Source organism: Hermetia illucens, chromosome 3 (genome assembly GCF_905115235.1).
Source record: "Hermetia illucens chromosome 3, iHerIll2.2.curated.20191125, whole genome shotgun sequence".
Taxonomy (NCBI): Eukaryota; Metazoa; Arthropoda; class Insecta; order Diptera; family Stratiomyidae; genus Hermetia; species Hermetia illucens.
In genome coordinates this window covers 34,498,155-34,975,460 of record NC_051851.1, presented here as the reverse complement: position 1 = coordinate 34,975,460, position 477,306 = coordinate 34,498,155, and the positions used below count along the sequence as shown (strand labels likewise).

General features: G+C 43.7%; 1 protein-coding gene and 1 long non-coding RNA gene across 7 annotated transcripts; one reads left to right on the top strand and one right to left on the bottom strand.

The window, feature by feature from the left end:
* The first annotated feature begins 3,483 nt into the window (after nt 1–3,483).
* LOC119652430 lies at nt 3,484–428,568 on the top strand. 6 transcript variants are annotated; one of them, XM_038056559.1, is made up of 18 exons: nt 3,484–4,098; nt 82,046–82,096; nt 268,585–268,707; nt 294,214–294,384; nt 307,074–307,218; nt 314,617–314,744; nt 355,845–356,048; nt 378,720–378,775; nt 378,841–379,025; nt 379,218–379,391; nt 394,969–395,174; nt 395,281–395,447; nt 395,918–396,158; nt 412,515–412,579; nt 412,660–412,882; nt 413,402–413,529; nt 424,799–424,909; nt 425,875–428,568. In XM_038056559.1, exons 1-18 carry the CDS (start codon nt 4,077–4,079, stop codon nt 426,115–426,117), a joined length of 2,643 nt encoding a protein of 880 aa, XP_037912487.1. In that variant the 5' UTR covers nt 3,484–4,076; the 3' UTR covers nt 426,118–428,568. The 6 variants fall into 6 exon arrangements, with proteins under 6 accessions (XP_037912487.1, XP_037912486.1, XP_037912484.1 ...); XM_038056556.1 differs by lacking the exons at nt 3,484–4,098; nt 82,046–82,096 and adding exons at nt 177,832–178,029; nt 208,515–208,996; XM_038056555.1 differs by lacking the exons at nt 3,484–4,098; nt 82,046–82,096 and adding exons at nt 177,832–178,746; nt 208,515–208,996.
* Nucleotides 41,136–170,002, bottom strand: LOC119652431. The gene is made up of 3 exons (XR_005249544.1): nt 169,364–170,002; nt 41,535–42,034; nt 41,136–41,474 (listed from the first exon to the last, which is right to left on the bottom strand). It is a non-coding gene; the product is annotated as an uncharacterized LOC119652431 (long non-coding RNA).
* Nucleotides 428,569–477,306: the final 48,738 nt, after the last annotated feature.

Genomic DNA, 477,306 nt, shown 5'->3' with positions numbered 1-477,306 from the left:
GTGAGATTATAATTAATCTCGCCGTGTCGTCTCTCCAACCACACCTTGATGGCAGGAATAAGCCTGTGAGTCCACCGACCCTTTCCCGAGCGTTCCCACCGCTCTTGCCATCTATTTATGGATCTCTCCCTCTCAGCGTTCTTCGTGTGCAATAAGGGAGAGATTGGTTTCGCATGTTATATATTTGCCATCTCATAGCCCAAGATGTCAATCGGCATCATTCCAGAAATGACGAATGCTGCATCATCTGAGACAGTCCTGAAGGCAGTGCATACCCTCAGGGCTGTCCTCCTGTAGACTGCATTCAGTTTGCTAGTCTTAACTGACATCCGCAACGCCTCGCTCCAAACTGGGGTCGCATAGAGCATGATTGAGGTCAGCACCCTGGCTATAAGCCACCTAGAGGTATGCCGTGGCCCTCCCACGTTCGGCATCATCCTCGCCAGGGCCATACTCGCAGTGGATGATTTATCACAAACATACTGTACGCGTTGCTTATAGCTGAGCTTCCTGTCTATCACCACCCCCAAGTATTTGATGGTCGGCTTGGAAGTGATGATATGATTCCCGATTCTAACACAGGCATAATTTCTCTTCCGGCGCTCGGTGATGAGGACCGCTTCTGTTTTTTCCTCCGCAAGCGTCAAACCAGAGCTCTCCAACCAGCATTTGACAGCACTGATTGCCTCACCTGAGTATAACTCAGCATCTTCAAGATGCTTTGCGACAACAACCAGTGCTATGTCGTCAGCGTAACCCACCACTGTGGCTTCCTCCGGAAGGGAAGATTAAGAACATCGTTGTACATGATGTTCCACAGTAGTGGGCCCAATACGGAGCCCTGTGGGACACCCGCGGAAACAACATACCCCTGGGGTCCGTCATCAGTGTCATACCAGAGCCTCCTTTCAGTTAAGTAACTATCGACGATAGCAGCGAGATAGGCGGGAATACCAATCTTCACTAGGGATTTGCGTATTAGATGTCTGTCTGTTTGTCTGTCTGTCCGTCACACGCATTTTTCTCGGAGACGGTTATAGCGATTGACACCAAAGTCGGTAGAAAGGTGGGAACTGTGAACGCTCACGCATATAGCGAGTTACATCCTTTTACGTTGAATTTAAGGAGGGTCCCCATACATGCAAAAGGGGGGTGTACATTTTTTTTTCCTCAAATATACTCGTGTGGGGTATCAAATTAAAGGTCTCGGTTAGAACTTTTCGAAGCCAGCCTTAGCTTTGACATTTTTTAGAAAGGTGGGGAGTGCGGGGGTTTGATAGTGATCATTTCTTTAAGGGGGCTATTCTCAGAAACTACCAAACCGAAAAATCTGAAAAAAATCAAGAGGCTGCTATTATGTGGTGCCTGGGCTCCGAAATACCTTCCATATCAATATCTGTTTAAATAAAGTTAATAATAGTATATTACTATAATTTTTAGTAATTGGCTGCAAACCCCCCTTAAGTTCGTCCTTGTTACAATTTTGCAGCGATGTAGGCTATAATATAGGGCATGATCTTACCAAGTTTGGTGGAAATCGCACTATTACTAACAAAGTTATAATACGTCAAAGTTGTTGCTTCTTTGCAAATTCAACACTATGAATGTCAATTTCATGACAAGTGGATACTCTCACATAATATCTGCATATATTACGTGCTATGTACTAAGAAATACACAAAACCTTTCGTACCTGAAGCGTCCAGCTTTCGGTTTTCCGACTTGTTTTTTTTCGAATGGCCTGTTTTAAGTGGCAACGCAATTGCCAGCGCGCTTCCTATTCATCATTGCCACCGGGTTTTTTTTAAGCCTCTGGTAGAGTTTCTTTCCTAGACAAATGCAGACTGTAAAGTTGCGATTTCATTGGGTTACATACTGAGGAGTAGTTGCGTTTTTGGACATAGTAGCATCGCATGCTTTTGTGACCCATTGGGGGATGTGGGTGACTTTTTTATGGTCGTACAATTCATATATAGCTTTGGCTCGAGTGAGGCGGAAAACGCTCGTGTGAATCGAACTTATCCCAAACAAAAAACGGATTTCCTTTGGAAAGCTCCATTAGTGGAATCAGTTCTTCTCCCACTCTTGTGTTCGTAAGAGCTGACGCCACAGTAACCAAGATTTCTCCTACTGAAGTATTATACTACGGTCATTGGGTATTGAGGGACTCTTGTCCACTCGTAAAAACCGCCGGTACTGGGTTTCCCTCCTCTTCTTCTCCATGTTTGATTTTACTTTTGGGTATCTGGGTATCCTTCCCATGGGTGGGCGTTTTGTTTCCATCTACCAAGTCTGCCCATAACTATGCCCTTCGTGGTGCGTCTGATGGGAGATTTGGCAATTCCACACATATAGCCGTGGTAGACGCAGCCGAAACTTTAAGTGGCATCTACAATATGTTGGCGCTAATGCATTTAGTACTATCGTAGTTGTGGCATGGATAATACTAAATATATGAGGCTTGTCAAACACTTGTAGGCTTCAGATAGCAAAAAGATTTGCTCCTTAATGCCGTCCGGAGTGAAGCCTTGTGTGTGTGGGTGTGGTATTGCATATTGGATCCAAAGTTCTAAAAATAATCACGGATTACAGAAGGATCAACCTTAGGGTGTGTTTTCCGGACCGTTTTGGGAGATGTAGCATACGTTAATGGGGCGATGGCCGATTTGACTGAACGTCAGCCTCTCGATATCGTTGCTGTGGGTCTGAACCTTGCTTCCTGGTTTTTGAATCCGACTTTGTGCTGTCCCGATGCTTTAGGCTTATTACTTGTACAACATTGAGAGTAATGTAACTTAAACGGAATCTCATTGCGTAAATCGAAGAGAAAAAAATAGCTCTACGAAGAAGAACATAGTTCACAAAGGATCAAGCAGGAGATACGAAGCACCCGTCATGGCAGGAATGATAACGACCGAAATTCTGGTCGTTGAAATGACGGGCAACTGGGGGGTCACTTAATGGTAACGAGCAGAAGGAATCGTTAAAATATTGCAGACGTTTCGAAAAGGATTGTTGTACTCATAGATTGGTGCCAAGCATGAAGATCTGCACGCTGAGAATGCACAGAAGGATTAGCTGCATATAATCTCCCGAAATTTGTTCACGGGGAAACGCGGATAAAGCAGGCATCTGCAAACTTTTGAGCAGTTCCGGTAACTGCCCCAGCTACCGCCTTGCTTGACATCCTCGGAGCATGTTTTCTAGACAGCTAGAAAGGCAGACAGGATACCGACTAAACAGAAACTAGCGAAAATGCCGCCGTTGAACATTTTAAACACAACTTCTCAACTTTTCCCTACGATTTTCTACAGTACACAGATAAACGTGAGGACTAAGAGAAAGTTCCAGAGCACTAAAGCTTTCTCGCACAAGGACACTTTCTCTTCAAGCTATCCACCTCGACTCGGCACGTCACCGTCGACCCGCTAAGAGAAGGAGATTTCTGTTCATATCCTTCCGACCAGGAGGAATGTCTTCCTGCATGTTTATATCCTCGCAGCTTGGCAGAGACTTCCAAAAAAGTTTGGCGTAGACAAGTCGTGGATTTTTGTGGTTGTCGGTGGTCCGCGATAAATTCGTCCGCGTTGTCCTCGTCGCGGTCTCAGGGTGCATAGTCGTGTCGTGTTTCCACCCGCATGCAGGGGATGCTGCAGAGCGCCAAATTCGGGATTAGCGCCCAATCGTGGTTCCGCGATCGCGTAATTCGATAATCCTCTGACTCGAGTCCGCGTGCATGTCGTAGATATCCGCGCAGGAAGTGCTGAAGGTGCTCCGATACATATCATAGTTTAGTTAGTGTAAGGTTAAGCTTTAAGCTGTAGTGTCTAGTCATTATCCTCGTGCGGCGTGAGTGTGTAAATATAAATCCTCCTTTGTGACATACATTGCGAACGGATCCTTGCTGTACGTACTCGAGTGCGCTATGCTTTGTGTGTTCTAATTCGAGGAACATGCCTAGATGAAATTACGCCATTAGGATAAGGGCCCTAGACGTGTGAATGAAGTAGTCAGTGATTATTCCTCCTGAAATGGATAATTGACCTTAGGATAACGACAGCCGAGTTTTGCCGCACATGAGCTCAGGGACGCAACGGAGTAAGTAAACACAGGACAAATCCCAACTCACTTTGCGCTTTGTACTCGAGCGGGGTCGTCCGCTCGAGAGGGTATGCAAACTTAATGTGCTCCTTGTGACTTGTGTGCTTAAAAATTCATACGGGAGCGGTTAGGCCTAGCCTCATTCGCGTATAATGCATGCCTTTTGTCATATCTGCGCTTCCTTTCCTGCCTGCCATGCGGACACACGGCCAACGTGCATTTCGGGGGGAGCTCGGGGCATCGTCCTCGCTGTGCCTGTGTTCGCCTGTTCCCGCGGCCGCTGAGCTTGCAGGCGAGCACATTGCAGTCCCAATCCTAGTCCATCCCGAATCCGCATGGGTCGTGTGCTCGTGGTAGCCGTTTGTAGCGTAGCGTGTGCTATATGGATCGCTCGCTCCTGTCGACGGTGGCGGCAAATATGCTGCAATGCGGTTGTATATAGAAAAGATAATGTTATGTCGTCGTCGTAGTCGTCGGCGCAAAATTTATCCTTCCTGCGATAAAAGAGAGGAAGAGGTCCGTGCGACTTCACTCCTCAATCCATTGCTCGTCGGCGTCACGTCCTCTTCGGTCGCTTCCATCAGCTCCCGCCGTGTCACGCGAAAGCTCCAAAGGATGCATTTTGAGATGACACCGAAATCCTCCGAGCGCACCAACAGATGGGTGGACTATGGTGACCATCGTATAGTCGCCGCGACACGGGTGGCTGTTAGCTGGCCTACTTTGTATCCTGCTTGGCTACGATAAATGGCCGAATGGAGCTCGGAGATGGATGTAATCCGTCAATAGCGTGGCGAGCTCGAGCTCTTCAAAGATGCATAAGTAGCTATTTCGGACGTCCTATCTTCTAGCGCCTATCTTGGCCACGTTAATAATAAAGGAGCGGGCACTCAGGGTGGCCGCAATTAGGCGGTTTAGTGTCCGACACATGCGAGCACTCTGCATGTTCCGTGCTTTAGACTGATTGATCCATTAAGGGCAGATTATGCTTGCAGTTACCTCAATACTTCTTTATTATCACTTCAGATGGGTCTACAGATAAGATTGATCAAGTGGAACAGGAGAAGATAAATAACCGTACTTAAGTCGGACCGTGTTGCTGGTCGGGAGTACAACCAAACGCCCGAACAGGAACGTGTTCGCCGTGGGGTGGATAAATAATTTGCTTCCGGAGTAATTTAGAACGCAAATTTGCTTGACTTGCGATTGTCCTTTTCAAGAGTCGACCTATTGGTGTATCAGCGTCATCACACTTGACGGGTGTCGCGACATTTACTTCGATATTGTTCTGTATTTGTAGCGACCGCGTAATTTGCTATTAGCAAAATTAAAATTGTCGAGCAGTGGCTGACAAAGAATGATGCATCGTAAAAATGGAAAACCACTCGGGGGACACTTGGGGATATGAACAGAGACACAAAACATTGCAGTTAACATGTCAGCGTGGGCTTTATGGCCGACAGCTCCTCAAAGTGAATGAACTGATGGAACTGGTGGTGGCTTTTGCTGTCATGGGAGCTGAAATGCTTGATTAAATTCTGGTGCCTCAGAGCTATCGCATGAACAGTCAGTGAATTGTGCTTTCGCAACTCGCACAGAAAGGATTTCGTGATTGAAAAAAGTGCTTCCTGAACTTCCTTTCGGTGTCTTCATTTTTTGTCAGTGTTATGAGGAAAATTGAAAAAGGGAAGACAAATTTTCTTATAAGCTGACAGGCGAACACTCGGCGGGATATGAGTACGTCAATTTCGCTGGAAAACATATTACAATTATGTGCTCAGTTATAAATTGGGGGAATTTTGAGTTAATTCAGTCAAGGACATTGGAAAAGGTCCATGTTTATTGAGAGCGCGTGCCATTCTGTTATGGGGTTACATTTATTCGTTTCTGCATTTCATTTCTGAAACAAGGATAAGTCATTTTGTTGACTTGATAGAAAGTTAATGGAATGAGAATGTCAGAGGGATTGGCTTTATCCGCTCGGTGAAGCTGCAATTAAAACAAATTGCCCTTTATGTGGGTCGGGGTTGTTTTACTGTTCATGGAATCGAATTGATGTTCATTTTCTGTTGTTCTTTTTTGAATGGAAAAAATATAATTTGATCCTTATTATTATGATTTGTTTATACTCCTCATGTTTCGCAATGGATTGTCTGATCTGCATCGCGACCAGACATGGGGAAACTTTAAGAATTAATGAATGTTTATGGGAATTGGGATTTTATTTATTATTCAAAAAATTCCAATGTTTATTTTTAAGTCAAGAAAAATTGAGATTAAACATCGTAAGACTATCCTATCGTTCGTCCGCATTGCTCACATATAAGAGTTAACTTTAGTTCGAAACATCTTTCGAAAATCAACATTTTTGAAGCCTGAGGAAGGTACAGCCTTTCGTCCTCTGCAGGCTGATGCCAGGTTTGAATTCCCAAAAAAGAGCTCTGGTTGTGTAATGTTTGCTCGGCTCTAAAGGATGGTTTCACCATAAAATCCTTTGGCAACTCTAATGTTCTTGGGATGGGGGTATTTGTCTGTACATTTTCTCTGCGACTTTATCCTGAACGTCCTTCATTTCATTAGGATGTAGACTAGGTTGTTCAGAATTTTTGGCCCAGTTAGGAGTGTATCGTTGAGCGATTTCTCAGAAATCGTTGGTTGGAATGCAATGAACACCGTTCTTAATTCTGATGTTGTATTTTCTTCCTTGCATATAGCAGGGTATGGTTAGTAGTAATTGTACTTGAAATACTTGTTTTGCTTCGGTATTTCGATCATGTGGTCCAATTTTATGTACTCTTCGATGACCTCAAGTTTTTGTTATTATCTAATCTTTCCTCTAATTGAGAAAACTGAAGTTGTGCCATTTGCTGGGAAATGCGTAAGTTTTTTGAAGGCTCTGTCTTTCCCTTGAATAGATGTCGGAGAGCATTTTGCTCAGTTTCATCACGTTTCATCGTTTTTATATATCCTTTTGCAGTCGCACTGTCTTCTGTTGTGTTAAGATATGATTAGCTGGTGCTCCAAGAAGCGTCGTTAATCCTTGTTAGGTAGTTTCAAATGGATGCGGGTTCAAGCAGACCGTAACAAAATTTAGTATTGGCTGGACAAGGAGATGCTTCCATGAATCAAGGTAGTAATATCGCGCTATAGATTTCTGCTCCGAGCAGTATATCAAGGTATATACAACATGATGGGCCACCTGAGTGGAATCACTTGAGTGTTTTTTTTTGGGAGAAGGGTAGGTGAATGCGTTTACGCACAGTGTTGGACTCCCGCAACAGCACGCTGGCGGGCTACCAACAAAACACCTCCCTGTCATCAGAGAACTAGCCTGGAACTGTTTGACACATTACTTCGGGCTAGCCCTCCCGCTCTCCCGCTCCCCCCGCCTTCAAGTCAGGGAATTCCTTTCACCAACGGGAGGGGAGGGGAGGAAGGGAGTTGTTGGTAGTTCAACGAACCCCTTACCGTCCGATCCCTCTGCCGGTCGAGTTCAATCTTCTTCGTAGTAAGAAGAGCCCGAACATAATGCGCAATACGATTCCAGCTGCCAGCGCTCTTCAGCATCTCTCTGACAATGTTGTCTGGAGAGAGCTCCCCTGTGTCTGCATAAAGCTGCTGGCGGGGCCGTCCCACCTCTCGCAAGAGAAAAAGGTGTGTTCAGCGTCATCCGCCACTCTATTGCAGAACACACAATCAGGAGATCGCGCCTTCCCAACCCTGTGCAAGTAAGACTGAAAACCTCCATGCCCACTTAGAAGTTGGGTAAGGAAGTAATCAATCTCACCGTGCTTTCTGTTCAATCATGGGTCTAATTTGTCGATGAGCCGCGCAGTCCACTTGCCCCTTGGCTCATTTTGCCAAGAAAGTTGCCACTCGCTAAGGGTGCGTTGACGTTCTTCATGGGCAGCCACTTCTCTTAAGTTTTCGCCCTTACGGCGATAGATAGCTGTGCGCTTCTTGGCAAGGAAGGCAACGGGGATCACTCCCGCAATCACCATCATAGCCGGTTCGGAGACGGTGCGATAAGCAGACGCCACTCGCAAAGCTCCCCGCCTCTGCACTTGAGCGAGGCGTTTGAATGTTAACTGACGGGCATGGGTAGGTGGGTTGGTATTAGGGGTTGCTTTGAGGAACTCAATTGATGCTACAAACTCCTAACACCGTGACTGCTGTTATGAAAACAAGCGGGCAGAGTCAAGCCCCTAGCATTGACGAAGGAACGCAGCTCTTCCATCCTCCAGCCAGAGATCTCTCTGAGGTTCTCAAAGAATGGTATACCTACTCTAGCTAGAGCTGGACAATCATAAAGGAAGTGCCTGAGGGTTTCCCCTCCTCTCCGCAAATTTGGAAATGTGAATTTTAGGGTAGGCCGAGTCTGGGGCATGGTCCCTTATAGGCCAGGACTTTGCGCAGACCTCCGTAACCTTGCTTTTCTTGCATGCATTTCCATGCGTCTGGCATAAAAGCTCTCGCGATCGAGTTTTGTTATAATCGGGCCAAATCCTCCTTAATTTGACACAGGTGGTGGGCTTTCGCCATTTGAAGTCCGCGGTTGCTAAGTAGTACGAGTAGATTCTACTCTTGACAGTTGCCAGCCAGAGCAGCGCCTAGTAAGTCCTCCAAGGTGAGAGCTGTCATACTGTCCTTTGAACATTTCAAAGCACCAGGCATCGATGGCATCTATCCGGCAATGCTAAAGGAGGGTATGGAGCATTTGGAGCGAACTCCAAGAAATATTTTTCGAGGATGTCTTGCTCTGGGCTACGTGCCTTCTTCTTGGCAACAGGTTAAGGTAGTTTTCATACCGAAACCTGGGAAGGATGACTATTCTAATCCAAAGAACTTAAGACAGATCAGCTTGACTTCATTCTTGCTGAAAGGTTTGGAGAGACTGGTGGAGCGTCACATTCGTGGAAACGCACTTAGGTCACACCCACTTAGTGAAAACCAACATGCTTACCAACGTGGAAAGTCCTGTGAGTCTGCTCTTCATTCTTTGGTCACAAAGATAGAGGATGCAACTTTGAATGGTGAGTACGCGATGGGGGGTGTTCGTGGACATTGAAGGGGCTTTTGACTGTGCGCCTTTTCAAAAACTTTGTGATGCCGCCAGAGCGCATGGTGTTGATGATGCTTTAATTAAGTGGATCCATGCTATGCTAACGCAAAGATTGCTGTGCGCTGAGGTAGGGGTCGATCGCTATCTGACTAAGGAAGCAACGAAGGGCTGCCCCAAGGAGGTGTACTTTCGCCACTTCTGTGGAGTATGCTGATCGACTCACTGCTATGCGAACTGCAAAATTTGCCAATACATGCGCAAGCTTATGTTGATGACGTGGCTGTACTTGCTGTTGATCGGGATCTTGGAACGGAGTGTAGGAATATACAACGTGCCGTTGATTTGATAGACAGCTGGTGCCTTAGACATGGTCTGCCAGTTAATCCAAACCACAATGGTTTTATTCACAAAAAGGAGAAAACTGGATGGACTTTGTCTCCCTGAGATGAGGGGTACTACGCTTCAACTCTCCGAAGAAGTGAAATACCTGGGGGTTACTCTAGATAAAAAACTTCTTTGGAACAAACTTGTAGAGGTAAAGATGAAACGAGCTCTCACAGCTTATGGGCTGTGCAGACGGACCTTTGTCTCGACATGGGGACTCAGGCCTCATGTGGTAATGTGGATATACGTTGCCATCATTAGGTCGATGTTCGTATATGCATCCGTAGTGTGGTGGGTTAAGGTGAGACAAAAAGGTTTTCACCGTGAACTAGCCGCACTGCAAAGAACTGTTTGCCTGGGTATCACTGGTGCCATAAGCACGACATCCGGCGCAGCTCTGAATGCACTACTCAATTTGCAGCCCCTGGATATATTTATTCAAAGCACTGCAATGAGAGCAGCTCATACGCTAATTCGATTAGATCTATGGAAAAACAACGGATGTGGGGGGCACAGAGGATTGGAAGAGTTACTGGGAGGACTGAATCCAGTTCTTACAATGCCTTCCGATTCTCGTGTCCCCATACATCTGTTTGGTAGAAGATATGAAGTTACCCTGAAGCGTAAAGAGGACTGGGAAGACCCAGAGGAAGGCGTGGCGGGATATACGGAAGTCTTCTACACCGATGGCTCAAAAACAGAAGAGGGTTCTGAAGCCGGAGTCTACCTTACGAATAAAAACGAGAAGTGGGCTTTTCCTTTGGGACAATATACAATGGTTTTTCAAGCCGAAGTTTATGCGATCCTAAGGTTGGCAAACTGGGTGATTGACGATCCGTTGAAGGGCAGGCGCATCGCAATCTGCAATGACAGTCAAGCTGCGCTGAGGGCATTGAGTAGTCCTTTGATCACCTCGAAAATTGTTCAGAAATGCAGAAACCGTTTGAACTTTATGTCTAGATTCAATACGGTTTAACTACTCTGGGTACCTGGTCACTGTGGCATAGAGGGAAATGAAATCTCGGACGCTTTAGCGAAAGAGGGGTCAATCTCCCCTATGCCGGGACCGGAGCCAGCAATTGGGCTAAATCTGTTTTCAAAAACTGGGAACAAGATTCCCATAATGACAGGTGACAGAGCCTAAATGCTGCTCGACACACCAAACTTTTCCTGCCAGAACCGAACATACGTACCGCAAAGATTATCCTGTCGAAAAGCAGGAGGACTTGCAGGTGTATTGTGGGCATTCTGACAGGCCATAATTCACTAGCTGGGCATATGAATCCATGGAGCATTTCCTATGTGAATGCCCCGCCTATGGACGCATCAGGCATCAGATCTTTGGTGCCGATGTTCTCTAATTGCGACGGGTAGCATCACATCCACTAACGGAAATCCTGCGATACGATAACGAATCCGGAATTTTCCGTTAGACGGGGGAGGCGAGTACAATGGGCCAACACCGCCTGAGTGCTCAGAAGCTGAAGCTTCTCCCTCACCATACACAGACAAGTCCTCCTGGTCGCTCGTTCCTTTCTATGCTTTTTGATGGCGTTGGTACTAACATTGTTGAATGCTCCTTTTATATTCAGGAAAGCAGCTAGAGTATACTGATTGTGCTGCAGTGACCACTCAACCGTGCCAATTACCTTGTGGATAGCGGTTTTTGTGGATTTACCTTCAAGGTATGCATGCTGAGACATAGATAATCACCCTTAAATGAATGTCCTGGACGCGCTCTTGGGTCTTCAAAACGAAAAAGGTTAGGCTTATTGGTCGAAAGTTCTTCACGGACTCATGGGCGCGCCTGCTCGCTTTCGGTATGAAAACCACTAATGCGCGTCTTCAAGAAAGTGCTACGTACCCCAAAGATATAAAGCTCCGGCAAATCTCGGCAATCCACGACACAGTGCTGCAGTAGGATATTTGCTCTAGATCTATTCCGATCAGGGTCTCTTATGCTGTGGAATAAATTATATTATTTGCTTTGGAGCTCTTTGATCTTCTCCGATCCAGGGCTCCTGTATTAGTGCAAAGTAGATATCTTCCCCGTTGGGCCATCGATCCTCATCTCCTCCAACAGCTCGTTGGCGATGTCCACTGGTTCTAAGTCGTCGTCCGGTTTTGCTTAGCGGGAAACTTTCACCTTTGCGTTCCTGACTCCGATTCGCACGTTGTGATTTGCCTTTTCCAGTGCCTATAGGCACTCTCCGTTTATACGTGACAGGAAAGTTTGGCTGTTCGCTTAAGATTCCTCCTCCTACCCAGTCGTCCTTGTGAATCCTTGGGTTTTGAAGGCGCAGCGATTGGACGAGCTTATCTTTTTACAAATGGATCTTTGGCAACCAGATGCTTTGGGCTTTGGGCTTTGGGCTTTACGTCCTCCCGGGCATCTCACGAACCGAGACTTGTGCTCGCATGTTATAACGTGGAACCCGCAGATCATCTGAGAGGAATCGAAGCAAGAGTGTATCCCGTGTGTTCGCCTTTGTCGCCCACGAGACGCCAGATGCTGATCTTCGGCACCCTGGCCTTAACACTGGTTCGCAAGCCGCTAATTCGCGCTAGCGGAATTGCCATCCGCCAGCGTCACATGTAAGTGACTCCTGGCCACACCGCTGAAGGAGTTCGCAGTTCGTGGCTCGTCGGCTGGCTGTTGCTGCTTATCTGTCTTCAGCAGTTGCTTAGTGTCCGAGCCCTTCCACACTCTGCTCCACTTTTGTTTCTGTTCAACCTCGTTTTGAGATCGATTGCATTTGGAAGCGGTGGGCTTCGCCTTCTTCTCGACTGCCAGGTTTATGCTCTTATGTTCTTCAACAATCGCCTTGTAGTTAACGAGGTCCTTTTCATCCCCGCCCGTCGACAAAGCCGGCCTCTTTATTCTTTTCAATCTTCCTCAGAATATGTATGACTTTCTGGTACTGGCTGTTAAGCAAAACTCCAGTGGACCTCCTCTATTTAGCCGGTTTCCGGCGACCGACATTCTTGTCAGTCCTTGCTTTTCAGGGGACCCCTGACATCGATGGTTTCGGGTTGGGAGTGCTGTGGCTGATGCTCGCTACACCCAGTTCAATGACAGTGGATTCCGTGCTGGAAACAACTAGTCAATCTGCTGCCTTGCTCCGGGAAGTCCTTGCGTTGGTTTCAGCGCAGCGGTGCTACGCTGCCACTGAAGTGTTAACATCACTTCCTGTCCATGTCACACTGAAGCCCCGATATCTAGTCTTAGATCCTTCAAGGTATTCGAACATAATTAACCACCTTATAAGGCAAAAGCGACAGCTGTTTAGTTAGCGAAACTCGAAAAGGATTTATTTCATTGACTTCAAAAACTGGTTTCGCCTTATTATGGGTAAAATGATCTGGAACTACCAAAATTTGCCATCATCCAACTAACACATATGTATATTTGATGGTGGCTTAAATTTTGATGCCGAAAAATGCGGACACATTCTGGTAAACTTGCTAACATCCAGATAGTTTGGTCAGGATCCCCTCACGCAAAATTTAATGCCATCGCTTGAAGAGGAGAGATTATTCGTCTTCCAGAAAAAAACTAAAGTAAGGGTAAGTAAAGTAGCTGCTAAGGAGAAAGCAGTAGAACCAAACGACCTCGCAGCAGAGCTTTCGAAATCGCAAGGTTCGGACCCAATATATTTATAATATATTTATGCCTTAATAAGGAACTCCAGACGTTTCGGTTTTCCATCGAGGTCCACCAATTCGATATCTCTAAAACCCTACGCCATCGCTCCATCTCAAGCAGAGTCTACCTTGTCTTCTTTTCATACCATAGATAGTGCCCTTATAGACTTTCCTGCTTGGATCATCCTCATCTATACGGATTAAGTGACCCGCCCACCGTAACCTATTGAGCCGGATTTTATACGCAACCAGACGAGAAATTGTCAACAGTCTCAAAGTTGTAGCTTCCAATTTTTATTCTTCTCGTTTGACCAGTGCGATTTGATGTTGTTGGGTTTTACTGCTGACCCAATATATTTCGTCTTATCTTGACTGATGTACAGTCCAAGATTTCGCGCCAATTGCCGCCTGCTCGATCTGGATGAAGGCAGTTTGTACGTCTCGGGTCGTTCCCCTCATGATGCCTATATCATCAGCATAAGCCAGTAGTTGGGTGGACTTAAAGAGGATAGTGCCTCTCGCATTTACATCGGCATCGCGAACCACTAGGTTGATGAGGACGCATGATAGGGCATCCCCTGTCTTAGACCATTGTTGATGTCGAATGGCCTTCAGAGTGATCCTGCTGCTTTTTTCTGGCCTCGTACATTGGTTAGGGTCAGCCTAGTCAGTCTTATCAATTCCGTCGGGATACCGAATACTCTCATGGCCGTAAGTCGATGAAAAGATGGTGCAACCGATGTTCATATGCCAACAGTTCTGATCTGTTGCTGATTTGTCTGGCCTGAAGCCCGGTATGGGCCAATGATATTCAGGGCGTATGGGGCTATTCGACATAGCAAGATAGCGGAGAATATCTTATAGACGGTACTCAGCAACGTGATACTTCTATAATTACAGCGCTGCGTGACATCTTCTTTTTATGTATGAGACAGATAATGTGTCTTTGCTAGTCGTCAGGCTTTGATTCGCTGTCTCACACCTTGAGCACAAGTTGATGAACCATTCGGTTGTAATTCCATCGCCTCCTGGCGACTTATGATTTTTAAGCCGATCAATTGCACAGACTGGTTCTTCGATCCTTGGTGATGGCAGTATTTGTACGTCGTCTTTAGTTGGTGAGACCTCCAACTCGCCGATGTACTGGTTGTTCAGTAGTTCATTAAAGTACTCAACCCATTGCTCCAATATTCCTATTCTGTCGGAAATCAGATTTCTCTCTTGGTCTCGGCAGGATGAGCATCGAGGTGTGTAAGGCTTCATCCTGCTGACTTGTTGGTAAAACTTCCGCACCTTGTGCGGTTGCTCCCTGAACTTTTCGAGTTGACAGACCTATTGGTTGTCCCAGCCTTCCTTCTTCTTTCAGTGAAGTTGCTTTTCCGCTCGCCGGAGTTCGTGATAAGCCTCCGTACGTCCCCGCATTCTTTGAGAATGCAACATTACTCGGTGTGTGTTATTTTTTTTTATTCCGTTGCTAGCTTATATTCATTGTCAAACCTGCCGTTCCGATTTTTTTTGCGAGTGCGACTAATTACGTTTATTGGCGTACCAATAATAAAGATCGTTTGTTCATGCTTCATCTTGACTGCGGTTATTGCCGCACCCGTTTCGCTCTTATAGGTGTTACGGAGGACTGTGTTGTCGATGGCTTCGGTGTCAACTCTCACCTGATTATCAGAAGGGATCCTTGGTGGTGTTGCTATTCGAGCTCGGAGCACCATGCCAACGAGATAGTGATCCGAGTCAATATTGGCCCCCCTATATTTTCTGACATTCATCAAGGTTGAGAGGTGGTGATGTTCGATCAACACGTGGTCAATTTGGCTGAAGGCGGTCCCGTCTGGAGAGGGTCAAGTATGTGTGTGGACCGCTTTCCGCACAAAACAGGTACTTCCAACAAACATTTCGTGGGACACTACTAATTGAATGATCCGCAGTCCGTTACCATTTGTATTTTGAAGTAAACTATGGGAGCCATTGTATCGCCCGAATACGGGCTCCGCCTCTACTTGGCTGTTAAAATCCCCAAGTATGATTTTGATGTCATACTTGGGACAGACTTGGGACCATCGAACTGCCTCATAGAAGGTATCCTCCTCCGACTCTTCAGCCTCCTCTGTAGGGGCGTGAACGTTAATGAGGCTTATATTTCTAAATTTGCCTCGCACGCGCAGAGTGCATGGCCGTTCGCTTATGTTTTCAAAGCCGATAACAGCAGGTTTCATTTTTTGGCTGACTAAGAAACCTACTCCGAACACATGGTTTACTGGATGGCCACTATAATATATGGTGTTGTGGCTCTTCTCCAGCAAACCGGTTCATTTCCTGTGCATCTCCTGTAACGCTGTTACATTAGCCCTATATTGTGACAGGGGATCGGCTAGCTGCTCAGCTCTTTCATCTCTCTACAGAGAGCGCACGTTCCATGAAAAAATGCGCAAATCGTTACTCCTTTGCCTTTGCCGGGTTCGTCGTTGTGTTATCCACCCAGTCTGAGGCTCCTGTTGTGACTTCATAACAAGTTGTTTTCCGTGTAGGATTATCAGCCCTACCCAACCCCCAGCCTGGATGACCAGTTGGTACAATTTGTCCCGTTTTTAGGCGCGGGAGACTCGACTTCATCCTTCTTCGTCTGCAACTTTTCGGAAGAAAGAGCTCCCATCGGTCACCACGTGGAGGTGGAGATATGTAGGATTTGGTAGTAGAGCTGTTGGTGTTGGTTCGGCGGGCGTTTCCCAGGTTTCATGCTCCATCGTGGGTACCAATTCACGTTTCGCCCTGGGACCTATATTACCCTTTGACCTGTACTACCTTTGTGATCTTGGAAGTTCAAAATTTAAGCCGGGTGGTCTTGATAAATTAATCAGTACGAATGATCGCAACTCGGGACCAGCGCGAAAACAAATCATGGTGGTGATTTGAAACTGTCGACAGCATCCGTTGTAGTGAACTAATAGAAGTTGCTAGAAACCCTTATGTGCGGAAGGACCTAAACTCAAACCCCATCTTTTCTACTGTATCGAAGAGTTTTTATATTTCCTTTTCACTTTGTTTGAATCAGAAGTGAGACTTTGTGGTTAATAGACATATTCCTAATTACGATTCTCTGGTTTCAATTATTAAGCTAAGTCATCTTCTTACTACAGACAGCAGTATGTCCTTGAATACAAATCTACCATACACTTTCTACCTTAGCTGACTTTGTGTGATGATCTCATCGAATAACAAACTAATGCCTGGGAGGATGGTGTGACCGATGCCATCGTACTCTTGCTTCAAATCCTTTGTACAAATGGAATCATTTATACTTGCACAAATAGAATATCCAAATAGCATTTCTTTGGTATTTGTGTAGGTAATGAAAAACTAGGCAGCTGACTTAGCACAGAATATTTAACTTTAGTGTTCCTTCTTTAGGTCCACTCTCCTGCTGTAGCTAAAAGCCCCAATTTCCTTGAAACTCAACCAACAATCAAGCTGAAAAGAGTGCTAACGACGTTCCATCTACCGAAATAGACGGTTCCAACTTTTATCCTTTATTAAAGAACGGCTACAACCCGATACTTTGGTAAATAAAGCACTAGCACTCTTCACATTTGAGCTATTCCCACACTAAACAATGAATATTCCCTTGGATATATGCCTCCTCGGCACTATATACAAGCTCTGCACAACCCAACAGCCAGCGGTAGTATCCTTGAAATCCTTTTGTCTACAGCCCATACGAGAGCCGGGAAGGCGGTGAGGGGGCAAGCTCAAAATTGAATTATTGATTTATAGCAACAACAAACAGTAGTGCGTTGCCTTAATCCTAGTTAAATTCTAGTCTTTCCTCTTCCAGGTCGTTGGAAAGTGAAACGTTGACGACATTCTCCAACCTTAGGCCCAAGTGAATGCAAGCAACCATTCATAAACCATTAGGCATGAACGAATTATTGGGTCGCGGAGCCTTCGGATAATTTTTGTCGTTTCCTTCCATCTACGGTCCTGATTCGATCTGCCTGCATCAAGAGCAGACTCCTTGTCGCGTAACTTTTGGGAAGGACATTTGCTTCGTTCGGGGCTGTTATACGTCTCCATTGTGTTGCTCGCCCCCGAGCCGAAAATTGTAATTAAATGAGGGCACTTATTGATTATGCGTGCTAGTCGAAGGAATATAGTCGGCGAAAGCTGTTCTCAGGCTTGAGTGGAACATCTCTAGGAAAGCCCCGGAAAGCTGCTTAGGTCAGTGAGTTTATTTTCGGGAAGCAATCGATAATAATTAACACGGAAGACCTCGCTCGCTGCTGCTCATCTGTACGTAATGCACGTGCTAATGGTCTTGGCTTTTGTGTGTGCTTCATGGGAGGCCAGGGACGTTCCGCAGAGCTGTGATATACCTCATCCCATAGCGCTTAAGGACTGGAACCTCGTGAGGTCAGTGTCGGCCTCAACGCCCTGGATAAGGTTCTTGTGGAAGCAGTAGGCCATCCTTCCTTGCCTGGCCACCAAATAGATATGTATCCTTTTGCGGTTATAGCCATTCATTATAATTTATATCTAGAACATGAATGCATCCATCTCAGTAGAAAACGCTGCCCGACCGTCGGTAATTCACATGGTTTATTTAACAAATGCTCTCAGTCATGGAAAGCTCCTTGGCTCGGCATAGTACACTCGTACTCACAGGACATGTAAGACGCTCACGTTTGCATGCAGAGCATGGAGGAGTATTTATCATTTTCCGACTGAAAGTTGCCGAAAATGGAGGACGATTTATCGATATTGTAACGCATAAAATTAATTTACCTGAAAGTGAACTGCACAGGTGTGCCTGTGCAGAGGTAAGGACTCACTCCTGCCCCCGCTTCTTGTCCGCTGCTATGATGTCATCCTAATTGAATTTCGACGACCTTGCTTTGAAGTCATGCATTTGTACTCGCTGTCGTGCCCCTGTGACTCCACGGAGCTCTAATATCGATTCATTTTGGCATGTTAGCTTCCAATTACTAATTAATATTCGGGAATTATCATTCATATCGGTGGAGTCGGATCAGAGAGCAAAAGCCAAAAATTAATAGTCAGACGTGGAGGCATATTTCAATACATTTATGTGTACAAATTGATTAGTAGATTTATAACAATTGCGGACAGGATTGCGCCTGACAGGAATATATGGTTGTGACATAAAGTGAGGGTATTTACTGAGTGACATATTGACCTGCACGCAATGATAAGGCTTGCTCAACCCAGTGATTATCTTGGCTTTGGGAACTGATTTTTCGGCAAGTTCCTTTAATAAGTTGAATATCCAAATACAGAGCAATTTCCCTGTAAATAATGTATCTTGACAAGTTTCGATATTAAGTGTTTTGTTAGAAACTCGTATGTTGAATTAGTTTTATTATATGTTAAAGATCAAGTCCATTTCTGTAATGAATTGGGAGGACATTGAACCCTCAGAAGGCTCGCTACTAGTAATTGTATTGAATTAAATCACGTTAGCGCTACATGAATTGGAAAATGAGAGTAAACTACCACATAATCACATACGCTACAGGGATGTCATTTAGTTCAATTATCCCGAGGGCTAACTGATTGACTTACAGTCCACCTGAGCTCCTTTACGCATTTGTGTCAAGGAGGACGACTGGAAAACTACATTCAATTGCATAAATAAACGAGCAATGGAATTTTTAGCCTTTTTATGTGACCTATTCACTTTTTATGTGACCTATTCACTGCCATCTTTAAATTTTAACCAGCACGCGATTGTGTAAGGCTGAAGTATCGCGATGCCTAGCATTGCTGAAAAAATTCGAGATTAAAATGTTTCTTTGACAATCATTTCGTTTCTGATGTGATGTTGAGACCCCAACGTTTTCAGATTTTCCATTTTACACCTCAAATTCCACTGAATTTTCACTTCGATGAACCATTTTGCACTCTTATATGTATGTAGCTTGCATCGGAAGGGAAGTGGGGACCTAGATCTGACACTGAAAGAGGAATGTTGAGAAATATGCTATATGCGGACTCAGCATTAACCCAACCAAAACGGAACTGATGCTATTCACCACTAAGGCAAGGATACCTGAATTCCACCTACCACGGCTGAATGAGCAAGATTGGTTCTTTTTCTAATGTAAAGTATCTGGGTATAACACTGGATCCAAAACTAAATTGCAGGTTGAACATAGAATTGAGGGTTAAAAAGGCCTGTATAGCATTCTATGCCTGCAAGAGAATCTTTGCAAAGAAATGGGGTCTTCGGCCGAGGATGGTTCTCTGGATGTACACCGCTGTAGTATGTCCGATCCTAACGTATGGCTCTATTGTATGGTGGCAGGCTTTGAGCAAAAAATACAATAGGATTAAGCCTAATAGGACTCAAAGAACCGCGTGTACAGGTGCTATTGGGGCTCTGCAGGCCTGCCCGGCAGATGCTCTCAATGTACTCCTGCATCTCCTCCCTCTAGACCTCCATATTAAATAAGTTGCAGCGTGAAGTGCCGTCAGACTATGTGAGTCCGGATGCTGGTTGCGAAGTCCTACGGCCACAGTAACATCCTAGACGAAGTACCTCGGGAAATCTGGGCATTCCCCACGGACTATGTCACACGCAAGCTGAACTTCACGAGAAACTTTGCTGTGGACTTTCCAACCAGGGCAAAGTGGAAGACTGACGGCGTGTTGCAAGATTATGACACAGTATTCTTCATCGGTGGATCAAAGATGGACTGTGAAGTCGGCGCGGGTGTTTTCTCAAATACACACAGTGTATCCGAGTCGTATGATCTCCCAGGTTTTTCCAGTGTATTCCAAACGGAAGTAGTGGCGATACTGCAAGTATGCCGATGGCTGGAGCATGATCCATAACATAGCCATTCTGACCGAAAGCCAAGCGACCAACAAAGCCTTGTACTCAGCGACGACATCTTCCAGGCCTGCTGCACCATCTGAGCGGCACGCTCAAGGTCACCCTCCTCTGGGTTCCCGGTCATAGGAACATAGAAGGGAATGAGCGGGCTGATGGATTGGCCAGGTTATGCTCTGCCCTTGGTAGCCCTTCGGTGGATACAGTCGGTGTTTCGCTGGCGGCTGTCATGGGGGAGTCTACTCGCACTACCTAGCACCCGTGGGCCTTAGATGGCGAAGGTTTACAAGCTGTGCCAGGTCAAGGAGAATTTGTTCCGCTTATAACATAGTCGTAACGCGTGAAAATGTATTCAAGATTACGGCGGTCTGCGCGGGGCAGGCTCGTCATAGCCTACAATTCGCATTGCCGAAGCTGCGGAGAAGAAAGGGAAACCCTCATGCACTTTCTCTGCGATTGTTCAGCTCTAGTTACAGTCAGGCTAGAACTGGGTTCTTTGGATTTCTGGCTGCAGGGTGGGAGAGCTGCTTTCCTTCGTGAATGCTGCCGGCTGGCACTGAAGATCCGAGCTGACTAGACTCCGTTTCCCCGCTCTCATAACAGCAGTCACGGTCTTAGGAGTTTGAGGCATGAAAACGGTGCACCACAGCGCTAATTGGGCTCGTCGGAGCGGCCACTGATATCTACCATGCATTATGATCGCTGACAAGAAGGCTACTGCTTTGAATGGCATCTTTATCAAAAGTTTAAAGCTTGCAGTGAATACTAGGTCTGACCTTTACGACACCACCTTCGAGGCACGCCTAAAGGAATGAAAAAATCAAAAGTTGGTGTTGTTTCCCAAAGCCAAAAATTAAATGAAAATCCAGAATCATATCGCTTGATGTGCTTGTTGGATATAGTGGGAAGGATGGTGGAGAGAGTCATCTACAAAATACTGTTATGCATCGTTGAAAGAAGTAACAGCTTGTCGAAGCGTCAGTATGGGTTTCGACTCTGAGGTGGATACAATGAGCGGTGGTTAACTCTGGGCGGATTTGAATATTTGATGAGTGAGATTGAGAATTACCTTTCAGAAAACATCTCTGAAGAGGGCCGCAGAGAGTACATTGTCAAGACGGAGATACTACAGGGATCATTGCTGGATTCTCTGCTATAGAATGTTATGTATAATCACATGTCTGTTCTCCACATCCTAGAGGAGATTACAATTGCCCGCTTATCGGAGAATCCTTTTAACCTTATTGGTGCAATCTATTCTACTATAGGAATTGTCTATATGGGCGGTGGGGCTCAAAAACTCTTAGAGATGGGAACAGGTGAGTTCTTTTTCACTTCTGATGGTTTTGAAGGTCTACAATGATTTTAATATTACATCAGATAAGGCAATACTGGTGATGACGGGCTTATTTCCAATTGACATTGCATAATAGGGGCATATGGAACGCAGTAATGCGCCAAGGTCCTAGTCATCTGGCAATGCAGATGGAACGAGTGTTCGAAGGGTTGGTGGATGCACAGGCTCATTTCCGATACTATGGTATGGCTTGAACAGAATTGTGGTTGGACCCACTTCCACCCAATCAAACTATCGCTTCGCGCTGGATGGTTCGTCGAAAGTAGTTTACCGGAGCACCCATAGCATGTGATGCTTCACTGACAGAAGTTCAAGACGGATGGGGGAAATCTGAACCCAGCTTTATGGGAGCAGCGTGAGCCCGGATAGTATAGTAGCAGAGATATCGAGGTCAAGGGAGAATTGCCTTACGGTTTCCTTAGCAATTGTAAAGATACAGGATGAGCTAGTGAAGGAAGTTAGGAGGAGGAAAAATCAAAGGACCAGCATTGCGAGTGTCTAAAGGTAAACCCACCTCGCGCGGTTTGTTTTTAGTGGATACGGACCCCACAAGCGCCCGCTCTAGCTCAGAAGCTAGCGCTGCTGAGCTGGAGTAGACTTGTCTTCCTACGATAGTGATAGTGATTTTGAAATGTATTTTTTAAGCAAAGACATTCTCTTTTGATTTTGAAGAAAACTTTCTAGAAATCAGTATCGAACCAGGGATTCAAATTTCGAGAATCAGCCCATTATAGTTCCTAGTACTTTTTGCTGATCATATTTTAAGAGGATTCTTTTTGCCGGCGGGTGTTATCTTGTGTTATCTCCTACTATGACAAAGCTATTTTCTTCAGTTTATGTCGGGGTAGAGTGCTCCAACTACGAAGACTTGTTGCTTTCAAGTGGCACTGACGTTCATTCTGTATGTGATGCTCTCATGTAGCAGGTAACATCAATGCATTCATTTTTAAGGTATTTATTGAAATCGTCCGTCTCTCATTTTCTTTTGCAAGGAGGTGGAAATCTTCAAGAGGCTCTGGCCTGGACACGCCAGAGTGTGGGATTTTTACCCGCTAAAACCATCCTCACCTCCTCCTGCCCCGTGAAACTACCATAAAGAATCATATCCGTCAGTCGGTCTGTCTGCCTCTCTTTCTTCTTTGTTAGCGTTAGAAAGTCGAAAGCTTCAGAACTTTCCACTCGTTCTTGCCATACGGTTATGTGAGTCTTTTAATTACCTCCTTCTCCTTCGCCTCCTCGTGGGGCTGCTATATCGGTATTACGTCGCGGGGCAGGATCAGTTACGAACTGTGGCTCGTGTAGTTATTTGCCACTTTTCTCCGAAGCTCCTCCTTCCCTAGCAGATTATGGATCGCCTTCATTAATATTTCTCCTGCCATCTAAGTTTTTCCAGAGGCTCGAGTGGCATCTGCACCTCAGCGTCAACTTCCCCCTCCGCTTCGTGTGTGGTAAATTTTGAACAGTTAAAAGCAATATGCTCCGCATCCTCCGGAATCAACTCGTATGATGGGCAATGTGGGGGGTCGTCACGCGCGAAGCGATAAAAGTATGCATGGTATCTCGTACCTTCTTTTAATCCATTTTGAGATATCTGGAATAATACTTTGGGTCCAGCGTCCTTTAGGTGTAGCATCCCATCTTTTTGCTACTTCGCTTCACTTCGTGCTAATTGCCGACGATAGGTATAGTACTCACTGATCGCATATGGTTGGTGCATATCGTTCATAGAGACGCCGACCCTCGTTCGCCAAAATGTCGCTGGGGACCACGCCTGCGATCACATATGCTGCTTCATCTTATGTTGTACGGTAAGTGCACGACATTCGCAATGCACTCAATTGAGGCTCTTTGAGGCTCGTCGTAAATGTTTCTGCGAACCACCTTGGAACTGTTTTAATGGTCATTACCAGAGGTTTATTCGGAATGCCATCTAAGCCTGGGGCTTTTTTTCGACAATCTTCTTTGCGGCTTCTTCCGTGGTTACCTCGAGAGTTTCATTTGAATATGTATGGACAGTGCGTAGGTTTCACTCATTTGAAACTTGTGAAAAGAGGGTACTAATGATACCCCGCAGAAAATCAGGGTTGGTGATCGGTGGTGACCGTTTAGCCTTGATTGATGCACCTTCTGATGGTTCGGAAATCACTTCCTTGCATAGCCCCTTCAAGTGTTCAGTTTTACTTTTAGAGCAGACTTCAGCTGTGTCTTCGGCTTCAAGGCAAACTTTCCGAAGCTCTTAGATTTCGGCTTTCCACCAGAAGTTGGGCATTCGTTTCCTGAATACAGTGCGACGTGGCATGAAAGCGTCACATGCTTTTTGTATCCTCTCAAGAATCTGCGTCATTTTTTCTTCTGCATTTCCCATCGGCATAGTTTCCTGTAGAAGTATTTTTTTGAACATCTGCTTGTCAAGTTTCTTGAATGTCCAACCCGCTACTGCAGTTCTCTTGATACATTTTGCTTCTGTCCTCCAAAAATCTTGACTGACGGTTTCGTCCAGGGCAGAGGCAACACATCAAACGTTGCCTCACCTCTGCCCTGGGAGTAACATGATCGAAAGTGGCGACACGTGGTAATCGTCCTACACTCCATCGGGAAAATGATAGCCTGACGGTCCTCGCTCACCTGCCATTGGTGACTATCCCAATCTTCGGCCCAAGCATTAAAATCACCGGCTCTCATTATTGGGTTGGGGTAGTTTGCTGCGGGAGCTAGTCTTTCCACCATCGACACAAATTCATTTAGTGTGAGTCTTGACGCAGCATAGCACTGAATATGTGAATCCTGTCTACATTAGCTCGTGTGAATCCGTCTTCTAGGCTATTGTTCGTGTCTTCGATTGCTCGGTTTCCTCAGGTCCAGATTATATGTTGAGGATGTAAAGGATTATGAGTTGGTTCTAAAGTAGTTGTCTAAGACCTTCCCCATTGTATTCAGCATTAGTTGTAATCTAATTATCTAAGCGCCTTACCACTGTTTTCAGGACAAACGATGCCAGATCTGAAAGATTTAAGGTGAAAAGCATCCTTTTTACGCGCTTTCAGAATAAAGACTATGTACTTTTGCTTGCCCCATGCTCTTGATATATACTCAAATGTTGGGCTGCTCCTTACCACCCTTAGGAGGGATGCTCAGATGATTTCTAGGTCGCCCTATAATAATGCTGGGAAAGTACCAACCACTCCGGGTGACCTGACACCAGCCGCGGTAATGAGACCTGGTGAAATGATAAAATCAAATAGCTTTTTTCCTCTCTCCTTGTATTTGTTGTAGCCCTAAAAAATATGCTGAGCGTTCGCATCGCAACCTATTAAGGGTTCCAGAACATTTGATTCTGCATACACTACTTGATCCCTTAGTTCTTGCGTCGGCGGAGGACACAAGGAATCATTGGGTAGGTATGCAGGCACTGTGACGTATTTCCTCATGCTAGTAAACTGGGATTTGTAAGTTAATCACAACTAAGTATTAGGGACGGAATTTCCTCAACATGGTTGTCTCTAATAGTTTTAACATCAAAAAGCAAGCATAGATTTCGTTAAAATGAACCCGGCTCATATACCAAAATTATATGTAAGGGAAAACTAGGAAATTGCCAACTTTTCCAGCCTTGTTGCCAGTAGATAAGAAGAGTCTTTGGCATGCTGCAAAGTTAATTTGACTAACCTTTATGTTTGTTAACACAAATGTAGTCTAATAAAGAGTCTGTTGCACTTAGTGTGGATCTCAACGGGGTTACCAGTTTTTCCCCACCTTCCGATGAAAGTTGTGCTTTCTTTCGTACGATTTCTATTCGCCTTTTTTTGCAATACCTTCCGCCGTCGTCAGCTGTGAGCGTTCGCAACTTTCTGGTGTCCGGACAGAATAAATTTGTTTCCATGTGCCATGTGTTAGACCAGTTGCGTTCATGTCACCAGTTTCCCTTTCTTCTGCTTTACCTTATAGAGGCGGCAAAATTTAGCTTTTATATCCCTCTCCTTTGCGGCTAAGGCTTCGTTCTGTCGAGCCATACCTTCCCGTTGCCTGGAAGAATTAGGCGACAGTGTCAGCACCAGGTCGGCCGTAGTCAGGTTTCCAGTTTTCCTCATTGAGAGAGTTGCTGTACTCTCCCTTCTAACTGACCTTGCCGTAGACCCTGAGTGCAGGCTTTTCACATTCCACCGTGATGGAACACGATTCTGGTGAGGTCGCTAAAATCCGTGCCATGAATGTGACTTGATTGCTCAAAGACGCGGGTGGATTTAAATCTATGACTCCTTACTGTTTTTAGAGTTATAGTCTGTTGGTCTCATCCTCATGTTTTTGACTTCCTTAATGTTATAGTGAACTACTAAAGGCTATCCCATCTGACCGAGGGGAGTTTTTCAGCATTAATTGTAATAAAGTTGTCTAATGCCTTCATTATTGTTTTGAGGACAAACAATGTCGGACAAATTGGTTTGAAAAATTTAGGGTTAAAAGGATTCTTTTTGCTCGATTTCAGAATAAAAAGCACCTTCGCCCGCTTCCATATTTTTCGTATATACCCTTCGGCTACGCTGCTCCTTACCACCTTTTGGAGTATATTGAGAATGTTGTTCTCCTCCATAATGGGAGAGGATTCAGGAAGTTAGTTTTGGGGAGCAGACGTGACCTGTCCTCCTAATACTTGGTATATTTTCCATCTTCCTTTTTCGGACGGAGAGTGAATATTATCCTATTCTTGATTATAGCTTCGTATAGCCTGCATGCTTTTTTCAAGCTGGTTTGCTTTGCTTCCCTTATCGCGTTGCCATATATTGTGGGTTCGTTTTGATACCTCGTCAGTCCCTGGTTTTTTCGGTCCGTTGAAAAGTTTTCGGACAGCATCCTGGTTCTGATTTTTTAGAAGATTTAGGCAATAAAACCAAGGGCAGATTCCCCAAAGTTGACATGTTGCGGTGCATCGGGGCGCGAACCTGGGGGCCATTATGGTTTTGTCTCCACCGCAGCATCCAATGGCCGCAGAAAACAGCTGATGGCCTGACATAGACTGCAGGGCAAATGTTATGGAGGACTCTCAGTAAAAGTAGTGATATTATAACAAATATATGATGATATAGCTATTAGAATTAGAATTTGGAATATATGGTTATAAATAGCAATTCCTGTCTTTTAATTTGTGGGGAAAAAGGGTTCCTCCAAAGTGGTGACCCCGTGCGTTCGGGCAGAACAGTTTTTTCTGAAGGGACAGGCTTCCTCATTATCCTGTTCAACGCTGTACGCCCTGTTAGGAGCGTCGGGAAGGGCATTCTCGCAGACATTGCCGTATAGCCAAGGAGTTTGTGTTGGAGTAGTTCCGGAAGTTGGTCCTCAGGTTATAACCGGGTCGTGGCCCGGCAACATTCTTGATCGTTTAGTGCCCCGCAAGCATCGTAGAATGGCTGATCAACTTACATAAGGACAAATTGCCGAATTCTCTCAATTTATTGAGTAAAAAAAGATTTATATCGTCGAAAAACTCCATCTCCGTTGCGTGAAGCGTCGTACAGGATCTTAATGAAGGGATACAAATCCATCTGTGCCACGAGCCGGTGGAGTGAACAGCACAACACCATCCACAGGGCTGCATCACAAACTTCGTTCCATAGCGAGCGCAGCAGGAAGTTATTCTTTTCTTTTTGTTATTGTTCTCTTCTTATTATTGTTCATTATTTATTTTCTTTCATTATTATTTAATTGATTATTTATTTTCTTTTTACTTTGATATTATTTATTCATTATTATCTTATTCCAGTTAATTTCGCTACGATCGGCGGGGGTTTCATGGGTTTTTATTTGATATTTGCTCCCTCCGGTCTCTGCCAGAGACTTTTTTCTGTGTGCCTGCGAAGATTGCTGCGTCGGCAGACGAAAATTCGTTTGGGGCCATAGTCGCTTTCGCTTCGGTGTCAGGTTTCCAGTTTGTGTGTTCCGCCCTGTTCTTTCGTTCTTTCCGCTGACGACATTGGCTGACACGGTCACCAAGCTCGCGGTGACAGTTAGTACTTTGCGTTTGGGAGGTGGATCTCGATCGTAATCACAGTCGAAGTCTGCTTCCCGAAAGGGGCGTTCGAATAGTTGCTCGCCGGGACCCTCATTGCCCTCGACGGTTTGTTGGTACCATCGGAAATACGGAGCTCACTTTTAGCGCAGCAAAAAACTAGACTCGCTGGGTGCTTCGACTTCGGCACTCGAAGCCCAGTACCACGTCGTATTGCAATCTTCCACCCCTAAGCAGAGGTTGCTTGCTGGTCGACACGGGCACTGAGGTTTCTGTTCTCCCTCAAACCCATCCAAACACCCTATTTCTGCAAAAATTTACGTCTGGCTGCCGCGATTTCATCTTTCATCAGCACCTATGGCTATAGACAGGTGGACGTGATCCTCGGACTGTGCCGAACGTTTTCGTGGGGTTTCATTCTGGCGGACATTAGCATCCTTATATTAGGCGCAGACTTTCTGTGTCACTATGGGCTACTGGCGGACGTGCAGAACAAAACATTGATAGACCCCGCAACCTCATTACATACGCCAGGGAAAATTTCTACCTGCCAAGATGACACTCTTTCTATAATTTTCGAGGGTGTTGTCAGCCACCGCATTCGCGCTCTCCTCTGAAAGCATAGCAACATCACTGGAGAAAGTAGTTTCTCTAAGCCTTTAATCACGATGCGCAGCACCATATTAACACTACCAATCTTCTCAAATGTACTTCCATTTTCACCTCAGAAGCTTGCTGTTGCGAAGAAAGTGTTCGACGAATTGATGAAACAGGGTATCTGCAGACCATTCAATAGTTGTTGGTCATCTCCACTTCATTTGATCCCTAAGCCAAATGGCAATGATCTAGCCAAGGCGTGTCACCAAATCCCTGTCGCTTCCGAAGACATTCCGAAGACGGCTATCTGCACATCTTTCGAACTCTTCGAGTTCACTAGGATGACTTTCGGTTTGTGCAACGCTGGGCAGACTTTCCAGAGGTTCTACTCTGTTTTATGGAACTTTTGTTTCGTCAACATGGATGATGTTTCGGTCGCTTCCTCTTCACAATCTGAGCACATTTTTCAACGTCCACTTGAGGCCGGATTTGTGCTCAACATTGAAAAATACAGATTCCTTTAGAGACAGATGGCCACTTAGTAATCCCTGACGGCATCTAAGCTGACAAGATTGAGACGATTAACAGTTTTCCACTACTAACCGCGGTGAAAGATCTGCAAAGGACATGTTAAATTCCTGTGGTCGTTTCTTACCCAGGACCGCTCATCACTAAGTGACACTGTCTTTTAATTTGTGGGGGAAAACGGTTCCTCTCAACACCAAGTATAGATTTCCTAGTGTAGTGGAAAGTATGTCTTCCCCAGATTGATCCGTGTGGGAACATGAATCTGGTGTGGTTGCCAAGATCCAAGCTTCGGGGCGACTTGATTGCTCGAAGCCGAGAGCGGATTCGAGGTCTGTGACATCTTACCATACAAATTCTTAGATTGCATATTCATTTTTTGAACACTATTAGCTTAATAGTGAGCTCGTACGGGGGACCCTACCATGACAAGGTGGTGTCCTTTGACACTGGTTCCGGCCAGGATTAATTAAAATTTGTACCTTAGATTTAGAGAGTAAATGAACAAGGAAAAGCTTTTAGAATAAATTTTCAAAAAGAAAAGTAAATATAGAAAAAAGTAAATTTTGGGGATTCAGGTAGGAAGTAGGAGAGTCGGCAATTTTAGGTAAAGGTGGTCAGCAAAATGCTAGGGCATAGGAAAAAGGAGAAGAAGGCTCTTTGTATGCAAACCTATTCGTGCTTTCTTGGGTTCAAAGGAGTAGGCGGAATGAAGGATGGGGATTTTCTGTATGCAGTGAGACAAGCAGGCACTACAGAAATTATTTTTGCCTTCCGCAAACAGCAAAAAATCCTTTTGCTTTTTTTTGGGAAGTATTATTTAATCTATTCATACTTCTGTGATATTCTAAATCTATGAACATTCAGAAGCTGGCAGTTTATTTGTCCACAAAGCGAATTTGTGCTGATTCGTCCATTGTCCTTTTGCCTAAACGGATGAAATTTTCAGTGAATTTACCGAAACAGCTTCATGCGTTTTTCATTGCTGAATTGTTTCACTTGCGCGTAGCTTTTAACAGTTTCCAGAAAGTGATGTCGAATGCAGGGAAACGTTTTAATTATTCGCCCAGAAAATGGTGCAACGTCTGTGTATGCATCCTACAAAGTTAGTCCCTTTCCGACTTCCCGCTTTTAAGTTTACTTTTATGATAGCAAATACACCAATTTCCGGGAATATAAGGCTGTTTCCTCTTTGTTGGCATTTGCAGTTGCACATTCGCATCGCGACCCATGGGGGTTGTCTATTGAATCTGTGCATACGTATCCTCTCCTCTGAACGGGGCTTATCCGAATGCATCTCTACTGCAGCATCAACAAATAAGCGTGACGTTCACCTGCATCAAGATTCGCAATCTGTGTACTTTCAAGGAAAAAATTAATTACTGCTCAATTCGGTTGGATTGCAAAATTGAGTAATTTGGCTTATCTGATATTTACGAACGTGCACCGAATTTCGCTGGGGGCTATGCATCCGTGCTCTTCCTTTTGGGTGCGACCCTTCTGTATTAAGCGATTTCGTGCATACCAGTGAATGCAGCAACACTGCATACACCGAAATCACAGCCATGGAGTTCCATACTATGTTGGTCTGGCTCGAAGGACCTGTTTCGGGTTATTTCGGTACAATTTAGATGGATTTAGGGTAAGCATGTTCTCATCGGCTGGTACAGAAGGGATGGGTACCTTTGTCGGATACGAAATTTCAGACACATGTCCCAGGCTATAAATATGGTAGGAAGCCCGCCTTTTATGTTTGTTATCATATCTTAAAATGTAACAGAGTATTTTCGGAAGGTACCACTCATTATTTATTTAAATCAATCTTGAATACCAGTGGTATCTCCAACCAGGGATGTAAGATAATATGTCAATCATAGGAAGCCGCACTCTCATCCCATCGTTATGCTTCCTTTGGAAATTGTGACGTGCGTTCGCAATCGATATTGAGAATTCAAAATGTATAAGGAAGGATTGAATGTGCTGTTTCGTCCATGGAAGTCAAGTTGTTCTTCAGCAACATTTATGAATGATGAGTGTTGACTTGGTCGGATTTGAATGAAATACTTGACAAGTGGGCTGCTGTCACGTGAATCCTTTTCAAACCTTTGTATTGTAAAAGTAGTTCAAGATTCGCACTATCTAAATACAGATCAATAGTTGGATGCAAAACAGTGCAAGGAGTCCTGCTGAGAATGTAATTCACACTTTCTTTGAAAATGGCGTAGATCTAAAATGTCGTAGTCCTGAAAGGTGATGCTTTCTCCATTGCACTTTGCCTCTGATTTCCCTTTATTGCATTCGCAATAGAAGCAGCGAACCTAAAGCTTCAACTGTTTGTTTAAGGAAAATTCCTGCTTTTTACACTCATTTACATTTTCGTCTGCGAATTCATGAGATTTCGTTTACGTTTCGCTTAGGACTTTTGTGAGTCAATTTCCCGGTTCTATCTTTCCTGTGGGGAATGTTATTCCGTTCTTCGAGGTTTTACGCCTAGGAGAGCATATAAAACGAAAGCCTGGGAGGGCTAAGCCAGGTTATTTGTCCACTGCCTTTCCTACTTTTCTGATGTTGATGTTCATCGTGGCTCCTTTTGAAAATGGGCTCCTCGTCCTCTCCCGTCGGGGGACGGATGCATTAATGCTATAACGGTGTTGCAGAGGAACAGGAGCGGGCAACTCCCTTAAGCAAATACCTACTTTGTTGCATCTACTCAAGCTGCTGATGAAAATTGCAGGAGGAAGGAAAGAGGAATCGGGCGGCGTCCTTTCTGAGGGAGCCTGTAACTTTCCAAATGGATGCAATGGTCAGAACCCCCTTGCATATGATGGTTATTATATTTCTGTGTTCTTTGTATTTTCGTGACTAGCGAACATTTTAATTTCTGAAAATCGTAGCGTAGATTTTCCTTAGTTTTTAATAGAAGTGAACAGCCAGCAATGTGGAATGATGGAAGAGGAAAAGTCTGTATTAAAAAATGCATTATTAAAATAATTTTTCCATTGTCGAGATACAAGAGGGAAAAATGTACAATTTAGGAGTGGAATGACTTTGGATGGTGCTGGGCTGGGTTGCAAATGGGTTTTGCACTTGTTTGCTCTTTGTGTTGCTACATGGAATTTTGAAAATGGAACTACCTTTGATGGAAATGGCTACAGTTAAAGTGACCCAGTCGATGAAAGTTCACCGCCCTTCTTATTCGTTGCGCTCTAAATCCGCTAATTTGCTTTATGCAAAAATTAATCTTGGTTTTTGGAATATTTTTGGTTGGTAATTTCCGCTCCTTTGTAAAAGCACAGTCTTTTACAGTCAAAACCAATTTGATCAAAGCCGAGTTATCGTCTTTACATCCAACGTTCGAAGTTCTCAGCCTGTCCGTTTTTGGATATCAAAGGAGGAGCATTCGATAACACATAGCACACAGAGATATAAGATACCCTGATCCGCAAGGAAGTGGGGTTGCATCCCGAAGAGACTACTTTGGAAATACAGTGCAATAGTAAGGCCAATGATCACCTACGAACCGGTAATCTAGGCAGAAAGAACTGAACTCAGCACACAAGCCAGGGAGTCACGCAAACTCCAAAGACTAGCTTGAGTATGTACCAATGAGGCAATAAGGAGATGCCCACCGGAATCCCTGAAAGGTCCTTCTACGATTAACTCCTCTGCATCTGCACATACAGATGCAGGCAAGGAGGGCGGTCTTCAGGATGACTGGGAGTATCAATGAGGCGGGGAGGTGTCTAAATCGAAGGAAAATTGATTTTCTTTCTAGGCAGGGGTAACATGATAACGAGTTTTCACTTCGATAAGAAGTTTGAAACATGTTGGAGTAATAAGGAAAAATGGGAGAGCGTGGCATACGGCTTAAACTACACTAGACTGATTACTTGGTATACTGACGGATCCCTCACAGCAGAGGTAGTGGGCGCCGGGGTTATTGATTCATTGATTGTATTTTGAACCGATGGGTAAGGACACTGGTATCCAGGCGGAAATACACCTCATGTCCAGCTGAGCCTCCTTCAACCTCGAAAGGAACTGTAGGGCGTAGACCATTGCTATTCCACCCGACAGTCAAGCAGCGATCAAAGCACTTAGGTCCAACCAGGTGAACTCTAAACCGGTATGCCTTGAGAGACGAAAACGCTCGGCTGGTCCAACAAGGTCAGGATCTTTTGGGTTCCAGGCTGTCTTGGGTTGGAAGGCAATGAGGCAGTGGACGAACTAGCCAAGAGGGGAGCAGGGACGCCTCTCCACGGACCAGAGCCCTTCTGTAGAATCGGAAACGTATTCGTGGCTATGTCATTAAAAAATCAAGAGGAACGGCTGATGGAATTATACTTGGCGGAGCTATCAGGAATGGAGTAGTCCATTGTGCTTACGGAGGGATAAGAACCCAAGCGCACAAAGGACTGCTTAAACCTCACTAAGAAGAAACTCCAGATTAGAGTGAGAATACTCCCTGGTCACTGCCGACTAAACTATCACCTGAGGAAGCTAGGAATACCTACAGATTCTGAGTGGAGTGTGTCGAAACCTGCATACACGTTCTGAGACAGTGTCTGGCTTTTGTGTAAAGCAGGTCAAGGCACCTGAGAAAATACTGAATACCAGGTGCCAAGTTAAAATATTTGAAAGTAAGGAATATATTAAAATTTCTGACAGTTCTAGGCTTGATGGACATACTGTAGTTAATAGGTAGAGTATGACTACCAAAAGGGGCACAATAGTTCTTTAAGGACGCAATGCAACTTCCTTTAATAGAATAGTAATAAACGTTAAGATAAGAGAAAATTTTCGGGATATTTATTGCACACCACTCAGAATTCCCTCTGACAATCAGGTGAGAGTGAAGCCATTCGCAACACAACCCTGCGCGGCACCTATAAGAGGGAAATGGATGCCGCAATAACCGCAGTCAACAGAGGACCTGGAGATGAAACATCAACAAAAGATCTTCACAATCACCCGAAGAACTTTATCATAAATACAGCCATAAACATACTTGGCCCCAGCCGCAAAAAGAGTCGGAACAGCTGGTTTGACGATGAATGTAAGCTAGCAACGGAATGGAAGAATGCCGCATACCGAGTAATGTTGTATTCTCAAAGAACGCGGGCATGCGCAGAGACTTATCATCAACTCCATCGAGCGGAGAAGAGGCTTCACAGACGGAAAAAAGAAACCTGGGAGAACCAAAAAGTCTGTGAACTAGAAAAATACAGGAGCAACCGCACCAGGCGCGGAAGTTTTACCAACAAGTCAGCAGGATGAAGCCTTATACACTTCGATGCTCATCAGAATGGGCATATTGGAGCGATGGGTTGACTACTTTGATGAATTACTGACCAACCAGAACATCGGCGAGTTGGAGGTCCCGCCAACTGAAGACGACGGACAAATACTGCCACCACCAAGTATAGGAGAAACAGTCCGTGCAATTCATCGGCTAAAAAATCATAAGTCGCCAGGAGCCGAATTAGTTAAATATGTAGGCGAACAGTTACACCAAGTGGATCATCAACTTGTGCTCAAGGTATGTGACAGCGAATCAATGCCTGACGGTTGGCAACGAGGCATTATCTGTCTCATACATAAAAAGGGAGATATCACACAGTGCAGCGATTATAGAGGTATCACGTTGCTGAGTACTATCAATAAGATATTCTTCACTATCTTGCTAGGTCGGATAGCCCCATACGCCCAGAATATCATTGGCCTATTCCAAAGAGGCTTCACTCCAGGCAAATCAGCAACAGATCAGATTTTCTCTCTGCGACAAGCGATGGAAAAACTATTAGAATATGGTCATCAGTTGCACCACCTTTTCATCAACTTTAAAGCCGCTTATGATAACATAGCCAGGGTAACGGTGACCCGTGATGCTGAGGTAAATGCAAGAGTTACGATCTTTCTTTCTATCTTTAAGTCCACCCAACTACTGACCTATGTTGACGATATCGACATCGTGGTAAGAACCACCCGAGACGTACAAACTGTCTTCACCTAGATATTGCAGGCGGCAATTGGCGCTGCTTCGGCTGCACATCATTGAAGGCAAGACACAGTATATGGTGGCAATGTCAGCACCGAGAACCAACCAAACAACAACATCAAACCGCACTGGTCAAACGGGAAAGATAGGAGAATACAACTTTGAGACCGTTGATAATTTCTCCTATCTAGGGTCAAAAATCACAACCGACAACAGCTACGATGATGAAATCAGGGCACGGTCGTTGTCAGCCAATAGAGCCTATTTCAGCTTACAAAAACTGTTCCGCTCGAAACGTCTCACCATAGGGTCAAAGCTCTTACTGTACAAGACAATGATCTTGCCAGTAATCATGTATTCCTCGAAGGCTTGGGTTCTTACCATGAAGAATTACGAACTCTTGGCTGCGTTCGAGAGAGGAATCCTCCGAAGAATTTTTGTCTCCCTACATGAGGATGGACGATTTCGTACCCTATACAATGGCGAAATCTATGAGCGATACCATGACCGTCCGGTTGTGGATAAAATCCGGCTCAGTAGGTTATGGTGTCCGGGTCACTTAATCCGTATGGATGAGGATGATCCAGTCCGGAAAGTCTATGAGGGTAATATCTATGGTAGAAAGAGAAGACGAGGCAGACCCTGCCTCAGATGGAGCGATTACGCAATCGTCAGGACGCCAGACAGCTTTTAAGGATATCGAATTGGTGGACCTCGGCCCAAAATCGGGATGTCTGAGGTTCCTTATTAAAGCAGGCCTAGACCAGATACCGGTTGTTGCGTCGTTGATGATGATGATGATATGGCGCTTCACCAATCGTAAAAAAATTGCGAAAGAGGCATTTTCGATAATATGGTTACGAAATTCGCGCTAGTGAGAATTCACTTGTCAAGATTGGTCTGAACACCGAATTCAACCAAAAGGTCGGCCGAAACAACGATGGCTTGATATGCTGGATGATGATCAGTTTGGCAGCACAGAATGGCGCAACCGCTCAAAAGAAGGCGACTGCGCTTTAGAACTCATGTCGTCATGAGTCCGCGAAGGACTTTCGACCAATCAGCCTGACCTCTTTCGTGCTGAAGACCCTAGAGCGCGTCCTGGACATCCACTTGAGGACGATTATGAAGAAACGCCTTTCTCTAAGTCCCAGCATGCCTACCTCAAAGGGAAATTCACAGAAACCGCCCTCCACGAGGCAATTGGAACGGTTGAGCGGTCGCTGTAGTACAAGCAGTATACCCTAGCTGCCTTCTTGGATATAGAGGGAGATTGTGTTTGTCAATGTTAGTGCCAACGCCATTAAGGAAGCTTTGACCGGTATTGGACTGGAGGGGTATCTTACGCATTGGATTATACCAATGCTAAGTACCAGGATAATTCAGTCGGATCTGGGAGGCAACCACTTGACCAGAGCTGTGAACAGAGACACGTCCCAGGGTGGCGCTATCTCTCCGGTGCTCTGGTTAATAGTAATGGACGAAATTTTGCGAACATTAACAGCACTGGGGTGAAGGTGGTGGCGTATGCCGACGACTTGGTTATATTAGTGTTAGGGATGTTTCCGCCCGTTATGAGCGACATCATGGAAGGAGCGTTGCGGAAGGTGTGCCTGTGGGCCGCAAGATGCCGACTCGCCATAAACCCAACCAAAACGAAACTGATGCTATTCACCACCAAGACAAGGATACCTGAATTCCACCTACCACGGCTGAATGAACAATGATGATTGGTTCTTTCTTCCAATGTAAATTATCTGAGTGTAATCCTGGATCTAAAGCTAAATTGGAGATATAGAACTGAGAGTTAAGAAGGCCTCTATAGCCTCTAAGCCTGCAAGAGAACCTTTGCAAATAAATGGGTTCACCGACCGAGGATCGTTCTCTTGATGTACACCGCTGTAGTGCGTCCGATCCTATCGTTCGGCTCGATTTTATGGTGGCAGCCTTTGAAGAAAAAGTACAATAGGATGAAGCTTAATAGGATTCAAAGAACCGCGTGTGCAGGTGCTACCGGGGTTCTGCAGTCCTTCCCGGCAGATGTTCTCAATATATTCTTGCATCTCCTCCTCTAAGACCTGGACATTAAATATTTTGCAGCGGGCAGTGCTGTCCGACTACGTGAGTCCGGATGTTGGGCAGCGAAGTCCTACGGCCACAGTAACATCCTAGACGAAGTACCTCGGGAAATCTGGGCATTCCCCACGGACTATGCCACACACAAGCTGAACTTCACGAGAAACTTTGCTGTGGATTTTCCAACCAGGGCAAAGTGGAGGACCGGCGGCGTGTTGCACGACTATGCTACAGTATTCTTTACGGATGGATCACAGATGGCCTATGGAGTAGGCGGCGGGGGTTTTCTAGAATACACACTGTGTATCCAAGTCGTATGGTCTCCCAGGTTTCGCTAGTGTATTCCAGGCGGAAGTACTAGCGATATTGGAAGTCTGTCGATGGGTGGCGCGAGATTCGAGCCCCAAGCCATTCTGAACGACAGCCAAGCGGCCATTAAGGCCTTGTACTCAGCGACACTATCTTCTAGGCTAGTGGGCCAGTACAGAGATGCGCTGAACCGGCTAGGCCGCACGTTCAAGGACACCCTCATCTGGGTTCCCCGGCATAGGAATATAGATGGGAATGAGTGGGTTGACGGATTGGCCGGGCGAGGTTCTGCTTTTGGCAGCTTTTTGGTGAATACAGCCGGTGTTTCGCTGGCGGCTGTCAGGGGCAGAGTCTACTCGCACTACCAACCAGCGGCGGGCCTTAGATGACGAAGGCTTACGAGCTGTAGCAAGTCATGGAGAATTTGCCCACTTATAACAACGTCCGATCACGAAAGCTCCTGTGTCAGACGCATGCAAATGCATTCAAGATTTTGGCGGTCTGCACGGGCACTGGCCCATAGGCGACCATGCCGCCAGGCTCGGCATACCCTACAATTCACCCTGCTGAAGCTACGGAGAAGGAACGGAAACCCTCATGCACTTTCTCTGCGATTGCCCAGCTCTAGCTAGAGTCAGGCTACGGACACTGGGTAAACCATTCTTTGAAGACCTCAGAGAGATTTCTAGCTATAGGGTGGGAGAGCTGCTTTCTTTTGTGAATGCTGCGGGCTGCCTCTGAAGATCCAAACCGACTAGACTCTGCCTCTCTGTTCTCATACGAGCAGTCATGATCTTATTTATTTATTTAATTTAACGGACAACAAACAGAGTAAACCCCAATTACTTATTGTCCTCAGGAGAAGGAGAAAGCAAAAATCTTATCCTACATTTAAAACTACTTAAAGTAGAGAAGTTAAAAGGACCAAACTGGTCTGCGTTGTAATTTCGACAAAGTCCAAAGTAGTCCATCAGACCCGAAGCAAGTTAAAAAAATGTGCATAGATCCAGATAGGATTTACGCTGTTGTAGGAAGGGACGATTCAGAAAGCAGAGGCGGGGGGGTTAGTCCACACGAGGGAAGCTTTTCTTAAAGAAGAGGGAACGGGTGAATTTACGTTGCACATTTTCAATGGCAAGACAATTACAGTTACGGAGGGTGACCAGATCATGGAGCAGTACGCGAGGGTATTCCTCACGAGGGAATTGAAGAGAGCTAAGGAGGGTTGGATGGAGTCAAAATCAGAGAAGGAGCGAAGTATAAAGCCTGACAATTTTGCTGCTCGATTGATGACTTCGAGGCAATGGGTGTCAAAACGGAGCTTATTGTCGAAAGTGACTCCGAGGTCTTGAGTGGAATTTAAGCAGGATAAGGAATGTCCGTTAAGAGAGGAGAGAGAAATGGGTGAGGCTTTTAGGGAGTAGCAAATGGAGTAACACTTTCTGAAGTTTAACGTTAAACCATTAGTCGAGCACCAACGAACCAGAGTGTCCAGGTTAGATTGAAGGGAAACACATTCGATAGGCGACGATATAGCCGAAAACAGCTTTAGGTCGTCTGCATAGAGCAAACAGGGACAAGTAAGGAGGGGGGGAAGGTCGTTAATAAAAAATAAAAATAGCAAAAGACCCAGAATAGATTCCTGTGGGATACCAGAGGAGGGGAAGAAGGAGCGGGAAGTGCAGTCGTCAAAAGAGACGCGGCAGGATCGGTTGGAAAGGTAAGAGGCAAGCCATAAAACAAGTGGTATAGGAACGTTTAGAGACGAGAGGTTGGATAGAAGTATTATATCTTGTGATTTACAGTGTCGAAGGATTTAGCGAAGTCAGTGTAAATGGTATGTGCTTCTTGCCGTGAATTTAGACATTTGGCGACAAAGTTTGTAAAGTTAAGCAGGTTGGAGGCAGTGGACCTACGTTTAACGAAGCTATGTGGCTCTTTCACTATGTGATGACTAAAGTTGGCGCACAACCAGTCGCTCACATATGTTTCTAGAATTTTGGAACAGGAGGAGAGGAAGGAAATGGGACGGTAATTTTTGGCAATCGTACGATCGTCACTTTTGTGTATGGGGATGATGAGAGCCTGATTCTCTTCGAGGCTTTTGTTGAAAATAAGAGATAGGGGAAGGGAGATGGACCTACCAGTTTTGAGCAAAAAGAGGTTTGGAATACGATCGTAGTCAGGTTCGACATTGGCATTGCCAATGAGGTACTCGACAAGTATAGGGATAAGAAGGGGAATGGAAGGCGATGCGGGCCAGGCTACATCCACTATCGAGAGGAATTCGGTGGAAGCAGGAGGAACATAGACTAACGAAAAGCAGCGGCAGAGTAAATCACAAGATAGTTGGGGGGAGTTAGCTGAGAAGCCAGATAACTGGGCAGGGCAGTGGGAGTTGCGAATGTGGGACCAGAAAGGTTTCAGGTTTCCGCGCTTTAGTGAGTCTTCCACACTGGTCAAATATTCGTTTCTGGACTTACGTATTAAGGATTTGACCGAAGAACGTAGAGATTTGAAAAAAACTAAGTCAGCATCGTTTCTAGAAGACAGGAACTTCTTCCTCGCAGTCTATTTTTGACGTAGTTTTTTGTGAACTCTAATGGTGAACCGCATGGGCGTAAGCACTTAGGAGAGGAGGGAACGTAACAAGGATGAAGATCAGATAAAATGGTGTAGAAGGTGTTGAGTGCTTGATCACACGTTAATGGAGAGCGGAGGGGGACCCAGTTGATTGACGCCAGGGCTGGGTTCAGACCTTCGAAGTTCGCCTTACGAATGTTGAGCTTGGTAGGCTTGCGAGCGACAGGAGAGTGGAGTCGGGATATCTGAGCATCGAACTCGAGAGCAGGATGATGGGCGTCAGAGGCAACGTACGACGGAGCATGACGGGATTGGGAAAGATAACGCACAGGAAGGTTGGAGAGGACAGAGTCAAGAGTGCGATCTTAGTGGTTTCTAGAAAGGTAAAACTGGAGGGCGTCACAGGTGTACATGAAAGTGGATAGAGGAAGGGAAGGGTGTGTGGAGCTATTAGGGAGGAAGGGCAGGAGAGCATAGGAAGTTTAAAGTCGCCACAGAGGATGAAAGGAAGTAAGGGAAACAAAACGATTAGGACCTCTGATAATCTATCTTAGGAATTTGTGGGATGAAAACGGCGCACCACAGTGCTAATTGGGCTCCTCTGAATGGCCACTGATACCTACCTACCTTATCGTCAATTTATAGCGGTAAGATTCTAGTCTATATCAGTATGCCCCAGTCACTCGAAAGCAGGGCTACATTATCCATCGAAAAATTGCGAAAAAATCAAGGAAAATTGAGGGTAGTTGAGAGGCGGCATTTCCAGTAATTAATGGTATGGGTTGTACTTCAATCTTCAAATTAAAATTTCATTAATATCTTTCCATTTAAAAAGCAAGTTAGGGTGCTCTTAATGAAGAACCTTATATAGTTTGTGATGCGTGTAAACCTTCCTATCATAAAATGGCGACGTAGGATGAATGTCCATTTTGTTCCCATAAAGGATCTACATGCAGAGACTCCATTTGAAAAAAGCAAATTAAGGAGAGCTCTTGGCTACAAAGGTTATAAGGACGTTTCAATCAGATCCCTTAGCAACACAGTTCATGAAATCTCTGTTAAAGATACATAGTCTGTATAATCATTTCCAAATTGGGATGCTTTCAACTGAGTGCTCAAAAGTCTATATTTGGGTAATGGAGATAAATAGACCAAAGTGTGCGGTTTCGTCCGGTCACATCAAAGGTCCGCATCTAGTTGATATGCTGATTATGACAGTGATGAGGCTACAAGGGAGCAAATGACGATCTAAAGGCTTTTAAACTCGGCAGAAAGATGAATTCCTTCGGCATAAGGTCGTGTATCTTTTGACGTTAACTTTGTCTTAATTTCATTTATTCATCTGAGTGAATGAGATACATCTAACGAACTATCTGTAAATTCTATGGCCAAAAAGCTTTATCGGCTTGCGAAAATCTTCTTTTACCTTCTTGCTGTTGCCTCTTGACATTTACATTGAAGTTTAGATGGACTTGTTGAATTTCTGAAGACGGTGAGGGATGCTGAGGGCACCCATTTAGGAAATGAAAATTGCTACCCAATGTGGGAAGAGGCTACGTTTCGAACGAAGTCAAACTTCTGACTTGACTGCATGCAGACGTAAACAGTTACCTTTTCCAAAACGCTCGCTGTCATACGAGTGGAAGGAATACAGCAGGAATGAAGATGTTTGACAAAGGATTCCCGACGGGTTCGTTCGTTTCGGAGGGAGAAATCCTTAAAGAGCTTCAGATATTTTTTCTTAATTTTTATACTTCGAGTTTACACAATATTGTAGCATTGGTTGAAGGGGCTTGCGACCCCTCAGTCCACGACGACATTGTTTCATTTTCGTATTATTTCAATCTTTTTTTGTTTTGTTGTATTTAATTAGTTACTTTCTCCGTAGTTTCCATTTCCTGTCTTTTCATGGCAAGTTCGCCGCAAGCTTAGCCCATAATTTCATAATAAATTCGTGGGAATGGAATAACAGTGCCAGCCCTGCGGAAACTTCGATAATGACAATCGGAAATATATTCTCAGTGCTTCGTCCTTGCCTACATCATAATATTCCCTGGTATCGCCAAGTGGGTCCTTGCGAGCGAGGGGGCTTTTTCAATGTCAATATCGGGCGGCATAGTGAACTCATGTCGTCGTCAGTGATTTATGTAAGCGCCACCACGACCCGGGCGCCGACGTCGGTTGACCATACCCACCCTGGCACACGTCCTGGAGCCTCACACTCACGTTACGTTCATCCCCGTTACTTTATTTTCGGCGTGGTTGCGTGATGGATGTATGTTAACAAGGTGCACAAATTGAGGCGGAAATAATAAATTAGTCGATAATAATCAATAGATGTAGAAATTTTGATTTCATCACCTCTTGTTGCCGGTCGAGATCCTCGGCGCCTGATGTAGGCACCCCATTCGTGTCAGTCATGTCGAGCGAGGATTCGGGGTTGAACTTCCTGTTTCGCAACCGCCATTGGAATTGTCAGCGAATTGTATTACAATTTTCCGTTTGGGGTGTCACTGTTGATGGCGGCAGCCATGGGGACACTGAAAAAATAATCATAAGTTTGTATTCCCCGAGGGAGTCGAGAAGGGCGCAGCAAAAGGAAAACGGATAATTGAATTTAAAAACCGTTAATTTGGGTTGTGAGGGTGAAAGTATAATTATTTTCTGTGGCGGGCAGTGTGGACTTTGGTACTACGAGTCCTGGAAGGATTATTTATTATGCTCTTTCCTATTGATTTATAATTAGCATTCATGGGGATGAAGTGAATCCTGTCTTGCGGAGTGAATTTTGAGAAGTCAATGGTTTTGACTTTGTGCTTGAAATAAGTGGGCACTTAGCCAGCCAGGGGCGTGGACCTTTTAGTGATGTAATTCGAGAAGATTTACGTTGAAATCAGGTGTCCTTCGACGACCAGGTAAGGGGCAATTGTTCAGATGGCCTTGTGGGAATTTTGACTTAATTACTGCCTCTCAAATAAATCCTTGTGTGTATCTTGGAGACCTAAAAGTTGTTTTGTTTTTCACCTTGAAAATAAACAAACTTTCATTGAGCTGGTAAAATGTTGATGTTATCAGGAATTCCCAACCCCCTGCTGGAAGTGCTTCGTAATTATAACATTTTCAGTATTTCCACTACCGCCTGCCGTGCTGTTTACAAATACATTGTATCAAACTCAATTTTTCCTTGGCTTCACGGGGTGGGGGTTAATTAAATCAGCCATCGATGACTGTTTACAATCAAAATATGTTTGTGTTAGAGGAAAGTTAAGCGAGAACAATGAATCCTGAAAGCATCCAAACATCTAATGGGCATATTGGAATATTCTCGGAGTTTTGATAACATTTCGGGAGTACTTCAGTTGTTTTATCAAGCGGGTTGATTGAATATTCTGGCAGATTTCTCATCCATATTCGGTGAACCTTTTTCAATAGAGAATCAATCCAGCTTGGATGGGTGTATTGATCTTCATCGCTTGGCATTTCTGCTGATATAAATTCAATAAGAAATAATTTTAAACTTCTGGAGGAATAGAATGATTATTAGAGGGTTGTATATTATAGAACGAGTTAAAAAAAAAAGTTTTAAAAGTGCAGTATAGTTGGAGGAAAATCACGGAGGTGGAAAATCTTAGAAAGACACGTCCGCCCCAGCTCCGCCGCCCAAACGCCGGAGCTACAGCGGGCGAGTGTGGGATTCGCATCCACTAAAAACCACCCTTCGTTCATTCCAGCCCCTGCCTCGCGGGACCACAATTTAGGTATTACTTCGCTGGGTAGGTTTGCCCTTAGGCACTCGTCCTTCTCCTATTTGCGGCTTTCCTCCTTCTTTGTTCCTTCAGCAACTCCTCCTGCATTTGCATGATTGCGGAACAAACCGTAAGCCACTTCTCCTCGGACTTCAGCATCTCCGCAACCAAGCTCTCCAGGGTCACGCTCCTGCCCAGCAACCAAGTTTAAGCTCCTCTTCTCCATTGCAAATTTTGGGCAGTGAAACATCACATGCTCTGGATCCTCCGGTATGCCATCGCATCTGTGACAATTCTGAGAATCATCAAACCCAAAGCGGTCCAGATACTGCCTGTAGCAACCACCGTGTTCCATGAGGGGCTGCGTAATGTGGTAGTTGATCTACCCATGTTTCCGCTCAAGCCACACCTTAATATTGGGAATGAGCCTCACCCCATCTGCGTTGCCAGAGATCATGCGACTTTGACCTTGCCTCTGCATGCCGCTCCATACATCTAGCATGGTAGAGTACACTCATTTCTTTAGCCACAATATCGACAGGGATCATGCCTGCCACCACCAATACTGATCTGATGTGGTTCTAAAAGCACTGCAAACCCTCAAAGCCACCAGCCGGTAAACAGAGTTCATCTGCTTCCGTCTCTGAGAGTTTGCAAGCGCCTCTGTCCACACAGATGACGAGTAGAGCAGAATGAAGCGCACCACTCCGGGTAGCACCAACCTCCGACAGTATTTCGGCCCATCAATATTCGGCAACATTTTTGCAAGTGCCGTGGTGGCATGTATATTATCGGTGTTCCCTAAAGCTCAATTTGGTATCAATTATTACCCCCAGGTATTTGGTAGCTGGCTTTGATACGACCGAATATCTACGGATCTCCACTTTCACATTGTTACTTTTCCTGCGGTTGTTTATTAAGACCGCTTCCGTTTTCGCGTCCGCCAAGGTCAGCCCGGCCTTTTCTAGCCAGGACTTTACCGCTCTCACTATTTCCGTCGCGTAGACCTCCACATCTTCTGGGTGTTTTGCTGAACAACCCCAGCTAGGTCATCAGCAAAGCCGACAATCGTAGTCCCCTCCGGGACGCGAAGAGCAAGCACCGCATTATACATGATATTCCACAACAGGGGACCACATACCGATCCCTGTGGTACTCCGGCTGTGACAATGTACTCTTTGGGGCCTTCATCCGTCCCGTACCAGAGAGTCCTTTCTGAAAGGTAGTTTTCCACCAAATTCGCTAAGTATCCGGAGACACCTATGGCAGCCAACGCCCCTTTAATTCTATTCCAGTTGGCCGAGTTGAATGCGTTTTTGACATCCAGCGCCAACACGGCACAGCAGCCGTCAGAAATTAGTGCACCTTTTGCCTGGTTTACTACCATGCTGATTGCGTCTATCGTAGAGCGGGCATGTCGGAAACCAAAATGGCTTTCCGACAAACCATTGCTGGCTTCAACGATGAGTAGGAGTCTATTGTAGATGATTCTCTCTATCATCTTCCCCATTGTATCCAGCAGGCAGATAGGACTATACGATGCTGGATTTACAGGTGGCTTGCCAGGGTTTTGGAAGCAACACAAATTTTTGTTTTTTCCACTGGACAGGGAATATTCCTTCTTTTAGGTATGCCTCGAAGGTGTTGTGGAAAAGGTTGGGCCTGGTCTTTACTGCCAATTTCAAAGCTCGATTTGGGATACGATCCAAACCTGTGCCCTTGTTGTCACCGATCCTACCACATATTTGCCGTAGCTCCTCCACCGTTACTGGAAATATTATGCCCTCATTAAGCTGGACAACTATTTGCCTTCCCGAGTGGTGAGGGAACAGAGTGGTAACAATCTGTTTCAGGAGGCGCGGACAGGTCACCTGGGGTGATCTCCGCAGCATTTTCATTACCACTCTGTGGGCTTCGCCCCAAGGGTTTATGTCGGCATGGTCACACAGCTGCCTGGTCACACAGCTACCTCCGAATGGCTTCTTTTATGCGGCCATGCAATTGCCTGTGCGCCTCCTATTGATCGTCGCCACTGGGTTTTCCTCTGAGCCTCTGGGAAAGCCTTCTTTCCCGGAAACATACGCTCGCAATTTGCGATTTCATTGTTCCACCAGTAGTTGGGTTGCCTACCGGGGAGCAATCGTCTTCTGGGCATAGTAGTATTGCATGCTTCTGTCATCCATCGGGTGATTCGGGTGGCTTTTTCTCTTTTTCTCATTTAGGGATATGTCGGGTTTGAAAGCCACGGAAAACGTGTCCCCCTCGAAAGTTTTCGCCGTCAAGCCGGGAATACTACCCGGTATTCTTCGGGAATTCTTTTTTTTTAGCTCAATCTGTCCTTGATTTTTACGCAGATTGCTTGGTGGTCGCTGTGAATATAGTCCTCAGCCAGCGACTTTACTGGCTAAAGTCGCACTCACGTATGTCAGGTCTACTATGGACCCCAGGCACCTTCCCCGGAAAGTGTACGAGGCCACACATTCGGCAGTACCACGTCTAGTTCCGTAAATGCTTTGAGGAGAACACGTCCCCTCACATTTGTTGTCCGGCTGCCCCATTGAAGTGCCCACGCATTAAAATCGTTGCTATTATGGTCGGCCAACGTCCTCTTGCATCCAAAACCAGAGCGGCAAGCATCTGCTCATAATCTGCTAGTGTAGCGTTGGGTGGAGCATAGTAGCTGTAGATGTGGACGCCTCTCATCTTAGCTCTGATGAAGCCCTCCTCCGGGTGCTCCGTTATTTCTTCGAGGGCTTGTTCTTCACAATCCCATAGCGCTGCTTGGCTCGTTTGGTCTTTTACCCATATGCAACCACTGTGGTTTCGATATGGCTCATTTATTATGCCCACATCGATGTTTTTCTCGCGGATGGTTTTCGAGAGTAAATCCTGCGCCGCCTCACAGTGGTTGAGGTTGATTTGTATCAACCTCATCCGCGATTTGTGTTAAGGGCTTTCCTGTATTCCGGGCGCCGGCTGTTGCCTGCAATGTGCCGATTATCCACACCCTCCTTTGCACAGTAGGCTATTTGGGTCAGCACCGCCGTCCTTACTGATATGTTCTTCCACTCCGCATCTCCTGCATTGCTTCGACCTGTCATTTGGACTAGTGCATGCCTTCGCAATGTGACTGAAGCCAAGGCATCTAAAGCACCGCTTCAATGCCACCTGTTCCTTAAGACGACACATAACCCAGGCTACTTTCACTCTCCGTGCTGCTAACAGTTTGAGTGCGTTCTTGACTGGTAGGCTGATGATGGCGGTTTGTGTTTCTCCGTAGGCTTTCCTCAGCGTTTTCACCACTGACTCTTGTAGTCCAGCAAGATCGAACTGCTTTTCCAACGCCTCGTGAATCTCCTCCTTCGTCGTGATTTCATTTATATCTTTACAGATTATAGTGATTTCCACCTTGCTAGCCCTTATGTCGTCTACCTTTCCTAACGACTTTCCGATTTGGCTCAAGAATATGTCCGCAATTATATCCTTGGATTTCTTAAGCTCTAACATAAGGTCTCCCTCCTGGGACCGTCTAATGCGGCTGACATTGTCTCCCAAATTGATAAGTTCGGGGTCTGCCTTCATTCTCCTGAGAATGTCGGCTTATGACCCTTCGCTTCGTTTGGAAATAATAATCACCTACAGTCTTATCTTCCTCCGATCATTTCTTCCCCACGGCTCCACTTTCCTCCAAGCTTCCGCATCCGCCTTTGAAGGTCAGATCTCTTTTCTCGAGGTCACCGCTGCAATAGTTTCACTGGCAGCTTTAATCTTAGCTCTCATGAGCTCCGCCTTTTTGGGAGTTGAATCCCTTTTTCTTTTCGAGATGTGCTGGTCTGATGAGCCATTCAGCTTTTCGAGCAGCCTCTTCCCCGGTTTCTCCTCTTTTGTATTTTGAACAGGCGTTACTTGAGTTGCCTAGTTGTAGATTGTGCCGTATGGGAGGGGATCTGCGAAGAATCGAGTCTACTTGCCTATAGCCATACGTGCGGATCGATGAAGAATTTGCTGCCGCGAGCTTCAAATGTTGCGGTATTAAATTATGTTACCGGGATACGAGAAGAACCGAGACTACAGCGCCTGTATCGACCAGGTAGTTGCGCCGGCGCAAGGGGTCGTAGATTGTGAGGCGATGCTGGTACTGTATTTCGGGTAGCAGTCGCAGAACTCCCGACAAGTCTGGTTTTTTGGTGAGAAATTGCCGGAGCTGGTACATTTCTTAGCTTTTTTCGGTGACGACCTACTATCCCCGTCGACATACCAACTACTTTGTACGCTTGACACTGCCGAGAAAGTGCTTGAAAAGTTCATCAGAAGTAAATTGATTGAAGCGATACGTGCTGCTGGCCACTCATCCCCGCGGCAGACCGGCTTTAGAGCAGGGAGATACAAGCTGATGCTGTCATGCAAGTCGCGGATGCCTTCATCGCCGGGTGGTGCTCCTCGTAAGGCTTGACTTCAGAAACGCAGTTAATTCCGTAAGATGGAAAGACATTCTAAGCAGACTAGACAATACTTTCCACGTGTCTAACTATCTCTTATGGATATCGAGGGATTATCTGGAAAACCGCTCATATTGATCGGCGAGTCACTCATCGAGTCAAAACCAACGATTATGTACCTTGGACAGACGCTTTATTTGAGCCTTGCACTTATGAATACATGGTTCGTCAAACGATTGTTTCATTTTCCTATATTTTATACTGGGAATAGTAAAACGCAAATCGACTATATTCTCATAAGACGCCGACATTTTTCCCACCGTCACTGAGTGCAAAGCCGTTTCCTATGAGACCATCGCATCTCAACATCGGCTATTGATTGCCGTTCTCCGAATCAAGCCACCGATAAAACAGCGTGAGGAGCGCACTGGCCCGCCGCGCATTAAATGGTGGTGATTTCGTAGAGAGGAGAAAAAAGAAATGATCTCACTTACGCGATTAACAATCATTACGAATGTTGAAGAATCGTGGAACCAAATTAAAGACACGATCCACAAAGCGGCCTCTGCAACCTTCGGGGTCACTAAGCCAGGTAGATACATCAACCGAGATACTCAGCTTTGGAATGATGATGTTCAAATGAAGGTTCGTGATCACAAGCTTCCGACGATTAAATGTCGCTTGTTCCAACCGGGAACCAAAGAAAGCGATCGCTGTCATCCGAGCGGCCCATTACAAAAATGTTTACGATACACAGGATATCGAACGCTTCTGTTGCGTTAATGACAAGAACGGTAAATTGCTTACCAACCGCCGAACCACGACGGATAGATGGCGAGAATATGCCACCTGTCTGCGCAACTGATGCTCAGAGGTGCTCCCTAGTGGGAGCTTCATTGGGGTTGTGGTTACGTTCAAACGAACGGGCCTCGACGTGGTGTTGCATTCCAAAACGAGAACCGTACACTTTAGTTCGGGAGAGATTTAGGTAGGTCTTACATCCACCAGTATGAATGCTAAGTCATGCACTTGGTATAGACTGGTACCACCGTTCTTGTCGCAGCGGGGCTCTGGTTGTGGTCCCAAAATCAATCCGTGTCTGAAAAAGACCGCGAGATTAAGTCCCCTAAACAGGTACCCACGTAAAACCATAAAGACGTAACTGTCAGCGCCATTGAAGTCGATGAAGCAATAAAACAAATGAAATCGGGGAAAGCAACAGGACCTGACGACATCGCATCTGAGCTCTGGAAAGCGAAGAGCTGGGACCCAACATTGCGGCTCAGTGAATTCTTTATTCGGGCAATTCAGGAAGGTAAAACACCATCTGACTGGCAAAAAAGTACCACCATTCCAATATGGAAAAAGAAAGGTAATCCAACAGAATGTTCAAATTACCGTCCGATCCGTTTACTTTCCCATGCCATGGGCGCCCTCTCACCACTCATCTTTGTTCTTGTTATGGACACCGTCACATGGGGCATCCAACGTCCAGCGCCCTATACAATGCTTTATGCAGATGATGTTTTCTGAGTGTTGGCTGACTATAAAAGACAATGAATGGCGTCTTGCGGTAATGGAGACGGAGATGTTGCTTTGGATTAGTGGCGTGACACGTTTTGACCAGATCCGAAATGAGGATATCCGTGGAAGATATGGGGTTTTACCGATCGTGGAAAAACTGCGACAGAGGGGTCTTTGATGGTCATGAAATCCGCGCCAACGAGAATTCACTCGCCAAGATTGGTCTAAACATCAAAGTTGATGGTAAGCACCCAAAAAGCCGGCGGAAACAACTGTGGCTTGATACGCTGGATGGGGATTTAAAAGCCTCGCGATTGCAAACAGCTCAGGCAAACCGATCACGATGAGCCGATCCCGCCTGTAAACGGGATAAAAGCTGAAGGAAGCAAAGAAGAGGGTATTTTTCTGTCCGAAACATTTTCATTGTTGGGCGACGTTATCAAAGTGTAATGTAAGATCTTAGCTGGACCTATATCAGCTAGGGTTGATAATAATCTGCATCATTTCCATTTTTTCGAAGGCATTTGTCATTTTGCTTCTTTGGGTCTTAAATATTCAGAAGTCCTTTGAGGCTGCCTTTTCCTTTTTGAATCAACAAATTTGCTGCAAATAAGTAATGAAGGATAATCATATTTTTCCATTACTTGCTCCAGAATTCTTGCAGTAAAGCAAACGCAAAGTTATATGTATGCAATGGAACCAAATGTGCACTTCCTTTCTACTACCTTCCCATATGTTTTATGGCATCCCCTTAAGAAGCCACTCTAAATGGCATGAACATTCTCCGACCACTTATACCAGCTGTTCTCACTCGTAATCTCCTTAAACTCATTATCAATTTTATTGGGAGCATCACCATCTTCAGCGCTGCCGAAAGGTATTGTACATGCATCCGCACATATAATCCCATCCGTAGTTTAAATTTTCATCCTGGAATACTTATTCTTGCCTTCCTCGTACTTCCGCCTGAAAAGTGCCAGCCCAGGTAAGTAAAACTGTGGAGAGTTAAAGGATTAGATGTTGCATAAATAATGATATCGATTTTTTCTTAAAACCATAAACAGAGAAAAGACATTTTTTTGCTTGAATCCTGCCACTGTCTGCTTGCCTGCCTGCCAAACCTATGTAGGGCAAGCAAGCAAACAAGCACACTTCTTCCTGGAAAATGAATGGAAAATGAATAGAGAATGAAGCAAAAGAGACAGAGTGGAAGGTCAGAGTGGCGAAGGTAATAACGGGGTAAGTAGTGTGCCAAAAGCAATTAGCGAAATCATCCTCAATTAGACGACTGTGGCGGGGTCGACGGGGCCCGGGAGTTAAGCAAAGAGACTAGGATAAAGTCCTTAACTTACAACAGAGGTGTGTACAATAAACGGCTTCTACAGTGATTAATTACTGGTTCACCACGTAAAGTAATACTGAATACCTGATTAAAACATAACCCTTTCCTGGTCTGCATGCATATTCATGAGGTTCACTGACAAAGTGGGGAAAAGGGACCCATAGGATAACAGTGGAAATAACAATTTGATGCGTACGTAAAGAGAACTTATATCATATTACCTGGAAGATTATTGGTGCACATAGTTATCCTTAGGAGCTCCAAAGAATTCATTTACACACGCGGGTATATTTGGCACAATCCTTCGCTCCAAGTAACATCCTAAATCGAAATGAAGTTAACATGAAGCGCGCAACTTCCGCGAGTACCAATTTCTCAAATTCATTTTGCATTGTTTTATGCCAATTCCAGTGAAGCATAAATTGAAAAGCGTTGTACCATCAACTTCCTCTGATTTGTATTTCCGCCTTTCCTACGTCAATGAAAGGTTGTTTATTGCACACATATTCCGCCTGGGAAATGCTTTGCCGTGATTAATTCATATTTGATTTAGACATATCCATTTCGAAATTTGCAAGGATAATCTCAGGATTTGAAAGGAAAGTGGGTTAGCGTAGGTTGAAAACATCCGAAAATTATTATACTGAAACCTGTCAGAGGGTCTTAGCTTTGAGTAATCCATAACCTTCATCCACGAAGCCTTTTGAACAAGTTGGGGTAAGTGAAAAGTTTTGATTGGAAATGAGTGTCAGAAGTGGTAAGTTTTTTATCGCTCGGGTATTGGTTGAAACAGAAGCACGGAGTTTTGCCTAAAAATCGTATGATTCCCAAATATTTGGGAACTTTCAAATCAATTCATCAAATAATCGTCCTACATAAACAATAAAGTTAATCTATTGTGCCAAAATGTGATTAGAGCATCTTTTCATCGTTGGTTTTTAAACGTTAGCCAAGTTATAGCTTCTCTCAGTCTCAGTGCGTTTCGAGGTGAGGAAGTAGACGCCACTTATTGGAATGCATTGCAATATCATCTAAATCATTTGGGGTCCTCTTATTGTACAAAGGTCAGGTATCTGTGGACTACCTGCTTGAAAATTTCAGGTATTACCTTCGCCTATGTTCACGCTCTTCGGTAACAAAGAATTCGGGCAATATGATCAGTTTTTTGGAGAGCAATCGCCACCGACGACCACGTGGTCCAAGGGTAGTATAGGTCCCAGGACGAAACGTGGATTGGTACCCACGATGGAGCATAAAACCTGGGAAACGCCTGCTGTACCAACACCAACAACTCTACTACCAAACCCTATCTCCACCTCCACGTAACAAGAAGTTGCAGACGGAGAAGGATGAAGGCGAGTCTCCCGCGCCTAAAAACGAGACAAATTGTATCAACTGGTCCTCCAGGTTGGGGGTTGGGTAAGGCTGAAAACCCTACATGAAAAACAACCTGTTATGAAGGCATAACAGTGGCCTCGGACTGGACTGATACCATAACGACGTACCCGGCAATGACAACGGAAAAAACGGTTTGCGCATTTTCTCATGGAACGTGCGTTCCCTGTACAGAGATGGAGCTGCCAAGCAACTAGCCGATACTCTGTCCCAACATAGGGCTGATGAAACAGCTTTGCAGGTGATGCGTTGGACAGGAACCGGTTTCCTGGAGAAAAGTCGCTACACCATATATTATAGCGGCCATCCAGTAGGCAGAGTAGGTTTCTAAGTCAGCCAAAAAATGAAACGTGCTGTTATCGGAAAGCATAAGCGAAAGGCTATGCACTCCGTGCTTGCGAACCAAATTTAGAAATATAGGCCTCATTAACGCTCACGCTCCTACATAGGAGACTGCAGAGTGGCAGAAGGATACCTTCTACGAAGCAGTAGAACGAACCATCGAAGCCTGCCCCAGATATGATATTAAAATCATACTTGGGGATTTTAAAAGCCAATTACGATACGTCGGCTCCCATAGGTTACATCAAAATACAAATGATAACGGACTGCGGATTATTCAATTAGCAGTGCCACACGAAATGGTTGTTGGAAGCACCTGATTTGCGCGGAAAGTGGTCCACAAGCAAACGTGGACCTCTCCAGACGGGACCACTTTTAACCAAATTGACCACGTGTTGATCGAGCGTCGCCACCTCTCAGCTTTGATAAATGTCAGAACATATAGGGGGACCAATATATACTCGGACCACTATCTCGTTGGCATGGTGCTTCGAGCTCGAATAACAACACCACCCAGAATCCCCTCTGAGAATCAGGTGAGAGCTAACATTTAAGTCATCCACTACACAGCCCTCCGCAACACCTATAAGAAATGGATGCCACAATAACCGTAGTCAACAGAGGACCTGGATATGAAGCATCAATAAATGATCTTCACAACCACCTGAAGAACGTTATCATGGATACGGCCAGAAAACATACTTGGCCCCAGCCGTAAAAGGAGTCGGAACGGCTGGTTTTACGATGAATGTAAGCTATCAACGGAACGGAAGAATGCCGCATACCGAGTAATGTTGCATTCTCAAAAGATGTAGGCACGCGCGGAAACTTATCACGAACTCCGTAGAGCGCAGAAGCGACTTCACAGACGGAAAAAGGAAGCCTGGGACAACCAACAGATCTGTGAATTCGAAAAGTACAGGGAGCAACCGCACCAGGGGCACAAGTTTCACCAAGAAGTCAGCAGGATGAAGCCTTACATGCCTCGATGCTCATCTGCCGAGACTGATAGGGAAATCTGATTTCCGACAGAATGGGCATATCGGGGCGATGGGTTGAGTACTTTGATGAACTACTGAACAACCAAAACATCAGCCAGTTGGAGGTCCCGCCAACTGAAGACGACGGATAAGTCCTGCCACCACCACGCGTCGAAGAAACAGTCCGCGCAATTCATCGGTTTAAAGATTATAAATCGCTAGGAGTCGATAAAATTAAAGCTGAATTGGTTAAATATGGAGGCAACCAATTACACCAAGTGATTCATCAACTGATGCTCAAGGTGTGGGACAGCGAATACATGCCTGACGACTGGCAACGAGGCATTATCTGTCTTATCCATAAAAAGGGAGATATCATACAGCGCAACAATTATAGAGGTATCACGTCGCTGAGTACTATCTACAAGATATTCTTCTCTATCTTCCTGGGTCGAATAGCCCCATAAGCTCAGAACATCATTGCTCCATACCAAAGAAGTTTCACTCCAGACGAATCAGCAACAGATCAAAAACTGTTGGAATGTGGACATCAGTTGCACCATCTTTTCATCGACTTTAAAGCCGCCTATGGTAGCATAGCCAGTGTAAAACTGTACACGGCCATGAGAAAATTCGGTATCCTTGACCCTGACCAATGTGCGAGGCCAGATAAAAGCAGCAGGATCGCTCTCGAGGCCATTCGACATCAACAACGACCTACGACAAGGGAATGCCTTATCATGCGTCCTCTTTAACGTGGCCCTGGAGAAAGTGATCCGTGAAGCCGAGGTAAATGAAAGAGGTACGACCCTCTTTAAGTCCACCCAACTACTGCCTTCATCCAAATCGAGCAGGGGGCAATTGGCGCGAGATCTTGGGTTGCACAACAATGAAGGCAAGACTAAGTGTATGGTGGCAACGTCAGCACCAAAAACCAACCAACCAACAACATCAAACTGCGCTGATCAAACGGGAGGAATAAAGATACGCGACTACAACTTTGAGACCGTTGATAATTTCTCCTATCTAGGGTCGAAAATCACAACCGATAACGGCTACGACCATGAAATCCGCGCACGGTTGTTGGCTGCCAACAGAGCTATTTCAGCTTACAAAAACTGTTCCGCTCGAAATGTCTCACCATAGGGTCAAAGCTCTTACTGGACAAGACAATGATCTTGCCGTTCTCACTTATTCGTCGGAGACTTGGGTTCTTAGCAAGAAGAATTGCGAATTCTTGGCCGCGTTCGAGAGAAGAATCCTCCGAAGAATTTTTAGCCCCCTACATGAGGATGGGCGATTCCGTACCTTACATAACGACGAAATCTATGAGCGATACCATGACCGTCCGGTTGTGGATAAAATCCGGCTCAGTAGGTTATGGTGTCCGGGTCACTTAATCCGTATGGATGAGGATGATCCAGCCCGGAAAGTCTATAAGGGTAATATCTATGGTAGAAAAAGAAGACGAGGCAGACTCTGCCTAAGATGGAGCGATGGCGTAGGCCAGGACGCCAGGTAGCTTTTAGGGATATCGAATTGGTGGACACTAGGTTGCCTGGAGTTCCTGATTAAGGTAGGTCTAGATCGGATACCGGTTGTTGCGTCGTTGATGTTGATGATGATGAGGCGTCACCGATATGTGGTATTCTGCTCTTGCACCTGTGCAGGCCTCCGAAAGTAAAAGCAAATATGATTTAGAATTGAAATAGCCACTATGATGCCTACTGCATTTATTCCACTAATCATTGATTGTGTATATCCCTTTGATTAGTCAACGACTGGTTAATCTGATTCCACTCTAACGTTCTACCAAGGGTGAGTAGGTTTCAAGCTCGAGCAAAAGCTTCCTGATGCGACTACTAATAAGTCCTTTAAACTGTAGATGGATCCTACTCCCCTTTCCCATGGTAACTCCTCTTCGGAGCCTTCGGACGAATCGAATGTCGAGCTTTCCTTCCTTGTTTTCATTTTCCATTGTACGTTCGGAGACCTCGCCTAGTGAAGGTAGGTCGTCAAGCGTTGTAGAGTGCCATATCATCCATGTTGCATGGATGCGTTGGCTGATCGTATTGATCCGTGATAGTTAAATAGCTCTGTCGACACAGTTATTGACAGTGATTGTCTCACCTGACCTGCTAACATTCTCTGGACAAAATTTTCCGGTGATAGCATTTAACCTAGAGCTTCCTCTAGGTTTGCCCCCCAGTTTCTCACACGTCACAAAGGATACAGTCAATACCTGTAAAGATTTAGATTGGACACCTTACTCGAGTGTCCAAACTGCAATGGGTCCCGGTAGCACGCGTATTCATCCAATGTCTAACATTTGTGAAAAAAAGCAGAAATCTAGAGGAAACTCTAGACATTGGAAGAATACGTGTGCTGGCTTTTCTGATACCCCATCGCAGTTTTGGCACTCAGGTGAGGTGTCCAATCTAAATCTGTAAAGGTATTGACAATATCCTCTGTGATCTGTGAGCAACTGGTGGAGATTATAACTGAGCTCTCCTTTTTTCTCCCAAGCCAAGTGATCAACCTGTAAGTTCAACAACCTTGTTCAGACTGATCCAATCGCTGTTGCGATTTACTTAAGTATCTTTCCCATTCGACTTTTTTCACTTGTGATAAACGTAGGATGGACCTGATGGTATATGTGTTTACCATTTCGTGTGATGTCATTCTCGAGATGACGAACGCCGCATCATTTGAGACGGTCCTGAAGGTGCAACAAACTTGGCCATGCTAAATATCGCCAAGTGCCAGCTAGGGAGGTTCAACAAACTAGGTCGACTAGACTCCGGTCCATTAAGAATAAAGAAGACTTGTGCAGTTTACGTCATCGGATGAACAAATAGTGTCGTTCGACGTGGAAGCCTAATTTCCGAGGATCTTGGTAGAGGATGCGCATTCACATTTTTTCTAGGGTTTTCAAGTGCGAAATGATTCAGAAAGGGCGCAGTATATGTGTTATGGACAATAGGGTTAAAAACGGTTTGCAACCATCGGTCGTTGCAAGCGTCATAAGGAAAAAGAGAAACTTCATGCAGTGCGAGCTCTGACATCTCTCGTCAACAGCATCGAAACCAACGTAAGAATTGGGATGACGAACTCGCGATTTCGTTAAAATTCAAAGAACTCGTGAAAGGCCTGAGAAACGTTTTGGTGCATTAAGTAGGATTTACTAGATTGAAACCAGGCTGGGATCCCCGAGATGGGGCTTAATAATACATTCAAAATCGACATAAGAGGCGACCAAAAGAGAGAAATTTGTGGGCTAGACACCTGAAAATTTTGAAACTTTATTGCTACCGAAATGTTAACCAGGCTTCGGGTTAGGACTGACTTCACCGTATCAAATTTTGGTTATTGAAAACGGAATATGATTGGTTTCTAGAATGTGCGCACCCCCCTCGACAACGGTAGCGAGGAACCTCAGGGCGCTTTCTCAAACTCGAGTGGGAATTCGGACGGTATAAGCTGGACATACTGGGCCTGTGCGAGGCAACATGGTAGACTCCGGAAAGTACGCACCAGCGGGGACTCTCGATGTAATGGAGAAGGATCCTTTCGACGAGCAATTACATGCAGTCCAGGAGAGGGTTCCTAAAGATTACCTTGTGATCGAGATAGGTGATCTGAACACCAAGGAGCGCTTTGACAAAACTTTGCAGTTTCCACCGCCTCGTCATTGGCGGCCCATTGTTCGAGCACATAGCCTGCCATAAGGTCAGTTGGGTTTCAACTGACTGACACCGCACGAGCAACCAAATAGATCACTTCGAGATCAGCAAAAGATTTAGGAGTTGTTCTCGGACGGGCTTCGAAATCGGCCTTGAAAAGGATCACCATCTGATGGTCACTTACGTTCGCTCGCGTGTTGCATCCGTCACTTCTCGCAGGGTTGGAGAACTACGACCACGAAGTTCAACATTGACCGTTTGTATGATCCATCTGTTGCGCGACAATGGGAGAGCTATTTTACTAATCCGATGAGCATTGGGCTGTCATCAAAAATGCTCTTTTTTTAAGTGCTGCACAGGTCCTCATCCGAAGGGCGTCATCAGATCTGACTGACTGCAGAATCGTGCAACCGGATCGATGAACGAAAGGGGTTGAAAGCTCTATTGACCACGCCAAATTTCATGTCAATCAGCCTTAACTGAAAGATTTCGGAGGTTTAATGACTGGACTAAAAGAGAATTGGCTATTAGGTTGGTCAGGGAAGTAGAAGAAGCCACCGAACGCAAGGATTTCTGAAGTGTAAACTGCATCATGAAACATACATACGATACATGATGGTTCAAAATGCCGTTTGTTGCATGGAGATAAATTTGCTGGGTTTTGAGGTCCAAAGCGGAGTCTCCCAGGGATCCATCCTGTCATCGATTTTATTTCTTCTTGTCATCGGTGATGTTCTTCATGCTGCCTTGTCCGGAAAATGTCCAGAGATTGAATGGACTATGATGTCTTTCGCTGATGACATCTGCTTACTCTCACACCGGGACATAGATCTTAGCCAAATGGCTCTGGATTTGGAAAGAGAGGCAAGTACAGTTGAATCGAGGATAAAAACCGACAAAACCAAGGTCATCGCACTCTCCCTATCAGCATTGGTGGGCAGAACATTGAACGCGTCGATCAACTTGTATTTCTATGAAGCGTGGGTTCTGCCGACGGTGGCACCGAACTGGATGTTACCCGACGCATTAGCAACACCAGATCTGCTTTCGCTACCGTATTTAAAATCTGGAAATATGGTTATCTTAACACTGAGATTAATGTGAGATTGTTCAGTGTTAGTGTTGTTACTGGGAGTAGCACATGGAAAGTGAACCCCGTCGTTACTTAAAAGCTTTAGGGTTTCGTCAGCATCTGGCTGCGTAGTATTATCGGAGCATGCTGACCTGAGACTACTACAAACGAAGAGTTTGGTCGCACACAGACCTAGCACATGGTGGGGTTTAGATCGAAAAGCGGAAGTGGCATTGGATAGGTCACGGATTAATGATGAATGAATGAACGATAGCTCCTTCATGCTTAAATCACTCTAGACACACTCGCCGACAATCTTCTCCAAATCCATAAACAGCAGATGAACCGGAGATCTCCGCGCACTGTTCCAAACTGATCCGCAAAGTGTTGATGTGGCAGTGCAGAGGGATATGGAGCGGAACCTAGCTTTGCCTTTATCGATCGGGATTATTTTAGGTACTGTCTTTGGGACGGCAGGAAGCACCCAGATATTCCAATCGCAACCAGTACCTTTTCGGAGTTTTAACGATCGCTAACTTCTTCCATTTTGTGGGAAAGATCCCGGATTTCCAAAATAAGTACAGAGTTGTTGCAGAAACTGGAAGAGCAGCGATGAATGACTTTGCGGGCAGACCGTGAAGCCCAGTGGCGTTTGAGTGCATTGCTGGAGAAGGAATCTGTATCCGCATGTTACGGTGACTAACCATTTCATCCACGATAGACGTTAATTCATTGGATGTCGCACGGTCCGTCTCTTTAACTGCTGATCATCGCCGATAAGTCCGACGGTTTACGTTTCTGAATCATACAAGCGGTTCGTGTTGCAACTGAGGGTCGCAGTTTCTCAACCAACCGAGAAGCGATTTTTTTTGGGAGTCGGGTACGTTTACGCCCAGAGTGTTGCACTCCCGCAACAGCACGCTGTCGGACTACCAACTAAACACCTCCCTGTCATCAGAGAACTAGCCTGGCACTGTTTGACATATTACTTCGGACTAGCCCTACCACTATCTCGGCTTTGGGAGCCTTCAAGTCAAGTCAATTGCAGAACACACAATTAGGAGATCGCGCCTTACCAAGCCTGTGCAGGTAAGATTGAAAACCTCCATGCCCGCTTAGAAACTATGGGTCTAAATTGTCGATGAGCCGCGCAGTCCATCTGCCCCTTGGTTCATTTTGCCAAGAAAGTTACCACTCGGTAAAGGTGCGTTGAATTTCTTTACGGGCAACCACTTCTCTTAAGTTCTCGCCCTTACGACGGTAGATAGCTTTGCGCTTCTTGGCAAGAAGGGCAACGAGGATCACTTCTGCGATCACCATCTCTCACTACTCGCAAAGCTCCCCGCCTCTGCACTTGAGCAAGGCGGTTACGACGCCATTCGCCATTAGCCGACTCAAGGCCGCAACTCCAGCTGCAGCACTGTCCGCTGCTGCTTTGATTTGCTCGAAGAAACTCATCTTCGAGTCGAGCATTCAACCAAGGCATTAAACTGCTGGTTTTGGCTCTATAGTCAATTCGTTGATCGAAATGGGACGGAGGGTTGAGAGTCTCCTTCCGGTCAAGATAAGTACTTCGGTTTTTTCCAGCGCAAGGCTGAAACCGTGAGCAATCCATCCGCTTACCCATCGCATCAATATGCCAGGTCTGCTTTGCGCCTGTTCAACAGTACGTTCGCGACAAGTACCGCAATATCGTCTGCATAACCGACCAGGCGCGACTCTTCGGGCATATCGAGTCTCAGCAGACTATCGTAAGAAGCGTTCCAGAAGTCCGGCCTTAGAATCGATCCTTGTGATACTCCCGATGTGATGTATATCTTCCTTTGGTTCTCTAGCATCTCATAGACCAGGGAGCGGTCTTTCAGTTAATCCCTCAATATCCGCAGGAGATAGCTTGGCACGTGAAATGAGTTTTCTAGTGTGCCTAGCATATCTGTCCATCTTACGCAATTGAAGGCATTTCTGACATCAAGTGTTATGAGGAACACTATCCGTCGAGACCGGCGGCTGTGTGTCTCGGCTCGATGAATCGCATCTACGACCTCCATAATAGCATCCACTGTAGATCTCCCTGTTCTGAACCCGAACTACCTTGGGGATAAGTCGCCGGCAGCGCGGATCGCTTCAGCGAGTCTACTCCTAATGAGCTTCTCGAGCATTTTTCCGGCTGGGTCAAGCAGCGGTCGGTATGCAGACGGGAGCTCCGGGTCTTCTTTACCCATACTGATCAACGTGAGTCTGGCCACTTTCCAGCGACAAGGAAAAATGCCCTCCTGGGAGCAAGCGTTGAACGCTTCAAGCGGCAATTCTGGCCGTTGGCGGAACACCAGTTTGTAAACTTCCGCCGGGATGCCATCAGGGTCTGGCGCTTTCTTGTTTTTCATAGTGAGAAATGATTCTTCGAGCTCTCTCATTATGAAAAGGGGGCAATCCTCGACGCTTTCGCCGTATTTATATCAACCCGTGCTGGGTGTTTGGGGCGATGCGATCCATCTGGTCGATACTTAGTGTGCAGGGCCTCCGCAGAACCCCGATTTTCCGGGTGACAAGGTTATAGCCAAGTCCCCACGGGCACTCATTCACCTTGTTAACAAGGTTCTGCCAGCCACGAGCATTGCTTTTATTTATAGCGTTGCGGAGTCTCCTTTTCGCTGATCTATACTGTGCCTTTATGGCACTTGCCTCCACGTTGGCGTGCAAACGTTGTGCCAAACGGCGGACACTCCCTCCGTAGGTCGACAATTTCTGCCGTCCACCAGTACATAGAAGGCTTGTCGCGCCTAGGGCCCTTCCGGGGCATGGAAACCTCACACGCCGTCGTTATCAGGCTCATCACTGAATTTACGACGGTGTCAGCTGTGATGCTACAACCCCCGGAACGCCCTCCGTCGCGGCCCTACCTGCTCGCGATATTCCATAGGAAGGGGGAGCGCCGCGTTGGTTGTCACCGGCAAATAGTGTCAACCACTTCGAACGCGATGTACTGGTGATCACTTGGCGATAAGTCTTCTAGGACTCGCCACTCGTTTACCGATGATGCTAAAAATTACGACGCAAAAGTGTTATCTTATGCTTCCTTCATAGCCTGGGCGCCGAAACGTTGGCCTGGATTCGGTGTTTAAAACTACGAGCCCGTTTCTCTCTGGAGTCTGACTGAGGCATGCCCCATTCAAGAGCCCTGGCATTAAAATCACCGCCTACCAGGATTCGTCCCTCCATACTCGAAACGACGTCCTCCAGAGCATGAAGCCGGCGCCGAAAGTCCGGCATCGTCTTGTTCGGCGTCAGGTAAATGCTAAAAAAACCTTATCCCTAAACATCGCGTCAAGATAAACCCGTTCCCTCGGCCTTCGGCAAGAACACGCAGTCGAACGTCGTCCCGAATCCAAATGGCAGCGGTGCCCGATAAGTTGAGAGGGCGAGTCCTTATTTCGGTATTGCTCGCTAATCAGCACTAGATCAGCATTTACTTCTACAGCGTACTGCGCTAGCAACTGGTGAGCGATTGCACTCTGGTGCATGTTAATTTGTAAAATGCGGATCATGCCGTTCGCACCCTAGCACTCTCCAATTCTGCCCTCAAGATCGGACACCATCCCGAGCCGCAGTGTGTGCGACCCTCACATCAGACGCGTCACGATCCCTGCAGAGAACGCAACTGTCGCTTACATTGCAGGTATTCGCTTGATGACCCACTTGGCCGCATCTCCGGCGTGCTGGCTTCCTGTCCGGTCCCTTGCAAACTGCTGACGTGTGTTCATAGTCCAGACACCTGTAGCACTTGGTGGCGCCTATCCGCATTCGTACCCTGCATACTACCTATTAATTTTGATTCGCCCTTGCTAAGGAGTTTTCTCGCGCATGGCTCGGGGACTTCCACCGCGGCGAGCTTTTGGACTCGAGCATTTACAGAGGTGATACCCATCCGGACACTGGTTACCACTGGACATTCACGTTTTATCGCCTCCTCCACTTCGACCTTTTCTCTGAGGCAGTTAAGATCCCGGATTTCTAGAGAGCACATGGGCTCTAGACTGGAAGCAGGAGCCTTATCCCCCAATAACCCTTTGACGGCTTCGTAGAACGTACTCTTGTTAGTCGTTTTTGGGCCCAGAAAATTCCGCCACTCCTCGTTTTCCGTATGGAAGACACCTCTGCTCCGTTGTCTTTGGGTTTCATTCTGTAGCAGATTTCACTAAGGATTTCCGCAAATGTCTTGCCTTCCGTCGGTTTAATGAGCAGAACCGACGGTCTAGTCCTTCTTCGTTTTCTCGTCTTTTCTGCTCCTGGCTTTTGGTTGGCAGCCTTCTTGCCTTTGGAGAGACGTGTCTCTGGCGGTGGAGTCAGTTGTTTCTTTTTTTCCTTCTTCGCCTTCGTTTTTGGGTCCTGGAAACGACTTTGATAAAATCTCCTTCAGGCACGTCGTCCTCTTTCCAGTTTTTCCGCAGTTAGCTTTGCGTTTCTGCTCTTCAATCGTCTTTCACTGCTCTCCACGTTCGCCTATAGAAGGAGATGCGGTCCAATAGTTCCTCCAGTTCCATCAGCCCGTTTTTGATGCCTTTGCTGACGTCCCTCTGGAGGAACATTGCCGACCGCATACGCTTCACCATTGCTGTGTATTTTCTGATGAGCATTTCCTCTTCGGCTCAAGCCAGCGCGGTCGACTGCACTTCCACACGGTTTCCATCTGCTCAGGACCAGCGATTCTGACTGAACTTTTTTATGGAGCAGGGGCACTACAAAGTATTGGAGTTGCCTCGGTTGCAACGGCAGTCGCGGCACTTGATAAGGCTTCCTCTTTATTTGGGCGCCTCGGTGTCACATCGGGTTTGTCAGCTCTCGCTGCCGCTTTCGCTGATCGCTGCGGTGAACGACCCATTTTTGTGCTCGCCCAAACGCACTCAGCTCTTCCTCCCTCTTGTTTCGTCGATTTTTTTTATTAATTTATGTTTATGCTCTATGAAAAACTAACCAGCGCATCGTGTGCAAGGGTATGGGTCGCAATAGTTAGGAACGGGTGTACCCTCGGGGACACAGCCCCTACCCTAGTTACCTGAGGCCTGACTTACGCTTAGCAGATCCCAGAATTTACGGACAAACCAGCGCTCGCTCGGGAAAACGCGGTCTACTAACACCGGTTCAATGGACACTACCCGACCAGGGTCCCGAAAGGGCTGACTCGTCATACACGTTACAACTACCACCTTGGCAGAGCTAAGCTCACATCACACCGTCGACGTCGACAGAGGGTTGTCGACGGCTCCGGAGACTCCCAATATGTCCCGACGTGTACCGGTCATCCGCGGTTCGCTCTTCACCGAGAAGCTTTCTTGAGGCTACTACCTAAGACGCAGGTATACTGCCAGCTAGGGGGTCAGAACTACTTACTCGGGCACCTCGGGAACGTCACACCTCGTATTGTAAGCGACCCGTTAAAGGTCGCTAACGACACCTGAGGGTAGAGAGAGAAGCGGTGGGCACAATTCCCGAGCGAAGGCGAGTGACTATTGGATGATAATCCCTTTCGAGGCCGATGTCAGCACCTCTCTTGTTACGCACATGTAGAAGACAACTCATAAATGTACTGCTGATTGCTAGTCTGTTCATATCTAACAGGCTACAATAATCATCGCAAACAGTATATGTATGAGATGTATTCTATCCTTCTGAATTGAAATATCCGGACATACCTTTTTTTTTATTTTTATGGATGTAGGTGGAAATCTTAGAAAGACGCTGCTGCACCAGGTTGCAGCATTGTGTGGGATTCGCACCCACTAAAACCACTCCCACTCTTCCGCCCCTCCCCGCGGGACCACCGTGAAGTATTACTTCGCGCTAGAAGATCTATAGGGATCATTCCTGCGATGACACACACTGCCTCCGTCGACGCCGTCCTAAATGCGCTGCACACCCTTAGCGCAATTGGCCGGTATGTCGAACTTATCTTCCTTCGGTTGACAGCGTGGTTCAACGCCAGCGCCCAGACAGGGGCCGCGTATAGCAGGATCGACCTCACCACTCCCGTGATGACTAGCCTGCGACTATACTTCGGCCCTCCCACGTTAGGCATCATCCTTGCAAGGGATGAGCTGGAATTTGCTGTCTTCTCTCGCGTATAATCCAAGTGTCCCTTGAAACTTAGCTTGGCATCGATCATCATCCCCAGGTATTTGACAACCGATTTTGAGACGACCTCACGATTACCAACCTGGATGGTAACCGTGTTGTTCTTCCTATGGTTGGTAATGAGGACCGCCTCCGTCTTTTCGTCCGCCAGGTCCAGCTTGGCCATTCGTAACCATGACTTGATGGTATGAATGGCTTCATTTGCATAAAGCTCCACGTCCTCGGGATGCTTTGCAATTGCAACTACCGCCAAGTCGTCCGCAAAACCAATCAGCGTTGTCTCCTCTGGCACGCGAAGGCTAAGCACTCCGTCGTACATTATGTTCCACAGCAGCGGTCCCAATACAGAACCTTGAGGCACACCTGCTGTCACAATGTACTCCTTCGGTCCGTCGTCCGTCTCGTACCAGAGAAGTCTGTCCGAAAAGTAACTCTCGATGAGCCGAACCAAGTAGTTAGGAACACCCAGTTTGGCCAAAGCGCCCTTAATCCAGCCCCAGTTGGCTGAGTTAAAAGCATTTTTGACGTCCAGCGTCACCAGAGCACAGCATTTGCCCATGGCCATTGCATTTGGAGCCAATTCCACGACCTTTGCTACTGCATCGACCGTAGAACGGGCTCGCCGAAACCCATATTGCCGCTCTGAAAGACCACCCGCAAGCTCGATGAACAGGAGCAGCCTGTTGTATATCACCCTCTCCAACATTTTTCCCATGGTGTCTAAGAGACAAATAGGGCGATATGAAGAGGGCACGCTGGGTGGTTTTCGGGGCTTCGGTAGCAGCAACAGCTTCTGCCTCTTCCACTGGGCGGGAAACACTCCTTCCGCCATGCCCAATTCGAATGTGCTTGCGAACCACCTTGGTCTGGCCTTGACCGCCACCTTCAGAGCCCTGTTCGGAATTCCGTCCAATCCCGGAGCCTTGCTGTCCCCAATACGTCTGCAGATTTCCCAAAGTTCCTCTTCGGTAAAATCAGGGATCGAGAAGACGTCCTGCTGAGCTGCCAGTTGGGGTTCTTTTTCGTCCTGCTCCTGCTGCGGGAAAAGAGTTGTAATTATTTGCAACAAGAGCCGTGGGCATGTCACTTGAGGTGATTTTAGTCCGCGGATTTTCTTCATTACAACTTGGTAGGCTGTACCCCACGGATTCGTATTAGCCTCCATGCAGAGCTTCTGGTAGCATTCCCGCTTGCTTCTCCGAATGGCCTTCTTAAGGTTGCTTCGCAGATCCCTGTATTCCTCCGTGTTCTCCGTGTTCGACCAGTAGTTTGGCATCTTGCCGTCGTGCAAACGTCGTCGTGGCATCGTAGCGTCGCATGCTTCGGTTACACGCTGAGACAGCTGTGTGACCCTTTCCACCGCTGTTCCATCCGGATCATGGGCTCCCTCCAATGCGGCCAGGAATGTCTCCTCGTCGAACGCTCCGATAGACCAGCCAACCGCCTTAGCCTTTCCACCTTCAGAGCGTCGTTGACTGGTTCCCCGGTTCCCAATGCGGAGGAAGATGGCTTGGTGGTCACTGTGGGTGTAGTGCTCACTCACTTGCCAAGCCATCTCCCTCACCAGTGAAGTACTAACAAATGTCAGGTCAACGATCGAACCCGACCCTCTTCCTCGAAAGGTGGGCACGCATCCAACGTTGGTCAGCACGATGTCCAGCTCCGCAAATGACTCCAACAGAATTTGGCCTCTGGTGTTTGTCGATCGGCTTCCCCACTCCAGGGCCCACGCGTTGAAATCGCCCGCAATGATTTTAGGGCTACGGTCTCCAGCGTCCAACACCAGACTGTCTAACATCTCCTCATATTGTGCTAAGCTTGCACTAGGAGGAGCGTAGCAGCTGTAAATATGGACACCGTTGACCTTCATCATCATCATCAACGGCGCAACAACCGGTATCCGGTCTAGGCCTGCCTTAATAAGGAACTCCAGACATCCCGGTTTTGCGCCGAGGTCCACCAATTCGATATCCCTAAAAGCTGTCTGGCGTCCTGGCCCACGCCATCGCTCCATCTTAGGCAGGGTCTGCCTCGTCTTCTTTTCCTACCATAGATATTGCCCTTATAGACTTTCCGGGTGGGATCATCTTCATCCATACGGATTAAGTGACCCGCCCACCGTAACCTATTGAGCCGGATTTTATCCACAACCGGACGGTCATGGTATCGCTCATAGATTTCGTCATTGTGTAGGCTACGGAATCGTCCATCCTCATGTAGGGGGCCAAAAATTCTTCGGAGAATTCTTCTCTCGAACGCGGCCAAGAGTTCGCAATTTTTCTTGCTAAGAACCCAAGTTTCCGAGGAACACATGAGGACTGGCAAGATCATAGTCTTGTACAGTAAGAGCTTTGACCCTATGGTGAGACGTTTCGAGCGGAACAGTCTTTGTAAGCTGAAGTAGGCTCTGTTGGCTGACAACAACCGTGCGCGGATTTCATCATCGTAGTTGTTATTGGTTGTGATTTTCGACCCTAGATAGGAGAAATTGTCAACGGTCTCAAAGTTGTATTCCCCTATCCTTATTCTTGTTCGTGCTTGTGTTTGACCAGTGCGGTTTGATGTTGTTGGTTGATTCGTCTTCGGTGCTGACGTTGCCACCATGTATTTTGTCTTGCCTTCATTGATGTGCAGCCCAAGATCTCGCGCCGCCTGCTCGATCTGGATGAAGGCAGTTTGAACGTCTCAGGTGGTTCTTCCCATGATGTCGATATCGTCAGCATAGGCCAGTAGTTGGGTGGACTTGAAGAGGATCGTACCTCTTGCATTCACCTCAGCATCACGGATCACTTTCTCGAGGGCCAGGTTAAAGAGGACGCATGATAGCGCATCCCCTTGTCGTAGACCGTTGTTGATGTCGAATGGTCTTGAGAGTGATCCTGCTGCTTTTATCTGGCCTCGCACATTGGTCAGGGTCAGCCTAGTCAGTCTTATTAATTTCGTCGGGATACCGAATTCTCTCATGGCCGTGTACAGTTTTACCCTGGCTATGCTATCATAGGCGGCTTTAAAGTCGATGAACAGATGGTGCAACTGTTGTCCATATTCCAACAGTTTTTCCATCGCCTGCCGTAGAGAGAAAATCTGATCTGTTGCTGATTTGCCTGGAGTGAAGCCTCTTTGGTATGGGCCAATGATGTTCTGAGCGTATGGGGCTATCCGGCCTAGCAAGATAGTGGAGAATATCTTATAGATGGTACTCAGCAACGAGATACCTCTATAATTGCTGTACTGTGTGATATCTCCCTTTTTATGTATGAGACAGATTATGCCTCGCTGCCAATCGTCAGGCATTGATTCGCTGTCCCATACCTTGAGCACAAGTTGATGAACCACTTGGTGTAACTGGTCGCCGCCATATTTAACCAATTCGGCTGTAATTCCATCGGCTCCTGGCGACTTATGATTTTTTAGCCGATGAATTGCGCGGACTGTTTCTCCTAAACTTGGTGGTGGTAGTATTTGTCCGTCGTCTTCAGTTGGCGGGACCTCCAACTCGCCGATGTTCTGGTTGTTCAGTAGCTCATCAAAGTACTCAACCCATCGCTCTAATATGCCCATTCTGTCGGAAATCAGATTTCCCTCTTTGTCTCGGCAGGATGAGCATCGAGGTGTATAAGGCTTCATCCTGCTGACTTGTTGGTAAAACTTCCGCGCCTGGTGCGGTTGCTCCCTGTACTTTTCTAGTTCACAGACTTGTTGGTTCTCCCAGGCTTCCTTTTCCGTCTGTGAAGTCGCTTCTCCGCTCGACGGAGTTCGTGATAAGTCTCTGCGCGTGCCCGCGTTCTTTGAGAATGCAACATTACTCGGTATGCGGCATTCTTCCGTTCCGTTGCTAGCTTACATTCATCGTCAAACCAGCCGTTCCGACTCCTTTTGCGGCTGGGGCCAAGTATATTTGTGGCCGTATCCATGATAACGTTCTTCAGGTGGTTGTGAAGATCATTAGTTGATGCTTCATCTCCAGGTCCTCTATTGACTGCGGTTATTGCGGCATCCATTTCCCTCTTATAGGTGTCGTGGAGGGTTGTGTTGTGGATGGCTTCAGTGTTCACTCTCACCTGATTGTCAGAGGGGATTCTAGGTGGTATTGTTATTTGAGCTCGGAGCACCATGCCAACGAGATAGTGATCCGAGTCTATATTGGTCCCCCTATATGTTCTGACATTCATCAAGGCTGAGAGGTGGCGGCGTTCGATCAACACGTGGTCAATTTGGTTGAAAGTGGTCCCGTCTGGAGAGGCCCACGTATGTTTGTGGACCGCTTTCCGCGCAAACCAGGTACTTCCAACAACCATTTCGTGTGACCCTGCTAATTGAATAGTCCGCAGTCCGTTATCATTTGTTTTTTCGTGTAAGCTATGGGAGCCAACGTATCGCCTGAATACGGGCTCCTTCCCTACTTGGCTGTTAAAATCCCCAAGTATGATTTTGATATCATATCTGGGACAGGCTTGGAGGGTTCTTTCTACTGCCTCGTAGAAGGTATCCTTCTCCGACTCTGCAGTCTCCTCTGTAGGGGCGTGAACGTTTATGAGGCTTATATTTCTAAACTTGCCTCGCAAGCGCAGAGTGCATAGCCGTTCGCTTATACTTTCAAAGCCGATAACAGCAGGTTTCATTTTTTGGCTGACTAAGAAACCTACTCCGAGCACATGGTTTACTGGATGGCCGCTATAATATATGGTGTAGTGGCTCTTCTCCAGGAAACCGGTCCCTGTCCATCGCATCTCTTGCAACGCTGTTACATCAGCCCTATATTGGGACAGGGTATCGGCTAGCTGCTTATCAGCTTCATCTCTGTACAGGGAGCGCACGTTCCATGAGAAAATGCGCAAATCGTTATTCCTTTGTCGTTGCCGGGTCCGTCGTTTTAACATCCGTCCTATCCGAGGCTCCTGTTGTGGCTTCGTAACAGGTTGTTTTCCGTGTAGGGTTGTCAGCCCTACCCAACCCCCAACCTGGAGGGCCAGTTGGTACAATTTGTCCCGTTTTTAGGCGCGGGAGACTCGCCTTCATCCTTCTCCGTCTGCAGCTTTTCGTCAAGAAAGAGCTCCCAGCGGTCACCACGTGGAGGTGGAGATAGGGTTTGGTAGTAGAGCTGTTGGTGTTGGTTCAGCAGGCGTTTGCCAGGTTTTATGCTCCATCGTGGGTACCAATCCACGTTTCGCCCCGGGACCTATACTACCCTTTGACCATCACACCGTTGACCTTCGCCCTTATAAAACTGGCTGCCGGGGGGACCATGACTTCCTGAATGGTCAGTCTTCCGCACGCCCAGATTGCAGCGTTGGCAGACGCATCCACCGCCCAAGTCGCACCGCCGTGGTTTCTGTACGGCTCGCAAATAACCGCGACATCGACATTCGACTCTCGAATGGTTTGCGAGAGCAGGTCCTTAGCTGCCTCACAGTGATTGAGATTGATTTGTATCAATCTCATTTGCCTATACAGTTCAGCTCCCTCCTATATACCGGACATCTGCTGCTTCCCGCAACATGCCGGTCGTCCACGCCCTCTTTCCCACTACATAGCATACACCGTAGAGCTCCGGTGCAATCTTTGATGAGGTGGTCCTCTTCCCCACACTTCCTGCAACTCCTCGACCTATCATGCTGGCTAGTGCATGCCGCCGCAAAATGGCCGCAATCGAGGCATCTGAAGCATCTCCGGACATACCTGGAAGCTGCTCTACTGCTCTATTCAACTTTCGTCGTTTGCTGTGCAGCTTATAAAGCCAATATTATGAATACATTGAGCTAAAATCCACTAAAGATCCGAAACTTTAAATTGATTATTCAAAGGATTTTTCCCAAATGCATCCTGATCGTATTCGTCTCCATTAGATATCTGATTCATCAATTCAGTCCTTTCAACTGATGTAGCATTCACTCATATGTGAAACTCTTGCAAGTCTATACCTACATATGAGCAACGAATGGATTCAATTACCGATTGCATAACTGCCGCTGCTAAAACGGAGCAATCCAGGACAAATTACGCATTGAGTTCATACATACCTCCATCCTGCACGTTCTCAACTTTCTGAATGCATTAAGTACCCCAACCTCTGTGGGAAGAGTAACTTACTTTCTGTGCTTTTCGCTCACCTCAACGCCGCCCGATGTTGATGCATTCATTTCCTGGAAATAATGTTTTAATCAACTAACATTTCCGCATTTAACGTCCTAATTCAATTTTAAGGATTTGCATATCAGCTGTGTCGTGTCAAACTCCGCCTGGCAGACCCATACGAAAACTAATCGTTCACTAATATAACTTTATTCAGGTTTAATTTTATTAGGCCGCGTAATTTCGCTCGTTGTTTCCTCTTTCATAAACCGTCCTAAACAAGCCTCTATAAACCACCTTTTAACCCTGTCAATAAATTATTTACTAAGGTGTTCGGAGTAGAGGTTCAACCAATGGTCCTATGTACACAGCTGTAGCCATTTATTATGGATAAATAGGGTTCTCCGTCGCAAGCTAGATGTATCCCTGAAAGAGCTTAATTTCAATAGCGAATTTTTGAACCTTGGTTTACCTTCAGTTACAAGCTTTCAGGAAGAGAACCTCGGCACGAGGATTTTCCGCTGCTCTTTGAATCCTTACAGAGAACTCTCTCAGATCGAAGAGAACCACCGTGCCTGCTAAGAGCATCACTTAATTATAGGCGTGTTGTAAGGACACAGCGATGCTGATAGGGACATAGATTTGCTTGATTGGAATCGACCGCAATTAAAAATTTGATGGAAGTCAAATCTATTTGTTGAATGGAGGATAAACTCGTTCAGCACAGCACTCAGCCTCTTGTGTGATTTGCTGAAAGAAGGACCTCTCAAGAACTAAATGAGGCACAGTTTCATGCCACTTCCATTGCTCTTAAGTGGAAGTGTATGAAAACAACGATAAAGTGCACATCCTGGCAGTCAGTACTGGCTGTACACATCCCATCGTGGCGCACACACATACCAGTGTTGGCTCCTAACTAGATGCCTGTACTATATGTGGCATATATGTGGATTCGAGAAGAACGGAATTGTCCTCGTCCTATCTGATCTTGAGTACGTAAGTGTGTTTCTGCACTGGTAAGACTCCTAAGCAGCGGATGAAAAAGTTTCTCAATTAACGGCCGTTTTTGCACTTTGTTTATGATGTCCTTATTGATGTGGCCGATATTTTATGAGGTGCTCAGTATTGATTTTCGCATGAATGGCTGCGAGATTCAGAGGGGCTATTTTTATCACCTTAAATGGCCATGGGATCTGATATCGAGTGTCATTTCCTATTACTTTCTTGATTGAAGTGAGTCAGGAAATCAGAGAACTAACTGTGGAAGGTCCTGTGAGTTTCTGCCTTAAGCTAATCGACAAATTGTGTTGAAAGTTCAACTCAAAGGGAAATTTGACATTTTTCAAACATAAAAGTTCCTAAATGGTTTATTGGCTTTGTTCGCTATGGCTGCCATGACATACCCTTGAGATATATTGTAGGAAAGTTGGGTGGATGTATTGAAATACAATATGGAATTGCTTTTGGAAATTTATAAAATTTTTCAGCTTCTATGGCGATTTTTTTCACCCAGTTCGGAATATTGGACATAACATATGATATTGTGGATCTAAATTCCACTGAAATAATTCCAATGGGGACATGTGAGTATCTCATATTTGGAATTTTGATTAAATATAAAATTAGTTTAGTAAGAATCCATTTGATATGATCAATTTGATATAAAAAGAAAGTCGAAAACGGTAGACTAGGCAGATATGGACCTTTTGTTTTTTCACGTGAAATTTTGAGTGATCCAATTGCGTACTTGCAAAATAGGTGGTCATTATTTAACAGACGTTCACAAGTCCAGCCTTAAATATAAATTATATGACTCAGGGCCGTGTCAGACTTTCATTCAAGACCGCAAAGGTACGCTACAGTACAGAATAGGAGCCACTGTTTTTATTATTGCGCTTGCCGATGGTTATTACCTTGATTTGATTCAGGCCCTTATTCACAGCAAATCCCTCTGCCATCGGTGAGATTTGAACTGCTATCTTAAGCTACGTCAGTTCAGACCACTGGGCCCTCCAGACATCTCGCCACCACCACTCCAATGGGTGCCGCTTTATTTTTTCATTAGTAACTCTGGCGCTTCGTTGTAATGGATTGCAAAAAGTTAAAAATAAAATATTTTCACCCAGTCCCCTATCTACGTACTGACCGCTCCTAACAACGTTTAACTTCCGCGATTGGACTAGGAAGGTTTTTACTTTTAGTCGCCGTTGGAGTTCATTTATAAGTGTATAGAGTGGTGGAGAAGCACAACCCCTGAGCAATTAAACTGTAGTAGTCCATTGCGCTAACGGATCATTCCGGATTCTTTTATGGATGGCGGATTTTCGTTAAAGGATGTTTTTCTCCAAAAATCGAATGCATGCTTTATGAATCCATAGGCGGGATACGCACTCAGCATTAGCTTCTACTACTCTGGATAGGCTACACTTTAAGGGGGGGGGGGCGATAATTGCATTGCGGGCCACGACATGAAGTGAATTCCATTGTTCAAAGGTGGCCGACGAGTAGGTCACCACAAGGGCACAGAACAGTAGAGGAGGAATACGAGCGTCTCGGAAAGTCCTGGGAGATGCTGAAGGCTGTTGTTGGTTTTTGTTTGTCCTCTGGGGTCCCAGCAGGATAACAGGTATTCTGACACAACCCACGATGATGCCATCGACTGATGGCAGGCACTTTGTATATGTTGCCAGAAACTTTCATCGTTATAAACGTTTACTTATCAGATTAGTTTTTTTTATCGTAATTTATTAAGGGTCTGGCATTTCAACCCGAATAGGCTGGACACATATTGCAAGATTGGACCACAGGCCCTTGTTTAATTTTTGGGTTATATAATTATATGATTAAAGTGTCGAGAAAAACTTTTAGGACAAAAAGAAAACAAACACAGGTACACAGAAAACAAGCAATAATATGAGCCATATAGCACTTGAAATAGAGTCAGTAGCGTATCACTGATGTCCCAATGTTAGTTGTGTCTGAAGGGCTTACGACACAACGAACTGGTTTGACTAAAGTGAGGGTTGCATCGCGACTGGTGTTCAAAGACATTTCAGGTAACCGCGAACCATGGCGCGTAGTTACGGTTGACGCGTTATATCCCATCAGGGGATGAAGTGATGATGAGATGAAGCCAGTATAGACTGCGATCACTATCTCGTTGGCATGGTGCTCCGAACTCGAATAACAACACCACCCAGAATCTCCTCTGACAATCAGGAGTTAACGCTGAATCCATCCCCAACACAGCCCTCCGCAACACCTTTAAGGGGAAAATGGATGCCGCAATAACCGCAGTCAACAGAGATCCTGGAGATGAAGCATCATAATCACCTGAAGAACGTTATCATAAATACAGCCACAAACATACTTGATCCCAGCCGTAAAAAAAGTCGGAACCACTGGTTTGACGATGAATGTAAGCTAGCAACGGAACGGAGGAATTCTGCATACCAAGTAATACTCCGTCGAGCGGAGAAGCGCGAACAAGAAAATCTGGGAGAACCAACAGATCTGTGAACTCAAGAAGGACAGGGAGTAACCGTATCAGGCGCGCAAGTTTTACCAACAAGTCAGCAGGATAAAGCCTTATACACCTCGATTCCCATCTGCCGAGACTGAAAGGGAAATCTGATTTCCGACAGAATGGGCAAATTGGCGCGATAGGATGAGTATTTGATGAACTGTTCTACAACCAGAACATCGGCGAGTTGGAAGTGCCGCCAACTGAAGACGACGGACAAATACTGCCACCACCAAGTATAGAAGAAACAGTCCATGCAGTTCACCGGCTTAAAAATCATAAGCCGCCTGGGGCCGATGGAATTACAGCCGAACTGGTTAAATATGGAGGCGACAAACTACACTAAGCGACTCATCCGCTGATGCTCAAGGTATGGGACAGCGAATCAATGCTTGGTGCCCGCCAAAAGGCATTATCTGTTCCATACATAAGAAAGGAGATATCACACAGTGCAGCAGATATATAAGATATTCTCCGCTATCTAGCTGGGTCGAATAGCCCAGAACCAAAGAGGCTTCGTTCCAGGGAAATCAACAACAGATGAGTTTTTCTCTAAGCGGCAAGCGATGGAAAAACTTTTGGAATATGGTCATCAGTTGCACCACAGTCGATGAAAGACTTCAAGGCCACCTATGGTAGCATAGCCACGGTGAAACTATACACGGCCTTGAGCAAATTCGGTTTTCCGACCAAAATTATTGGACTGGAGACCATTTGACATCAAAAACGGCATAAGACGAGGAGAAGCTTTATCGTGCATTCTGTTTAACCTGAGGACAGTCATCTTTACGTCCACCCAACTATTGGCCTATACTGACAATATTGACATCATGGGAACAAATGGTCAGACTACCTTCATCCAGATCGAGCAGGCGGTACGAGATCTTGGATTGCACTTCAATGAAGGCAAGACGATATATATGGTGGGAACGTCATATCAGCTCCGAAAACCAAAGAGGCAACAACATCAAATCGCACTGGTTAAATGAGAACAATAAAGGTAGGAGACTACAACTTTGAGACCGTTGACACTTTCTCCTACCCAGAGTCGAAAATCACAACCGATAACAGCTATGGCAATGAAATCCGTGCACAGTTGCTGCCAGCCCAGAGTCTATTTCTTACAAAAAACTGTTCCGCTTGAAATGTCTCAGTACAGAGACAATGATCTTACTAGTCCTTATGTATTCCTCGGAGACTTGGGTTCTTAGCAAGAAAATTTGCGAACTCTTGGCCGCGTTCGAGAGGAGAATTTTCCGAACAATTATTGATCCCCTACAAAGGGATGAACGATTCCGTAACCAATACAACGACAAAATTTATGAGCGATACCATGACGTTCTTATTACTAATCCAATACCACAGATTTTGTTAAAACGAACCCATGGCTCTTGTACCAGAAATATATAAAGACAGTCGTGTAACTTTGCCAGCCTTGCTGGCAGTAGATGGGAAGAGGCTTTGGTATGTTGCCGGGTGGAGAGAGGGCGTTTACTTGATGAACACCGACAGAGGCACGACCCAGATTTGGTACACTCATCGCCCTTTGAACTTTACTTGTCGGATCGTGGTAAAGTAATTTAACCCAGCGCACGAGTTGGTCTGGTACCAGGTGTTGCCGTAGAGCATACTAGATGACTTCGTGCGACAAAAGAGGGCGAGCGCAATGTTGAGTTTCAGCTTTTCGATTTTCAGAGCTCAGATCTGACGTCGTCAGGTCCTCTTGCTTTTTCTGAATTCATTCGTTTTATTGTTACGTCTACTTCTGTGGCGCTGATAGATGGAATTGCTTAGACCTTCGTAATGGGGGGATCATAGATCTCTTTCTTTGTTTCCCGGTAGGCATTCTTGTAAATTTGCCAACTGGCTAGGGATTTATCGTGTGGTAGAGGCTTTTCTTTTGGCGGATCTTCATTTGGACTTCGTCATTCCAAAGCCAGGTATCTCGGTTGATGAACCACTTACCCGGCTTGGTGACCCCGAGGGTTGCATAAGCCGCTTTGTGGGTTGTGCCTTCAACTTGATTCCATGATTCTTCCCCATTGGTAATGGTTGGTAATCGCATGAGATCATTTCTTTATTTTCCTTACGCCACCATTTCATGCACAGCGGGTCAGTGCGTTCCCACGCTGTTTATCGGTAACTTGATTCGCAAGACGGCAATCAACGGTCGATGCTGATGTGCGATGGTTTTATAGGCACGGCTTTGCAGTCAATGACGGTGGTAAATTGTCGGCGTCTTATGAGAATGTAGTCGATATGCGATATGGCACCTGTTGCTGTCTGCTTTTCCACTCAAATGATCATTAAGGTCGCAATGAGCATATAATCATCAGGCAGGCATCGAGAAGTTGCTAAGAAGCATGTTTCTCGGTATCTGGTCGACCTGCCTGTGGTGTGTATGTAGCGAAGAAGTGAATAGTGGGATTAGAATGGTGAGCTTCATCAGCTTCTGAAATGGTATCACAGAAACCCTCAGAGATGGCAATTCCTACAACGCATTGAGTGTGTGGGCTACCATAATGAATATATATGGGTTGCCATTCACCCTTTGGGGGCATAGTGCGTTAATCACACCTACGCCCCATCGTTCGCTGTTACCTGAAAGGCGCGTCAGCTCCGTCCACAGCTTCCCGAGACGCTTGCACTCCTCCTCTACTGTTTTGTGTTAGTTTCCTTTGAGGCGACCCACTCGTAGTCAATTTTGGGGGAGTAGATTCCACTGCTTCGCGTAGTCAGTAATGCAGTTGTCATCGCTCCTTAATCTGTGAGCTATCCACTTATGCTTCCGCCTCTTGATAGCAATCCATACGGCCCTGTGCGCCTATAAAGGCTTTCGTTTGAAATATTAGCAAGCCAGAGTGCTCTAATGATATCATGCAAACAGGTAATGACTAATAGTGAGAATGGGGGTCACTCTTCAGGAGCTACTCCTACACAATAACACAGAAAGGAAAATAGCATAGAATAATTTCAACTTGATCTTGGTGTCAGATAACTGCATTTCCTGATGTGTGCATGTGCATGCCCATAACGCATCCACCGAGCGTTCCCTTATCCGCATGAAGGGGCGCGCCTGATGGGAGATTTCGGAACTCCACACAGGGATCATCCCATGTTTGTAGACATATCTGAAAGGTATAAAGGCTCTGAAGCCCAGGCAAGCCACACCATCATCCCGGACCACCCTATTAGCATGGATATAGTAGACTGGGGATCATTCAACTAGCAGTGTCACACGAAATGGTTGTTGGAAGTACCTGGTTTACGCGGAAAGCGGTCCATAAACATACATTGATACGGCAACAGACGTACTTGGCCTCAGCCGCAAGAAAAGTCGAAACGGGTGGTCGGACGATGAATGTAAGCTATCAATGGAGCAAGTCAGCAGAATGAAGATCTATACACCTCGAAGTTCGAAGTATGCCGAGACAAAGAGGGAAATCCGACTTCCGCGATGGGTTGAACATTTTGATGAACTGTTCAACAACCAAAATATCGGCGAGTTGACGGTCCCACCAACTGAAGACGGTGGACAAATTCTGGCACCAACAAGTGTACAAGAAATAGTCCGTGCAATTCATCGCCGGAAATGAGCCCACTTCTTTTCTTACATGTCTCGTGACCTTACACTTCTTCCTTATTCATGGAGGGCAGAAGTATTTTCGGTGACTAACCCATTTGTCGTCCTAATGCCTGGATGCACTAAGTCGTGGACAGCGTGGAACACTTCCTTGCGAAAGGTGGCCGGCATGTATAGCCGGGGTCCCTTTTCCGAGTATTCACAGCAAAGAGAGAGGTTTGAGCTGAAGATGGGCAACTTCCGAAATTTGTATTTGTGGTTGGATTTAAGGCTCAAAAGTACTGCGTCATCCTCCTGCGCCTTGGCGATAGCTGAGAAGTCGAGTGAGGCAGGGATGTTAACCTCGGAGACACGAGACAAAGCGTCAGCGACTATGTTGTCCTTGCCGGACATGGGTTGTATGTCGGACGTGAACTAGCTTATAAAACTCAGGTGTCGAAGCTGACGAGAGGACGCTTTGTCGGCTTCTGTGTCAAAACATACGTGAGAGGCTTATGGTCCGTGTACACTGTGAACGGCCTGCCTTCTAGAGAGAAGCGGAAGTATTTAATGCTCAAGTACGCGGTGAGCAGTTTCCGATCGTAGGTGCTGTAGTTCCGTTTAGCGGGGCTTAACTGTCTGGAGAAGAAGCTCACTGGCTGCCAGACTTGATTCACGTTTTGGTGAAGGGCAGCACCTAGTTAAATACCACGGCCTACTCCGCCACGGAGAACACCAGTGGTGGCATCTGTCAGTCGAATTAACAACTGCGCCACACTACAACTTTGAGATCGTTGAAAATTTGTCCTATCTAGGGTCGAATATCACAACCGATAACAGTTATGATGATGAAATCCGCGCGCGGCTCTTGGCTGCCAACAGAGCCTATTTCAGCTTACAAAAAGTGTTTAGTTCGAAACTTCTCACCAGAGGGTCAAAACTCTTACTGTACAAGACTATGATCTTGCCAGTCCTATTTCTCGGAGACTTGGGTTCTTTGCAAGAAGAATTACGATCTCTTGGCCGCGTTCGAGAAAAGAATCCTTCGAAGAATTTTTGGCCTCCTACATGAGGATGGACGATTCCGTAGCCTACATAACGACTAAATCTATGAACGATACCACGACCCTCAGGTTGTGGATAAAATGCGGTTCAAAAGGTTACGGTGGGCGGGTCACTTAATCCTTATGGATGAAGATGATCACACCCGAAAAGTCTATGAGGGCAATATGTATGGTAGAAAACGAAGACGAGGTAGACCCTGTCTAAGATGGAGCGATGGTGTAGGTCAGGATGCCAGACAGCTTTCAGCTGCAAAGAGTTCTGTGTTTGGGTGTCACCGGTGCAATTTGCAACCCTTAGATTTGTTTATTCAAAGGATTGCAATGAGTGCAGCTAATAGACTAAGTCGATTAGATCTAAACCATCTATCTAAACAATGAAAGTGGGGAACACAAAATATATGAAGAGTTATTGGGAGAACTGAATCCAATTTTCTTAATGACTTCTGATTCTCGAATCCCCGTACATCTGTTCGGTAGAAGGTATGAAGTTATCTTGAAACGAAGAGAAAACTAGGACGAACCAGAAGAATGCGTGTCAAGATCTACCAACCGCTGGCTCAAAAACAGAACAGGGTTCGGGAGAAGAAGTCTACTTCTCGAATGAAATCGAGAAGTAGGCGTTTCCCTTGGGGCAATATACAACGGTCTTTCAGGTTGAAGTATTCACGATCATAAGGGTGGTAATCTATATTGACGAGCGGTTGAGGGGCATGCGCATCACCGCAATCTGTAGCGATAGTCAAGCTACATTGAGGGCGTTGAGCAGTCCTTTGATCACTACAAAAGCCGTTCAGGAATGTTGAAATCGATTGAACTCTATTTCTAGATTCAATAAAATGGAACTACTCTGGGTACCTCGTCACTGTGATGTAGAGGGAAAGGAAATCTCGAATGTTCTAGCAAAAGAGGATTCAATTTCTTCTATGCTCGGACTGGAACCAGCAATGGGGGTGTCAGTAGCATGTGCTAGTGCTGCTATCAAAACCTGGTAATAAGCTTCCTATAATTACAGGTGGCGCAGTCTTATTACTGCTAAACACACCAAACTTTTCCTGTCAGAACCAAATAAACATGCGGCAAAGTATATCTTGTCGAAAAGCAGGAAGGCTTGGAGAGGTATTGTGGGCATTCTGACAGGCGATAATTTACTAGCTGGGCATATGTTCAGAATAGGAATTCTCCATCCTGTAATGAGGAATCGAAATCGACGGAACATTTTCTATGTGAGTGCTCCACCTAGACGTCAGATGTTTAGTGCTGATTTGCTAGAACTGCAGCGTGTGGCATCATATCCACAAACGGGAAGTCCTGCAATACGTAATTGATAATCGAGTACAATGGACCTCGCACATGCATTTACAAAATAAGTATTTACTATAGGTAGGAGGGTGTGGTTTTGTTGACCTATTAAAGAAGGTTTAGTAAATAAGGTTTAGTGTCATTCTGAACAGCTCTTTTTACTTGGAGCTGATGGTTGATTTTTGGCCGGCTGACATATGTATTTTGAAAGGAAAAGTACGTGCAGCGGTGGGCTTTTAGTAGCTCGTACCTGAAGGCCTACACAGAATAAGAAATTCTAGTTTCTATCACCTCTCATACTTGTAAAAGTGTCCTTACGGCCTGAGCAGCACAGTTAATCTTTTCATGCTCAGGGAAGGGTTCAATCTGTAGTGCTGTTGAAGTCTTTTCATTAGGGCGAGCATTTGTCGAATCCTTTACAATTCCTTCATAAAACCTGAATCATTTCTTCGGGAGTCACTTCATATATAGACGGTTCAAAATATAGTAAAAATAATGAAAATGCCAGCAGTTCTCAATATTCGGCCTTGCGTAAATGAGGGCATACAAAAACAGACAAAATACAAAGCCAAAAGATCTGAATGGAGAGTTCCAACTCGAACATTGATTGAAGATAAAATAACACCAAGAAAAAACGCTAAAAATAGTTGTAAAAATGGAGTGGGAAATGGGAATTTTAGATGCGATGCTTTTAATTATATTTTCCATGGCTGTACATACGCCATCCACGTTGATGTAATGAGAGAAGATGGAGATAATGTTTTAGTTCTGGCGAAATACTGCGTTGAACATGGATAATGAGATGCTGTGTAACGGAGGAACAGAATAACAGAAAGTACTACTGTTGCGGGTTCTGGGTTTATTTTCTTTTAAACTAACTAAAGTCGAATAAACAGTTGCAAAATGAAAGATTGGGGGATACGCCTCCGGTAAAGCAAGGATACGAGAAAGTTTTCCCTAAAATGATGAGGTAAATATGAATACAGCGCAACCTTTTAAGCACGCAGTGAAGCGAATAAAAACTTACGCAAGAAGCGGGCACATGGTTGCTCTCAGGCAGGATCGCATGCAACCCCATATCTTTCACATATCACCTTCCAGAACAAATGCTCCTATTAATCCTTATTTTGCCAAGAATGATACAATCGGCAAGAGCAGCAGAAAAGTGGTAGTGGCGCTTCGTTTAAGTACTACTCACAACAAAAGCATTATTATTTCAGGATCCGAGTGGCATCCTAGAACGTGTAGCTTTTCAGTTGTATTCCATTGTTACGGATAAATAGTGTGAAAGTGCTGAGCAATGGATGGCTACGGGGCTATGCGAAAGCGCTAAACGTCCATGTATACGCGAGACAAGGAGACGAAAATGCAGGAGCATTCTGTCTTTTAAATTTGAATCATTGAATTTGTCCTTTCATTCAATTTCCTTGCATTCCGCTCCAAATAGTCTGCAAGATGTGAAGTGGCTGCTTAAGGATGGCAGGAGTCATTGCGAGGAGGAGGCCGGGGACAGAAACATGATTTCGTTGCAGCGTCCTTAAAACCAAATTCCGGACACTATCATTAAAACTCCAATAATAAAGGGACCCATTTTAATCTATTTATGGGCAATCAAGATACTGAACTCATTTCCAGGGTTTCGCGTTGGAAAATTTAGGTCTACGTGAATATTTTATTAACATAATATCGCGGCCGATCCACTGCTGGAAAGGCTTTAAATTCACAGTCGGTGGAGCTGCGGAAGTGGAGGGAACATGTCCTGATCGATTATTTGCTTAATTGGTTGTAAGCTTCTGGATTATTTGCGATTACTTCTCACTTACATCACCAATAATTATTGATCCGTAAGTGCCGCCGTGCTCATGATGGTGGCTGCTATTTTCGGTAATTATCCGCTTGTGTGGAAAGAAGGGAGGACTGCTCCTTGCGGGCACAAGATTGGAAACTGCTGAAAGCAATTTCACACAAAACACAAGGGAGTTTTGCATATTTAATAATTTTGATTAACTCAGCATGGGAATCGTGAGTGTATATGTTGCGGAACTTTATAAATAAAATGGATTTGGAGCGTAAAAGGTTGAAAAGTTAGAAGAAAATATACAAAGATGTGTTCCAAAACATGACGTTTCCAGCTTAAAATAAATATGGTATTTCAGGCAATACGTCCTTCAGAAATAAGGAATAGAGAAGATGTGACATTGGCCTTTGTTATCCTAAAACTGGCATATTTTGAGTGACAGCGCGCAGCGTGGGCTTTTCCTGTTCAATTTCTTTTTTAAGTAATGGAGCTTCAGTCAGATGATAAAATTATGTATCTGTTTATTGATGATTTAATACAGAATTCTATAAATGACCGTTTAACATTTTTCTATTTTTTAGATTGTGTTTCGATCAACATGTTCGGATTCCTGGCCACGTTACTGTTTTTCGGTAAGTAATGCACATAATGAAGTTCTTCTCCTTTCCAAGGATATGTAGGAAATGGGCTATAATATGTTACTCTAAATTTACGAATTTACGGATAGGAAGTTTGGCAACGTTCACACTTCTAAACTTTTAACCAATTTGCGCCTCCAGATGAAACCTAGGGGTCTCAGCGACTGAACTCGGAATTGAGATTTCCATCATTCGGCAAAGCGAACGGGACGTTAATTTGGGGCGTAAACGGGCTTCAGTCTGGACAAGGAGACAGCCTTTTTGTGACCCCCGATCTCGAGCTGAAAGAAATGTTCTCGCCGCTCGAGGACACGGTACGGGCCTTCGTATGGAGGCTAAAGTGGCTTCCGGACAGCATCCGTCCTGACCAGGACGTGTGTGCATGTGTCCAGCTTCTTGGGAGCGCAGGCAGGTACGGATGTATGTCGGGTGGGATGTGTTGTTTTAAGGCGGTGGAGATTGTCTTTCGATCGCGTATGTCAGCTCCAAGGCGCAAATTCCTCTCGGCGAGTTGTTCGGAGGCCAAGAAGGACGAGAGGCAAGATTTGAGTCCAGGACAGATTATTTCAGCGTCCGTTGCCAGCGCTCTAGCATCCCATTGGATCGCGGGTGGTATGCCTTAATCCGCTGGCGTTTGAATCCCAAGAGTTTGCCTAACTCCGAGAAAAGGGTGGATTCAAATTGCATTCCCTGGTCAGTGATGATCACTGTAGGCACACCAAAACGAGGGATCCACTCACGACGCAGGGCTTCGGCACAAGATTACGCCATAATGTCCTTCAGAGGTATTGCCTCAGGCCACCGCGTAAACCTGTCGATGATTTTTAGGCAATATCTTAAACCGCGCGACTCTCGCAAAGGGCCTACGATGTCGAGATGTAAGTTGTGGAACCGCTTGGTAGTGCGGGGAAATGAGCCCACTTCTTTTCTTATATGCCTGGTGACCTTACACTTCTGGCATGCGATGCACTCTCTGGCACAGGAGTTCATGTTTTTATTTATGGAGGGCCAGAAGTATTTCTCGGTGACTAATCGATTTGTTGTCCTGATGTCTGGATGCGCTAAGTCGTGAACCGCGTGAAACACTTCCTTGCGAATGGTGGCCGACCGGTGTATGACCGAAGTCCCTTTTCCGATTATTCGCAGCAGAGATAGAGGTTCGAGTCGAAGATGGGCACCTCCCGAAATTTATATTTGGGGTTGGATTTGAGGCTCTGATGTACTGCGTCACCTTCCTGCGCCTTGGCGATAGCAGAGAAGTCGAGTGAGGCGGGGATGTTAACCTTGGAGACACATAAGAAAGCGTCAGCAAATATGTTGTCTTTGTTGGACATGTGCTGTATGTCTGACGGGAACTGGCTTATAAAGCTCAGGGGTCGAAGCTGACGAGGGGGATGCTTTGTCGGACTTCTAGTTCAAAGCATACGTTAGAGAGTTATGGTCCGTGAACACTGCGAACGGCCTGCCTTCTAGGGAGAAACGGAAGTATTTAATGTTCAAGTACGGGGCGAGCAGTTCTCGATTGTAGGCGCTGTTGTTCCGTTGAGCGGAGTTTAATTGTCTGGAGAAGAAACTCAACGGCTGCCAGACTTGATTCATGTTTTGGTGAAGAGCAGCACCTACTGCGAAGTCAGAGGCATCAACAAAAACGGCTAGGGGTGCATCTTGTCGAGGAAATGCCAAGAGTGTAGCATCAGCCAGTTGTTGTCCGGATTTATCAAATACGTGGACATCCTCTTCAGACCAAGCAATCTCTCATGTGTCCTTTGTTTTGGGGCCAGACAAGTACGCGTTCAAAACGGACTGGTGTTGGGCGGCCTTGGGCAGGAAACTACGATAGAAGTTTAGCATGCCCAAGAACCTCCGCAAATCCTTCACAGTTTTCGGACGCGGAAAGCTTGTGATTGCATGCACCTTGTCTGGGTCGTGCTGTATTCCGTCAGGGGAAATGAAGTGGCCGAGGAATCTTACCTGTGTCTGGAGAAACTCGTATTTATCAATGTTTAGAACTATACCGGCCTCAAGGAGACGTTGAAAAATGCACTCGAGATGGGCTAAATGCGCAGACTATGAGGAAGAAACGAAACATCATCCAAGTATACGAAACAGAAATCGAGGTTTCGCAGGACTGAGTGAATGAACCTTCGAAAGATTTGCGCCGCGTTGCACAATCCGAAAGTCATCCGGGTGAACTGGAAGAATCCAAAGGGTGTACATTTTGCCATCTTTGTTATGTTTTCTGGAGCTACAGGGATTTGATGATAAGCCTTGGTTAAATCCAAGGTCGAAAAGATGCGGCAATTCGCTAGGTGATGCGCAAAGTCGTGGATGAGTGGAATTGGATATCGGTCAGGAACAGGCCGTGCATTTAGCCTCCTGTAATCCCCATATGGGCGCCATACTCCATTTGGCGTAGGGACCATATGGAGTGGGGAAGACCAACAGTTGTCCGCAGGTCTGCAGATACCCTGTTGCATTTGTTGTTCAAATTCTTTTCGTGCAATAGCCAGCTTCTGGGGTGGTAGGGGACGCGCCTTCGAGAAGATAGGGGAACCAGTAGTGTTAATGTGGTGCTGTACATTGTGCTTCACTGGTTTGGAGAGACTACATTCGGTAGTAATCTGGCTGAACTTTTGGAGGAGTGCCCGAACACGAGTGCCCGAAGAGATGAGATTCGGCCTGACGAATTAAGGTTGGTTGTGGAGTTTATAAGGGACCTGTTCTGCAAGTCCACTAGTAATCCATAGTGACACAAGAAGTCTGCGCCTAAAATGGGGAAGCTGACATCTGCCAGGATGAATCGCCACGAAAACGTCCTACGCAAGCCAAGACTCACGTCAACTTGCCTGTAACCGTAGGTGTTAATACGCGAGGAATTTGCCGCCGCAAGTTTTAAAGATTGAGGGAATAATCGATGGTGCCGGGGTACGGGAAGAACCGAAACCTCCACACCAGTATCTACAAGATAACTGCGCCTGCTGAGAGGGTTATAAAGTGTTAGGCAACGTGGCGCTGCGTTCTGGGTGGCCGTCGCCAGGCGCGAATTTACACGGGAGCGTACATCTGGTAGTTTTTTCGCCGAATCTGCGATGGTACCAACAAATGCTTCGGTCGGTAGGTTATCCTGCGGACCTGCCACCGGATCGCCCTTTTCGAGCAGTAGACTGCCAGCGAGCTCGCGACCGGCCGCCCGAACGCTGAGCATTCAGCGTCGCCCTCATCTCTGCCATGCTGGCCACAAAAGCGGCCGTCTCACGCTTCAGCTCGTATAATTCATCTAAACGCTGCTGAATGGCCGCTATCGTGGGACGCGTGTGCACCTCATCCACCTTGTCAGCCGCAACTGTCAGTGCCTTCAAAGAACCGGAGACGCATGTGAGGATCGCTTGGATGTTCTCCGGAAGTCGTCGCAGCCAGAGCGATTTCATCAACTCGTCGTCGATCTTGTTCCCACCCAATTGCCTCATTTCGCGAAGCAATTGGCTGGGAATTCGATCGCCCAACGTAAAACCTTGCAGCAAGTGATCTAGCTTAGCACTTAGCACTTGCCGACAGGCGCTTGATCAGCTCTGTTTTCAATAAACTGTAGGAGGCCGGCTTTATGATATCCGCTACCAGGAGCATGGACTCCTCATCCAGGCTCACAATAGCGTAGTTGAATTTAGTCGCGTTCGCTGTGATTCCGGACATCTGGAATTGCGCCTCCAGATGGACGAACCACAACTCCCGATTCTATCGCCAAAAGGAAAGGACCCATACAGCGGTGGCGGTCACCTGAGGGTCCGATGGGCCTGTCGCGGATTTTCCGACTCGGCTGTAACGAATTTCAAAAGACCCTACTATGACGATGGCAGACCGCATCCCCAAATGCCCGTACGACAGAGAAAAGAAGAAACAACCGACGTACTTCGGAGCGGACGCTTGAAGCGCAGACCAAAATAAAAACTCGCTAAAAGAGCGGAACTCCAACAATGAATTTCCAAAAGAGTATCGATGGGGTCTCTTGCGGCGGTTTTATGATGATTATTAAGGTTAACAAAACGAATAAAAACTTAACCTATTTAAGGATAATATTTGTTGATGGTGATGAAGCGCTTGTTGTTGAATTTGCGTGTAGATCGCCGGTTGCTGCCTTGTAAGCTGCGGCCGCACTTGAGGTTGTTGTAAATTAACTCGGGTTTGATTGGGCTGAGATGACTGTTATAGAGGTCGCTTTTGCTGAAGCTGTCATTCACCAACGCTAGCCTCTGCACTGCATTGTCGATGATTTGTTGTTGATTATGGAGATACTGAATTTGATGTGGTTGAAGCGATATCTGGATGTTCACAGTTCCCATTTTCTCATCAAATTTCGTGTCAGTCTATGTAGCCGCTTCTAAGAAAAGTGCGTGTGGCAGGCAGATAGACGGACAGACAGAGAAGAAGAGGGGAGTGTGACTGTAGTCTGAATAGCTTTGCAACTTCTGAACGCCCTAGAGAGTAGATAGATAGGTAAACCTAACTTGCTGTTGATTTTGCGCAGGACGGATTAACCCGGTATGGCTTTCGGCTATTGTATAATGGTTTCAATCGATATTTGGAATATAACTGTGCCCTTCAATCAAGAATCTGCAGAATGTTCGCTTTTGTTTTGCTTGATATAATTTGTCCTTTCCCATTTGAGCGGTGAAGCGTAACTGCCACTGCATTTGAGCTAGTTATTATGTGCATTCATTTGAATTAGTCCATACCAAGGCTTAACCCAAACTTTACCGCAACTGTTAGTATCAGCCTTAGCAAATTTACTACCTATTCGTTTCAGTAGCTATAATGAAAAGGACTTCACCTAAAAAACGTGTCTCATCGGCTATTGACAAAATTTAGGCACATTCGCTAAATTTTCCTTCAATTTTCGGAGGGAAATATTAGGCAGCGCCTTTAACGGCCAAATAGTCTGTTTCCAATTCGTAATAATGAGAACCTTCATTATGAGTTCGTTGGAATTGCATATGCTCAGAAGAGCTGGTAGGTAGGCATCAGTGACAGTTTGCAGGACCCCGATTCTGTGTGGTACTGCTGTGGTACGCCGCTTTGATGCCATAAGCTCGTAAGACCATGACTGTTGTGGTAAGAGCATGGTGAACAGAGTAGTACGGGCAATTCGTGTAGATGCTGTTCTTGATAGCCGTCAGCGGGACGCAAAATGTACCCATCATGGAACCATCAAATGTAGAGTACCATCTGGCCAATTTGTCTGCCCGCTTATGATGACCGGGGACCCAGAGGAGGATCACTTTTAATATGTCGCCTAGACTGCCCAGCGCGTCGCTGCACTGCCCCACCAGCCTGGATGATGTCATTGAGTTCAAAGCCTTAATGGCCGCTATCGGTCAGAGTAGCTATGATACGCTTCGGGTTCGGATCTTGCCCCAACTACCAAGTAAAGTATTTCCGCTTGGAATACACTAGCGAACCCTAGGAGACCGTGCGACTCAGACAGACTGTGTGAATCTGAGAAAATCAATGCCACCGACTCCATACACCACCTCTGATTCGTCGGTGAAGAATACTGTGTCATAACCGTGCAACGCGTAGCCATTCCTCCACTCTGCTTTGGCTGGAAAGTTCAGAGCAAAATTCCTTGTGAAGTTCGCTTCATTCCGTAACTTTCGCACTCATGTAGTCTACCAGCATTGGACGCTACGGCGCATATAATGTGGAGGTGCAAGAAGAGGAGATGAAGGTATTCCTAAAACGAATGAAGGTATACTTTAAGGCCATCTAGCGCCCAAGTTTGTATATCCCTAGCAGCACTTCCACATGCGGTTCTTTGAATCTTATCAAGCCTGGTTCTTCTTGCTCAGCGCCTATTACCACAAAATAGAACCATACGTTAGGATGGACAAACTACGACTGTGAGAATCATCCTCATTTCCTTGCAAACATCCTCCCAGTTTTTATGGATTTGCCTTTGCAGATGGTGTGCTGAGACTCGGAGGACGACATCCTCTCCATGATCTTCCTTAAGTGGATGTTCAGATTGTGGCAGCTCTGGTAAATCAAGCCACAGTACAACTTTTTCTTGCTGCTTTTGTATACTGAAATTTTACCATCCGGGTCGAAGATTTATATGCGTAGAAGCTGTTAATAGCCCAGCCGAGTTTATCTTCAGTAATTATCGACTTGACAGTCTCACACGGCTGGGGTCACTTATACCATACTCTCCAAGCGGGCTTTTTAAGAAAGGATGGTTTCTTGGCCAGGATCTTTTTGAGTCTCGCAGACTCGTTGGTGTTTTCAATGTTCCGGAAATATTCCAGCCCGGATCGATTCTTGACAATCTTGATTGCCGATTTGTACCTCTTCAGGCAGTCCGCAGTCTTTGTATAGTTGCAGTTTTCTGTGCCTGTAACAAATGGTGGCCTCCCTGGTCAGCTTCTTGAGACTGAACAGACCTTCATTCCACCACGGTGGCAATGTTTTTTACAGTATTTTGCAGACTTTAATTCGTCTGCGGTGCTAATCTTGCAAATTTTAGCACCGCGACCAAACTTCCTCCAGTCGATCTTCTTTTGTCTCTGAAAAGGTTGGAGACTTCTACAGGAAGATTTAGACTGAAAAGTATTCAATTGTGATTTGAGAAATATCTCTGGCCATTCACTCTCCGGTTCTCCATTTTGAAAGTCCCATTGTCCGTTAGGAGTGTGATATCAAAGACCTCCTCCTAACTGTCACAGTTCTGCAAGCAGAGAAAATGGAGGGTTGATGTATTGCCCCTGTTACACACCACCATTTCCTGACGAGGATACATGGTCTAACTCTGTCCCAATCAACGCCTGATGTGCTGTGAAGTTAATTGTATATTGGAGCTTTTTGATGGTTTGGTTTCCTCCGATCCAGGATTTCTGCATTTGTGAGACGTTGATGTCTTCCTCAAGGGAAGACCAGCAGATTAACTAAGGAATACTTCAAATGCTGCAGATTTATCTGTGATACCCTCAACAGCGGAGTGCAGCACTTTTACCTTTGCCTTCCTGACATCGACGTCCTCCTTTTTCAGGTCCTCTATTCTCCATTTGTGCGGAGCAGAAAAGACTGGCTTGGGTTGTTGGAATTCCAGGCTTCAATCATCACCCAATCGTTCATCGGAACCCTAGGACTTTGAAGGACAAGGATCGGACAAGCTTATCATTATTCATGCGGATTTTTAGCAGCTAGATAAGAGCTCTCGGTCGGCTGGGAATACTGTCGTATGGGATGGACTTGAGGTGCACGTCCTCCTAGGCGCTGCTGATTTTAGCGATGCACGAACTAAGGAAGTCTCAGAAGAATTAGTCCTCGCATGCTATGATATGGAATCTCCGAACCACTTCGAAGGGCTCAAAGTAGGAAAAGATGGAAGATGGTAAATGAATCAGAGAAACCGTTGAGAACTTTTCGCAACATGGAGCACATATACAGAATGGGGTACTACTGCATGGTTTGAACCAGACAGAATCCCAGGATACCAAGGCAAGCCGTGAGGCATTTAGATACAATACCTATAGCTGACAATATTATGGGAACTTCAATCACTTTTTGAAAGATCGATCCTTTTCATTAAATAGAGTTAGTCCACAATCTCCATACAAACAGCGGCATGCAAGGCATTCGCCAGCTCTTTACTGTAAAAATCAGCGCGCATCGAGTCCACTTATTGGTGATGATGTGCCACCACATCAACCGCGTCCCTGCCTCTGATGTTACGAGGCGTGTTCATCCGCTCCACGACAAAGTTTGGATGGTGCATTCGAATGGGGACATAGTAGTCCGGTAGTCCGTATCAGTCGCTAGACGTTTTCCAGACGGAATTTCGTCCACGGCAATATTCTGAATGCATAAACCATTGAACGCATAGCGAATACATTCAAGACACTTATTTTATTCTTCCCCGAGAAATGCGATTTCATTAACAGCTTTACACGTCGCAGGAATTTGAACAGCAGAGCATCCTTCAGATAACGAATTCAAGCATGGGTTCCTTGCAGAATTCCAAGGTATTTGTAAAAGTCTATCTTGATCACAGTTTGGATATGGAGGTCACCAAAGTTATGTCCGGCATGCGGTTTGTGATGAACTTTGCGAATGGCTTGGATTCGACACTTTTCTAATTCGAAATTCCATCCGAATATTAAGGCTAAGCATGTCTACTATTCGCAACAGACTTCTAAGGACGACGTCATTATCAACATACGACTTGATGTCATCTAACTTTATCAAGTTTGTGAGCTCACACTTAGCGCATAGTTCATATTTAATTGCAAAACCGTGCCTCTAGCATCATTCAATAGCTATGAAATGGAGTTTAGTGCATGCAAACCCAAAGGGGACTCAATGAATCCCCCAGGAAAATGCCTCTTCGTATATGAGTAGGCATTGGGGTATAAGCACCCTCAGATGAAGGCACTGATAAGGTAGTATGCTACCCTTCCATGACTGTCGCCGAAAATTCTTTAGTTTCATATCAATGCGATACAGACGTAGGACATTAATCAGCCAGTTATGCGGTACGCTGCCGAAGGTCTTGGCATAATCGATGTAAAAACTAAAGAGATTTCTTTGGCCTCTAGTTACTTGTCCTACAACTATCGACTCGATAATGAATTGCTCTTTGCAACCCTTTGAACCAACTTGGCAGCCCGTCTGTTCTTCGGATAGAATATCGTTAGTTTCGAGGTACGCATTGACCCTTCCACTAATGATGGACGCTATGAATTTGTTGAGGGTTGGTAAGCAAATAATCAGTCTTATGTCCGCGGGATCCTGCACCTGATTCCCGTAGTGAGGAAGGGTGGAAATTTGTCCGTTTGACTAATGGTCTGATTTATGCTATGTCCCAACCGGCTGTGTATACTGATAAATTTCTTATACCACAGATTCTGCAGCCGATGCAGGCCAGGGCCCATTTCTTCGAGTTGTTTATGGCATGTCGAATTTTCTCTTCGGTAACATCTACAAAATTCATGCCATGTCTAGTTCCCTAAAGTCCACTCCAATATGCTCCCGCTTCCGTTGCCCAAAATTGTACTATCTGGACGTTCTGTTGGCATTCGTTGAGTGATCTGATAACACTCCGCTGGCTGTAATGACTTTCGCCACACCGTCGTAACTGATTGCATATGACAGAAAGTTTCTGCTTTAGTGTGTGGGTGTTTCACTAGGGATAGTATAAAATGTATACCCTCTCCACTTTATTCTCCCCCCGTCAAAACTAAAGCACTGTTCTTTTGACATTCGTGGTGGTTGGTGAAAAAAAATCTTACGAACCTTAGAAAATGCGCCGTGCGTTTAATTGCATAGGCAAGTGGTTCATTCCTTTTTATACTTTTTTTTTGAGATTGATAGATACTCAAAGCTCTACTTTCTCATCGAGATGATTAAATATCTGTCCCATTTGCACTCAAGATTTGATTTGCCATATACCTAAGATACATGTATCAACCGGGTGATTTCTTGGAAAGAGACAGTTGTTCAATTGTGCTGCTGAATTGAATTATATCTATTCTATTACTGGTATGCTATTTCTGTAGCCAACCCTAAAATTATGCGAGGCAGAGGCACTGCCCATGTTCCACCAAGGTTTCTGTGCAGCTTAGTGCACATTCTCATAAGCTGAAGATACATGGAGGAGGAATGACCGCTCCAACTAGCACTGCAGTGCGCCATTTTGATGCCATCAACTCCGAAGACCATGACTACTGTGTCGAAGGAAAGGAGGCAGAGTCCAGCTGGCTCAAATCTTCAGAGTCAGCCCGTACCATTCAGGAGGGGAGCAGCTCTCCCAGCCTGCAGTTAGAAATCTCTCTGAAGCCCTCAAAGCGTGGTTTACCTAGTATCCGTAACCTGGCTCTAGCTAGAGCTGGGCAGCCGCAAAGGAAGCGCTTGAGGTTTTCTCCCTCTTCTCTGCAGCTTCGGCAATACAAATTGGATGGTATGCTGAGACTGGCGGCGGCCCCATAGGTCAATGCCTAGTGCAGACTGCCGTAATCACGTATGCATTTGCACGCGGCTGGTATCGCGATCGGGTTTTGATGTAAGAGAGAGATAAATCCTCCTCAACTTATCGCAGAGGGTGTATTAGGTAATTCTTTTATTTTTCTTATTTATCCACTAAAACTTTATCAGCGGAGATGTATATAAGGCCGCACTAACTGAGAGGGAAGCACTTCCTACTCCTCTCCATTTCTGGGGCAGGGTTGATGAATTATACAATTATTATTTTTTTCCAAAAAAAAGAATAAGAAGCGAAAAGTGTCCAGTGCAAGGATAACTCCTGAGATGCTGCCCCACCTCTGGCAAGAGAGTAGCATGCCGGTAGGTGGTGTTAATTGCTGGTTGTTTATTGATTAGCAAACACGTTTGTCCTGTTAATTATCTTTGTTAATTCTAACAGTTATAATACATTTTAGCAGACATTAAGTAATGGCAAAGCTCCTCTGTAATAATTCGTTTGAAAAAGGTTGCTGTTTGACCGCAAATGCTATGATTCAATAAAGAAAATTAACAGCACGGCCGGAAGTTGGAATTCTTATCAAAAGGATGTTGTAAAACCTGTCATCAAACTCTTATAAAACCGTGGTAACTAGTCTGAATCCTTTTCAAAGCTTTACTAGGATAAGTTGAGCAAAACAGGATAGTCGTATAAGAGGTAGTGTTTCATGCTAACCCAGAAGCTTGGAAAGCTCCAGTTTACATTTGAACCATTAGGTAATACGACAGGACTACAGTTGAAAAGATTCCTAGATAATCCTTGGCTTTGGTGATGTTCTACGCCAAATTATACTATCCTTCAATGAAAGCTTTCGTTAAGTAGTAAAAATTATCTGGTTCCTTACAAGCTTTGATAATATTGAATATTTCCCTGGGTACTTTCCACTATCCACAAAGTTTTTTGAAAAGGAGACTTTGTGTCCTGTTGTTTAATGAAATGAAGGTTCTGCTTGGTTTGTTTATTCGCTTTTGTAAAGCTATGATGTTGCTTTCAAAAGCGGATGTGAGTTAACTTTGCTGAACTAACGGTTCGTATTTTGGATTCTGGATGCGCAATAAACCAAGGCAAAATCTTTCGCCCAATTTCCTTTTCGATTTATTTTATTTTAGTTAATTTTTCTTAATTACTGACTATGTAATGGAGATTTTGCTGTCACATAGTACGCAACATTATTTGCCTGCATAATACCTTAATCATCAAGTTTCCGGAATCACCACCACATATGGCGTTTTTCCTGACCCTTTTCAAGTCCATTTTCTTTCTTAGAGAACTTTATCTGTTAGCGGTCCACCAAATTTCAACGGGGGAAAGTGCCGTCGTGTTGAATACATTCACTATAACTTTGTTAATAATAGTAGGACTACTGCTAGACTTTCCAGAATGGTAACTCACATTAAAATCAAAATTTTGCGGATCTAGGATGAACCCGAGGGATCTTTTGAAAAGTAGACGCCATATCGTGGTGTAATCCTGGATCCGAAGCTAAATTGGAGATTGAACATAGAGCTCAGTGTCAAGAAGGCCTGTATAGCCTTCTACGCCTGCAAGAGGATCTTTTCGAGGAAATGTGGTTCCCGGCCGGGAATGGTTCTCTTGAAGTACACAACCGTAGTGCATCACAAAAGTTTAATAGAATGAAGCTTAACAGGATTCACAGAACTGCGTCTTCAGGTGCTACCGGGAATCTGCAGTGCTGCCCGGCAGACGCCCTTAAACGGCCTAACTTATAGTTATAGCGAAGGAGGGAGGCAGAGCGAAAGGACCCAAGCTGAAGGACATTGTAGGACCGCATTACCTCGGGATCGGGGAGTAAAAGTTGACGTTTAGCTCCGCGAAGGGTATTTAAAATATGTCTGTACAACGAAAGACGATGCAGAGAATACTATTGGAGTTGGTAGAGTATCCATCAGGCATTTACAGGGCTTGAAAGGGTTATCAAGGAAGATGTAGTGTTGCTGCAGGGAAGGGAGATTGAGGGTACGGAGCCATGACGGATAGGCCACATGGGAAAAGTTCTTTTTGAAAAAGAGGTTCTGGGTGAATTTATGTTGATCAGCTTCAAAAGCGCGACAGTCACGGTTGCGGAAGCAGGACCAGACTATATAGCAATATTCAGGGAAGTTTCTGACAAGCGGAGCATGATCTAAGCTCCAAGCGTATGACAGCCATACTGACAGACAGCGAAGCGGCCGTTAAGGCCTTGAACTCGGTAGCGACATTCTTCAATTTGGGGGGCAGTGCAGGAATGCGCTGAACAGTCTGAGAAGTCATCTTTCTTAGGGTTCCCGGCCACAGGAACATAGAAGGGAATGAGCGGGCACGCATTGGTCAGGCAGAGCTGTGCTTCTGGTAGTCCCACGATGTGCACAGTATACGTCCCCCCTTCACTGATCTATAGGGGACTATGTTAATTACACCTGCCTGCTTTCGTTGCAGACTCCTGGCAACGTACTTCGGTTTTCCTTATGATGAGAAGCCTACAGTTATCATTGATTGTTTTGCGCCGTGTAGTTCTAAAAAAACTCAGCATGGGAGAAACGTAGGTTCGCTTTCGTAACCACGTTATAAGCTCATTTGAGGAGGATATCGCGTGTAAAAATATGAGATCTATATACAGTGCAAGAGTTTCGATTATGTGACATCCACAGAAGGAGTCGGCGCTGCCTTCAAACAACAATTCAAGTTTGCGGAAGTCGTGAGTTTAAAAAAACGGTGGTGTGACACCTATGAAAGTGTGACGGGACGATTCGGAGGCCTTTTATCTCCGCAGATCACGTTACCTACACTCATGTTCAAAATTATCTCAGGGTTATTCCCCGAACAAATAAAACGATTGACAAGTACAACTTAGAAACTGTAGGCTTACATACTTAGGTGTTCAACTGTTGAAAAATGGAAATGAATTTGGCAAGATAAAATAGTGAATTCAGCTTACAAACAGAACGGATTTTAAAAGATTGCCGCATATGCAAGAAGGTGAAGCTAAGAGTATACAAAACGAAAATAAGACCTGTGCTAAATATTTGATGACCCCGAAGTCTTCAAATTAATGAAAATTTGGATGTTGCAATGGGCTGGCCACGTTCAGCGTATGGGCGACTCTCGGATAGCTAAAAAGTGTATTCGAAGCCGCGACAAAGTAGATAACCAGAGACGAGCTATTGGAGATATTGGAGATTTCAGGCTGCTCTGGAAAATCTCTGGATGCGCAGACCTTCATAGAGGTGTGTTTAGAACAACCTGTTAAAGTAGGTGCTTTTAAGGAGAGAGCTGTTCACGGACAATGCATCGCCAAGACATGTGTCGCGTCCATGGCCCAGAGGTGCTCATTCCCCAACAGAAGGGCAAACTACTAGTAGAGTGGTGAACTGGCCAGCCTTCGATTAGCCTGCCACAGAGCCAGAACGTAGTAGGTAGAATCAATCGGGGTAAAAACGCCTATAAGGAAGCTCGCAAAACCCTCAAGCTCGCCATCTAATGAAGCAAGAGGAAATGCTTGAAGGAGCTTAGCTCAGAAGCGGACGTAGTGACGGAGAGCATATAGAATGGTTTTGGGACGATTCAGTGGAATTTCGTCTCCCCAGATCACATGCCCTACCTTATTGCTGAAAATCATCAAGAGGTTATTCTCACAGCAAGAGAGGGATACGGATAGCTTCCAGCGGTCTCTAAATGTAGCAGCAACTCCACCAGTCACCAGGCCCGAGCTGGTGAAAATCGACAATAAAGCCCTGGGCTTGGAAGGACTACCGAACTACTTAAGCTTGCTGTGAAATCCAGACCGTCGGTCCATGTCCGAGGGGATATTTGCAGCGTCATGGAAGTGGTAGAAGTTGATACTGCTGCCTAAGCCTGGTAAAGCTTTAGATGAACCATCGTTCATACTGACCCATATGTTTTCTGGACACTGTGGGGATAATGAACGAGCGGGTCATTTATATAATCTATTCCCGATTGTTTCAAGCCAAGGAGGCCTTTCAGGTTGGTAGTAAAGTTGATCAACCATTGATGCCATCATCTGGTTATTGGCTTGGCCGCGTGGTAGTAACCCTGGACGTGAAAAATGCATTAAATTCAGCCAATTTGAATCCTACATGAAAGTTTTTGGTGATGATTGGTGCTCCCACTTATCTCGTTGCTATTGTCGGTAGCTTCTTGCAAAAATGAACGTTCTGGTATGACACCGATGGTGGACACAAGGAGTACGTTGTTTCTGCGTGTGTCCATTAGGCTCCGCGCTGGATCCACGGCTATGGAATATCATGTATAATGAAGTACTTAACGTCCCGTGTGTCCGGATAGCTACGTGGTTAGAGCACAAGGCTGTCACACGAAAGATCGCGGTTTGAATCTCACTGATAGCAACGATAGTGAGAGTGGTGTGTTCTATCTTAGTGTTTGAAGTCCCAGTTTGAGCTGCATATTTTAGGTAATGAACATAAACTGAGTGTGGTCTACAGAAAAACCCCCTTAAGAGTGTGCTCTGCCTTCAGGATGTAGCGTTCTGCATCTCGGAAATGATGCATATTTGTATCTAGCATACGAGATGCTGAATATATTTAACCATCTCTATCTCTCCTTTATCGCTGGTGAAAAAAACCGAAAGGAAGGCATCCATAAATAGATGGCATCAGCGAGGGGATCAATCAGGAAAAGGTCTTTGGAAACTCAGGTTAATCCCCACCATCAAGAGGTGGCAAAAAGAAAGCATAGGGAGATAATCATAATCCCATTCAGTTTCTGACACGTCACGGAGGACATCGTCAGTACCTCCACAGGTTTAAATTGGACACCTCACTTGACTGCTCAAACTGCGTTGGGTCCCGGAAGACCAAACACATATATTCTTTTAACGTTTAAGGAAGGAAGGAAGGAAAAAAGAGGAAACTCCATGCTCTATGTGAATCATAGCTATCCCCGCAAAATCCGAAGAATGTTAGCTTGTCAGGAGGATTGGGATGCGATTAATTTGTAATGACCAAATGAGATTGCCTTCCTGGGTGGCCGGAGACAATCAAGAGGGGTGAGCTATCCTATAAACCTAAAAAGACGGCGAAAGGGAGGATCCACAACCGATCACATCAATGTTCCTCCTGTCTCAGATGAGTGGTGAGGTGCGGCCTGTTTTTCGACCCATTTATACCCTCCTTTCAGTGGAGGTTATGCCAGCAGGAGAAGTGAGTCTAAATACAAATCCACTTTCAGGAAATTTAGAATCTAAAACATTTACACTGAATTGTTTTCGGAAAAATTGGAATTCAGAATGTGCGTACGATTTACCTGTAAAAAAATCAATACAGTTGGGTGGTATCTTAGCAGCTGTTGGCATTGGATGAACCAAATTCGACTGTGATTGCGATGCAACTTGTTGATTGGATGTAGATGTAAGAACTGCCTATATCTTCAAAACTTCAATTATTTACGGGTGAATTTTTCTCGAAATTTATCAACATACTTAAACTCGTAGAAAACTGATTTCTTCCACTCTTCTTTCCTTGTACTTGTAATTCCTCCCAAAGCAATCAATTGACTGCCTGCATCCAATAATCCGTAACATTGGCAAGTCTATGAGGCTCAATAAAATAAAATTGGTAATTGTTCAAATGAAAGTGGGTTCTTGAATTTAGGGGAAAGTGACCAATTGTTAGGTTCTTTTTTGTCAGATTGACCTTGAAAAGTCCATGATCGCGGTAATCCAGGGTATACTGCAAAAAGTGGAAGAAGTTCGGAAGGTACGGTTCCGAACGTCGCGGATAGAAGAAAGATGACCTAACTAAAGTGAGCTAAATCTGCCTCGTGATATAATATCTAATGACGGAAGGAGGCACCTGGAGGTGGTTTCAAATTCGACGGGGAAGTTTATGGCCGTCATTTGAAATGTCTAGCAAATCAGTTTGATTGATTACGGCATCCTGATGTTCAGAGATGGAAATCGTCAGAAACTGTCAAGCTGGTGAAAGTTAGGTAAACAGCGATCCGGTGTCTTCTTTTATCAGGAAAACGCGCGTGTTCATAGAGCCAAATTTGCGATGAGTGCCATTCGTGTCTGGTTTAGGCCTGCCTTAATAAGGAACTCCAGACATTCCGGTTTACGTCGAGGTTCACCAATTAGAGATCCCTAAAAGCTGTCTGGCGTCTTGACATACGTCGTCACTCTATCTCAGGCAGAGTCTGCCTGGTCTTCTTTTTCTACCATAGATATTGCCCTTACAGACTTTCCCACCTGCATCATACTCATCCATACGGATTAAGTGACCCGCCCACCGTAACCTATTGAGCCGGATTTAATTCACAACTGGACGGTCAAGGTATCGCTCATAGATTTCGTCATTGCATAGGCTACGGAATCGTCCATCCTCAAAAATTCTTCGGAAGATTCTTCTCTCAAACGCGGGCAAGAGTTCGCAATTCTTCTTGCTAAGAACCCAAGTTTCCGAGGAATAAATGAGGCCTGGCAAGATCATAGTCTTGTACAGTAAGAGCTTTGACCCTATGGTGAGACGTTTCGAGCGGAACAGTTTTTGTAAGTTGAAATAGGCTCTGTTGGCTGACAACAACCGTGCGCGGATTTCATCATCGTAACTGTTATCGGTTGTGATTTTCGACCCTAGATAGGAGAAATTATCAACGGTCTGAAAGTTGTAGTCTCCTATCTTTATTCTTCCCGTTTGATCAGTGCGGTTTGATGTCGTTGGTTGGTTGGTTTTTGGTGGTGACGTTGCCACCATATACTTTGTCTTACCTTCATTGATGTGTAACCCAAGATCTCGCGCCGATCGCGCTTGCTCGATCTGGATGAAGGCAGTTTATACGTCTCCGGTGTTCTTCCCACGATGTTGATATCGTCAGCATAGGCTAGTAGTTGGATGGACTTAAAGAGGATCGTACCTCTTGCATTTACCTCAGCATCACGGATTACTTTCTCGAGGGCCAGGTTAAAGAGGACGCATTATAGGGCATCCCACTTATCGTAGACCGCTGTTGCTGTCGAATGGTCTGGAGAGTGATCCTGCTGCTTTTATCTGGCCTCGTACATTGGTCAGGGTCGGCTTAGTCAGTCTTATCAATTTCGTCGGGATACCGAATTCTTTCATGCCGTGTACAGTTTTACCGTGGCTATGCTATCATAGGCGGCTTTAAATTCGATGAAGAGATGGTGCAACTGGTGTCCATATTCCAACGGTCTTTCCATCGCTTGCCGCAGGGAGAAAATCTGATCTGTTGCTGACTCACTGATTTGCCTGGAGTGAAGCCTCTTTGTTATGGGCTAATGATGTTCTAGGCGTATGAGGCTATCCGGCCTAGCAAGATACCGGAGAATATCTTATAGATAGTACTCAGCAACGTAATACCTCTATAATTGCTGCACTGCGTTATATCCTGGTTTCTATGTATGAGACAGATAATGCCTTTTTGCCAGTCGTCATGCATTGATTCTCTGTCCCACACCTTAAACACAAGCTGATGAACCACTTAGTGTAATTGGTCGCCTTTATATTTAACCAATTCGGCGGTAATTCCTTCCGCTCCTGGCGATTTATGATTTTTAAGCCGATGAATTGCACGGACTGTTTCTTCTATACTTGGTAGTGGCAGTATTTGTCCGTTATCTTTAGTTGACGGGACCTCCAACTCGTCCATGCTCTGGTTGTTCAGCAGTTCATCAAAATATTCAATCCTTCACTCCAATATGCCCATTCTGTCGGAAATCAGATTTCCCTCTTTGTCTCGGCAGGATGGGCATCGTGGTGTGTAAGGCTTCATCCTTCTGACTTGTTGGTAATAATTCCACGCCTGGTTCGGTTGCTGTATTTTCCGAGTTCACAGATTTGTTGGTTCTCCCAGGCTTCCTTTTCCGTCTGTGAAGTCGCTTTTCCGCTCGACGGAGTTCGTGATAAGTTTCTGCGCGTGCCCGCGTTCTTTGAGAATTCAACATTACTCGGTATGCAGCATTCTTCCGTTCCGTTGTTAGCTTACATTTATCGTCAAACCAGCCGTTCCGGTTTTTTTTGCTATTCGGGCCAAGTATGTTTGTGGTCGTATTTATGATAACGTTCTTCAGGTGATTGTGAAGATCATTTGTTGATGCTGCATCTCCGGTATCTCTGTTGGCTGCCGTTATCGCGGCATCCGTTTCCCCCTTATAGGTGTTGCGGAGGCCTGTGTTGTGGATGGCTTCAGTGTTAACTCTCACCTGATTGTCAGAGTGGATTCTTTTCAAATGGTGGACTAAATGTTAGTCCTGTTAGACCGCAAGCTTCCAACATCCATCGCTAACATTTCACCTCTCCGAATGGATTACGGCAGACCAAATTGTAAGGTATTCGTCAAGAGAAGGTAATATTGGTAAGAAATGTATTAAAAGCAACAACTTTGGTCAGCTTATTGTCGTAATTAAGAATACTATATTTATTTGCAATATAATTGTAATTAAGAACGAATACAGCTTTTTAATTAATTATTCCTTAGGATTCCCAGTCCCCACTAGACATTTTGTCAGTCTTCACTTTTTTCTACTTAAAATATGACATCTGTCGTCACTTACATGGCACGCTGCTCTTCACTCCTGTAGCGAGCTTTAAACTGAGTGGAGAGCGCCGGTGACTTCATCTGTCCGCTGGTGTTCGCAACATTCGAAATAAATTTCGAATGCCGCGAATCCTGCCGCGCCGGAGTCTCGGATTCTTCCCGTATACCGCGGGGCTGGCAGCAAATTCCTCTCGGCGTGTTGTGCATAGGCCGAGCAGGACGAGAGACAAGACTTGGGTCCAGGATGGATCGTCGCGCGCCATAATGGCGGCTTGCAGCGCCGGGTGCCAACATTCTAGCATCCCATTGGATTGCGGGTGGTATGCAGTAGTCTCCTGGCGTTTAAACCCCAGGAGTTTGCCTAACTCCGAGAAAAGGGTGAACTCAAATTGCATTCCCTGGTCAGTGATGACCACTGCAGGGACACCAAAGCGAGGTATCCACTCTCGACAGAGAGTTTCAGCAGAAGATTGCGTCGTAATGTCTTTCAGAGATATTGCCTCAGGCCACCACGTAAACCTGTCGATGATTGTGAGGCAATACTTGTAACCGTGCGAGTCTCGCAATGGCCCTACTATGTCGAGGTGTATTGTGTGGAACCGCTTGGTAGTGCGGGGGAATGAGCCCACTTCTTTCTTTACATGCCTGGTAACTTTACACTTTTGGCATGCGATGCACTCTCTGGCCCAGGAATTGACATCCTTGTTCATGGAGGGCCATAAATATTTATCGATGACCGATTTGTTGACCTGATGCCTGGATGCGCTAAGTCGTGAACCGCGTGGAACACTTCCTTGCGAAAGGTGGCCGAAATGTAAGGCCGAGGTCCCTTTTCCGAGTATTCGCAGCAAAGAGAGACGTTCGAGCCGAAGATGGACAACTCCCGAAATTTGTATTTGGGGTTAGATTTGAGGCTCTGAAGTACTGCGTCATCCTCCTGCGCCTTGGTGATAGCCGAGAAGTCGAGTGCGGCGGGAATGTTAACCTCAGAAACACGTGACAAAGCCTCAGCAACTATGTTGTCCTTTCCGGACACGTGCTGGATTTCTGACGTAAACTGGCTTATAAAGCTCAGGTGTCGATGTTGACGAGGGAACGCTTTGTCGGGGTTTTATTTCAAAGTGTACGTGAGAGGCTTAGGGGTCGTGAACACTGTGAACGGCCTGCCTTCTAGGAAGAAGCGGAAGTATTTAATGCTCAAGTACGCGGCGAGCAGTCAAGCCGGTAAAAGCTAGGTAAACAGCGATCCGGAGTCTTCTTTTACCAGGAGAACGTGCGTATTTATAGAGCCGAATTTGCGATGAGTGCCACTCGACAATTCAGTTTGACAGCAGAAATATGAAGATAATAATGGGGTGGTTGCCTACACCGGCGATGTTCTTTTATGTACAAGACAATGCATCTATATATTTGTTTCAGTTTAAATAGTGGACTAAATGTTGGTCCTGTTGGACTGCAAGCTTCCAACATCCGTCGCTAACATTTCACTTCTCCCAACAGATTATGGCAGACCTTATTTTGAGGGATTCATCAAGAGAACATAATATCGGTTAGAAATGTATTAAAAGCAACAATTTTCGTCAGCTCGCCAAACAAAAGCGGCATTTTGGTACCTTTTTCTTCTCGGCCTTGCCACTAAGTAGAAAGGGTTTATTACGAGCTATTGGCGGTTATTTCCTAGCGCCTGAAATGCTATACCACATAGTCAAGACCTTCGGCACATATCGTACAAGCATGCATGTTCTGGCAATTAGGAGTGTGTTCCAGTGAAATTGTAGACGACGTAAGATGTAAACACACTTCTGAATGTTCTAAGGAATATTGACTTACACAGCAACGACTCCAGACTAAGGCCCTCCGACAGCTGCGTGACAAACCATTAGCATGTCTGAAATTATTCGTTCTAGGCAGCCTTTCCTTGGATCCAGATCCACAAAAGACCTAAAAAGAAAACCGTTAATCACCCTATGACATTTCTTATTTCATCAGATTTCTCGCTTGGTTGGTGTACTTTCGTCGATGTTGGAGGAGCTGGGGAACCACATCGGCACCTGTACCGCCCGAACGCGGTTTACGGCGGGTATAATTCAAATGTGAAATCATGAGCTCGAAATTACCAGCATGCAATCGACATAACGTGATACGTGAAATCACTCTATCAAGAAATACACGTAATAATTTTTGTGCGAATTCAAAAGGCAGCAGGGGCTGAAACGGAGCGGTCGAGTGGAAAGGAAGTGGACATCGAGTTCCAACGATATTATCCCGAAATCGAAAATGATTGCGTGACACTAATCTCGAACATGGATTCATTGAGTGGAATGTTTTGTAGGGACTTAGCACCAACTGGCCGGACAACTCCGCCGCTCTTTACCTGCTGACTTTCCGGGTTGAGCAACGCTCCTGCTGGGGCTCTTGTCGACAATGACCACCCCAAACTTTTCCGGAAATAATCCCCTTCTCCGCAGGGCTATTCAAATTTGTGCATGCAATCGATCGTTGTCGAATGAAAACTTTATTACGCGCGTTACAAGCGTGAGGTCAGCAATTCAGCTTTTCCTGGCCTGTCCATCGTCCGGTCCTGCCTCCCGGTCACCCCTTCGCTCTGCCACAGGAACAAATCCGGTAACGAATAATTGACGAAACAGACAATGTGCGTATTAACAATATGTTATGCCAATGTTTTATTTATGCGTTATTAGATGTAAACTAAAATATAATAATCCACTCAGAACGGTGGATTAAAGGATACCATATTCATAGGTTATCAGTATACATTATTTATGAACTGGTTATTAGATGAGAGGTTTCCGGTCAAGTGGAATATTGTCCTTTCCGCCGCCCACACCCTTTGGCCCTGAGTGTTGGATGCTAGATGTTGGCCTTGCAACGTGCGGAACCTTCCCTCTACGGTGAGCTCACTTGATAGTAATGATAGCAAGCGTCAGGTGAGGGGCTGAAGGACGCACAGCAGGACGATAGGGCAAGAGCGTGCTCTCGTAAGCTCCGCAATATGGAATGTTATGTGTATGTATGCAGTAAAAATGCTCGGCTTATCCTTCTTCCATATTCTTAGGTCGTAGATTATAATTCAATTGGAGAGGTTATTCTGTTATATCCCGACTAGGCTTGCTGCATGCATTATTAATTGCTCCTAATTTGTGGGCTAAAGCATAGATATTCCCCTATATGGCATGAAGTACGTGTATATCCCGGATAGATACACACGTACGGCACGGATCGAGAGTGAATTAATTTAATCAAAAAATGATGTGTTTATATGTATTTTGTTTTTGAATTCTTCTCACGTTGATCCTTCTAATTAAAAAGTCCTCCGCAGGGGACGTTAGTGCTTTGCAATTGTGGAGGATTTGCGTAAATTCGGCCGTTGTCCAGGCACTTTTAAAGAGAGACCTTAACTAGGAAGGACTGCCACGTGGCAGGTCATTCATATTAATCCTCATACAGTAATTATCAGCCAAAGAAAGCTTCTATTTTCCTGTTATTGGTGTAGGCTTGGGGTAATACATAATTCCTTCGATTCCATCCAACTTGTGAAAGCTGATCACATATTTTCCAGTTGCCTTGGATCTGATGAGCTGCGAAAATGCTGTTGCTACTGGAGTTCTTATCAATCGATTTATGTACATAATATTATTGCATATGGAATTATGTACGTGGAAGAATACATCTGATATGTGGAGCTAAACATAATCTTTCTCAATTTTCATTTCAAATAACAATAATAATCATTACTCGCCTTCGTGTGTGTTTATTTTGATTAATGTGCCACGTGGTTGCGAAGGGTTTGCTTTTCGTTTAATTTTTAGAGTATTTTGGATGAAAAATGGTATTAAAGTCATTTTACTGTCCAAGAAGTGGAAATATTTTAAAAGACATTGATCAATTTATCACTTTTGACGATGCATTATTATTAGAGCCACACTCATCCTTCCTTCTACAGAAATCAAGTATTACAGTGCGTAGCCTTTATTCATTAATTCTAAGAACGTTGTTTGAACTGATCTCCATAGGATGTCCCAGATAAGATTATGTTTGCACAGTGGTAAAGGATCTTTCATATAATACTGAACTACTTGAAATTAACGATCAGGCGCTAGGTCTTATGACCTATTTTCAATAGACTTCCTTGCTGCTGTCACCTCCCCTTAGTATTCCTGATTTGCATTCTTGAAAGGCTGGTACTTCTATTATACTGCCAAGAAATGCGCTAAGCCCTTTAAAAAAAGAAAAAGGGATCGTCCTCCAATTTTGGAAATGAACAGTGTGTCACTGGAATTGCCAACTGAGTTCCCCTTTTTGTTTCGGTGCTGTCCAAGTGGTCGTTTACTTATCACCTTGCCTTTGAGTAGGTGTCATACACTCTTTATAACCTGCCCACTGGAGCTTTCGAATCAAATTTTACTCTTCCTCCACTCTTCTCTACCTCGTAGTTCTAGGGTGACTGCCTTGTTGACTAGGGTTTCGACGGACGTTTTCTTTGCCCTTCATTAGCGCGGATATCAACATTCCCACATTAGGCGTATGTATTGCTAGTTGATATCTACAACAGATTAGTTATTGAACCCGTTATATCATCGGGAAGAATTTCAACCTACACACTGAACATTCTTTCCATCGTTTTTGAAGAAGTTGCAAACCCACGTGGGCCACTTTTTCAAGAATACCGCCACATCACTACCGAGTGTAGTCTCTCTCAGCCTTGTGTTCCTCTACCTTCATTAAGATGCGTCCATTACAATCACAGAAGGTCGCAGTTTCGCTGAAGGAGTGCGAAGATCTTCTTAAGTAGATTATTTGCAGGCCTTTAAGCAGCTGCTGGTCGTTGATAGTTCGCATGGTCCTAAACTCCAATGGTATATCAAGACCTTGTAGTGATTACAGACGTCTAAATCATCATCATCATCAACGGCGCAACAACCGGTATCTGGTCTAGGCCTGCCTTAATAAGGAATTCCAGACACCCCGGTTTTCGGCCGAGGTCCACCAATTCGATATCCCTAAAAGCTGTCTGGTGACCTGACGTACGCCATCGCTTCATTTTAGGCAGGGTCTGCCTCGTCTTCTTTTTCTATCATAGATATTGCCCTTACAGACTTTCCGGGCTGGATCATCCTCACCCATACGGATTAAGTGACCCGCCCACCGTAACCTATTGAGCCGGATTTTATCCACAACCGGACGGTCATGATATCGCTCATAGATTTCGTCGTTATGTAGGCTACGGAATAATCCATCCTCATGTAGGGGGCCAAAAATTCTTCGGAGGATTCTTCTCTCGAAGGCGACCAAGAGTTCGCAATTCTTCTTGCTAAGAACCCAAGTCTCCAAGGAATACATGAGGCCTGGCAAGATCATTGTCTTGTATAGTAAGAGTTTTGACCCTATGGTGAGACGTTTTGTGCGGGACAGTTTTTGTAAGCTGAAATAGGTTCTGTTGGCTGACAACAACCGTGCGCGGATTTCATCATCGTAGCTGTTATCGGTTGTGATTTTCGACCCTAGATAGGAAACGTCTAAATGCCCAGACAATTGCACCCCGATATCCACTTTTGCGCACTCAATTGTGTATTTTTAGTCAAGGCATATCATCAAATTTTTGTAGCTCCCGATGATATTCCGAAAACGGATATACACACCTTTCGGACTATTTGGGTGCACTAGGATGGCTTTTGGACCCTGGAGAGGGTCATCCTCCCTGTCTTGCGAAACCTCCACTTTTGTTCCGTTTATTTAGATGATGTTCTAGTTGCGTCTCCCTTTGAGGCTGCTCTAGCACTTAAATTCGATTAATGCAAATCCTTACATTCGAACCTTAACGCTTATTTGTCTGGGCCGAAGACGAAAGTTTCCCGCCTGATTGGGTGGTACCCAAAGACTGTCCAAGCGTTTGAGATCAGCAAGCTGCAGATGATGGAAACTGCATTTCTGGCATTTCCTTAGCAAAATTGCACCACTAATCGCATTCGCCGATGCTTTAAACATCATAGCAGGTGGTCCACTTCACCAAAAGCTAGACCAAATCTGGCAGTAGTTGAGCTTCTTTTCCAAGCAAGTTATCAGCTGCGTCGCTCGCATTAAATACATCCGATATTTCCTTGAAGGCATTGCACTTTCCACATTCAACACGTGTCTGGGAAGAATAACGAAGTTAACACATATTACAGAGGTGAAGATCCCCGTTGCCGTCGTTTTTCCGGCAATCGAGGAGACGCAGAAGGACGACACAGTTCTTGAGAGTCTCAGGACCAACTCCAGGTACACATTTAGGGATATTCCTATGTACGGCTCAAAGTCCAGTATATTTTGTCAAACCTCAGACAAGCGACCAAGAACATACATTCCGACCGATTAATTAAGTCCTGCCACTACTTGGCGTGCAGACAGCCATTCGCGAGGAATGTGCTACATGTCCCGCAAAGACTTCGCAACGTCCCTGTATTTAAATTTGGTAAAACAGTAATGGAAGCTGAAGTCGCCACCAACTGCCAACCACGCAATAAGCGTGGCTCACACGATCAGGGATATCGGCGCCTTGCGGAAGCCGTTTAAATCACCTTACAAGGGCCTCTTCGAAGTCCTCGAGCCAGATCCACGCCATCTTAGCTTCGATGTCAGAGACACTTTCAAAAACGTCTCCTTGTTCAGGCTAAAGCCTTTTTCCAAGCAAAAGCAAAATATGTTTGACAGTGGAAGTCAAAAGGAATTATGGAGGAGATTGTGGAGGGTATATAATAAAGAAATAGTAAATGTTAAACTGATTTCCCGGGGTCTTGTTTTACATTGGAGGACATAAGTAGTATCGGTCTGATACTGTAAAAACAGATTGAGGAGAAAAATGGAAAATTGAAAAATAGCGGAAGAGGTATGCTCGGAAGCTGGTGGAGTTTTGAAATAACTGTGGGATGTATATCAACAGCATGGAAATAGACAAAAGTGGTATTTATTCCTAATTCTGAGTTCATATTCTGGGCATCGTAGACATTTGTGTTCCTCTTTGCGCCGTGATGCTGCTGTAGATTTATGCTTGCGCGGTATTAAGTGTGATGATAATTAAAATGAAGCACAATCCCATTGAAAATTGAGACTGCCTAGATGTCCTATGCTCTTTAGAGGAATGAATAGGAAACAGCAAATTAGACAACATGTTATATTAGGAAGTTCTCCTGTTGCAATGATAGGTACAATGTTGGTTCTCTTTTTTAAACTACAGCGTCTTTCCCTTCTCGTCGACTGCTTGGAAACAACTACTCATTGAAAAAATCTCACAACATAAATAATTAATTCTGTTTGTTTAAAATTCACATATCAATTCTAATATCGCTCGGCCCCACTCCCGATAATTGGTAATCCCAATATTTCGTACCAGATGGTCAGTTCCTTGATCGTACGAATTATCGGGATTCAACTGTAACCAGTGCAGGCAGGCAGAATCTTGTATCAATTCAAAGAAGATCGTCATAGTATAATTTAGCGCAAGTTTAATCAATTGAGAGCGATTGGCCTGCACGGCCTAGAAATCAAACAGAAAACAGAGGTCAACAGTTTGGGAATTTCACTAGACCAGAAGTCATTCTAGAAGATGCAGGTTGATTACATAAGTAGTAAAGCTACTGGGCCTTTAATGATTTGCAGATCCATAGCAGAGAAAAATTAGGATACACATTGACAATACTGAGCTGGATATATGTATGCTTCAATATCAGAGCCATTGATTACTTTTGGAGCAGTATCTTAGGGGACAAAAACAAGCTCGGCACAACATTCAGGGAGCTACAAAGAACGGGCTGTTTATGCATCACTGTGGCAATGAGAGCATGCCTAGGAGTTTTCTGGGATTGATTCCTCTTTATCTCCACATGCAGAGGCGGGCAAGGAGGGCGATCTTCAGGATGTCCGGGGTTGTCAGCGAACGGCAGAGCTGTCTGAATCGAAAGAAGATTCACATTCTTTATGCTCGGTATACCAAATTAACATTATAAAGCTTCACTTCGAGAAGAAATTTGAAACACGATAGAGCAGCAGTGCGGAAGAGGGTGCCAGTCACCTGGCTTAAACCAACCACTGATTACTTGGTACGCGTATTCCTCACAGCAAAAGAAACGTGCGCGGTGGCGTTGGCCTAAGGAAAACGAACTTCGAATAAATGGGTAAGAATACCAGTAAATAAAATAACCTCCAAAGCAATCATCATCATCAACGACGCAATAACCGGTATCCGGTCTAGGCTTGCCTTAATAAAGAACTCTAAACATCCCGGTTTTGCGCTGAGGTCGACCAATTCAAAATCCCCGAAAACTGTCTGGCGTCCTCGGCAAGGTCCTAGGCCATCGTTCCATCTCAAGCAGAGTCTGCCTCCTTTTCTTTTTCTACTACATATATTGCCCTTATAGACGTTTTGGGCTGCATGGTACTCAGCAACGTGATACCTCTACAATTGCTGCACTGGGTGCTATCCCCCTTTTTATGTATGGGACAGATAATGCCTCGTTGCCAGTCGTCAGGCATTGGTTCACTGTCCGACACCTTGAGCATAAGTTGATGAACCGCTTGGTGTAATTGGTCGCCTCCATATTTAACCAATTCGGCTGTCATTCCATCGGCTCCTGGCGACTTATGATTTTTAAGCCGACGAATTGCACGGACTGTTTCTTCTATATTTGATGGTGCCAGTATTTGTCCGTCGTCTTCAATTGGCGGAATCTCCAACTCTACAATGTTCTGGTTGTTCAGCAGTTCATCAAAATACTCAACCTATTGCTTCAATATGCTCATTCTGTCGGAAATCAAATTTCCCTATTGTCTGGGCAGGATGACCATCGAGGTGTGTAAGGCTTCATCTTGCTGACTTGTTGGTAAAACTTCCGCGCCTGGTGCGGTTGTTCTCTGTACTTTTCGGGTTCAGGGATCTGTTGGTTGTTCCAGGCTTCATTTTTCCGTCTGTGAAGTCACTTCTCCGATCGACGGAGTTCGTGATAAGTCTCCGATTGTGCTCGCGTTCTTTGAGAATTCAACATTACTCGGTATGCAGCTCTCCAGGTTATTGTGAAGATCATTTGTTGATGCTTCATCTCCAGGATCTTTGTTGACTGCGGTTATTGCGGCATCCATTTCCTTCTTATAGGTGTTGCGGAGGGCTGTGCTGTGGGCGGTTTCTGGGCGGTGTTGTTATTCTAGCCTGGAGCACCATACCAACGAGATAATGATCCGAGTATATTTTGGCCCCCCTATATATTCTTACATTCATCAAGGCTGAGAGGTTCGATCAACACGTGGTGAATTTGGTTGAAAGTGGTCCCGTCTGGAGAGGCCCACGTTTGTTTGTGGACTGCTCTCCGCGCAAACTAGGTACTTTCAACAACCACTTCGACACTATTAATTGAATAATCCGCAGTCCGTTAGCACTGGTGTCCTTTTGTAAGCTGTGGGAGCCAACGTATCGTTCCGTTCTTACATGGCTGCTAAAATCCCCAAGTATGATTTTGATCTCATACCTGGAACAGGCTTCGAGGGTCCGTTCTACTGTCTCATAGAAGGTATCCTTCTCCGACTCTGCAATCTCCTATGTAGGAGCGTGAACGTTAATGAGGCTTATATTTCTAAATTTGTCTCGTGCAAAGTGCATAGCCGTTCGCTTATGTTTTCAAAGCCGATAAACGGAGGTTCACTGGATGGCCGCTATAATATATGGTGTAGTGGCTTCTCTCCAGGAAATCGGTGCCTGTCCAATGCATCTCCTGCATTGTTGTTACATCAACCCTATATTGGGACAGGGTAATGGCGAGCTGCTTGGCAGCTTCATCTCTGTACAGGGAGATTATCATCATCAACGGCGCAACAACCGGTATCCGGTCTAGGCCTGCCTTAATAAGGAACGCCGAGGTCCACCAATTCGATATCCCTAAAAGCTGCCTGGCGTCCTGGCCTATGCCATCGCTCCTTCTCAGGCAGGGTGTGCCTCGTTTTCTTTTTCCATCCGGGCTGGATCGTCCTCATCCATACGGATTAAGTGACTCGCCCACCGCAACCTGTTCAGCTGAATTTTATCCACAACCAGGTGGGAATGAGTTACTTGGAGGGTAAACCGCCAAATGAGGAAGCTAGGGATATCTGCGGATATATTCGGGGACAATGACACTTTTGAAAAATTGGGGAGAAAACTTAATACTAGAAGCTAGACAGAAGCACCTAGAAATAGGAAACATCCTAAAGTTGCTGCCAACAAAGAGGCGCAATACCATAGTTCATTAAGGACACATTGCAACTTCCGTTGGCACCACTATTATTATGTAGTATGAAAAGGAATTTAAATAATCTTTTCTCCAAATATGGTACTAATTTTCAGTTATAAAGCCACACAGTGGGTTATGTGAACCTGTTGCCCAGCTTTTTTATAGTGAAATGCGTTATAGTTGTTACGTATTTACTTTTATTTCCGTTAGAGAACAGAATATTTCTTTGGTGAGGACATGTAGGAAGTGTAAATGCATGCAGTCATTTATGACTAACATACTCACAATCGGAACAAAGAGCAATAACTGAGGCAGTTACCAACCATCTATGTACAAATGGGAGAAGGTTCACCTTCTCCTTCAACCCTTAAAGGAGTAGTGATTGGATATGGGTTTTCTGACTAATGCGCTTGATTTTCGGCGCTTCCACTACAAATCCTTGAGCGAATACATACCCACTTCCGACGCTCGTTAAGATACTAATCTCCAATATGAAGTTGCACAAGTTATCATCCTTTTCACGAACATTTCAACTAGTTTTCTGCTAATTACCAGTCCCTCAGCTACCACTATTTGAGCGCACTTACATTTTGAAGGCAACTGGGAAACGTTTCTAGAATTTCTTAATAAAAAACCACTCGAAACGCTAGGGTCGTTTGCGACCTTATTGGTTTTAGCCCCAAAATAGACCGAGTCTGTCGTCGTGCTAGAAGGCTACCCCCTCGACTTACGTTACTGTAAATATGTACATATGTAAAGGTACGTGTCCTGTTTGCATGCTTTCAATTCTTACATAGTTTAGAGTAATCAAAGTTGCTTTGAATATTATGTGCTTTCGAGTGCAAGTGTATTCGAGGGCCCTCCTTTGTGGATAAGTGTAAGCAGTGTACGGCCTGAGAATTGAAGTAACCAGTGCGGAGTACTACCACTACTCGCGTTTCCACGACCCCGGGTTGGGGTGGATCAATAATAAGGTGTACGTGTAACACGGCCTATTATTGCCGATTACGTCATACATTTTGCTACGGTTAACCGGCGAGATAAGAATCAGCATCTAGCGATTTTATGAAACCTTTTAAATTACTTTACCTGCTAGCCAGCCATTTTGGTGTTTTATAGAGGACTTGCTTTTGTAGTTTTTCCTCGTGGTTATTTACGTGCTGGCGTATAGTTCCTGGTCGGTTTGCCCTGTGGGGGTAGAGCGTCTCCGAAGAACATAATAACATGTTTTGTCGTCAGGTTCAACACATATTGACTAATATTGTTGGTAATAAATTTTTTATACTAGTTCAATGGCCTTGCACTTAATAAAATATTCTGGGATTGAAGCAAATTTGTAGTCCGCGATAAAATGCGATGTTGCGTTCCAGATGATTGAAAACCCGCTGGCATGTGATTTTATATGGCGAGTTCTTCCTGGGAAGATTTACGAGGGTTCCTTAATGGCTGTCGAGTGATTAGCAATCATTGGACAATTTGCGTAGTATAATTTATCTAAAGCGAATATTTGGAAATTTAGGTCAGTTTAGATGATAATGGTCCCAATGAAAAGAATTTATACCAAAGCCTGCAGAGCCACGGTAAACGTCATTAGTTGTATTGCCGCGAAATCGTGTACTCCAAAGATTAAGAGTTTTTCAGTAAATTGCGAAAATGCTCGAGAAGATATCGAGATGAGATATATTTTGAGAAGTAGATTTCACATGATAGTGCCCTTTCATATTTTCCTGTCAGGTAGTTCCTGAAAATGAGTCCTGCATCACGCCGGGGTACTTTTCGTTTCTTCATTCACCTACTTGGTCCTCATCTATTTTAGAAAGTGGAACCAAGAGCCTGATGGTGCCGTCGCTCATTATAATTCATACTTATGTTGTGCTTATGAATTATTATACTCGGAGCAAATACCACCTGTAGCGTCTTTCAGTCGAGTCGCTTCCCAGGGTAGAGGTGAGATAGCGCATCAGGAGTTGCTTCGTCTTGCGATGCCCAAAACAAAGAGTCAGCGAACTAAAATGTGGATGTCAATTGTTTTCAAAATTACTGATCAATTACTGGTCAAGCAGGTCTGGAGACAGGATCAATTCACAGTCTCAAACAAAGTATTTGGTAACAGATTAAGTGCTCCATAGACACACTTAGTAAGACCCCAAAATCGTACTGATGACGGTGAGAAACATTCAAGATACCAATATCACGACTTTGTTGGCCTTCGCTACCAATTTCATCCGATCTTTGCGTCAGAGTGTGCCGGCCTCGTTACGTGGTTGCCTCCCAGATCCGAATGGGTTACCCTGACTTTTGACATACGTCCATTCTGCCCTATTCTTGCTAGAACTTCTTACGCAATCTTTCTATAATAGTCAGTGAATGGACATCAAGGCTCCGCTGTTCGAATGGGAGCTACACGTAAATATGTCCAACTGTTTCACCCCACTGAAATGTACCTCCGATAAATTTTCGCCAGCCATGGAACAACTCTTTACTTACTCCTTTTAAGGTTTTGTTGAAAACTAAATGTTATTAAAGTCGGTCTGTGAGTCTTTTTTTGAGGAGGTCGAAATCTTCCAAAGATATTGGTCCGAACACGCCATTGTATTTGATTTTCACCCCACCACCCCGACTCCACGCATGCCCTGTGGAACCACCATAAGATATTACATCACGGAGTTAGCTCATTCTAGTTTGATCTCATTTCTTCTTTTTGCGACGAACGTAAGCGTGCTTTTCTCGCCTCCTCTACCTTTCACAGTTTACTCTGGATGGATACGATCATTGAGTATATCGCATACCATCCCTCCTGATATGCTAGCATTGTCGTAGTAGCATAGGAAGAATACGTACTCCGGGACCTCCGGGACTCCATAGCAGCTTGGACAATCATGTGAGGTGTTCAGTTAAAACCTGTACAGGTGTGTGTGTATTTGCGATGGAGGAGAAGCATAGCATCTGAGCACTCAAACCATGATGGCCCATTATATTTGGAATATTCCAGATTCGTTATTGTATCGCAGGATTTCCATTAGTGGATGTGGTGCTACCCGATGCAACTTTAGCATCAAGGATCTGATGCCTAATGCTTCCATAGGCGGGGTATTTACACAGAAAATGCTCCGTGAATTTCGAGCCTGTCTGAATGTCCATAATACTCCCGCAGGTCCTCCTGTCGAAGAGTACAGAATCAACTTTGCGGTATGCATTTTTGATTTTGACAGGAAAAGTTTGGTGTGTCTAGCAGCATTTAGGCTCTACTACTTGCCATTATGGCAAGCTTGTTCCCAGTTTATGAAGATAACCTTAGCCAATGCTACCCAAGGTAGTGCACCGCATTGAATTTAAATATAGAGTTCAACCAGTTTCTGCATTCTTGCACTATTGTCCACGTGATCAGAGGGTTACTCAATGCCCTCATTGCAGCCTGGCAATCACTACTGATTGCGATACGCCTGTCCTTCGACCGCTCGTTAATCGGCCAGTTGTTGGCCTTATGATCGCATATACTTTAGCTTCAAAACCCGTTGCATATTCTCCCAAATGAAAAGAAAGCAAAGCCCACTTCTCGTTTTTATTCGAGAGGAAGACTCCCGTTCAAGAACTCTGTTCTGTTTTTGAGCCATCAATGTATAAGACTTCCATATATCCCGCCACGAGTTCCTCTGGAACTTCCCAGTTCCTTGTACGTTTCAGATGTATGGGAACATGAGAATCAGAAGGCATTGCAAGATCTAGATATAGTTCTGCTAATAACTCTTTTAATGCTCTGTGCCCCCCACGTCCATTGTTTCCCCATAGATCTAGTCGAATTATCCTATGAGCTATTCTCATTGCAGTGGATCGAATAAATATATCCAAGGGGTGCAAATTGAGTAATGTATATAGAGCTGCGCCGGATGCCGTGCTTATGGCACCGATAATACACAAAACTGTACAGGTACCACACGATATTTTTCACACGATCCTTTCACGAGTATTCCCAATGCTCTTGGCATTTATTTACAGATCTTCATGATATCAACGCCCTCATGTATACTACACTCAGTTTTTAAGGTTTTGTGTGAAACAAAACCTTATTAGAATGGTGACGGTGTCTGTCTGTCCGTCTGTCCGTCTGTCTGTCTGTCTGTCTGTCTGTCTGTCACACCCGATTTATTCGGAAACGGCTAGACCGATTGTCACGAAAATTGGTGAGAGTATGTAATCTGGTGATCCCTTTACATGCAGTAAGTGGCGCCATCTTGCGTTAAGTTTAAGGGGGGGCTCTCCGTACATGTGAATGGAGGGTGCAAATTTTTTTTTCACAGAATATAGCCAAGTAGGGTATCAAATGAAAGGTCTCAATTAGTACTTTTCGAATCTGGTTCAATATTTGATATTAGATGAAACATAGGGGAGTAAGGGTTGAAAATATGACCCACAAAAAGTGTAACAGGTCTCGTTCTCAGAACCTATCCAACCGAAAAATCTGGAAAAAATCACAGTGGTGCATCTCTACGAAATCTAGGCCTCAAAATATATCCGGTTCCGATATCTGCACAAATAAAGTTAATAATAGTATATTTCCACATTTTAGAAATTTACCCGGCACCCCCCCTTATGTTCATCCCAGAAATACAAAATTTGGCATGAGTGTAACGAAGAATATAGTGCACAGTTTGGTCAAGTTTGAAGAAAATCAAACTATTATTAACAAAGTTATTGGGGGTGAAACTTTACAATTTTTTGTGAATTTCGTGCACTCTACAACTCGCATGACGTCATCATCACATATCAATTCGTCAATACCACAACGAAATGAATTCTTATGAATTGGGTCGCAGACAATTATTTGGTTTTAGTTTTTTAGTAATTTGTCAACCAGACATGTATATATGTAGGTATATAATATATGCGTGCTAATGAACTTTGCGGGTGGTGTCTAATTCAAATAGATATAAGAAGTAAATCGGAAATATGGGTACGATAAATTTAGATACGTGCATATATGTGTACAGCAGGTAATAGGCAGTTTGTTTGTTTAGGGTGAGCGTGATATCTATGGCTCTAATATGTACGTATGTCTCGTAGTTTGGAAAAATATGAAGGATTATGTTGGATTTGTAGCTATATACGGACAGAGAAATGTGCGTCTCTTACATAAGATGAACACAAAACCTTTATACCCGAAGCGCGAGCTTCCGGTATTCCGACTTGTTTAGCGTTAAATGGGACCTGCAATGCGAGAGTAAAGTCGAGCTCACCACCCTAGCTATAATCAAACTGGGTATATACCGTGGCTCTTCCACGTTCGGCATCATACCTGCCAGGCCAACACTCGCATTATCGCAAACATACTGCGCGTGTTGCTTATAATTTAGTTTATCATCACTCTCAAGTATTTGATGGTCGACATGGAAGTGATGATATGATTCCTAATTGAATACAGGCATAATTTCTTTTTCGTGCTTGGTGATGAGGACCGCCTCCACTTTTTCCTCCCCAAGCGTCCGACGAGCGTTCGCTAACTAACTTTTAACAGCACTGATCTCACCAGAGTATAGCTTAGCATCTTTGAGATCCTCTGCGACCGCAACCAGCGCTATATTGTCGGCGTAAACCACTACCGTGGCTTCCTCTGGAACCAGAACCTCAAAAATATCTTTGTACATGATGATCCACAGTGGTGGGCCCAATATAAAGTCCTGCGAGGCACATGGGGAGACAACGCACTCGGAGGGATTACCATCGGTATTTACAATAGCAAAAAGATAGGCACGAATACCAATCTTCACCAAAGATTCCTGTATTAGGTTCCAATTAGCCGAATTATATGCTCACTAGGGTCACTATCGCGCAATATTTCCTATTCCTATTCCATTCCCTTTGCATCTTCGGCCAAGCCAGTAATCAATTTGATGGCATCAGCGGTTCGTTTGGCCCAAACTGCCGATGTGAGAGGCCTGCTTGGCTCTAAATAACCAGGAATAATCATTTGTAGATTACACATTCTAGCGTTTCCTTCACAATGTCCTAGAGACAGATACGTCTGTAGAGGATGGCTCATTTGTAGGTTTACCAATTTTAGGCAGCAGAACTAACTTCTGCCGTTTGCAGAAAATATCCTCTTGGACAGCAGGCTTCGAGCAACTCAGAGAATATGCCCGGTGTAGCTCTCATGGCAGGTTTTAGGACCATAAAGCTTCACTATTGCTCATCCGGCTTTGAGTACACCGATTGCCCAAATGTTGAACCCGCGGCAACCACCTTTTTACACTTTGTCGCCTTGCGTCGAGAATAAGATTGTTACACATGTTTTCATATTCAGACAATGTAAGACTGTCTGTCCGTCGGTCCTTTTTTGTAAGGAGGTAGAAATCTTCAAAAGACTCTGGCCTGGAGACCCCAGAATGTTAAATTTTTACCCCAAGTTTCCTCCAGGTTTCTCCTATCGTCCCAGAATCTCAGTACTGGAAGAATATGTGCTCTGCGTCCTCGGGGACTCCCTCGCAGTTTGCACAATTGGGCGAAGTGTCCAATTCCATAGTCGAGGAAGCCCGTACCATTGAACGCGAAAATCTTGAACTCTTGCGGCATACAAACCGAACGACAACTTTGGACCCTTGGGAAAGTCTAGAAATTCTGAGAGAAAACGCGATGCGGTTATTAAACACATATTCTGGTGATTGCCCTCAAAATGAATAAGGCTTGCGGCGGTAATTAATAGATAATTAGGTTAATAATTTATTGTTTTTTTTTTTTAAAAGTAATTTAGGTAATTAGTGTTTTTAGTATAAATAGAACCGTAGAATCGCAATTGTTTTCGATAGCTTTGGGGCTGTTGCTCCCGAAATATATATACATACATAATAAAATAAAATTGTAGTTTGGAGTAAGCTACTGGTCTATCAATTTTAGACTTAACTACAAATAGAAGACAATATCTAACCTCTTTGTTGTCCCCTATTTTGCTGCAGATCTCCAACAGCTCGTCCGTGGTTACTGCAGGAATTGCCGTCACATTCAGAGATCGCTGAAATGTGTCAGTGCTCCTCTATTGCTCGGAGAATAGCCCCTGAATAATTTTCAACAAGAGAGAAGGACTCGCGATCTGTGACCCCCTCAGCCTCATTTTTTCATTGCAATCAACGCCTTCTGTACGAGCAAGAATGCCAACTTCTACGAACCTAGGAGAGCTCAAGACTGCTGCAGTATAGGAGTGGCATAATATTCCCCAGTCGGATATGTAATATATCATGGAAGAATTGCCAAACTAGATCCAAGAAGTCGTAAGGGCCAGAAGCAACGTCAACCATTTTAACTGGAAAGCTTTTCTCAAAATTTATTTATTTCTTTTTTTAATCTTCATCGAAGATATTAAGAAAATAGATTTTTGATAATCATCTTGTAATAAACGACTCTTTTTGATAGACTGTTCCCTTTTATTATCTCAAATGCAGCTTTGAATGTACCTCTCAAAAATTATCCTTCACATTTCACGGTTAAGGCAAAGAGATAAAAGAGATGGGTGGTTAAGTGTGGCTGTGAGTGTATTATATTATTAGTTTTAGTAATAAACTGTGAAATCGCGCTTGGTTAGTTAGTTAGTTTAGTTTAGTGGGTCGGCCCCGGGTTCTTTCACAAAGATTTTCGCCTGCCAGCAGAAGTTAAAATTTCTCCATTCGGCTGCCTGAATACTTGCTATTTTCCCCTTCAGTAGATTTGACAGTAGATGGCCCGATGCCAAAAGCTGGTTGTGCCACCACCATTGTGGATCCAGAACCTTGGCTAGTCAGTTTGTCAGTTTCCTCATTACCAGCGATGTTTGAGTGCCTTGAAATCAACATCATCCTCCGACTGTCCGAACAGATTCGAATGATGCGACCCCTCCATTTTTGAAGCAAACATTCTAATGCTGCCAATAAAGTGCCTGGAATATGGTCGTCATTTTTCCAAGAGATCCAGCCAGTTCCATAATCGAATTTCCGGAGAACGCCCTTTCGCCTGATTCATTTTCCATAACTGACCCTTCGGTGAAGATTTATTAAGTCTGTAATCCCAAAAGATTCGTGGCTATTTATCGACCATTCTTCTCCCTTGGTAATTACGCCCGAGTATATCTTTTCTAAGACGAATGTGGAAACCATATGATCGGCCGGCATCAGAGCTCCCTGACGATTACCATGAAATTTCCAGATGGACGCATGACTATATGATTGGCCGCCTTTCCACGCGCCAATAGCACCAAACCTATATGCGTCGTTAGCTGCTTTCTGATTCACCTCGAAATGAATGGGGGTAGATTTAGAATAGCTTCGAGTGCCACGGTCCGCATACTACTCATCGCTCCAGTAATACTTAGCCACATGATGTGCCCGCAAACTTGCCGATAATTATTTCGGCCAGATCGTCCGAGAATGCTTGTGCGAAGACCTTTGTGTTATCCAGGAGCCAAAGCAAGGTGTACATTACCAGCCATAACAGATCCGAGAGAACCCCTCCCTGTGGACAACCCCTAAAATGTCCTGCTTCCGTCTAACCAGTATGTCCTTTGATGGTCATAAATACGCCTAAGGCGTATTTTTCATCGGACATTGCCTTCTCAATATTTGCCGTTAGTTCTTGGAGTGCTGTCTCCGTGGATTTGCCTTTCTGGTAGGCATATTGCCTACACTGAAGTGGCCCCTTAGGGATAAATGCATCCTTTATGAACTGATCTACTAGTCTTTCCAGTCCTTTTAGCAGAAAGGAAGTTAAACTGACCGGTCGGAAGCTTTCTGTGGCTGTGTAGGTGGGTTTCCCTGGTTTAGGAAAACATATTACCATTTCACTCGCCCTCGTGAAACTACTTTGCATGCCAGAGTCCAATCTTCTAGTTGTTGGCCCCGAGATTAGATTTTGGATGCTGCCTGGGAAGTGCACTTGAAGCAAATGGTTTGCCGTTTCTTCATCGCTTTCTGTGTACTTCCCGTTCTGTAAATGTAAATAACCCAGTTTCTGGCTACGTTCTTTGACAAGGATCTGCTTTAGCTTTGAGGTTGCTTCAAGAGAGTTGGGCACTTCGCAAAAGCGTCTACATGATGATTATTTTGCCGACCTTATGCTCTTCCTTAAAGCCTTATGAGCCGTTTTGTACCGAATCTAGCAAGCGGCTGAATCAGACTTTGGAGCTCGTTTGAGAAGCACCCTTGTCGTTCTCCTCTCTTCCCCTAAATTCGACTTTCACCATGGGGGTTTTCCCTTCTTTGGCATCATGAGTGGACAGCTCTCTTCGAAAGCTTCGCTCATACTGGTTGTAATCATCTAGGTTGTTTTCTCATTTCCAGCAATCGATTTGTTGCGTGTCCCAGGGATCGTAACTCGGGCGCTTAGCTTTGTTTATACGCCGCCCAATAGAGTGAGGGGAGGTGGCTCCATGCTCATTATGAAATCAATGCGTCTGTGATCCAAGAGCGCCATGTGCTTTGATACTCCCTACTCTCCGATAAGAGCCGCAATGTCAGGGGATTCCACTTCACACTACACAAAGAACGAGCTGAATCTGCCGTTTCAATTTGTCTCTCGAACTCCTTACAAAACTTAGAGGAAAGCCAATAATGAACCCTTTTTACTCACAGAATATTTTTTCTTTCTACGGCTTAGTGTGAAACAAAACTTTATTTCAAATCGGTTCAATGCCTGTCTGTTTGTTTGTTTATTACACATACTTCTTTCACGAAGGAGTGTGTCAATTAATACCAAATTAGATAGGAAGATGGAAACGCCCATCATTGCGGCGAGTTACATCCTTCTATGTCGAGTTTCAGGAGGGGGAGCGGGGGGAGGGGGAAGCCTCATACAAGCAAAAGGATGATGTAAATTTTTTTTCACCAAATATAATCGCGTGGGGTATCGAAAGGCCTTGATTGACACTTTTTGTAGCCGGTCTTAGTTTTACATCTGTTGGAGAACGGAGGGCAACTTTATTGCAGATTATGCCATGGAATAGGATCCATTATCCTAAGATAGGCAAATGCCTCATTTAGGGGTGAATGCAGTCATTTATGCGTCAATAACAAAAGTAATATATTGCAGATTGTCGTTTCATTCATGCACTGAAACAAACGGTGACTTGAGACAGGAGAAAGGCGACCTGCGGTTTCGTCCAGGATAAGAAAACTCATCAGACGCTGCCTCTCCTCTGCCCTGGGTGCAGAACAGACACAGCTTCAGTGTAGATTAAAATGAAAGCTAAAACTGTGTTGTTCGAGTCTAAACTTGGCCGAATTTATTTCTGTTTGTTCAAGGATTGACGGGTTTCTTGACAAAAAAAGTGGGGGTAAGCGGCTCTCCCATTATTCTGGTCCGATATCACGTGAGTGTAGACTCAGGACCCTTAATTCTAATAAAAGAACATTTGACCAATGACGGAGTATACGAGCACTCAGTTCTGGGTGGATCACTGTCACTGTCACATGGCACTGATAGTGGTCGTGTGGCTCTCTTTAGGGTTGATTTGCAGAAAAAACTTAGATTTAATTAATATAAAAGAGGTTATGTGGGACAACCTCTTTTTCTAGATCGAAGGGAAGGGAAAATCCGATCAGCGTACTGTACAAAAAACAAGGTATATCGTAGGTGTAGATCCTGTTTTCATTGAAATTCCAAAAATAATTCTCTGTGATATAAAAGTATCGCACTCGTATAATATTACTCGAGTTCTTTTCCCACTCCACATTTCAAATTCCACCATCTACACGAAGAAAGCCAAAAATACTTGTTTGTTGTTGTATGACTCAAGCAATGAACGTTTCCTGATCTGTGTTCAAAACTCCAGATCTTTATCCTTGAAAGTGACGTTTTTATTCCGTGTCCTCAAATACATCTTAAGCAAGCACAATAAAAACTATTGTGCACACAGGAACGTATATTGTAACGGAATTGAAATTTCCAAGCCTTAATAGAAATGTGAAAGTAACGCTTCCGGCAACCGACATACATTCCTTGTCATCCTTTTTCCAATTTCAATGCAAATTAAGTGGTTCACTCAACTTTTCCGATAGCATGAATCCACCAAGAGAAATGTCAGGAACACAATAGCATGTACTCCACTTGTTACGTAAGTACCTTCATAAATACGTACGCATTTGTAATACCACCTCCACTAATGGATTACCCGAATATCAACATTATTACTTTCTCCATTACGAAGTTAATTAACCACAAAAATCCAAATATTAAATCACTCGCTTAGTCAAAGTTTACGACGAGCGAAACCCCCTCGAGCCGGGCGATCTGAAATTAAAAGCCGGCTCCGGAGGCTCCAGGAATGGGAGGAATATGTGAAAAGAATTCCGGTGAAAAATTCCGTACCCAGACAAAAAGCCGGGGGCTTTCGAAAGGGCAAATCCACCACGAAAACCGGAAACACAAGTCAAGTGGAACGCCATGACGACGGTGCGGCCTGCCAAAATAAGACTCCCTGTGGAGCGTTGATCCCCCGCCGCCGTACCGCTTCCGCGGGGCCAGTATGCATGAAATTCTTAAGGTTATACCACCCCAGACTCCGGCCAAGATGAAGTCGCCTGTCATTATGCACGCTGTTGTTGTTGTTGTTGCCCGTGTCACCCTTTCTGGTGGCTTGTTGCAAGGTGGTTTGCGAAAAGCGAGCTGAATATCGCTACTTAAGCTCCTTCGTGGTCGTCGCCAAATAACTTCACATGAAATTTTCTGCTCGGCAAATTCTGAAAAGAATTTCGGATATTTCAGAATAATAAATGTACTGTGGCCTTATGAGCTGTGTGTTTCGGCCCACCCGCCCCGTCGACCCCTCGCGGTGCGTTGTAGCTAAATCTTGTTCAATTTCGTTACGTCGGAGTTATTAAAAATTCCAAACGAAAATGAATATGATTGGCCTTAATTAGACCCCACTTCATTGGGGTAGCCATGCGAAGTTCCGTTTGCTTGTTCGTCCGAAACACTCCACCCATCCAGCCACCCCCTCGCTGCTTGAAAACGGGGACAGGAGATTTTTCTTTATTTTTTTAGGTAAAGGAATTGTGTAATAAAACAGCCGTTTGTCGTGGGAAAGCGAGATAAAGCCGGCGTCATAAATTAACCACTACACTCTCATTAATGTACTAATTATTCTATAATTTTCCGTATACACTTTTGCCTGGCAAACGAGGACATGAAAGCGAAAGTGAACTGTGCCAAGAAGCAAGAAGCTGTTGCTTGTCTGGAAAATTGGGACTTGTCGGAGTGGCGAGCTTTGATATCTACCGCTGGACACATATTTCTGATGACATATTAAGCTAAAACGAAATTATCATTGCACGTCACTTTGCTTCAAACTACTTTCGGTCTCACTCATGCCTTCCGTACTCGGGGCATAAATTATCCTTATCCACGGAAACGAGGAGTGCTTTTATGACCACACTTGGACGGACGCTTCAGAAAAGATTCCTTATATTAAGAGGATATCGATTTTCAGTGATGCACTGCATGCGTATTTAGCTCTCAAGTTGTAACTGGATTTTATTGTAATTACCACAAGTGGTCCTGCAATTAATTATGTTAAAGGAATATAATTAATCCTTAAGATATAAATGCACCCATAAACATAGTGGAGCAAATGGGGACGTTGCGATGACCGTGAACTTGAAATCGTTTGTAATCAATCTAGGTGCTGGGGGCAGACCGGACGAAAGGGGGAAGGGAAAGGGATGATTTCCCCGGATTTTTTCTCCACGCTCCTATTCAATTACGAAAGCAAGCAAGGATTTGACTGGTAACTATTTTTTTTTCATAAGTAGGGTGGGTGAATGCATTTACGCATGGTGTTGGACGCACAAAACGGTACGCCGTGGACTACCTACTAAATACCTCCACGTTATCAGAGAACATCCTTGTAACCGTTTGAAATATTACTTCTGGCTAGCCCTCCCGCCGTAGGGAGTAAGGGAATTCCTTTTTCCAACGGGAAAGGAAAGAAAGAAGGGCATTTTAAGTAAAGGAAACACTTGCCGTCTGGTCTTGCCCTCCCGTGAGCTGAAACTTCTTCTCAACAAGAAGAATCCGAACGCAATGCGCAACACGACTCCATCTGTCGGCATTCCTAGGCTACTCTTTGACAACGTTGTCTGAAGAAAAGTTACCTGTGTCTGCAGAAGGTTATTGACGAATTCTATCATACCTTCCTCAATTGAAAAAGGTACAATCAGTGTGTCCATCACTCATTGTAAAACCCACGGTCACATTGTCGTGCATTCTCCATTCTTGTATAGGTAGAGCTGACAACTTTCATGCGCACTTAAAACCTCCGTAAGGAGATAATCAATTTGACCATGCTTTCGATTTAGCCATCCAATTAGCAACCGCCTCCTTTTAATCTTCTCGCTGCGCTTGTGGATAGCTTTACACTCCTTTTAGCTTAACGGAAATTACTCCCGTTATCATAATCACAGCCGGCTCCAAGACAGTGCGATAGGCAGACGCCATCTACAAAGCTCCCCATCTATGAATTTGGGCAAGGTCCTTCGATATACCTCTTTGCCAAAAGCGTTTGTTCATACTTCTGATCTGTAGAGCAGAACGGACTGCGTTGCACTCAAGAGAAAAGTCTTTTGCCAGAGGTAGGACCCCAAGGTTCGTCACTAGCCGACTTGAGGCCACACTTCTGATGCAACTTTCTCCGCTGCTGCTTTCATTTGCCCCAAAAAGTCATCTTCGGGTCGAACGTCAATCCAATGGTTTTGACTCTGAAATGGAATCGCTGATCAATATGGTACGCAGAGTCGGCATTCTCTGAAACCGAGACCAGTCATCCATCCGCTTACCCGTGGCATCAATATGCTGTATATACTGCAACATTATTGGCATAACCAAACAAGCGCAACTCTTCTGGCATGTTGAGCCTTAGTGGACTATCGCAGCAAGCATTCCAGATTTCCGGCCCTAGGATAGATCCCTGTGCTGCTCCCGACGAGATTTTCCTCTCCCTCTGGCCTTCCAATGTCTCATAAAATAGGCTCGGCACGCGGAAAGAATTGAAGGTACTTCTGACATCAAGCGTTATGAACAGCATTACCCGTCGAAATCGACGTTGAATGCGTCGTTCTGCGGAATATAATCAGAATCTGACGTCATTTTATTTTTCATAGAGGTAACTGCTTCTTCAAGCTCTTTCATAGTGCAAAGCGGACAGTCTTCTCGCATCCCCTTAGGGTCAATGATAAAAGCTTGGAAGTCATCGAGGATTATATATTTTCCAGTATGGAAGAGTTGGAACAGATAGTTCTCTCAATAGAGAAGTGACAGGACACAATGACGGTATCCTGGCAAGGATATGTAAACTGGTGTTCCATCGTTCGAACCTAATGCCGCTGGAAGATGGCGAGGCTCACGTTGATTTGCAAAGACAAAGGATACCCTGAGCTTCAATCTGTATAATGACTCCTCTGCATTTTAGGCATAATTCGGATTGTGATCGAAGAGTTCTTCGAGCGTACACTCGCTTAAGAGATACATGGCACAATTGAAAATTCATTTCACATGCCGGGCTACATATTGCCCCCGGTCCTGCATGGTGGTTTCAAAAGACCTCCAAGTTACCTATCGATCTATATGATGGAGACACCACAACGATCAACCTGACCATAAAAAGTTTACATGGAGATAAGGAGATTCAATGGTACCCTGCATATTTCCCTTATGACGTGGACGCAGTTCCCAGTGGAACATTCATCAGTACTACTAATATCCCAAAAGTAAAGGCATGGGAATAGTAACAGGATGTGATGTTAATGCCCAGCATATCTGCTGGGAAAGTTCCAATGTCAATGCAAGAGGATCGGGACTACTGAAGTGTCTGGTAGGAACCGAATTGCAGATTCCCAATTTGAGTAGTGAACAAACTTTCTTCAAGGTGATCGGGCAAGAGGTCAACGACATCGCGGTGGCATCCTCTGGCATTGCGGCTCTTGTAGGAGAGTAGAAAAAATCAAACGATATCACACACTCGGATCACAGGCGCATTGATTTCGTAATGAGCATGGATCCATCTCAACAAACTCCATTTCGGAATCCACGTGAGACATATTCGCAACGTGCAAACCAGAATTGAGCGCCCGAGTTATGATCCCTGGGGGACGTATCAATGCAATTGCTGGAGATGAGAAAACAACCCAGATGATCACAACTGGGATGAGAGAAACTTTCCATGAGAGTTGCCCACTCAAGACGCCACAAAATGGTAAAATACCCATGATGGAACTCGGATTTGAGAAAACAGACGAGAACGACGGTGCTCCTCAACTGAGCTCTAAGGTTTGATTCAGTCGCTGGCTGGAGTCAGTATACATAGGCGCAAAAAGTTTCCGTCCGAACAGTCTAACTTCTTTTTTGCTAAAAGGACTGACAAGACTAGTAGATCGGCTCACAAGGGTACATACATTCCAAGGTGACCACTTCACTGTAGGCAACTTACCTCCGACAAAGGCAAATCCACGGAAACAGCACTTCATGAGCTAACGCAGAAATTGAGAACGTGGTGTCCGATAAAGAGCCAGAAGAGGTTCTTTCCCCTCTCAACACGACATGTAATCCAAAGTTGGACTCACGGTGAACGCTTGGAAGACTGGATTAGTGATGCTCATTAGTAACGTCAGGTGGCACAGCTACACGTTTCCCACTACCCATCTTATCAATGGGCGTCAATCCAGCTCGTGCAAACAGTCAAATTTTTGAAGTACATTTCGACTCCAAGTTAACGTAGACGCGCCATATCTAGGAACAATACCAGAAATCCTGCAGATTGCTCTGGCGTTGAGGACTGAGATTGGAAAGACTTGGGGATTTCCACCAAAACGGATCGAACGTTCTCGGGAAATACAATTATGAAACTGGCTTAACCTCCCAAACAAATTACGATCATATTTCAGACGGAGATGTCTGCTATGTCAGAATAAGGTTCACGACAAAAATGGAGGGGTCGCACCATTCGAATCTGTTCCAACAGCCAAGGAGCATTATAAGCACTAAACAGTAACGATATATCAAGCCAGTTGGTGTCGAGTTGTTATTAGGGGGGGGGGGGGGATGCTGTAACTTGACCGCCTGAAAGAACCATTCCTGATGTGGGTGCAAGGGCACTCAAACTTCGCTGGAGATGAGGAAACTAACAGACTGGCTCGCCAAAGTTTTGGTGTTTCATAATGGTGTGGCCAGAACCAGCTTTTGGCATCCGGCCATCCACTGTCAAGTCCACACTGGAGGGAGAAATTTGAACTTCTGCCGGCAAGCGAAAATCTTTAGGAGGAAATTCGGGGTAGCTAGAGCGGCGTTTTTGTTGCCCCTTAAAAATGCCACATTGGACTTTTAACGAGACGCTGCTCTTTAAATTACCACATGAGAAAAATTGGAATGGTGCTCTCTGCTATATGCAGCCAACATGAGGAGGAGGAAGAGAAGGCGCTGGAGTTTGCATCCAACTGTCTAGCCTCGTCATTCCTGAGAGGAAGATACCTTGATAAGGTTTTCTTTAACGAGGAGTTTACGCATTGTCTGTTTGCATCAGGATTCGACTAATGGCAAGCCTTGGGGATCCTACTTCCACCACCTTCTCAAGGAAGGCAATTTCACACGAAGAATATCAATAACCACCGAATGAGTGGTAATCCTCTTGGAAAAATCAGGTAGGAGGCGTTGCTCATCGACGACTTAAAGATCGTCAGAGAGATGCTAAGCAGTCCTGAGAGGTGGACCTGTGTTGTGCGTTACGTTAGAACACTGCGTAACGAAGAAGAACCAGGTGGAACATGAATCAGTGGAGGGACCGGATGGCAGCCAATTTTTTTAACTAACAATTTTCTTCTTCCTCGACGCTCCCGACTTGATGGCCCTTAAGCTGGGAGAGAGGGAGGGCTAGCCCGAAAAATAAAACAAACAGTTCCAAGCACGTTCTTTGATGGATGGGAGGTGTTTAGTCTGTAGTCCGAAGGCTTACCGCTGTGCGTCCTACAATCGGTGCCTAAACGCAGTCACCACCCGAGCCAAAGGAAGGTTCAGTCAGTAAACACCAATTTTTGTCGTTAGCTTCCAATGCATATATGTATGTTAACAGTCACAAAAGTTTCTCAGATATCAAACATATCAAACAGCAGCTTGTGATATTTTTCGAATCAGGACAGGACAGGTGAAGATAGTGGTAAAGATTATGTTCCATTGTCACTTCCACTTAGTTGCCAGATGACAACAAAATGCGATTACTTTATGTCCCCTGTGAGTACGTGGAATATGTATGCACCGATGCAGGGCACAATAATATTAAATTTGACACCACAGTTGAAATGCCAATTACAAATCCTTGCAGCGTGTGGCCGAGCAGACATGTTAACGCCTATGATTTACACAAACAACCACCATTTATTTGAATGAGTAATGTAGTCCAGCAGCGCAATCCGGAAGAGGGGACATTCACAGCGAGCATTTCCCTCACGAATGACCCATTTCCAGGGAAAAAATTAAAACTGGTAAAGGTGGTTGGTAAAATTTTAATAATCGCACGTTCCTGAATGTGTATAAGGACGTAAATATCAATACTTGCGGTGACGTATGGGCTGGTGTACGTATATATGGCATTCGCGAGTATCCTTGCAGGGAAAGTTGCGTAGGGATCGGACTATCAACGAGCAGAAAGCGGGGGCAATGGTCGCAAGGAAACAAATCTTGTCGCTGAGACCTACAAGCAATCGAAGTGTACTTTCCGGCTGAAAGGCGTCCGCCTGGGTTCGAGTGCGACATTAACTCCAGATTCGGTGCACATGCGATAATTAAAAGTCGTATTAAATTAATGGATATCAAGCCCGCACAGCGTACGTACTCCAAGTCCATAAGTCCTTGCTAGCCATGGATTTGAATGCACATAACAGCCTTCCTGTGTACAGACGTACATAGTCATTCGTAGATGTGTGTTTTGGGACCTATATAAAGCACACAGGACTAAAATAATTTAGATTTAAGCCGATCTGCATAATGCACACACAAAATGTGACTACGAAAGGGATCTGATAAGCTCTAAGCTGTGTTTGTACGAGGATACTGACGTCGCCAGTGCTCAAGGTGCGGGTTCGCCTGGTTTGGGAAGCTTGTGTAGGAAAAGTGTTTGTATAGTACATATATGCGGACTGCACATGCTAGCCACAGGAAAAAAACACATTAAATGCAGCATTGTTACTGGACTTTGGGGCAAAAAGTGCAAGTCCTGTTTTGCTTGCAAACCATGGTTAGGGGAAATGCCATATACGTCTTCGTGTCGGTCCTGAGAAATCGCTTTTTATCATTCAACTTAAATTCCGTTCGTTTGGCTTTCGGGAGTACAAATGAAGGAATTCTGGAAGTTCTATTGTTTCTTGTGTGCGATTGTCTTGGGCTGGGAATCGTGAAGGACATTCTGTCTGTCCCCGACTTTCAAATTATTCCTAATATCCTTTGCAGTATATGAATGGTGTAGTTGTTGGGAGGAAGTTGGATTACTTGTTTCACTTTTTTTCCCCTTTGGATGTAACAACAGAATAATGTGTAAGGAATACGTTGTGTGGTGAACACGAAGTCCTTCTGCATTAAGAACTGAGCTATTAGCTGCAAAGTCATGCCATACACACGATCAATCATTTTCTGTTTTTAGCTCATTTCGGAGAACCATGTATTCTGCGTTCTTATAATCAGCAATGTTGCTAGAGTTTGCGCAATTATTGTAGTAGGAAAAGGTTAAGGGAAAAGGTAAGGTTATCGGAGTGCAGTCCTGAACATTTGAATTATTATTAGTTATACTGTGCATTATATACCGAGATAATTCGTCATTAGTTTGTAGAAATTATTACTCAAGTTATCAAATTCTTCAAACAAAAAGTAAAAAGTAAAGTAATAGCAACAATAATAGTATTAAAGGAAATTGCACGTCGCCCTGAGGAACTATTGATATATATATTATCCTACTTGCTCAAGCCCCGGGTATCATCCCAGAATATGTATACAGGTTCCATTGCTTCCTCCACGGTGTTTCCCGTCCACTCCTTAGTGGAGTCTAAGGCATCTGCATAATCTATGATGACTGCTGTGCACGTGATAAGCTCAAAGCAGCGAAACAAATAGATACATCCATGACAACTGGGATTAGAACCCAAGCAATAAGACGCTCTACCTCTCTAGCCTGGCCTAGTCTGGTTATGCTTCAGGCTAAAGTTGCATAATTCGGCAAGTCCTCACACGATTTCCTCGTGGTGGCTGTTGTAAACCGTCTTCGGAGGGGACAAGAGTGTCTAAGGCCGAGCTGGGAGTAGACTCGTCTAACTGACGAGGATCTGATTGTCTGCTGTTCAGTTGTTAGGAGGAAGCGGATCTGGTTGGGGATAAGCCGAAGCAACAGCCCGGGGATCATCCTCCCTGCACTGGAGAAGGTGCTAACAGGACTCGAAGCCAAGGTGGAACAGCATACGGCGAGGGCTGTGTGGCCAATGAGGAGCTTGCTCGTTAGTATGCGAACTCTGAATACCTTGAGCATCTTCAGGTTCAAATAAGACCCTTACCCTGTTGGCCTGGCCTAATCCGAAACCCTCGACGTCGGGAGATCCCTCAAAACTAAAGACCGACAGGAACGTTGGTCACCATAAACTAGTTAAGAAGCGAAAATCCACTGATGTCCTGCTCAAGAGCCGGTGTATTCTCAGCAAGATTGCTAAGAATAAGGAGGCCGATGAGAGAAATGAAAAGGATGTCGCTGGAAGGTATGAAAAAGACCTCGCTAAATACCAGGCCATTGTTGAGGAGGATAACAGCAAACGCCAGGAAGACGAGCATAAGGCGAATCCCACCGCTCTGAAATGCAAGCGATCTCAAGACGAGGTCAAACAAAAATATATGCGGAGCAGAGTGGACAAGAGTTCGAACGCTAAGCAATCTCTGGAGAAAAGTAAGCCGCAAAAGCCATCGCCAAAGAGCCACGAACTGCAAAACTTGCAGGAAGTACTTACGTGTGGCGCTGGAAGATGGCAATTCCGCTATTGGCAAGTTAGTGCCGGAGGTGTTGAGGCCAGGCTGTCGGAGATGGTCATTGAGCATCCTAAGCTTGAATTCGAATATTGAACGTCACTAACAATTGCCGTGCTGAATACATTTGAAACAAAATAATTGCTGTTAGTTCGGGATTCCAAATTCCCGGGAGGACCGCCTTGAAAGATTTCGTTTATTTGAGGGCTTTGCATTTTGTGTTTTTTTTAAGTGGCAGCGTCGGAGACCACATTGGCGAAACAGTTTTTCGGTACGGCGAATATGTTATTTTTCGAGGCATCGCGAAAACTTTAGATCGAAAAAATTCTGTGAAAAAAAGACAAGTCGACAATGAGTTGTAGGCAATGAACACCGGATTCACAAAGAAATCTTTAGTAAAAGAACTAGTCATCGGAGAATGTTAGAAACAAGTACGGTTGGCCATCCAACTTAGTTGGGTTAACTTCACTACAGCGCATCCTATATGGTCACATCCCTTCATCAAGGGCATATAATGCAATTGATCTGGTCTTTTAGTAGGGGGTCCGAAACAAACATCACGTATTGACACTACGGAGATGACCACGCAAACCAACGAATGATTACCCTCTTGAATCCTGGACTGCTTCACAAAAATATGATACTGGATCAGGGCTCTAGCAGTCTAGGAAACGAAATGGAATAGTTGCGAGATAACAGACATCAGGATGCACACAATGTCCAAAAGTAAGAAGCCTGCAGGGAAACGTAAATCTGGAGTCGCTTTTATCGTGGATGGGGACTTTAAAGCACATGTTAGCGAACCTATATACGAAAAAGAGCGCGTACTTGGCATCAAAACACAGATTATTTAGGGATTGAGAAGTCTTAAGTCTGCATCCACTTGATGTCGCACCGGATCAAACAGAGAGCAACTTACTCCCACTCTTCATGGTCCACGGACTCCTCTTTTTGGGTTGACTACAAAAAGTTCATGTCGCCAGGGCGGAGGAAACTCTTTAGACGCTGCCTTACCTTTGCCCTGGGAGCAGCGTGACGGAAGCGGCTAGCAGGTTTTATGCGCTCCTGAACTAAAATTATCTAGCTCCCGCCAAGCTTTGGTCCAAACCCTTTTGTCGTGCTTTGCGAATTATAAAAGGCAGCGTATAACACCTACTAGCCGCTTCGGCCACGCTGCTCTTCGCTACTCGCTGGTTGCTGCAGAGTTTTTACAAGTAGTTTACTACAGGGGTAAGAACGTAAGCACTTAAAAGAGGGACGGAGCATAACAGGGAAGAAAATCAGATAAAGTGGTATAAAAGGTGTTGAGTGCTTGGTCACACGTTAATGAAGATTAGAGGGAAACCCGTTTTATTATAGCCAGGGCTGACTTCGGAATTTCGAAGTTCGCCTTACGAAAGTTAAACTGGTTAAGCTTGCGGGCGACTGGGGAGCGGAGTCGGGATATATGAGCATCGAACTCAAGAGCAGAATGATGGTCGTCAGAGGTAGCGCACGCAACGCACAGGGAGGTTAAAGAGGACAAGATCAAGGGTGGTATCCAAGTGGTTTCTGGAAAGGTTAAATTGGAGGGCGGTACAGGTGTTTATGAAATCGGTCAGAAGATCCATCCTTCGTCAACTTGACACATGAGAGAGGTGGAAAAGTTAAGTTGGCTTTGCCTTTGATATAAGTCAGAATTTCGTCGAAAGTGGTGGAGTACGCTAGCATCGACACGAACAGCTGTTTCGGTGGAGAGGCAACGTTCAACAAGGGGCCGCTTGAGCGGCATAAGATTGGAAAGGCTGCAGGTGTGGCCTGTGGTTTAGCAGTGGCGGGCGTCGATGATGCGCAGGAGGAAGCGTGCGGTGGTGCTAATGCAGCGACAGTAGGACAATCGTCAAAACTGCGAAGCGCAACCAGTGCTGAGTAGGGAATATGTCTCTCGGATGGAGGGCGGTTTTTACGTTGGCTAGCAGACGTCGTCGGACTGGTACGATATTTTATAAACGCACCAGAACAGTGCGTGGCAGACAAAGGCGGAGAATTAGTCGACCGGGGCTACTTAGGTATAGCGCCAGTATTGTTGGCGGCCAGAGGTGCACACGGGATCCATCCCTTGCTTTGATCCTTCTCGGGTGGTCCATGAATTCCACGTTATAGCTTGAAAGGATCAATTCTCCAGGGACTTTCTCGGTTCGTGCATCGTTAAGATCAGCGACGCCTGGGAGGGTATAAAGCTCAAAGTTATCCCCTACGATGAGATTCTTAGGGTACCGGTCGCCCGCATTTGGTTGGCGAAGATCTGCACTGCACTGCTCGTCCAATACCTGCCGTTTTAAAACCTCAGGATTCCCATGGACGACTAGGTAGTTATCAAGGAGGAGGAACCCCAAACAGACAGCCAACCTTTTCTGCTCCATATAAACGGAGAATGGCTGTAAGCACTGAAAAAGGTAGACTATAAAGTGCCGCTTGGAGGTCAGGAATGAAAAGGTGAAAGCGTTCCATTCTGCAAAACCGGACGAGGATCTGGCTCCAATCGACGCCGCCAACGAACTGTTGGAGGAGATGAGGATCGACGGTCCGGCGGGGACTGACCAATCCCCCACGCAGGCAGATCATGGTGAGGGTAACACAGATAAATCTGGAACACTCGAAGTGCACCTAGGCTCATCTGCTGGTCTTCCTCTTAGAGGAAGACATTGGCATCACACTAATACAGGAGCCTTGGGTGAGAGGTGACCGAGCTATCAAAGGGCTCCAAAGTAAATGTTATAATTTACTCCATTAATTTAGTCAAACTGGAGAAGGCGGGGGCAAAAACGTGTATATTTCCTCGGCTTACATGGCCCACGACCGCTCAGCTCCGCCAGAACGCCAAACTGTTGATAGGCTGCGACGCCAATGCAAATCATACGCTTCGGGGTAGCTTGAAAATCAACGAGAGAGGTGAGTCATTCTTTGATTATACAAATCTGTCGGTGTGTAACGGGGGCAGTATACCAACTTTTCATTTCCCCAGCTCGGAGAACTATGACGGTTGAGAGAAGGTCCTTGATATCACCCCACTAACCGAAAATGGGATTCTTACGATGGAGAACGGAGAGTGTCTCACCATAGATCCTTCTTAAATCATAGTTGGATACTTTTCAGTCTTGATCTCTTTGCAGAGGTATCTAAACCCTCCAAAGAGGAGGACCGACTGGAGAAAGTTTGGTCATCTAATTAAGAACAAACTCTCCGGTATGCAAATTTGTAAGATTGGGACGATAGACGAACTGGAGTTAAAGGTCGGGGCTCTGGAAAAGACATTCGATACCGCCCTCAAAGTCTCGTGCTCTGTTAAATATATAGCAAGAGGACACCGCCTGCGTGGTGGAATGAAAATCTCTCCAGCCTCAGAAAGCTGACCAGGAAAATCTTCAACATCTGCTAGAGGCATAAATATTAGCAGCTATATAAGGACTGCTTGAAGAAGTACAAGTCGCCAATCAACAAGTGGAAGGCACTAACAGCTTCCGACGACTTCTGAATGTGACGGCAATTTCACCAGAGATGAACTGCTGGAGGTCCGCGGTCGAATAGGAGACAACGAAGCTCCGGATTTGGATATCATACCGAATAGGGCCTAAAGTTTGCCGTGAAATCTGACCGGACATGTTCGCTGAGCTGTTCATGGTGTGCAAGTTCGAGGGTATATTTCCAGCGGCATAGAAGCGGCAGAAATTAGTGCAACTACTTAAGGTTGGTAAACCTCCTAGTGAGCCAACTCCCTAGAGACCTATATGTTTTTGGACACCATAAGAAAAATGCCAGAGCGAGTAATTTACTATAGATTACTCCCGGTTGTTGAGAGATCAGATCGACAATATTGGTTTCGTTAAACCAGATCAACCATTGATGCCACCAAAATAATTACTGGCTTGGGCGAAGATGCGTTTCACGGAAACGGTAGCACCAGCAAAAATTGTGCGGTGGTGATTTTGGATGGTGAGTTACAGCCACGATATACCAACTGCAGACGGAGAAGGACCAAGGCGATTCTCTCACGACTAAAAATATGACAAATTATACCAACTGATCCTCCAGATTGGAGGTTGGGTAGGACTGACAACTCTACACGGAAAACCGATGTTAGGAAGCGACGAAAGGAACATCGGACAGGATGGAGTTTGCAATGACGATCCCAATGAAAACAGAATAACATTTTGCGCATTTTCTCATGGAATTTGCACTACCGAATAGTGTTCAGGAAACTATACGGCTAATGTAATAGCGTTGCAAGAGATGTGCTGGACAGGGACCGGTTTCCTGAAAATGAGCCACTACACCATACATTATAGTGACCATCCAGTAAACCATGTGCTCATAGTCGGTTTCTTAGTCAGCCAAAAATGAAACCTATTCTAATCGGCTTTGAAAACATAAGTTTAAGGCTGTGTGCTCTTTGTTTTCGAGGCAAATTTAGCAATATAAACTTCATTGACGTTCACGCCCCTACAGAAGAGATTGCAGAATTGGAGAAGGATACCTTCTACGTGGCAGTTGAGCGAACCCTCGAAGCCTGCCCCAAATATGATATCAAAATCACACTTGGAGATTTCCACAATCAAGTGGGGACGTAGTTAGCAGTATCACATTAATTGGTTGTTAGAAGTACCTTCTTTGCGCAGAAAGAGATCCAAAAACATACATGGGTCTCTCCAGACGCGACCACTTTCAAACAAATTAACCATGTCTCTCAGCCTTGATGAATATCAGAATATATAGAGGGACCAATATAGACTCGGACCACTACCTCGATGGCATGGTGCTCCGGGCTCGAATTACAATATCGCCTACAATTCCCTCTGACAATCAGGTGGGAGTGAATACTGAAGCCGTCCACAACAAAGCTCTCCACAATACCTATAAAGGAGAAATGGATGCCGCAATAACCGCAGCTAACGGATGTCCTGGAGATGAAGTATCATTGATACGGCCAGCCGCAAAAAAGGTCGAAACGGAAGAATGCCGCACCCTCAAAGAACGCGGACACGGTGTCAGTGAGCATGATCCTGAACGGAAAGTATCATCATCATCAACGGCCCAACAACCGGTATCCGGTCTAGGCCTGCTTTAATAAGGAACTCCAGACATCCCGGTTTTGCGCCGAGGTCCACCAATTCGATATCCCTAAAAGCTGTCTGGCGCCCTGACCTACGCCATCGCTCCATATTAGGCAGGGTCTGCCTCGTCTTCTTTTTCTACCATAGATATTGCCCTTATAGACTTTCCGGGTGGGATCATCCTCATCCATACGGATTAAGTGACCCGCCCACTGTAACCTATTGAGCCGGATTTTATCCATAACCGGACGGTCATCGCTCATAGATTTCGTCATTGTGTAGGCTAGAACGGAAAGTATATAAGGGCAATATCTACCGCAGAAAAAGAAGACATGGCAGACTCTGCTTCAGATGGAGCGATAGCATAGGTCAGGACGCCAGACAGCTTTTAGGGATATCGAATTGGTGGACCTCGTCGCAAAACCAGGATGTCTAGAGTTCCTTGCTAAGGCAGGCCTAGACTGGATACCAATTGTTGTGCTGTTGATGATCATGAAGGATGACGCCGAACGTGGAGGGATCGTGATATGCTTCCAGGTTGTTTGTAGCTAGGGTAGTGAGTTCAGTTCTGCTATACGTAGCTTCTGTTTGGGGAAAGGCAGTGCAGGGCACATTTGACGCTAATAAATAGAGTCCAGTCTAGAGAATAAGGGTATGCAGGATTCTTCATCTCGGGAATGATGTCGATTGACATCTTTGCAGATGAGGTGACAAACTATCTGTCATTTTGCACAGACGAAGGGAGCCGAAAGGGAGAGATTTCTAAACAGTTGGCAAGAGCATTGAGAATGTTCGGGAAAGAGTTGGTGGATACACAGGCTCATCCCAGCCATCAAGGAGTGGTTCAAGGGATAGCACTTTGAAATCAATTACAATCCTACCCAGTTTCTCACGGGACATGGGCGTTCACACTGGATACTTCACCCGATTTTCCAACCTGCTATGGAGTTCTGGAGAACCCAGAGCACGCATTGTTCCACTGCCCAAGATCTGTGGAAGAAAGGAAAAACCTAGAGGAGACTCTAGGGGAGGTGCTGGGACCAGAAAATCTTGTGCGAAGAAGGGGCGTCAGGAGGACGGGGATGTGATCAACTCCATGATCACATCTATTCAAAGCAAACTGCGGCAGGGGAGACGAGAAAAGCGCAGTTATGTACGCCTTGTAGAAATGAAAGGTGACCTTTTGGTGGTTATAGGGGGCATGGGAGAAGTCGGGGGAGAATTTAGTGGGTAAAAATCTCACATTGTCTGTCCTGTAGATTTCCAGCTCCTCAAAAGGAAAACACAAACAGATAGACGGAGAGACAAACAGGCATTGAACCGATTTTAATAATAAAAACCTAAAACCTAACCTCAACCTTGATCCAACGGGACTACCAATAGCACACCCACTGTTGTACTAATGAATCTTCCAAAGCAGTTGCATCACTCAAGGGTAACCCGTCTTTCATTAATGGAGAACTTAGCATTCCGGGAAGTTTCCGACGCTCAATTTAATCGTGATATGTGTGTATAGAAATTGAAAACTATTGAAGGTTAGAATCTAAATGCAAATTTGGAATATGAAAAATATTTCCACATAATTACATAGATGACGAAAAACATGAGTGCACGGGGATCAATGTACTGAATTTGTATATTGATAGGAGTTAAATTGTGTTTGCTGATGTAACCGAACGTACAAACCTCTTTGTAAGGGGTTGCGCTGGATATCTTTGAAAAGAGATTATGTATACACGTTGAAAGCCGGCAAAGTGATGCTTTCACCGTAACGAAAAGAGTTTTCACAATTTTCCACACAGCATTACAGATGCATATTACCAATGCGAACGATTATGGGTGATTGAATTTTTAAATTACGTTCCAGCGCGTCACACATACCCACCCACACAGTCAGACTTGTATCTTATATGCTCATAATTCAGGTTTACGATATCTCGCTCACTTTGTAATGCCCGCTTTTAAGTTCGCTCTTAAGATATTGTCTATCCTTAAACAATTTCGTTATCCAGTATACATAAAACTACACATACATCACCTCGACGATATGTGAAACGAGTTTGCCAAGGGGAACTCAGGATAAAAAGATTCTCCGTATTCGGAAAAACACTACACACACTGAAGACCGGGGCCGAGCCGAACGGAGCGTTTTGAATCCTGTGAAGACTCTGCATGGCTTGGCTCGTCTTCATGCCACTCGCCTTTCTGTCCTGTGCCATTCAGTTCAATGTTATTTCTTAACCAAGGCGAAATTTTTATCTTAACTGTTTTCCTTTTGGCATTCAAATAACATGCAAAATGGTTTAAAAGGGAGCAAAGTGAAATAAGCCGAAATCGTTGTTCGAAACGATATCTATGCTTTCGTCTTTTAGTCTTCCAGCGAGGTACCTATGTCTTCTCGTTGGATCCACTCATCCACTTCAGGTCCCAGTGAAAAGGGATCCTTCCTTCGCCTTTCAAGGAAGGATAAATCGACTTTGCCGTTATAACCGTTTGTCTGTGTTCTGCGGGGGAGCGGGCGCGCACGGGCTGGGGCTTATATGCGCGGGGATATAGCGAGGGTCGTAACGAAGCATCGATTTAAATTTGAAATTAAGTTAATACGACCAATAGAGGGAGAGAAAATACAACTGAAACATAAATAAAACAGAAAAATTATCGAACCCTCAATGCTTTCGACAGCGATATGTATCTTCCTCGCGCAAACATATTACCGAATTCCATCCCACTTACGAGCAATAGCCCATTTTATTACTTTCCTAATGTATTTTACATGCATACGTATTACCTGAAGAGCTGGCAATTCATCGGATATCCTGAGAAGATTTCCGTGAGTTATGCGTGATTAAGAGGTTCAGGTGCAGGCCCGGGAGCCCGGCCGGCAGGAATTAGATCAAAAACTCTCCCAGTCGCACTTAATCATCCCCTGCCCCGGGGCTGCCTGAGCGTGAATCAAAAACAACTTAACAACCCCCACCCACACAGCCTCACACGTCCGGGTATTTAACATTTATTTATTTTTCATGCAATTATTAATTTCTGCCGACATTCTGTTAACAGTTCCTCTCGCACAGATTCTATTTAATTTTGCATTTGCACAGGAACCCGTGCAAATCCACATGCGAATGAGCAACTTTGCCTTTGAATTATAAACAAAAGCAAGCGGTGGAGGAGCCCCTGCTCGTTGGGGGTTGCTCCTCTAAAAGCTGCCAGTGAAATGTTAATGTTTACGTTATAATAATTTATGTCATAATTGCCATGGAAAAGTTGACGATGATTATGTGATTCTGTGTCTACCTGCCCAAAGTATGCGCCAGGCCAATTTGCAGGGATGCAGCTTCCAGGATGTGCCTGGCCCGGTTTGCATGGAGGCTGGATGTTCCTGTGTCGAAAATGATTATTTAACTAATGCCTCTTGATCTGGATTTACGTTTTGTATTATTTTAATAATTTTCCTATTATTCCTTGCCGTTTGTGCGAATTGATGTTGGCGGTTGCATTTAAATTGCGAGTGGCATAAATTATCGAATTCTGGGACACATCGGGTTTAGAGCTGAATTAGTTCATGTGAAAATGCACGTATGTGGGTCCTCGCTTTGCAATCGTATTCATTTATTGAAATATTCGAACATGAGTAGATATTTAGATGATTTGAATATAAATTCCAGGCTGATTTCGTTTTAAATGTTTCTGGCTATGATTTCGGATCAGAAAAGGATCCATGTTGATATGAACTCGTTGGGTGCAGATGAACGATACGGAAATACAAAATAGATAATTATTTATTGTCGAACATTGTGGCTCTGATTTACGGAAGTGTAAGTGTAATTCAGGTCTATCGGGGAAAAGTGATTTAGAGGAATCCTTTGACTAATCAAGCCTTATCCTGATGAAAAGGAATGGATTAAAATACGATTGCGTTGTTGGCCAGAGAGTCGTCATAAATCGTCCTATCAAAAATTCAAAGTGCTTCTTCCAAAGTGGCTTCTTTCAACCATATAATCACTAGGGTAACCTGCCAAATCCAAACAAGGTAAAGTTTGGCTTTTGAATCCCCTCTTCAGGGGGTGGAACTGTTATGGCGGGAAAATTAGTGGTCTTCCTCTGCAACTCTGGAAGCTCGTGGCGGTAACCCTCTTGAAGAAGCTCATCTCAAAGTCGAGTTTTTAAGGCTTGGTGTAAAATAAACCCTTATTAAAATTGGTTCACTGTCTGTCTGTCTGTCACACGCACTTTTCTCCAAAACGGCAAAACGGAACCGAACGAAATTCGGGAAATATGGAATCCTACGTATACAGTGAGTGACATACATTTGCGTGCTGTTTAGAGGAGGCTCCTCGTACAGGTAAAGGGGGGGGGAGGGTTGCTATTTTTTTTCGCCGGATATAGTCTTGTGAGGTATCAAATTAAAGTTATCGATTATTTATTTATTTAATTTATTTATTTATTCAATTTAACGGACAACAAACAGAGTAATCTCCAATAACTTATTGTCCTCAGGAGGAGAAGAAAGTAGAGAAATTAAAAAGACCAAGCTGTTGTGCGTTGAAATTTCGACAAAGCTTAGCAATCGGGAAATGAAAGTAGACTTTGAGTTCTGCGAAGAGTACATTGAAAATGTCTGCGCTACGTGTGTTATAAGACGCAGGACGGCAGGTGATGTCGTCAGCGGCGGAACAGTTCATCAGACCCGAGGAAAGAAGATCCAGATAGGATCTACGCTGTTGTAGGAAGGGAAGATTCCGAAAGCGGAGGCGGGAGGGTGAGGATTTTAGGGAGTAGCAAATGGAGTGACACTTTCTGACGTTTAGCCCTAAACCATTAGTCGAGCACCAACGAACCAGAGTGTCTAGGTTAGATTAGAGGCGACGATATAGCGGAAAGCAGCTTAAGGTCGTCTGCATAGAGCAAAACAGGGACCAGTAAGGGGGAGGGGGGGGGGGGGAGGAAGGTCGTTAATAAAAAATAAAAACAACAAAGGACCCAGAATAGACTCCTGTGGGACGCCAGAGGAGGGACAAATGGAGCGGGAAGTACAGCCGTCAAAAGAGATGCGACATGATCGGTTGGAAAGGTAAGAGGCAAGCCATCAAACAAGTGGTATGAGAACGTTTAGAGACGAGAGTTTGGACAGAAATATCTTGTGAGTTACAGTATCGAAGGCTTTAGCGAAGTCAGTGAAAATGGTATGCAATTCTTGCCGTGAATTTAGACATTTGGCGATAAATTTGGTAAAGTCAAGCAGGTCGGAGGCAGTGGACCTACGCTTAACGAAGCCTTGTTGCTATTTCACTATGTGGTGGCCAAAGTGGGCGCAGAACCAGTCGCTGACATATTTTGCCAAGATTTTGGAACGGGAGGAGAGGAGGGAAATGGGACGGTAATTCTCGGTAATCGTACGATCGCCACTTTTGTGTATGGGGATGATGAGAGCTTCTTTCAGCAAGCTGGGAAAATGATTTTCTTCGAGGCTTTGGTTGAAAATAAGAGATAGAGGAAGAGAGAGGGACTTACCAGTTTTGAGCAAAAAATGTTTTGGAAGACTATCGTAGCCGGGTCCGATATTGGGATCAAGTTTACCAATTAGGTACTCGATAAGGATAGGGGTAAGAAGAGTAATGGTAGGCGATGCGGGGCAGGCTACGTCTACTATTGGGAAGGATTCAGAGGAAGGAGGGGGAACATAGCTTGAGGAAAATTAGCGGGAGAGTAAATCACAAGATGGTTCGGGGAAGTTAGCTGAGGAGCAAGAAAATTTAATGGACGCAGGGGATAACTGGGCAGGACAGCGGAAGTTGCGAATGTGGGACCAGAAAGGTTTCAGGTTTGCGTGCTTTCTGGACCGAGGAACATGCAGATTTGAAAAATACTTAGTCAGCATAGTTTCTAGAAGACAGGAACTTCTTCCTCGCAGTTTGTTTTTGACGTAATTTTTTGTGAAGTTCAGTGGTGAACTAGACGAGGTAGGAGCGTAAGCACTTAGGAGAGGAGGGAACGTAACAAGGAAGAAGATCAGATAAAATTGTATAGAAGGTGTTGAGTGCTTGATCACATATAAATGGAGAGAGGAGGGGGGTTGATTGCCGCCAGGGCTGAGTTCAGATCTTCGAAGTTCGCCTTACGAATGTTGAACTTGGTAGACTTGCGAGCGACAGCAGAGTGGAGTCGGGATATCTGAGCATCGAACTCCGAAGCGGGATCATGGGCGTCGGGGGACAACAGGACTCATTATCGGAAACTATCCAACCCAAAAAATCTGAAAAAATCAGGAAAGTGCGCTTATATGGAATCTAGGCCTGAAAATATATCCCACTCCGATATCTGCTCAATTAAAATTACTAATAGTATATTACTAAATTTTAAAAATTGACTGAAAACCCCCTTGAACTCATTATAGCAGTACTAAATTTTGCACAGGTAGAGAGGACAGTATCGCATATACCCATGGCAAGTAGAAATCCGGCTATTAGTGTCAAAATTATATGAGTTCAAACTTCGAATTGAAAATTGCGAATTTACTGCATCCTAAGTCATACAAATAAGATGCGTACGTCATAATTAACGCCAATAATTGACATTCGAATGAAATATTAAAATTTCACTCATGGAGAATCCACTTCTCCCTAGCCCTTTTTAAGGTTTTGTGTGAAACCAAAACTTTTTAAAATCTGTCCAATGTCTGTCTATCCGCCTGTCACACCCGATTTACTCGGAAATGGCTGAACGGATTCCAATGAACTTCGGTGAGAAAATGTCGTCTGTGTGTCCCTTGTGTGGCATCATTTTGTGTTGCGTTTGAAGGGAACACACATCCATTCGAAAGGGGGTTGTAAATGTTTTTATCACCAAACGTAATCATGTGGGGTTTCAAATGAACGGGCTCGTTTAGTACTTTCCGAAACTGATCTCATTTTAGTTTCCCGACCTGTTTTTATATTAATGTGATGAAGTTTGAATTTTCAGAAATATTTCAGAAAGGGAGAGAATAAGGAAGGAATGCATGAGAAAGAGGAAAGACCTTCTCTTTATTTCATTCGATTAGAGAATGGCGAAGAGCATCCCACTTTAGAAACTTACGGCGCTTCAAAAATGAGCAACTTCTATATATTTAAGGAACTTAATGGTAAGGCAATCATCGACCAGTGCAATGCTAACCTCATTGCCTGTATAGTTACGGTCTTGATTGAAGTGATATAACATTTCAAAGACCTGTTGCGCCAACGATTATTACAATTAATTATCGTTTGGGAATTCCCCCATTCTTCGCACAGGTAAAGAAAAGGTGGAATAGGAAAGGAGAGGCATGGAAATGACGATCCGCTGCTGCAATAAACAATCGGGCCTGGACGAAGTTCTCACTTGTACTCCCGAAAGAAACTTGCCATGACTGATATTGTCGTTACTGTCGACAAACTATTCACCGTTGATAACCGAAGGTAAGTTCCGAATATTAATTCAGCAGACGATGTATGCATGCCTTACTGTACACTATTTCACAAGAAACAGGTAGCATATGGGCCCTCTGTATTCATAGCACATTAGAGAGGCTTTCAACAACTCGTGTCACCGATAGCTTCGTTGGACGCTGCATAATAGGGCGTGGTACGGCTACCAAGGTCAAGTCGCTAACCAGAACAAAGCGACTAAAATCATTCGCCGTGATGGGTGGTGATAGTCCTCTGAACAACATAGAGAGAAATCTAAGTCGAGTAGAAGGCTTCAACCACTGAATCCGCCGTTTGGTCGACGGGCAGACCTCAGGCCAAAGTGAAAAGCTTCCAAATCTGGTGAGGTAGTACTAAAAACCACCCGACTGTGCGAATAATCTGGCAATATCAGCATAGGTCTGTTGAAACTTTTTTTGGGCACCAGAAACAGCTTTTAGGGATATCGAATTGGTGGACCTCGGCGCAAAACCGGGATGTCTGGAGTTCCTTATTAAGGCAGGCCTAGACCGGATACCGGTTGTCGCGCCGTTGATGATGAGAAACAGGTATATATTATTTTTAGCGTACTTTTCAACTTTCGGTGGATGGTATTGCACACACGCGTTACTGCTGCCGAACATTACTACGCATCCTGGACCACATTAATCTCCTTGCCGATAGGTGCCAATAGCTCCAGGGTGAGAATGACGATCAAAACCGATGAAAATTCGCCTGCACATGCTCCTGGGGATGACCGGCCTGGGTGTCGGAGTGTGAGTGTGTTGTGCCTTCGAGACCGTTTTGACAATTTGGAGCATGCCATTGCTGGAGTCATGCTCATCGATATCTGACTGAGTGAGAAGATGGTGTACATATATGATAGGAAGGCCTATTTGTTTTATCGACACATGAAGAACGCCAAAGCAAAGGAAGGAATGAGCGAAAAAGAGTCGTTGAAAGTAGATACTGATTACGAATATCAAGGTCTGGATATAGAAAATATATTGTCAGATTAGCCATAAACCCATTCAATTTCTTAAAGGATATGGTGTATACTGTATGGGTATGTAAGTTTAGTGTGGGCAGTACACCTAACGCAGCCCAGCTGCGATGTTGCTCGAGAAGGAAAGGAGCATTCTTTCTTCCAGCTCTCTCTTCCAAAAGAAAGGGTATAGAGGGACATTCGGTATGACAAATTAAGTTAAATCATGTAGGTAAGCCGTATTCAGTGTAGGCTGGAGGGAGTGGAAGAATTAAGGAAGATTTGATATTGTAGCACTACTCAATGTAATTTGGTATGCTACCTGATCAACACAAAGATGCCACGTTAAGATTGTCAAGTCGGCTAACAAAAAATCTTTAAATTGAATCACAATTAGTTGAATATATAAATTGAGTAAGCAGTTATACAGTAATTTGCTAGAGACATTGAAGGGCTACATCTAGCTATTGTTACGGTCTACACTATTTAGAGCTAAATTATTGACTTTGATTTCGAGAACGCTTCGCTTCGCTAACAAGACCTCCAGCCAAACCCCTAGTTGCAAACATTAATTTCCAGACGCCCCTATCTGATCCACAGTAGGGAATTCCTTTAAAACAGCGATTTCTTCCCGCGTAATAGTCTTTTTTTAATCAAATACTTTAATCATTTCCTCCAATTTAATTTCACCAGCTTTACACCTCTTTCGCATTAAGACTACGCGAAAAAATTGCATAAAACTCACATAGAAAGTGGATCGAACATTATTACAGCAGCAAACACGTAATCGGCCTGATTCATTCTGAACTTATTTCTTCTTCTCTGGAGCGTCCTTATTCTGCTGTTTGCATGGATATCCGTGAACGTGAAAATGGAAGCCCATCGAATTACCTTCTTTCTATAGTAAGAAAGAACATTGGAGGCTTCACAGTCACCGTCCGGGGCTCCTTGCGAAAGGAAATATCCATTGCGGGAATGGAGTCGGGCCGCCTGCTCCGAAACCTTTACTTTCATGCCAGGACATTCCTTCCCCGGCTGCTATTGCCGCTCCATGTGTTCTGCGAGTATATGGAGATCAGGATAATGCATTAATTCAATTTGAGTATAATTAAATTTAAATCGAATTCAAACGATTTTTATTTCACCACCTCCAAGTACGTGATGCTGTCGACATAATAGTATTTTAAATTGTTCTCGTTCCCGTATAATGTCGGGGTACTTTCATCCTGTTTAAATTTATGGGCTTATCATGGACATTGGAAAAAATGCGGAAGAGAATCGCATTAAAGCAGGGGCGAGGCATGTTCCAAATTAATAAAACATTGCGGAAAATGGTAATGATTTTATTTATTTGGAGAGTTTTTGTAATTTTCAGTGGTGAGTGTTCAACATGGGAGAGCATGTCCGCCTCCTGCACTAACGAATCACTCGGAGCAGAGATGAGAGCATTTAGATTTGATCGAGAAATGGAAAAGTTGGAAATCAAGTTCAACATTGGCTGGGCGGAGAAAATGTAAGGAGCTCGAGTTCTGTCGTTTCCCGAATACTTTAAATGAGTGATTTGTATCAGTAACCAAGCGGCATTTTGAACACTATAGGAACCACAGAAAGTTTGTTTGTTAGTTTGATAAATTTAAGGCAGAATTCAATAATCAAGTTGACTTTTCCGTATATTGCTATTTTCTGAGTTATGTATTCTCAACCGGCGAAGTTTTCTCATCTTTCGACAGGATTCATTTAGCAGGCCATCGTTTACTGCTTCGAAACTTGTTCATTGTAGCGGCAGAAAATGGTTTTCCCATATCTGTTGATTGAGTCAGATATTGAAATCGAACTGGTTGACAGTAGAATATATTAAAAGGATCATAGAATCTACCCCAAACGATACTAAGTACCCAAGTCATACTTTGACTATACGCAATGGATGTTATCATTGTAATGATTGCCAGATGCCGACAGCGCTTTATTTCCACTAAATCATCCACTTCTTCGCGCATTGGATTACTTCAGAGCAAACTTAAACTTGCACCTAATTGCCAGAAGGGATAACATGAGCATAGCAGAGAAAGGAATTGAAATATGTAATTCAGGTTAATAAAGATAGATGCATGCAGAACAATAGTGAAAAGAGAGGGTAAATTTGCGGTTCAGGGACTCGGCACACTTGTACCAACCGGTTGAGAGGGAGGCGGAATAAGCAGGTTCCTCGATATTTCTCAATTGTAGTCCCTCTGTGGTGAATAAGTTAGCATGTGGCAGTTTGGAAAAAGGGACACAGCAATTATCAAATATTTTCAATGTCTGGAGCAATGGGGCACTTGGCCCAGTGTGAAGTGGCTTAATCGTTGTGAAATGTACGGCAAAAATTGCTAATAAAACGAGTTCCGATCTGAAGGTGGTATTGCTCAGTTTGATAAGATATATTTAATTCTGTAAGACCGATCAGGGTGATGAACAACAAGTCGCGATAGAAGGAAAAGCAAACAAATTACTCCCCTAATAGTAGCGTAGACAACATAAGTAATATCCAACCGCTCATTTATGGAAGTGCAGACAAGCAAAAGGATGCGAAGAAGAAGGACGAATCCTCAGGCAATCAAAAGGCGCCTACAAACAACCAGGTAATCCTGAAGAAGGGAGGTAAAACGAGACGCTTTCGAACTGAACTAAAAAAGGATAACAAAGTGAACAAGAGAGTGGGGATTCATTCTAAAGTAATTGTCCTCTCCAGCACGCGCAGTGTGTTTTATACAGGTATATTGACAAAGGTGAAAGCTGTTCCCGATCTGAAAGACCTTGAAAAAATGTTAATATGTAGGGGAAAAGCAAAAAGTAGATCGTATATTGGAACAGAAATGGCTCATCAAGAGCAAGGCTGAAAATGATTCCGCAGTCACCTAGGTTTTCAATTTGAACTGCTCTACTGAGGGCCACATTTTGGTCCTTGTGCTTTTCGCCATTGGCGACCAAATGGTCAAAACACTAAATGAGGTCATAATTGAGGCAGAATTTTGCATTGCCTTAGTGGAGCCATTCAAACTAAAAAAGGTTTTTTAGTTTGCTATTTCCAGCTTCTGGACGAAGAGAACGTCTGCATTGGAATTTTAAAAGAGCGTATACAAACCCTGTCGAGTGACTCATCCGTTGTGGATAATATACAGGAAAGAGTCATATTTCCAGGAAGTACAACAGAAAGACCAAGTGCATATTGTGGGATGGAATGGGGAGCCTGGATAGCAGGACCACTGTATGACGATAAACGCCCTAAATTCAAAAAAGCCTCAACGGATGGGTGGTCAATAACCCGTTATGTGGAGACGGAAGTAAGCGCCATATACATCTGCATTTACTGCACTTGCTCAAGTCTGTCTGTAAAAGCAGTAGGCGAGCGAACATTTACGGAGAAATGTGGAAAGAATACTTCAAATGACACAGTCCGTTGTGACGGCATGAGACTCAGCAATGCTCTGATCATACATATTCCCTAGCAGGAGGACCAAATGCTGCTGGTATAGTGAATATTTTGATCTTCGGTCGGTGGACCAGGAACCAATAGGCAAGGTAGCCCAGAAGGTTAGCGAGCGCATATATATATAAAGAAGCTTCCGGGATCCTCAAACTAGGTGTTCAGTTTTACCACCGAATTGTGATGCTGAGATTCAAAGGTTACGCATTTCCTTCTGATGATTGTTCGGTGGCTACTTTTTCAGAAGAGCGTCCATGATGGCTGTCTCCAGGGTAGTAGTAGTCATTATTAACAAAACCTGACTTTAAAGCGTTTTAGTAAGATTATATTATTAAAATAAAAAAATTTTAAAATCATTTCCTCTGCTAAATACTTTTATTGTTTGAAAATATCCATATTTTCGCGACTACTTGTCATCTTTATCAGTGCTTGGGTTGCTTCTTCAGAACTGAACTGGACAGCTTACTTAACTTCTTCAGCTGCGACGATGTCTCGGAAGACGTCAGCATATTTTCTTTCACTGCCGTAGATAGAAAGATGAAAAAAATGAACGAAATACTAGGCAGAACATTACCACTGGTGAATCCAGTTGAGGAAATGTTTGGGTTTCAGGAAACTTGGTAGGTTCATTAGGAGTAGGCTGAAAGAAGCATAAGGGACGAAAATTGCGCAGTTACAAGAGGAAAGCACGGTTGCGATATGAGTTTCGCAGGAGTACCATATTCAAGAGGCAGGATTCAGGAATGGTTTTGGTGGTTAAAAATCTCCCACGGCAGTAACATAAGGTCGATGTAAAATTTGTAGATACGGAATTGAAATTGAATCCAATTGAAAAGGATCCCAAACGCAATTATGGGTCCGAAGGCTGCAATCGGAAACAGCAAAGTCGCAGATGTGAGCGCCATACAAAACTGCGAGCTGAAGCAATTAGCTCAAAGATGGGAAATATCAGTAAATTAATACTACAGGGTTCTCAAACTAAAGAAGACTTACTTCGAAAAAACATTCCTTATTTAAAAAAATACAAAGCCGACTACGGTTTCGTCCGGGGCAGAGGCAAATCATAAGATCCGGTCTCTGCCTATGCCCATTGACTAAAAATGCAGCAAAAATTTTCTCTCTAATTGGTCCGATCCGGGCTCAGGGCTCCCTCAATTCCAAATAAAAATTATTTCAGCTTCGGTCGGCTTAAGCCACAAATACTTGGTGCTTTCTCCTATGGACATAATTCGCATCCATGACGTGTTTGTGGATTAATACAAGCGAGCAAATAAAATCTGGTAACCACTTTGGTCATGCTACTCCCAGGGGAGGGGCAGCGTCTGATGAGTTGCCTCGGCTGACCTATCTCAAAACCAAAAGTGGCAAAGTTGAACGCGTAGTTCAGAACAGTCACTCCGTCGACATGCCTTGCTTGGTTCAACACTTCCCACATGTTATTTACATAATCCCGTGTCATGAATCCAAATCTTCGGAAATAAACCAGAATTTGAAATAGAAAAATGCAATTTCGCGTACCATTATATAAACGCTGCGAACGCAGTGCCGAAATTGGAAAAAAAAAAGGACAAACCCCGAAAATTTTACTTGAATCTCTCGTCAGTGTTAGGCAAAGCAGACTTTGTCGTAGTTCCACCGTTCCAAAGTTTACGTTCTTCGATTTTTCTGGTTCCCCTGCTAACTAAGTTTTCTACTTGAATGTCCTGAGTTGGTTTACTGATACATTTGCCAATCCATCTTTGATAAAAATTCACAATCTGATTTATATTAACACAATACAATTTCTGCTATTCTTTACACTAAATAACCAAAACATTCATTTCCTGCCTCGAACAATTAACACAATCTGCGTACGTCTACATGTCTATATTTGCCACCTATTTTATACGTACGCAAATTTCTCCATTACTTGCGTCGATCCGCTAGGCAATATATACAAGTCGGGATACCGGAAACTTCGGGTATAAAGGTTTTGTGTTCATCTTATGAAAGAAACTCTCTATGCGAGATTTTCCATTCATATGAAAGACCTAAATACTGTGTTCATCCTAAATAAACGAACATTGCCTATTATCGCATGACGATACAAACATATATACGTGCGCATCTAAACTGATCTAACGCATCTTCACGCATTTACACTTTACTCTGTCGAAGAAGCACACATGTATGGTCGTAAATTAAAAACCGTGGGTAACGAAGCACATACGTGTCTATTATATTGATTACTACTCGAAAGCTTAATTAGCACGTACATATGCATTCTCGCAAATATGTCTCCCTCGAGTAATTGATACTGATATGCAAATAACTAAAAAAAGCCAAAAAAAGAAAAACTGAAAGGTTCCCATTGGACTCCGCCATTTACACTATATAAGTTCACTTGATATGATGAGGACGTCATACACGTCTTAGAGTGCAATAAATTTAGCTAAAATGGGAACGTTGACCTTCTATAACTTTTCAGAATTATATCCTATTTTGAGGCCAATGCTAATGCGAAATTTTGTACTTCTGGGATGAATAGAGGTTTTTCGGTAAATTTTTAAAACATAGTAATATTATTAACTTTATTTGTGCAGATATCCGAATGGGATGTATTTTGAGGCCAATATATTACATATTATTTCTTTTAGATTTTTGGGTTGATAGGTTCTGAGAACGAGACCTGTTTCACTTTTCGGGGAACACATTTCGAGTCCTCACTCCAATATGTTTCACTCAACATCAGAAAAAAGATCAGTTTCGAAAAGTACTAATCGAGCCCTTTCATTTGATACCCCACATTTATATATTCCCTGAAAAAAAATTTCACACCGCCTTTTTGCATGTATGGGGAGCCCCCTTCAAATTCACTGTAAAATGGCGGATCTCGTTTCATGCAAAGAGACACACAGACCACATATTCTCAACAAATATCGTGAAAATTGGTCCAGTTGTTTCTAAGAAATTGGATATGACAAACAAATTGACGGACAGATTGTGAGGAGTTGTCAGATCTCCCATCATGCACGACCCCAGGTACGGATAGGGGAATACCTATTGACTTGTAAATATGTGTTCATGCACTTTTCTTTTCTCACTGTTCATGGGCTAATATTTGCTCATCTCTGGTGCATGGACCACTTGGACCCTTACCGTCCGATCCCTCTGCCGGTCGAGTTCAATCTTCCTCGTAGTAAGAAGAGCCCGAACATAATGCGCAATACGATTCCAGCTGCCAGCGCTCTTCAGCATCTCTCGCACGATGTTGTCTGGAGAGAACTCCCCTGTGTCTGCATAAAGCTGCTGGCGGAGGCCGTCCCACCTCTTGCAAGAGAAAAAGGTGTGTTCAGCGTCATCCACCACTCTATTGCACAACACACAATCAGGAGATCGCGCCTCCCCAATCCTGTGCAGGTAAGACTGAAAACCTCCATGCCCACTTAGAAGTTGGGTAAGGATAAGGTAATCTCACCGTGCGTTCTATTCAACCATGGGTCTAATTTGTCGATGAGCCGCGCAGTCCACTTGCCCCTTGGCTCATTTTGCCAAGAAAGTTGCCACTCGCCAAGTATGCGTTGCCAGCGGCTTTTGGGAGTGAGTAAGCGGGCTCCCGGGCGTCGATATCCCGAGTCGGTGGTGGACAACCTGGCAACCATAGCATCTAAGGCTACAAGTGTTTTAGATTGTGAGAGGGAGGTGTTCAAACGAAGTGCAACTCTGCCAAGAACATCAATAATAAAGGCAAAGAATGATGAGCTGAAAGGAGGTAGCTGGCCAAAAAATGTGATTTCGACACCCATCGGATCTGATGAAGAGGTACTCCAACAGCAGCAAATAGATCCATTCAGGAGAAGTCCATCGATTTTACGATCTCCTCCTATAACCAGAGACGGCAAAAGAGAAAGCTCATGGGAACTTAGCAATTGAAAAAGGCGAAAGAGTCTGTAAAAGGAGCAACCTGTCCAAGTCTTACCGAGAACAGAGCTCTGCCCCAGAAGAACTATCTTTTATGCAACTTACGGGTAAAATAGTTGAACTGTCTGAATTCACCAAGGACAATCATAACGTGCACCAGGCTACTGAGAAAACGGTGAGAGCCTTTAGGATGCAATAGGTCGCAGGAAGAAGAAAGAAAAGCTAAGCAAAAGCCGCACATCTCTGCCCCAACAGGGCCATAGGCGCCCCAAGCGACACCAAAGCACAAGGTCATCGGCCGATTAGTTAAGAGAATGCGAAATAAAGGGAAGGAAGCTTTAGGGAATTGTTTGGCACCAAAACGGAAAAGTTTAGAAGGGAGAAACATGTGCTCGAGGTGGAAATGCCGGCTAGCGAAGCGAAATTCAAAGAAAATACTAAGGTCGTAAACAAAAAAAAGAATAAGAAACCAAAGGTGCAAATTCGCCCAGAGACAATTGTAATCTCCTCTTTATGCGGAGATACTGAAAAAGGTGAAACCTGACATCGACTTAAAAGGCCTAGACCCTTAGATCTATATATAGTGCAAGGATCTCGATAAAGTAACATCCAAAGAAGAGATCTGCACTGCCTCGAAACAACAACTCAAGTTGGAGGAATTCAAGGAAGAATCTAATGTGAGCTTATGGCGGTACTCAAACGGGCACAATGTGACAGCCACCGGAGGCAGAGCAGAAGTTGTTGGCCGTGGGGAAGGCACGGGTTGCATGGATTGTTGTTGTGCTTCAAATGTTTAATGTTTTGACACTTCGCGAAAGCATGCACTAGCGGCATCGATCGATCCGATCGTTGTCAGAGGTGTGAGGAAAAGGACAGATTGCCAAGGAATCCAATGGGGACCCCAAATCCATTTTATGCGAAGAAAAGGAGGGACGGGATAATCGGTATATTGCCGGGAGTGGTAAGCTTCAGAAATTTAGGAAGGCGTTAAGTGCAGTGAAAAAATGAGGTTAATACAAATAAACTTCAATCATTGTAGGGTCGCATAGGATTTGTTTGAGCCGACCACTTACGAATCCGCGATGGAGATTACTATCATTAGTGAACCGTACTGAAACCTTGAAGGTGGTGTTTGGATCACAGATTCGACCGGTGGAGCGGCGATATGGGCGTGCGGTCGTCAAGTCACACAATATAGCATGAATCACGGGGCTAGTGGTTTTGTGTGGGCAAAAATAAGCGGTTTATTCGTGTACAGCTGCTATACGCCACCGAGCCTCGTACTGTCTGAGTTTGAAGTCCTATTTGACGCTCTGGTTCACGACGCAAGTGGACGAGGTCCAAAGGTAGTAGCCGGTGACTTCAATGCAGGGCCATCAGGTGGGGCAGCAAGGAGACCAACGTAAGGGGCGGTGTTTATTAAAAGCATTCGCCCAGTTGGATGTAGTACTGGCCAACACAGGTGATATAAACACTTATGGGAAAGGGGGATCTGGTTTAATTGTAGATCTGACTTTTGTCTACCCTGCGCTGGCGCGTAATATGTCCTGGCAAATTGGCGAGAACTTCACGTGCAGCGACCACCAGGCAAACTTTTGAACCAAGAACAGAGCCACATGGAAGAAGACCTGCACCCTGGAAGTCGAAATCAAAAAGAACACCAGGATGGTCTGCAAAAGCGATGGGTGAGAGAAAAAATCAATTTTTTTTGTCGTCGATGCATGGGTACTTTGCAATAACGTTTTCTTCTTTATCCATTGATCGTCCTTTTAAAATAAACAAATCTTAAGGGAAGTCCCAAGTTTAATTTTGAATTTATCAAAATTTATTCCAAATTTTTCGGTTTTCAACTGGGTATTTATTTAAATCCCCATAATTAGCTTATCCCGTTTTAAATTTTCTTCTTAAGTTTCTGTGCTTCAGCACGCGATTATAAAGAGAGGAAAGTTAAGCTCCCTCTAAACGTCTCAGTTTGGAAATGTTATCAGCAATCCTCTACGCACCTTATAAGATATGCATCTTAGTAAGCTGGAAGCACTATCAATAACAAGAGTACATTTTGCAGTTCTACATGCACGTACATATGTATGAATATAATTCAGAGCAGACATCACAAATTAGCCTTTCGACAAATGAATGTGTTTACGATTCAGTGGTGAGCCCTAGGTGAACCTTCGGCCATTTATCAATCATTGAACCTATTCAATTGTTCTTATTGACTGCAAATGTCTCTTTATCCGTGGCCAAGTCTTGTAAGATAAATGGTCCGAAAGCACCTCTCATTCATATCTGTTCATTATGTAGCATCTCCGTTGGGCTCAGGGAACAATCCAACATATCTACAAACGTATGCAGGTGGACCGTATCTCTCGAGCAAGGGATCCCTGTGAGGAAAAATGGATTGCCAGACTCGTCACGGATACCCAGTACCCTGAACAACAAGCTAATAAATATCTAAGCATGTTATAGCTCGCATTTGCATACTTTTTATCTGTTCTCCAGAAGAAAGAAGTGAAAGAAGTGAAAAAGGACATTCGGCATTCACATATGACAAACACTGAATTTACCGCCCAAATATTTTGATAAATGTATGCTCACGTAGCGCAGAGGTTACACCGAATCGTGAGCCACGACCGCCCCTCGCCGGAATAGGGGTCGAGATACGTCAAAAGACCATAAGAGCTCGTTAGGATGTGTGCTACTTAAAAAGGTCAATTCTCCGTTTCGGCAAAGGAACATTTCCCTGCCTTATCAAAGCCTGGTCTGCCGTTTTCCATTCCTTTGTCAGTTGAATGTATGCCATATTACGTTCTGCTGGATATATCGTTGTTGTATCTGATGGTGGAGCAATAAGGCGCCACCGCACAAGATACGGCCAACGAGTCCATAACTTACGATTGTTAAATTGGAGCATAAACGAGATGCATGGGAATAATTTGTATTGTCATCGGATAAAGTTATGTTTGCTTAATGATGGCTGTGGAGCTTGTGCAGGGAGGGATAGATTACTGCACCGTCCTCGCAGGGCATAATCGAGTTGAGTATCTCGAGCTTTGACGTTCGGTATCGGATACGTGATACGAAACCAAGTTGTGGCTAATTCCTTCGTTGATTGTTTGCTTCCATGTTTTGATTGGTGAATCAGGTATCAATCAGATACTGATATTATTTCCAGTTAAGACACCTTTTCGGTTGGTGAGTTTTCAATCTGAGATCAGGCTGGGTTTTTTGGACAAGCTCAGTTCAATCTATTCATGAAAGGCTAGATAAAGTCGGTAATTTTATAATATGCGTGGGGTGAAATATTTTGGTTTAATTCATCATCTGGTAATTGAGGAATGAATTTTCGGTATTTATGTCGAAAAGCATAAAGAGTTGAAATGATTGGGTACTCGTAGAATATTCTAATAGATGAGGCTGAAGACGAGTGAACAACCAATAATTATATGTGCCAAAAACAGCTTCAAACAATTTTCCATATGAATAAAGCTTGATTTGAAAGATTTCAGTAATAGGGCATGCAAACCGCTGCGATAACGTCCCTGAACAGTATCCATGCACATACATAATCATGATATTGATTTTCCCTTATCAAACATAGGGGCGGTTGATTTCTGTTGAAAATCAATTAGATTTTCTCAGTTTTCAACATGCTGTCAGTATACGGAGTCTCCACTGAGGAAATGCTCATTTCACTCAAATGCGATTTTTTTCGCATAAAAACTTAGGAGGTTGAAAACGGATCAATCTAAGTCTTAAAACCAAGAGGTTCCATGGTTTCGTAACTAGGCTGCAAACTTTTCGACAATCTTCTTTCTACCAGTTCCTTTTTACCAGATTTCTTAAAACAGAAATTGCTGGCCTTCTAAAATTTTTTTCTTTTAGATTAAGATATTCCTGCGAATTTTTTCTCAACACAACACCTCTTTTTTTATGATGAGATCTACTATTTGAAACAGGGATAGCAATAGTGGTTAAAGGGTAGTATAGGTCCCAGGGTGAAATGTGGATTGGTACCCACGATGGAGCATAAAACCCGGGAAATGCCTGCTGAACCAAAACCAACAGCTCTACTACCAAACCTTATCTCCACCTCCACGTGGTGACCGTTGGGAGCTCATTCGTAACGAAAAGCTGCAGACGGAGAAGGGTGAAGGCGAGTCTCCCGCGCCTAAAAACGGGACAAACTGTACCAACTGGTCCTCCAGGTTGGGGGTTGGGTAGGGCTGACAACCCTACACGGAAAACCGATGTTACGGAGCCACCAAAGGAGCCTCGGACAGGATGGACTTTATAACGACGAACCCGGCAACGACAAAGAAATAAAGATTTGCGGATGGAACGTGCGCTCCCTGTGCAGAGATGGAGCTGCCAAACAGCTAGCAGATACCCTTTTCCAATATAGGGCTGATGTAACAGCATTGCAGTAGATGCGTTGGACAGGGATCGGTTTCCTGGAGAAAAGTCGCTACACCATATAGTCCTCCAGTAACCACGTGCTCGGAGTAGGTTTCTTAGTCAGCCAAAAAATGAAACCTGTTGTTATCGGCTTTGAAAACATAAGCGAACGGCTATGCACTCTGCGCTTGCGAGGCAAGTTTAGAAATATAACCCTCATTAACGTTCACGCCCCTACAGAGGAGACTGCAGAGTCGGAGAAGGATACCTTCTACAAGGCAGTAGAACGAACCCTCGAAGCCTATCCCAGATATAATATTAAAATCAAACTTGGGGATTTTAACTGCCAAGTAGGGAAGGAACCCGTATTCAGACGATACGTTGGCTCCCATAGCTTACACGAAAAATCAAATGATAACGGACTGCGGATTATTCAATTAGCAGTGTCATACGAAATGGTTGTTGGAAGTACCTGGTTTGCGCGGAAAGCGGTCCACAAACATACCTGGGCCTCTCCAGACGGGACCACTTTCAACTAAATTGACCACGTGTTGATCGAACGCCGCCACCTCTCAGCCTTGATGTATGTCAGAACAAATGGGGGGGCCAATATAGACTCGGATCACTATCTTCTTGGCATGGTGCTCCGAGCTCGAATAACAATACCATCTAGAATCCCCTCTGACAATCAGGTGAGAGTGAACACTGAAGCCATCCACAACACAGTCCTCCTATAAGAGGGAAATGGATGCCGCAATAACCACAGTTCACAGAGGACCTGGAGATGAAGCATCATCAAATGATCTTCACAATCACCTGAAGAACGTTATCATGGATATGGCCACAAACATACTTGGCCCAAGCCGCAAAAGGAGTCGGAACGGCTGGTTTGACTTTGAATGTAAGCTAGCGACGGAAGTGAAGAATGCCGCATACTGAGTAATATTGCGTTCTTAAATAGCGCGGGCACGCGCAGAGACTAATCACGAACTCCGTCGAGCGGAGAAGCGACTTCACAGACGGAAAAAGGAACCCTGGGAGAACCAACAAGTCTGTGAACTAGAAAAATACAGGGAGCAACTGCACCAGGCGCGGAAGTTTTGCCAACAAGTCAGCAGGATGAAGCCTTATACACCTCGATGTTCCTCCTGCCGAGACAAAGAGGGAGATCTGATTTCCGACAGAATGGGCATATTAGAGCGATGGGTTGAGTACTTTGATGAGCTACTGAACAACCAGAACATTGGCGAGTTGGAGGTCCCGCCAACAGAAGACGACGGACAAATACTGCCACCACCAAGTTTAGGAGAAACAGTCCGTGCAATTCATCGGCTAAAAAATCATAAGTCGCCAGGAGCCGATGGAATTACAGCCGAATTTGTTAAATATGGAGGCGACCAGTTACACCAAGTGGTTCATCAACTTGTGATCAAGGTATGGGACATCGAATCAATGCCTGGCGATTGGCAACGAGGCATTATCTGTCTCATACATAAAAAGGAAGATATCACACAGTGCAGCAATTATAGAGGTATCACGTTGCTGAGTACCATCTATAAGATATTCTCCGCTATTTTGCTAGGCCGAATAGCCCCATATGCCCAGAACATCATTGGCCCATACCAAAGAGGCTTCACTCCAAGCAAATCAGGAACAAATCAGATTTTCTCTGGGCGGCAAGCGATGGAAAAACTGTTGGAATATGGACAACAGTTGCACCATCTGTTCATCGACTCTAAAGCCGCCTGTGATAGCATAGTCAAGCTAAAACTGTACACGGCCATGGGAGAATTCGTTATCCCAACGAAGTTAATAAGACTGACTAGGCTGACCCTGACCAATGTGCGAGTCCAGATAAAAGCAGCAGGATCACTCTCAAGACCAGTCGACAACGGTCTACGACATAAATTTCGAATGCCGCGAATCCTGCCGCGCCACAAGTTCTCATGAGATCAATTCTGTAAGTCGATATTCGCCCCGCAGAGCTTTTTCGCAAAGTCGTGGATGTGGCGCATTAAATAACGATCATTATACGTCAGGGCCGCCGAGAGAAAATCCAGGCCGGGGGTGATAATTATGCGAAAAAAGGGGCCAGGGGTGAAAAGTATCTGAGTCTAAGGTGAAAATTAGGCCTGGGGTACGTACGTGCATTGAAACCCTTGTAGTCGCCGCAAGGTTAGCAGTCTTCCTTTTCAGGACCATGTGCGTCGATGCTGCCCCGCTGTTAGACAATAAAAGTGTCATTCTAAGCTTGACCGTTGCCTCGAACTGCTTTTTCCTATCGCTAAGTGTTCGGGGGCAAGGCGGCGAGCCTGACGAGCTTCCAGTGGTCTTGCTGGTGTTAATCAATATGGTGTTTGATATTGTCATATAGTTTAGGCACATGCCTATTAGGATCCGTATTTTCTAAAAAGTGTCCTAGTAGGTGGTGGTACTACGAGTCACTGGAGGCTACCTGATACATGGGGTAGCGCATTTTCCTGACTCTTCAAAGAGAGCAGGGTTGTCTAATCGATCAGTTGTTTATTCTGTTGATTGCCCACGATACCGTAATGGGCTAAGAAATCACCGTCAATGATGGCTCAATCGACGTCCGCTACGATGGAATTCCTAGTGAAATAACGCCATTTTCTTTAGTGTTTGTCCCGTTCAAAAGTGGGGTCAGTTCATCGTGATCGGTTGCGCCATTTTGTTCTGTGGAAGACCTGATCTGTATGCAGCTGCAAGGCTTTTATATCCCCATCCAGCATATCAAGCCACTGCTGTTTCAACCGGCCTTTTAGTCGGTTACCATCGACTTCGATGTTCAAATCAATCTTGGCAAGTGAATTTTCATTAGCGCGCCAATTATGTGACCATACCATCAAAAACGCCTCGGTGAATAGGCAACGCATACTATTAGTCGGGTCGCTCACCGTCATTAGCATTTTCCGAAAAATAATGAAGTTTATCACGTGTTTTCGTCTCGATATGGAACGGGTTGATACCAAAAACGGTCGTTTATATAAGGCCAAGTACGTAATCGTGAGCGGAATCGAGTGGATTCTCGTTATTGATGCGTGAGCGGTCGAAACTAGAGTCAGCCGAGCGGCTTCTTCAAGCGCTGAGTGCGGGTATCTCTGCGGTGCGTTTAACGATGGCCGATCCACATTTGGTAGACCTCGGCGCAAAACCGAGGTATCTGGATTTTCTCACTAAGGCAGGCCTAGATCGGATACCGGTTATTGCGCCCTTGATGTTGATGATTCCCAAGAAGAGAAAGGAAACGTGGGCGACATTTCCGCTCAAAGGACTTGTCGGGAGTTAGCCGATGACTGTGGTAAGACTGCTTAATAAAGGAACACTCAGAAAATGGAGGAGCGGCGTGGAATCCGTCTGTGCGAGCAGATAGTGCTCGTCACTACAGAAGATATTGTATGTTATTTTCTTAGATATATTTCTTATATTCTTGAGAAAAAGATATTCTGTCAATTTAAGAGAAGCGCTCAAGGAAGTGATAAAAGTGACACTTAAAAATAAATCTCATGATTTACGACAATATAAGCTCCTTAGTCATAAAACCATCTACATCTCGAAAAATTATTTAGTCACATGCCATAGAAAGCGTCGAATAGGAATAAATTAGATAAATTTCTGAGCGAATTTCTAAAGGATGAAACCCACTGAGCACCACTCACTGAAGTAAGTTAAGAAATGAGGAAAAATTTATATTATTGACAGTCGTAAAACTAATCATTCTCCAGGAGGTTTTTTATGAAAATAAATATTAAATAATGAAAAAAAAACTTTAGATTTGATCAACACACCGAAGCCGGACGAGAGAGCTATCGTGCTACTATCATGCGTTCCAAGGAGACCAACAGGTTGATAAGACGCATGTTCCCGAACCCACACGAGCCTACACCTACTACAATTATGATGTGACTAAAATTCACAAAATACACATTTCAAAATTACATTTATTATCGGTAGCGGTGGCGTAGGTCAGGACGCCAGACAGCTTTTAGGGATATCGAATTGGTGGACCCCGGCGCAAAACCGGTGTGTCTGGAGTTCCTTATTAAGGCAGGCCTAGACCAGATACCGGTTGTTGTGCCGATGATGATGATCCACCTAAGTCGATGCGGTATGCTGAACTCCCGTCCTGTCGATAAATGAAGAAGGATCCTTGAGGGAAGGTCGGTATTAAAAATATGGTGGTCAAAGTATTAAGATTTTGTGGAAGGAGTTTTTAGACCTCTTCGAATGTTCCAGAAAGTTACCCAGATATTTGGTTAGGAAACCGACATTCAAGCCAACCGCTGTTAAGTATTCTAACTAGATATTCGTCCTGACCCTATGCAATTTTCTTCTTGGTTATTTGTCATTACCGCGGATTTTAATTGACTTCACACATACTTTCTCAACGTTATTTTTTTTGTCACCAAATAATTCATAATTCAAAAGCTTGAACATTTCTTTAGTTTTTTAAACAAATTTTTTCTTCTTTTCTAGGTAAGTTGCATGAAAAAGCTAATAGATACCTGAGGTATGGATCAGTATGTGTAGATACCACATAAGCTTCAAAATAAGGACTGGCATAACACAAAATGCATATGTCGGTTATTACATTTTTTATTTTCACGCCAATCAGATTGAGAGCTTGTTTTTTGGCACACTTTCACTTTCTTCAAGGTAATCCTCGCACTGCTGCTTTATTTCCAGGAAGTAACAGGAAATCTATGTTTCAGAAACCATGAAATAACAAGAATCCTTTCTTTTATTCCAATGGGACTTTGGCCGACTGCTAACAACATTGAGTTAAGTGCTTTCTCACATTCGAAACATTATGGAGAATTCAATGAACATGGTCGTCCGTCGGGGATGAAAACGAGGAATACTTTCAAAACGTGGGGTTCAATTTATTATCCTTTCAATAATTTTCACAGCATATCGGCTACTTGATTACCACGAAAATAAAACTACACAAAATAACACTGAATTCATTGAGCAGACATCGTTGATTAGAGGATATTTTCCTCAAAACTGTAAGGGTGGGGCAAAGTCTGATGGGTTGTTTTTTGCCTAGACAAATCAGACTTTTGGCCCCCTACGTGAGGATGGGCGATTCCGTAGCCTACATAACGACGAAATCTATGGGCGATACCATGACCGTCTGATTGTGGATAAAATCTGGTTTAATAGGTTGCGGTGGGGGTCATTTAATCCGTTATGTAATATTGAAAATTATTCGATGCTTCTGTTATTAAGTATCTTTAGAAAATGAACAAAATGAAGATTGAATCCATTTTTACTAAGCTTGAAAAAATACAAAAGTATAGTTCCGGGATAGGAAGACAAGCCTTTCTAGAGTTCGATCATCATACTTGGGACAAGTCCAGGATGTCTAGCCGACATCGCTGAAGATCATTGAGCAGAGAAGATGTATATATTGCAGAAAACCTTCGAAGTCTTTGTACAATAGGCAAAGCTCGCAACCAGCAGGACCTTCCTTACCTTAGCGGTGGATATCATTGCGTCAAAAAATTTTGTGACTTCAATGGGTTCCTAATCCACAAACTTACCTCTTTTAGTCGCTTTTTCGACAGACAGAGAATAGTTTGAGAAATTATTTATTCTCAAATCAAAGACCAGTCACTGCTTTGGTAGGTCTATGCTCCCTTGAAATAGTAGATATAGTTCTTAGGAAGGAAAATGCAATACGCACCAAACCATAAAATTCATAGCGAAAACTATAAAGGGACTAGGATTTAAGATCAAATCAACATTTTCGATAATGCTAAACATAGTACAGATGACCCGAGTGTTCCTTTGTCGACATACGGAATCTCGCTCCAAATAGTATAGATGAAAATCTTGGACCCTGAGTAATAATAGGATCTTTGAGAATACCCACTGCTTGGAAATCGGCATTCGTAATAATGCGACTTATATTTTTGCTAGCCAAACTCGATGATAGGGGAAGGGGGTCCTTTCATCATTTCAGCCACTAGCTTGTCATTTTACAAAGTTTCACGTGACCTTAGACCGATGCATGGATCCGCACCGGAATTGCACCATAATATTGGTGGATTATCCTTTCGTAAGTGTGTTTTCCGCGGGAGGGCGAAAAGATGTCCTTAAATCAAAAATTTTAGATCCGCATGATATCTCATTCATTCAAGGAAGAGAACAAACTCGTAAACACGAGCTCTAATGGTAGTTTTGCAAGAATTAACTGATAACAACTTCCTGCTAGACCTCCTCTCTAGTTCTATTTCATCGTCGACTGATTAATTTCCATTTGCTGATGCAATTTCCAAGAACTTAGTCTGATGTTGTCATATTTATCAATTTACAGTGTGTGTTCCTATTCGTCCAGTTTGCCTTTCTTATGCAGGTGGTTACAATAGCAACCAATGTCTAGTACGGACGATACCGTTTCCCCTAAATTCCGAAGCAAATAGCTCTTGTGACAAGGATTAGTTAAGGGCAGAGCCGTAAAGAGAATATCCAGGCTCAGGGTGAAAATTATACCGGTCTGAGGTGAAAATTATGCGGGCTCTCCGGGAAAACTCCGGCCCTGGGGGGATCTTCTGTTTTTCATCCCCCCTTGCTTGAGAAGCGAGGCTAAAACTCATAGAATGTTGAAAAGGTAGCACTTCCTGGGTCAATATACCGGAGATGTCTACGATGTTTCATCATTAGCCATCGCTGTCAAAAATTGTTTTTCGATATCGTGGCCAGCTTGATTCGCACTTGCGTGTGTGCGACACTCCATGACCAGCTGAAACCAAAGGGGGTTCCACCGAGGAACTAGACGCGCAGCTCGCTCAATTCGGCTGCCGCAAGTCAAAGCGGACACGTCGCGGGTCATCCGCCCTGGTCGCGTTTTCTTGTTGGAGGAAAGGCTTTAATCGAGCCAAGAAAACGTTTCATAGGCACGATATGTCGGTTATAATAATAATATCGACCTCGCGCGAGGACTTTGAAGGGGCCCTCATATGGTAGCTGCAGCGGTTTCCGAGGACCGTCCATCCTAATGAAGGCGTGCGTACCGGATTCCAGATCCCCGGGCACGTCAGCCATGGTTTTCTCGTGGTTGGCTGATGGTGGCGGCTTCAGTTTTGGTATTTCAATGGACAGGTAACGTTGAGCCCCGACCTGATGTCGAGAACAGGGTCGCTGGGAAGTTTCAGATTCTCCCCGTATACCAGCTCCGCGAGACTTGCAGCTAAATTCTGTGCGATTGGCTGTTCGGAGGCCAAGATGAACGAGTGGCAGGACTTGCGACCAAGAATGGTTGTCTTGGGCCATTATAGCGCCCTTTTGCGTCCTGCGCCACTTTTCGAGCTTCCAATTGGACTGTGAGTGGAACGCAGCTGTCCGATGGCGTTTAAAGCGAAAGTGTGGAATCCATTTTCGACCGAGAGCCCCGTCTCAAACTCCGACTGACATCGGAAAACAATTTTCGCTGTCAAAAATTGTCTTTCGATGTCGTGGCTAACTTGATTCGAACATATGCGCGTGCGACACACACGATATGATATTTTTTTCCTATTTTTAACGACATTGGATGCATTTTCTTGGTCGGCCTGTCGTAGGACCTGTCATCAAGAGAGATCAGGTAGTATTTAGCATAGTGGATTAACTCCGACAATACTTTATTCATCTCTTCCCCTGATCTCAACATTTTTTGTTTGTTTTACTGAGAAGTTGATAAATGTCGGTCCAATATCTCATAGACAGCAGATACCAAAATAGGGTAGGAACTCTGTAATCTGCGCCTCATAGACACTTAAGACAAAAGAAGTATCGGGGGACGGTGCGGCTCGTTTCGGATTTTCCCTCCTTAACTGCAGTGTGTAGGTCTCAGTTTTCTTGGTCCAGGAACGCGATCGCGCTGCTTTGTTTTTTTTATTTCACTTTAACTTCGCGGTTACTTCAAACTGATATGAGTTTCGGATTCATCCAGCATCACTGAATTAGCCACCGAAAGTTTTGTATATAGTATGAAACGTCCAAAAAAATCCACCCACATTTTCCAGCCTGGCTAGCAAAGAAGCATTCGAGTGTATGCTGACGTGACATTGGAGTCGAACTAATTTCAGGAAATCTTGGATCTGAAATGAAAATTTTTGATATTTTTCAGGTTTTTTAGGATAGCTCTGCCCTCTGGCTACAGTCAATCAGTATATTCATTTTTATCCATTACAGGAATAATTTCTTTTCAAAATAAGTGTACGTAGAAGGTTTGCTGAAACTCAAAAGGTTTTAAGGAATGTAGGTCATGTATCGCATAGTAGTAACTTATTGATAAAAAGAAATTTTTGATGTACGAATAACGATTTCCGAATATAAATCAATGTAACCAATTCTGGAATAAAGCAGCTACAAGTTAATTAAGGTTTTGTTTGCAAAGCAAAACCTTATTAAAATCGGATCAATGTCTGTCAGCCTGTCTTTTTCTTTTTCTTTGTAGCGGTGGAAATTCTCAAAAGACACTAGCCTGGACACGCCAGCATGTGGGATTCTTACCTACTAAAACCATCCCCGACTCCCCCAAGCCCCGTGGAACCATCGTACGGTATGACATCACGGGGTGGAGTCAGCTCATTTTAACTTGGTCCCCTTTCGTCCCAACGCAGCGTACGTAACCGCGCCTTTCTAGTCTCCTCTGCCTTTCACAGTTTGCTCCGGATAGATACGACCATGGAGTTGATCGCTTCCCAGTCTTCCTGACATGCTGACATTCTTCGCACCAGATTCTCTGGTACGAGTACCTTTCCTTAAGTCTCCTCTAGGTTCTTCCTTTCCTCCATAAACCTTTTACAGTAGAAGAATACATGTTCTGAGTCCTCTGGGACTCCATCGCAATTTGTACAATCGGGTTAGGTATCTAGTTTAAACCTGAACTGGCGATATCCTGCATGTCCCGTGAGAAACTCTGTAAGATTATAGTTAATCTCACCGTGCCGTCTCTCCAACCACTCCTTGATTGCAGGGATGAGCCTGTGTGTCCACCGACCCTTTTCCGAGCGTTCCCAATGCTCTTGCTATCTATTTAGAGATCTCTCCCTTTCGGCCTTCTTCATCTGCGATAAAGGAGAGATAAACTTGACATTATATATATTCGTCATCTCATCTGCCAAGATGTCAATGGGCATCATTTTAGAGATGACGAATGCTGCATCCTCTGAGACAGTCTTGAATGACGAACACACCCTTAAGGCTGTTCTTCTGTAGACTGAACTCAGTTTGTTAGCGTTAAATGTAGCCTGCAATGCCTTTCCCCAAACTGCAGCTGCATAGAGCAGGATCGAACTCACTACCCTAGCTATAATTAACCTGTGAGCATGCGCGGCCCTCCCACGTTCGGCACCATCCTTGCTACGGCCACACTTGCAGTGGATATTTTGTTATAAACATACTGCACGTGTTTCTTATAGCTAAGCTTCCCGGCTATCATCACCCCCAAGTACTTGATGGCAGACTTAGAAGTGATGATATGATTTCCAATTTGTATACGGGCAAAATTTCTTTTACGGCCCTTGTTGATGAGGACCGCTTCCATTTTTTCCTCCGCAAGTGTCAGACCAAAACTCAGTAGCCAACCCTTAACAGCACTGATCACTTCGCATGAGTATAATTCAGCATCTTCGAGGTGCTTTGCGACCACAACCAGCGCTATATCGTGGACCACCGTGGCTTCCTCCGGAAGGGGAAGATTAACCACAGTTCCACAGTAGTGAGCTCAGTAGAGAGCCCTGTGGGACACCCGCAGAGATAACGTACTCCTGGGGTCCGTCATCAGTGTCATACCAAAGCCTCCGTTCTTGTAAATAGCTGCAAGATAAGCGAGAATACCAATCTTCGCCAGAGATCCCCGTATTAGGTTCCAATTGGCCGAATTGAATGCACTTCTCACATCCAGGGTCACTACCACGCAACATTTGCTAGTACTATTCTTTCCGCGGATTGCATCTTCGGCCAAGCCAGTAACCATTTTGATGGCATCAATGGTTGATCTGGCTTCACTGCCGATTTGAGAGACCCCCCTGGCTCTCAACAACCGGGAGTAATTTGTTATAGATTATTGTCGTGTCATTCAGAGGTCGCTGGAAGCTGTCTATGATCTCCTTTAGCTGGGGAAACAACCCCTAGATAATTTTTAACAATACTGAAGGACACATGATCTGCGGGGATGATCGGCCTCTGAATCACCCCATCAGGATTCTATAGGCGCTCCCCACGAGTTTACGTCCGCTTCCGAACAGAGTTCCTTAAAGCATTCTCTCTTGCTCAGTTGGATGGCGTGCATGAGAGTTTTGCGGGCTTCCTTATAGGCGCGCTCTTTTTGCGCTTGGTCGATTATGCCTACCGCCCTCTGAGTCGCTCTTCTGGTTCGGTGACAGGCTGATCGTAAGCTGACGCGTTCAGTATTACACCAGTAGTTTGGTCTTTTACTTGGGAATGAGCACCTCCTAGGCATGGACGTGTCACACGCTTTGGCGATGCATTGGGCCACATGGACAGCTCTTTCCGTAGAGGTGCTTGCTTTATTAGGTTGGTCTAACCACACCTCTATGAAGGTCTGCTCATTCAGAGCTTCAGCAGACCAGCCTGATATCTTCCTCGGTTTCGGGCATGATACGCGGTGACTCCACCCATAACCCAAAGAAGATTTCCTGTTGATCGCTGTGGGTGTAGTCTTTGCTGACGCACCCGGACATATCACGTGCCAGTGCAGGGCTGATAAAAGTTAGGTCTACGATTGAGACAGATCCCCCTGTTTGAAAGGTGTTTACATATCCTTCGTTGGCCAGAATGATATCCATCTGTGCGGAGGCGTCTAATAGACTGCGGCCCCTTGCATTTGTCTCTCCCCACCCACGGGCCTGGGGCGCGGCAGGATCCGCAGCATTTGAAATTTATTCCGAATGTTGCGGATGCGGACGGGTAGATGGCGCGGAACTCTCCACTCATTTTAGAACTCGCCGAGGGAGTGGAGAATTAGCGGTGAGAAAATGCCGGTGGTTGGGAAAGTAAGGACCGCATGGAAATCAGCCGGTCTTCTGTCTACAACCGTGGTATAGAACGCATCGGGCCCGTGTAATTCATCTTGTTTCAATTTTCCTTTGAAATTTAGAATAAATCGTGGTTAGATATGAAAACTAATAATATATTTTAAATATTGTGATATCGTTATCAGTGTGCTGGAAAGCAAGTCGAAAACAATTTGAGCAGCCTTATATCCACATTTCCATTTGCATTTATCAACACAGAAAACATTAACACCCAAGAGTCTTCTCAACTTGATGTTGATAATAACTGCATTTTCATATTTTGTATAAAGTTGTCAGAACGGATATAGCGTTGTTATTGTGTCGTGCCACATCAAGTTGCGTATCATAATCAGGAGAAACGGCCCTCGCGAAGTACAGCAAAGGCCCAAACACTGAAGTCACCAGCAATCACCGTTGGACTACGACCCCCATATCGCCGCTCCACCAGCCATAGGGTTTCTGCAAATTCATTCAATGGACACTTCGGCAAGTTCCTCCAACTTCAACTGTTCCATCAAAGAAGTGCAAATTTCTCTTTTGGATGTCACTTCATCGAGATCCTTGCACTGTATATAGACCTCATGTTTTTGGGTGATATTCTCCCCAAGTGAGTTCTTAACCTGAGTTCGGAAGCCATCAGTTTTCCCGAAGCTGGTTTTTTTCAGCTCAAACATGAGGCCCCCCTTTTGGGTCCTTCGAATCTTGCTGGAATTTTCGCCTTCGATTAGGTGTCACTTGGGTCGCCTGTGACACCGTTGGGGCAGCAGATTTCGATTTGCCTTTGGAATTTCGTTCCTCCTGCTGCCACTTGTTGTAGAGCGCTTTAATAGCTCTCAACATACTTTTTATGGTTTGGTGCACGTTGTGCTTGTCTTTGATGAACTCAGACAGTTCCACTATTTTTGCACCAGGCTGTGTGAAGGGTAATTCCTCTGCTTCCTTCCTCCTAGTCCTTCACATTTGGCATTTATCAACCTTCCTTCCGTTTTATCTTTTTTAAGGTTTTGTTTGCACGATGTCTACGCCAAATAGTCCAGACTCAAAATATATCGAATTTACGCTATAATTAGCAAGAGCCCAGATATTGGCCATTAAATAGTCCTAAAACGCAGAAAATAACAGATAGATGGGTATAAAAGTAAATTTCCTTTGGAAAAATTTCCCAAAATCTCAGTAAAATTACAGAGTGTTGATATCAAGAGGCACAATTTGACGAATTAGATTAATATCTATGTAGAGTGAAGTTAAGAATTCAAACAAATATCCGCAAATACTGCCTGATATTAGTTTAATATTGTCAATGGTCTGGTAAGGCAAGTTATCCTATTGTATTTATTGTGGAATCCCACAAGCAAGTCAAAAATCTGCAAGATAATTTATACAATCACCATTGCTTTGTATCCAACTTTTCGACTAGACTTTTCTTTTCCGTACGGTAATGATTGGGAATCTTTTCGCATGATTTAAACGATCTCGCTGACTCAAAGGATAAATATGGCGTTTCCGCATCATTCCGCTTGTCTGTTCTGCAACCCCAAAGCAGGCTCATACCCACAGCTATCACGTTCGTAAACAATAGTTGTTTAAATTTATTATTGATTGATTCAAGATTTATCTCAATGTTCCTTTCCTATCTGAACGACTCGACATTTGTCTCTGTACGCTCTGAGTATTTAGATATTCAAGTCTACCGTCTTCACTTTGCGTTCGTTCAGAGGATTTCTATGTCAGGGGCTGTACTTGGAATTAAAATTCTTTGTGTATTTTTCTATTGGAAAAATGTATCTACCCTTGATTCCCTTATTACAAGTCGCAGGAGTTTAGTGATGTAATATGATACATTTAAAGCTTGTGCTTTGTTTGATTCCCGGAAAGGACCTTTTTTATGTCAGCAAGATTATATAGTAAACAACGTGAGATTTAAATTATATACATTTACTTTTCAGTTGAATCTAAATTGAATGAAAAGACGGGAATAGGATTAAGTACTTGATGTTTGAGACAAGTTTGGCAGTAAGTTGGGGATTAGAGACGCAAACATCTTTGAAAACTCGACACGTAGCTCACGAAAACTTACAGACCTTCTAGCTCTCGAATTTATGGGTTAGTTAATTATAAATACAAGCGAAAGTTTTCTTTTGCTACGAAACAGGTGAAACGTACTCACCTCAGAGCTCGGCAGCAATCAACTTCACCGTTTCCATTGTTTAATTAAGATAAAACTGTCAGCATAGCGAACAACAATTATCCTTTTAAACTTCCCCAGTACACAGCAATGAACTTCATTCTTTCGCACAAAGTTATGTTATGTGAATGCAATTTTCCATTTTCCAGGGAAATGGCATTATCTCGAGTGTACATTGTCAAATAAGGCTTATGGCGTCTAAGAGCTACATCGTACTAGGCAGGACAGTATATCATCACATTGTTTTTAAAAAAACAGCACCTGGGAAAGAATCACAATATCACATATGTGAGCCGTATGTCCGGACGGTTGTGCGAATCCTTGTTTGTCTGTACCCTTGCCGGCCAGGTAAACTCGGTATTTACGGTGCAGCAATAGATCTGGTATGTACTGTATCCACACGCTCGGCACTAATCGACAGGTATTTACAAAGTACCGATTCCGACCAATCAGCGTTACAGGCTGACTCGAAATCCACGCTGTGCGAGGACGTAAAACAATAACAACAACGTCGAAAAACATTGACTACTCCCGATAGAGAGAGCGGGCTGAACATACACCATCAGGATGATGAAATGAAGAAGACTAAGTCCAAATCTTCCCGCTTCGAATGCTCTTCCGGTGTTTCCTGGAAAATGTACACAGTGTGCTTTGGGTGCAAGTCTATTAGTGAGACTGTGTCGAAGTGAAGGTACGATGGACGCATGTAAAGCTCTTCCAGCTTGCCATACCACCAGGATTACCATTCCGGCTGGCAACTTTCGTTGGAATTTGTTTGGCTTCATGGAATAAAAACCTTAATGTGCCACCTGTTTTTAGAAATTGCTAATAGGCAGAAAGGATACCAGCATTATTGTGCCTTAGTACATGACGAAGAAGAATCTTTTGGGGGTATTCAAATGACCACCAAGTTGACTGATATGCTACTGTGCCTGGTAACGTCTGTGCTCTTCATGCCCTTTACCAAGATATTACGTGTCTTCATTTTGATGCATCTGATTTTCGCAGTAGCAGGAACCTATTTATAAAAGCGAAAACGACCAAAACCGTGGAAAAGAAAATATTAACCTCTAGACGGTGCAAAATGAAGGTTAAAAGAAGTAGCTTATCAATTATCTTATTAAACCTTGTCCAGCAAGTGAGACGACCCTTGAACTTCTTTGTCTGCCTTTCATTTCAAGTATTGAATTATATTCTGTGTTGTATGTCTCCCGTTTACATCTTTGTGGAGTACAGGACACCCAACGAGTCTCTTCGTTGCTACTGCTATTATCCCCTATTATATTTCCATTTGTGTTAAGTGTTAAGCCCCCTTCGGCGGGACAAACACAAAGATGAACATAAATATCCACGATAGCCAGGATTTGAATCCGGGACAACGTTCAATCAACACAACATCAGGCCTTTATTGCAAACACTCCCCTTTGGGGTCCTGCGTGGATTTAGAAATAGTTGCAGGAAAGGGGAGTCTAACCAAAGGCAGAGTTATCTCCACAAATCGATATTCACGTTGAAAGTCGAAAATTAATAAAAAACAACCGGAAGCTGTACCCTTCAGGTATGAAGGGTTTTGTGGCAAGACGGGCCCTGGTCCTTTTGAGAACTGGACAAGGGTTCTTGACGCATGGACGGCGTCAGGACGTAAGTAAGTTAGTCCGAACATAAATAAAAACAAATTTTGGCAACCTAACTGGAAAGACCGAGGAGCTCGCAGGAGCCCTTCGAAAAAGACGCATTGATATCTGCGCTCTGCAAGAAACCCGATGGCGAAATAGAACGCAAACGAGGTAAACATGGCTATAAACTTCTTTGTTTGATGCACGTGATGTCATTAAAGAAGCTGAACGATTTGATAATCACCTGATCGCTGATCGCACCATTTACCTCTTCACCGCGTACGCACCACAGACAGGTCGACCTGATGCCGAGAAAGATGCCTTCTGGAAGGTTCTCGATGAAAGACCTGTAACGTGCCCGCTGACTATATCATTATTGCACCTTAATGGTCGAGAGAAGAATCCTCCGAAGAATTTTTGGCCCCCTACATGAGGATGGACGATTCCGTAGGCTACACAACGACGAAATCTATGAGCGATACCCATGACCATCCGGTTGTGGATAAAATACGGTTCAATAAGTTACGATGGGTGGGTCATTCAATTCGTATGGATGAGGATGATCCAGCCCGGAAATTATATAAGGGCAATATCTATGGTAGAAAAAGAAGACGAGGCAGACGCTGCTTAAGATGGTGGACCTCGGCGCAAAACCGGGATGTCTGGAGTTCCTTATTAAGGCAGGCCTTGACTGGATATCGGTTGTTGCGCCGTTGATGATGATGACGATGAATCGTCATGTGGGTGAAAAGGCAGACGGTTACAGGTGCTATGGGGTAAAAGGGGTTTGGAGCGCACAACAAGAATGGCGAGCGTATAATCGATTTTGAGGACTCCCATGACCTTGCACTTATGAATACATGGCTCATCAAACGATTGTCTCATCTTCCAACATTTTATAGTGGGAACAGTAAAACGCAAATCGACTATATTCTCATAAGACGCCAACATTTTACCACCGTCGCTGATTGCAAAGCGGTTTCTTATGACACCATCCCACCTCAATATCGGCTGTTGATTGCCGTCCTGCGAATTAAGCCACCGATAAAACAGCGTGAGGAACGCACTTGCCCACCGCGCATTAAATGGTGGCAATTTCGTGAGAAGAAAAAAGAAATGACTTCACATACGCGATTACCAACCATTACGACTGTGGAAGAATCGTGGATACAAATGGATGACACGATCTACAAACCGGCCTCTGCATCCCTCGGGGTCACCAAGCCAGGTGAACGATACCTCAACCAAGATATTTAGCTTTGGAATGACGATGTTGAAATAAAGGTCCGTGAAAAGAAACGCCTCTACGACAAGTTTCTCGACGATAAAATGCTCGCCCATTGGCAAATTTATAAGAATGCCAACCGAGAAGCAAAGAAAGCGGTCGTTGTCACCCAAGCGGACCATTACAAAAATCTTTATGATAAGCTGGACACTTGGGATGCTAAGAGAAATCTGTATCAACTTGCCAAAAGCCGAAACGAACGCACAGAGAATATCGAACACTTCTGTTGCATTAATGAAAAGAACGGTACTTTGCTTACCAACCGTCGAGCCGGGTCGGATACTTCGTGCAGATTTCAAATGAAGAATTTGCTCATCCTCCACTTCCACAATCATTGTCGACATTTGGATAAGTTCCACCTGTCAGCGCCACTGAAGTCGAGAATAGACCGAATGAAATCGAGGAAAGCAACAGGACCTTACGACATCGCATCTGAGCTTTTGAAAGCGGAGAGCTGGGACCTAACACCGCGACTCAGTGAATTCTTTAATCGGGTTATTCAGGAAGGTAGAATACCATTTGACTGGCAAGAAAGTACCACTATTCCAATATGGAAAAAGAAAGGTATTCCAGCAGAATGTTCAAATTACCGTCCGATCCGGTTAGTTTCCAATATCATGAAATTTTTTGAACGCATTCTTGACAACTGTACTCGCGAAATCGATGAAAAAACCGTGAATTAAGCCGGATTTGTCAAAAACTGCGGAACTACTGACGCAGTACACGCTGCGCAGTTACTCATAGAGAAACACCGTGAGAAGCATCGCCCTCTTTATATTGCATTTCTGGATCTGCAGAAAGCGTTTGACCGTGTGCCACACGAATTCATCTGGTGTGCTTTACGACAACACTTCGTGCCAGAAGAAGTCGTGCGCTGGGTTAAATTGCTCTATCACGATCCGAAAAGTAAAATTCGAATGGCGGCGGGTGTATCAAAACCGCTTCGTGTCTCTGTTAGTGCTCATCAAGGTAGTGCCCTCTCACTACTCCTCTTTATTCTTGCTGTTTTCCTAGCATCACATAGCAAAAATGATCTCGAACAACTTGTCCAAGAATGGAATGATCGCCTCATGCGACACGTTCTCAGATCTATCTAGAGAGTTTTTGACAACCGATCCCCATGAAGCAGGCACAATCACTGTCGGCAACAGTAATCTGGCTAGAACCGAGCTCTTTAAATACTTCGGGTCAACGCTATCAGCCAATGGAGAAATGCGTTAAGAAATTGCTTGACGCATTAAAGCAACCTGAATGAAGTGGTGTTCGACAACTAGTGTTCTTTGTGATCGACGTATCAAAGAACGTGTCAAATTTACAATTTACCGCAATGTCATCCGTCCCGTCGCTCTCCATGGATCGGAGTGTTGGCCACCTATAAAAGACAATGAATGGCGTCTTGCGGTAATGGAGACGAAAATGTTGCGTTGGACGAGTGGCGTGACAAGTTTTGATCACAACCGAAATGAGGGTATCTGAGATCGATATGGAGTTCCACCGATCGTGGAGAAATTGCGAGAGAGGCGTCCTCGATGGTATGGTCTCGTAATTCGCGGTAACGGGATAAAATTTCGCAGAAAAATTCAATAGAGAAGAATTAGTTTTCGGACTGTCAGAAAGACAATTGACCCGATTCATGCTCAAACCGTTATTAGAAAAAGACTTGTAATTCAGAGTCGATGCCCATCAAATATTCATTGAAAAGCGTATGACATTAGGCCGAATTCAGTTCGCAAATGTAGGCTTCTATTCCGTTCAGCAGATTTAATAAAAAGCTTTATACATAGGGAAGTAAAGCTTCGAATGTGAAATATGGACTCTAATATAGACTTACCTGCAACAATGCCGAATTTGCTTTTATATGTGTTTCTTTTCAAACTTTGGTCCCTCGGACATTATCACAATCATATATGCGGAACCAACTGTCTTGGCAACTAACAGTTCGTCAGGCTTATTTTGTGGAATATGGCGACCAGTTAGAACTTGCCGGCCCCAATACATGTTGTAAGTAGAACTATCAAGTAAGCTTGAGGCTCATATCGGTAAACCTGACATGTTTCCGTGGTCAGTCCATGTTTTGATGAATCACCTTACATACAGCATTATGCCTGGTGATGTATTGCACCGGTGTCATAACAGTCCAGCCAGAAATGAGATGATTCCAACATCTCTAACGCCGAACCACACATTCTGCACTGGTCGTTCTCCACCCGTTCTTTCATAATGGCATACATGTCTTAGCAAAGAGCTCCCCAGCACACAGTCCTCTGCTCGACAAAAATGCAAATCGATTAATGGCTGCCAAAGACAATTCACGTGTTTACCGTCCATTACCTTCGACTTCCATTCATCGATCCGCTCTTGGTCTGCCTTCACTCCACTCAGAGGATTGAAAGATTGATCCTTCAAGTTAAGTGGAGTCAGTCCACAGTCTGCCTTATAGACAGCTGCATGCAAGGGACTCGCCTGCTCTTTGCTGGCGCCACGTGAACCACGGCCCTGGCTCCGATATCACGAGACAGGTTCATCTGCTCCACGGCAGAGTTTGTATCATGCATTCGGAATTTGGACACAGTTGTCCGTATCCGCCGCTGGGCGTTTTCCAGATTGGTCTTCGTCCACGGCGATATTCTGAACACGCTTATTTTATTCTTCCCCGAGAGATTTTAGTACCAGCCTTACAAGTCGCAGGAATTCGGACAGAGATCACCAACTCGAACATGGGTTCCTTGCAGAATTCATAGGTATTTGTAGAAGTCTGTCTCGGTCGTAGCGTGGATGTGGAAGTCACCAATGCTATGTCCGGCATACGGCTTGTAATGACCTTTGCGAATGGCTTGGATTCGACACTTGTCTAACCCAAATTCCATCCGAATATCACGGTTGAACATGTCTACTATTCGCAACAGACTTCTAAGGTGGTCGTCAGTACCAGCATACAGCTTGATGTCATCTGTGTACATCAAGTGTGTCAGTTCGCACTTAGCATGTAGGCCATACTTTATTGCAAAACCATGCCCTCTGGTATCATTCATTAGTCATGAAAGGCTTCAGTGCCATACAAAACTAAAGGGGACTGAATGAATCCCCCTGGAAGATGCCCCTCCGTATACGGATGGGCCCTGAGGGATTAGCACCCTCAGATGTACGCACTGATAAGGTGTCGCCAAAAACTTTATTAATTTCGGATCAATGCGACACATACGCAGTACATCGATTAGCCAGGTGTGCAGGACGCTATCGAAAGCCTTGGCATAATCGATATAGCAACTAAAGAGGTTTCTTTGGCCTCTAGTTGCTTATCCTACAACTACCGATTCGATAATGAGTTGCTCTTTGCAATCCTTTGAACCAACTCGACAGCATTTCTGCTCCTCGGACAGAATATTGTTGATTTCGAGGTGCGCATTGACCCTTCCTTAATAATGGACGCTATGAATTTGTAGAGGGTTGGTAAGCAAGTAATCGGCCTTGTGTCTGCGGGGTCCTGAACCGTGTCCTTCTTAGGGATAAGGTAAGGGTGGAGATTCCTCCGGCCGACTCATGACCTGATTTATGCTGTGTGCCTACCGATCATGTATATTAGTGAACTTTTTGTACCAGAAGTTCCGGACCCGATCCAGACCTGAGCCCGTCCAGTTGTCCGAGCTGTTTATGGCTCGTCGAACTTCCTCTGCGGTAACATCCGCAGAGGAAGTTCGACGTACTCGCAAGGCAGGTGCCTTCGGCGGTGATCCACTCAGCATACTCAGCATTCTAGCGGGCAACCCCCAAAGTCCACTCCAGTATTCTCTCGCTTCCGTCACCGAAAACTATACTGTCTGCAGGCTCTGTTGGGATTCGTTGAAAGATCTAAGAAAGCTCCGCTGGTTCCTCGCGAATGTTGCATTCTCCACACGTCTGGAATGACTTTCGCCATACCGTCGTAACCGACTGCATATGACAGAAAGTTTCTGCTTTAGTATGTCCAGAATTTCAACTACGAGTGTCTCACTGGGGATGATAGTTGCGGTAAATCATCTGCACTTTATTCTTCACCCGTCTGCTGGCATTGTCAGAGCTGATTTGAGTCAGCCTAGCAATGTCCTACCTAAGTGAGTCACGCCGACGTTCCAGACGAATTTTCCATGGTGGATCTTTTCGGTCACTCAAACCAATAAAGCGAATCTTCTGACCATGCAACCTGACAGCCGAAACTGCACCACAATGCACAAGTGATTATAGTTTCGAGACGCAATCTCATCATTGATTTGAGATATAATTCTCAGAGCTGCTGGAGATGCATAGGACCTGCGAATAACTGGTATATGCAAAGGATCCATTTCCGAGAATTCTATACACGCTCTTTGGAATTCGTTCCGAACCTCAGCGATAACATCAGCTGGACGGTGGAGAAGAGTATTTCGGCGAGTATTGAAATTGTTGCCGCCGCGATGACCTCAGTCGAACACGCTGCCTGATGATGGCCGGGATTTGCTGTCGCTGTGAGTAATAAAGCGGTGCTGTTCTGCGACTCGCTGCACAGTCACGTACGCGAATTGCGGGAAACGCTCCACAAATCTCTGGTGCAACAAGGGGCGGCAATATGTTGTACCCGCCGTTATTTCGTGGGAGGAGCGGATGACGACGAGGTTCATTTCTTCAGTCCCCTTCATCCGCTATCTACGCGAACCTGCTGAAGTGGTCACTAAAAAGTGTGGCGAAACTGCAGCAGACGGAGCAATGCTGCTGGTCGTCGTGGCGCCTAGACGTCGAATTGGCCCATGACTACCGGTTTCGACGCCGTACTGTCCATTACGGGAGTCCGACCCAGTCACCAGCTCAGGCGACTCCCGTCGATTATCCGTGCGGGACCTTAAAAATCTCATTCTCTTCATTTTTGGCAGTGCATTTATCCCTTACTGCCAGGTGTAGTGATAGATGATGTCTATCATATTAAGGATTTGCCTGAACCGGATTGCTAATTCAGCAGCCAATTTGGCAGCACAGGGTTCCAGGCGAGGAACAGTAGTGACTGGATCAAGATAAACCAAACACACTATCATACAGGACAAAGGCTACGAAGGATGGGAAATAGCTTGCATTGGAACCGAGGCAGCGGAGACCAAAGCTGCTATGAGAAAGTTCATATCCAATTCGTTCTTCACATGGTCTGGTTCCAGGATTTTCGGCTTGACCAGTTTCTTCTATTCTTTGTTTGCTTTGAAACATTACTTTCTGAGTCGGAGTATATCACGGAGTTATCACAAGATGCTAGTACGACCCAGCCTGAAAATAATGCAAAGTTCTCTCTTCTTGGTTGCAAGCAAAATAAATATATCGAAGGTATGGAAGTCCACCTGATTCCCCGAACATACTATAGCTTCACTACTGGAAGCAGCACGGCAACTCGCTTTCCAGTGCAACAGACCAACATACTCCAAAGCTTCGTGGCCCTTGCATTCATGAACAACAGTTTGAGGGTCTGTGATCGGGAATCCTCGTAGCACGTTCTGCACGCTGGCTCCTAACACAGGACATCGTGGCATGCTCCTTAGTACTAAAAAGGACGTCGCTCGGTTGTGGAGCGTTTTGTTGTTCCGAGCTCGCTGAAAAAGGCGCGTGTCGGTTGTCTGAATTGGACAAAACATACAAACAGTTCGTAGCTCGTCAGGCGAAGGAAGTTGAATCTCTGTTCATTTTTCTTCCTGTTGTTCCTTTGCGATTTGTTCTGAGCGCGGTGAGTGCGGCTCGTCCCATCCTGCAGGCAGGTGATATGTAAATCCTCGACACGATTTTATGTGATGCCTTGGCATTTTATTAGTTTCCTTGAGTAGTCCTCGCTTGGCCAAACTCTATGCTTCCAATCGGCGGCTAATTGTAGTGTTTGTGCTCCGTTGTCCTGAGTGCGGCACCGCGGCTTGGACCTCTGCAAATCGCTGCTGCGAAGCGGTCCCGTCGCGAACTCAATCTTCTGATTTCCTGGGAGCATTTGTTCCGACGGCCTCTTCATTTTCTGCTTTCCGGAATAATTACTTTTAGTCGCTTACATCCTGGTGCACTCCCACCCCCTCCGGGCAGTCTTAAGCGATTTTATGACTCACTGCTGGAGCGCGTCGGGGAACACCTTCACTACTTGTTGGAGGAGCGCGTGTTTTATGGATATCGTTCGATTAGCCAAACGAGATTACGATGTGATTAGTGTTCTGTCATAAATTTGTACATTTTGTGTTGTTTTGGGGGTCCTTTGCTGGCGCCCACGACGACGGCTCGACGCCACGTCCTGTCGCTTCTCACCCTTGACGATGATCAATACGAGCCCCGAGTGACAATGAAGGTCGTCGAATCTCTTCAAGTGGTTACTTATCTTTGATTTGGTGGACGTGGATAGTGGACGTGGACACATGCGAGTGGGAGGGTGAGCGAGAATACCCCCCTCATCATTCGGGCGTAATTGATTGTTGCTGTGACCGTGCAAGCGGTGTGTGGTAGGTTAATGTGAAGTGTTCGTGTCACGTGCAAGTGGAAGCGTGAATTTGACACCGATGAGAGTGATGATGTGACTGCAAAGTGTTACAAATTGCACCCGGAAGGCAATGAGCTGGATGGACTGCACTTCTGGGGGGATGATGTGAGCGGAAACTTGAAACTTTTTAGTTGAATTTATGATTGTAGTCGAGGATATTTTCAGTTTCTAGTAAAGTCCTTGAGAATGGAAAAAGTTGGATGCAAAGTTGAGGAGGTAGTTAGCGCGGAACGAAAATCTGAACTTAGTTTTCCCTTCACCGGAGCTCGTTTTCGATTGGAAAAAATGAAAAAAGTGGAAGGATTTTCACTCTGAATCGTCGAAAGTATTACTTCCCCACAATGTTCTTTTTCACGTGAGGATATCTTATTTCAATTCTTTTCGAAAAGGATTTTTTTTACCACTGACTTTTGATTTACTCCTACTTTTTTTAGAGGATTCTGTTCGATTCTAGTGAAGTTGGTACAAATATAGGATGCGTAGGGAATCGGAAACGTATTTCGAAATAATTACACATTTTCTAAAGGACAATTCTTCTCATATTTCAAAACTGAAAAAGTATTGAAGCGCGGCTGAAAGACATAGCAAAAATAGTCAAAATAATTGGAAATATACGTTCAAAAATAAATTGGAAAATTTTGTCATTTTGTATCAGTTGTTTGTTGTTTTTATAAATAAATCTTTCTCTTTGGTTTCAATGATTTGTTTTAAGGCCGCTATCGCCGAAGTAATCCGTTCGAGTAATTCTTGTGACGAAATATTTGAATTGCAGTGGAAGTGCAACGCGCAATCAGCATTACATTCTGTCAAAATTGTAGAGACTTATGGAGTTTGCAGATCGATTTCCGAATGAAAATTATACAACATAAGGCACTAATTTTTCCCGTCAAATATCCTCGATCATGCATTTAGCTGGCTCAGTGTGGGCCCTCTCCTACCCTCCTTTTATGTTTCTACCGTTGAGGTAAATAAATATCATCTTGTCGTGCACTAGTTATGAATCCTGAATCCGATTATGGAATTAGCATTTGGCTTTGTGCTTGACGTGTTACTGCAGGCTTGTCACTTGCATAGTCTTATGTATTTTGATAGTCCCAAAAAAGAAGGAAGGAATGGAAGAAGTGAACAGGATATATATATACTTAGATGGATGAGGTCAGGATAGACTTCATACTTTTTTAAGGTTGTGTGTAAAACAAAATTGTCTTTTTTTTCCGGAGGTGTAAATCTTCCAAAGACACTGGTACACATCTTCAGTGTGAGGGATTTTCACCCATTAAAACCACCCACTGACTCTTGTCCTCTTCCCCGCGGAACTACCACGCAGTATTTCGTCGCGGGGTGGACTTGGCTCTAGCCTCTCTCTTAACCCATCGATTGCAATCGCAACCGCGCCTCTTTCTCGTTCCCTCTGCCTCTCTTAATCTGCAGTGAATCCGCCCTACGATGTCGTTCACTGCATTCCAGCTCTCTTGGTATCTAAGCATTTCTCCAATTATATGGTATTTTCTGGTGCTAGTGTTCCTCCCAATGTCTCCTCTAGACTCTTCCTTTCCTCAGCGTATCTAGGACAATAGGTCCTCCGGAATACCGTCGCAGCTAGGACAGCTGGGTGAACTGTCCAGTTTAAACCTATAGAGGTATTTACGGTAACCGCCATGTCCCGTGAGAAACTGCATGAGATCATAGTTTATCTCACCATGCGTTCTCTGCATCCACACCTTGATGCTGGGAATCAATCTGTGGATCCATCGACCCTTTCTCGCCTGTTTTCATCGCTGCTGCCACATGTTTAACGATTCCTCTTCTTTGGCGTTTTTCATTTGCTGAAAAGAGAAAGAATCCGGTCCGAGATGTTGCATAACCACAGCACACCCATAGGGCGGTCTGTCTATACACCGCGGTCATCTTTTGGGCATTTCATGCAGTATGTAAATTCAAATTGCTGGCTTTGAAGTGATGATATGTTCCCCATTCTGATGCGGGCAGGGGTTTCCTTAAGCCGCTTCGTGATAAGCACCGCCTCTGTTTTATCCTCCGCGAGTGCAAGACCAGCATCTTTCAGCCACTTCTTTATAGCAGTGATTGCTTTGGATGAAAATAATTCCACATATGCCAGATCTTTTCCAACAACAATTACCGCAATGTCATCGGCGTAACCCACTATTTTAGCCTCGTTGGCAATTGGGACGTTGAGGACATCATTATACATGATGTTCCACAATAGCGGCCCCAGCACCATAGCCTTGTGGAACACCTGCGCAGACAATGTATTCTTTGGTTTCATTATCTGTGTCGTACCAGAGCATTCTTCCTGTTAAGTAGATGTCAACTAGCTTAGTAAGGTAATTGGGTATACCAATCGCCGCAGAGTTGCTTGAAGTAGTCGCTTTTGCTTTGCTGTATAGCCAGCTTCATGTTTCTTCGGGCTTCCCTGTAAGGGCGCTGCTTCACCTCCTGGCCAGTCCGCTGGTCTGGTCTGGTGGCACGCTGACCAAAGATCTAATAATTCACTATTCCACCAGCAGTTGGGCCTTCTATTGGGGAAAGTATAAAGGCTCGGCATCGATGAGTCGCATGCCTTCACGATATAGTCCATGATATGGAAGGCTCTTTCCGAGGGTGGATCCTGTATACTCTCCTGGTCCAACCACATCTCTATGAATGTTTGCTCGTCAATTGCTCTCTCAGACCAACATGACGTTCTCCTCATTTTTGGTCGAGCAGATTTCCAACCGCTTGACTTGCTCTTCAGGTCAAAGACTATTGCCTGAGGATCACTATTAGGGTACTGTTCACTGACGTCCTAGGACATATCATGAGCGTGAAGGACTAACAAAAGTCTATCTGGCTGCTCGTCTGTCTGTCTATCCGTCTGTTACATGCATTTTTCTCGGAAACCGTTATAGCCATTGACATCAAATTTGGTGAAAAGGTGGGAACTGTGAATGATCACACATACAGTAAGTTAAATCATTCTATCCGGAATTTAAGGGGGGAGGGAGGTCTCCATAGATGCAAAAGGGAGGTTTTTTTTTTTCACCAAATATAGTCATGTCGGATGTCAAATGAAAGGGCTCAATTAGTACTTTTCGAAGGCGATTTAGTTTTGACATTTGTTGGAAACATGAGGAGTGCGGAAGGTTGAAAGTGATCATCTCTTTCACGGACCCATTTTCAGAAACTATCCAACCGAAAAATCTCAATCAGGAGGTTGCCAGTATATGGGGCCTAGGCTCCAAAATACCCTCCATACTGATATTTGTTCAACTAAAGTTAATAATAGTCTTGTATATTACTATATTTTTTAGTAATTGACTGCAATAGCCGCTTAAATTCATCCTAGAAGCGCATGCAGTAATGTAGATTATAATATGGAGCATGCTCTTGGCAAGTTTCGTGAAAATGACATTATTAACAAACTTATAGTAGTTCAAAATTCTCGCTTCTGTGCAAACTCAAGACTTTTTATATCAGTATCACGCGAAAGTGGATATTCTTTCGGTTTCCCGACTTGTTTTGGATTGACCATGTGACTTTGAAGTTTAGTGCACTTCTCTGGTGTTCTTTCCTTTCAGTGAATCCTTAGTCAAGCGACGTAGCTGGATCTAGGGAACTATTTTGGGTTCATCGGAAGAGGCTCATACTTGCATCACTCATCGCTTGATAAACGTCACCATCCAGCCTAACCTTTAAAGGCGCTGATAGCCACGCCCCCTTTACCAAAGTTTGCTTGCTATGTTTTCTTCCCAGGAGATATGTGTAGTGCTTCTTCTGAACTGAATAAATCTTTAGAGAAGTAGGACACATTCCATTTTCAATTTGGTGCAACACTTGTGGTCCGCAATTTTAGTCAGGAAAACCCAGGGCTAGAAGCTTTCTGTCCTAACTGAATTAGCCAACGATGAGTTTTCACATAATATCGCTCAACGGCAAATCAGCAACAGATCAGATTTTCTCTCTGCGGCAAGCGATGGAAAAACTGTAGGAATATGGACAACAGTTGCACCATCTGTTCATCGATTTTAAAGCCGCCTATGATAGCATAGCCAGGGTAAAACTGTACACGGCCATGGGAGAATTCGGTATCCCAACGAAATTAATAAGACTGACAAGGCTGACCCTGACCAATGTGCGAGGCCAGATAAAAGCAGCAGGATCACTCTCAAGACCATTCGACATCAACAACGGTCTACGACAAGGGGATCGCTATCATGCGTCCTTTTTAACATGGCCTTCGAGAAAGTGATCCGTGATGCTGAGGTAAATTCAAGAGGTACGATACTTTTTAAGTCCACCCAACTACTGGCCTATACTGACGATATCGACAGCATGGGAAGAACCACCCGAAAAGTATGTACAAACTGCCTTCATCCAGATCGAACAGGCGGCGCAAGATATTGGGCTACATATCAATGAAGGCAACACAAAATATATGGTGGCAACGTCAGCACCGAAGACGAATCAACCAACAACATCAAACCGCACTGGTCAAACGAGAAGAATAAGGATAGGAGAATACAACTTTGAGACCGTTGACAGTTTCTCCTATCTAGAGTCGAAAATCACAACTGATAACAGCTACGATGATGAAATCCGCGCACGGTTGTTGTCAGCCAACAGAGCCTATTTCAGCTTACAAAGACTGTTCCGCTCCAAACGTCTCACCATAGGGTCAAAGCTCTTACTGTACAAGACTATGATCTTGCCAGTCGTCATGTATTCCTCGGAAACTTGGGTTCTTAGCAAGAAAAATTCCGAACTCTTAGCCGCGTTCGAGAGAAGAATCCTCCGAAGAATGGCCCCTACATGAGGATGGACGATTCCGTATCCTACACAATGAAGAAATCTATGAACGATATCATGACCGTCAGATTGTGAATAAAATCCGGCTCAATAGGTTACGGTGGGCGGGCTACTTAATTCGTATGGATGAGTGCGATCCAGCCCGGAAAGTCTATAAATGGTAGAAAAAGAAGACGAAGCAGACCCTGCCTAAGATGGAGCGATGGCGTAGGTCAGGACGCCAGACAGCGTTTAGGGACATCGAATTGGTGGACCTCGGCGCAAAACCGGGATGTCTGGAGTTCCTTATTAAGGCAGGCCTAGACCGGATACCGGTTGTTGCGCCATTGATGATGATGATGAAGCTTATAAAGCTGTCAAATGGATTGAAAGTCTGTTCCCACCATGGTGTGTGAAGGGAAGTAGGCGTCGTACTCTGTTAATTGCCTGCACGCCCCACCTTCCACAAAATTTAATATCCCAGTTATGGTTGATTCGACGATAAAGGGCCTGAAAGAAAATAAAGTACCGAAAATCTATGATATAGCCGCAGAGCTATAAAATGGTCACCAGAATTGCATGAAAAGGCAATCTACGTATGTACTTATGCAGAAAATATGCCACGGCAGAGTGGAATAAAAGAGCCAGTACCAGGGCAGCTTCAGAGGTGAACTTTCAACAGTAGATTGGTTCGTCACTATGAAATAAGTTCATGTGTTGGGAGATCAACGACATCGACACTAGCCTTCGAATTTAAGCGAGCATATGACAGTTGGTATGATATCAACGAATGCAATGTACTCGACAAAGTGATACTCCAATCTGACACTCCAACAAAACTAATTCGTCTCACAAAGGCAACCATAACAGGCTCGCAAGTGCGCAACTGAAACAGCCTGGGCAATCCATTTTTGGCATGGAGTAGTCTGAAGCAATGGCCTTCAAAGTGACCCTTGACTATGCAGTCAGAAAATATTGATTTCAAAGGTATGTTGTTTCTTAGGATAACATAAGTGGTAGCGTATACCGTGCCTTTAAAATCTTATCATGTTTAGTCCTGAGGGCCAAAGAGATTTTAATGAATTACGAATACGATGCTGTGAAGTAGGCAGGATTACGGGTCAATTAACAAAAAACCTAGATCATAGCGCAAACTATGTAGAAAACTGATGATATCAACAGAAAGTATTAGAATTGGAGATTACAATTTGATGAACCAACGGAAAGTATTGAGAGAAATCCTTGGAGTAGTTAAGAAGATGTTGGATGGTTAATCAGTTACAACAGATTATCCAGTTATCTTTAAAGCGAAAGAGCAAAAGCTTCAATGGACTCTTCTTAAAGAATAAGCGACTTAAGAATACTCAGAGAGATATTTAAAAGAAAAATCAGTAGCACCAGAATAGTAGCCAAGTTAGGGAAACGCAGGACTCAATCGTCGCAAACACTTCATTATTTAGTTTAAGGAACTGGCGGATGCGGTCATTGAACCAGATGACGCATGCAATGGAAAGACAAGGCCCGAAACGGACTGGACTGTGAAGCACTAACTTGACGAATTAAAAAGCAGAAACACAGTATTGTTTGCGAATTTGGTATGTTCGAGTTTGGTGAATAAATTAGTAAATTGGCTTTTTCTTGCCGCAAAATTACCTTTGAGCCGTATCAAAAAGCACCAAGAAGACTTGAACGACAAAGAGCGAGCTGGTTTCTGTGCTTTATGCAGGCGAGATATTTCGAAGAAACCTCAAGCTATTATGAGAGCAACATATGATGACGGAAAATCTCTCGTGCTGCGTCGAATTAAAATTTGGTAGAATTTGATTTCAAGGCGACATCCATTAGGGTTGCATGTCTCTATCTCTCTGTCCTACTATATGGGAGTAATTATTATTTTTTTCAGTAGAGTCGGTGAATGCGTTTACGCATAGGGCGTTGGACTTCCTCAACGACATGCCGTCGGCCTACCATCTCCTGGTCATCCGAGAACTAGCCTGGAATCTTTCGACATATTACTTTGGAGTAACTCTCCCGTTCAAGTCAAGGAATTCACTTCACCAACGGGAGAGGCGAAGAGGAAGGGAGTTATTAGTTTAAGGAAACCTTCCCTCCACGGGATGAGCTCAATTTTCTTTGCAAAAAAACGTAACACGACTCCTGTGTCTGCATAAAATTACTGACGAAAATGATTTTACTTACTCACTTACTTACTTACAAAAGAAAAAGGGTGTACGGCGTCGTTGCCACTCTATTGCAAAACACGCAATCAGGAGACCGCTCTTTCTCAATCTTGCGCAGGTAAAACTGCAAACCTCCATACCCATTTACCCAAGGAAATAGTCAATCTCACCGTGCTTTCGGTTCAGCCACGGATCTAGATTGACATTTTGCCACCAGGGCAAGGCAACCACGTCTCTTAAATCGTTGCTGCTGGGGCTGTAGTTGGCTTTACGTTCCTTAGCAAGAAGAGCAGCGGGAAATATTCCAGCGCTCACCATCTCGTAGGCTTCGCCACATAATAATAAGCAGATGCCACACGCAGCTTCCAGTCTCTGCATTAAGCCAAAGCGCTTACGATATATCTCCTTGCCAAGGGCACCGACTCATACCTCGAGCCGTAGAGCAGAACGCGTTACTCCCATAAGAAGCGGCCTTCTGATAGATATAAGGTTCCCCACGTTCGCCGTTAGCCGACTCAGGGCAGAGATTTCGGTTGCAGCCCTGTCAACAGTTTCTTCGATTTGCTCGAAAAGGCTCATTTTCGAGTAGCACAGTAAATCAAGGTATCTAACCGTTGGTTTTTACTCTTAGTCAACTCACCACTCGATATGGGTCGTAGGGTCGGGATTCCCTTTCTGGTCAGTTCAGGTCAGTTCAGGCTGAAATCATGAGCAGTCATCCATTCACGTATCCATTGCTTCAATATGCCATGTCTGTTTTGCGCTTGTTGAGCAGTGCGTCCGGCAACAAGTACCACAAAGCCGTCTGTATAACCGACCAGGCGTGACTGTTCGGCATGTCGAGTCTTAGCAGGAAGCGATCCAGAGGTCCGGATCTAGGATTGATCCCTGTACTACTTCTGAAGTGATCTCCATCCTCCTCTGGCCCTCTAGCGTCTCCTAGAGCAGGAAGCGGTCTCTCAGATAATCTCTCAATATCGGCAGGAGATAGGCCCCCCGCGAAATGAGTTTTCAATTCAAGCTGCAGTAGACAGGTCAGATACTAAGAGAATGAGACAACCTCATTGTAAGTTGCCCTATGAAGTTGGCCAACAAATACCCTGGAGTTCCTTGGCATAGAACAGTGAAGGAAGAGTGCAAGCTTCTCGTGGAGGGAGTTGGAGCACGTGACAAGGAACCGACAGCGACGGTGCCGAATTTTCTCTTTCGTCTGCCCTCTGATCGTTAAGAGGGGCTCCACCTTGGTTGTTTAAGTTTAGGGTTTCTCTTACTATGGCTTTTAAAATATTTGCAGTTGTCCATATGCTAACTTTTTTCTAGCCCTAGATTTCATTTATGGTTGAAGTTGCAATCTATTTAAATCTCCTGAGCTAATATAAGTCTAAAATCATTTCAACACTTTTGCTATAAGTTATTCCTGTGAAATGGAACCCGAAAGTTATAGTAAATTGAAAAACAGCTTCGCCAATTAAGTTTGGTTATTTTTGGTATCTCTGCATTTAAATTAAAGAAATAATTTATTGTGTGAAGTTCGAACAAAAGTTTTTTTATGAATTCGTTGCGCATTTATAATTTAATGCGTTCAGCTTCTACTTTACCCCAAATTATCTGTCTGCTCCGCCATTTCTATTTTCACATGTATTCAAATCTGTGTATTCAAAATTACAGTCTTGAAAACAAACGTTTTTATGACATCTATTATTACAAATACTAAGTAAACACTTGAGGTTCTGTGCTGTCCTCTAACCTGTTTGCCCTTTCCTATAATCCAAACCTTCATTATATAATATTAGGGACAAAGGCTTGCCCGCTTCGCTGTATAATTACCAGAAAAATATATGTGTACCTAAAACGAATGTTTAATCAAACATTCATCTAATTACCGCTGATTCTCTTCAATTATTGATATAATCGCTGTTGCTATACAAGTTTGTAATGTAATACTTGTACATATGCATGTCCTCTAAGGATTCCGTTCATGGCCGGGGGTATAGATTACCCTTAGGAAAAGTTTTAGGAGCGCCTTCTTGATTACTTTTTAACGGTCTTACATGGTCGGGTTTAGAAGCACAATACTTTCCAGATTTCGGCTCTAATCGATGTAAGGACATTACCTCAATTGTTAAAACTTCATTCATGATTCACACAAGGAATTTTTAACTTAACAATAAACCTACCCTTTGAAGATAGTATCTGAAAACAGTTACGTATGTATTTTTAGATATAAAGTCTTAAGTGGTGACAAAAAACATGTCAATGTTCAATTTCAGTGGAGCCATAGATTACATTTTTTCCTTATTCAGAGTGCATTCGTCACCCTATTCAATGTATCTATATTTATTGTGATGTGAGTATCTGATCACGCAAACTTACACGCAATCATTGACTTGAGTTTGAGCATACATGGACGTTCGAATGTAATTATAATCAAATTTGAGTGAAAGAAGCTTCTTCGGGACATGTTGAGTCAATTGATAGTGACTCATAAGTGATTTACACATCTCAGACCTTATGGATATCTTCCCTTAACTGGGTAACAATGGAATACTTGGTCGATATAATATCATGATTTATTTACCCCGCGAAAGACAGTCCCAAACCCGTTCGAAAAAGGAGGATAGTTAAGTCGCAATAATTTGGGGCCGGAAGAGCACCCAGGGGTCTCCAGGAATAGAGAATGACATTATATCTGTTATTAATAGTAGCTACTATTACTACAGTGGAACTTATATCCTATTGAGGAAGTAACTCCCCTTTAATTTAGAAAAGAGAAATTCAGTCATCAAAAGTGGCTATAATGGCTTATCGTTAAGGACCGCACTAAAGATATTTGCGTGACCCCTGCTGGTGCACATCAAGAAATAAATCGAAAATTTGATCAACAAGGAATAGGCTGGCTTCCGCTCTAGTTTCTAGAGCAATGCATGGAGTTTACATTCTCGCCTCACCTACTGTAGATTGATTTTGAGAAGTTTTCCTGACCCTTGGCACTGGTGCTCAGAGGTGGCGGTGACGGGGCGGCAACCCTGTCGGCCAAACCAAAACCAAGTGGCCGAGGAGAACTTCCATAGTAGTGGCACCGGAAGACGTTGTACTCACTTCGGCTTGCCGGCCGTGATGCAGTAGGCGAATGCTCCAAAGGCTTAATCAGGGCGACCAGACCCGAGTCTGCACGAGGACTAATCTGAAGTGGCAATTTGCTCACGAAACCTTACCAGGGGTATACTGGTACCATGGAAACCGAGATAGCTCCTGGACTCTCATACTTCGGGTGAACTCCTGTTGTATGTGAGTACAGCTCAGTTATTTGCGGTAGGTCCCATAGTGGGAGTTTCAAGGGGGTTGTGGTTATGCTCAAGCGAGAAGAGACCTTCGGGCCTCGGCGTGGTGTTGCGTTTCAACACGGGTGCCGTACTCCTTAGTTCGGTAGAGATTTAGGTAGGTCTTGCATCCACTAGTATGAATGCTACCGTTGTTGCTTGTCACAGCGGGGCTCTGATTGTGGTCACAAAATCAATCCGTGTCTTAAGAAGACCGTCGGATTAAGTCGTCCAGACATGTGCTCACGTAAAACCCTCAAGGACTTATTGACCCTTGGCACTTCTACCTTCATATGGCCTTGTATAACTAAAACTGATGCAAATTCATTCCTTCCGTAGAGCTGAACAACGATTGCCGTCCTTGTATCCTCATTTGATACTATTTTGAAGATTTTGTAGAAAACAAAGTATTATCAGAATCAGTTCATTGTCTGTCTTTTCCCCTCTCTATCGTACTCACTTTTCACAGGTTGTATTGCATGCGGATCATTACATTGTTCTGCATTAATTTTAAGGGGGAGGGCTCTCTCCATACATATAAGAAAGGGCGTGACATTTTAATTTACGAAATATGGTTATGTGAGATACAAAATGAAAGTGTTGATTAAAACTTTCCAAAGCAATAGTTAATTCCGAATTCAGTTGTAAAAGACAGTGCCCGGGTTGAAAAGTGGTCACTCGTTTCATGAGCACTCACAGAAACTATCCAAATTACAAATCTGACAAAAGGAAGTCGGAAAACTGGAAGGTGGATACTTCACGTATGAAAGGTTTTGTATATTTCTTTTATAATTTGAGTATGTATTTGTCCCATCAGTACGTAGCACGTAATATATATTATGTGAGAGAATATCCATATTCAGTCTTGAATTTGCAAAGAAGTAACACCTTTCACCTATTCTAGCTTTGTTAGTAATAGTGCGATATCCAACAAACTGGGTGGGATCATACTCCATGTTATGCCCTATATTTTTTCGTAGTGCTATAATGAACTTAGGTAGGGTAAGGTAACTGCTGAGAATGAGTCCGTTAAAAAAATGATCAATTTCGACCCTCCGCACTCGACACCTTTCCAACAAATGTCAAACCTAAAACCAGCATGGGAAAGTACTAACCGGAACCTTTCATTTGATACCCGATATGCGTGTGAGGGACAGACAGACAGCGCGACCTTAAAAAACATCACCATCAACGGTGTAATAACGAACTCCAGACATCTCGGTTTTGCGCTCAAGTCCACACATTCCATAACACTAAAAGCTGATTTGCATCCTCGCCAAAGCCATCGCGCAATCTGAGCCACGGTCTGCCGGACTTTCTTCTTTTAGATATTGCCTTTATAGACTTCCATGGATGGGTCATACTCACCCGTACAGATTAAATGATGTATGTAGGTTTCGGAATCGTCCTAGCAAAATGCTTGCCAGAAATGCGAATTCTTGGAGGCAGCACTCCACGAGTTTACGGGTAAAATTAATAAGAGAATATGATTCATTGATATCGAATGTGTCTTCCAGCGACTGAGCCGTTTTGGTCTCGCTGCTGCCAGGGTAGAGGTGAGGCAGATTCTAATGAGATGCCTCCGTTCTAATATGAAATCGCATCTTCGTCGCCTTTTCATTACTCACATTGTGGTTGAAAGGAAGTCAAGTTGTCTTAGAAGCCTATCCTCCTTTTTATGGCTTCTGATCATGGACACTTTACTATGGAGGACGCAAACGCCCTTTGTGAAAGCATTTACGTGCGATCCTGCCATCGACTAGTGTATTTAACTTGAGTGAAACGAAACGGCAGAAAATCATTACAATCCGTGGGGGACCTACCGTGAATAATAGGAAGATTGGACTTATTAAATTCACTAGGAACTATAGATCGGGCAATTATATGCTGCATGGGAGGGGCAAGGAATCCAGCTGGTACGAGCACCTGGGGCAATGTCCGTATATACCCCTAGCATTCCCACTATAATCGGGCGGGTCTTCTTGATGAAGCAAGCAATTCCTTGTGCTTGGGTTCTTATCCCCCAATAAGCACCCTGGACTTCTCAATTCTTGGCAAGTTCGCCCAGTATACTTCTCTTAGCGTTTTTCTCCATTTTTGAATGACGTAACTACGAACCCGTTTCCGATTCCGTAGAAGGGTTCTGGCCCGTGCAGATAGGTACCCGCCCTTTTGGCCAGTTGGTCCGCCACCACATTGCCTTCCAACCCAATATGGCCTGGAACCCAAAATATCGAAACCCTCTTGCGCGAGCCAAGCGTGTTCAGTCTCTCAAGGGATTCCTATACCAGTTTAGAGGCACATCTGTCTATGGCATATATTTCGCCTGGAATATGGAAGTATACTTACCCGTTGGGTCAAAGTTGGTTTCCTTGGACCAATGAGTGCCACATCCCTCTGCTGTAAGGAATTCGTCAGGTAATCAGTTGCCAGTTTAAGCCATATAGTGTATCACAGCCACGTTCTGCCACTTTGTTATCGAATGTCCCTTCGATATCTAAAAAACGCACACAATGTGTTTTCCTTGGTTTCTATGACATCCCGTAATATATTCCTTAGCTGATATAGGGCAGTTTCGATTGACTGTCCTTTTGATCGCCTCCTTGTCCTTGGTATATATCCCAAGGCTATGCTGCCCCTTATCACTCTTAGAAGAGGCTCTAAGATAACTACTAGGCCTTTCTGGTGTAGTGCTGGGAAAATGCCATTTCCGTCATAGGGGTATACTCTGTCCTTCTCATTCTCGGTAAATGTCCTATCTTCCCTCTTCAGACAGGCAGAAGATATTGCAATGTCTTTAACTATAGCTTTGGATAGGCTGGTTGATCTGTAATTTGTTCGATCTCTTCACAGAATTCCCTGAGGTTCTTCTGGTTTGCCTCTCTTATCGCGTTACTATACTTCGTCAATCCATTTTTGTACCTCGACCAATCTCCGGCTCGTTTTGCCCGGCTAAAGAGTTTTCGCGCCTTTGTTTTTATTTTGGCTAGGTTGCTATCCCACCAGGGTACGTCCTTTTCATGACTCGACTGTCTTAGCAGACTCGCTGGCCTCATATGCGTTCATGACGACTTTGTTGCGACCATTTACCACTGTTTCTAGCTCTATTTCGCTCCTGATGCCACTGCTTACCCGTAGATGGGCCATATTGTCACTTAGGTATGTTGTGTAGGAGTTCCAGTGTGTTTTCCTGTGATTCTCTTTTATTCTATCTACTTCTTAGTTGCCCTCAATGTCGAATTTGATTATTCTGTGATTGGACATAGAAGTATCATCCGACACCTTTCAATTTTTGACCGAGCTGCTCTTTAGAGTTAGATTTATCATAGTACTTCTTGTTTGGTGCTGGTCACGGGTGTTGGTGTGTTTCCTACATTATATATTTGTAAATATTCACTGAGGATGAATTCCAAGAGGTACTCACATCCTTGATTAATTTCGCTGCTTCCCTGGACTCCATGGTGGGTGTAGGTATCGCAGCCAAGAAGAAATTTTAGCGCCTTCCTCTAGCAGAACTTCGCCAGTCTAATAACGAATTCCGATGGGATCCAGGGGTCGTCTTCTCGGAAGTATCCTAATGCCACCACTGCTTTGTGAATTCTTCCCTCGGCTTCCAGTGCTGCTTGGACTGCCCTGAGAATAGTGCAAGCTTTTGGATTTCCACAAGATGAACCTGCATACTTTCTCCTTGCAAACTGTGAATGTGCCCCCGGTACACCCAGGGCTCTTCAGCTAGTACTATGGCAATGGTATCCTTGAAAATTGCCATTGTAATTACAGCAGATGCAGTTTTTACATGGTGGAGGTAAAGCTGGGCTATCGTAGTGTTGGCCATTGGTTCCGTTATTGCTCTGCTCCTCATCAGCGAGTATTGCTTCGAGAATATTTTTACAATTATGGCCACTCCAATGGCTTTGACAGTACTAGCATAGATTCCTGGCTTCCGCGTTCACTCCTGACCTACTCGGAATTTTCTCCATCTTGTGTTCAGGTTTGGGCTTTTTTTGGAGCATTCCACTCATATTTGCTAATCTTCGCTGCTCCCCGCTTTCTTGTCTCCGTTACCATGGCTTAGGTTTGTCCCGAGTCTTCTTAGGGGCCTCTTCCGGCGTTCCTTCGGATAATGCAAATATCATACCACCTATGAAGCTGGGGTCTATCTCCTTCCTGACATTCGATATGCTGATCACGGAGGTACTTTTGCTTGCCCCTACTTATAGAGCAGTGAGTCTTTTTTTGTTGCAGTGCTCGGAGTAGGCCATTGTTGATCTCGGCTTCAACTTCTCCCTTTTTGGGTGTGATCAACTAGCTCTCAGTGTTTCAGTTTGTGTGCGGTATGGGGTTCCACTTCTTTGTTTGTAGTTTTTTTGATGTCCGTTTGGGTATTTATATAGAATAACATCTTAGTTCGTAGGAGGTGTTTTTCGATTCTCCAGTCTCGATCCGCACCGTTTTGGTAATAGTAGGGTTGCCCAGTGCAGTGAGTGGCCGTCACCACTCATTAAGGATCTTGGAAGACGGGAGGCTTAACTCCTGGAGAGCCACATATCACCCTCGAAGAGAGGTATATTACTCTTAGAGAGAGACAGTTTGATTCCTAGGGAACTATATTCTGCATCAATCTATCCTGCGGTCTACTGCTTGATCCCTACGATTCTTATTGACCTCATACCATTGGCGCACAGGTAGAATAGTCAATGAGCGCATATCTGGTAGTTTCCGGGTTTGTTTTTAAAAAAGTATATTTTGTCAATGTTCATCGGTTGTCAACGAGTCTTTTAGCAAGAGAAATGCCGAAGTCAGTCAAGGAAGTCCGATATGGGGCACAGCTGTTTTAAACAACTGGCCTCAATCTACGGGGAAACGAAGGCTAAATCGCAGGTCGCACAATATCTACTATAAAACTGACAGGCATTCAAATCCACTCTATCTTTTAATCAGTGTCATTACTATTAAAAGGCAATAACAGATGAAGCCAGTTGGTGTGGAACTACCACCCCTTGATGCTTTTTGAAGTAGGAACTGAGAGGTTATAACTCCAAATTGATGGAATTTGGATCACTTTTTTGGTTAAATGTTAAGTTAAGTTCAAGGGAAATAATTTGTGAAAGAAACAGTGGACACTTTCTTTAAAAAGCAGGACAGCTAGGTGGTGGTATATGTTATACATAGCCTATGTTAGGATGAGAAGGCGGCAATCATGCATTTCATATTTAGCTGCGCGGTTTCCTCACATTTCAGACACAATATCTGGGAACGATGTTCTTCAACTAAGAATTTTCCATCTTTCTGCTTCTGGGAGATACTTTTAGATTAGTAAAAGTCTGTGAATATCGTAGACAAGCGGTCCTTCCAGCTCGCGTCTCAGGGTCGACAGTAGAAAGGAGTCATACAACTACGAGCAACACCGACCCAGTTTTAGGTCGGTCTTCAGTCTCATAAGCGAAACCAAGCCTTTTCCATTTAGATCATTTAAAGACGTCACCAAGTTTTCCTAGATGGCCGTTTTCCAATCCATTTTTGAACCTGAGGTTAAAAGAAAGAAACTTACTAACTTGAATAATACAACCCTCTCATCAATTGACACGTTCCTGGTATACTTCCTATTTTCGTGAATAAGAAGAAAAAAGAACAAAGACAACTATGGATCAGTTCCCAGATTCCAAACCAGAGAAATTATGCAACAAAGTCAACTAAATTTAAAAGTCCTCCAATTTTATCCTGCGAGCAGAAAACGGAGGCAGAAACTTTCTCGCCAGCGCTGGCCTTCAAATCGGTGGAATTTTAAACGAGTGGTTTTCTACGAACTATCCCTTGCTCGCAAATTTACTTAAAAGGTCACTTATTTTCTGGGTTCGCTACATGCCCACGTTGGGCGCCATTTAGCCTGTCGTTGTAGGAAAAGGAAACGAGGGAATACACTCGCTCTGTGCAAAGTGTAGTAGGTTACTAATGAACGCTTTTGGATGGAAGCGCCCTTGAGCAATTACGACCAGTGTGTGGAGTGGTCACCGGACTCAATCACTCCTGGAAGTAGCAGAAATTTTTGCATATAACTTGACGAGTCCTTGCCTACTTCATTTTATTCCACGGTGGCATGTAAAGCACCCATTCGCTTGCTATTCAGCGGGTGTAACAAAATTGAAATAGGTGCTCGTGAGGCGAGTGTGTGCGACTTTATTACCCAGGATAAGCGCTGAACGAGCCACTCAGTAGCTCCGTCACACGCCTCTTGCCGCAAATGAGCTCCTTGAGAAAGCAGCCCGCCACTGTTTGCGTATGACTAGTGTGTAATAATTAAGCCCCTGTTCGCGAACATGTTCCGCACTTATCCTTCGCGGCGCCATTCAGCTCCACTTTCTTTCTTCGAAACAAATTAAAAACGGCGCTTATTTGCATATGACGTATGTTGTAATATTACTAAAATCTAATTAGACTGACTGCTGTCAAAAGTTTCCTCAGTTCTTCTTCAAACTTCGACATTATCCTTCGGGTACCGTCTTCAAATCGCTGGAGCGACGACTCGAGTTTCATGAAATTATTTGTTGACGGAGTATATTCAACAATTATTTGAAATTCATTTCAAATTATAAAATGTCTAATTAAAATGATGGTGTGCGGAAGCGTTACTTCCGTGGGGTACAAAACGATATAGAGGAAACTTTTTAATTGATTGTGCTGTGACGGTTTTAGTTGGAAGCGAGAAGGATATTAAAATTCTGAGACAGTTGAGAGATAAAAGTTGAATCCTCATTCAGGACTCGTCAGGCATTTCAATGAGGTTGGGAGCGCGCGAAGGCGCAGCCCGGGCGCGGATACCGAGACACTTAAACTGTTTGCTAATACAGCGCTCAAAAGCAAATTTCTCACTTATGATTCGGATCTGGATCCGTGCTCTATTCAGATTGTCTACCTTCGCGTGTGCAATCTGTGTCTCCACGTTCATCATGCGGATTAAGACGTACGGGTGAACGCTGTCCTTGACAAATATCTTGGCTTTCAGGTGTTCTGGGGCAGACTGAGGAGCCGGGCGGCAGGCTGGGGGTCCTTGCAGACCTCGAAGCAGTGTGCATTTGCCCCGCACCCCTTCGAAATAGATACACACGTAGGCAAACAAATAGCAACCGGATTCTGTGTCACCGGAATAATGCAAGCAGAATGGAATTGTGATTTGATTCGCACTGATTTTGTGCGGGGAACAATGGCCCCTCCCTCGTCCTGGCATTTGGAATGGAATGAAAACTGACATTTTACTGTTGCACGCGCACCTAACGTACTTGAAAAAATGGGGCACGGGCATGTGGTGGTGGTGATGGGTGGCCGAGTTAATTTTCATGCAAGAATAATATAACAGGCCTAGCGGCAATAAAACGGATCGATGAGTAGACCGTGTGCTCGATTTTGTCCCTGTACAAGGGTTTTTTTTGTTTTAATTTAATAGGGGGCCCGGTAGCAAAATGACGTACAGGTGCATGTACTGCATTTTTCATATTTATTCAACTATTTGCAAATCTACTGTTTTCGCCGGATCAAATTAGTCGGGCCTAAACTATTACTAGGACGTAATACAATGGTGGATTTCATCCCAGATAATATTTGTTTACGGAATATTGCAGTCCCATTGTTCTCTCAGGTACAAGACTATCTACAACTGGTCCACTCCGCTTTTTCCCAAATTTATTCGTTCCTAAATGGATGAATTGTTTGGCTCAAATAATTTTGTATGTGTAGTCTTCATAGACCTAACGTGCTCCATTAAGAGGCTAAAAAGGGGTTATAGCCAAGAATATTGCAGTTTCATTTGCATTTCCCATAGGGGCAGAAAAGAAAGGGTTGTTCACTAAATGTTTTGTTTGTTCCATTTGCTAATTTTCGTACATTTAACCTTTATTGTTGCAGTCGGTGTTTTTATTTCCATTGCAGGTATGTATTCATTGGTTCAACCCAAACTGGCACATGGATCTTGTCTAAAGACTAATAAGTTTTCTTTGAAAATTCTCTACTTTTTGTTTCGTGCCAAGTCATCGAAATTTTGTGTTCCAAAATGCATGGGATAGTGGTTCTGGTTGACTACTGCACTCAACTTTTCAACTGAAATACACGAGGTGTCTTTAGGAATCCTTATCATAAAAGCTGTAGAAACATGCATTTTTTGACATTTTATATTCTTACCTCGAAGTGGAGCTTTGAAAGTCGTTCCCGCACTTTCTATTCCAAATAAAAAACGTCACAGTCTCAGTGTGCTGCATTTTTTAACGTTTTGTGTGAAACGCTGGCCTGGACACGGCAGCGTGTGGATTGTACAGCTCTTTCCGTAGAGGCATCTGTTTTATTAGGGTGGTCTAGCCGCCCTTCAATAAAGGTCTGCTCATTCAGAGTTTTTGCAGACCAGCCTGATATCTCTCTTGGTTTCGGGTATGATGGTCTTCTGCCCAGGGACTCCACCTATAGCCCAAAGAAGATTGCCTGGTGATTGCTATGGGTGTAGTCCGTGCTAACGAACCAGGACACACTACGTGCTAGTGCAAGGCTAACAAAAGTTAGGCCTACGATTGGGTAGTCTGCCTCTTCTTAAAGGTATTTACAACGAAGGTTGGCCAGAATTATATCCAACTATGCAAAAGCGTCTAATAGACTGCGGCCCCCTTGCATTTGTCTCTCTGCTACACCACTCACGGGCCCAAGCATTGAAGTCACCAGCAATCACCCTTGGACGACAATCCCTTGCGTACTGTGACATTCTCCCCAAGTGAGTTCTCAACTTGAGTTCAGAAGTCATCAGTTTTTCCCAAGCTGGATTTTTTTCAGTTTAAACATGAGGTCACCCTTCTGGGTCCTTGGAATCTTGCTGGCATTTACGCTTAGGCTTTCTTCATGTCGCTTTGATTGAAGTACGCGGAGAAATTCAATGGACGCTGTCCATTCAAGACACCAGCAGGTAAAACACCATGGTGGAACTTGGGTTTGACAAAATAAACGAAAATGACAAGAATGTTCCGCAATTGTACTTTGAAGTCTAATTCAATTTCTGGCTGGAATCAATTCAAAGAGGCTCAGAACGTTTTAAAGAAGAACATAAAATTGGCTAATCAATTATCATGGAGACGCTTTTGCGAAGAGACTAACAGGGAGAGCAATCTCAAAGCTGAAGCAGATCCTTGTCAAAGAAAGTAGTCAGCAGCTGGGTTATTGACGTTTAGAGAGCGGAACAAAAAGCGATGAAGAAACGCCAAACCATTTGCTTGAAGAGCACTTCCTAGGCAGCATCCAAAATCTCCCCCCAGGGTCGAAAGATGCATGTACTCCTCAACCAAGAGACTAGAATCTGCCATGGGAAGTAAATTCGTTGGAGCGAGTGAAATGGGCATTTAACTCGTTTCATAGCTACAATGGTTGCCTTGAGTCTACATATATATGCCTCGCACACACTTATATTCTAATTAACTGGTATGATGTGAAGGTAATATTTAATTCCAAATCAGGGAAACCCACCTACCCATACGACCGATCAGTTTAACTTCCTTTCCTCTAAAAGGACTGGAGAGACTAACAGATCGGTTCATAAGGAATACACATATTTTTAAGGGACCACTTCACTGTAGCCAAAAATTGAAAAGACGATAACTGAAAATGAATAGTCCTTAGGCGCATTCAAGGATATCGAAGGCGCCTTCAATTATGCTCCATTTCCTGCAATTTATGATGCACCGAGACAGCATGGAATCGATCAGATGTTAATCTGGTGGATTCTTGCTGGATTGGAGAAAAACCAATATACTAGTCGGCCAAAGGTCTATTGAGGCATAATGACTTAGGGGTTGCCCAAAGGGAGGGACTTTCTCCACCCTGTTATGGCTCCTGGTAATGGACACCTTGCTGTAGCTCCTCGCGGTGGCAAAGGACTTCGCACAAGCGTTTTCGGATGATCTAGCCGTAATAATTACCGGCAATTTTGCGGACACAGTATGTGACCGATTGAATGTAACTCTGCATGCAATCTACAGTTCCTGCCTCCGTAATGGCCTCATGGTGAACGCTAGGATGACTAGACTAGTTATGTTCACTAGGAACATTAGCTGGCACAGCTACACAACTCCCAATGTGTCAGAGGCGGAAATCCAGCTCGTGCAAATAGTCAAGTATTTAGGAGTACATTTCGACTTCACCATCACCATCATTAACGGCGCAGCAACCGGTATCCGGTCTAGACCTGATGCGAGGTCCACCAATTTGATAATCAAAAAACCTCTCCGGCATTATCGTCTATGCCATCGTCCCATCCCCATCCTATCGTCTTCTTTCATAGATATTGCCCTTATAGACTTTCCGGGTTGGATCATCCCACGTCATGTCGATTAAGTGATCGGTCAACCGTAACCTATTGAGCTGGATTTTATCCATAACGTGACGGTCATAACATTGCTCATAGATTTCGTCGTTATGTGGGCGGAATTGTCCATCCTCATGTAGAAGGCCAAAAATTCTTCGGAGAATTCTTCTCTCGAACGCGGTTAATTTTTCTTTCTGAGAACACAAGTCTCCAAAGAATACATGGGGACTGGCAAGATCATTGTCTTATACAGTAAGAGCTTTAACCCTATGGTGAGACGTTTCGAGCGGAACAGTTTTTAAAAGCTTAAATAGGCTCTGTTGGCTGACAACAACCGTGCGCGGATTTGATCACCGTAGCTGTTATCGGTTGTGATTTTCGACACTAGATAGGAAAAATTGTCATCGGTATCAAATTTGTAGTCTACTATCTTTATTCTTCCCGTTTGGCCCGTGCAGTTTGATGTTGTTGGTTGGTTGGTTTTTGGTGCCGACATTGGCACCATGTATTTTGTCTTGCTTTCATTAATGTGCAGCCCAAGATCCCGCGCCAACTGCTACCCGTTCGATCTGGATGAAGGCAGTTTATACATCTTGGGTCGTTCTTCTCATGAAGTCGATATCATCAGCATAGGTCATTAGTTGAGTGGACTTAAAGAGGATCGTACCCCTCGCATTTAGCTCAGGTGGGAGCACCTTATCCAGGAGCAGTACCAGAAATTTTGTTTTAGTGCTGTAGGACTAAGATAGGTAAGACCTGGGGACTTTCACTACAACAGATTCTTTGGATATATAAATCCATAAGAAAACCCATTTTGATGTTTGTAGTCATCGTCTGGTGGATGAAACTAAACTAAACTAAAGCGTCCATCTGGGAATTCCTTTCATGCCTGCTGATCATATGGTTTGCAGATTTATTTTTGAAAAGAAGACATGCTCTGTCGTAATCAGCAAAAGAGAAGAATGGTCGATAAATGGCAACTGATCTCAGTCATGGAGGGCGGATCGGGGGCAGGGGTGTTCTCGGGAAATCCGTTTATGAAACTATCCTGACCCCTCGGAAGAATGACGCCCATATTCCAGGCGGAGATATATGCCATTTCATCAGCAGCAGGAGAATCTTTGCGACAAAAATGGGGCGAGGTCGCATCATTCGAATCTATGCCGCCAGTCGGGCAAGATTATCAGTTACCACCATTTATTACTGAAACTTGGCCAACCAACCAAACATTTGTGATGTGGGTGCCAGGGAACTCAGTTCGGGAGTAATGAGGAAGCTGATAGGTTGTCTTTCCAAGGGCTTGGATCCATAATGGTGGAGTCAGAGCCCGCTTTTGGCATCCGGCTTTCCACTGTAAAGTCAACTCTGAAGGGTAAAATTACAAGGATTCACACAGCCGAGTGGAGAAATTTGAACTCTTACCGACAGGCGAAAATCTAGAGCGGACTGCTAGAAAGGCATCTTGTTATCCCTTAAGAAGTGGGACTTGAAAACTCTAGTAGGGCTTTTAATGGGGCACTGCTGCTTAAAGTACAATATGGATGGGTGCTGGTTTCTGCTTTATGTGACTTTTGTTAGAAGAAGGAGAAGGCAGCTCTGTCCTTTATATGCAGCTGCCCGGCTTCTTCAAATTTCAAATGAAGATATCTTTTCAGCGAAGAATCTGCGTACTCTCTGCCTCTGGAGAAAGTTCTCAAATTTGTAAAAGCCTGCGAACTCCACAAATGGGAAGCCATTGCATAGGCTATTTCCGGGGATGTTGCAATGGACCTAACAAAGCCCTGAGTGCTTGGAGTTGCGGCTTCCTCACGTCACTGGGATACTCTTGTCTGAATAACCTGCCTGAGCCTATTTACGGACCATGAACGTGTTGGTCAGAGGACGAAAGTGGCAGTAGATAGGTTACATGCCTGCAATAGAATCCTTTTTTCCAGGATGGTTGACGAGTATGTCACCCTAGAACTACTTGGTGCAAAACAGTGGCGGAAGAGGCAAGCTTTTCGGAATGTCAGATGGGATAGGGGAGGAGAAAATACCAGGAATCGACAGCGCTGGTATATAGGTGTGGTTGACACATTTTGCACCACATTTCTTAAAGGAAGTCTCTCGAATAAAGTAATATGGACGCTCCATAAAAAAAAGTGGTGATAGACGATTTCCGTTTTTTTTGCTATTCTCTCTGTTTCGTGTGTTACTTTAAGTTATACGAATTTAAGGTTTGTACGTGGCCGGATATGAATAGCTCTCATAAATAATAACATGGATCGGGGGCAGAGCAGCTTACATTCAATATCCCAATATTGCCGAGGATGTAAGGATGTACTTGACGTGAAAATGTTCTATTCTCTCCAGAATTGACATTGAAATATATAACAAATGAATAATCAATGCTGAATTGTTCTAAGAAATTGACACGATGCTTGTATCAATTGAGGGTGTTTTTCTTACAAATAAAAGCTTCTAACAAGATAATTTTCGTGACTGCACATTGGAAAACGTATGGGCAAACAACTGGTTTATTATTTTATTATTTATGAAGCGGTGCTGGATGCACAGAAAGACGACATAGTTCTATCTGCAAAAGCATTCATGAAATCTTACATCAAAGTACTCCATGGCCAGTTGCTTTACCCACTACAGGTATATTACTGGGAAATTCTCGGAAAATTATTGGAAATAATTGTACCGGAATAATTTCATCACCTCCGGAACTAAGTTCTTCATGTTGTGTACAACTCATCCTTTCGTTCGATAGTTCAACAGCGTTGCTTATGGAGGCAAAAATTCCGATCATCCCGTTTTCCTGCTACCCTTCGGCGAGTAGCCCGAAGACGATGCACTTATTCACAAGCTGGATTAACAGTGTGGAAATTTATATCCTATACTAGTGATTGTCGCAAATAATTAAGGAAGTGGTGAATTAACAGAAATGAATAATAGTGAAGTAAAAGCAGGAAAAGTCAAAATTGGGACCATAAGGGCAGGTTGTAGATAATGGAACCTATAGAAACATTCACAGAGGTAACTGATGACTGTACTGATAGTGACCGTACTCTCTGTTTTCCTTATAGTATATTGCCCCCATTATCACATTGAAAAGACAACCTTTAGGTCGTTACATAAACCAATTCTTCCGTGGTAGAAACTGTCATCAGATATGCGATACCAAGTGTTGAAGTCTTGCTCAATTTTCCCCCTTCGTTGACTCGAGTTATCCCTTTGCATCTCTGTACTTTCGATAACGTAACGAAGCAAATTATCGGTTTTGTACCTGATTCAGTTGCACTTCTGCATATTTAGGGCATCGACCTATTTGAGGTTGCATCCCTCTAAAATTGTCTCAACTTTACAGTGATGGGTGTTTTTTTTTTTTGTAATTTCTCTGGGTATGTCCGGTTAGAGTCTCTTTGATGAAGATGACATCGCTCTTCCCGAAACTACATATGTTATCATCACTAAAAGCGTGAATTTGCAACCCTAAATGTTCATAGGCCCACTGACTTTCATTTAGCGATGGATGCCTGTGGTGGTGCCTGATTAAATCTGGTGCCAAACTATTTCATTTGAAAGTGTTCTCAATCATTATTTGCTGTTCGTTCAGTCGAAACTCAGTTGCTATCAAAGACCTATGGTAATACATTGTTAGCTCATTGCCTAGATTCCAATCTAGATATCCGTTCCCAATTTGATTTACATACGACGTTATATGTACCTTGGAGAGGATTTTCGGTGATTTGAATGTGGCACATTCTATACCTACGTGGAATGGAGCCCGTGCTCGCTTTGGAAAATATCTTCTTTTCAGGATACTCTCGTGAATTGATTTGCCTTTTTAGAAATATCAGAAAATATTGAACTTGCATTAGTGACTGTATGAACGGCTCAGGTGAATCACTAAAATATAAATACAAAGGACATAAGTAGTTCTCTTGGACTTTTGATGGTTTGTCAAATGGTTTATCCATTCCGTAACATCCATAGGAAGCCAACATCAAAAACAAACCAACCCAATGGGACATGATGAGATTACGAGTGCAGGAGAGATAAAAAGAAATACTCCTTCTATGGCTGCGAAACAGTTTACGAGCTCTGTGCCCACTCGGTCCTTATTTCGGAATGCAACGTTATTCTTAGTCCTGTGACTGTGACTATGATTACCACCGCTGGTTTTCGTAGTTCAGTCATTCGTCCTGGTATTTACTTTGGCGATGTGAAAATGAGAAAAATATTTCATTCTCCTCTGGAAGTAGCAGGTTGTAAACGACCAGGAGATTTATATTTCTCCCTGCTGAAAAGTGATTTGCATGCTTGCTCTTGCTCAGAACAGTCCGTTTGTTAGTTTATCTCACTAGAAACCGTAGCATTGAATTAGATACAAAGCATTCTCTTATTTGACTTATTCAACAATAAGATGAAACAACGCGTTCCCGAATCTACTTGAGCCAATATTTATTGTTATATTGCTGATTATTTGTTGAAGGAAAACATTGAGCCACTAGTTAACTAAAAGGACACTTCATAGTCAATACAATCAAACATGATGAATGTTGATTGGTGGACAATTTCAATAAACATTCTTACATAATATTTCATTAATTCTGGAAATTCAGAATTTTCTTGCTCTTCCTTTCGGCTAACGTTTCAGATTTGCGCTTGGATAACATGAATTTTTACAAGGTTGAAAACAATATAATGAGGCTTGACTCATTATCAGCAACTTTTAAAACTAAAATTCAAAATACATTCCTTCTTTATACCTAAAAAAGTTTCTAATACCTGAAAAAGCCTTTAAGTTGAACCTGAACGATAATGAAAGGTTTGGGAGAAATACTATTATTCTTAACAAAAATATATTAGGTCAAAATTGTGCTTGAATTTACTACACCTTGGGGCATCGTAAAATTCACTAGCACGTTGAAATTAATAGTTTGACTTACAAAAGAGATATATACTACCAAATATTCTTGTTTCCATTAAAACTGCTGGAAAACAATTCTAAAGCCAAAGTTAAGCGTCCGTGGAAGTAGTTGGGACTTGGATGGGGGACCATTTAAAATTCATTACCTTTCTTTTAGCTAATTAACACCGACTAGAACAAAGTAAAGGTGTGCAAGTTAAAGTAATAGATAAACTTACTGCTCTCTTAGATTCTCTCTCTACCATAATTGTCAACTTCTAAATGATCTTCATCAACGGTGCCACAACTGGTATCCGGTATAGGGCTGCCTTATTTAGGAACTAAAAACACATTGGTTTTGCGCTGAGGTCCACCAATTCGATATCCCTAAAAGCTGTTTAGCATCCTGGCCTACGCCATCGTTCCATCTCAGCAGGGTCTGCTCATCTTCTTTTTCTACCATAGATATTGCCCTTATAAGCTTTACGGGCTGGATCATCCTCATCCACAGGGATTAACAACCCGCCCACCATAACCTATTGAGCTGGATTCTATCCACAAACAGACGGTCATGGTATCGCTCATAGATTTCGTCGTTATGTAAACTTCGAAATCTTACATCTTCATGTAGGGGACCAAAAATTCTTCTGAGGATTCTTCTCTCGAACGTCGCAAAGAGTTCGCAATTTTTCTTGCTAAAAACTTAAGCTTCCGAGGAATACATGAGGACTGGCAAGATCATTGTCTCGTACAGTAAGAGCTATGACCCTATGGTGAGACGTCTCGAGCGAAACAATTTTTGTAAGCTAGGGCAGGAAATAGACACTGTTGGCTGCCAAAAACCAGGCACGGATTTCATCGTCGTAGCTGTTATCGGTTGCGATTTATTCTTCCCGTTTGACCAGTGTGGTTTAATGTTGTTGGTTGGTGGGTTTTTGATGCTAACGTTGCCACCATATATTTCGTCTTGTCTTCATTAGCGTGCAGACCGAGATATCGCGCCGCCTGCTCGATCTGAATGAAAGCATTTTGGATGTCGCGGGTGGTTCTTCCCATGATGTCGATGTCGTCAGCATACGCCAGTACTTGGGTAAACTTAAAAAGGACTGTGCTTCTCGCATTTTCCTCAGCAACACGGATCACTTTTTTTTATGTGTGGGACAGATAATGCCTTGTTGCCAGCCGTCGAGTACGAAGTACTTTTCTGCACCGTCCGGCTGAAGTTTCCGCTAAGGTTCGGGAATTCTGAAAAGCATGTATAGAAAGTCACTCCAGACGTGTTTAGAATGCAACATTCGTGAGGAACCAGCATTCAACGAATCTCGACAGAACGTCCAGGCAGCACAGTTTTTGGTGACGGAAGTAAGAGAGTATTGGGCTAGCACACTCGCCCAGCAAGCTGAGCATGCTGAGTGGATCACCGCCGAAGGCATCTGCCATGCCACAACGGTTGGCATGAAGTTACCAGTATACATAGTCGGTTGGCACTTAGCGTAAATTAGGTGATTATTCGGCCGGAGAAATTTCTACCTTTCCCCACTGTTAAGCTGACACACCCCATGTACTTAGATGACGCAAAGCTGTATGCTTGTACTGCTGATCATTTTAGAAGTCTGTTGCGAATAGTAGACATGTTCAGCCGTGAGGTTCGGATGGGTTTTTGGATTAAACAAGTGTCACCGCGTCGAAACCGCTAATCGTGGGGTGGTTCGACATGTAGGCGCAACGATGACCAGGAACACTGCTTCGCCTACTACAGCTGTTTCCACACAATCTCTGGCGACCTATTCAGCAGGTTCGTGTGGAGAGCAGACGAACTGGACTGAAGAAATGTTCCTCTTCATTAAATGCTCCTGCTACGAAATAAGGTATAATATCTTATCGCTCCTTGTTACTCTAGAGATTTGTCAAGTGTTTCTTGCAATTCGCGCCCATGACTGTGCAGCGAGTTGCATACCAGAACCGCTATAATTCATCGTGACACAATCCCGATTATCATCAGGGAGTGTGTTCAACTTGAGGTGGTCGTGGAAACTGATGACCGAGAATCGTTGGAGCAGAGACTGCGGCATCGACAACACCACGCCGCACTGCAGCCAAAACGAAGTTCGGCGAGCCATAAACAGCTTGAAGAACTCAAGGGATCTTGGTCTGGATCGGGTGCAGAATTGTGGTCGGTTGGCATACAGCATAGACCAGGTCATTTCCAACCTTCCTCTCTGCTTTATTACCAAGAAGGACACGGTGCAAAGTTCCGCAGACACAAGAACTAATACTTGTTTACCAACCCTCAATAAATTCATAATATCAATTATTAGTAGAAGGGCCAATGGGCACCTGGAGATCAACAACATTCTGTCCGAGGAGCAGAAGGGCTGACTTGTCTGACTCATTATCGACTCGGTAGTTAGGGGACAAGCAACAAGAGGCCAAAGAAATCTCTTTAGTTGCTATATCGATTATGCCGAGGCTTTTGCCGTGGAGCAAATGAATGTGGCTTGTGGCATCAGAGGCAGGGACGTAGTTTACGTGGTGGCACAATATGATCGCCAAGCTGCTTATTTTTGTAGCGGAGACCAGGCGGATCCCTTGCAGGCGGCTGTTTGTGAGCCAGATTGCGGGGTGATTAATTTGGAAGATCGATCTTTCAATCCTCTATGTGGGATGAAGTTAGACCAAGAGCGCATCGATGAATAGAAGTTGAAGGCAATGCATGGTAAACACAGAATTGTCTCTGACAGCCATTTGTCGATCTGCATCTGTCGAACAGATGGTTGTGTGCTTTGGAGCTCTTTGCTGAGAAGAAGAGATTTATGTGTGCCATTCAGGATGACGTGGTCGCCACTGGAGCTTATAAGAAACTCATAATGAAAGAACGGGTTGAGAGCGATCAGTGTAGAATGTGTGGTTCCTCGTTAGAGACGCTGGACCATCTCGTTTCTGGGTGTATTGTTATGGCGTTTGTGTAATTCACGAACAGGCATGACGATGCTGGCACACATCTATCAAAACCTTATATACAAGCATGAGCTGATCATGGAAACATGTTCGGTTTATCGATATGAGCCGCAGACAGTACTCGATAGTTCTGCTTGCATCATGTATTGGGACGTAAGTTTTTACTGATCGCCATATAATACACAACAAGCCTGACGTGTAGTTAGTTGACAAGACCGGTTACTCTGCGTATTTATGTTGCTAATCCCCATAATAGCAACATTGAACGAAAATACGTGGAGAAGAAGGTGCTCGTAGTTCACTTTCTTCTCCACTGGCTCGAAAAAGCAAAAAAAAATGGCACTTCCAGAAAGTGATTGTAGTTTTCAGAATATTTTCGGTTGCGTATATTGTACCCATATCTTTCACGGCTTCTCTAAATGTCGTGGGAGCCTCACACAGTTTGTTTCAAATCATATAGAAATACACTCTTTTGAATATGTGCTTGGTGTTGCGGGAAGTTCTTGACGGACCCTTTCATTAGTCTACGACTTGCTACCACCATCAGAGCCCCTTCATAATTTAAGTAGGTGCGATCATACGGGCTTGAATGCTTGGCATTTAGTACTAGTATTAGGTAAATTCCGGTATCTGCCGGGATTGTCGTAACTCGGAGAATGAAATAAGGTATTATAATTACTGAGTATGGCTTCTTTGGTTTGAGGTAAATAAAAATAGAAGTAATCCAGATCCGAATTAGGTAAGTGGTCACCAAGGTTAAGACATGTTGGGAATAGTTAATACTTGGATAGGGGACCAAATGAAAGTTTTTTCTTTTTTCATGGTATTTGGATGGGTAGATTCCTAACTACTACAAAGTTTATGTAAGCCCTCTTATTAACAAAGATGAATTTTCAGTTACGTGCGAATATAACAGTCATAAGAAAAGCGCTTCAAATAAGAAATGCACAAAACCATTCATCCCGGAGAGATCCAGCTTTTGGCCCCTTAGCTTGTTAGAATTTCGGTCATATAAGTAGTGTTTTAGATACAAATAGTATTTCTTATAGCCTTTCTTATATCGACCTAGTATCCGCGCTCAACTTGACCTCTTCATACTACTCCGTATTACCGTATCAATCAGGTTTTTTGCAATCAGAATTTACCTCAGGCGAAACTGAACTTTACCTAGTATGGTATAGATTTCCTGTACCTTGGCTCAACTTCCCCTCACTTGCAGTCTATCCGAAACGTATAATTACATTTTGCGCCTATTTTCAGAGTTATATTATGTTATCTGAACTGAAAGAATGAATACTTTTGAAAGAAAAATGCATAAAGCGCAAACATTAGATAGAATTTCCCAGAACTATCAGTGCAAATAGTTGAAATAGTTGCCAATCTGCAACCAAATAGGATACTTTCAAAAATGTCCAGGTTTAGTTTACTTGTGAGGAACACTTTCAAGACATACATTAATAATTAAAACAATTTAATCAAAGAAGTAGATATTAAGTAAGAAAATTATAGCAATAGAAATATTATGACGCGGTTTAAAATCAAAATTACGAGAAATCTAGTTTGTTATCTAATATTAACAATACTCTTAACACACATAATAAAATGTAGTGAATTTCCTGAAAGAGAATGTTGTGACTTAACAACAACGACAACAGTAGGACCTATTCCAATTCCACCTGCCCTGCCAACAGTCAAGACAATACCAACGTCTTCTTCACAAGCCATTCCTACAGGAAGATCAGGTAAGTTTCCTTAAAGTATTTGATTTGATTTGATTGTTGCAGAGAAGATTTTATTATAATCGACGAGGTTCAAGTTGGTTACGTAGGTTGGCAAATAAGTTTTTGCCGTTTTAAACAACAATTGCTTATAAAAGATATTATATACATATATTTATCTGGGATAATATTTTAGAAAATAAGATTTTCTTTACTACAGTGGATTGTAATGCTATTTGGAACGAAGTTGATTATGAGTCCATATTCAAATTCGTGATTTACCGAGAAAATTATACTCGTCCTCCAATTTTTATGCCACTTGGGAATATAGTCATCATGAATCCATAGCACGCTTACATGTCGTCGGTGATTGTGTCTGGTAATGTGCTTCAACTCTCCCCATAACCTTCCAAGAAGTCTGCACTCTACCTGAACTTTCGAGATTCGAGCTAGTAGATTTCCCAGCGTCTCTCATGCAGCAACAAAAAAGAAATATTGATCCTTGATATTAGTTTATTCATCCTTTGAAACATTGATACTTAGTATTTTATTCCCTACTCTATTTTCTTTTAAATTTAATTTTAAAAGGCACATTTGCTTCCTTTTGGATATAAATTAAGTGGGATAGAAAAGATACGAATTCATGACATATTCCCTGAATATTCCTGAATACCTGTTGTTGACGGCGAGTCGACTAAGCATATTGAGTAAAAGCTTTTCGATCTGATTGTCGGAGTTTACACACTGGATCCATCATGACTTTTGGCTTGCTCCGCTGCTGTAGGCTACTCACTTGCATGTCATCAATTGTAATGATAGTGAAACTAAAGTGTAGTCTCGTGAATAATGAAGTAGGGAAATAATTACTCCAATGACTGGCATATCGACGTATTGATTAAAAATATGAGATAATTCCAATTTCAAAGGCCGTCATATACATATGCCCGTTTAATAATAGAAATGGATTCAGCCTGGTTCAATATATAGAAGAGAATTAAATCCTCGCGAGATGGAGGTCCGAATCACAGTTTACATCAATAAATCCACACTTGTAAAGCAGTCAATACTACGCGCTGTTGAATTTCTTCGATTGACTTTAGCACGCTGGTTTGGTTGAACTGTCTTCCATATCAAAGAAATTGCCACGATAAACGATAATGATAAACCTGCATCTGTTATAGATCCTTGCACTAATTTTTGTTAAAAGAAAACGCACAACGTCCTAGGAGAACTATTACGCCCCTTAAGTTGTTATAGTATACCGATCAACAGTAGCATGTCATTCAGGTCTACAACCGACAGAAACTTATTATGTTTCCTACTTCCAAGTGTTTCAACCTGACATCTGGTGTTAAGAATTTTCCTAAGTGCCTCAACCTACTTTGCAAGTACCGGACACAGAATATACGTGGCGGTTTTGTCATTTTTCCCACGAAATCTTCAGACAGTGTTCTTAAATATCTCTCGCTACCTCAGGTGATAATTTGGCCTACAGTGAGTATTTCTACTGTGATCCGCAGGCTCTTCTTGGTGGGTTTTAAACAATCTTTCTTCCATTTGCTGACTCAGCTGTTCCTTTTCATTTCTCAACGTCAAGCGGTCATGAACCCATTGTGGATTCTACTGAAGGACTCTGGTCCATGTAACGTTGTCCCTCCTCTCCTCCTGGCCAGCTCATGCACTACATCATTGCCATCTAGTCGAATGTGGCCTGAAACCCAGACTATCCAGACCTTATTAAACTAGCCGAGCATTCAGTTTGTTATTCCCATCCCAGTGTAGAATTCACCTGGTTGGTGCCTTTATAACCACTTGGCCGTCGGTTAGAATAGCAATTTTTTGCACCTCATAGTTTCTTCCGAGGTTGGAGGAGGAACATCTTTCTATTCCGTATATTTCCCACTAGAATATACCAGTACGCTTATCCATTCGTCCAAAGTACGTTTTCCTTGGACCGATAGCCCCGGCGAATGCTCCTTCTTGTATAAGGCAATCCTCAGTGTATCAAGTAATCAGTTACTGGTTCAACCTGCAGGTCAATGCCACGCTCTCCGAGTTTGCCCTGTTGATCCAAGGTGATTCAAATTTCTTATCGAACTGCAACCTAGAAAAGATATCAATTTTCCTTTTATTTAGGCGGCTCTCCATTTCACTGGTATTTCTGGAAATTTTGAAGAGCGCCTTCCTCCCCTACGTAGAGTATGTATAGATAGAGAAGACTCAATCCTACAAAGACCTCCTCCTCCTCCTGCCGTTAAGCACGTCCTCATCCTTCACTAACATACAAGTGAGAAGTTGGCTATTGTGCTGAGTTCAATTCTGTCTGCCCAGATTACGGCCTCATAGGCAATCGTGGACCTTATAATTGCATTGTATACCCAGTTCCACAGTTTCGGGATGCATCTCCATTTTTTTCTGATATGGACCTGCAATTCATCAATGCCACTACGACACTAGATATTTTTATAATACCACACTCTCTTTCAAAATAAATCGTCGGGTCTGGCAAACAACCTCAATAATCAAATCTACAGTCAAAGTCTCCTAAACCTCCACCAGCTGGCTTGTTAGCTGGTGTCCAATCAAATACCGTTAGGTTAGTTAGGGATAATTAGCCCTCCAAGCACCTTAGTATATGTTGCTGTACGCCGTTTTGATCCTGCAAACTTTTAGGACTGCAACCGCTGTGAGGAAGGCGAGGGAAGTAGAATCTAGCTGGTTCAGATCTTTAGATATAGCCCCGTGAGCATTCGCAAAAGATAGCAGCTCACCATCCCAGATATCACTTTGCAGTCCCCAGAGAATTGTTTACCATTTATCAGCAGCTTAGTCCTAACTAGAGCTTGGCAGTCATAAAGGTGATTCCTGATAATCGTTCACTCTTCTCCGCGACACAATAAGTAATAAGTAGCCTACGTTGATTTTCCAGCATGGCCTCCTATAAGTCAGTGCCTCGATCAAACTGTAATCATGAACACGTCTAACTCCATTAGTCCCTAATGTTCTCATGATCAGGCTTTGTTGTAGAAGAACCACATCTTCTTTGACTTAGTTCAGGGGGTAAGAATACTCCATTTCCTGTCAGCGACTTTCAAGTATTGCCAGTAAATTCCACGTATCAGAGCACCGCCTGGTTAGTTCGTAGTTCGTTTTTATGATTGGGAATCCATGAAAAGGTAGCTTTCGTTGTGTCGCTCTGACTGTTCATCAGCTTGATTGATGTCGTCTTTGAGGACAATGTCTTAATAGCACTTAGCTGCCGATCAGAATTGCTATGTTATGTTTAGTGGATCTTACCCTAGCCATCAGCAGGCGTTCGATATCACTAATCCTTTCATTTGAAATATTCTGACGTATCCTGGCTACATTCCACAGACTATCTATCTATCTACTCTCCGCCAGTAAAGAATACCGCATTGTATCTCCGCAACCAATAGCCGGTCTTTCATTGTGCCTTGTTTGGAAAGCCCAGAGCGATTTGTACGTCATTTGACGTCGGATACCAGTCAACTCAGCTGTGAATGAGTGCCTGAGTCAAATCAGGGTAATAATGTCGAACGACCACATTGCCTCCTACAGTGTACGGTAGTGTACCGTTACGATCTTGAATGAAGTGCTCTAACACACTTCAAGGCTCTGATCCAATATGGATTGTTGTGCCAACGATTATCATTATTATTATAATCCATAGGAAAGGACCAGGGTTATCCAGGGCGAGGAGGGGTAGGGGTATATTAAGGGAAACTGTCGGGTATGACTACAAGATTGCAGAATTTAATTTTATTGCATTTCTTCCTTAGCACTGGCCAACATACAAAAAAACCGCACGTTAAAATGGGACTCGCAAGCGTAAAAGGTCATATAGGTAACTTGAGTTTCATAATCACATCCAGGTACTTTATTGGAGAAAAGCGGCAACTTATGTCTTAGCGGCAGAAAGTGCTTTTCGCGGACCTTTGCCTTGGTGGTAAATAGAATTTTCTTTCTTTTTAAGCGCGTTCTCCATTATTTCGTTATTAACGGAGGGAAAGATCTCTGACAAAAGTATCTCAAATTCAATGGTATACGCTACCGTCCTCATTCTGCTCCAGTATCTTCACACTATGGCACCCAAGTTCTTGAATATTTCTTCTATATCTAGAGGGCAGCTGAGATTTCTTTGGATTTGTTTTGAGGTAGCCGTGCTGAGATTTGGAGAAAGACGACTCCCATATGATCCTCCTACATAATAACCAGGCTGCCCTCTAGAGCCTTCTATACGGGAAGGGTGGGGCTGATTGGCGAATGCCCACCGTGGTCTCAGAGCCACGCCTGTATACTTTCGGTATGGACACTCCGAGCGCCTAACATATTCAACAAATCTCTAGAAGCGATGCCGTCTTTCGTTCCTGGTTTTGGACTGCATTGCCATCTGAAGATGAATATCTACATGCGGAGCAGCTGCTGATTTGACTCTCGGTGCATAACATGCAAGAGGCGTTCTAACACACTGTTCTTCTCGATGGCGGAGAAGTGTGTCTGGAATGGCAGCTCCAAGGTATTATCAGAAGATTACGTCCAGGAGCCCTCTTTTAAGAAAGGATGGAAGAAGAATAAACTCCAACGCTCTTTGGCCAAAATTTTGTTAAAACTCACAGAATCGCTGATACTTTCGATATTCTGAAAATACTGCAAGTAAGATTGCAACTTAACATTCCTTATTGCCACTTTTTTTTAGAAAGTTCTTGTTTGGCTGTCAGTATTTATGCTTGTAGCAGATGTTGTAGACCTTCTTGCTCAGCTTTGTGAGATTGGGTTTTCATACTACGATTGTAACCGTAGTTTACTGAGCACGAGAATTTCAAGGCAAATTTGAATGACTTCCCCAGAGTCCCAAACTTTGGTCATCTAGATCGTCTGTTTACGGAACTACCATTGGGACCATTGGTAAGTTTAATTTTGGCAACCTGAATAAACTTCCTTCAGTTGGTACTCCTGGAGCCTTCGAAATGGTAGAAAATGTCCACGGTGAAATTTATTGAAAAGTATCCAGCTGTGACCCAAGGAGGATTTCTGATTTCTCCACTTGTCCACCCCTAAAGTCCTGTTGTTATTTAGTAGGGCGATATCAAGGAATTCCCCTTCTGTCAAAATTCCTGTTACACAACAATAGGTTTGTGATAGTAATAAGGTCGATGAGAGATTCAGCTTTTTCTTTGGTTTCTGAACTGTTCCAAAGTATACGCCTCGTATTAGAATCGAGGTCTATCAAAAGTTTTTCTTTCGAGATGGTAAACATCAGATATTGTAGTTCTTCCAGTGGTACTGATCAGTTATGAGCCAGTAAGCCGACGATGTATACATGTTTTCCGCGCCCATCTGTTTCACTTTCACCACAGTAAGGTAATTAAACTCAGGTTTGAGGCTGGAAAATATGTTGGCTCCTCCTCTTCCTGACGAGGATACATGTTCTAGACCTTGTTTTTATCACTTTCTCATGTGCTATTGAATAAATTGTAATTTTTGTTTTATATCGTTTTGATGATCCGACTTCCTCCACTCCAAGGCTCCTGAATTATTGCGATGTTGATGATCTTCACCCGGAGAGAGACCAGTGGATTAGCCGAGGCTTATTTCGAGGTATGCTTGCGTAGCGACGTCAGGCCATCAATCTTCATACACTCCAACTGCCTGCTGTTGTCCGACTTTTCTTATTCATGCGGATCTTCGGCAGTATAGTGGTATAATCTTGGGTTTCATACCTTTTCAAGCGTTGCTTATATCAGCGGCGTATAAATCGAGAAAGTCCCCGGAGAACTGATCCTTGCGTGCTATTATATGATACCCATAGCTCACATGTGAGGAATTAAAGCAATGGATTCATCTCCCTTGTCCCCGCCGCCGTCCAGAAGATGTTCGATGACAAACTCCAACAACCGACTTCAACGGTGGTCCATAAGTGACACCTCAGATCATGAAATTGGTTGTTTTTAGAGGTAGGTTTCATCTGCTAGTTTTTCGAAACTTTTATTATTATGTTTTTAATAATCGTCTGGTATTTAATGAGATCCTCTTCGTCTTGAACGCGGACAGTACCGATCTCATTATTCTTCGCAATATTCATTAAAATATGAATGGCTCTTTGATACTGGCTTATTGTAGCTGACATTCTTTTCTGCTGTACTACGGATAGTACCCACTCTATGTAGCTCGACGATGATGATTCTTCGCTTCCAAAGGCCCTGTTATTGGCTTTAATGCACGGTGTACTGTTTTTAGCGACCACTGTATCCTGAGCGCTGGTTCACAGCAACACTTCATATTCCATCGTCTATTTTATAGAGTTTCGCATATGAGTGTTTTGGGAAAATAAATCTACCCTGACTAGCTCGAGCACAGGGTAAGGGCCTTAATTGGAATGGAAGGTATTTAAAGCCTGCATACTAGAGACTTGGGACCGCTACGAATGGCAGAGATTTGGTTTGGTTTAAGTTTTATTAGTAGCCTTTACAGTATAGGGAGGACAGTCTCCTTGCCGTTTCCACAATTTACCTGCCGCAAGTTTCGCTTACTTATAAAACATGGCTAGCAGGCAAACTTCATTCTTAGCCACACAATTGCTCGCTATCATGGGCAAATACATAGCATAAAAAACTAATTGCAATGGTAATTTTAGTTTTCAAATTATACTAAATAGGATTAAAGGTTGGGAAAGATTTTAAATTTGATAGGTTTTGAATTGAGGTTACAAAGATTATTATAAATGGATATTATTAATGTGGAATCGGAATAGAATTGAAGAAACAGGAAATGGGGCATTGGGACATTGGTGGTAGTAGAGCTTCTTAAATAGTTTTACACGTGAATCAATCAAAACCAACTCACACATTTTATTTACATAACGAAGAAGGATCTGTGACCCCTTTGTTCTCTAAACGTTATATAATCTAGTATCCAAGGTTTTAAAAACAGTTGAAATTTTTATACCAAATTTCGTGAGTAAATCCATAAAAATACCTTTCTAGGCTACTATGGAATTCTCGCCAATTTTTCAATTATTAGCAAGCACTTCACGGGGATCATCCAAATAGATAAGCCAATTTTTATGTTTAGCATTTTGAACATGTTGGAATTCCCAAATAAATATTTCATTCAGTTGAAATGCAAATAAAAACGTTCAACACGGAAAGCGGGGGTACGGCCACAATATCTTCAAACAGGTCTTTGAAGAAGGCAAGGTAATGCCGAAAAGTGAAATACCTGCTACTTCCTCTCATATGTGCAGGTAAAATATGTAAATGACACCTGAAAGCCTCTATAAGAAAGCACAAATAACGATCCACAATACATATATTATTCAAATGCCGCTGCCTCTGCTTTTTGTTATCCAATATATAATTTCGTGAGGGCTCGTTCAAGTGGCACGACTCTCGACCAGGCAATGGTGAATGGCTCCTGTTCCCATTCCTGCATTCATACCACTGGCACCGCTGCTTTGATTGAGCCATGACTGTAATTAAATTTAGAAAAAAATAAACAAAATCCAAGTGAAGGACCTCCTCGCGTTCGATACACAAAACATATTCGAATTCTACACCAATAATAAATTCTACCTCCGATGTGGAGTCCTATTGAAAGATTCAAGCACATTCCGTATTAGCATGTTAAAACTGGAAATGAAATCACAGTAAGTACCTTCCAACAATGGTAAGTCCTCGATACAATTTTAATTTGCTCATCGATTAGTTCAATTTACCGAACGAGGAAATCACTCTAATCATGGCGCACACTATACATAGCTCCAGGACATCTCCATTCATGTGCTCGGAGCCACGTCGACCAGGGCCGAACTGGTGCCGGTGCCGGGGGGTAGCGGTCGGACTGGGGTGCTGGGCGGATCGAGGGGCAAGGACGAAGCCAGGACTAAAGCCGTGTAAAACTAATACTACTCGCTGCCATGCTCCTAAGCTATGTAGGTAAAGCGCATACGAGTACATGCCTCAATCTAGGCTAGATGGCTGCTACATGTGTTGCTATGCATTGTGGAGCAGAGAATGATATAATGCAGTAGGACGGCATATTGATCGACAGATAATTTTTCTTCGGGGCCGCCCACACTCCATATTGTGGTATTTCGCCATGAGGGCCTTAATCGGAAATGCTATCAACACAGAGCGAGGGCAAGAGTCCGTACCGAAGCATGCAGAGAACCAACAACCGACGTCCCACATCCGAGCACATCCTGGCTGTAGAGCACTTTTACCTGTGAGTTCGTTATGGCTTTTTCTGTGCAATATCGAAATCGAAAAGCTTATATTTGATGCTGCCTCTATCTAAATATGTAATGTACTAAAAGGAGGGAAATGCATTTCCAGAAGAACGTCACGGGTTTACCCGCCGTATTTATTTGTTATCCCGACAAATCGGGTTGCTCTTTTATAGAAAGCAAAACCGAGAATCGCATCAGATAAAACATTTTGGTAGCATGTAATTTGATTACTTCTTTGACTTATTATGAGATACGAATTGTAATTAGTAGTTATCTGGATCATCAGGTCGGATGAGCCCATGACCATATGTAGATTAGATCAAGCGTCGCCAGCCATGTATCAGAGGTTTCTTCCTCTTTGTCAGGGCATCAAAGTTGAATGCACCTTTCCATCAATGCTAGAGGAAGGCATTTTTGAAGCAGAATAAGGTTAGGGAAGCACAAATCACCTAGTATTCTAATACCTTGATCCCAGTTGATATGGTTCCAATCCTTTTGTCATCATCCTCAGCACCCTTGAAACATTTTCGAACGTGAATCTAGGATGACTTTCACTTCGGTAGAACTAGGAACTATTATAGAAATCAGGCAACAAATGCAAAACGTCATTTCAGAATTTATGCTTCCTATTTCTAGGTAGGATGCACTACAGCGTTTTGTTCACTTAGTCTGATATCAGATTAATTATCGCAACGACTATATCATTTTATATCTAAAAGGAACTTCTGATGGGTGTTAAATACTCCCACGGCCGTGGAAAGAAAATCACGAAAGGTGTAAATTATGCCGCCCCTTCTATTATCCGTTTAACATTAGTTATTTCGTTATATATTCCTATTCTGGGTCTGAGGGTATTCACCTTCTTTCTCCCCCTTTCGTCAGGCCTGGAAAATCCACTTGCAAGTGTACTACATATCACCTCCGTTCGGTATTATCCTTGCCTCGGCCTTACTGCCGTTGGATGTTTCTAAGCTGGTTAACCCCCGCAGACAGGTTGGCTTAAAAGTAATGATGTGATTCTCAATGCTAACGAAAGTCTAAGTTCTCTCAAGGAATTTTGCGATGATATGTATTGTTTACGCTTCGTATCCTGCGCCCTGCAAATATCTATCTTCACTTCAGAACTACTCAACAGCCCAAAGATGTCATCAGAACCAATACTAGCTTTGCCGATATTCACTTGTTGAACGTTAAGTATTATACATCATTGTATATGACGTTCCATAGTAGTGTGCTACCTGAGGAGACATACCAAACCCATGTTTCCTCTGGGTGGCTGTCGAGAAAACTATTGACAGACGAGAATATCATTCATCGTTAGGAAACAAACAATTTGATTCTAACTGCACGAATTTGAAGCACTCCTCAAGTCCACACAGTTTCAACCAAGCCGGTAGCCAATTTGATGATTTCACAAGTGAGATCGATTGATGGAAACCAAATTGTTAATGTCAAAAATTTTCCAAGCCCTCAACAATCGAGGACTGCCTTTAAAAGACATTGATCGCCTGGAAGTTTACGATGTTCGAGTCTAAAAGAAGTTACTGCAACTGCTATAATGCAGGCAACATATTCTTTGCAATGCATGCTTCAGGCAATTTAGCAAATGTACCCAGACTAGTCTTTATCACGAGCTGGAAGACCTTATAAAGGCTGTCTCCCGAACCCAAAGTTTCGGTTCGGCATATCATACCATAAATTTTCAGTAGCCCTTCTTAGATTCCTGTGGGTTGTACCCATCAATATGTCAACCAAGAATTGTCTAATGTGGTACACAATCCTCGTTTCGGTCGATCTTTAGACTCTTTTTCATTTACTTCCGTATTCAGGCTACCTGTTATGATCAGTTCTATTGGCTTCACCTTACCTCAACTTCAAGAATTAATTGCATGGCATGAAAGTATGTGGAATAACAGGGCTTGAAGTAGAAGTTGTACGGGGGGGGGGGAATTATGCTGCCCCCTTATCATCCCTTTTCTCATCGAACTCGACCCTTCCTTTCGACCCACTCTCGTCAGTTTGAATTCTTCAGCTCTTTTCACACCATCTACTAAAATCTCGCGTGTCGCGTCTTTAATTTATACGTAAGAAAAAAGCACGTCCATGGAAGTTTGAAATGAAATAGTGTTCCTCCCATCTTCCTTCTTCAAAATGTTCAAGAGATTGCTTTCCATCCTATTTCCAACACCTCATTAATGAAAGAGCAGAATTGGTTTCAACGCTAACACTTGACAAGTTGTTACAATTCCCCAAATCCGATCACAACGTCTCTAAATACAAATACAAAATATGTCGACACAATCTATACTGACTTTTCTAAAGCTCTTGATCCTATTAACCACTTCCTGCTTCTCACCAAACTCAGATCGTATGGATTTTCATATCAACAACGGCGTAAGAACCGGTATCCGGTCTAGGCCTGCTTTAATAAGGAACTCAAGACATCTTGGTTTTGCGTTGAGGTCCACCAATTCGATATCCCTGACAGCTGTCTGGCGTCTTGACCTAAGCCATCGTTCCATCTCAGGCATAGGCTGCCTCGTCTTCTTTTTCTACCATAGATATTGCCCTTATAGACTTTCACACCTGGATCATCCTCATCCATACGGATTAAGTGACCCACCGACCGTAACCTATTGAGCCGGCTTTTATCCACGACCTGACGGACATGGTATTGCTCATAGATTTCGTCGTTATGTAGGCTACGGAATCGTCTATCCTGATGTAGGGGGCGAAAAATTCTTCAGAGGATTCTTCTCTCGAACGCGGCCAAGAGTTCGCAATTCTTCTTGCTAAGAACCCAAGTTTCCGAGGAATACATGAGGACTGGCAAAATCATTGTCTTGTTCAATAAGAGCTTTAACCCCATGGTGAGACGTTTCGAGCGGAACAGTTTTTGTAAGCTGAAATAGGCTATGTTGGCTGTTGTAGTCTCCTATCTTTATTCTTCCCGTTTGACCAGTGTGGTTTCATGTTGTTGATGGTTTGGTTTTCGGTGCTGACGTTACCACCATACATTTTGTCTTGCCTTCATTGATGTGGAGTCCAAGATCTTGTGCCAATTACCGACTGCTCGATCTGGATGAAGGCAGTTTGTACATCTCGGGCCGTTCTTCCCATGATGTCGATATCGGTAACATAGGCCAGTAATTGGGTGTACTTAAACAGGATCGTACCCTTCACATTTACCTCAGCATCACGGATCACTTTCTCCAGGGCCAGGTTACAGAGGACACATGATAGGGCATCCTTTTGTCGTAGCCCATTGTTGATGTCGAATGGTCTTGAAAGTGATCCTGCTGCTTTTATCTGGGCTCGCACATTGGTCAGGGTCAGCCTAGTCAGTCTTATCAATTTCGTCGGGATACCGAATTCTCTCATAGCAGTGTACAGTTTTACCATGGTTATGTTATCATAGGCGGCTTTTTCCATCGCTTGCGGCAGAGAGAAAATCTGATCCGTTGCTGACTAGCCTTGAGTCAAGCCTCTTTGGTATGGGCCAATGATGTTCTGAGCATAGGGGGCTATCCGGTCTAGCAAGGTAGCGGAGAATATCTTATAGATGGTACTCAACAACGTGATACCTCTATAAGTTATATTATTCATATAAAACTCCTTCCTCGAGACCTGTTTATCATTTCGAGGATCAAAATTGTGGAGTAGTTGCCTTACGAGTACCTCCGTGTCGCTTTTGAAAGCAAACTCCTATTTAATGTTCCTTATGTGCACGTCCTCAGTTCTTCTGATCAATTCATTGGTATTCATTCCTCTGCCATTCTTTATTATTTCTTCCTCCTTAATAGTAGTGATCATGTTTCAATAGTGTGGTTCTCTTGGCACAATTGTAAATGTTGTAAACTGAACTTCCCCGTGGACAGAATACTATATACTTGCATGCTTTGTACATCATATTCGACAGTAGATATTCAAGTATCAAGTTTTATGATAACCAGATTTTTGTCTGTTAGGCAGTTTGGGGCTATATACATATTAGGCCTACAAATAAGTTCTGTCGGTTTTCACAATAGATGGCGTAGCTTGTTTTTTATTCCATTGATCCACATTTCTAAACATTCATCGGAAAGCTACTGTCAATAGACACAAACGTCAGTATAAATTATTTAATTGAAGTGTAAACAACAATACTTTTTTCATCAACGAAAATGGACAATTTTGTACCAAATAATGTGTTTTTGCGGGGAGTTCTACTTCATTATTTCAATATAAAGAAAAAAGCAACCGGAAGTCATCGCATTTTGGTGGAAGTTTATGGTGACCATGCTCTATCTGAACGAACGTGTCAGAGGTGGTTTGGACGGTTTAAAAGTGGCAATTTTGACTTGGAAGACGAAGAGCGCGCCGGGCGCCAACAATTTTTGAAGATGAAGAATTAGAGGCATTGCTCGACCAAGATCCATCGCAAACGGAAGAAGAACTTGGAAAAACACTTGGAGTCACTCAGCAAGCCATTTCCAACCGTTTAAAAGCAACTGGAATGATCCGAAAGGTCGGAAATTGGGTTCCGTATGAACTGAAGCCAAGAGACGTCGAACGCCGTTTTTTCACGTGCGAACATTTGCTCCAGCGACAAGAAAGGAAGGGTTTTCTGCATCGAATAGTTACTGGCGATGAAAAGTCGATCCATTACGATAATCCCAAGCGTCGGGCAACGTGGGGATACCCCGGCCATGCCTCATCATCGACGGCCAAAGCGAATATTCATAGTGAGAAGATCATGCCGTGTATATGGTGGGACCAGCTGGGTGTGGTATACTATGAGCTGCTAAAACCGAACGAAACGGTCACGAGCAAACTCTACCGACGTCAAATGATGCGTTTGAGCCGCGAACTCAAGAAAAAACGGCCGCAATACCAGCAAAGGCATGATAAAGTTATTTTGCAACATGACAATGCTCGTCCACATGTTGCACAGCCCGTTAAAACATATCTAGAAACGTTGAAATGGGAAGTCCTACCCCACCTGCTGTACTCTCCAGACATTGCTCCTTCTGATTACCATTTGTTTCGGTCGATGCAGCATGGCTTGGCTGACCAGCACTTCTCCAATTACGACGAACTCAAAAAATGGCTCGATGAGTGGATAGCGCCCAAGCAGGCCAATTTTTGGCGCGATGGTATCTATGAATTGTCTGAAAGATGGAAGAAAGTTGTGGCTAGCGATGGGCAATACTTTGAACAATGAATGTATAACCAATTTTTCACAATAAAGCTTCAAATTTAAAGAAAAAACCGACAGAACTTATTTGTAGGCCCTATATAATTGGGTTTTTTGAAGATCATTTGGTTTGGGTAATAATATCAATGTCTTTTGTTTCCACTCAGCAAGAAATATGTCTTCTTTTAGGGGCGCTTTGAAGGTAGCCGCTATAAGGTCGGAGCTAGCATTCAAAATTAACTTCAAAGTTTTTCCGGCGTTTGTTTTTCGCAATTTTAATGATAAGGGAAACATGGCAGTTATTTTTAGGTAGGTATGGATAGGATAACACCAATGATCTTTGTATCCGCATTAATACCCTATAAGCCACACTCCTAGAGCTTATGGATGCTTCCTTACAAGAGAGAAAACTACTCCTGAAAGAAGCCATTTTTCTGTGGTTTCCTTGCGGGCGCTCCCTTTCATTCGACATTAATGGATTTGCCCGTGAATCGTTGAGAAACCTGCTCTGTGCGAAAGCATATGACGTGAAGTACAGAAACTTCCCCATATCGTCAGTAGTTGTGATGCCTACTGGGAAGTTGTCTTTTGCATATGGTGGCATTGCACGCTTTCATGATTTATCATATAATTTGAACGATTCTATATATTGCAGTACTGTTCTGTTGTACTCGTATATAGGTTCCAAAGGAACCCGCCTTCTTCTGGATAGTAGAAAGTAGGTCAGTTTGATAATATTTGCTGAAACGTTTTTTGTTTAGTTTGTACCTATCGACTGTATTTCTGCATGTAGTCGCTATCTTTATCGTCGCTTCAGTACTAGTATAAATGCCCAGTCGATATATAATTCAATCTATTTTGACTCTACCTAACGCTAATAATTTGTCCGCTGCCAGTAGAATCACGAATATAGTTTGTGTCCCAGATCGCTGACATTACGTCAAGTTTTTATTTTCGGGAATGACCCTCCTCGATGACGTGCATCGCTACCGAAGAACGCACACAAGCATCGGAACGATAACTATTTTTAGTACTTCACCAGTTAAATAACTAGCTCCGGTGAAATCTGGATTTCATCTCCAGGGAGGTAGCCCGCTGTCACGGCTGCCTCGACTTCCTTCTCAACTTCCAGTTAGACTTGAATAGCTGCCAGGTCTCTGGTCAGGAACTCTGATAGGCATATATATTTGAAACTACGTTTAAGAATGATGCAATCTCTTGATTTTTCGCAGAACAGTCGCAAATAACTTGGATGCTTTGCCCTTCCAGACCGCGAATCTGCCCCCGATATACCCAGAACTCCTGAGTCAGCCCTATTCCAATTGTTTCATTGGAATTTGCCCTTGCAATTACTGCAGCTGCAGCTTTTGTATGGTGGATGTCTACCTGGGTTACCTTAGTACTGGCCATTGACTCCCTTATTGCTTGCAGCTGTTCTCCACTGTCAGATAATACTCGACATGGCGCTTTCCAGCATGTCGCTGTCCATCATAAGCCCTAGAAGATCGAGGTCTATGTTATCCAGCATCTCGTCTTCAATGGGCTGTGGGTCTATTTTTCTGCTTCATTTAGTCCTTTCAGCTTCTTTGCTCTTCGATGTCTCTTTGCTCGACTTTTCCCTATGCACCTGTGCATGTAACCAAATCTATAGTTGATATGGCAACTTCTGCTCCTTCCCAGCCTGGCAATTGAGGCTATATAGTTCAAAAAGCCCACGGACCCTCTTCCCGCCCAACCGGACCGAGGGGCGACCAACCTAAGGATGGACTGAAGGCAACATCCAAAGGCCCGCATCACAGCGATGATGCGTTTTAACGCAAAGGGTGTGCGACCATGCGAAAATGTATTACTCCATCCCGATTGTCGCAAACACTTCAGCCAATGACGCGGAGGTTCTACACTACAGAGACATGGATCTTACATTGAAGACACTGCGGATCAAGACTGAAACCCATTAGGTCAGATTGTTACCGGACAGGACTCTTCGGACTATAGCACAGGTTGCAAGGATAACCGCTTTTTGCATCTCCATGTATAGTCCAGCCCTAAAATCGAGCGTTTTCAGCGCTTTATGTAAGTTCTGCGGGACTAATCCCGTTGCTGAAATTACTACTGGGACTACTTCGGTTTTTTGTAGTCTCCAAGTCTGCTTCATATCGTCTGCCAAGCGGCCGTAGTTCCGGATTTTTCGTGCTGTGTTTCAACAGTGTTCCGGTCCAACGGTACAGCTACATCGATTATAAAGCAGGCTCGTTCTTCCTTCAGAAGCAGAACTAAATCGGGTCTGTTTGACCCGATCATTTTCCAAGATTCTCTGCGAAGTATACTTATAGTAAGGATGGTAGGTTACCACCAAGTTATACTACAACGAAAGTTTTTGATGGAGAATCTTGCAGACGGAGTTATGACGATGGTATACTCGGTACCGTTCAACATCCTGCACGCAGATGTTATGTGCTGGATGGTCTCCTCTTCACAGTTGCATAACCTACAACTGGAGTTGGTGATTGAGGAGTTGTGAAGAATGTACCGTTTATAATTTTTTGTTGGGAGCGAAGCATCCTGAATTGAAGTTAGAATGCTTCGATCTCATAGAACAGTACACCATTAGTCAACCATTTGTTGGAGGCTTTGATGTCAATGCCTGACAACAACAAATTTTTTATATGACCTCCGTGAATGGGTTTCTCTTTCCACATGTCGATCTTCTGTTGGACTGAAGTAACATTCGACATGGGATCCCATTCTCTGCTTCTCAAGTTCAAAGGAGATAATTTATTATCTGCCATGACGGTAGCCTGATGTATTTGGCTAGAGGATTGTTTCTCATAGAAAAACTCACGAAGAGAATGCACTTGATTGTAGTGCAACGTTTTTAAATCAAGTACCCCCCTTTCTCCCTGATGACGTGGAATAGTGATCCTCAATTTTTCGGCAGCTCTATTGTGCATGTTGTTGTTTGCAAGAACTACCCTTACCCGTCTATTGACAGATTCTAAATCAGTATTACTCCACTGTATCACACCGAAAGTGTATAGAAGGACGGGAATGGCGAAGGTATTGATTGCCATGATCTTATTTTTCCCGTACATCTCAGTTTTAAGGACAAGATCCAGACGCCGTTCAAATTCCCCCAGCAACTTAGATTTAATTATTGCCACAGCAGGTGTTGTTGCTTGCAATATGCCGAGGTATTTGTAGACGTCGTCCGAATCCATGCCCTCAATTCGGATGTTATTATGGCTGTTTCCTTCGTTATCGGTGTGTTTTCCCCGAACAATTGTTTTTATGCGACATTTCTCCAAACCCAACTGCATGCCGATATGCCTGCTGAACTGGATGGTGATGTCCAGCAAGGGAACCCGTATTTGCTTTCATGCAAAAGATGGGATAGCGGATTCAAAGCCAAACAAAACCACAGTGGGCTTAGAGAGTCGCCTTGGAAAATGCTACGCCTGATTGGTATCTCTCCTAATGTTTGCGAAGATACCGATAGCTTCGTGCTCCAATTCTTCATTACTGTTCTCAGTAGAAGAACGACATTCGGGTTGATTTTATACAAGCGTAACACTTGTAGTAACCACGAATGTGATATGGAGTCAAAGGCTGATTTATAATCGATGTAGGCCGTCGAGATATTTCGTTTCTGATGGACAGCCTGCTTTACAGCTACCGTATCGATTATAAGCTGTTCTTTGCAGCCTCGGGAGCCTTTTGCGCATCCTTTTTGCTCCTCAGCTATCAATTTATGAACATCAAGATGTTTTGAGATGTTCGCGCACAGAACTGAAGTGAAGACCTTGTAGATGGTAGGAAGACAAGTAATTGGTCGACATTTTGACGGGCAAGAGACACCCTGTTCCTTGGGGATGAGGAAAGTTATCCCCTTGGTGAAAAATGGTGGAACTAAATCAGGATCGGCAATCATCTGATTAAATTGATTTACCAATATCCTGTGAGTGCTCTTGAACCGCTTCAGTCAGAAGATGTGAATCTTGTGAACTCCTGGCGCCTTCCAGTTACCTGCCTTGTCAAGGGTTGCTTCAACGTCGACTTCAGTTACGTCAGGCATGCTCATTTCGGGGAGGGCCTCGCATGAACGCATAAGGTGTGGGAGCCACGCTGCTTCTAAATTGCAACGGCTGGATTCGCTCCAAACACTTCTCCAGAAGTCTTCTGTCTGATCCAGATCGAGGTTGCTTTCCCGACTTGAGTTGGTGAGATTTTTGTAGAATCCCCGTTGGTTCTGGAAGAACAAGGTGTTGTCTGTCCTTCGCTGAAAGCTTTTTTGATACCTACGGATGCGATTGGAGCATACCGCAAGTTTCTGCTTCAGCACCTCGAGGATTTCTTCGATTGGCATATCATTGGACAGATGGTAGTTACCAATGATGTTCGCAACGCATCTGTGCAATCTTGGTGATGGATTTCCAAGGAGTGCTTGCGTCACACGACCAATCTCCTTTCTCAATTTTTCGACTCTTTTGTTGAGTCGAAACACCCAGAACGGTAAAGTCCTTCTGCGCATACCTCTGTTATTCGCTGTAAGATGTTGATTATGGAGACGAATAACCGTGGCAGCCGCAACGTAGATCAGGCTGTGAACCTCTGTAGCAGTAATCTTGCTAGCCAAACGATCAGCCAAAATTCTGTCAACAGCAGCAATGATGTTAGTAGTTGCCGAAGTAAACTTCAGTTTTGGGATCTTTGGCCGAGCGTCTGGGAGAATCTCAGTATATTCTGTGAATGCGACCTGGAATGCGGTCAAAACCTCATTATAAATTGGGTCGAGATTCCCAGTTACTAAGCTTCTCCTGACTACTGGATTCATGGAGTGCCTTACAGGTGGAGTACTTGGGTTACTCCTTTGACTAGTCCGGTAATTTGATGACTCCAGCCCGAGCTCAAGTGAAACCTCTTGGAAGATTTGTTGCCTAGTTGGTAAGGCAACTCGGTTGTTATTCACTATCACCCGGTACTGGTTGACGACGTTCTGCTCCGGAACATGACTTAGCTCCGGAAATCGGGTTATGAACGCGTCATGTAGTCGATGTCTGTACCCTGATGGATTCCGTTCCAAATCCGTGACACGGTAATAGACGCGGACGATAAATTCGTTAAGTTGGTTCGTCCAAACCATACGACGCCTAGGTCTCCCGTCCCTGGTGATTGACGGCATAACCGCCAAAACATCCAAGGGCGAAGAGCCGCTCTGATGTTGGTGAACGACCCTTAACCGTGTTGGGTACTGTCTTCGTGTCCCTGGGGTCCCATTTAAAGAATTTAAACAAAAGTCCCCAATTTTATTCCCACGAGTAATGGGGAACCAGTCAGCCCTGCAACAAAGCCCCAATGTTGCAATGCCCCATGGTTACCTCCAAAGGTAGGGAAGGTATTTGGAGGGGAGCCGCTGAAATACAGTGTAACGTCACTGCAATTCATCCAATAGGCGCGTCGATCCCTTCACCCCGGATTACGGATTTGTTAAGGAGGTTTACTCCCCCTGAACGGGAAGAATCGGTAAGGGAGAACGAACACAAAGGGAAACGTTCTGCTTGTCCGCGGCTACTTATTTACAAGATTAACTTGCGATATTCGTAGCTGACCCGGTGGGTCATGTCATTATCCGCAACCCATGACACGCGCCTGGTTGCATGCAGCTCTGCGTTTGCAACTCAGGTGAGGATAAACCTGGTACGCCAGGTATATATATATATATATATATATATATATATATATATATACTCGTAAGCCTTTCCGCAGTGTCTTCCGTCGTACAGTTAGCCAGTATGTAACCTGATCGAAAGCGGTGAAGAGGAGCTTCGGAGTCCATCCCTTGCATATATGCGTGACGATAAGGTCTACGATCGTTTCCTGCGCCTGACGAGTGAGTGTTTGCTCTGGAAATGTTTTTGGCAATATTTACAGTCAAATGGCCTTGACAGCACTAGCATAGCTAATGCGGGCTTGCTGACTCCTGTCGTCGTTTCTCACCTACCCGGAATTTCCCTCTCTTGGGTTCAGGTTTGCGTTCCTTAGGAGTATTCCTCTCATGTGGGCTTACCTCCGGTGCTCCTCGCTTCCTTGGCGCCAATAAACATGGCTTAGGTCCGTACAGAGCTTTCTTAAGGGCCTCTCCTGGCCTTTTTTCAGATAATGCAGGTGCCATTAAACACCTGCGCCAATGAGGCCTGTCTTCTTCTTGATGTCTGATATACCGATCTCGGATGTGTTTTGCTTGGCTTTTGATCGGTAGTCTTTATTGGTTGTTGTCTTCGCAGAATGCCAATGTTGCTCTTGACTCCACTGCTTGAAGCCCTAATTTCTCCCATTTTGCATGTAATCACCTGGTACTTGGGGTTTCGGAGATGTGCCTCCGCCTGGTTGGCCAGTTTGTGTGTATTACGGGGTCCCGCTTGTTTGGTTTTACCTTTTTAATTTTTATTTGTGTATTCATTTGATTTCCATGAGTATGGGGGTTAAGAGGTACACCGTCACATAGCCCCCCGTAGCTCGGCCAGATCAAACTTACTCACTGAGTGAGGCTTCTTTCGAATAGAGTCAGTTAGCACCGACTGCAAACTATCCAATGGGCACGGTTCGCATATCGCTCTGGATTGGGAGAGGTGTTTTTCGACTCCGTATCTCTCTGTATCGTTTTGTTAAGAGTAGGGTCACCTCTTGGTAAGCGAGAGGCTTGTCCTCTGAAAAACCACACATTGCCATACATTATGCGCGTCCACAGGGGTTTTTTTTGGTTCCAATTTATTGCTCCCTAAGAGGTAACAGATCGCCGGTATCAGATTAAAAATGAATCCGTGCACTCAAATATTGCTAAATAAGAAAATCACAAAACCTTTCATATCTGAATCTGAATCCAACTTTACGTTTCCGACTTTTTTATTTCAATCATCACTTAGAAATCGTTGGCAGAATTTCAACAAGTCTTCCTGATTCAGAGTCATTTTCTGGTAATCCCTTATTCATGAATTTTATAATTCCAACCGAAAAAAATCAGTATATGATTAGGAATGCATGAAGATGACAGCCAACCACTCCTTGAAACCACCGTTGTCCCATTCAAAATATTTACCCAATATTGCCAAGTACTTATGTGTTTGTTAATAACCCATCTAAGATACACACTTAGTTCCCTGGGATGGGATCGCTGGGATGCGATGAGGTGTACCTAAAAATGACAAAGCAAAGAAAGCATTACTTCCAAAGGAGATGTAAAATTTCTTCAAAAAGACATTCAATATTCATATGTCGAAGATGAGATATTAAAAGGAACACAGAGACTCCATCTACCTCGGCAACTTGGTAGAATCAATAAATTTCTGAGCATAATTTCCTCAATGATCAGTTTAAGGTGATGTCTTTGATACTCTCCATGCCATAAAGACGTTCCCAGGTAAAAATGCTCCCTTTGCGACTTTGATACATGCACATATCAAATCATTAGGATCTAAATGACATTCAAGTCGTTCAACGATATTGAGAAGCAATGTCCTTCTCCACGCTTGCAGGGTACCGGGGGAGCTTCTTTCAACGTTCGCCTGCTCACCGTGCAACTGGGCGGAGGAGCGTAGTCTCGCTTCTCGCTCTAGGGGATGCTGCCCTAAATACCGTTCGATGTAGTCCTTTTTCGTTGTCCCTTATGATGCTACTACACCTTATTTTATTTTACAAATAAACTGATAAGAAATGTACATACGTAAACACTTCAGGATGACTCTCTTGCTCATGGCAAACGGGGATAAGATAAATTCGTAAGAGTTGTGTCGTGGAGGAAATGAAAAGACTCTGTTTGATACAAACTGATTAGGAATTAGAAAGGCAAACCTGCAAACAAGACAGCAAGCAGTTTCGACTTTTGCGATGATGCCACGTCTGGAATGTTTGTGATCCGTGGATTTAAAGTGGCAATCATCTCTCTGTGAAGCACTAAATTGAGCTTTATATTATGTGTCATCAGCACAAGAGGCAAGGATGCTCACATATGAGAATTTTTGTTTGACTTGGGAAAACATGCTTCCTTTTTCGCATTTTTGAAATCATCTAGACTGCAACCTTGTAGTGACTCAATTGAAATTATCTTTTTGGTCCTCGGAAACTTTTCCCGTTTCAATTAAACTCCTTGGCTCCTTGAGCTTAGTTAGGTGTGATCTCAAAATATTAGGACTCGCGGAAAGATTGCGGAGTATTTCTGAAATAATTGGAATAATTATACGAGATACAGGTTGCGCTATTAACTTGAACGTCACCATCGAAGATACTCCATATCTTCTATGAAAAGCGCAGTTATAAGATTCACGACTTTAACTGATGTTACTGTGGAAATGATCGAATGCAATATGTAATAGGCATTATCCCTCCGAGGTCGTAAAATCCTTCCAGCACTGTTATCTGCACCTGGGATGGAAGTGTATAAACAAAATACATACATGCTCAGCCATGTACACAAGACTGTGAATGCGGGGATACAAAGGTAATTCGCTCGCGGAATATAATATTGCAAAGTTGTAATGCGAATTTTCTTAAGGATTTATTACACGAGTACCTCACGGTCCCGTGAACATCACGATTATGCTAAATGAATGCATAAGAAAGAAGGAAGTTAATTTCTCGAATCAGATTGGTTGTAAATTTAATTCCTGCCATTTTATGATGATTTGCTAAGATTTTATATCACGGAGAAGGAGAACATACGACGCATCGGTTGAATTAGGAAAATTAAGACCTTACTCCTGCGAGATGAGCCGGTTATTAAAATTTCCGGAACCGCAGGAGTTGGTACCAGAATTGTAGTATGCGGCGTCCCTGTCTTATACAGCACCTGTAGCAGTGAAATATATAACAGACTACTGTTTAGATTTGGTTATCTAAGATGGAGTAACTAAATATCTTAAAAATTGTGATAGTCCGCATGTCTCCCAAAACTAATCTAAGTTTCTTGGTAAGGATTTTTCTCAACCTCACGAATTTCTCGACTTTTTCCATTTTCAGAAAGAATTTAAATTCAAAAATCGTTCTTCGAGAGTTGGAATGTTAAAATTCAATCACAGCATTTTCTGCCTTGAACAGGTACAACGAGGATTACCCAACTGAATCAATAAATGACGAACTGATTGGAATGAAATTAAATCTTATTTTGACGTTGAAATTGGATGATGTGACATTGATTTTTTAAACAACTCACCATTTTGTACTGTGTTATGTGTGATCCTTTTCATTGGAGAGGATGAAGATGTGTACCACCTCCCTCATTATTCATTTACCAAGCTGGAAATCAAAATACGCCGGTTTTTAGTGCTTTTGTCAAAACAAACCACTCCAGAGAAAAGATATTCCAAATGGTTAGGATTCTATCTTGCTACAGAAATTTCCAGCGTACTTTGTATAGGTCAGCCAAGGGCACCGCATTGTTAGACAGAACTCCAAGTGTGGCAGGACAGAAAAAAAAGTGACGTAATGGAAAGATGAGCGCTCCTAACAGCCATATTACGGATAGTGCCAAATGTGGAATTAAAGTTGGTGTCAACTGGAGTGAAAAAAATAAAGTTTATTCGAGCACAACATTTGAAAAGTCTTGCAGAACAGCATTCTCTGACCGCTTCCGAAATGAAGCCTTTAAGAAGTTTTGTAATAATATAAACATCACAGATTAGACTGATGAAGTAGCAATATGAGCATATACATTCATATATGGTTGCATTCTTCTTTTGGTGAAGTATAGCGCATCAACCACACCCGCATGCCATTACTCACTGCTACCTGGAATGCCCCCCAGCATTCCTCATAACTTCCTGAGACGCCCTCACTCCTCCTCTTCTGTTCTGCGCTAAGTGCTCTTGAGGCGACCCACTCGTCGAGCATCTTGGGAGAATGTATGCCACTGCATGGCGTAGTGGCAATGGAGTTCACTCCCCATGTTCCAATTCCATATAGCAACATAGAAAGGGTACTAGTGCAAGACACTCTCAATTTTATGTTGATGTTGAGCTAACTATATTTCGAGATTTTAGATGAAAGTTATAGCGGATCAGTTTAGTGTCATCGTCGTCAGAAACCACACTTCCAAGATATACAAATTGATCGACGTCTTCGATGCTCTGCACATTGATCCAGATAGGCAGAGTACGATGGCCTGTCAGACTGAAAACATTGGTTTTTCTGTTTATCTTCAGTCTAATTCTACTCGCCTCTCTTCTCAGATCCAGAGCAATTTGGCCAAGGTCCATGATCCGATAGCAGAGCTGAAAGAGCAAACAGATGTTATCAGCGTAGTCGAGCTATTTGAGGAAAGATGTCATTGTCCATTGAATTATATGGCCGAAAGATCGTTCGCGGATGATCATTGAGAAGTCTACAACAACGCCAAGCAAAAGGAGCTGGGGTAGACGTTAAGTCTATCCAGCGGGCTTGGGTCAAACACCGATAAGAAGAGTAGTTTCTGCGAAACAATCCAGAGAATTCTAGGCCCAAAAGCAGTGGTTTCCAGCCTAGAACCCATGTGCACCCTTGAAATAGGGAATCTAGATTGTCTCACAAAGACGGAAGAGATGGTGGAAGCAATAAAAGGGGATTACCTAGATGTGAGCAAACTCAAGATGGGAATTATATCTGCTAAGTTCAGGGGGCTAAAATTGGCCACAGTCATTGTCCCTGAGGAAGCAGTAAGCCAACTTCTTCATTGCATGAAAATAAACGTCGGTTGGATCATCGGCAGGATAAGGCCAAGAGCAGTTCTAACCCGCTGTTTTGAGAAGGGAAAAGCTGACTTGGAGGAGAGGTCACTATCGCGAAATGCCAATATATTTAAAATTGCTGCTATTCTGTGTAAGTGATATTGCTAACTTGAGAATGCGAGCCTATGGTCGACAAATGACTTCGTTTGGGTTTGTTGTGCGGAAATGATTTATTTTTAGCGTTCAGCGTCAACTGGCTACCAGCACAGAATCTATTGTCCTAAATATCGATAGCACTCCGACCCCCATTGTAGGCTATCTCTTGCGGATATTGAAGGACTATTTAAAAACGCGATGGTTGAGGAAGTAGAGCATTAGTCGTCATAGGCGTGTCATGGTCATCTTTGTGCTTGTCTCCACTGAATTGAAAATAAAATATGGGGGGAAAATGGCAATAACAACTAAGAGACTGTGCGGATGATTTATACTCCAGAAAGGAGTCAACAAGAAATAAACATTTGAAGGGCCGCACCCGGGGAGGACAGCGCAGCGGAGCAGCTCAGATATCTATCCTTGATCTGAACCTCTGGAGCACTTTATACGATAGTCCGCTACGACTCAAAGTGCCCGATGAATCACATCTGGTTAGAGTCGGGGCACTCTGCCGCTGCAAGCACGGGAATGGTGTTGCGCCGAGTTAACAGAAGGATGGCTGAGCCTGGACTCTCTCTAGCACTGGAGAAAACCATAGTTATCGTCCTGATCAAGGAGAGGGTTCCCCCTTACTCAAGTTGGTGAAGGTGGCGAAATGCCTCGGCATTATGGTAGACGCGAAGATGAGCTCCTTCGAGCAGATTCGCAACAATGCACGCAAAGCGGCGACAATAATGCAAGTATAGCGATAAATAACTTTGCGAGGAAACCATCCAGCCAAGCCGCTGAACTCCGTTTGAATATATTGATAGCCGAAGTAATTTCTCTTCTCTTTGGAGGACCAGTCCGTATCCACATGTTAACTAGCCATTTCATCCACAAAAGGAAGAATTTCACCGGATCCAATATGGTTAAGAGCCGTGATTAAGTGTTCCTTCCACCTCTTAGTTGTTCATCATCGTGGATGAGAAGTCGACCGTTGACATCCCTCACAGGGCTATCGAAAGATTTTCGACTACATGCAACCTCTTTCGTGGTGTCGTATACATTCCTGAAATTATTGCGATATGCGGCGTTTTCCACTTTCCTGACCAGCGCAATAGCGAATTCTCTCGAATCCCTTTCAAGGCCGATGTCACCGGCTCTCTTGTTACGCACATCCAGGCGACAACTCCTAAATCAGCTGATACAGCTGATTGCAAGGCGGTCGATCGTACGGCGTCGGTCAGTGGACACATAACTGACTTTATGGTAGACTCTGTGCTCGAACAATGTGCTACCAATTACGAGGGGGTGGAAGTCGCAGAAATTCTCGAACCTCTCACCATTACGGTTGCGGTCGCCAAGACTGTGGTTCCTCAACACATATCCGAGCAAGCTGTTGTCAAATCCCACCTTAGCATTTTGATCACCCATCACGATCACAATGTCACCTTTAGTAAATCTTTCCTGAACTGCATTTAATTGCTCATAAAAAGCATCCTTCTCCACCATATCGGAACGCTCCGTTGGTGTCTAGCATTGTACAATTGAGATGCTGCTTACCTGGACCGATATCTTACAATTAGAAGTCTGTCAGAAACCGGCTCCCAGGTCAACAATGCGCACTTTGCGGTAGCCGCCAGGAGCAACCCGACACCGGATGTCTAAGTCCAATTTCGCGAAAATCCAGTAGTTTGCAATAGAGCGATAGCGCGAAATCGTGGATGAGTGGGATGAGCTCTCGGTATGGAATCGTCTGAGCATTTAGACGTCTGAAGTCACCACAAGGTCTCCATTGGCCATTGATTTAGGGACCATGTGAAGTGGCGAAGGTCTGAAAATACCTTGCTCAAGAAGTTCTTCTAACTCCTTGCGTGAAACTATGAAACATTGAGGTGCGAAGAAAATGTTCATTGAAGTCTTAAACCCAAGTCTACTTGCCTGTAACTACACGTGTAGATCAACGAAGGATTTTCTGCCTGAGTTTCAACGATTACGGTATTAAATTATGACGCGGTATATCGGAAGAACCGAAACTTCAGCCCCTGTATTGACCAGGTAGTTGCACCGGCTCAAGGGGTCGTAGATTGTGAGGCTGATACATTTTTTTGTCTTTTCAGCAAGCTTACGATGGTACCTGATCGTCCCACCCCCTCCATCCTTCTTTTATTTAAAGAAAAGTGCTAGTTTAAGTCATCGTTTTTTGGTGAAGGCTTACGGTGAGCATGCTTTACCCCAAACACAGTATAAAGAGTGGCTTCGACGATTCAAAAGTGGCAATTTCGATTTGAGAAACGAAGAATGTGGAATAAGATGTCCCAGGAGAATGAATTGGGACTCCTATATAGATCTCCTGAGCAATAACATGGTGTAGCTACAAAGGGGCGGTGATGTCAGGAGCGAGCCTGAATTGAAAACAGTTGTTGAAAACCCCAAAAAAGTCGTCATTGATGCATATGAGGCTAGCTTTCCTGTTAAGACAGAGATGACATCAAGAGATATATCCTGATCGAAAAGGAACTTGACCAACATGAGAACAGAGTTCATAAAACTCTTCGACCGGGGACTGGCCGAGGGCAAATTCTGTCACCTTCAAGCATAGAAGAAACAGTCCGTGCAATCCACCAGCTTAAAAATCATAAGTCGATAGCAGCCGATGAAATTACAGCCGAAATATAGAGGTGACCAAATCTATCAAGCAGTTCATCATGATGCCCATCGAATCAGTATCTGATGACTGGCAACCTGGCATTATCTGTCCTATACATAAAAAGCGAGATATCACGAAATGCAGCAATTTTAGATGTCTCATGTTGCTGAGTACCATCTAGAAGATATTCTCCGCTATTTTACCAGGCAGGATAAGTGGCGGGTGGGCGTGCTCGACCGGTTGGTAACGCATATTCTCGGGCAAGAGCTGGAAAACTCATGTCATTAATATATGCTGAGTCTTCGTAGATTTCGGGCAGCCATATTGACTACCTGAATGGAAGGAAATAGGAATTGAAAAGTGGACTTGAAAGTGGTTGCAAAATCCCTCGTCGATGAGTCGACGAGGAATGGATAACGTTTAATTGACAAATTAGATATATTTGTATATTGCTAGCCTTCCAAAATTTATCTCTCTATTACGCAGCTGAAGACAGAATGGTTTAGCCTTCTTTAATGTCTAATATACACTTCAAGGGATAATATTTTTCTCTAAGTAAATGTGAGACATCAAATGGAAGATTTTGGTTAGTTCTTTTTGGTAGAATTTAAAAGACGGGTGCAAAGGGTTGAAAACTTGTAGCACTCAATTGATATATTATAGATAAAAAATCAGTTCAAGATATCGATAATTGGCTTCTGTGGAGTTTACATTAACTGTCAATCCTTTCATGAAGGAATTTTCGGCTTCTAGTCTTCGACTAGTTAAATATTAAAATCAAAACCTGCCAAATTAAATTCTTATTTGATTAGAAACCCCCTTTAACCCCCTTTAATAATGGATTGCTGCCATGGATCCAACTGCTCTTATGCATCCCCTTCAAATCAGATTTTTTTCAGCCTACCTAGAGAATCTGTGTAACCAACCAGGCCTGTTTTTCATAATACACATCATGTGGTCCTCTCCCACAACTCAGCAACACACCAGCATTCATAGCTAATTACCAAAGGATTCCACAATCTTGTAAACATCAATCTCTTTTTAAAACTCCCACGGACAAATTGAAAATTCTCATTAAACCTTTTGTCGTGTGATATGTGGTTACGGGGTTGGGGGCAACAATTTTTCCAATAATGATTCTCTCTTTGTGACCGAATGGCAATTTCCCTGCGTACTTTTTTTTGTAAAGGTGATATGTGAGTTCATTAGGCCTTTACCAGTACGAGAAGTTTAAAGGACACTCGGATTTCAATTTTCTAGTTCCGGATTTCGCGGCAAACTGCACTCATGAGTTCGAATTGATGAATGTGACCAAGTTTTCAAGTGAACTTCAGGAGAAATGTGCAAAGCTGAGTTAGAGAAAGTTTGGAAAGTGCTTAAGAAAACTGCGAGAGTTCCAGAGTGTCAATAAAGCACTATTAAAGGACTCGAAAAGCAATTAAATGCTCATGTTAGCTAAGCTTTATTACTTCCCTTGATTTATTTAGTGTGAACAACAGCACGTTGGGATGAAATGTGATTTATTCTGCTTGCAAAGGAATGTTTAATTCCGTAAGTAGCCAAATTATGATTCGCGGAGCTGGCTTTTCCAAAAAAGCTAGAATGTTATAGAAAGTTAGCAAGGCAGCCCACAGTGTATCACCCATTTCTATCCATGAAACATTGCAATTATGCAATTATTCTCTCCAACCGTTGAGTTAGGGATGGTATTACCCACAATCTGATGGAGCAGACATCAGGTAATGTTTTACCTTTGCTCCTTGCAGACTTGCGAAAATTTGTTGCGAGGGATAATACCCCGTTGAATAGTCTCATAGAACGCTTAAGTGGGTGAAAGCCTCATCATTTTCAGAACTGCACCCTAGGGTATTTCTGAAGATTTAGCCTCATTAGAAAAAAATATAATTATTAATTCGAAAAGAGCAGTAAACCTGATTTTGTGTAAACACAATAAAGATATGGGAATGAATGAATAAGAAGCACCTCCTCTACCATTCTGGCGCCCATCAAGTTATCCTGAAGGCAACATTCTCACCCCAGCTACGACGCCTTCTATGATTTATTTATTTCGGGATTTTATTACTATATTTTACAACAGCAAGGTAATTACAGCTGAGATAAGGACCACCTTGCACAGCCTAATAATAATCATGATGCCATCAGTGAGACATAATAAAAAGTAAAAAATTGTTTTCGACATCATCGTCATCTTGTCCCGGACGCAAGGTCCTTTGCTCAAAGGCTTCGTGATATGAGGATGATGCTGCTTGCTATCTGGTAAATTATTTGATGAATATTTAAAATTTACGATCGAAGGTGTTTTGGAATTTGTTTATTACAATCACTAAGTTCATATTAGAGTTTAACAAATTTATGTTTAAATTTCGCGGTTGATTTTGGAGTCCTGGTAATCAGAAGATTGGTACCAGACGTTTGAATGAAAACGGCAAAGTATTTTATGACCGAAGTACATGCAGATTTTGAGCGGATTATAGTCTGGGCCTTCCAGAACAATTGCATATTCACAACAAAATTCGATTCCAAGTACAAAAGTGGAAATGCAGCAATCAAGAACATTTTTTGTTACTTAGCAATTTTGGAAATAATATCATAGCGGTCATAGAAGCAAGGTTCTGACCAATTTACATTGCTTAAATCCGAGCAAGGAGTTCTCCCCATCCCAAACCTTGCGAGATGATAAAATTCTCCACACAAATCCTCCCAGAATTTTACCTAGAATTTGCAATAAGTTTCTCTCCTCGTTGACGAAATTCGAACTGCGGGAACACGCAAGTATAGAATCAAAGGACTCCTTCGTAGCTTAGACATTATAGTCAGCTGCGCAATTTAAAGCTGTAGAGGTCCCCCATGAGAAACTGAGCATTATTATAATTGATCATCTCATGATTTCACTCCAACCACTCCTTGATAATTGCCATCAGACTGCGTGTCCACAGACTCTTTGTTGAGCGGACCCATTGATGATGCCACATATTTATAGATCTCTCCGTTTGGACATCGTTCGTTGACGACAAAAATGAAACGGACTCCACCTTGTACATGTGCGTCATCTCCGCTATTAAGCAGCACTATTCCCGAGATATCCCGAGATCATCTGAGATGATCCTCAAGGCACAACATACCCCTAAAGCTATCCTTCTGTAGGACACTTTCACTTCATATCCATTGCATAAGATATGTAATACCACTTTTCAAACTGGAACTGCATAAAGCAAGATTGAACTCAGCACACTAGATACAAGTAGCCTACAGGAATACCGCAAGGGTCATAGTCATGATGGACAATTTGTCGCAAGGATACTGTACATATTGTTTGAAATTGAGCTTCGCGTCTATCACTCCTTAGTATTTGAGGTCTTGGAAGTTATGATGTGATTCCCAACTCTGATGCAAACGTAATTTCTTTTACGGCGCTGGTGTTATTCCAGCGTTCTCTAAAAAACTTTAACGACACCGATTACTTCACGTGAATATTACTCGGTATCCTCAAAATGAATCGCCAACGTAATCCACACCCATGGTATTCACCGGAATCGAGATTATCGTACATGATGTCCCACAGCAACGAACCCAGTACGGAGGCTGGTGTTTTTCATACATCCACCATCGGTGTCATACCAGAGCCTTCTTTCTTCTAAGCAGCAATTGAAAATAGCAGGAAGCTAGCTGGGAGTATCAACTGTGCCAGTGGCTTCCCCATAAGGCTCCAGTTGAATGTATTTTTCACATCTAGGGTTTGGATTATCCTTATTCCTTCCTAATGAATTTGATGACATTCATGGCTAATCTGGCTTTACCCATCAGATTGCTAGTCCAGTCTAGACTTCACCACTAGCTTTAGGACCTTAACTAATATGCGATGGTGGTCAAAGGGTAGTATAGCTCCAGGAGCGAAACGTGGATTGGTACCCACGATGGAGCATAAAACCTGGGAAATGCCTGCTGAATCAACACCAACAGCTCTACTACCAATCTATCTCCATCCCGACGTGATGACGGCTGGGAGCTCTTTCTTAACGAAAAGCTGCAGACGGAGAACCGTCAAGGCGAGTCTCCCGCGCTTAAAAACCGGACAAATTGTACATACTGGTCCTCCAGGTTGGGGGTTGGGTAAGGCTAACAACCCAACATGGAAAACCGAAGTTATGAAGCCACATCAGGAGCCTCGGACTAGACGGATTGCACAATGAAGAACCCAGAAACGACAGCGGAATAACTATTTACGCATTTTCTCATGGAACGTTCCAATATAGGGCTGATATAACAGCGTTACAGGAGATGCGTTGGATAGTCTGCCAAAAAATGAAACCTGCTGTTATCGGCTTTGAAAATATAAGCGAACGGCTATGCACTCTGCGCTTGCAAGGCAAATAAGCCTCATTAACGTTCACGACCCTACGGAGAAGCATACCTTCTACGAAGCAGTAGAACGAACCATCGAAGCCCGTCCCAGATATGACACCAAAATCATACTTGGTAATTTTAACAGCCAAGTACGGAGAGAGCCCGTATTCAGGTCATAATTTGGCTCCCATAGCTTACATCAAAATACAAATGATAACGGACTGCGGATTATTCAATTAGCAGTGTCACACAAAATGGTTGTTGGAAGTACGTAGTAAGTTTGCGCGGAAAGTGGTCCACAAACATACGATGGCCTCTTCAGACGGGAACACTTTCAACAAAATTGACCACGTGTTGATCGAACGCCGCCACCTTTCAGCCTTGATGAATGTCAGAATATGTAGTGAGGCCAATATGGTTTGACGATGAGTATAAGCTAGCAACGGAACGGAAGAATGTTGCATACCGAGTAATGTTGCATTCTCAAAGGACGCGGGCACGCGCGGAGACTTATCACGAACTCCGACGAGCGGAGAAGCGACTTCACAGACGGAAAAAGGAAGCTTGGGAGAACCAATAAGTCTGTGAACTCGAAAAGTACAGGGAGCAATCGCACCAAGCGCGAAAATTTTACCAACAAGTCAGCAGGATGAAGCCTTATACATCTCGATGTTCATTCTGCCCAGACAAAGAGGAAAATCTGATTTCCGACAGAATGGGCATATTGGAGTGATGGGTTGAGTATTTTGATGAACTACTGAACAAAACTCTGAAGATGCGATGGACAGGGACCGGTTTTCTGGAGAAGAGCCACTACACCATATATTATAGCGGTCATCCAGTAAACCATGTGCTCGGAGTAGGTCTCTTAGTCAACCAAAAAATGAAACCTGTTGTTATCGGCTTTGACAACATAAGCGAACGGCTATGCACTCTGCGCTTGCGAGGCAAGTTTAGAAATATAAGCCTCATAAACGTTCACGCCCCTACAGAGGAGACTGCAGAGTTGGAGAAGGATGCCTTCTACGAGGCAGTAGAACGAACCCTCGAAACCTGTCCCAGATATGATATCAAAATCATACTTGGGGATTTTAACAGCCAAGTAGGGAAGGAGCCCGCATTCAGGCGATACTTTGGCTCCCATGGCTTACACGAAAAAACAAATGATAACGGGCTGCGGACTATTCAATTAGCAGGGTCACACGAAATGGTTGTTGGAAGTACCTGGTTTGCGCGGAAAGCGGTCCACAAACATACGTGGGCCTCTCCAGACGGGACCACTTTCAACCAAATTGACCACGTGTTGATCGAACGCCGCCACCTCTCAGCCTTGATGAATGTCAGAACATATAGGGGGGCCAATATAGACTCGGACCACTTTCTCGTTGGCATGGTGCTCCGAGCCGAATAACAATACCACCTAGAATCCCCTCTGACAATCAGGTGAGAGTGAACACTGAAGCCATCCACAACACAACCCTCCGCGACACCTATAAGAGGGAAATGGATGCCGCAATAACCGCAGTCAACAGAGGACCTGGAGATGAAGCATCAACAAATGATCTTCACAACCACCTGAAGAACGTTATCGTGGATACGGCCACAAATATACTTGGCCCCAGCCGCAAAAGGAGTCGGAACGGCTGGTTTGACGATGAATGTAAGCTATCAATGGAGCGGAAGAATGCTGCATTCCGAGTAATGTTCTCGAAGGACGCGGCCACGTGCCGCGACTTATCACGAACTCCGGCGAACGCAGAAGGGACTTCGCAGACAGAAAAAGGAAGCCTGGGAGAACCAACAGCTCTGTGAACTCGAAAAGTACAGGGAGGAACGGCACCAGGCGCGTAAGTCTTACCAACAAGTCAGCAGGATGAAGCCTTACACACCTCGATGTTCATGCTGCCGAGACAAAGAGGGAAATCCGATTTCCGACAGAATGGGCATATTAGAGCGATGGGTTGAGTACTTTGATGAGCTACTGAACAACCAGAACATCGGCGAGTTGGAGGTCCCGCCAATTGAAGACGACAGACAAATACTGCCACCACCAAGTTTAGAAGAAACAGTCCGTGCAATTCATCGGCTAAAAAATCATAAGTCGCCAGGAGCCGATGGAATTACAGCCGAATTGGTTAAATATGGAGGCGACCAGTTACACCAAGTGGTTCATCAACTTGTGCTCAAGGTATGGGACAGCGAATCAATGCCTGACGATTGGCAACGAGGCATTATCTGTCTCATACATAAAAAGGGAGATATCACACAGTGCAGCAATTATAGAGGTATCCACTATCTTGCTAGGCCGGATAGCCCCATACGCCCAGAACATCATTGGCCCATACCAAAGAGGCTTCACTGCAGGCAAATCAGCAACAAATCAGATTTTCTCTCTGCGGCAAGCGATGGAAAAACTGTTGGAATATGGACAACAGTTGCACAATCTGTTCATCGACTTTAAAGCCGCCTATGATAGCATAGCCAGGGTAAAACTGTACACGGCCATGAGAGAATTCGGTATCCCGACGAAATTAATAAGACTGACTAGGCTGACCCTGACCAATGTGCGAGGCCAGATAAAAGCAGCAGGATCACTCTCAAGACCATTCGACATCAACAACGGTCTACGACAAGGGGATGCGCTATCATGCGTCCTCTTTAACCTGGCCCTCGAGAAAGTGATCCGTGATGCTGAGGTGAATGCAAGAGGCACGATCCTCTTCAAGTCCACCCAACTACTGGCCTATGCTGACAATATCGACATCATGGGAAGAACCACCCGAGACGTACAAACTGCCTTCATCCAGATCGAGCAGGCGGCAATGGGCGCGAGATCTTGGGCTGCACATCAATGAAGGCAAGATAAAATATATGGTGGCAACGTCAGCACCGAAGACGAATCAACCAACAACATCAAACCGCACTGGTCGAACACAAACACGAAGAAGAATAAGGATAGGAGAATACAACTTTGAGACCGTTGACAATTTCTCCTATCTAGGGTCGAAAGTCACAACCGATAACAACTACGATGATGAAATCCGCGCCCGGTTGTTATCAGCCAACAGAGCCTATTTCAGCTTACAAAGACTGTTCCGCTCGAAACGTCTCACCATAGGGTCAAAGCTCTTACTGTACAAGACTATGATCTTGCCAGTCCTCATGTATTCCTCGGAAACTTGGGTTCTTAGCAAGAAAAATTGCGAACTCTTGGCCGTGTTCGAGAGAAGAATCCTCCGAAGAATTTTTGACCCCCTACATGAGGATGGACGATTCCGTAGCCTACACAATGACGAAATCTATGAGCGATACCATGACCGTCCGGTTGTGGATAAAATCCGGCTCAATAGGTTACGGTGGGCGGGTCACTTAATCCGTATGGATGAGGATGATCCCACCCGGAAAGTCTATAAGGGCAATATCTATGGTAGAAAAAGAAGACGAGGCAGACCCTGCCTAAGATGGAGCGATGGTGTGGGCCAGGACGCCAGACAGCTTTTAGGGATATCGAATTGGTGGACCTCGGCGCAAAACCGGGATGTCTGAAGTTCCTTATTAAGGCAGGCCTAGACCGGATACCGGTTGTTGCGCCATTGATGATGATGATGACTGAACAGCCAGAACATCGGCGAATTTTAGTTCCCGACAACTGAAGACGACGGACAAATGCCACCACCAAGTATAGAAGAAACAGTCCGTGCAATTCTTCGGCTTAAAAATCATAAGTCGCCAGGAGCCATGGAATTACAGCCGAATTGATTAAATATGGAGGCGACCAATTACGCAAAGTGGTTCATCAACTTATTGAAGAATTTGCTGCAAGTCCCGCGAAGCTATATACGGAGAGAAGCTGCGAGTCCCCAGCAACCCTATTCTCGTCATCAGGTCGGGACTCAAGACCACCATCCAACAATTACGCGAAAACCGTGATTGACGTACCAAGGGTCCACGAATCCTGTATGTATGCCTCAATTAAGACGGACGCTCCTCGAAAGCCGCTACAGCCATCTTATGGGGGCCCCTTCACCGTCAAACTGGTCTCCTTGGCTCGACTAAAGCCCTTCGTCCAGCAAGAAAACGCGACCATGACGAGAGGCGCGCGACGCATCCGTTTTGACTTGCGGCAGCCAAGTTGAGGGAGGCATGCTTCTGCTCCTTCACTGAAAATCCCTTTAGTTTCAGCTGAGATGGAGTATTGCGGCCCAGCGAGTAAATTGCGTGTCGGATGCACGCGGTGATAGCGAAAATTGTTTTCGGCGTCATGTCAGATTTTAGTGGAGTTCGAACATAGAAGCGACCTGAGGAGGAGCAAGGCTCCCCTCTATTATAATTATTAATTTAACATAATAAATTAATGTGTTAATAATTTAAATAAATTAATAAAATTAAATAAAAAGAAAACTAAAGTTTGTCTTTTATCACATTTGGGATAATTTTATTCGAGCTCTAAATTATTGTAGCTGATTCGAATCGAATCTGCTGCATTTCTTCACTTTGGGTTATTCGTATTAGAGGGGCAACTGGCTAATCTAAAAAGCCCGTTTTGCATTTAGATATATACCAATAGCATTACGCAACAAGTCTAATCTTCCTCTTTGTTGAGACTCCGGAAACTGATGCCAGTACAACCAGCATGCTTGAGAATCAGGAAAGTCTTGTGAGATGCTTCTTCATCAGCTAGTATCAAAAGCTAAAACCGCAAAAAACAGCCACTATCAGAGTCCTAATAGATATATAGCCTCCAATGGTATCTATTTTGGATGAGTAGTATCAGATGCAAGTAAACACAATGTTACTATACCAAGCAGTATTAACGCATTACCTATTCTATATCTTGTGTTCTAAAGAAATATATTTTGCAATGGCTGCATTTCTATGGATTGTTGTTGCTGATTTCAAATCTCTACGAAGACCATAGCAGCGCTAACAAAATGAAGCTTCTCTGAACCTTCGGCCGGAACTCTTGTTCTCAAGTGGAGCTTGGCTTGACTACCCCTCCGCTCCTCCTTGGGACACGGAGACATTCCAGAAAGGGACAATTATGTTGGATACGATAGATCCATGACACAGCATTCGACTGAGAGGCTAGCGGTCAACCACTTGACTATTCTACTGCTGACTATATGATAGCATAAATTATTTATAACAGCTGGATAATTATGAACAATCTTTTTTATTGTTACTGAATTTTGAAATTTTCATTAATCCATTGATTATAACGAAAATGAATATTATTTCAATGCTTGACGTTAAATTGCGGAAAAGTCATGCATTTGGAATTTTCCCAAGAAATCAAATTACCTGACAGAAATTAATTATGCATTCTTCAGATTATTATTGTTATTATTGGGGTAGGTTATTTCCGTACATGTTGACAAAGTGATTACCGAAAAGCATGTCACTCCTGCCAGGGTGTTATGCAATGTACTTATTACACAAACATTTATAGGAATTATAGATGTTATTACTCTATATCTTCAATTTCACCCAAAGGTCAATCGTGATATGATTGCTTTATACTATATTTAGATGTCACAGTTGAATGTGCATCGGGTTCCACCTGTAATTATTCATGGGATAATTAACTTCAAAAATACCATTCAGGCTGGTGATACTACCTTTAGTCAATTGTGGGTAGTTTTTGGATTAAGTTAGAATCAACTGTAATCGCAACAGGAAATAGAACTCTATTTTTTAATGAAGAGTAATTTTTCCTACTGATTCTATAAAAAGTAAGTCAGGCTTGCATTTCAAATTACAACAAATTTGAGAGAAGGGTTTATAACACAAGCATATAATCCATTTCTACCAGATATCTTATTTTCTTGTTGTTGTTAGCTCACTAACCCACGCCAGGAATTCATATTCCTTTGGAGGCCCTTTTATGTTCTCCACTTTACACAAAGTGTTAAGGTAAGTTGCTACCTTATGCTGGTTAGACCAATGCTCACCTAAGAATCTTCTGTCACGGTGTTCGCAAATTTGGTCCGGAATAACATTGTATGATCCGCGACCTGTAGGGAGGGCCCTTAGACTTAGCAACCCTATTAATCAGACGCTGAATATTGTAAGACAACTCTCACATTTCTTGTTCCTCCAGAAGCTGCCGTGGATAGATTTAGGATCAAATGGCGTTCCGAATTTTTCATTAGAGAGGTGTGGAACATCAACAGAAAGACTTATCTTTGGAAGAGAACTGACATAGCCCCAAGTCCACCAACCACTTGATGGCGGACTGAACCAGTTAGAAAGCAGTACACTTCCACGGTTGTGGTCCCCGGACTCCTCATCCTTGGGCAAACACCTACCCCCTTCATCTACGACAGCCTAGCACTCTAACCACTAAACCATTCGGAAAATAGATACTGAGGATGTAACCGCCGATTAGTTTCTTAGGGAATGATCAAGATCAACTTGTGAAGGCATAAAATATGAACAGTTTAAATATTGCTGTTGAAAGCTGAAACTATATTATAAAATGGTACAATATATCCCCAACAACTTTGACGAGATGCTTAGTCCACCTTGCCCGTTGATGTTATATTTCAAAAGCGGAGTGAATAATAATAATAATAATAATAATGGGACTTTCGCACAGTCTGGTTCAAACTATGCAGAAGTACACCATTCTGCATACGTGCTCGATGTTGCGGGGAGTACTGGACGGATTCTCCCACTGACCTACCACCGGCCACCACCACCAGTGCCCCTTTAGTTTTTAAGTAGGTAGGATCGTCCGAGCCTAAATGCTTGGCACTTAGTGCTAGTATTTGGTAAAATCCGGCATCTGCCGAGATTGTGATAACTCGGAAATAATAAAAGTAATTTCCACTGACCAACCAATTGAAATACAGATGGATATTCCAAGAGAGCGTAATAATTGTAAAGCCATCGGCCTTCTCTGGAATATGGTCCTAACTAACAATCTAACAAAATTTTTCTGCGTACTAAATACGGGGTGCATTAGGTTTATATGACACCACTTAAAATTGAACATCTATAATGCCGGTTAACCCTGCCCCTACTAAATGTGGTGGAGATGTTGGAACTGTAAATTGGATTTAAACGGGGTGATTCCTATACATGCAATAAGAGGATGCAACAACTTTTTTCCGATATGGAACATGGAATGAAAAGTCTGGATTAGTACTTTGCGATGCAGATTTTGGAATTATGTTACTGAGTGGAGGTAAAGAAGTAAAGTAATCAAGTAATCAAGGGTCCCAGAAACCATTAAATCAAAAAATCGGAAACTAGTCCTATACAATACCTCCATGCCGATGCTTCAATAAAGTCTACCCCGAGCATCGTAAAGCAATCCTATAGTGATGGTAAACATATGCAGATATTCTCATCATCCTAGAAAGGTGTCGTTTCAGCATTTGCTTTTGATTTTGGCTTTGTATTTTCAAAAAGTCCTTGAATCCACCTACCTGCCTATCATTCCTTGTTGAACTAGTCTATCATTCTAAATTCCTTAATTTGCTAACGAAGTCCATCCAATTTCGATTGCGACTTTCGTTTGTTTTCCTTCTTGGGCTGTAGACTCTGAAACAATACTAGTTGGTCCCAGAAGGAGCTGCGCCTTTTCAGACTCCCTTCGTCTTCCTATCTTCGACCTTTTTTGCAGACTCATATTAATCACATGATCTTACGCAATCTGATCCTAAACATGTAGCCCAATAGAACTGACGCTTATTCTTCACTATAGTTCCGGTGACACCAAAATGCTCACTGATTACTACTTCATGATGTCCCAAAATGATGCCCCGGGTCGTTACTCCTAGCACCACCATCAGCATTAGTACGACTCAACGACCTTCATTTCCCGAAATGTTGGACACATATCTACCCACTTGCGGAGGATTCTGCCGCCGTGCTGCATAAATCTTAGCTATGCAACTTTTGACCTTTAAATCATTCCAGCTTCCTCTTTGGTTCTGCTCCTTTAGATTAATTGTTTCCTTTACTTTTACCACTTTCCCAGAGCTTTGCCATACTTACTCAAAAGCCAGCTCTTTCTCTGCAGTAGCACTCAAACGATAGACTCTACTGGATTGCTCCACGGTACACACTAGTGAATCCTCCCTACTTTTCAATGTTCTCCTATTTATCGCTTCATTTTCTTCACAGTAATTATCACAAAACTCCTGTCTATTCCGTGTCCTTTTTCCATCTCTTCTGATTCCTTCCACTTCCTGCGACGCTTCATATAATTCCGTGTTGCGTACCTTCCTCTATTCCAGTCATGGCACTCGCTTCTGAAAGTGTGCATAAGCGTTACGCTCAACAATTTTGCAACTCGGCGAACCATTGTCTTCAAGTCACTAAGCGAGCTGTAAACTGTTGGTAGATTCCTTGCCGTCCAGCATATGCCTGTTGCTACCTATGGCCTGAACGGTCTCAAATTCTTCTTGTCACTTCTCGAATATCTTTCCTCCGGCATTGCCAGGTATGCTCACCCTGCTTGCAAATTTCTTCCTTCTGTTTCATACCTTCTCGCATGGCCTCCTCCTGCCATTTTACACCTTCGCTTATGACCTCTTCATGGTCTACTGCTTTTCGGCAGTTTCGTTACTCCACTTTAGTCACCTTCTGGCTAATTACTACTTGTGATTTTCGAATATCTTGGGCTGGACTGCAACTTACCAACTTCCTGCTGCCGTTTTTCAACTTCTTGTACCATCTTTTTCATCGGCCTTGGAATCTCATTCGTGTTCTCACGCTATATCACTTCCTTCGTATACTTACTTCCTGATATTCCCTCTTTTCTTTCCTGAGGTTCTTCAGAAGAATCTCCCAATAGCTTTTTAGTTTCTGCTACTGCTGGAGTACCTTCATACTGAGATTTTTCATTATCTCGACACGCAACTTCCTACTACTTGACCGCTTTCCCTTTGTTCTTCGTTCACCTTCATTTCATTAAATATTTTTTCCAATCGCTGCTTGAATTCTTCACCTTGGCGTCTTACCTATTCCTCATCTAGTCTTCTAGATTGCTTTCTAAATTCTTCTTGTTATTTTACAAACTCTTCCATAAATTTTTGCCGCATACTCGGTAAAGCTTCCATGTCGTTGTCATTTATCACGAAAGTTTCAGCAATTTCCTTGAGAATCTCGATATTTGATGCAGAATCATGCTGGAATTCCTGTTCCTCAACGTTATCACCTCGCAACTCTAAAACTTTGCGAAGTCTCTTCTGCAATTGTACTATGGTGAAAATGTGAGTGAAAAGGCAGACAGTAACAAGTGCCATGGAGGAAAGGCGTTTGGAGTGCGCAATGAGGGTGGCGAGCGTATAACCAACTGGGCGAACACCCATTACCTTGTGCTTATTAATACATGGTTCATCAAACGATTGTCTCATCTTCCTACATTTTATAGTGGGAATAGTAAAACGCAAATTGACTATATTCTCATAAGACGCCGACATTTTACCACCCTCACTGATTGCAAAGCCGTTCCCTACGAGACCATCGGACCTCAACATCGGCCGTTGATTGCCGTCCTGCGAATTAAGCCGCCGATAAAACAACGTGAGGAACGCACTGGCCCGCCGCGCATTAAATGGTGGCGATTTCGTGCGGAGAAAGAATAAATGATCACACTTATGTGATTACCAATATTGAGGCTAATTGAGGGTAATGAGCGGGTTCACGGATCGCGTAGCTCTGATCTTGGTAGCCCTTCGGTGAATACAGTCCGCGTTTCGCTGGCGGCTGTCAGCACGGGGCACTGGCCCATAGGGACCATGCCGTCAGCCTCGGAATACCCTACAATTCGCATTGTCCCTACGATTGCCCAGGTCTAGCAAGAATCAGCCTACGGACACTGGGTAAACCATCCTTTGGGGAGCTCTGAGAGATTTCAAGTTGCAGGGTGGGAGAGCTGCTTTCCTTTGTGAATGCTACGGACTGGTTCTGGAAATCCGAGCCGCCTGGGTTCTGCTTCGCTACTCTCATAACAGCAGTCACGGTTTTAGGAGTTTGTGGCATCAAAACGGCGCTAATTGGGCTCCTTAGAGCGGCCACTGATACCTACCATCCTACCCTAAGCGATTGCCAACCATCGCGAATGTAGAAGAATCATGGAACCAAATTAAAGACACGATCCACAAAGCGGCCTCTGCAACCCACGTGGTCAACTAACCAAATAAATCTAAATACTTGGTTGTTGAATGACGATGTCGAAATGAAGATCCATGAAAAGAAGTACCTCTATCACAAGTTTCTCAACGATAAAACACTGGCCAATTGGCAAATTTATAAGAATACCAATCGGGAAGTAAAGAACGCAATCGTTGTTACCCGAGCGGCCTATTAAAAAAATCTTTACGAAAAACTTAACACTCGGGATGGCGAGAGGGATCTGTATTGACTTTCCAAAAGCCCGCGCAGGATATCGAACATTTGTGTTGCGTTAATGACAAGAACAGTACTTTGCTTACGCCCTTCGAGCCGCGATAGATAGATGCCGAGAATATTTCGAGCAGATTTTAATTGAAGAATTGTCCATCCGCCACTTCCACAATCATTAACGACATTCGGAGCAGTTCCACCTGTCAGCGCAACTGAAGTCGAGGAAACAATAAAGCGAATGAAATCGGGGAAAGCAACAGGACCTGATGACATCGCATCTGAGCTCCGGAAAGAGAAGAGCTGGGACCCAATACTGTGGCTCAATGAACTCTTTAATCAAGTTATTCAGGAAGGTAGAACACCATCTGACTGGCAAGAAAATACCCCAGCTCTTATATGGAAAAAGGTAGGTAAAAGGTAGTCCAACAGAATGTTCAAAGTACCGTCCGATCCCATTACTTTCCAATTCCATGAAGATTTTTGAACGCATTCTTGACAATCATTGAAATAACCGTGAATCAAGCCGGATTTGTCAAGAATTGAGAAATTACTGACGCAATACACGTTGGACAGTTATGCTCTATAGCAATACTTAGTGGCAGACGAACTTGTGTGCTGAGTTCAGTTTCCTTACCGTGATCCGAAAAGTAAAGTTCGAAGTGCGGCGGGTGTATTAAAACCGCTTCGCATCTCTGTCGGTGTTCATCAGGAAAGCGCCCTCTCACCACTCCTTCTTGTTCTTGTTATGGCCACTGTCACACGGAACATTCAACGTCCAACGCCTTATACACTGCTTTATTCAGATGATGTTTTCTTAGCATCTAATAGCAAAAATGATCTCGAACAACTTGTCCAAGAACGGACTGATCGCCGCATACAACACGGTCTCAGATTAAATCTGATTAAAATTGAATTTTTGACCACGGATCACAATGAAACAAGCACAATCTGCTAGAACTGAGCGATTTAAATACCTCGGGTCAACGCTATCAGCCAATGGAGAACTGCGTTATGAAATTGCTGCACGAATTAATGCAACCTGGATAAAGTGGCGTTCTACAACTGGGGTTCTTTATGATCGACGTATCAGCGAACGTCTCAAATCTAAAATTTACCGCAATGTTGTCCGTCCTGTCGCTTTCTATGGTTCTGAGTATTGGCCGACTATGAAAGACAATGAACGGCGTCTTGCGGTAATGGAGACGAAGATGTTGCGTTGTACTAGTGGCGTGAAACGTTTTGATTACATCCGAAATGAGGATATCCGCGATCGATATGGGTTTGCACTGATCGTTTAAAAATTGCGAGAGAGGCATATTCGATGGTATGATCACGTAATTCGCGTTAACGAGAATTCCTTTGCCTGGATTGTTCTGAACATCGAAACAAATGGTAAGTGACCAAAAAGGCCGACCGAAACTGATATGCTTGATACGCTGGATGGGAATTTGAAAACCTCGCAACTGCATCCAGATCAGGCATTTGATAGAACCAAATGGCGAAGCCGATCATCAGTCGACCCTGCTTGTGATTGGGACAAAAGCTGAAGAAAAAGAGGAAGAACTGGCTGTCATTTGGAAGCAACTGTTTCTACAGTTAGTTGATTGTTGCTTTCAAAATATTCAGTGATGATGAGGATCACTATATCCGTGCTTGAAGTTTTTCACAAATCTGCAAATGCAGGCACTTGAACACCAACGTCAAATTTGAGCCGTCCCGAGCCAATATTCTCTACCAACTGTTGCATTAAAGCCAGAACGTAGAAACTGACCGCCACTAATATTCGAAAGTTACGAGTCCTGCCTCCGTGGTGTCATCGAGGTATTCTGCATTGGACAGATTATTATCGATATGTTGAGCAGAAGGTAGAGTAGTAGAGGAATGGAGGCTCCGGAAAAGTTTTGGATGGCTCAACACACGTTGGTGAAAACCGGTAACGAAGGAACATAGGAGCAACTGAATTGCCAAGCCCTATGTAAAGACCATTTGTAAGAATCTATTTGAGCCCTGCTAGGGGGTACTACGAGAAAATTCCTGGTTATTGTCAATTAGGACACTGAAGTAAACACGGTTAAATGTTACCTATATCCAAGCTTTAATTCAACTGATCCTGAGAGGGATAGATATTTTGGACTACAGTGATCCCCCCCCCCCACCTTCGCTTTCCAATAAGTTTGGAACGGTTTTTGAGGGAATGGCTTGCCAATGGTTATTGGGATATTTTTTCTGCATGGTTTATTGATGTCAATGGCCTTGGGTTGAATAAAATTGAGCCCAGAAGTGAAATTTAGAGTAGTTTGCCATATATTGAGGACTTTCAACCTGTTAGTTCACTTTCAGTTTTCGTTGAATTTAATTGAAACGGAAAACAATCTGTTCCCCAATTCAATCGTCCTTGATGTAAAGATATTGCAAAGTACAAACACAATTTGATATGTTTTGACTAAAGCTATCCGAGCGAAAGCATCACAAACGTTATTACATAATGCAATTGCTTTGAATACAAAATAGTTGGGCTGGGGTAAGTACTCTATATTTGCCATTAAAAATACAACAAAGTAATGCTTGGAGCAAAGTGAAGCTCCTCTGATCAACAAATACCCCCTAGAATAGAGCAAGTGGCAGCCATCCCCGCATAAGATCCCTTAGAAAATGCTGTAAAAGAAGAGAAAAACTGAGGGAAAAAATTAAATTGTCATTTTTCCGAACAAACTGCTTTCTATTCAGGGTGCAGGAATATGAAATAGGCTTTACAAAGAGACGGATATTCCTTACGCCTCATGTGGAATTTTCACAGGAGAAGTCAAGGCTCAAACTCAACTCCTCGGCGCTCAACGAAACATTGGGTTTCCTTTCAAGTCTGCGAGCGTATAATGCGGTGGTGGTATGTATGCCCGCTTTCCTCCTCGGATTTCCATTCTCATTCTTTTCGGATTGTCAAAAAAAGCCTCTTAAGTAATTGTGTACATTTGCTTACACAATGCAGGCAGCGCCATGTATCGGTGGCATGAATAGTGTGGTCTCGATATGTGAGCACGAAGCGAAGAAGGCATGTAGGCTTCAAAGAACTCCATGGAAATTAAAGAATAATACCGTATTCTAGCAGTGTTTGATGGTTACTGAAGGATACTGTGGATACGAACAATAGTTTGAATGATGCAGACAATCCGGTTGCAATTTATATGCGTGCATTGTAGGCAGTGAGTGATATAGCCCACAAGGCAGTGAACCCTTAAAGTGAGTCCTTCTGAAATACATTTCGCCCAAATACTTCACTGTTTAGAGTTTATACTTGGGAGGAAAGCAATAGTTTTGCAGGAAAGTGAAAGGTGAACAATTCATTTCTCGAGGGACGGACACCAGCGTTGTATCTGGACTTTACATTTTATAAAAGCTTCATTGGAGAACTGATATGAAATGGCTTACCCCTGCTTAGCAAAAGTATTTTACTTTTTCAGAATTATGATTGATGCTATTACCGACCAGGTTATATACAAAGCAATCTCCATTCAACCGAAATACATAGTCAAGCCGTCCTGCACAATCTTTGGTTTATAGACTCTCTGGCAACTCGTGATAAATAATGGAGTCTATAGTGCTTTATTACATCATTGCACACTTCAAAGCTTATTTCTCAAATGGAAATTACATCTGTAGCAGTCAAGAGAAAAGGTTTGGGGTGCGCCATGTCTTTGCCACCGCGATTAAACCGCCTTCAAAGGTTTGACGTTCTTGGAAAAATCAAGCTAATAATGGGTACTGCGCTGCTTTGTTTGTCATCTGCTTTGATGTATTAAGGGTAATCATGGACAAATGCAGAAGATGCATTTATGTAGGTGAAGACGAATGAATAGAAAACAGAGAGACATTTGATGTAGTTATAGCGTACAGAAAAGAAATATCTAAAGTGCGCTCATCACATTAAAAGCCTACTTGGGAATTAGATTATTCCCGGGATTGGGAAGGGGTTATAAGCAAGACGACTCCTTCCTCCTGCACCGCCCATCTCTCTCTGTACCACTCCTTTAATTTCGTTCCGCTGATTTCTAAATGGGGCATGGCATATCAATCATATCTGCGTGCCATCATAACCAGTTCGCCGAAAAATCTTTTAGTTCTCTTCCTATCTATATACATATGGTTGCCCTTCACCCTTGGCGGGGTATAGCGCATCAACGACACCTACGCACCGTCATTCGCGATTACCTGAAATGTTCTTCAGCTCCCTCCATGACTTCCCGAGACGCTCGCGTTCCTCTTCAACTGTTTTGCCTGAAATGCTCTGGGGCGACCCACTCGCCCCTCATTTTGGGAGAATGGGTTCAACCGCATGGAGTATCCCGCAATGCAATTGTCGCCCCTCAATAAACGGTGACCTATCCACTGCCACTACCGTCTTCCGATCATAATGCGTACGCGTTCATTCTTTCCGATGACATCTTCCTGCCTAAGCTTCTTTCCGATGACTGCAATCACCTTTTCGACTTCGGCTCATATCCCTTTTGCTTTCAGCATAAGTTCCATTACATTTTTGGGGTAAAGTGTTCCCCGGTTGTAGCTTCCAATGCAGCCATTTGGGCTTCGCATCTGAGGCAATGAAAAAAACGTGTTCTGCGTTTCCTGCAATATTTGGGCATTTTATTCAATATGCCGAATCATCACGCCCAAATCGATACAGATATGCCTGATAGCCTCCATGTCCGCTCAAGAATTGAGTTAGCGAAACCTAGCTCGCCATGGGGTCGCTCGATCCATTTTCGGATATCTCGTATGACTTTGTGAGTCCAGCGGCCTTTTTCTGACTCGTCCCACTTCTCCCGCCATTCCGTGACAGTTTCAGTTCGTGCAAACTATCGCCGACGGAAAGGAGATTCTCCGGGAAGATACGCTCGATCGTAAAGTTGTTGTATTTCTTTCGCCAGAATCTGAATCGGGACCATTCCTGCTATCACGCAAGCTGCTTCATTGGATATTATTCTGTAAGTGCAACATGTTGGGAGTACACTTATGCGATACGCAGCTCCAATATTTCTCTTATTTGCTATATTTTTCTGCCCATACTGGAGCTGCATACAGTGGGATCGAACTGACGGTCTTCGAAATAAGGAGTCGACGGCTCGACGTTTGGCCACCTGTACTTGGTAGCATTCTCGCAACCTGCGCTCCCTTTTTATATGTCTTGGTTGTTGCACCCTCCACATGCAGTCTGAAGTTTAACCTCGGGTCAATGATTACGCCTAAATACTTAACCACAGACTTGGAATGAATTGTTTGCGTTCCAACTTTGATCTTCTTGGAAGTGTACTTTCTCCGCTTGGTAATAAGTAGTACTTCCGTCTTATGCTCTGCGAGCTGTAGACCAGCATTCTCTAATCAGGATTTAATCTCATAGACTGTTTCATTTGCATAAAGCTTGACTTCTTCGAGAAAGTGTGCCACAACCGTCACACCAATATCATCCGCGAAACCAATGGAAACCACACCAGTAGGAAGGTCTAGGGTCAGTAATTCGTTATACATTATAATCCACAAGAGTAGCCTTAGGACAGACCCTTATGGAACTCCGCATGTCGTTTAGTATAATTTCATTCCTTCATCTGATTCGCAGCACAGAAGCCTATCGATTAGGAAGTCGGCGACGATACGTACCAGGTACTTCAAGTATCATACTCCATTTGGCGGAATTGAAGGCGTTCTTCATATCAAGTGTGATCACTGCATAACATTTGTCCTCGTCAAGTGCGGTCTTAGCTGTGTTAGCTACTAGCCCAATTACATCCGTAGAAGACCTCGCCTTGCGGAAACCGAACTGATTTTCGGAGAGACCGCCATCCTTTTCGGCAATTGGAAGTAATCTGTATAGATTACTGGTTTGAATAGTTTGCCAGTATTATTTGGAAAACATATCGGTCTGTAGGACGAAGCTTCCCAAAAAGGTTTGTTTGGCTTGGGGACTACTATTAATTTCTGCTTCTTCCATTGTGTATGAAATGCTCCTTCTTTAAGGCATGTGGCGAACGCCTCGGCAAACATACTTGAAGCTATTTTCACTGCTGCCTTGAGAGCTTTATCGGGAATGCTATCCAAGCCAGGTGCTTTATTTCCAACAATTTTTTTCCGCAGCTTCGAGGACCTCCTTTTCACTTACTATGGGAACTTCGGCGGTGTCTATCTCGCTAGTGGGAAGGTTAGCGGTACTCGCATTCTGTGGGAAATTATCCATTACTATTTCATTAAGCAGAGTAAAGCAAGACATTGGTGAGAGCATTTCCATTTGACTTTCTATATTATTGTCTTATTTGCGCCATTCCCGGGGTTCGTGTCAGATCCATTACTATTCCATTAAGCAGAGTAGAGCAAGACATTGGTGGGGAGCGTTTCCCTTTGACGTTCCATATTATTGTCTTATTGACGCCACCCCAGGGGTTCGTGTCAGCTTCCTTCCACAGTCGCTTAAAGTGTTCGCTTTTACTTTTTATTATGGTTACATGTAATTTCTTCCGAGCGTTTTTGTATTCTTCATGTACCTGCTCCTATCCAGATCGATTTCTATTTCGCTGATAGCGCCCTCTAGCCTTGAGGCAGGCCTTGCAGCATTCTCCGATTTCAGAGTTCCACTAAAAGTTTTCAACTCGCTTCTGGGGTACAACATACTTGGCATGGAGGCATCTTATGCTCGCCGCAACTTTTCGCTGATCTGCGCTTCCTTCAAGCCCTATATTTTGCAGCAGAACTTCTTAAAAAATCATCTCGTCAAACTTATTAGCTGCCCACCTTTCACCACTCGCCCGAGACCATTTCATTTCTGTACCATGCATGATTTCAAAAAAGATGGCCTGGTGGTCGCTATGTGTATATTCTTCACTGACATACCACTGGAGATCTTTAGCTAAAACATCGCTAACAAAAGTGACATCTATCACAGACCCCATTTTTCTCTTTCGAAAAGTGTTAACGCATTCACTGTGTAATATACGTCCTCTTGCGTTGGTTTCTCCGCTGCCTCATTCTTCAGCACATGCGTTGAAATCGACACTTCGCCGTGTACCCAAATTCCAAACACCTGAAGCATCTTTTCAGAGTTATCTGCTCTCGTAGTCGGCAGATAACCCAACCAATTCGAACTTTACTGGCATTGATAGTCTTTTTGGCCGTTTCAAGTGTTAGATTTATGAACCCAGTTTGTGTGCCGCCATATGCCTTCCTTAGCCGTAGAATATCTCGCTCCTGGACCGACTGTATTCCCAGCTGGGAGCGTAGGGCTTGATAAATTTCTTCCTTCGTTGTGATCCCGTCCAAGTCTTTACACTCAATAACCACACGATTTTGACTGAACTTCACTTCTGCTGCCTCACCCAGTGACGACTCGATTTTTTTCTGCAAGTCTTCTGATTTGTTTTCGCCTGGCACCTATTCCAGCAATAGGTTTGCCTTCTGCGTTCACCTTATGCGGTTCACACTTTTACCTAGCTCTATTAACAAGGTATCTGTTTGACCTTGCAAGTCTATTTTTTTTTTTTGTTATTATTAGCGAATCGGGCTTTTCTGTAGCTTTTCCTTCTTTTCCACGTTAGCGCAAGTGGAACCTTGATTACAGTTACCGTCTTTCGCCGTAGGGTCTGGTAGTCTTTCCTGAGTTTGCCGTGGAGGGGTTTTCTCCATTTTGCGTTTTTGACTGCATTGAGGAGATTCCGCTTCCCGGTTGGCCTCTCTCAGTCTTTTACGGAGCTCCGGAGTTTACTTTGTGTCCAGTATAGGTTGTGCATCCTTTATAGTAAAAGGGCTGCCCCTAGATGGGAGCACTCTTGGCGTTGACTGCATTGTTGTAGTTTCTCTCTGTTTCTTACCTTCACTACTTTCTTTTAGTCCCTCTCGTACTTCAGGATACGCAGCTCTAATAGCACGCACTTGTTGTTAAATTGCGTGATGGACATTATGTTGAGCATTTACATACTCCATAAGGTTTTTTATCATCGTCCCTAGCTTTGTTATCCCCTCAGGCTTATTACCCGCAAACTTCACCGAGGCACGTTGGCCAATTATGCCAGCATTATCAGGCTTTGCTGTCGGGGATCGAATTAGTTTGTTACTCCGTCTGTCCGTTTGTCCGGAGTAAAGTGGAAATGCATGAAGATGCGTTAGATCAGTTTGGATCCAGATATGTATGCATCGTCATGCGGTAACAGTATTTATGTCGTTGATATATGTGTACAGATATATGGGCATGGCAAAATATGGCGGAATATTTTGTATTCCAAGCCATGTACGAATGAAAAATCGTGCATAGAGAGTCTTTCACATGAGATGAACACTAAACGCTTGGGTTATAAACCCAAGCGCCCAACTTCCGGTATCCCGACTTATGGGTAGGTGAATTTCTTCACTTTTGAACTCCTCATGTGAAGCGCATAAGCTATCAACCTGACTATCAATACAGTGCTTTCCAGATGAAGTCATAACTATATACGCACGGAACTGTTCCTCATATAGGGAAACACAAAACCTTTTTATATCCGAAGGAACTGGCTTCCGATTTCCCGACTTGTTTCTGTTTTCTGATCAAGTTACTAATAGTTCCACGACACCAAAATTAATTTGACCTCTGCTACCATGCCTTTTGAGCATATGGAAAAGTTTAGCGTCCAATGGATCATGTGGTTGAAAGAGGCAACTTAGTCCTAATGAATCTTACCCGACATGTGGTGAAGACTGGTTGGGTATTCTTTGGTTTCCTGTAAATCTTCGGGTCCAATGTCGTCTATTTACTCGTTGATAACAGGCCTAAGTATGGTAATTTTCCTTCCTTTGCTGTCTTCAAAGTGAATTTGATATATAGACATAATTTGTTGAGTGGTAGAGGATCAGTCCTGAATCTTCTGTGATGTCCGTTCTTGAACTTATCTTTGACGCTATTTCCGTGGTATGTAGATAGACAGTAGAATGGCTTTTCTCGGAGTTCCTTAATTGTCTTTTTTCCCGTGGTGGTGGTGCCAATGTTATTTTCCTTAGTGGCATCTGCAAATGCAGTCCTGATCCTATAGCTAATAATATTACTTATTATTATTGTTGGGACCTATGCCAAAAAGATTGTCTATCGTAATAAAGACTCTTCGGTACTTTAAACATAAAAACTTGCATTCTGTCCATATGATTAATCACAGACACCCTCCTCTCCTGACAAGTTGATGATATGGTGTGTATGCAAGGCACCTAGCAGCTCATGGCAATCTGTTTCTGTCCTTTGGTGTGATAGAGCTTTGTGGACTAACATTTGCACCTGAAACGATTTGAAGATCAATCTATTAATCGTAATTAGAAATAGATCTAGACAACCCGCTCATCAAATGGTATCAATGTTCAAATTGCTCTTAATATTGATCGGTATCTGTTAAACCTTAAAGCAAGGCTCCTAATTGTGGTCACAAAGAGAATAACAACAGTGCGCAGTTTTCTTCAAAGAATCACACCAGTCGCAATTGCTTTTGTGCGCTAAACCTTCGAATATGAAACATAGGCAGCTGTATAGCTGTGCGGAATCTTCAAGCGAAACCCTGCAGCTGCTAGTTCAAACGCACTTTCCCTCCAGCGAGGAGAACTGGGAGTCAGAACCTTGCTTGAAGGGTTTGCCGTACCGTAATTACCGAGAATAGGATCGGCTGGGCTATAAACAGCTTCTCCGCATACAAATCTCCAGGCCCAGATGGCATAATGCCAGTAATGCTAGAGAGGCAGCAGGAAAGGGTTGAGCCGTAGCCTGTTGAGATTTACCGGAGCTGCATCTCTTTAGGATACGTACCGCAGTCCTGGAGGCGCGCACGAGTGGTTTTCATACCGAAAGCGGGCAGGCGCGGTCATGAGTCCGCGAAGGACTTTTGACCAATCAGCCTGACCTCTTTCGTGCTGAAGTCCCTAGAGCGCGTCCTGAGCATTCACTTAAAGACAATTATGGAGGGAATGCCTTTCTCTAAGTCCCAGCGCGTCTACCTCAAAGGAAAATCCACAGAAACCCTCCACGAGGTAATTGGCACGGTTGAGCGGTGGTTGCAATACAAGCAGTACATCCTTGCTGCCTTCTTAGGTATAGAGGGAGCTTTTAATAACATCAGTACCAACGCCATCAAGGAAGCCTTAACCGGTATTGGATTGGAGGGGTATCTCACGCATTGGATTATATCCATGCTAAGTACCAGGATAATCCAGTCGGATCTGGTAGACAACCACCTGACCAGAGCTGTAAACAGAGGTACGCCCCAGGGTGGCGCCGTCTCACCGGTGCTCTGGTTAGTAGTAATGGACAAAATTTAACGTACATTGGACAGCAGGTGACTGGACATTGGACAGGTGACAGCAGACTGAAGGTGGTGGCGTATGCCGACGACTTGGTGATATTAGTATCAGGGACGTTTCTGTCCACTATGAGCGACATCATAGAAGGAACGTTGCGAAAGGTGCGCTTGTGGACCACAAGATGCGAACTCAGCATAAACCCAACCAAATCGCAACTGATGATATTCACCACCAAGCCAAGGATATCTGAATTCCATCTACTATGGTTGAATGAACAAACGTTGGTTCTTTCTTCTAATGTAAAGTATCTGGGTGTAATCCTGGATCCTAAGCTAAATTGGGGATTGAACATAGAACTGAGGGTTAAGAAGGCCTGTATAGCCTTCTATGCCTGCAAGAGAACCTTTGCAAAGAAATGGGGTCCCGGCCGAGGATGGTTCTCTGGATGTACACCGCTCTAGTGCGTCCGATCCTAGCGTATGGCTCTATTATATGGTGGCAGGCTTTGAAAAAGAAATACAATAGAACGAAGCTTAATAGGATTCAAAGAGCCGCGTGTGCAGGTGTTACTGGGGTTCTGCAGTCCTGCCCGGCAGATGCTCTTAATGTACTCCTGCATCTCCTTCCCCTAGACCTCCACATTAAATATGTTGCAGCGTGCAGTGCCGTCAGACTACGTGAGTTCGGATATTGGACAGCGAAGTCCTACGGCCACAGCAACAAATGAAATACCTCGGGAAATCCCCCACGGACTATGCCACATGCAAGCTGAACTGCACGAGAAACTTTGCTGTGGACCTTCCAAACAGGGCAAAGTGGAAGACCGGCGCCGTGTTGCAAGACTATGATACAGTATTCTTTACGGACGGATCAAAGATGGCCTATGGAGTCGCGCGGAGGTTTTCTCGAATACACACGGTATATCCAAGTTGTATGGTCTCCCAGGTTTCGCCAGTGTATTCCAGGCGGAAGTACTGGCGATATTGGAAGTATGTCGATGGCTGGAGCGTGATTCGAACCCCAAGCGTAACATAGCCATTCTGAGCGACAGCCGAGTGGCCATCAAACCCTTATACTCAACGACGACATCTTCCCGGCTGGTGTGGCAGTGCAGAGACGCGCTGAGCCGTCTGAGCGGCGGTCACTCTTCTCTCAAGGTCACTCTTCTCTGGGTTCCCGGGCATAGGAACATAGAGAGGGAATGAGCGGGCTAACGGATTGGCCAGGCAAGGCTCTGCTCTTGGCAGTCCTTCGGCGAATACAGTCGGTGTTCCGCTGGCGGCTGTCGAAGGCTTACAAGCTGTGCCACGTCAAGGAGAATTTTTCCCGCTTATAACATAGCCCGATCACGAGAGCTCCTGTGCAAGACGCGTGCAAAAGTAATCAAGATTACGGCGGTCTGCGCGGGGCACTAGCCCATAGGAGACCATGCCGCTAGGCTCGGCATACCCCACAACTCGCATTGCCAAAGCTGCGGAGAAGAAAGGGAGACCTTCATGTACTTTCTCTGCGATTGCTCAACTCTGGCTAGAGTCAGGCTGAGGACACTGGGTAAACCATTCTTTGGGGACCTCAAAGAGATTTCTAGCTGCAGGGTGGGAAAGCTGCTTCCCTTTGTGAATGCTACTGGCTGGCTGTGAAAATCCGAGCCGGCTGGACTCTGCCCCCTGCTCCGATAACAGCAGTCACGGTCTTAGGAGTTTGTGGCATCAAAACGGCGCACCAAAGCGCTAATTAGTCTCCTCGGAGCGGCCACTGATACCTACCTACCATAGCTGTATAAGCCTGAAAATGAGGTCAACTCGAAGGTACACAAAAGTGTGTGCAATTTGCTTAACACTTGTATTCTTTAGGTCATTCTTTCATTTTGGTTATTTTTCATAAAAAATAATATTTAACATTTTTCACTTTAAAAAAATTGGTGATTCTGAGAGCTTTTTGATGACATTATGGTGCTCCATGACATTACGATGCCCCAATCGACCACGGTGTCTCATCACATCACGATGCACAATTTTGACAATTTCAGTACCTGCATCAGATCGGTCCGATAATTCGCCGTAAATAACCATATTAAATTAAAAAATTATCTCAACTCACTGAGCAATTTTCACAAAATCACATTCAGCCGCATCCGATATAATTATAAGCAGGACACCTACCTGTCTTGTTACGTTTTCCCGAGTCTATTAAGCCCCGAAGCAGTGTTCCTGCATCGCCGTCAAAACATTATGCCGGTGCTCGCATGAATACACAAAGGGTGTCTCCCGCTGAAATATAAAATGCGATTCATTATGCCACGCGAAATCCAACTTTCTCTCCAGCTCTCCATGCCACTTTGGGAATTTTAATTAAGCTCCTGAAGGTTATGCTTGATGCAAGGAAAAATTGTCTCTACGGCTATAGCTCGTCGCGCGGGGTGTTTTCATCTGTAAATGTTTCATCGTTACAATTTCTGAGACAATTCTTTTTTTACATCACAACACCTACGTTCTGCCTTCAGTAACTGAATAGCGTACAAAGGACTCTTCCTTAAAGCTCAATAAATCAACCTGTATATTGTTCATATGAGGAAGTGGAAGCGACAGTGCAACTGGAGTGCATCCAGTGCACAACAACGGTGGCGACGGGAGGGCAGAAGGACAGTGCAGCAGTATCTTAACTGCAGCTGCTGCACACAATACGAGTTGTGTCCTGTGATGCGAGGAAGATTCGTATGCTCGTCTGTAGTTAGGTGTTGCTTGCTTGCAATAAGCATGAAAAGGACTGGATCCCTACCTTCATATGAACTTCACTTAAGCCAGCAAGTGGAAAGAATAGCGAACTTCGCCTTCAAGCAGAACAAGTGCATGCACATGCATATGCATGCATGCAGTTCCTTATTATGGGACAGAGACTGTTGGTAAGAATGAAAATTATCAAAGATTTCTTTACCTTATTTTCCAAGCAATTCCTTTCGAAAGTCTTCTCATCGTAGCAGCTATATCTTGTGTTTGGTCGGATAAAAAACGGAAATTGAAAAGCAGAACGAAAGAAAGTGTGCAGATTCTGTGAATAGGTTATAACACTGTTAAGCATTTCTTTGTTTCATCATGTAGTCGTGGTTGCAGATTTTCAAGGGATCCTTTCTCCAGTTTCGGGAAGTTTTGTTATGCTTGCGTTTTTCATATTTGGTTTTTGGGAGATATCTGACGCTTCCATATCATTTTTAAATTCGATTTGATGGCGAGTTTTAAACTGTATATTGCTTCCTTTAGGACCTAATTATCACTTTGTGTTAGTTAGGTGAAACATCGGTAGGTAAAAGACTAACTATAAAATAAACTTGATTCCTCTATTTTTATCCTGAAACAAAACCTTATTAAAATCGATTCGTTATCGGTCAGTCTGTCTGTTACACGCAGTTTTTTCCAAAAGGGCTGCACCAATCTAAACGAAATGATCTAAATGACTCTGGGTACCAGGCCCCAGTTTCCACTAGCCTTGCCCCAGGAAAAGGGACTCTGCCGAGATCAACTTATTTTCCCCGGTAAAGTGAGCGAAGGGGCAAGCCTGAGCTATTCGACGGAGAACCTGAGTCTAGACTCAGATTCTCCACGTATTCAAGTGGGAACCAACCCTATTGGGACCCAGTCCTTAACGGACATGTTGAAGCAGTCCTCTTCTGTCAGCATTCCTGACCTGCTGAGGTTAAAGTCCTACTTACGGGTAAGCATCTGTCTTCGGGCAGCAAATAGCCTCCGGGCGAACAGCCTTCGGGAAAAACAATGCCTCCGGGCAAAAAGCCTTTGGTCAGACCGCCACCAGGCAAACCACTTTTTGGCAAACGGCTCCGGGCACACCGCCTTGGGGAAAAACACAACTCCCGGCTTGCGTCAATGTTGAAGGGCAAACCGAAGCGGCAGCGATCATCTGGCGATCTCAATTCTTCGGTTCAAATGGCTGCAAAGAAAACTCGGCCAACAACCAAGACTCTCGAAGCCAATGGATAGGTCTTGTATGATGAAACCAATCCTTCCGGTTACTATACAGAGCAGTGTGAGCGGCTTAGTAAGAAACTCCTCCTAGCTGTAAGGACTGCATCCTTGCAAGGGATTATACTACGCCTTGAGTCGGTAGGTGTATATCGTAAAATATTACGGATAGACTTTATAGATGAAAGCACGAACGAGTGCCTCAGACAGTACTGTTCTTAGTTCAACGATGTGTGAGAGGGTACGCGACTGACTCTGAGGAGAGTTTCCGAGCTACAATCGTTTAAAAAGTGCTTTCTCTTGCTCCAGCTCTAGAAGAGGAGCGTAATGGCGTTAAGATCCTGGGCTAACCTCCAGTCCAGAATAACCCCAACACTTATACCCGGACGCTATTAGGTAGCAAAGCAATAACTTCCCTCACTATCGGCGCTTCGGAACCGGATATTAAGAAGGTTCGGGAACAAACGGGCTACCGGCTCTACTACGGATTTGGGCCGTGACATTACAAGTGTCGACTCCTAAAACCATCGAAGGGAACGTGGAGCCCACGACATCTTCATCTGAACCGCACTTATCAGTGGTCGGATCAATCGCTGCTAGACATGTATACATCTCACACAAAAACCATAGGTTGTTGGTTGGGAAATTAGGGGTATAAACTTCCGATATGCTAACTGGTTGTTTACCAATGAAAGTGATATGGAGACCCCGCACCTGCATGGTGGTTTCAAAAGACCTCCAACCTATCTTAACTAACGACCTATGTGATGGCGACACCACAACAATCAAATTGACCATAAAAAGCCAACAGAGAGATTAGGAGATTCTATGGTACTCTGATTATTTCCCAGCTCCCAATGCAAAATTAATCAGAGCTAACCAATATGCCAAAAGTAAAGATATGGGAATAATAGCTGAATGTGGTGTTAACGCCCACCATATATGCTACAGAAGTTCCAACATCAACGTCAGACATGGCCGCTTTTGTCGGAGGGTGGAGAGTATCAAACGATATCACGCTCTGTGATCACAGGCGCATTGATTTCATAATAAGCATGGATCTACCTCCACCCACTCCATTTAGGAACCCACGTAATACAGCTTGGGCAACGTACAAAGTAGAGCTGAGCGCCCGAGTTACGATCTCTGGGAGATGCATCAAATATTATACATTGCTGGAATTGAAAAAAAACCACCCAGATGATCACAACTAGCATGAGAGAAGCTATCGAAGAGACCTGTCCACTTATGATGCCAAAGAAACGTAAAACACTATGATGGAAATCCGATTTGAGGAAACAGAGGCAACCTCAAAGCTAAATCGAATCCTTGTCAAACAACGTAGCCAGCAGTTGGGTTATCTACGTTTAAAACGCGGAAAGTAGACAGAAAGCAATGAAGAAACGGCAAACCATTTGTTCGAAATGCACTTCCAAGGAAGCATCCAAAATCTCACCTCAGGGCCAACAGATACATACAGCCCTTGACCGGAAAATTGGACTTTGGCATGGAAAGTAGCTTCACTAGAACGAGTGAAATGGGCATTTAACTCATTCCATCGATACAAGTCTGCGGGTCAACATGGTATTATTCCTGCTCTAATAGAAGGAATGAATACCCTAGATCTGCACATTCGAAATATATATCACGTTTGCCTAGCGCACGCTCATATTCCAACCAGCTGGCGTTATGTGAAGGTAGTATTTATTACAAAACAGGAGAACCCACCTCCATAGGGGTGGCACCGGGAGACGCTGTAATCACTTTGGTTTGCCGGCCCTGATTCAGTAGGCGAATGCTCCAAAGACCTAATCAGGGCGATCAGACTCGAGTCTGCACGGGGACTCATCTGAAGTGGCAAATTGGTCACGAAACCTTACCAGGGGTATACTGGTACCATGGGAACCGGGAAAGCCCCTGGACTCACATACTTCGGGTGATCTCCTATTCTATGTGAGGACAGCTCGATTATTTGTGGTTGGCCCTCCTAGTGGGAGTTTCATGGTGGTTGTGGTTATGCTCAAGCGAGAAGAGACCTTCGGGCCTCGACGTGGTGTTGCGTATCAACACGGGTGCCGTACTCTATAGTTCGGTAGAGATTTAGGCAGGATTTAGTCTTGCATCCACCAGTATGAATGCTAAACCATGCACTTGGTATAGACTGGTACCGTTGTTGCTTGTCTCAGCGGGGCTCTGATTGTGGTCACAAAATCAATCCGTGTCTGAAGAGGACCATAGGATTAAGTCTCACGACAGGTGCCTACGTAAAACACCATGGGCTTCACTGTCAGCGCAACTGAAGTCGAGGAGGCAATAAAACGAATGAAATCGGGGAAAGCAACAGAACCTGATGACGTTGCATCTGAGCTCTGGAAAGCGAAGAGTTGGGACCGAACAGATGAGGAAGGTAGAACACCATCGGACTGGCAAGAAAGTACCACTGTTCCAATATGGAAAAAGAAAGGAAGTCCAGCAGAATTTTCAAATTACTGTCCGATCCAGTTACTTTCCCATACCGGGAAGGTTTTTTGACTGCATTCTTGACAACCGAATTCGCGAAATCGTTGAAACAATCGTGATTCAAGCCGGATTTGTCAAAAATTGCGGAACTACTGACGGAATACACGCTGCGCGATTACTCATGGAGAAACACCGTGAGTGCCAGAAGAACTCGTGCGCTGGGTTCAATTGCTCTACCACAATACGAAAAGTAAAGTTTGAATTATGGCGGGTGTATCAAAACCGCTTTATGTCTCTGTTGGTTTAATCAAGAAAGCGCCTTCCCACCATTCCTCTTTGTTCTTCTTATGGACCCCGTCAAACGAGACATCCAACGTCCAGCGCCATACACATTGCTTTATGCAGATGATGTTTGCCTAGCATCTAATAGGAAAAATGATCTCGAGCAACTTGTCCAAAAATGGAATGATCGCCTCATGCAACACGGTCTCAGATTGAATCTAAACAAAACTGAATTTTTGATAACCGATCCCTATGAAACAGGCATCCTCACTGTCAGCGACAATGACGTGCCCAGCACTGAGCGATTTAAATACCTCGGGTCAACGCTATCAGCCAATGGAGAACTGCGTTACGAAATCGCTTCACGCATTAACGCAACCTGGATGAAATGGCGTTCCACAACTGGTATTCTTTGTGATCGACGTATCAACGAACGTCTTAAATCTAAAATTGAACGGTGTCTTGCGGTAATGGAGACGAAGATGTTGCGTTGGACTAGTGGCGTGGAACGTGTTGATCACATCCGAAATGAGGATATCCGCGTTCGTTATGGGGTTGCATCGATCGTGGCAAAACTGCAAGAGGGGCGTCTTCGATGGTATGGTCACGCAATTCGTGCTATCGAGAATTCACTTGCCAAGATTGGTCTGAACATCGAAGTCGATGGTAAATGTACCAAAAGACAGACCGAAACAACGGTGACTTGCTACGCTGGGTGGGAATTTAAAAACCTCGAGATTGCACCCAGATAGAGCCAAATGGCGAAACCGATCGCGAGGAGCCGACAAAGGCTGAAGAAAAAGAAGAGTTAAAGGAGAGTGCAAGCACGAGTCTCATTTGACCAATACCATTCAGTGGTATTGTTTCTCTGGTTGCCTGATCCATAAAAGAAATGTCCTGAAATCAACTGGCTCACTGAACATTATTGATTTCCCTTTTAAATATTTTTCTTATCTCAAATTCCTCCTTTTTTCTTTGCTTTCAGGGTCAAATATAAAAACTGCGATTGCGATACTGAATTGTATTCTGGCCCGGCAACTATGCTTTGAAGATCCTTCCTGTTCAGCAATTTTAGAAATAATACCACGTGTTTGTGGCCCAGTTCCTGGTAAGTATACATTTTACATAAGATATTGTAATATAGATACACATAGGCCAAATATTTGCAACGCTTTGAAACACATCAATACAAAGCTGGCAGTTCATAATGCTCTTACTATCGCAGGATCACTCATCAGGAGTATCGCCAAATCTATATATATCTATCTACTGTGGGAAAGTTATTCACGCTCTAAAAAGAATTCGCTCGAAAATCCGATCGCTAATTAGCGTCTTTTGGATGAAAAATATACTTGCGTTCTACCAAAACGATTGCTCTTCTTCGGAACCTTAACGATGATTCCTTCTTTGCACTACTTGCGAAAGGTCTTCAGCAGCAGAAACTGCAGGAGTAGTTCCAGGGAGAAAACGTGGAGCTCGACCACGTTGATGGCCGCCTCGGCATGTTACGGTCGGTGGTTTTCCTCTTCATCCATGAGTGGAACCTCACCAGATGTTATATTATTGAGAGCTGTGATAAACTGCTCCTTCCTCCTGAAGTTGCTCATCACCAAAGATGCTTTCTGCCACATGAATACTCTTCGGGAATGAATATTCAACGCAATGTGTGCAATGTGTGTAAGTTTTCTTTTATCATGGCGTGTCCGGATAGCGTCTTTATGCCTCACTGTCGAGTTCATCCTTTTTTAGGTTTCAATGGCATATATACCATGTGAGTCGTTTCCTCAGTCGCTCTGTAAACGTAGCTACCCATTAATTTGGATCATTTTAACTTTGCGAATTCCTCAAACAAGTTAGTCTCTTCGCAAAGGCGCCCTGATAGTAAGCAACTGATCCTACACCTTACAGAGTTCCCTTAGCCTCTTTGCGCCGACTCAAATCCAACTTAAAGTTAATTCGATCATTGCAACTTGGCTGAAAAGTGACTTCTTCTTTTCCTCTACTTTCCTAAAGATTTACGTTTTCGAGATACTGAAAAAACAACAGCTCTTTTCGGAAGCTATGATCATCTCGCACGTTTTCTCTCACGCAATGGACTTGATGCTTCCGCTAGGGACCGTAACTCGGGCGCTCAGCAATAGTTTGTACGTCGACCAATCTGCTTACCGCGGATCCTGAAATGAAGCAACTGGGGATGGATCCACGTCCATTAAGAAATCGATGTGCGTGAAAATGTGAGCCGCCATGCTGGGAGAATGTCGTGCCAATCTTACCAATCTGCGCACCGGAGAGTTTGTCCCTAATTACTTGTCCAAACTTTCTCCAGTCGATCCTCCTGGGGTCCCTGAAGGGTTTGGAGACCTCGGCGGCGTGATTTAGACTGAGAAGTATTCAACTGTGATCGGAGAAGGATCTCTGGTCAGACACTCTCCAGTTCTCCACCCTAAGAATCCCATTGGTGATTATTACACAAATCTCCGAGCACACCGTTACACACCGATACGTTTGAGGTAATAATAAAATCAAAGAATAACTCACCTCTCTCGTTGATTTCCGAGCAGCCCTAAAACGTATGCCTTCCATTGACGTTGCAGCCTATCAACAGGTTGGCCTTCTTTGTTGGTATGGATTCGTCAGATGTTATAGTTCTCCTAGCGGAGTTGATAGGTCTGGAGCCATGCAAGCCGAGGAAATATACACGTTTTCTGCCCCTGCCCGCTCCAGCTTAACTATGATTAGGTCGCTGAAACTCAGGTCCGAGCACAGAAAGCGTACAGAGTCTTCCTCGCGAGAATACTGGGTCTGTCCTGATCAGTGTCTCCTGCGCAGTGGAATAAATTCAAATATTTACTTTGGAGCCCTTTGATGGTTTGGTCGCCGCCGACCCATGGCCACTTTGTTAATGCGATGTCGATGTCTTCTTCTAGGAGGAAGACAAGCAGATTAGCCGAAGCGCACTTCAAGTGCAGCAGATTTATCTGCGTTACTTTCAGCATGATATGCTTACGTGTGGGATTCGTCAATCCCCGTCGGACTCTCGATCGTCATTTCCTCCTTGGCGGCGTCGATTGGATTTAGGTCGCCTTCCGGTTTTGCAGAGCGGAACACTTTTACTTCTGCATTCCTGATTCCGAAACGCATTTTATAGTTTACCTTTTCCAGTGCCTCCAGCCACTCCTCGTTTATACGGAGTAGAAAAGCTTGACTGTTTGTCTGAGCTTGTTCTTATCCATGCGGATCCTCGGCAACCGGATGCGAGCGATTGAACTCCTGGGTAAGGGTTGACATTGAGCTTTACGCCCTCCCAGGCGTCATTGATCTTAGTGACGCATGAACCGAGAAAGTCCCTAGAGGATTGGTTCTCGCAAGCTATAAAGTGGAAGCCACGGACCACCTCAGAGGCATCAAAGCAGGGGATGAATCCCGTGTGTTTGCCTTCGGTGTCCAGGAGATGCCTCCACACCTCCGGTGCTAGTTTGCCGCTAGCAGAATTACCATCCGCCGGTGCCACACATAAAAGGCTCGTGGCCACGTTGCTGAAGGGTTTCGCAATTCGTGGCCCATCGGCTAACTGTTCTTGCATACTTTTCTTTGGGTGTTACTTAGCGTCTGAGCTATCGCCGACTGTGCTCCGCTTGTGATTTTGCTCGACCTCGTCTTGAGATCGATTGCATTTCAGAGCGGTCGGCTTCGCCTTCTGCTCGTCTGCCAGGCGTTTGCTTTGTATTCCTCAACAATCGCCTGGTATTCAGCGATGTGTTTTTCATCTCGCACTTCGATAGTACCGGCTTCCTTATTCTTAACAATCTTACTCTCAGCAATATACGCGTGGGCTTCTGGTACTGGCTCTTGAGCAGGACACCAGTGTACCTTCGCCAGTTAATCGGTATCCGGCGACCGACGTTCTTGTCGGTTTTAACTTTCGAGGGATCCTCCGACATCAAGGGTTTCGGGTTATGAGTACTATGTCTGGTACTCGCTACACCCAGTTTAACGGCAATGGATTCCAGGCTGGAAACCACTAGTCCACCTGCCGCGTCGCTTCGGGAAGTCCCTGCGGTTGGTTTCAGCAGAGCGGTGCCACGGCTGGTACCGGGTATACTGCTCTCGACAGCTACTGTTTCCTGGCTGGATGTTAGAAGCTCGTCCTCCGATGATGTGCCTGGCATCGCCCCCCTTTCTTCTATCGTCATTGTGTGAATTTTTAAAATTGAGTTCATGTCTAGGTCCCACGAGAAGTCCGGGAAGAGTGTTCACCCTAGCTAGCCCGGCCACCAAGGTAAGGGTTTTATTTAGAACTGAAGGTGCCCAAGGGCAAGACCAAGCTCCCCATTGGCCACGCAGCCCTGTGCGTATGCTGTTCCACCTTGACTTGAAAAATCAGTATTCTATTAACTTGCAAGGGAGGTTAGTATAAGGTCAACACATTAGAGTACCAATATGGAATATCTAGTTCTCTGCTCCGTTATTGTACCTTAAAATTCAAATTAGAGAAGTGAGGGTTCAGACCTCATGCAAAACGAACAAACTACAATTGCACTGTAGTACGAGTTGAGGTAGTAGACTTTGTCCAATATAATAAAGATCGGAGACCCTGACATTATTCAAACTGTCCCCCTTCTTTGTAGTTGGCTTGTCATATTTTTCTCCCCCTCCCCTCTCCCTTAGAAAGTGCGTTTCAAACTTGTCTTCATCTACAAATCATTCATACGGAGGCCAGAAAACCTCAACTTTTCTTCTCATGTCCTGATTTCCTGTTTCCTTTTTTCTTCCCTTTAAAGCAGCAGGAAATTACATGTAGTTTTTATACTTTCCAAAAACTATAGAATGAATAACTTGCATTTTTTGGAAACTCTGCTCCTTACCTTTGCTATACATCTGGCAAAAGGAATTTTCATGTTTATCAAGATTTTCCATTTCTCAGACTTGCAAACGTCTTTTTTTAATAAAACGACGATTAACTCCCATCCTCAGTACCAACGTTCCTTTCGTACGATGCCACAAAGTGAAAAACTTCATCCTGAAGTGAATTATTAACGAACCTTCAGAGCAAATCAGTTTTCCGCAAGACCGTGCCACTATTCCACAAGATTGTATGTGTGCCAGATACGACCCGATGGTTTCCGTACGTATGTATATAGTTCAATCTGCCTAACACAGCTGTCTTCTGCAACCACAATATGAAAGATCTGTATCACATGTACTACCCCGAGATTAAAATTGAAACAGCATTCACCCCCGAAATGTTAGAAAAGTCATGAATTTCGCCATTTAATCTTTGACTGCAGTTAAAATTGGGCTCTAATTCTTGTATTAAAATGAGGAGAGCTACTCGACTCCGCACAGCCGGGCCCCACTGTCTGGAGGAAATCCATTGTACGGAATCCCGCTTTGTTCATTTCACTGCGATTTAATTAATCGGCATCTTAGACTTAACAAAGAATAAGCTCTCTGTCTTATTAAATGAAAATCAGATAATAGATACGAAATTAAAATTACGTTAAATGAATTTCGGGATTTTCTGTGTGCTTTCCTTTGAGTGCGGCAAATACTTCTTGCAAGCGCTTTTCAGTATTCTGAACGATGATTATTGGTTTGCTTCCAGTGGGATTTGTAGTATGGCAGCTAAGCTAAGAGGTCGAGAGTCCGCTGGAGAATTTCCATTTTACATGGAAAATCAGAGTTAAATCAATCTGAGGATATGCGAAGAGCAACAAAATAATAAACCCACCCCCATGAAATTAGCAACCATATTTCCATAAATACATTGACTCCACATATACTTCCCTGCATGTAACCGTTGTCCTTGGGTCGCTTGTAAAACACTGTGCGAGTCGTAGGGTTGCGTGTTTTGGGGAAGTAAAAATGAGGTGGTAAATCTTTAACGTTAAGAGCCTGAGCTCCACTATTATTATTACATCCTTCGTAACTGTTGTTTTGTGTGAATTACTTTGGTTGCGTAAATATGAACTACCTTGGAGTGCTCCTAGATTGTTTTTTCTTCTGAAAAGCTTTTAAAGAAGGACACCACCGCGAAGAAGGGTGGCTACAGCATTTGCCAAATCAAGCAATTTCGAATTGTCTGTTTTATAGTTGCCATAAAAAAATGACGAGGAAATGACCTAGTAAGTTTAGTATACTAAACTGACGCCCTTCTAGCTATATACGTGAGATGACCCTCGGAATGGTTGAGGGCATTTGGACAGTTGAATTGCCCGAAACAATTAATTTGTAAAACAAAACATGAAAGAAGACATTATACAGAGAAGGGGATAGTTAGTTCCCGAAATTTTTTTTTCATCAACGGCGCAACAACCGCTATCCGGTCCAGGCCAGTCTTAATAAGGAACTCCAGACATCCCGTTTTTACGCCAAGGTGTCTGGCGTCCTGACCTACGCCATTGCTCCATCTTAGGCAGGGTCTGCCTCGTCTTCTTTTTCTACCATTTATAGACCTTCCCGCCAGGATCATCCTCAACCATATGGATTAAGTGACTCGCCCACCGTAACCTATTGAGCCGGATTTTATCCACAACCGGATGGTCATGGTATCGCTCATAGATTTCGTCGTTATGTAGGCTACGGAATCATCCATCCTCATGTTGGGGGGCTAAAATTCTTCGGAGGATTCTTTTCTCGAATCCAAGTCTCCGAGGAATAAATGAGGACTGCCAAGATCATTGTCTTGTACAGTAAGAGCTTTGATCCTATGGTAAGACGTTTCGAGCGGAACAGTGTTTGTAAGCTGAAATAGGCTCTGTTAGCTGGCAACAACCGTCCGCGGATTTCATCATCATAGCTGTTATCGGTTGTGATTTTCGACTCAAATAGGAGAAATTATCAACGGTCTCAAAGTTGCATTCTCCTATCTTTATTCTTCCCGTTTGACCAGTGCGATTTGATGTTGTTGGTTGGCTGGTTTTCGGTGCCGACGTTGCCACCATTTTGTTTTGCCTTTATTGATGTGCAGCCCAGGATCTCAGGCCTGTTGCCGCCTGCTCGATCTGAATGAAGTGGCAGTTTGTACGTCTCGGTCGTTCTTCCCATAATATCGATATCGTCAGTATAGGCCAGTAGTTGGGTGGACTTATCATAGGATCGTACCTCTTGCATTTACCTCAGCATCACGGATCATTTTCTCGAGGGCCAGGTTAAAGGGGACGCATGATAGGGCATCCTCTTATCGTAGACCGTTGTTGATGTCGAATGGTCTTGAGTGTGATCCTGTTGCTTTTATCTGACCTCACACATTGGTCAAGGTCAGCCTTGTCAGTCTTATCAATTTCGTCGGGAAATCGAATTCTCTCATGACCGTGTACAGTTTTACCCTGGCTATGCTATCATAGGCGGCTTTAAACTGTGCGGCTTAAACTGTGCAACTGTTATCCATATTCCAACTGGTCGTCTCCATATTTGACTAATTCGGCTGTAATTCCATCGGTTCCTGGCGACTTATGATTTTTAAGCCGATGAATTGCACGGACTGTTTCTCCTAAACTTGGTGGTGCAGTATTTATCCGTCGTCTTCAGTTGGCGGGACCTCCAACTCGCCGATGTTCTGGTTGTTCAGTAGTTCATCAAAGTACTCAACCCATCGCTCCAATATGCCCATTCTGTCGGAAATCAGATTTCCCTCTTTATCTCGGCAGGATGAGCATCGAGGTGTATAAAGCTTCATCCTGCAACCAACAAGTCAGTTGGTTAAACTTGCGCCTGGTGCGGTTGCTCCCTGTACTTTTCGAATTCACAGACCTGCTGGTTCTCCCAGGCTTCCTTTTTCCGTCTGTGAGGTTGCTTCTCCGCTCGACGGAGTTTGTGATAAGTCGCGGCGCGTGCCCGCGTTCTTTGAGAATGGAGCATTACTCGGTATGCAGCATTCTTCTGTTCCGTTGCTAGCTTACATTCATCGCCAAACCAGCCGCTCCGACTCTTTTTGCGGCTGAGGTCAAGTATGATTGTGGCGGTATCAATGATAACGTTCTTCAGGCGGTTGCGAAGAGCTTTTGTTGATGTTTTATCTGCAGGACCTCTATTGATTGCGGTTATTGCGGCATTTATTTTCCTCTTATAGGTGTCGCGGAGGGCTGTGTTGGGGATGGCTTCAGCATTCACTCTCACCTGATTATCAGAGGGGATTGTAGGTGGTGTCGTAATTTGAGCTCGGAGCACCATGCCAACGAGATAGTGGTCCGAGTCTATATTGGCCCCCCTATATGTTCTGAAGTTCATCAAGGCTGAGAGGTGGCGGCGTTCAATCAGCACGTGGTCAATCTGGTTGAAAGTGGTCCCGTCTGGAGAGGCCTACGTATGTTTGTGAATCGCTTTCCGCACAAACCAGGTTCTTCCAACAAGCATATTGTGCGATACTACTAACTGAATAACCAGCAGTCCGTTATCATTGATATCCCTATCTAAGCTATGGGAGCCGACATACCGCCTGAATACGGGTTCCATCCCTACTTGACTGTTGAAATCTCTAAGTATGATTTTGATATCATACTTGGGACATGCTTCGAGGGTCCGTTCAACTGCCTCGTAAAAGGTATTCTTCTCCGACTCTGCAGTCTCCTCTGTAGAGGGGTGAACGTTTATGAGGCTTATATTTCTAAACTTGCCTAGCAAACGCAGAGTGCATAGCCTTTCGCGTATATTTTCAAAGCCGATAACGGCAGGTTTCATTTTTTGGTTGACTAAGAAACCTACTCCGTGCACATGGTTTACTGGATGTCCGCTCTAATATATGGTGTAGTGGCTCTTCTCCAGGAAACCGGTCCCTGTCCATCGCATCTCTTGCAACGCTGTTACATCAGCATTATATTGGGGCAGGGTATCGACTAGCTGTTCAGCAGCATTCGGTTTGTACACGGAGCGCACGTTCCATGAGAAAATGCGCAAATCGTTAATCCGTTGATGTTGCCGGGTTCGTCGTTGTAAGATCCATCCTGTGCGAGGCTCCTTCCGCGGCTTCGTAACATAAGTTTTCCGTTTAGGGTTGTCAACCCTGCCCAACCCCCAACCTGGAGGACCAGTTGATACAATTTGTACCGTTTTTAAGCGTTGGAGACTCCCCTTCATCCTTCTCCATCCGCAGCTTTTCGTTAAGAAAGAGCTCCCAGCGGTCACCACGTGAAGGCGGAGATAGGGTTTGGTAGTAGAGCTATTGGTGTTGGTGTAGCAGGCGTTTCCTAGGTTTTATGCTCCATCGTGGGTACCAATCCACGTTTCGCCCTGGGCCCTATACTACCCTTTGACCGCCGGATTTTTTTAACTCTAATAAATAGTTTTAGCCTATAAAGGAAAATTCTCCTCAATCTTTATTTTAACAACTGGCTAACAACGAAATGTCAATTAATTATATAGAAGGAGAGGTGGGAGGGGTAGCTTTGGCACCTATCAATATTTCCTGATTAATTGAATAAGTTGTTCCAGCAATGGAACATTGTTTGCGTTTATGGAAAGAATGAGGATATTAGTGGTGAAATATCACGCAGAATAAAATCCAAAAGGATAAATACCTGCTCAGTGTTCCCATCTTACATATAATAATAATAATCGTTGGCGCAACAATCCATGTTGGATCAGGGCCTTGAAGTGTGTTAGAGCACTTCATTCAAGACCGTAACGGTACACTAGGAGGCAATGTGGTCAGCATTGCGCTCGCCCGAGATTATTACCCTGATTTGACTCAGGTACTCATTCACAGCTGAGTCGACTGGTATCCGACGTCAAATCACGATACAAATTCCACTGCCACCAGTGAGATTTGAACCGCGACCTTCCGCTACGACAGCCTTGCATCTTACATATAGTAAGCACTAAATCAAGTTTCGTGAGAACATGTTTGCCGCTTTCACCTCGGCAACGGTTACTCCACAGTGTCAGGCACTTAGTTCAGTGCACTTTCTCCCTCGTAGACACGGCCCACAACAGTTAATTCTTCTACGCTAAATTAAGTATTGTCTGCTGTGAAATGTTACATGCTATTCTCAGCATGCTTTATGCAAATGACTATATATTTCCGTTTCGAGCGGATTATAATTACTGTGCTAAGGAGCGTAACAAAAGCGTGTCTAGAAATCCCTGCATCACTTAAAAAATCGCGAGAACAGAAGAGCCAAGAATATTAGTAAAAAAATCTTTAGTCAACTAGACTACTACTTTCAGCTCTTAACAAGGGTTGCTTATGAGTTGTAGATCCTTTGTGCAACAACAAGTGCAAAGTCCTTGTTATGATGCTTGTTTGTTTTATGACAACACGACATGATGAGGTTGTTTGCATTTCTCCCGTGCGATGAAACAATCTTATGCAGCGTCATGTTCCACGCAGAACGAATTCTTGATGGAAATAGTCAGTCACACCTGCATGACCAGCCTTTCCTTACGAAGGGAGGACATAAATACACATCGCCCGGTGTATGTGTAATTAAAGTGCAAACGTCGAGCTGGCACTCACCTCTACTGTTGTTTGGCATCATGCATGAACATAAGAACTGAGAAAATAACGGCCAGAAGAAAGTAAATTGATTTAAGCATGCCTTATTCGTCCCCGAAATGGGGTCCGCAGGCGTAAGATATCTTGAATTCTTTCAGCGACATATTAAGGACAATTTACTCCCAAGCCTGCACCCTTTCTGCAGGGACACATTCTCATAACTATTTTTTTTTTTTAAATATATACTTTGGGTAACTATTGTAGATGTACAAGATGCCAAAATTAGAGGGCGCATTTCACACGATCTAAGACTAGATACTGTGTACTTTGAGCCGCTAGATGAAATGCGTTAATTGCACCTACACAACATTGTCGAGTCTGAGTAGTTCTAAACAGGGTTAGTATCGCTTCCGAGGTTTCTTACTAAACAGATTTATTGAAAAAGTGACTTTTATTAGTGATAGCACAACTAAGGGTGAGACAGTTAAGCTATTCTAATGCGATACCTACCCAACACCATCCTTCTAAACAACTCCTCTACAAATATCGAACCTGTACGTTGATATTACGTTTTACATATTTATATATATGTATATTTACAAAAAATTATATATATAAAATATCATACTTTCATTACCCACGTTCCCTTGGCCGGGCTACCTCCATAACCCAGAAATAAGTTTAAAGAGACCCGATGTAACCCATTCTCATCTTTTTGTGTTTTGTTGGTTATCGCCGAGGAGCACCTGCAGGTTCGTCGACAGTTTCAGAGACCCGCTCTTTTTGTAGGCTTCACTCACAATACCTATTTCACAACCCATAATTTTCATCATCATCATCATCATCAACGTCCCAACAACCGGTATCCGGTGGAGGCCTGCCTTAATAAGGAATTCCAGACATCCCGGTTTTGCGCCGAAGTCCACCAATTCGATATCCCTAAAAGCTGTCTGGCGTCCTAACCTACGCCATCGCTCCATCTTAGGCAGGGTCTGCCTCGTCTTCTTTTTCTACCATAGATATTGCGCTTATAGACTTTCCGGGCTGGTTCATCCTCATCCATACGGATTAAGTGACCTGCCCACCGTAACCTATTGTGCCGGAATTTATCCACAACCTGACGGTCATAGTATCGCTCATAGATTTCGTCGTTATGTAAGCTACGGGGTCATCCATCTTCATATAGGGGGCCAAAAATTCTTCGGAGGATTCTTCTCTCGAACTCGGCCAAGAGTTCGCAATTCGAGTTATTAGAAGAACTAAATCCTGTTTGATGATGAATACATCAGCTTCCTGGATAATATAAAGTTATGTTGAAACATTGAAAAAACTGGTACGAACCAGGAGAATGCATGAAAGGATATACTGACGTTTTCTACACCGATGTGTCAAAAACTCAAGAGTTCTGTCCACCTTTTAGAAATAAGGAGGACTGCATTTTAGAGCCCCCGATGACTGTGAGGCGAAGCTCTTAGAATGTCAACCTAACATTGGCGTATTGGGACCTAGTAAATATACAATCTTTCGCAAGCTCTTCTACGAAATAACGGGAATACCAGACAGAGCACGTTGTCCTGGATAAAATCCCGATTATCTTCTTTGACCAAAATTTGATTGAGTGGTCAGTAAGTTGTAGAACCTTCGATTCAGCTCTTTTATTTATCGTTGCCCCAAAATCTATAATTTGTGCTGTTTTTTAGTTATTGGTTAAATAAATAAACAAGTTTAGGTCAGTTTTTTTTTGTTCAGTGATTGAGCGAGTTCTGAGCATTTGATGACGCACCCACCCATTTGATGACGGACTGGAGCAATTGGAAAAAAATGTTCATCCACTCTTGTGGTCAAAGGACCGCTTTTTTTTGCACGTTCAGAGCATGCCAATTGATCCGGTGCAGTATCAAGTGAATGCGAACTCAGGGCTCTTTCAATGCTCCCACAAAACAGTTTAATTCGCCCTAGTTCATGAATATATTATAATTTCCACTTCTGTAGTCACTTTCGGTTATGCAGTTCTCAGCGACTTATAAAATTTTGCGTAAAATAAAACTTTATTAAAATCGGTTTACTGTTTGTTTGTCCGTCTCTCCATCTGCCTGTCTATATGTTTGTCACATCCATTTTTCTCGGAAACGGTTATAGCGATTGACACCAAATTTGGTGGAAAGGTTGAAAAGGTGGACGCCCACGCATACAGTGAGTTACATCTTTCTACGGCGACTCGCCATACATCATGTATCCCCATACATGCAAGGGTAAATTTATAAGACTGACTAGGCTGACCGTGACCAATGTGCAAGGTGAAATGAAGGCAGCAGGATCCCGTAGGATTCCCTATCATGCGTCTTCTTTAACCTAGCCCTAGAGAAAGTAATTCGCGATACTTTGGTGAATCTAGGGTCGAAAATCAGAACTGATTACCGTCCTTATGTATTCCTCGGAGGATTGGATTCTTAGCAGAAAAAAATGTAAACTGTTGGCCGCGTTCGAAAGAAGAATCCTCCGAAGAATTTTTCGCTCCTTACATGAGGATGGACGATTCGGTAGCCTACATAACGACGGAATCTATGAGCGATACCGACCGACCGAAACTGCCGATTCTCTGCATCAAACTTCTCTCTGTGTCCAGATGGCTCAAGTGGTTAGAGGGCTGGGCTTCCGTAGCGGAAGGTCGTGGCTAAAACCTCACTGGTGGCAAAGGGATTTGTTATAGTGAGGGGATGTCGGATACCAGTCGACTCAGCTGTGAATGAGTACCTGAGTTAAGGTTATAATCTCGAGCGAGCGCAATGCTGATCACATTGCCTTCTACAATGCATTGTAGTGTACTGTTCCGGTCCTGAATTAAGTGCTTAAACGCACTTCAAGTTCCTGATCCAATATGGATTGTTGCGCCAATGATAATTGATGATGTTATTATTATTAAACTTCTGGGACCTCTTCTTTCGGGTACTGTCCCTGCAAGAGAGTCTGAATAGACTCAACTTTGTAGTTCCTGAAAGTTCCATCTGATTTTCTAAGAAGGTCCAACTTGACCGGCGCATCTTTATTAAAGACCTTAGACAATTTGAAAGTCTCCCTTTCACCTTCTAGTTCCTAACAGTTTACTCCAAAGGAGCCTTGTTTCGAAACTTTTACGAGCCTCTTATATTCACAAAGTGAGTTTCGGAAGTTTATTCAGTCATTATTCTTATTCCTTTTACAAACATGATGTAGAAGTCGTCTGGTTGATTTCCTGAGTCTTTACGTTTTTCAGTTCCACTATGGAATCGTTTTACCGCTTTGGCCTCGAAAGATAAGACAATCTTCTTCAAAGCACTATAAAACTCTGACGTTCAGAGTTTCCAATTAATCTTCAAGCGCCAAAGGAGTTCTTAGTCGCCTAGAAAGACTCAGTTTGTCGCCAAAAAGTTCATCGAACTGGGTCCAATTCATTTTCCAGAGATTTCGTCTTTGTAATATACACTGTTCGTCTACAACAGTCAGACTAAATTCTAAGTAACGGTGATCTGAGCGTGGGACTTTATCTAGCTAGTCTGTAATCAACTCTAACAACTTTAAAGTGCAGATTATTAGGTCAATTACTTCACTTCTCCTTGGCCGCACGAGTGTAGGGCGCACCCTATGTTTGCAGTCATCGGACGAGTTGAAGTGATAAAATCACACAGCTTCTCTTCTCTAAGATTGCATTTGCTACTGCCCCAACAAATATTCTGTTCGCGTCACAACCTATTAAGAGTTTAACGCCACTTGATCCTTCATACCCTATCTCTATCATGGGGTAAGTAAGCAGAAGCAACTATGATGTTTCTCCTACTACTAATAGTATTATAAGTTGACCGAACTAGACTCATGGAATAGAATTATCTCAGCATGGTTGCCTCTGAAAATTTTGACATAAGGGCGCAGGCTCCCCTTTACTGATCCAACACCACAATTTTTGTTAAAACGAACCAATGGCTCTCGGACCAGAAATATATAAGGACAGTAACGCAATTTTGCCAGCCTTGCTTCCGGTAGATAGGAAGATGCTTCCAGTAGATAGGAAGATGCTTTAGCATGCTGCACATATCATATTATGCTAAAAACAAGTTTTATGAAGCTGAGTTCAGCTAAGTAGGGACGGAGCCCGTATTCAACCGATATGTTATAGCTTACAGAAAAACATGAATGATAACGGATTGCGAATTATTCAGTTAGCAGTATTGCACGAAATGGTTGTTGGAAATGTTTGGTTTGCACAAAAAGTGTCTACAAACAAGCGACGTCTTTTCTAAACTTGACCACTTTCAACAATACTGACCACGTCTTAATCAGACGGAACCACCTCAGAGCGTTGATGAATTTCACAACATATAAGGGGTCCAATATAGACTCGGATCACCATCTTGCTGGCATGGTGCTCTGAGTTTGAATTACAGCTCGGCCTAGAATCCCCTCTGACAATTAGTTGAAACTGAATACTAACGCCATTCACAACAATTCCTTCGCTCCATAAGAGGAGAATGGATGCCGCAATAACTGAAGCTAACAAATGTCCTGGAGATGAAGTATCGAAAAATGATCTTCACAACCGCATGAAGAATGTTATCTTTGATACGGCCACAAACATACTATACTTGGCCCCAGCCACAAAGACGATGAATGCAAACTAGCAACGGAGCGGAAGAATGCTATATACCGGGCAACACTGCACTCCTAAAGCTCACTGAAATGCTCAGAGACCTTGAGACGTTGAGCAGAGAAGCGATTTCACAGATGGAAAAAGGAAGGCTGGGAAAGACAGTGTGTCTGTGAACTCGAAGAGTACATGGAGCAATCGCACCAGACGCACAAGTGTTACCAAGAAGTCAGCAGGAGCCATGTTCACTTGGGTGCTCATCCCGTCGATGGGTTAAGTATTTTGATAAGCTGCTCAATAACCAGAACAACAACGAGTTCCCGCCAACTGAAGACAACAAACAAATGCTGTCACCATCAAGCATGGAAGCATGAAACGGTCCGTGCAATTCATCGGCTTAAAAATCATAAGTCGCCAGGGATCCATGGAATTACAGCCGAATTGGTTAAATCTGAAGGCGGCCAACTACACTGAACGGTTCATCAACTGGTGCTTAAGGTGTGTTAATGCGTGACGACTGGCAACGAGGCATTATCTGTCTTATACATAAAAAGGGAGATATATAGCAGTGCAGCAGTTTTTGGTATCACGTTGCTGAGTATTATTTATGAGATTTTCTCCGCTATTCTGCTAGGCCGGATAGCTCCATACGCACAGAACATCACCGGTTCATACGAGAGAGACTTCACTCCAGGCAAATAAGCAAAAAATCATTTGTGTCTACGGAAACCGATGGAAAAAATTGTTGGAATATGACCATCAATTGGAACACTTTTTCATCGATTTTAAAGCCAGGGTAAATCTTTTCACAGTTATCAGAGAATTTGGTATCCCAATCAAATTGATAAGACTGATTGGGCCGACTCTGATTAATGTGTGAACCCTGCGAAAAGCAGAGGGATCACTCTCGCGACCATTGAACATCAACAACGGCCTAAAACAAGGAGATGTTCTGCTGTGCATCCTCTTTGGCCTTGAGAAAATTGATCTGTGATCCTGGGTAAATGCGAAAGACACCATATTCTTTAATTTCACTCAGCTACTGGTCTACGCTGACAATATTGACATTATGGGAAGAACAACCCGAGATGTACAGTCCACCTTCATCCGGGTCAAGCAGCCAGGGCTGCACATTACTGAAGGCAAGACGAAGTGCATGGTGACAATGTCAGCACCAAAAAACAAAGAGGCGGTAACATCAAATCGCACTGATCAAATAAGAACAATAAAAATAGGAAATGGCAACTTTGAAACCGTAAATTTTTCCTGTATAGGGTCGAAAATAACTACCGATAACCTCTGTGACGATCAAAATCAAGCACGGTTGTTGGCAACCGACAGAGCCTAGTTGCAAAAACTGTTTCATTCGAAACCACCACCCTAAAGTCAAGCTCTTACTGTACAGGAAAACGATGAGACTTGGATTCTTAGTATGAAAAATTGCGAACTCTTGGCTGTATTCGAGAGAAGAATCCTCCGAAGAATTTTTGGCCCCCTACATCAGGATGGACGATTCCGTAGCCTACATAACGATGAAATTTATGAACGATACCATGACCGTCTGGTTGTGGACAAAATCCGGCTCAATAGGTTACGGTGGGCAGGTCACTTAATCCGTATGGATGAGGATGATCCAGGCCGGAAAGTCTATAAAGGCAATTTCTATGGTAGGAAAAGAAAACGAAGTAGACCCTGCCTAAGATGAAGCATGTCGTAGGTTAGGACGTCAGACAGCTTTTAGGGATATAGAATTGGTTGACCTTGGCACAAAACCGCGAAGTCTGGAGTTCCTTACTAAGGTAGGCATAGACCGGATACCGGTTGTTGCGCCGTTGATGATGACGATGATCACTCTTTCTACTACAACCCTCGGAAGAGAAGCTCGACTGTTTTCTAGGTCAATTCGTTATCCTGCTTCGGACAAAATTCTATCTCTAACTTGGTATGCTGTTGTCGATCACCCACGTAAAGTGCTTTATCAATTGCGCAATCAACTTATCCTAGGCTGCAAATATCGATCAATACATGAATTCCAAAGCTGCAGATCTAATTGACCGTAACGCCAGCAATAGCGCAACTGGAATCCAACGGAAGCAAAATAAAAATAAATATTTTGTATAGTAAGTTGGGCAAATTTACGTAAACTTGAGTTTAGAATTAGGGAGACAGAAGAAAAGGACAACTAAATATGTGTAATATAAGTCAAAGCGGTTGGTTGCCGCAATGAGGGTACTTCTATGTATCGTCGAAAAAATAACACAAAATGCTGGGAAATCAGTTCCGAGTTGGACATCAATCCTGTTTGATTGGCGTGTTGATTTGCTCTACAATGGAATATGTAATAAGTTGAGGCCGGGATAGTCCTCTGAAACTAGTTGAACCGACGCTTACCAGCGATGAAACCAGTGTGATATAATTAAACCGCCACTACGACATTTAGGTGTATGGAAATAGACATAATTGCTTGCCTGAACCCTCCAGGCAGTTCTCGTTTCCAACAAGGAAATGTATAAACACGTACCTAAGTTCATGGCAAATTATAAAAGTATTTATCTAAAAATATTTTCATGAGAGTGATTAATGGGAGACCATGAAATACGAGCAATCAGTCTATGGAATCGTGAGGGCTATTTTTCGATTGACCTTTCCAAGCTCACTTTTTCATCGTTTACATAAGTCGGCTTCTGAGAGTGGCAGCAACATTATGAGGAGATTCTTATCCTTATCAATCATTAACATCATATCATCGCCATAAAAAATATGACTCCTGTCGGAGCATTTATTGCGCTTATTGCGCCGAATAACAAAAAAGCAGTGAACCGTTAGATAGGACGTCCTATATTCGGTTGCGATAAAAATGGCACGTCGGTTTCTATGAAGGTAGGTCATTATACTTCCTGAGCAAACGGGCTCCGCATGCTTTCCTGAAGCAGGTTTCTGCCTCGTTTCCGTGAACTAACAAACCGCGTTGCCTGTCGCCTCTCCTTGTGGCCCTGTTGGAAATATTTAATCATATAAGCACGGCGGAGGTACAAACAAAAGTGCTCCTTTCGGGTAAAGCGCTCATAAACGTTCAGTTATGCCGAATGTACAACGCCATATATGTGAGCGAATCACGTAGAGTCGGCGAATTGATAAGAACAAAAAATCGATACGCGTGTCCTATTTTAGTGTTTGTATGCGAAAACAGAAATAAGCGAGTGCAAAGTATAAAGAGTAACCACATTTACTAATTTTGCATCCTACTGTGCATTGTGGAAACAGGTGAAAACCCGGACCTATCGCTGTAGCGTAATATTTTATGCGGTCACCTGCGCGGATACTACTTTACATGTTGACGTGAAAAATACTACCCCGGGAACGGAACTTCTGACACTGGATCAATAAAAAACTTTGAATAATTTATGTATAAGAATGTAGGTAGCTAACTACATGAGAACCGCCAAATGGGCCCTATTTTTGCCGCCGGGGGCGGGGGTTGGGCCCAAGAGGATGTCGGGCTGCCAGGCTGCAAGGCTACGGCTTTTGAACCCACTCCACTGGCCGCGCTTACGACACGAATACAAGAAGCATTCAATCCTTTCTTACTCACATGGTTGCAAGGACGGGGGAGCCTCGAGCGAGCGCCTCCCCACCTGGAAACAAACGAATTACAAGCGTACAAGAAAATTTATTAAGGACAGAACAGAGGAGCAGAGAACACCAGGCAGAAGTCTGTTTCGACCAAGTTTCAAACTTGAATCACACACACCGACTTTGCATCTGGCCGAAATTGGTGGTGAATAAAGTTGCGAACTTTTCGTGGTTCTCGCTGGGAAAAACTTTTTGAAAAACGACTTGACAATGCTTTCCCCGTGTTTTGTCGGTGGAAACTTAAACGTTACAAACTAATGCAACACGGCGACGAATCGTCTAATCGCCCGGCTTTCGTACGAGGATAACTCCATGTCAGGATAATGGAAAAGATAGTGCACTTTATTCTTTCGTGTTGGGCGTGGGGGTAATCCTGCCACCGCGCTTTTTAAGATGTGAGGGGATGCCACCGTATGCCGTCACTTGACATAGTTGTAGTGCTGGTCGAAGGCATGTATCACTTTTCTGGAAGACGTGTGATCAGATCAGATATCCTTTTGTTGATGTCTCACGCAGCTTGTTAGGAGGAAGTTGTAGACGTGGAAGCACAGCCAAGGACGGATAAGGATTGTGTACCCATGTACGAGTAGTTTAACTATTGTTATCTGCGATTTTCGCGCGCTTGCTGTTTAATGGGAAAAGTAGAATGTTTGCCTTGGCTTTTTGTGCCATTTTTATCTAACAAACAACTCGGATACACACATCTAACTACAAAGAGGGTCCCCTCAATTTCGTTTGTGTAGACAAAGGTTGATTGCCTGCTCTGGGTTTCACTGGCTTGTCCCACTCTCCTGCATTATTTATTAAATAATTCCTCACGTTGACATGATTTCGCTTTCTACGTGACCCTATTTTACATTTCTTTTAATTGTTAATTTTTTATGCCGTCATTTGAATACGCTCTTTTGAAATTCTGGCGCTGGACAGAAAAGGTGAACCCTCTTGGTAAATTAGAAGTTAGAAGTTATTTTCTGTTCTGTGTCATGCATAGAGTCTGCGATAATCTCTGCATTTTCAAATGTTTCTTATCGGCAGCTTTTGTTGTATCTTCGGTCGACTTAGGTACTTTTTGTGGAATTTGACCTTGGGAGATTAAACATTTTTATTCAGAGTATATGAAGATATACGTATGTCGGATTATTGAATTCAAGAATGCAGCATAGTTAAATCGTATAACTTGTATGCTTGGAGGCTTGTCGATTCTTTAGGACACTAAATTTAAAACCAGGGTGAAGAATTTTTGGTATCTAAGTTCAACATGATATCTGTAATTAGTATTATGCTACGGTGCGTACATTCATGTAGCATTACTAACAGTATGGCTGCTTCAATTTACAATGAACGCCTGCTGGTCCTATGGCTCATGGACGGTCGCCGTGTGTGCATTGGTGTGTACAGACCTGGCTTGAAAAGTCAACCCAATTATTTACATATTTTTCCTTTTCCTCAATGCATAACATTTTCATAATTCTTGTAGAACTTGCGCTCCCTGCAGCTAGCTGACACCACTATGGATGATATCAGAGCGTTGGAAGAAATTCGCTGGGCAAGGACTAGATTTCTGAACAACAGGGAATGTAGGGTAGTTGTCATTATGCGACCATGCGCTCAAAGTAGCTTCCCCAGTTAACTAAAAATTGAAACCTGCTGTTTCAGCCTTTGAAAACATAAGCCAACGGCCATGCACCCTGCACTAACAAATTTCGAAACATCGGCCTTATTAATGTCCATGCCTGCACAGAGGAGATTGCAGAGCCGTAGAAGAATATGAGGCAGGGAAGCGATGTCTCGAAGACTGCCTTAGTTATCACATCAAAATCATAGTTCTAGATTTCAACTATCATTTGCTCTAGGGTTTAAGAATCCACTCACACTATCGCCCGTTTTTGAAAAAGGTAAAAGAAATTCGAGGGGTTTCGTTTAGTTTAGTAGGGGGAGCTGCAGCTCCAAGCACTAAGACCTTTATTATGCCCATCGTACTATCGCGGGAAATGGCCTGTCGAACGGCCTCTTGTCTACCACGTTCACAGGCTTTCGCAAATCTGAGAACATTATCTAGAGGCAGAAAATGCGCAGACGTTGAAGAAAACCTTACCAAGATAACTTCGTCTGAGGTCTGATGAAGCTAGGAAGCTGCGTACAAAGTACAGGGGCGTCTCTTCCTCCTCCCAGCCAAGACCACCATTCGCATTTTCTCCATAAGGTAGTTTAGGGTTTTCATGTCTCACTTCTAAAGGGACAATAAAAATGCCGCTCTAGCGCTCCGGGTTCTTTCACAATCACTCAGTCGGTTAAGTTTCAGAAGCACCTGATGACAACTCAACACCAACTGGTTTGACAAGCCATTGTTGTTTAGTGCTGATAATACTACCTGACTGACAGAACAGATTCGAATGGCGTGACACTCCATTTTTGTCACAAGCATCATCTGCTGCCAATGAAATGACATACAGTGAACAAATTAAAAAGTTGGACAGTTAGTTTAATACACTTTGAAGTCAAATATCTCGAAAACCATGTGATATTTTTAAATGAGTTATGAAGGAAAAATAGTAACTCTTTATGAGTACTTTCTATCGTTATTAGGCAGAAATATTACAGAAAAATAAAAAGGTGAGCCTTTATCACAGCCAAAAACACTTCAAGTTATCATTTTATATCGCAACACGTAAGGCAGGGTAAGTGCTCATATTGTATTTAGAACTTCTGGACTCCATGGCGTATACGACATCCATTAAATCGTTTCAAGCATCGTGCATTCTTCTTTTCTCTCGGCTCGGCTCGTCGTGATCGGTTTCGCTATTTGGCTCTGTCGAATGCAGATCTGCGTGCAGTTGCGACACTTTCAAATCCCCATCCAGCGTATCAAGTCACCGTTGTTTCGGCCTGCCTTTTGGTCGTTTGCCATCGACCTCGATGTTCAGACCAATCTTGGCAAGTGAATTCTCATTTGCGCGAATTACATGACCATACCATCGAATACGCCTCTCTCGTAGTTTTTCCACGATAAGTGCAGCCCCATATTGATCACGGTTATCCTCATTTCCAATGTGATCTAAACGTGACACGCCACTAGTCCAACGTAACATCTTCGTCTCCATTACCGCAAGATACCGTTCATTGTCTTTTATAGTCGGTCAACACTCAGAACCATAGAAAGCGATAGAACGGACGACATTGCGGTTAAGATGTTCGTTGATACGTCCATCACAAAGAACACCAGTTGTGGAACGACCCAGATTGCGTTAATGCATGAAGCAATTTCATAGCGCAGTTCTCCATTGGCTGATAGCGTTGACCCGAGGTATTTAAATCGCTCAGTTCTAGGCGGATCACTGCCGCTGGCAGTGATTGTGCCTGTTTCATGGGGAACGGTTGTCAAAAATTCAGTTTTGTTTAGATTCAATCTGAGACCGTGTTGCATAAGACGATCATTCCATTTTTGGACAAGTTACTCGAGATAGTTTTTGCTCGGAAAACATCATCTGCATAAAGCAGTTTGTAGGGCGCTGGACGTTGGATGTCCCGTGTGACTTCATAACAAGAATGAAGAGCAGTGGTGAGAGGGCACTTCCTTGATGAACACCAACAGAGGCACGAAGCGGTTTTGATACACCCGCCATTCTCCGGACTTTACTTTTCGGATCGTGGTAGAGCAATTGAACCCAGCGCACGAGTTCTTCTGGCACTAAGGGTTGCCATAAAGCATACCAGATGAGTTCGTGTGGCACACGATCAAACGCTTTCTCCAGATGCAGAAATGCAATGTAAAGAGTGCGATTCTTCTCACGGTGTTTCTCTACGAGCAACCGCGTAGCGTGTATTGCATCAGTAGTTCCGCAGTTTTTGACAAATTCGGCTTGATTCACGGTTATTTCAACGATTTCCAGAATACGGTTTTCAAGAACGTGTTCAAAAATATTCATGGTATGGGAAAGTAACCGGATTCGACGGTAATTCTAACATTCTCCTGGACTACCTTCCTTTTTCCATATTGGAACAGTGGTACTTACTTGCCAGTCAGATGGTGTTCTTTCTTTCTGAATAACCCGATTGAAGAGTTACTGAGCCACAGTGTTGGGTCCCAGCTCTTCGCTTACCAGAGTTCAGATGCGATGTCGTCAGGTCCTGTGGCTTTCCCCGATTCCATTCGTTTTATTGCCTCCTTGACTTCAGTTGCGCTGACAATGAAGCCCATGGTGTTTTACGTAGGCACCTGTCGTGAGACTCAATCCTACGGTCCTCTTCAGACACGGATTGATTTTGTAACCACAATCAGAGCCCCGCTGAGACAAGCAACAACGGTACCAGTCTATACCAAGTGCATGGCTTACCATTCATACTGGTGGATGCAAGAATTATCTAAATCTCTACCGGACGAAGCAGTACGGCACCCGTATTCATACGCAACACCACGCCGAGGCCCGAAAGTCTCTTCTCGCTTGAGCACAACCACAACCACCATGAAACTCCCACTAGGGGGACCAACCGCAAATAACCGAGCTGTCCTCACATACAACAGGAGGTCACCCGAAGTATGTGAGTCCAGGGGCTTTCCCGGTTCCCATGGTACCAGTATACCCCTGGTAAGGTTTCGTGACCAATTTATCACTTCAGATGAGTCCCCGTGCAGACTCGGGTCTGATCGCCCTGATTAGGCCTTTGGAGCATTCGCCTACTGAATCACGGCCGGCAAACCAAAGTGATTACAGCGTCTCCCGGTGCCACCACTATGGAAGTTCTCCTCGGCCACTTGGTTTTGGTTTGGCCGATAGAGTTGCCGCCCCGTCTTCCTCACTGCCACCTCTGAGCACCAGTTGCGCTGACAGGTGGAACTGATCCAAATGTCGGCAGTGATTGATCTTCAGTTGAAATCTGCTCGAAGTATTCTCGCCCTCTATCCGTTGCGGCTCGACAATTGGTAAGCAAAGTACCGTTCTTCTCATTAACGCAACAGAAGTGTTCGATATCCTGTATATGTTTGTTACGGCTTTTAGCAAATCGATACAGATCTCTCTCACCATCCCCAGTGTCCAGTTTATCGTAAAGATTTTTGTAATGGTTCGCCCGGGTGACAGCGACTGTTTTCTTTGCTCCTGGGTTGGCATTCTTTAAATTTGCCAAGAAACAACTTATAGGATTAATGAAAAGAAAACCCCTGGCAATTTAAAAACCTAATGGTCACCACACATCATAATAATTTACTCAATAGCTATCATAAATGAGTTCTTTTTTATAAAATTTGTGGTCAGTTTGTGTCAAGTTTTTTTTCTGGCTTCGCAAAGCCTTTTCTATTTAAAATAAAATTAATCTAATAATAATAAATGTACATACAAAGGCATTCATTTTCCCCAATAGGCTATTTAAAAGCATCAACTGACTTCCGAAATAATTGACTTCAAAGTGTGTTACAGTAACTGCCCAACTTTTTAATTGGTTGACTGTATATATCTCCGCCTGGAATATGGCCGTCATCCGTAATCGGATACGAGAATACCCCTACGCCCGATTCATCTTCCGTGACTAACTATTATTAAGTCTGGAAGCCAAAGAGACTTGTGGCCATTTATCGACAATTTTCCTCTTTTGATGATTACGTCTTGTTTTGTCTTCTCCAAGGCGAAAAACCAGCCAAAAACCATATGATGCTAAAACGGCTGTATCTCCACTAATACTGATAATTGAGACGAAGGCTAATTCGTGATCGCATCACAGTCACCTAATGTTTGCCAAAGAATTTCCTAATGAACGCATGACCGGATGATTACCCGCCTTTCTACACGCCAAGATATCAACTTCATCATCATCAACGGTGCTATCCCTAAAGCCTGTCTGGCGTCCTGACCTACACCATCGCTCCATCTCAGGCAGGGTCTGCCTCGTTTTCTTTTTCTACCATAGATATTGCCCTTATAGACTTTCCGGGTGGGATCATCCTCATCCATATATAAGTGACCCGCCCACCGTAACCTATTGAGCCGGATTTTATCCACAACCTGATGGTCATGGTATCGCTCATAGATTTCGTCGTTATGTAGGCTACGGAATCGTCCATCCTCATGTAGGGGGCAAAAAAATTCTTCGGAGGATTCTTCTCTTGAACGTGGCCGAAAGTTCGCAATTTTTCTTGCTAAGAACCCAAGTCTCCGAGGAATACATGAGGATTGGCAAGACCATTGTCTTGTACGGTAAGAGCTTTGACCCTATGGTGAGACGTATCGAGCGGAACAGTTTTTGTAAGCTGAAATAGGCTCTGTTTGCTGCCAACAACCGTGCACGGATTTCATCATCGTAGCTGTTATCGGTTGCGATTTTCGAGTCTAGATAGGAGAAATTATCTCAAAGTTGTATTCTCCTATCCTTATTCTTATCGTTTGACCAGTGCGGTTTGATGTTGTTGGTTGGTTGGTTTTTGGTGCTGACGTTTCCACTATATATTTTGTCTTGCCTGCCACCTGCTCGATCTGGATAAAGGCAGTTTGTACGTCTCGGGTGGTTCTTCCCACGATGTCGATATCGTCAGCATAGGCCAGTAGTTGGGTGGACTTAAAGAGTCATACCAGTTGCATTTACCTCAGCATCACGGATTACTTTCTCGAGGGCCAGGTTAAAGAGGACGGTGATAGGGCATCCCCTTGTCGTACACCATTGTTGATGTCGAATGGTCTCGAAAGTGATCCTGCTGCTAGGTCAGCCTAATCAGTCTTATCAATTTCGTCGGGATACCGAATTCTCTCATGGCCGTCTACAGTCTTACGCTGGCTATGCTATCATAGGCGAATTTAAAGTCCATGAAGAGATGGTGCTCTATAAAATGTATGGAAAACGTAAACATCCACAGAGGCCTTGAGGGAGGAGGTGCCAATCCAGGTAACAAATTATAAAGGAAACCAACCTTCCTACCCGAACAATAGCCTAGTATCAACCGATTATAAAATTGAACCAAGAAAAAATTTTACGGTATGAGGAAAACCTTCACCTTACAACTTCCATAAACTAATTAGACGCGTGTCGATACTGTATTAGCCCTCACGAAAGTTTCCCAATCATCTCCTGCAAAGAAGGGGCTTCCAGTGCCACAGTCTATATTAGTTAAAAATACATAATTCTTAGTTAACTTGCTTAATCACCAACTACACAGATTCGTACAGATTCTATAAATTTATAAGAACTGCACGGTCCGCAACTTTTCTCATTGAAGAAGTTGGTGGACTAGATTCCGAGGAAAAGTCTCGGAGCACAAGTCGACTTCATAAAACATTTACTTCGCTCTTGAGATAGTTACCATGAACCAGATAGGATTCAGAAATCTATTTCTGAACACTCCTGACCAATATACATACCCATGTCGAAGACGATTCGCTGGTAAAATGAAAAGTGCATATGAGCTGAGCGATATCAAGCAAGGATTTGGAATTGCTGCTGCCAAGGATAAGCACAAAATGCTATTTATTGCTGCTGCTCCCAAAATGACTTCACTACCGACGCTTATATGAGCGACCATAATGACTGACTGGCTGTGTATCTTCCACCTTCCTCTTGGATTTTTTTTCGGTTTTGTGTGATGGCTCCTTCTTGGACTGTTACAAGTATTACGTAAGTATTACATTTGTACGAACAAGTGGCGTGTGTGGTGTGCGAGGTGCAAGAAGACAATTCAACCAGACTATAAGAGCAACTTTTGTAACATGTGACATATACGAGGAGCTCGTACACGTGACGAAACCACTTTTGTGCGGGGCATCCACAGCCAGCAGAGAAGTCTGACTTCGTAATGGCACGAATTTTTCATAACCAAATAGAGCACGAACCTGCCAGCTCCCGTGCAACGGGCGCTTACACACAAACATCCTTCGTCATAATAATCTAGATATATGCATTATATATACTCGAGACTCATATTCTTTCTGCTTTTCATTTTATTTTTCCAGTGGCATGTAGTACAGTTACGGTAACAAAATGTCAAGCGGCATTGAGAACCCTTCAAGCGTTTCCCTTCTTCAGGCCGACCTGTCTCTGCAAGGAGCCCGGCGTCGATCCCGACTGTAATAATTTTCGAGATTTTCTTTTTGATCATCCGTGTGGCTTTGTTCTTAAGAAAGGTATGTATGCTTAAAGTATTTCAGAGCCACTTGGCAGCTGTATGCACAAGTGGCAGAGTCAATAAGGAAGTAGCAATCGCACAGTCCGTCGCACTGTGCTGCTCCCGCTGCTCGAGTGACGTCACTTGGAAAATGGCTTTCGCGTCTTATCCTAACGAGAACGTGTGGCGAGGAGTGTAATTTATCACTGGATCCTGCAAATGAAATAAAAACTGCCATTAACGAAATTACCAAGTTTTACCAAATCGTGGTGAGCGTCGTGGTGTTTTGCGAATCTTTCATCCCAGAATTGCATTTTTTCCAGAAGGACTCACTCGAAGAGTGGCGAGCAGCACGGAGCAAGTGCACTATTAGTCCTGATCCTGCTTTTGTAAGTTGCAGTTGCGAAAAATTGTGCCCATATGCAAATTAGCTAGTCAGGGATTATTAAAAACAGTGCGGCGTGCTCAACTCGTAAAACACACAGAGCAGGTTGCGAGTTCAGTGGAGACCGTAATCAAGGTAACCTTTGTCGGGTTGCTTTGTGATTATTGTTATTTGTGGTATTGCCGAAGGAAAAAGTTTCTATGCGGAGTACACCACGCTGGTTAAATTTCTCATTGAGTGTTTGTCGGGAATAGGATGCGCCTACTATAAGGTGGCCTATAACCATTTGGCCTTTATCATTACGCACTTTAACCAAGGCCCGTATATGTAGGTATACATTATTCTCTTTAAAGTAATTTGCATTAATTTCGGAAAATACGTATGGCTGAAAACAGATATTTTGCAATAAATGCTGGTTACGATAATATAAATCCATAAATATAGGGGAAATTATTCTATTTAACTGATATCCAATTTAGTTACCACATATTTAGTGAAGATAGGAGGTTCACAATAAACAGAATGAGTTGCGTTCTTGGTGACAAAATATTAAAACCGGAATAAAACGCAACCGAGCAGGCAATTCTGACCAACGCAAGCTATTCCAAAAACCTAAAGAAATGGCTAAATTAATCGTGAAGGTTCGATCGGAAATAATGCTGCTCCAGCACTTCAGCAAGCGCTTACATGCCACTGTACTTGCCAGGCTCGGGAATGTCGAGGAATCCTTTCGGAGATTTCAATGGAGCTGTGCTATTTGTGATCAGATTTTCATGATTAATTTCGCCATTTCTTCTACTCATTTAGTTGACTTTCGTTAACTCAGTTAAACCTCACAATACGTCAAGTTATTAGATACGTGGGACCATATTGTTCGTTGAGTTCAGAGCTAAAAATTTGTTCGGTTTTATCACGATAAATTTGTAGAAGATACCCTTTTACAGGCACAATAACCCCTCAACTTTGTTCCAAGCTCCGGGTGAAAGAAAACCTTATTAAAATCGATTCAATGTCTATCTGTCCGTCTTTTTAAGGCTTTGTGTAAAACAAAACCTTATTAAAATCGATTCAATGTCGTCTGTCTGTCTGTCTGTCACACGCATTTTTCTCCAAAACGGCTAAACCGATCCGAACGAAATTTGGTGGACAGATGGGAACTATGAAATCTCACGCATATAGCGAGTGGCATAAATTTAGGTGGAGTTTAAAGGGGGGCTCCCCATACATGCAAAGGGGGGATTCAAAAATTTTTTTCACCAAATATAGTTGTGTAGGGTATCAAATGGAAGGTCGTACTTTCCGAAACTGACATTAGTTTTGGCATAAATTGCAAAGTGCGTGAGTGAAGAGTCAAAATGTACGCACTTGAAGTGAGACAGGACTCATTTTCGGAAACTACCCAACCTAAAAATCCGAGAAAAATCAGGGTAGTGCGTCTAGATGAAATCTAGGCCTCAAAATATGTCCCATTCCGATATCTGCTCAAATAAACTTGCTAATGGTATATTACTACTTTTTAGAAATTTACTGAAAAACCCCCTTTAAGTTCATCACAGAACTTCCGAATTTCGTACCAGCATAGAGGACAATATTTCGTATATATGTGCCAAATTTCGTGGAAATCTGGCAATTAACGCCAAAGTTATAGCAGTTCAAACTTAGCAATTTCGCGCGAATTTACCGCTTCCAAAGCCATGCAAATCACATCCTGACGTCATAATTACCCGGAATAATTGACATTCGCGTGGAATATTAAAGTCGCATTTATGAAGAATCTACTTATCTGCAGCCCTTTTTAAGGTTTTGTGTAAAACACTTATGCGAAATCTAATCTTCGAGAGATGTCCCATTACGGTATCTGCTCAAATAAATTTACTAATAGTATATTATCCACTTTTAGAAATTGACTAAAAAACTCCCCTTAAGCTCATCCTAGGTGTACCAAATTTTGCGCCGGCATAGAGGACAGTCTCGTGCATACGCATGCCAGGTTCCATGAAAATCCAACTGTTAGTGTCAAAGTTATAGAAGTTCAAACTTATCAATTTCGTGCTAATTAAGAGGATCCTAAGCCATACAAATAAGATGCTGACGTTATAATTAACGAGAATAATTGAAATTCGAGTGAAATATTAAAATTCCATTCAAGAAGAATCTAATTCTCCCTAGCCCTTTTTAAGGTTTTGTGTAAACACAAAACCTTATTAAAATCGGTTTACTGTCTGTCTGTCTGTCTGTCTGTCCGTCTGTCTGTCTGTCTGTCTGTTCGTCACACGCATTTTTCTCGGAGACGGCTGTAGCGATTGACTCCAAATTTGGTAGAAAGGTGGGAACTGTGAACGCTCACGCATACAGTGAGTTACATCCTTTTACGACGAATTTAAGGGGGGGGGGGTCCCCATACATGCTAAAGGAGGCTGTAAATTTTTTTTTCATCAAATATAGTCATGTGGGGTATCAAATGAAAGGTCTCGGTTAGTACTTTTCGAAGCCGGTCTTAGTTTTGACATTTATTAGAAAGGTGGGGAGTGCGGGGGGTTGAAAGTGATCATTCCTTTAAGGGGGCCATTCTCAGAAACTACCAAACCGAAAAATCCGAAAAAAAACAGGAGGCTGCCACTATATAGTGCCTAGGCTCCGAAATACCTTTCATACTGATATATGTACAAATAAAGTTAATAATAGTATATTACTATAATTTTTAGTAATTGACTGCGAAACCCCCTTTAGGTTCATGCTAGCACGACTAAATTTCACAGCAATATAGGGTATTACATAGAGCATAATCTGACTAAGTTTGGTGGAAATCGCACTATTAATAACAAAGTTATAATACGTCAAAGCTGTAGCTTTTTCGCAAATTCAAGACTAAGAATGTCAATAACATCCGAAAGTGGATATTCTCACATAATATATGCATATATTACGTGCTACGTACTAAGAAATACACAAAACCTTTCGTACCTGAAGCGTCCAGCTTCCGGTTTCCCGACTTGTTTATATTTGATGTTGGTTAAATTGTTGGCATTTGCTAATAATATTAAACTCAGAGTGTGAAGCGTATGAGGTTGACCATTATCAACACAAATGATTTTTTTAAATCGCTTTCTAGAAAATAGAGGGGAATGGAATTTTTAGCTATATTACACGGAGCTGTCGTGCACTCGTCGCTCCTCGCATCTTTTTCTTTCGCCTTCAGTTCACAAGCGGGGTCGGCTCGTGGTGGTCGGTTTCGTCATTTTATTTTATCAAATGCCTCATCAGGATGTAATCTCGAAATCTTTAAATCCCCATCCAGTGTATCAAGCCACCATTGTATTGGCCGGCTTTTTGGCTGCTTACCATTGCTTTCGGTGCTCTGACCTATACTGGTTGTGGAATTCTCGTTAGCGTAAATTACGTGACCACACCATCGAAAACGCCTCTCTTGCAGTTTTTCCACGATCGGTGCAAATCCATACCGATCGCGGATATTCTCATTTCAGACGTAATCAAAACGTGTCACGCCACCAGTGCAATGCAACATCTTTGTCCCCATTAACGCAAGACGCCGTTCATTGCCCTTTATAGTCGACCAACACTCAGAACTATAGAGAGCGGCAGACGGACGACATTGCAGTAAATTTTAGATTTGGGACGTGCGCTGATACGTCGATCACAAAGAACACCAGTTGGGGAACGCCACTTCATCCAGGTTGCATTAATGCGTGAAACAATTTCATTACGCAGTTCTCCATTGGCTGATAGCATTGACTCGAGATATTTAAATCGCTGAGTTCTGGCAATGGCAGTAACCTGCTCTTCGAGATATTTAAATCGCTGAGTTCTGGCAATGGTGAACTGAGTGATTTCAATATCTCGGGTCAATGCTATAAGCAATGGAGAACTAGGTTATGCTCCTCACATAGGGAAACACAAAACCTTTTATACCTGAAGCGTCAAGCTTCCGGTTTCCCGACTTGTTTATATTTGATATTGGTTAAATTGTTGGCATTTGCTAATAATATTAAACTCAGAGTGTGAAGCGTATGAGGTTGACTATTTCAATACAGGGCTTTCCATCAAATGAATCATTTAAATTACTTTCTAAAAAATAGATGCCAATAGAATTTTTAACTATGCGACACGGAACTGTCAGGCTCATCGCTCTTCACATCTTCTTCTTTTTCTTCAGCCTTCAGTTCACAAGCGGGGTCGGCTCGTCGTGATCGGTTTCGTCATTTTATTTTATCAAATGCCTGATCAGGATGTAATCGCGAGACCTTCAAATCCCCATCCAGTGTATCATGCGACCATTGTTTTGGCCGGTTTTTTGGTTGCTTACCAGTGACTTCAATGTCCTGACCAATACTGGTTGTTGAATTCTCGTTAGCGTGAATTACGTGACCACACCATCGAAAACGCCTCTCTTGCAGTTTTCTCACGATCGGTGCAAACCCATATCGAACGCGGATATTCTCATTTCAGACGTGATCAAAACGTGTCACGCCACCAGCGCAATGCAACATTTTCGTCCCGATTACCGCAAGACGCCGTTCATTGTCCTTTATAGTCAACACTCAAACTATAGAGAGTGACAGACGGAGGACATTGCAGTAAATTTTAGATTTGGGACGTGCGCTGATACGTCGATCACAAAGAACACTAGTTGCGGAATGTCACTTCATCCAGGTGGCGTTAATGCTTGAAACATTTCATTACGCAGTTCTTTTTTGGCTGGTAGCATTGACTCGAGATATTTAAATCGCTCAGTTCTATCAATGGCAGTAATCTGCCCCTCCAGATATTTAAATCGCTGAGTTCTGGCAATGGTGGCAACCTGCCCAGAACTGAGCGATTTAAATACCTCGGGTCAATGCTATAAGCCAATGGAGAACTACGTTATGCTCCTCACATAGGGAAACACAAAACCTTTTATACCTGAAGCATCAAGCTTCCGGTTTCCCGACTTGTTTTTTTTTTGCAAGGAGATGGAAATCTCTAAAACTTTGGCCTGGACACGCCAATGTGTACTCACTAAAAGCACCTCCGACTCTCCCGTGCCGCGTGGAACCACCATAAGGTATTACATCACGGGGTGGAATTAGCTCACTTTAGCTATTTCTTGCTGCGCCTTCCTCACTTTTTCCGTTTTTCGCCGTTTGTCCTGGATTAATCGCATCCTAATCCTTTTGCGATGTTAGCATTCTACTCTACTAATCCAACGGGCATGCGTCTCTCTGGAAATTCCTTGAAAAGCATCCGGTAGCCCTGATGCCGACCAATCATATGGTTTCCAGATTCGTCTTTGAAAAGACATACACTGTCGTAATCCCCGAAAGAAAAGAATGGTCGACAAGGGGCCATGAGTCTTTTCAGATTACAGACCTAATAATCTTCACCGACGGGTCAGTCATGGAGGATAGATCGGGTGCAGGGGTGTTCTCGGAGCATCCGATTATAGAACTGGCCCGACCCCTCGGAAAAATGACGATCATATTCCAGGCGGAGATATATGCCATTTCATTGGCAGGAGAAGAATGTCTGCGACAAAAATGGAGGGGTCGCACCATTCGAATCTGTTCCGACAGTCGGGCGGCATTATCAGCGCTAAATGGCAACAACATATCAAGCCAGTTGGTGTGGAGTTGTCATCAGGTGTTGCTGAAACTTGGCCGACTGAACCAAACATTCCTGATGTGGGTGCCGGGGCACTCTAACATCGCCGGCAATGAGGAGGTTGACAGACTGGCTAGCCGAGGGTCTGGATCCACAATGATGGGGCCAGAACCAGCTCTTGGAATCCGACCATCTACTGTCAAGTCTACTCTGAAGGGTGAAATTGCAAGGATTCACGCAACCGAGTGGAGAAATTTGGACTCTTGCCGGCAAGCGAAAATCCTTGTGAAGGAGCCTAGGGCCACTAGAGCGGCATTTTTGTTGTCCCTTTAGAAGTGGGACATGAAAACCCTAGTAGGGCTTTTGACGGGACATTGCCCCTTAAACTACCATATGGAAAAGATTGGGGTAGTGGTTTCGGCTGTGTGCAGCCAATGTGAGGAGGAAGAGGAGACAGCCCAGCACTTTTTATGCAGCTGCCCGGCATCCTCAGATCTCAGACGAAGACACCTTGGCAAGGTTTTCTTCAATGAAGAATCTGCACACTCTCTGCCTCTTGAGCATGTTCTCAGATTCGCTAAAGCCTGCGAACACCGTAGGCGGGAAGCCATTGAATAGGCAACTTACAGGGATAGTACAATGGGCCTAATAATGGCCTGAGTGCTCGGAGCTGCGGCTCCCCCAGTTAACTAAACTAACTAACTAGCTTTCTACTCACCATATTTGTCTTCAACTAGATTATATATACTCATCACTTCATCTGCCAAGATATCAATTGGCATCATTCCGGAGATGACGAATGCAGCTTCATCTAAGACTGCTCTGAAAACAGAACACATCATTAGGGTTGTCCTCCAATAGACCCCACTCAGTTTATGAGCATTACATGATATGCGAAATGCCTTGTGTGTGATTGCCGATTCTAATTCGTGCGTAATTTCGCTTCCGGCGCCTTTGATACTTAGCGCTTCCGTTTCTTCCTCTGCAAGTGCTAGTCCAGCACTCTCTAACGAGGCCTCAACAGCACGGATTGCCTCGCAAGAGTATAACTCGACATCCTCTAGATGCTTTGCGAATACAACCAATGCTATACCACCGTGGTCTTCTCCAGAACCGGAAGGCTGAGTACATCATTGTACATGATGTTCCACAGTAGTGGCCACAGTACGAAGTTCTGTAGGATACCCACGGAAATAACGCACTCCTTAGGTCCATCATCAGTGTCATACCAGAGCGTCCGTTTCGCAGGTAACTATCGACAATAGCTGCGTGATAGATGGGAACACCAATCGCTTTCAGGCACTTTTGTATAAGGTTCGAATTGGCCAAACTGAATGCATTCCTCACGTCCAGGATCACCACCACTCAATATTTGCTGGTACAACTCCTTCCAAGAATTGCATTGCCGCCAAGTCATTAACCATTTTAATGGCATCAATGGTTGATCTGACTTTATTGAACCCAAACTGCTGATATGGATGGCCTCCTTGGCTTTCGATAATCGGGAGTAATCTGTTGCAAATAGCCCGCTCCTTGTGTCCGGATAGCTGAGTAGTTAGAGTACAAGGCTGTCCAACGAAAGATCACGGTTCAAATCTCACTGGTGGCAGTGGAATTTGTATCATGATTTAATGTCGGATACCAGTCGACTCAGCTATGAATGAGTACCTGTGTCAAATCGGGGTAATAATCTCGGGCGAGCGCAGTGCTGACCACACTGCCTCCTGTAGGGTACTGTAATGCTGCAGTGTACCGCTACGGTCTTGAATGAAGTGCTCTAACACACATCAAGGCACTCATCCAATTGGATTGTTGCCCCAGCGATTATTATTATTATTGTTAATTAATTAATTCAATTTTAGCTATTCAATGCAATTCTTTAACTAATTAACAATTTTTATTTTACATTCCTTTGTAATTAACACGCACTTATAGAAATTATATATTTAGAATATTTATACAAATGGTCGACTAGGTCAACGGTTGGCTGCAGACTAAATCTATTCAATTATTTTTACAATACTAATCAATTGGCAAGGCCTACTACCCCACGGAGAGCACCGGTGGTGGCATCTGTCCTTCAAATTAACAACATTCGAATGTTGCTAACCCTGCTGCGCCACATTATTATTATTAAATTACCCACTCCAATAGTTTTCGCATAATGGCTAGAAGACATATGGGTGTATAGGAGGATGATTCACCAGGAGGTTTAAGAGCCTTAGGCGACAGTACCAACTTTCGTCACTTCCATGCTATAGGGAATATCCTTTCGTGTGTGCATGCTTCCAGCAATTTAGCGGTATGCCGTCCAGGCGCCTAGTTTTTTGTCAACTGATGCAGATCTTCAACAGCTCGTCCATGGTTACTGCAAGAATTGTCGTCACATTCAGAGACCTCTGAACTGTGTCAGCCCCGTTCTCTTTGGGGGGGAATAACCCCTGGATGATTTTCAACAAAAGAGTAGAGCACGTGATCTGTGGGGATGACCATCCGCTTCCGAGCAGAGCTCCTCAAAAAAATATTCCCTGTTACTCCGTGGGATGGCTAGCTTGAGGTTTTTCGCATCCGTTTCCCAAACTCCTTGGTGGTTTTTCTATTGTTCACAGACAATAGCAACATCAATTTCCTTTTCAAATACTTTTTGTGATAGCAGGTCGTGAACAACTTGGCAGTGATTTAAATTCAGCTTGATGACTCTCGTTTATATAAGCCTTGCCTTAACTAATCCTATCGGCTGGACACCTGGTACTACCTGTTATATGGTTATCATCGCGATCTTTAGTTTTCCTGCATAGAAGATAGTAAGGGTTCATGGTGAAGTCAATCACCAAATGATTTTCTCCTCCACATTTTCGACACAGTTTTGATCTATCGATGCTGCGAGTACAATTTTGCACCGTGTCCGAATCCCAGGCATTTAAAGCTCTTTTTAAAAGGAATTTGCTCGCGTAGCCTGCACATCCTCGCGAACTTTACCCTCAGACAATGCTTTCGTAGCTGGTGCAACAGACATCTGTCTACCCGTCTATCTGTCTGTCTGTCATACGCTCTTTTCTCAGAAGCGGCTATACCGATTGACATGAAATTTGGTGAGAAGGTGGGAACTGTAAACGCCCACACAAACAGTAAACTACATCTTTCTACGTTGAGTTTAAGGAAGGGGTCCTCATACATGTAAAAGAGAGGGTGTACAATTTTTTTTTACCGAATAGAGCCATGTTGGATATCAAATGAAAGGTCTCGATTAGTCTCGATTAACCAACATTTGACATTTGTTGGAAAGGTGGGGAGTGCAGAGGGTCGAGTATGATGATTACTTTATCTGACCCATTCTCAATAACTGCCCAGCCGAAAAATCTGAAAAGAATCACGAAACTGCATCTATACGGTGTCCAGGGCTCAAATTACTCTGCATAGCTATATCTACTCAAATTAAGTTAATAATAGTATAGTAATATGATCTTGGGAAAAATGACTAGAAACCCTCCGTAAGTCTATCCTAGCAGTATAGTATGAAATATGATATTCAGAAATTTAATCAAAATCGTACTATTACTAATAGAGTAACAGTTGCTCAAAGTTATCTTTTCCATGTAAATTAACTGCAAGGCAAAGTACTAAATATAAATACATATTGAAGTGAGTAGTACAGTAGACATGCTAAATGTACGTATACATTGCGGGCTACCTACAAAACCTTTCATACCTGCAGCGGGTAGCTTCCGGTTTCCCGACTTATTTTTTGTTCACGGACGATGATACTCTCTCTTTTCCCTTACGGGAAAAGCCATCCAAAGCACCCACTCACCAACTTCGACACTTAACTTTTATTATGTAGTTTACTTCGGACATTGGACCGAACCTCAAAGATCCACATTCTAACCAAAGTCATAGTTCTTTAGAGCCTACAGTCAGACTCCAAATACATATTCAAGGAATTGCCTATTATCGCTTCATCTTCCTCTATATGCTGCACGATCTCCGAAAAAGGACCTAGGCCGTATTTTCCGACCGTTTCCGTATGAAAGGATTTCGCTTATTTCGATGTTGTGCACCCCTGCATTGGAAAAACGATCTGGCTAGTTGCTGGCAACTATTTTCAGCCGTGCATGAACAAAGACATTTATTCTTGGGTCAGAGAGTAAACCGCATAGCAGAAATATAAGGTTACTAGGCATGCTAAGAAGAAAGTAGGCGTGTACCTTAGGTCCGCAAAGCGCTTCCACACCATACATCTTGATATTGTAGGCCCTGTAGGACGCGACCGGTTACAAATATTGCCTGCGATCATTGATTGATTTACGCAGTGGCCTGAGGTAACATTACAGCACAGCCATATGCTGAGGCCCTGTATCAAGAGAGGATTCCGACCAAGGAATGCAGTTCAAATTTAGTCTCTTCTCGGAATTCAGAAAGTTTCACACTCACCTGCAGGGGGATACTAGAATGTTGTTATCACTACGCGATAATTCGTCCTGGTCGCAACTCTCGTCTTTCGTTTTGCTTAGCTTCCGTACACCCGCCTACGAAGAATTTGCTGCCAGCCCTGCTGATCTGGTCTGCGGGGAGTAGCTACGACTGCCCGGCCACCTGGCACTCGACGGACTTGGAGAGGTTGAATTGCTGCGCCTGTTACGTAAGGCCATTGCTAAATAGAAGGCGTCTTCAGCATCTCGTCAGGCCCCACCAGTGGTCAACATACCAAGTACCTTGAAGTCTGCACCAGTCTGGTAAGGACTGATGCCACCCGGAGGCTGCTGCCGCGACCATACGAGAGCTCCCATAAGGTGCATGAGTGTGAGCAGGACTCATTCAAAGTGGAGGTTGAAGACAAGTCCGATGCAGTCTCCTTAGACATGCCTTTCTTCCTGGGGTTGAAATCCACTTTCCTTTTGTAGCTCCCTCTGTAGGTGTATACCCGTTCTTCTTGGGCAGAAACCTGGGCCATTTAGTTTATATGAAACAAGTCGGAATACCGGAAGCTCGTGCTTCGGGTATAAAGGTTTTGTGTTCATCTTATCTAAGAAATTTCAACGCACATTTTTCTATCCGTATACAGCTACAAAACTACGAGACATACGTACATATTAAAGCCGTAGATGTTACGCTCACCCTAAACAAACAAACTGCCTATTTTCAAATACTGTACTCATATAGGCACGTATATAAATTGATCGTACCCATATTTCCGATTTACTTCTTATATCTATCTGAATTAGGCTCTACCCGCAAAGTTCATTAGCACGCATATACTATATACCTACATACACACATGTCTCGTTGGAATAATTGATACTCATATACAAATGATTAAAGAACTAAAAGAAAATAATTCTTTTCTACCCAATTCATACGAACTTACTTCGTGTGGTATTGACGAATTGATATGTGATGATGACGTCATCAGGTTTTAGAGTGCGCGAAATTCACAAAAAAATGTAAAGTTTTACCCCCTATAACTTTGTTAATAATAGTTGGATTTTCTTCAAACTTCACCAAATTGTGCATTATATTCTTCATTATACACATGCCAAATTTTGTACTTCTGGGACGAACTTAAGGGGGGTGCCGGGTAAATTTCTAAAATGTGGAAATATACTATTATTAACTTTATTTGTGCAGATATCGGAACCGGATATATTTTGAGGCCTAGATTTCGTAGAGATGCACTATTGAGATTTTTTTCTGATTTTTCGGTTGGATAGGTTCTGAGAACGAGACCTGTTACACTTTTTGCGGGTCATATTTTGAGCCCTCACTTCCCTATGTTTCACCCAATATCAAATATTGAGCCAGTTTCGAAAAGTACTAATTGAGACCTTTCATTTGATACCCCACATGGCCACATTTTATGAAAAAAAATTTTGCACCCTCCTTTCACATGTATGGGGAGCCCCCCTTAAACTTAACACAAAATGGCGTCAGTTGCTGCATGTAAAGGAAACGGCAGATCACATACTCCTACCAACTTTCGTGACAATCGGTTCAGCCGCTCCCGAATAAATCAGCTGTGACAGACAGACAGACAGACAGACAGACAGACGGACAGACAGACAGACAGACAGACAGACAGACAGACAGACGGACAGACAGACATCGAATCGATTCTAATAAGGTTTTGTTTCACACAAAACCTTAATAAAAAGAAAGTTTTTCCATACTTTGCTGTTCTGATGAGGGGTACATTTGGTTCCAGAAATACAGCATGTGGGTAACCTCAAAAAAAAAATCCAAGAATTTAAAGCTATGTTGTTATTCAATTACACCGTGTATTAGCTCCTTCCCAGATATTTAATACTTTTCATTGAAAATGTACTTGAAAGAGACGGACAGTGGGGATTCTCGCCTTTATGAAGATACCTTTCACTAAAAGAATCAAGATTTTCAAGGATGGTGGCCGACAAGTAAGAGTCTTACAGAATTATTTAAATAATTTCAGGTTTAAACCATTTCCTCAAATATATGCGCATAATATATCTGTATTTTATTTGTACATATTAAATGTAAAACTATCTCAAACCATGAAGTCCACTTATATGAGATATCATAACTTCAAAGGAAGCTTTTCGCTCGCAAAATTCGCAGCTCAACGTGCAGGATCAGGGCAGGACAGCACAATTATTTCTTTCAATTTTAGATCCCTAAAGTGATGTACGAATACAACTTAATTTCTCGTTTCTTCTTTATCCATTTGTTTCGCTCTATGTACATAAAAAAAACAGAAAAGGATCCGTTTCCCGTGGATGCTTTGCCAACGTGTAACCATGCGCTCTCTGTATGTCAACACGAGAAGGTGTGTAACAAGGTGTACGAGGATTTCAAAGCACACTGTAAGGTACGGGACAACAAGTGCCGAATGGAGGACAGGTAAGTTTTTCTTCCTAACTTTTTTACTGCTCTGTATCTCTTCACTATTCCAGTATATTTTCTAAGCGAAGTAGTACAAATTGATGATGTTGTAACAAAATGCTATACCCTTTTAAATTTCCTGAAAGACGAGAAGTAAATCAACGGAATCGCTTCCTTTCCCTGCCTCATTCTGGGAATTTCGGAGTTCGGTGTCGTATAATGTGTCTATCTATTTCGCACAGAGGCGCTCCCGATTGTAAATCCTTGACAAATAAAAAGTGCTTTTGTGTGTTCGCAGACAGTTCTTACAAGTGGACATGATGTGAATAACATTGTCTTGAAGACTTGCGAGAGACTCTGACTGACGAAAAATTGAGCTGAACTTATTTTAAAGCACTCTTGAGGGATTACATCATCTGGTTGTTCATCGAGATGGGTACCTGCGGAGCGTCTCCACCGCAATGATACCAGAGCCACGATGATGGTACTCTTGTGTGGTAGAACATTCAATGGATACTGAATGGATGGCATTTATCCTTTCCATGGAGCGATCCATTCATTGCAGGTACTCAGCCAGATGTGAAAATACATTACTTCATTGAATCCTGCATTGTGTTCTATGTTGATTTAAACAATGTGTGGATGCAATATTTCTATTGCAGCGAGGTCCTGCCGAGCTTCCCAGGAAAACCGGAAGGATTGGTAGCTAATACATTTTTGAACAATATTCAAGTCCAGTTTCGATTCATTCTCCAATTAATAATGCACATTCCCATAGTAAGCAATAGAGAAAACTCATAGTTTTCTAGCTTCGTTTTCTAATTGTAGAGTGAAGAAGCGCTTGCACAAGTAACCAATTCTATTTTAAACAAAAGGTGCTCACGTCCTGTTTCGCTTTTGTGGAATTCCATATATTGAGCCATGAAGAATGCTAACCGCTTCAATAAATATACCGCCACTGCTGGCACACAGACTTGGTACAGCATCGAACCTAATAAAATCTTTTTCAATGCAAATTGGCAAATATTTTCATTCGTAGATATACGCATTGTGCGTCATAATTCACCTATGGTTTTTGTGTTTCACGTGCTTTACGGAATCATTCCCACCTACATCTGATCAGGCATGGAAACCTTCATCACAGATTCTAGCCTCGCAATTGCCTAACTGAACGGTGAAAGGCACCCACGTATCTTTATCTGATGTGGGTCCTAACCACCAACATCTATGCGAAACGAATTGTAAAATGATGTATCTTTTAGTTTTTATGGAAATGAAACTACCCAGAATAAAATCAACTGATTGCTTGTCTGTCACATGCACGATTCACCCAAACCCAGTTCATTTTATTACCAAGAAATACATGTACATATGGAGCAAGTTGTTGATATTAAATCTAATGCAGGTAGTAAATAAAATAACTTCACCTTGACTTTAAGGTGGCACACATTTTTACCCATTAAACAGAGTAATCTCAATAAATATTAAATAATCATTCATTTGAATCTCTTGTAATGTCCGCCGTTTTGCGCCATGTGCAACATTTCATTGGCATTGTTCAGTCACAATCTAACAAGAGTGCATTTGCTAATATGCAGCATTTCTTCTTTTTCTCACGTTTACCATCCTTTAGCTTCTCTAATACACTCCAAAGGTCAATGTGTCGTACAATTCCCAGGACGAAACGTGGATTGGTACCCCCGATGCAGCATAACACCTGGCAAACGCCTGCTGAAACAACACCAACAGCTCTACTACCAAACCTTATCTCCACTTCCACGTGGTGATCGCTGGGAGTTCTTCCTTCATGAAAAACTGCAGACGGAGAAGGATGAAGGCGAGTCTCCCGTGCCTAAAAACGAGGCAAAATGTACCAACTGATCCTCCAGGTTGAGGGTTGGGTAGGGCTGACCACCCTACATGGAACAACCACAACCTTACATGGATGTTACAAAGCCACAGAAGGGGCCTCGGACAGCATAGACTTTACAACGACGAACCCCGCAACGACAACAGATTAAAGATTTGCGCATTTTCTCAGGGAGGGTGCGCTCCCTGTAAAGACCGAATGCTGCTGAGCAGCTAGTCGATGCCCTGTCCCAATATAATGCTTATGTAACAGCGTTGCAAGAGATGCGATGGACAGGGACCGGTTTCCTGGAAAAGAGCCACTACACCATATATTATAGCGGCCATTCAGTAAACCATGTGCTTCTACGAGGCAGTTGAGCGGACCCGCGAAGCCTGCCCCAAGTATGATATCAAAATCATACTTGGACATTTCAACAGTCAGGCGATACGTCGGCTCCCATAGCTTACATAGGGATACCAATGATAACGGACTGCCGGTTATTCAGTTAACAGTATCGCACGAAATGGTTGTTGGAACTACCTGGTTTGCGCGGAAAACGGTCCACAAACATACGTGGGCCTCTTCCGATGGGACCACTTTTAACCAAATTGACCACGTGCTGATTGAACGCCGCCACCTCCCAGCCTTGATGAATGTAAGAACATATATGGGGGCCAATATAGACTCGGACCGCTATCTCGTTGGCATAGTGCTCCGAGCTCGAATTACGACACCATCTACAATCCCCTCTGACAATCAGGTGAGAGTGAATACTGAAGCCATTTACAACACAGCTCTCTGCAACACCTATGAGGACGAAATGGATGCCGGAATAACGGCATTCAACAGAGATCCTGGAGATGAAGCATCAACAAATGATCTTCACAACCACCTGAAGAACGTTATCATTGATAAGCCCACAGAGATACTTGGCGCCAGCCGGAAAAAGAGTCGGAACGGCTGGTTTGACGATGAATTAAAGTTAGCTACGCAACGGAAGAATGCTGCATACCGAGTAATATTTCATTCTGAAAGAACGCGGGCACGAACTCTGTCGAGCGGAGAAGTAACTTCACAGACGGAAAAGGGAAGCCTGAGAGAACCAACAAGTCTGTGAACTAGAAAAGTACAGGTAGCAACCGCACCAGGCGCGGAAGTTTTCCCAACGAGTCAGCAGGATGAAGCCTTATACACCTCGATGCTCTTCCTGATGAGACAAACAGGGAAATCTAGTTTCCGACAGAATGGGCATATTGAAGCGTTGGGTTGAGTATTTTGATGAACTGCTCGGCAACCAAAATATCAGTGAGTTAGAGGTCCCGCCAACTGAAGACGACGGATATATGCTGCCAGCACCAAGCATAGAAGAAAAAGTCCGTGCAATTCATCCCTTTAAAACCATAAGTCGCCAGGAGCCAATAGAATTACAGCCGAACTGGTTAACTATGGAGGCGACCAGTTACACCAAGTGGTTCATGAACTGATGCTAGAAGTATGGGACAGCGAGTCAATGCCTGACGAATGCCAACGAGGCATTATCTGTCTCATACATAAAAAGGGGGTTATCATGCAGAGATATTACGTTGCTGAGTACCATCTATAAGATATTCTCCGCTATCTTGCTAGACCGAATAGCCCCATACGCCCAGAACATCATTGGCCCATTCCAAAGAGGCTCCACTTCAGGCAAATCAGCAATAGATCAGATTTTCTCTCTGCGGCAACCGATGGAAAACTGTTGGAATATGGACATCAGTTGCATCATCTTTTCATCGACTTTAAAGCCGCTGGTCAAACGAGAAGAATAAGGATAGGAGAATACAACTTTGAGACCGTTGATAGTTTCTCCTATCTAGGGTCGAAAATCACAACCGATAACAACTACGATGATGAAATCCGCGCCCGGTTGTTGGCAACTAAGAGAGCCTATTTCAGCTTACAAAAACTTTTCCGCTCGAAACGTCTCACCATAGGGTCAAAGCTCTTACTGTACAAGACAATGATCTTGCCAGTCCTCATGTATTCCTCGAAGACTTGGGTTCTTAGCAAGAAGAATTGCAAACTCTTGGCCGAGTTCGAGAGAAGAATCCTCAGAAGAATTTTTGGCCCCTAACATGAGGATGTACGATTCCGTAGCCTACATAACGACGAAATCTATGAGCGATATCATGACCGTCGAATTGTGGATAAAATCCGGATCAATAGGTTACGGTGGGCGGGTCGCCTAATCCGTGTGGATGAGGATGATCCAGGTGGGAAAGTCTATAAGGGCAATATCTATGGTAGAAAAAGAAGACGAAGCAGACCCTACCTAAGATGGAGCGATGGCGTAGGCCAGGTCGCCAGACAGCCTTTAGGGATATCGAATCGGTGGACCTCGGCCTAAAACCTTGATGTCTGGAGTTGCTTATTAAGGCAGGCCTAGACCGGATGCCGGTTGTTGCGCCGTTGATAATGATGATGCTATCATAAGCGGCTTTAAAGTCGATGAATGAATTGTGCAACTGATGTCCATATTTTAATAGTTTTTTCCATCGCTTGCCGCTGAAAGAAAAATTTGGTATGTTGCTGACTCACTGATTTGCCTGGAGTGAAACCTCTTTGGGATGAGCCAATGGTGTTCTGGGCGTATGGGGCTATCCGACCTAGCAAGATAGCGGAGGATATCTTATAAATGGCACTCAGCAACGTGATACGTATATAATTGCTACACTGCCTGATATCCCCTTTTTATGTATGGGGCAGTTAAGTCCTTGAGGGTTTAACGTGAGCATCTGTCTGGACGACTTAATCGAACGGTCTTCTTATGACACGAATTGGTTTTGTGACCACAATTAGAGCCCCGCTGAGACAACCACCAACCAGTCTATACCAAGTGCATGGCTTAGCATTCATACTGGTGGATGCAAGACTAAATCCTGCCTAAATCTCCACCGAACTAAGGAGTATGGCACCCGTGTTGAAACGCAACACCACGCCGAGGCCCGAAGGTCCCGCTTGAGCATAACCACAACCCCCATGAAGCTCCCACTATGGGGCCAACTGCAAATAACCGAACTGGACTCACACACAACGGAACTTCACTCGAAGTATGAGAGTCCAGGAGCTATCTCGGTTCCCATGGTACCTGTATACCCCTGGTGAGGTTTCGTGACCAATTTGCCACTTCAGATGAGTCCCCATGCAGACTCGGGTATGATGGCCCTAATTAGGCCTTTGGAGCATTCGCCTACTGCATCACGGCCGGCAAGCCAAAGTGAGTACAGCGTCTCCCGGTGCCACCACTATGGAGGTTCTTCTCGGCCACTTGGTTTTGGTTTGGCCGACAGGGTTGCCGCCCCGTCTTCCTCACCGCCACCTCTGAGCACCCTATGCATGGGACAAATAATGTCTCTTTGGCAGTCGTCAGGCACTGATTCGCTGTCCCACACCTTGAACACAAGTTTATGAACCACTTGGTTTAATTAGCCGCCTCCATATTTAACCAATTCGGCCGTAATTTCATCGGCTCCTGGCGACTCATGGTTTTTAAGTCGATGAATTACACGGACTCCTTCTTCTATACTTGGTGGTGGCAACATTTGTCTGTCGTCTTCAGTTGGCGGGACCTCCAACTCACCGATGTTCTGGTTGTTGTGCAGTTAATCAAAGTTCTCAACCCATCGCTCCAGTATGCCCATTCTGTTGAAAATCATATTTTCCTCTTTGTCTCGGCAGGATGAGCATCGACGTGTATAAGGCCTGCTGACTTGTTGGTAAAACTTCGGCGCCTGGTGCGGTTATAACTCGGTATGCTGCATTTTTCTGTTCGTTTGCCGGATTCCGACTCTTTTTGCGGCTGGAGCCAAATATGTCGGTGTCTGTATTTATGATAACGTTCTTCAGGTGGCTGTAAAGATCATTTGTTGATACTTCATCTCCAAGATCTCTATTGACTACGGTTACTGCGGCATACATTTCTCTCTTATAGGTGTTGCGGAGAGCTGCGTTGCGGATGGTTTCAGTGTTAACTCTCACCTGATTGTCAAAGGGAATTGTAGGTGGTGTCGTAATTCGAGCTCGGAATACCATGCCAACGAGATAGTGATCGAGACGAGGAATCTTCTTACAATTATCAAAGCTGGATGGCGTTTGTTTGTGGACCGCTTTCCGCGCAAACCTGTTAATTGAATAATCCGCAGTCCGGTATAATTTGTATTTTGATATAAGCTATGGGAGCCAACGTATCGCCTGAATACCGGCTCCGACCCTATTGGGCTGTTGAAATCTCGAAGAATGATTTTGATATCATATCTGGGACAGGCTTTAAGGGTCCCCTCAACTGCCTCGCAGGAGGTATCCTTCTCCGACTCTGCAGTCCCCTCTGTAGGGGCGTGAACGTTTATGAGGCTTATATTTCTAAACTTGTGTCGCAAGCGCAGAGTGCATAGCTGTTCGCTTATGTTTTCAAAGCCGATAACAGCAGGTTTCATTTTTTGGCTGACTGAGGAACCTACTCCGAGCACATGGTTTACTGGATGGCTGCTATAATATATGATGTAGTGGCTCTTCTCCAGAAAACCCGTCCCTGTCCAACGCATCTCTCACAACGCTGCTAGATCAGCCTTATATTGGGACAGGGTATCGGCGAGCTGCTTGGCAGCTCCATCTCTGTACAGGGAACCGGCGTTTTCGTTGCCGGGTTCGCCGTTGTATTATCGGTCCAGTCTGAGGCTCCTTTAGTGGCCTTGTAACGAGATGTTTTCCATGTAGACTTGTCAGAACTACCAAACCCCCAACCTGGAGGATCAGTGGAGGTGGAGATAGGGTTTGCTAGTAGAACTGTTGGTGCTGGTTCAGTAGACGTTTCCGGGTTTTATGCTCTATCGTGGGTGCCAATCCACGTTTCGCCCTGGGATCTATACTATCCTTTGACCACCTTAATGGTTTTAAAGTAAACACGATTAGACAGGGTGGAGTTTACCCCACCTACCCTCTGTTGCATGGCCAACCAGACTATAGTGACACTTCCCTTCTCATATGTCAAACAAGTTCAAGGTCTTCTAAGTATAGTTACAAATATGCAGACTCCATCAGAGGTTTCTGCTTGAGATATCTATTTAACAAGGTCATTGCAAAATTTGCCTAGAACTGAGCACTAATATGGTTCTGTGCTCGATTTTTAACTTTTTCCTTTCATGCTAAGTTATCTATCTAATTTGACACTTCAGCCACAATTCCAGGATGACAGTCATATCGTCAATTTCGAAATATTGTCTTATGTAAACTAAATCAATTAAACTGAGTTTTTCGGAGAGCCATGGAGGAGTTCCCATCGATTTTTAATGAGGCATTCTGGCCCATTTTTTTCCTAGTCAACTTTGTTTGGAAGTTGGCATTGCCATCAATTCTCGTTAGACAAATTAAAAAGTAGTTTAGGCTAAATTTTCTACAGATAATGAACTAAAAACGAATTCAGTTCCCGATTCCAGACCGACATTTTTCACTGCAGGCTTTAATATTACATCAATCTTCTATAGATATAGAGTGGATGAACTTATTGATTCGATATTCTCAAATTGCAGGGATGTATGTCACGAGTCGTGGACCAATTTGCGGATGTCTCCAATGTTTGGTTGCATATGCCCAAACAACCATATGAAAAGGCGATGCGATCGGATATTCAGTATTGTTAATCACAATCCGTGCATAGGTAAGTCCTTGGGCAAAGGTATCCACAACAACAATAGCCTAAATAGCAATAATTTCCAACATTGTATCTCTTAACAGGAAAACATATACAACTAAATCCTATTAATCTTAAAAACATATTGACACATTACGACACGGTCCAATTTATTTGCGTATCTTTATTTCCCCTACACATCGCCTATCTCTTATGCAATTACCACCGATACAAGACACGCTTTACAACATAAAGAACGATTAGCAAAAACACTTTAGTGGAAATGTGTACGTACGTTTTAAATGCACAAATCTTTTTTCTCAACTTGTACAATACAAATTTAGTCAAATGATTGGTCGCACCGATAAAATATCTGATAAGTTTAACATCTTTTTATTTTTCATCATTCTACCAGTGTCTAAATTATCCATTTCTACATAATGTAAGTGTGTATCCAATTTTTAAAACTAGGAGAAGAATGGCATTAGGTAAAAGGATTCCTTTTTAAAACGTAGTAAGCTCCTTGTCTCCCATAAAAACCCTTTGTTCGAAGACTGTCCATTTCGAGAAACAAGAAGTTACCAGACATGGTCGTTCGCACCTACTATCCTCAAGACAGGTTCTGTGGTCAGGCTGGCTATCAAGGAGACGTTTTAATATTACATAATCCTTGAAACTGCAGGAGATATTTCAATTCACCTACTTCAGATAGAGTACTTGGACGATTCTCACACCTTCGTGCTCCCAACTTGACCAATGACTGCATCTCACAAGTAACAGAGGGGGCACAAGGGTGCCTTACGCTATGTTATATCCCCCAATTAAACTCGATTTTGCTGGTTTGTGACTCCTTCAGAACTTCTTCTTTGCCACATCCATATACGTTATACTTGCAATTACTCCATCGAAATTAGGTTTCAATTACAAGTTCCATCTCGGGTGCCCAATCCATCGTTGAGGATTTACGTCTACTCAAAAACACGGACACCAGGAACTGGACACCATGTCTCACGTACAATGCTACCAACTGAGCTGTAAGTCAGCCACTGTTTCCCTCAGTTGTTACTTGTCCGACATCGAAATGAGAAACAAAAGTTATTGAATGCTTATTGGGTTTAATTTCACAAAGTATCATACCTCACAGAACCTCACTAGGCCAGCAGATATTTATAGAAGTCTATATCAAACAAGTCGTGCACACAACTAGCACAGGAACGGAGGGAAGGATGCATGCCACGAAACTGTACACAAGTGATATATCCTGCGTTATTACATCCTGTTACCGTTGTTTATTAAGCGAAGTATGGACTGCATGCGAAAGGATGCCCACCACCGTATTCCTATTAAAGTTGGTATTATTTACACTGACTGTACCTATTACAATTTTTAATAGCATCGTAGGCATAGGATTGGATCCCGTCGGAATCTGGGTTCCATGAATTTCGATATTTTCATTTCAGTTGGGTGAGAGATGCACTAGGCAAGGGACTTTCTAGTGGCGTACTATGAATGCAGATGGCTGGCAGTGAGGATGGAGTCGCTCCACTTTGAAATTCTCATCATAAAATTGCATAATGCCGATCACTCCATCAGTAGCGTTCGACAAAAAATGGTTTATTTTCAGAGTTTGGCGTTTTGATACATCCCCCATTAAAAATGATATTTAAGCGGTCGCTGGATAGGGGGTTTTTCGAGATACCCACGCGCTCAATCATAAAAAATAATATTGAAGTGTATTTCTGAATTCCCTACGAATTACCTGTTGACGTCAGCTTTCACTTCTTTTGCTTTCCTTCTACTTTCATTTCATCTATTATGTCTTCTATTTTACGTATGAAAATCATAAAAGTATCAAACTTCATCATCGCCATCAACGGCGCGACAAGCGGTATCCGGTCTAGACCTGCCTCAGTAAGGGCCTCCAGACATCTCGGTTTTGCGCCGAAGTCCACGAATTCGGTGTCTCCAAAATCTGTTTTGCGTCCTGGCCTACGGCATAGCTTCTCCTCAGGCAGGATCTGCCTCGTCTTCCTCTTCTACCATAGATATTGCCCTTATAGACTTTCCATACGGATTAAGTGCCCCACTCACCCACCGCCGGATTTTATCCACAACTTGACGGTCATGGTATCGCATGGTGAATTGCAGAACCTCGAAAAACTTCTTAGGTCGCACTCTCAATCTTTACTTTCCAACCTTCCTGAGCGTCACCTCTCTCTATTTCCTCGCCCATCCCCGTATGTCAAGATTATCGCTCACCACCCCTCCCACTTCTTTCCCCCTCAATCACTGCGCCCACTTCAACTTTTCTTGATCGAGACTGCTCCAAATCGCTCGCTATTCCTCCCCGCAAGCCTTTCTTAGCTGTGTTCCTCATTGGTAATCTCGACACTAATGTCGGACTGGTCCCGACTGGCTTGCTAATCTCTTCCTTGCTAGCTGCACACAGTTCCCTCCCTCTGTGTATTTTCTTCAACAAAAGTTCAGAACATTGCTACTTTTCCCATTTCATCTTTGGAAAGAGACCCTTATCATCCCTAACCTCCAAAGCGGAGATGCTTCACTGGCTGTGAACCCCCGTCCCATCTCTCTTCTCCCTTTTTGCTCCAAAATTCTCGAAAGATACGTCTACGACTGGCTGACCACGCACTTCGATCAGCTCATTGTGAATTAACAGTATGATTTCGTGAAATATCGATCTACAGTTTCGAATCTCTCGGTCTCTACCTACTTCGTTGCTAAATGCTATTTATACCAATTTCTCCAAAGCCTTTGATAACTTTGATTCTAATGTTCATCTTTCCAAACTCTTCTCAATTAATTAATTAATAGTAATTATGCTTACTTTCCCGTATGGCTTTCTTAAGGTGGTATTTCGTGGTCATTCTCATTCTCCATTTTGTTCTGGCTCCCCTCTGATCCTTGGGAAAAGTCTCCCCCCTCGCAGGCACGAGCGACATTTCGTGGTTCCCCTAATAGTTGGTTTTCTACTGTGGTAGGAATGTCGTCGAGGCATTGTAAACAAAATTTGCTCACTATTTCTAACGCCGTTCCCTTCTGTTCGGAAGGAATGTCCTCCCCTTGAAAGCTCCTGTGGATCAGCCAGTTGTCATGGTTTTCCAGCTTCTGTTGCGTATTCAACTATTGCCCCCTCCTTTTCTAATATCGAGAATGATGGCCTGGCGGCCACTTTGGGTGTAGTGTTCACTTACCCGCCAGATCATCACTTTCGCCAATGAGAAATTCAGGTAAGTCAGTTCGACGATCGAGCCATGCACCCTGCTTTGGAAGGTGGGCACGCATTCAACGTTTAATAGTACTACGCCCAGCTTCGTGATTTGGCCCCTGGTATCCGTCAATCAGCTTCTCCAGTCTAAGGTCCATGTCTTGAAATCGCTGGCAATAATTTTAGGGCTGTGGTGGGAAGAATCCAACATCAAGCTGTCTAGTACCTCCTCATGTTCCGCTAATGTTGCACTAGTAGGAGCGTAACAGCTATAGATATTGACTCCTTGACGTTCGCCCTTACAAACCTGACATCCATTCATTGTTTCTTCTTGTGTCTTCCATATGCCCATAACGCCACGTTTCCAGATGAATCTTTCACCCACGTTGCCCTATAACGAAATTTCGAATACCACCGGTCGTCTACTCCCTCTTTTATTTTGCACAACAGGCAACCTGGATTTCCAGAGCACCCTTTGATGAGATGACCCTCTTCTCCACCCTTTCTACACCTATTCAATCTCTCATCCTGACTAGTACAAGACGCCCAACGTTGTCCATTGGTCGGGCTAACGAAGTCCAGATTCTTCCATTTTTATCTAAGTTGAGGTCGTAATCGAAGAACTACCAGCTTTCCTGGAAATTTCGCGAGCTCAATTTTTTCCAGGGAAGAGGCTATTTCCATTTGGTCCTGATATTTTGGTGAATATTCCACCTGTCCTTGGTGAATTCATAGAGTTCCATTATGCATTCTCCCAGTGAAAGAAACTCTGTTCCAGTTGCTTGTCGCTTACACCAGCCGCATTCTGTTCGGTATTTCTTTCCCAGTCCCGCGAAAAGCAACGTTGTCCTCGGTGGTGACCTTCCAAAGTGGGAGCTCTTATGAAAAGATTCTGCTGTGGACCCCATTTCCGCTTTACTATTATCTCTTGTGAAATAAGATCTCAAAGTAGTCAAATTTTCCATTACTGTGGCACTGCGGTCGCTGAATATCGACTGCCGGGAACCCGCTTCTCCATTCCCAAAAACCGCGGAGGTAGCAACTTCACCAGAGCTGTGAAAAGAGGTACTTCCCAGAGCGACGTCATACGCCCGGTGTTCTGGCTGATAGTGAGTATCGAAATTTTACGCATATTGGACAGGAGCGGGGTGAAGGTGGTTGATATTGGTGTCAAGGATGCTCCCATCCGTTATGAGTAAAATCATCGGAGGGCAGAGAGAAAGGTGCGCTCGTGAGCCACATAACATAGACTTGGAATAAATCCAGCCAAAATAGAGTTGACGCTGTTCATTCAAAATAAGGGTACCCGACTTCCACCTAACGCGGCTAAATGAAAAAAGAGTGTTTCTTTTTTTAAGTATCCATTTTCTCCTTAGTGTTACGAAGGACCCCTTGTTGTGGATGGTTTAAGTGGCTTTTCTCCCGGAAACTGGTCCCTGTCCAGCACATCTTTTGTAAAGCTGTAACATAATGCTTATATTGGGACCAAGACCGTATGTTTCATGAGAAAATGCGCAAATCGTTCGTTCATTTTCGTTGCCAGGTCCATCGTTGTCAAACCCACATACATACAGTCCGAACCTCCTCAGGTCGCTAAATTCTCTAGATTGAAAGCGTAAGAATTCTGTCAACAGGATCCTATAGATTTATATATCTGGAACGAAGTTGATTTTTACTCAACCCGCGTGAACGACACTATGTTACATGTAGAAGCCCAGTTGTAAGGGTGAATGCTATGTATGGCTACTGACGGTTTTGTATGCTCCCTAGTCAAGCGCATTATTTTCCATTATTTGTTGCTTTCTACAAAAGCGGCTCCATGATGATAATTTGTCCAATCTTATGTATTTCTTCACAACCATTTGAGCCTCTGTTTATTGATGCTTTATTAAGTTACTCCATCCTTCGAGCATGTTTGATGAGGACTTTTTGATGCAAAGACTGACGAAATCAATCTTCGCTTTATAATGCCACAAACATATTTTGAAGGTATTAATTAAACTTCATCTGAAATAAGCTGTATATCGCATTTTTTGGAAAACGGTGTTATTAGAGAACAGCTACCAGACCCTTTTGTTATCACATCCGAAATGAGAATATCCGCGATCGTTATGAGGTTGCACCGATCGTGGCAAAAATGCTAGAGAGGCGTCTTCGATGGTATGTATGGTCACGCAATTCGTGCTAACGAGACTTCACTTGTCAACATCGAACACCGAAGTCGATGGTAAACGACCAAAGGCAGGCCGAAACAACGGTGGTCTGATACGCTGGATGGGGATATAAAAGCCTCGAGATTGCACCCAGATCAGGCATTCGATAGAGCCAAATGGCGAAACCGATCACGACGAGCCGACCCCCCTTGCGAACGGGACAAAGGCTAAAGAAAACAAAAGCTACCAGACTCTTTGTTCCGGAGAAAACCCGCGATGCCAACTCTTTCTCCCTATCTATTGCCTAGCACTTTCCAACCACAAATTCAGCTCGCTTTTCGTCGGCAGTATGTCTAAGCTTCAGAAAAGAAAACCATCTCATCCGTTTACCAGTACAAATAGTTGGTTATATATGAGCATTACCCGATTGCCAAGACGAGAAATCGTTACCCTGCTTTTATGCGTGAAAGGGGGTGGAGGGGGAGAGCTTTCGCATAGTGCAAGTTAATTTGCCTAACTTTTATGCTTGTAGCCATATATAAGTGTCGTCTACTGTGAAAACCGCTGCTAAGTGAAGAATGTCTACATCCAGTGTGGATCTCACTGGAGTTACCAGCGTACCCCCACATTCTGTCAAAAGCCCCACTTTGTTGGGTTCGGTTTCTCTGAATACTGCCACACTTGGTTATGCAGCAACAATCATGTCTTCAACGGAATAACGATTTGCGCATTTTCTCAAGAAACGTGCGCTCCCTGTACAAAAATGAAGCTGATGAGCAGCTAGCCGATACCCTGTCCCAATATAGGGCTGATATGACAGCGTTACAGGAAATGCGTTGGAGAAGAGCCGCTACACCATATATTATAGCGACCATTCAGTAAACCATGTATTCGGAGTAGGCTCCTTAGTCAGCCAAAAAATGAAACCTGCTGTTACCGGTTTTCAAAACATAAGCGAGCAGCTATGCGCTCTGCGCTTGCGAGGGAAGTTTAGAAATATAAGCCTCATTAACGTTCACGGCCCTACAGAGGAGACCGCAGAGTCGGAGAAGGATACCTTCTACGAGGCAGTAGAACGAACCCTCGAAGCCTGTCCCAGATATGATATCAAAATCATACTTGGGGATTTTAACAGCCAAGTAGGGAAGGAGCCCGTATTCAGGCAATACACCAAAATACAAATTATAACGGACTGCGGATTATTCAATTAGCAGTGTCACACGAAATGGTTACTGGAGGTACCTGGTTTGCGGGAAAGCCGTCGACACACATATATGGGCCTCTCCAGACGGGACTACTTTCAACGGAAAAAGGAAGCCTGGGAGAACCAACAAGACAGTGAACTAGAAAAGTACAGGGGGCAACGGCAGCAGGCGCGGAAGTTTTACCAACAAGTCGAAGCGTTATACACCTCGATCCTCATCCTGCCGAGACAAAAAGTGAAATCTGATTTCCGACAGAATGGGCATATTGGAGCGATGAAAAAACTGTTGGAATATGGACAAGAGTTGCACCATTTTTTCATCGACTTTAAGGCCGCCTATAATAGCATAGCCAGGGTAAAACTGTACACAGCCATGAAAGAATTCGGTATCCCCACGAAATTGATAAAACTGACTAGCCTCACCCTGACCAATGTGCGAGGCCAAAAGCAGCAGGATCACTTTCAAGACCATTCGACATCATCAACGGTCTACGACAAGGGGATGCCCTATCATATGTCCTCTTTAACCTGGTCCTCGAGAAAGTAATCCGTGATGCTGAGGTAAATGCAAGAGGTACGATCCTCTTGAAGTCCACCCAACGGCTGGCCTATACTGACGATATCGACATCATGGGAAGAACCACCCCAGACATACAAACTGCCTTTATCCAGATCGAGCAGGGGCAACTGGCGCGAGATCTTGGGCTGCACATCAATGAAGGCAAGACAAAGTATATGGTGGCAACGTCAGCACCGAAAACCAACCAATTAACAACATCGAACCGCACTGGTCAAACGTGAAGAATAAGGATAGGAGAATACAACTTTGAGGCCGTGAATAATTTCTCCTATCTAGGGTCGAAAATCACAACCGATAACAGTTACAATGATGAAATCCGTGCACGGTTGTTGTCTGCCAACAGAGCCTATTTCAGCTTACAAAAACTGTTCCGCTCGAAACGTCTGACGATAAGGTCAAAGCTCTTACTGTACAAGACAATGATCTTGCCGGAGACTTGGGTTCTTAGCAAGAAGAATTACGAACTCTTGGCCGCGTTCGAGAGGAGAATCCTCCGAAAAATTTTTGGCCCCCCATATGACGATGGACGATTCCGTAGTCTACATAACGACGAAATCTATGAACGATACCATGACCGTTATGGATAAAATCCGGCTCAATAGGTTACGGTGGGCGGGTCACTTAATCCGTATGGATGAGGATGATGCAGCCCGGAAAGTCTATAAGGGCAATATCTATGGTAGAAAAAGAAGGCGAGGCAGACCCTGCCTAAGATGGAGCGATGGTGTAGGTCAGGACACCAGGCAGCTTTTAGGGATATCGAATTGGTGGACCTCGTCGCAAAAGTGGGATGTCTGGAGTTCCTTATTAAGGCAGGCCTAGACCGGATACCGGTTGTTGCGCCGTTGATGATGATGAATCATGTCTTCATTCCCAACAAACTACGCGTTCTTCCGCTGTACCTTCTGGTGCCATAGGCCCCGAAATTGGGTATCTAACTTCCTTGGATCTGAAATCACATGGAAGTATCAGACCAGTTGCGTTTACTTCACCGTCTTTTCTTCCTTCCGCTTTTGCTGGTAAAGGCGAAAAAGAAGGTTCTGATAGGCAACATCATCTTTCCTACTGTCTCCTTTACGGCTAAACTTTCCTTATGAAGAGATTTCGTTTTCCGTTTTCTGGGAGATTTAGGCAACAATTTCACCGACAAGTCGGTCGGGAGTCGCTATAGTCTCGTTGCTGGCTGAGCGTGGCGTAGAGGCTGGGTGCAGGCTCTCCACTGAATTGGAGAGCATGTCTTCCACATTCTTCCTTCTTTTACCGTGGGGGAACATAAATGTGGCTCCACCCCCGAAATCCGTGCCTCGACCACGTCTTGATTGCTGAAAGTCGCGGGTGGATTCAAATTCTATGACACTTTACCACTTGGAGAGTTAAAGTCCGTTGCTTCGATATTTTGGACACTCTTAAACAGTAGTGAAATGCTATAAGTTACCCCACCACGACAATGTGCTATCCGAAGGGAAGTTACGCAGAGTCGGTACAGAATAAGGGAACGTATATGGGAAGCCTATTTCGTCAACCTTGATTTTCTTCCAAACTAATTATCGGTTGAAGCGCAAAATTATCTCAGATTTATTTAGCACATAAACTTCAGATGTAAATCATTCCTTATATGATATTGGTGCTGCCATTGTTTGGAATCAATTTCCACTTTCCCCCGTCCAGTGAGACGAAGTGTAGACCTGACTTGTACACGTAAATTATCTTAGGTTTAAATTGCAGATGTCTATAAGTAATTACATCGCAATCCAATGAGTATGCAATGACAACAAGCAAAGTTTAACGTTTCAAATGCATATCCTGGAATATATTGCATTCAAACTTGTTGAAATTTTCATTTACTGCAGAAAATCACGTTACTCTCGGTGGGCATCTTGTATGCGTCCCTTCGCATCTATTGTTAAGTTATTCGGATGGTAATAATATATAAGCTGCATCCTTTGATGGACAAAGTAACTGCATCGATACAGAAATGGGCAAATAGGAAGAACGTCCCTAGTCAGGATAATTAGGCCACTAGCACCAAGATAGGCTCTACTCTAATTTACAGAACGCTGTCCGCTTTCGTTCCAAACTAATATATTATTTAATTTCAGATGCCATTCTTCTCCCCGTTTCCTTTCCAGGATCTTACGAGACCCCATCAAATTCGGTCCACTCTGAATCCGGTGAACTTGCCCAGTGGCCGGCCTTCCCCCACTTCCTGTTCCCATCCCGGAAGATCCCCTTGGCTCTAGCGTCTCATCGTCCAGCCACCGATGATTACATAAGATCACCATCTTCATCGAATAACAATAATAATAAGAACATTTACATTTATAATGTCACTCATTCGAACGAAATCTCGGACGGCCGCACTGTCCTAGATGAGCACGACCATAGTATTTATAGTGAAAGCAATCACAACCACAAGTATAGCAGTAGAAATGATTTTGTGTTGCACCACCAGCACCAAACTATTGCATCGCCTAGGCACGACAAAAGTTCAGATAAGCTGCACCATAGACGCATTTCTCATCAACAGGAAGAGATCGACATGTTGGAGATTGGTGAGAAATTTATCGTTTACAATATTGGTCGCAGGACTCGCGTAGGATCCGCCCCGGGCCCTGGTGCCGGGCGACACGCACCGGAATCCTGCGGCCAGTATCTCGTTTGTACCATTCTTTGCAAGCGTTCGAATGCTGGATGTCTAGATGTCGAGCACATTGCACAGCTTGGTTGCGTTGTTTGCATGAGTAGAGTAGTCCTTTGCATGCCTTTAACACACTCAACATAATTATGCTCATGTTCATATGCATCTAATTTAGGTACGCCAGTTGGCGCTGGAATTCTCCTTTGCAGGCAATTGAAACAGATAAATTCGAGCGGAGGGTGCAGCCTGCGGGCCGGCCGGGAGGCCCGTCGCTGCCCTGCACACTATCGAAATATTTACGCAGGACGTACTCAAAATGAAATGAAACTAAATGAAAGCGGATAATTTATTGACCGAACAAATTAAATGTGAAAAGTAACTTGTGAAATTTGTAAATAAAGATTCAGAGACGTCGAACCCATCCTTGAACTTTCCGAACTTTGAGTCGGACGTATGCCAGCGCACAATACTCAAAAGTCGAATGTTTGTCTTGCGGATGAGGAAGGAACCAACGTCAACATCGTCATGTTGCACTTCTTATGCACTTCCTTCTTCATTTGCATCCGTCTAGAAATATGCCGATGAGAGGAAATAATCGATTGCGCAGTGATGAAACCTTTCGTCGTGAAACTTTTCTGTACCAATTAAACTTTTCCTTCGAAAACTATTAATTAGAGTTAGAGCAAACCTCCTTTTTTTTCGGGGTAACTTTCTAATTTGATTGCGAGAAGTTGGTCGATGATTTTTCTATCGATAGGTAAAACTCTATAACTATTTGTCGTTTTCTTGTTTGGTTTTCAAAGGAGCAAAATTCAAAGAAGTGGACACGTACTCGTACCCACTAGCCCAAGACTCAGGTGACTAAATATTGAAAACCTTATAGTCGAGCTTCCTGCTCTTCTGCACTTGCCCTTTTTGACGCATATCTGGTTTTCGTACAAACAGCGCACCTCCTGCAATCACACAAACTGTCTGATTTAAGGTTCTCCTCAAGGCGCCGCATATCCTTGGAGCTATTAAGTGGTAGGTTAAGTTCATCTTCCTACAATTATTTTCATATGCTAGTGCTTTCCCCCAGGCAGACAGAGCCCAAATGTCCCATGAAATTATACTTCGCGTCCTTAGGTACCGGTTTTGAAGTGATGGCAACGTCACGAGTTCAAATACTGGCCATATCCTTTCTCTTACGGATGTTGCTCGCGACCGGCTTCGCATTTGATTCTAGTTTTCTATCCGCGGTTTTAAGGCGCTAATGGTCACACACACTTCAAGTTCAAATTCGCTACAGCCAAGTCATCAGGAAAACGAATTATTGTCGTTTAATTCTGCACTATAAGGATAAGAACCCTGCGGAATTTTTACCGTGACTGCATACTCCTTGAGTTGAACAGCCTCTGGGTTCTCGGTCAAAGGAACATAGAAGGCTCACCACCTCGCCTATAACTAAACTCGATCGCGAGATTTCTTTTGCCAGACGCGTGCAAATGTATTTAGATTACGGTGGTGTGCACGGGGCACTGGCCTATAGGGGACCATGCCACTTGACTTGGTATACCCTACAATTCGCATTGCCGAAGCTGCGGAGAAGATAGGGAAACCCCCAGGCACGTCCTTTGCAATTTCTCAGCTTTTGCTAGATCCAGGTTAAGGACACTAGGTGAACCATTTTTTGAGGACCCCAGCAAGGTGTTCAGCTACAGGGTGAGAGAGCTGCTTTCCTTCGTGAATGCTTCGAACTGGCTCAGAAGATCTGGGCTCTGCCCCTTGCCCCGATCACAGTAGTCATGGTCTTAGGAGTTTGTGGCATCAAAACGGCGCACAACAGCGCTAATTGGGCTGCTCAAAGCAGCCACTGATATATACTTTCTTTTTCATCGGAGCGGTAAGGTGAAACTTTTATGGAACAAGGAGACAGCAGGCTTAAACTGTGCATTCCATTCTCAAAGTTTCATTTTCACTCTGTTCTCTGATTCCAAACAAGGAAGATTGATTTCCCCCAAACTTGCATTCTTTTTGCTCGCCCGCCAAGTCACTCAGGCATTTTCAAGTTCGACTTCCCGATGCACCATAAAAAGTAACGATGATACAATACCACGGGGGAAAACCATGGATTATTAAAGTTCCACGACTATGCCCCAAAAGCATTGGGCTAGATAGCTGTTGTTTGCTTAAACTCGCGTGGTTCAAATCTTACTGGTGACAATGGGATTTGTATCGTGATTTGACGTCGGATACCAACCGACTCAGCTGTGAATGAGTACCTGAGTCAAATCAGGGTAATAATCTCGGGCGAGCGCAATGCTGCCCACATTGCCACCTACAGTGTACTGTAGTGTACCGTTACGGTCGTGAATGAAGTACTCTAACACACCACAAGGCCCTGATCCAATATGGATTGTTGGGCCAACATTTATTATATTCCGAGTTATCACAATCTCGGCAGTTACCGGATTTTACCTAATACCAGCACTAAGTGCCAAGCATTTAGACTCGGATGATCCTACCTACTTGAAAACTAAAGGGGCGCTGGTGGTGGTAATAGCGGGGGGTATGTTAATGGGAGAATCCGTCGAGAACTCCCCGCAACATCGAGCACGTATGCAGAATGGTGAACTTCTGCATAGTTTGAACTAGACTATGCGAAAGTCCCAGAACATCAAGGGAAGCCGTGAGGGATTTAGGTACAATACCGGTAGCTGACAATATTATTTCTTTGATTTCCCGAGCCAGCGGTTCATAGTTCACCTTCTTCTCCACGTATTTCCGTTCAATGTTGCTATTATGGGAGATAGCAACATCAATAATATACGCCGAGCGGCCCGTCTTGTCAACTAACAATACGTCAGGCTTGTTACGTGGAGTATGGTGATCAGTCAGAACTTGCCGGCCCCAATACATGATACAGAACTTTCAATCTCATATCGACAAACCGGACATGTTCCCGTGATTAGTCCATGCTTGTATGCAAGGTTTTGATGGATGACCTTACATACAGCATTATGCCTGGTGATGTATTGCAACGGTGCCATAACAGTACAGTCAGAAATGAGATGGTCCAGCGTCTCTAACGCCGAACCACACATTCTGCACTGGCCGTTTTCCACCCATTCTTTCATGATGACCTTTTTATAAGCTCGGGTGGCGACCACGCCGTCCTGAATGCCATACATAAACCCCTCCGTCTCAGCAAAGAACTCCCCAGCACACAGCCATCTGTTGGACAAATGCAAATCGACAAATGGCTGCCAAAGACAATTCACGTGTTTACCGTGCATTGCCTTCGACTCCCATTCATCGATCCACTCTTCGTCCGACTTCACCCCGCTCAGAGGATTGAAAGATCGATCCTTCAAGTTAAGTGGAATCAGTCCACACTCTGCCTTACAGACAGCCGTATGCAAAGGACTCGCCTGCTCTTTGTTGTAAAATAAAGCGCGCGGCTGGTCAACTTGGCGATGATGTTGTGGCGGCACGTCAACCACGCCCCTACCTCTGAAGTCACGACGCAGTTTCATCGGCTCCACGGCAGACTTTGGATGATGCATTCGAAATTTGGACATAATTGTCCGTATCCGCCGCTGGACGTTTTCCAGATCGGTCTTCGTCCACGGCAATATTCCGAATGCATAAGCCAGTGAAGGGATAGCGAATACATTCAACGCGCTTATTTTATTCTTCCCCGAGAGATGCGATTTCAGGACCAGCTTTACACGTCGCATCCGTCCGAATATCACGGCTGAACATGTCTATTATTTACAACAGACTTCTAAGATGGCCGTCAGTCCCAGCATACAGCTTGATGTCATTCAAGTACATCAAGTGTGTCAGTTCGCACTTAGCACGTAGGCCATATTTTATTGCAAAACCATGCCCTCTAGCATCATTCAGTAGCCATGAGAGGGGATTCAGTGCCATACAAAACTAAAGGGGACTCAACGAATCCCCCTGGAAGATGCCCCTACGTATACAGATGTGCTCTGAGGTATTAGCACCCTCAGATGTACGCATTGATAAGGTGGTATGCCACCCTTCCATGAATGTCGCCAAAAACTTTATTAGCTTCGGCTCAATACGATACAGATGTAGGATATCGATTAGCCAGGTATAATCGATATAGCAACTAAAGAGATTTCTTTGGCCTCTAGTTACTTGTCCTACAACTACTGAATCGATAATAAGTTGCTCTTTGCAACTCCTTGAACCAACTCGGCAGCCCTTCTGCTCCTCCGACAGAATGTTGTTGGTCTTCAGGTGCGCATTGACCCTTCCATTAATAATGGACGTTATGAATTAGTAGAGGGTTGGTAAGCAAGTAATCGGTCTTGTGTCTGCGGGATCCTGCACTGTGTCCTTCTTAGGAATAAGGTAAATAATCCCCGAAGTGAGGAAGGGTGGAAATTCCTCCCGCCGGCTCATGACCTCCTTTATACTGTATGCCAACCGACTGTGTACGCTGGTGAATTTGTTAAACCAAAAATTCTGCATCCGATCCAGACCTGGGCCCTCCAGTTCTTCGAGCTGTTTATGGCTCGCCGAACTTCCTCTTCGGTAACATCCGCGAAATTCATGCCAGACATATTGGTATGGGTGCTTTCGGCGGTGATCCACTCAGCATGCTCAGTATGCTGGGCGGGTAACCCCAAAAGTCTACCCTAATTCTCCTTCGCTTGCGTCACCGAAAACTGTACTGTCTGGACAGTCTGTTGGTATTCGTTAAGAGATGTGAAAAAACTCCGGTAGTTCCTCGCATATGTTGCATTCTGGAAACGTCTGGAATGACTTGCGCCATACCGTCGTAACCGACTGCATATAACAGAAAGTTTCTCCTTTAGTGCGTCCTGAATTTCAACTACGGGTGCCCCACTAGGGATGGCGTAATTCCGGCAAACCCTCTGCACTTTATTTCTCATCCGTCGGCTGGCATTGCCAGTGTTGATCTGAATCAATCTAGCAATGTCCTGCCTTAGTGAGTCCCGCCGACGTTCCAGAAACCTCAAACTTCAAACCTCAAACCAATAACACGAAAGCGAATCTTCAGACCGTGCAATCTATTAAACGCAACTGCACCCCAATACACAAGTAATCGTAGAGATGCAATCTCATCATTGATTTGAGATTGAATTCCCGGAGCTGCTGGAGATGCATAGAGCCTGAGAATACCTGGTCTTTGCAAAGGATCCATATTCGAAGATTCTATAAACGCTCTTTGGAATTCGTCCCGAACCTCAGCGGAAATCTCAGCTGGACGGTGGAGGAGAGTGCTCCGGCGAGTACTAAAACTGATACCTGTAGTGCGGCGTGGTGTTGTTGATACCGCCGCCTCTGCCCCCATGCACCCTCAGTCACCAGTTTCCCCGATGACCTCAAGTCGAACACGCTCCCCGATGGTGGCCAAGATTGTGTCGCTGCTAGTTATAAAGCGGTACTGGCCTACAACTCGCTGCACAGTTACGTGCGCGAATTGTGGGAAACGCTCGACGAATTTCTAGTGCAAAAGGGGGCGGTAAGATGTTGTAACCGCCCCCGCCGTTATTTCGTAGTAGGAGCGGATGATGAAGAGGTTCATTTCTTCAGTCCACTTCATCCGCTGCCCACGCGAACCTGCTCAAGTGTTCGCCACAGATTGTGGCAAAACAGCTGCAGCAGGCGGAGCAATGCTCCTGGTCGTCGTGGCTCCTTGACGTCGAATCACCTCATGACTAGCGGTTTCGACGTCGTGCTGTCCATTACGGGAGCCCAACCCAGTCACCAAGTCAGACGAATCCCGCCGGTTATCTGTACCGAACTTTAAATTTCTTCTTCTTCTCATATATGGATTTGCATTATATACCTAACTACCAGGTGTAGTGATAGCTTCCTCAGTGAGTAATCTGCAAGACTGCAAAGTTCCTGCACTTTCCTCACCTACCCCCTGAGACGCGACGGTGGCGTACAGCCATTCAGACTGAAGCTATCCATCCCTCCTCCACTCACAACCAGGCTTGGGACGGGCTATGGCGGAGCTATTATTATTATTATTATCTGAATGATTACTACTCACCTTTATGACGCAAAGTACGACCGCTTAATTACATGTGTTGATTGTACCTGTACTATCGCTGCGTCCTGAGAGCTGGATTTCGACAGCACACTAATATCTTTGCTCATCACCAAACTTCTTTGTCCAGACCAACTCAAGCTTTCGGACTGTGTTTCGATTTATACACTTTATAGGTAGAACAGCAGATTGATATTGGGATTACCAACGGTCTATCGCACGAACCAACTGGACCTCTTTTTTTGAGACCCTTAGTTAGCAGTTTAAGGGCCCATTATTTGACTGGAAGATTCGTAAATTGATGTAAGATGGCACCCAGAGTCCATGCGAAGACTTCGACAGTTACCATAAAGCTGTGCGTAAGCCAGCCAACCAAATAGAAAATTCCTTAACAAAGTGCAGATTGGTCCCGAAGCTAGATGCACTAGGTAGTGCAACAGCACGGAAACTCGTAGAAACGTTTCTTAAGCAGTACCACTAACCAAACAGACAGTTACTCTGCCGAGTCTAGGGAGAAGTTGAGCATGCAGGGCTTCTCAGAGAATCATCAGTTCGAGATCCTGATCCATCCAGATTTTAGGTCTGATCTAAACTCTTGGAACCTCGGCAGATTGGATATATGTTCGAAAACTGTTTGTGGTAATGGTATGTTTCTAGCAATTTAGAATGCATCCCTCGCCATTGAAGCATTCGTGTTTCGGACGGGACTGCAAAAATACACAGCAGATGATAAGGGGGCAACACCTGTATATAATTCGTAAAAAGGACGTGGATAACCACGAGTCATATTCACGAAACTGCCTAATAAATTCAGTCTTAAGCCATTCGAGGCAAAACAAAATTTTTTAGTATTTGAAGGGATATCTACGCATTGGTGGGCCGGACCAATTGAGAAGAACCTTTCTACCATTGTTTCTGCGAATTATCAGAAATTAGACGACTTGCCGTTCCATGTAGGGCAGAGGTAATTGATTAGACGCTATAGAAGGCTCAGAACTCCCTCAGTTCCTAAAGAAAATTCTATCCTTTTGATCATAATATTTAGATACAACTAACCTTTCAACTAAATGTCTCGAAAGCACATGATTTTTTCTCTACTTTCACTTTTAAGGTAGTGAGCGCATTGAAAAGGATAAGTAATCGACATTCACCGCATTTGCACTCCACAAATAACGAATAAGAAAACGAGTAAATAATAAGAGATAAATGTCCATTTCACGAATAGTCCTCATGTGAACGCGACCTTACCACTGAAGAGAACCCCAACGCCATTGTTTCGCTATAAAACGTTAAAACGCTGCTAAATTTAGTGGCGAATGATATTAGCACGGCAGTTTGATTGACATTTTCAAGGTAGCGTTCCGCACGGCAGTGGAGACTAGGAATGCGCCGATTCCTCCGTTTTCCTCCCTAGTCCACCTAGAAGGTCCTTGAAAAAATTGTTTTACATCTTGACATGTGGCGTTGATTTAGATATTGTCATTCCGGGAGTACGAAATCAGATTTTATACCGTCCTAATAAAGGGCATCGTTTAATATTCTCTTGAAGAGAGGTTGTTAACAATCCGGGGAATGGGTACGAAATACTTTTCTCAAATTTTTCGTTACAGAGAATCTATGTTTAATGTTCAATAAGCTCGGTTTCCGAAGTGATGTCCGCATTTGGCATCTTATCCATACTATATCACTTCGTAGCTTTTGTTACCCCTAAACTGGTGATTACAAATTTCACTTTCATTTATCACCCTGTTACCATTTTATGGAAATTCCTTAAAGCTATTTTATTATGATGATAATGTCGTCCACCATTAAACAGAAGGGCGCTTTGAACTTCCTCAATCCTAAAAAAAAAAAAAGTGTAACTGCCATAAACCACTACGCGCCGTCCTTATCTGTTCCTGGTAATGCGCTTCAACTCACTCTAAGGTTGTCCGAGAAGCACTGTTCTACCCCATGAAGTTCTAAAGCGTCGAAACCATCGGGCATCCTAGGATTGGAGATGTCGCGCTCTGTCAATGTGTGACCTAACAACTGCTACTTCCACTTCAAATCAAACGCCAACGGGTATCTTCCAACGCGCAGACGAAGTTCCTGAGTTGTTATTGTCTTAATCCAAAGTGTCTGAATGACATGAAGCAGACTTCAGTTGATGAAAGCTTGGAAGTCACTTTCCATATGTGTACTATTAACATGTAATAGTACCGAGCGAACAGAGAAACAGACTCAACTTGGGATAGTTACATTACCAGATTTTGAACAAAAGATTGGATGTAGCCCTGTTAATGCGGCCAGCAACAATAGGTTCGATGCCACCGTTGGGAGAAACGACACTTCCAAGATGTACAAATAGATCGACGCCTTTGTTGTTCTGCCCATTAATGCAAATAGGAAATGTGCGATTATTCGTCAGATTGAAAACTTGGTTGTATTGATCCCTTGCAAACTCCGTTTTGAACTTCCAATTTATCAGAGATATTACCTCGATGCAGCATAGCTAATAGCTACTTCGGCTTTCTTGTCAAGAGCACTCCAGATACCCTCCCTATTTACGCTGCCAAACATTTTTTCGAATGTTGAAGGTGAAATGGAAGTCTAAATTCAGTAAATTACTTCACAGTGATCCGAACGTTGTGATTTTTTTGTTTTTTTTTTTTTTTTTTGGGTTAGGGTAAGTGAATGCATTTACGCACACAGTGTTGGACTCCCGGTTCGGTACATCGTCGGACTAGCAGCTAAACACCTCCCCATCGTCAAAGAGCTAGCCTGGAACCATTTGCCACATTACTTCGGGCTAGTCCCCGAACTCTCCCGTCTTGCGGAGCCTTCAAATCAGGGAATTCCTTTCACCAGCGAGAGAGGACAGTGGGAAGGGAACTGTTAGTTCAAGGAACCCCTGCCATCCGGCTCCCAAACCGGTCGAGCTCAATCTTCTTAACAACGAGAAGGACTCGAACGTAATGGGCAACAAGGTTCCACCTGTCAGGTCTCCTCAGCATCTCTTCGACAATGTTGTCTGGAGAAAAATCCCCTGCGTTTAAATAGAGCTACTGACGAATCCCAAATTATCTTCCACAAGAAAAAAAGTGTGATGGGCGTCGTCCACAACTCCATTGCAAAACACAAAATCCGGAGATCGCGCCTTTCCGATCTTGTGCAGGTAGGACTCAAAACCTTCATGCCCACTTAAAAAATTGGATAAGGAAATAAGTTGCCAATGAACCGAGCAGTCCACCTGCCTCTAGTTTCATTTTGCCAAGAGAGCTACCACTCGTGTAGAGTGCGTTGGCGTTTTTCACGAGCAACAACTTCCCTTGGCTCATCTCCCTTGCGCTTATATACGATTGACGCTCCTTAGCAAGAAAGGCAACGGGGATCACTTCCGCGTTCACCATCAGGGTCGGTTCATAGACAGTGCGGTACTCAGACGCCACCCGCAAAACTCTCCATCTCTATACTTGAACGAAACGTTTACAATATATCTTCTTGCCAAAAGCGACAGCCCATACCTCCGCACTGTTGAACTCTGATGACCTCGCCTACTAGACGTAGGACCCCCAATGTTTGCCATCAGCCTACTTAATGCCGAAACTCCAGCTGCAGCCTTGTTCGCTGCTGCTTTGATTTGCTCAAAAAAGCTCATCTTTGAGCTTTACCGTTGATTTTGACTCGATTATCAACTCGTAGGATGACTATTTTTGTTTTTTCTAGTGTAAGGTTAAAACCATGAGTCATCATCCATCCGCTCACTCGTCGCATCAATATACCGAGTCTGCTTTGCGCCTGTTCGACAATCTGTCTAGCAGCAGGCGCCGCAACATCATCCTCATAGCCGACCAGGCGCGACTCTTCTGGCATGTTGATTTTAAGTCGACTATCATAGGTAGCGTTCCAGGGATTCGGCCCTAAGATGGATCCCTGTGCAACCCCCGACGTGACCTCCATCGTCGTCAATGTGGTCGATACTAGAGAATCCAGGTGGGAAATCATGCTGCTATCTGTCGACCAATCTTTCGAGATGTACCTTGGTGCATTCCAGGGCAATTTTAGCTATCATCTTTGCCGCAGCAGGAAACACACATTTTCACAATGGGCACGCTTCTTTGGAATAACTCTTTTCTTCCACTCGCTGGAAAAGATCTCATACATCATCATATATAGAGACTGCTCGGAAATGTTATGCAGGGAGACTGTTTGAACTTCTTGGTAGAGACAATTCCGCATCTCTTTATTATTCACTTGGGTTTCACCTGATGTAAGACAGTTAAAAATCGTGGTAATGTACTCTCTCTACCTCTTCAGCTGTTCACCATCGGAGATTGAGGGAGTTCAAAGTCCGCATTCAGTTGATATCGGACCAAACCAATTAGGAACAAACTTTCTTTCACATTTGTGGTCCGCAGGCTCCTCCTTTTAAAGCTAAATACCCAAACATTCAAAAAATTCAAAAAAGATGACTAATGGTTTCGTCCAGACCAGAAGTATTTCATCAGGCGCTGCCTCACATCTGCCCTGGGAACAGCGTGACCGAAAGTAGGTGGTAATCGGTTCTTTATTTATAGTTGCAAACACGACATGGGTGTGTCAATTACTTTTTTAACTTTCTGAACTTTTGGGTATTTAGCTCAAAAAAGAAGGGTCGGTTGACCGCAAGTGTGCAAGAAAGTTTCTTCCCAATTAATCCGTTCCAAAATCAATTCTATGCGGACTAAGGACTCCCTCAATAAACAAAAAAAAATTATTTGTATGGAGTTAGGAACATAAAATCCCCCCCGCCGATGACAAAGTGATTAAAGTTGCAAAAGTCTACAAACCTTACACCGTTGTTGTTACAGTCACCAAAATCATACCTCATAGAGCACACCTTGGCATTTTGATCAGTCATCGTAATCACAGTGCTACCTACTTTTAGAAAACTCTACTGACCTACGTGATACCAGTCATGAATCGTTTTGAATAGCGAAAAGTTATAGCCGTAGAGTTGACCAGTCATATCCGAGGTTGAACTTTCGATAGCAATGAAGTTTCGAAATTTGCAGGTTAACAAGGAATTAAGTGTATTCCTAACCCCCAGCTCGATCGGCAGTATATCTAATTAAAGGAAACACTGATAGTACATGGAGTAGTGGCCTTTTTCCTGTACTAATCGGAGAAGTTTTCCAGGAATTTCAATGGGGGGTTATATGGGGATGACAGTCCGTTCTTGGGTTCTCCCAGTCTTTCCCTGAGGCAGAATTCGGCGATGAATAGAGATGAAAGAACTTTAACATTGCATTAAAGGAGGATTTAGTACATTGTATTTACATGGTTTTGGCAATAACGAATAATGACAACTACTACCCCTAGTTGAAGAAGTTCGTGCGGATTCAGCAATGGTATAGCGAAAGATGCAGCAGAAGAGAAAAAACTTGGTGTAAAGAGCGTACCCGAAAACGGTTTTGGTGTGCAATGTCCAAGAGGTAGAGACCCAGGTGACATTTGACATTGGGCTCGAGGAAAGAAAGAATTGTAGAAGTGCAGTGTTGCTCAAGGGCAGAAGAGGTTATTTGTTGTATATACCAGGTATATTTTAGTTAACAATGCAGTGAAATCGCAGGATGGCAAAATGATTGTGCGAAATCATCAACCTAAGCCGTATAATTCAGGAGGAAAGCCACAAAAACAGAATAGGGTGGTAAAACGGAAGAAGTTTAAAAAAATCTCCTGTTAAGACTCTTACCATACCGCTGCTATCAGAAGCGACACAGAAGACCACAACGACCTCCCACTACGGCAGCCTAGAGCCCTAGGCACGGAGCCATCCGGAGAGTAATAATCATCCCTTAAAATTCGGTTAAGCATAACCAAAAGGTAGGAACAGTCTTTCAATGGTTTCGAGAGCGTTGCCTCAAATTTCATACAGCTAAGTATCAATTTTTGAGGAGAGAGGATGTTACTTACCTGAGGTATATATGCTTCTGAGCTTGGCCAGATTCCAAGTTAATTGAAAGGGCGAGGAACATCCCTAGACTAACTATTGGACGGCGAATGGCTTATTGGCACCACCATAATAGAAAGTAACACAATTAATACGAAATATGATTTTATGGCCATTTATAAGCCAAAAACTTCGGTAGACAATATAATGCCTTAAGTAGATCGTTGAGTGATAACCGCAAAGAGGCTGGGTTGCACATCTGTTTCTTCTGTGTCTTCTCAAAAATCAGGCAGCCCAGGATGTTGGGTCGTCCGAAAGATTGTCCCTGCTGGCCAAGCCTCCGGATGAGGGCATTCGGAGGATAGAAGACTTCAATTATGTTCAGTTGGTCTTCGGGACCATTAACATTCCAGATAAGGAATCAGAAGACCATCAAGTGACATAAAATGAAGAGGAATATATATTGCCCCATGTCGGTAAGGGCCAAGAGAATAAGAACCATCTGGAAACCAAAATGTTAGGTTCAAACAAACAACAAGAAACTAATTACATGATCCCTATTATTTACAAAATGCCTACACATACCTAGCAGCAGGAGTTGTTGATAGTACACATTTGCATATATTGCGCCAGTCCTTTGCTAGTTAGCACTTTCATTATGCGAACTAGATCGGATGCGAGCATGGACTTTGATTGGTATTAACGGACTGCCAATATGTAAGTAACTCGGCCACCACCTTAATACTCGTGCTCCGGGCATACAAGGGAACCAAAGCAATTAAAAGGAGAACTGAGTTATGAAATCGTTCCACGCATTAGGGCAACCTGGATGAAGTGGCGTTTCACAATTAGTGTTTGTTGTGGTCGAAAGTTTACCCCAGCATCGTCCGCTCTGTTATCGTCTATGGTGGTGAGTGTTGGCCGACTACAAAAGACAATGAGTAGTGTTTCGCGCTTATGGAGACGAAAAATTTACTTTGGACTAGTGACATAACACGCTATGATTACCTCTGAAAAAAGAATATTCGTGATCGATATGGGGTTGCACCGGTGGAAAAATTGCAAAAGAGGCGTCTGATATAGTCATGTAATTCGCGCTAAAGAGAATTCACTTGCCAAGGTTGGTCTAAACATCGAAAATGGCCGATAGGCTAGCCAAAACAATAGTGGCTGGATGGTGATTTGGAAACCTCTCTACTGCATCCATATCAGGAAAATAACCGAGGAAAATGGCCCAACCAATCATGATGAACGGACCCCGCTTGGTAGCGGGATAAAAACTAAAGAAAAAGAAGAAGACAGTAAAAGGACTAACTTTCCTTTGATGTTCAGCTTCTACATTAGCCTAGTTATATGAAGTAAGATGCAATCTGCTCTTAGTTAGTTAGTTTACTTTGGGGAGCTGCAGCTCTCAGGCCATTGTTACGCACATTGTACTTTCCCCGTAAATCGCCTTTTCAATGGCTACCTGTCTACGGTGTTCGCAGGCTTTAGCGAATCTGAGAACATTCTTCAGAGGCAGAGAGTGTGCAGATTCTTCATTGAAGAAAACCTTGCCAAGGTGTCTTCGTTCGAGATCTGCTGTTTAGTGTTGATAATACCGCCCGACTGTCGGAACAGATTTGAATGGTGCGACCCCTCCATTTTTGTCGCAGACATGTTTCTGCTGCCAATGAACTGGCATATATCTCCGCCTGGAATATGGTCGTCATTTTACCGAGGGGTCGGGCCAGTTCTATAATCGGATTCTCCGAGAACACCCCTGTGCCCGATCCACCCTCCGTCACTGACCCGTCGATGAAGATTATTAATTCTGTAATCTGAAAAGGCTCATGGCCATTTGTCGACCATTCTTCTCTTTCGGTGATTACGACTTTTCAAAGACGAATCTGGAAACCATATGATCGGTCGGTATCAGGGCTACCGAATGTTTGTGAAGGAATTTCCAGATAGACGCATTACCGTGTGAATGGCCGCCTTTCCACGCTTCAATGGTATCGAGTATATATGAGTCATTGGCTGGTTTCCGTTTCACCTCCAAGTGAATGGGGGGTAAATTTAGGATAGCTTCAAATGCCGCAGTCGGCGTAGTACTCATTGCTCCAGTAATACTTAAGCAACAAAGTCTCTGAATCTGCGTTAGCAGCTTCCTGCTGTTAGCAAAGGTCAGTCTTGGCCCCCAGACGATGCATACATACATCAAAATGTGTTTTATTATGGATGTATACATCTAGTATATCCATTTTGGTAAAAATCCCCAGGTCTTACCAATCGTTTTCCTACAGCACCAGAGCATTCTGCAGGATTTCTGATATTGTTCCTGGATATGAAGCTTCCACGTTAACTTGGAGTCGAAATGTACAAGTGTTTGACTGTTTGTGCTAGCTGAATATCCGCCTCTGCTAAGATGAGTAGCGTATAGCTGCCCCACCTGGCGTTCCTAGTGAACTTAGCTACTTCAGTCTTTCTAGCGTTCACCGTGAGTCCATTGCGGAGGCACCAACTGTGGATTTCAGGCAGAGTTGCATTCAAGCGGTCACATATTGTGTCCGCAAACTTGCCGGTAATCATTACGGCTAGGTCGTCCGCAAATGGTTGCGCGAAGACTTTTTTGTCCTCCACGAGCCACAACAGGGCAATCTGCTCTTAATCGTTTTTCCCAGAATTTTGTTATTTCTCAAAATTTACGTCCACTACCTCAGTTCAAAGCACGAACCGTCGGCTGCATTTACTCATGCAGTATCGAATTGACTTTCGAAGCCAGCTCCGTATGGTAGTTTTTCCTAGTATAATGGAAGTATACCTGTCATAACACTACTTTATTTCACAATATTTACGTCAATCTGGAGATTTTTCATCAACGACTTCTCGATGTCGAATAAGCTACTACGTGCCAGGAATTCGGGTTTTCTGTCTTCCGGATTTTCTCCCTCAACAGCGGAGTCACGGAGAAAAATTCATTTTAACCTTTCTACAATCCATATATTCTCACTTATGTGTCGAGTCTTCATTCTTGGTGAGAGTCATTAGTCTTCCAAAGTTGGAGTAGTCAGAAGAGCCGTGAATATGCTGACTCATCATTAGCGTTGCGAGTTCTGGATTGTGCTGAGGGAAAGGTACCAACACTCCCTTAAGGTGCTAGTTATTCGTAGCCAATTTTAATTTAACCTACAACGCTGTATAATTAGGTTTGAATTTCGTAAAGTAGCGCCGCTACCTCTGATGTCTTCCTTAGATGTTTTTGAAATTCCAAGTTGAACATCTATCAACGACCCAAAATTGAAGTCTTGTTTTCAGACTGCGTACTACAACTCATCACATTTAACGTTGGTAAGCCTACAACAGCGGGATAACACAAAGAGGAACACAAACATCTACGACGAATCAGGACTCCAACCTGGGTACCGGGTACATATGTTTTTTCTTTAATTGTTCCTTTCAGGCGGCTGATAGACCCATCTCCGCAATCAGGAGACGGACCAGGAACACAACCCATAATATCAGGAGGAACTTTGTGGATACCTTTTGCTAGAGACTCTTTGAGGATTTATGAGCCCAGGACTTAGTCGCCCTGTCTATACTAATAAATATTTTATTCTAAGAGATGTGGTTCTGTTTATTTCAAGAACCGCTCTTGCCAATTGACCATTCGAATAAAAAAGGAACTAGAATTGAAAAGTAATGAAATTCTACACTTCAAAAAGTCACTACTGGTAGGCTCTATATTTCCATGATTTTTTTAGGGGATGTGACAACTATAACCTATATTATTTGTTTCTCGCTTGCTCTATCAAAGAATCAACTCTCACAGTGAAATAAATCCAACCAGAAAAAAGGTCAGCTTATTTACTTGATGAATTCACCCCCTAACAAATACCCCGATATGATACAACGTACATTTGCTGAAAACCCTTTTATCGCTATCATCCTCCTCCTTGTAATCCCTTTTCTCTTTTTTTTTTGCACTGTTCAAAGCGCTCATGCTACCATTTCTTTCCATGGCATGGTTAAGGGTATTGAGTGATTAGGTACACAGAATTTGCACAGAGCAAGGAGGAAGCGTCTGTGGAGCGTCATACTGTTGTCTCTCTGTGAATGCATAATCATCCTCTCCACATGTACATCGTGGCTTTTTATTGTCAACAGCAATGATTGTGAGGATTGAAAGCGAGTTTCATTTCGTCATGCACAACAGCTAAGCCACGCAATCACACAAACCCCCTATCAATTCTGCCAATGAATCGTGGAGGACAGCTTTTAATTTGCCGTTTCCATGTTTTATAAAGGAATTATCACTGATACCTCTGCACATCTGAGGCAGTTTGAGTTTTCACGTGTACCAAGAGTATAAATGGTTCTTATTAGGGCAGCGAATATTTGCTGTTATTGCGGAATCTATAGATTCCTGGTTGACAGTTGCGAATGCTTAGGAATGTTTAGAAAGGATATGAATTATGAGTACATTCGTGATCCAATACTTCAATAGTGTAGAAATCGTACATATAGCGTCACGTGTTCGCGTACTTCTGGTGTGCTTGCAATTTGTTTGGGGGTTTTGCAGGTTATCGACCTGTTACCAAATGCAAAGGAATTCATAAAACATGGGTTCAACATATGCTAGCTTATACATATATAGACGTATCATATCATAACCGAGGTAGCCCTTTAAACCTTGACCTTTTCGAAAGTTCTCTCCGGTCCGGTTACTCCGTGCTTACTACTTCGAACCGGGAGAAAGCTCATTGACTTCCATGACCACTGACCTCAAATTATCCTTCCTTCCGACCACATATTAATATTCAAGAAAGGCCTGGTGCTTCCAATTTAAGGAGACGAACGCGCGAATGTCGTCCCTTCCATAGTTTCCACTCCTTTATATCCTTTGGTGTTAGACTACTTGGGTTCACCAAATACCATTACTGCAATACTCTACTCTAAAAAGATAGCTGAGGAGGAATTGGTGACTCCATTTAAATGGATTTTTTCTGAGCGTAAGCATTGTTCTATATTTTTGTATCACTGGAATAGTTGATGCAAATCATAAACAGGCCTCGTGCCAAAGTGGAAGGGTTCAACAGCTGTTCAAGTGCCTCTTTATAGAAGATTGTGTGATCAATATTTATAGAAGCATCGGGGATCGTGTACGCACCATTAGTTTCACTGATAGTGTGGATAAGGGCTAAGAAGCCGATTTCAAAAAGAAGAGATTGAAATGTCCGCAACGTGGTCGCAAGCGCTTGTCCATCTTTGTGGTTAGAAGTTCTATCGTCGGTCAACGGAGATGAAATACTAAGAGCCCCCCGCTAGTAACTTTTCCCGGCAACTTGCTGTAATATCGGAAAGTCGTATTTTAAGTTTAGTCACTCGACTACTGTTTGGCAAGTGAGGTTCTCACGGAGGCCTTCGAACGTGCATGCTTCTTTACAAAACCGGAATATACCCACAAACTGTACCATTGATGCGCACAAAGTTTGTGCCGCGGATGACCGCAAAGGGATATCTGAAGAAACTACCACAGCTTGAGATACTTCTTATTGACATCTTTAGACCTCTAGAGATTCTCAAAGGAAAGGTAAAGATTCAATTGCTACTGACCAGATAGACCCGAAAAGAGTATAAACACTCTTCAGGTGGTGAACCAGGTTTCACAGAATGGCGCGGTCTTTGCTGAAACTTTAACAATCCAATGAAATCAGTATTAAAAATAACAGATCCCTAAACACCTAACCAGAATGCAGTAATGCCAAGTCTAAATATAAGGTTGTCTCAAAGAAACTCTCTGTTCCAAACTTTTTCACTTTTGTAGCACAGAACAGTCTCAACTTGATCTTGGTGCTGAGATAACTTTATTTCCAGATTTTAGACACGGATCTAGTGCTGTTAATATATCGGCCAATATCCAGTTCGGTACCACTGTCGGTAGAAACCACGATTTCTATATACACAAATTACAGATAGGAAGAATGCGACTGAGAACTTTGGTTTTCTTGGTGTTTATCTCGCATCTTCAGTCAAACTCGAAACTAGCACTTCTTCAAGCAGTCCTTGAATGGCTGCCAATATTTGTGCTTGTAGCAGATGTTGAAGAGATTAGATTTTCGTCTGCTACTTGTAGTCCAGCCTAGTTCGTCTACAATGCCAATCTTACGAATCTGCGCACCGGACAATCCGTTCTTGATAACTTTACCAAATTCCTTCCAGTCCATCCTCCTGAAGTCTCTGATAGGCTTGTAGACCTCTACGGCAATCTCTAGAGTGAACAGTATCCAATTATGATCTGAGAAGAGTCTTTGGTCAAACACTCTCCAATTCTCCTCCCTAAGAATCCCATTGTCCGTTAATAGGGTGAGATCAAGTGCCCCTCCCAACTCACAGTTTTCCTAGCTGGGTAAATGGTATACTGTCCCTGTTACACATGGATATATTTGCATTGATAATAAAAACATAGAACGACGCACCTCTTTCGTTGATTTTCGAACTGCCCCAACCCATATGCCTTGTAATGGCATCGCAGCCTTCTTTGCTGTGGTGGACGTCAAATATTGCACTTCTTCTAGCGGAGCTGATTGGTCGTGAGTCATGTAAATTGAGGAAATATACACGTTTTCTGCCCCCGCCGGCTGCAGTTTGACTGCAAATAGGTCGCTGGAACTCAGGTCGGGACACAGAAAAGCATGCAGACTCTTCCTTCCGAAGATACATACTCTAGGTTTGTCCCAATCAAAATCTCTTGGGTTGTGGAATAGATTTTATTGTTTACTTTGGAGCCCTTTGATAGTTCCATCGCCTCCGATCCAGGGCGCCTGTACTAGTTCAATGTCGATGTTTTCTTCCAGGAGGAAAACAAGCAGATTAGCCGAGGCACATTTCGAGATATGTAGATTTATCTACACACCCTTACACCCCTCTAGAGTTTTGAAAGGCAGGGATTGGACGAGCTTTTCCTTATCCATGCATATCTTTGGCAACCAGATGTGAGCGACCGGTCTTATAGGAATTTCGTCGTAGGGTATGACTTTGTGCTTTATGCTCTCCCAGGCATCCCTGATCTTAGCGACGCATAAACCGAGAAATGGTTCTCGTATGCTATAATGTGAAATGCACGGTGTTCGCCTTTGTCATCCAGGAAATGCTCGATGTGCATTCCTGGCAGCCTCGACTGCTAGTTTGCGGCAAAAGGAATTACCATTCACCAGCACCACACGTTAGTGACCCCTCACCCTTGTCCCTCAAGGGCTTCGCAGTTCGTGAATTGGCGGCTCGCTTTTGGTGCTTACCTATTGGCAGATGTTGCTTAGCGTGCGAGTCCTTACATACCCTGCTCCGCATTTACTTTTGTTCGACTTTCACATGGATTGCATTTGAGAGCGATGGGCTTTACGTTGTGCTCGTCTGCCTAGCATTTCATGTTATATTCTTCAACAATTGCCAGGTATTTAGCGAAGTTCATTTCATCCCGCTCGTCGATAAAAACTTATTCTTCGCAATCTTGGTCAGGATAGGTATGCCCTTCTGGTACTTGACTCTTGAGTGGGACTACAGTGGACCTTCGCTTCTTAGCCGATTTCCAGTGACCGACATTCTTGTCAGTTCTTGCTTTTGAGGGTACCCCGACAACGGTTTCGGATTAGGAGTAATATACCTACTTGCTACACCCAGCTCGAAGGCAGTAGATTTGAAGCTGTCCATCTGCACATCTTGTTCTATCGCCTGTTTTTTGTTATCTTTTTTCTTTATTTGAGTCCTTGTCTTGGACTTGGTGGAAAAATGTCCATCCTGGATAGTCCGGCCACGGTCGTATTTGATAGTGCCCAAGATATTCAGATTTCGGATACCAAAGGCCAAGCTCCTCATTGGAATCGACGCAGCCTTCGGCGTATGCTGTTCCATTTTGGCTTGGGGTCCTGTTAATACCCTCTACAGTGCATGGGGGACGATCCCGCGCTGTTGCTCCGACTCATCCCCCCATCAGATCCACTTGCCTCAAACACATGACAAGCAGGCAAACAAATCTTCGTCAGTTGGGTGATCCTACTCCAAATTCGGCCCTACACACTCTTGGCAGGTTCGAAGACGGTTTCCAGTAGCTGCGTGGAGGTCGTGTAAGTATTTGCAAATTATGCAACCTTAACCTGAAGCATAATCATACCGAGTGGTAACAGAAGGGAATCGGGTGTCGGATTGTTTCTGATGGCTACCACAAGGTGCGCTTTCTTCATATGGGTTCGAGTTTCTGACAGGTTTCTGACTGCAAGATCTCGGTCCTGGTTAAGGAGCATCAAAATGATACCGTACTATGCAATAAAGAAAATTTCTTTTATAGTAGCTTTCTACGGCCTATTCCACGCAGTTCTGGAGAGGCTTCCTAAGGTGACGTGGTGATCTTGGTAGGTAATCCGAATGACAAGATGGCCTCTGACAACACCTTTCTCGGACATGTAATGAGAAGACACAGTCGTGGCATCCTTCATGATAATGGTAGAAGGTTTCTGGATTTCTGCGGCTTCCATCCACCCCCTTGTCTTTAGTGGTAAATTGTTCAAACACACAACTTGCAATAAGGTCAATTGTTTCTAACTGACTCTTCACTGACTGCCACGGAGAATCAGCTCAGATACACTGAGTGACCCGCCTGAGGATATCGATGAGCATCAGATCATCATTTAAAATGCACTTTTCTCGCAGTACGACAAATTTGCTATTAAGATAATCCCAGAACGCATTAGGGAAAATCTTGAAAGCTTCATTGAGCGGGCTAGATTCTCATGGATTGACCATATCAACAGGAGTGTATCCGGAGAACTCTACGCATAACATCGGTTATCAGACCGAAATATGATGACGAAAAATATCAGGTAAAATCTCAGAAGTCTAAAGCGGAATCCGACAGAGTTGCATTTTGTAGTCGATATTATTTCTGCTTGTTAATGGTACGTCCTGCATGCGACTCTGTTTGGAGGACGAGGAGAACTTCAATGGTTCATGACATTTTTCTTCAAACACTCCGACTACGCTGATGGCATCCTCTGTTTGCTCTCTCGCTGGGTGGTGAAACTTGTCTCTGGATTTGAAATAGGAGACAAGTTGGGTCGAACCGAAGATAAACTTCAATAAATTCAAGGTTCTCAGTTGGATGGGTCATCCCACTCTTCTGTCTGCATTAATGGGTAACATTGAGCGATTTATATGAAGCGTCGTTTCGGCCGACGGTGGCACTGTAATCGACATGGTTTGACGCTTTAATAGCGCTAGATTCACTGTCGCTGCTTTATCTAAAATACAACATCAATTAGAGATTGGTCTGTGCTAATATCCCTTCTGCGTTGTGAGAGGCTTATAGAAAGTGCCCCCGCCCCCTATTACTGGAAAGGTTCACTCCTTTATCAACACTTGTCTACGACGTGTCATCGTGGTATGCCAGCCAAATACTATTTCGAACTAGAAGCTCTGTGGACGCACAGGCCACTTATCCATGGAGGAGTTGATCAGAATATGTAAGAGGAGGGGCGACAATACTATACTTCGCTGGCATTCACTCTATTAAAATGGTCCATGAATGTGTTGTCTCAAGGGCACTTGGAAGAATATCATGAATGTGGAGGTACAACCCCCCAATTTGGTGAATTATTATAGATATTTAAACGAGATGAAGACTAGCCGGGATAAATATTATAAAAAAGCCGATCCGAAATAAGGACAAACAAATTGAGTCATATGAAATCAGGCCGGTATATTCCGGCATTATGGTCACCGAAAATTTTCTTGGCCTTCTCCTTTGGACCGGTGGATCAAGGGTAAAAAGTTTTCAGTTGAAAACATCTTAAAATTGATAGAATTCGAGGTGATAAATTGAATTTACGAACCTCCATATTGTGAGAGACAGCATAATAGTAACTCACAGTGATCATCGATTAAACCAATTTCAAAGTTCGGTAAAGCCATTTAATTTACCAACAGACTCAGCAGGTTCCCATTAGTGTGCGCTATGTTGGCCAACTGTTTTCTCACCAGTTTTCCACCCAATCCAAGACCACCCTCCAACGAATTAAACGAACAGTTAAAATCCCATGAAAAAAATGTCAACTCAGCTCGCTACATTTTCGTAAACAACTTAATTAACAATTATTTGAATCTGCCAACAAAGAAGATAAAAATCTGTCTTTCTCCGGATTATGCACTCGACAAACAGAAAAAAACCCCGCGAAGAAAAACTCGAATATGAAACAGACCCTCGGATAATCCCATTTACGCTCCTGTAATCAGCCATGTGAATTTGAGTTCTTCTGAAAAGCATTACGTGCTACCCGAATTTTCCGGCTTTAAATCCTTCTCAGGAACCGCAACTTAACACCGTCATTGCTTTAATTACCTCAGTGTCAACAGACACTTGCTTTGCTAAATATTATCTTATGAGCGTGTTATTTAAGGATAATAGGGGAAAGAGTTGCTCGGTAAGCCGAGTTGCCTCCCCACTGGAAACGGGTGGAAATCCTCACGGAGAGGAAGCAGAACTCCTACAGCATTTCAGCCATTATAGCATTTGTATATAAAAATCACTTCCTTAATAATTTCGTTTCGAACTCGCTAGTTAGAAGTTTTGAATAAGCCAAACTTAAAGTTAGTTAAAGTTTCTTAATTTTTAGTACAATGCGGATATGAAAGTGTAGCAATCTGAATCCCGATCACTTTTCCCAACTTTAAGTTGCAGCTCTCGAAATTTCCCAGTTTTTCAACTTTTCCGTATGTGTCCGTATTATTTTTCATAGCGCCGGTAAGCAAGGAATTTTTCATCCTGTCGAGTTGAACAGTGTGTGTGTGTGCGTGGGTTTTTGGATGACTCTTTCATGATTGTTGCTGGCGAAGCTGGTGAGTTTCTGGGGTATAACTGGGAGCGTATTCCAATTCATACTTTAAGCTCAAGAAACCGACGTACTCCGGAATCACATGGTTTAAATGTGTCAGCTTAAAACGATAATCAACCGAGATTCCTTGGCCTTCAGGGAGAATATTTATGTGACGTAAATGTGGGTCCCGACAAGGAGGTGGATGATGATGTTGCTTGGACAGCATTTTCTCAGTAATTTAAATTTATGTAAATTAGCAGTGAACTTCCTGATGTAACGGACGACTTGAATTTCTTGACTTCAAGGTGAAACGTTCACAGAGTCTTATTTGGGCAAATTGCTATGAAAATGAGTTACTTGAACTTAGAAGGGCCGCTTCAGCTTTGGTGCTTTGATTTAGCAGGAGAGCAGGATCATTTATGCCTAAATAGTTTCCACTTGATATTGAATTCGCTTTGAAAGTTCAGATGTTAGGAAGAAACACTCCACCTTCCAAATAATTCAGAAGTTTCCTGTTTTGTAATACGTTTTCGAGGGCTCACCCTCAAATCGACTGGCGGTTGGCCTTGTAATTCGTTAAATATCTCTAATGGAGTTTTATAATTTTTAGGCGTACCGACGACCAATTACACTTAATTATTTCCAAAAATCTATCTTATCCCGCTATAAAGGCTGAAACGTAGATTACCTAAAAAAGGATCTCTTGGGAATTTTAGGTTGTGTAATGAATGAACTAACTTGATTATACTAGGACTAACACCATTATTTATTTGATACTTATTAATTTGATAATTTTAAGAAGAAGAAAAATAAGTTTCCTAAATTTACACCATCTTTATGATACCGTCAGACATACAGAGAACTCCTTATTCAGAACAGAAAGAACAACCGTCTTGTTCCAAATGGTGGGAATCACGGTGGTATCCACCATGCCCGGCATCCCCATCCCGGTACTCCATCAAATGAATCAATCTATATATCCAACTCCCTTAGGGAGGTTTATTCAAGAATTCCTTCCAGACTTTGATTCTCTACTATAGACTTTCCGGTTGGGATCATCCTCATCCATACGGATTAAGTCACCCGCCCACCATTACCTATTGAGCCGGATTTTATCCACAACCTCACGATCATGGTATTGCTCATAGATTTCGTCTTCATGTAAGCTACGGAATCGTCCATCCGCATGTAGAGGGCCAAAAATTCTTCGAAGGATTGTTCTTTCGAACGCGGCCAAGAGTTCGCAATTTTTCTTGCTAAGAACCTAAGTTTCCGAGGAATACGTGAGGATTGACAAGATCATTGTCTTGTACAGTAAGAGCTTTGACCCAATGGTGAGACGTTTCGAACGGAACAGTTTTTGTAAGCTGAAATAGGTTCTGTTGGCTGTGAACAACCGTGCGGATTTCATCATCGTAGCTGTTATCGGTTGTAATTTTCGACCCTAGATAGGGGAAATTATCAACGGTCTCAAAGTTGTAGTCTCCTGTCTTTATTCTCCCCGTTTGACAAGTGCGGTTTGATGCTGTTGGATGGTTGGCTTTTGGTGCTGACTGTGCCACCATATACTTTGTCTTGCCTTCATTGATGTGCAGTCCAACATCTCGCGCCGCCTACTCTATCTGGATGAAGGCGGTTTGTACATCTAGTTCTTCCCATGATGTCGATATCGTCAGCATTAGGCCAGTAGTTGTGTCTGGATAGCTGACCACATTGCCTCCTACAGTGTACCGTAATCTACAGTTACGGTCTTGGATGAAGTGCTCTCACACACCAAGGCCCTGATTCAATATGGATTGTTATTATTATTATTATAGGCCAGTCGTTGGGTGGATTTAAAGAGGATCGTACCTCTTGCATTTACCTTATCATCACGGATCACTTTCTCGAGGACCAGGTTAAAGAGAACGCATGATAAGGCATCTCCTTGTCGTAGACCGTTGATGCTGTTGAACAGTCTTGAGAGGGATACTGCTTCTTTTATCTGGCCTCACACATTGGTCTGGGTCAGCCTAGTCAGTCTCATTAATTTCGTCCAGCTACCGAATTCTCTCATGGCGCGACCTTGAAGTCGATGAAAAGATCGTGCAACTGTTGTCCATATCTCAACAGTTTTTCCATCACTTACCGCAGACTGTTTCTTCTATACTTGGTGGGGGCAGTATTTGTCCATCGTCTTCAGTTGGCGGGACTTCAGTAGTTCATCAAAGTACTCAAGCCATCGTTCCAATATGCCCATTTTGTCGGAGATCAGATGTCCCTCTTTACCCCGGCAGGATAAACATCGGGGTGTGTAAGGCTTCATTCTGCTGACTTGTTGGTAAACTTCCGTGCCTGATGTGGTGACCCCTGTACTTTTCGAGTTTACAGACCCGTTGGTTCTCCAAGGCTTCCTTTTCTCATCTCTGACGTCGCGTTTCCGCTCGGCGGAGTTCGCGATAAGTCTCCGCGCGTGCCCTCGTTCTTTGGCAATGCAGCATTACTCGGTATGCAGCATTCTACCGTTCCGTTGCTAGCTTACATTCATCGTCGAACCAGCTGTGGCCGTATTTATGATAACGTTCTTCAATTGGTTGTGAAGACCATTTGTTGATGTTTTATATCCAGGATCTCTGTTGACAGCGGTTATTGTGGCATCTACTTCGCCCTTATGGGTGTTACGGAGGGCTGTATTGTGGAGGGCTTCAGCGTTAACTCTCACCTAATTGCCAGAGGCGATTCCGGGTAGTGTCGTCACTCGAGCGCGGAGAGATAGTGATCCGAATCTATATTGGCCCCCCTGTATGTTCTGGCTGAGAGGTGACGGCGTTTGATCAACGCAGGGTTAATTTGGTTGAAAGTGATCCCGTCTGCAGAGGTCCACGTTTGCTTATGGACCGCTTCCCGCCCAAACCAGGTACTTCCGACAGCCATTTCGTGCGACACTGCTAATTGAATAATCCGCAGTCCGTTATCATTTGTATTTTTATGTAAACTCTCCACATGCACCCCACATCTCGACAGAATGAGGAGATGCACATGTCTCCATCGTCATAACTTGTTGGTAAAACGGCTGGTTCGGCTACACTCTGCGAGTGTTCGTATTCTTTAAGAATGCTGCATCGCCCAGTATACATCACTTTTTCATCACAAACTCATCGCTTCGACTATGTTTACAACTAACAAGTATGATTCTTCAAATGATTCGGAAGGTCAGTTGGCGATATTTCACATCCAAAGGATCTGAGGGATGCATTTATTACGGAATCCATTTCCTTCTTTTAGGTCTTACAGAACTTTGTTGTGGATCGCTATCAACTCTCACTTGATTGTCAAAAGAGATCTGCGGTGCAGTTGTTATTCGAACCCGGAACATCATGGCAACCAGATAGTGATCCAAGCTATATTGGATGCCTTAGACAACTTAAAATCCATCAGAGCTGCTAAATTTGGTTGATAGTGATCCATCTGGAATGACCTATTAGTTTGTGGATCTCTATTTTTACATATTAAGTACATCCTAATTGGATAATCTGCAATCCTTTGCCATTTATATATATTTACTAAATCCGGCGTATTGCCTTAAACCAGCTACTTCCCTATTTGGCTCTTGAAATCTTCAAGTATGATTTTGATATTATAATTGGAGCGCTCTACGAGGGTTCGCTCGACTGCCAAGGCTTCTCTAAAAGGGCATCAACAAATATGGGGTTAATAATAATATTCAAGGGATGTCGCGCCACGTTCTAAAAGAACTATTGTGTCCCTTTACTGATTATAGTATACCTATAAATTAAATTATATCGCTTAAACCTATAACCTAGGGCATTTTCCTTAGACAAACACCGCCAGCGCCCACTCCCTATGTCTTAAGGAATCCGTCCCTGTGCCAGATAATCAGTTGCTGGTTTAAGCCGCATGTTAATCTCACGTTCTCCCAATTTGTCCTGTTGCTCTATGTGTTTCAAACTTATTATCGAAGTGCAACGTCATTGCCATGTTATTCCTTGAGATCAGCAGTTAGGGATGGCATTTAGGCAGCTTCCCGCTTCACTGGTACTCCCGGACATTCTAAAGATTGCCCTCTTTGTCTGCTTCTGTATGTGCAGATTATTCCATTATTCCACTATATATCTAGTGCAGCATTTTCGGGGTGCAACCCTCTCAGGTGACCGAGCTTGAGCTTTGGAATGAATGGTACTATATTGGCCTTGGCTGAATTTATGCTCAGCCCCGCCTTTCTGTACCAGTTACTAATGATTCTGTACCAGTTACTAATGATTCCCTCACGAGTAGGTATTTGCTCCGGAAATACTGCCGGCAGTAAGGACAGTCGAATGCCCTTGAGCCCACTAGCATAGCTAACGGCGGGTTTCCTGGCTCCTGCCTTCACCCCTGATCGCATTTTGCAGCACGTACCGTTTGCGGGCTGATTTCCGCTACTCCTCGCTTTCTTCACTTTTATGCTGAAGGCTTAAGTCTATCCTGAGCCTTCTTTTAAGGCCTCCTCTGGTTTTAGGCCGTTCTTCAAATAGCGCAAATGCCGCTTGCCACCTGCACCACTGAGAGCTACCTCTTCCCTGACGTCAGATATAGTGACCTTAGATGTACTTTTGTACATCCCTATTTTTTTGAGTGGGAAACTTTGTGGGTTGTGGCCTTCGCAGTACCCCAATGTTGTAATTCACTCCACTGCTTGACCTCCCAACTTCTTCCTTCTTGGGTGTGGTTACCTTGCTCTCAGCATTACCCAGGTATGCCTTCACCTGATGGGCCACTTTTGTAGGCTGCCGTACGGGGTCCCGCTTCTTCTTTTTTTGACGTTTGTACCCATATGATTTCCATGAGTATGGACATTAGGAGGTCCGTCGTGCCATAACCCCCCCCCCCCCCTTGCACGGTGCGGGCAGGCTTAATCACTGAGGCGACCAGATATCAGTGAAACTCCGTTCAAATACAGTCAGTTACCCTCGGCTGCAAACTACCCAATAGGTACGTCCGCATCACACCCTGGATCGAGGAAGATATTTTCCGACTTCTAGGTCTAGATTCGTAACGTTTTGTTAACAGTAGGATCACCTGATAACATTATGCACTGACGGTCCTGGTAGACGAGAGGGATGGTTTCTGGAGAGTCTCACATCAAATGTTTGTCCCTTTTCTTTGCTGGCTTCATCATTGGTTCTTTTATTATTTCATGACAGATAGTTTATCCTGGTAGGATAGTCAGCCATATACCAACTCCAAACCAGGAGAAATAGTTGGCACCATTGCTCTCGTTTTTAGGAGTAGGAAACTCAACTTCATCATTCTTCGTTGGCAAATTTTCATTAAAAAAGAATTTGCAGGAATCACCATGTGGAAGTAGAGATAGCAATTGGGGATAGAGCTGTTGGTGTTGGTTCAGTAGGCATTTCTCTGGCTTCGTGCTCCATCGTGGAAACCTATACAACCCTTTGATCACCTGGTTTATCTATTTAACTACAATAAGCATGATAATGTTGAAATGGAAGCTTAGCTTCATTGAAACTCAACAAACAACAAACAAATTAAGGAATGAACTGAAGGCATATATTTTTTAAGAAATCGTAACTTGGGTGCTTAGACACATTTATGTACACCTTCGCATTTAGCTTAATAAGTCATGCATGGACGCCAAATTGGAGCAACTCCAGCTATTGTCATGTATATTATAAAATTTATACGGTTGTATTCTAACGTTTTAACCGTTTGATACTCGCCTCTCTTCTTTGACAACGAAGGTCTACCACAGGTTTGAATTTAGAGCTACCGCAATAAATATGATAGAAGGTGGGGCAGAGTAGAAAGCTACTTAGCGAGAATCGTGCTCAATTCATGAAAGGTGGTGAAAATTTAGTCCGGAATGCTTCTGATGCCTGGGTTGTCTGCAGCAATGCAGCAGTGGACACCTCAGCAGAGAATATGTGCTGCCAAGAAAGCACAATTTATATAAAGGGACGTCCTGCTTTTCACACTCATTTTAATATTAACCATCATTGATTTTCATCATCAACAGCGCAACAACCGATATCTGGTCTAGGCCTGCCTTAGTAAGGAACTCCAGACATCCCGGTTTTGTACCGAGATGCAGCAACTCGATATCCCTAAAAGCTGTCTGAGGTTCTATTATAAATATTGCTCTTACTGACTTTACGGGCTAAACCATCATCATAAATACGGATAAAGTGACCCGCCCACCGCAACCTGTTGAACCGGATTTTATCCTCAACCAGACAGTCGTGATATGACTCCTAGATTTCGTCGTTATGTAGGCTCTGGAATCCTCCATGCTCATGTAGGGGGCCAAACATTTTTCGGAGGATTCTTCTCTCAAACGCGGCCAAGAGTTTGCAATTTTTCTTGTTAGAACCCAGGTCTCCGAAGAATTCATAAGGACTGGCAAGATCGTAGTCTTGTACAGTAAGAGCTTTGACCCTATAGTGAGACCTTTGGAGCGAAATTGATTTTATAAGCTGAAATGGGCTCTATTGGCAGCCAATATTCGTGCGCGGATTTCATCGTTATAGCTATTATAGGTTGTAATTTTCGACCCTAAATAGGACAAATTTTCCCCGACCTCAAATTTGTGGTCTCCTATCTTTATTGTTTTCGTTTGACCAGTGTGATCTTTGGTTTTTGGCGCTGATGTTGCCACCATATTATTCGTCTTATCTTCATTAATGAGCAGCGCCGTCTGCTCGATCTGGATGAACATATACTTTACATCTCGGGTTGTTCTTCCGATAATGTCAATATCGTCAGCACAGGCCAGCAGTTGAGTGGTCTTGCGTTGACATCTACATCGCGAACCGCTTTCTCGAGGGTCAGGCTAAAGAGGGCGCATGATAAGGCATCCCTTTGTCTAAGACTGTTGTTGATGTTGAAGAGTGATCCTGCTGTTTTTATTTGGCCTTGCACATTGGGTCAGCCTAGTCAGTCTTATCAATTTCTTCGAGATACTGAGTTCTCTCATGGCCGTGGCTATGCTGCTGTAGGCGGCCTTAAAATCGATGAAAAGATGGTACAACTGATGGCCATATTCCAGCAGTTTTTCGATCGCTTGCCGCAGAGAAAAAATCTTAATTGATCGATACAGCTTTTATGTACTAATTAACTTTGAAAAAGCTTCTTCAATGAGGATGTGCAGCCTGAAAAAACAGATCCGACAGAAGTTCCTCCCAATATCCCAAGTGGTATGTGATAAATAACTTGAAAGATCACTTGGAAGAATATGTCTACACAAAAGGTCATATTACCGCAGTTATTTTTAAATCTTGGTTGCATTTACATGAATTTGGATTGCTTCCCTGGATCCTTTTCAATCTAAATTAAGCATCTTCAAGGTCGATCTTTACTCTACCCCACCCTTCGTATATCGTTCGTTAATAACAGCATTCCTCCGTGTTTTTGCTGTTGGCATACAAAATAGCTTCAATGAATGTTCCAGGAAAAAACTGTATCCTCGTCCTAAGAAAAACAACAACAGCAAAAGACGATGCAAACTTTTTGTGTCCCTGTCAGCACCTTGGAACGTATAAAGTAATGGTTCCGAATCCAGATAAAAGTCGATGGACTCTAAATTATAGCAATGGTGCGTTCGAAGCATAGTCTCTTGGAGAATCGATTCCCATCAGTCGTGGTATAAATGGAGGATTGACAGTTACCTTAAGTCAGTTTGATTGAAGATTTTTATCCACAATAAGTTTGTTTTTGCTGGGAGGCAGTTGCTTCAAGCCCGCAACAAAGTCATACCCTCGACGGTCTGTTGAGAACTGGATAGCGATGCCGTAAGTGAGGGGTAGAGTTGAAAATCCTTCTAGGGTGAGGGAAAATCTGCCACTAGGAGCAGTTGCGTATCTATTATTTCCACCACATTTCAGCAGCAGATTTAGCAGAAGCCACCGATAAAATAAAATATAGCAATAGTTCATTATAAATTTTTAATAAATTTAATAAAAAACAACCACTGGAACACGGCCCACCTAGCGTGGAATTTTGGCATATTAAAGCTAAATGCCGCGGTCAATGATGGCATCAGAGTATACTGTGAAATGATCAACAGCCAGAAACCCCAAAAATTGAAAAATATGTAGTTAAAATCGGGATTCAACCACATAAACAATATTCAAGCTTCAACCGCAATGAATTTTGACTTCAAATAATGGACGTCGAGTGCATTTCACTGTCCGGTCTGTCGTCAACTACTCAATGCAACACTGAATAAAATTTTTATTTACAAATTTCACAACGGTTTTTCGTCACCGCACAACTATACATCGCGAATAATTGAAACCACATTTTCGCGGAATCTAGTTTATCCAAGCAAACCACATATCCAAAAATACGTAGATAGTAATCGAATGAGTGTCCACGATGAGTATTTTTCAAAAAGTCAACTCAAACTTTTCACGTAGCTTTCTGTTTAGTTGGTAATTTGATGACCAGAGTATATTTAAAGGAAAATGCCATATTTTCGTTTCAATTTTCCGTAAAGTACGTTTCATTTCATCTTTCGTATCGTTTTTTTACAGTCAGAAAAATTGGAATGGATGATAACTACCACCAAAGTGTTTTTGACGAGAGTATGGAACTCATACAAACTCCGCTCATAGCTCCGTCTAGTACACATTACTTGCATCATCATAAGGTCGTTTCGTATCCTTATAATATAACCGCATTTCAAGGAGGCAACTCACCAAAGGATACCGTAATAACTAACTACACTGACAAGAAAAGTACGTTCCATTTTTAAGAAAAAAAGACAAGAAAGATATTAGGATTCATGTTACACCAGTTACTTTTTTGTTGATTGTCTTCATATTGTATTTTTATTAACCCGAATCAGAAATCCTTTTGTTTGAAAATAAACGTGACGTGTCGCCCACACCGAGCCGGACACGAAAGTCAGGAGGAAAATACTGCAATTTTGGTACAATTTGTTGTGTTTAGCAATGCGTGTTCATCCAGTTCTCATTTCCTGTTAAAAGTTCAGTGCCAGCATGTCATTCCACGTTGCAAATACTCTCCACCGACTTTGTATTCTTTTCCCAACTCCAACTAGGAAACTTCTGTTCTAAAGCTGCTGCAAGTTCATGCTTGCATTATCCTTGTGCACTATTTACATATGTTTAACATTTTTATGTTTCATTTTACTTTTGGGTCACACAGCATCCGTAATGATATGAGATGTCTAGGATAACTCCGAGAGATAACACCACGAAGCCATTTTATTTTCGCTTCTGGTAGTACACGGCATCGCAAAAGGATGTTCATAAATTTTTTTTGCACGTATAACTTACAACCCCATGAGCTGCCCCAGTTCAAAAATGTCCCTATTGATGTTGTCTAAAGCCCTGCGTTTCTTCCTTCTGCCTCGTTATTTTATATTGCAGTATAAATGCACGACAGATTACCATCGCTATGTCCCGATTTCTTACAACTTCTATTGATCTATCAGTTTAATATAAATTCACCCCGCAATCTTAACCTTTGCTTCAACTATTTCATGTTTGTAAAACTCCCTTTCCGTTAATATTAAGAATTTTATAATTAATGTCGGTTCATTGAATTTGCTCCTGAAGCTCTTTAATTGCCTTAAAAGGACTATTATGTTTTTTATAGCTGTCGCAGGCATATTATAGTAAATGCAAATGGAAAACTCACCAGAAGCAAACTGCTCCTCAATCTTTACGTTTGATGTCACCAATTTCATAATCGAGGCACATTCTGTTTCCATTTCAGAACTGTAGTGAACACTTCGAAGTTCACACTCTATTGCCCATTTAATGCCCTCTCATTTCTTGCTTCCTTCTTTTGAGCTTTTTCTATGACTTTCAAGCGGTGTCAAAATCCGAAAAATCGAATAATCGTCTTATATTTTTTGTTAGCAATTTCTTTAGGTGACACCCCATCTATTTACAGAACTCATATATCTTTTCCAGAAACGGTTCTAATATTTTGATTCTGAAAGTGTTTACTTCGTTGTCGAAATATTCATTAAAAGAAAAAAAAAAACAACTATATGTCGATTTATATAAAAAGTATCACTAAGGGTGCCCTATATGGTTTTCATTCCTCTGTTGGTGGATTATAATGCTTCAACCAGACCCATGTGCCATTACTCGCAGTTACCTGAAATGCGCCCAAACTCCTCGCACGACTTCTCGAGACAACCACATTTCTCCTCTACTTTTCTGCCCCAAATGCCCTTGAAGCGACACACTGGTCGACCATCTTGGGAGATTCGATTCCACTGCATGGCGCAGCCTGCTTAGCCCCTTGTCGCCCCTCCTTAATGTTTGACCTATCCACTGCCAATTTCATCTTCCGATCATATTGCTTTGGGTGACACGACTATGCACAGACCAAGTTCCTTGTTTATAATAGTATCAGGCCAACGTACGCCGATGACATGGCGGAGATAGGTGACAAGAAGAAATAATATCGGTAACAAGATGAAACCGTAGCGACTGCCCTTTGGACCTCAAAATACTCTGGTGTTTTACCTTGGTGTAATACGTGACATTTTGAGCCATCATATGTTGCTGTTAATTTGTTGGACCCCTCCCCCCTTGCGTAGAGCACTCTAGATACACCCCCCCCCCATCCAACTGTTCAATGAAGAACCGGTGAAGCGAAGATTTGATAACGCATAGTGTTCGAAAATGATCCGTAATATATTGATGCGGTCAATGCAGGAGATTCCAGAGCAAAAAACAGCCTGATCTCAGTCAATCAAGCTTTTGAGATGTTCCTCGATGCGTTCCAGGATTATTTAATTATTTTATTATCTTTGCGACGGCAGGGAGACCTGCGTGCTCCTCTTCAATTGTCACACTCAAAATGGGCTTTCTTCTTCCTAACGATGATTCCCTTGTTCTAATCTCTGAGAAAGGTCTCGGTTTCCAAATATTTCTGTACAGTGGAAGTATACATACAGTAACTGCAGGTGCAGTGACAAACAACTCTGCAGGGAGACCGTCATGCCCAGGGGCTTTACTCCGTTTGAGTGCATTAATGGTCAAAATTATTTCTTTTCTAATTAGGGGAACAATTTTTATCCGCATTTTAGGGTGACTAGTCATTTCATCCACTCGGGGAGGAACATCACGGGATGTGGTACAATTAAGGAGCACGGTGAAGTATTCTTTCCATCTCTCCAGTTCCTCATCGTTATGGATGAGGAGTCGACCATTAACATACTTCACAGCACCTTAGAAGATTTCGAATTACGGCACCACGAATTGTGTCGTCCTTCCGAAAGTATTGCGTTCTCCAACATCATTCGCATTCCTGACTAACGCAATAGTAAATTCCTTTTTCTCACGGCACACACTACGCTGAACTTCGCGGAATTTCGTCCGTTATCGAAGTTCTAGCGCATTGCACTTGCGCACATTGAGGAGACAACTCGCAAATCTACCGCTTTTCGCAAAATGGTCAATCTGATTGCCGGTAAGCTACCAATACCGGGGCGGCGGAAGCTGCAAGAATCCACAAACTTCCCATTATTATCGTTGCGGTCGCCAAGACTTTGATTGACTCCGCACCACAAACCCGAGCAAGTTGTTATCATCCTTTGGCATTCAGATCACCCATCATGATCACAATGTCACATTTAGAAATATTCTCCTGAACTGTGTGTAATTGCTCGTGGAAAGCATCCTTTTCCACTATATCGGAAGCCTGCGTTGGTAAATAGTACTGGACAATTGTGATGCTTCTTAACCTGGGCCGGAACCTTACAGTCAGGAAGCTGTCAGCAACCGGCTCCCAAATCAAAAGAGTAAGCCTTGCGGTAGCCATCGGAAGCAGCCCAACGCCGAATTCGCGTCTACTATCACTTAGGTTTCCAGAGTTCAAAAGGGCATTGCCACAAGAAGTAGACGAGTATTCTTCAAAGTCCCACCATCTTACTTCGTCTAGGCCCCGAATCTCCAGCTTATATCGCTGAAATTCCCGCTCGAATTGGAGAAAGTGAACATTATGAGGGCCCTCGCTACTGTTCTCAAAGAAACCAATCATAGCCCGTTTTCGATAGCCAGGAGAGGTCAGTCCTTATGCGAGTCGTTGTTGACGTAGAATTTTCCAGCCTATACATTGTATGTGCTATCCATAATTTGAAACAATTTAAAAATTATGTTCGGACTCTAGGTTAAGAATAGGGAATATGCAAACGCGGAAACAAATTAAATATATCAAACCGTCGTAATTGATGGTGTATCACCTCCTTTGGACTTTGACTTTCTGAATGTACCGCCACCCAGGATCTCGATCCTTCAATCACGTCCTCTAATTCATGGGTCCCAGCAATGATGGGCTATCTTTGCCTATTGAACTTGCCAAGAGTGTATTTGGTTTTTTCACTGGTGTTTGGCCTTTGGGCTGCTCAAATACCTTTTCAGCTACCTTTTTAGGAATTTGAATATTGTCCATGCGCTAGACGTGGCTATCATAATTTTTTTTTTTTTTTGGGGTAGGGTAGGTGAATGCATTTACACACACAGTGTTGGACTCCCGATTCGGTACGTCGTCGGACTACCAACTAAACACCTCCCCGTCGTCAGAGAGCTAGCCTGGAACCGTTTGTCACACTACTTCGGGCTAGTCCCCGAACTCTGCCGCTTTGCGGAGCCTTCAAATCAGGGAATTCCTTTCACCAACGGGAGGGGAGAGGAGGAAGGGAACTGTCAGTTCAAGGAACCACTCGTCTAGAGTGTGTTGCCGTTCTTCGCGAGCAACCACCTCCCTTGGCTGATCACTCTTGCGCTTGTATATGGCCTGACGCTCCCTAGCAAGAAGGGCAACGGGGATAACTTCCGCGATCACCATCACGGCCGGTTCAGAGACAGTGCGGTACGCAGACGCCACCCGTAAAGCTCCCCGTCTCTGTACTTGCGCGAGTAGTTTACGACATATAACCTTTTTAAGAGCGCCAGCCCATACCTCTGCGCCGTAGAGCAGGACAGACTGGGTTGAGCTCATCACGAGACGTCGCCTACTAGACGTAGAGCCCCCAATGTTTGCCATTAGCCTACTTAACGCCGAAACTCCAGCCGCATCCTTGTTCGCTGCTGCTTGGATTTGCTCAGAAAAGCTCACCTTTAAGTCAAGAGTCAACCCGAGGTACTTTACCGCTGATTTTGACCCAACGATTGACTCGCCGAACGATATGGGACGCAGGGTCGGAATTCTCTTTTTAGTCAGGATGACTACTTCGGTTTTTTCCAGTGCAAGGTTGAAACCATGAGTAGTCATTCATCCGCTTACCCGTCGCATCAATATGCCGAGTCTGCTTTGCGCCTGACTGTCATAGGTGTCCAGAGGTCCGGCCCTAGGATGGATCCCTGTGCTACCCCCGACGTGACCTCCATCCACCTTTGACCCTCTAGTGTTTCATAGAGCATCCGTAAGAAATAGTTCGGCACGTTGAAGGTATTGTCTAGTGTGCCTAGAATGTCTTTCCATCTTACGGAATTGAAGGCGTTTCTGACGTCAAGCGTTACGAGGAGCACCACCAGTCGAGTTCGGCGGCTATGTGCCTCTGCTCGTCGAACGGCTATCATAATGACGGCCTATCTACGGCCCTGATTTCAGATATTCTGGTAGTCTGGATCATTCTCAACATATATGGTGAACTTTAACATTTCAGACTGGCATTACTCAATACATTTAATCTTGGCTTATGGGGTTACACATATTGCAGTAGGAGCCTTGCCTTGTTGCCCCTTTCTTTCCTGTTGACTGGTTATAGTTACAGTCATCATATAATAATATTAATCGTTGGCTCAAAAGTCGAATTGGATCAGGGCCTTAAGGTTTGTTAGAGCACTTCATTCAAGACCCTAACGATACACTACAGTACACTGTAGAAGGCAATGTGCTCAACTTTGTGCTCGCCCGAAATTATTATCCTGATTTGACTGAACCGACCTTCCGTATGACAACCTTATGCTCTAACCATCAACTATCCGGGCACATAATAATAATAATAATCGTTGGCGCAACAATCCATATTGGATCAGGGCTTTGGAGTGTGTTAGAGCACTTCATTCAAGACCGTAACGGTACACATGAGGCAATGTGGTCAGCATTGCGCTCGCCCGAGATTATTACCCTGATTTGACTCAGGTACTCATTCATAGCTGAGTCGACTGGTATCCGACGTCAAATCACGATACAAATTCCACTGCCACCAGTGAGATTTGAACCGCGACCTTCCGTATGACAGCCTAGTGCTCTAACCACTGAGCTATCCGGACACATATTGACCGTTAATAAAGAATAAGGACCTTTCGAAACCGGGTAAGCACGACATGTCAGAATTCAAGCCACTAATTTCATAAATTACAACAACTAGTTCTTTGCTATCGACTATTATTAAGGTGTTTTTTTGTTGGCAATATTTTAAAATTAAAGGAGAACTAGCAACACATTGTTTCCAAATTTTCCTAACATGCCCTTTGGGGAGGCGGCTGGTAAGAAAAACTAACGGGCGATCAACATTTTTTCCCGATCTACTGCCTACTCCCCAAAGGATCCAAATCATAATTGTAGTGAAATACCATCTCTTCCTCTTCCTCACATTCGCTACAAAAAGCCGATTACACAATCTTAAATTTTTCCAAGTGGTAATTAAGAGAGGGTGCTACATTAGAAGGGGATCCGGTTCCCCTCACCTTTGTTCATCATCTTATTAATGTTCTTTTGGTTTTCTAAATATAACCAATCCGTACAAAACGATATATACAGGGTGCGGCAGCATAACTTCCTTTTTTCAAAACTCAATAAAAACTATTGTATGCATCGGAAAATATTTATTTATTTTTTATAACGTAGGTGCATGTCTAAAGTTTTTATTTACATTGTTTTGAAGATCAAATCTGTTAGGTGACGTCCCCCATTCTCCATACATTGCGTAAACCGATTTCTGGGGTTTGTCATAACTCTTGTTAGCATAGCAGGTGTTATGTTGGCAATTTCTTCTTGGATGTTGGTCTTCAAATCTTGTAGGGTTCTTGGACGGTTCACATAAACACGAGATTTCAAAAAACCCCATAGAAAAAAATCACAAGGGGACAGATCGGGAGAGCGTTCCGGCCATTCCAAATCGCCTCTAATTGAGATAAGGCGCTCTGGAAAGTGTTCCCTCAAAACAGCCATTGATGCTCTTGAAGTGTGTGCTGTTGCACCGTCTTGTTGGAACCAAGTGTCCCCCAAATCCAAATTTTCTAGCTGTGGGAAAAAAAAATTCTGTAGTATGTTTACATACCGGTCCGAATTCACTGTCATTGTAACCTCACTGCTTCAATGTTCTCAGGTGATCTAACGGGCCGAGGGACTCCAGTTCTTCCTTTTGTCGCACTTGCAGTTTGTCTGAATGTAGTGACCCATGTAACAATTGATTTGCGGTCTGGGACGGGAGCCAACGGGGCTAAATTAAAGCGATTCCGAAATGCACGCTGTGTTGCAATAACCGAACATCCGCTTGAAAAGTAAACCTCAACGGCAAAGGCACGCTCCTCACTATTCCAACGCATGATGGCGACTGAACCATGTCGGGACAAAACTTTACAGTATCCCCTCTTGAACGAGACCACTAGCGCTCCGCTATGACATCAACTAACTGAGTGGCGCGCATTTTAAAAAAGGAAGTTATGCTGCCGCACCCTGTACAAGAGAGGGATCCAAAAGTAGTTTTTTAGAAGGCATTGCTTTGTCTGGAGATGGAGTGCTTGATAACTGCGCTTGCAAAAAGAACCTGCTTTTGAAAATTTTGATCGATAGTTGAGGCTATTTGAATTTTGAAACTTAGGGAAAGTTCTAAAGGTAGCTTCTTACATTTAGGCTCTTGATTCATGCTAAAATTCGGGGCCGTAAATTTTCTTAGGAAAGTGTTTGCTGTACTCTTCTAAAGCCTACTGAACTGAAGACCTCTCTCTTTATGTGAAACTGAACTCTCATGCCATCTTATCTAACCTACTCCGTAGCCACGACCGTTTTTCTTGAATCTTGTCAGCTACTAAAATTCGAAAAAAAAATTATTTGAAATATACTGCAAGAAAAGCTTTTTGTCTTTCGAAAATTGAACCCTAAAGTTCGATTGTCCTTTATAAAGCCTTTGATAAATAAATCCCACAGGGAATACGTGGTCGTTGTCAACATTACTTTGGAGCATGAAGACTTAAAACTTTTCTTGTATTACACTCATAATTTCAGCAACGACATCCAACCATCTCTCAGTTTCGTCCAATTTGCCGGGTTCATTGCTCACTGCCCTCAAGAAACTTGTAACTTACTTCAGAATTTGCAGTTTTCACAGTGTATTACTCCTCACCTCCTTCTTATTTACCCTTTTTGCCTATGTTTAGTTTGGTTCCCATTTCGCAAATTTCATGTCAATGTAAAATCCGGTCCCAATAGCTTTCGAAACTTCTTACTAAATAATAAACAGGGCATTTCTTTCGATCATGGTAACATTTCTACTAAGCGCCTGTAAAGTAATCATTAGCCAGGAGTCACTTCCCCCCGCCGAGACACTTATTCCTACACAAGAAAGCAACGATGCTATACTTACCAAGAATTAACGTTCATTTTACACATATCCTCTGGCCCTAAAGTCATTATCAAGATCAATGATGCGACAACCGGTGTCCATTCTGGGCATAACTCAATTGGAACTTCCAGATTGTTTGCTTGTGACCCAGGTTATCAAAAATCATTATACATGAAGCCTGGTAAAGTCATGGTCAATAATAAAAGCGCTGGTCTTTTGGGGAGTTCCAAAATCTTTGAGAAGTATATCGACTATCAATAGCGTTATCTCATCCCATGTCAGATTGCTGGTCTTCTACATTCTCTCTTCTTCTTTAATAATTAGTCTCTTTTATCCGAATGTTGACCTTTGGTTTATTCTCCGTATCTGTGTTGCAGTCTATGCAAACACCGCTCTTTTCAGTTACTTTTCTGTTCTGGTTGCACCTCTCTCCCTAATAAAAAACGTCTCCTGGTTGTATTATCTGTGGTTAAATCAGTGTTAAACACTTACTCAATTCCATGTTTTCCTTTCTGAAGCGTATGGAATGTTCGACTCTTGAACTTTCATCTTCAATCTTATTCATGAGGATATCGAAGATGTAATTTATCTCTTTTTCCCTTCTCTCCGTATTGAGTATTTCCTGTGTTGAACACGACCGGTGTATCGCAACCTCTGCCTAAAATGTCGTATTCGATTGCTCGCTATGGAAGTCATTGTCATCCCAAAATTCTGTCAAACGCACAACATTTCATCACAGATTATTGTTCTTTTGCTTAGATTTCGAAATATTCGCTTACAAATTTTAACTTCCTTTCTGACCTGCGTTATACTTGCCAGTGATTCTTCATCATCATCATCAACGACGCAACATCCGTCCTGACCTACGCCATCGCTCCATCTCAGGCAGGGTATGCCTCGTCTTCTTTTTCTACCATAGATATTGCCCTTATAGACTTTCCGGGTGGGATCATCCTCATCCATATGAATTAAGTGACCCGCCCACCATTACCTATTGAGCCGGATTTTATCCACAACCTGACCGTCATGGTATCGCTCATAGATTTCGTCGTTATGTAGGCTATGGAATCGTCCATCCTCATGTAGGGAGCCAAAAATTGTTGTAATTTTCGACCCTAGATAGGAGAAATTTTCAGCGAAAACTATAAAGATAGTCTCCTATCTTTATTGTTTTCGTTTGACCAGTGCGATTCGATGTTGTTCATTCTTTGGTTTTTGGCGCCACCGTGTACTTCGTCTTGTCTTAATTGATGTGCCAAGTTGAAGAGGACACATGATAGGCCATCAACTTGTCGTAGTCCCTTGTTGATGTTGAATGGTCTCAATAGTCATCCGCTGCTTTTATCTGACTTCGCGCAGCCACAGTCAGTCCTATCAATTTTGTTAGGATACCAAATTCTCTCATAAAAACTAACTGTACTGGAACTAACTAAACTGTACACGGGTTTTACTATGTATATACTGTCATAACCGGCTTTAAAATCGATGAAAGGATGGTACAACTGATGTCCATATCCCAACAGCTTTTCCATCGCTTGCCGCACAGAGAAAATCTGATCTATTGCTTATTTGCCTGGAGTGAAGCCTCTTTGGTATGGGCCAATGATGCGCGTATGGGGCTATTCAGCCTAGTAAGATAGCGGAGGATATCTTATAGATGGTACTCAGCAAGGTGATACCTCTATAATTGCTGCACTGCGTGATGTCCCCTTTTTTATGTATGAGTCAGATAATTCCTCATTGCCAGTCGTCAGGCATTGATTGGCTGTCCCACATCTTGAGAACCAGTTGATGAACCACTTGGTGTAATTGGTCGCCTCCAAATTTAACCAATTCAGGTGTAATTCCATCGGCTTCTGGCGACTTATTGTTATGGATTGTTTCCTCTATGCTTTGTGGTGGCAGCATTTGTCCGCCATCTTCAGTTGGCAGGACCTCCAACTCGTCAATATTATGGTTGTTGAGCAAAATATTTAACCCGTCACTCCAATATGCCCATTCGGTCAGAAATCAGATTTCCCTCTTTGTCTCGGCAGGATGAGCATCGAGGTGTATAAGGCTTCATGCTGTTAACTTGTTGGTAAAACTTCCACGCCTGGTGCGGTTACTCCCTGTACTTTTCTAGTTCACAGACTCGTTGGTTCTCCCAGGATTCCTTCTTCCGTCTGCGAAATCGCTTCTCCGCTCGACGGAGTTCGTGATAAGTCTCTGCGGGTGCCCGCGTTCTTTGAGAATCCAACATTACTCGGTATGCAGCACTCTTCCGTTCCGTTGCTAGCTTACATTCATCGTCAAACCAGCTGTTCCGACTCCTTTTGCCGCTGAGGCCAAATATATTTGTGGCCGTATCAATGCCAACGCTCTTCAGGTGGTTGTGAAGATCATTTCTTGATGCTTGATCTCCAAGACATCTGTTGCCAGCGGTTATTGTGGCATCCATTTCCCCTTATAGGTGTTGCGGAGGGCTGTGTTGTGAATGGCTTCGGTATTCACTCTCACCTCAGAGGGGATTGTAGGTGGTGTCGCAATTCGAGCTCGGAGCACCATTCCAACGAGATAGTGATCCGAGTCAATATTGGCCCCCCTATATATTCTGACATTCGTCAAGGCTGAGAGGTGCCGGCGTTCTATCAGCACGTGGTCAATTTTGTTTAAAGTGGTCCCGTCTGAAGACGCGCACGTATGTTGTGGACCGCTTTCCGCGCAAACCAGGTGCTTCCAACAACCGCTTCGTGCGATACTGAATAATCCGCAGTCCATTATCATTGGTATCCTTATGCAAGCTATGGGAGCCGACGTATCGCCCGTATACGGGCTCCGTCCCTACTGGATTGTTAAAATCTCCAAGTATGATTTTGATATCATACTTGGGATACGCTTCATGGGTTAGCTCAACTGCCTTGAAGAAGGTATCCTTCTCCGATTCTGCAAGTTCCTCTGTAGGGACGTGAACATTAATGAGGCTTATATTTCTAAATTTGCCCCGCAGTGCATTGCCTTTCGCTGATATTTTCAAAGCCGATAACAGCAAGTTTCATTTTTCGGCTGACTAAGCAACTTACTACGAGCACATGGTTTACTGGGTGGCCACTGTTACATCAGACCTATATTGGGACAGGGTATTGGCTACCTGCTTGGCAGCTCGATCTCTGCTCAGGGAGCGCATATTCCATGACAAAATGCGCAAATCGTTATTCCGTTGTCGTTACTGGGTTCGTCATTGTAAAGTCCGAGGCTCCTTGCCAGTGATTGCTTTTCCAAAGTAGCTGGCAATTCATCAGCAACCACGACCAAAATGACCATTTGTAGTTGTGTTTCTACATTTTGCTAATGATTTTAATCCTGCTGGCTGATGTTCAAACTTTCCCAACAAATCTTGTTAGCGTTCATATCACTTCATAAAATATCCTTGCTTCCCTGTTGACCATTCGCGATTAGTTATCCTCCGTAGCCTGAAGACTTTTCGAAATTATCAGGTTAGAACCAAGTCTAGCGCTCCCGTTATCATGCGCTATGGTAGGTCATACAGCAACAATTGATCTGGTGACTAATAGAAGCAGGGACCACATACATACAGTACTGCAAATTGGTATATGTGCTTCCATTTTTACACCTTAAAAGAAGATAGTACGGATTGTGCGTTTCGCCCCAGGTATTGAAAGTCGACTCCCGTAACTTACTAGTTGGGAAGTCAAGGGTCCTCACGGTTTCGTCTTCAGAAGCTACTCTATTTCTACCCTATTTCTTCTCTACGGAAGAGTACGACCGAAAGCGATTACTAGTGTTGTTGGCTGTGAATATGTAAATTCAGCCATGGGTATAAATTTTTGAATTAATATATCCGGAACCAACAACGTCCGTTGCCACTTTCAATCAGAGGTGTAGCAACATCTAAAGAGTTGCCTCTACCCTGACGATTAAACTGTCGGTGATTTTAGACAACACCAATCCTCTTCTCATCTGAAACCAGATGAAGGGCCTTTTGAACAATGGTTTGCTAAGCACTGGCTTTCTCAAACATCGTTGAGAGGGAAGCAGTAATATATAAATCAAACGAAGCAAAGATGGATGGAATTTACTCTGTTTCCGTCCATCCACCGCCTGGAAGATCCTTTCCCCTCAACCCTGGCGTCGGCTATCCTGATCATTATTCTGTTAAGGGAAAGTCGCACCGCGTCCTTAAAACACTATTGTGCCCTTTTTACTGGTTATGGTGTACCTATTGATCATAATATCTCAAGCAGACGTATCACCGTTAGGAACTTTAGTATGTTCCCTACTTCCAGATCTTTCAACTTGGCATCTGGAATTAAGTGTTCTCCCAGATGTCTCGACCTACTTTACACAAGTGCCGGACACTGTCCCAGGACGTGTATAGAGGTTTCGTCACACTCCGTGACCAGTGAGAATTCCCATTATGATTCGAAGGTTCTTTTTGGTGGAGTATAAACAATCCTTTGTGCCCATGGGTTCGTATGCCCCAATAAGCACCCTGTACTGCTCCATCCCTGGTAGGCCCGCCCAGTATAGTTCCCTGAACCATTCTTCTTCATTTCTTAGAGTCATAGCCATGAAACCGTTTCCGATTTCACAAAAGGGTTCTGGCCCGTGTAAAGGCGTCCCTGCTCCCTTCTTGGCTAATTCGCCTAGCATGGCCTGGAACCCAAAGTGTCCAGACCTTGTTGGACGACTCGAGTGTATTCAGCCCATATCCCATATTCCCAGCCCATATTCCCATATCAGTTTAGAGTTCACCTGGTTGGGCCTAAGTGCCTTGATCGCTGCTTGGCTATCGGTGAGAATTGCTATGTTCAGCCCTCTGTAGTTTCTTTGGAGATTAAAAGAGGCACATTTGTCTATGGCATATATTTTCGCCTGGAATACGCTGGTGTACCTGCCCATTGACTCAAAGTACATTTTCCTTGGACCAATGACACCGGAACCCGCTCCCTCTGCTGTAAGGGATCCGTCAGTGTACTAAGTAATCAGTTGCTGGTTTAAGCCATATGTCGCAGCCACGCTCTCCCAAAGTTTTTCAAACTTCTTATCGAAGTGAAACCTCGTTGTCATGTTATTCCTTGGTATTAGTAACTCGGAATACCGACTAAAAAAATATCAATCTTCCTTCGGTTTAGGCAACCATCCGGAAGATTGCCCTCCTTGCCTGCATCTGTATGTGCAGATGAAGAAGGGTTAATCCCAGAAGGACCCTTCAGGGATGTCGTTGGGCATGTCCTCATTGCCCCACTGATACACACCAAGCCGGTCTTTGAAGGTTATGTAATTCCCTAGCTTGTGTGCTGAGTTCGGTTCTTTCTGCCCAGATTACCGCCCCATGGGTAAACATTGGCCTTACTTTTGCAGTATATATCCAAAGTAGTAACTTCGTGAGTTTCCTGCAACTGTTTCCGATATGTGTCTTCCACAGTAATTTTTGGTCTAGCGTAATTCCCAAATATTTGACCTCTGTTTCTCGTTTCACCTCCATATAATGTAATCTTATGACTCTCAGGTGATCAAGCTTACGTCTCCTAGTGAATGGTACTATGGTGGTTTTGTCTGGGTTAATCCGCAGTCCCACTTTCCTGTACCAGGCACTAGTGGGGTATCTTCATATTTGCCCTACAGATTAAAACAATGTCATCTGCGTAACCCTGGACTTGTATTCCAGTATTTGTTAGCACGTCCAGGAGTTCGTCCATTACCATACTCCCCCCTTTTGAGTACGAACGCTAGCTATACTGATATTTGGGGCTCTGTTTTGGCCTCTTGTATTGACTAAGAAAGCGAATCTAGAAAGTCCTGCGGGTTTAACGTGAGTACCTGCCGTGAAGGCATAATCCCTCTTCGGACACGGATTGATTTTGGGACCACAATCAGAGCCCTGCCATGCAAGCACAGCGGTCCTGGCTTATACTGAGTGCAGGCTCAGCATTCATACTAGTGAATGCGAGGCCTATCTAACACCTCTGCCGTAACTAAGGAGTACAGCACCCGAGTTGTACAGCGCAACTCCACGCTCAAGCTCCCACTAGGGGGCCAACCGCAAATAACCGAGCCGAGAACACATCCTCCAGGAATTCTCTTGGAGCATATGCTCTCAGAGGGCCATCCCGGTACCCATGGTACCAGATAACCTCCGGTGAGGCTTCGTGGCAGAGTCACTTCAGATGAGTCCCTTGCAGATCGCCCTCCTCGAGTACGTGGGGACGGAACTCCCCAACGGGTTAACTGGAAACGAATCTAGAATTAGATTTTCCATTGTAATTTTCAAGATAAATATTGTTTGGCTTTTGCAAAACAAAGAAAATAAATCTGAAAAGAACTGTTCTTGCCGAGTCATTTGTAGTAGGTTACGCAGTTATCGGAGATTCAATATAAATATTTGCTCCAAAAATTGCATAAATAAAATTTTGAATGTTCGCTATGCACCCATATGCATACATATATACATATGTGATATAATTCATTAAGTTACTTAGAAGTACGCCATTAATCAAATTGTTAGAAATTTTTTACAGTAAAATAAACACACTTATTTTTACTGGAATCATTCATTTTAGTCCAAAACGCAAATACTGGAGCCTAGATCTCATTTATGTCCTTCTATCTGGAGGAGGTTAATTCGGATTTCGTTTAAATTAATTTCGCTCTCCATAATTAGTAAATACCCTTCATTTGTTAATAAGAATCAATTGGAATTTCAAAGAAACCCCTTGCAAACACTCAGCTAGGTTGTTTTCGAAACTTCAAACTTGACTACCCTCGACACCTTTAACGACGCATATTATTAATAATTCCCCCTTTATCAATGAAAAGCGAATTTATTTTATTTTGATTATATTTCTAAACCATATTTTCCAAAAATTTCTTGTATGTATGAGAATTGCACGCAAATGAAATCAGTTTTTTGCGCACAATTTGTTACCAGTACTTTTTACGAGTAATTCATTCATTCATTTTTTCCAGTTAACACTTTACAGTCATCATTATTACAAGAAAAAGTCCTTAGTGTGTGCTATTAACCCATAGAAACATAAACCCACTTGTTACACTCAACAAATCAGGAAAATGAAAAGCTTCTTAAAAAGTAGTTTGTAAATTATCAAATTAATATTTTGTGGTATTTTCCAAAGAAACAAATTTTATACAGAATATGAAGGAACACTTTAGGGAATATTTAATGCTAGAAATTAAGGAATTGATTTACTTTATTATTTATTTAGATTTACCTGTTATTGCTTGGTAGGTGTTGAGCCGCTTTGTCCCGAAAGTTGCTTTCAATGACAAACTGATTTGTAGACCCAAATATACGTAATTCCGAGGCGTGCAGACAGTGGTGGAATGAGAATACTTTGTACCATTTGAAACTAATGAAGATTATTTCCAGTCGAGTAAATTTCAGATGACTTCATTTTAGAGCTGAAAATTTCACTTTTGAATTATTCGAAGCCGAAAAAAATGATCTTTTTGAATTCTGTTCCAACAATGCAATATAAATGTATGGGTGTTTTTTTAATGAGCCCATCTCTGCCCAATGTGATGTGTTCGCAAGTACTCGTATTTGTTATTTAGGATTTAAAAGCAAATAAACCTCGTGGGTTGAAAATATGCTAGAAACTTCATTTAAATTCCCCCAGTCCACTCATATTTCTTCGACCACTTCAGAAAAACAAAACTTATATATATAAAAATGACTCTGATGACTCAGGAAGGAACGATTCTAATTCTTCCCAAAAAAATGCGCAGATTCTATCTTTTGTTTTCGTCCTTCTAGCCCAGTACTATCAGCTTCAAGCTCAATTGTTACCTTCATTAATAAAAGGCGAGCTGATAATCTAAGTAATAAAAATCATAAAATTAGGTCATTCATTCAACAAGTCCTTATACGTTAATATCAATCTTTGTACGCCTCACATTGAATTGTTTCAGAAAGGACGACAGATGTTCTTACGAACGATTTGTCTTCCCATATAGTGATCACTTCGCCAAAATTCTTACGGATATTCATGTCCTTTGCCTCCAAATTCATCAATTTGATGTGAAGGACATGAATATCCGAAACTCCAATTTTGGCCAGAAACCTTCTTAACATCTTAACAGAAGAAAACATCTTAACATCGAAGCGAAGAGCCTGCTGAAAAAACCTATGACTTGCTGAATGACAAAAAGGAAACCCTGAGCTCCTTAGTTGAAGGATACAGAGAATAGAAATTGTCCAAGAGGAGCACCGACCAAATAACAATATCGTCAAGGGATTTCGCACTGCATCCTAAAAGAACTATTGTGCCCCTTTATTGGTACCTGTATACCTGCAAACTATAGAAGTCGTTTAAACCTATAACCGATGATTATGTTCGCTAATTCCAAGTGTTTCCACCACAGAATGGTTCTGGTCCGTATAGCGGCGGCGCTGCTCCTTTCCTGGCCAACTGCTCCGCTGCTTCATTGCCCCCTAACTGAATGTGGCGTGAAACCCAGAGTATCCAGACTTTATTGACCGAGTCAAGCGTGTTCAGTCTGTTAAGGAATTCCCATACTAGTTTAGAATTTACCTGGTAAAACCTAAGTGCCACCAGCTATCGGTTAAAATAGCGATCTTCTGCCTCCTATAGTTCATTTTGAGGTTGAAGGCGGCACATCTACAGCGTATATTTCCGCCTGCAACATGCTGGTTATCCATTGATTCGCAGTTCGTTTCCCTTGGACCAATACTCGCGACACCTGCTCTATCTTCCGCAAGGGATCGGTCAGTGTACCAGGAAACCTCGTTGTCATGTTATCCCTTGTTATCAGTAATTCGGATTCCGCTAGAAACAATTTTCCTTCAATTTAGGAGACCCCCCCCCCCTCATTGGCACTCCCTGACATTCTAAAGATCGCCCTCCTTGCCTCCATCTGGATGTGCAGATGGAGAGTAGCAAATCATGGGAGGACGTCTAGGGATGCCGTTAGACATGTTCTTATTGCCCCACTTATACTCACGCAAGCCAATCTGGAGTTTGTATAACTCCCAGGCTGTTGCGCTGAGTTTAGCCCAGATTACTGCCCCACAGGAACCTAATTGTTGCTGTAGATATCCAGTGCAACATTATCGGGGTGCATCTCCATTTGTTCCCTGATATGGACCTGCAAGTTATCAGAGCCCTTCTGGCTTTCCGACATATGTTTTCAACATGTGTCTTCCACAGTAGCTTTTGGTCTAGTGTGATTCCCATATATTTGACCCCTGCGACTTGTTTCACCTTCATGCCATGTAACTTAATGGCCTTGCTGAATTTATTTCGCAGCCCCGCCTTTCTGCACCAATTACTAGTGATTCACAGTCCGGTTTGAATTCTGTCACATAAGTAATCCTCATATTTGCCACTAGAGATTCAAACAATATCATCAACATAAGCCTGGACCTGTATTCCCGTGTTTGTTAGCTCTCATTGGAGTTCTTCAACTACCATGCTCCACATTAATGGTAATAATAACACACCTTGTGGGCAACTTTGAGTACTGTTCATGAGAATAGAATTTGTGCCTGTCGATACTTCTATTTGCCCACCCAGAAGGCCAGGGTATCCCCCACTCCCTTGCGGATTACAAACACACACAGTGCTGTTTCCTTCGCTTCTATGGGATCCGTCAGCTAATACAGAGCAGTTTCGGTTGACCGTCGTGCCCAGTAAGCGTGCTGATGTAGGGGATTGCGTATTAGAACATGCTAATATGGTTGTCTATAACCTGAAGTACGAACGATGTCAGGCAGATTGGTTTGAAAGACTTTCTGTGAAAAGTGTGCTTTTTTACACGCTTTCGAAATGAAAACCACTCCTGAGGCTATGCTGCCCCTCATCACCATTTTAAGGCCTCTCTGGAGTAGTGCTGGGAAAAAACCCATCCACTCTGGGTAATTTCAATGGTTTGAAGGTTCCCACTGCCCATCTTACTCTGCTTTCCAAGCATTCCTCTTTCACTAGTTTCCAATTCACCTTCTTCCCCATTCTGCCCGTTATTGAGGTGTCAGGCTGGAAGCTATTGCCTTCCACCACAGATGTACCCTGTCCTTATCATTCTCGGTAAATGTCTCATCTTTCTTTTTCGGACAAAGAAAAGATATTGCCTTTTCTTCGGCTATTGCTTTATATAGCCTGGATGTTTCTGCGCATTTCCCTCTTGCGGGCTGGTTTCCGCTGGTTCTTGCTTTCTTGGCTCTGATGTTGAAGACTTAGGTCTATCCTAAGAGGTCCTTAAGGGTCTCCTCTGGTTTCAGGCCCTCCGTCAGGTAGCGCAAATACTATTTGATCAGAGTGAAATTATGCGGTGTTTCCAACGATTAATTAATTGAAATAATAAAACTTGTTGTTTCTTTTTCGTTGGTGTGGGTATTTATTCTTGCAAATACCGATATTTCGGGAACCACTTGTTCCCTTCATCAGTGCAAACAAGTTTGCTCATCTGTAGCCATCTACTGCTTAGATTCAATGGGGCATTTGTCTTACGGACACGCAGACAGTTCTCTGGTGCAGGAAAAGGTCTTGTCTGAAATAGACATTTGTTTGATGCAAATGTTTGTCTGTTTAATATGTGAAGTAGACATAGACATTTACCTGGCACAAGTGCTGATGTTTATCTGACACAGGGGTTTGTTTGAAATATTTATATAACACACAGGCAAATATTTGTCCGTCTCTTGTCTGAAAGATGAATAAGCATTAGCCTACGCCAGACAAAAGTTAATAATAGTATTTTCTATATGTATACCTTGCGAATATACTATTCAATATTCTGTCGTGTCGCTCCCAGTGGTTGTTAACCAATCTGTCATGTCGTGTCCTTCCAGTCGGTGTTGGCTAAACTTTTGTATCGTGTCCTTTGTACTGGGAGCGATCCTATAGAGCTCTTGCCAAATTTATGCGAGATACGAGTCATGAAAAAGTCTACACAGTCAGCTCAATAGCGATGCAAATATATACATATTTCCTATTGACTGCAATTTGGAAAACTCTCTCCTATTTTTCAAGTTATTTTATTCCTTTTGAAGGTCTTGTATAAAACAATAAACAAGATGATTACTGGTTTTAAAGGAATTTTGAACGATCGTATGACCCCCACAATTAACATCTTCCCCAGATGGGCTTTACCTGTTTAGCGGTTTCGACTCGATGCATCATTCAAAAGGAAGAGAATAGACTTCGGTTTGTCACAAAATACACCATATCCAAGGTGAATCAAAGTGCATAGGTATGTTGCGGACCTCATTGGAAGCTATCATCTCTCCACCTATTTGCTGGGATACTGAAACAGAAACTAAAAGTATGCGCTAGTCGCTTCTACGGGCATAAAAAACATAAAAGTTCCACAAGCTCAATTCGGGAAAGTAATTCCGGTTGCTGCTTGGGTCCGTGAGTGGGGTACAGAGAGACAAATGCAAGGGGCCGCAGTCTATCAGGCGCTTTTGCACAGTTGGATGTAATTTAAGTCAACGAAGGTTATGTAAACACATTTCAGAAAGGGGGGTCTGCCTCAATCGTAGACCCAACTTCTGTCAGTCCTGCACTGACGCGTAGTACGTCCTGGTACATCAGCAAGGACTACACCCATAACGATCACCAGGCCATTTTCTTTGGACTATGGATGAAGTCACCGGGTAGAAGACCGTCATGCCCTCACGAGAAAGATATCAGCTTGTCTGCAAAAGCTCTGGATGAGCAGACCTTCATACAGGTGTGGTTGGACCAACCTAATAAAACAGGCGACTCTACGGAAAGAGCTGCCCATGTGGCCCAATGCATTGCCAAAGCGTGTGATGCATCCATGACTAGGAGGGGCTCATTCGGCCTGTCGCCGAGCCATGGGGGGGAAGCCCGCAAAACCCTCACGCTCGCCATCCAACGGAGCAAGAGGGAATGCTTTTAGGAGCCCTGTTCGGCAGTGGATGTAATCGCGTGGGGCGCCTATAGAATCGTGGTGGGTGAATTCAGAGGCCGTTCCGAAGATCACGTGCCCTTCACCTTTGTTAAAAATTTTCCAGGTTTTATTCACCCAGTAGGAGGAGTGTCCGGATAGCTGAGTGGTTAGAGCACAAGGCTATCGTACGGAAGGTCGCGGTTCAAATCTCACTGGTGGCAGTGGGATTTGTATCGTGATTTGACGTCGGATACCAGTCGACTCAGCTGTGAATGAGTAGCTGAGTCAAATCAGGGTAATAATCTCGGGCGAGCGCAATGCTGACCACATTGCCTCCTACAGTGTACCGTTACGGTCTTGAATGAAGTGCTCTAACACACTTCAAGGCCCTGATCCAATATGGATTGTTGCGCCAACGATTTTTATTATTATTATATAATTCCGGTTTAGATGGAGCATCAGACTTCTAAAGAAATGCTGGGGTTAGCCCAAAGGCTACAGTTTCGAAGCACATCTCATGTGTTCTTGTGAGTCCTTTTACGAGGTGACTACGCCTGATACTTTTGAAAATGATGTTGAAGTTATCTTTTACAAAGCTGATAATTGGAAGGTGTCAGGATAATTGGTGTCAGTATAATTTTCACACCTAGCCTAGATTGTTTCCCAGCATACATGAATGGACTGATTTTTGAAGAATGCCCACTAGACATACATATGTATATATGGGAATGGTAGGCGCTGTTAGATATTAACTTGGGATTTCTTCTAGAAAGCAAGGATCAGTAATCTAGATGCGGCCTATTGGGGTTGGCCAAGTGAGGATCTTGGAGAGCTTACATGCGGATCCATATTAACATATGGTATTGAAAGGATATTCCAGTAGATTCCGATGGAGCAGTCCGTTTGTAGGACAAAGACTGCATCCTCAACAGACTATTGGTCGCCGCTTGGAGAAATGAAATTATGAAGGGGTGTTATTAGAGTCGCAGATTTCGTCGGAAAGGGAAAGAATTTTACGGAGGCAGGGCAAATTATCTTGATTTTTCTCCAAGTATCAGAGTTGAATACTATCTCCTAAAGGCATTTGAGAAGTATTGACCCGCCCAGATTGGAAGGTTGTGTGTGTAAAGGATGAGCGTGGCTTTTATTATTTAATATCCACTAAAATATCATTGGGGGTGGGGGTGAAATGAAGCTTTGATTGTTGAGACTGCAGAACGGGATCAATTCATTGTATATGTAATGATTTCCTGCATTTAATTGGCAGAATCCAGTATATAGCACCCTTGGATACCATTTTGTTGGAAGGTAGTCAGTAGGGTTCATTTCAGGCTTTGGTCAAACAAATCCTCCTTTGCTGTCTGGAAGTTTGAAAGATGGTACGACTTTGTAAGCAAGTCGGGGGTTATGGCAATGTGATCGCTGTTGTCAAGGATTGTTTCCCGGAGAAAGTAGGTGTTTGATATGTGAGCCTTTCTCTTCTTCTTCGACCTTCGCCCCCTTCAAATCCACCCCCCTTCTTTCTACAAATCGTGCTCACTGGGGCAAAAAGGGATTTGTGTCGTGACTGGATGTCGGATACTAGTTGACTCAGCTGTGGATCAATGCTTGAGCCAAATCAGGGTAATAATCTCGGGCGAGCACTCTGCTGACCACATTACCTCCTATAGTGAACTAATTCTAATTTACTGTTACAGTCTTGAAAAAAATGCTGTAACATGCTTCAAGGCCCGGATCCAATTTGACTGTTGCGCAAACAATTACGATTTGTCACGTTCAGAAGAGGGGTCGGCTGGTATCGCGAGGCTTTCAAATAATCGTCCAAAGTATCAATGCCAACCCCGTTTCGGCCTGGCTTTTGATCAAAATGATTATATTCGCAATCAATAGTGGGTTGCACCGACCGTGGTAAAATTGTGAGAGAGATGTCTTCGATGGTAATTCGCGTTAACGACAATCCACTGTCTGAATATCGAAGTCTATGGTAAAAGACCAATAGCCTGGATGAATAATATGAAAGCCCCGAGCCTGCATCCAGATTAGGCCTTTCATGGAGCAAAACTGCGACAAGTCGGCCCCTAGAGGGAACAAAGGCTAAAGAAGAAGAAGAAAAAGAAGCCAGATTGATTGAAATTCTTGTAAAAGGGGTCACCTACACGTTTCCTGTTGCAAAAACGCCATATTCTTTCAATATTGATAATGTTAAGAAAAATCATTCTGAAAGAAAGTTTGGAGAGCGTTTAGCTAAGGTGAAAATTATACAGAAAATCCAGGGCCCCTTATTATGTTTCGAAGTGAATCACTCCCTTTTCAGGTCTGTCAGTGAACTGAAATCTTATGATTAACTCGCCCTCCCTTATGAAATCAATAACCCGAGGTTTTAATTATCTACTATTCAAGAAATGATCTATTCCGAATATTTTATCTATTCAATAAATAAAGCGAGATCTCCAACCGATTTTAGGAAAGCTAAAATTTGTTTAGTGGATCGTAAACATTATGTACCGTTAAAATCGCATAGGGTGCATTCCTCTCCTTTCAATTTGGAACTTTTACCATCCCGACTACAACTGAATTGGATATATCTTCTTTAAATAAATTCCCTTTCGCAGAGTAGTTAGATTACTTAAACATTGCTGTGAATGTGCGTTCAATATTGTTATCCATTTCCCTTTATTTTCACATTCTAATTCCACCACTGTGAGTCTGCAAAATACATGCGTAGAGTCATCCCGTAAATAGCTAGATCCGCTGATAAAGCTCGCCTACTCTGAAATCATCCATTAGAATTAAGCAAATTTGAGGCCGATAGCGTGCATCTAATGACAGGCGCAGGCTCTCCTACTCGATAACAGGTCTTTCAATCACTTTCGCATATATGTATCCCTTAGTGAAAAAAAGCTAAAACTCATACTCACCATATGCTTTTCATTTACTAACGTGTGATTTACAGGTGCCCAGGATACATCCGCGGACAGTTCATCGGAGATAATCAAATTGCATTTCCAAGTTTGCATTCCTTCAGTTTTCCAAAGCCCGAACAATTTCATATTAAAGTCAAATCCCTTTTGCAGAGCACATGCCATACAGCGTTGGACGCGTGTAGGGAGGACTCGTCGTGTTTGGCGTCCCTGCAACCGATGCTGATACATTGTGAACTACACCGATGCAATCGCAATGCATGCATGAGTGCGCTCCAGTCCTTTTACAAAGGACCCCATGAAGATCTCAGTTTGGATATTGCATTTTGTTTATGCAAGTAAGTATCACCAGATATTCCTTTTTTGCGGACATAGCGGTGGGGGTGCGGAATTCCAAGCAAAGCTCCGATTCGGGACTCTGCCATACAATTACTTATGTAACTGTGACCCATCAAATGTAGAAAATTATATGGTTGGAAGCTTATCTCTACATGTTTGCATTGAATGTACCTCTCTTTCCCATTTTACAGGAAGACGTCTAACCGTCACGATATCTGCATGTTGGCCCAGGAAAAACTGCATCCTGCATGCGCTCAAAGACCTCCTGACAGCATAAATCCGCAAAACTCCAACGGAATAGTCTACCACCCGCCGCCAGCTTGTCACTCGGTGGCTGATTTATGCAAGGAAGATCCCGACTGCAGGTAATCTATTACCTTAAGGACATTTCAATCTGTTTGTGTGCAACATGGACGACGGGCAATGGGCAAAGACGAAGAAGAAGGAGAAGGTGACTTTGGTCACAATTGATGTTATATCATTATCCTGCGAGTCGGCTATGCGTTCGAGTTAGATGTATGCTTCCTGCTATTGTCTTCGACAGTAAATGCCTGACCAATGTGCACCATGTCCCATCTAATTCAGAGGGAGTTTTTCAAATATCCTGCTATTAATTCAGGACTCTGAACGGACAGTTCAGTGGATTGGTTTGTCATTGATGGCCTGGTGGTTAATAGGTTTCGGTTAATCTCTGTGCAATGGCAACGGGTTTTTGATGTGGTGCATAACATCCTGGCTATTGCTAGTTGCAATCTATAGATCTATCGTTTCTATGGAGAATGGCAACTTTCATGAGAAATTAGCGGTTTCTAGGATTTTTACCTGACTCGCTATTATTTCTTATTAGCATCATTGCTGTTACACAGGGTTTGTGTTTGAAATTCACTTTATCGTCCACTATGAATTATTTTTTGGCTAATTACCTTCTGGCATGATAGCAGAAAGGTTCAACACATTTCGAACAGTACCCTGGAATACAAATGCCTATTATAGTGAAGTGGAAAATAGCTTTTCACTCCGCGACTACAAAAGAGTAAGCAGCTTCCGGCAATTTTACAAAATGATTCATTCCTTTGATATCCGAGAAAATTATTTAGAATAATTAATTGAACTGTGAATTTTTCAGAACCCGAATTCTTAGAATTATATGTATTTTACATGTTAATTAATTTACGAATAATTTCGAATATTTTGCATGAATGAAGGTGCCCACACTTAATACGCCAAAATTTCAAATGGAATGGGTTTATTTTCGCAAATCGATTAAACACGGTTCAGAAGTGGAATTCATTCTTTCAAAACTCAAATTTAATGTCCTTGTCCTTAATATCCTTTATTCCTAGAATATTCAAGACAGCACGGTTGATTGTAGGAGCAATAGAGCACACTGTACTCATGCGAAGGGGTTGCGTAGGAAGTTATATGGGTTATGGGGTCATATTATTCAAAATCTTTATTTAACTTATTATTTTATGATACCTGAAAGTACAGTTGGAGAGCATCTCTACCGTAGCCTCCAGTTACTTTTTGTGGGTAGAGGAAGCAGTCGCAAGAAGAGACTTCTATATCAGGTTGCAGCGAATGCGGATTTTAGACCCGTTGGTCCATCATCTTCCTCGTACCGCACATTCTCAGTGTAAAAGCATATCCATGTAAGTTACCCACCTTATTTACTGGACACAATCTGCTCCTTTAGCACCTCCTCCGCCAAGTCCAGTTTCATAATTTGTAATCATGTGTTAATTATATTGCGATGAAAATCACTTTGGAAAATTATGTGTGACGTCTATATAAGTCGTAGTTACGACAATTAGCCAAGACCCCAAATTTGTAGACCAGTAGGACGATTATTTCATTATCATCAACGGCGCAACAACCGGTATCCGGTCTAGGCTTCCTTAATAAGGAACTCCAGACATCCCGGTTTTGCGCCCAGGTCCACCAATTCGATATACCCAAAAGCTGTCTGGCGTCCTGGCCTACGTCATCGCTCCATCTCAAGCAGAGTCTGCCTCGTCTTCTTTTTCTATCATAGATATCGCCCTTATAGACTTTCCCACCTGGATCATCCTCATCCATACGGATTAAGTGACCCGCCCACCGTAACCTATTGAGCCGGATTTTATCTACAACCGGACGGTCATTGTATCGCTCATAGATTTCGTCGTTATGTAGGCTACGGAATCGTCCATCCTCATGTAGGGGGCCAAAAATTCTTCGGAGGATTCTTCTCTCAAACGCGGTCAAGAGTTCGCAATTCTTCTTGCTAAGAACCCAAGTCTCCGAGGAATACATGAGGACTGGCAAGATCATTGTCTTGTACAGTAAGAGCTTTGACCCTATGGTGAGACGTTTCGAGCGGAAAAGTTTTTGTAAGCTGAAATAGGCTCTGTTGGTTGACAACAACCGTGCGCGGATTTCATCATCGTAGCTGTTATCGGTTGTGGGCGATTATTTAGTTACGATAATTGTTAACAGATGACTCTAATGTCGGCAAGAAGATCTTGTCAAAGACGCAAAGTAATTTGCTAGTAAAGTGTTTACATGCCCTTTTGAAATGTTCCGCGGGGTATAAAGGGACCGAGAATCCGCCCACAAAATCAGTCAGAGACTTCGCGAAGCTTTGGAGTCGCGAGGTATTAATGTCGAGGAGCGTGAATTCTAGTGTGAGCCTACACCCTCTGTTGAGAGTCGCGAGTAAGCAGCTAGAACGGCCGCGATAAACAACAACGATATAGCAGCTCCAATGCAAGCTATGTATAGAAAGCAACAAGAAGAATTTAGAAAGCAACAAGAAGAATCTACAAAGCAACAAGGAGAATTTATAGAAATAGTAAAAGAGCAGACCAAAGGAATAAAAAAATCGTGGGAGCCCTCCAGACATATGCTGAACAGTGAAAAAGAGCTCAAATGAATCAAAGGAAAAGATAAAGAAATTTACGAGAAAGTTGGAGGTGAAAGTAGAACCAAAGGGCATTCTAGAAATAGCAGAGCAGCAAACAGAAGGTTTAGAGTGTTGGGAGGATGGCCTCAGGAAAGGTATGGAAAGACAAGAGGTAGCTGCAGAGCAGCAGGATGAAAAGCCGATGTATCGAGAAGTGAGTAACAGAAGGAAGTGAAACAGCATAAGGACGCCACTGAGACTCCAAAGCCGATGTAAGAGAGTGCAAGAAGTTGACAATTTGCAGTCCAGTCAGGATATCCGAAAATTACAAGACGTGATCAGTCAAGAGTTGACTAAAGAGGAGGAACGAAACTGTTGAGAACCAGTAGACCATGGAGAATGAGTGAAGGTGTAAAATGGCAGGAGGAGGCCATGCGAGAAGGTACGAAACAGGAGCAAGAAATTTGTAAGCAGGGTGAGCATACCTGGCAGGGCAATGCAAAGTCGGAGGAGATGGCTATTCGAGAAGTGATACGTCGGCAGACAGAAAGTGTTAAGCAGCGAGAAGCGATTGAGAACAACTTGAGACCATTCAGGACAAGCACACAAAATAGAGTATGGTCGTTTAGTTCCACTTTTCCACAAGTTGACGAGGAGATTCATTTGCTTGCATGCAGTATTTTCCCTTTTCTTATTCCATTGATATCTCCGTTACCCTCTTAAATCATATTACACAACAAAATTAAAGTATTTTAAATTTTAATTTATAATTAATTGTATTAACTCCCTTTCGAAATTTTTGCAACAAAACCATGCCACTTTTCGTTTATCATACATAAATTCTTAAAATATCAAAAATGATCGTTAACCGGCATATACATGCCCATGCTGTATACTAGTAAATGCAGTTCATGTAGCAGCCAATCTACGTAATGCATTTGCGCATTGCTTTGAAGCAGTTACAACGCCGATAGTCATTGTAAGTGCGATAACTTGATCGCGGAAAGTACCGCCGAGGCTTTATTTTTGGGTCTTTGGCAAGGGAGGAGCGCATCGGCAGATAAAAATCTAATATTCAATAGCCATTAAAGAGGGTTCAGTGCCATACAAAATCAAAGAAGATTCAATAAGTTCCCTTGGAAAATGTGATACAGACGTAGGACATCAATAAACTAGGTACCTGGGACATTGTAAAAAGCCTTGGCGTAATTAACATAGAGATTTCTTGGCTTACTAGTTGCCTATTCGGCAATTATCGAGTCAATAATGACTTGCTCTTCGTAACCTCCTGATTCAACTTGACAGCCTTCTATCCCTCGGGCTCTTCTTTTGGACATCTTGTGTCTGCGGGTTCTTGCACCGTGTCCATTTAGAGACAAAATAGGTAATCCTCCCGCAGCCACGAAGAGTGGAAATCTCTTAGACGGACTATTTACCTGATTTATGCTGTATGCCAATCAACTGTGTATACTGGTAACCTTTTGTACCAGAAATTCTGCATCCGGTGTAGATCCCACCCCTTTTTCTAGTTGTTTGTGGTTCGTCGAACCTTCTCTTCGATAATATCCGCAAAATGAGCTCCTCTGATGGTAGCGTGGCGGGTGCTATCGGCGATAACCCACTCATCATGCTCGGTAAGTTGTCGAAAATTGGACTGTCTGGGCACTCTGCTGAAATTCGTTGAGTGATCTGAAAAAGTCCACTGATACCTTTGTATTCTGAACACGTCTGAAGTGATGTTTTCCACACCGTCACAACCGACTGTTTCTGTTTCTGGGGATATCATAGTTTCGGTAAACCCTCTGCCTTTATTCTTCACCCGTATTCTGCCATTGCCATTAGTAATAATAACAATCGTTGGCGCAACAATCCATTTTGGATCAGGGCCTTGAAGTTTGTTAAAGCGCTTCATTCAAGACCGTAACGGTATACTACAGTACACTGTAGTAGGCAATGTGGTCAGCATTATGCTCGGCCCAGATTATGACCCTGATTTGATTCAGCTACTCATTTACACGATACAAATCCCACTGCCACCTGCGAGATTTGAACCGCGACCTTCACGTACGAAAGCCTTGTGCTCTAACCACCCAGCTTCCCGGACACACATGTGATTGCCATTGCTGAGTTGAATCAGCTTGGCACTTTAGTAACCACCGACAGTCGAGAAAAATTTTCCATGGTGGATTTCTTCGGTCACTCAGACTAACAACGCAAAAGCCAATTCCTGAACGTGATGAAATCACAATGGTGCACCTATACAAAATCTAGGCCTCAAAATACACCCCATTTCCATATATGCACAAATAAAGTTAACAATAGTACCGCAAAACCCTCTTTCAGTTCAAAGTAAGAGTAGAAAAGTACACCATTTTGGAAAGTTTGAAAGAAATTGCACTATTTTCAGGAAAATTATAGAAGGTCAAAATGTTGTATTCTATGTACTCTAAGGCAAGTATGAAGTCATCAATAGATAAAGTGAACTCGTATGAGCGGCGGAGTTGGAGTTTGGAAATACATACACATATCAAGGAATATTTTCCATTTGTATCTTGTATATGGGAAAATCGTGCATAGAAAGTTTCTCACACAAAATGAACACAAAATCTTTCTGAAACATCCAACTTCCAGTATTCCTCCAGTATTCGATTAGTTTTCCCAAAGGTTTCTCTCTATTTTTCTATTTCTTCATGTTATCACAAAAGTGAACCACTTGAAAAGATTTCACAAGTATTCGAGTTCAGCGTTCCCCAGCGTCAATCTAATAAGGTATGAGCGGCGGTTTTGCCCTTCTCATTGTTTTCATGTTTGGTATCCACTGTAGATATTTATCATGTACAGAAGGAGGTGACCAGCTTTCATGTTTTCATTTTATTTACTTTCGAGATTTCGATTAGCTTGATTCGCAGTCCATCATGTACCATGGATTTGTTATGCCTATAGCCCATCGCAATTTCCCGTCGAGGATCGTCGATTTTTCGTCACACCACACTACACTTAGTTAAATAAACTTGTTTAGTCTCCCAGTCCCTTGTGGTTTTCACAACTGCGAATTTGCTAATTCCAAGTAGAAATTCCGGTTCTACCAATGGTGATTTTTACCCCTTTTTGAAAGTGCATCCATTTTTCATTGCTGGCAATACCTTTTCGTCCCCCTGTCTACTTCAACATTATCTAGATTTCCTTTGCTAGGACGTTAAGATTTTGCTCGCATGCCCCATCGATTTGATGATGCCATGGTCAAGTTGATCAAATGTCAGTCTCCCGATCTCATTACTCTGAAGAATCTCGGTTGGTCATGTCTGTTTGAGTTTGCCTTTTTGTTGTCCCGCTGCTGTAGGCTTACCACCTGTGCGGTTTTGGTTTAATGACAATGAAACTGAAGCACGGTTTCATTGAAAATCAAACAGGAAATACGAAATAACAATACGAGAAAGGAAATTTGTGAATGTGTTGTATTCCAGTGAACAGGAAACAAACACCAATTTGGACCTATTTTCTAATAATGCAATAGCTTTTGAAGCTTAGGACACGGATTTTAGCCCATCTGTATTGCTTCCGTAGATTCCCTTTGATGCAAAAGTTTATCGAACCCCACCTAAAGTAAGGTGCTGTGTTCACCTATGGTTCCCACATATTGTGTAACTGTTTCTTTAGCAAATTCAATCCTGCCTAGCTATTGAGGTTTCCACTTTAGAATCCTGGCAAAACTTCGGTAGCAAGAAATTGCTGCCTATTCCCAGAAGAAGATTTTTGATTTTATGTGATATCTTAGGTGCCTACACATGTAGTTGAAGTCTCTCTCGCCTATTGCTTTATTGAAAGGTCTAAGTGTGATGGTTACATGTGCGCTTTCAGAAGGGACATACAGTTAGATTAAATTCAGAAACTTGGTGCCTGAATAAGAAAGCTCGTATGATGTATTCTACAGTACTTGCAGAAGTGAGTATGGGAATTTCCCCATATCACGGGAAAAGCCCCTTGTGGGCTCAAACGTGTGGATGTGCTGTACAACACCGTATTCCGTAGTTACAGCAGAGGCATTAGATTGGCCTCGCATCCATTAGTATCAATGCTGAGCTTGCACTGGTATAAACCAGTACCGCGGCGTTAACCACAGTGGGACTCTGATTGGCCGCTAATCCGTGCCCAAAGAGGACCGTGGAATTATGCCTACACAGCAGGCACTCGAAGTAAATCTTCTAGACCTTCAAAAAAAATTGTGCTACGCTGTAGCAACAAAAAGAGGACCTTAACTCAGCCAGCAATAAAAACCTTTGAAAGGAAGGTCCTGTGCAGAATATTAGGAGCAGTTCGCATGGGGGATGAGTGATGCGTCAGGTACAATTAACAGCTGAATGAAATCATCTACAACGTATAGATGACGCGAGAATACCCGGAAGAATATTCAAGTAGAAAATCCACGGAAGGAGCCCGATCAGAAAACAGAAAAAAAATGTTAAAGGAAGCCAAGTGCAAAATGAGATGTAATGCTACGAAAAAAAGGATGAAAGCTAAAACACGGTCATATGAAAAATTCCATTTATTTTTTCACTTTATCTGGAAACATATTATTATTTATTTAAATTATACCAGGAATTCGCAAAAAAAATCTCGAATTAAATCCCAATATAAAGAAAAGGAAAATGTGGGAAAGGAAAGGTTAAACAAACTCAATCAGAATTGTCCTTTTAAATGCCATGCATGGCGCGAAGGTTTTTCTATCCTGATAAGTTGTCAGTGCCCATAGATACATAATGTACTCCACCTAATATGCTTATTTCGATAATATAGAGCTCAAAAGGTCAAAGAGGGTTACTTGGGAGTAAAAATTGCTTTTTATTGTGCTTAAACACCGACAGGCACATGAAATTAATTGAATTCTCCTTCCAGCTTATCCCAGCCATCATACGCAAATGTCAAAAAGTCACTTCCGTTCGTTTTGAAGGAACACCATAAATTTATTATTGTAACCGCACAAATTCTTTTTTCTTTGGAAATGAAATGAAGGAATCCTTTTCTCGCCGAAAAAAGGATCCTAATACTGTTTTCTTTTAATCTGAATGGGAAACACAGTCCCACTTTCCGCGGCTCCATGGTACTTCAAAATTATATGTTTCAAAAATATACTGAAAAATGTCCTTCCGTGGTTCTGCTTGAATGTCATACATCCAATTCTCCTTATCATATTTTCTTCCTATAAAATTGTATATTATCAACTTTTTCCAGACCTTTAGCGCTACCTGAATTATTAATTACCAAAATATCTTTCTTTTGACTAATCGTAAATATCCTCTTGGTGCTTTACACCCTTGAATTCATTAATTCTCGTTCATTTCCTGTACTATTGTTGCGCTGTTGCTGGGTACATGGGCAACTAGATCGACATTAAAGACATTAGGTAGTCGGATAGATGATTCCGGCCCAAGAATATCAATTTCGTGTAAGTAAGATGCATCAAAGCTGGGATTATATGAGTGACCGGAAACAGACGACCGAAGGACACCACAAACGGATATTTTTGGGAGTTAGATGTTAAGCTAAGTAGACAACGAGAGAATGGAAAGTGAAATTTTCATTAAACCATTTGGCGACATTTTTATAGATTTTATTTGATAAAAATAATAATCTCGAGTCCGCAGAGTAAAGGACAGAAAAAACGATCTACAAAGGCAAAAAGACAGAAGAAAATCGATTTTTAAAAAGGGGACACCGTTAGTAATGACTAATGGGGTTGCAGGATAGCCAAATAACTATCTAGATTGACCAAGATCAACTCCAAGAACTAAACTTTTCAAAATTCCTTACTTTCTTCGCCACTCTTGGGGGCTATTGGATTTCGTTGGTTTCTTTTTCTTTTTGTTCGCAGAACAAAACCTTATTAAAATCGGTTCAATGTCTGTCTGTTTGTCCGATTGTCTGTCTGTCTTTTTTTTTTTTTTAGGAGGTGGATCTCTTCAAAAGGCACTCATCTGGACACACTAGCTTAGCTATCTTTTTTCTATACGCGGCGTATGTGACGGCGCTTTTCTCCTCTACTATGCCTTTCGCAGTTTATTTTGAATAGATGCGATCGTTGAGTTGACCGCATCCCAATTCTCCTGTTGTGCTACCATTTTCGGCACCAGATTTTCTGGTAGCAGCACCTCTCCTAGAGTCTCCTCCAGATTCCTCCTTTCTTCCAAAAATCTCGGACAGTGCTCTGGGTCCTATGGGACTTCATCACAATTTGGACAAATTTGGACAGTCGGGTGAGGCCTCCAATTTAAACCTGTGCAGGTATTGGCGACATCCTCCGTGCCCCTTGAGAAACTGGATGAGCTTAGAATTAGTCTCACCGTGTCGTCTCTCCAACCACTCTTTGATGGCAGGGATGAGCCTACCTTTTTTCGAACGTTCCCACTGCTCTTGCCATCTATTTATGGATCTCTTAATACAGCGTTCTTCGTCTGCGATAGGAGAGAGATTGGTTTCGCATTGAATAAGTTCAGCATCTCATCTGCCAAGATGGCAATCGGCATCATTGATGACGAATGCTGCATCATCTGAGACAGTCCTGAAGGCAGGGCATACTCTCAGGGCTGTCCTCCTGTAGACTGCACTCAGTTTGTTAGTGCTAAATTACATCCCCAACGCCTCCCCACTAGGCTTGTACCCATCCTAGAGGCTTGTAAGCATCCTAGAGGTATGCCGTGGCCCTCCCACGTTCGGCTTCACCCTTGGCAGGACCATACTTGCAGTGGATCATATGTCGCAAACATACTGCACGTGTTGCTTGCTAGCTGAGCTTCCTGTCTATCACCACTCCCAAGTATTTGATGGTCGGCTTGGAAGTGATGATATGATTCCCGATTCCCGGCGCTTAGTGATGAGGACTGCTTCTGTTTTTCCCCTGCAAGTGTCAGACCAGAGCTCTCTCGGTTTCGGGCATGGTCTTTGCTCTGTGGCCCAACACATGTCTTGAAGAAGATTGCCTGGTGATCGCTGTGGGTGTGGCGTTCGCTGACGGACCAGAACACACCACGAGCCAGCGCAGGGCTGAAAAAGATCAGGTCTACAACCGAGCCTGACCCCCATTCTGAAAAATGTTTACAGTACCTTTGTTAGCCAAAACGAAGTAAAGTTTGTTCTCTTAAACGGCAGACAACTCATCTAATCCGAGTTTTTCCGGCCACCAACATTTTCTGCGCTCGTATTGTCGCCGTTTGAGTATCGACATAGGCATTTCGTAAAACTACAACAGACTCCTCGGTAAGTTCTTTTAACTTGAACTGCTCCTTTTAATGTCACTTCAACGAGATCCTTACATTGTATGTAGATCTAATATTTTTGGGCACGCACTGCGGCATTCCCCCCCAAATGAGGTTTTCACTTGACTGCGAAAGTCATCAGTTTTGCCTACGCTGGATCTTTTCAACTCGAACATGAGGTCCCCTTTCCGGGTTCTTTGCATTCTGTTCACATTTCCGCTCAGATCTTTTAGTTCGGGATCAGCTTTGACCTTTTTGAGTATCTCCGCGTAGGACCGATCTGAGACAACAATCACATCTGAACGAGTTCGCACTCTTGCTGGCAACTTTAGTCCATCCATTATTTTCGTTCGTCTTGGGCTTCGCAATGCTGGTCGACTTTTCTACATTCGCTGTATGCTTTCCTCCTTCTGAACTATTGGTGCTGGTTTTCAGAATGTCCTGTCCGCCTTTTTTTTTCTCTTAGGCGCCTGCTGATTATTTAGAAGATCCCCCTCTTTTTCACGTACTCGTTTATTTCGACTTGATCCTGATATCCTTAGTATCCTTTCCTCAATCTGCGATCTATTATAAAGAACCCTAATAGTCCTTACCATATTATTTATGGCTTGGTGCACGTTGTGCTTGTCCTTGATAAACTGGGACAACTGAACTATTTTTTCCCCAAGCTGATTGAAGGGTAATTCCTTCGGATCGGGACTCTGCTCTCTATAAGCTCGATAGGGTTACTCCTTTTATACCTTTACCTTACCTTTACCGGCGTTTATTATCCTTGCCTGTACCTTATCCTTTACCGTCTTTGGCATTGGTGGAGATTTCATAGTTGACGAGCTTCTTTTGAATGGATCCCTTTCTTGGTCTTGGAATACCTCCTGCTTTTGCGCATCTTGGACATATGCGGTGGATGGTATCATAGCTTTTGTCGTACAACGAAGTGCCTTCAGTTCATCTTTATTTGGTCTTGTTACCGGTGTTCTTGGTAAGGTCGTACTTCGCTTGAACATCGATAGTATTATTTCAAACTTCACTCCCGTTTCCATAAACTGATTTCATGGGTTCGCAAAGGAAGCTGAAATCCGAGCAAACATCAAGATATCGTTCATCTTCTTCAGTGCTAGTGTTCTCAAAGATGGCAGTGCCAAAGCCATATTGGCTACTTGGGGTACTAAAGGAAAATAGTTTGAAATCGTTCTTGCCGCATTCACGTTCTACATAACCGCGACTCTTAGCACCATAGCGTCGGTTTTGTATAGAAATTTCGATACTTTTCTTCCAGAGGACTCTAGCAAGTTGCTTAGTGTTACCCGTGAGAGTACCTACGGTGAATTCACAAGAACAAATTTGTCCTTAGTACGTGGTGTCGTCGAAATATGAGGAAGTGACAGCTAATTTACATAGATATTACATAGATACATAGAGATTACATAGATATAGATAGTTGCTCTAGTATATACTTTCCAGAGGTTTACAAAGTAAGATTATCAATAGTTATCGACATTAAATGAGATTTCGCTCATACTATCATAGAACTTACCACGAATTTCCCCATCTATACCTGTTAAAGTAGTGTTTACTGGCTGTCTATCTATCTGTCTGTGTGTCTGTCACACGCACTTTTCTCAGAATCGATTACACCCATTGACACGAAATTCGGGAGAAAGGTTGCAACTATGAACTCCCACCCATGCAGTGAATTACATAGCTGCATGTTGAACTGAAGAAGGGTCCTCATACACCTAAAAAAAGGGAGTAAAAATTTCACCGAAGTCACACTAAGCCTTGTGGGATACCAAGAGGAAAGTCTCAATTACTGCTTTCTAAACCAGGTATTAGTTTTGATATTATCTGGAAAAAGGAGTCAATTACAAAAGGGGTCAAATACTTAAAAAGACCCATTCTCAGAAACTATACCCCGAAAAATATAAAAAGGCATGGATGTCCAAGCATATGGTATCTAGGCTCTCCGTTACCAAATCTGTTATTTTAAAAATTTACTGTAAACCCTTAAATTCCTCTTAAATCAGTAAAATGTTCCATTAATGTAGTATTTTGTTTGAGGATTGAGGGATCCTACCTCTGCATCCACCAAATTGGGAGCAACCACGGACTCCTTGTTTTGAGCTTAGCAATCCATGCTTCAAACAATAAAAACGTAAAGGAGACTTTACGGTTTCTTACGAGGACAAAGGCAACTCGTCATACGGTGCCTTACCTTTACCTTGGAAGCGGTGTGACGGAAGCGGTTCACAGATGCTAAACATTATATAATATAATTCGCAAAACACGACATAACCGCGAATTATATTCGGCGTAAATCCGCCAATACTTTGGACCAAAGCCTGTGCCATGGTAAAAAACCGTACAGCCCCTTTCGCGTTTTTAGTTTTAGGTTTTAATATGGAACCATCATACCGTGAACCCTGGATGCCTATCCCAAGTATAATATTAAAATCATACCTAGATATTATATTTCATCAGTCAAGTAGATACGGAGCCCGTATTCAGGCGATACGTCGGCTCCCACAGCTTACATAAAGATGCCAATGATAACGAACTGCGGGTTATTCAGTTAGCAGAATTGCACGAAATGCTGGTTGGAAGTACCTGGTTTGCGCGGAAAGCAGTCCACAGACATACGTGGGCCTCTCCAAATGGGACCACTTACAACCAAATTGGCCACGTGCTAACTGAATGCCGCCACCACTCAGCCTTGATGAATGTCAGAGCATATGGGGAGGTCAATGTTGACTCGATCACTATCTCGTTGGCATAGTGCTCCGGGCTCGAAGTGCAACACCGCTTTGGATCGCCTCTGACAATCTGAAGGCATCCACAACACAGCCCTCCTTAACACCTATAAGGGGGAAATGGATTCCATAATAACCGCAGCTAACAGATGTCCTGGGGATGAAGCATCAAAAGATGATCTTCACAACCACCTGATGAGCGTTATCATAAATACGGCCACAAACATCTTTCACCCAGCCGCAAAACATGTAAATACCCAACAATATGGCATTCTGAAAGAACGCGGGAATACGCAGTGACCTATCAGGACCTCCGTTGAATGCAGAAACGACTTCAGATATGAAAAAAGGATGCCTGGGGTACCGAACGGGTCTGTGAACTCTGAAAAATACAGGAAGCAACCACACCAGGCGTGGAAGTTTTACCAACAAGTCAGCAGGATGAAACCTTATACACCTCAATGCTCATCCGGCCGAGACAAAGAGGGAAATCTGATTTCCATTAGAATGAGCATATTGGAGCGTATTTTGATGAATTGCTCAACAAATAAAACATCGGCGAGTTGGAGGTTCCGGCAAACCCAAGACGCCGGACAACCGCTAGCATCACCTAACATAGAAGAAACAGTCCGTGCAATCGATCGGCTTAAAAATCATAAGTCGCCAGGTGCCGATGGAATTACAGCCGAATTGGTTAAATATGGAGACAACCAATTACACCAAGGAGTTCATCAACTGATGCTCAAGGTTTTATAAAAACGAATCGATGCCTGACGACTGGCAACGAGGCATTATCTGTTTCGAGCATAAAAAGGAGGATATGACGCAATGCAGCAATTATAGAGGTATCACGTTGCTGAGTACTATCTATAAGATATTCGCTGCTCTCTTACCAGGCCGGATATCTATCTATCTATCACTACGCCCAGAACATCATCGGTCCACACCAAGAGACTTCGTTGCAGGCAAATCAGCGCATCCACAACAGATCAGATTTTCTCTGTGCAGCAAGCGATGGAAAAACTGCTGGAATATAGACATCAGTTGCCCCATCTTTTCATCGACTTCAAGGCCGCCTATAACAGCATAGCTAGGGTAAAACTTTTCACGTCCATTAGAGAATTCGGTATCCCGGCAAAATTGATAAGAGTCACTAGGCTGACCCTAAACCTGTGCGAGGCCACTCTCGAGACCATTCAAGATCAACAACGGTCTACGACAAGGGAGTGCCCTATCCTCTTTAACCTGGTCCTGGAGAATGTGATTCGCGATGCAGATGTTAGTGTAAGCGGTACCAGCCTTTTTAAGTCCACCCAACTACTCGCCTATGCGGATAATGTCGACATCATGGGATGAACGACTCTTGATGTACAATCTACCTTCATCCAGATCGAGCAGGCGGCGCGAGATCTTAGGCTGCGCATTAATGAAGGCAAGCCAAAATATATGGTGGCAACGTCAGCACCAAAAACCAACCAACCAACAACATCAAACCGCACTGGTCAAACGGGCAGAATAAAAATAGGAGACTACAACTTTGAAACCGTTGAAAATTTCTCCTATTTAGGGTCGAAAGTCACAACCGAAAATAGCTATTACGATGAAATTAGAGAGAGCCTACTTTAGCTCACAAAAACTGTTTCGCTCGAGACATCTCATCATAGGTTTAAAGTTCTTACTGTACAAGAATATGATTTGTATTCCTCGAAGACTTCGGTTCTTAGCAAGAAAATTGCAAACTCTTATCCGCGTTCGAGAGAAGAATCCCCCGAAGAATTTTTGGCCCCCTATATGAAGATGGACGATTCCGTAGCCTACATAATGACGAAATCTACGAGCGATACCATGACCGTCTGGTTGCAGATAAAATTCGGCTCAACAGGTTGCGGTGGGCGTGTCACCTAATCCGTATGACGATGATCCAGCCCGGAAAGTCTATAAGGGCAGAGAAAAAAGACCAGGCAGACCCTGCCTGACACGAGGCATGGCGTAGGTGCGGACGCCAGACAGCTTTTAAGGATTTTAAATTGGTGGACCTCGGCGCAAAACCGGTGTGTGGAGCTCCTTACTAAGGCAGGCCTGGACCGGCTACCAGTTATTGTGCCGGTGATGCTGATATACACTACGAGTTATCGATAAATGGAACCATCATGTACCCAGATATTCTTATATAAGAAATCGTACCTGAAGTGTCAGCTTCCGGTTTTCGACTTGTTTTTATTTATTCTATTTTCTCTTTCCAAAGAGATTATATGTTAATTCGCTGAGGGTAGTAGTGGATTTGTTGCCTGAAACGCGTTCCTGTACTTACGCTTGAGGCTACAACATATTAACAAATAGTATGACCAAATTAAAGTAAATCAACTCCAATTAAAGTTAAAGCTGAAAATTCAACATAATTTTGCTTCAGCGGCGAGACTCACTAACAGAATATCGATTTTCCCTATTTTGAACAGCTGTTAACATCGTCGAAACCCAAAACGCTTTCAAATAACAGAAACAAAGCCTTCCACTCAGTTGAAACTATGTATCATACATTCGCGGCTCTAATTTGAATTTTTAATTATCCTCAACTCTACCTCGAAACCAACTAGTCCTTTGTCCCTAGACACCCTTATGCTGCCCAACTCCCACATCCCCAACACACAGCTTGCATCCGGAAAATTTACAAATATCTGCAATGATATTGTCATTTAGGTTGAAATAATTATAAGACCTGCTACATTCTAATATTGCCTTGGTTAGTGACACCAAAAGGGAAAGTTCCAACCACATGCACTATGCACACAACGAGGGCAGGTGAGCCAGGTGAACAGGTAGGCATACCTGACAGCATCAGGGTACATGGCATGGCATCGTAATTACGTTAGCAGGAGGCAGCATCTATACCAAGAACTCACATCGCAAAGGAGCAGGTCGTCGAATATCCACACACTCGAAATTATTATAAATGCATGTCTGTTATCGCCAGTTAAACGAGTTAAAAGTGAACCCTAGAAAATCGATAAGCGTCTTACATACACGTGATGGAGTACTAATATGTAATTAAATTTCCCTTCAGAATCAAGTTGGAGCGTTACGAGCAAGCCTGTGCCGTAGATAGTGTAACTAAAAAATGTGCAGGACGACCGAGCAGTTGTCGCTCAGCAATGCTCGGCATCCTGGGAACTCAATTACGGATGACTTGTGCCTGCCATGGCACCGAATTTCCACACCTATACGAGTGTCTCGGTTGGCAGCGTCTCCTCTGGCTCAATCCCTGTGTCGGTAAGTGGAACTTCGTGCAATGATTTAGTTCCTCTCGTGATATATGCATGCACGTAACTAGACTTGAACGCAAATGTGATTTTTTTTTTGCCATTTTACTTTGCAGTGGAGGCTCAGAAGGATTTTCACGTGAAACGATTAGCGGAGCTGGGATTGCTGACAACCACAAGTACAACTACTACGCGATCCCCACCCATTGTTGTTTTAACAACAAATCGAATTTCGCTGGGAATCAATGAACCGTTCAATACGAAGCATCACTCCTACACCCCGGTGAGCAGACCTCGTGATTTTAATGAAATTTATTTCCAATCGACTTTTGTAATTGACGCAAGTTGTTCATCAACGTTCACGTGGCAGCCACTTTATTTATATCGCGGGCCTAGAAGATAATTCGATAATCCAGAAAAAAATGCGAATAAAAAACTAACTTTTTAGCAAATTTGTTACCCATTTTTTCGCTTTATTCTTTACAAATAGTTCGACTCTAACTAGAACTCATCGTGCGTTTCTTTATTTATGTCAAAAATATAAATTAATCAAAAAGCCGTGAACACAATTCCCACAATCACCAGTGCATAAATAAATCCTAATCAACTGGCGAAAAAAAGGAGCATTTTCCGATTTTCTCATATCCAACGTTAGAATAAACCATCTGAAAACGAACCAATGCACAGTATCCGGCACATAACGATTAATGCCGTACCAATAACAACCCCCTCTCTCTCGATTTCTCAATGCAGGTGGGAAAGACTGAATTGCCAGTAGAAACGAATTATATTGAATCCCCGGACGTATATCCGGAGCATTTCAGCGGCGAACAGAATAATATCGAGGACGCTGGGAACAATGCAAATGAAGCGGCTTCTGAAGAGCAATCCGTGACGGTGACAACGAGTTCTACATTAGAAATCGAAACTACAACAATGACAACAACCACCACTACAACAACAATGGCGACAACAACCACCACCGTTGCACCAAGTAAGTACTAACCTAGTCCTAGTGCAAAAACAACCCTCCCTCATCTATCGAGGACACGGATAACACAAGAATATGTCATTATGCGTCAAATGAAATAAATAGGAAATTGCAGATGTTAAGCCGATTATCTGTTATTTCACTAACTAAGAGCGATTAGTGCATTTCAAATGTGTCAATTGTTGGACTTTATCAATTAAGGACGAACATATTAGTCAAACCAGGAAATTTGTCGTCGAAACACCATTGAAGTAATCGATGGCTTTATCCATGATTATTTTATTGTTTAACCTCAATAACATGACCGATCTGCACTAGTCAACATTCAAAAAGGATTCGGATCGATGGCTCTTTCATGACCTTCCAGTGCCTTATCAGAATACCTTTTCCGGTAGAGGCTGAACTGCATCTATCTGTTTTGGTTTTTAAAATCATTTTTATTTTTAAGAAATAACAGATCGTTCAATAAGTCCCGGGACTAACTATGAAAACAACATTTTATCGGCAAAATTCTTTATTATTCATCAACATAATCTCCTTCAAGGGTTATACAATCATTCCAACGCTTCTCTAACTTTTCAATGCCATGTTTGTAGAACGATTTGTCTTTTGACTCAAAATGAGCCTCAGTAGTAGCGATCACCTCCTCATTTGAGCCAAATCTTTTTCCCTGGAGCATCTTTTTGAGATCCGCAAAGAGCCAGCAGTCGCTGGGGGCCAGATCCGGCGAGTACGGAGGATGAGGAAGCAGTTGAAAGCCTAATTCGTTGAATTTGGTCATCGTTTTGATTGACTTGTGGCACGGTGCGTTGTCTTGATGAAAGATGACTTCCTTCTTCTTCATGTGTGGGCGTTTTTTCGCTATTTCGGCCTTCAAACGATCCAATAACACCATGTAGTAATCGCTATTGATGGTTTTCCCTTTTTCGAGGTAGTCAATGAAAATTATACCATTCGCATCCCAGAATATGGACGCCATCACTTTGCCGGCCGACTGTTGTGTTTTTGAACGCTTCGGGCGGCTTTTACCCGTCGTACGCCATTCACCTGACTGCCGACTTGACTCTGGAGTGAAATGGTGAATCCATGTTTCGTCCACTGTCACATATCGACGCAAAAAATCCTGTTTATTGCGAGTAAACAGTGCCAAACAGCTCTCCGAATCATTGATACGTTGTTGCTTTTATTCCATTGTGAGCAAACGCGGCAGCCATTTGGAAAAAACCTTTTTTATAGCCAATTTTTGGTACAAAATAGTAAACGATTTTCAATACTTGCTTGGTGTTTTCGGGAGTTACTCCCTCATTTGGCCGACCCGAACGTTCCGCATCATTTGTATCAGCACGACCGCGTTTCACGTCGAAAACCACCGACAAATGGTTGTTTTCGACGGAGTAGAGTCCGGATAACGTTTTTCAAGCCATTGCTGAGCTTGAACAGTGTTTTTCCCTATTAGAAAACAATGTTTTATCAACACACGAAACTCGTTTTGGTCCATTTTTTCACGATTGCAAAGGTAGCGACAGTTTAACCACTATAGCTTTCTTGGTTATGTTTGGAATTACATCAAATTTTGACACATCTTATCTGAAGGTTGGTACTTCTGAACCTTGGTATATAAATGGCGTTATTAGCGTCATTTCTACGCTAGTCCCGGGACTTATTGAACGATGTGTTAGGTAACAATAATATATAGATTGGAAACATGAACAATAAAAAAAAACAATCTTTTAAAATAACAAAAATAACTTAAATCTAATGGCCACTGTGGGCTCTCAAAGTTTTCGAATAACAATTTACAGGCAGAGAAGAGAAACAGTAAGAAATAAAAATCTAATTTTACAATAAGTTGTCGGGAAATGGTCAAAAACCCAACAGAATTCACTTGGCCTTAGTGGCAAGTAAAGAAATATAAAAGTAATAATAGTAATAAATGTTTTATCGCTACAAAAGATACTTTTAACTTAAATTATTGTGCTTAAAACTATCATAATTATATATTTTATATTATATTTTTTTTTTTTTTATTTTTTTACAATAACATCCATAGTTAGAGAAGGTAATAATAACAGATGTAATATTTACAAAGAAACAAAGAATAATAACGTATGTATGTATAAGTTATTATACAACTGTAGGCAAAATCAGCACCCGTTCAATATGTACATATTTACAAAGCCCCACCAAGAAACAAATGGCAGAACTGAGCACGGCCACCGCTAACCGGCATCCTGCAGCCACCAGTACCAGGATTTTTTTTTTCATCCCGCTTAATGTCAATTGTTCTCGCTCTGGAGTATCTCCAGTCGAATCCCCGAGCCCCCACTGTCAAATTCGGGGGGTATTCTATCCTTTTGTCCGTGGCCCGTCTATGTATATAATACATAACCGGATCACCGGCAGAATCAAGAATTAGACCATTCCTGTCAAGATACACGAACGCTTCGGGAAGAATGAAGCCTGTCGTGAGAGTTTTCTCGAAATACCCATCATTTGGGTAGAACGACTGCGAAACCCAAGGGTTCCCACCATGCGAAGCAGATCGCACTATATGATTCCGAATCAATCTCACGATAACTGTGTCAATTCTTGGCACAGCAGCAGCTGCATACATAGCTTAATTAGTTACATAGTGCTCATAGTTTGACGAAGCAGTCCTATTAAGCCCCGTGCAAGCACGCAGACATTTCCTTTCAAAGATCCTTATTTTCTCCATATGGCTAGCACTCAAATTAAACCAGATAGCACACCCGTAGGTGAGCACCGGTCTAACCAAAGTAAGATAGCAAATAATCTTAACCTTCCGGCTAAGATATGGAGCATAAAAGAGTCTTCGAAGAGACATGAATGCCTTGCGAGCGCTCTCTAGCGCGACTTTAACGTGTTTGTTAAATTGGAGACGCTCGTCAAGATGCACACCCAGATATCTAACGCACTTCTTATGAGGAATGTGCTCAGAACTATCCTCGTTCGCGACAATGTGGAAATCTCTCCAATTCCTTTTCAAGTTCCTACTGGCATACGCCAAGGAATTTCGAAACAGAATCGTTTCACACTTTTGCGCATTGATTTTCATCCGCCAACTGTTCGTGAAGAACTTAATATAATATCATTGAACATCTTCTGAAGTTCAACTTGCACCTCAGTTGCCTTCTTGTGTGCCGTGTAGACTATCAGATCGTCTGCAAAAGCACGACCTTTTAGGAGATTTATTAAAATCGAAAGAGTTGAGTAATTCGCCGGCAAATACCGCAAAAAGTGTAGGCGCAGTCACTGTTCCTTGCTGTAATCCATTCAGAACATGAAATTCTCTCCTAGTAGTGAGATTTCCATCCGTAATGACAAAGCACTTGCCATACAGCATACTACACATCATCGCTACGAAGTGGCTGGGAAACTCATTCTTCAGGAGTCTGAAAATTAGTCCATTCAACCAGACGGTATCAAAGGCGTTCTCCATGTCTATAAGGCAAGCGCCTACGCACTCACCATTGTTAATCCGCCAGCAAATATCAGACGTTACCTTCGTTATTGCATGTATTGTCGAATGTCCAGACCGAAATCCGAATTGCGCGTTTGGCCTTCTTCTTGATATGCCCGTTTAAGGCTTTCAATACCAAAACCTCAAACACCTTGCTGATGTTAGGCAGCAAACTGATTGGGCGGTAGCTTTAAGGGCTGGATGAATCCTTCCCTCTCTTTAAAATCGGGAATACTCGGGCTTTCTTCCATTGTCCTGGAAAGAAGGAATTGTTCAATAAATTATTGAACAAAATGCAATAATTACGAATGGCAATGTCTGGTAAATGCCTGAGGACCACGTTGGGAATGCCATCCATACCGGATGATCTCTTATTGTTTACTCTTCTGAATATGGAAGTTAACTCTACACATGAGACAAAGTAATCAAGCAGATTATCACTTGGTATGAGATCAGCCTGCAACGCAGAGCTAAATTGGAGAACTGTGGTGCCGTTCAGGCTATATTTGAAATTGTGGACAGCTCGTTCTACAATTTCCGAAAGTCGCGTTGGTTCTAAGTCCGTTCTGGGCCGATGCACCGATTCAAAGTGCTCCCCTATAAGTTCGAGTTTCAGAGCATCATCCATCACGATGTAATTGCCTTGCGCATCAGCAGTTACACTATTCGTGTCTATACCTGAGTCAATAAGGTGTTGTATCTCGCTGCCACCGACTTTAATTCTCGGTACAGTTATTCGTGACTTCTTCCGGAATAACGTATTTATCTTAAAACATGGAATCTGCATAGCTTGGTGAAATACCCTTTAACTTCTCCCGCCATTGGAAGTTCACTTCATTTACGTAATGTTGACGGATAAGATCCCGCGCAATCTTTAGAAGTGATTTGAACTCAACCAATATGGGATGATGATAGTCCCCATATCTCCGATAGATTTTGTTGACGCGAGTGAGCAGAAGGCTTTTCACTTTTTTCAACCGTTTTATGACTGCAGTTTCATATCCTTCCATATTATTGCGAGGTTTAATCTTAAGGACGACTTGTTCAATTGTTTCCAGCGTCAAGTTCTCCAGCTTGAGAAGATACTGAAGTATTTCCTCGTTGCTCAGGTTCCTGTCACCTGGTGCAATTGTACTATCGTTTTCCCCATCAAGAGGTGGGCATTCCTCTCGATATCCCCGAATAAACCTCTCTTGGAATTTCTTCCAATTTGTTTGTTTAAAGTTCAGCCTGTGGACGCCACTGTCCATCGGCAGAAGGCGAACTCTTCGTCCATCAAACAGAACTTCAATAAGAATAGCGTTATGGTCGCTATCGTAAGGAAGGAGTCTGTAGTTTCCGTTGAGGATTCCTAAAATTAAAGTTCAAGCGCGCGTCAGCAATGCACAAATCCAGATAGGAATCTGCCCTGGGCCAGGTTGGACTCTCTGACCCATATAATTCGCATTTATACTCTATCTGGTATTGCTCTATCCAAGATTTGAGGAATACCCCTCTGGGATTGTTTGTGGCGTTTAGCCACGAGGTATGCTTAGCACTCAAGTCGCCAGCTATAATATAGTAATTAGGCAGCCTATTCAGTTCGAGTATCGTAAACAGAGAATGGAATTCCTCCCTGAACTTGGCTTGGTTGTTTCCCACTGCATAGACTGACAGAATGTATAAATTCCCTCCTCTAGGCAGTGAAAAAAGAATACATGAGACTTCGATACACTCAAAGGTTTCAAATTCAGGCCTATTAATATGCCTGAAACGATATTGGCGACCCACAAGTATTCCAGTACCACCTCCCCCATCACAATTTCGTCTATCGTTCCTCACGAATTCAAAATCCTTGAATGTTATCGAATGCCCCGGATTGAGGTGGGTTTCTGAAATCAAGACTATGTCAGGCTGTTGTCTGGCAGCGAAATCAAGGAGCTCCGCTCTTCGATGGATTCCTACGATGGAATTCACATTAATCGCGATGATCCGGAGACCATCCAGTGGTACCGCTGTGACTGCAGACCTAACAGCGGGCATGCTGTTTGTGTAAATATTCTGTTATGCTATTTATTTTTGTATTGTGTACGTGTAGCGTATGCTTGCTCTCTCGGCCCCCGTCTTTTTAATAACAAAATTCGAGAGCCCCGCGCTCCCATTAAGTAGAGTGGCTAAATCTCTACCACCTAATTTATAAACATTAATGGGGGGCACCCTTTCCCCCTTTCCTTTATTCCGGGTGCTAATTGTATCCCCAGTCGGACCATTTTTTAAATTTTCACTCGTACTTGCATTATTTTTTACATTATTTAACATTTTTTCTTGAATTTTGTTTTTTTTTTCTTTAATTTTTTGGAAACATAGAGCAAAAACTCACCCAATTTTTCGTCTTCACTACTGCAACTTACCTGGTTAGCACCCTCTTCTGGGACATTTCCATCGCCACCGTTGTCGCTGACTCTCGTATCGTCAGCTTTACTGTTCTCTATGTCCTTCATACGGACAGATTCGCTGCCGAAAACTTATTCGCCCTCAAGGCAGCCCGGTTCCTCCATGACTGCAAAAGTAGTCGAAGAAAGCTTCATTTTTTTTCTGGCTACCTTTAGAGACGGCGGGCCCGCCTCCCTAGCCATTAGCTGCTCCGTAAGCTTTCCATTTTTTTTTATCAATATTGTCATTTGATTTTTCAAATCTTCGAGTGTCTTTGCCATTTCTTCTTTCAAGATTGGCTATCCTCACTTTGGCTATTTTCAAGTCTGGATCCTCCTCGTTGCGGACTCCACGACCGATCCGAATGCCCCTAGGCCTTATGGTGGGGGGCCGGTCTGGTCCGCCACCCGCCGGCGGCTCGCCGTTCATTCCCGCCAAGCCAAAAAAACGATTTTTTTCTCAAAACTTTTTAAGGAACAAGTAACTTAGATAACAAATCAAAAGTAAATTAGTTTCAATTAAGTTTTAAATTATATATTATTAATTAAGTAATATAAATATCTTTTTATATTCTTGATAAAAGTTAATTTAATTTCAATTTTAAATTATTTTTATTAATAATATCAATTTGTAGACACGTCCGTTCTCTACAAATGTCCCATGTATATTGAGCACAGAGGGTCCACAGAGGGTCACTCTGTGGACATCTGACGAGCGCTATCAACCAGCAATACTTCAAATCCAGTCTTTCTGGTTTCCCAATATGACTATCTCAAACTCATGTTTAAAACACACTACAAGTGGTATACTCGAATTCACAGCATGCAAATTCTGCCTCTTCATTTCATGATAAAGAGCCGCTAGGGAAATTAAAAAAATAATAATTATTTTTTCAAATTTTCACCCAGAAACCATGAAATCTTTCGATCATTGGCCCAGTTTTTCTAATAGTTAATACCACAATGCTATGTGTGTGGTCATGCCAACTTGCAATTATGTGCATTTTACCTAGCGGATCGGGGCAATACGGAAACATTTACGTATGTACTGTTGGCTAATTGCTGCAGTATGCTGCAGCGCGAGATTGTTGTTGGTGCAAGCTAACCCCAAATTGTCGGTCACTGTCTGAGAAGTGAAGCTAAATGGAGGAAAGAGTTTAGCTAATTCTTGGTCAGAAGCTAAGTCTGGTTTTAAATGGGAAATGACTCGATGGTTAGCCATGCCGGCCGTTTCTTTCTGATTTCATACGAATTTTTGTGATTTAGATAGTAATTTTGCCCTGAAAGATGGTAATTTGCAGTCTGTGTCTACAATGAGAGACACATTTAAAGTGCGGAAGCCTTTAGCTTTATCTGAAAGAACGGTAAGAATGCGAAGTCAGCACTTTCCACCTAAAGTCCACATGAATCTTCATATCGGGCCAAGCTTTGCCTTCCTGCTGCAACGTGATTCATGTGTGCAATTGCGATTTGAGCTGGTGAGTGTTAAACCTATTGAAATTTCAACTGGTTACTTTTTTATTGGCAAAAAAAGTGGCTGCGATTTGTTTTTATTAGGTTGTTGCACATGAAATGGCATATTTGGTACTAAAATGTGAAACGACTGTAAAGCTTACAAAAATTTATTTAATTGATCAAAATAGGTGCCAGTCGATTCAAAACACTTTTCCCAGCGCCAGTTTCATAGAAATCCAATTTTCGGGGGTTGATAAACTCGTCGGAGGTAATTTTGATGGCCTCTTCATTCTTAAATTGCTTTTCCGCCAAAAAATTATGCTTAAAATAGTGGTAGTCGGCTGGCGAAAGGTGAATATGGTGGTGGTTGTTCTGGATACAATAGGTCGTGCATTATAGTGAAGAAGCACCACACCATCTCTGTTGACTAATTGTGGCCGTTGAATACTCAATTTTTGGTGCATTTCCTCGAGTTGGGGACAGTATTTCTGTGGATTTATCGTTTCTCCAGGTGCCTGGAAAGAATAGTGGATAACTCCAGCTGTAGACCACCAAATAGTCACCATTAGCTTTTTCGGATGGAGCCTTAGTTTCGGCATATGCTTCGGTGGCTCATCAACATCTAGCCATTGTGCTAATCGGCGACGATTGTCGTATAATATCCACTTTTCATCACATGTCACTATTCTGTGTAAAAAGGGATCGCTTCTGTTGCGGGAGAGTAAAGAACTGCAAATTTCCAGTCGAAGCACCATGTTTGCTCCGTAAGAGCATACGGAACCCATTTGTCGAGCTTTTTCACCTTTCCAAGTTCTTGCAAGTGCCAAGAAACTGTCGAATAGTGTACGCCCAGTTTCTCTGCAATGTCTCTCACAAACTGACTTGTGTCGGATTCGACTAGCAAACGCAGCTCGTCGTTCTCAATCCATGGTCCTGGATGGCCACGTGGCTCACTTTGAAGGTTTACGTCGCCTGACCGAAATTTTTCGAACCACTGCCGTGTCGTTCGTTCGCTTACTGAATCAACTCCAAATGCGCTGTCAATGTTCCTTGTCGCCTCCGCTGCTTTATGACAGAAAAAGTATACGTTCTTGGCTCTTTTCCATTCTTTTTTCTTTTTTATCCACTGTTATCACAACGATGGTCAAAACGGAAATGATTAAATGTAGGAGTCTTTATACTGCATTATCCGACACCAACAGTGCCAACTGGTGAAACAAAGTAAAGCAAAATCGCAACTAACTTCACTTGATTGCCAAATCGGTCATTTCATGTGCAACAACCTAATAATTCTATTTCCACAGTGAGTCCATAGGTATAGTTTTGTTTTTTAATAAAGAGCACATTTAATTCAAATGAAACATTTTACTTTTGAAATAATAAAAACTTGTTGTTTCTTTTTCGGTGGTGTGGATATTTATTCTTGCAAATACCGATATTTCGGGAACCACTTGTTCCCTTCATCAGTGCTAACAAATTAGCACTTGCAAGAATAAATATCCACACCACCGAAAAAGAAACAACAAGTTTTTATTATTTCAATTAATTAATCGTTGAAAACACCGCATTATTTCACTCAGATTTTACTTTTGTTATTTTTAATCATTTGTTAACATCAATAAAACTAAATTTAAAAAATCCTAAGAGACGAGTTTTTCACTCCTTGAATTGTGACTTCTCACACCAATTCAATTATTTTTTCAAACCTTTTTTAAAAATCAATTGAACTGACAAGGCCTATTTCACACGACAACGATTACTTCGTGTGAACTTGTCCCGCACTTTCAAATTGGCCTCGTAACAGGTTACGCTCTCTTTCAGTGCATCCGGTATCTCTTCGCAACAGCACTCCATCCCCGGTTGAAACCCAAGGGTTTCGGCGAGAGAACCCGTGGCGAGGCTACTCGATTGCGGTCGACTGGCGGATATCATCTGATCTCTTCAAAACCGTCTCTTTTGTCGAAGACCAAGTCGTCAGGAAGTCAAAGATTCTCCCCGTACATCAGCCCAGCAGAGCTGGCAGCAAACTCCCCGCGGACGGTTGCACGAAAGTCAAATAAAACAAAAGACAAAACCTGCGAGCAGGACGGCTTGTCGCGCGTGATAATGGCTGCCTACGGCGTACAGTGTCAACGTTCTAGCATCAACTCTCGACAGAGGGCCCCAGCACATGACTGTGCTCTTATGCCCTTCAGAGACATCACCTCAGGCTACCGAGGCTCAAAAACCAGTTCAGTAGCATAAACCGTTGACCGAGCCTTCTGGAAGCCACACTGCCTATTTGATAAATAACCGCCTCTATCAATTAATGGACATAGCCGGTTATCGATTACCCGCTCGAGGACCTTGCCTATTGTATTCAGAAGACAGATAGATCTTTAGGATTTTGGTACACCTATCGGCGTACCTACCTTCAGGATCAATCCAAGCTTTTGTATTTTCCACTCTGCGGGGAAGGACCCTTCTTTCAGGCAGTCTGTAAATACCCATGCGAAAGTGCTTGGTGCCATTCTCATTGCCAGTTTCAGCCCCTTGTTGGGGATTTGATCAATGCCGGAGGCTGGAGTATCCCGGACCATTTCCACTGCATTCAAGACTTCGTCTGTGGTTACTGGAGGGATGTCTTTGGCGCCCATTGGTATCATTGAGAAGATGGTTTCAAGATGTTGAGGGAACAATGTCGAAACTCTCTCCCACAATAATCTAGGGCACATCATAGGAGGAGCCCTTTTATCTTTTATTGCTGACATAACCGACTTGTACGCTCCTCCCCATGGATCGGAGTCTGCCTCATCAAAGTAAGAATTTTTACTTTTCATGATGGCCCAGTCCAAATTTTTGCGTGCCTATTTCTATTCGAGGTGCCTTTGCCTTTGTATCCTCATCAAGTGTTCTTGATGACCAACCTGTTTCTGGTTTCTTCAGGTGAAGATTTATTGCTCTGGGTACCTTATCAATAGCAATATATATCGCCTGGTGGTCGTTATGCGTGTATTCTTTGCTAACATGTCAGTGAAAAGGAAGATCAACAAAGTAGCCTAGCTTTCTGGGTCTGCCTGTCTCTCTATCTATCTGTCACACCCGATTTATTTGGAAACGGCTAGACCGCTTGTCGCCCCGCCCGCCTTTAAACCCATAAAATGGCACCATTTTGTGTTAAGCTTAAGGCGGGCTCCCCATACATGCGAAAGGACGGTGCAAAATTTTTTTTCCAAAACGTGTCCATCTGGGGTATGTTGGGTTATTTAATTTCCTTTGTTTCTACTTAATGTCATTATTATATGAAACGCATGGTTTTCGAATTATTTGCGAAAAACCGTTGAAAAACATGCATTTTTCTTCTTCAGCCAATTACTGAAAATTATTAGTAATCTACTATTATTAACTTTATTTGAACAGATATCGGTATGAAGGGTATTTCGAAGCCTAGGCACCATATAATGGTAGCGTCTTCATTATTTTCAGATTTTTCGGTTGGGAAGTTTCTGCGAATGGCTCCGTTAAGAAATAATCATTTTCGACCCCGGCACTCTCCACCTTTCTGACAAATGTCAAAATTAAGACCAGTTTCAGAAAGTACTAATCGAGACCTACCCTTTTATATGGGGACCTTCCCTTAAATTCAAGGAAGGATTTAACTCACTGTATGCGTGAGCGTTCACAGTTCCTACCTTTCCACCAAATTTGATATCAATCGCTGCAACAGTCTTCGAGAAAAATGCGTGTGACGAACAGACAGACAGTAAACCGATTTTAATAAGGTTTTGTTTTACACAAAACCTTAAAAAGGAAAACATTACCTCTATAGAGGACTCCGCTCTCTCTTCAGTTGTTTCCTTTCTGCTTTCGTTTAAGTATTTTTTTTAATTACTTTTCCTTATTTTTAAATTTTTCTTTTATTTTAACTCTAGTTTTAGGTTTTATCTTTCGGAAGATTCGGATTTTTTTACTTCTTCAGGCATTAAAATCGGTTTACTATCTGTGTGCCTATCTGTCACCCTCATTTTCTCAGATTGGTACACAGTTTGGTAGAAAGAGCGAAACTGTGAATCCCCTTACATGCAGTAAGTAACAACGGTCTACGTTGAGCTCTTTTGAAACTATGGGGTATCGAATGAAAGATATTGGCTCATACTCTTCGAATCAGATATGACGTTTAATATTGGTTGCAAAGGGGAGGAGTGCGGATGCCCGAAGAGGGTCAATTGTTTCTCAGAATTGTTTCTCTCCCAACGTAAAAAATAGAAAAAAAATCATGGTGGTCGGTGTTTACGGCATATATGCCTCAAAATACTCCTCATTACGATATCTCAAATAAAGTTCAAAATAGTATATATCATGCAAGATTCACAAAATTTTACAGCAAGACAGACCTTAGAAACGATCATACTGACAAGTTTGTTGAAAATCTTATTATTATTACCAGATTTATAGTAGGTCAAAGTTGCTCCTTTGGCGTCAAATTACTACTCCCCACATGATAAAATGTCAGTACCACGTCGAATTGAACATCGGGTATATTCAACGCATATTCACTACAAGTTTCAATGACACCTTTAATACCTGAAACGCGGAACACCACGGTTTCATGGTTTGTTTGTTGTTTGTTAGGCTCATTTTTTCGGGAGCTGCTATCCGCGGCAACAACATTCTTACTAGTTTCCGGAATTCTTTCACTATTTCACAGCCTCTATAATTAGCCTGGTATTGACTCTTACAATTTACTCACTTTTCCGGGATCACCTTGGCATCTTTTGCGCTAGGGTATAACATCGCTGACTTTCCAAAGTGCTCAAGTTGTAAATTTTGTTTGAATCTTCAGTACTGTCAAACGTAAGCCTTGATCCAATTGAATTGAATTGAATTTTTTTTTTTCACAACACATATTTTCGTTCCTTCTAGAATCTGAAAACCTTTTTACCTTTCGCTGGCTGAAATGTTGTCGTTTTGACACGTTAGGTGGAGCTCTTAGTCATAACCTTGAGACCTGTGCCTGCCATCGCGGTCAGATCGTAGCAATATATTTCAAACTACCACAATTTTCCGTGAAGCTTGCGCTTCTACGCTACACTCCTACGCTACGTAGTTCAATGCGATCTTCTCGATGGCCATCTTAAGATAGTGTGCTCTATTGCATGGCATACGCCGTCTTGAGCTCCGTCTTAAAATCATCATGTCTATTGGGATATAGTCCATACGTCGACGTAGTTCTTCGTACAGGGCGCTTTCTTCACCTAAACTCTAGAAGATCTAGGTCTAGGTCGTCCAGCTTCTGCCCTTCACTGGGCAGCAAGTCTACCTCCCTGATTGATCCTGTAGTTTCCGCCTCCGAGATTCCTTCCGGGACCTCGGTAAATTTTCCACGTGATGACTTTTCCCTATGCGCATGCACAGCTATGCTGCCAAATCTATGATTGATATTGTAACTACGACGTTTGATTGCCTCCAGGGGTCGGTCATCCGCCCCGATGGTGAGGACTCTACCTTCACACGTTTGGACATCCACTTTCTGAGCTATTGGGAGGCCCATGAGATCTTCCGTCTCTATTACTGCGGCTTTAGGAAGAAACACTATCACCATGTGTGCTCCTAGTATAGCATGCCCAGTACATGTCGACAGTTCCACTCCTTCCCCAAACTTCACAGTCCACCAATGTGTGATCTAGTCGAAAGCGTATCCCGGTCACAATCCATCCCTTGCACATTTACCTGACGACAAGGTCTTCGATAGTTTTCTGCTCCTCATGAGTTAGAATTTTCCGGGGAAACATTTTTGGCAGTATGGCCAGTCCAATGCCCTTGACAGCACTAGCATAGCAAATGGCGTGCTTCCTGATTTCGGTCTTCAATCCCGATCAACCCGAGTATTCCCCCATTTGGGTTTAGGTTTGGGCTTTCTGGGAGCATTTACCTCATCTGGGCTAATCTCCCCTGCCCCTCACCTTCTTCATTATCTTCATCATCATCAACGATGCAACAACCGGTATCCAGTCTAGGTTTGCCTTAATAAGGAACTCCAAGCATCCCGGTTTTGTGGCGAGTTCCACCAATTCAATATTCCTAAAAGCTATCTGGCGTCCTGACCTACGCCATCGCTCCATCTCAGAGAGGATCTGCCTCATCTTCTTTTCCTGTCATAGATATTGCCCTTTTAGACTTTCCACACCGGATAATCCTCACCCATACGGAATAGGCGATCCGCCCACCGCAATCTGTTGAGACGAATTTTATCCACAACCAGACAGTCGTGGTATCACTCATAAAGTCCATCATTATAAAGTCTGCGGAATCGTCCATCCTCATGTAGGGGGCCAAGAATGCTTCAGAGGCTTCTTCTCTTGAACGCGGACAACAGTTCGCAATTTTTCTCACTAAGAACCCAGGTCTCCGAGGAATAAATAAGGGCTGCCAAGACCATTGTCTTGTACAGTAGAAGCTTTGCCCTATGGTGAGACGTTTCGAGCGAAACAGTTTTTGTAAGCTGAAATAGGCTCTGTGGGTTACCAACAACCGTGCGCGAATTTCATCGTCATAGTTGTTATCGGTTGTAATTTTCGACCCTAGATAGGAGAAATTTTCAACAGTCTCAAAGTTGTAGTCTCCTATTTCGTTTGAAAAGTGTAATTCGATTTGATGATTCTTTGTTCCTTGGCGCTGCCGTTGCCACCATGTACTTCTTTCCTTCCTTGCCTTGATTAATGTGAAGCCCCAGATCTCGCGCCACCTGCTTGATCTGGATGAAGGTAAACTGTACATCTCGGGTTATTTTTCCCATAATGTCAATGTCGCCAGCGTAGGCTAATAGTTGGGTGGACTTGAAGAGGATGGTGCCTCTTGCATTGACATCTGCATAGCGAATCACTTTCTCCAAGGCCAGATTGAAGAGGACTTATAACGTGATAGGTCTCTGCGCGTGCTCACGTTCTTTGAGGGTGCTGTATTGCCCGGTATGCAGCATTCTTCCATTCCGTTGCTAGCTCACTTTTATCATCAAACCAGCTGTTTCGACTTTTCTTCCAATTACTACCAAGTATGTTTGTGACCGTATCAATGATAATGCTCTTCAGGTAGTTGTGATGATTATTTGTCGATGCTTCATGTCCAGGACATCGGTTGACTGCGGTTAGTGCGGCATCCATATCCCCTTTATGGGTGTTACGGAGGGCTATGTTGTGGACGGCTTCAGTACTCACTCTCATCTAATAGTCAGAGGGGATCATAGGCGGTGTTGCAACTCGCCCCCCCCCCCCGCAATATGTTCTCATATTCTCTGAGAGGTGGCGGCCTTCAATATGGTGGTCCCGTTTGGAGATGTCCATGCATGTTTGTGGACCGCTTTCCGCGTAAATCACGTATTTCCAACAACCATGGTTTACTGGATGGTCACTATAATATATGGTGTAGGGGCTCTTCTCCAGGTCACTGTCCAACGCATCTCTTCCAATGCCGTTACATCAGCCTTATATTGGGACAGGGTATCGACTAGCTGCTGCGCAAGATTCGGTCTGTACAGGGAACGCAAATTTCATGACAAAATGCGCAAATTAACCTAGTTGGTACAATTTATCCCGTTTTTAGGCGCGGGGACTACTTCCTCGTCTGCAGTTTTTCAGTAAGAAAGAAATTCCAGCGATCACCACGTGGAGGTGGAGATAGGGTTTGGTAGCAGAGCTGTTGGTGTTGGTTCAGCAGGCGTTTCCCAAGTTTTGTACTCATCGTGGGTACCAATCCGCGTTTCGCCCTGGGATCTATTCTACCCTTTGATCGCCCCCGCTTTTTTGGCTTCAATTAAGATGGCTTAGGTCTATTCTGAGCCTTCTTAGAAGCCTCTTCTGGTTTCCGGCCTTCCTTCAGATAACGCAGGTACCATTTAGTACCTGTGCCACTGAGGCCTGTCTCCTTCCTCATATATAATATAATGATCTCATCGTGATTTCGCTTGCCCCTGCTTTTTGAGCAGTGGTGTTTCTTGATGATTATCCTCGCAGTATGCCAGTGTTGACATTGGACCCACTGCTTGACGTCCCAACTTCTCCCTTTTTAGATGTAATCACCCGGCTCTCAGTGTTTCGGTGATGTTACTCCGCCTGGATTGTTAAGTTGTTGCGGTACGTGGTCCCGCTTCTTTGCGTTTTCGACTCCCCAGTCTAGATCCTTAGCGTTTTGTTAATAGTAGGGTCCCCTCGTACAGCGTATGGCCATCAGCACGCACTAACGGTCTTGGTAGACGAGGCATGGAAAACGACATATCATCCCTCAAAAGTCTCCTCTCACAGAGAGACAAGTTGGTTCCAGACAGCTATATTCCGCAACCTTGATGGTAAGAACAGATAAAAAGAAAAACACTCATCTCACCGTCTTGAACAAATTTGTTGTCTCTAATTAGTTTTTACGAGCAAGGGGGGAATGCGTTCTCTTACAATCCATTTCACTAACTATGCCTTGGATTTCATTGCTCATAATTTCACACCTTCTGCTCCTACGAATTCATGCTCCTCCTCTTAATCTGAAGATTTATCATACTTCACGGATACATCAGGTGTCGCGATTGGCTTTATTAATAGAAAAAAGAAAAGCCGCGGAATAGAATACGACCCCGAAATTTTATTACACCCTTGTATGAATAGCGATTACAACGGCACGACAAATGAGCTGCAGGATTATATAAATCGGGTCTCATCAAAAAGATTGAAGACTATTTGTTACCAGCAGGATTATTGTCTCTGACGTTGTCTTGTCGTGTCTTGTCTTTGGCTTCCTTGGAAATCGCGCTCCTTTCCAAAAACTGTGAAGTTTATTTAACGGTCTGTCGCGCACACATCCATCTCGTGCCACCCCGCAGCACGGACACGGGGCCCAATCCACGCCATACAATATGCATAATGAGCTGGAGTGAACCTGAAATTGTAATGAAATGACAAGGATAATTCTTGGTCGACCTTCTCGTCTTTTTTTTCCTTTTTCTGAATTGGTAATTGCACACTCTACAATTCTGTTTCATATTATTCGCAGGGAATTGTGTCGTCCAGCGGCCTCATCAGTCGGACCAATTGGTACCGGAAGGAAGTAGCCGTCGGGTAAGCATTTGCATAGCCATTCAGCTGGACACGATTTTAATGCACGGACTTCGTGTGTCTTTTAATTGGAACACAAACAGATCTACTCCTTGGACGATGTTGAATGCAGTGAGCTGTGTACCTGTGGTGAATCGCTGACCCTCGCCTGCCACGCTCTGTGCGTTCCATTCGCACCTTGCCGAACACCTCTGGCATTCTACAATCACGCTTCACCGGCTTATCAGGCTTTCCGGGGACGATGCCTCTGTTATTCCGGTCGTTTCATATGCATGCGGCCTCCGCCGGGAGAGTATTTGCTGCCAGGTGAGTCCTGTTCAAGATTTAATTTTGGGAATTTGGAGCCTTAGAACTGGTGCACCGTATTTCGTTGGCCAGAAAGTTGATACGAGCACGACGTGTTTATGTTTATATGGGAGTGGCGTCGAGGTGAAAATAAAGCGTCGGCACAATCTGCACTATATGGAGGTACCTTCGCCTGTGGAATGTCTTTCTTCACAAGGAGAAATGAGGACACCGGAAATCATACCTTAGAACTAAACCATAAATTCACACGGCTTTAGATTTTTATGCAGTGTCTCATCCACGTAATTGCGTGCCTTGTGCAAATACAAGCAAACCGGGGGTTGTCGATACACTAGTTCTGATGCCACTTTCCATTGGATTATCCTGCGAGCCTGACGTAGTGCATCAAATCCTCCATTTACCTCCGCTGAAAGTAATGCCAGGGATTGATTTTGTACTGCACATGCTTCAAATTACTCACGAACGAACCAACAAGGCTCAACTATTCACGTCACAATTTATTTTATGTATTTTATGCAGGAGGAGTATTTTTGTTGCTCGGCTACAGCTCCACGGACGAAGCCCTGTTGCGGCCCCACACTAACCTAGGAGTACAGGACGCTGTGAGGGCGCTGCAAAACTACGTTCTATCTGAAATAGATAACCAGGTGAGATATTACCTAACATTTCAAATTTATGCTAGACTAAGTCGTCAGGGCCACTTAATTTATGTATATTTGGGAGAGGAGTTGCATTAGCGTGCGAACCAGGTCAATAGCGAATTTCAAGTACTAATTTGTTAAAACAAGTTCTCCACGAAAACGGGAAGTAGGACGTGGATGATCCGCGGAGGGTGCTGGGTAAACTGGAAAATACTCGAGCTCCTTGTCGCGTTATTGTGGAGTGGAAAAATCTTGTTAAGGTTAGCCATGTTGTCTGTTATTTCAAGGCTCCGCGATACTGCCAGTAGCCGCTTGTAGTTGAGGCACTAGCGTGAACTTTTGATTGTTCAATGATCCAGAACAACGGGGGCGGGTGACCTTTAGAAGGATTATTTGATATATTCAGAAAATTGGCTCAACCATCCAACTCCTTTGTACTAAAATGGTATTGAATATTGTCGTGATACTGGGAGTTATTTTTACCGACCCCCTCTTATACCAACGCAATGTAAAGTAGTTTTCATGACATTTGCCCCATTATTAGAAAAAGACTCAAATGATCAAAGAAAATCGTTCCAAACTGAACAGTTTGGAAGGATTAAATGGATTAAATTCATATACAACTTGTCGAGGTTTTATGAAGGAAAAGCAATTGTATTTACATCACATCTTGGAAGGATCTGTCCTCCATATTTTAAACTTTTTTAACATCCCACTTGTTGGGATGGATAAAAGAAAAGAGTTCATATTTCCGTTGTTTATCAAACCCAGGAAATCTTTTACCATTCTGAAAAATGATATGAAAGTAAAAGAAAAATTCAGTCATTTGTTTTATCCTTATTGACGTATTAAACACCCACACAACTACAGGCATTTTATAGGCTTTCACTGGTTGTAACTGAGCAAAGCCACTGGAAACTTTTGAACCCCAAAATCATAACCTTAAATAAATTTGAAAATAGGTTTCAGAAGCTAAGATGAAAGTCCTAACTACTTTTGCAATTGAAATAAAAGATAAAGAATGTCCTGAATTGGATTCGAGAAGAAATTATAGATACGGTCGGGAAGCGGAAAGCTCAAACAAAATTTCAATGGATTTAATATGGTTTCTGCCTATTCAAGGCATACCACATTAAAATACCATCGATATAATTGTTATAATAATAATTAATCACTCAATAGTAACATTTAAATCTTTTCCTTGAAGTTAGAGTGCTTCATCTCAAGAGCATCACAGTGGGTATTGGGTGTGTGAATTAATTATACCCGTTTCCCAATAGATATCATAACTAGTAGTGGTTTCATTGGGAACTACTTTGGCAGCACTTGTGTACGAAAGTACTTTTGATAAGCTGCCAAACGCAGTATTTGACATTCATCATCATCAACGGCGCAACATCCGGTATCCGGTCAAGGCCTGCCTTAATAAGGAACTCCAGACATCCAGGTCCACCAATACAATATCCTTAACAGCTGCCTCTCATTCTGACGTACAATATCGCTCCATTTCAGGCAGGGTCTGCCTCGTCTTCTTTTCCTACAATAGATATTGCCCTTATAGACTTTCCGGGCTGGATCATCCTCATCCATACGGATTAAGTGACCCGCCCACCGTAACCTATTGAGCCGAATTTTATCCACGACCTGACGATCATGGTATCGCTCATAGATTTCGTCGTTATGTAGGCTACGGAATCGTCCATCATCATGTAGGGGCCAAAATTTCTTCGGAAGATTCTTCTTTTGAACGCGGCCAAGAGTTCGCAATTCTTCTTGCTAAGAACCCAAGTCTCCGAGGAATACATGAGGACTGGGAAGATCATTATCTTGTACAGTAAGAGGTTTGACCCTTTGGTGAGATGTTTCGAGCGAAACAGTTTTTGTAAGCTGAAATAGGCTCTGTTGGCTGCCAACAACAATGCGCGGATTTCACCATCGTAGCTGTTATCGGTTGTGATTTTCGACCCTAGATCTTCCCGTTTGACCAGTGCGATTCGATGTTGTTCGTTCTTTCGGTTTGGGCGTTGACGTTGTCACGATGTACTTCGTCTTGCCTTCATTAATGTGCAACCCAAGATCTCGCGCCGCCTACTCGATCTGGATGAAGGTAGACTGTACATCCCAGGTTGTTCTTCCCATGATGTCAATATCGTCAGCATAAGCCAGTAGTTGGGTGGACTTGAATAGGATGGTGCCTCTCGCATTGACATCGGCATCGCGAATCACTTTCTTCAGGGCCAGGTTAGAGAGGATGTATGCTAGGGCATCTTAGACCGTTGTTGATGTGGAGTGGTCTCGAGAGTGATCCTGCTGCTTTTATCTGGCCTTGCACATTGGTCAGGGTCAGCCTAGTCAGTCTTAACAATTTTGTCGGCACACCGAATTCACTGATGGCCCTGTACACTTTTACCCTGGCTATGCTGTCATTGGCGGCCTTAAAGTCGAAGAAAAAAGGTGCAACTGATGGCCATATTCCAACAGTTTTTCCATCGCTTGCCGGAGAGAGAAAATCTGATCTGTTGCTGATTTGCCTGGTGTAAAGCCTCTTTGATATGGGCCAACGTTGTTTTGGGTATATGGGGCTAGCCGAGCTAGAAGGATAACGGAGAATATCTTGTAGATGGTACTCAGCAACGTGATACCTCTATAATTGCTGCACTGTGTGATATCTCCCTTTATATGTATGGGGCAGATAATGCCTCGTTGCCAGTCGTCAAGCGTTAATTCGCTGCCCTGCACCTTGAACATCAGTTGATGAACCGCTTCGTGCAGTTGGTCGCCTTCATATTGAACCAATTCGGTTGTAATTCCACCAGTTCCTGGCGACCTATGGTTTCTAAGCCGGTAGATTGCACGGACTGTTACTTCCATGCTTAAACCAGCAACTGATTACTTGGTATACTGACGGATCCCTCACAGCAGAGGGAGCGGGTGCCGGTATCATTGATCCAAGGAAAATTTACTTTGAGCTGATGGGCAGGTACACTAGCATATTCCAGGCGGAAATATTCGCCATAGACAAATGTGCTTCCTTTAATCTACAAAGGAACTACAGGGCGCAGAACATAGTAATTCTCACCGATAGTCAAGCAGCAATCAAAGCACTTAGGTCCAACCAGCTGAACTCTAAACTGGTGTAGAAATGCCTCGAGAGACTGAATACACTCGGCTCGTCCAACAAGGTCTGGATACTTTGGGTTCCAGACCATGCTGAGTTGGAAGGCAACGAGGCAGCGAGCAGGGATGCCTTTACACGGGCCAGAACCCTTCTGTGGAATTGGAAACCGTTTCATGGCTATGAATCTAAGAAATGAAGAGGAATGATTGAGGGAACAATACTGGGCGGGCCTACCAGGGATGGAGTAGTCCAGTGTGCTTATTAGGGGATACGAACCCATACGCACAAAGGATTGCTTAAACATCACCAAAAAGAACCTCTGAATCATGATGGGGATTCTCACTGGTAATTGTCGGTTGAACTATCACCTAGGGTAGCTAAGGATATCTACGGACACTGTCTGCAGGTTTTGTGAGGAGGATGACAAAACCTCTATACACGTCCTGGGACAGTGTCTGGTACTTGTGCAAAGTAAGTCGAGGCATCTGGGAGAACACTTAATATCAGATGCAAAGCTGAAAGATCTGGACATAAGGAACATACTAAAGTTGCTGACGGTTGTAGGCCTGTTTGAGATGCTATGATCAATAGGTACACCATAACCAGTAAAAGGGGCACAATAGTTCTTTAAGAACGCGGTGCGACTTTCCCTTAACAGAATAATAATAATTTTTCCATGCTTGGTGGTGGCAATATTTGTTCGTCGAATTCAGTTGGCCTAACCTCCAACTCGCCAATGCTGTGATTCTACAGTAGTTCATCAAAGTACTCAACCCATCGCTCCAATATACCCATTCTGTCGGAAATCAGATTTCCGTCTTTGTCTCGAGAGGATGAACATCGAGATGTTTAATGCTTCATCCGGCTGACTTGTTGGTAATACTTCCGCGCCTGGTGCGGTTGCTCCCTGTACTTTTCTAGTTCACAGACTTTTTAGTTCTCCCGGGCTTCCTTTTTCCGTCTGTGAAGTAGTTTCTCCACTCATCGGAGTTCGTGATAAGCCTGCGCGCGTGCCCGCTTTCTTTGAGAATACAATTTTACTGGGTATGCGGCATTCATCCGCTCCGTTACTAGTTTACACTCATCGTCAAACCAGCCGTTCCGACTTGTCTTGCCGCTGGGGCCAAGTATGTTTGTGGTCGTATTTATGGGAACGTTCTCCAGGTGATTGTGAAGATCATCCGTTGAGGCTTCATCTCCAGGACGTCTATTGACTGCGGTTATTGCGGCATCTATATCCCCTTATAGGTATTACAGAGGCTTCAGTGTGAACTCTCACTCGATTGTCAGAGGGGATTCTAAGTGGTGTTGTTATTCGGAGCAAAATGCCAACGAGATAGTGATCCAAGTCTATATTGGCCCCCCTACATGTTCTAACATTCACCAAGGCTAAGAGGTGGCGGCATTCGATCAACACGTGGTCAATTCGGTTGAAAGTGGTCCCATTTGAAGAGACCCACCTTTGTTTGTGGACCGTTTTCCATGCAAATCAGGTACTTCTAACAATCACTTTGTTTGACACTGCTAATTGAATAATGCGCAGTCCGTTATCATTGGTATGCTTACGTAAGCTATCGGAGCCAACGTATCACCTGAATACGGGCTACGTCCCTATTCGGCTGTTAAAATCTCCAAGTATGATTTTGATATCGTATCTGGGCCGGGCTTCGAGGGTCTCGCAAACTCAGAGTGTATAGCGGTTCGCTTATGTTTTCAAAGCCGATAACAGCAGGTTTCATTTTTTATCTGACTAAAAAACTTACTCCGAACGCATGGTTTACTGGATAGCCGCAATAATATATGGTGTAGTGGCTGCTATCCAGGAAACCGGTCCCTGTCCACCGTATTTCTTGTAACGCTGTTACATCAGCCTTAAATTGGTACAGGGTATCGGCTAGCTGATACGCAGTATTCGATCTGTACATGGAGCCCAAATTCAATCAGAAAATGCGCAAGTCGCTATTCCGTTTTCATTGAAGGGTTCGTCGTTGTAACATCCATCCAGTTCGAGGTTCCTTTTGTGATTTCGTAACAAGTTGTTTTCCGTGTAGGATTATCAGTCCTACCTAATCCCCAACTTGGAGGACTATTTGGTACAATTTGTCCCGTTTTTAAGCGTGGGAAACAGCGCCTTCATCCTTCTCCGTCTGCAGCTGCTATTAAGAAAGAGCCTTCAGCGATCACCGCGTGGAGGTTGAGATGGGGTTTGGTAGTAGAACTGTTGGTGTTAGTTCAGTAGGCGTTTCCCAGAATTTATGCTCCATCGTGTGTACCAATCCACGTTTCGCCCTAGGATCTATACTACCACCAGACCACCAGATTTTCACCAGATTTGTTGAAACCCGTAATATAGCCCCACAATGTAATATTTAAGGCATTAGTACATACCACTGTTCTAATGAAATGATCCTCGTTGAGGACCGAACTACTGCATAAGTTTGAGAAAATAAAAAATACCGCAACCCAACTTAAAGCCTGAAAACTCAAGGCTTGAGTACGACAGATTGCATACTCAACTACTTTTCACCTGCCTTAGAAAGAATGAGGCGCAATCTGTGGGGTTCCCACCACACCCCCGTGCATTAGTGAAGGAGGAACACTTAATGAGCTGCTCCTATCACAAAGTATACGACAAACTTAGTCAAACAAAGGGAATCGCAAGAATCCAATCTTCCTTGCACGGAATCAAAGCATAAAGTGGGGATGGAATACAATTAGCTTAGGCCAAATGCATTCTATCAAAATTTCATCTCACCCGTCGCTTCATCATAACAAAAAAGAAAGAACATGAAAGTACTCAAATAAATGAACAAACGAACGAATAACACCTCGACGCCGCGTTGAGCCGTGAAATCGGAAATTCCAAAGACCGCTCATCCTTAACATCTGAAGCAAAAGAAACGTCAAATTAGAATGCGATCTTTCGTGGATCTCTCGATCGCGGCACTCGTTTGTCGAGTTTTACAGCTCCACGCGCTCGTTTGCGCCGTTTTTGTTTTAACTTCGGCGCAAAATTCCCATTTCGTATTTCAAATTTTTGCGCGGTCCCAACGTACCAGATCAAGGACACACGGAATTTTATTGAACACATGAGGGGGGCTGAAATGTCAAAAGGAAGCTCCCCACATTTCCGAACCCGACTAACTCAGAGACATGCAGGTACAACGTAGGTAGTACTTTTTTCATTTCCTTAGACGCCGTTCTATTCTTTATCCGAAACTATGCTCAATTTTGGATTCCATAATGCCGAATTTTCTGCGAACAGACAAAGGGTCGCCCTCTTTGAGATCGCTTTCCGGTTGTTCGCCGTTCGTCCTGTAGACGCCACACGCCATCCTCAGGGTCTCCTTTTCATATTGTTATTTTTGCCTATTTGATTTTCAAGCAGACGGAGCTTCAATTTAATTATCATCATCATCATCATCAACGGCGCAACAACCGGTATCCGGTGTAGGCCTGCGTTAATAAGGAACTCCAAACATCCCGGTTTTGCGCCGAGGTCCACCAATTCGATATCCCTAAAAGCCGTCTGGCGTCCAAACCTACGCCATCGCTCCATCTTAGGCAGGGTCTGCCTCGTCTTCTTTTTCTACCATAGATATTGTCCTTATAGACTTTTCGGGCGGGATCATCCTCATCCACACGGATTAAGTGACCCGCCCACCGTAACCTATTGAGCCGGATTTTATCCACAACCGGACGGTCATGGTATCGCTTATAGATTTTGTCATTATGTAGGCTACGGAATCGTCCATCCTCATGTAGGGGGCCAAAAATTCTTCGGAGGATTCTTCTCTCGAACGCGGACAAGAGTTCGCAATTTTTCTTGCTAAGAACCCAAGTTTCCGAGGAATACATGAGGACTGGCAAGATCATAGTCTTGTACAGTAAGAGCTTTGACCCTATGGTGGGACGTTTCGAGCGGAACAGTCTTTGTCAGCTGAAATAGGATCTGTTGGCTGGCAACAACCGTGCGCGGATTTCATCATCGTAGCTGTTATCGGTTGTGATTTTCGACCCTAGATAGGAGAAATTGTTAACGGTCTCAAAGTTGTATTCTCCTATCCTTATTCTTCTTCGTGTTTGACCAGTGCGGTTTGATGTTGGTTGATTCGTCTTCGGTGCTGACGTTGCCACCATATATTTTATCTTGCCTTCATTGATGTGCAGCCCAAGATCTCGCGCCGTCTGCTCGATCTGGATGCATGATAGCGCATCCCCTTGTCGTAGACCGTTGTTGATGTCGAATGGTCTTGAGAGTGATCCTGCCGCTTTCATTTAGCCTCGCACATTGGTCAGGGTCAGCCTAGTCAGTCTTATTAATTTCGTCGGGATACCGAATTCTCTCATGGCCGTGTACAGTTTTACCCTGGCTATGCTATCATAGGCTGCTTTAAAGTCGATGAAAAGATGGTGCAACTGATGTCCATATTCCAACAGTTTTTCCATCGCTTGCCGCACAGAGAAAATCTGATCTGTTGCTGATTTGCCTGGAGTGAAGCCTCTTTGGTATGGGCCAATGATATTCTGGGCGTACGGGGCTATCCGGCCTAGCAAGATAGTGGAGAATATCTTATAGATGGTACTCAGGAACGTGATACCTCTATAATTGCTGCACTGTGTGATATCTCCCTTTTTATGTATGAGACAGATAATGCCTCGTTGCCAATCGTCAGGCATTGATTCGCTGTCCCATACCTTGAGCACAAGTCCGCCTCCATATTTAACCAATTCGGCTGTAATTCCATCGGCTCCTGGCGACTTATGATTTTTTAGCCGATGAATTACACGAACTGTTTCTCCTATATTTGATGGTGGCAGTATTTGTCCGTCGTCTTCAGTTGGCGGGACCTCCACCTCGCCGATGTTCTGGTTGTTCAGTAGCTCATCAAAGTACTCAACCCATCGCTCTAATATGCCTATTCTGTCGGAAATCAGAGTTCCCTCTTTGTCTCGGCAGGATGAGCATCGAGGTGTATAAGGCTTCATCCTGCTGACTTGTTGGTAAAACTTCCGCGCCTGGTGCGGTTGCTCCCTGTACTTTTCTAGTTCACAGACTTGTTGGTTCTCCCAGGCTTCCTTTTTCCGTCTGTAAAGTTGCTTCTCCGCTCGAAGGAGTTCGTGATAAGTCTCCGCCCGTGCCCGCGTTCTTTGAGAATGTAGCATGACTCGGTATGCAGCATCCTTCCGTTCCTATGCTAGCTTACATTCATCGTCAAACCAGCCGTTCCGATTCTTTTTGCGACTGGGGCCAAGTATATTTGTATCCGTATTTATGATAACGTTCTTCAGGTTATTGTGAAGATCATTTGTTGATACCTTATCTCCTGGACCTCTGTTGACTGGGGTGATTGCGGCATCTATTCCATCTTCATAGGTGTTACGAAAAGTTGTTTTGGGAATAACTATCAACTGATTGTCAGAGGTGATTCTAGGTGGTAATGTTATTCGAGCTCGGAGCACCATACCAACGAGATAGTAATCCGAATCTATATTGGACACCCCTGTCCACACATTCATCAAGATTGAGAGGTGGCGGAGTTTGATCAATACGTGGTCAACTCGGTTGAAAGTGGTCCCGTCTGGAGAGGCCCACGTTTGTTTGTGGACTTGTTTCCACGCAAACCAGATACTTCTAACAACCATTTTGTGTAGCTGTGCTAATTGAATAATTCGTAGTCCGTTACCATTGTGTCCGTTACCTTATGTAAGCTATTGGAGCCAACCTATGCGGGCTTCGTCCCTACTTGGCTGTTAAAATCTCAAGTATGATTTTGATATCATACCTGGGACAAGCTTCGAGGGTTTATTTTATTGCCTCGTGGAAGGTATCCTTCTCCGACTCTGCAATCTCCTCTCTCAGAGCGTGAACGTTAATGTGGCTTATATTTCTAATTTGCCTCGCAAGCGCAGAGTGCATACCCGTTCACTTATATTTTCAAAGTCGATAACAAGTTTCATTTTTTGGCTAATTAGAATCCCACTCCAGGCACATGGCTTCCTAGATGGCCACTATAATATATGGTGTAGTGGCTCTTCTCCTGCAGCGCTGTTACATAAGCCCTATATTGGGAGAGGCGCCTTCGACAGCCGTTTTCAGAAGATTCTTCAACAAATTGACCGGATCGATCGTTGATTCTGCTTTCTGGAATCCAAACTACCTCTCTGATAGACTGCCTCCCTTTTCCGCTATTGGGAGTAATCTGTTATAGATCACTCGCTCGAAAAGTTTGCCGTTTGCACTTAAGAGGCCTATACGACGATAGTTTACCCAGTGGCTTGTTTGGCTTTGGGATGAGTATCAATTTTTGTTTCTTCCACTATGCAGGGAAAACATTTTCTTTTAAGTACGCAGTAAATACTTATGCGAAAAATGTTGGTGGTATCGCTACTGCCAATTTGATAGCTATATACGGTATGCCATTTAAGCCGGGAGCCTTGTTGACTTTGATGTTCTTAGCCGCTTCCCATACCTCTTAGATCGCTTATCTCTGGTACTTCATCGGGGTTGATTTGAATGCGCGGAAGGCCTTCATTAATATTCTGAGGGAATAGGACGTTTATTATGTCGTCCAGTGACTTAGGACATGTAATCGGTGGGCAACGCTTTCCCTTGATTGATACCATAACTATCTTTTATGCACCACCCCAAGGGTCAGAGTCAGCTTCCCTGCAGGGCTGCTTGAAATACATGGTTTCATTCTTTGCGACTGCTGTTTGTCTGTCTGTCTGTCCGTCTGTCACACGCATTTTTCTCGAAGACGATTTCAGCGATTGACACCAAATTTGCTGGAAATGTGGGAACTTCGGACGCTCATGCATACAGTACATCCTTTTACGCCGAATTTAAGTCATGTCGGCTATCAAATGAAAGGTCTTGATTAGTACTTTCCGAAGCCGGTTTTGATTTTGATATTTGTTGGAAAGGTGGGGAGTGCGGGAGGTCGAAAGTGATCATTTCTTTAACAGACCCATTCTCAGAAACTACCGACCCGAACAATCTGAAAAAAAAAAATCAAGAAACTGCCACTATATGGCGCCTTGGCTCCGAAATACCCTCCATATTTATATCTGTTCAAGTAAAGTTAAAAATTGGCTGCAAAACCCCCCCTAAAGTTCATCCTAGCACTTCACATTTTATAGTGATGTAGGGTATAACATAGACCAAGATTCTACCGGTTTGTCGGAAATCGCACTGTTACGTACAAAGTTATAATAGTTTAAAGTTGTCACTTCTTCGCAAATTGAAGACTTTGAATGTCAATATCACCAGAAAGTGGATATTCCCACATAATTTTTTGCATATATTACGTGCTACCTACTAATGGGTCAAATGTTTTTATAAAAGAAATACACAAAACCTTTCATACCAGCAACGTCCAGCTTCCGGCTTCCCGACTTGTTCATATTGTTATTTTTACCTATTTGATTTTGAAGCTGGAGCTTCAATTCAATTATCGTTGTATCTAACGCTGTACAAACGATAAGCCCATCCACGCGGGACAGCACAAAGGAAACACAAACATTCATATCCAGCCGAGATTCGAACCGAGAGCAATGAAATCAAAAGGCCAATACCGAATCAACTCGACCATCACACCGTGGAATCAAGAATAGAATTTGGTAGACAGAATCCTGGTCGACATGTAGATCCATTCAATGCAAAGGCAACTCATTCGATGCTGTCTCACCTGTGCCCTGGGAGCAGCGTGACATGGGTGCGAATCATATTGAGAGGAAAACAAAAATTAGATTGTCGGTGTTAAGGCAGCATGCCTTACTCGCGTTTTCGTTGTCGGGTACAGTGCCGGAACTGCAAATCTACGCGAAGCACACGCTGTGCTTTAACCCCTTATAAATATTCGATGCGTTGATTTTTTCATGACGTATTTTCGCTTTAAGATCTACTCCTCCTTTTAGGTTACTCCTAACGTTATTGATTCATGCAAATTGGTGTACTCCAAGTGTGCTCCATACACCTCGCATCTGCGAGCGCTTTGTTGTCACACCAGTAAACCATCATTACTATAAAAGTTTGGCTTGAATATTCTTTCTTTGAATACAAAAGCGCCTTTATGCCCGGCATCTTGTGAATATAATTCTTTTGTTCCATTCACCGAGTATAAAAAATCTGAAGAAATTCTCCTCCTTTCACAGACATCATGCACACTAACGCTATTCAACATGACGGATGAAAATATCATAATATCGGCGAGGCTTCCGCATGACCCGAAAGTCAAATCAATTGAAATGTTACGACGAGAAAAGGTAAGAGCGCGGTGCCGTGGGATTTTATTTTGACTGTAGCAATTTTCTCGGTTTTTATTTTATGGTCCTCAATTTCAAAAGCGAGAGGTGCTATTTCCTTTCAACTAAATGAATCTGAATAACATTTCGGGGATGGTGAATACGATAAAGGATTTGGATTCAAATTTATCGTTTTCCTCGGTACGTACTTTCCCATGAAGGGATGAAGACGAGAAACGATCCCGACGCGAAAAACCTTTAGCTAAATGTTTTGTTGAATTATTATGTTTCGCTTTATTTCCCGCTTTTACTTTTAGGTGTTCTGTTTTGCATATACGAGTACGGTTTGATACCGTGCCGAACCCGAATCCGGCCCGGGCCCCGATTCCTCGTCAAGATGGACGGACCCGTTGCGTTCCAACTTCGTTATGGCTTGTGGGAAGATAAATTCGCTGGTTTCCTAACGTGCTCCCATTTATTATTGTGACATAATCTGAAATAAAATCGTTAGCTGGCAGAAAAAAAAGAATATCACTCGTCTCACACTTGCGAGGGTTTCGTCCCGCACCCACGAGCCGCAACAATTGGTGTCCGCGCTGACAATGATAAATTGCATGAAAATAGGATCCCAAGGAAACTGTTTACTAAGATACTTTCTGTATGCAACGTATCGATTTGAATTCGCTCTTCGTACCGGACGGCTTGCTGGAAGGCTACTTTCAAACGGAAACTAAAGGAAAACGGGATATGTGCAGGAATTTCTACAATAGTTTACCCTCAACATTCATTAGAGATCCGCTGGAGATGCACAAGAAAGGAAATCGCACCTTCAACATCAACCCCAATATCACCCCTTTCAGCTTTATTTACTGTTAACTCCACCACTTTATACCTTCCCGTAGTTCTGAGAAAAATTTCGCAGTAGCTTTATTCGTGCCATTCTTCATTACAAGTATCTAATGTTCACTCTTGTTATCTTTTCTCAGGAGGAATGCACGTCCATCCTGGAAACTATAAGTCACCACATAAACTCAGAACATAGCGAACTGCAAGCTCACCGACTCCTCAGCATATTCAAAATGTCCGAAGTTCAGGTTGTTTGGCCTGAAACGAGTAGTGCAGTGTCCTTGTCGATAGTGCCAGCAACTGTCGTAGAGTATTTCTGGGTCACCCTCCCTACGATGCTGACTACTGGGTGGACGGCGCGAGGCTTTTTTATGATAACATGACAATAAATTAAACAGTTATCCGTAGATTCTAAAAGATATAATCATTAGAACGCATCCAACTTATTAAGAAATCTAGATTTAGTGTAGTTTCCATTTCAGAATTGGTTTTACCGAAATATTTCATGGTAGAATTCGATCCTGTTCATTGAAAGATTTTTGGTTTCATACATGTGTATCTATGCATTGGTGTAGCTATTGGGATATGTAACGCGAAGTGTCGAATTTAGTGATACGCATTGGAATCCGCAATCTGCTGGAATTCCAACAATCGTCCACCCCCTCCACTCCCGAACCTATCCCGAAACTCTGCACTTAGTTCATAAATTAAATTTCCGTTCAAATATTGAACTCATCTAGGAATCTTTTATGGTTTTCTGTGTAACATTTGTAAATAAACAAACAAATTGTAATTCTACCCTAAAATATAGGTATAAAGTTAGAAATAAAGCAATAATAACGTTAGGGCAGTTTTGATGATAATCGTTGTTAACAGTTTACATAACGTAGCTACATATTCTGTACAAAGAAAGCAAAATTATTACATTAATATTAAATCTGGTGTGTATGAGCCACTATTGTTCTAGTGCAATATACAAACTACAATATATATATATACATACATGAAGCCCAGTTATTCCACAGCTTTGTGTATAATACGGAAATCCGTATTTATATAAACTGAAAGTTGCAAAAAGATATCGTCTAATGGCAGTTGAAAATTGGGGGTAGCGAAGCATTTTTATGAAAATAGCGAATAGATATGTGTAATCAAAGATAAACAAACAAAAGGCAGCGCAATCGGAGAGTAATTGGCAAACAATTTCCATATTTAACTAAAAGTTCTGTTTGAGTGAGCAGAAAATAGATACAATCAAGTACAGGGTAAGGCTTGCATTATTTCCCGTCTTATTAGATACGAATCCTGTGAAGCATGCAGTCATTGAACAAGGTAGGTTGCACTATTTTGAAATTTGTTTGTATCTCAATCAAAGGTTTTAATTTTTTCAACATCTTAAAACTAAGAATAACTATTATCTGGAAATTTTGAAGCCAGAATCCAACGACCAGATCTTCCATTTTGTTTTTGCGTTTGTTTTTGTTGGCTTTCTTTCTCAGCTTGTCCCTCGAACAATTATCATTATTATTCTGTTAGGGGAAGTCTCACCGCGTCCTTAAAGAACTATAGGTTTTGATTATAGTGTACCTATTAATCATAGTACCACAAGCAAATCTATGACCGTTAAGAATTTGAGCATAATCCCTACTTCCAAATCGTTCAGCTTCCCATCTGGTATTAAGTGTTCTCCCAGATGCCTCGACCTACTTTGCACACTTACCAGACACTGTCCCAGAACGTGTATAGAGGTTTCATCGCACTCCGCACAGGAGACGCAGGCAGTGTCCGTAGATATCCCTAGCTTGTCTAGGTGATTGTTTAGTCAACAGTGACGCGTGAGAATTCCAACTATGATTCAGAGGTTATTTTTGGTGAGATTTAAGGAATCCTTTGTGCCTTTGGACTCGTATCCCACAATAAGCACCCTGGACTGCTCCATTGCTGTTAGACCCACCCAGTATAGGTCCCTCCCTACATTTAAGAATTATCCAAGCTCTTGGTTTTTCACAAGAGGAATCTCCAATTACCTTCACACTTCCTCCTTGCAAACCGCGAATCTACCCCGGCACACCCATGGCTCTTGAGTCAACCCTTTTCCAATGTTCTCCTTGGAACCTGCCCTTGTAATTAGCTCACATGCAGCTTTCGCATGGTGGAATTTTATCTGGGCTATTTTAGTGTTGGCCATTGGCTCTTCTCCACTAATATCACCTTCCGCCTCCGACATGACGCTTTCCTGCGCGTCGCTGTCCAACGTAAAGCCTAGAAGATCCTAAGTTTATATCATTCGGCGGTAAATTTTCCATCCGATGTCTTCGCTAAAGCGTCTTTCCTTGGCTTTTCCCTGCGCGCATGCACAGGTATAATGCCAAATCTATAGTTGATATAGTAACTCTGATTTTTAATTGCCTCCAGGGAATGGTCATCCAACCCGATCGTGAGGAGTCTACCCTTGCTCTCCACCTTGCTTCTGAAGGTTCTCCATAATCACCCTCATCCTTATTCTGAGCGATTAGTAGGCCCTTGAGATCTTCCATCTCTATTGCTACGGTTTAGGAATCAATTAATATCACCATGTGTGCTCCTTGTATATTATCACATGTCAGCACATGTCAACAGTTCTGCTCCTTCCCTGCCTGTCAATTTAAAGAGTCTAGTTCTAAGTCATTCCGCAGTACACATTGGTATGTGAAAAAGTATCCCGGTGAACCTTCGCAGCCCATCCCTTGCACATTTGTCTGACAACAAAGTCTTCGATAGTTTCCTGTCCCTCACGAGTGAGTATTTGCCCGGGAAATACTTTTGGCAGTCGAATGCCCTTGACGATTCCGTAGCCTACATAACTGCGAAATCTATGAGCGACACCTTGACTGTCTGGTTGTGTATAAAATCCGGCTCAATAGGTTACGGTGGGCGAGTCACTTAATCCGTATGGATGAGGATGATCCAGCCCGGAAAGTCTATAAGGGCAATATTTATGATAGAACGTCAGAGAGCTTTTAGCGGTGTCGAATTGGCGGACCTCGACGCAAAACCGGGATGTCTGGAGTTCCTTATTAAGACAGGCCTAGACCGGATACCGGTTTTTGGGTCATTGATGATGATGAATGCCTTTGACCGCAGTAGCCTAACTAATGGCGGTCGCCTTGATTCTTGCGTTTACCCCCGGGAAGGTTCCCGGCTTTTTACCCTCTTGGGTTCAGGTTTTGATTTTTTAAGAATATACGCGTTAATCTCCGCTGCTACCCGCTTTCTTGGTTCCGATAAAGATGGCTTAGGTTTATCCTGAGCCTTCTTAAGTGCCTCTTCGGATTTCAGACTTTCCTTCAGATAACGCAGTTACCATTTAACACCCACTGAGACCTGTCTCCTTCCTCACGTCTGATATATTGATCTCAGACGTGATTTTGCTTGTCCCTGGTTTTTGAGCAGTGGTCTTTGATGGTTGTTGTCCTCACAATATACCGATTTTGACTTTCGATCTATTGTTTGACGTCCCAACTCCTCCCTTCTTAAATGTAATCACCTGGTTTTCAGTATTTCAGGGAAGTGCCCCGCCTGGTTAACTAGTTTGTGTGCGGTACGGGGTCTTGCTTATTTGGTTATAATTTTCTTTATTTTTGTGACATTACTCATTTAATACCCACAAGTATGGGGTTTGGAGGCCCAACGTGCCATAGCCCCCCGTAGTACGGTAAAGTCAAGCTTACTCACTGATGCGACCAAGTATCTGTGAGGCTTCGTTCGAATACAGTCCGTTACCCCCGACTGCAAACTATCCAATGGAGAGGGTTCGCATGACATCCTGGATTCGAGGAGGTGTTTTCCGACTCCCCAGTCAAGATCCGTAACGTTTTGTTAATAATAAGAACGACGAGAGGAAAGCCACAATCCACCCTAGAAGAAAGACAGCTCCCTCTCAAAGAGAGATATGTTGGCCTCGAAAGCTACATTTGGCGTCAGTCTATTCTGCAGTGCACTGACTCACTCAATTACTTCACTGTCCAGATTATTGTTAACTAAAGTTTCATTTATTTTGATGGCACATGGAATTCTTTAAAAGTTAACCACTAAAACCATCTTTTTCTCCTTCAACTCTCCTCGCGCGAACGTCATATGTTACTAATAATATTGACGTGGCAAGTCGCACTGCGTCCTAAAAGAACTATTCTGCCTCTTGACTGGATATATACATATAACTGATAGAAACTTTATTATATTCCCTACTTCCAAGTGTTTCAACCTGGCATCTGATATTAAATATTCTCCCTGCCGCTTATATCAACTTTGCACAAGTGCCTACTGTCCAAGAACGTGTGGGGAGGTTTCATCATTCTGCTCACAGAATCTACAGACAATGCCCGTACATATCCCCTGTTCCACAGCTGACAGTTCAGCCTGCAGTGACCAGTGTGTATTTTCACTATGATCCGGAGGTTTAAATTATCTTTCGAGCGCTTCGGTCCGTATGCCGCCATGAGCTCCCTAGACTGTTCCGCTCCTGGCAAGTTCGCCCAGTAAAGTTCCTTCAGCCGTTCCACTTCATTCTTAAATTTCGTAGCCATGAACCCATTCCCGACTCCACAGAATGGTTCTGGCCCATATAGTGACGTTCCTGCTCCCTTCCTGGCCAGTTCGTTCGCTGCCTCGTTGTCTTCTAACCCAATGTGACCTGGAGCGCAGAATATCCAGACCCTATTGAACGAGCCGAACGTGTTCAGTTTGCTAAGCCATTCTCATACCAGTTTGGAATTTACCTAATAGGACTTAAGTACCTTAATAGCCGCTTGGCTGTCGGTTAGAATAGCAATGTTCTGCGCCATGCAGTTCCCTTTGAGGTTGAAGGAGGCACATCTACCTATGCTACTATAATGCTTACCCATTGGTTCAAGGTGCTTTTTCCTCCTCTGCTGTAAGGGATCCGTTAGTGTGATATAATTGCTGGTTTAAGCCATACGTCAATACCACGCTGTCCCAGTTAGTACTATTATTTGAACGTGTTCCAAACTTCTTACCGAAGTGAAACCTTGTTGCCATATTATCCCTTGGTATCAGTAATGCGGGATGTCGACTAAAAAGAATATCAATTTTGCTTCGATTTCCCTCCTCGCCACACAGGTATTTCCCGACATTCTGAAGATCGCCTTCGTTGCCTCCATCAATATGTGCAAATGCTAATCACAGAAGGACTTCTAAGGATGCCGTTGAGCATGGTCGTTCTCATTGCCCCACTGATACATACATAAGCCAGTCTTTAAAGTTTGTGTAACTCCCCGGCTATTGTGCCAAGTACAGTTCAGTTCGACCCGTAGATAATCATTGACCTTACTATTGAAGTGTATATCCAGTGCAGTATTTTCGGAATGCATCCCCATTTTTCCCCTGCTATGGACCTGCAAATAATCAGAGCCCTTGTGGCTTTCCGACATATGTTTTCAACATGTGTCTACCAAAATAGTTTTTGGTCTAGTAATGATTCCCAATGGTTTAACCTCTATTACTTGTTTCACCCCCATGCCATGTAATCTAATGGCTCTCAAGTGATTAAGCTTATGTTTCCTAGTGAATGGAGTTTAATTGATGCGCAGCCGCACCTTCCTGCACCACTTACCAATAACTCGCAGTCCGGTTTGAATTCTATCACATAGGGTATCCTCATATTTGCCCCTGCAGCTGATACTGGGCAATTTCAGTTGTCTGCTCAGTAGCTTGCTGACATGGGGATAGGGGATTACGCATTAAAACGTTAGTTCTAATATATAATAGTTGTATATGGCTTTCTCCGTCATTTCATGATGTCAGACAAATTGTTCTAAAAGATTTATGCTGAAAAGGATCCTTTCTACCTGCTTCCAAAAGGAATAATGCTGGGAAAATGCTATCTACTCCGGGTGATTTCGGTTTTTTTCAAAGATCAATTATCCCCTTTTGTTCGCTGTTGGGGAATCAGGCAGAATATTATCGCCTTCCTCCGTGGGGTAGGATCCCAGGAAATGAGTTGATTGAGAAGCAGATGTACCCTGACCTTCTAATTCTCGGAAAATGCCCCACCTTCTTTTACAGACAGACACAAGATATTGCCTAAACTTCACGTACAGCTGGATACTTCGGTGGCTTGTTTTGTCCCTTCACAAATTTTCCTGAAGCTATTTCGTTTTGCTTCCTTCATGGCGTTGCTTTACGCCGTCAAAGCTCTTTTGAACCTCGGCTAGTCCCCGATTTGTTTCGCCCGATTGAAGAGTTTTTCCACCTCCTCTTTCATTCTGGCTAGGTTCCTTTTCCACCAGGGTATGTCCCTTGATGACTTGGCTGTCTTAGCCCGACATCTGGCCCCACGCGTCCATAATGACTTTGTTGAAGCCTTTCACCACTATCTCTAGCTCTATTTCGCTCCTGATGTCACGGCTCACCTTTAGATGAACCATGTTATCACTCACATCTCTTGTGTAGCAGTCTAAGATTCTAATGGAAGGCTATAATCGCCTTTTCGACTTCAATTCATATCCACTTCAACTTCAGCATATGTTCCACAATCTTTTCAGGTGTGAAGCGTTCCCCAGTTGTAGCTTCTAATTCGTCCCTATGAACTGTAAACCCCAAACAATGAAATAAAACATGTTTTGCATGTGCTTTGAAAAATGCCGCGGTTCACGGCTCAAATCTCACTGATGGCAGATGGATTTGTTATCGTAACTGGATGTCGGATACCAGTCGACTCATCTTTGAATGAGTACCTGATTCAAATCAAAGTAATAATCTCCACTCTCCCCTCGGGACTCACATATCATGAATCAGAATTTATCCTGCACTCGCACTCGTGCTCCTCACTCGTCCATTCTTCATGCTAACTTCCTCCTGGAACAGCCGACGGGCAAAAGGTTCTCAGGTGATATTCGCTTTATCATAAAGACGTCCTTTTATCGCCATAATCTCAATTGCAATCATCCCTGCTATCACGCAGGCGACTTCGTAGGATAGGCGCAACATGTTTGGAGTACAGTTAAGCACCATGCAGCTCCCATTTTTACTCTATTTATTTTCTTTTCTAGAGCATCCGCCCACACTAGGGCTGCATATAATAGAATCGAGCTGACCATCCTTGAAACAAGGCATTCTTACCAGGAGTGTGCCGGTAACTAGGGCATACACCCTATTGCTGCACCCTCCACATGTAAGTACTTGAGCGCAGGCTGGACATATATCATCTGTATCCCGACCTTGGTCTTCATAGACGTACTCTTCCTTTGCTTAGTGATAAGTATTACTTCGTCTTATGCTCTGTCAGCTATAGGCCCACTTTTCTCGGCCAGGATTTAATGTCGGAAACTATTTCATTGGCGTAAATCCGTACTTTTCCAAGGAGGCGCACAACAACGTCGATAGGGTGATAATTATCCACAAGAGTGGTCCTAAGACGGACCCTTGTGGAACACCGCATGTTGTTTGTTATGATTTAGGTCCTTCATCTGAATCGCAGTACAGAAGTCTATCAATTATCAAAAGCCTAACACAGTCGCCAATACTTCGCGCCAGGCACTTTGACCCTCGCAATTTGATTAGGACCTCTAGTATTCTGCTCCATCTCGCGTTATCATTTGTGTTTCCTTCTAGCATTGTGTTTTGCAGCAGAAAGTTTCCTTGTCAAACCTGCTGACGGCCTATGTTACAGCTGTATTCTGAAACCAACTTGTCTTTGTAAGTTGTTTGATTTCGAAGATTATGGCCTAATGGTCGCTGAGTGTGTAACTTTCACTAGCATGCCACTGGAGATGCTTGACTAAAGTGTCGCCAACAAAAATGATATCTATCACCGACGGCATTTCCCTTCTTCGGAAAGTGCTGGTGCATACAGTATTTGCTAGTACAAGATTCAGACCAGAAAGAATTTTCAATGATACACACCCTCTTGCGTTCATTTTTCGGCTTCCCCGTTCTTCAGCCCACGCCCAAGTGGAACCTTCAACTCGCTTGCTGTATTTTGCAATGAGAACTGGTAGTCTTTCGTTGGACAACTTTTATTTTTTACCTGGAAGGGTTTTTCCACTTTTTTTCTTTTTCGCTCCGTTGGGGTGGTTCTACTTCCCCATTGGACTCTCGCAGTCCCTGTTTATCTGTCTGTCATGCTTAATTTATTCGGAAACGGATCAGGCTATTGTTACCTTTACATATGGCTAGTGGACCCATTTTCTGTTGAGTTTAAGGAGGGCTCCCCATACATGCAAAAAGGGGGTGTAAGCTAGGTGCAAATGGGACAAATATCCAACCAAATATTTTTATATAAGAAATACACAAAACCTTTCATGTCTGAAGGGTTCAGATTCTGGTTTACGGACTTGCTATATGCTTTTTTTCTCGGGGACGCCTGTGTAGCCTGTGTGTCCCCTAAATTACATTTACAAAGAAAGCAGATATTGTGGGGCCTACAAAGGGTAAGGTTACCGCGATCCTCAGATTTCTACTTTTAGAGGTTTCGTTTATAAAACAAAATTTTACTCAAATCGATTTAATTATTCTCTGTCTGTCTGTCACATGTACTTTCCTCAGAGACGGCTATACCGATTGACACAAAATTTTGTGAGAACTGCATACGGTAAGTTACATCTTTCTATGTTGACTTCAAGGAGAGGGGAAGTTCTCAATCCAAACCCCTTTCTCCAAGGCACCTGTTACTGTCTGCCTTTTCGCCCACATGACCATTAAGGTCACCGGAAATGATGATATCGAAAAGTTGTCAGAAGGCATCTTTCTCGGCATCAGGTCGACCTGTACGTGGTGCGTATGTGGTGAAGAAGTAAATAGTGCGACCAGCTGATATAATAGTAAGCTCCATCGGCCGATCATCAAATCGTTCGACTTCTTTAATAGCATCACGGAAACCCTCTGAGATGGCAATGCCAACACCGTACTGAGTGTATGGGCTACCAAAATAGAGAAGTTTATAGCCATTTTTACCACGTTCTCATTCTATGTTGCAGCTTTTGGCACCAAACCATGGGGTTTCATGCAGAGCATCCGAAGGGCTCTTGCGAGTTCCTCGGTCTTTTCAGTTAGGTCCTTCTCTGGAGGTTCCACCTTTCTCAACTCTAGCATTCTACCGATTTCAAATCAGCTAACTTCCACAGTTTTTCTCAACATCGTTGATTCTGAACATCCTGCTACTTCCTCGACCAGTCAGTTTGTGTCGACCACCCCTTAAAGTGAGTTATATCTGCATTAAGCTGCTTCTAGGTATAACTGATCCGCATGTTAAGTCCGCCCACACGCAACCAAGATCCATCTGAATCCTTACGCAGCTGGATTGCATTCCCAGCCCAACCACATGCTGATTCGCACCCATATCAATAGTGCTCCTGGAAATAACTTTTTTGAATAATATAAATTGGTATAAAAATATTTTCAATCAAAATGTTTGGGTTATAATTCCAAAATAGTTTTGATGTGCACTCCGTTCTAATGCTGATAGAAAGGGGTGTCTTCAAAAATAAAACCAAAAACAAATTGTTTGCCAATTACCCTTCTCATGTAACCGACCAGCTAAAGGTTTTCATATGATATATAGGCATCAATATGTAAATTATTAAAAGTAGCTAATTGGTGAAGATAAAACGAAACGAACCGATTTATTCAAAACGAAATGCTTAGAAATGAACACGGGAAAAACGTGAAATTTCAGAAAACGAAAAAAGTGCACAACTTAAATGACTAAACCAAACATATCATAATGGTTAAATATATATATATACAAATTAAGTCGATTAGAGAGCTACTTTATGTATGTGTATGTGAGTTAGACTTACAGATTAGCAATTCTAAAAGCCCAAAGAAGATTACAAAAAAAAACGTCAATACGGATTACAAAGAGTAAGTGACCAGTAGAGGATATAATACTATTTATTGAAATTAGCGAAAATTGTCACAGACAAAAAGATATAAAAAGGTTAGTAATTTGTCCACTTCGACTATAATTTGCCCTTTTGTTCTCAAATAAGGTTCTTGACGGAAGAAAACAGAAGCAATTTCTATGATTAGTAGATACAATTTATGAATCTGTGTTTCTCAAAAATGCTATTTTATAAATATTTTAAACATTTTTTTTTGCAATTGTGGTGAAACAAAATTAACTGTGGCATATCAAAGAGAAAATGAAATCATAAATGACTGACCACGCCCTGGACATTGAAGTAGCCAGTTCAGATCACATCGGGAAACATCTATCGACTGAATCAGATAGTTTCGTTGTTAATCATCATGTCGAGCTTCCACAAACCTCAAACTTGTTGATTTGAACTTTCTAGAATTTACTTTTACCTTGAAAATAAATGCACGCATCCGGCGCCAATACGAAAGGATTGGGTGCCACTTTAAAGAAACGTCTTCCTTAGAAATCTCGTAGTTTAGAAGCAAATTACTATATATATAGATTAATACTAACTAGCAAAATATAATGTTATCCAAAATTATTATAAGTGCAAATTTTTGTTCTTGGATACAATCCACTCTCGAAGGATAGAACACAAATGCTTTCACGTAAAATATATGAAGATATATATATAAATATACATATATCGTAAAAGAAAAAAATAGATTTAAAAAAAGCGTAGAAAACAGCAAAAATTGTAGGTCAAGCAAGCATATATCATATTTAGATAATTGAAGAAAGTATGAGCGATCACACGTAAGGTATTTCAGTTCTGTTTTGCACAAGTCACCGTTACAAGTAGATTGAAAAGCTTCAGAGTTAATAATAATGATATCAGCTTCTCCATTGATTCTCTTCGTTGCGAAATTATACCCATACATATCAAACAGCCAAAATTGCTAAAGATACATATTGCACTTTTCTGCTTTGCTAACCAAGTAGAGGCAAAAGCAACAAACATATCAGCAATAAAATACTAGTTACATCAAGGACCTTCCCAGATCCTTCCCTAGACTCTCGGGAAGGCAATGGAGTCTCCAAAAAGTGAGAAAATAAAACCGCCATCGAGTTGATAGTTCTGAGAAACACCAGATCAGATTTATATATTTTTAGTGGAAACCTTTAATATTATGGCCCTTTTTCTACTTTTAGTTGGACGAATAAATGGTATTAACTTTTAGGGAAATTTTTTAGTGTTTCTCAAAGGATTGGCTCTTAGTGAATTATGTATTAATGACCCTTTAAGATAAGCAAGCCATATTATTTTGTAATAAAATTATATTTGAAACGTGTAAATAAATGGATGAAATAAAAGAATTGATTGTACTTCCTTTTGACCTTTACTTATGTTAATAGACTTTTCCCCATTTTACATGATGAGCAACGGTAAGCAATATGGTTGGTTCTATGAAATGTAATATGAAATAATCCAGTTCGCCTCCGACCTCAGCATCCCTTCTACACGGCTCAGAGTTCCGATGTTTTCCTTTATGGCGTCGTTCAACATTCTCCTTTTCTCCATGAAACTCGGACAATGAAACATAATGTGCTCCGGATCTTCGGGTGCAGCTGCATTTAGAACAGGCAGGAGGTTCATCAGACGGAAAAAGGAAGCCTGAGAGAACCAACAGGTCTGTAAACTCGAAAAGTACAGGGAGTAACTGCACCAGGCGCGGAAGTTTTACCAACAAGTCAGCAGGATGAAGCCTTATACACCACGATGGTCATGCTGCCGAGACAAAGAGGGAAATCTGATTTCCGACAGAATGGGCATATTGGGGCGATGTGTTGACTATTTTGATGAACTGCTCAACAACCAAAATATCAGCGAATTGAAGGTCCCGCCAGCTGAAGACGACGGACAAATACCAAGCGTAGAAGAGACAGTTCGTGCAACTCATCGGCTTAAAAGCGTAAGTCGCCAGGAGCCGATGAAATTACAGCCGAATTGGTTAACTAATGTGTAGGACTGCAAATCAATGTCTTACGACTGGCAATGAGGCACTATCTGTCCCATATATAAGAAGCGGGATATTACACAGTGCAGCAATTACATAGGTATCATGTTGCTCCTGTGTGGAGTTGTCAAATCTCCCATCAGGCGCGAATGTGACATAGGCATGCACATGCACGCATCCGGAGATGTGCGTGTATGGGCATGCTTATGCGCAGGCAGAGTAGGTGGGAAGTAAACGCCCACCCGTGGATAAAAATTGGCTATGGGAACGATACCCAGAAATGAAACCAAACATGGAGGAGCAGAAGGTGAATGAAGTTACGGTGCAGGGCTTCAGAAACCCAATACGGCGATTTTTGGGAGTGGGCAAGCGAGCTCCCGGTCGTCGATATCCAACGGCAGCAGTGCCTCAGTAGTGGGAACCTTGACTACTGCGGCATCTAATGTTACAAGCCTACGGGAGGGACTGGAGTTAGCCCCATTGACGGACCCGTTCAGAAGGAGCTCGATTCTTCGCAGATCCCCTCCCACACGGGCACAAGTCCCCGCGATCGGTACCCCCAGTGGGAAGCGTATAGCGGGAGTCTTCGATGAGGAAGAATCGTTGACGCCGAATCACCCGAGCGATGTTTTAGGCAATGATCAGTCTGGAGCTGCCTTTACTGCCCTCGGTGAAAAGATCATGGAGCTGTGTGAGTTTATAAAGGAGGGCAGGAACATTCACCAAAATATAAGGACTCTGATAAGAGGCATCCGTTTGACGTACGGCCAGGACGAACGAGTAGGGAAGTCGTCGATTGGAAAAGTGAATCAACTACTCTAGTAGCCCCTATTCAAAACACAAAAGGGGAGAAACTGGGGAAGAGGCTGCGAAAAAACCTGAATGACTCAACAGGCCAGCAAACCCCGAAAAGAAAAAAGGAGAGTTCATGAAAATTAAGACTGAAGCTGCCAGTGAAACTATTGCAGCGGCGAACTCGAGAAAAGGGATGGGACCTTCAAAGGCGGATGCGAAAGTTTAGAGGAAAGTAGAACCGCGGAAAAGAAATGATCGAGGGAAGATAAGACCGAAAGTGATTATCATTTCCAAACGAGGCCAAGGGTCATACGCCGACATTCTCAGGAAATTGAGGGCAGACCCCGAGCTCACCAATTTGGGAGATAATGTCAGCCGCATTAGACGATCCCAGAAGGGAGATCTTATGTTGGAGCTTAAGAAATCTAAGGATGTAACCGCGGACAAATTCTTGAGGCCGACATAAGGGCTAGCAGGCGGAGATCACTATAATCTGCAAAGATATAAATGAAATCACGACGAAGGAGGAAGTTCGCGAAGCGTTGGAGAAGCAATTCGATCTTGCCGGACTACAAAAGTCTGCGGGAGCCTATGGGAGAACACAAACCGCCATCGTCAGCTTACCAGTAGATAACGCACTCATACTGTTGGCAGCAGAGAGAGTGAGAATAGGCTAAGATATCTGTTGTCTTACGGAACAGCTAGCGTTAAAACGGTGCTTTAGATGCCATGGCTTCAGTTACATTGCGAAGGCATGCACTAGTCTAAATGACAGGTCAAAGCAATGCAGGAGATGCGGAGTGGAAAGCCACATCAGCAGCCGACCCAAATTGCCTACTGTGCAAAGGAAAGAAGGGTGTGGATCATCGTTACATTGGAAGCAGCAGTATGTGCTCAGAATACAGGACAGCCCTTAGCACAAATCGCAGATGAGGTTGATATAAATCAACCTCAACCACTGCGAAGCAGCACAGGATCTACTATCGCAAACCATCCGCGAGAAAAACATCGATGTGACCATAATAAGTGAACCATATCGAAACCACGGTGGTAGCGTTTGAGTCAAACACCAAACGGGCCAAGCAGCGCTATGGGCTTGTGAAGAACAAACCTTCTAGGAAATAATGGAAGGCTTCATTAGAGCGAAGGTGAAGCGCGTCCACATCTACAGCTGCTATGCTCCACCCAGCACAACACTCGTCGAGTATGAGCAGATGCTTGCCGCTCTTGTTTTGGATGCAAGAGGACGTTGGCCGACCATAATAGCAGGCGATTTCAATGCGTGGGCTCTTGAGTGGGGCAGCCGGACAGCTAATGTGAGGGGACGTGTTCTCCTCGAAGCATTCGCGGAGCTAGACGCTGTACTGACGAATGTTGGGGCTTCGTATACTTTCCGGGGAAGGGGCCTGGCGTCTATAGTGGACCTGACATACGTGAGTGCCACTTTAGCCAGTAGAGTTGCTTGGCATGTCAATGAGGACTTTACTCACAGTGACCACCAGGCTACCTGCATAGAAATCAAGGGCGGATCGAGCTCGAAAAAGAGTTCCCGCAGAATCCCGGGTAGTATGCTCGGCGGGACAGGGAAAGATTTCGAGGGGGACACGTTTTCCGCGGTGCTCAAATCCGACATATCCCTCAATGTTACGGCTAGAGAAAAGCCACCCAAATCACCCGATGGGTGACGGAAGCATGCGATGCTACTATGCCCATTGCGATTACTCCCCAGTAGGCAACCCAACTACTTGTGGAACAACGAAATCGCAAGTTTGCAAGTCGCATGTTTCCGGGCAAGGAAGCTTTGCCAGAGGCTCAGGGGAAAACGCGGTGGCGATGGTCGAGAGGATGCACACAGGCAATTGCGTAGCCGCCTAAAGGAAGCCATTCGGAGGAACAAAAAGAACTGCTTCAAACAGCTGTGTGACCATGCCGATATAAAGCCTTGGGGCGAGGCTTACAGAGTGGTAAAGAAAAGGCTGCGGAAATTACCCCCGGTGACCTGTCCGCGCCTCCTAAAACAGATTGTTATCACTCTGTTGCCTCACCACGAAAATAGGGGAAGGCAAATGGTCGTCCAGGTAAATTACAGCATAATACCTCCAGTAACTGTGGAGGAGCTGCGGGAAATATGTGGTAGATTCGGTGACAACAAGGCCCCAGATTTGGATGGCATCCCAAACCAAGCTTTGGAACTGGCAGTGAAGAGTAGACCCGACCTTTTCGCCAACACCTTCGGGGCGTGCCTAAAAAAAGAAATATTTCCTGCCCAGTGGAAAAAGCAAAAGTTAGTGTTGCTTCCGAAGCCTGGCAAGCCACCTGGAAACCCAGCGTCGTATCGCCCTATCTGCCTGTTGGATACAATCGGGAAGATGATGGAGAGAGTCATCTACAACAGACTCCTGCCCATCGCCGAAGCCAGCAATGGTTTGCCGGAACCCGAGTTTGGTTTCCAACGCGCCCACTCTATGGTGGACGCAATTAACATGGTGGTAAACCTTGCAAAAGATGCACTGATTTCTGGCGGCTGCTGTGCCGTGGTGGCGCTGGATGCCAAAAACACATTCAACTCGGCCAACTGGAGTAGAATTAAAGAGGCGGCTTGGGTTGTGTGCTTAGTTCGGTTCTTTCTGCCCAGATTACCGCTCCATAGGTAATCATTGGCCCTACTATTGCAGTATATATACAAAGTAGGATCTTCGTGCTGCAACCCCATTTTTTAAGGTTTTGTGTAAACACAAACCAAAACCCATTTTTTATGATTTTGTGTAAACACAAAACCTTATTAAATTCGGTTTACTGTCTGTCTGTCTGTCTGTACGTCTGTCTGTCTGTCGCACGCATTTTTCTCGGAGACGGTTATAGCCATTGGCACAAAATTTGGTAGAAAGCTGGGAACTGAACGCTCACGCATACAGTGAGTTACATCCTTTTACGATGAATTTTTCCTGCTATGGACCTACAAGTCATCAGAGCCCTCGTGGCTTTCCAACATGTGTCTTCCACAGTAATTTTTGGTCTAGCGTAATTCCCAAATATTTGACCTCTGTTTCTCATTTAACCTCCATATCATGTAATCTTATGGTTCTCAAATGATTGAGCTTACGCCTCCTAGTGAATGGTACTATGGTGGCTTTGGCTGGATTGATTCGCAGTCCCACCTTTCTGCACCAGTAACCTGCACTAGTAACCCTTACAGATTAAAACAATGTCGTCCGCGTAACCCTGGACTTGTATTCCAGTATTTGTTAACACGTCCAGGAGTTTGTCCACTACCATACTCCACATCAGCGGCGATAGTACCCCGCCCTGTGGAGAACTTTGAGTAGTTTTCATGACAATAGAATTTGTACCTGTTGGTTCTTCTGTTTGCCTGCTATCTAGCATTTTGCCATCTAGAATGATAGGGTGTTTCCCACTCCCTTGCGGCTCAGGGCATCATGTATCTCTGTGTGCGATGTGTTGTCGAATGCTGCTTCGATATCCAAAAATGCACACAGGGCTATTTTCTTTGTTTCTATGGCATCTCGTAGTACATCTGTCAGCTGACAGAACAGTTTCAGTTTACCGTCCTGCCCGGTAAGCGTATTGACAGTGATGTAGGGGATTACGCTTTAGAACGTTAGTTCTAATATAGTTGTCTATGACCTTCTCCACCGTTTTGAGTACGAACGACGTTAGGCAAATTGGTCTGAAAGATTTAGTGTGAAAAGGATCCTTTTTACCCGCTTTTGGAATAAAGACTTTTGCCCGTCTCCATGCCCAGTGCTATGCTCCCCCTTACTACCCTCAGAGGAGACTCTAAGATAATTCCTAGGCGTCTCCGAAATAGTGCAGGGAGAATGTCATCTACTCCGGGAGATTTCAGTGGTTTAAAAGTTCCCACCTTAGCCTAGCTTCTGAGCATACCTCTTTTGCTAGTTTCGAGTTCTCCTTCCTTCCCCTTTTATTCGTTGTTGGAGTGCCAGGCAGAATGTTGCCGCCTACCACCGTGGGGTAGGACCCCGAGAAATGAGTTCTGAGAAGCAGGCATACTCTGTCCTCCTCATTCTCAGTAAATGTCCCATCTTCCTTTTTCAAACAGACAGAGGATATTCCCCCGTCTTTGGCTACAGCCTTGTAAAGCCTGGTTCCTTCTGTCATCTGTTCGATCCCATCACAGAATTCCCTGAAGCTGTTCCGTTTTGCTTCCCCGATCGCGTTGCTACACGGAGTCAGTGCATTTTTGTACCTCTGCCAGTCCCCGGTTTGTTTTGCTCGGTTGAAGAGTTTTCGTGCCTCTGTTCTCATTCTGACCAGGTTCCTATTCGACCATGGTACATCCCTTGATGATTTAACTGTCTTAGCCGGACAGCTGGACTCATATGCGTCAATGACGACTGTGTTGAGGTTTTTCACCACTGCTTCTAGTTACAGTTCACTCCTGATGTCACCGTGGTGCGAAGGTGGACAATGTTGTTGCTCAAGAGCGTTGCATAGGATTCCCAATCCATTCTCCTGGGATTCCTTATTATTCTTTTTATTTCCGAGTTACCCGAATACACAATGTCGAATCTGATTACCCTGTGATCAGACATAGAGGGTTCATCCGATACCCTCCAATTCCTGACCGTTCATTAGAGTATTTCTTACAGTTATGCCTAGTACCTCCTATCTAGTGTTGGTCACAAATGTTGGAGTGTTATATATTTCTAACTTATTGCTAAGAATAAATTCAAGACGGTACTCACCTCTTAGATTGATATCGCTGCTTCTCCAGACTTCTTGGTGGGCATTGGCATCGCAGCCAAGGAGAAGTAATAACGCCCTCTTCTCACAATACTTCATCAGTTTTGCGACTTGTTCCGGTGGAGCCCAGATTTCGACTCCTGGGAAGTATCCCGATGCCACGACTGCCTCTCGAGTGCTCCTCCCGGCTTCCAATGAGACTTGGATAGCCACAAGATCCCCTGTTAAATACTTTGAAAGACATATGCATTTTAAATAACGTTTAAGAATTATGCAAACTCTGGGTTTTTCACAAGAGGAGTCCCAAATTACCTACATGCTTCCTCCTTGCAGACCGCGAACCTGGCCCGGTACACCCAGGGCTCCTGAGCCAGCACTATTCCAATATTCTCTTTAGAACTTGCCCTTGCAATTACCGCAGATGCAGCTTTCGCATGGTTGAGGTTTATGTGGGCTATCTTAGTGCTGGCTCCGTTATTTTTTGGAATTTTTTTCCACTGTCGAAGTATTGCCCTCCTCCTCCAACATAGCGCTTTCCTGTGCATCGCTGTCCACCCTAAGCCCTAGGGGTCCTAGGTCTAGGTCGTCCAGCTTCTGCTCTTCTCTGGTCAGCGGGTCTACTTCCCTGGTTGATCCAGTCCTTTCCGCCTCTATGGCTTTCGAGACTTCTTCGGGTACCTCGGTATGTTTTTCACCCGGTTTCTCCTCCGAGGTATCTTTCCTCAACTTTTCCCTGTACACATGCACATGTATATTGCCAAATCGACAGTTGATATGGCAACTCCGACGTTTGATTGCGTCTAGGGATCGGTGATCTTCTCCGATCGTGAGGAGTTTACCCTTTCCCTCCACCTTGCTTCTGAAGACCCTCCATAGTCGCGTATGGAGATCCTCATTCTGAGCGGTTAGGAGGCCTATAAGGTTTTCCGTTTCTATTGTCGCGGCTTTTGGAAGAAAAACTGTCATCATGTAGGTTCCCGATATATCATCCCCAGCACTTGTTGACAGTTCTACCCCTTGCCAGCCAATTTTGGAACTATAATTCTAATCCACTCTGCAGTGTCTTCCGCCACGCAATCCACCAGTATAAGGCCTGGTCGAAAGCGTATCCCGGTGAACGCAAGTTTCAAAGTCCATCCCTTACACATCCTAACGACAAGGTCCTCAATGATTTCCTGCTCCTCACGAGTGAGTATTTGTTCGGAAAACATTTTCGGCAGTATGGCCAGTCGAATTCCCTTGACCACACTAGCGTAGCTAATGGCGGGCTTCCTGAGTCCTGCCTTCACCCGTGACTTGTCCGGATTTTCTCCGCCCTTGAGTTCAGGGTTGAATTTTTTGGGAGCATTCCCTGCTGCCCCCCGCTTTCTCGGCTCCGGTAGAGATGGCTTAGGTCTATCCTGAGCCTTCTTAAGGACCTCTTCTGGTTTCAGGCCTTCCTTCAGATAGTGCACGTCTGATATATTTATCTCAGACGTGCTTTTGCTGGTCCCTGCTTTTTGAGTAGTGGCGTTTATTGGTTGTTGTCCACGCAGTACGCCAATGTTAACCTTGGATCCACTGCTTGACGTCCTAACTTCTCCCTTCTTGGGTGTAATCATCTGACTCTCAGTATTTCGGAGATGTGACTCCGGCCCCCCGTAGCACGGTAAGGTATAACTTACTCACTGAGGCGACCAAGTATCAGTGAGGCTCCATTCGAATACAGTCAGTTACCGCCGACTGCAAATTATCCAATGAGCATGGTTCGCATAACACCCTGGATTGGGGGAGATGTTTTTCGACTCCCCAGTGTAAATCCGTAACGTTTTGTAAATAGTAGAGTCACCTCATACAGGGTGTGGCTATCAGCACTCACTAACAGTCTTGGTAGACAAGAGCCTTGGCCCCCTGAAAAGCCACGCACCACCCCAGAGGAGAGACAGCTCATCCTCAGAGAGAGATTGGTTGGCCTCAGGGAGCAATGTTTCACGCCAATCTACCCTGCAGTGCACTGCTTGACCCGATTTTACCTATTGCAGTGACCGCGTCTTCGCGACAGGAGCGAGATTTCATTCGCCTTTTCCTGGATTAATTTGATCAAACAATATATTTCGCAGAGTGCAATTACCTTAAATTTCGCCGCATACTGCACATTATTGAATGCGTTCCACCGAATTGATTGTGATAGAAGGAAACGATCTGCTGCATTCATCAACGCTACTGCTTATGTTGTTGGTAACATGACCTCAAGAAGTTCAAGGCCAGGTTTAGCGGGACCGGCTGATCGAGAAACAGCTATTGGGCAGAGGAGATCATTTTTGGCTGTTGTTGAAGAAGGTGGATTTTGTATAATGACACGTGATGGACGTTCCCGATCTCGGCTAGCACCGAGGCGTACAAGCACATGTCGACCGAGCGTTCCGCTCTTCTTAGGTTTTCACGATGTTCGGTTGACCATCGCAATTCCCGTTAGTTCATTACACTATGCAAATGGGTGAATTCCAATTAACAGTGAAAGTTTCATATTATATGCATTTTTAAGGTTTTGTGTGAAACAAAACCTTATTAGAATCGAGACGGTGTCTGTCTGTCCGTCTGTCCGTCTGTCCGTCTGTCCGTCTGTCCGTCTGTCTGTCTGTCTGTCTGTCTGTCTGTCACACCCGATTTATTCGGAAACGGCTAGACCAATTGTCACGAAAATTGGTGAGAGTATGTAATCTGGTGATCCCTTTACATGCAGTAAGTGGCGCCATCTTGTGTTAAGTTTAAGGGGGGCTCCCCATACATGTGAATGGAGGGTGCAAATTTTTTTTTCACAGAATGTAGCCATGTAGGGTATCAAATGAAAGGTCTCAACCAGTACTTTTCGAATCTGGTTCAATATTTGATATTAGATGAAACATAGGGGAGTGAGGGTTCAAAATATGACCCACAAAAAGTGTAACAGGTCTCGTTCTCAGAACCTATCCAACCGAAAAATCTGGAAAAAATCACAGTGGTGCATCTCTACGAAATCTAGGCCTCAAAATATATCCGGTTCCGATATCTGCACAAATAAAGTTAATAATAGTATATTTCCATATTTTAGAAATTTACCCAGCATCCCCCCTTCTGTTCATCCCAGAAGTACAAAATTTGGCATGCGTGTAACGAAGAACATAATGCACAGTTTGGTCAAGTTTGAAGAAAATCGAACCATTATTAACAAAGTTATAGGGGGTAAAACTTTACAATTTTTTGTGAATTTCGTGCACTCTATAACCTGCATGACGTCATCATCACATATCAATTCGTCAATACCGCAACGAAATGAGTTCTTATGAATTGGATCGCAGAGAATTATTTTGTTTTAGTTTTTTAGTTATTTGTCAGCCAGACATGTGTGTATGTATGTATATAATATATGCGTGCTAATGAACTTTGCGGGTAGAGCCTAATTCAGATAGATATAAGAAGTAAATCGGAAATATGGTTACGATCAATTTATATACGTGCATATATGTGTACAGTATTCGGTAATAGGCAGTTTGTTTGTTTAGGGTGAGCGTGATATCTATGGCTGTAATATGTACGTATGTCTCGTAGTTTGGAAAAATATGAAGGATTATGTTGGATTTGTAGCTATATACGGATAGAAAAATGTGCGATGAAGTTTCTCACATAAGATGAACACAAAACCTTTATACCCGAAGCGCGAGCTTCCGGTATTCCGACTTGTTCCTATATAATATCAGTCTAAACATCATTTGTCATTGTATCCTCCCACGGTAGTTGGTCATTGGGAAGCAACAAGAGCAAACTACGTTAATTAATAGATTAATACAAACTAGAGTCCTTTGTCATGAATTGCCATAAAAGTTCAAACGCAATGTGAAGTGAACAGGTAAAATCATATTAGACAAAAGTGAAAATCAATGATGGAAAAGTCCATCTGAAAGCCACATCCGGACTCGGAAAATTGGATAAATGTAATACGATACATGAAGTTTTAGTTTTCTCTGTTCGGTCACGTACACCACGTATCCTGGAAGGTAAAGTCAAATGCTACACACACACACGCTCAATCAACTTGTGGATGCCACTACACAATTCCTTTTACAACCTCCTCCACATTAAGGCATCTCAGATGAAGTCCAGGAGAGCAAAGAAACAATGGCAAAAACATCTTTAATATGAGTCTAATAATTCCGTTATTATTATGCCTTCATCTAGGAAACACAATGGACGAGAGTGCTGGCAGTCCCCGCCCCAACCGCTCCAGGATCCTTCTCGAGTAGAGTAACTATTACAATACATAGTCTCTTTTGAATTGTTTGATACGTTGATTCTCCGGGAGCAGAGGATAGACAAACTCGTCACTTAATATCGTAATAAATGAGAGAAGAAATTATGTCTAGACGTGACAACAATTTTTATTATTGCATTCGCCCCGTAGATGAATGATACGTGGCATGAATCTTTAAAATTCCTGCTACACAATCCGCTCAATAATACAAATGTCCATAATCGGAAGAGGGGGGACTACTACAAAGAATATTTTTCCCGAAGAAATGACCTCAAGTGCTAACCGGCTTTGGCTCGAAAAAGCGGCCATTGAAGTCCTCGTACATAATAATGAATGGTCATCAACCGATGGCAACAGTTAAGAGCCCACGTACCAGCATCGCTGTACAAATGGGGATATACTCCGCGAACATCGACCCTGCAAATATGCAACTACCGAGCGAGTCCTGCTTATCATACAGAATATATTCGCTGGGAAAGTACCAATAATGAGAGTGGGGGCAAGTGCTTGTAATGCAAACGTGCCTGGATCACAGCGAAATGCTGTGTGCATCCGTGGTGGGAGCAGTAAAATGTTTCCGGAGTAGTGCGATCCTAAAGTGCTTCAACTCCATGAAGATGAAATCAGGTCGTAATTTCGTGTTTTTCACCAAAAATGTAGCATTTTTATTTGTGGATTGCATTGAGTGATAGACGCATCTTCCCACTAAATAAGAGCCTTTCGTTGATAAATTCTCAAGAATCTCTATCTCTTGAAGCTTTAGATGCAATTGGGAAAAATGGTTTAGCAACAATTGGTAAAAGGGACTCATTACCATGAAAACATAGTGTTAGTAGGTAGGATTAACACAGCTTTCTGTTTGAACAAGCGGGGATTGTACTCCCGCTTGAACTAATTAAACTTACTATTTGACAAATTTAGCAAATACCTGGAGTATCTGCTGGAGACTATGTTCATTATAAGAATAAATCGTAGAAGACAACTCTGAATAGTCTGCCGCTAGTTGATTTGAGTAATTTCAGTATCGCGCACCATTTTATCGAGAACCCCAGTAACAAAATCGAAGAAAGATAAGTCAAAAGCAAATCGCTGGACAAGAAAATTGGTAACACCTACCACACCTACCACATGTGTTCAGCGAAAGCAGAAGGTACCCTAAGATCAAGAAAAAGACACATTCAAAAAAGCTCGTCAACTCGAGATCTTCGCCAATACTAAGCTCCAATACGCCCATTCTGTAGGAAATCAGATTCCCCTCTTTGTCTCACAGTATGAGCATTGATGTGTGTAAGGCTTCATCCTGTTGACTTGTTGGTAAAATCTCTGCCCCTGGTGTGGTTGTTCCGTATACTTTTCGAGTTCATAGAAGTGCTGGTTCTGCCACGCTTCCTTTTCCTGTCTATAAAGTCGCTTGTCAACTCGACGGAGTTCTTGATAGGCCTTAGTGCGTCCCTGCGTTCTATGATAGTGCAACATTATCCGGAATTCAGCATTCTTCCGCTTAAATGCTAGCTTACATTCATTGTCAAATCAGTCGTTCCAGCTTTTTTCGACTGGGGCCAAGTATGTTTGTGGCTATATAATTCATACCGCTCTCCAGGTGGTAATCCAAGTGTCCCTTGAAACTCAGCTTGGCGTCGATCATCACCCCCAAGTATTTGACAATTGATTTTGAGACGACCACACGATTACCAACCCGAATATTAACCGTGTTGTTCTTCCTGCGGTTGGTAATGAGGACCGCCTCCATCTTTTCGTCGGGCCTGGTCTAGCTTGGCTATTCGTAACCATGACTTGATGGTATGAATGGCTTCATTTGCATAAAGCTCCACATCCTCGAGATGCTTTGCAATTGCAACTACCGCCAGGTCGTCCGCAAAACCAATCAGCGTTGCCTCCTCCGGCACGCGTAGGCCAAGCACTCCGTCGTACATTATGTTCCACAGCACTGGTCCCAATACAGAACTTCGAGGCACACCTGCTGTCACAATGTACCCCTTCAGCCCGTCGTCTCGCTCGTACCAGAGAAGTCTGTCCGAAACGTAATTCTCGATTAGCCTAGCCAAGTAACTAGGAACACCCAGTTTGCCCAAAGCGCCTTTAATCCAGCCCCAGTTCGCTGAGTTGAAAGCATTTTTGACGTCCAGCGTCACCAGAGCACAGCATTTGACCATGGCCTTTGCATTTCGAGCCAATTCCACGACCTTTGCTACTGCATCGACCGTAGAACGGGCTCGCCGAAACCCATATTGCCGCTCTGAAAGACCACCCGCAAACTCGATGAACGGGAGCAGCCTGTTTTATATCACCCTCTCCAACATCTTCCCCATAGTGTCTAAAACGCAAATAGGGCGATATGAAGAGGGCACGCCGGGTGGTTTGTGGGGCTTCGGTAGCAACACCAGCTTCTGCCTCTTCCACCGGGCGGGAAAAACTCCTTCTGCCCTGCACGATTCGAATGTGCTTGCGAACCACAGTGGTCTGGCCTCGGCCGCCACCTTCAGAGCCTTATTCGGAATTCCGTCCAATCCCGGAGCGTTGCTATCCTCAGCACGTCCGCAGATTTTCCGAAGTTCCTCTTCTGCTGAGCTGCCAGTTGGGGTTCACTTTAATCCTGCTTCGGGAAAAGAGTTGTAATTATTTGCAACAAGAACCGTGGGCATGTCACTTGAGGTGATTTTTGCCCGCGGATCTTGTTCATTACAACTTGGTAGGCTTTACTCCATGGATTCTTATTAGCCTCCATGCAGAGCTTCTGGTAGCATTTCCGCTTGCTTCTCCATATGGCCTTCTTAAGGTTGTTTCGCAGATCCCTGTATTCCTCCTCACGCTCCTGGTGCTCCGCCCTTATCCTTGTCCTGTGGGAAAGTCTCCTTGCTCGGAGACAAGAGGATCTCGAGGCAACGATCTCCTTGTTCCACCAGTAGTTTGGCTTCTTGCCGTGGTGCAAACGTCGTCGTGGCATCGTAACGTCGCATGCTTCGGTTACACGCTGAGACAGCTGTGTGGCCTTTTCCACCGCTGTTCCATCCGGATCATGGGCTCCCTCTAATGCCGCCAGGACTATCTCCTCCTCGAAAGCTCCGATAGACAAGCCAACCGCTTTAGCCTTTCTACATCCAGAGCGTCGTTGATTGCTTCCTTGGTTTTTAATACTGAGGAAGATGGCCTGGTGGTCACTGTGGGTGTGCTCACTCACTTGCAAAGCCATCTCCCTCACCAGTAAAGTGCTAACAAAGGTCAGGTCAACGATCTAACCCGGCCCTCTACCTAGAAAGGTGGGCACGCATCCAACGTTGGCCAGCGCGATGTCCAACTCCGCAAAAGACTCTAGCAGAAGTTTGACCTATGGTGTTCGTCGATCGGCTTCCCCACTCCAGGGCCTACGCGTTGAAATCGCCCGCAATGATTTTAGGGCTGGGGTCTCTAGCGTCCAACACCAGACTGTCTAACATCTCCTCATATTGTGCTAAGGTTGCACTAGGAGGAGCGTAACAGCTGTAAATATGGGCACCGTTGACCTTCGCCCGTATAAAACCGACTGCCGGGGTGGCCATTACTTCCGCACGCCCAGATTGCGGCGTTGCCAGACGCATCCACCGCCCAAGTCGCACTGCCGTGGTTTCTCTATGGCTCGCAAATTAACACGACATCCACGAAATCCATTCGACTCTCGAATGGTTTGCAAGAGCAAGTTCTGAGCTGCCTCACAGTGATTGAGATTGATTTGAATCAATCTCATTTAGCTGTGCGGTTCAGCTCCCTCCTATATGCCAGACATCTGCTACTTCCCGCAACATGCCGGTCGTCCACGTCCTCTTTCCTGCAACTTCTCGACCTATCATGCTGACTAATGCATACCGCTGCAAAATGGCCGAAATCTAGGCATCTGAAGCATCTCTTTAGAGATATTTGCTCCCTGAGCCTGCACACGACCCAACCTATTCTTACCTTGCCCCCGAGAATCAACTTAATGGCTGATTCAGCCGGCAAAGTAATAATAGCAGCCTGTGTGCCGCATATGCCTTCTTCATCCTTTTTATGGCACTCTGGTCTATATCGCTAAGGTTGAACTGTTGCTTTAGAATAGTACAGATGTCCTCCCGTGAGGTGACCTCATCTAGGTTCTTGCATTCAACCACTATCTTCTGCTTCCGATCTCTTACTTCAGCTTTCTCTCCTAATGCCTTTTCCACTATGCCGCAAAAGTTAGGATCTACTTAGTTCCAGCATCAGATCCCCTCTCTGTGTTGGCCTGATACGGCTTACACTATCTCCCAAATCCATCAGTTCCGGGTCTGATTTCACTTTTCAGAGGGTGTCGGCATAGGACATATTTCCCTTCTTGAAAATAATTATTATTTCCGGGCGGAGCTTCTTTTTATCATTTTTTCATTCACCTTAATCCATTCGGTTCGGCCTCCGAGTGTTGGTTTCTTCCACTTCCACAGGTGTTGTGGCTGCAATCGTGAGATTACCGACTTTCGCAAGTACTCTCGCGCTCTTGCTGAAGATGCTCTTTTCTTCTTCGGGACTTGCTGTTTCCCTTGTGAACTTGCCACCTGCCGCTTGGGGAATTCTTTTCTTCAAGTGCCTTGATATAAGACAATTTAATGCCTCTTATCAAGGCTCGAATATTTTGGTGGATATGGTGGCCTCTCCTTGATGAGCTCGCACAGTTCATTTATTCGTTCCCCGAGTGTAACGAACGCCATTCCGGTATGTTCCCGTTTACTCTTGCCCCTTGAACCACAAGGGATGATGTCGATCAAGGGACTATTCATGTTTCTTTCAGAGTCCCGCGACGAATCTCGACTACCGAAAGGAACCATTGTCATCGGTGGTGACCTCCCAAGCTTCGAACTCCTCCTAAAAGGATCCGGTGTGGACCTAATTTCCATTCCACCATTATCTGTTGTAGCATTAGATGCCACAGTAGCCAAGTTTCCCACTACTGAGGCACTGCGGTCGTTTGATATCGACGGCCGGAAGCCCGCTTGCTAAAACCGCCGGCACTGGGTTTCCGAAGCCCTGCACCGTAAAAAAAAACTTTCTTTCTCCTCCTTCATATTTGGTTTATTTTCTGGATATCCTTCCCATAGTCACTTTTTATCCACGGCTGGGCGTTTTGTTCTCACCTACCCGGCCTGCGCCTAAACATGCCCATGGGCGTACATCTCCTGATGCGTACATGTACATGCTCATAACACATCCGCCGAGCGTTCCCTTATCCGCACGAAGGGACAAGCCTGATGGGAGATTTGGCAACTCCACACAGGATGTATATATATACATATATATAAACCTACTCCGAGCACATCGTTTACTGGATAGCTACTACAATATATGGTGTAGTGGCTTTTCTATATTGGGACATGATATCGACTAGCTGTTGTGTAGTATTCAATCTATACAAGGAGCTCACATTCCACGAGAAAATGGGCAAATAATTAGCCTGTTTTCGTTGTAGGTCCGTTTTTGTAAAATCCGCGCAGTCCATGGCTCCTTTCAGAGTTTCATAACTTCGGTTTTCCGTGTAGGGCTGTTAGCTCTACTCAACACCCAACTTGGTGGACCAATTAGTTGGTGTCTATACTAGGGTTTGACTGCTCCTACCCACGTCGAGTTCAATCTTCTTGTAACGAATAATGAAGAACGGCTCTATTTGTTAGCGCTCATCAGCATGTCCCTGGAAACATTGACCATAAAGAGCAATTTTTTGTTTGACTAGAGGTACTGACAAATTGTATCCCACCTTGCACAATCGATCGACGTCATACACCATCCCGTTGCAAAATAGGTAAGACTAAAAACATCGACGCCCGTTTAAAAACGGGAAAAGAAAATAATCAATCCCACCATGCTCTTGGTACCGCCGCGGTCCCAAGTTTCCGATAAACTGCTTGATTCGTCTGCTTCCCAACCCGTTTTCCCAAAAACTTTCTGGTCCTTTAGTGTATGCCTCTGCAAGCTACAGTGTCTCCTTGCGCTTAGAGATAATCTTCCCTTTCTTGAAAATGAGGGCAATGAGGGTTGATCCCTAGACAATCGTTTTAATCGGCTCTGAGGCAGTACAGTAAGCAGAAGGCACCAGTGCAGAGCTCCCCGTCCCTGGATCTGCCGGAGATACAATACACTTACTTGCTAGAAGCATTAACCCATACCTCTACTCCGTAAAACAAAACGGATTGCATCCAGCTCATGACAAGGTGCCTTCTGCTGGCCACCGTTGGTCGACTTATAGTTAAAATTCTTGCTTCCGCAGTTGTCGTTCTATTTTGTTCGTATTTCGAGTCAATCATTAGTCCAAGATACTTAAGCGATGGCTTTGACTCCATAATTCTCCCAAATTGTCTCGGGGCGGGACTACATCAGTTATTTCCAGCGCAAAACACTCATCATTCTGCTTGCTGTTTACGTCAATATATCAAATCTCCCTTGTATCTGTTCATTAGTAGCTCGGAAACATCATCTGCATAGCTAATTCTTCCGGCATACCGACCTTCTTAGCAAGCTAGTCTAAGAAACATTCCAGATATTCGACCCTAAGATCGACGCCTGTGATAATCCTGACGTGATATTAATTTTCCTCTGGTCCTCCAATGTCCCATAGAGCAGGAAATAGTCACTTGGCAATAGCAGGACTCTGGATGTGTTAATAATTGCAAAACCCTAGTTATAGTACCAGTGTAGGCAATAGTGATCGTCAACCAGCAATTTGAAATGAAAAGGATTCGTTCTTTTTCCATCTAGAAATAGGATAATTTTCAATGCTTTGTAAAATAGAGTTTTAGTGTACCCGAAAGCCAGTCTAACCACTTTGAAGTGCAAGTATCCTACTTTGAGGTGGCGTCATTTGCTGAGTACAAAAGAATCACACCATGATGATCGGATTGAGTCACCAGCCTCGGAGAAATGCTAGGGCGTCCACCTCAGTCGACGCGGCAGGACGGGCCCCGGTCCTTAAAGAAGTCGAACGATTTGATGATCGGCTGATGAAGCTCACCATTATATCAGCTGATCGCACTATTCACTTCTTCACCGCGTATGCACCACAGACAGGTCGACCTGATGCCGAGATAGATGCCTTCTGGCAACTTCTCAATGAAAGGACTTGTCACGTGCCTGCTGACGATAATATAATCATTGCCGACGCCCTTAATGGGCACGTGGGTGAAAAGGCAGACAGTAACAGGTGCCATGGGGGAAAGGGGTTCGGAGCGCGCAACGAGGGTGGTGAGCGTATAACCCTTTTTGCGGACACCCATGACCTTGTACTTATGAATACATGGTTCATCAAACGATTGTCTCATCTTCGTACATTTTATAGTGGGAACAGTAAAACGCAAATCGACTATATTCTCATAAGACGCCAACATTTTACCACCATCACTGATTGCAAAGTCGTTCCCTATGAGACCATCGCACCTCAACATCGGCCGTTGATTGTCGTCCTGCAAATTAAGCCACCGATAAAACAGCGTGAGGAACGCACTGGCCCGCCGCGCATTAAATGGTGGCGATTTGGTGAGAAGAAAGAAGAAACGGTGTCACTCATACGATTGCCGGCCATTACGAATGTGGAAGAATCATGAAACCAAATGAAAGACACGATCCACAAAGCGGCCTCTGCAATCCTCGGGGTCACCAAGCCGGGTAAGCGGTACATCAACCGAGATACTTGGCTTTGGAATGATGATGTTGAAATGAAGGTCCGTGAAAAGAAACGCCTCTACCACAAATTTCTCGACGATAAAACGCCTGCTAATTGGCAAATTTATAGGAATGCCAACCGAGAAGCAAAGAAAGCAGTCGCTGTCACCCGAGCGAACCATTTCAAAAATCTTTAGGATAAACTGGACACTCGGGATGGCGAGAGAGATCTGTATCGACTTGCTAAAAGCCGTAATGAACGCACACAAGATATCGAACACTTCTGTTGCGTTAATGACAAGAATGGTACTTTGCTTACCAACCGTCGAGCCGCAACGGATAGATGGCGAGAATACTTCGAGCAGATTTCAACTGAAGAATTTGCTCATCCTCCACTTCCACAATCATTGCCGACATTTGGAGCAGTTCCACCAGTTAGCGCAACTGAAATCGAGGAGACAATAAAACAAATGAAATCGAGGAAAGCAACAGGACCTGACGACATCGCATCTGAGCCCTGGAAAGCAAAGAGCTGGGACCCAACACTGTGGCTCAGTGAATTCTTTAATTGGGCTATTCAGGAAGGTAGAACACCATGTGACTGGCAAGAAAGTACCACCGTTCCAATATGGAAAAAGAAAGGTAGTCGAGCAGAATGTTTAAATTACCGTCCGCTACGGTTACTTTCCCATACAATGAAGATTTTTGAACGCATTCTTGACAACCGTATTCGCGAAATCGTTGAAATAACCATGAATCAAGCCAGATTTGTCAAGAACTGCGGAACTGCTGACGCAATACACGCTGCGCGGTTACTCATGGAGAAACACCGTGAGAAGTATCGCCCTCTTTACATTGCCTTTCTGGATCTAGAGAAAGCGTTTGACCGTGTACCACACGAACTTATCTAGTATGATTTACGACAACACTTCGTGCCAGAAGAACTCATGCGCTGGGTTCAATTGTGTATCAAAACCGCTTCGTGTCTCTGTTGGTCTTCATCAAGGAAGCGCCCTCTCACCACTCCTCTTTGTTCTTGTTATGGACACCATCCCACGGGATATCCAACGTCCAGCGCCTTACATACTGCTTTATGCAGATGATGTTTTCCTAGCATCTGATAGCAAAAATGATCTCGAGCAACTTGTTCAAAAATGGAATGATCGCCTCATGCAACACGGTCTCAGATTGAATCTGAATAAAACTGAATTTTTGACGACCGATCCCCATGAAACAGGCACAATCACTGTCAGCGGCAGTGATCTGCCCAGAACTAAGCGATTTAAATACCTCCCGTCAACGCTATCAGCCAATGGAGAACTGCGTTATTAAATTGCTTCACACATTAACGCAACGTGGATGAAGTGGCGTTCCACAACTGGTGTTCTTTGTGATCGACGTATCAACGAAAGTTTCAAATCTAAAATTTACCGCAATGTCGTCCGTCCAGTCGCTCTCTATGGTTCTGAGTGTTGGCCGACTATAAAAGACAATGAACGGCGTCTTGCAGTAATGGAGACGAATATGCTACGTTGGACTAGTGGCGTGAGACGTTTTGGTCACATCCGAAATGAGGATATCCGCGATCGTTATGGGGTTGCACCGATCGTGGAAAAGTTGCGAGGGAGGCGTCTTCGATGGTATGGTCACGTAATTCGTGCAAACGAAAATTCACTTGCCAAGATTCGTCTGAACATCGAAGTTGATGGTAAACGACCAAAAGGCAGACCTAAACAACGGTGGCTTGATACGCTGGATGGGAATTTGAAAGCCTCGAGATTGCACCCAGGTCAGGCATTCGATAGAGCCAAATGGCGAAGCCGATCACGACGAGCCGACCCCGGCGAACGGGACAAAGTCTGAAGAAAAAGAAGAAGTCAAGAAAACAAGTCATACCGGATGAGATTCGTACTACAATTTTAAATACCACTCATAAGATTTCCTCAGTGTGCCTACACTGACAAAAGCTATGCAGTGTCCTTGTGAATGAAAACTTCGCATCAGTGAAAAGGAGCGTTACCCCCGTTTGCTCTGCATTTCTCTTTAGAGCCCGGAGAGCAACTCTTTGAAAAAGAACAGTTCACCAGATATCCAAAGGACAACTTCATAAATCAATTTGTCGACTGGCATTCCCAGGTTCTCTTAAAGACTGTTACGTACACTTAGCAAAAGTTTCGATAGAACATGTACTCAGCTCGTGCTTTGCGGGCTGCTAAGCAATTGTCCTGGTTTCCCAAGAGTCTAACAAGGGAGAGAAACCTTTAGACAACAAGGTCCTAAACTGAGATGCCCGATTCGATATCAGGGCCATTGAGAACCAGGATCCGCCATTTTTGGAAATTTTACTGGAAAACCTCCTTATCCAATCTAGGTGCACAAAATTGCAGAAATATCTGTTATAACGCAGAGCACGATATTGGGAAGTTTGAGGCAAATTCAAGTAATCACATACATAATTAACAAAGGTATAACAGGTAACTTGTAGGGGTCATGTTTTTCATCTGAATCTACTCTACCCTAAAACATCATTAATTGTTAGGATCACATTAAAGCGGAACAACCGTCTACCCAAAGTTTTCCCTTAAGAAAAGCAGAAAACCTTGCACATATCCCGATACCGGTCTCTGACTTATAAGTAATTTTCGCCGGTAACGACGACAATCGAACATCAAAAAAGAGTAAACAAACCTTTCTGTTGATCCCTTCTCTCTGTATAAAAGGAGCAGAACACGGACCTATTAATTAGCTGCGGAAGTACCACAACATTTACTTATATTTCTCCATTCATGTCCTTGGAAGTGAACTACGATTTGAGTAACTCATATGATTAAACTTTCATATTCCTTGAAACTACCCAGTTGTTGAGGACATTTTCCTCCGGCAGCATTAAAGATTTGCCATAAATTGGAGGTTATAGCACCCTTAATGAACTAAATCTAATCAGGTTTTTAGAAAGGTGCTAAGACATGTGGATTCCATGCATCCCTAAATCTTAAGCACTCGCCCTCAATCCGCCCGACCTACAGTTCAATATGATTGAAACACCCGAAATACCTACGAACCATGCAATGTCCAACATTATAGAGCCTTTAATAAATTTCCTACCTGCTTGCCGTCGTCGTCCTTGTTCCCGTGTTCTCGCCAGAAATTACAACCAAAAAGTCCCTTTCTGACTCCCGAAACTCTCGGCAAAGGGTAAAAGTTTAATTCCAGTTTATCTTTAATTTATCGCCTAATCTTAGTACTTCTCTTTGCTTCAGTTATCCCATAAATCAGTCCTGGGCCAGATTGGGTTCGAAAATATTTCGACTTAACCTTTCATACGACGTCATTAAATTTTAAAGTGAAAGTTACACCATTGTCATCTTATCAAGATTGAACAGTCAGTCGGCGGCGGCCGTGTGCTGATTCCTGAAATTCCTGAGAATGAGGAAGTCTTCTGCGGCGATGAATTCGGCTGACGGTTGGTATCGAGACACTACCACCGCCGCCTTCTTTGCTTGCATCCTTACAATGTGACTGGGCATGTGCTCACTTGGGAACTTGAGAGATGATGTGACAACTTAGTCCTTGTCGGGAGAACATTTTCATTTGCAAACCATTCGAAGTAATGTCGAATTCCTTTTGTGGTTGGCTGTTGACATTATGAGGTCGGGGTTTGCTGAGGTATGCATCTAATCCGCGGCCAATGCGAGTGCATAATTCTAGTGGCGGTGAACCTCAAAGCCACAGTCAGTAATGTATGCTGTTCCGGTTGCGAATTTGAATGAGAAACCTGGAAAGATTACGTCAGGATTCTCGAGGAAAACTTCTTTTTGCCTCGAATTGATTGGCAAATTTCCTGGGTCCTCTGGAGATTTAATGAATTGCAAATTGCAATGGGGCGCCAGTGAGCAGATAGAAAACCCCAATTTTGTAAATAGGATCACGTTACCGTGTTTCCCTGAAAGGGTTAAGTGGGGTGTATACGAATCGATATGGTAATCATTCTGTCGATTGTACATTAACTCACCAATTCAGACAATATTGTTTTGTCGTCAAAAGAAAACTTACTTTGCATGCCCACCCCTGGCGATAGTCCCGCGATATCTACCAATGAGCCCCAGAGAGCTACCGTCCTCATACTCACCGCAAACCTTTTCATCTTTTATCGCTTTTGTAGTACGATTCCGTAAAAATACAATGGACTAGACCGGCTCCGGCAGACAACTCCCAGTACAGCGCTTTTCCAAGCTCCTCCGTTCCAGTGGTCATGATAAGGGCTGCTTCAAAGAAAACCGAAAAATAACAACATCAAAGCGATTCTAAGCGCCTTCAGCAACAGCCTAATTTCGAGTAAATTTCAGCTGGGCTGAAAAACGGATCCTGCGAACTCCATCACATGAAATCCTGAAGTACTACTAAATAAACGATTAAAAGACAGTAACCCTGCGGCGTTCAACTCACTTCATGGACTAAGTATTGGCTCTTTAAACGTTTCGTCCAAGGATACGTGAAAGTACCCTTCCACTAATAGGTCAGTGAAAGTATGTAAACCTGTGAGTGTCCACTATCTGGTTTGTTATGTCCTTCCATTTGGACAATATAATCGGAAGAAGGAAATTTGATGTCAGTAGAATAAATATGTGAAGATACAATTTATTTAGTAGTACATAATGAATTGTACGTTTAACGTACTTCCGGACAGCGGGAAGGAAAATCCCCAAACGGTTGGGGGTTTCACAAACAACAGGACAGAGATAATTAAAGCTAATATTCAAGCCAATTGAACCTGATTGCTTGTTAAATAGTCATCATAATTCATAGTAGTCAAGTAGGTACACATATGGGCATTGCAATAATATCTGTAAAATTTAAGAAGTTTTCTATTCCCAGGAAAAATTGAATGGCCTGAAAAATTATACGTCACGTGTACTCTCACAAAGTATACGTTAAACTACCGTATCTGTTTTATGGATAGAGGTGGAAATCTTAAAAAGATTCCGCTGCACCAGGTTACAGCAGTATATGAGATTCGCCAAAAACTACCCCCACTCCTTCACTCATTTCAACGCGAGACCACCGTCAAGTATTACTTCATGGGCAGCGCTCTGGTCTGTTGTTGTTCAGGGAGTTTAATTTCGATCATGGCTACTGCAACCTGTACTGCCATTCAATTTGCGTCTGATCCCATCTCCTGTACAGGATAGAGGTCCCCAGGTCTGCGCTGAAAGCGTCGTTCAAGGGAATCATTCATCATCATCAACGGCGCAACAACCAGTATCCGGTCTAGACCTACTTTAATAAACAACTGCAGACATCCCGGTTTTGCACCGAGGTCCACCAATTCCATATCTCTAAAAGCTGTTCTTGCGTCCTGACCTACGCCATCATTCCATCTCAGGCAGGATCTGCCTCGTCTTCTTTTCCTACCGTAGATATCCATCCATACGGATTAAGTGACCCGCCCACTGTAACCTATTGAGCCGGATTTTATCCACAACCGGACGGTCATGGTATCGCTCGTCGTTATGTAGGCTACGGAATCGTCCATCCTCATGTAGGGGGCCAAAAATTCCTCGGTGGATTCTTCTCTCGGACGCGGCCAAGACTTCGCAATTCTTCTTGCTAAGAACCCAAGTTTCCGAGGAATACATGAGGACTGGCAAGATCATAGTCTTGTACAGTAAGAGCTTTGACCCTATGGTGAGACGTTTCGAGCGGAACAGTCTTTGTAAGCTGAAATAGGCTCTGTTGGCTGACAACAACCGTACGCGGATTTCATCATCGTAGCTATTATCGGTTGTGATTTTCAACCTTAGATAGGAGAAATTATCAACGGTCTCAAAGTCGTAGTCTCCTATCTTTATTTTTCCCGTTTAACCAGTGCGTTTTGATGCTGTTGGTTGGTTGGTTTTTGGTGCTGACGTTGCCACCATATACTTTGTCGTGCCTTCACTGATGTGCAGGCCAAGATCTCGCGCCAATTGCCGCCTGCTCGATCTGGATGAAGTCAGACTGTACGTCTCGGATGGTTCTTCCCATAATGTCGATATTACCAACATAGGCCAGTAGTTGGGTGGACTTAAAGAGGATCATACCTCTTGCATTTGCCTCAGCATCACGGATCACTTTCTCGAGGGCCAGGTTAAAGAGGACGCATGATAGGGCATCCCCTTGTCGTAGACCGTTGTTGATGTCGAATGGTCTTGAGAATGAGCCTGTTGCTTTTATCTGGCCTCGCACATTGGTCACGGTTAGCCTAGTCAGTATTATTAATTTCGTCGGGATACCGAATTCTCTCATGGCCGTGTACAGTTCTACACTGGCTACGCTATCATAGGCGGCTTTAAAGTCGATGAAAAGATGGTGCAACTGTTGTCCATATTTCTACAGTTTTTCCATCACTTGCCGCACAGAGAAAATCTGATCTGTTGCTGATTTGCCTGGAGTGAAGTCTCTTTGGTATGGGCCAATGATGTTCTGGGCGTATGGGGCTATCCGGCCTAGCAAGATAGCGAAGAATATTTTATAAATGGTACTTAGCAACGTGATACCTCTATAATTACTGCACTGTTTCATATCTCTCTTTTTATGTATGAGACAGATAATTCTTCTTTGCCAATCTTCAGGCATTGATTCGCTGTCCTATACCTTGAGCACAAGTTGATGAACCACTTGGTGTAACTGGTCGCCTCCATATATAACAAATTCCATCGACTCCTGGCGACTTATGATTTTTAAACCGATGAATTGCACGGGCTGTTTCTTCTATACTTGGTGATGGCAGTATTTGTCCGTCGTCTTCAGTTGGCGGGACCTCCAACTCTCCGATGGTCTGGTTGTTCAGTAGCTCCTCAAAGTGCTCAACCCATCGCTCAACTTGCCCATTCTGTCGGAAATCATATTTCCCTCTTTGTCTCGGCAGGACAAGCATCGAGGTGAGCAGGGCGCTTTAGACTACCTGCCGATGCACCAAAGTTTGGTCTACGGAAGCTGGAACCTTCACGGGTAAATCCTCCACCTTAAAATAAACTCATCCAAATTTTGCATATAACACGTGTTTACATAACTTGTTTCTTCTCGAACATTTTCACTTCACAAAAGTACAGTCTAGTGCAGAAATCAATAAAGTTAGTTAATCACAATGTTGGTCATCACGTACATGCACTCGCTTTTAAAAGAAACTTTTCATTGCAGACTTTCATTACTTTGAGAACCGAGAGACTCGTGTGTTCGCACCGGCGGTTGGAGCAGAAGAGACCGGCTTATCTCCATGCGGTCTTTTCCTGTCCCAACCACACGGCACTTTCTCACCGCTAATCCTCCACTCCCGTGGCGAGTTCTAAAACACGAGGAGAGTTCCGCGCCATCTATTTGTCCGCATTCGCAACATTCGAAATAAATTCCAAATGCTGCGAATCCTGCCGCGCCACAGCGCTGACTTGCTGACTGCTGACTTGTTGGTAAAACTTCCGCGCCTCGTGCGGTTCCTCCCTGTACTTTTCGAGTTCACAGACCTGTTGGTTCCCCCAGGCATCCTTTTTCCATCTGTAAAGTCGCTTCTCCGCTCGCTGGAGTTCGTGATAAGTCTCTGCGCGTACCCGCGTGCTTTGAGAATGCAACATTACTCAGTATGCAGCATTCTTTCGTTCCGTTACTAGCTTTCATTCATCGTCAAACCAGTCGTTCCGACCCTTTTTGCTGCTGGGGCCAAGTACCGTTGTGGCCGTATTTATGATAACGTTCTTCAGGTGGTTGTGAAGATCATTTGTTGATCCATCGTCTCCTATTGACTGCGGTTATTGTGGCATCCATTTCCCACTCATAGGTGTTGCGGAGGGCTGTGTTGTGAATGGCTTCAGTGTTAGCTCTCACCTGATTATCAGAGTGGATTCTGGGTGGTGTTGTTATTTGAGCTCGGAGCACCATGCCAACGAGATACTGATCCGAGTCTTTATTGACCCCCCTATATCTACTGACATTCATCAAGGCTGAGAGGTGGCAGCGTTCGATCAACATGTGGTCAACTTGGTTGAAAGTGGTCCCGTCTGGAAAGGCCCCGGATGTTTGTGGACCGCTTTGCGCGCAAACCAGATACTTCCAACAACCATTTCGTATGGCCCTGCTAATTGAATAATCCGCAGTCCGTTATCATTTGTATTCTGGTGTAAACTATGAGAGCCAGCGTATCTCCTGAATACGCGTAGGGAACTACTTGGCTGATAAAATCCTCAAGTATGATTTGGATACCATATCTGGGACATGCTTCGAGGGTTCGTTCTACTGCCTCGTAGAAGGTATCCTTCTCCGGCTCTGCAGTCTCCTCTGTAGGAACGTGAATGTTAATGAGGCTTACATTTCTAAACTTGCCTCGCAAGCGCACAGTGCATAGCCGTTCGCTTATGTTTTCAAAACCGATAACAGCAGCTTTCATTTTTTGGCTGACTAAAAAACCTACTCCGAGCACATGGTTTACTGGATGGCCGTTATAATATATGGTGTAGCGACTCTTCGTTAGGAAACCGGTCCCTGTCCAACGCATCTCCTACAATGCTGTTATATCAGCCCTAGGACAGGGTATCGGCTAGCTGCTCATCAGCTTCATCTCTGTACAGGGAGCGCACGTTCCATGAGAAAATGCGCAAATCGTTTTTCCTTTGTCGTTGCCGGGTTCGTCGTTGTATAATTCGTCCAGTCCGAGGCTCCTGTCGTGGATTCGTAACAAGTTGTTTTCCGTGTAGGAGTGTCAGCCCTACCCAATCCCCAACCTGGAGGACCAGTTGGTACAATTTTTCCCGTTTTTAGGCGCGGGAGACTCGCCTTCATCCTTCTCCGTCTGCAGCTCTTCGTTAAAAAAGAGCTCCCAGTGGTCACCACGTGGAGGTGGAGATAGGGTTTGGTAGTAAAGCTGTTGGTGTTGGTTCAGCAAGCGTTTCCCAGGTATTATGCTCCATCGTGGGTGCCAATCCACGTTTCGCCCTGGGACTTATACTACCCTTTGCCCACTTATTGCCGCGATGAAACACTGCCTCACTAACTAACCTGCTACTGTCCTTTATGTACATACTTTAAGAATGGATATATAGGTTTCACCGCCTTTGCGATAAAAATCCTCAGTCTTTCGATATTAGGTACCATCCTCGCTAAAATTGCTCCCTTCTCTCGCGAATAGTCCAAATGAAACTCGAATCGACGTCGATTATTACCCCGAAAAATTTAATGATCGATTTCGAGAGGGCGTCATGATATTTATTTCCTACTTCCAAGTATTTCAACTTGGCATCTGGTATCAAGTATTCTCCCACCCAAGTGTCACTGTCCCAGAACGTGCATGGAGGCTTCGACACACTCCGCACGGACCCTGCAGGCAGTCCCCGTAGATATCTTTAGTTCCCCCAGGTGATAGTTTGGTTGGCAGTGAACAGTCGGTTTTGCCACTATAATCCGGAAGTTCTTCTTGATGAGCTTTAAACAATCCATATGTGTCCATATCCCCATAAACACCCTGGACTACTCTAATTCTGGTAGGCTCATCCGGTTTCGAAAGCTGTGCCTCTTCATTTTTTAATGTCATCTCATTTCCGATTCCACAGAAGAGCCTGTGTAGAGGCGTCCTTCCTCCCGTCTTACCCAGTTCGTGCGCTGCATCATTGCCTTCCAACCCAACATGGCCTAGAACCCAGGGTATAGAGACGTTATTGTGCGAACCGACCAGTCTCTCAAGGCATTCCCATACCAGTTTAGAGTTTACTTGGTTGGATTTAAGTGCGTTGATGGACGCTTGGTTGTCGGTCAGAACAGCATTGTCCTCTGTGTTAGAATCGGGAATCAAATCATCACTTCCAAGCCGACCATCAAATACTTGGGGTGGTGATAGACAGGAAGCTCAGCTATAAGCAACACGTACAATATGTTTGTGATAAATCATCTACTGCTAGTACGGACCTGGCGAGGATGATACCGAACGTGGGAGGGCCACGGCATACCTGTAGATTGCTTATAGCCAGGATGGTGACCTCAACCATGGTCTATGCGACCCCAGTTAGAAGGGAGGTGTTGTGGATGTCAGTTAACACTAGCAAACTGAGTTAACTACAAGAGGACAGCCCTGAGGGTATGCTCTGCCTTTAGAACTGTCTCAGTTGATCCAACATTCGTCATCTCTTTAGTAATGCCGATTGACATCTTGGCAGATGAGATGGCGAATACATACAATGCGAAGCCAATCTTTCCCTTGTCGCAGACGAAGAAGGCTGAGAGGGAGAGATCCATAAATAAATGGTAAGAGCAGTGGGAACGCTCGGGTAAGGGTCGGTGGACTCACAGGCTCATTCCTGCCATCAAGGAGTGGTTGGGGAGACGACACAGTGAGATTAATTATAATCTCACCCAGTTTCTCACGAGACTTGGAGGCCAATATCTGCACAGGTTTAAATTGGAGACCTCACCCAATTGTCCAAATTGCAACGGAGTCCCAGAGGACCCAGAGCATGTATTCTTCCCCTGTCCGAGATTTGTGGAATAAAGGAGGAATCTAGAGAAAACTCTAGGAGAGGTGCTGGTACCAGAAAATCTGGTGTCGAAAATGGTAGCAGAACAAGAGAATAGGAATGCGGTCAACTCCATGATCGCATCTATCCAAAATAAACTGCGAAAGGCAAAGGAGAAGAGAAAAAAGGGGTCACGTATGCCGCCTATAGAAGCTAGAATGAGCTGACTCCGCTCTGTAATGTAATACCTTAATGTAGTTCCGCGGGGCAGGGAGGGAGTCGCCGGTGATTCTAGTGTGTAAAAATCCCACACACGGGTGTGTCCAGACCAATGTGTTTTGAAGATTTCCACCTCCTCAAAAAAAAAAAAGACGGACAGACGGATAGACGGACAGACGAACAGACGGCCAGGCGAGCAGACGGACAGACAGACGGACGGACGGACAGACGAACAGAAGGAGGTTATGAGGGATCCGTCAGTGTACGAGGTAATCAATTGCTGGTTTAAGTCGTAGGTCATAGCTACGCTTTCCCAGTTTGCTCTATTACTCCAACGATTTACAAACTTCTTATTGAAGAGAAACCTCAATGTCATCCGAGTGAAATTATGCGGTGTTTCCAACGATTAATTATCTGAAATAATAAAAAACTTGTGGTTTCTTTTTCGTTAATGTGGATATTTATTCTTGCAAATACCGATATTTCGGGAACCACTTGTTCCCTTCATCAGTGCTAACAAGTTTGCAGACTTGCAGGGATCGGTCATCTACCCCAATCCTAAGGAATTTACCCTTTCCCTCCACCTTGGTTCTGAAGACTCTCCATTGTAGGGTATGGAGATCTTCATTCTGAACGATTAGTAGGCCCATAAGATCTTGCATTTCTATTGGCGCGGCTTTTGAGAGAAAAACTGTTACCATGTGTGCTTCTGCTATATATGCCCCAGCACATGTTGAAAGTTTTGCTCCTTCCCAGCCTGGTAATTTAGGAACTATAGTTTTAATCCACTTTGCAGTGTCTTCCGTCGCGCAGTACACCAGCATAAGACCTGATCGAAAGCGCACTACCATAGCTAATGACTTGCCCGGGTTTTCTCCGCCCTTGGTTTCAGGTTTGGTTTTTTTGGGAGCATTCCCTTCATGCGGGCTAATCTCTGCTGCTCCCCACTTCCTCGACTCCGGTAGAAATGGCTTAGGTCTATCTTGAGCCTCCTTGAGGGCCTCTTCTTGTTTCTTCCTTCCTTGAGATAGCGCAGGTACCATTTAGCACCTGCGCCACTGAGACCTGTTTCCTTACTGACGTCTGATATATTTAACTCAGACGTGCTTTTTGCTGATCCCTGCTTTTTGAGCAGTGGCGTTTGTTAGTTGTTCCCCAGCAGTATACCAACCTTAGATCCACTGCTTGACGTCCCAACTCTAAGTATTTCGAAGATGTGCCCCCGCCTGATTAACCAATTTGTGTGCGGTATGGGGCCCCGCTTTATTGGTTTTCGTTTTCTTTTTTTTATTGTTGGTACTCATTTGATTCCCACGAGTATGAGGGTTAGGAGGTTCGCCGTACCATAGCCCCCCGTAGCACGGTAAGGTCTAACTTACTCACTGAGGCGACCAGTTATCAGTGAGGCTCCGTTCGAATACAGTCAGTTACCCCCGACTGCAAACGGTTCGCAAGACACCCTGGGTTGGGGGAGGTATTTTTCGATTACTCTACGATCGAAGTCGAATTGAGGTTTTGGGCCTGGAGAGATAGGAGGATTTGGGGGAACAGATGAGTTCGTAGAAGATTCTCTAAAACGATCTTAATCTGCATGGCCTAGGAGATAAAGGAATTGGGACGGGATAGACATTTGTTGAGGAATTTGTGAGTATGACGTTTGACAGGAGTCTTAGAGGATCTGGTTGGAGATGTATTTGGAGCGGTCTTCGTTTTTGTAGGTTTTGGAACAGTCGCATAGGATTCTGCGTTCTTTGAGACGGAGTCGTTCGATTTAGGTAGAGGAACTGTCGTTCCAGAAGATGAAGCCGAAAATGAGGAGGGGACGGATAAGCTGCTTGTAGCAAAACAGCTTGACTTTCGGAGGTTTTGGGCTGCTGTATTTCAGGATTGGGTAGAGGTATTTGAAGGCACCAGTTGCACGGCTCAGTGCCTTCGTGATATGTGAGAGGTGGGATAAACGGGAATTCATTGTCACCCCAAGGTAGCTCACTTCCTTAACGGTTGGGATTGTGGCTTTGTGGATTTTCAGGGATAGGGTTAATATGTCGCTCATTATTTTCGGCGTCATCTTTGCACTACTGCAGAGTGCGATAGTCTCGCATTTCTATGGATTCAGAGATAGTTTACAGCGAGTGTATCGGTAGAGATCGTCCAAATAGGAATACCAGCAGGTTTCATCGGTCGGAATGTTTATCATGGAGGTTTGGACGATGAGGTCATCCGCCTATTGGAGGATTCGGATTGGGTTAGAGTGTGAGGTTGGTTTAGGTGGATCCACGGTGAACAGGGAGAAGGGGATAGCGGAGATGAAGGATGCCAGCCGGACTTGAATAGGGACAAGAGAGATGTTCTTGGAGCTGGACTTGGGATTTCCGCCCGGCGAGAAAGGTAAAAATTAGCTTCCAGAGGTGCGGATGGAAATGGAGGAATTAGGAAAGCTTATAAAAGAGTCCGTATTGCCATATGGAGTCGAAAACCTTCTTTATGTCTAGGACACGGGCTATGGTCGGCGCGACCATGTCCGATTTGAGCACGAGGAGTGCATGCTCAACCGACTGTTTGGATCGGTTCCCGAATTGGAACTGAATGAGTGAGTGATTGGAGTCACAGTGCTCGTCGATGATGACTTTTATGATCCGCTCGAATATCTTGGCGGAGGATGAAAGGACCGGGATAGGCCTGTAGCTATCGGGATTTAGAAGATTTTGATTCTTTTTTGGGATAGGAACTATCCGAGCAGTCTTCGAATCTGTTAGGAAGTGGGCGTTGATGAGGCAATCGTTGATGATGGAGGACATGATGAGAGCAATGCTAGGGGCGCACTTCTTGCGGACGATGGAAAGGATTTTGTCAAGTTTTACCGATTCTTTGTTCTTCGAAGCGGCGATGGACACCCTGACGGAGTCTGGACTGACAAAGTGGATGGGGAGGATATTTTTGCGTTGGCATTGGGTCGGCGAAAGCTGGGGTGAAGAGATTTTGTGTAGGTTGAGGAATGATTAAGGCAGGGTGGCAGAGGAGTTGGGAGATTTTTCCGCTTAGCTCGTTGTCGAAACGAGGTTCACGGAAGTGGAGAGTGCAGTGGTGTGCCTGGAGGAAGTGGTGATCGAGAACGTTCATCTTTTCTGTGAGGGGATGTTTTGGGGTAGGGTTCGCGTTCTGTTGGACAGATTTGTCTAAACGCGGGCAGGTTTTCCTGAGTTCCCTGTTCAGTTCAGTGTTGAAGAGGCGGTTGTAGAGATATTGGGTGTAGAGGGTGAGGATTCTTTCTTGCATGGACCTGTCCAGTTCGCGGATTTCAGAGAGGAGATAATAGGAAGGCCGACTCAGAGAGCGGATCTCTGACTCTTTAATATATACAGCGCGGAACATTCCAGAACGGCATAGAAGCTACTTTGCCCCTTTGAAAGGATCTGTTTACTGACATTACAGTCATGTGTTATCAATCATTCTAACTCCTTGCTAATTGTCATTGCTAGGATTCATATTTATAAGACGCATCGCTTTAATTCTGGAGCAGGACTCACTCGGATGCACGAAAGACTTTACTACTTAGATGGGGAACTTCTTGCCGATATTCGAGCCGTCTATTATTGAGCATTTTAACTAAACGTTCGTACTACGGCAACATAATTTTTGTGTCTTCGCTAATTGTCATTACTTCGATTTTGATTGATTCGCACATATTTTTCCAAAGTGGTTTTCGTCACAATGTAATATTTTTATTGCTAATAGGATAACGCATTTTAATAAGAAAAGAGCAGCCAGAAGGCGTGTGCCAGATATTCTGCTCGATAATGTGCTCTTTTTTAGCATTATCCACCTCTTCCTACTAAGTACATGGAAATTTCACACTCGGATGAAAACTAATTGGAATTCAGATAGTCCATAAGCAATGTAACGAAATGAACGATTCACCACCCCCTCCCACTCTCGCGATAGCGGACGATAATGTGAAATGTAGCATATTAAATTATGCATAATGTAATATATCGTAACCAATTATCCTCTCTTCGTTTTAAGCCATTATCCTGTCACTTGTCTTGTGGCTGTAACCCTCGTCCTAAGAAAATCTCGAAAGTGTTCGCATACAAGTTTCCTTTTTCCGAACTTTCTTATTTTTTCCCTCCTTTAACTTTGAACTTCTTCTTTTAGTCATTAGTGGACTTTCTCAACTCGAAGTAATTATTTCCTTCGATTCATTCTTCTCAAAAGTGAGCGTCAATGGAAATCCCTTTCGAGAATATTGTCTACTTAATTACGGTCGAAAGTAAATAGTGAAATGGAAAACGGTTCAATTGTCTACATTGACCTCTTCCTTTCTCAAAAATGGCCCCAACAGAAAAAAAGCCAGGAATAGTTGAAGGCGGACACATTTTATTAGTGAGCTTGCTCTTTTCCCATTGAAGGCCTCCAACTATCGAGAACGACGTGTAATTTTGGAAAGGGACTAATGGGGGGCGAGATAATTCAGAGCGACGAACAGAAAAAAATATGAAAAACATGGGCGTCTGGGGCTGGAGCTGGGGCAGACACGAGCTAATTAAGTTTATGTCACAGGAAATTTGTTTCGTGTGGCCTAGCCTTTAGGACAATTAATATTAAAAGAACCAGATTTTCGAGTTATTTGGTAGTCATTAAATAAATGGATTGAAGTGGAGTTTGCGGAGTGGGCTCATCAGGCATTTGTAGTTTGCGACCATTCCTTATAATGAAATGCAATAAATTCATCTTGTATTAAACTCGGAGAAAGTTTCGATGTTGTACTTTTTTGTTTTCCTTAATGTTTTACGGTTCGTTGGCTTTCTCCCGTCGCCTTCAAGTTAGGGAGGACTTAATAGATGTAGACAATTTGTCCCTGGTAAATTAAGACGCGTACAGTATGCCTCTTAGGCGAGGATATGATTCAATATTAGCGACGTACAGATGAAGCTGGGAACGAACTTCAGTTCTGGTTAGAATCAGGAAGATGCGTACATTAGGGTTGCACATAATACTACACGTACTATATATTTTCAGGCGCTATAGGTTTCGTCACCAGTAAACACCTGTTTGAATTCAGCATTCTGGAGAGTCCTTCGACTTGGTGATAAGCAAAGCAAATTGTACTAGCAAAGGAACAAGGCGGAGAAATAAGATCTCGAGCTCTACTACTTGAAAGAGACGAGATACACTAGCAGTCCCCGGAGCCATCGATAGTTCTCTGTTGACGCTGATGGGGTGATATGAGCTTGGCTCTACCAAGGTATTTCTTCTGCCATGCATCAGTTTCGTCAGTACTCTGGCCGGGTAGTGTGCATTGAACCGCTAATATAAACCGCATCACCACAAATAAACGTCGATCCGTCTGTAAATTGTGGGGTTATCCACACGTAGGTTAGGCCCCAGGGGAGTGGGGCTAAAGTTCTACGGAGAATCAAAAAACCAAAACTGAAAAGATGAAAGGGAACAGTGTTCAGCAAAGAAAGTATCGACGGCTGAAATACTCGGCGAGATTTTAGGGTACGTACGAGCAAATACAATCTGGAAAGAAACCTAGAGTGGATCATTGAAACAGGGCATTTGGCTTCTAACTCAGGCCAAATGTCATCAATTGCCCTTGGCGGAAACGAAGAAGAAAAGCTCATGTGGAAATATTCCGCAGTTATGAAGCAGCAACGGTGTTACCAATAAGCTGCTGGAAAAACTACAAGACCTCACTTACTTCAGCAGATAGGGATGCACAGCAAGAAAAAGCTCGCAAAAGGTAGAAAAGATGGTAACGCCTGTTGAAAGCACCGCAAATAGTCCGTTGTATAGTGAACTACGGAAAAAGCGAAAGGAGGAAGATGTATATATTCGTAAGAGCACAAAAAGAAACGAAGGCAAAAATAAATAATCGCCGCGTCGAGTGAAAACTGTCTGCCTACAAGCTAGGTGGGTACGGATGGTGGAGCATTGAAAGAAAAAACGGGAGAACAAAAAAGACTACACCACCAGCTCTCTTCATTAAACCAACGAAAGGCAAGACGAAATCTACCGAAAGGACTACCCAAAAGACAACGATGCAGAATTGTCATCAACACGGTGATGAAGAGGGAATCCTCGTCCAATAAGTTCAAAGATAACCAACCAGACAACAAGAGGCAACTTGGAAATCAGAGGTCTTGAGTATCTTACAAAAAATACCAAAGTGAAGCAAACTATCGAGCGTGAATGCGCAGAGAAGAGTAACCGTCACCCTTGCGAATTTCCCAAGCTAAAAACTCACTTTATGGGGAGTAGCCGAAATCTACGCGATAAAATTATTGGGTAATGTATATGGAGGATACGATTAGGCGGCTAAGCCACCAAGTGGTATTGCTGCACGGTCCGTAATGTATGTAGTAAGAACGTTGTGCATACTGCGGGCCCTGCGATCCGAATGGGAAAAAACCCATTTTCATGACATCTCCACTCATGTGTTCTGGTCTCAGATTGGTTGGGGTTCACTTTAATGCCAAGATACTTAGAATCGGGAAGCCTCCCACAGGCTTCGGAGAGAAACGGATCCGGAAAATCACCAGCTTCCAGGCTCTACGAACACATTTCCGAAGAAAGCTTCAAGCCGGAATCATTGGTGTCGTCGGTGCAGGAGCCGCAAATTCTGGAAAACTCTCGGCATACGCCAACACGATGTTCCATCGCCATAGTGAAACTTTGGAGATTCGTTAAAGCCTTTAGATTTGGCAGATCGTTGCTGGCGGATACTTCAAGCGGTAGAAAGGTCACAAACATTGGCACGCACTCGAATAGCGAAGTAGAGATCAGCTTAAAGGAGGCTTCGTAGTACACCGAACAAAAGCAAATCTTTCTGCTGACAAGAGGTAATCAACGGGATTGATGGCGATCTTTGGTTATGAGCTAGTCACTCGAGAACTCGAAAATCTGCCAAAAACCCTATTCACAGATGGACCGCATTGTATGGGTGTTACTCCTTATGTATCCCGTGTAAATTGATATCAATAGCGTAAAAGGCGCTAATTATTCCCTAGTTTTCACCAAAAAAGGAAATTTATCTTTGTAGAATAAGAAGAAACTATAATCCGACGATATTCTGAGAAAGATACATAAACTGGTGTTTAACCATAGTCCGAACTGACCGCTTGGTACATTCAACACTTGTCTAAAAGGAGGCATTTTTCTTTGTCGCTAGAAGGTAATGAGGCTCGCCCAGATTAGCACTCACGACCGAGACGCAAAGCGTACATCTACTCTGTAAGCGATTTCGACAAAACACCAATCCTCATGAAACTCCCACCATGGGCCCAACCGCAAATAACCGGGCCGAGAACACATGCCCCAGGAATTCTCCTGAGATATATCAACTCCCAGGGGTATCCCTGTTCCCGTGGTACCAGATAACCTCTGGTGAGACTTCGTGGGCAAAGCCACTTCAGATGAATCCCTTCACAGACTCGGGCCTGATCCCCCACGGCCTTGGACCATGCATTACAACCAGCAAATCAACGTGAATACAGTGTTTCCCAATGCCACCACGTGAGGGTTCTCCTTGACCACTTGATGTTGATTCGGTCATCACGGTTGCTGCCTCGTCTTCTTCGCCACTCAGAGCAGCATTACGGAAAAATAGAGCTTTAAAGGTGGGGTCTGCGTACCGCAGTGTTTCCAAACTGGCTGTGATTGTGATTGCGGATATTTCCTCCGTTTCCCTCGTCGCTAAGGAACGCAAACCCGTCTATAAGCTTAAGCAAGAAAACTCAATTCAGAAAAACGGCAATGCACACTGAATGACTGCAGCCGTGTTGGGAAAATAAGTCGAAACAGATGGGCTGTACGGCACAATAAAGACTTCCGTGGCTGGAGGAAAACTCCAACTCCTAAGGAGGCACAGAGGTTCCCTATCCTACCTGCACAATATCGATGCAGCGCATAAAATGCTCTCCCAGGGTAACATTGTCGGAGAGATGCTGCCGAGTGTTTATTGATAGAGCCATGTTATACGTAGAAGATTGAGTTAATGAACAGAAGTACCCGATGGCAGAGGGTTCTTTGAACCAGCGAATTCCTTCCTCCTCTGCCTTCTCGTTGGTCCGACGGGTAAGTGTTGCGGGATTCCGGTACGTAAATGGAATCACTTAACCTACTCCAAACAAAAAATACATATATCTTTCACTAGTTTTGCCTTATATTATATATTAATTTATGGAAATGATCCATTAAAGTTGATGAGCACGAAATGCGGAATGTTATACTATCAGTATCCAAAAACTTCCCAATGTCGGGCCACATCATCGAAATTTCTCAAGAAAACTTAAAATGATCGTGCAGGATCAAGGACTAGTTATAAATCGGCATCGTAAAAACAAAACGACAGTCACCGTAGAATTTGTTGAGAAAGAACATTTCACTTGGACTACTGTGTCAACTTCGAAAAACAAGTAAATACAGCTGGAAAAGGAAGAGCAAAGCAGAAATCAGCGCATAATTAATTCCTAAAGTGGAAGAGAGCGCTACTTCCCTGCTATGTCCAGCATGCGGCTCGTGATGACGTTTGCGGATGGTTTGGATTCGACACTTGTCTAATCCAAACTCCGTCCGAATATCGCGGCTGAAGATGTCTATTATTCGCAAAAGACTTCTAAGATGGTCGTCAGTACCAGCATACAGCTTGATGTCATCTATGTACATCAAATGCGTCAGTTCGCACTTAGCACGTAGGCCGTATTTAATTGCAAAACTATGCCCTCTAGCATCATTTAGTACCCATGAAAGGGAGTTCAGTGCCATGCAAAACCAAAAGGAACTCAACGGATCCCCCTGGAAGATGCCCCTCCGTATACAGATGGGCTCTGAGGTATCAGCACCCTCAGATGTACGCGCTCATAAGGTGGTATGTCACCCTTCCATGAATGTCGCCAAAAACTTTATTAGTTTCGGATCAATGCGATACAGATGTAGGACATCGATTAGCCAGGTATATGGGACGCTATCAAATAATAATCGATATAATAACAAAAGGGATTTCTTTGGCTTCTAGTTGCTTGTCGTACAACTACCGAGTCGATAATAAGTTGCTTTTTACAACCCCTTGACCCAATTCGGCAGCCCTTCTGCTCCTCGGACAGAATGTTGTTGGTCTCGATTTACGCATTAACCCTTCCACCAATAACGGACGTTATGAATTTGTAGAGGGTTGGTAAGCAAGTAATCGGTCTTGTGTCTGCGAGGTCCTGCACCGTGTCCTTCTTAGGGATAAGGTAGGTAATCCCCGCAGTGAGGGAGGATAGAAATTATTCCCGCCGACTCATGATCTCACTTACACTGTGTGCCAACTGATTGTGTACGCTGGTAAATTTCTTATACCAGAAATTCAGCTCGTCGAAATTCCTATTCGGTAACATCCGCGAAATTCATGCCAGGCGTATTGGCATGGTGGGTCGGTGATCCAGTCAGCATTCTGGGCGGGTAACCCCCGAAGTCCACCCCAATATTCTTTTGGTTCCCGCACCGAAAACTGCACTATCTGGACGCTCTGTTGGGGTTCGTTGAGAGATCTGAAAAAGCTCCCCTGGCTCCTCACATATGTTGCATTCTAGACACGTCTGGAGTGACTTTCACCATAACGTCATAACCGACTGCATATGACAGAAAGTTTCTGCTTCAGTGTGTCCAGAGTTTCAACTACGGGTGTCTCACTGGTGATGGCATGGTTTGGTGATGGCTGAATCAGTCTAGCAAAGTCCTGTCTTAGTGAATCCTGCCGACGCTCCAGACGAATTTTCCATGGTGGATCTCTCCGGCCACTCAAACCAATAACACGATGGCAAATCTGCTGACCGTGCAATCTAACAGCCGTTACTGCACCACAATACACAAATGATAGTAGTTGCAGCAGCGACATATCAACACACAGCCAAGATGCGATCTCATCATTATTTGAGATAGAATTCTCGGAGTTGCTGGAGATGCATAGAACCTGGGAATACCTGGTCTATGCAAAGGATCCATTTTCGAGAATTCTATATACGCTCTTTTGAATCCGCCTCGAACTTCAGCGGAAACCTCAGCTGGACGGTTGAGAAGAGTGCTCCGGCGAGTACTGAAACTGTTGTCTACAGTGCGGCGTGGTGTTGTTGATGCCACCGCCTCTGCCCCATCGACTCTTGGCCACCAGTTTCCCCGATGACTTCAAGTCGAACATGCTCCTGATGATGGCCGGGATTGTGTCGCTGCGAGTAATAAAGCGATACTGGTCTGCAACTCGTCGCACAGTCAAGTGCGCGAATTGCGGGAAACGCCCGACGAATCTCTGGTGCAATCTCATCATTGATTTGAGATAGAATTCCCGGAGATGCTGGAGATGTATAGAGCCTGGGAATACCTGGTCTTTGCAAAGAATCTACTTCCAAGAATTCTATACACGCTCTTTAGATTTCCGAGTCTCAAGGGAAACCTCAGCTAGACGGTGGAGAAGAGTGCTACGCCGAGTACTGAAACCGCCTCTGCCCCCATCGACTCTCGGTCACCAGTTTCCGCGGTGACCTCAAGGTGAACACGCTCCCTGAACATTATCTACATTATTTTCATATTTTTTGATTTTTCATTTTTTATTATTTTCGTATTTACTTTATTATTTTCGTGTTTGTTTGCCTTCGTGACACTTTCATATGAATTATTGGTTATTATAATATATAATTATATTTCCTTTGATTTTATTTTAATATCCTGCTGTTTAATTTAAGGGCTTTTCCTTTCCCCCCTCCCCCCCCTTTTTTAATTCTGTAGAGTTCTTTTTTTGAAAGAAACATGCTCCAATATCATGACCTAAGGGTGTCAAGGTAAAGTGGGTGGGAACCGCAGACGCCACGCCTCACCAAACATCTGAGGCCGGAGAAACAGTGAACGAGGCTGTGACTAATCGTGGATCCTTTCTTCCAAGGCTATTTAAGAGCTAAATGCTTTATCTTTTTATGGTATTAAATTATATTTAGCACTTAATTATATACAACATGAAAAAATTAAATTAATATTAATTGCCGCAATAGCCAATCTCGAAAACAGAAGACTCTCTCTTCTTTTTTTTTACGCCCTGCCGGCACTCTGCTCTCCACTCCTGTGGTGAGGTCTAAACTGAGTGGAGAGCGCGGATGGCGTCATCTGTCCGCTCGCATTCGCAACATTCGAAATAAATTTCGAATGCCGCGAATCCTGCCGCGCCACATCACTCCGCCCCCAGATGAAACCGAGGGGTTTCAGCGACTGAATCCGGAACTGTCTTCTCCATCAGTTCTTGAAGCGAACGCGCCGTTGTTATGGGGTGCACCGATCTCGAGCTGGAAGAAATGTTCTCCCCCCTCGAGAACGCGGTACGGGCCTTCATAAGGAGGCCGCAGCGGCTTCCAGACGGCATCCGTCCTGACCAGCACGTGCGTACACGTGTCCAGTTCCTTGGGCGCACAGGCAGGTGCAGACGAGTGTTGGGTGGGAGGAGTGGCCTTGATGCGTCGAAATTTGTCTCTCAGCAGACGCACCAACCCCGGCTCCGTGAGACCCGATCTCTTGTCGATGACCGGATCACTTGG

Coding starts and splice junctions, on each gene's coding strand:
- LOC119652430 (XM_038056556.1), top strand. CDS start 208,777: ATGACGCGGTTTAAAATCAAAATTACGAGAAATCTAGTTTGTTATCTA. Junction 208,997..268,584: donor CATTCCTACAGGAAGATCAG/GTAAGTTTCCTT, acceptor CTTTGCTTTCAG/GGTCAAATATAAAAACTGCG. Junction 413,530..424,798: donor TATCTGAAATAGATAACCAG/GTGAGATATTAC, acceptor CTCCTTTCACAG/ACATCATGCACACTAACGCT.